The sequence below is a fragment of the Prionailurus bengalensis genome, chromosome E4, assembly GCF_016509475.1.
Source record: "Prionailurus bengalensis isolate Pbe53 chromosome E4, Fcat_Pben_1.1_paternal_pri, whole genome shotgun sequence".
Lineage (NCBI taxonomy): Eukaryota > Metazoa > Chordata > Mammalia > Carnivora > Felidae > Prionailurus > Prionailurus bengalensis.
Window position 1 is genome coordinate 7,539,009 of NC_057360.1, and position 487,587 is coordinate 8,026,595.

Consider the following 487,587-nt stretch of genomic DNA (forward strand, 5'->3'; position numbering starts at 1 on the left):
CAAGCATTCAAAATACGGGGATGAAAATCCAAAACCTGGGGAAAAAAATCGAAGTGGGTGCCATAGGGGTAGAGAGGAGCTGGACCAGAGGGTTTGCTGGGAAGCATGAGTCCTGGTGTTGGAAACACTGGGATCAGGCGACGAAGGGTCCTGGCTGAGGTTTGCACTTGAGTCGAGGCCTGAGAAGTCTTATTCAGGGCTTCTAAAATTCCGGGGGCAGTCACTGTGTCACAGGTGGCAAGGCATATGCAGGGATGGCCACAGGGATGGCCAAGGCTGAGTAAATAGTATATATTTCAAGGATGAGAATATTTCTAAATCACTCAATTCTTCCTTATATTCAACTCCTTCCTGTCAGAGAATCTGGGAGGCTCCTAGTAGACCAGACAGATCTAACGCCAAATGACGTTAGATGTTGTCAACAATTGAAAGGAAAACCCTTCTCTGCAACCTCTGCTGTCTCCCCTCTTCTCTCCATTCCAGGGCTGTCTTTCATTCCCTCCATCGTGGCCACCTTGTCATTGTAAGGAAGGGTACATGGAACAGAAGAGACTTAGGGGTCAGGTCACACAGATCCTTGTCTCCTGGGGTAAGGCTATCATAACTAATGTGTCTAGCATTGCCTTGTTAAAAATATACCGTTTATAGTGAATTATATTGGTTCCATCAATGATATAAGCTTTTGTTTCAAAATACGTGCATCTATGTTTTTAAAAATTTAGTCACTTTTAAAAAGTATGAAGTAAATAATAGTATTATGGGGCTATTGAAGATATCTTCAAGGTGATATATTGGGTTTTAAAAGCTAGGTCTAGGGACACCTGGGTGACTCAGTTGGTTAAGTGTCCAACTCTTGATCTCAGCTCAGGTCACAATGTCACCATTCATGAGATGGAGCCCTGAGTAGGGCTCTGTGCTGACAGTGTGGAACCAGCTTAGGATTCTCTCCCCCCGCCTCTGCCCCTCCCCTGATCACACGTTCTCTTTCTCTCTCAAAATAAATAAATAAACTTGAAGAAGGAAGAGGAGGAGGAGGAGGAGGAGGGAGGAGGAGGAGGAGGAATAGGAACCCAGGCCTATTCCATTCAATCTTCAAAAAAGTCACTCCACGACGGACTCCAATCGCGCATGTGGCCAAAGCGAGAAGTACTTTCCCATTGGTCATTCTTCACCTAAGCAGCATCCAAGGGCATGTCCCTCTCCTGGAGTGCAGGACTCCCCTGGAGAGCACACCTCACTCTCATCACACCAGCCTGGCTTCACCCGTCCCTCACTGGCTCACCTCTGTCTCTCTGGAAGGCTCACCCCCCTCTATGCATCTTTGGTCCCTAGAATTGCTCCAGGTTTGGTCCCAGGGTCCTCTTTGGGCCCTCTCTGTTTCCTCCCCAGCCATTTCAGCTGCACATTTAGCTTAAACATTCTTCAGCATTAACTCACGCATCTAGAACTCTGCCCACATAGCAACACTCCCCTTTCCAGCTCCTGTTGGACATCTCAGAGGCACCCCAATCTCAACATGCCCCAAAGCCCAAAGTCAACCTGGCCCTGAGACAGGTCTTCCATTTCAGTTGATGACAATACAAGCCATCTGGTTACTTCAGCCATACGTCTAGGAACCGTAATGCATCAACTTGTAATGTATAATCAGTTGCCAAGTTTCCTCCATTTTCTTTCCCAAATAACATTCCCAAAGTGCCCAGTTTGTAAATCTGCACCGTGACCACTTGGAACCAACCTTCCCTCTTTGCTCCCTTAAATCACTACAAGAGCTCTGCTTCCAGGCCATTCTCCACACTCCTATCTGAACCGTTTTTTCAGATTGAAGATGTAATCCATTATGCTCTGCTTGGGCCCTTTCATGTTGCCTTTGTGATAAAAATCATGCTGCAGGGCCCATGGGCTCCAAGGCTCTGCAGCTCCATTCCACACCCCTTCCCTCCTGGCTTTCAATACTGAAGCCAGCACTTCTCCCACCACGCCATACCCTGTGGTTAGTCACCCTCTTCCCTCTGCCTCAAACACTTCCCTAGCCCCCACCCCCATCTCTGCCACTGCCTCACTTTGCCTGGTTCATGCCTATCCATTCTGGAAATGTGTGCTCAACTATGGCTTCTTCAGGAAGCCTTTCCCCACCTGCCTCTGCATCCACTAACCCAAACCCCCTCACAGATCCTCCCCGAGCACAATGACCCCCCTTCACTGCATGCACCACAGTTGTGTGTTCTGTCATCACGTGCCTCCCCACTAAGCTGTACGTGGCCTGCACTAAGAGACCTTGTTTGTTTTTACTTCCCTGGCACATCCCTAGGACCAGGGATGGGTGCCTATCATGTGGTAGGTATCCAATAAATATTTTTGGAGTGAAAAACATGAATATATTATATCGTGAAGCCACAATAATTGTCTCCATTCTAAAGGTAGAATCTGAAGCTCAGTGACAAGAAGGAAGCTTCCAGAATCAGGGTGCTAGGATTCAGCTGACTCAGGTGACTCTGTGTGATGGGTTCAGGCTGAGTGAACTCCGGGGCCTCAGGGCTTCAGGCCTTCCTGGAAGGCCATGTACAAGCTCCCCCAGCTTCTGAAGATGCCTGAAGTGGGGCGTCTCCCAGACATCAGGACTGCTGCCCAGTTGGACAGGTCAACCCTGAGTGCAACAGGTGCCAAAAACAAGAAATGCCTCTGGCTCTTACAAACCCGAGCTCCCGCTCCTTCCTGCAGTCCTTCCCCTCCCGTTGCAGGGCTCTCTCCTCTTCCACGTTAGACTTCCTTTCTCTTTCTACTCTCCTGTGGCTAAGGGATTGGCAAGCCCTGGAATGCCTGCACCAGAGAATCTTCTCCCCGCCCAGGTGGAACATTGGCACCTGTAGGTTGAGTCAGGGAGGAGGAACCACCGACAGGGCCTGGGAGCCCGTCAGGTGGGGCCACAGCTCTTCCTTCTGGCACCACAGCGTCTGCAAACAGCCTGCTGGGCCGCTGTGTGAGCAGCTCGGTCTTCATGTGGCTGCACAGCGTGGGCAGTGGTGGACACCCGGACTGTCTGTCTTGTGGAGAGAGCTCTAGCACACTATCTGTCCTTAATCCAAACTCGGAGGCTCCTTACCTAGAGAGCACTATGCTAAGTGGTATAAGTCCAAGGGAGACAAATATTGTGTGATTTCACTTATAGGTGGACTCTCAAAAAAAAAAAAAAAAAAAAAAAGACAAACAAAAAAACCAAACTCATAGCTACAAGAGAACAGGTTGGTGTTGCGGAGGTGGGAGTTGAGGAGTGGGTGAAAAGCATAAAGGGAGTCTGAAGGTACAAACCTCCGGTTATAAAATAAGTAAGTCCTGAGGCTGTGATATAGAACATAGTGACTATAGTTAACATTACTATATATTCGAAAGTTGCCAAAAGAGTAGATCTTGAAAGTGATGAGTCACAAGTAAAAAATAATTTAAGTCTACGAGGCGATGGGTGGTAACTAGACTTACTCCGGTGATCATTTTGCGATATATACAAATCTCAAATTGTTACGTTGTCCTCCTGAGACTAATACAATGTTATATGTCGATTATACCTCAATAATAATAATAATGATGGGGCTCCTGGATGGCTCAGTCGGTTGAGCTCAGGTCATGATCTCGCGGTCCGTGAGTTCGAGCCCCGCGTCAGGTTCTGTGCTGACAGCTGGGAGCCTGGAGCCTGCTTCGGATTCTGTGTCTCCCTCTCTCTCTACCCCTCCCCCGCTCATGCTCTGTCTCTGTCTCTCTCTCTCTCTGTCTCAAAAATAAACATTAAAAAAAATTTAAAAAAGAAATAATAATAATAAAATTTGGGGATCCCTTGCTGAAGGGATAGAGGTTCTGTGCATGTGAAGACCTAAGCTTGGAGCTGCTAGGGAAACGTTTCAGGAAGTGTTTTCCCTGATAACAATGGCTCTATTTTAAGCTAACTTGTAAAATTCTAGAATGAAAAACATTATATCATAATGGGTTTTGGTGGAATATAGTCATAGGCTCAAATCTCACCAGCTGAGGGATTCTCGAGCAAATTACTTAAACTTTCCGACCTTCAGGTGTCTTTTTATCTCTTTTCAGAAGGATTAAGTGAGAAAATGGATTAGCCTGTCATGTATAGGTAATGTTAGCTTCCACCCCCAGCCTAAGGACATGCATGATATGATTCCATGAGTGAAGGTAACAGTGGCAAACCTGAATAAAGCCTGGGGAGCATGCTGAGTGACACTGACCAAGTCCCCTGGCCAGGGCTGGAGCACTTACTCCCCAGCTGCAGGGGTGTTCAGGAGGTGGGGTGGTAAACAGTGGAAGGGCGTGTGCTAGAGACATAGTGTATCAGGCATTCAAGAACTAAAAAACAAAGGATAATTATAGGGATGATGGGGCCCCATAACTATTGCTGGGGGCTATGATGCTGTCCAGAAAGTAAGAGAAAGACTAAAATTGATTAGTTATCAATTAAAGGCAAAGTACAAAATCCAGAGGGCCTCCTTGAAAGAGACTCCCATCTCTTTCAGCTGGAGGACAGAGGAACTGAGTTTCAGGGCCACAGCATGATCACAAGAGGAATAGAACTGCAGAGAAGGATGAATTCTCAGTGTAGGCATGTCTGCTATTCTGAGGTCAGTGTCCTGGTTGGGAATGACTGGAGCCTGAGATTTGAGGTACATACACGTGGTTCAATTAATTTGAAACTCTTGAGCCCCGGGGCGCCTGGGTGGCGCAGTCGGTTGAGCGTCCGACTTCAGCCAGGTCACGATCTCGCGGTCCGGGAGTTCGAGCCCCGTGTCGGGCTCTGGGCTGATGGCTCAGAGCCTGGAGCCTGTTTCCGATTCTGTGTCTCCCTCTCTCTCTGCCACTCCCCCGTTCATGCTCTGTCTCTCTCTGTCCCAAAAAAAATAAATAAATGTTGAAAAAAAAATTAAAAAAAAAAAAAAAAAAGAAACTCTTGAGCCCCTATGTGCCCTTGAAAGATCTGGTCTGCTCTTTCCAGGTAAAAGCTAGTTTTTCTCCTTCCCCTGAAGATCATGCAGAGACAGTCACCTTACAGGGGAACATGCGTCCCTGATTAGCAACTACCACACCTTTCCCACTGGCCATTATGCTAATAAATAGGTTTAGTTTGACATAAGCAGCTGCATAAATTGTGACCTAAACCTGGTCATTAGCATAAAATGGCCAGTAGGAGAGGTGGGGTGTATCTTCCTCTCAGAGGAGATGTAGGACTTAACAAAAAATACCCCTGGAGCCAGGAGAGAACATATAGGTCTTGATTCTAAATGTGCTGGATGAGAGGTCCATGTGGTGGGCAGACATGAAACATAAAGTTAGATAAGGGAGAGGTTACTGACGTGAGAGCATTTCCCTGTTGCAAGGATTTGATATCCCGGCAAGGAACATAGAAGATGATGCCACTTCCATGATGTTTTAGGTTGGCTCTTGGAAGCTCAACAAAAATAGAAGCCCCACTGTAGCTGCTTTGCCAGATGTAAGATACTAACATAGCCTCAGATACGTGGTATATGGCCCACGATCTTGTAAGTGCATTCTTTTCCATCTCTATCGAAAAGAACTAAAAACATTTTGCATTTACTTGGAGCAGATAATGCAAGGCTATGTTAGTTCACCTACCCTCTGTCATATGATAGTCTGGAGGGAAATAGATTCTCCAGACATCCCAAGTAATATGGCATCCGTCCAATATATCAATGATATGATGTTGATCCATTCAAATGAGCACGGAGTAGCAAGTACATTGGAAGCCTTTTTGAGGCACATTTATACTTTCCAGAGGTGGGATATAAATCTTTCAGTGACTCAGGGGCCTGCCTAAGCTATCAAGCTTTTAGGGAGTCTGTGGTCTGGGTATGTTGGGACATCCTTTCAATAGTCAAGAACAAATTATTGTATAGCACACCTCCCACTACAAAGAAGGAAATGCAATGCTTGATTGCCTTTTCTGGGTTCCAAAGACAGCATATTCTGCACTTGAGAATATACTAGAAGACATGTTGCCAGCTTTGAGTGTGGCCACAGCAAGAAAGAACTCTGTAGCAAGTAGCCATGTCTCTTGGGCCATATGACCATGTAGACCTCATGGTATCTGTGATGAAAAAAGATGTTGTGTTGGGTTTATGGTCAGTCCCAATAAAAGAGTCACAGTTTAGACCCCTAGGGCTCCAAAGCATAGCCATGTCACCTGCAACAGAGAATGATTCATCATTTAACATTAGCTGATCATGGACATTAAGACCTGGCCACTATGAGATAGATTTTGTCAGACCCAGCAACAGTCCATCAGGAAGCTGAAGGGGTAGGATTAGATACACAGAGCCAAGGGCACAGAACACTGCATTTGTGGGTAGCCCAGACCCCTGTGTGATTTGCCACTGTTGTGCCCATGTGCTTCCTTCCTTCACTCTGGTTGTTGTTGAGGAGGGTCGTTTACAATCCATTGACAGAGGAAGGAAAAGGCTGCCCTGAATTCACAGGTGTGTAGGCTCAGTATATGTGCAAGGTGCAGGACGCACCAGCCCCATTCCTATGCCCTGGAGTCAGCGGTGAGAGGCAGCCCTGCCCCCAGGCAGAGCTTTGGGCAATGCACCCAGTCATTCACTTGGGGTAAATACAGATTCCTGGGCAGCGGCAGAGGTCCTGGCTGATTGGTCAGGAGCTATGAGAAGAACACCTGAAGAATGGGGACAGGGACATCTAAGAAAGAGGTATGAAGACACACCTAAGGGCATAGGTGTGAAGTGTGGAGGTCTTTATAACACACATGAATGCCAACAGAGATCTACCGCCAAGAAGGCATTAAACAACTGAGGACACAGAATGATGTGGCCAGTCATCCAGTTGGTTTCGGGCACTAATACCCACTTTTCCCAGCATTGGAACAATGACTGCGTGAAGGAATACCCATGGTGGCAATTCCACGGGATGGAGGCTAGGCACGGGCCCGGCAGCATGAATCCCAACTCACCAGATCTAGCTACCACTGCACTGTTGCCACATGTCGAATCACCCAATGGAGACTGATGCCAGAGCCCTGAGAGCATGAAGTCCTCAAGGAAGTCAACCAGTTACCCAATGGCGACAGATGCCATCAGCCTCATTTTACTGCTAGAAGATGCTGCAAATGATCTGAATGTAACCAACACATAGTCTGGATAAGAGTTTGTCTTTCCTGCATGCAGGGCTTCAGGCAACACCACCATGTGGGCACTTCTCTGTGTTAGACATTTGCATGCAGATAAATCCATTTAACTTTATAGAGCATGAACTGTATGTCCAGCTCTGTGCTAGGTGCTGGGGCTGCACAGACAGACAGGGTCTTACCCTCAGTCGTTGAATAGCTATTGTGGATTACTTTTGTCCTTGGGACATGATAGCCAAGTGCCAGCACTGAAATGATTTCATGGGCTAACTAAGCAAATTCTGAGCTCAAGTGACTTCATCGTTCAGTGGCTAATTTGGGACTGGGCACCAGAAACTTCTATTTTCTTTGACGATCTGACTCAAAGTATTTTCATCGATGTTGATCAGATAAACAAGTCTTGCTGGTAAGCAGCATCTTAAAGGGCACTTGATGAAGAAAACAAGATGGAATGAAGTGAATTGGAATTTCAGCTTTCTACCTTGTGGATGTGAACATCGCCTTCCCACCTGGAGTGAGTCTTATCTAGGGTGGGAAGTTTCGGGCATCTCTGCAGCAGAGAGGTCCCCTTTGCCACTCATCTCCCGTCTGGCTCCCCTGGTGCCTCTGTGAAGCCACAAAGTCCAGGCAAGTTTCCCTGGAGGAGTCAGGTGGCCTTCTGCGGCCACCTCCAGAACCTGTCCTGTCTGAAATGGACACAGTGATAGAGACTTCCTTCTACTCAAGCCCTCCAACCTGCAGCGGCCACTTCTCGGAGATGTACACGCAAATCACTTCCATATGGCGGTAACTTTCCACACCTGTTTCCTAAGAATAAATGCTTGTCGCCAGGAAGGATGAATAAGAGTGGCCACACTAGGATAGGATGGGAAAGCAAAGTGGATCTGTCTTAGTCCCTCTGTAAGCCCCAAACATCTACGTTTGCCCAGGGACAGGCCTGGTTTTAATCACACTGGAGAAACCGAGTCACCTCACTCCTCAGGAATAGTTAAAATCGGGGCGCCTGGGTGGCGCAGTCGGTTAAGCGTCCGACTTCAGCCAGGTCACGATCTCGCGGTCCGTGAGTTCGAGCCCCACGTCAGGCTCTGGGCTGATGGCTCAGAGTCTGGAGCCTGTTTCCGATTCTGTGTCTCCCTCTCTCTCTGACCCTCCCCCGTTCATGCTCTGTCTCTCTCTGTCCCAAAAATAAATAAACGTTGAAAAAAAAAATTAAAAAAAAAAAAAAAAAGGAATAGTTAAAATCATCCCAGGAAAGCATATGAAGCAAGGTGAGGAGTGGGGTGGTGGCAAGATCAAGAGCCTGGTGGCTCTAAACTTTGTACATAGCGGGGGCTTAGGGCAGCACCCCCCGCCCCATAGTGGGGGTTTGGAAGCACACTGATCCCAGGGGGACGCTGCACTTCCACAGGTTTCCAGGCATTCGATGCAATCCGCAGACGGCCACAGGTCAAGAAATGCAGAGATGTTTTGTGAATGCTTTTATTCACATAGATAAATGTGAATTTAATCCAGACCAATGGAGAGTACACTCCTCTCCTTAGGAGACTTAAGGAGAACTTGCAGCTTCAGAAGTGGGGACAAAAGGGCGAAGTGGGATCCTGGAATCCAAAGGATGAGACTTTTCAGAAGGAGAAGATGCTGACAGATCAAAGACCAAATGAAACGAGGATTAAAAAGAGGGGTTTGTATGTGTTACTGCTGACCTCCCAAGAGTACACACTGATGTTGGGACAGACTCCAGACCGCAGCTGAAGAAGGGGACAGGCAGTGAGCTCAGTGGAAAGAGTGAGCTCCGACAACTCTTGCGGAAGGTTCCGGAAGCATGAGCAGAGAGGACTAGGCTACAGGCTATGGGACTTGGGTAGTGAAAGAACTTGTGTTCCTGAGCCCCACTGTGCCATGCCACATGTACATGGACACCCCAGAGCCCCCCACATTTCATCATCACACAAACCCACGAGATGAGCAAAAAAGCATATTCGTGTCACTAATGAATAACATGAGGCTCAAAGAAGTAATTGGGACCCAAGTCTGTTTTCAAAGCTGTCCTTTCCATGACAGTTACATGTCTGGTAGAGTCATGGGAAGATTGGTTGCTATTTTAAGGCGGTGGGGAGAAATAAGTCTTCCTAATCCCACTGCAAGCGCCCTACATCTCATCTCACCTGCTCTCTCTCCTGCCAGGAGCTCTGTCCAGGCCCCAGATCAGAGGAGAGTGGGGTGGGTGAATCAGAACGACCTCAGCCATCTCATCTTTCATATGCCTTGTCTGCGAGACAGGTAGAGCTCTGAGAAGAATAAAGCTGGATTTTGTTTATTAAAACATCAATAGCCAGGACTCCAGATCAAGCCTGCACTCTTGCTTCAGCCATTTACCACGTGTTATTCCTATCTCCTTCCCCCACAGTCCTTGTAGCATCGACATTATGTGGCTTTGGTCACCTTCTGGCCGACTGAGTCCTGTCCCTCAGCCCCAGGAGCATGATGGGGCTACACAGCCCCCACGGACACGCTGCTCCCCTCAAAAAAAGACGCTTTTCCACAAAAGAAAAATGATCTAGCCCACTCTCTTCCTGAATGACAATACACTCTAGGAATATTGCCACATTTTGTTTTCTTCCCAATTCCCTTATTCCACTACCCCCTTCACTCCCATTCCATCCGGAGAGGTAGGCCTGGCTGAAATAATAATCCCAGGTGCCAGCTGAGAAAGCCAAATGCAGCTCAGTTAGGAAACATCTCAAAGCCCTAATAACCAAACACTGCAGCTGGGACTTATTTTCCCCTGGCCCCAACCCAGAGCTATTTCCTTCAGCCTTCAAACCTCTGTGCACATCCACGTTCCCAGCCTGTGGGGGGTTGGGGAGGCCCAGTGTGGGGGGATTTGGTGCCAGGCCCTGTGCAGGCACCTGCACAGAAATGAGTTCATTCAAGTCTCGCTTCCACTCTGCATGGGGGAAAAAAAACCATTTTAATCAGGTAAAAATAACCAGTTCTCAACAAGGAAAGCCATATCAGTAAAGTGAAGTGATTCATCTAACTCAGAAATTGAGGTGGTAGAGGGCCAGGCCCAGAGCCAGCTTTGCTGGTCCTGGGTGTGGGGACCACTCTTGGAACTGGACGGTCTGGAGGGGACTCCACCTCGGTGTACCTTGCCAGGTGTGGATATGCAAAGTGCGCGTCCTGTCTGCCCTTCCCACCCACAAGGCGGCTGAGGTTTAAGTGAGATTGTGCATTTGAAAGTTGCTTGACTACAGACGTGCACGGCCTGCGCCCTTTCTAAAGGGCATCAGAGGGAAAGAGAGAGGATGAGGCCACTGGTCAGTGAGGCCATCATTTCATCACTCGATGTCCATTCCTGATGATTACGCAAAGCACTGAGATTCCCACTCTTTGATTCACGAAGTAAACATACAGGGTGTATCATCACCTTCCTATCAGTCTCTGTTCATTCAAAAACTCTTCACTGTTGAGTGACTCTTCCAGGAAATAAGTACAGGGAATGTAAACCGTCTGTACATTCAGAGTCCAGAGGTCTGCCCGGATGATGGGCGTACATGTCTGGAGGCAAGCCCTGGATGCTGGGACCTAGATCTGTGTCTCGCCTCTTACCAGCCATTGGATCCCAGGCAAATCAGTTAACCTTCATGGGCCTTTGTTTCCTATCTCTCTCTCTCTCTCTTTTGGAGAAAGAGAGAGGATGAGCAGGGTAGAGGTGCAGAGGGGGAGAGAGAGACAGACAGACAGACCAATAGAATCCCAAGCAAGCTCCATGTTCAGCACAGAGCCTGATGCAGAGCCAGAGATCATGACCTGAGCCGACATCAAAAGCCACTCTTAACCGACTGAGCCACACAGGCGCCCCTGTTTCTTATCTCTTAAAGGGAGATCTCTGGGGTCACTGGGCTTCCTTCTCTCCTTTACTGCAGAGAAGATAAAATGTCAGCATATACTAGAGTGTAGCCCTACCTTGTACCAACTCCAAGTTTTAACCTCAACGGCCTCTCTTACTAGCTGTGTGACTTTGGGCAAATGCCTTTCCCTTTCTGATCAAAGGTTTCTTTCTGTGAAAAATGACAAGGTCTGTTGTGAGAATTAAGCAGCCTACTTCAGCATTGGGTGGCCCCATCCTGGCCACCTTCAAGATAGCTCATTATGGAAGGACAGGAATGTCCTTAGCACACAGCTCTTTGACCTCTCCAGAGTCCTCAGTGCAGACCTAGTCTGCTTGATTACACAGCCCCTGGTTTTGCTGTGAACCCTAATTTCTCCAGCAAAGAAATATCTTGAACTGATCATGAGCAAAGTGGCCTTCTCAGACCAGCAAGCAGGTGGCTGTTCCAGGTCCTTCCTCAGGACTGACCTCCTCCTGCCCAGGGAGGGGGTGGGGAAGGCGGGTTGGAGACGCCTGATGTCACACAGCCCTACATAAGGGCCTCCTTTAGACTCCTGCGGGTGGTTTGGAAGCAGCTGAAGGAATGAATTAGGTCCTGGTTGTGGGATTTTTTTTTTTTTTTTAAGTCAGACACAGACACAGCTGTTGAGCAAAATGCAGACTCCACAGAAAACCCAAAGCCTCAGACCCTTCAAGCAGAGGAAGAGTTTAGGTAAAGTTCTCAGAGTCGCTGTCTGGGTTGCCAGAGAGAGGGAACAGGATACAGGCTTCTCTTGCTGTTTACTTATTCTTTTGTCTTTAAAATATTCACAGCAACCAGACAAGAGGAAGTTGCTGGAATCCGGGCAAAGTTCCCAAACAAGATCCCGGTAAGACTCCATTGTGCTTTTTGAAAAGGAGTATGCCTTGTGTCTTGAAACAAAAACAAAAACAAAAGCCCAAATATAACAAGAAGAACAAAAAAAAAAAAATCCCCACTGGCTCTCCCTGTTCTAAGTTTCTAAGGCAGTGAGAGCTCTGTCACATTCTTAGGGGTTGACCCTCTTGACAGGTGATAGTGGAGCGCTATCCCAGGGAAAAGTTCCTGCCTCCGCTGGACAAGACCAAGTTCCTGGTCCCTCAAGAGCTGACCATGACCCAGTTCCTCAGCATCATCCGGTAGGTGACAAAGTACATGTGGAGGCATGTGCTGGGCTTTTTCTGTTTGCTTTGTTAGTTGGTTTGGTTTTGAGGATGGGAGCATTCTGGAAGAGAGGGAAAAAACTTTCTCTGTGACTCACCTTTTAGCATCTGTAGTGCCCAGGAAAGATGCTTTGAGAACTAATCCAATTTAAACAGGCGGGGGAACCCCACAGATAACAAATCTAAAGAGAGTAACTTTTCTAAAATGTTTCAGAGGTAGTGTTGGCTCTGAAACTAGACCGAAGGTGCCTTTCCTCTACGTGCTGTTTAAAGCCCAGTCTGCATTTTCCCAGGGGAGACACAGTATCTTTAAAGGGTGTGCGCACCAGGGGATTGGGGACCTCTTCAAAAGGCAAATACTCCCTGCACTGCTTAGACCCTGGGTGGCAGAACAGGGAAAGAGTACCCACACATGCCCCTTCCTTGGGTTAAGGCACAGTGAAGAAAATGGAGCGATTTTTAAAGTTTCAGAGGGTTACGTAGTGTCACCCGACACATGGATGCAATAAAAGTGACTTGGGAGTAATGTGAATACCACCCGGGCGGTAATTCTTCACAGGGTTGAAAAGTCCGGTGAGGCCAGCCCTTGCAAGCTGCCTAGATGCTTGTTGCTTGGAGAATTCATCATGAATGTGTGTTGCTCTCAGTTTTGTTTGTCTTGATGAGTTCTTTAAGAGCGTCCTGATTTCCTCTCCTCAGGGAAGCTTACGTTGGCCCAGTGTGAACAGAGGTGGCTAAGGGAGCATGAAAGTTAGGATTATATCCCAACATGTTGATGTAACATCGTGTGACCTCCCCTCCCCCACCTCCCTCAGAAACCACCCTTTGAGTTCCGAGAGCTATTCTTTTTCTCCGTCCCAGACAAGAGTCATCTCCTTTCCACCAGCCCTGACCCACTCTCCATCCCAACTTTTGATGCTCCAGGATGTGTGTGGAGCATCAGTTATGTTCTGGGTTCTTTCTGGGCTCTGTCTTTACAGCAGTGAAAGAATAGACAAAATTCCTTGTCCACAGCCTCCTCCTCCAAGGAATGCCACAACCCCCATGGAAAGAGAGCATGGCCAAGGACAGGAGATGGGGGTGTAGACTCGAGGAGCAGAGTTCCTTGCAGAGCTGAAGGGAACAATGTGCTTGTTCCCAGCTCCACCCATACCCACTGCAGAACACTTCTTTTTTACCCAAAGACAGCCATGCAGTTGTCAAAGCCAGAATCTCTGGGGTTATTTTAGGAAGGATTATCTAGTTGTAAAATTAATCAGCTTCCAGCCACCTGTGTCCCAAAGCCACATGGACCTGAAGGTTCAAAGCTTTGAGGCCAGAGTGGGCAGGTTGGGCTGCCTCTGCAAGCAGAGCACATGGAAATGTGCTGCAGGGGGTGCAGAGCCCTTACCTGGGTGTCTACATCATCACATCGTCCTCCACTCCAGGATGAGCCAGGCTTCAGACTGACCTTGACATTTACAGCATGTCCAATTGAACTTTGCTGTTTCTGCATTTCCTTGAGGTGGGGGAGAGATGGCCAGGGGCAGGTGGGTTTGGGGGAAGGGCACACTTGGAGGCAGCAACCTTCTAAAATGTCATCCCAAGGCTGTTTAACAGTGAGATGCTGGAAGATATTGTAATCACCTTTGTGTGTCTGGGGCTGTGCAGACCTTTGGTTTAAGAGCAAAGAGCTTATTTGCTTAGCATTTTGGTGTTGGTATGTCCCCTAGTAAACGATAGGATCGCCTCACCCTTTTGGCCCAACTGGGAGGACTTATGGTATTTTAAAGCTGCAGGAAAGGAGTAGGGAGCAGTTCTATCTTCCTGAGTGTCATGATCCTGCAACCCTCTGGGATGCTTCCCAGGCAAACTGAATTAGAATCTCTAAGTGTGGAGTGTAGGAATCTGTATTTTCAGCAGGCACTCCTGGGTCATTGTCAAGTTTGAGGACCATTCCTAGAGCGGGGAAGTGGGCTCCTTGGGTAGACATGTTTGCAGTGAACAAACAGAGGTAAGTCAGGCCTTGGGTCAGGAGCCCATGCGCTGCCCAGTTAAAGTTTCCCTTTCCTGTCCCCCCCCCCAACCCCCCCCGCCCAGGAGCCGCCTGGTCCTGGGGGCTTCTGAAGCCTTTTACTTGCTGGTGAACAATAAGAGCCTGGTCAGCATGAGTGTGACCATGGCAGAGGTCTACAGGGACTACCAGGATGAGGACGGCTTCGTGTACGTGACCTACGCCTCCCAGGAGATGTTCGGCTGCCTGGGCTCCGGGAAGACCCTGCCGTCCTCTGCAGAGCATGTCTAGAACCTGTTCTCAAACCTGCGGAGACATGGACCAGCCCCAGTGTGTGCGGCAGGCAGTGATCAGCACCAGCCATCACAGGGGCACCTGGCCACCCCTGTCTCCTTTGTGAGGCTCCCATGTGCTCCATGTAAGATGGCATGCTGGCTCTTGGGAATCATGTAAATAGGAAGTCCTTTCTAAGTAGATCTTTATGGTTTTGTGCGATGAGCCGGAGAAGGATCTAAGTGTCTTCTGTGGTGGAGGCCGGCAGGCTCTTGGGGAGTCTGGTGTCACCCCGTGTGGGCAGGAGTCCTGTGTGCGCTCGGTCATTGGGAACTTCGGCCTGAGGACGGGTCTCAGGGGAACCCCCGCGTTCTTCAGGGGGCAGGGGTCCTTATCTATGTCGTTCCGGAGACAATTATTGTATTTTCACAGCCTTCACTCCACCTTCTTTTCTCTCAGATTCTGTTTTATCTGTTTATACCATATGGATTTATGCCAAAGATACAACTGTTCAGTATAAAGTCACTTAACTCGTACGTGTTTGCTCTGTGCCAGCTATGTAAGCAGGTAACACATGTCTTAGTGTTTCATCACAGCTCTCTCTGGTTAATTATCGTTATCACCATTTCACAATGAGGAAACTGAGGCCCAGAGAGATAAAACATGTTTTCCAAATTCACACAACACGATCTGCTGGGACTCGAGCCCAGAGAGTCTGGCTTTGGAAGCCACACTCCTAGCCCTCTGCGAGGCCCTCCATCTGATGAGGTTGCTCTGCGAGTTCAGACTGGCTGCTTGAGCCACAGAGCCCACTTTCATCAACTTAGCCCAGCAGGGAGACTTGCAACCTGGGGAGTGTAGCAGAGCTCGGAACTCGTGGAACAAGTGACAGTGGGTGTTTGGGTTAGCAGCTGCAGCACCAAGTATGAGCACTCCAACTGTGCATGGAGGGTATTCGTCAGGGAAGGCTTTGTAGGGTGTTCCACTTGAGCTGGGTTTTGAAGCACGGATAAGAGTTTGTCTAGAAAGGAATTTTATTTATTTATATTCAACATACATTTATTGAGCACTTACTGAAAGGGAAGTCCTATCCTAGGTGCCGGAAAGACAACACTGACCAAGACAGGTAAGGTCCCAGACCTCAGGGGTCACAGTTGATTCTAGGAAGGGAAGAAGGACAGTATTCAAGATGAGTTTCGATGCTTATAAGTACAATAAAGGAAAACAAAACAAAACAGAAGGTAATTAGCAGATTTAATCCTTTATGTAGGAGGGTCAGAGAGAGCTTCTGGGAGGGAGGAACTTTCACTTGGACCCGAATGATGACAAGGAGCCAGTGGTGGAGGCTAAGCATGCCAGGGGGAAGGGTGGCTGTGAGGTCCAAAGGTTTGAGAGCTTTACAAACGGAAAGGGTTCCAGCGTGGTTTCAGCCAGGGAAGGGGAGAGAAGCTAGGCAGGGGCCAGTCCTACAGGGTCGACTTTGCTAAGGTGTTAGGGTTTTATTTTAAGGTTGGTAAGTGGGAAAGGAGAAGCATTCTAACTGGAGAGAGAGAGAGACAGAGACAGAGACAGAGAGAGACAGAGAGAGACTCAGTGAAGGTGTGATCTCCCTAACATCCCCCAGTGGCACTGAGATGGCCTTTCCCCTCTGCTCACTCCTGGATCCGTGGATCCGTGGATCCATCGTCCTGCTCCAGGCTGCATTTCACTGCTCCCAGGCACCAGCCAGCCCACTCTCCTGCCCGTGGCTGTCCTTCCCATGCCCAGCTTGCCTGGTCTCCTGCTCTACTCACTTCCTCTAACACCCATCCATCAAGTCCTCTCTGCCATCTGCTGAGTGAAACAGCGCCTCCCAGATTTGTTCTCCAGATGTATCCTTTGCTTCACCTTGAGCAGTGAATATTCTTCCTAAATGAGTCCATTTCCCAAGATTGACTTTGACTTTGAGAGCTGGTTGGCCCTGGACATCCACATAACTGGCCGTGCCCGGGGCTGGTGCTCTTGCTCCCAGTCTTACCCATCCCTGCGGCTGCTCTTGAAACCAGCATCTAAGATTATCATCCCTCTGGATTGTAGATGGGTGAGCTGCTGTGCTCTGTTTTGTCTCCAAGACCCTTCCCGATATGGCTTCCCTCCTGCATCGACCTCAGGCTGCCTCGTTTGTGGTGGACAGTGTCCAGTTTCCTGCTGTATAACCAACCAGCCCAAGTTCAGTGCATGAAACCATCACGGCTTTTTTGCACTTATGGAGTCTGTGAGTAAAGATACCAGAAAGTGCACAGTGGCAACAGCTCCCTGCTGTCGGGGGACTCAGCTGGGAGACCCGAGGGCTGGGAGTGACTTGAACGTCTGGGAGCTGGGATCATCTAGAGGCTTCTTTGGTCTCATGTCTGACTCCTGGGCTAGGATGACTCAAGGCCAGGCCCAGCTGAGACAAGAGGAGCTCCATGTGCCTCTCCCAGTGTGGGTTCCAGGCTGGCCATCCTCAGAAGGAGAAGTGGAAGGGCATGTGATCCGAGGAACCATCACCCTAGGTGATGAAGTCCAATTGATTTTGGTCCGGATTTTTTTTTCCTTTATTTTCTTAGCATCTACTCAGATGCATAAGATTAAATGGCAATGTGTACCTCTGTAAATTATGACCACTTTTCTGTTACAGTATTCATCTTTGTCTATTGATTTTTACGAGCTCACAAAGTTGAGTGATTCCCTCTTTGTATACCATATGTATTAAAAATAATTACCCAGTTCCTTTGGTCTTGTTTATGGCAGACTGTCTTACATAACTCCTTTTTATTCTTCTGTGATCTTTTCCTTGTGGATTCTGAGTTCATGTTCTCAATAGAAAGTTTCTCCTAACTCCGCGATTATAAAAAGTATATACCCATCCTGTGTTTACTTCTAGCACTATGTTTCCATTTTGTTGACATTTAAGTATTTGAATGAAGTGGAATTTATTTTGGTAACAAAAGAAAGTATGCAGTTTCAATGCTTAACCAAGTGTTACCAGCACTTTTAATAAGTTGTCCATGGGTATTTGAATTCGCTGTGGTTATGCGGTTTTGTCTTAGTACGATAATAACAAAAGAATGCTTAAGAACAATGGGCTGTGGCCTTCCTTTTTTGCATTCCGCATGGCTTTTGGTAATGCTAAACACATTTGGCTAATCAATGCTTGGTGATAGATTAGAGAACCTGAGCTGTCCACTTCAGAGGGAGATACTAGAATGATGGGATTGTGCCATTGCTTGTTTTTACAATGATCAGCTCATCCAGGAAACCATTTTGGTTTTAGTGCCTATTTCTGTGCAGGAACCATCCTCTTCCATAAAACCAAAGAGGATCAGATAAAAATGCATCTGCTTATGTCACAGCTATCACAGAATCTACAGCTGATCTGATGCACTTGACTGCCTAGACCAGAGATAAGCAAACAGTAGCCTACTGCCTCCAGCCATCTGACATGGGCTATTTTTGTAAGTACAGTACTTCTGGAGTGCAGCCATGCCATTTCTTTACCATGGGCTCTGGCTGCTACTGTGCGACAATGACAGAGTTGAGTATTTGTGACATAGACCATATAACCTGCAAAGCCAAAAATGTTTACTGTCTGACCCTTCACAGAGGAAGTTTGCTGATCCCCTAGTCCAGGTTTACAGTATAATTTTAGCATCAAGATGTCCTGGGGGATAAATCACATTAAGAACTTTCTTTTCATTGTTGTTGTTTTGGTCCTATATGAGATGAGAAGGAAATTTCCCAGTCTCTGGATTCATTGATTTTGTGTTGCTAAGTCCTTGACTGGAGGCGCCGAATGTAGACACATAGAGTTCTCCACTGGCCAAAAGGTACTCCTAATCATGGTTCATATTCACCAGTCTCCTCCAGGCCCACTCACCCTTCATTTGCCTCTGAAATATGGATGGGGGACTTCTAGTGTGAACTGTTTCCTTTCGGGAACAAAAGAAACCAGTTCATACCCATTTCCCAGCCAACTCCCTTTGGGTTAGGAGACCTCAGCTGCTCACAGCACACAGGCCCATCACACAAGACTAAATCCAGGGCAGGGCTTTCCAACCTGTGCACAACTGGAATTTGGGTAAGTAATTCTCTGTTGTGGAGGCTGCCGTGGTGTCATAGGAGACTAACAGCACCCCTAGCTTCTGTTTACCGAAGCCGGTAGCACTGTCCCCTCACCCCAGTAGTGACACCAAAAAATCTCCAGCCATTGTCAAATGTCCTCTGGGGGGTGAAATTGCTCCCTGCTCAAAACCACAGTTCAAGTTCACTCTAGACCAGAAGTGTGGTCTGTAGACAAGCAGGTCAGCCTGACCTAGGAGTTTATTAAAAATGCAGTAGTTCAGGGCTGTCTCCAGACCCATTGAGTCAGAACCTACAATCTGTCAAGATCCCCCAGGTGATTCACGGGCACTTTAGAGTTTGAGAAGCACGGGCCCAGACATTATGGGTAGTAACAGCCCTGAGGCTTTCTCCCCCCTCTTCAGAAAGTGCTCCACCTACACCCTCCTCTCTCAACTTTGTGAGCACACAATTTGGCACACACACTCTGGTGTCCTGGGACGAGCCGGAACTTTGTCATCTGACAAACCTAGGTTCAAAAGAAGAGTCTGCCCCTGTGTGTCTGGGGGATTATTTAATCGACGTCAGTGCCCTCATCCGAAAAATCTCTCGTTTGTGTTTCAGAACACGTGGGCCTTCTGAGCAGGTTATTGACGAAAGATCAGCACACTTTTGGTATCAAAGTTTTTAAATCACATATGAACGTTTCTCACAAGTGATGAAGTCACAAAGGCAGCAAGGCTCCCCCTAGCAAGACCATACCCGGAGCGGCTTCCTCTACCCTATGAACTCACTAGTTCAGAACTCAAGGGTCTCCATTGACATTTATGTCAGAGCCGACAAGTGCCACCAGGTGGCGCCAACACCACTTCATTAGGTTTAGAAATTGCCAAGCATTTTGCTGCCAATAAAGCTAAATCCCCCCAATTTTAAAGTCACTAATGGGGTAACTCCCCATTAACTCTGAAAAGGCTAGCTCTAGACAAAGAGGAAATCAGACATAAATGTTGGGGAAGAGTACACAGAACATTATATGTGTCTCCTTGACGTGAATGCTAACCAGCCCACAGGAAAGAACTGCTCAGACGTTAACGCTACAAAACATCAGGAAGGAAAGCAGGGTCCTCCGAAATCCTGGTGCTGCCATGGAAACCAGAACCATCATAAAGACACAAATGGCCCAGATGGATTCTGGGAGCAGGGTTGGAGAGTGAGGACCATGGGCCACCATGTGGGAAAGGAAGTCAAGAGAGGGATAACAGTAGAGAATTAGTAGTAGCAGAAATAAAACAAGTCCCAAATGTCATTTTACCTTTATTTGATGCCTTTTATCAGAAGACACGTGCTTCATGAATATTAGTCCTCCTCCAGCACCTAGTTCAGAGAGCTCAGCCACACCCAGGCATCCTAGGCACTGAGTTATGGTATTAGAATAGCTTTTCAGTTCCTAAGATTAGATTAATACCTGCAAATCAACCGTGTAGAACCTCTAAGTCAACAGGAGACCAGAATCTGAGTTGGGGGTGGGTGGGGTCAGTGGGCAAGAATTTCCTCGACTAGATTCAGCGTCTGTGATACGTTGGAAGAAACGGGTGCTCCAAATGGGGAACAAAGGATTTTCAGTCACTGAAAACGACCAGCCCCAATGATAAAACAAAATGGACAGTATCTTGTGAACTTAAGTATCATGGTTCCCTCTAGTGCCACATCGTTTTGGCAGCAACCTTCGATTTGGCCCTCAAAGACATTGCCTTGTCTCCTCATTCTGTGTCTTTGTCACCTCTTGCCAAACGTTTCATGTACTGGTTCATCCTTTCTTGCTTGTGCTCTATTTTTATTATCTTTTAAGCATTTCAGGGTCATTGTTCATGTTCTTTCATGTCTGGAGTGTCCCCCCCTCTAGGGATGACATTTTCCTGCTTGTCCTTCAAGATCCAAGGCAGCTTCTTGACTTGGTTCTGTGCTCCTTCCATTTCATCGATGAGTCTTATTTATTTGGGAGTTACAATGACCCTACAATTCATAGTCAATATTCACTAAGATCTTGAAAGATACTTATTATTGTTATTATTCCCATTAAGGATGAAGAAACCCAGGTCAAGAAAAGTCAAATAAAATTCCTAAAGGCACAGAGCCAATAAGCCTACAGATCAAACTCACATTTGTATCATCCTATGTTTCAAACATTGCATGGGACATACTTACACTTAAAAAAAGAGGGGGTGGGGCGCCTGGGTGGCTCAGTCGGTTAAGCGTCCAACTTTGGCTCAGGTTGTGATCTTATGGTTTGTGAGTCCCGGCCCCGCATGGGGCTCTGTGCTGACAGCTCAGAGCCTGAAGCCTACTTTGGATTCTGTGTCTCCCTCTCTCTCTGCCCCTCCCCTGCTCATGCTCTGTTTCTCTCTCAAAATTAAAAAATAAACATTAAAAAATTTTTTAAAAAAAGAAATTTTGTTTATCTGAAATTGAAATTTAACTGTGTGTCCAGCATTTTTTATTTTCTAAATCAGGCAACCCCATGTGTGGCTCTAGTATGGGCTGTGGATAGCCTTGCACCTTAAGACTCTATGTTACACAGTAAATTTTGAACAAATAGAACTACACCCACCTTCTGGGTCTCAAACTTTCCATGGGGTATTCCCCACTTTGATTCACTGGAAAATGCCAGCTTAATCTTTAAAACCAAAGTCAACTGGCTTCTACCACCCCAGGTATGGATGGCTATTCCCCCTGCCCTTCCTGCACACATACCTTGTGCCTACATTTATTATTGCTTTTTCTACAATGTCTCAATTATTATGATTAGTACCTTGCCTAGGAGAATCAACATAAACTAAGATTGCACGTGTGAATTAAATACATGAATGAATGAATAAACCATCATGAAGATAATGAACATATTCTCAACTTCTTTGTATTTACTTTTCAAATAGACTCCTATCCATTTGGGGATAACAGGGTGGTTGCTAAAACACAGAAACATGAGTTAAGACCCTGGAATGTCTTCCATGAAGATGTCGTAATGAAAAGACCCAGATTTTGGAGTCCATAGTATGTTCAGAGAAATGACTAACAAAACTCAGATACTTAAGTCATGAAATCAGATCAAGCGAAGGGAAAGGTAATGAATAACTACAATATTTTTTGTGATCGTACTGAAGACTGCTCAGAAAACGTGATTTTTCACCTTGAAACCTAAAGAAATTACCCAGGTGAGTGTGGAGTGTGGAGAGGGGAGAGGGCTGGCTCTGTGTGTAAGGATGGAGTGGGGGTGGGGGTAGAAAAGAGACTAGAGATGCCCCTTTCTTTAATCTTCAGGACTGACACGTTAAAAAAAAATTTTTTTTTAAGTTTTATGTATTTTTTTGAGAGAAAGACACCGCGAGTAGGGGAGGGGCAGAGAAAGAGAGGGAGGAAGAGAGAATCCCAAACAGGCTGCACAGGGCCAGCACAGAGACTGACACCGGGCTCAAACTCACAAAATGATGAGATCATGACCTGAGCTGAAACCAAGAGTCAGATGCTCAATCGACTGAGCCACCCGGGCGCCCCACCGAAATTGTTTTTTAAATTAGATTTGGAAATTCCAAGTCCCTTCTGTAAGAGAAGCCAAATCTTAGGGTGTAGTACTTTTGCACAGCTGTGAAGACATTTTCTGAGTGGCCTTGTAGTGACCTATTCTGGGGGAGACTGACTTCAAGGTGCAGTGTGGATATCTGTCTCTGGCTGCAGAGTCACTTAAATAGAAAGTTCTCAGGGCACCAGCGTGGCTCAGTCGGTTAAGCATTGAACTCTTGATTTGGCTCAGGTCATGATCTCACGGTTTGTGGGTTTAAGCCCCACATCAGGCTCTGTGCTGACAGTGCAGAGCCTGCTTGGAATTCTGTCTCTCTCCGTCTCTCTCTGCCCCACCTCTGCTCGCTCACTCTCTCTCAAAATAAATGAACTTTTTTAAAAAGTAGGAAGTTCTCTGTCTCCAGCTATAGATCTCAGGGCCCTTTTAAGTCCTGATTCAAGCTGGGATGATCATTCCTTAAATGACTTTGAGGTTAAACCTATGGCTTACTCTCAACTTCTGGAAAACTACCACTGCCCCCAAATCAGTGTGGACATCTCTCAGTCTGGGTCTCCCAGTCGTTCTCCTGAGTCACTGAGATCCCGGGATCTGCTCAGCGCTCAGAGCCACAGAGAAGCCCCAACCAGCCAGAGCCGAGGGCCCCCAGAAGTGGTGAAAACCTCGAGTTGGTCCTTTGTTTCCACTGGGAAACAAGGCAGCTGGGGGGACCGAATGTTCTTGAATATGATTTGGGAGCACTTCCTGTGTCTCAGGACCGTTTTAAACACTTTCTGCCATCTTACTTGGCTCTTAGACAAACTGATTTAGTTTAAATCAGTTTCAGCCAGTTTGACCTCTTTTTATACCAGCAGGTATTTGACACAGCCAAAAACTGCCCAGGGGACTGGGAGTCAAATAATCCTCAGACCCGTTGAAATAAATAAAATTGTAGCTGGCATAATGAAATGATGAAATCCCGGGGGATTGCCTCCTACAGTTGACCTAAGAATTCCAGTCTTGGCTGATTACAGGTTCCCGTCCAGGGGAGGTTGAAACTGCCTTTAGGTGAGGTATTCAGTCTTGCTTTACTGACATGCAGCCTTAGGATAGGTCCCATCATTTTGGTCCCGTGCAGAGTGTACAAGTGACTCGACTACAAGAACCAGGGAGGCGTGCGCCAGACAAGCTGGCTACTGACAGGGCTGTGAACCAGCCTGGAGCGTCACTCAGCTGGGACCAGTGGACTAAGTGGCAGAAGGCAGGCAAGGGACTCGGGACTCTGATCGTGCACCAGTGTCCACAAGTAACATGGGAGGCCAGTTCCGGGGAAAACAGAGGATTTCTGTAAAGCCTCCAGGAGTCAGGCAGAAGCTGGCCTGGGGCTGGGGTAGGGGATGCCTTTGTCCTGTCCTGCCCAGTCAGGGCAGTGGCCAGTGTCTGTGCGATGGGTGATGGGGAGCCCAGGAGGCGAGGGGTGTGGACCCCACAGTGACAGTCCTGAGCAGTACCTATTCCACTCTATACAGAAGTTTCCTTTTCTAGTTTGAGGACAATCCCAACACTTTTGCTTGTTTGTTTTCTTTTCATTTTCTAACCGGTTTACTTTTTAAATGGAGACTGTAGTCCTTGAGGGTAGAGGACTGAGGGATATACAGAAATTTAGCCCTTACTGTGTGGGATCCTGAAATAAAGCAGATGAAATGAAAGTGGAAAGCAGACCGGGAACCAGAATCATGGTGTTGCATCCACACGACTCCTGAAACAGAATGCTACGGGCACCAGTGACAGTCGCAACAAAGTTTATTACACTGAGAGGCAAGGCCGACCAATCGGGACCAACACTCTTGACAAGAGTGCGGCCCCGAACAGCCGGGGTTCGGAGTTTTTTAAAGCCGATCACGTCATTTTATCATTATTTGGGAACAGAACAGAGAAACAGTTCCCAGATGAGTTAGAAACAGTTGCCAGATGAGTCAGAGACAGTTATCGAATGAGGTGATTATTTTAGACTTTCTGCTGCCAAGTTGCAACCAGTGGATCTCCTTGACCTTGCCTCTGATGCTCTTTTCCTTGAGCTTTTGTTTCCTTCATTGGTAAAGCCTGATTCACAAGAGTACGAAGCTTGATTTACAAGAGGAAAAGCAAGGCTGTTATCTTTTGACCTCCAGTGTCAGAACAAAGTTGTTATTTTCAAGCTAGCGGTTAGCCCTCCGCTACAATTTAACCCTTACAATGGCTGCTTCAAGAAAACGTCCTCATTCCCTCTTGGTCAAACCAATTTGTCTGTAGTCTTTTTAGTAAGCAAAATAGGGCACCTGGCTAGCTCAGTCAGTTAAGCAAGCGTCTGGCTCTTGACTTCGGCTCAGGTCATGATCTCTCTGTGAGCTCAAGCCCCATGTTGGGCTCTCTACTGTCAGCATGGAGCCTACTTCAGATCCTCTGACTCCCACCCCCTTCCCCTCCTCCACTTGCACTCTCTGTCTCTCAGAAAAAATGAAAAAAACTGTTAAAAAGAAAAGCAAACTGAAATGAAACTTGAAACCAGCATTTAATGTGAAACCGTGCAAATTCCCCTGGTGGTTGACTCCCCCCCTCAACCTCTCTCCCCCACAGACCCCCACATCTCCCACAGTGGCCTCTGTGAAGCCACTATTGAAGCCTAGGGAACATCTTTTATTAACGTTTAGTGAAAGGAGCAAATCTTGGCTTCAATATTGACCATGTCATGGTGAATGTGCTAAGTGATTCTGATTGATGAAGTTTTGGGGTGATGGGGGGTGCGGTTCTTGGGGTCCGGAGCCAATGGCCAAGAAAATTCTTGAAGACAATTCTTTGGTGCAAAAAGGTGAATTTTATCAAAGAATGGGGACAGGATCTATGGGCAGGAAGACGTGCACTGTGAGTGTGGGAGGTGACTGTTTTAAGGAGTCCAGGGAGATAAAGTCAGAAGGGAGTTTCCAAAAAGACTTTCACTTGCTAAAGACTTTGTGGAGGCCCAGCCGTCGTCCAGCTAAGGTTGTTTTTACCTCTAGCAAAGCATTAACAGTGACAGTAGGGAGTTCCTAGACTTTAGGCCATTGATGGGATCGCCTTTTTCTGGTAGACTGGTGGAGACTCTTATCAATTTAACCATTTGGTTTTTTTGTCCTTTCCTGGTTTTGGGGGTAGCTGGGAGTGTCCGAAGAACATCACACATGCCCCGCCTGGGAGGGGGGTGCTAGCTTGTGTTTTGCCCTCAGCCTGCTTCAAGCTCCCTCATCACTGATGACCTAAGTAAAGAAAAAAAGAATTTAGAAAAAGGTACGTAGGAGGTATGTACTCAGAAAGCAGTGAGTGAGGTCATTCCTGGCCTTGGCCTGTTTGGGATTTTATTCCAATTTTATTGAGATATCATTGACATAGGAGCTTGTATTCGTTTAAGCTATACAGTGTAATGATTTGATATTATGTATATATTGCAAATGGACCACAATACGTTTAGTTGCCATCCACCACCTCACACAGTTACAACTATTTTTTCTTGTGATGAGAACTTCTAAGATCTACTCTCTCAGCAATGTGAGTATATAATACAGTATTGTTAACTGTAGTTGCCATTTGTACATGAGACCCCCAGAACTTATTTATCTTGTACCTGGAAGTCTGTACCTCTTGACCCCCATCCTCCTTTGTGCTTACCCCGCAAAGTCCCTCTTGCAAACAAACAGGGGTGAGGTAGCAGATTATGTTAAGGCTTGATGTGTTTCCGGCTTAACTGTTTGGAACTCATAAGCAATAATAATGTAACACTTTTTTTAACTTTTTAAAAGTTTTTTTTTTTATTTTAAGAGAGAAAAAGTGAGAGAGAGAGAGAGAGAGAGAGCTGTCAACACAGAGACGGACACTGGGAACGCTGAGATCATGACCTGAGCTGAAATCAAGAGTTGGACACTTAACCGACTGAGCCACCTACCCCAATAATGTAAAATCTTTTTTTTTAATATTTATTTATTTTGAGGGAGAGACAGAGAGTGAGCAAGGGAGGGGCAGAAGGAGGGAGACATAGAATCCGAAGCAGGCTCCAGGCCGAGCTGTCAGCACAGAGCCCAACGTGGGGCTCAAACTCACGAACCTTGAGATCATGACCTGAGCCGAAGTTGGACGCTTAACGACTGAATCACCCAGGTGCCCCTTAAGTCTTAATGTTAAAAAGGAACAGTTTTGGGGGCGCCTGGGTGGCTTGGTCGGTTAAGCGTCCAACTTTGGCTCAGGTCATGATCTCACGGTCCATGAGTTCGAGCCCCGCGTCGAGCTGTGTGCTGACAGCTCAGAGCCTGGAGCCTGTTTCAGATTCTGTGTCTCCCTCTCTGTCTGCCCCTCCCCTGTTCATGCTGTGTCTCTCTCTGTCTCAAAAAAAAAAAAAAAAAAAAAAAACGTTAAAAAAAAAAGAAAAAGTAAAAAGGAACAGGTTTGAAATGGAGTCACTTTTGGTAAGGGACTAAGTACCTAACCTAATTGTAGCCAGTCAACAATAGTGAAGTCGTCTGCATAAGAACTCCTGTTCTTCCCCCTGAGGGAAAGTGACCTTGCCTGAAAGAATCCTTTTCTTTTGCTAATAACTTCCTTGCCCCACCTTCCTTCCTATAAAAACCTTTCCTTTTGTACCACTCCTCAGAGCTACCCCTCTATTTGCTTGATGGGTTTTTGCCTAATTCATGAATCATGTAAAGCCAACTAGATCCTCAAATTTACTCAGCTAAATTTTTGTTAACAAATAGGGAACATTTACTGACAGCAATGAGGAATTGTGTTAACCTGTTTTCTATGAAAGGTTTCGTTTAAGCCTCTCAAAATTCTTACAAAGTAAGCACAACTCATTTTAGCCTTGAGGACACTGAGAGGCGGCAGGATAAAGAAAGACCACCCGGCAGGTAAGAGAAAAGCTGGGGGTTGAACTCTGTCTAGCCAGATGGGAGCCTGGTCTTCATTACAAGCAGCGACCCGCTCATCACCTGCGGGAGTCTTCAATCCCAGGCACACTGAACACCTTGGCCTTCCCCAAACAGACACAGCCCCTCCTGCCCACTGCCTTGTTACCAGCTGACCCTCTGAGTTGCCCCTGTGGTGGTCGGGACTCCCTGCCTCATGTAGAGGCCACTTTTAGGCAACAGGCTTGAGCAGTGGAAAAAAAGAGCAGGGCACAAGGGCCCCCAGCGACCACCCAGCTGTTGCAAACAGACTTCCTAAGCGACCCACCTCAAAATAGCCAAAGGCCCTAACTGACCAGTTACAACCAGGCACCGTGTGGAGAGCAAAATGGAGTCTCTCATGTCAACAGAAAAGCCCGTGTCAGAGACGCAAGCACTCAAAGGTGCTGCAGCTACAAGGTACGGAGGGACCAGCATCAGCTCACACCCCAGAAGCAGGGGAAGTCTGCAGGGGCCCAAGATGAGTTAAACCCCTTTAAAAAGGGGAGGGTTTTTGCAGCAAACGGTCAGACTCGTCAGACGTGACCCCTCTACGCCTGACCACTTAAAAAAAAGCAGCTGCCGCTGAGGGCTCTGCCTGACTGATCTGAGAACAGAACCGAGATCCTTCCCTGCTTGAACACAATAAGCAGTGAGTGCTGGGGGCTGACCTGGCCCCGACCTCCTGTCAACTGTGCTCCCGCCCACGGCCTTCCCGTTTGGTTCACTAGCTCCCTACACCTTCCCATATCCTGTTGGCTGTGTGGCTTGTCCTATGTTCCGTCCCATGTGCCGTGTAAGAAGCCACGTTTAATCACATGGTGAAATGTCACTGAGTTTGGAATGCTGAACCTGCTTCATAATTGTGGTGCACTTTGCTTGAAGACTGAATGAAGCTGCGTGGAAAGACACAACTTGTGTGTGCGCTTTCACAGCGTGCTCATGATACACGGTTCCTAAGATTACCAAACAAGGGAAAATTCCATATGCTGTCATACAGCCTCGCGCCACCCTGTAACTACAGCCCCTCACCACTGCCTCCTTGCAGATCGTCTCTGCTTTGCTGTCCTGCCCGCTGCACCCTTGAGGTGTATTCAATAAACTTCTATCTCTTTTGCTCTGCCTTAGGTGAATTCTTTCACTGCCTGCACCAGTGCCCCCCTCCATGAGGATGCCCCCACCCCAACCTCAGCCATCCTGGGTGGCAGAGCCACTCAGTCCTCCTGAGTCCACGCCTCTGTGGGAGGTTGGGGGTATTTGGGAAGCTGCATGCCCATAGTTAAGGTGTCTTGTTCTTGGATTCACAAATTTCCAAACGCCTAACATTAGTCCAAAGTTTAATGTGTTAAAAATTTTTCTTTACCTATGTTTCTCCCACTAGACCATGCTTTCTTTATGGGCAAGAGCATTATTTTATATCCCTAGAACCTAATACAACCTGGCGTTAAGGAGACGTGACTCCCCCATTTTTAAAACAGACCATGATCCTTAGTTACATATGCTGGACAAACCCCAGCTTCCACGAAGTGTTATACAAGCTCCTCAAAGATCTAATCACCTATCTAGACTCATTTCTCGAGACTCTGCTTTTTTTTTTTTTTTTTTTAATGTTTATCTTGGAGAGAGATCGTGAGTGGGGGAGGGACAGACAGAGAGGGAGACAGAAGATCCGAAGGAGGCTCTGTGCTGACAACAGACAGCCCAGTTGCAGGGCTTGAACTCACAAACCACAAGATCATGACTTGAGCTGAAGTGGGATGCTTGACTGGCGAGCCACCCAGGTGACCCAGGACTCAGCTTCTTATACCAGAAGCCACAGACAGATTCGGTTGACGTTTTGTAGACCTTCCTCAGACCCTCCTCAGGTGAGGTCAGTGAATGCAGCTTCTGCATGTGGCTTGCTCTGTCAACGGAGTGTGGCCGAGTCCTAGCTCAAGGTAAACTTAACCTTCAGACTTCTGACCTCAGGATTCCTCTCCTCGTTAGTCTTCTTCCAAGGACACTTTGAATTAGCCCAAGACCATCAAACTCCTTGCCTAGATTTGCCCTACAGAGGCATAGATAAACACCAGCTGGGCATATCTGGCAGAATTTCCAACAGTGGAAGCAGAATTTTGGGGTCTGAAAAGCAGATTTATTTATTTGGATCTGGGACTGGTTGGGCCTTTGGGAACTTTTCTAAATCCCAGTGCCATTTTTAGCATCTTTTAGAGACAAACTCATTTAACTGCGTGGCACAGAAATGGATTCTACGCAGCAAAGTCTGGGATCACCACTTCCCCTCTGCGACTAGCCTGTGTGGGGTGCAGCTGACAGCTGTCACACCTCGCCAAACATTGCTGATTTCAAAACAGTTTAGCCTAGAGCAGGGTCAACAAACTTTTCTCCAAAGGGCCACGTAGTAAATATGTTCCGCTTTGTGGTCTCTGCCACAGTTATGCCGTCAGAGCTCAAAAGCAGCCAGAGGCAACATGTAAATGCCAATGAATGGGTGTGGCTGTGTTCCAATAAAACCTTATTCATGGACACTAAAATGTGAATGTAAAATAATTTTTCAAAAACTAAAATAATTTTTCACATGTCTTGAAAATGTCATTCTTCCTTGGATTTTACCCCCCAAGGGTTTGAAAATGTAAAAGCCAGTTTTAGCTGGCAAGTTCTACAAAAACAGGTGGTGGGCTGGGTTGAGCCCACGGGCCACAGTTTGCTGAGCCTGACCTGGGTTCGTGGCTCTGCCACAGCATTAATCAACCTCCCTTGGAGGACTTTTTAAACAAGACTGGAAGGCCTCACCTGTGTTTCTGATTCAGAAGATCTAGAGAGGAGCCTGAAGTTTTCTAACAGGTTCCCAGGTGATCTGTTGCTGGCAACAGTGTCTGGAAACCACACACTTTGAAACCCCTGGCCCAGAACTCTAGAATGCCCACTGTCTCATTTATTCAAGAACCTGAGAGTTTCAGCCCTGCTGGCAGTCAGTCACTGCTGTGTAATAACTTACAGGTATCACCTGCATCCTGAACCAGCAGTGACTGTGGTCCAGAACATTGGTCAACCATCCATCAGAGATGCCTTGGGGCAAGAGGGAAGCAAGACAAACGGAATTCATATCCAGGCCAGGCAGCAGGCAAATAACACAGTAACATGCCAATTCTGGGACAGCCTGAGGCCCCAGAAGGGCCAGAGAAGGGATTCCCCTAAACGTGGTGTGGGCTTGAGTCTTGGGTGTTGACTTCCAGGAGCCCCAGCCCCAACAGGAAGGAAGGGGTTTTGGAGGGTGTAGGGTTGGGGCTGAACTCCCTTTGATGTTTGTGGAAATGTTCTCTACCAGTGACAGGAGAAACCAGGGCTGTGAAACAAAAATCCAAGGGGTTTGGGGACTTATTGTTTTTCAGTTGTGTTTGATGTATGTTTTACTTTGTGGTTGTTTTCTGTCACCAAAGTGCTTTCACAGTGGTTTGGGACCCAGGGAGCTGAGTGTCTGAATCTCAGGGCAGCCACAGGATTGTGTGACCTGTCCCATCCCTCTGTGATCTAGATTCCCATTACTACTGCAAGGGGAGAAAAACTTTTCGTCTACTCTTTTTTGTTCAGTTCCCGAGGGCCTGCAAATTAAGCTAACGAAAGATGGATCATTCATATTTATGTGCAGGAGAGTTCACATAAAAGAAGATGTGGTTAGATTCGAGGTTTTATCTACCAAAGAAAAGGGTTTGGGCCTCTGGGAATGATAAATTAGCAAAGTGACTAGGAAATATAGGGGGAAACTAGTGGAAGACAGGGGTTATTTCAGTAAGGTTTACTCATGACAATCCTCTCATCTCTAGTGGTAAGAGTTGTTCTTCTCCTCCTGGTACAGAGGACAACTTTACAAAGGGAAAGCTATGCCCTGCTTTTAGGCAGATAAGGGGGAGGGCAGAGAATTGTTCCTGCATCTCTTGATTCTCAGTTGCCTTCAGCTCCATGTAATCTTTATGCCAGAGTGGCATATTTGGGCTGGCACATCCAGATCCCCTTAACCACCATCCAGCCTGCTGGAATGAGGATACTTTCCCCTACTTGCTCTGTGACTTTACTAAAGTTACTTAAAATTCTCTGAGCCTGGGGGCGCCTGGGTGGCGCAGTCGGTTAAGCGTCCGACTTCAGCCAGGTCACGATCTCGCGGTCCGTGAGTTCGATCCCCGCGTCAGGCTCTGGGCTGATGGCTTGGAGCCTGGAGCCTGTTTCCGATTCTGTGTCTCCCTCTCTCTCTCTGCCCCTCCCTCGTTCATGCTCTGTCTCTCTCTGTCCCAAAAATAAATAAAAACGTTGGAAAAAGAAGAAAAAAAAATTAAAAAAAAAAATTCTCTGAGCCTCAGAGAACTTATCTGTAAAAATGCAGATAAAAACAGCAGCTACCTCACAATCTTAATGGAGATTTAATGAGCTAACGTGTATAATGAGCTTGAAATAATGCTGGACAAAGATTAAACACTAGCTAAGCATTAGCTACTACTCTCAGGAAGTTGGCTTGCTGAGCGTCCGCGCACTTGACTGCCTCATGGAGCTGTTACCATTGGAGGCTTGATGTTCTGTTAAATTTTCGAAATCGCGCCTTCTCCCTTCAAAAAGCCTGGCAGTGAGACTCCGTGGAAAGGACTTCGGACTCTGACAATAGCTTGAAGGGTCTCTAAGAGGTGCAAGTCCAGGATGGCTGTTTCTCCAGCTGACATCCTCCGGGGTTCCCATTGCTCTGACATAAAAGCCCAGCCCCTGGCTTTGGCCACAATGCCTGGCATGGCCCGTGGTGGGTAGCAAAATGTGCTGCTGCAGAATAGGCACTTAGGCATATGGATGGTTTTGAGCCGCAGGCACTTGAAACACAGCAAATGCATCCAAAGGCTTTCTCTGAACTCCCCTCATCTGCCTAAGGACAGATGCTCCAAAAGGGATCACCTCCCTGGGAGTTTCATCATCCTGGGAGGATTGAGTCCTCTAATCACAGCAGAGGACGCTAGAAGTTCTCACCACACCCAGAAAAGCTTAGTCACAGACTATCAGACCTGGCAACAATCCTTCTGAGGGAGCCGTCACCATCCCTAAAAATCATGCGCTCTCCCCGAAGGAACCTACACCCTTCTCCCCTTTCTCTATTAAGACTGCATTTAAGGCTGAATTCTAAGCTATCTCAGGGAATTACTCATTTTTCCGTAGGTAGCTCCCGTGTGTACATGACATATGTTGGAGGGGCAAAAGTTTTCCTTCTTCCCTTCTAGGATCTTCCACTGGTCTAGTGATTAAATTGACATAAGACAGATTAACAGGAGAAAAACAAATTTAATTTTAGTACATACGTACAGGAGCCCCATAAAAATAGGGGACTCAAAGAAGTGACCAGGGTAGGAAGGCTTCAAATCTTTTAGAAAAAGAAACAATTAATTTGTGAGGGCTTGGCAGGGCAAAACGGTTTGGGCTTGGAGTAGAAAAATTGGTGAAATATTAACATGTTTTTTTATATGGCCTTGGCTCTGAATTCCTCATCCCTGGTGATAAGTATGCCTTTTACTCTCCTGGAGCAGGGAGGCTATGTTTCCCATGGGAGATTTGTCTCCTGCTACCAGGGGGACAAGGCAGGGCCAGAGTATCTTTTTTTTTGCATTGGCTGATTCTCAAGTACCTTTAAATTAATATGCCAGGATGGAGGCTTTATTTTCTGTTAGATTTTAGAAATTGCACCTTCTCCCTTCAAAAGGCCTGGCAGTAAGACTAGTGGAAAGGACTTCTAATTCTGACAATAGCTTGAAGGATCTCTAAAAGGTGCAAGTCTAGGTTGGCATATTTGGGATGACATATTCTCAGCCCCTACGATGTTACTAAACTTCTTGTTCTTTTCTTTTGAATCTTTTATTACAGGGATCTCAGTCAAGAACTCAGAATAGTGGAGGAAAGGGGCGCCTGGGTGGCTCAGTCGGTTAAGCGTCCGACTTCAGCTCAGGTCACGATCTCACGGTCTGTGAGTTCAAGCCCCGCGTCGGGCTCTGGGCTGATGGCTCAGAGCCTGGAGCCTGCTTCCGATTCTGTGTCTCCCTCTCTCTCTCCCCCTCCCCTGTTCATGCTCTGTCTCTCTCTGTCTCAAAAATAAATAAACGTTAAAAAAAAAATTTTTTTAATAAAAAAATAAAAAATAAAAAAAAAGAATAGTGGAGGAAAATTCATTCCCCCTTCCCCCACATCTGTCTCCATCCACTTTTCCAGGCTGGTGGTATATCATTCCCTTCTTTGCTCATTACATGTGTCTCATTCTTCCTAGTCTCTCCTCTTTCCCTGCCCCAGCCACTCTGGGCATCCTGTACCTTCTCTTTCTAGCCTTTGTCACCACTGGGGGTCAATTCCCATTTGTGAGTTGTGTGTTTCATGTCTGTCTCCCTCACCAGATTAAATTTAACCAGTGCACATGCTCGATATTCATCAACTCTGAATATCCAACACGGTTCCTAGCACCCCGAAGACATGGGAAATATGTGTAGAATAAATAAAAGAATATCAGTGGCCAAGGAAGTCATCAGAAAATGTCCCACAGTACAGAACTTGTGGGAACTGCTTGGTTGGTGAGAAGGCATTGGCAAGCTACATTTACTAAGAGTTGTTACGGTTCACCAAACGCCTACTGTCCACTCAATGAGCATTGATTGAGCTCTGGACTTGGCACTGGGCGTAGCAATGGACACAACAGTCAGAAAGCCCTGCCCTCAGAAAGCACCAGGCACAGAGGCTCTAATTATTTTGTTGTAACTTTGTATTTTGATAGATTTCAAATGTATATCTAAATCACAAAATTACAAAATATCTAAATTACAAAAATTACACAATAGCCTTTAACAAGATTAGCCAATTGATCTCATTTTACCCATTTTGAGAGACGTTATTTTTTTAATGTGAAACTTTGTTAAGTAAAGTTAAATACATTTTGGTAAAGGAGAATTTGGGAGTTTAGACAAGTCTGCAGTATTTAGTGCCACAGCCCTTTGCTGTGGAATGTTTTATTCATTTTTGTCCCAAAACATGATTCACTGAGCTAACCGTGTTGCCCACAAAATGGGCGCCTGCACACTCAGCGCGGTGCCCAAGGAATGAGTTAACGATAGTGAAGTGTGTTTTAATAACCTCTGATGAAAGACACCGTGCAAAAGTAAAATATACTTTTTCCCCTTTCCCTCTCTTACAGCTAACAGCTGTGACTGATTTTATTTTTGTTACCAGGATTAGCTTACATTTTCCCTTGCCTGGTTTCCATTTCCCTCATGGTGGGACCTTGCCCTCGTCTCCTGTGTCCCCCCTGCTGCCGACGGTCACATGCACACCCTCAGCTGCCTGTACAATTGCATCATTTGTGAGCTCCTGTTGTCATGGCAGCGTGAGAGCTTCGGAGGTTGTGTTTTCCTTTATGAGGATTTTGTGTGCATTCCTCATGTCAGCAGGGAGGCATTCTCAGCTGATTGGCAATTCAGGTGCCCTTCGGTTAATATTCAAGTCAAATGAAACTCTTTTCACACCCCTAGCTACCTTTCACCTAACACGGTATCTCACCCAGGACTGATGGGCCACACAATGCCGGGGGCTTCTGTTCTCACTGCAGTCAGTGGAAGTGGAGGCCCCCAGAGTTGTGTGGTCCACTCATCTGCAGGCCGTATGCTGCTGCCTTATCCAACCTTACCCTCACCCCCCAACTAACTGAGGTGGTTTCAGACAATTCACATTCACCTATTTATAGTTGTTAAAATCTCTTAGGCCTTTTGATGTGTATGGCCAACTACTGCTTGGGTATTTCTAAACCCTAAGGCGCTGAGTAACATGCTCGACAAATCCAGAAAATGTCAACTATATCCTGCTTTGAGAAGGCCCCGGGCTTCTTGGTGAGAGACAACAAATATTTACACTTGGTCATTTTGGTTCAGTTTCTTCGGAATAGTTTAGCTTGGAATGTGTTCATGCTTTCCAGCCAAAGCCACCAGAAACATACCCACCATTAAACAAGTTGGGTTCATTCCCCATTACGGTGATGGAGAATGTACACCATGGGCATCCACAGGGTGTCTCACTAAGAGATGACAGAAAGGTGTTGGTGGTTTTGGCTTGTGTTAGGTGATTTGGGGCAGGGTTAAGGAAGAAGGCAATGCTCTCGAGTGGATGCTGTCAGGAAGTGGGGGAAATTCTGTAATTAAGTACCTTAATCAACACAATCTCTACGGGAAGAAGAAGGCAACAAGACTAAAGCTGTAGTTGGTAAAGAAGCAGCAGTCACTCATATCAGCCTGGAGGGGGTTCTTTGGTCATTTTTGTGGCATGGGCAATGCTCATATTTTTGTCTGTGTTCAGACATGATCATGGAGAGGTCTTGTGTTTCTCTTGATCTGTCCTGGACTGAGTCTCAGGACGGCCTTGTCTGGGGTCAATGCTCTATGAAATTGGTTACGTTCCTCGGGAGGACACTGTGCGACTGAGCACCAGGTCAGCTCCCTGGTGTGAGAGGATGGGCTTTTCTCTTTCTCACACAGGAATTCCAAAACTTAAAAAATAACGATGGGAATTTAAAACATTGTAATCTCATGTGTTACTTTCTTATTTATATCCTAGCTTAATTCAGAAATAATTTGCTGTGATTCTGAAAGATACCGAGTCTCTTCTAGCTTTCCATACAAAGCACTTCAAAACCACGGATGACAGCTGGAAGAAGGTTTCAGACGGTCTAGTCTGAAGGTTTTGCAAACTTCTCCTTCATCAAGATATTTATGACAACGTTGGACACACGTAGGATCCACACTTAGCATAATTCCACCCTGCTCTCCCACTGAAGAATAAACTCAGTTCATTTCAATATACAGCAGAAATGATTTGCATCATTTAGTACTTCATAAAATTAGGAAATAGTGAGGCAATGCCCATGATGGATCACAAAGCAACCATTTCCCTACCATCTGTTTAGTCTAAAGCCCTGCACTGATGAGAAGAGACTAAAGCCAGAGAAGGAGATTGATGTGCCTGGAGTTACAAGGTTCATCCATTCAAGGACTGTGCCAGGGCCGTCCTTCCATCACCATTCTCCCTGTCATTGGTGGACTCCCCTCCCAGGCTTGGCCCCCTTATCTCGTTCATCTTCTTTGGATCCCATCAGCTGGCATTGAGCCGACCTCCCCCCACATCCTCCACCTCCCTACACACCCACCTCTTCACCCCCCAACACAAGTTCCCACCCTCCCAGACCACAGCTTCCACGAAGTGTGATGCAGTTAGCTGAGCTGCAAAGCTCAGAGTAAAACTATTTTCCCCGCAGACCGTGATCTTTATAAGGGTAGGGATTTTTACAGCTTTTGTACTTCCTAAGAGACTGCCTCCTAGAAAGATCTTCAATGAGTGATTCCTGCACTTGCTGCCTGGATGTTGGGGATGAGAGTGAAGGTGGGACAGTGTGGAGCAGAGGGTGGTGATCTTCAGAGGGACTGGGTTTATTTCTCTAAGATGGCCCGTATGCCGTCTTCATGTTTTTCTTGCCAACTGCAACCTGCAGCTTCATTTCTGAATTTCACAGACAGCTCACACAGCGTCCAAGATGGCCCTCTGGGCGTTCTTCCTGAACACTATCTCCCCGTCTCCTTCCTCTGCAAGTCTTCCCCTGTCATAAATAGCCACACTGCCCCTCCAGTGGATCCAGTCAGAAACCTGGATGTCATCCTCCACCTTGGCTTTCTCTTTTTTCCCAACCCCACCTCAAATGTGCCAACAAGTCCTACTGATTTTTCCTACAAAATATGTATTGAATTCCCCAGTTCCTCTGCCCAATTCCCAGTCCAGTCTGCCATCTCTCCCCTGACTTCAGCCACAGCTTCCCAGCCATTGTCCTGTCACTCTTACCTCAGTCTGTTAACAATATATCTTAAGATTGCCCTTAATATCCAAACTCACACCCTTACTTGGAATTCTTCACATCTAATCTCTTTTCCAGCACCCATCAGTCCTGACAGGTCTGGTCCCCACCTGCCTTTCCAAACAGTTCCCACCCACCTTCCCCTTGTTCACTTTGCCTCAGACCCCTGACCTAGTGAAATAGGGGTCACAGGCTCAGATGCCTGAACTGAACCCACACATCCCCTTCCAGCAAGAAGATGCTTCTCTGTCCTAGAGTTATTAAATCCCTATGTGGGTCCATGATTGCCACATTTTCAGAGTTTCTCAAAAGAACTTAGAAATCCAGGTTTTAAAAGAAATCACTCTAGGGGTACCTAGGTGGCTCAGTTGGTTGAGCATCTGACTCTTGATTTCAGTTCAGGTCATGATCTCATGGTTTGTGAGATCAAGCCCCATGCCGTCAGCACAGAGCTTGCTTGGGATTCTCTCTCCCTTTTTCTCTGCTTGTCCCCTGCTCGCTCTCTCTCTTTCAAAATAAATAAATAAACATTTAAAAAATAAAGAAAGAAAATAAATCACTCCATGCAAAACCTCTGGTACAGAATTCCAATTTGTTTTAAAACCCTGTGTGGACCAAAAGATACCATATGGGAATGTTGCCCATGACCATCAACTCATCAACCTAGGCCAGGCCATGCTCTTTCCTGTGACTGAGTTTGCACTAATCATTGTCTGGGATGCTCCTCCTGCAAGGCTCCTTCCTCTGCTGCCCACCTCAGAGCAACTCCATCATAACTACTCAACTCTTCCACTGCAGCATAAAGCCGTATGAAAGTGTACCCAAAAGCATATGAAAATGTACATAAATGATTGAAAGGGGCTGTCTTCCACACACCTTTCTTGTGGGCACTGAAATCTGCATTTCACATACTTTTTACATGTCATGAAATATTCTTTTTACTTTTCCCAACTATTTAAAGATGTAAAGAAACACTCTTAGCTTATGAGCCATAGACAAACAGGGTGTGGGCCTGATTTGACAGAAGGCCAATCTCCCAGCACCTGTTCTATGTAATCTTTTCAAATTTTGCTGAGGAGGCAACTTATTTTCATTGTAGCTCACAAGAGTGCTCATCCAATCAGAAATGAAACCAAAAAAACAAAAAGCAGAAAAACTGGTTCTTGACCATAGATAATTTAGGCAACATTGCACTGGGTCTCCAATCTAACCTTAAAGAAGCCTTTTTGGACCAATTTCTCCAAAGTAGGAGTAAGAGTAGGAGCAGTAGTCCATCACTGAGTAGACAGAAGAAGAGTTCATTTTTCTTCAGGTGTGGTAATGGTTTCATGGCTGTGGTTTAGAAGAAATACACAAGAATATTTATGAATGAAGTGATATAATGTCTCAGATTTGCTTCCAAGTAGTTGGAAGTGGAGTAAATGAGTGAGGCACAGATAAAACAAGATTAGCCGTGTCTAGAAGACTATTGACACTGTATGATGGATATTCATCACATCTTTGTATGCATTGGAAATATCCATAATACAAAGTTACAAAACAGATTCTATTCTCCTCATCCCGCTCCAACCCATGTTTGTTTGTTATATTTGGTTTCTTTATTGACCTTGTCACAATTTTAATGTTTTTTTTTTAATTTTTTTTAATGTTTATTTATTTTTGAGACAGAGAGAGACAGAGCATGAACGGGGGAGGGTCAGAGAGAGAGGGAGACACAGAATCTGAAGCAGGCTCCAGGCTCTGAGCTGTCAGCACAGAGCCCGACGCAGGGCTCGAACTCACGGACCGCGAGATCATGACCTGAGCCAAAGTTGGACACTTAACCGACTGAGCCACGCAGGCGCCCCAATGTTTATTTATTTTTGAGAGAGAGAATGCGAACATGTGAGCATCCTGCTCCAACCCATGTTTGTTTGTTATATTTGTTTTCTTTATTGACCTTGTCACGATTTTAATGTTTATTTATTTTTGAGAGAGAGAATGTGAACATGTGAGCAGGGGAGGGGCAGAGAGGGGGAAGGGACAGAGAATCTGAAGAAGGCTCTTCACAGACAGCAGCTTGCACAGCAGCTAGCCTAATGTGGGGCTTGAACGAACTGTGAGATCATGACCTGAGCCAAAGACGGTCTCTCAGCCAGCTGAGCCACCCAGACACCTCTGACCTCATCACAATTTAAAATTTTTTTTTAACGTTTATTCATTTTTTTTGAGACAGAGAGAGACAGAGCATGAATGGGGGAAGATCAGAGAGAGAGGGAGACACAGAATCTGAAACAGGCTCCAGGCTCTGAGCTGTCAGCACAGAGCCCGATGGGGGGCTCGAACTCACGGACCGCGAGATCATGACCTGAGCCGAAGTTGGACGCCCAACCGACTGAGCCACCCAGGCACCCCAACAATTTTAGATTGTCTTGGTCTTCATATATCTTCCCAATGAAAGGGAATATTCTTCTTTTCCCCCCATTTAATTTATTTTTTAAATTTACATCCAAGTTAGCATATAGTGCAACAATGATTTCAGGAGTAGATCCCTTAATGCCCCTTACCCATTTAGCCCATCCCCCCTCCCACAACCCCTCCAGCAACCCTCTGTTCTCCATATTTAAGAGTCTCTTATGTTTTGTCCCCCTCCCTGTTTTTATATTATTTTTGCTCCCCAAAATGGAAGATTCTTGAAGACACACACCATTTATGGGTTGTTCACCTTTGCCTTCTCATATTCTTTGGATTAATGGATAAATAAGAGGAAATGTGAGGTGGCAGTGAGAAAAGGTGATCTTTGCAAACTGAAAAGGTAAGCTAGAGAGGCATCTACCAAAGAGAAAAGAGTTGGTATAAGTTGGTGGTGGAAATGCAAGCCAAAAATAGCAAGCTGTGACCAGAGCTTCATTCCATTTTACAGAATGAAGCCAATATCGTTTGGCTGAGCGTCTATATGTTTTTAATTCCGTTTTGAAACGTTAATAAGGCCTCGGTAATAATTCTATCCTGTTTATCTCAACCATATTATTTTCCTCCTAATTTTCCATAATGTATTTTAAACCTTTATAATGATCACATCCTTTGCCTTTCTGAAGAGTTACAAATATTAAGATCTGAAAATAACTTTTTCCTTGACCTTTTAGAGGAATTGGTGGTGGTTTTATTTAAGAAGCCCCCAAGGGGCACCTGGGTGGCTTAGTTAATTAAGCATCCAACTTTTGGTTTCGGCTCAGGTCATGATCTCACGGGTTTGTGAGTTTGAGCCCCACATCAGGCTCCATGCTGACAGTGCAGAGCCTGCTTGGGATTCTCTCTCTCTCCCTCTCTCTGTCCCTTCTCTGCTTGTGTGTGCTTGCTCTCTCTCTCTCAAAATAAATAAACTTGAAAGAAAGAAGAAACTTTTGGGATGAGCAGTGGGTGTTGTATGGAAACCAATTTGACCATAAACTTCAGATATTGAAAAAAAAATAATAAAAATGAAAAAAAAACAAAAAGAAAGAAAGAAAGAAAGAAAGAAAAACTCCCAAGAGACTATGAAACAGCAGAGTTGTCAGGCGGCAGGAGAGCATATGATAGAAAGGGACAGGACAGATATAAAGCAGGAAGAACACCAAGTTCTCAGAGAGTGAACAGACTATCCTGTGCCCTTCTTCAGGTCTGCATCAGTATCAGCAGATCCTGCCATTCAAACGGCAGATTCCAGGCCCCAACTAGACCTACACATCTAAAGGGACCAGGGGTGGTGGCAACAACAGGTGTCTTAGTCTGTTCGGACTACTTTAACAAAATACCACAGATTGGGGGACTTAAGTAACAGAAATGTATTTCTAACAGTTCTGGAGCCTGGGAAATCCCATGATGTGAGTACCAGTCAACCTGGTTTCTAGTGTGAGTTTTCTTCTTGTCTTATAGACATCCATGTTCTTGCTGTGCCCTCACATGGGGCGGCTGGAGGCAGGCAGAGCAGGCCCTCTGGTGTCTTGTAAAAGTGCTAATCCCATCATGGGGACCCCACCCTCATGACTTCAACTAAACCTAATCACACCATAGGCTCGATGGGGTTCAGGACATGCTACCCCCAAATATGGTAACTTGGCTTATTAAATATTTTAAGCTCAAAAAGTCTGAGGAAACTGCAGAAACAGGAAGGTCACTCTCACCCTAGCAATCTGTCCATAAGAATCTGCATTGCTAACGTGTATTCCAAATGATTCTAAAGTTTGAGAACTCTTGAGTTAGGGCATCTCTAAGCCTCTCTGTCTCGCTCTTCCTCTCAAACTCCTCTTTCTCTCTCTCTCTCTCTCGATAGTACTATATCCTGGGGGTTTACAATGGACCCTGTGACTTCCTAAGAACCTCTACCTTCTTTTTACTTCCCACAACTATTCTGCGAAGAAAGTACTATTATCGCTCCCATTTTACCAATGAAAAGAAACGGAAGCAAAGAAGTTTCAATGCCTTGCCCAAGGTCACACAGGAAATTGTATGAGTCAGGATACAAACCCAGGGCCATCTGGCAGCAAGGACCAAAATCTTGCTGCCCCTTTTCTGTGAACTGCTGTCTGTTTGGAAGACTAAACAAGTTCCCTTTTCAAAACCTTGATAAAGGAGTCTCCAGGTCCAAGTGTCCATGTCCTGGTAAATGAGACAGAGACAGAAGGCTCTTATACTTCTTGCCCTGGAAAGGTATTGCACAGTCCAACCAAACTGCTATAAACCTTTTAAAGACAGGCAAGTGACCCCATTTTATTAGGTCAGGCCTTCCTGTAATAGGCAAAAGAAAACAAATCCACACAATTTATACGATTTTTAACCAAGGAAATGCAATCAAATTGAGGGAAAGTCAAGTTTAAAATGTGACTTATCCAGAGAATTCCATCAGCCCTTTGTGACTTCCTGAGCTCTTTACAAATTCTGCCAATTTTTATATTATTTTTCTAACCTTGTACTGTAGTATATTTTTCTCCAGTTTCCTTTAAATAATCCATTCTCTCAGAAAATATTATAAACTCTGAGAGCAGGTATCTTTGATGTATAATCAAGGAGTGGTAGACAAAATTAACACCGCTGGGCACCTTGTCTGTCCAGGCACCAAGCAAGCCACGCACTTTGCATCTAGTATTTTATTTAATCTTCACATCCACCTGAGCAACTGGGTGCGGTTGGGGCGATATTGTGGGCACACGGGCACTTGGTCTCTGATGAGAGTGTTCTCCTTGGCTCATAGACATCCATGTTCTTGCTGTGTCTTCACAGCAAGCCTCCTAGGCTTCATGGTCCTGGCCTCTACCTGTCCGTGACCCAGTGGATGGCTACCTCTCATTGACAATTTCATGTCCACTAAACTTAAGATCAATGAGAAACCCCAATGATCATGAACAACTTTTAAAAGAAGCACCATCAACTGACCAATGTAATCAGCATATTTCCTCTCTAGAAACTAATTCACACGAGAGGCCAAGTTATAGTCAGACGGTTGCTTGATGAATATGGAGACAAAACAAGACAAATTATGTGATTATTAAGCTCCAGAACTAACAGCCTCAAGAATTCTTCCCAAGAGTTTAAATCCCCAACATACAGTGTGGTTTGCCCTCCAAACAGCTCAGAAACAATGCTGATCTCACATGACTCCTTCTTCTTTCTCCTTTTCCTAAACTTTTCATCAGGAATTCTATTTACTTACTTACTTACCTACTTATTTATTTTAGAGAGAGGGAGAGAGAGAATGCAAGTTGGGGAGGGAGCAAAGGGGCAGAGGGAGAGACAGAGAGAATCTTAAGCAGGCTCTACACTTGATCCCACAACCCTGGGATCATAACCTGAGCTGAAATCAAGAGTTGGATGCTCAACCGACTGAGCCCCTGCATCACGAATTCTTAATCTGATACAGGAACCACCAAAAAGGATATGAAAAATTTGTCCATATTTCCCATGTCCTTGAGAAAGAGTTCATACAATTCATTGAATTATATTTTAATTAAAAAAAAAATTTTAATGTTTATTTTTGAGAGAGAGAGAGAGGAGGGAGGGGCAGAGAGAGAGGGAGAATTCAAAACAGGCTCCAGACTCTAAGCTGTCAGCACAGAACCTCATGTGGGACTCAAACTCATGGACCATGAGATCATGACCTGAGCCAAAGTCGGACGTTTAACCAACTGAGCCACCCAGTTGCCCCAATTCATTGAATCTTGAATAATATTATGTATACGTATACAATTTTTAAAAATTAGTAATATAATCTAAATCTATTGTAACCAATTCTAATATTTCAAAGAATTTCATAACCAAAGAAAAATATTCACTCATAAGTATATTTATATTTTCAATGCTACATACAGTATATTGTTCAGTACTTTCTTTTTCCCAAACTGTATACATCTCAGACGTGTTTTTAACATTCTTCCTAGCAACTGCACGATATATCATAAAACTGATTTATCTTTATTTGTTTTTATTTACTTATGTCTCTGTTTATGGTGAATTACATTGTTTCCCCAAAGAGCCAAACACTCTTGCCCAACACCTTCCCCTGGTCAGTGCCTTCCTGCCCTTGGTTCCCTCAGGGAAGCCCATCCTGGTATCAGTCACCCATCCCTCACCCCGTTCTCCCTGACTTGCTTTCTCTTCATAGGGTCACTTTCTTTGTCACTTCTTAAAGAAACCTGAAATTATAGTAGTTATCTATGCTTCTTCTCTGTCTTGGTTCTTAGCTCTTGAAAAAACTTCCCCTCCCTTTGTGCGTAGAAGTGACCCTAGTCCAGAGCTGATGCTCACAAAGTATCTGTTGAATGCATGCCTGTCTGATTTGCACACTCATACAAATATCCCAGGGCTCTTAGAACTGGGATAATTTGTGTATAAGAATGTTCATTCAAAATTTGGACAGATGCCAAATTATCCTCCTAAAATGTTACATGAATTTATACTGTTTTAAAGTGTATGAGCTTTTTCCCACATATCCATCCTGACAGTAAATATCTCAACCTTTCCCCCCAGCCAATTTCACATGTATTTGATATCCTATTACATTTCTCTTCCAGTAAGAGGAAAATGTTTATCTTTCTTTTAAATTTGCATGCCTTTAGGCTTGAGTAAGGTAAATAACTTTATTTTCTTTTAAGTTTTTATTTAAATTCCAGTTAGTTAACACACAGTGTAATACTACTTTCAAGGTGTACAATTTAGTGACCCAGCACTTATATGCAACAGCCAGTGCTCATCACAAGTGTACCCCTTAATCCCCATCACCTATTTCACCCATCCCCCCACCCACCTTCCCTCTAGTAACCATCAGTTTGTTCTCTGTAGTTAAGAGTAAGGTAAATAACTTTAAAGTATATTGATTATTAATCTTTTTAAGTTTTTATTTTAATTCTAGTTAATTAATATACAATGTTGTATTAGTTTCACGGGTACAGTATGGTGATGATTATTAATCTTTTGTCATTTGTGACTTGCTTGTTCCACACTCTCACATTCATAAAGGAGTCTCTGAACCAAAAGGTTAATTAACTATTTGTCTTTTAACATTTTTAGACATGTTAATTCCACTATCTAAAGATGTAAAAATAAAAATTAAAAACAAAACAAAACAAAACAAAAATTCAGAAGACATGATGATGGGATAGCTAGTTCCTTACGAGGGGCCAGAGTGATTCTAAGTGCTTTACCTGTCACCTCATTTAATCCTCTCAGTAAACCTTTTGATGCAAGTGCAATGTTTTCCCCATGTCACAGGTGAGAAAGAAGTAGATTTCCAGTGACAAGAGCACACTGGAGAGGGGCAGTCTCGCCAGTGACCTCACTATGTGGTCTTTATTCTTGGGGACTCTCTCTGGACCTTCTCATTTCCAGATTACTTTGCTACAGATAACTGGTCTTGCCTATTTGCATGTGAATCTTTCCAAATCACATGATCAGGTTTTACAGATGAGGAAACCCAAAAAAAGAGATTAACTCTCTCAGGCCCACAGTGCCAGGAACATCTTTTGAAACTCAATCTGTCTGATTATAAAGCCCAGGCTCTTTCCAAGGCACTTCAGCCATCAGGACCATGGTTGGCCAAGGTCTTTGCTCAAAACATGTTGTTGAATTGGTTTTACCAGAGCTGAAACACAATGGACACAGATCCAATGAAATCAGGGCACTTCCCCAGTGGGTGGAAAAGAAACAGAGTGGTCATACTGCCCAGCACTGTCCAGACACTAGACCTGGGCTCTTGTGACTTGATCAATGTGCCTTCAGAAGCTCTGAGCCTGGGGAAGTTTGGTGGGAAACAGACAGGAAGCAGTTTCTAGTGAAGTGACACTACCCACTTAGAATCTCATTGCAGGCTTTGGGACCAGCACACAGAGACAGAACAGGCTGGGACAGACCTGGGGGGACTGACACAGCCAGGATTACATATTTGTAAATACGAAATCAACATAGGTTTTGAAAAAGATTTTTTCTTCATTATTATAACAAAAGCAAAACAAACAAGCAAAACCCCTTTACTATTGTGTTTTACTTCCTCTTCCCCCATAAGATTTCGATCTTGATGGTAAGCCAAGTGTATTAAAAACAAAAACAAAAGCAACAACAAAACCTGAGGTCAACTTGGAATATGTATAGAGCTATTTGAGTTATTAGCCACTGTGTGATTTTAAGGGGATGGAAAATGGGGGGGGGGGGAGGCAGGGAGGAGTGACTCAGGCACTAAAGCCAGCAAGGAATAAAAGTCGTGACTAAAAGGGCAACAATCATTCTTCTCTTTAATATAGTGTTAATACCAATATCTAAATATAACATTAGATATAATTTTTTTAAAAAACCCAAACAAAAGAATAGCAATAGTACCTTAAAATGTGGCAGTGCTATTATTCTAAGAACTTCATAAGTATTATTTCATTTCATCTTTGCAATAACCACTCTCTAGATGGCAGCAAGTTCTCCCATTTTCCCAAGTATTTGTTGAACACCTGAGATCTGCCCATTGACATGAGGCCCCAGGAAAATAAAGGTAGTCTTTGTCCTTGAGGACCATAGAGTGTTGTTAAGGAGTTAAAATATGATCATACCACGTGCAAGTCAGACTATCTGTGCCGAAGGATGGATTGTTTAATAAATGCAATTGAGACATGGAGTTTGCCATTTGGAATAAAAGGGAACAATGGGTCCTAAACCAAATCTTACATTGAAATAAATTCCATCACTTCTCAGCCTTTTGAAAATAAATTAATTAATTAATTAAAATAAATTCCAGATGTGTCAAATATTTTAATGTAAAAACAATGAAACCATAATATACTAGAAGAAAACAAATCGTGGGTGTATAATTTGACAGCCTTGGCATGGAGACCATTTTTCTCGGCACGACACAAACCCCAGAGGTCATAAAGGAAAAGACTACCAATCTTGACCACATAAAAAATGAAAATAAAAATTTCTAGATAACCAACACTATAATTATAATCAAAGGGAGAACTGAGGAGAAAAATACTTGTAACTCCTATGGTCAACTGCTGACTTCTCTAATAAACAAAAGATCTTGCAACTTAATAGAAAAATTAAAAATTAAATGAGTCTTAGTTGCAAGAGAGGAAATCCAAAAGGCCTGTAGACACCAAAATATTTAACAATGATTGTAGAAATTCAAGTTGAAATAATACTGAGATTTCTTTTCATGTAATAGATTAGTAAACATTTCTTTAAAGCTTGATATTATCCAGTGTTAATTATGCTGTGATGGAATTGGCACCTTCAGTGGGAATATAAACTGGCAAAACCCGCACAGTCCTCTTTGTAATTCAGAAGACCCCATTCAGACCCTGATCTGCTGCAGACCTCCCCATTGTGAGGAAGTCTATAGCATTAAGACCACAGACTCACCTAGAGCCCACCATCCCCCACACACACCCCTTCTAGATCTTTCTCCAGACATCTAGAGCACTGAACTTCTCTGTGAAAGTGGCACAATGTCCACGTCAGGAACTACACAGGACTCTTCTTTCAGGAGTTGGTGCCTCAAAGGCAGACGGTGCTGCTGGTGTGTGCCTCTCTGGCTGGGAGGCATACCCAACAGATGGCTGATTTCAGGGCCATGGATAAAGCTTGGGTATGAAGCTTGAAGCTGTGTTCACATGAGGCACAAGAAACTCTGCCTTGTAGAGTCAAACCAGGGGTGGGAGGAGAAGAGAAGATGGTCCATGGTCTGTGGACACGCTCAGAACATCCCAGCCTACAACTTCAAGGAGTCTGAGAATTCTACATTTGAAACTGGACTTCTAATGATGAAGATGTATTTGTCAAGGAAGGAGGATAGAACATATTTTACTGAGCAGTGTGTAGCTTGATTTAAGTACTTACGCACATGTTATATGCACACCTTCACTTATACTTCTGTTCTGGGCTCCACAAATGTTAGGATAGTTCTGGGTGTAATCATTATGTGGAACAATATTTGGTAAAAACTTAAAATTAAAAAAAAATATTCATATTTGTTCACCCAGAAATTCCCTGCCCAGAAACTTCCGATGTAGAAATACAAGTCACATAAGTACCCACAAATTTTAAGTACAAAGTTGTTAACATCTTCATAATTATAATAATAATACAAGTAATAAAACATGCCAAGCACTTTGCTGAGCACTTTAAATATTACCACTGAATCCCCACAATTATGAGATTAATACTATTATCTCTGCTTCATAGAAAAGAAAATTGAAGTTTAAAGAGAGCACCTCGGGGCTCCTGGGTGGCTCAGTCGTTTGGGGGTCCTACTTCGGCTGGGTTCATGATCTCACTGGCCGTGAGTTCGAGCCCCGCATCGGGCTCTGGGCTGACAGCTCAGAGCCTGGAGCCTGCTTTGGATTCTGTGTCTCCCTCTCTCTCTGCCCCTCCCCCACTTGCTCTCTCTCTGTCTCAAAATAAATAAACATTTTTGGGGCTCCTGGGTGGCTCCGTCAGTTAAGGGTCGCACTTCGCCTTAGGTCATGATCTTGAGGTTTGTGAATTCGAGCCCCGCGTCAGGCTCTGTGCTGACAGCTCGGAGCCTGGAACCTGCTTCGGATTCTGTGTCTCCCTCTCTCTCTGCTCCTCCCCTGTTCATGCTTTCTCTGTCAAAAATAAATAAAACATTAAAAAAAATTTTTTTAAACAGAGCACCTAGTTGCCATTCATTTCGTTTATAAATGGCAGAGCCAGGGAGTAGGGATTTTTTTTAACTTCTAATTATGGCGTGTTTCAAAATTCTTAAAATTATAAAAGTGTGTCTTTTGTACTATTTTTTTAAATTTTTTTTAATGTTTATTTATTTTTGAGACAGAGAGAGACAGAGCATGAACGGGGGAGGGGCAGAGAGAGAGGGAGACACAGAATCAGAAGCAGGCTTCAGGCTCTGAGCCGTCAGCCCAGAGCCCGATGCGGGGCTTGAACTCACGGACCTCGAGATCGTGACCTGAGCCGAAGTCAGATGCTTAACCGACTGAGCCACCCAGGCGCCCCTGTACTATTTTTTTTTAAAGTTACAGAGCAAGTGAGACCGGGAAAGATAAATACTCTATGATTTCACTTATATGTCGAATCTAAAAAAACCCAAACTCAGATACAGAGAACAGATTCATGAGGAAGGGGGTGGGAGGCAGTGAAGGGGGTCAATGATACAAATTTCCAGTTATAAGATAAATAAGTTTTAGGGATATAATGTACAGCATGGTGACTACAGTTCATGGCACTGTACTGTATATTTGAAAGTTGCTAAGAGAATAAAACTTAAAAGTTCTCATCCCAAGAAAAAATTGTTTAACTGTGTGGTGACGGATATAAGTGCACTTACCGTGGTGATCATTTTGCAATAGATCCAGACATGAAATCATTATGTTGTCCACCTTAAACTCATACAATGTTGTACATCAATTATCTCAGAAAAGTGCACAGTGAAAAAATAAGTTGAAGACATTGCATGATAAACACAAAACTATTCACCACCAAGTTTCAACGTTTTACCACAATGACTTTATGAATACATTTTCCTAATTTGCTGAATCATTTCAGAGTCCACTGAAGACACAACATCTTAAGCCTAAACATATACAACAAAATTCTATTCTCCAACGTAATGATACCATTATTACACCTAAGAAAATTCACGATTTACTATAGATCACATAATACCACACTATATTCAGATTTCCATAATTCTTCCCCCACATGTCTTACAGTTGTCTTTTATTGTTTCTAAACCAGGATCTAGTCTGAGTTATTGACACCCTGCTTGCCGGATTCACCTTGAACAAAGCTGGATTTACTGGCTCTTTGCAATGGGGGTGGGGCAGGGAAGAGCCAGGCGGAGGGCTGAAGATGATTCTTGGTAAGGGGTCAGGGGGTGGTTTTGTTCTGGATTGGGTGCTGTCGAAAAGCAAAAGCAATTCTATGATTTTCTTAATTTTTTTCTGGATCAGGCAGAACAAAGCAGGGACGGGAGATGTTTGGCCATTTTTGTGGTTTGGACGATGTTCTTGTTTTTGTCTGTCCTTACGATTACAGAGTGGTCTGGTTTTTGTCTTGTTCTATCCTGGTCACAGAGTGACCTGATTTTTGGTGTTCTGTGAAGTTGTTTATGCTCAGGGCCTAGTTGTTAGTGGGAGGCCCACTCCAGTAGTTGTTCCTCTGAGTTCACATCATATTGGGTTGTTACAGTTTGTTTGTGTCTGTTAACCTAACAAATCCCTCCTACGTTTTAAAAAATCATGGGGTGCCTGGGTAGCTCAGTCAGATGGGCGTCTGACTTCGGCTCAGGCCATGATGTCATGGTTTGTGGGTTGGAGCCCCGTGTCAGGCTCTGTGCTGACAGCTCAGAGCCTGGAGCTTGCTTCAGATTCTGTGTCTCCCTTTCTCTCTGCCCCTCCCTCTTCAAACTCTGTATCTCTCTCTGTCTCTCTTTCTCAAAAATAAAAACATTGAACAACAACAACAGGGACGCCTGGCTGGTTCAGTCAGTTGAATGTCTGACTTCTGCTCAGGTCATGATCTCACGGTTCATGGGTTCAAGCCCCGCATCGGGCTCTATGCTGACAACTCAGAACCTGGAGCCTGCTTCGGATTCTGTGTCTCCCTCTCTGCCCCTCCCTTGCTCATACTCTGTCTCTCTCTCAAAAATAAATAAATAAACAAACATTTAAAAACAACGTTTTTTTTTAAATAAAAAAACCATAACTTTTTGAAACCTAGTCCAATTGTCTTGTAGAAAATCTTACATTCTGGATTAATCTGATTACTTCTTTGTGATAGCATTTAGTTTGTTCCTGTAAATTGGAAAATAGGTCTAAGGGCTTGATAAGACTTAAAATAAACTTTCTGCGTAAAAGCTTTTACAGGTGATGCCATGAGGTTAATACATCTTGTGAGGAGATTCATAACATTAGATCATCTCCTGACTAGTGATGTTGTTTCACAACCTGAGTAAAATGTGGCAGTAAACTTCTCAACCATAAACATACATCAGTGAGCCCGTGGGATATTGGTACTCCACAAATATCCTCCTCCCCAGGGCCCTTCTTCAGGGTCTCTGATCATCCTTACCTGACTCAATTATTTCCTCAAGTATTGCAAAATGGTTATTTTCTATTCAACTGTTCCTTCTACATTTATAAAGTGGCATTTTTTTAAAAGAATGTTCCCTTATCATCTGGGGGTGAACTGCAGTTTCTCCCAAAAAAGGATCCATGAATTCTTAGTGATACCAGAAATGGAAGGAGAATGATTCCAGAATGGAAGAGAAAAACACTCATTTATCATGATCTGAGGATATTGATATAGCTAAAATTCAACATCAGGTTGTGGGGGGGGGGGGGGGGAGGGGGGAGACGGAAGCGGGGCGGGAGGTGGGAAATGATAAAGCACTTTTTCTCTAAGAAGTGTCCTTTCCGTGGAGAGTGGGAAACCAAGATCTGATTCGTGGGGCACTTACAGCAGCCAGCTTATCATTGCTTCCAGAAACACACAACACACACAAGAATTCATACTAATATTTCCAGTTCAAAAATTGATAAATTTATTTGCCAGTATACCTTATTATTTAAATTATTTTATTTAAAATTATAGGGGCACCTGGGTGGCTCAGTTGGTTAAGCATCTGACTTCGGCTCAGGTCATGATCTTGTACTCCGTGAGTTCAAACCCTCTCTAGGGTTCTGTGCTGCCAGCTCAGAGCCTGAAGCCTGCTTCAGATTCTGTATTTTCCTCTCTGCCCTTCCCCCACTCACATTTTGTATGTGTGTGTGTGTGTGTGTGTGTCTCTCTAAAAAATAAATAAACATTAAAAAAAAATATGATAAACTTGATCCCCTGTACTGGATGCCTGATACTACTAACCTCTTCTTTACAAGAAATCTTCAAAGATCTGGAATTTGTGTTGTATCTTACTTGCTGCAAATTGCTGATTGATGCCCAAACATTATATAAAAGATCCAATGCCCCAGTTCTCTACCTCTAAGAAGCAGAGATCTCTTCTCCTTATTCCAGTTAACCTTAAGAAAAAATAACTTGGGGGCGCCTGGGTGGCGCAGTAGGTTAAGCGTCCGACTTCAGCCAGGTCACGATCTCGCGGTCCGTGAGTTCGAGCCCCGCGTCAGGCTCTGGGCTGATGGCTCAGAGCCTGGAGCCTGTTTCCGATTCTGTGTCTCCCTCTCTCTCTGCCCCTCCCCCGTTCATGCTCTGTCTCTCTCTGTCCCAAAAATAAATAAAAACATTGAAAAAAAATTTAAAAAAAAGAAAAAATAACTTGTTCTTGTAGGATTTTTTTCACTGACAAAAGTCTTTCATAAACTTTATATCGTTACTTCTCAGGCCAACCATGTGAAATAAGCCATAGGTTACAAATTAATGGCCATAGTGTCACATGTGGTCCCATAACTGTTTTATTTGATTCAAAATGTTTTCCAATATTTTCATTAGGTGTTGTGATTTAGAAACCAAGGGATTTCTTATTTATATAAAAAAAATTTAGTGTTTTATTTTTCTTGAGAAAGAGAGAGAGACAAAGTGTGAGCGGGGGAGGGGCAGAGAGAGAGGGAAACACAGAATCTGAAGCGGGCTCCAGGCTCTGAGCTGTCAGCACAGAGCCCGACATGGGGCTCAAACTCACAAGCTGTGAGATCATGACCTGAGCCAAAGTCAGATGCTCTACCGACTGAGCCACCCAGGTACCCCCGGGATTTCTTATTTAAATCCAGATATCTAGGTTCTCCAGAAAAGTTGGAAGATTTGATACAGGGACCTGGATTGCAGGTTGAAACTGGTTGGAGCTGCAAAACCTGTGACCCCTTTAGGTAGGACGCGTGCCAAGTCAGACATTGTTACCATCTTGGCGCTAGCTAAGGACATTTGAGTGTGCAGTTCTGAGTTTAAATGTCTCTCCTGAGATGACCCAGACTGAGAAGAACTCTCCTCAAGACTTGTTTCCTCTTTGCTGTTCATATCTGTAGACTATCCATGGCTCTTTAGCCATGTCAATGGACTTCAACCCCTGTCTAGCTCCCTGTAGCAAGCTCTGCTCCAAGACATTGTCTAGAAGCTAGACCATTTTCTCCTACATAAGAGAGTTCTATCTGTGGATAGAACTACTTAGTGGTCACTGGGAGCCACTGGGATTCCATCAGGAGGCAACCATCTGGGATTCAACCAACCTCCTCCCAAGTGCTTGAGGGAAATTCTAGTTAAGGGTTATTTTTTCTCTCTAGGGCATCAGACCTCTTTGACTCTTCTCTACAAACCCCCAGAGCTCTAGGGATCAACTGTGGGTGCTAAATGTCCAGGACCCAAATGGCCCTCCTCACTCTCCAGTGAGCTCAAATCAAAGGTCCCAGACCACCTTCTTAGCACCTTCCTATTGGAGCAATGGAGCAAAGAAGGTGTGAGCACAACTGCCAGTCCCAACATCAGTGGAAACCTCGGTCTCTACTGGTCATAAACATGAGGGCAGGCAGGCCTCCTGTCTGTCATCCTTGGCCACAGGTCCAACACCAGCACTTCTGAGAGCTCTCCTCTCACATACCATAACCACTCACTTCCCTCCACTGTCTTTATTCAGATTCTTCCTTCTGGTCTTGAATCTCAGTGCGGTCCTCTTTATGGTCCCTGCTCCATAATAAACCTCCTACCTTCTTCCACCTGTCATCCATGGCCCGCACTCCCCCTCATTTACTGCAGGCTTTGGACCTTGGTTTGCACTTTCCTTCACAATCCCTGTTCACCCACCATGTGCACCATCCCTCCACCAGCCTCCTCAAAGCCGCCTGAGCTGCTTCCTGTTAACCCACACTCCTACCACAAATGATCTGTATCTTCACTCCCTCCCACCTCATCCGAGGGACATATTTCCTCCTGTCCAAGAGCAGTCCTCCCAACCTCCTTCATGGTTTGACTTCTACTTTCTTGTCTCACATTATCAATTTATGTCATACACATGCTGTATTGGTATTCTTTCCCCACAACTGTCCTCTTATACTATAAAAATTCTCAGATTTGTCCTCATTTCAAAGCTTCTGCTTCATCTATGTCCTTGTCAAAGGTCTCAAAGAATTGTCTGTATTCATCGTCTCTAATTCTTTTCCTTTCACTCTCCCATCTATTGCCAGCTGGATCTCGGCCTTACTGCTCTGAGCATCCTCGCATCAAAACCAGCAAAAACCTCTTAAGTGCCATTAGGCACTTTCTTTCTTCTCTTGCCTGTTTGGAAACCTCTTCCCCTTTTCTCTTTCTCACTTCTGGTCATTTGCTTAATCTTGTAACAGTCGCCTGCCATTTCATGGGTAGGGCTGGTGTTTTTGAGGATACCCCACTCCCCACTTGCAAACTTGACCAGTGTTCAATCCTCTATAATCTACACTGCTTCCAAAAGTGAATCTGTGACTTCCGGGGGCTTGTGTACCATGGCCAAGGTGGGTGGGGATGGGTGGCGCTCCACTGACTAGAAATTTAAACTCCTTGGCATCACATCGATGGCCCTCCAAGACAGTGCTCTTTCCTATCTTTCTATCTTCTCTCAACAGCAACCCCTGCCCCCAACCCCCTGTATACACTGAGCTCCTGGCTGTTCCATGACTGTGCCTTTCTATCTTCATCTGTCTCTACTAAAATAAAGATTATGATTAAGTAAATCTGGGATGGGCCTTAAAGTTTGCATTTCTTACATGTTCATAGGTGATGCTGTGCAGCTATTCCAGATATCACTTTGAGGAGACCAGAATGTCTCTTTTCTTTCTTTAAGTTTTATTCATTTATTTGGAGAGAGAGACATAAGCAGGGGAGGAGCAGAGAGAAAGGGAGAGAGAGAATCCCAAGCAGGCTCTGCACTGTCAGCATGGAGCCTGATGTGGGGCTCGATCCCATGAACCATGAGATCATGACCTGAGCAGAAATCAAGAGCCACATGCTTAACCAACTAAGCCACCCAATTACCCCAGAATGTCTCTCCTAAAAGTGATTTATCAGGACACCTGGGTGGCTCAATCAGTTGAGTCTTGACTCTTGATTTCGGTTCAGGTCATGATCCCATGGTTCCTGAATTCCATCTCATCAGATTCTGTGCTGACAGTAAGGAGCCTGCTTGGGATTCTCCCTCTCTCCCTCTCCCTTTGTCCCTCCTGTGCTTGCATGCGCTCTCTCTCAAAATAAATAAATAAACTAAAAAAAAAAAAAAATAGGAGCACCTGGGTGGCTCAGTAGGCTAAGAGTCTGACTCTTGGTTTTGGCTCAGGTCATGATCTCACAGTTTTGTGAGTTCAAGACCCACATCAGGCTCTGTGCTGGCAGCATGGAGCCTGCTTGGGATTCTCTTTCTCCCTCTTTCTGCGCCTTCCCCACTCACACTGTCTCTGTCTCTCAAAATAAACAAATAAAATAAATAAATAAATAAATAAATAATAAATGTGAGTTATCTAAGTCAGTCACAGAAGGACAAATACTGCCTCATAATTCCATAGTTATGACTCCACCTTTACGAGGTGTCTAAGTCAGACACATACAAATAGAATAGAATGGTGGTTGCCAGGGACTAGCAGGGAGATGGGGAGTTGCTATTCGATGGGTATAGTTTCAATTGTGCAAGGTGATTACGTTCTCGTGATTAGCATGACAATATTGTGTCTATAGTTAACAATGTTATAATGCACACTTAAAATCCAATAAGAGGGGAAAACTCATATTGTGTTCTTACAACACACACGTAAAAGGAAAACCTAAAAAACTGATTTACCTTTTATTGCAGGTGCCTAAAATCTCTTCGTCTACTAGTTTATGCCATTCAAATTATTTCACTGGAAAATATTTGCCTGTATGAGAAATTTGGTGGGAAGTGGGGGATGGGAGAAGGGAAGGAGATGGACCATCACAAAATGGGACAGAATGATGTAACAGCAGGTTAACTTGATGTCTAGTCACATCCCCTAATTTCTTTTATCCTAAGACAAATACATATAGACCAGAGAATATTTATAAGCCATGAAGAAGAAAATAAAATTTCCCATAATCCCATCACTCAGTATAATTCGGTGATTTATTCATTCAGTTATGCATTGAGCGTTGACTAGTGGTGGGCATTGTGAAGTTAGGGACACAGTGTAAATGAGATGTACATAACCCATGACTCCATGAAAGCTTTCATCTAGGTGAAGGGGCAGCAAACCATGGCCCAAGGGCCAAATACAGCCTTCTGTTTTGATGAATATAGTTTCGCTAGAACACAGCTATGCCCATTCATTTGTGTATTTTCTGTGGCTGGTTTTACTCTTTAATAGCACAATTGAGTAGTTGCTACAACTGAGTAGTTGCAACAGGGATCACATGGACCAAAAATCCTAAAATATTTACTATTTGGCCTTTTAAAGAAAAAAAATTTCCAACTCTTGCTCTACAGGCAATTGATAACATGTTTCCTATGCTAAGGACCTTGTCGGGTTATTCTTAGGTATTTGACAGTTTGAACTGTTTCAAAATTCTTTTTCTAATTGTTGCCTTTATATAAAAATACATTTTATTTTTGTATTGACTTTGTAGTCACTGAATTCTTAATTCACTTATTAATTCTAATGATTTATCTGTTGTTTTATTTAGATATTGTCATAGTTATTTCATATGAAAATAATTTTTTTATTAAAATTTATTTTTTATTTTTGAAAGAGACAGCGAGACAGAGTGTGAGTGGGGGAGGAACAGAGAGAGAAGGAGACACAGAATCCGAAGTGGGATCCAGGCTCCGAGCTGTCAGCACAGAGCCTGACATGGGGCTCGAACTCAGGAAACCACAAGATCATGACCTGAGGCGAAATCGGACGTTTGACCACCCAGGCACCCCAACAATTTTATTTTTTCCCTTTTAGTCTCTATCCCTTTAATTTTTTTTATATATTGTACTGGCTAGCATCAACACATGTTAAATAGAAATGCTGATAGCCAGTAACCAGTATCCTGTCTCTTTCCTAATCTCAAATGGAGAGTTTTTTAAAACCCAAAACTTATGGCAGTACCTTTATATTCAAAGAATACATTTTTAAAAAAATTTTTTCCTACTTTTCTGAGTTTTCATATTATGTTTTATAACTTAATCTTTTTAGTTAATATATTTATACAAGTATTGTCATCAAATGTTATGTTAATTAAATATTCCTCTTAACATCCTAATACCTACATGATATTCCATCATAGGCTTAGACCTTAATTTATTTAACCAATCTCCTAGTCTCTTAGTGTATGACAAGTTATTCACTTTCCAGGGCACCTGGATGACTCAGTTAAATGTTGGATTTTGGCTCAGGTTATGATCTCACGGTTCCTGAGTTTGAGCCCACATTGGGCTCTCTGCTATCAGCACAGAGTCAGCCTCAGATTCTCTCTCTCTCACTGCCCCTTCCCCACTCCCACGTGCTCTCTCAAAAATAAACTTAAAAAATATTTAAGCATCTTCCTTTTCTCATTTTCCACAATGACTTCTATTTATAGATAGTATGTATGGCAGCCGTAGCTATTACAGGCACTATCTATGGACTACAAAGCTAACATAGCTCTCAGGGAGTTGTTTGGTTAAAAGATCTTGCAGATAAGCAACAGCTTAGGCAAAAGGCAGAGGAAATTTGGACTTAGCATGTATTGGAATAAGAGGGTGCTGGAAGAAGTGTGAGGTGAGCCTGGAGACACACAGGGAGACCCAGGGTTGAATTTTGTCTTGAGAGCAATGGAACAACAGTTGAATGATGCATCTTTTTTAAATGTTTGAGAGAGACACACACACAGGGAGGGACAGAGAGAAAGAGACAGAGAATCCAAGGCAGGCTCTGAGCTATCAGCACAGATCCTGATTCAGGGCTCGAACTCACAAACCTTGAGATCATGACCTGAGCGGAAACCAAGAGACGGATGCTTAACCGACTGAGCCACCCAGGTGCCCTGCAACTTGCATTTTTAAAAAAGTTCTCTGACTCCTTTTAAATCTTTAGGTCTCTGTAAGACTTCATCTGATGACTCTTAACTGATGATTGGATTGACTTATCAGCCAAGATGTTATCATCCTCTTTGACCACACAACCCCACCAGGTTGGTCTCAACATAAAGGCACAGCCGAATAGGACACACTTCTCATTTTAAATCATTGAAGAATGTATAGAAGTTTATTGAAAGTTTCTCAGGGATGAAGGAGGGGTTTACACTATACATCGCAGCAAAAACTTAATCTTCGAATATTCACCCTCCCCATAAAGTCCTGCTACATACATTAGTGACCCAGACACTTTATGAAGATTCCAGCTTTCTCGTTCTCCCCACCCCCCACCTTCCTCCAGCCCCACCCCAGTGCTTTCCCTCTGCATCTCTTGATCCCTTTTTTTAAATGTTAATTTATTGAGAGACAGTGAAAGCTGGGGAGGGACAGAGAGAGAAGACATACACACAGAATTGGAAGCAGGATCCAGGCTCCGAGTGGCCAGCCGGAGCCCACAGACCGCAAGATCATGACCTGAGCTATAGGTGGCCACCCAACCAACTGAGCCACCCAGGTGCCCCTGTTGCCATTAACTTTTTAAAGTTATAAGCATGTTATCTCTTCCAATTTTACAATTGTGATATGGTCACAAATAGTTTAAAGCAAAAAAAATCTCTCTCTCCCTCATAGAAAGTTATTTTTGACAATATTTTAAAGACAGCCAAGCAAGACTACACTTAAAATTTATAAGCATGAGCTTGAGTGCCTTTGTCCACTGCTCCTCCGTGTTCAGGCAGGTTCTGATGGAATAGAACTCACCAGTGCTTCCAGAGTCTTCCATCAGGCCATTTTCCACATGAATCTTGCAGGGCAGGCAGAGACCCCACTTGCCTTTCTCAGCCTCTTCCTTGAACTGCTGCATGCAGTCCAAAAAAGCCATCATTGCGAGGTCAAATTTGACATCCAAGCAAGTAATCTGCCCCGTGATGCAGAACAATGGCAGCTCAATGGTGTCATCTGTTAAAGACTTCAGATAGGACCGGTTTCCACAGGGGAAGAGTTGATACCTCTGAAACTCCAGCCCAATCTTGTTGGACAGGGCATGAAGTAGCAAGGCTGTCTGTCCCCAGGCCATGTTGATCTCATTCCAGCTCACGGGGACAGTGGGGAGGCAGCCCAATCTGAAGCTATTGATGATGCCCACAGGGCCATCATCCCTGATCTCAAAGGTGGCACTGAAAACATTGGTCTTCTTCAGCCAGTCCCACTGGATCTGGGCACGTACCAGCTGGTTCCTCCTGCTGGTCAGCTCATCCTGCAGTTCCAGTTGCTGCCATTGTAAGTGACTGTAGTCCCTCCAGTGCTGCTCATCCTGCTGGTCCAGCACTTGAGTCTCTGCTCTGGCTGCCTCAAGATCCTCTGCTACTCTTTTTTGGTTCTTCTCCACCTCCTCCAGCTCTTGAGCCAGCCTTGCTTCCTCCAGCTCCAGGCCCTCCAGCTCCTCCTGCAGTGTCTCCAGCTCCCCGTCATGTATTCTCTTCCTCCAGTGTTTGTAGTTCTGGTTCTCTGTTTCTGTGAGAATGAGTTGGGTGTCCAGCTCCTCTAAAAGTTTGTCAGTACAGTCCTCACACAGGGCGTGGTCCACATCTCTTTCACCAGTCAGGATGTCAAAAATGTCCCCAGCAGTCTTCTGGGCGTTACTGAGCATACTTGTAGGGGCAAACTCTCCAAGTAAGATGAAGTTGCTAGAACTGTCCCTGGACATCTTGCCATCATCTCCAGGGAGGGTGGAGCAGGAGGTACTATCCTGCAGCTTCTCAGTATCTGTCTCTGCCTTGGAGGCAGGGCCTCTTTCCAGGGTTTCTCCTGGCTCCCACTGAGCTGAGAGTGTGGAAGCTGTAGGTTCTTGGGTGGTCTCAAGACCTGAGGTCTCCATGGACTGATTCAGCTTTAGCGGCTGCTTGCAGCACTGGCAAATGAAGCGGATGGGGAACATGGTGGAGGCCTTGGCTCTTACTTTGATTCTAAGTTTCCTCTGGCTCCCCACTTACCTGTCCATTTATACCTTTTTAAACTTCTTTAGAGGAGTAATTCCTTCAAAATGCATATCTCATCTTGTTGCTCTTCTTAACACCTTACTTTGGTGCCCTCCTTAGATACTCTAGGGTTCCTTTAGCTCCTTTTAGACAAGTAATTCTTTCTAGAAGGCAAATCTGATCATCTCACTTTGTCCTTTAACATTTCCAAGGCATATCTTAAGAGTACTTCTAAACTAAGTCCTGTGGCACTTCCCTCCTTAAAATGGTTTAATGCTCTTGTCTTACCTTAAAATAAAATCCCATCACCTTAACCTGACAGCAGGGCCTCTGCCCATTTTCCCAGCTTCTCTCCCAATTTCCTGCTACCTTTACCCATGGCTTCTCCATGATGCCTGGAGTAATGATTGCAAAGGATCTACTACACAAATTATGCCTTTCCTCACCCTGATACCTCTCCCCAAAGAGTTGGGGAACAGCAGAATAAGTTTGGAATTGCTTTCAATGTCATGGTCAATTCTGAGTCCTGATTCATCCTTGGGAGTAGAATGGCAAAGCATATTCATTGCTAATGGCTGAACTTCATTTTAATTACCCACCCAACAAAACCAAACAAATTCAAGCCATACCTGGCTTTGGGTTCGATTCAGCCCAGAGAGACAAGCTAAGGAAACATAGCTGAAGGGGAATAGAGATTGTTTCAGACTGTGGTTTATCTAACAACTGAATGATGCCTCCTGGATAATCCAGAATCAGTCTGTTGGAGCTTTCCTTTAGTGAAGGAATGAATGGAACCGGAGTGTCATTTTCAGCTAGGAAGGAAATCCCTGATTTCTGGAGATCTTCCCTCCAATTCTTATGTCCTCATTCTTGGGTCTCCTTTGGGAGGGCTTGAGAAGCCCAAGAGTGAAGAGGATTCTAAGGATTGGGAGCAGGGGTTTTATGTACTACTGTATCATCAGCACTTAGATAAATTGCCTTGTCCTCTCTTCCCTGTTCAAACTTTGTTCCTTTTCTTGGGCTTTGTCATAAACCTCTAGGAAAGACTTGTCTGTACCTATTGTCTCCAGTTCTTCTCCTTCTGTTCTCTCTTAAAGCCACCATAATTCAACTTTAATTTCAGCGCTCTACAGAAAGTCCTCATAACAAGGTCACAAATGTTATCTGTGTTGCTAAATTTAATCGCAGTGGAATAAGAAGCAAGTTCTTCAGCAAAAAGTGAAGATGGGGAAGAGATGTGTGTGAGAGTTACCTCAGTGAGTAGGAGATTGAATAGAGGAGAGAAGTGGTGTGATTGCTCTTCATTTGTAAAGGTCCACATGAGACTGGCTGTCATGTGTACATATCAGGTATACATGTCAGTCACTCACCTGAATGCGTATTGTCAAGCAAGCAAGACTAAACCAGGGAGGCAGGAGAGAAGGTGCCAGCAGGGAAGTGGTTAGGAAGGTTGACTTCAACGCATACTGGTAAGGAAGGGTGGGCGTGGGAGGGAGACACAGCAAAAAGGTGGGAGAGCTGATGTGTTTCTCTTCTCAGAGGTTGAAGGAGTATAGCAGTCAGGATATCAGACCAGAGGAGTAAATACAAGAGGTAGTCGAAGGGTGTGCATGAAATAGACACAACAGAGGACTTGCTCCCCATGATCTATAATCATCTTTCCACTATACATCCTGAAACAAACAACCTCCTGGCATGTGACACAGTATTCTGGAGTCGGTCTTGGGTTCTAATTTTGCTTAACTTAACAAGTTGCTTAAACGTCTTGATGCTCAGATTTTTCATCTGAAAATGAATTAAACAGAAGCCATCCTAAGAGAATTGCTTTGATGATTAAACAAGATGATGTTTAGAACCTCAAACTGACATTAGTTTCCTCTCATCACCAGTCTCTTATGTGGCCATAGTCTGGCTTTCTCCTTCTCCTTGTGAACCTTGAACTTCTCAAAAGAGAAGTTAACTACTTCTCACTGTTTCCATATGCTCATCAGACCTCTTTCAACCTTTGCAATCTGGCATCTGTCTCCATAATTAACGGAATAAAATCGTTCTTGCTAAGATTAGCAGTGTATTCTTAAATAGCACATCTCAAAACATCTTTTCTGTTCTCTTCCAAATTGGGACTCATTGTTTAACATTCGAAGTGATTGCTATCCTTTCCTTGTGGAAAGAGGAAAACAAAGTCCTTATTTGGATTCCAGAGGATTGTTGTCTCTGATTCTCCTGGATCTCTGATCTTCCTTTTCCACCCTGCTGAACCTTGTCCCACCAAGAGATTCTGAATTTTTTTGTTTATTTATTTATTTTGAGAGAGAGAAATAAAGTAGTAGAGGGGCAGAGAGAGATCCCAAGCAGTCTCCATGCTGTTAGCACAGAGCCCAATAGGAGGGAGCTCAAACTCATGAACCATGAACTGTGAGATCGTGACCTGAACCAAAATCAAGAGATAGATGCTTAACCCACTGAGCCACTCAAAAGATCTGAATTTTAAAAAATAAAAATCTGTCTTTGAGATAGACAACTAAATTTTTCTGAAGCTTGCAAAGTGTGAATAAAAATCTCCTTTAAAAATTCAAGGCTTTGTACACCCATGGTCATAGAAGCATCATTCATCATAGTCAAAAGGTAGAAGCAACCCACATACCCATTGGTGAATAAATGGCTAAACAAAATGTGGTATATACATACAATGAAGCATGGCCTTAAAAAGGGAGGAAATTTTGACTCATGCAACAACCTGGATCAAACTTGAAGACATTATGCTAAATGAAATAAGCCAATCACAAAAGGACAAATATTATATGATTCCATTTAAATGAAGTACCTAGAGTAATCAAATACAATTCATAGAGACAGAAAGCAGAACGGTGGTTGCCAGGGGCTGAGGGAAGAAGGGTTCTCTCTATAAATCACTGTGATGTTATACTTTACATAAGAAATATATACATGATCTTCTCTGTTCATGCCACAGAGCTCCTAAACCCTTGGAGTGTCTTAAGCAATGAAAACAATCAAGGTGCCGTTTGTTATGTTAATGAAGTGACTATCAGAAAGCACCTAAGGATAGGGCCAGTTGTTAGGAGAACCAACCATGTGATTGGAGGGTTGGAACATTTAGTTCCATCCCCCTGACCTCCAGAGGGGTGTGAGGCTGGAGGTTAAATGGATCACCAATGGCCATTGATTTAATCACCTGTGCTTATGTAATGAAGCCTCCATGAAAACACAAAAAGGAGTGGGTTCAGGGAAGCTCTGGGTTGGTGAACCCGTGGCAATTTGGGGAGAGTGGTGAGCCTGGAGAGGGCATGAAAGGCTCACATGCTTCCCACATACATTGCTATATGCATCTCTTCAATCTGGCCGTTCCTGAGTTATATTCTTTTATAATAAACTGGTAATCTAGTAGGTAAATGTTTTCCTGAGTTCTGTGAGCTCTTCTAGGAAATTAATAAAATCTGAGGAGGAGTCAAGGGAATCATTTGATGTCAGAATTGTTTGATGTGAGGAAAATACCCACACACTGGAATTGGGAGCAGAATGCTAGTTAGTGTCAGAATATTCTAGTGTTAGTGTTTAATGGGTACAGAGTTTTAATTTGGGAAGTTCTGGAGATGAATGGTGGTGATGGTTGCACATGTGGGGAGGAAAAATTTTATCTGCCCTTCATGGTTCTTCTAGTATGCCTAAGAATTAAATTGAGATAAGATAGGGGCACCCAGGTGGCTTAGTTGGCTAAGCATTCGACTTCAACTCAGGTCATGATCTCATGGTTTGTGGGTTCAGGCCCTGCATTGGGCTCTGTGCTGACAGTTCAGAGCCTGGAGTCTGCTTCAGATTCTGTGTCTCCCTTTTTCTCTGTTCCTCCCCTGCTTGCATTCTGTCTCTCTCTCAAAAATAAATAAATAAAGATTAAAAAAAATTTTTTTTTCAACGTTTATTTATTTTTGGGACAGAGAGAGACAGAGCAGGAACGGGGGAGGGGCAGAGAGAGAGGGAGACACAGAATCGGAAACAGGCTCCAGGCTCTGAGCCATCAGCCCAGAGCCCGACGCGGGGCTCGAACTCCCAGACCGCGAGATCGTGACCTGGCTGAAGTCGGACGCTTAACCGACTGTGCCACCCAGGCGCCCCGTAAAGATTTTAAAAAATGAATTAAAAAATTGACATGAGACAGTAACATTTAATTTCATACATATGGGGAATCCACAGAAACATTAAATTCCAAAGATAGGCAAAAATGAGGTGTATAAGTCATCCTGAACTAAGGAAAAGGGGTTTGGGATCTGGGATTTTTAAGGGAAGGAAAACAATGCACAGGAAGATGAAAAAGGGTAAATGTTTGGTGAACAAGTGTTTGCTAGGCTATTCAGAAACAATGGAACACAGAGAGAAATTTTAACAAATAGACTTTGCTAAAAATTCTTCCCTGTGTAGGGTGCTTGGATGGCTCAGTCTGTTAAGCGACCAGCTTCAGCTCAGGTTATAATCTCACAGTTCGTGATTTTGAGCCCCGTGTGGGGGCTCTGTGCTGACATCTCAGAGCCTGGATCCTGCTTCAGATTCTGTGTTTCCCTCTCTCTGCCCCTCTCCCACTCATGCTCTGTCTTTCTCTCTCAAAAAATAAATTAACATTTTAAAAAATGTAAAAAGAAAATTTGTCCCTATCTGCTTCTTCTTGTTCATATTATACTATAGTTATCTATGGTGATAGCTCCCTTCCTGGAACAGGTCCTCTAAATTCTCTTAGATGGGGTACCTGGGTGGCTCAGGAGGTTGAGAGCCCTGCTTGGGATTCTCTCTCTCTCTGTCCCTCCCCTGCTCATGCTCTCTCTCTCTCTCTGTCTCAAAATTAATAAATAAGCTTTAAAAAACAGCTTTTGACTTTCGGCTCAGAGGAGGCCATGTTGCAACTGTCTTGGGTTGTCCCTAATCCAGGTTCATCCAACACCAACTACCTCCACCATGCTGCCTAAGTTCGACCCCAATGAGGTCAAAGTCATATACCTGAGGTGCACCGGTGGTGAAGTCGGTGTCACGTCTGCCATGGCCCCAAAAATCAGCCCGCAGGCTCTGTCTCCAAAAAATGTTGGTGATGACATCGCCAAGGTAACAGGTGATTGAAAGGGTTTGAGGATTACAGTGAAACCGACCATTCAGAACAGACAGGCCCAGATAGAAATGGCACCTTCTGTCTCTGCCCTGATTATCGAAGCCCTCAAGGAACCGCCAAGAGACAGAAAGAAGCAGAAAAACATTAAGCACAGTAGAAATATCACTTTTGATGAGATCGTCAATGTTGCCCAACAGATGTGGCACTGATCCAGAGAACTCTCTGGAACCATTAAAGAGATTTTCGGAACCGCCCAGTCTGTGGGCTGCAATGTTGGTGGCCGCCACCCTCATGACATCAATAGTGATGCAGTGGAATGCTCAGCCAGGTAAGAAATACAAAGGACTAACTAACTAACTAAATAAATAAGGACTAACTAAATAAAAATGAAAAAGAAATCAAAGGACCTCTCTAAAGCCGCTATCTCTCTGCAGTGTCCCTGGGGTGATAAGATAGCTATTACAAACTTTCCTGGAGATTTAAAATGCCCCAGGACTCTCAGATGGGCTCAAAGAGCAAGACCCATATTAACTAGAAAAAAATAGCCACAGCTCAAAAATGCTAAGCAAATATGCCTCTGTTTGCTATGATTAAAGCAAAAAAATTTTGTGTGATGTGTCTTACCACGGTTTAAAAACCTCAAGGTTGCACTGGCTTATGGGCCTCAGATGTCCCCTGTCTCCTTTGTAAACCTCCACATATTTTGACTGTGGCCTCACAAACACCAGTGTGGCGATGTAAGCGTCTGAGGAAGGACTCTTGTGGCTGCAGAGGCCAGACACCTGCGGGCCCAGAAGTGACTCACACAGGATGGGAAGGCAATGCTCATCATTACAGGGGAGCCCAGATTTCTGGTTCACATAAGAAATTTCTAAAAGAAATTTGAAGCTTTACTTCATTTTGCTTTGCGTCAGACTAGCCAACATCCTCCTTGCTGGTGAGACTCCACAGAAGTTAATCACAATAAACTGCAGTGGGGATAGTTTTTAAGACTCAAATCATCAAAAGAGCCAAGGCTCTGGCTTTCTGTCCCAGGTCAGATGCTGATTTAGGAAGCCACTTAACTTCACAGTCTGCTTAGTTAAATTCTGTGAAACGGATGCAACGCTAGCAATGAGCCATTGCTCACAATAGCTGTTGTGGGCAAAGGCATCTACACCATACTCCTTCTGTGCTCTTCACAGCATGTAGTGTCAAGTAAATGTTCAGTAAACTGTTGCTAGATTCTGCATGCATTACTAATGCATGGAAGTGCTCTGCCTGAGAGACTGGAGCTCCCCCTTCCTGCCACTCCCCACTAATCCCCATCTAATGCCATGCCAGAAAAATAAAATATAGATTTATGCAGAGCTAACGTGTTTGCATAAAACAAATATTCTTTGCAAAAAGATTCACAGAATTTCTACAAATAGACTTTTGGCTACTGGGCATTACAGAACATTAACTCTTTATAATCAATATTAAAATGTTGGCAGCCAATGCCAGTTGAAGGGCAGAACGTTCCAAGTCAATCTGCCTGTGGGTACTGAAACTTCTCACCTATGCACTGGCACATGCATCCATTGGTCTTGGTGGTTGACGTGTGCCATATCTGCCCTTCCAATGCACTAAATGTCTCTTGACAATATTGTTGAAAATCTATCTTGTATCCTTAGCACCCATTCATCCATTTTGCTCCTTATTTTCTTCTTTCTTTTTGTTTTCATTCCTATGGAAGGGCTTCTAGACACCATGACTCTGACTGAAATAATTCCCTCCAGGGGACAGCTCATTCTACTAAAATATACAGGTAATTTTCTTTTCAGAGAACTGCCTGCTAATCATAATGATTTGATAATTAGACTGAAAATCTAGGAGTAGCAATTTATCGCATCTCCTGAATTACTCTCCGTTGTCACAAGGAATGCCTTTAGAAATTCCTGATGATGACATGTCATTCCCTCAGAAGACTGTGAAGATCACTCATCCCCCAAGACTTTTGCTATATGAACAAGGAAAGCACCACCATCAATATTTAGGCTCAGACCTTTGTTTTTATCATCCTCATAAGCATTAGCAAGGAAAGGAAAGTCCTCAGAAAGCAGCCAAAGTCTTGATGTCTTGAAACAGTCCCTTCGAGATCCTGAATGCTCCCAAGCAGGACTGTATTTTATACCTAAGGCCAAACCGGCTGAAGCCCAAAGGCTCCCCACCCCTGGACAACGCCTACTGCTTCTGATGCCTTTGTCCATGCCATTGGCCCCATTTAACATCTTCTCAATCGAAGACTAAATTAACATAGCCTCCCTCTTATAGCCTATTCTGGGGTTCAGGACATTTGATGGCCTAAAGATTTTTTCCATTTTGTTCTGATGCAGTGGGAAGAGATTTGGCCCAGGACTCAAGGGGCTTGGTTTCTTTGCATAATTTACTATAGAAAGTTCTTCTCTGTACCTCTCAGTTTTCTTATTTGTAAAATAAGGGACTTGGAAAAAGTGATATTCAAAGTCCTCACAACCTCACTTATTATACATTTTCCACCTCTTATTAGGCCAGGTTGCCAACTAATTCTTGTGCCCACCCCACACTCTCTCCTAACCCCCACAATAATATCACTGAGAAGTAATTTGAGGACCAGAATTTGTTAAAAGGCATAGGCTTATTCTTAAAGATAGCCATGCGATATAACCATATGACCACAGACTATGTTTTCACCTATTTTGCTACCTTAGGCTCAGCGGTCTTTTTCAATGACAAAGTTGGTGATTGATGTCATATTCTTGTCTACACACTCACAATGGGCCTAGCAATCAGAGCCCACAATGGCCTGGAATGGCAGGAAACTACATGGACCGTGGCCTGTTGGGATCATGGAGAAGGTAGAAAGTGGGGGCTACCACCAGCTGTCAGGACACAGGATGACGTGGTATGCGACACAGTAGAGTGAGGTGAGGGTCTGGAAAGGATGAGGAAGCTGAGGCAGGTGGGATGCTCAGGGCACTAAGACTAGGATGAAGGTCAAGGTTGTGGGGCCAGAATGGACACTGGCCAGCTGGCTTGACATTCAAAGTTGGGCTGGCAACAGGGCTGGCTTATCATTCCGGCCATGCATTCATTGAATCCTACTGTAGGCATGGGAGGAGGGGTGGAGGCTAACAACTTTGGAGGACCTGACATGTTCCTGGTTTAGTGTGGCAACTGTATTATTGTTAAGCAAATGTTCATCTTTCTCTTCCACATGGGAATTATTTTGGACTGTGGATTGTGGGCTGAAGTGACAGTGTGCTAGTTCCAAGCCCAAGTTTCCCCCACCGCCCTTTGTGCTCCTGTCTTCCACCGTGAGAACAGCATATCCCATGGAGGAGCGACTCCTTTCCCCTCCATTCCCAAGTGAGAAGGCATCTGGAACCCAGGCCAGCCAACCTGCAAAACTTGGAGTGAGAAATGTGTGCTTGGGTTGTAAACCCCTGAAACTTGCAGTTATTATCACAGCACAAGCTGAGTAATCGAGAGAGTGTTAATTACCTTACATCTATTTCCTCATGTTAATGTTTCTGAAACAAGCAACAGGATCTCAGGTGAGGGTCAGAATCCCTCAGGTGCTGGGCTTTGGGCCCAGGCATATTTGACACCTGATCAAAAACCATGCTTTCCATTAAAACATGATGACTCTGGTCTTTGATGAATAGAGCAATAATTGACTTAGAATAGAAAAGTGGACTTAGAGAAAATGCCAACTGAGTATTCCTTCAGAGCCCTGGGTACAAGAGCCCCAGATCCTCCCAGGAATGGATGTCCTGATGGGGGTTCTGCATCAGTAAAGCAGCCTCAGATGCCTTAAGGATGCAAATGGCCACTGCTGAGAGCCCCTTCTCTCTCTCCTTCACACCTGTGTAAGTACACAGTACAGTCAGGAAGAGACACAGATCAGAATCCAGAGGAAATACAATCAGACTGCTCCAGTACCCTCAGGAAGAGTGGAAACAATGTGACCCTGTTTCTCAGCTCCCACATGCCTCTGCCAGAAAACCCTGGCTCCTCTCCTCTCCTGAGTCATCCTTGCAGGTGTTTGCAACCCTTGGGATGAAAAACGATGCTCTGGCATAAAGAAGCATTGCAGGGCTTACTAATCCCTTACCACTGGAAAGTAGGAAAGTGAAAAACATGGAACATGGGATAGAAAGGCAGTTTGGAAACCGGCTAGGAAAGGACAGCAGGCCTTCACGCAGTTAGCCAGAAATGTTTTCCAAATTTACTGCATTTAGGGTCAGACTGGCCCTGAAGACAGCTGACCATGGTGGTGTGGCCTATCAAGAAACTCCTCTGACAGTATGCAACCCCGCCCATCCTGTTTCTCTGGTGTCTGGGAATTTATTCAGCCTGAAACCTCACCAGCTCTGGAAGACTGTTTGTTCCCAGTTATGCAGTACTGGAAAGTTTCTTCTTCTCTCTGGAACATGCTGAGCCCTCCCCCTGAGTCTGCTCCTTCCTTTTCCCAGGAAGGGGGCAGCTCATCACCCTTGGGGCCTCAGTTTAGGCTTCACCTCCCAAGGAGGCCATTCTGTACAGTGGGGCTCCCCAGACACCCTCCCTTAGAGCACCTTTACCAAACTTAATTCCATCCACAACTAGTGACTTGTGGTTTAGCTGTTTATCATGTTTTTCCCAACATGATGAGAGCTTTGTCATGTTAGGGACCGCCTGGCTTGCTAGTTCCCGGCCCCTCAGGAGCTCACTCAGTGACGTGACTAAATGCATGAGGTGACTGATTGCACTGTCATATCAACTCTGGAAGGTAACTATCATTTTGCTATTAACTGTTGAATTCTGCCCCAATTTTTCTTTTTAAAAATTTTTTACTGTTTTTTTCTTTTTGAGAGAGAGAGAGGGACAGAACATGAGCAGGGGAGGGGCAGAGATAGAGGGAGACACAGAATCTGAAACAGGCTCCAGGCTCTGAGCTGTCAGCACAGAGCCTGATGCTGGGCTCGAACCCACGAACTGCAAGATCATGACCTGAGCCAAAGTCGACCACTTAACCAACTGAGCCACCTATGTGCCCCTGTCCCGATTTAAAAAAAAAAAAAAAAAAAAAATGTTGCTTAATTGTATCACCTAAGTAATATATGAAGACTTACTGCTACAGAGATTTCAAATACTGTAAAACCTTGGATTGTGAGTAATTTGTTCTGTGTCTTTCCCGAGAAGAGCAAACATTTCTAATAAATTTTAACTTGATAAACAAGCAGTGTCTTGCATGCAAGGAGTACGTGACATCGAATGTCACGTGATCACAACTGAGCCAATGGTTCTTCCCTCTCTTTCTCTCTCTGTGGGACTGTGGGTGATTTTCTCCCATGCTTGGATGTTTGGCCTCAGGCTGCCATGTTTGGCAGAATCAGTGCATTTTCAGAATGTTAAAACATGCCCACAACTGGCACTAGTATATTTTTTGTCACTTCAAAGCATGTATGGACAGTCCTTTGTTTTTCCATTTAGAGTAAGTTTTGCTTCGTTTTGGATCATTGGATAGATTCCTTGTTAAATTTGCATGAAAAGAAAAAGATTCCATTGAGCCAATAGATAGCAGTGATTCTGTTAGTGATAGTGAAAGTCATCTTACATAATAACCCATCTCTCTTGGGGCGCCTGGGCGGCTCAGTCGGTTGGGCGTCCGACTTCGGCTCAGGTCGTGATCTCACAGCTTGTGAGTTCGAGCCCCGCGTCGGGCTCTGTGCTGACAGCTCAGAGCCTGGAGCCTGCTTCGGATTCTGTGTCTCTCTCTGTCTCTGCCACTCCCCTGTTCACACTCTGTCTCTCTCTCTCTCAAAAATAAACATTAAAAAAATTTTTAAAAATAATAATAACCCTCCTCTATCTTATCTCTCTCATACCAGCCATGAAGGTTTTCAAAGGAAGTGCAGATTAATTTCTTTTTCTTTACATTTTGTATTTTCTTTATTATTTTGTATTATATTACAGTATTGCAATCATTTTTATATGAATAGTTTTGGGTTGTGGAATGAATCGTCTGAGTTTCCATTATTTCTTATGGGGAAATTAAACAAGTGCTTTGGATTACAAGCATGCTTCAGGAATGAATTGTGCTCACAAACCAAGATCCTACTGTACTTCTAAGGCAATGGTAGATAGAATAAGTCCCCCTTTCTCTCTTCTCTACCTCTGAACTCTCCCCTTCTGGCAAGTTTTTGTTCCCTTTTGTCTAACTGATATTGTGATTTATAATGAATATATATCTGGTCTTTGACCCCCTTCCTGGCACAGACGTCCTAAAACCCTTGGAATTCCTAAGTGAGGAGAGTGATCAAAGTGTCTTTTGCTATGTTAATAAGGCAACCTTCGGACTCCGCCAAAGGATGGGAGCTGGGTGCCAGCTGAGCCAACTATGTGATTAGAGCAATGGAACTTTCAGTCCTGCCCCCTAGACCTCTAAGCTGGGTAGAGGGGTTCATCAATCACTAATGCACAATGAGTTCATCAACCATGCACACGTAATGAGGCCTCCATAAAATTTCAAAAGGACAGGGTTGGAAAAGCTTCCAGGTTGGTAAACACATGACATTTAGGGAGAGTGGTGTGCCCATAGAGATCATGGAAACTCTATACTCCTTCCCCATACCTTGCTCCATGCAAATTTCCATCTGGCTGTTCCTGACTTGTATTAGCCTTTTATAATAACCCAGTGATCTAGGAAGTAAAATGTTGCTCTAAGTTCTGTGAACCACTCTAGTAAATTAATCAAACCCAAATGGGGTTGTAAGAACCTCCAGTCTACAGCCAGTCAGTCAGAAGCCCAGGTGATAATCTAGATTATGATTGGTGTCTGAACTCGGGGGTAGGGACAGACTTAGAGGACTGAGCTTTTAACCTGTAGGATCTGAGGCTACATGCAGGTAGATCGTGTCAGAATTGAGTTGAATGTAGGACACACAGCTGGTGTTGGAGAATTGCTTGTTGGTGTGGACAATGTCCCTCCCCTCTGACACAAACATTGGAATTGGCTGCAGAAACTTCACTAACTTTTCCTTTCTATAATTTACGTATCTGTGTACATAGAGGTTTACTTTCATGTAAATGAGTTTTTATTTTTAACAATGACTAGAGTGTGTGGGACCCAAGGAATTTAACCAAAATCCCCTACCCCTGGACAAGCAGAGCAAGACTAACTCCAGTTTGTGCTACACCCACCGTCTCATGTATAACCCCCACATGACCTGCTTATTGCTTAAGACACTCCCCTACCCTAGTCAAGCTGCTGAGCACACCCTTACTGGAAACCGGCTCATATAGGAATGAGGAACCCCTAACCGCCAAAGAATGTAAACCCCGCCTTTTGCCCGCCAAACTTGCACGCCATTTCTGACCAGAGTGATAGGCTAGTTCAAACAGTTACTATAGGGTAAATTGTAATTCAATTGGCCACCTGCGTGTGGACTGACATGACAATGCAGCTTTCTGTGTGTGTTATAATCTCATTGGCCACTGGCCCCTATAAAACTGCTACCCCTCTTAACCTAGGGGTCCAAGTCCCTGCTCCGCTCCATCGGGTATACTTGGGCCCAAGTTCGAGCTTGCAAATAAATCCTCGTGCATTTGCATCGGTATCGGTATCCTTGGTGGTTTCTCAGATTTGAAATCGGGGGCATTACAAGTGTACCCGCTGTGGTGTCTGTCTCCATCAGATGGGACTCCCCAAATGTGGGGCAACAATTGATGGAAGTCAGTGACTCAGGCAGTAAAAGAATTCATCGAAAGCAGAACAAAGGAAATATAACTTTTTTGAAAACACTGCAAGGGAAGGGTGGGCAGGACGGCAGAGGAGAGACTCTGCAACCAGGCAGTGGGGGAGGGATTATTTAAAGCAGGAAGGTGAGGGGGTGTTTGGGTGGTTCAGTCAGTTAAGTTTCTGACTTTGACTCAGGTCATAATCTCAGGGTTCATGGGTTTGAGCCCTGCATCAGGCCTGTGCTGCCAGCTCAGAGCCTCAAGCCTGCTTCAGATTCTGTGCCTCCATCTCTCTCTGCCGTTCCCCTGCTCACACCCTGGTCTCCCTCTCTCAAATACATAAATATTAAAAAAAATTAAAGCATGCGGCGCCTGGGTGGCTCAGTGGGTTAAGTGGCCGACTTCAGCTCAGGTCATGATCTCGCGGTCCGTGAGTTCGAGCCCCGCGTCGGGCTCTGTGTTGACAGCTCAGAGACTGGAGCCTGTTTCAGATTCTGTGTCTCCCTCTCTCTGACCCTCTCCCATTCATGCTCTGTCTCTCTATGTCTCAAAAATAAATAAACGTTAAAAAAAATTAAAAAAAAATTAAAGCAGGAAGGTGAGGAGGCATAGGGATGTATAGAAATTTCCCTTTTTTGGTAACTATGCTTGGTTGTAAGTGGCCCATTGGTCAGTTAGGTTAAGGCCTATGGATATATTTTTTTAATGTTTATTTATTTATTTATTTATTTAAGACAGAGAGAACACAAGCAGGGGAGGGGTTAAGGGAAAGGGAGACAGAGAATCCCAAGCAGACTCCGTGCTGTCAGCACAGAGCCCAACACAGGGCTGGAACCCACAAAATTTGAGATCATGATCTGAGCCTCAATCAAGAGTCAGACAATTAACTGAGCCACCTAGGTGCCCCAGTGGAATAAATATTTAAAAAGACATACCTAGTATATCATAGTAAGACTGAAGAAAGTAGAAGATAATGGGAATACCTTAAAAGCAGTCAATGAAAAAAATAATAGATTATCTTCAAAGGAGCAGAGATGAAACTGGACGCTGACTTCTAGCTGCATTAAGATACAGTGAAATAAGGCCATCCCTTGGCTGGAGAAAAACTGTCAGCCTGGAACCTATGTTGAATGAATTATCTATTAAGCACATGAGTAAAATAAAGGTATTTTCAGAACAAGTAAACATTAGGAGAGTTCTTCACCTGTAGACTCTCATCTGAAGAAAGTTCTAAAGGAAGTGGTAAATATGGGAAATATCTAGACAGATTTTGATTTCATCAAACAGAAACATAATAACATATACAGTTTAAAAAAAAAAAAACAGGATAGGGGCGCTGGGTAGCTCAGTCGGTTGAGCGGCTGACTTCAGCTCAGGTCATGATCTCGAGGTTTGTGGGTTTGAGCCCTGCGTCAGGCTCTGTGCTGACAGCTCAGAGCCTGGAGCCTGCTTAAGATTCTGTGTCTCCGTCTCTCTCTCCCCCTCCCCCACTTGTGCTCTGTCTCTCTCTCTCCTCTCTCTCAATAAATAAACATAAAAAAATTAAGAAAGTAAATTAAAAAACAAGATAAAATTGAAAGACATGAAACAAAGAAATAAATTGGAGTGGTTAATGGAGGTAAAGTGTTTTAAATTGCTTTTATTATCAAGGATGACATAAATAAGTTGATTTAGACATTAATAAATTAATAAAGCACATTGTAATTTCTTGACCACCACAAGAACAGAAATACATAAAATCTGTTTTTAAAAATTCAAGCAAGTAAATTTGAAGAAATTGGCTTTATTAAATCATTCAAGAATCAGGCAGCACCTCATCTGGCAAGTAGAGAGGGACTCCAAGTTGTACAAAATGGAAGGTTTTACAAGAAAGAGGGTGGGGCAAAGAAGTTATTAGCAAAAGAAAAGAAAAGATTGTCCCAGACAGGGTCACTTTCTTTTAGAGGAAAGGGAAAGGGAATCTTATCATTCAGATGATTTATCTTCATTTGGGGAATGGAGAGGGGCCAGTGACAAATTAACTTATTGGTGCTGACAAGAAAATTTCTCACTGACCAGTTAAAGCCACATTTCTGGGGGACATTGAAACTGCAATTAGATTAGATATTAATCCCTGATTTGGGAACCTGGTCTAAGTGATATTATTTTGGGCCTGAGGTTTTCTTTTCTTTCTTTCTTTTTTTTTTTTTTTAACACTTCTAAATTAGTGAAGTGGGGAAAAGTAGATTAATAAAAAATAATAGATGTTAAGTAAAGAATAGAGACCAGGAAAAAAAAAAAAACAGGAAAACAAAAATCATAGGTTTTATGGTACAACAGAACCCAAATGTATCACATTTTTACACTAAATGTAAATGGCCAATAGTTCAAGGAAAATTTATTATAATTTATTATCCAATAAAAAGAGATACATTTAAACCTACATATAGACTGAGAGTAAAAAATACCATGCAAATACTAATTCCCCCCAAATCTAAGTAGCTATATTAATATCAGACTAAATTGACCTTAAGGTCAAAAGCATTCTAAGGGATAAAGGGAGATGTATCATTAAGATAAAATGTTTAGATCACCAGATTAGTCTATAAACAAAAGCAAGGCAGGGTTTATAAAAGCAAATTTGTTGTCTATGGAATGTGATCCTCACCCTCCTTATGTAAATTAATTGGCCTGTCAGTACTTTCCAGGAACACAGCTGTAGTTGAACGAAGTTGAGTTTATTAACTCTTCACAATTCACACCATGGTGTGTCCCAGTAAAAGGGGTAGAAAGGACTCACAGGATTTGGGGTTATGTGAGGGATTTGGTGAATGTTTAGGACACAAGGCTTTGCTACCGATTAGCAGTAGGGCTAATTCTATGATATTTAGATAATTCATACCTAGAAGGTGGAAAGAACAGATGGTGGCTAATGCTATATCTGATCAAGAATCAGCCATCATGGGGCACCTGGGTGGCACAGTTGGTTAAGCATCTGATTCTTGATCTCGGCTCAGGTCATGATCTTGCAGTTTGTGAGTTCAAGCCTTGCATCCAGCTTACTATTGATGGTGCAGAGCCTGCTTGGGATTCTGTCTCTTTCTTCTACCCTTCCTCTGCTTGGGCTTTCTCTCTCTGTCTCAAAATAAATAAACTTAAAAAAAAAAAAACGAAAGGAAAAAAAAAGAATCAGCCATCACTCATTAGCCAGGATAAGATGTCTGGTCAGTTTTGTGGTTTGGATGACAGTTCCTGCTTTTGTCTGTGTTCACACATGATTAGGGGTTGGCTTTGGTTTGTCTGATCCATCTCTGTCACGAGGTGTTTTCAGTCTGTGAAACTGTTTATGCCCACTGGAGACCCCATGGGCTGACCCCATGGGCCAGGCAGGCTCCTGGCTCAGGGACTGCTCCTCTGTCTCAGGCCAAGAACTGAGTAAAGGAGCAAAGGGGAATTGTCAGGGAGGGTAATTTCAGTTATTTGTAAGCTTTCCAAGAAACGTTGTGATTTTGTCTCTGGAATAGAATGACATGCTCATCCCTGCTAGTGACCTGCCTTCATCCCTCCCCCTTGGTTAAAAGCAGGTCTGCACAGTTTCCTCATTATAATTCCTCAGTTTTAATTTTATTTTTTTTTTATTTTGCACAATCACTGTGGTTGTTGAGAAGTAAGTAATTTTCCTTTAACCGTACATTTTTATTTATGAGGTTAGAAATAAGTTTGATAAAGCAGGAGGTTTACTTTTGGGGGCTCAAATGAGTTTGCAAATATTTAGTACTAGGGCCAATTCCTATGAAATGAAATGTCTTTATTTATATATCCCATGTTCACCCCTGAGCTTGTAACTCTGTAATAACTTCTCACTGCATTTAGAATAAATTCTTGACATCATAAAGGTGCTGCCTGATCTCTCCCCTGCCTACCTCTCTACTTGCTTCTCTCCATACTTCCTGATCCAAACTCCTGACTTTCTGACAGTCTTCAGAACAAAGGTTGTGTGCTCCTGGGCCTATGGGGATCAGCAGGAAAGGCTGAAGGGGTTGAGGGCTGGGAGGGCCAATCTGCTGTGTCCCTCCTGCAAATGGTCTCCTTAAAGGAGAGCAAAAGGATGCATTTATCTGAGCCACACAGACCCTCCAGGAAGGTTTAAGAGAAGCAACTGCAGTGTTTCCACTGATGGAACCCCCTACTCTTCCTCTAAAATGTAATCATCAAGCAGAACCAAAATGTTTGAGGACAGAGAGTACAAGTGAATTTATTAGATCTGAACTCATAAAAGCAGAAAAGGAAAAAGAAAATTCCACATGTCTTGAGATATTTGATCAGAGAAATAAATCCAATCCCTGCAAAGTGAAGGTGTAGGGACTGAAGGAAGGGCACCCCAAGATGGGTTATTTTCAGTTAAAAGCAATCAAAACCCAGCAGATTCAGGAAAAACTCTTTACCTCCCATTCAACTGCCCACTTTACCAGGAAGAGAGCTATTACCAGAGATTCCTCTTTACCTAAGAAATTTTTCTATGTAACAGGGCAAACTTTGCTTTCCAAATATCAAGTCCTTTGACCTTCCTGCTAATGGTCTTTCTCCCTTTTGTGTCCTCAGATCCTGTCCCTCTCCTTGCTCATATAAGCATCATGTCTGTCTTTGCAATGTCCATGTTTGTGTGGATTCCCCATACGTATGCTATTAAATTTGACTTTCTCCTGTTGATCTGTCTCATGTCAGTTTCTTTCTAAGTCCAGCTAGAAGGACCTTGAAAGGCAGAGGAAATTCTTCCTCCCTGACAAAGGTCAGTACCTGAATCACCCAGGTAATTCCATCAAATCTTTGGGACTCTTTCCATGACCTATAAATTCTACAATATTTGTATGTTGTCTTGGATTATTCTCTGGCTTCCATTGTAACCAAACTAATGGGAGTTTGCTCCTCAATGAGGTACAGATGGAGACTACACCACAGGCAGTTGACACTCAAAGGAAACTTTATTTGTAGCAAATAAGGAGATGATGGGGAATAATTTCCAAGGCCATGACTCCCAGAGCAGGGATGGGAGGGCCCTTTTTATTCAGTGTTTAAGGAAGGGAAGAAAGGGGAGCTTTGTCATAACATGTAAATGTGGGCATAAGACTGCAGGTGTACTTAGAAAACAAGACTGTACATGCATCTTATGTTAATGAAGCTTTTGCTCCTCCTTTGGAGACATGAATATTGTAATGAAGCAGAGGTAACTGTTGGATAAGGAGAAGGGATTTTGGACCTGCTCTGAGAGTTCATATAAACTGGATGGGGTCCTGGGCTCCTGGTCTGACATAAGGAATGCAGGGCCTTGCTTTCTTTTGGGTCAGCACTGAGCAGGGAGGGGTGTGGGTTACCATTGATTCATTGTCTCTGATATGGTTGGACTATTTCCTGGCCTGGTAGAGACTGTTCTTGCATTTTCTTTGTTCCTTAAAATCCTTAGCTGAGGTTTTCCCATTTCTTTGAAATTCTGACACCTCCTAGGAAGTTTTGCAAGAAGTGTGCTTGGGCAAGTAGGGATCATGGAAAAAAGCGGAGGTCCTGAAAGACTTCTCTGGTGTCTTGAAAACTGCGGGAACCCCTAACTCTTCTTGCTCACACCATACCTCTGTCCTTTCCCTCAAAGTGCATAAGTCCCTTGCAGAAGCACTGGAAATATAAGGATGTGGGTAAGCATTAAAGACTACTTTTTTCTCTTGATTCCTTTAAAATGCATAGGAATGTTTAAGCAAAGATTTGTAACTTTGCATTGTGCAGGGAATGGCCTTGCATGGGTGCAGGGATCTTATATTTTATGTGAAGTGGTGCACTGTTAACTCTCTGAAAGGCTAACAATGAATAGTTCAATAACTTAGGAGCCACTAAATAATAATAATAATACCAAGGAAGTATAGCTAAGAGTCAATTATGCAATTTAAATTGGAATTCTAAAAGATCAACTAATCCCAGGGGAGGGGAAACAGGACAGCCAGCAAACAAATCCCCTCCATAAAAGCAGAATCCTTTGATGAATAGGAGAGGAGGGAGAGACAGCAATGGCTTCGCTGAGCACTGTTTTCCAGGCACCCTGGCTCACATGGGACACTTTATCTAAGCTTGACATTAGCCTAAGGGGGTGGGTGCTGCATTGAAAGGGTCTCAGGATGCCCTGCAGGCTGCCAGGGAGCTTGGGAGGGGTGGGTGGCAGGCTACTCCTGGGTCTGTCCTTGGCAAGTGTCCTGTGAACTAAGAGTCAGTGCACCCTGATCGCTGATCAGGGCGCACTGATCCAGCACTCGTTAGTGGACTTGTGTTTTCTGGGTTCATACAGGTAAAGGTAAAAACCAAAACACAACACAACGTACTGACAAAAGGTGACTATGTCATCAATGTAGTCTGGACATTCTCTCCCTAAAGGCCTATTTGCATGGGAAACCTCCTTATAACCAGAAGGTTCTTGAAAATTATGTGATTAGCACCTCCCGTTCTAGTCTGGAGAGAATGTGAATACCGAAGTGAACCCTGAGTTCACTTGGCCATTGGAGGCCCAGGGGCCTGTGGCATCGCTTCCATTTCTGGACCACTACTCAGCTCTCTGACCCTCTTGCTACAACCATGCAGAATACTTGGTTGCGTGTTTCCAGATCTTTCCAATGTTTACATGAATTGTTTATTACAAAAACAGGATTATCTATGTATTCCCTTATATAATTTTATTTTCATTTAATATATTATAAACACATTCCCAGGTATTCAGGTACTTGTGGTTCCTGTCACTTTTTTGCAGCTCTGTAATATTCTGGTGAACAGATGACAACAGAGGACCCTTTCTCCCCTTTGTTAATGGTTGCGTAAGCAGAAAGAGTCAGGAGTCCCTGGAAAAAGAAAGATGAGACATAGACACAAGAAAAGTCATTGTAGGCCCCCGGCCGTCCTGTGATCTCTGTCTGACCAGCCCTACCTGCCCCAAACACGTTTCTTGCAGGACTTCCTGGGATATGTTGAAATTGCGGAAAAAATAGACCTCAGTCCTTAATAATTTTAAGGGAACAAAAAAAGTAAGAGCTGTCAGGCCAGGAGGTAGCCTAATTATATCAGGGATGATAAATCAGTGGTGAAACTCCCAGTTCTGATTCAAAAGTAGAGACTGACCTGGAGCATATTTGAGTTATCTTTGTAGGATCTGAGCCCCTCTGAGCACTGGGTACCTGACCGACTGGAGCCAGAACATCCATGGTGCCGACCCTTGCAGGCCTCATGACTTCCATCTACAGAGACCTGGACTCTATCACCTTAAGATGACTTCTCCCCAATTTTTTTAATGTTTTTTTTTTAATGTTTATTTTTTTTTTTAAACGTTTATTTATTTTTGGGACAGAGAGAGACAGAGCATGAACGGGGGAGGGGCAGAGAGAGAGAGGGAGACACAGAATCGGAAACAGGCTCCAGGCTCTGAGCCATCAGCCCAGAGCCCGACGCGGGGCTCGAACTCACGGACCGCGAGATCGTGACCTGAGCTGAAGTCGGACGCTTAACCGACTGCGCCACCCAGGCGCCCCTGTTTATTCATTTTTGAGAGAGAGAACATGAGCAGGGAGGGACGGGGGTGGGGGGGGACAGAGAGAGGGGGAGCCAGAGGATCCGAAGCAGGCTCCGTGCTGACAGCAGAGTCCGATGTGGGGCTGGAACTCATGATCTTGCCCTTGGCTGAAGTCGGATGCTCAGCCAACTGGGCCACCCAGATGCGCCACTTCTACCCCAGCTCTGTGATGAATTCCTCATTGTGCAAACCCTCCATGAAGATGAATGTATCCTTAGCTTCAAACTTGCCCAGGGAGACAGTGCTTTGGAAAAGATCCCCGATGATGTTCTCATTTACTTCTTGCAAATAAAACCTTTCCTTCTCCTATTCCTTGGCTTCGTTGTGTCTGGGCTCAACATGCACCAAGAGGCAAGCCCAGTTTCAGGTAACCGTTACTTGTTTGTTACCTGCCCTTCCTGCTGAGGGGCCTCTGAAAGAGCCACTGAGCTGGGTAAGGTCATGAAGGAAGGAAATGCTGGCTCCATCTGTAGGGAGGTCACAGGTCACCGCCAAGGGCAAAGAGGGACCAGACCTCATTCTAGCACAGCCATGGTCCCTTGCTGAGACTCCAGATGGGCTCCCCAGTTTGCTTTCTGAGCCCGGGAGCTGCCCTTTTGTGCTCAGCGCTCTGCTAGGGGCCCTGGGGGGTCAGAGAGGAGAAAACCCTGTGTTCCTGGCCCTTGAAGAGCTCAGCGAGGTCACACACAGCAATCACAGCAGAGCCAAGCTGGTGTCGGGGCCAGAAGACAAATTCTTCAATAGATGGGTTGGAACAGTCGTTAAGCATCTGGGAAGTGGGGGAGTTGAATCCTCCCTTCCTTTATTACACTAATATAAATCCCAGATGGATCAGGATTTACATGTAAAGTAAACAAAATCTTAACAGTATTAGAAACAACGCAAAGCATTTGTGCCATGTTTTATAATCGTGGAACAATTATCCTAAGCAGGACAAGAAGCCTAGAAGCCACAAAGGAGAAGAGCCAAAAACTGGATCTCATAAAAAAGTTAGAAGTTCTATAAGAAAAGAAAAGCCGACCATAAACAAAATGAAAAGACACCGTTTTGCAGCACACGTGGCAGACACATTTCTCTAATGTGCAAAGAGGCTTACAAAAGAGTAGAAAATTGGTGAGCTCCCTCCCACCCCCAAATACGCAGAATTTGTTAAAGAGAAAGTACCAACTGCCATAAACATTTGACAGGTGTTGAAAAACAGACATAAAATAAAGCAGCTCTGGGCAATTTTCCACCTCAGACTGGTAAATATTTTTTAAAGATTTCTATTTCCAGTATAATGATCAAGTGGGGGGCAGTCACTTTTGATAGCAGTGGGACAACTTTGTAGAGAGAAAGTCAGTGATAATTACCACGGTGTGAAGTATCCATACACTTGAGCCAGGAATTCCACTGCCAGAAACATTATATAGGGAGAACAACACACACACACACACACACACACACACACACACACACATGCACGTGCGTGCACGTGCAGAGAGATGTCCAGAGAAGGCGTTCATAATAGGTGCTGTTGTTATAAGAGTCGGGCCTCCTGTATGTCAGGTTCTATGCACAGTACTTTATTATTAAATTCTTGCAACCACTAAATCAATGTAGTATTTTTAATGTTCATTCTACAAATGATAGAACTGAGGCTGAGAACAGAAATATATGCTTAAACTCATGGTATTTGTGAGAAGCAAATCTTGTTCAGTGTTTGCTCAAAACTATGGTCACATGTCATTTGCAAAGGCAAAAACTGTGGACAGATCCAAGTTCATTACCAAGAGGTAGATGGGATAAATTATGCTTCATCCAGACAAAGCAATCATGCCCAGCCACAGAGCAGAATGATGGAGATTTGTCTATGCTATGTCTTATTATCTTATCAACAAGATACATTGAAAAAAAAAAAAGCAAGATTTCAAAATAGTTGTTATGATTCCATTTTTGTTTAAAAATATAAATCACAAATTTGGGGCTCCTGGGTGGCTCAGTCAGTTAAGCGTCCAACTTTGGCTCAGGTCATGATCTCATGGTTTGTGAGTTCAAGCCCCGCGTCTGGCTCTGGGCTGTCAGCTCAGAGACTGGAGCCTGCTTCAGATTCTGTGTCTCCCCCTCTCTCTGTCCCTCCCCCACTCAAGCTCTGTCTCTGTCTCTCTCAAAAATAAACATTAAAAAAAATAAATATAAATATAACTTACAAATGCCTCACGATCTTCAAAACTGTTTATTTGGAAATAATTTTAAACTTTCAGGATGGTGGTGAGAATGATACTAAGTCACCCTGCCTCCTGTTCCCTGCTCCAAACTAGGGCCTTCCTCTAGGCCCTAGTCTTTCCTCCTGCTCTGGAATGACCCCTACATTTCCAGAGATCTCTCTGGTTCTCTCTCTGGTGCTGCCAGGTCATATGCCCAGGCTTGGCTTCCCCTACCCCTACTATTATTTAACCTTTCCCTTCTCTCAGCTTCAATAGCACTCAGGTCCTTCACTGCTTCACTTACTGGGAAGCTACCTCCTTCCATCCAGCAAGAACCAGGATCCTGAAGACTAGCCTGCACCCTCACTGGCTCCCCCTCCTCATTCAATCTCCTTCTTCTGCTTGCTGCTGTCTTTGGGCTCCTACCCCAGCACTCCGGTGAATATTCTTGGACAAAATAGCCCATGATCTCCTACTTGCCAAATTGTTCTGATCGCATTCCCTTGACATCTACCTTCTTAACACTCTCCTCCCCAACTCCGCAGCTTCCTATTGTCCCCTCCAGCTCCCCTAGGGTCTTTGGCCAACTCGCTGACCAAGACCACTCAGTTCCCTCCCTGCGGCCCTTCTACTTGGCCTATTCTGCAAGCATTGGTGCTCAACAACCCATCCCCTCAATTGCTTTTGCTGTGGTTTTTAAATTCTTTTATTTTTATTTTTTTTAAATGTTTATTTATTTATTTTGAGAGAGAGAAAGACAAGGTCAGCAGGGGAGAGGCAGAAAGAGGGAGAGAGAGAATCCCAAGCAGGCTCCATGCTGTAACCTGACGCAGGGCTCGAACCCATGAGCCATGAGATTACAAGTTGAGCCAAAACCAAGAATGGAACTCACGAACCTTGAGATCATGGTCTGAGCTGAAACCAAGAGTCAGGTGCTTAATCACTTGGGCCACCCAGGTGTCCCACTGTGACTTTTTAAAAGTCCAAGGCACAGGTTTCTCCATGGCTATATCTACTGCCTTGTTTTGATTTATAGTAATGAACTTGCTTCCATAAATGGGAATATTTGCAGATGTTTATCTAGGGATAATACAAAAAATATTGCTATTATTTTTGATACAACAGAATGATTTTGTATCATGTATTTCAACCTAACTAGAATATGGATTTTTTAATATCAACAAACTGAAATACAATAAAATGCAAAGCCATGATTTGTGGTCCCTCCCAAGCATCACCCGTGAGATAAGTCTAAACCTACAGCCCTTGACCACTCACCCATCCCAGCTCTCTGTTCTCCCATTTCCAGCCCAACACACAGGCCAAGTCCACTAGTGAAACCACTCCCGGCATCCCTTTCTCTTCCTTTATGCGTCCCCTCTGTGCCATTTCCTCCCTCTACCGAGCGTTCATCTCTAGCCTCATCACTGCCTACAGTTACCTCCTCACCTTTGAAGTTCCATGTTGTGCGTGAAAATGCATCTGTCCCTCCACCCTACCTGCAAGGTACAAGGGGCTGCTCTGTCCTTCGGGCCCCCACAGCTCCACGTCAGAACCTCCCCATCATCAGATCAGGAATACTCTATTGCATTTATCTGTTTAGATGTATGTTGTCCCCCACTGCCCCTGATGCAAGACCAGGCACAGATACTTGAGCCGAGTCTTCTGCTGCAGTGACCCATAGTAGGTGCTTAAAATGTATTTTTTAATAAATGCATGAATGGGCATCAGCAGCAAGCGATCCACTAACAGTACTTTTTGGGTGCTTCCTCCCATGTTTACTAGCCTGCCTTCCACCCGGCTTTGTCTATTGCCGACACCTACATGTTCAGTCCCAAGCATCAGCAGACAGTCAAAAACTGGCTGCTTGAACATATCTACTTCCCTGACTTCCACTCATAAACTACTAGATTTTCACATTCTGACCCAGGGTACTTGTGACTCTTTTCCAGAATAAATCAGGCCTCCCTGTCTGGTTGCATGGGTTCTCCCTCAATTTGAGGCAGAAGGTGAGGGACAAGGAGCTGCACAAGGTTCTCAGATTCTGTGGATTAGGCAGAATCAAGATGTTCATGGCTTGGTGAGCAATGCTGGGGAGACAGGAGCCAAACAAACATCCGGAGGCCCATGACACACAGCCCCGTAAGTGGTGTTTGTGTCCACGGTACCCAGCTGGATCCAGCCTTCAGTGACAAGTGCTCTATCCGTGTCACCCCTTCCTTCTCTGCCTGCACCAGCATACACGTCTCCTCACATGCAACATACAGGTACATCCATGAAAATGAAAAAGAGACCCTGCTGGATTTCTTAGCGCAACAGCATGTTGGCCTAACGTAAGTCATGAGTCACAGCTTTGCTGCCTTTGTGGCCTCCTAGGACATCAGGGAAGGAGCTGGTGGGCCTCAGCGAGGGTCTCTCCACAGCTTCTGGTCTGACTTAAAGTCTGGAGCTTCCTGGAGGGAGCAGAAAGGACTGGTCTAGAGTAGGGAAGGACCGAGGGGTTTTTAGTCAGCGACAAGGCGCTTTTTTTGGATCGTACAGAGTTGCCTGATTCAGCTCAGAGATACATGCTACAGGTGAAGAGCAGAAAACTAAGAGGGTTTCAGTCTCTGATTTTAAGAGAAAGAAATTGACTGTCTCCCTAACGTGGCCTCTTCTCGAGCTGATCTCTCTGACCCTCTGCTCTCTCTAAAGTTCAATTTCTTTGGAAGAATGTATTGGGGTGTGCAGGGAGATGACCATGCAAGATGAGGTGGACCTTGTGGGCCATAGCCTCATGTGGCAGGGGGTCCAGAGCTGCTGTGCTGGAGTCATAGGGCTTGACCTCTTCTGAACTTGCCAAGAATGGGCAAGGGGGTTGAAGCTTATGTATTCATACATATAATTTTTTAAATCACTGTATAACTACTGACTTCAGCTGTGAAAACAGCCCAATGTATAACTCACTGGGCTCTTCTGATTCTGGATTTGGTGGGTAGGGACTCTGACTCCAGTGGTTTAGGTCTCTTTCCTCACCTACCAACATTATTCTATTCCATTTCATTTCCTTTATTCTATTCTAGAATAAAATGTCTGCTTTGATTTGTCAGAATGTTAACACTTCCATTTGCTGCCACTGAAATCTTTCAAATAATACAAATGATTGTATTAGAAACAGGGCCACCCTTGGGGTGTGTGAGTCCCAGCAATTTTTTTTTTTTTTTTTTTGGTGTCCTGGCTTCTGTAAACAACTTGGTGACATGTCAGAACATGGATAAGTGAGAACTGACCAGTGAACGGGATTTATGAGGATGCAAGCCCAAGGCTTCGTGGTAAACCCTCAGTGGTCAAGCCCCGAACTTACCCACTACACTGTGTCTGACTTGAGTGACAGTCACTCAAAATTAGGGTATCAGAACCAGCTGGTGGCCCATGCCACACAATTTCACAGAAGAAATACCACACCAGCCAGTGAAAGCTATCTGTTCTCTGGTCACCCTCCTGGAAGCAGGACCCAGCCACGGGGCCAGGCAGGGATAATGAATGCATGAACACAAATCCTGGAGTTGCTTGGGGCATCTGGTCACCCCTGGCAGGGGGACAGTGGGCAAGGATTGGAGAGCACCTTGGGATCTGGTCCACACCTGTAGCATCCTGTTCAATGGCACTACAGGCTCAGCTGGTCCCGTCCAACAAGAAAACTTTGAGGAAGATGCTCCAGTGCACAGGGCTACGTGAGGCACAAGGCTGACCCAGAGCAGGGGAGCCATTTGCTTGGGTCTAAAAGTTATAATGTATCTGAGTTGTCCTTTCCACTTAAAAATTCTATTTCTGATCACTAAAAAATCAATACCTCTATGTTCTAGAATATTTATAAATTACAAAAAAAAACCCTCTTAAAACCCAATACTAAATATTAATCATTCATTTATTGGTCAGCTACTATTCAGCTACTCTATGCTGGCACTGTACTGGCACAGGACTATATACAAGGTAGACGTAGTCCTTCCCCCTCCAGGAAGCTTACACTCCAGCAGGTTGGCAATATTTTACATTATTTTTAAAACTATTTTAAATAATTAATTATTATTTTTTTTTTAACTAGGCAATTCATTTACATGGCTCAAATTCAAGAGCTACAAAAGAGTGCACAATGAAAACTTTCCTTTTTAGGGTAATGAAAATATTTTGTATGATATTATGATGATGGATATATGTCATTACACATCTTTCCAAATCCATACAATGTACAACACCAAGAGTGAACCCTAAGGTAAACTGTGAACGTTTAGAGATTGCGATGTGTCAATGTTAGTTCATCCTCAGAAAAAATGTACCTCTGGGCGACTGATGTTGTTAACGGAGGAGGCAATGCATGTGGGGGCAAAAACTATACAAGAAATCTTGGTACCTTCCTCTCAATCTTGTTGTAAACCTAAACCTGCTCTGAAAAATTAAGTCTTTAAAAAAAAAATTCCTTGTCTCCACACATTTTCTCTCCCTAAAGGCAACCAAATTTTATATACATACTACATTGAGAAGTATGCATATTACTTCTCCCCTCTCTTATTTAAATTGTGTATGGAGATTATTGTGTATGAGTTCATAAAGTGTTTTTATCTTTTAATCTTACAGTTGCGTAAACTTCAGTCATATATAATTATTTAACAAGTTCCTTCTGATGGATGTTTTATTTTCAAGCTTTTCCACACTATGCTGCATTAGTGAAGGGCGCACATATATTATCTTGCAAATGTGTGAGCATATCATAAATTACCTTTACAAGTGGAATTGCTGCTTCGAAAGATATGTGAATTTGTAATTTTGATAGCTATTGCCAAACTGTTTTCAATGGTGTTTGTACCAAATAACATTCCAGCCAGAAATGGATGAGTTCTGATGGTAGGTGACATTTTGATATATTCTCTTGCAGGATTTTTCTTTTCCCTTCCCCTTCCCCTCCCCCCTCCCCCTCCCCCCTCCTCCTTCTCCGTCTCCTCCTACTTCTTCCTCTTCTCCTCCTCCCCCTCCTTCCCCTCCCTCTCCTTCTCCTTCTTTTTTTTTAATATCTTGGGCTCCTTTGGCACACAGTTTTACTTTAGTTTCTTTGTAAAACTATTTTATTCTCCAAGTAAAAAAGTGATCTACTCTTTTCATGACACTCTTTTCCACTTCACTCACAGAGTTGACCCCACCCAATGTTATAAAAAGCTGAACCTTGTTATAGCTTCCTTTTATATTCTAGTGTCATGCTTTTAGAACTTTAGTGAATCCAAATACTTAATAACCAGGATTTAGCCAGGTGACCAATCATACTTACACTCAAACCTGTAGGCTATGTCCACAGCCCATATATCTTGTATTAGATGGAGGGACACAGCAGATGTTGGCAACAAGGTGACAGCAAAAACGTGAGAGGTGATGCCTCTGTTTGTGCCAGATAAATCATTTCCCAGGATGACAATGATCTTGGATGGAAATCTAGAAAAGAGAGGTACTGTTTAAAAGGCAGTGGTGAGGGGTGCCTGGGTGGCTCAGTTGGTTAAGCATCTGACTTTAGCTCAGGTCATGATCTGACTGTTCCTGAGTTTGAGCCCCACGTTGGACTCTGTGCTGACAGCTTTGGAACCTGCCTGGGATTCTGTTTCTCTCTCTCTCTGCCCCTCCCCCACTTGTGCAAGGCATCTTAGGAAAACAATGCTGCTTTTGTTTTTATTTTGCTTTTTGAATACAAAATGTTCAAGGAGAACCTGGGTGGCTCAGTCGATTGAGCTGATTCTTGATTGTGCCTCAGGTTATGATCCCAGGGTCATGAGATCAAAAACTGTGTTGGGCTCCATGCTGAGTGAGGAGACTGTTTTAGCTTCTCTCTCTCTTTCTCTGCCTCTCTTCCCAAACTTCTCTCTCTAAAAAATAAAAAAAAGAACTAAAAAAAGTTCAAGAATACCACTTGTCCATAAATTCTTCCCTAAATTTTGAAAATTGCATACTGTTTGTAATTTATGGCTTGTTGTGTAATGTACCAAAGTCATTTTACCATTCAATAGTCTTCTCCAACATATTTTGTGATAGCTATAATGTATTCCACATAGGGTTAACACATAATTTATTCAACTAATTCTCTAATGTTTTCAAGTTGTTTTTTTTATTTTTATTTTTTTAATTTTAATTTTAATTGATTATTTTAATTTAAATCCAAGTTAATTAACGTATAGTGTTATAATGATTTCAGTAATAGAATTTAGTGATTCATCACTTACATATAACACCCAGTGCCCATCCCAACAACTGCCCTCCTTAATGCCCATCACCCATTTAGCCCATCCCCCAACCCAATATCCCACCAGCAAACCTGTTTGCTCTCTGTACGCAAGAGTCTCTTATGGTTTGTCTCCCTGTCTGTTTTTAGATTATTTTTGCTTCCCTTTCCTTATGTTCATCTTTTTTTGTTCTTAAATTCCACATATGAGTGAAGTCATATGATATTTGTGTTTGTCTAACTTATTTCACTTAGCATAATACACTCTAGTTCTATCCATGTTGTTGCAAATGGCAAGAGTTCATTCTTTTTGATCACCAAGTCATATCCCATTATATATATAGATAGAGATAGATAGAGATAGAGATAGAGAGATAGATAGATAGATAGAAAGATCTCACATCTTCTTTATCCATTCACCTGTCAATGGACATTTGGGCTCTTTCCATACTTTAGCTATTGTTGATAGTGCTGCTATACACATTGGGGTGCATGTGTCCCTTCAAATCAGCACTGTTGTATACTTTGGATCAATACCTAGTAGTTAAATTCCTAGGTCATAGGGTAGTTCTATTTTTAATTTTTTGAGGAACCTCCACACTGTTTTCCAGAGTGGCTACACCAGTTTGCATTCCCAGCAGTGCAAAAGAGACCCTCTTTCTCTGCATTCTCGCCAACATCTACTGTTGCTTGGGTTGTTAATGTTAGTCATTCTGACAGGTATCTCATTGTGGTTTTGATTTCTATTTCCCTGATGATGAATGATGTTGAGCATCTTTTCATGTGTCTGTTAGCCATCTGGATGTCTTCTTTGAAAAAATGTCTATTCATTTCTTTTGCCCATTTCTTCACTGGGTCATTTGTTTTTTTGGGTGTTGAGTTTGACAAGTTCTTTACAGATTCTGGATACTAATCTTTATCTGATATGTCATTTGCAAATATCTTGTCCCATTCCATCAGTTGTCTTTTAGTTTTGCTGATTATTTCTTTCATTGTGTAGAAGGTTTTTATCTTGATGAGGTCCCAATAGTTCATTTTTGCTTTTGTTTCCCTTGCCTCTGGAGACATATATCAAGTAAGAAGTTGCTATGACCAAGGTCAAAGAGGTTGTTGCCTGTTTTCTCCTCTAGAATTTTGATGGCTTCTTGTCTTACATTTAGGTCTTTAATCCATTTTGAGTTTATTTTTGTATGTGGTGTAGGACAGTGGTCCAGGTTCATTCTTCTGCATGTTGCTGTCCAGTTTCCCAACACCATTTGTTGAAGAGACTGTCTTTATTCCATTGGATAGTCTTTCCTGTTTTGTCAAAGATTAGTTAGCCATACGTTTGAGGGTCCATTTCTAGGTTCTTTATTCTGTTCCACTGATCTATGTGTCTGTTTTTGTGCCAGTGCCATACTGTCTTGATGATTACAGCTTTGTAGTACATCTTGAAGTCTGGAATTGTGATACCTCCAGCTTGGTTTTCTTTTTCAGGATTGCTTTGGCTATTTGGGGTCTTTTCTGGTTCCATACCAGTTTTAGGATTGTTTATTCTGGCTCTGTGAAGAATGCCAGTGTTATTTTTATAGGGATTGCATTGAATATGTAAATTGCTTTGGGTAGTATCAACATTTTAACAATATCTGTTCTTCCAATCCACGAGCATGGAATGTTTTCCATTTTTTATGTCTTCAAGTTCTTTCATAAGCTTTCTATACTTTTCAGTGTATAGATTTTTCACCTCTTTGCTTAGGTTTATTCCTAGATATTTTATGGGTTTTGGTGGAATTGTAAATGGTATTGATCCCTTGATGTCTCTTTCTGTTGCTTCATTATTGGTGTATAGAAATGTAACTGATTGAAGTTTTTTGTTTTTTGTTTTTTTATTTTAGAAACTGGCATCAGTATGTTACCTAGGACAAACAGGTCTTTTTCCTACACCTGATAACAATCATTTACGGAAACACATTTAGGTGCTTTATTATTCACAAGGGATATGGGAAGCAAATGCAATATGGGAGGTAAAGCTAGATCATCCATAAACGAATCTGTATTCTATTTTGAAAGATAAGACATTTACAAATTCAACAAGATAACTAACTCATGAGGCACTGGGGGCTCTGTCCCAATTAATGATAAAGTCAAAAAAAGATCAGATTCAGAAGGCATGAAAGGTTTTATATAAAACATGATTATTAACCTTGGCCATACAATAGCTTCATTTGGACCACACCCCAACCAGAGATTCTGATTAAGTTGGTCTAACTGGCAATCACACATCTGGATTCTTGTAGGCATCATGAAGACCCCTTCTGTAGAAGGTATACGTGCATGAATTTTTAAGGAAAGGTAGAGTCACAGAGGGAAAAAAAAAATGGTACCTGGTATTACAAATGGGCAGAGAAAGCTCTAAAGATTTATATATGTAAGTGGAGATGAAGACATATTCATCTGAAATATAGACTCTTGGAATTTTAGAGCTGAGAAGAACACACAAGTGATCAAATCACTGTGCTCACGTCCCTCCTAATTGTTCCCTCTGGATGACACATAGGTTTATAGGAACTTCCACTTACAGTACCTTATTTGACCTTCACACTGACTCTGTGGGCTGGGAAAAAATGATTAACCCCATATTAGAGTTGAGGAAGCCCTATGGCTAACATTGGACTGTGCAGAAACTTGATAGAAATGAGAAAATAGGTAGAATGATAATTAGGGGGCTTCCATTTTCTAGAACAGCAGGCTTTGTTATTTGGACCACATTCCTACTGAAGATGACTTAAAATGACAGAATCAGAAAAAACTTCTTAGAAGTTATTGAAAAGATAGCTTCTTAAAATTTCTAGAGAAGATAGTTCAAAATTTGGAAGTCAAGAAACAAGAGGTTGCTGGTGAGCTATGGTTCACTCTGGCTCTGGAGGTATTTGCAGATTTGGCTGGAAACAGCTGAGAAAGTGAGCTGAAATAGAGCTGCCTTAAGAAGACAGACTGACCAGAGTGCGCCTGGATCCCTTTCCTACTGCCTCTCAAGTGGGATCAGGTGGAGAAAAAGACATGCCCCTGAGTTTAAAAACCCAATGTTGACTCTATGAACACTTGCAGCCAAAATTAACAATATCAGGCATGAAGACATATTAATTTTTTTAATTTACTTTTAAATTTACATTCAAGTTAGTTAACATACAGTGCAATGATGATTTCAGGAGTAGAATCCAGTGATTCATCCCCCATGTATAACACCCAGCGCTCATCCCAACAAGTGTCTTCCTTATTGCCCCTTACCCATTTAGCCCATCCCCCCTCCTACAACCCCTCCAGCAACCCTGTTTTTTCTCTGTATTTAAGAGTCTCTTATGTTTTGTCCCCCTCCCTGTTTTTATATTATTTTTGCTTCCCTTCCCTTATGTTCATCTGCTTTGTATCTTGAATTCCTCATATGAGTGAAGTCATATGATATTTATCTTTGACTCACTAATTTCACTTAACATAATACCCTCTAGTTCCATCCACATTGTTGTAAATGGCAATATTTCATTCTTTTTGATTGCCAAGTAATACTCCATTATGTATATATACCATTCATCCATTCATCCACCCATCAATGGACATTTGGGCTCTTTCCATACTTTGGCTATGAGACATATTTACTTTTAAATGGTTACAGTTCCTAGTACCCAGGTGCTTGGAGTAGCAAATACAAAACCTCTCTCTGGTTGAAGAAATGTTTATCCTGGGTCTCTGGAAAATCTGACAGATAAATTTTCAGGGGAAGAAAGTAGGACAAAATTAAAGAAATGAGTACAACAAGAAAATAAGGTGCAATAAACAGGAACTAACAGAAAAACTGGCATAAACTAGCCTCCAAAGATTTCAAATGCTAGAATTATTAGCAACAGATATTTTTTTTTTTTTATTAAGTAGGCTCCACGCCCAACATGGGAGTTGAGCGCATGACCCTGAGATCAAGAGTCACATGCTCTACTGACTGAGCCAGCCAGGTGTCCAGCAGCAGATTATTATTTATATATTTTTTTTCAACGTTTATTTATTTTTGGGACAGAGAGAGACAGAGCATGAACGGGGGAGGGGCAGAGAGAGAGCGAGACACAGAATCGGAAACAGGCTCCAGGCTCTGAGCCATCAGCCCAGAGCCTGACGCGGGGCTGGAACTCCCGGACCGCGAGATCGTGACCTGGCTGAAGTCGACGCTTAACCGACTGCGCCACCCAGGCGCCCCTACAGCAGATTATTTTTAATGATAACTATGTTTCAAAAATATGAGACTGAAAAATATCCTCAGGAAATAGGAAACTATAACAAGTGAAATAACAAATTTGTAAAAACAACGGCAACAACAACAAAAACAAATAAACCTTTTTACATGAAAAAAAAACCAAATTAATGTTTCAGTAAAATGGTATTTAAGGCAGGTTGAACACAGAAAATGACATACCTGAAAGATAGGGCAGAAGGTATTATACAGAATAAGAGAGAGAAAGATAGAAACTAGGAGGAGAGGGTGAGAGAACTTCAGGGAAGAGTAAGAAGCTTCCAGAAGGAGAGAGAGCACTGGCAGAGGCTCTATTTGAAAGGGTTATGCCTGCGAATTCTCCAGAAATGTTAACCATACCAAAATACAAATTCAAGAAGCCTAATGAACTCCGAGAAAGACAAATAAAAAAGAAAGTTATACCTAAACACACCACAGTAAAACTGCAGATAATCAAAATCAATGAAAATATTTTAAAAACATGGAGGGAGGAAGGAAGGGAGAGAGAGACCAACAGAGACAGAGAGAATGAATTACCGTCAAAGCAGCCATAGTTAATTTGATAGCTAACTTCTCATTAGCAAAGATAGAAACCAAAAGAATATACAAGGACTTCATTAATGCATTCAAACAAAAGAATTGAAAACCCAAAATTCTATACTGAATGAAAACATGTATAAGGATGAAGATAAAACAAAAACATTTTTAATTTTTAGGTCAACAAAAAGAGGGTTTGGGGGGATGGGCATTAAGGAGGGCACTTGTTGGGATGGGCACTGAGTGTTATACATAAGTGATGAATTGCTAAATTCTATTCCTGAAATCATTATTATCCTATATGTTAACTTGGATTAAAATAATAAAAATAATTTGCAAAATATTGGATAATTGTTGAAACTGAATAATGAGCCATTCAGATTCATTTCATCATACAATTCTACTTTTTAAAAAAATTTTGTTAATGTTTATTTATTTTTGAAGAAGAGAGAGACAGAGTGTGAGTGGGGGGCGGGGGCAGAGAGAGAGGGAGACACAGAATCTGAAGCAGGCTCCAGGATCTGAGCGGTCAGCACAGAGCCTAACGCAGGGCTCGAACCCACAAACTGTGAGATCATGACCTGAGCCGAAGTCGGACGCTCAACCGACTGAGCCACCCAGGCACCCCTACAATTCTACTTTTTTTTTTTTCCAACGTTTATTTATTTTTGGGGGGACAGAGAGAGACAGAGCATGAACGGGGGAGGGGCAGAGAGAGAGGAAGACACAGAATCGGAAACGGGCTCCAGGCTCCGAGCCATCAGCCCAGAGCCCCACGAGGGGCTCGAACTCACGGACCGCGAGATCGTGACCTGGCTGAAGTCGGACGCTTAACGACTGCGCCACCCAGACTGCACCCCTACAATTCTACTTTTATATGTGGTTGAAAATTTTTATAATAAAAGTTAAAAATAAATTTTTTAAAAAAGAAGAGGGCTTATCAGCAAACCTCAATAAATGAAATGATAAAGGAAGTGGCAAACTTATGGCACAATTAATGCCTGATGGGGCTTAAAAAATCCTTAAAGAAAGTGTAATGGTGATTTTCAAGGGCTGGGGAGGGGAGAGTGGAGGGTACAGAGCTTCAGTTTGCGAAGATGGCTCACCCAGGACACGGGGTGATGGTTGCATAGGAAATGCGAATGCACTGAAAGCCACTAAACTTAAAATTGATACATCTAAATGGCCATAAATAGTGTTGGACAACTCTGGAAAACAGTACGGAGGTTCCTCAAAAAACTAAAAATAGAACTACCCTACGACCCAGCAATTGCACTACTAGGCATTTATCCATACAGGTGTGCTTTGAAGGGACACATGCACCCCCATGTTTAGAGCAGCACTATCAACAATAGCCAAAGTATGGAAAGAGCCTGAATGTCCATCGATGGGTTAATGGATAAAGAAGATGTGGTATATATATACAATGGAGTATTACTCGGCAATCAAAAAGAATGAAATCTTGCCATTTACAACTACATGGATGGAACTGGAGGGTATTATGCTAAGTGAAATTAGTCAGAGAAAGACAAAAATCACATGCCTTCACTCCTATGAGGACTTTAAGACACAGAACAGATGAACACAAGGGGAGGGAGACAAAAATAATATAAAAACAGGGAGGGGGCAAAACAGATGAAACTCATAAATATGGAGAACAAACTGAGGGTTGCTGGAGGGGTTGAGGGGGGGGGGATGGGCTAAATGGGTAAAGGGCACTAAGGAATCTACTCCTGAAGTCATTGTTTCCCTATATGCTAATTTGGATGTAAACTTTAAAAAATAAAACATAAAATAAATTAAAAAAAATATTTTGTTGGACCACAAAAATACAAGTCTGAGGAAGTGGGCAGGTACAGGTCATTTACCCGTTGTTTCCTCTGCGCCTGAAGCCCTGGAGGAGCTGGGGAACCACATCTCCATCTCTGCAACCCGCTGCCCCTGGCATCTCTCTCTTCCATGTCCCTCCGGCCACTGAGGCCCCCGGGGGAGGGGGGGGCGCAGGGGAGACTCACTCCCTTCCTGCTTTGGGCCCCAGGGAGGCCCAGAGCCTAAGAGCAGCAGCAGGTGCCCGCCTGAGGTCTGAGGCTCCCTCCATATCCTCAGTCTCTCTTCTCTTTCACCCCTTCTGCCCTCTAGCTAACCTTCTTCTCCGTTTTTCTCTTCCTGCTTTTAAACATCTCATGGCAAGTTTCTTCCATTAAACATCTCTGCTTGTAATACCCAGAGCGGCTCTGTTTTGGTGCTGGTTCATGACCCCCTCCCTGCCTCAGCCCCCAGCTCCACCTGGCACTTCCTTTCATAGTCACCCCTCAGCTCCTGCGTCCCCAGACTGGGTTTGCAGTTCTGCTCCACCCCTGCCCCTCTTCTGTGCGGGAGAGAAGAGTCCAGCCCGCGGAGGGGCCCTGCTGGTCTCCTCACACAGTGGGAGAGTCAGGTCTCTTTGGGGGGAAATGTTATGCCCAGAATTCGCGATCCCCAAAGACCACCAGGGAGCCGAGTCCGATGCAAAAGCAAAGAGCCTTTATTCGAGCTAGCTCGAGCTCAATCCCCTACCTGCACCCAGGCAGCGGTGAGATACCAGGGAAAGAGCGAGTTTCAAAAGCACAAAGGTTTTATAGGGGTCTAGGGGCAGCCGATTGGCTGGGGAAGTGGCGTGTTTTGATCAGGAAGCTTGAATGGGTGAGCGGGAGGTCACTCAAAGGGAGGAGGCGTGGTCTAGGTGAAGGACACAGAACAAGATGGAGTCGGCTGGTGTAGGCCCGCCCTTTCAGAAATATCCCCAGTGATCTTGAGTTTTTCCTGAAACAAATCTCAATCGGGATAGAGCTTGGGGGACATTTTGTGAGTGTTGTTCCAACTGTTGGAGAAGGGTCTGGAAGGGACTCTGTCCTGTGGCCAGAGAGCACCTGCCTCCCTCTGGGGCCTCAATCTGAGCTGTGGTAAACAACGGGAACTGCTGGGTCCTGGGTGAGCCTGAGGCCAGCGTCTCCGGGAGCCTGTCCAGTTTTGGGGACTGGTTTTCATCCTGCCTCCCAGTGACGCACACGGTGCTCCTGACGCCCACGCGTCCCTCCCTCCCAAACCTTCTCCACCTCCTCAGTGCCTCGTCTTTTTATGCCCTGAAACTTCCTCCAGAACATCATACCCCTAAAATAGTCATCAAATTCCGTCATTCTTTTCCTTAAAAATCTTTCAATGGCCTATTAGCATATTTTAAAATAATATCCTTCGTAACTTCCGGACAGTGGCCTATCTAAAAAGAAAACTGAAAGCTTCCAATGGCTTTCTTTCTTAGGCAGAGTGATCTTTCTAACAGGAGACCTGGACCACGGCACTGCAGTCTTTAAAAGCACTAACCATCCCTTCTGGTCTTCTCAGGAGAAAGTTCACTCTTTTTATCTATCCTTTATTAAGGTCCTTACCCCTCTACTGCCTCCTAGCGCCTCACTCCACTCACTTCTCAAAGGTCCAGCCTCATTGAAATGATTTGTGCTCTTCAGACAGTCCATCCCATTTTCTGCGACCACAATATTTTTCCTCGTCTTCTTGGTCTGCCTAATTCTTTCTCATCATCTATCTGCTCTGACATCACTTCCTCCAGGGGTTATTGTCAGACTCCAGATTTGAGCTAGACTCTGTAAGTGCTTATCTAGAACACTGTACCCCTTACCACACTGCACTGTAAAGTGCTAACCATTGTGAGCATGCAGTAGGGATCTGTTTAGTGAATGAAATACAGTTTGAAAGTATGTATTTCACTATGAACCTATGGTATGCTACTTTCTAACTAACATCAGCATGATAGCACTTTTAAAAGTAACTAATACATGTGTTAGGTGGCTCAGGAATGCAGAGGACTGGAGGAAGACAGTACATGAAAGGTGAATAGTGAGGGAATATGCATTTATTCATGGATATAAATTAAAAAAATTTTTTTTAACGTTTATTTGTTTTTGAGAGATAGAGCACCAGCGGGAAGGAGCAGAGAGAGAGGGAGACACAATCCAAAGCAGGCTCCAGGCTCTGAGCTGTCAGCACAGAGCCCAACTGTGAGATCCTGACCTGTGCCCAAGTCAGATGCTTAACTGACTGAGCCGCCCAAGCGCCACTGTTTGTGGCTATAAACTACAGGAAGTATAGGGTGTGGCTGGTGGAGGAATAGGTTGTGTGTGCTTGTTAGAAGTATATGGTAAATGAAATTAAGGTCACCAATTCTTGGATATTTCCATTAGGAGGTGCTGTTGGGGGCGCCTGGGTGGTTCAGTCGGTTAAGTCTCTTGATTTCGGTTCAGGTCACCATCTCATGCTTCGTGAGACCGAGCCCCTCGTCAGGCTCTTCGCTGACAGCGCTGACCCTGTTTGGGATCTCCGCCTCTGTCTTTGCCCCTCCCCCGCTTGTGTGTGTGCTTTTGGATGTGCTCTCTCTCTCTCTCTCAAATAAATATTAAAAAAAGAGGTGTTGATTTCCCCACACCTTAAACACAGGTTTGACCAGAGGATGTGGCAGAACGAACACCGGGCAGGTACCAGGGCCGGGCCACAAGAACACCTGCAGCTTGCACTTTTGCGTCCTTGGAACGCAGCCCGGAAAGCGTGCTCTCGGGAGCTGGCCCCGCCTACTGGAGGCTGAGAGGCGATGCGGGTGGTCCAAGCCCGCCAGCCCACACACAGCCAGGCCCACCTGCCCGCCCGGGTTTGGGAGGATCCTCCCCCCTTCCCACAGCATCATGGAATTCCCACGGTTTCCAGGGGGAAGACTAAATCCTCCTTTTCTGTCACTAAAGTTTAAGGTGATTTGTTATGCAACAGCAGTTAACAAAACCTGGGGTGTGGTTTGTTTTGTTTCCTAATCCCCCCCCCGCCCCCCCCCCCCCCCAGGGTGAAAGGCTTGAAGGAAAAAGGAAGAGGCAGAACCCAACTGCAACATCAAATGGGGCTTAGAGCAGAGGAGACAAAATAGGTCCTGGGGGGATGTTCTTTTGGATCTTCCCGCATCTGCCCTGCCTGCCCCTTCTGTTCCAAAATCTCGACCCCGCCTCTGCGCCCCGGGGGGGATACTCTTCACTGTCGTTTCATGTGTAATAGCTTAACTGAATGTAATGCCATCGCTTAGAATAATGGTTTAGCTTAATTTGGTTCAATGTTTAAGTGTTCGTTGTTCAACAAAAACTGGCCCACATCGCTATTGTTTTTGCAGGGGTGGCAAAGAAACGGTCAAATGGAGTAAAACGAAGAATGAGGACAGAGAAAGGAGGGCTCATTGGAGACCCAGCGTCTGGAAAAATGACCAAATGAAGGAAGATGCCAGTAAATATTTGCTGAACTTGCCCTGTGTGCCCATTGTCGATAAAGCCACCGAAAATAACCCTATCCAACCGGACAGAGAAGCCAAAGCATGTAGGGAAGCAGTAGCAACAATGAGACAAAACAAAACAACGCAAACCAGAAACCAAAATACCACCTCTGCTCACCGCCACCCTGCACAGGCTCTGCCCACCGCCACCCTGCAAAACGCACAGGCTCTCCTCCCAGATCCACGTGGGACTGGCTCCTTTGTACTCGAGGGACTGAGTGCACATGTCACCTCCCGGACCACTGAGGTAAGGTGTCCCCACACCAGCCCTATCCCTGACCCCATTTCATTGGTCTTCCTACCACTTAGAATGCTTCTCTGTATTTTCTTTCTTCCCTCACTAGACAGAGCGACCCGAGGCTGGTCGCTTACCTGTCTCACTCACCGTTGTCGCTCCCACTGTTAGAAGCGTTTGGCACACAAGACGTGCCTATTTGATGTTTATTCGCCATAAGTGAATTAAAAACAAGAAAAAAAAATTCCTTCCTAAAAAAAGGCTTTTCGGTCTCCAAACCTAGGTCAAAGTTCACAACCTGGGACGCCCTCTGTGACCAAGCGTCCTGCCTTTGGGCTGCCCTGTAACTAGTATTTAACTGTTCTTACCTGACCAAGGTCCTCTGCGGGCATGTGTCTGCCTCTTTGTCTCCTGTGTGGACAGGTGAACAAGTGGAATTCAGCTTCAATTCAAGACTAGCAGGTTCTCACCAAGTGAGGAAGTTTCTGTGTTATGAGCCTGGGTTCTACACCAGACTGATTTCAAAACCTAGTTTTGCTGCTTGCCAGCTGTGGGAACTTTGGGGAGTTTCTTGACCTTTCTCTGACCCAATTTCCTGATCTTTAAAATGGGAATAAAAGTACTTAACATGTAGGACGATTATGAGGAGTTAATACCTATAGACTACTTTGAACAAAGTCTAGTCCATAATGAAGATTTAAATGAAAGCCATTATTTAAAAAAAATTCTATTCTAAGGAAAACTGCTCATCCAAATTATTTGGAACTGAGTAGTTGCATCTTTGGCATAAATCCGTGTGGCATAAACAGATGAAACAGAATCCGAGAGGAAATAAGCCAAGTGGGAGTGAAGACTGGAAATACAACAATCATCTCGGGAATGGCACAGATAAGGACCCCTGCCCCCAAATGGGTGGGTTCATAACGCCCCACACGGGGATTCCCCAGAGACCTATCCCCAGGCTGAGGTTCCCAGTGACCGAGCCCACATGGAGTCCACCCACATGGGGTGACACCAGGCTCTAGACATGCTCTGCAGAGGACGGCAGGGTCTTCCTGGAGCCCAGGCAGTCGAACATCTCCTGGGAGGCATAGGTCACGTACACGAGGCCGTCCTCATTCTGGTAGTCCCTGTAGACCTCTGCCATGGTCACACTCATGCTGACCAGGCTCTTATTGTTCACCAGCAAGTAAAAGGCTTCAGAGGCCCCCAGGACCAGGCGGCTCCTGGGAGGGGTGGGGGCCGGAAAGGGAAACTTTAACTGGGCAGGGAATGGGCTCCTGACCCAAGGCCTGACTTACCTCTGTTTGTTCACTGCAAACATGTCTACCCAAGGAGCCCACCTCCCCACTTTGGTGTGAGGTCCTCAAACTTGACAATGACCCAGGAGTGCCTGCTGAAAATGCGGATTCCTGGGCCCCACTCCAGATTTGGGTTTAGTAGATCCAGGAAGTGTTATGCCCAGAATTCGTGATCCCCAAAGACCACTAGGGAGCCGAGTCCGATGCAAAAGCAAAAGAGCCTTTATTCGAGCTAGCTCGAGCTCAATCCCCTACCTGCACCGACGCAGCGGTGAGATACCAGAGAGAGAGAGCGAGTTTCAAAAGCACAAAGGTTTTATAGCGGTCTAGGGGCAGCCAATTGGCTGGGGAAGGGTCGTGGCCTCGGCCGATTGTCTGGGGAAGGGTCAGAGTCCTGTTACGCAGGTCGCTGGGCGTGTTTTGATCAGGAAGTTTGAACGGGTGAGCGGGAGGTTACTCAAGGGGAGGAGGCGCGGTCTGAGGTTTCTGCGATTTTCCCGGAAAAGGGGTCATGTCGGGGACATAGTCACTCAAGGTGGAGGACACAGAACAAGATGGAGTCGGCCGGCGTAGGTCCGCCCTTTCAGAAGCAGCCTGGGAATCTGCAGGATTGTAAGAGAGGCACACCTGACTTGGAGAAAGATTGTTCGAGAAGCACAGTCCTTCCACCTGCTTCCCTTGCTGCTGCCTGGAGGCTTTCAAAGCGTCAGATACATTTCCCTGCCTCTACCGGTCACTGCTGAAACAATAATTTATATGTGTCATTACTCAACTTTTTATACAAAACTTCATCTCTTGTCCCATTTGATTTCCTAATAACAGATAAAGAAACCAAAGCACAGAAGTTAGAGGGTTGGATGGAGGGAACCAACTGTCCATCAACAGGCCAATGGATAAACCAAAGTGGTTTGTACACACAATGGAGCATTAGCCTTATAAAGAAGGAAATTCTGACAAGAAATTGTTACAGCATAGATGAACTTTAAGAACTTATGCTAAGTGAAATAAACTAGCCAGGAAAAGACACTGTATGATTCCTCTTGCATGCTGTTCCCAGGGTAGCAAAATCGGAGAAACAATGTAGACTGGTGGTGGCCAGGGGCTTGGCCGGGGGGGGGGGGGGGGGGGGGGGGGGGGGGGGGGGGGGACACAGTGGGGAGTTAGTGTTTCATGAATACAAAGTTTCCATCTGGAAAGATGAAGAAGTTCTGGAGCTGAACAGTGGTGATGGTTGTGCAACTGTGGGAATGTACTTAATGCCACCGAACTGTGCACTTAGAAATAGTTAAGATGCATTTTTATCACAATTAAAAATAAAAGAAAGGGAAGAACAGCTCTCTGCAGTATCTCTGGGGTGACAAGGGAGTTGTTGGAATCTTGCAGAAAGACTGTTCCCTTCCCTGGGGATTAAAAATGTCTGGGACCCTCTGACGGGCTCAACATGCAAGGCCACCCCATCACTAGCTAGAAAACCTATTCACAGCACCAAAATGCTAAGCAAATAGGTCTCTGTTTGCTATGAGTTTAAAGCAAAGAATTTCCTGTGTGGTGACAAGAGAATATGGAAAGCTGGGGATTCTGACGTCATTTAAGCAGCTCTGGGGTAACATTTGGAAAGGAATTACTGCCCTAAGGTCTGAAATTCCTCCCCTCTGTCTACTCCCCCTCGCCCAAACATTCGGGACACAGCCAGGGCGCTTCTGGGATACAGTGATGCGGGCTACATTTATGTGGTGGGTGGGAGGGGAAATAGTTTCGGATCCTGGTTACCAAAAGGTGGATAACCTGAAGACCAAACCCTGACCACTGCGCTGCTCTCCCTCAGGGAGCAAATGGCCACTCTGCCTTCTGGGAAAGGGTAAGGCTGGGGAGAGGGGCTGTTGCAACCTCGCGCCTCAAAATTGCACCTTCACCTTCATTCTTCCACCAGGCGGTCCTTTTGTTAAGGTTGAGGGGTCCCCAAGAGTGAACGCTGTGGTTCGGAAGATGTTCAGGGCAGGGATTTTCATCTGTTTTGTTCGGTGTTCTTCCTGCAGAGCTCGATACACAATGGGTGCTTAATATCAATATGTTTAAATGCGTTAATGTAGAGATTCAAAGTTATTGGGATGGAGAATGGGGAGTGCCTGAAAATTGGAGGCACATCTATATGGAAAAAAGGGGGAAATGGGGTCAAAACTCACTGTCCAGTAAAGCCACCCATCGTCCCCCAGCATCTGGAGTCTGACCGGAGTTGGGATCTAAGGCTGACTTTGGTTTTCTTTCAGTTGCCCCCACTTTCCACTGGATCAACCTAACCCTTAGCAGGTCAGAGGAGAATGCGGAGTGTTCTAAAAGGGCTCATAAAAAAAATCATAATAAACACTGTGAAGAAACTGTCAGCATCATCCCTGTGGTTTCCAGTACAGGGAGACTCACGCCAGCCGTACTAACTGAGCCCCAGTCAGCTACTTTTAGTTTTCATGTCATTTTTTTATTGAGGCCAGCTGGCAGGTGACAACTTCCATCGCTTAAGCTTTATTTTTAAAGCCAGCAACACTTGTCTGACTTCGCTCTTCCTTGTTCTGAGTGGGAGGAAGCTGGATATGGGGAAGGTCTGGCTCCTCTGCTCAGTGACTCCAGCAGGTGGGCAGACCATCGCTCTACCAAAAATTCCTTAGAGGCAAAATGCCGTCATTGGACATTTAAAACACCTGACACTGGACGGTTCTTTGGACTCGTTTCCAAAGTTCCTTTGGAAGATTCTCAGAGAAATTTGAAGCCAGAAATTAGAACACAGTACCAGCAAAATTTTGAAAAATAAAAGAGACAACAGCTCTTCTGTCAAATTGAGAGCCCCCACTTTCTTTAGAGTTGTAAGGTCCTTGCAACCTTTTAATGACTGTTTATTCATGAGACCATCCTTTTTATTTTTTTCTTAAAAAAATTTTTTTGAAATGTTTATTTAGTTTTGAGAGACAGAGAGAGAGAGCACGTGTGTGAGTGGGGGAGAGGCAGAGAGACAGGGAGACACAGAATCTGAAGCAGGCTCCGGGCTCTGAGCTGTCGGCACAGAGCCTGACGCAGGGCTTGAACTCGTGAACTGAGAGATCATGAGCTAAGCCAAAGTTGGACACTCAACTGACTGAGCCACTCAGGCACCCCAAGACCATCCTTTTCAAAGGCACAATTGAAGGGAAAAGGGCCAAGCAGGACTACTTCCCTGCCTCCCTCTGCTAGATCCTATTGTTCTAAGAATCCTGGGCATACACAGCACACGTGCCAATGTGCGCTCTGTCACCTCCCAGGTGACACCGAGGAAGAGGGTCATGGTCAGTGCCTGCAGGACCAGGAACCGAGTCTTGTCCAGCGGGGGGCAGGAACCTCTCCCTGGGGTAGTGCTCCACTACTACTCTGTTAAGAGTCTCTGCGTGAATCTCTTTGGAAGCAAGTGTCCACGAATGTGCTCAGTTCTCTGTGTCTTAGGAACTTGGAACAGAGAGAAGGTCATTGGGTGACTTTTGGTTTTTCAAAGAACAGGATATTGCAGGCACCACTCAGGAAGCACAACGGAGTCTTACCAGGATCTTGCTGGGGAACGTCGCCTGGATTCTAGCGACTTCCTCTCTTCTGGTTGCTGTGAACATGTAAGTTCAAATTAATACATCGGCATGTAATAGAAGTCTCTATCTCCTTTCCTCCCTGTCTCAAGGGCCAGAACCCAGACAGCGACTCTGAGAACTTTACCTAAACTCTTCCTCTCCTTGAAGGGTCTGAGGCTTTGGGTTTTCTGTGGAGGCTGCATTTTGCTCAACAGCTGTGTCTGTGTCTGACTTAAAAAAAAAAAAAAAAAAAAAATCCCACAACCAGGACCTAATTCATTCCTCCAGCTGCTTCCAAACCACCTGCAGGAGCCTAAAGGAGGCCCTTAGGTAGGGCTGTGTGACATCAGGTGTCTCCAACCCGCCTTCCCCTGCCCCTCCCTGGGCAGGAGGAGGTCAGTCCTGAGGAAGGACCTGGAACAGCCACCTGCTTGCTGGTCTGAGAAGGCCGCTTTGCTCACAACCGGTAAGGAATTTGTTTTTGTTGAAGAAATTAAGATTTACAATGTAGTGCATTGGTGCTCACATTAATGCTTACCTATGGGCCTAAGCTTAGGACCCCTGGGTAGAAACACCTTCGTGAGGACACTGAATATAGTTATGGAGCAGGTTGAAGATCGATTTCACCTCACCCCGAAACACACTGCTATTGTTCACGTAAGAAATAGATACTCCAGAAAGGTTGAGTGATTTGCCCAGATAAAAAGAGGTGAAACGGGATAAAACCCAGGTATGTATGAAAGTAGCATTTTACTCTGCAGTTTTCCAACACGTTTTGTCATATTTATGCAGTTCTAGGAATGTGGGTAGGACAGTTATGCTCATGCTCAGGGTCTTGTATTTAGAAAATGATAGAACTGGGATCCACAGAAATGAACTCACTGGCCTAAGATCCAGTAGACAGGCAGATCCGTTCTCCTTTCTGGGCCACGATGTTCCACCCCACTGTGCTTGTCTTATGCACCAGTGTGGCCTTAGTGACTGCTTCCCCTTCAGGAACACAGTATTGCTACTGAGGTCAGCTGCCTCCTCACCTCACATCCCTCTGTCTCATTCAGACCTATCCCTGTCCTGAGAATAAACAGGACCCTTTGCATCTCCTCTATAGCGAATGGAGACACCGTGATCTTCAGAGGGTGTCCCCGGCACCATTCCATGCAGAGATACCTGACATTTGAAGAGTCTCCTGTCCAATGATAATGATGTAGAGGAAAGTGACCAAACATTCTCCAGGTTGTTGAGGGACAGAAGGAAAGGTAGTATTTTATATAATTTTTTAAAATCTCTTTTATTTTATTTTATTTTATTTTATTTATTTTAATTTTGCCTTTCCTCCTGCCTAGAAGGCTGGGACAATGATTGCTGAGCTCACTCTGAGTCTTTGAGTCCACAGAGAGGAAAGGGAATGTGGACTTAGTAGGTAGAGCGTTTCTCAGTGGTTTCAATACAAGGGCTCCTTCTCCATGGACAACATCATTCCCTGCCTGTCTCGGCCCAGTGGGGGAAGTCAGGGCAGAGACTTGAGGTGCCAGAGTCCAGTTCCAGGCTCTGGCACATCTTCCACAGAGACACAACTGCCTTGGGACCTCTTTCTCATTCTTACCTTAGCCTCATGTCTCTTTCTTCCCTGTCTCCATGCATATCATTCAACCAATCCCTTGAGCTGTGGGCTTTCAAATTGTTTCTTAATGTTCAAGAAGAAAGAATTCTATATATTCCATATCAACTTCACAAGATTTCTTTCCACGGTTATCTATATTTTACTTGGAAAAAAGGATCATTACTGACATTTAATGACTTTGTAGTTAGAACAGGCTGTGCAATAAAAAATACACGCCACATCCATTAGTGAAACATAACAAAAGCTTGATTCTTCCCACATCACAGCGCACCTCACGTGGGAGGCTTTCCTGTTTGGCTCTCTTCCAGAAGAAATTCAGGTGCCCATGTGACTTTACACTTGCAATTGTGTCTTCTCAAAATCCTTTGCTTACACATGTTCAGAGGAGAAAACTAATTTGCTTTTTCTAAGCAAATTCTTTTTTCCCTCTCCTCTTCTTTTCTTTTCTCTTTCTTTTCTTTCTTTCTTTCTCTCTTCTTTCTTTCTTTTCTTTCTTTCTCTTTCTTTCTTTCTTTCTTTCTCTTTCTCTCTTCTTTCTCTCTCTCTTCTTTCTTTCTTTCTTTCTTTCTTTCTTTCTTTCTTTCTTTCCCTTTCTCTCTTTCTTCTTTCTTTTTCTTTCTTTCTTTCTTTCTTTCTTTCTTTCTTTCTTTCTTTCCCTTTCTCTCTTTCTTTCTTCTTTCTCTTTCTTTCTTTCTTTCTTTCTTTCTTTCTTTCTTTCTTTCTTTCCCTTTCTCTCTTTCTTTCTTCTTTCTTTTTCTTTCTTTCTTTCTTTCTTTCTTTCTTTCTTTCTTTCTTTCTTTCTTTCTTTCTTGTTGGTTAAATTGATTTCTTGATTGATTTATACAATAGCTTGTCCCTAACTGATTTGGAACTTGTGGGTCACCTAAGAATGTGAATACTAGGAGGCAGGGATCATCAGGGGCCATCATGAGGCTGGCTACCATAGGAGATATTTTCTATGAGCTCCTGTTTCCTCTTCTATAATAATGGAAATAATTATTTTAACTCCACAGCAACATACTTTTATTCATTCATTTACCCACTCAGAAAAAAAAAAAAAATCCTTAGATACCTACCCTGTCACAGGCACTGTGGTAAGTGCTAAGGAGAGCAGTCATTACAGTTACATAGTTACTGTCTTTCCATCTTCATTGAGCTTACAGCTTACTGAGGAATAGACAATAACAACAAATACACAAATAAAAGTAAGATCTCAAGTGAGGACAATTACCTGGGGGTTGCTAGTGGGCATTCTGAGTGGAACTATATTTCAGTGGCTAATTCTTGGCCTACCCGTCCCTTCCCTTTCCTACCCACTCACACCCAATAACTGCTCACTGGAACTGCCCAGAGTTCAAGTCCAAACTCCAGTTAAGACCTTAGCAGTCTGAGCCCCTTCCTGAACTTCCAACCCCCGTCTTGCTCCCCTGCTGCAAACCCCCTGATCTGGCTCAGCTGGTCTCTTTTGTGCTAACACTCTGTGCATCTCCGTCTCTAAGCTTTGCTCACCCAAAGTCACTGTGCAGAATGCACTCCCCACCCCACTGCCTCTTCTCTATCTCCATCACATACATCCCATTCAAGCTCCGTCAAGGTTGTAAATCCTAAAAAGTCCCAAAGAGGGGCCTATCCTTTACCCTAGAAATATTTGCTGTAGGTACAACTCATTTTATATTGTCAGACATATTTATATTTAGCTTCTCTTGTGTACATGAAATACGAATAACTCTGGCTCATTTCCAGCAAATATTTCCTTAACATTGCAGAGGATACAGAGATAACTAAGACACAGCTCCGACCCACACTGGGATGACCACGCTTGGTCACTCCTTTCTTGTCTTTGTCCTCTGCATCAACAAGGCCATTTGTTGCTTGGGTCTAATCCAGTCTAGGACAAAAATACACTTGTAAAATGCCCTAACAGGCATGGCATCCAGGATGATTTACATCAGGGAATGGAGTAAATCTAATGCTTCCAAGGAAGGCTGCCAAGTGCTTTTCCCTTTTAGTCCCTTTTCTATAAATTGACTTAATATATTTGTGGCTAGAAAAATTTCAAAAATATTCCTACTTTGGTTAATAAATTCGCTTTAAAATCTTACTTACTATGAAATCTTGTGAGGCTCTTCATTTTTTTTTTCAAAATGCAGTACTGAAATATTTGAGGAAATGTTTGAATACTGAAAAAAACATCTAAAAGTCATTAATTGAGAGACAATTAAGTAAACCATGACACGTGTTATGGAGAATTAAAAACAAGTTAATCTATGTATATTAACAGGAAAAGATATTCAAGTCACATGTAGATTTTAAAAAGTTAGCTGCAGAAACCGTGTTTTAAAAAATCACATAAAATAAAACTTCGTAATTTTCCATCAACCTGATAATAGGGGGAGGGGATTAGGACTGGGGTACTAATCAAAAGAGACTTGAAGCTGGTGTGTAATGCTAGAATTTTTGTAAGTGAGACTATATTTGTGCTCTATTTGTATAATTAAAAGAAATAAAAATAAAGCATCATACGAGAGGATTTTTAAAATAGACGTACAGGTGCTTGTACTCGCCTTTCAGATATCAAGCAATGTGGAGGGGCTGCCCTCTTGTGGATCTTGTGGAACTGTCTTTAAATGGTTACTCAGAAATCAATTCACTGCGTTTTATTCACCGAATCTTGGAGTTGTAAACTTCTGAGTTACATGGCAACCCCTCATGTTTGTCCCACGAGAAAAAAGAAGACAACACAGCTTCTGTGGTTAACCCCAAGTCACTTATTTTAGGCAGCTAGATTACTATCTGGAATTCTTCAATGATTCTTCTGCCTCCCCTAAATCATAAGTCAACAAGTGTTAAACACCAAAATGTGTTTTGAAAGACACAAGGTGCGGTATAACGTTCAGCACTTGGTAGCTAGACGTCGATAAGAGGAATGAGGAACCCTGGCCCTTTTGCCAGGATCTTGCTGGGAGTTGAGAAACAAAGGAGGATAATGCTTTTATTACGTAGCGGATTGCAAAATCTAATATAACTGACACATTTAATAATAGCATTTAATAATAGGGTAACCTCAAGGCTGTACCTCGTCAATAAACAAGCACCAAATAAGGAACAGCCGCCTACTGCTGGGAAGGGGCAAGGGCGTGGAGAGAGACCCCTTCTGGGCCACAGGTGCATGAGGAAGGCTGACGCTGAGGGTACTGCAGGAACACTGATGGAAACAATACAACCCTGGCACCAGAGCCCCACCCAACCACAGGCAACGCTAGAGGAACATGAAGGCAGTGGTGCCCTTACGATGATTGTAGTAACAACAAATCCAACCCCATTAAACTCCTGACTAGCTTTCCCAATGCCCTGCTCTGATGAATAGAAGAGGCATGCCCACTTCTGGGCATAGACATTATTTCAGTCACTATAGTTCTCTATTGGCATACATGGCATTCAATCAAAAACAATGACACAAACACAAAAATAAATAGGGCAAAAGAAACTGTCAAACACACAAGATACAGAACCAGACTCAGAGATGAGCCAGATGTTGGAAATATCAGACAAATAATTTATAATAACTATGGTGACTATGTGTTCCAGCAGGAAAAGTAGGTAATAGGCATGAACAGATGGGGGATGTCATTAGAGATGGACACTATAAGAGTAAAATAGAGAGGCGCCTGGGTGGCTCAGTCAGTTGAGCATCTGACTTCAGCTCAGGTCATGAGCTCTCTTTCGTGGGTTCGAGCCCTGCGTCGGGCTCTGTGCTGACAGCTCAGAGCCTGCTTCAGATTCTGTGTTTCCCTCTTCTCTCTGCCCTTCCTCTGCTCACAGTCTGTCTCTCTCTTAAAAATAAAGATTAAACAAACTTAAAACAAACAGTAAAATAGAAACGCTAGAAATAAAAACCAAAAACACAGCAATAGAGATAAAGAGCCAAGTAAAGAACTGGTAAACTTGAAAATGGATCTGTAGAAATGACCTAAACTGAAAACCGAAAAACAGAGTAGAAGGTAGACATAACAGCATTAAGAAAGAGTATGGGACAATTTTGAAAGTGTGACACAGTGTAACTGAGATCCCAGCAGCAAAAGTGAGAATGGGAGGCTGAGCAGAGAGAAGGGACTGGGGATCACACTGTCAGCTTAGCTCTCGTCATTCCTTCTTGCCAACGGCAACACCCCACCTGTCCCTCCACTATGCTCTTGGTCTTTAAAGTTCAGCAGCTGTCTGGTGCTGACTGTCCAGAGTAAACTTCAAGTCGTTGGGAAGTGAGGATAGCTGCTGGATTTTGTGTATGAGGGACAAGACCTGTGATGTCGAAGTGCTGCATTTCATCTGTTCTAAGGTACACATTGTAACATTTTTGAAAATAGTGTGTCTTAAAGTTGGTGGTGTCGGTATAACAGATTTTCTTCTTTCAGTGGTAAAAATAAAATAATGGTGCCCCTTACAATCAATTACATCTTCAATATGATGAATTACTATTTAAAAAATATCATAAAACAGAAAACTACACAAAAGAGCTAAATAGCTTAAGTTATTATAGAACTGCCAGCCATGTGCAGCACATCCCCTCCATGTGCTTTTTCCTAACATCAATGCCCTCCTCCTCCCTGGAGTAACCACTCGCCTGAATTTTAGTTATCACTGCCTTGTATCTTTATTGCTTTATCAACAGTGTGCATCCCTAAACAATCTATTTCAGTTTTTATCCAGCTTTCAAAAAAAAAAAAATATGGACTTCCCCTCCTTATCCCTTTCCTTAGCTCGCCTGTTGAAAATCCCAGCGTATTAAATCTGTGGCTTCCCATTCTGGACTGTGCTAACTGCACATATAAGATACAGTTCCACACGTTCCTCTGTCCTCCTTGTTCCTACATTTTGGCAGCTGCACCTAGAGGCATGACCAGACTCCCCTCCCATCCCTTGGCAAGACTGTAAGAGAATGCTGAGTTCTTTCACTAAGAGATATAATGTGTCCAGCTGTCTCTTTTGGGGTTTTAACTGCAGCTGACGCTCAACGTGTAAATCCATTAATCCACCAGGGGCTGCAAAATGGTGATTATGATCTCACTTCTTTTTCATTATTGGAACACTAAAAAGTTTTCTTTCCCTCCTCATCTGTTTGGTTACACAGTGGTGCGGTTCAGAGGAAAGAAGAAGATGATTGATGTTTCTCCTTTATTTCCCTGTTTTCAAGATGATGAGTTGGATACCCTATCACTCTGAAGGTGATCATCTGTCTTTAATCTGTTTCTGATGCATTTCAGTAAGTTGCAATTATTACCCTTTTTTCAAGATCAACTTTAACCATATTTGGGCCTTTTCAAGTAGGCTCCCGTCTTAGCTTCTGTTTTAATAAGCTATTCCAGGGCTTTCTTATATATTTTCTGCCAGGCACTTCCCCCCCCCCCCCCCCCCCCAAGATGTTCTGGTTTCCTTTGATAAAAAATAGTATTTTAAGACTTAAAGTTGAGTGGGGCACCTTGGTGGCCCGGTGGGTTAAGCATCTGACTCTTGATTTCGGTTCAGGTTATGATCTGTTTGTGAGAATTGAATTGCTCATCAGGCTCTGTGCTGACAGCAAGGAGCTTGCTTGGGATTCTGTCTCTCCCTCTTTCTCTTTGTCCCTGCCCACTCACACTCTCTCTCTCCCCAAATAGACATTATAAATAAATAAATAAATAAATAAATAAACAAACAAATAAACAAGTAAATAAATAGGGGCACCTGGGTGGCTCAGTCAGTTGGGTGTCTGACTTCAGCTCAGGTCATGGTCTTGTAGTCCATGAATTCAAGCCCCACATCAGGATCTGTGCTGACAGCTCAGAGCCTGAAGCCTGTTTCAGATTCTGTCTCCCTCTCTCTCTGCCCCTCTCCCACTCACCCTCTGTCTGTCTCTGAGAAATGAATAAACCTTAAAAAAAATTTAAAAAGAAAAAAATAAATTTGTTTAAAACATTAAAAATTTTTTTAGAAAGACTTGTTAAACATAAACATTAAAAAAAATAAAGACTTGTCTAAAAAAAAAAAAAAAGCCTATAAGCTGAGCAATGCTTCTTAGTACTGGATTTTTTCCTAGGTCTCTTCAGCATGTATACATGCAGCATATATGCATATAACGAGTGTATACATACACACATATTTAAGTTTCTATCACTACTTCCAACTCAAATTTATAACTACAGGGATTAAAGGGGCGCTTGGGTGGCTCAGTCAGTTGGGTGCCTGACCAGCCCAGGTCATGATCTTATGGTTCACGGGTTTGAGCCCCACGTCAGGCTGTGCTGACAGCTCAGAGCCTGGAGCCTGCTTTGAATTCTGTGTCTCCCTCTTTCTCTGCCCCTTCCCTACTCACACTCTCTCAAAAATAAACAAACATTGAAAAAAAAATTTTTTAAATATCCCATAAATGTCCACATTATACACCCAACAGTCTAAACTAACAACACTATCAGATACCATGAGCTAAGCCAAATGTTTCTGCATCTGCTTTCCTCTTTTTTAGTTTTACTATCATCTGGACATGAAGCTGTTGCACACCACACTATCTTGCTTGTAACTCCAATTAAAATACAAAAATTTTTTTAATGTTTTATTTTTGAGAGAGCATGAGTGGCGGTGGGGAGGACGGGGAGGGGAGGTAGCAAGAAAGAGAGGGAGACACAGAATCTGAAGCAGCCTCCAGGCTGAGCTGTCAGCACAGAGCCGGATGTGGTGCTCCAACCCACTAACTGGGAGATCATGACCAGAGCTGAAGTCGGATGCTTAACCAACTGTGACAATTAGGGGCCCCTTAACTCCAATTTCTATATACACAGGCTGCTATATTAAATGCCCACCACTAGTCTTTATGATGCTATTTCTCTAGTTATTTTGGTTTTGTAAAGGAGCTCATTTTCTGATAGGTTCTTTAGGAATAACTTAAGGGAGCACTATTCCCCAAATTCTTGCCTGGACTATGTTCAAAATGTTTTTTTTTTTTTAATTTTTTTTTAACGTTTATTTATTTTGACACAGAAAGAGACAGCATGAACGGGGGAGGGGCAGAGAGAGAGCGAGACACAGAATCTGAGGCAGGCTCCAGGCTCTGAGCCATCAGCCCAGAGCCCGACGCGGGGCTCGAACTCATGGACCGCAAGATCGTGACCTGAGCTGAAGTCGGATGCTTAACTGACTGAGCCACCCAGGTGCCCCCCAAATGTTCATTTTCTTCAAGTAAAAAGTAATTGTGGAAAAATCTGTTTTTGCTTACCCCAAGGATTTCTTTTTAAGTAACTTTGTTACTTAGGTCTTGGTGTTGCATGTTTTGGATCAATAATCTTGGGTATGAGAGTGCCCTTTAAAAAGTTTCAATTTTTTTTTTTTATTAGGAGAGTTTTCTGAAATTACAATTTTTTTCCTTTAGAGACTATTACCTGTATATTGCACCTTCTGTCCCTATCTTCAATATTTGTTGCTTCCTAATCTTTTTTTTTTCTTTCCGTTTTGTCCAGATTTTTACTTCCCATCTTGTAAGGTATTATCTGTAGTATCTGTTTTCTTGTATTACTTCTGGTTTAGTTTTCACTTCTGAAATGTCCATTTCTAATGCTTTTCTGGGTTTGCCTTAAATTTTTCCAATTCTAAATTTCCTTCATATCTGTATTCCTTTTTCTTAATTTTTACATTTTTCAAACGGACTGTTTTTCATCTGCTCTGTGGACTTTTTTTGGTAGATTTTCAATATCTATAAAGATGTATTCTGCTCTTTTTAAATTATCATATGAGATTGATCCAAAAGCTTTCTCGTGGTTTCAAGTAAAATTAGTTTTGAGAAGAAAGCACAGTTCATGGGAGCTTCTTGAACATCAAATGTTTCTAAGTGTTCAAAAACAGGTATTCTGTGGAGATTTCTTGGTCATCCTTTGCTCCTCCCACTATTTCAACCATCTCTCTCTCCTTTGCTTCTGTTGTTTGTCCTGCTCGATTTTGGGCTTCCTCTCACCAGTTTTCTTCCATGGGGGACCCTGTCCCAGAAGGAGCCTTGGCCAAGTCGGCAGCTAAGATGCAACAGTTCACGTGGACCAGTCAGCATTAGTTCCTTCAGAGGTCACGCAGGCCCCGAGCACTTACCACGGGAGTGGGAAAGGCTTTCCTGGGTCCAACATGACCTACTATATTTTAATGGCTATTCTGAAATTCTGTTCTCAGCTCCAGTAGACTCCCTGTTGCCTTCCTGATTCTCCATTCTGTGGTCTTGCTGTTGGGAGCTTGTCTTCACCCACTTATATCTTGGGATTTAAGGAAACTCCATCACCTGTGTCGTAATGCTGTTCATAAGTGTTTGATTTTGATATCCACTTGGTTATGTGGGGATTTGGAGGCTGATAATCCATGGCATGGCTGCCATCTCCCCACCCTCCTATACCAGTTTTGAATGTTTTTAGCCAGCTCCATTTTCAGATTTACCTCCAGCCCCTGGTTTTGAAGGAAGCTGTGTTGCCAGTTGCTGAGCCCATCTGAAGTCTGCCTCCTGTTGGCTTCTACCACTGCAGAATTGATCATTTCTTTGCTAAATCACTCACCACTTATCCTTCTATTTCCTTGCCTGATGTCTCTTCCTCGGTTAACCTTTATGGATTTAAACTGTTTTATTCCTTTTCTGTCATTTAAGTGGCATTTTAAATGGGCAAGGAGATAAACATTTGTAGACAATGTTTGACTCACATTCGTAATTTGTTCTATAACAGGAAACATTCATAGAGTTCAAATTTGTTTTTTTTTTCCAGATTGTTGGTTTTTAAAAATTTTTATGGTGTTTCTTACAACTTTTTTTTTCTCCCATTCTGACTCTTTATCCAAGAGTCCTCTATCACATCTTATTTAAAAATTAAAATAATTTGGATCTCTTTCCTTTATCCTCTGTACCTCAGGTAAACCCTCTGCCCCCTGCCAGAGTTTTCCTTCCTTCAGATATTCTCCTGCATGGCTGGTTTTTTCACCTGCATGGCTGGTTTTTTCTAGGTACCTGACTGTGGGGAAATAGGTTCTACTTACATAAATGGGTTAGAAAAACAGCTTAGGGTGGAAAGCCGCCACCACTGGGCAAAAGCACCCAAGGTTAGCTAGTGACATATTGTAATGGGATCACAAGTAACTTGTTGTATCACCTGCAGGAAATTGCTTTCCGTCTGGAGCCAATATACCTTGATCACAAACTCCATTTGCCCTCTAGACCTTTTGATTCTTACACATACAAGTTAATGATTACGGTCTGATTGTTTTCTCCATGTTTACACGTATAAGGTCTTGTTTTCCTCACGTTCACCACATGGGTAATAACCTTATAAGCTCAATAGATATGGAGACGAAACCCCTGTTCCGGGCTCTTGTCTCCTCCTGGACATTAGCCTCTCGTATTCAATTCTGCGTCCACTCTCTTTCTGGACAAGAGAACTCCAGACTCATAGTCTGGGACACCTGACCACCCCTGTCGAGTGTACTCTTCACAACCCTAATGCTTTAGTGTCTTACACCACACCTAAGACTCTAGTTAAGGGATTTTCAGCTCACACTTTAACCTTTCCAGCTACCCCTCCCATTCCAGAAACTTTATTTCCAATTCAACCCTGAGAGGAAATACAGGGATTCCCTCCAGGATAAAATGATTACAGAATTGTGGCTTTTCATTTACTATCCTTACACTTGACAACATGACAGAAACCTTCAGAGTAGATTTTTCTAAATTCCAGGGGCCTTGCCCCAAAACATCAAAACTTCCAAAAACTGTCAAAGATAAAATTATTTCTCTATTTTAGCTTCTTACAAAATATAAAAAGCTGAACAAAAGAAATAGTTACAGTTAATATACAAAATGTACTCTATTTAAAAAATGGCATTACATCTATGCATAAATCTTTCAGTCTGGTAACTGACCCTTTCCCAAACAGCACTTCAAATTGATAGAGATTGTCTTGCAGGCAATAGCCTCCCAGCTGCCTGCATTTATTGGAATATTGCTCTCTGAACACGCATGCATTCAGATTTGTTAAATATATCCTCTTCTGCTTCTGGAGTTAGTTGGATGTTGTCTTTGACTGGCGACAGGGGATCTGGCTTCTTACAAGAAGGAAGCTTTTCAAAATCTCTGCAAAATACAAGAAAATGAATTTGGTGTTTTTAGGGTACTAGTTATTAGAGAATAGTCTACCTAGACAAAAGAGAGATATATGAAGACAAGACCTTCTAATTTGTCTCTCTTCTGAGTATCCCAATAAAATGTGAGTTTTGCTTCTCAGTTCCCCCTTCCTGCTTCCTAAATCACCTTTTAAAGCAGATGCAAGGCCACTACTAAATATGTACTAGCTAAGAAAGAATGATTCCAATAAAGAACATTTAGTTCCTTTCTCCTTAGCACCCTTCTCCAGTCTGGCTAAGAACCAACGTAAGTGAAGCATGAATAAGGTTTAAGCCCTATCTTTTACTCCTGCTTCCTCACAACCTTTTTTTTTTTGGGGGGGGTGGGGTTGCTGAAAATCTCTAGGTCTATAAACATCCTATTAGGAACACACTTAGGAATATTTCTGCACCCTCAATTTCTCTTCAGTAGCAGTTCTCGAAATATGGCCCACGGTCTCCTAAAAATTCTGAAGACCATTTCAGGGGGTTTACAAGATCAAAACTATTTCATAATAATATTTACACTTTATCTGCCTTTTCCACCGTGGTGACGTGTGTTCATCCAAAAGCTGAACTGATGTAGAAGCTACTGGCAACTTAGCATGAGTCAAGACAGCGGCCCCAAACTACACGAGAAATACAAGCAGTATTTGTATTCTCCAGCTCCATGCACTTGTAGTTAAAAAAAGCCAGTCTCGCTTAAGAATGTTCTTAAAAAAGCTGTAAAAATCATTAATTTTATTAAATCTCAACCTTCAACCTCTTAGTGTGAGAAAATGGGAAACCAAGGAGGCACTTTTGTTGGTACTGAAGGATGATGATGGTTAGCTCCAGGAAAAAAAGCACATGTGACGCTATTAGGGTTATTCAAATTTAGGTAATCGACTAACAGTATTTGTTGCCGAGGATAAAATTCAAGCTTTCAAGAGAAAGTTAAGATTTTGGATAACTTCCTAATACTTAAAGACTTTGCTGATAAGATTGTGATTTCTTTATACTGTAAAATGAAATGTGTCAACATTTGGAAGATAACTCAGTAAGACAACATTTCCTAAATGACCACTTCATGCATGAATAAAAGAGGCACTCAAGGTGCAATCTGGACCAATGGATGGTAATGTAACAATATGCAAAGTTGGCTGACAAGTTTCAGACTCTACACTGCAACCTTTAAGAAACCATCACTTGTTGAATTTTGGTATAATGTCAAAGTAGAAAATTTACAACTAAACAAAAAGTCTATTAAGTTATATGTTTCCCAGCCAAAAATATGTGTGGAGCCAGATTTTACTCCTATACTTCAACCAAAACAATCTACCATAACAGATCGAACACAGAAGCAGACGTAAGAATCCAGTTCAATCCTGTTAAACCACAGTAAAGATTTGCAAAAAAACCATACTTATTTTATGTAATAATATACTATTGATTTCAATAGGGGCTTGTCACTGTTAAATATTTTAAAATGTCCATTTTAATTTCTAAGATAGTTAAGTGCTGACAGGTATAATCATGTAAACCGAAGTATTTTGGGGCCCTTAGTAATTTTTAAGGGTGTAAAGGGTGCCTGGAAGCAAATGTTTGAGAACTGCTGCGATATGGTATAATCCTAGACTCTACACGATGCGAAATAAAAAAATAGTTGTCTGGCACTTGCTTATTTAAAGCGTGTCCCCTCATACCATCCATTTAATCTGACTGTGACAACATTTCTATTAGATGAGATTTAATCCCACCACCCACGTAAGTTTCCCTCCCTCTACTCTTAGCACATTGGCTTTATTGAGAAGAACAAGAGAATAAGTTAATTATAAATCACAGCTACTCCAAGGCTAATTTTGTAGTCTAACAGAAGGAAGTACTACGGCTCAAAAAACATACATATACAGAAGATCGATTCTATTAAAATCGTGTCTGCCCCCCACATTAGAAATCTGACACATTCGTCATAGACACTGGATGATTCTCCCCACTTTAGATGTGATGATCTAGGGAAACAAATTGCTTTAAATCAAGAAGTGTGATGCAGCATTATCTTCCCACCCCCGTGTCAAGAACAATCCTACTCTCATCACAATCCTGAGTGACAACAGAAGAAAGCTGAGACACTTAGGCCAGAAAAAGTAATCTGCTTAAACAGAAGACCCCAAAGCCAGACCAGGAACTCAGGATTTTCAGTCTGGCATCTTTTCACAAGAAGGCATAGACACTAAAATTAAATATACTTAAAAAGAGCTAAAGAGAATAGAGAAAAATAATTCTTATAGGGTAATAGAAAACAAAACTGACTCATATGAAAATAGAAAGAAATGGGAGAAAGTAATTGAAGTTACAAAAAAACAATAACTTATCCTATCTTAGAAGTAACACGGCAACTCACTTTTTAAATCCAAAATTTTTCCAGAGCTCATTGATTTTTATCTGCAATCCTGGCCTGTTCTCTGCATTATGATGATTTCTCTTCTGGATGTTTGATGGCTTCTTGCTGAGCCCACTGGCTCGGGCTGGAACTAGAGGCTTGATCCTGGTCGCAGAAAGATTGTCCACAGAACTAGATTTATACAGCCCGGGAATCTGAAGAATAAATGCTCCTTTTAATACTGTTCTGTTCAAGCAACTACCTTTAGTTAACTTTGAACTAGTAGCTGTAGATACTAGATACTGTTCTACTAGAACAGAACAGAAAAATAACTGATAAGCAATGTGTACACATGTTCACTTAATATATTTCGATTCTACTTAGTAATGTATCTTGGATAGTTTTCTTTTTTACATGTAGAAGTGAATTTTGTTTTGAATAAGTTGTTCAAACATATCGCTACTGACATTTAGCTTTTTCTATCCAAGGGCTGATTTTTACCCTGGGGGAAACATGGAGACATCAACATTTTGTTGTTGTTGTTTAGGATAGTAAAGAGTGAGGAAGATAAAACAAGGCTTTCAGAATGATGCAACTACCAGAGGAGGTACGAAGAATGGAAAAGTTCACACATGAAAGATGAAATCTTGTCTTGGGGTGTTGGTGAGGGGAAAAGGGAGAGAGCAAGAAACAAGACAAAGAAAGAAAGATTAGAACTTGGATAGGTACCGATGTGTGGTGGTTTTTCTTTATCTCCTGCAGAAGGATCGAGCTGGCAGAAAGAAAAAGGATAACCCTAAGATTTTGAAACTAAATGGCAAAGAGAATAATATAACTTATGTAACAGATAGAAATGTTCTGAGAGGTTTGAGGTTAAGGAAAAAAAAGGTTTGGGGTGCCTGGGTGGCTCAGTTGGTTAAGTGTCTGACTTCGGCTCAGGCCATGATCTCACGATTTGTGAGTTCAAGTCCCGAGTCGGGTTCTGTGTTGACAGCTCAGAGCCTGGAGCCCGCTTTGTATTCTGTGTCTTCTTGCTTTGCCCCTTCCCCGCTCACACTCTCTCTCTCAAAAAGGAATAAGTGTTTAAAAAAAAAAAAAAAAAGGTTTTATTTTAGATATTAAAGATGGATATTGGGGAGTAAGGGGGAAAATTCTGGGGAGTTTCACTAAAACAGGAGTGACAGATCCCTGACAACTTCTGAGAGCAAGAATAATAATAAAAAGATGGCTTAATGTCCAGACATAACTTCTTTTGCGAAAGTACTTTCTACATTTCCAGTCCTGTCACTGTAAATAATTTTGGTATCTTTCTGACTTTCTACTGTGATTATATAAACATAACACAGTGTGCCTGAGTATTTGTGAATATTTAAACAAAAATACCGTGTCATACATACGTTCCATGTTTTTTCTCTTTACTCAAAAATAAAATGGAGGTGCCTGGAAGGCTTAGTTAAAAGTCCAACTTCAGCTCAGGTCACCTCAGTTTGTGAGTTCGAGCCCCACATTAGGGTCTCTGCTACCAGCACAGAGCCTACTTTGGATCCTCTCTGCCAACCCCCTGACCCTCCCCTATTTGTTCTTTCTCTCTCAAAATAAAATAAACTTAAAACAAAAACAAACATGGATACCTTTCTGAGACAGGATGTTTGAAAAAGGCTTTTGCACTCAAAGATTTAAAAATAATCTTTTTGTAACGTTTATTTTTTTTGAGCAAGAAAGAGCGACAGAACATGAGCAAGGGAGGGGCATAGAGAGGGAGACACAGAATCCAAAGCAGGCTCCAGGCTCTGAGTTGTCAGCACAGAACCTGACATAGGGCTTAAACCCACAAACTATGAGATCATGACCTGAGCTTAAGTCAGACGTTTAACCAACTGAGCCACCCAGGAGCCCCCCAAAATAATCTTATATTTACATATTCCACATTTATATATTTAATATATCTAGGATTTATATTTGTATAGTAGGAGATGGGGGATCTTCTTTCAAATCGATATGCAGACCATTTACTGAAATTTTTAAAAAGTTTTTATGCTACTAGAAAAATAATATGTTCACTATGGAAAAACAGGGGAAAACAACAGAAAAAAATTCACTTATATTCCTACCACCTAAGAGCTAAAACCAGTAATGTATTTAATAATTCACCCTTATTTTTAGATAGGCAATTTTCAACTTTTCACTATTGTAACTAATGCAGGCTAAGTGTTCATGTACTTTTTTTTAATGTTTATTTATTTGTTTTGAGAGAGACAGCACAAGCAGGGGAGAGGCTGTGAGAGAGGGAGAGAGAGGGACAGGGAGGGAGAGAGAGGGAGAGAGAGGGAGAGAGAGGGAGAGAGAGGGAGAGAGAGGGAGAGGGAGAGGGAGAAAGGGAGAGGGAGAAAGGGAGAGGGAGAAAGGGAGAGGAGAGGGAGGGAGAGGGAGGGAGAGGGAGGGAGAGGGAGAGAGAGAGGGAGAGAGAGAGGGAGAGGGAGAGAGGGAGAGAGGGAGAGAGGGAGAGAGAGAGGGAGAGAGGGAGAGAGGGAGGGGGAGGGAGAGGGGGAGGGGGAGGGGGAGAGAGGGGGAGGGGAGGGGGGAGAGAGGGAGGGGGAGGGAGAGGGGGAGGGGGAGAAGGGGAGGGGAGAGGGGGAGGGGGAGAGGGGGAGGGGGGAGAAGGGGAGAGAGGGAGGGGGAGGGAGAGAGGGAGGGGGAGAAGGGGAGGGGGAGAGGGGGAGGGGGAGAGAGGGAGAGAGGGAGAGAGGGAGGGGGAGGGGGAGGGGGAGAGAGGGAGGGAGGGAAAGAGAGAGAGAGAGAATATCCCAATCAGGCTCCATGCTGTCAATACAGAGCCCGACTTGAGGCTCAAAGTCACAAACGATGAGATCATGACCCGAGTCGAAATCAAGAGTCGGTCGCTTCACCAACAAGCCACCCAGGTGCCCCAAGTGTTCATGTACTTAAACTCTCATGATTTCCTTAGACAAGTTCTAGAATTGGAACTTGAATTATTTAAATTGGGTTGAATTATTTAAACTCATTCAAATTGCTTTCCTGAAATGGCAGAGCAATTTATACACAATTAATATGTTTATTTGTCTCGCTATAGTCTTATAAAAATGAGTACAACTAAAAATATTTTTTGAAAATCTGAGCGGTAAGAAATTATGTTTCATTATTTTAATTTGCATTATTTGATTACTAATGAGGTTGAACATGCTTTTATGTGTTAACCAACCATTTATACTTTTTCTTTTGTACTATATATGTCCCTTGTACATTTTTGAGTTAGAAATTAGCATTTTTCATATTAATGGGTAGAACACTTTATACATAAAATATGCTTTAGCTTGTGAGGTTTCCTTTTGCAGTCACGCAAATATTTATGTATCTTGATAAAAAAAGTAACCTGACTTATCGGATATACAGTTTCTAGAAGGTCTTTTGGCAATATATATCAAAGCTCTAATTCTGGTGCCTTTAGACTAGCAATACCACTCCATGGAATTCATCCCTATGAAATAATCAAGAACGGCACGTAAATATTTATCCACAAGTTCTTGGTTGCAGTCTTGTCTGCTACTGCAAAAAATGTTTAGTTAAATGACAAACATAGAGGATTGGCTACACTCATCCAATGGCTATTACTCAGTCATCATAAGTAACACTGCAGAAGCACATGAGAAAAAGAGGTTTATAGTGCAGAAGATAAGGGTTTCTTCAACAACTTTACCACCTACAATCAGGCATAAACATGGCCCTAGAAGGACTGAAAGTAAACATTTCTCCTGTAAATTAAAATATACACATTTTCATTTTTAATTCTGTTGATATTTCTCATTTTTTGGTAATAAACATAGACTGCTTCTGAAATTTAAAAAAATTAGATGTTTGTTTTACCTTGTTTTTTAGAAGTGTGACTTTTCTTGAATACTGAGATAAATGTAGCTTGGATTTCAGATTACCTTGATCCTCAAATGACTTATTATTGCAGTCAGATTCCTAGATTCCCCAATAAAAAAATAAAATAAGATTTTTACTATGGATTTTTTTTATGACAACTAACCAATATTCAACAAACTAGCAAAATGTTTTACCTCAAGTAAATTGTATAAAAGAAACGATACATTTGAATTTGAAGACTTTTTCTAACCCTTTCAGGAGCCTGTCAAAATGCTGACTCTGATTAGACAAAAGTCTCCTGACGTAGTAGTATTGCTTACCCAAGCTCGGCTAATAGGTTTTGTAAACTACTAGCTACAAAAAGCTGAACCAGTACAGCCAAATCTTTAATTGTGGAACACATTCAACATTAAAGAAAAAAAAAAAAAGGCATCTGCTTTCAAGAAGTAGAGTAATATTGCGTCAAATGCAGTTACTTTTCCCAATGCCACTGAGATCTAACCTCTGCCCTATCCCATCATATAAAGCTTTTCTTTACACAGAAAAATCTGGATTCCCACGAAACTCAAATAAAAAAAAGGACAATGAATGAAGACTTTACATTTCTGCATTTTTCAAGAGGATTTTTTTTTTTCAATTTATTTTGGGATTCTTTAGAGTATTATATACTTAAAAAATAATCCCAAAGTGAAAAATACTCCATTAACATGACTGTAATTTTCAGAAACTCTAATATTCCTTGCTCATAGTTAACAGTAGTGGTGACTCAGGGATAAATCATTTGCTTATTTTTCTTTCTTATTTTTTTTTAGTCGACACATGTTACATTAGTTTCAGATGTTAAATCATTTCTTAAAATAAAGGTCATGAGTAAGGCCAAAAGATTAATTCACCTCAAATAGGGTCAGTGAACTCAATACACACAGAATCTAAGATTGTTGCTTTTCACAGTGAACTACCAATGGAAGGCCCCAATACAGAAATATTTTCTTCAGAGCCACGCGGTAAAAACTAATATTAAAGATGAAGCCCAGTGGCACTGTGGCTTTCTGAAACAACGAAAGATTATGTAATTTTATGTTAACTGTTAGTGTTCTAATTCTTTGAGAATTAACAATTCATTTATCCTAACAGGAGTTTACTCCATCTGGTGGCAAGAGAGGACTTAATGAATGATTTCTAGTTTAGGTGGGTAGTTGTTTTTGTGGGGGAGGAAGGGAGAAGAGGGTTCATGTCTCTGTAACTGATTAATACAAAAAATGGTTAGCTAGAAGACAGAAATGTGGAAAGTTCATCAGCATGACCAGCCCACAGCCTGTGAACTGGTATGCTTCTCAGCAACACATGGCTAAAAGATTACAAAGTGAAACAGGAAGATGTCTGTTGAAAAAGGAGAAAGCACTTGCCTTGAAAGAGCTCAGCAGACCTAAGAGTAGTCTCATAAATAGATGACGTTTTCATGAAAGATGTTCAAGAGACAGCTACTGTGTTGGCACCCAAATGGGGCCAAGGGCAAATGCAGTATGCAGTACAGAATGAAAAGGATGGTGTTAAAAGGGAGGATTGTAGTATTGTTTTTAATTTTTTTTTTTTAACGTTTATTTATTTTTGAGACAGAGAGGGACACAGCATGAACGGGGCAGGGTCAGAGAGAGAGGGAGACAGAATCTGAAACAGGCTCCAGGCTCTGAGCTGTCAGCACAGAGCCCGACGCGGGGCTTGAACCCACGGACCGCGAGATCATGACCTGAGCCGAAGTCGGATGCTTAACCGACTGAGCCACCCAGGCACCCCTATAGTATTGTTTTCAAATGTTTATTTTTGAGAGCGCGTGAGCGGGGGAGGATGAGGGAGAGGGGGACTGAGGATCCAAAGCGGGCTCTGCACTGACAGCAGAGAGCCTGATGTGGGGCTCAGACTCACGAACCGTGGGATCACGACCTGAGCCGGAGTCAGATGCTTTAACTAAATGAGCCACCCAGGCGCCCCTAAAATGGATATTAAAAGAAACAGAAAGAGTGTTGCAGACCAGTATGGATGAACTGAGGGCAAAGCAAACGAAAGGAAGAAGAAAAGCACACGTCTCCAAGGCAGCCCAGGGGTGGCCTGGCCTAGTCTTCACACTTCAATACCGCAGGGAACAGTTTGAATTCAACATATTAACTGATTTCAGCTTTCTCTAAATGAAAACAATTTGTTCTCACATTGTAAGTTAGCTTTTTTCTTCACTTTGAGTCCAATACAACTCAAGTTTCCTTTGGAAACTTGAATAAAATATTTTCCTTTTGATAAATACAAGCTATCCTGATACACACACTCCAAAATTGAGGATTATCAAAATTCTCTCAAGTAGTACCGCGGCTATAACCGTTCTTATAACTTGGTAATTACAGGTGGTGAAGATAAAACGAAGTATGTTATATTGGTAAATCTGAGGTAACTCAGATGTAAAGGAAGCTATTCTGTTGTCATGTCATTTTACAACATCACGGCATCTTATGAGCAGTACATATTTGAAGCTTTAAGTCAGACTAAAAGATATTTCATAAACAAGGGAAAAAAATGGTTAGGATGCTTTTATTAACTTAAAACAATGACAAAATCACATGCATTACCATTTTGTTTTGTTAGAAAGGGGAAGTTTAGCAGGACTAAGAAGGGTAAATGAAAATATATTTCTAAGTACTAAAACCTTAAGATGAACATCGTCAAATTAATAAGGCCATTTACTGGGGCGCCTGGGTGGTGCAGTCGGTTAAGCGTCCGACTTCAGCCAGGTCACGATCTCGCGGTCCGTGAGTTTGAGCCCCGTGTCGGGCTCTGGGCTGATGGCTCAGAGCCTGGAGCCTGTTTCCGATTCTGTGTCTCCCTCTCTCTCTGCCCCTCCCCCGTTCATGCTCTGTCTCTCTCAGTCCCAAAAATAAATAAACGTTGAAAAAAAAAAATTAAAAAAAAAAAATAAGGCCATTTACTTATAAGGTTTCAAATGTTATTTGAATCCAAAAGTATATTAAGGAATTAAATATTAAATGTATTGTAAGTTACCATTCTGCTTACGTCTTAACTGTTCCATAGTATGTAAGTAACTCAGGAGATAGAGTTAGATTGAATGTACCAAGAGTTTAAAGTATTAAGCATACAGAGAAGTCCTTACAATGAATAAAATGTGAAATTTCTACACAGTAAGACCTAGAATAAAAAATTCAGACAGCAGGAGTGCCTGGCTGGCTCGGTCAGTTAAGCCTCAGACTCACGATTTCAGCTCACATCATGATCTCACGGTTTTTGAGATTGAGCCCCACATCCAGCTCTGTGCTGACAGTACAGGGCCTGCTTGGGACTCTCTCTCTCTGTCTCTCTCTGCCCTTCCCACACTTGCGTGCATGCTCTCTCTCAAAATAAAAAAGTAAACTTAAAAAAAAAAAAAACATTAAGACAGCCAATTATTTCCGTAACGTAGGCAAAATTTCCCCAGTGATCTGATTAATACCAGATCTTCTCTTATGTATGGATTTGAAAACAAAGGCTTCATAATGTGACTTACCTCTGAATCGGAATCCTTACTGGAAGGCTGAGACAGTTTTGACACATTTAAATTGTGTGGTGACAGTTCTGGGCTTCCTTGAGACTTTGGACACCAAGCCGCTGCCCGCACGGGAGGCGCTCCATCACCAGACTCCTCACTCTTTAGCTGGGACACAGCAGACGCTTCCCTCTGGTCCGGTGCCACAGTGAGGGGATCGGTCCTTCTCCGGAACTGCTGCAGTGCTGCGCCTGGAGAGGGGCTTGAAGTTCGTGAAAAATCTCCAAGACTTCCAGACCAGCTAAAACAATTTCTGAGTGTCCCCAGGGTGGGTGGTGAGATGGTCCTTGTGAATTCGCTGGTCTCCAAACATAGAGTGTCATCAGCAATCATAGTTGCACTGTCTGGAACCTGATCACCTGAATTATATGCTCCATCCGGACCAGCCAGCTTCTTGCCATCCTGACAGTCTGATTTATCTACACTGGTCTCTTCATCTGCGATAGAACTTTCATCTGGAACCTCATCATCTGAATTATATGCTCCATCCGGACCAGCCAGCTTCTTGCCATCCTCACGATCTGGTTCAGCTACACTGGTCTCTTCATCTGCGATAGAACTTTCATCTGGAACCTCATCATCTGAATTATGTGCTCCATCTGGACCAGCCAGCTTCTTGCCATCCTGACGATCTGGTTCAGCTACACTGGCCTCTTCATCTGTGACAGCACTTTTTTCTGGGGGCTCACCGCCTGCTTTCGCTGATACACAGTTGGCGGAATCCAGAGAACTGCAAAAAAACCTAACAAAAAAAACAATACAAAGAATGCATAAATGTTTCAGAGTTTTCTCACAAAGGTGATAAGATTCAGATAATGAAAAATGGAAAAATGGTCTTGTTTCTTCAAGAAAAAGTCTCCTAAATACATAATTTCATAAATAAAGAGAAAACCGTTCTTGAAAGTTTAAATTTTGATTATAACAACATTCACACATTTAGAAATTTATTTGAAATCCTGAAGTTGTAGACAGGATTTCCTAGAAGCAGTCCTCTCTACATACGTGTATTTGGAACTGGCATAATTTATCTATACCTCATCATCATATAGGTATCCTTTCCCCTAACCTTCACTGAATAGACTGGTCCCAACAGACCAGAAGCTCCTTGAGGACAGCTACCATCCAAGCCATTGTGTCCTCCACAGTACCTACAATAGTGGCTAACACACGGCTGACAGTCAAATATTTGAGGAGATATGGAAATATGCAACAGAAAGGACAATTTACAACTACTGGTCTCTTACTTTGTAAATGCAAAATAAAAAAATTTAGTCATTTACTCTTTATCTTGGCTTAGTCCATCGTAGTGAATCATCTGGGAACTTGTAGTGGTCCATACTCTACTGGCTTTTAAAATAAATATCCTATAAACTTTCACACTATTTTAACTATGTGAGGTTATGACTTTCACCATCATTTTTTTTTATAAATTTTTTTAAATGTTTATTAATTTTTGAGAGAGAGAGACCGAGAGACCAAGCACGAGTCGGGGAGGGAGGAGGGAAAGATAGAATCTGAAGCAGGCTCCAGGCTCCAAACTGTCAGCACAGAGCCTGACTGGGGGCTTGAACTCATGGACCGTGAGCTGAAGTCGGACGCTTAACCAACTGAGCCACCCAGGTGCCCCTCACCATCAATCATTAAATTCTGTATTAATAAGAGGTTTTACTCAGTCTGGCAGCTTTAAAACATCACTTATAAACACTCCAATAGAAAAGAAAGATGAGTATCCTTACAGAGAAGATATATTCAGAGAGTTTTTAGGTTAAAAAGGAAATTCCCAGAGTATATGATCAGATAAATATGAAACCTAAAGAGAAATTACTGCTTTAATTAGTTCAAATCCAAGATGATAAACAGAATATGTACTAAATGCTAGAGAGTAACAATACCCTCTCTATCCTTCGTCTAATCCCCAGCTGAGGTGTGGGTACAGGGCAGGAAGGAAAGGTCTTACGAGGCTAGTCACTAAGCACAAAACAGCTCCTAGATCTGATTACATAATTCATTTTTAAATAATAACCCCTATGATATCCAAGTATTCTTCTAGGTATGATTTCATAGGTAAGAAAAGTTATAGTGACAGTGCCCAAGGTTATAAAATTAATCAGCAAGAGAGCAGAATTAAAACCCAGAACTCCTCCCAGATCATGGCTACCTCTTCCCAATTAGTGTATGTTGTTGCTTAATTTATATTTCTAGATCTCAAAAGATAAACTGGCATGTTTCTAGGATAAGTATCTATATAATAAAAGAGTTAAAACAGACTTCTAAACAAGCAGACAGGATGAAGACAAACTTTGGCATATTTAATACCTCCTGTTGCATTAGATTAATGTAGTGGGGTGATATTACATTAAATACAAATCACATTAAAGAGTGGGGTGATGATAAATTCTCGCAGATATATTACTGACTGGGCACTGTGTCAGGTGCTTGATATACTTCTGCTAGTCTTCAGAACAGCTGATCCATATTTTATAAAGAAATAGGCTCAGGGAAATTCAATGGTGTGAAAGATCACTCGATTACATTTTTTTAAAAAATTCATTTATTTATTTTAAGAGAGAGACAGTGCAAGCACCGGAGGGCCAGAGAGAGGGTGAGAGAGAATCCCAAGCAGGCGCTGAGCTGTCAGCATAGAGCCAGACGCAGGGCTCGAACTCACAAAATTGTGAGATCATGACCTGAGCCAAAACCAAGAGTCAGACACTCTTATGACTGAACCACCCAGGTGCCCTGGATCACTCAATTAATGTGATGACACAGTGTGAATTCACATCTAGGCCGATCAGATCACGTGCTCCTTTCCACCCACCATGCTGAGGACCAGGACCTCTCCCATTGCCAGTCCTAACTATGCCACCCTGGGAAAGTTTTTTTTTTTTTTTTTTTTTTTTAAACCTCTTGGAGCCTGAATGTCTTAACCCAAAATGGAGAAAATAACACCAACCCTGAATGTCTCATAATTTTGCTGAAAGGAGGAAGAGAGTATGTTAAAGAACTTTGAAAATTAGCTATGAATACCAACTTCCTAACACTCAGTTGTTATTAGATGTTGTTATACCACCCAGGTCAGAAAACTGTAGAGACTTACAATTATTTCATAGGAAAGTGACAGAAAAAAACTGTTATTTTTCCGAACATCTCTCAACAATTTATCAGTGCCACATCTACCTAAACTATTAAAGCAGCGATGTGCAGCTGTGAATGGAAATTTGAATAAGCTTCGCTGGTGACTAGGTGAGGCCTGCAGAGACATGCGAACTCTGTTCTCATTAGCCCGTCCTCGAAGAAGAGGTGGGCACTGAGTGACAGAAAAGGGAAATTTTATTTTCTCCCACATGGAAAAACAAAACGCAAGTTCTAAAAATTTCTCCAAGTAAGAAAAGCCAACTTTCTAGAATGTTATTAATCAGTGTGTATCATCCAGAGCCTTCTTCATCTTTGGCAGCCTCCTTTTTCATCGCTGCACTGGTAATGCCATCTTTAATGACAGTGACTAGGAAAGGCAGAATCAAAATGATCCTTTAATTGGGACGTGGCTGTTCCCTCGAGAAGGCCTGATGGGAGAGGAGCAGTGGGTGGTTCCTTCCCGCCCACTTCCCACAGTCATGGTCAGACAGCCTGGCTCAGCCTGGTGTATACACTTGAAGACAACAGCCTCTCCAAGTCTCCTAGGGGAATGCGGGGGCTGCTCAGTTCTCAGAGTTGCTACCTCATGTGCCCACATAACTTTCGACACTGAGACGTCCTGTTGCTCGTTGTGACTTCACCACCCCAACAACAGAATAAGAGCTATTCATTGTGTACTGATCATCTGTCAGGTACTGTTTTAGGCAGTACCAGAGCCTGCTTGGACTTCTCTCCCTGCTCTCTCTGGTCCCCACATCCACTCATGCACATGCTCTCTTTCTCTCTCTCAAAAATAAACATTAAAAAAAAAAAAAAAGAGGGAACTGAAGCACCCAGAAGTCCGCTTACCTAAGTCAAACATCTCATGAGTGAACAGGATGGGATTCAAATCGAGGCGGTCCAATCCCAGGGTATAAACTCCAGACCCCTACATTATCCTGACCCCAAAATCTCATCATCACTCACAGGGACTACAGAACAGCCTACCCAATCTTTCTGTTCCACTTTGGCCTTCTAGAATCCATCCTTCATGGCACACTTGGAGTGGTCCATCAAAAGCAGGTGTGATCAAGTCATACCCTACCCTGATCAAAACCCTCCAAATATCTCCTGTCACCTCTAAAGATGAGAAGTTCCTTAGCCTGGCTTGCAAACTGAACTGGCCTTGTGCCTATTTCTGCTCCCTCAGCATCCTTCCAGACTTGCATTTTGGCAGCGAATAAGAGCGACTAACAGCAAGAAGCTGTCCCCATGCCTGCCCCATGCCGTTGCCCAGCTCCATGCCTCTGCCCAAGCTGCCTGCCTCTACTGGGAAGGTAGAGGCTGCATTCTTTGTAATGGCACCTGACCCCTGCCCCTTCCTTCTGACCCTTTCCAACCACCCAATCCGCATGAGACGTCCATTTAATGCCCCCAGAACACCTCAGGCATACTTCTGTCACTGTACCTACCACACTGTATAGATTTCCTTTACAGATCTATTTTTGCAACTGGAGTATAAGCTTCTCAACAAATACTAGGTCTCTCATTTTTGTAACCCAATGCTTAGTGTGGTATTGGTTTTCAATTAATATTAGAGCTCTATAGTCATCTGTATTTAAATGTACTTCTAAAAATACCTTGCATACAAAATCTATAAAAAACTTATTAAACTCAACACCCAAAAAACAAATAATCCAGTGAAGAAATGGGCAAAACACATGAATAGACACTTCGCCAAAGACATCCAGATGGCCAACTGACACATGAAAAAATGCTCTACATCATTCATCATCAGGGAGATGCGATTGCATTACTAGGCATTTATTCATGGGATACAGGTGTGCTGTTTCGAAGGGACACATGCACCCCGATGTTTATAGCAGCACTATCAACAATAGCCAAAGTATGGAAAGAGCCCAAATGTCCATTGATGGATGAATGGATAAAGAAGATGTGGTATATATAATATGTAATGGAGTATTACTTGGCGATCAAAAAGAATGAAACCTTGCTATTTGCAGCTACTTGGATGGAACTAGAGGGTATTATGCTAAGTGAAATTAGAGAAAGACAAATATCATATGACTTCACTCATATGAGGACTTTAAGACACAGAACAGATGAACACAAGGGAAGGGAAGCAAAAATAATATAAAAACAGGGAGGGGACAAAACATAAAAGACTCTTAAATATGGAGAACAAACAGAGGGTTATTAGAGAGGGGTTGTGTGTGGGGGGGATGGGCCAAATGGGTAAGGGACATTCAGGAATCTACCCCTGAAATCATTGTTGTACTAGATGCCAATTAACTTGGATGTAAATTAAAAAAATAAAAAAAATAAGTGCTCAAAATAATAATAAAAATACCCTGCCAAACTGTTTTTAGCTCTTAAAAAAAGTAGAAACAAAGAAGCAGGGGACCCTCCAAAACAAGAGAATTTTTCTAATGCAAAATATAATAAGTCGACAGTTCTTATTTTGCTTCCGCACGACAAGAGCTGTGCATTTACGTCGGGACTACAGCTACACGTGATACAAATGGTCAAGGGATTAAGCCACGCCCACGCCTACTCCATGGACTGCTTCTTTAAGACAGCTGAAATAAGTATCAACAGAGTAGATAATACAACAGACACACAACATCCTGTAGATAAACTGTACCTGCTTCTTGTCCCTGGAACCACAACCGCGCCACTTTCTTCATTTTTTCTCTGTAAAAATGCTGCAAATTTATTTCTTGTCGTAGGTGGTGCGCTGATGTTTTTTTTAACAGTAGTTCCATCTACCAGGTCAGGCATGAGCATTTCAGAGTTCAATGATTTATGAGCTTCACAGTTACTTTTCTTGGTCTTCTTTGTGAATGAAAGGGAATACTGACTCAACAGGTCGTCTTCTGACAGCTCCTCTAAACAGAAACGAAAACAGTCCGTAAATCTTTGTGCCTGCCGTGTGCAGACTCAGCCTTGATGTTACAGCCCACATCTCACGGCTTAAGGATGAAGTCTTATTTCTTTAACAGTGCATCCCAAAAGGAGATACAAGAATGACTTAGAAGAAAAAGGAAATTCCCTTAAGCTGTGGTTTACAATTTCACAAATTAGTTAAGATTTAATGTCCATTTGTTTTTATGATTTTATGTGAAATTACTGAAACCAAAGTTTCAGGATACGATCAATTCTGTAAGGCTATATACTTATTATACTAAAGGCTTGATTTTGAATGAAAAAAGAAATTAAGGCAATTTATATGCCAATATATGATTTAGTGTTTGACTTTTAAAATGTTCCAATAAGACAGCTCAGAGCCTGGAGCCTGCTTTGGATTCTGTGTCTCCCTCTCTCTCTGCCCCTCTCCTGCTTGTGCTTTAACTAACTAACTAAATAAATAGATAAATAAAATGTTCCAATAAAACCAGCAGCCATTTCTACACACCGTCCATACGTTACAGTCTCGGAAGTATATGTGACTGTCGTGTTGTGAAGTAATCTACGCTCCAGTTCTGACCCTCATTACCAAGTTATGGGGCCCTAGAAACCTGTGTGACAAATGTATTCTATGGCATTAGAATAAATCATAAGACTAAGTAATACAATAGGTTGATGCCTGACATAGGCCACCAGAGATAGTGCTAAGGTGCTTTAAATCAGTCCAACTAATTCTGTCTGAACAGCCTCACTCACTACCTTATGAGGTCAGAAAAATGGTTGCAGGTACCAAACACTAGAGAGACGATGATGCCTCAAATTTAAAAACCTATAGATTTTTAAGAAGCCACAGATCTGCAAACTTGATTTTGATTCCTGGCAAAAGCCTAAATTTGTTTATTATGCAGAGAATTGTGAGCCCTTATGGAAGAAGGAAACACAAACGCTGAGGATTCTCAGCAAGGTTTCTCCAAGAAGCATCCATGCCAGGCTAGCCTCATTTTCCTTTTGTGATAAGGTTTTAGACTAGCTATTTGGGGGAATGTCACAGATTTAGCATATTTTGAATTGAGCAGGACACCTCAGTGTGTCTCATTATTATCCTGGTGGACAATGCAGAGCAAAATAACTGTATATTAGCTATTATGTGGAATCGCAGCAAATTGAAGAACCCCAAAGACTGCAGGCTGAACGGCGGTCTGGAACCTAGTGTACGTTCTCTCAGTGTCTCTACTTGTGCCGATTCCATCAAATGTTACACAAGCGAACACATTTTAACACAGGGAGCCATACTTCTCTGATTTCCAGGTGACACAGATAATACCCATATATTAGTAGACAATACGAAGATTTTTTTTTATAAAGGCAGAACAATGGATTATAGTGAAGATTGCCTCAATACAGATAATTTACTTCACATTCAAGTTTAAAAATATAACTGTACCTAGTTTAACAACTAGTGGATTCTGATTATAAACAGTAAATGCAGCAAAATGACAGGAATGTTAATAAAAGCTAATGCTATCTTATTTTGTAATATTAAAGCATAGTCTCTGGGTGAAGGGCTGAAATAGTGACATAATTCTTAATTTTTACTGTGCTCTGTGGTAAGAAGACTGTATTTCAACAATCACTGACTATAATAGTCACACAATCATTAAAAACTACATTGTATCCGAAACACAACATGGTAAGTAAGAAACAGCTTGGGAAAGAAATTTAGGAGAGTCACAGTGGCTGTCTCTAAATCTATGACAGGCTGCTGACTAAAAGGGGTAAACTTATGGGGCTCTTGGGTGGCTCAGTCGGTTGAGTCTGACTTCGGCTCAGCTCATGATCTTGTGGTCTATGGGTTTGACCCACATCAGGCTCTATGCTGATAGCTCAGAGCCTGGAGCCTGCTTCAGATTCTGTGTCTCCCTCTCTTTCTGCCCCTCCCCCACTCAATGCTCGCTCTCTCTCTCTCTCTCTCTCTAACAAACAAACAAACAAAAACCTTCAAAAGCATTTTTTAAAGGGGTTAACTTACTGTTTTCTGTTCTGTTGTTGTGTTTAGATGTGTGTCCAGGGCACAAAATCCAGTGATAGGTGGTAGTTATAGCATAAGGAACTTACAGATAAGAAGCTCCCTACATAAAATGAATAGCTGATTTTCATGGGAACAGAAGGGAAGGAAGGAACTAACATGTATACTGTACTTGATACATACCAGGGGCTTCTAGAGGTTACCCTATAGAACATATACAAAAATTTGTGAATAGGCAACATCGTTCCCATTTCAGAAAAGGAAACAAAGCTCCAGAGATATTATCAGGAAAAGATTTAGGTGCAGAAGGAATCAATACATTTTGACAAAAGATGAATAATCTATACCTGAATTTACAAAGGGCTTGTTTTATTTTTGTTGTTAGACTTTCATTCATTCATGTAGCTATCTGAGGAAAAGAGAGAGGGGACAGATTGCAATTATCCTTTCTACTTCTACACAGCTTCTAGGAGAAAAGTGAAACACCTTTCTTTGCCCAATACTTAGTATGCCACTCTCAGTACTTCTGTTCAACATTGTACTGGAGGTTCCAGAAGACAAGAAAAAGAAATAAAAGAAGGAGGGGAAAACGAATGAACAAACAGCATCTAGAGTGGAAAAGGAGAAGCATGACTAATCTACCATTATTCGCAGGCAGTATGGTCATCGATACAGCAATCCTGCAGAGTCTACAGAAGAGACGCTATGAACCAATATATAAATTTAGTAAGGTTGTCAAACAGGAGATTAAAGCACAGAAGTCAATTGTACAGTTGACCCTTGAACATGAGAGTTAAGGGCACTGACCCCCTCCAGAGTCAGAAATCTGTGTATAACGTTGGACTCCCTGAAAACTTAACTACTAGTGGCCTACTCTTGACCAAAAGCCTTACTGATAACATAGCTAATTAACACATATTTTGTATGCTATATGTTGTATTGTAATAAAGCTAGACAGAAGAAAATGTTAAGAAAATCATAAAGAGAAAATACATTTACTGCACTGTATTTATAAAAAAAAAAAATCCACATATAAGTGGAACTGGACAGTCCAAATCCTTGTTCAAGAGTCAACTGTATTTCTAGCAATGAATAACTAAAAATCAAAATTAGAAGTGTTTGCAATAACATCAAAAATCTGAAACATAGTGATAAATTTGACAATATATGTCTGTAAGACCCGCACACTAAAAATTACAACACACTGCTGAAGAAATATGAAAGACTTCACTAATCAGATCAGAAAATCCAAAATAGTGGAGTGCCTGGGTGGCTCAGTTGGTTGAGCATCCGAGTTTGGCTCAGGTCATGATCTCGCAGTTTGTGAGTTTGATCCCCGCGTCGGGCTCTGTGCTGACAGCTCAGCTCCTGGAGTCTGCTTCAGATTCTGTGTCTCCCTCGCTCTCTGCCCCTCCCCCACTCATGCCCCTCCCCTGCTCATACTCGTCTCTCTCTCAAAGATATAAACATTAAAAAACAAAACAAACAAAAAACCAGTATAGTTAAGGAGTCAATTCTCCCCAATACTGATCCATAGATTCAACCAAATTCTAATCCAAAATCTCAGCAGGCTTTACTTATTAAAAAACATTTTTTTAAATGTTTATTTATTTGAGTGTGTTGCGGGGGGGGGGGGGGGGTGGCAGACAGAGAGGGAGAGGGAGACACAGAATCTGAGGTAGGCTCCAGGCTCTGAGATGTCAGCACAGAGCCTGACTCAGGGCTCAAACTCAGGAACCACAAGATCTTACCTGAACCAAAGTCGGATGCTCAACTGACTGAGCCACCCAGGTGCCCCTATTTATTTTTAAATTGACAGCTGATTCTAAAAATTGTATGGAACTATGAAAATCAGAGGATAGCCACAACTTTGCAAAACACGAACAAACTTAGAGGACTTCTTTTACTTAATTCCAAGATTTACTATAAAGCTATGGTAATTAAGACAATGTTCCGGCATGAAGATGGGAAAAGACCAATGATACAGAATAATATAGTCTAAAACAGACTCACAAATATATGGTTAAGGTCAACTAATTGTCAGCAAATGTGCCGAGGTAATCCCATGGGGAGAGGGCAATCTTTTAACAAATGGTGGTAGAACAAATGGATTGCCACATACACAAAAAGTGAACCTTGATCCTTACCTCACACCATATAAAAAAATTAATTCAAAATGGATCAAAGACCAAAATCTAAGACCTAAAACTATAGAAGTTCTAGGAAAAAATAAATAAAATAAAGGAGAACATCTTACTGACCTTGGGTTTGGCAAAGATTTCTTAAATGTGATCAACACTCATTAATATTTCACACTATGTACCACAAGCAAAATACCTACCACTTCTTGGTCTTTTCACAATGGATGACTTCCTTGGAAGATTTAATCCTTTAACACTGATCACTTGTTCAATGCCCACAGTACTTGGACTTTCCTTCAATCTTACAGCATCTGACGCAATATTCAGTTCAAGTCTAGGGCAATAATTCCTATGCCAAATGCTAGTAACATTAGAGGACTTCTGGCATGTTTTGTCATTCCAACTATGACTTCTTGATTGGGCAGGCTAAAATAGTAAAAAGGAAAAGGGTTACTTGAAGAAGGAAAATAGCCAAATCATTTCCCTTATCAACATAAATTATAAGTAAATAATTAACTTGTTCTTTTGAATAGCTTTTGAGGAAATATCTGTTCTTTTTTTTTCTTAATATTTATTTTTGAGAGAGTGAGAGAGTGAGAGAGAGAGAGAGAGAGAGACAGTGTGAGTGGGGGAGGGACAGAGAAAGAGGGAGACACAGAATCCAAAGCAGGCTCCAGACTCTGAGCTGTCAGCAGAGCCCGATGTGGGGCTTGAACCCATGAGCCGTGAGATCATGACCTGAGCCAAAGCCAGACACTTAACCAATTGAGCCACCCAGGCACCCTGAGGAAGTATCTGTTCTTTAATAACATTTTCTATTTTGATGTACTACACTTTTCCATTAAATGTGTCTTGTATTCCTGGGTCTGCTTCTTGTAATGAAACTCAAGTGACCTTGTTAGCTCATTTCTAAGAAAAAGTGAATCTTCCTAAGATGAACAGTGCAAGAAATGAAAATGCACTTGAACAAATGTAGCCAGAAAAAAAGTACTTTCTTTTAAATTTATTTTTTAGAAACATTTTACTTATTTTTATTTTAGAGAAAGAGCATGTGGGTGTGTGTGCAAGAGTCAGGGAGCGAGAGGGAGAGAGAATCTTAAGTAGGTTCCATGCTCAGTGCAGAGCCTGATGCAGGACTCGATCCCAAGACCCTGGGATCATGACCTCAGCTGAAATCAAGAGTTGGATGGTTAACAGACGGAGCCACCCAGGCGCTCCAAAAAAAAGTACTTTTAAAATTCCAGTATTATTTCAAAAAATAGTAATTAGTTTAACAAGCATCTGGTAATAAGCCTCTGAATAGTCATTCACACACCCTTTACAAAGCACCTGAAAGTTAAAACCATAAAACAGTGTATTTAAAGTAATCAACCATCCCACCTCTAGAAAATGGTTGAATTCAAACCAAAACAATCTAATTTATAAAACTCTAGTTTCTATTAGACCCATACTTGGTACCATCTTCAGTGGACAATCTGGAGAAACAGAAAGCTACTTTGGTCTCCACTGAGTCTTGCATAAAACTTTCTCTGACAAAGAGACCAGTAAGTGCTGGTAAGTAGTCATTCTTAATGCTAATATAAGTTATTCACAATGACATCATGGATATATTAAGAGGATATCAATAAAACTCTAATAGAGAGGCAAAGGGAAAAATTAATAAAGACATAAAAAATGTTGGTACTCAGGGCATGAATTCCAGTCAACAAAAATCCCACCTAACTTGGAATGAATCTAAGCTCTCAAAGAAAGGATAAAAATAAATAAAACAAGGTGACATTATTCAGGATACGCTTTGAGAATTAACAAGGAAGGTAATTTGGAATAAATGAGGAAACGGTTATAAAAACCAGCTTAATCGTAATGGCTCATGGCAATAGATCCCATTGACAGTTTTACTGAAAAAGGCAACAGGCAAGTAGAAAACCAGACTGGGAAGACTAAATTTTAAATAAAAAGGATTGATTCGCTTGTATAGTTAAGGATTCCTACAGAAATTTCTCTATAAAGGGATGGACATCTTATGAGCCATAATACTCTCATTAATGACTGGATAGATTCGATACAGCCAAATATTATAGAGTTTCTGAGACAAAGAAACAACTTAAGAATCATTCCTGATGAAATTATAATATCAGTAATTCAAATGTGTAAAGATAGCAAAGTATACACTTTTCAGTCCCCTTCTTTTGATTATTATCCCCCAGAACAAAACACAAACTCCATCTGCAGTAAAATTAGGATATCTGTGTCGATCAGAGTATAGACAGAGGAATTTTAAGAACTCAGCAGAAGAGAGATCAAGCCCAAGTGTCTGCAGAAAATACCAAAGAGAAGTCAACTTCACCTGTACAAACATGAGGAAAGCTCAGGAACTGAAGGCACCAGTTACCACACAGGCTTTACATGGGGGAGGGCTAAGAAAAGGAAGATTATTTGACCCTTGGGCCTTTATCTTCCAACTGACCAGTCAACTCACACCTACCTGCCTTCAGAACCAGAGCAACTGTTCGGTTGAAACCCAGAAACAGAAGGCACTTCAGAAGGTGGGAAGATCCATTTATCTAAAGACAGATATCAAATGAAAGGCTCACCCCAACTCACTTTCCCTAACCTGCTCTTAAAATGCAAACTGCCATGGGGGCACCTGGGTGGCTCAGTTGGTTAAGCGTCTGACTTCAGCTCAGATCATGATCTTGCAGTTCGGGAGTTCGAGCCCCGTGTCGGGTTGTGCTGACAGCTTGGAGCCTGGAGCCTGCTTCAGATTCTATGTCTCCCTCTCTCTCTACCCTTCCCCCACTCATGCTCTGACTCTCGCTCTCAAAATTAAACATTAAAAAAAATGCAAACTGCCACGTTTCCATGTGCAAGTAGAAATTGTAGGATCCCTTTTTGGAAAAATGGAACTGTGCAGAGAAAACATGCTGACATTTGGGACTTCACAAAATCAAGCCAGCTTGTTGGCAACCAGATCACCCAAGGGTAAAGCCCAAAACTGTAGGCCCCACTCATTCACACAAATCTTCTCGAGCTTCTCAGTGCCTCTCTCAAATAGGAACAAATAGACAAGAAGCTTCAGATGTCTGAAGAAAAGTCTCCACTATGAAAGAGAAAAGGCCAAAACAAGTAGGAAAAAAAACCAAAAACAATTCAGAGCAGAAAATGCAGACAACAGCAGAAAATGTGCAGGAAATTATAATTGGTATTCTCAGAGAAAGATCTGTGAAACAGAATCTTTAATAGGCCACATGTGGCCACTGGCTACCACACTGGATAGTACAAAGTTGGAAGACAAATGTTTCCCAGAAGAAAACAAAGGACAAAGACATGAATAAGAAAAACTAGAGGACTAAGAAATAACATCTAATTAATAGAGAGGTTCTAGGAAAACAGAAAAGAGGAAGGTTTACATGATTTGAGATGATCAACATAAGGTTCTTTCCTAGTATCATTAGGGATTTGTGTCCTCCTGGTAGGCTTGGTTTATTTCAGCTGACAGTAATGATTTCTTTTCAACGCTCAACTGGTCGCCAGTTTATCAGCGGCCACCTTCTCCAGGCTCACCTCTTTTTCTTTCTCAAGGCCCTCTGCTTCCTTCACATGGAACACTAGGACATTCTTGGGCCATCCATAATGAACTGCTTACTACCCTCTTCCACCCATGCTTCAACCTGGAGTCACTCATCATCTTGAAAATCCCCACTGACATTTGCAAACCCAGGACACGTGTTTCTCCACAAGGAGACAGCAAAGCTTGGCCTAGGATCATAACTCCCCAATTATTTAAATGTGTGATCTGGGCAACTTCCCTAACCTCCCTCTTGTTGTTTCTTCATTTGTAAAATGGGAATAATAATATTGACTTCACAGGCTTGTTGAAGAGTAAATGAGTCACTATGCGTAAGGTTATTAGAATAGTATTTAGAACATAGTAATGCCCCGTAAATGTTTGCTACTATTATTATGAAGAATTCTCTCCAGTGGAGTTAGGTGCATGGTCTTTTTATTTTTTTTTCATGGAGCCTAGAATACATCCCTACTACAGAACTTACCTTATTTCTATCGATATAACCACGTCTCCCTCCCCTAAGGAATGAGCACCAGAGAGAAAGAATTATATTTTATTTTTGTTTATATTCCAGAACACTAGCTAACCTATGCTAATTACAGTGCTTAATAAATGCTAAGTCAGAAACTGAATTAGTGAGCAAGAGTGGGAAGACCTGGATTAGACCAGAAGCCTTGTGAAAGAAGAAACTATCCTTCAGGAGGACAACTTAAAAGCAAAAGGACTTAGCAATGAAAGAGCAGCCAAAGTTTATTTCCAAGTGTTCTAGTCTGAGAATGAAAGAGATCATGTAGCTGATATTCATTCCTTCCATAGATAAACATGGTAAAAACAATATAGCAGCGAAGTTCTTAATGTCCTGCCTTTATGAAAATTGCACTCTGCTGGGAAGACTCACAAAATCAAGTATTGAGATGTAATTTATGTAGTGAAAAGTGCTAAAAAAGAAAAAGGAGAAATGTTATTAAGGAAAGCTGATAAGGAATGAAGAGTTGTTTTTTTTTTTTTATTTTTTTCGTGTTTATTTTTGAGAGAGAGACAGAGCGTGAGTGGAGGAGGGGCAGAGAGAGAGGGAGACAGAGAATCTGAAGCAGGCTCCAGGTTCTGAGATACAAGCACAGAGTCCAATGCAGGGCTCGAACTCACAAGATCATGACCTGAGTCAAAGTCGGACGCTTAACTGACTAGCCACGCAGGCGCCCCAAAGAGTTTGTTCTCGACCGTGGATGGATTTAAGGTTCTAGGAAAATATTTACGTAGAAATCCAAGAAACATTCAGAATTACGTGGCTGGTACTAGACTGGAGATAGGGTTAAAGATGTGCGAGGTTTCTGCATGAGTAAGTAAAGCCATCTGAACTTATTTTAGGAATAGATATGAACAGAAAAGAGAACAGTCAGAGAAAGGAGAGAATGGTTGGGGGGGGGTGGTTGTCAGAAGGGATATATACAACCGGGAAAAAGTAGAAGAAAACATGGAGGGGCTCAAGGACAGAGCTCAGAGGCACTCAGTATTTGCTCAGTGAGCAAAAAAACCAGCTTTTCCTTCCAATGGTAGCATTGCTAGGTTTGAATCTTCAAAATGCCAAAGGCCAGAGGCGAATGGGGTGGGATGAGAAGAGGCTTGTAGACACAAAAGAAATGTTCACATCTAAAGGTCTGGTATTATATCATGTGGTTGCTTTTTAACTAAAGGAAATTAACCAATCTACCTATGTTCTAAGACAGACAATTTCTCTAGCATCAAGTTGTTTAAAACCCACACTGTGCAAACAGCTGGGATACAGCAATCCTTAGAAGATGTTTATTACGTGAAGATTTGCCTTTAGTCACAGTTCCTAAGACATAACTAAAACATGCTCTCTAAAAGTGAAGTCACTTAAAAAAAAAAAAAAAACTCATTAAGACGTTACCGTAGCAATGTCTGGATTGTAGTTATCGATCTGTTCAAAAGTATTTATATCTTTATTTCCAAGTGCTATTTGAAGAGCTATGGAATCATCAAAATACCTAGGTTGGTAAGATTAAGGAAAAATGCTTTCATTAACAACCAAATGAATGTAACTACGATAGAAAAGTGTTTCCTATCGTTGCAGAAAATGCTCAGGTTTAGGGCTCCAGCAGATCCTGACCTTCTACCTTCAGCATTCCTGAAACCACAGGTGTCGTTCACTAGCGTCTACTTGTCACTAGATCACATAGATGACCCGGGGCTCTGAACCACACTGAGTGTATGTAGCCCGGGTTAGGAGCAGGGCACATGGTGTGCACACGTGCCCAGGACGGCCCTCCTAACAAATCGAGCTTGTTTGCCGAGAAATGCCGCCCTTGCCATGGGTACCTTAAGTGACTGACTCGGTACATGTTTCTGTCAAGTCAACCCAAGTAATTAGCAAGTTATAAACAAAAAGCTGCTCTAAATTTTCACCAGCATGGTATTTAAAGTTAGATAGGCTTCACTATAAAAAAGCAAGCAGAAAACAATTTATAGGCTTTTTACTGAATGTTTCACTAAAAATAAGAAAGAAATACAAAATTCTACTATTCTGGTTCAGAAAGGATACTGCCCAGCGTAGCTCAGTGTTTCAGGATCAATGTCGTCTTCGTATGCATTCAGAGGGATGAGTTTCCTTTTGATGGGATCAAAAACTAGCTGATAAAGAAAGGTATTGTTGGCCCGAATAAATCCTTTGATGTAATCTTCTGGTACCGTTATATTCATCTTAAGATAGTGTCCAATTTTCTTGATGACCTAATAATGGATGTAAAAATATTTACTGGTTATCTACAAATACAGAATAGGGAATGTATCATCTCCAAGACCAACTGGTTCACATTACAGGAGGCTGAGGCGAGACAGAAAATCAACTAATTTTATCTACATTAAAAACCTCTACCAGAAAACACGATCATGTTGCAGTACTAAAAATCGTCTCTATGACAGTACCTTCTTTGATTTTTCTATTAACCCAAAGAATGAACAATTCAGTTACAACGTCAAGTTTATATTCCCATGTGTGATGTTAAGACACATTCCTCACCCTCAAAGTCCCTTTTATCTAAAAAAGCAAAACAACACACAAAACCTGAGAATTAAAAATGGAGTCACCATCGCATCACACTCACAGGTGAAGAGCCAGAGAGTGAGAATCAGCGGCCCGGGAGTCACAGGCTAGTTAGTGCCCAGGGCTCCATTCCCAGCTCTACTACCAACTCCTGATGAGAACTGCCCAAGGCGGGTGGCGGAAATTAGCTTAACATATACTTATTTTTTAAGGTAAAGCTATCTGGGAAATGACAGAGTGGTGATATAGGAGTCTCAGTTTTCCAGAGGATACCCTGCACATGATATTGCATCAGATTGTATGAGGATGTAGATGTGAGAACTCAGCTGTCTCCTATCAAGCCATGTTAGAGATTTACATAAATGTGCAATTCCTGTCATTTTCATGTTTTTAGAAGACACGGCTATTTTTCTTTAGAATATGCTATATATGTTGAGAGTGAGAGCAACAGCGAGAATCCCAAAGAGGCTTTGCACTGTCAGCACAGAGCCCGATGTGGGGCTTAATCTTACAAACCATGAGATCATGACCTGAGCTGCAATTAAGACTTGGACACTTAACTGACTGAGCCTCCCAGGTGCCCCATGAATTTATTATTGTTAATTTTAAATTAATAAACATTTTAGTTTTGTTTGAATTTCATTCAGTAAATATCAATAGCTGTAACCCATTAAACAAAAATTATTGCCACGAAGAGCTTTTAAGAGTGTAAGTGGTGGGGCGCCTGGGTGGCTCAATCAGTTGAGTGTCAGCTCTTGACTTTGGCTCAGGTCATGATCTCAGTTTGTGAGTTTGAGCCTCACATCGGGCTCTGTGCTGCTAGCACGCAAAGTCTTGGGGATTTTCTCTTTCTGCTTCTCCCCTGCTTGTGTGCTCTGTTCTCTGTCAAAATAAATAAATAAACTTAAAAAAATTAAAAAAACAAACAAAAAAAAAGAGCGTAAGTGGATCCTGAGACCAAAAAGTTTGAGAACCACTTACAATAGACAATAGGACAGAAACTGAAAGATAATTTTAACATTAATTTTATCTAGAACACTTTACCCTTAAGTCTCTTTATATAAGTCTTCATTTAAAAAATTTGTCAATTGCTTAAAACAGGTCCATCAGTTGCCAAAAACAAAATTCTAGTGTTTTAGTCATTTTTCCCTTTCAATGACATAACATGGGCTGTTGACAGGATAGAATATTTAAAATTCATATCCTGAGGGGTGTATCTATGATGGAAGAAATGGTTTGGAAACTGAATATGGCACTTGGTGAATCACTCCCACCTTTACAATATCCGGATTATTGGCTAGTCTCAGCACTTTGCAGGCCTTTGCTAACCCGATCCCACGCAGTGAGGAGAGGTAGTCACAGCCTGAAAGTATGCACATATACCGGAACTTCTCCTCGGTGAACACGTCCCCAAGCTGCCTGCACATTCCCAGCCGAGCCTGGTCAATTTCTAGTCCATTTCCAAACTGGTCCATTTTTAAAATCACCTTCAAAGGGAAGGGAAATTGTTAAATACCTAAGTACCTGTAAGGGTCATTTTAATGTTTCGTGATCTAACCCATTGTAATATTCCTAAGAATTCTTTCTTGTTATTTAGCATCACATTGAGAAGAGAGACAGGCCAGGTAATCACTGTGCAATTTGTAAATAAATTAAACTGAAACATACACTATGTCTAGATAGGGTCCTGCACCAGGACTCCCTTGCCCTGACTCTGGTAGAGTGTCTCTTACCCCCTACTGACATTCAGAGTTGTCATGGCGATCAAATAACAATCCATACAGAAATCCTTTCTCTTAGAGTAATACATGTTCATTGTAGAGAATTTGGAAAACAGGGAAATTCAGGAAGAAGGAAACCAAAGTTGCCTGACACCTCTCATTTGTCACTGTTACCCAACATTAACCCTTCAACAGATCCTTCTAGTCATCTATAAAATATACAGATAATATGAATAACATTGGCAGTAACAAAAATGAGATCTTACAGTTTTGTATCTTAATCCTCCCTTACTATGTCATGATAAAATTTTCCATTAAACAGTTTTATACATAATTCTAAGTAACTGCAAAACATCCTGTTAGGTAAGTTATTTACCTCACCTAGTTGAAAAAAAAATAAAGCATATAAATTATTACCAAAAATAAGAATAGCAAGTCTACACTCTACTGAAGAATTCGGATAAAACAAAACCTTTTAACCGTAAGAGCTTACTCTGAAAAAGTGTCCAGATTACACAAATGTCAAGCAGCAAAACCCTGCATTTTAAATAAAATAATTATCAACATCGTAAAGTAGATATTAACTGCAGGCATTAAATAAAATAAAGTGATGATTCCTGGAAAAGAAAAACCTTAGTGCCTTGATTTACACCATTGCCAACTGCACAGAAAACAGTATGTAGTAGTAAAGTACCTTTTTACAGCCAAAAGCGAGGAGATCAGAGTCCTCTGTGATTATGGCTTGTACAATACCAGCTTTGTTAAGATAGGCCAGCTGCGCGTCTGCTTCGTATGGAGCCACGAGACAATCCACTCCCTGGGACCGGGCAGCCTGCCAGAGAGGATCATGGTCAATCTCCAGGATGGCATCTGGAGAGCACTGAACAATTTCCTGTTTTACTACCAGCCTCAACATGCACATGCTGATAATTGTTTTCAGAAATCATTTCCTTTGAAGTGTTTCTACTTTTAGTCCTAGCAAATATTGAACTAATCATATAGCCACAAAGAATTTAAAAAATTCTTTTTTAAAAAATCACTTTATAAATTTGGAGAAAATACTGCTGTACATTCAGAGGGAGAAAAAAAAATAGAAGCCAGAAAACTTTATTTCAAGTTGTAGAAAGCTTGCATCTTCAGAATGGCTATGCTCCAAAAGCATACAAGACATTTGTTTGGAGCTCTGGATGTATTTTCCCTATGAAAATATATTTTCTTTTCATACTACAGAAGTCTACCTGACACTGTTTTGATAAAACTACAGAATTTAATCACTATATTTATTTTCCTATTTGTTTACCAAGCAATTTGAACAGAGGCCTGAAGGAGGGTAAATGAGGGCTGGGACTTTGGGCCACTGAAGTAGGTCTATGGTTGTAAGACGCTTTTAAGCAGAAGCTGATTGAGGAAGACTAGGGTCGGAGAGTTCTGGAGTCAGTGAGGCTGGTTCTACAGACCTGAGAGCCTACAGAAGTGAAGGTTATACATGTTGAAGACTATAGGGCAGTGGGGTGAGACTGATGCTCCAGGAATTAACACTTCCGTCTCTACAGAACAAGGTGCCCATGGAGCTCATCTCAGTCACTTATCTAAAAAGGGAGAGTGTCTCTTAGTCCTTAGGATTTCTCCCCCTGGAGACTGTTGGACTCTTCTCTGTCAAAAGATCCTGCTTCCTCTTCCTGAGACCTGCCACTTCCTTGAGTTAGACCGAGAGTAATTTCCCTCCCTTCATTTTCTTGCTCTCCCATCAATATACAACTCATAACTAGCTTCGATGAAGTTGGCCATTTGTTCTCTTTGGCTTCATTTCCTATTGGGCTTACTTTAATGACTTTGTGGGCCATCACATGCGTGATATTGATGGAACGGGTAAAACATTCTCTGGCTTCTGAAACCTTCCCCTCACGAAGAAGCTGCTTTCCCTTAAGAAGATTGGCTTGTCGTCTTCTGCAAGGGGAAAAAAAAAATATTAAGAGGCTGACTTCAAGAAATTCAAGAAATTTTCCTAGGGGGAAAAAAATAAACTTTGACTCATTGGACAGTGTGTACCAGGTGCTTGAGAACATTAATCTGGATCTTTTGGGGTTCGAGTCAAAAAGAACACAGGTGATTTATCATGTACGCACACACAAGCGTATCCTCAGACTTTTTTACATCACGCTTTATGTCAAGGGAAAATGCAGTAATTAAGACACTTAAGAAAATATGAGTCAAGGGTTTTATACCATCAGAACTTTTAAGTATAAAGGGTGCACCTTTATGGACATATAAAGAACTTGAGAAATACTGTTTCTGAGCTTTTCTGTGGAATCTACTAGACAACAAATTTCAGAAAAACCAAAATAACATCTGCATAAAAACTGTCAATAATAATCAAGTATGTGGTAATTTGTAGAATACTAAATACAGGTTAAACAGGGAGACAGTGATAACACACGTTCTAACAATATGGAACCACTATTTTTAAATGGGAAGAAAGCATATGCAAAAGGAGAAAGAAATTTTAACCGTTTTCAATAATCATATTGGTAGGGGTATCAGTATTTTATTCTGAATCTATTCTTGAGTATAATAAAATACGTGCATTTACTTTGGGATAGAACAAAGGAGTAATTATAAGATACTCCAACTTCGTCATCCCTTTACCCTTAAAAATAAGGATTCTAGGTATGAAGAAAGGAGGTGAAGATACACTGCAGAAGAGGTAAAAACCCTGAGTCCTGAGTGTGACTTGGAAGAATCAATCTGAACTTATGAGGTTTTAATCTTTAGGTAAATGTGCACATACATATACAAATTCCCTAGTTGCACAGACTGGGCTCCATGGAGGAAGAGACTTGTAGGAAGGGATTTTCAGTGCCTCCTCCCACTGCTACAGTGGCCCAGAAAAAGCTGATCTTACAAAGACAAAAAGAATATGCAGGACAGGGGCGCCTGGGTGGCGCAGTCGGTTAAGCGTCCGACTTCAGCCAGGTCACGATCTCGCGGTCCGTGAGTTTGAGCCCCGCGTCAGGCTCTGGGCTGATGGCTCAGAGCCTGGAGCCTGTTTCCGATTCTGTGTCTCCCTCTCTCTCTGCCCCTCCCCCGTTCATGCTCTGTCTCTCTCTGTCCCAAAAATAAATAAACGTTGAAAAAAAAAAAAAAAAAAAAGAATATGCAGGACAGAGACAGGCAGCTGAGACATGTTTTTAGCCATTCTTGAGCTTAGCAAGAGAAAATTAGTAAGTATCTGCAATTAGAATTAAGACCCGGTGGGCGACACCCGGGTAGGATGTGGTTTGGACTAGTCTCTCAGCCGCTCTGGTTTAGGTCTGTCACCAATCCTTTCAGAACTAACCTAGAATGAACTAACTTTTATTGAGAGTATATTTGGTAAACTGTACATTATTTGTAATAGAACATGGGCTCGCACAGTTTCAGTTATCCCTTTATAAACAGTCTTTATAAAGTTCTGGCTTTAAGAATCAGAACCCTCCAGCGTGAAACTGATTTGACTCTGTATGTGAATCAGAGCCCTCCAAGTACAGCTGGGTTCCAAAACCTAGGTCTGAAAAACTCTCTAACCTATCTAGGCCGAGAGAGAGCACAGCCAGGACAGCAGCACCCTAACAGATGGCTCCCTCAGTGAGGCTTACTTCTGTCTGGGTGTGATTCACACTAGCTCTGACAACTAAGCCCAGGGGTCTTTCCTATACAACACAAGGACTCTGGGACCTAGAAACATAGATGGGGGGGGGGAGGGACAATGAGAGCAGATGAATATGGGGAGGATACCTGCTTTATTAAAATACAGAAGTTCTGTCTGAGGCCTGTTGTTAGAAACTTACTAGAATCTGTGAAGTTAAAAATGAATGATAAAATTTCTGGGTTAACTATTAAGGGAAATAGAAGACATTACTTTTCAAGTAGAAACAAGAGACAATAAAGGTAGAAAAAACAATCCAGAAGTCAAGCAAGGTAGGGGTTAACCTCCCCCCCCAAAAAAGAGAGAGATGGACAAATATAAAATACCAAGTAAGAGAAACAATGTATTAAAATATATTAGTAATTAATGGTCAATGTGAAAAGAATAAACTCTCCATTTAAAAGATTTTCAGCGGCACTTAGGTGGCTTAGCCGGTTGAGTAGTCTGGCTCATGGTTTCAGCTCAGGTCATGATGTCACAGTTTCAGGAGTTTGAGCCCTGCCATTTGGTTCTGTGCTGGCAGCGTGGAGCCTGCTTGGAATTCTCTGTCTCTGCCCCTTCCCTGCTCGTGCTCTGTCTCCCTCAAAATAAATAAATAAACTTAAAAAAAATTTTTTTTTTTCAAAAAATGGCAAAGATTGACAGAATGGATAAGAAAACAAAAACAAAACACAGTAATGTGTTCTTTGTAAGAGACAAACCTTAAAACCAATGAAGTAGTAAGCTGTAGGTAAACAAATAAAAAAAGACAGTGGGAATATAGAAGGAAAAGTTATGGCTACGGTTATAATCGGACAGAAGACTTTAGAACAAAAAAGCAAAACTAGGGACTAAGAGTCACTAGTAAAACAGTTACCACAAGAATGTAACTAATTCTAAACTTGAATGCAACCAATAAAATAGCTTCAAAATAAAACAAAAATGATCAGAACTATAAGGTAATTGACAATTCCACTACCCCCACCCCCCATGACCAAAACCAAACAAAACAGCAAAGATAGATTTGAGCACCATAATCAATAAGCTTGACTTACTGGACAACCAATCTTCCTCTTAATAACTGAAAATACATATTCCTTTCTAGCACACATGAAACATTTCAAGAAATTTGTTGAAGTACTAGGCTATGAAGCAAGCCTCAATAAATTAAAATTCAAGAAAATTGGTATAGACTATAGCATCAGACCTTAACGCAATTAGAGTGAATAGAGAATCAGCTTACTCTCTTCTAGACTTTTCCACTTCCTTTTTAGAAGGTAAAGTACATCCATCAAATACAAGAATAGGCTTGATCCCATGAGAGAGTAACATATTTACAAATTTCATACAAAATCCTACATACCTATGAAAATAAAGAAAAAAAAATTTTAGGTGCATTGCGTATTATAAAGTAATACTCTTTAAAACGAGAGGAGATGGATTATGAACAGGGAAGTTTTTTTCTTTCTTTTCTTTTTTTAAAGCAAAATGTTTTCACAGGACATGGAAACTCTAATTTAGGCTTCAGGGTTCAAATCCTGCCTTGGATCCTAATGGGCTATGTGACAGCTGATGAGTTATTGACATTCTCATCTACAGATTAAAAGGCTCTGACATCCCTTCCAGTTCTGATATTTTGTGGTTCCAAATCTTGCCCTTTTTCCATTTTTTTTTTTGCTTTGAAAAATTTCAAATCTACCGAAAAGTTGAAAGAATAGTACAATAAATACCTGATCCCTTCAACCATACCATTATCACACCCAAGAAATTTAACAGCAACAAAATATCATCTCACATACAGTCTGTACTAAACTTTGTCCAACTGTCTCAACAGCTCGTATAACCAGTGTGTTCTGGTGAAGATTTAACAACCGGTTTGGCAAGAGGAGGTGCCTGTTCCGTAGCATCTGTCCATTTCCCTGACATGAATGTATTACAACGGTGGATAAACTACCAATGAGGGGTCACGGAATGCTGAACTGGGAGAAGACGGTGGTGCACTGTGAACTTGGATGAGTTGGCTGCAGCACAGCATTGCTACATCCTACCCTGCAACGGTCCAGGATCCAAACAAGGATCAGGTATTGCATTTAGTGCTCTATTCTGGCAAAGCAATTAACTGGACAAAAAGAGCTACATCACAACTTTCCTCATCTATAAACAAAAGGATATTTAATATAAGTCTCAGTCTTAACTGGAAAAGAGTTAATACAAGGTGCAGACTTACTTATCAGTAGGTTCACCTTTGGCTAGTTTTTCAGCACAAGCAATAGCTCCTTTGTGAAGCCAGCAATATGTATCCACAGCTACTACCTGTCCTTTATACTTCCTCACGTGGATTGGTTCAGAAGCTTCTTTGATAAATTGCAGCAATCCTTGTATCCCCATTGTGCCGAGTTAACTGCATGATACGAGGGGAGAAAGGGAAAACAGCAATATTTAAAGCAAAACATATTTATCCAAAAGGTTTAGAAAAATAAGAAGAGATCAGAAATTGATATAGCGACTGTTATTGCTTATTTGAGAATCACCTCTTTAATACTCAATTGGGCTCCTCCCTGCCAACAATTTCCATAACCTAGAATACTTTCGCTAATCGCTAACACTAACTCTAATGTCACTTGATAGTTCCTTAACATTTATTCTTTCCAAAGTGCTTTCTCACTTGGAATCATCATGTTTCAAGCTGTTAACACACTACTAGGCACACAGAAAGTGCTAAAAGAGCATGAGTCTCTCTCTCTCTCTCTCTCTCCAAAAAGGCATTGCTAAAAGCCACAAAACCATGCATGCTAAGGCATCACACTGCCTCTACACAAGCATGTTAAGAGCCAGCATGCACATCAGCGTAGGAGTGGAAACTCCAAACAGAAGGAAAGTAGACATTTCAACTGAGAAAATAAACAGAATTACAGAAGTAAATTGGTACATTTTTAGGACTTAAATTCACTGCCATCAGAATGTCTTATTCCAAGCAACCAACATTCTGCTAATAAGCAGCAATGGTGCCCAGTGACAACTCCATCAGACTCTCTGAAAGTTACTCCAAAGAAATGTGAAAGTGTGCTTGGTGTGCAAAATACTGATTTCAGACGAATGCTTCTTTCACTTCCTACCCCGTCCCGCCCAGAAAGAAGCCCCTAAGTCCTTTCTATACAGAAATTCTGGACAAGGAGGGGGATTATTTGCATCCACCCCTACCCAGTCAAAAATCCACATGCCTTTTGACTCCCCCCAAACTTAAAGCCTTACCAATAACATAAAGTCAGTTAACATATATTTCATATGTTACATGTGTTATATACTATATTCTTATAGTAAGCTAGAGAGACGAAAATGTTAAGAAAACCATAAGCCACACTTACAGTACTGATGAGGGAGTGTGGGGCAAGCTGAGGGCTAAGTACAGGCTATTAGCACCTGCCCCACCCCCACCAGGTGGAATATGTGTGATATTCCTCAGACCTCCTGGCTACCCAAGAACAAAGGAAAGGGGTGTAAGTGCTTGCCATGGTGATGTGGGAAACTAAGGCAAATGAAAAATTAAATTCCCTTACTGCTTACAGACCACTGACAAGTCCTTGAAACAGTAAAGGAGCTCAGCTGCCTTGATGATGACAAAAGGTAATCTTAGGTTAACATTATCCCAGCCTGGAGGACACTGTCCGTTTACTTTAGCATAAAAATTCCTTGGGAAACGTCCTTCATCTCAACTCCCCCAAGATATATGCTGGCAATCATACTCCAAGCTTATGACCTCCCCTGACATGCATCTGAAGGGTCCCAGGTTTTACTAATCCCAGGTATTACTGCAGTAATTAATGGCATTTTCCTAACAGCAGCTCAAGGTCCTGGTAACCTTGCTTCCAAAATTCCTTAGAGACCTACCCTATCCTTAACCCTCTCCCAACCTGAGGGGATATAATCAGTTACTCCCAAAGTTACCCCAGTGCAGCTCTTCCTGCCCATGGGTCCTGTCCCTGTGCTTCAATAAAATCACCTTTTTGTACCAAAGACTTCTTCAAGAATTCTTTCTTGGCCATCAGCTCTGGACCACCACACCATCACCCAGGAACTTCACCAGTACTGTACTGTATCGAAAAAAATGTTTGTCGTGGATGGACCCTCACAGTTCAATCCCCTGTTGTTCAAGGGTCAGCCGGCTTACCTACCCCCCCACTCCCACTCCTCATGATAAAAATTGAAAGCAAGGAGGCTGAACAGCTGCCTGGTGTTTCCTAACATCAACCTCTCCCACCAAACTACGTTTGGAAGGAAAGGAAGAAAGCACAGGGTGGCAAGTCAGCCTCACCTTGATGCTGTATCAAAACTCGGATGCTCTAGCTCAGCAGCGCATTCACCAGCTGCGGAGCCAGGTGGGGGGATTCCGACGTTTAAATCCAGGTAATCTGGCTGCAGGTGCTCCTCAAGCCGCAGTTTGACAAAAACAATCAGCCTCCCACCTCTCAGACAATGCCTCTAAAAAGAGTTTTCTTCCACTTTGAGGAAAACTGACGTAACACACATTCTGTGAAGCTGATGTCTCTTCTAAGCTGGGTAAATACGCTCGCATAAACGTTTCCTCTGGAGCGTGGTGGGAATGGCCGGGGGCCGCTGCGCAGGCATCATCTCAGGGCGCCCGCCAGCGGCACGCCAGCTACAACACCGGCGACCTCGCCGCCCCACTCCTGTTCACAGGCTGTGCACAAGCGGCCCGCAAGCCCATTCCAGAGAACTCGCTTCCTTTCGCCTGCACGACATCAAGAAGACAGTTCACTTTCCATATTTAAACGCCGGGGGAGACTGCTAGGTCGGCGGCAGCCCTGCAGGAGTCCCGCAAGCAGGAGCCTGCGCCCGCGGACCCTCCCTGCCCTCCCGAAGGGCAGCCCCGGGCCGGCCCGCACCGCGATGTGCACTCGGGACTCTGCGGCCGGGCCGGGAAGACCTCGCCGGACCCATCCCCCCCCGTGCTGGAAGACAGGAGTCCCGAGAGGACGCCACCCAGGGCCCACGCGTAGCCCGCTCCGCTCCCTCTCCGGGCAGGGCTCTCCCCGTCCGCCCCAAGGGAGCCGTGAAGGGGCTCCGAAACCCACCCCCGACGCGCCCAACTCACCCTGGGCCAGCTGGCCCGAGGCAGGCGGCTCGGAACACAGAGGGCCGGGTGGCAGCCGGGCACCAAAGACTTTTCAATTTGCGCGGGAGAGCCCGAGGCCCCGCCCCAGCGGAAGTGACGCCAGAACGCCCCTCCGCGACGCCGGCGCCGCTTCGCTTGGCCTCCACTTCCGGGACGTGAGCCTCGCTCCTCGTGGAAGCGATGGCGGCCCCGACCCTGAGGCCCCGCGACCCCGCGACTCCGCGACCCCGGCCGCCGCCTCCCGCCTGCATACTGTGCTGCCTTCCGATGGCGCGGGTGGAGCTGGAGCAGCTGACCCACGGGAAACAGTCCCCGGAAGTTGGTAATTTTCACTCGTCGGCGCTGCTGGGAGTTGTAGTTCTCTGCTGATTGCGGCCTCAGGTCGGGTCTGCTAAGGTTTAAAGAGCGCCATCGCGTGTTTATGTGGAGTTTTTTAAAACCTGAAAAAGATCCTGCTGCAAATTAGTCTCCCTTAATTTCTGTGGTGTGCTGTAAATCCCGAGGCTCTTCAGAGACAGATGCGCGGTGGGCTCCAGGGAAACAAGATGCCTCTTGAGTTATATTTTTTGGACCCTTCCTGTAGACTTTGGGGTAGTGGGGTAGTGGGGGGAGAGAGAGAGCGGTTAGTAAACAATGTCACTAGGAAGTGACAAAGAGTTACTTCTTGACCGCACTCAGCCCAGACTGCTATGAGCCCTCCTCTCTACTGGGTCCCTTCCTCGGCCCATAAAGACTTGAACAAAACACTAACACAGTTTCTAACAGTTCAAGGCCACATCCCTAGGATTTACTGCTGGTTCCAGCCCACATCTGATAGTAGGGTCTGTGTCTCCCAGGGTCTGTAGGAGCCTAACTTCTGCAAGGCTGGTAACGGTCCCAGGTGACTCACTTACTCTCCCGTCCTGGGTGTTGTCATTTTTCACCTCCCGGAATCTACTGAGCCCTCATTCACCCCTCCCTGTTCCCTCACTCTGTGTTCATTTTATTTTTTTTAAGTGTGTTTGTTTGCTTGTTTATTTATTTAGAGTGCAAGCAGGGGAGGGGCAGAGTGAGAGGGAGAGAGAGAATACTAAGCCGACTCTGAGCTGTCAGCACACATTACCACGTGGGCCTCTCACCAACTGTAAGATCATGACCGGAGCAGAAATCAAAAGTCCCTTGCTTAACTGACTGAGCCACCTAGGCGACCCCCTCATTCTCTCTTTAAAACAGCCCTCCCCTTGCACCACCTCAACACAAATCAAAGTTAAAAGCTGGACTGTATCCTGCTGCAATAGCATAATGCTGATTAAAACTGTCCTTACCACTTTATCTGGTGTCCAGCTTTGTTCATCTTTGACCTAAGTCGGGGGCAGGAGGGAACCTTTATTGCCAAATAATCATGGAAGTGAGCCTTATGATTTGCAGAACTTAAAGACAGTTTGGACTCTGGTAATCACTTGGGTGAGGCTTCCTATCCTCATAACACTCTAGACCTTGTATCTGTCCTCTTCTCTTAGAGCTACTGTGGTAAAAAATTGGGAAAGAACCTTAGACCAGACCACGAAGTGTGTTCTGGACCCAGGGATGGGGAGGAATGATAATTCCTACTCAATTTAAAGAGCTGATGGGAAAGAATTAAGCACGTTTAACAAAATGTTCCCCATTTGATGAGCTTCTCTACATGGTTCCCTCCTTCTTTTAAGGTCTTTCCATGATCAATTTAACATCAATCATGCCAACATTCTCCCTTAGAAACTGCTGAAACGGTGCCACTTTCGGGTTATGTGCTCAGGGCTGCTTCCTTCCCTGGTCTGGTCTTTAGAGCTGAGGCTAGGAGAAGAGGTCAGAAAAGTTAGCTTTCCTTGTGCTTCCAACAGCGATGGCTAGACTTCATCCTGGACCAGCGTGGAGCTGACTGTAGGGGAAGCTGGGGGTCAGTTCCAAACTGCAATAGGGTAGAGAGGAACTTAAGGGTGGGTGGGGTGTGTTTGTAGAGAAACGTTCTAACAGTCACTGGACTATCGAGTTGTAGTAAGTGCTTCATACATCAGATCCAGCCAAGAATATGCCACATATGGGTCCCTTCCTGACACCCAAGCATCAGAAAGGTGCCCATTCCAGCCACGCTGAATCCATCATGAAGCGAACATAGAAGATGGCTGCACTGTAAACAGCTCATACCTTTACTGCTAATTTGACTCCTTAGTGTCAGACTGGATTCTTGTTGCAGCATTTGAATTGGCCACAGCATGTGAAGGCTGAAACTAAAAAAGAAAACATGAATTTGAAAATGATTTCATCGAACAGGATGTTTTTGACTTTTTGAAGGGATAAAACCATTTGAATCAATCCATGTGGTAATGTGCCCGAGGTGTGCCTGTCATCCTAGTGGTAGCAGAACACAAAGAAATGGTCTCTGTCCTCAAGCAACTTAGGATCTAGTTATGCAGACAAAACATGTATTCATGAAAAAGTTGAGGAACAAACCATGATGGTGTGTTATTAAAATCTGCAGGGAATGGTACAGCCCATAAGTTCTCAGCTGAAGACTCTGCTGAATGCCACCGGCTTTCTGAAATTGTCCCTGACGTGCACCCAGACACCCCGTGATGACCACTTTGCCCCAATGCTTTGCATACTCTCTATTTTATGGACTTTGCCCCTAGATTTAGCAAGTAATAATAATATAGACCCAGTGAAATTTGAATTTCAAACAAACATAGGAGACGTTTTTAGTTATGTCTACTGCGATATTTGGGACATAGACTAGAAAATCCATATTTATCTGAAATTCAGACTTAACTTCGTATTCTGTATTTTTATCTGGAAACCTAATTTTCATATGCCTGGTGTTTTGCACTGGTATTGATTAAAAAAAAATGTCTGAATTTATGGACTAATAAATGAATGTCCTAGCTACAGCACTATGCATTCTAGAATTTCTGGGAAGCTCTGATTTTTTTTTTTAATTTTTTTTCAACGTTTATTTATTTTTGGGACAGAGAGAGACAGAGCATGAACGGGGGAGGGGCAGAGAGAGAGGGAGACACAGAATCGGAAATAGGCTCCAGGCTCAGAGCCATCAGCCCAGAGCCCGACGCGGGGCTCGAACTCACGGACCGCGAGATCGTGATCTGGCTGAAGTCGGACGCTTAACTGACTGCGCCACCCAGGCGCCCCAGGGAAGCTCTGATTTTTAACTTTCTTTCTTTCTTTCTTTCTTTCTTTCTTTCTTTCTTTCTTTCTTTCTTCCCCCTTTTTTTTCTTTAAGTAGGGTCCATGTCCAACATGGGGTTGAACTCATGACCCTGAGATCAAGAGTCACATGCTCTACCAACTAAGCCAGGCAGAGCCCCTGCAGCTCTGATTTTTAATTTGTTGAAAGGTCATGCATTCTGATTTTTATTTTAGAAAATACTACCTCTGTTGTTACGGAGCAGTGTTTTCTAAAATGAGGAACAGGGGTGATTGTTAGGGGACCCTCTGGGATGCCCCCCTACCTTTGCCTGGTTTAAGGTAGGCTTGCTACAGCCACAGCAGACTGGCATCCCACCCCCACCACTCATAGAAAAGTGAGCACTTTCCAGGAAAAGATGTGGGAACAGGGGTTCTTTTTGTTGGCAGTACAGGAGGCTTTTTCTCAGCACCAAATTTCCATCCAAGCCATGGAGACACGGAACTGAAAATGACCTGAGTTGCTGGGAAAGTCAGCATTCTTTGTCATAGAGTTGTGGGGACCGCATTTTCATTTCGGTCCTCTGTTGAACTCAATATGAATGTATGAAAAAGGATGCTTAGAGTGTAAGGGTGAAGACGATGGTGGTGATTGTTGTAAAGACATGGGACACAGTGTTCCTCTCTCTGGTCATTAACAGCTCTAGTTTTTTGACTGATGGGCTGGTTTTTAAGTGTTCATTTTGGTAGCTCAACTCGATTGATTTTTATTTACATTTCTTTGTTTTTACATTTTTTAATGATTTCAAGTGAATGACATGCTTTCCTTGTATTTTTAGTTGCTTCTATTATGGCAAGTGACACTTATAATTTGAAATAAATTTAAGTTGAAAATGAGTCAATTTAAAGAAGACGTAGTAAGTAAATAATAGGACAGGTGTTTCTCTCTTGTGGCAAATATGAGTAACTGGAGTTTCCCAAATAGTCATTTATTTCTCCCAGCCTCAGAATAACCCTTTTGCCATTGTCCCATTTCTCAGCTCCCCTTATGGTAAAATGTCTTGACAGGATTGTCTGGGGTGAGGGGATAAAAAAAAGAATTGTCTGTTCTTGCTTTCTCAAATTCTTCCGTTCACTATTGTGTATTGTTTTTAATTCATGTATAAATATGTACAGAAAGGTGCACAAATGCTAAGCCAGTTATCCCAAGATGAACATATTACCCTCACTCAGCCCTCCCTGAAGACCCTTGTTCCCCCTTTCCACTTGCAAATATCTCTTTTCCTCTCAAAGTTAACTATGATCTGTCTTCTAACTGCACACATTAATTTTGTCTTCTTTGTAAAGTTTATGGAACTGGAACCATGTAGTTTTTATTCTTTAACACTTGGCCTCTTTTACCTAACATCATGACACTCATCCATATTGTTGAGAGAACCTATATTCTTTTTTTCATTTTTATGTGTAATTCAGTTACATATATATACAATTAATTCATTCTGTCATTGATGGATATGAGTTGTTTCTAGGTTTGGGCTATTAATAATGCTCCTATGAACATTCTTGTGACTTGGTGTGTGACTTCAATTCCCACTAGTCTTGCACTTGCTCACTCTATTTCAGCCCCACCAGGGTCCTTACCATTCCTTGAACAACTACTACCTTTGCTCTTGCTTATTTTATTTATCTATCTATGTATCTATCTATCATCATCTATCTATCTTTCATTTGAGTGTAGTTGACACACAACATAGTAATTCAATTGCTTACTTTATTTTAGCTACAGTAGAATCCTTGCCATTCCTTAAACATTCCAGGTACATGCCCACCTCTAGGTCTTTGGCCTTCCTCCTAGAATGCTCTTCCTCTAGATATTCACATGACTTACTCCATCACTTTTCTTAGGCCTTTGCTGATAGACTTCCTCTCAGTAAGCATTCTCTAACCATGCTACCTACATTAAAATTAAATTCCTGTCCCTACCTTGGGACACTCAGTTTTTTCCCCCTGATTTATTTTTCTCCATGTTACTTATTATAGTTTGACATATTTTTGCATTTTAGTTGTCTATTGACTGTCTTCCACCCCACTATAATGAAATCTCTACAGGGGTAGAGATTTTTTTTTTCTTCTATAACACGGCTTGACATGTAGACTCCCAGTAAATACCAGTTGAATAAATGAGAGAGTAAATATTAAAATTAACTACCAGCCAGAATCTAAAGTAGTCACTGACATTTTTAGAACTTTGAATAATATAGCTATTTTCAAAGCTGTTTTACAGTCAAATTGAACAATCAAAAAGTTATCAACACAAGTATTATTTGAATAATCTAGTACATAAAATGCAGAAAGAATAAATGTTGCTTCTCATTCCCTACTATGGAGAGAAAACACTTTAAATGGCCTTTCTATGTAATACATTTACACAAAATGACAAGTCCAAAAAATAATATCCCCAAATGTGCTTTTTAGAGAAGCTGGCATAGATATTTGGCAAAGCTTTCTTTTAGGGATTGAAACATTAGAATAAACATTATCTGTCTATCTATCTATCTATCTATCTGTCTGTCTAAATAAAAGTTTTTTTTTAATCTTTTTTTTTAAATGTTTATTTATTTTTGAGACAGACAGAGACAGAGCATGAACAGGGGAGGGGCAGAGAGAGAGAGGGAGACAGAATCTGAAGCAGGCTCCAGGCTCTGAGCTGTCAGCACAGAGCCCGACGCGGGGCTTGAACTCATCAACTGATGAGATCATGACCTGGGCCGAAGTCAGACGCTCAACCAACTGAGCCACCCAGGTGCCCCTAAATAAAAGTTTTACTATGAGAATATTGAATGATAACAGTTAGGAAGCACCTAGTATCCTTCAAGTTCGTTGTGTGTTTTACCTGCTTATCTTGTTTAAACACTCATAACAATACTATGAGGTTGGTCAATTTATGATCCCCATTTTACAAATGAAACAACTGAACTACAAAGGGATCTGAACCCCATGTGGCTTAACTCTGGAGCCTGTGCTTTGACCCACTACCTTTGGATGGCCATTACAGATGCTTACCCACGCACACAGATATTGTTACATTTTCAAAGTTATTATTTTAATTTTTTCAGTTGTTTTGGGAATAAGAAAGGAAAAGAACAACCTTTATTTAGAATCTACCGTGTTTTGTGTGTTACCTCATTTAATCCTCAAAATGGCTCTGGAAGATGACTATTATTGCCCCATTTACAGAAGAGAAAACTGAAGCACAGAGAAGCAGATAAGCTTATCCTAATCCTAACGCTATGATTATGTGATGTGACTCAAATGCGGTTCAAACCTAGGTCTCCAAAAACCCATACTCCTCACCATGATTTACAGGGAGGAAAACTGGTGTTACCCACTAAACAGTGGAGCCCCGGGACAGGGGGAGTGACACACAGTTCCAGCTGGGAACAGGCTGTAATGGGGCCGTGGAATCAGGAAGACAGAAGACACAATCTCAGCTGAGAATTTCTGGGTCAACAGATGCCTTTTCCTGACCCAGGCCCTCGGGCTTTCCTTGCCACGTGAGTGCTAGGAGAGTAGGTGGAGTGGGGCCCTGTGATCACAGCCCAGCTAACTCTTCATTCTGGGAGGAGGACTTTGGTAAGTCACACATACTGGGTCCAGTGGTTCAGACCGAGGGAACTCCTCTTCCTGCCATTGGAGCGGCAATCACACCTCCAATGATCCTCACTGTTACCATGACTTCTTCATGGCCCAAGGTTACTCACTCATCTCAACACTTCAACTCTTCGGTTTTGTTTTGAACACAAAATGAGAAAAAAAAAAGTTCAGAGAATGCTCTCCCCTTTCCTGGGGAGCTTGGGAACAGTCATTCCATAGGCACAGAATAGATATGGCTTTTTCGACTTTAGTGGGAAGGCGTGAGTTGCAGTAGGATGTCAGAATAACAGTTCCAAGGTGGTAAGCTGATGGGGAACACTCATTCACCACATAGCTGGAAGGGACACTTGTATTGAAAAACTCAGTGAAATACAACCTGGAACAAGAAGCAGACGTGAATACATCAACGGAGTGAGAAAACAACCAGAAACAGCCTGCTGAGTGAGGAGAAATACAAGATGGAGAGGCTGAGCTTGAACAAAGGAGTCACATTGATTATGAGGCAGAGTGGTCCTTGTGTTTAGAGAGCCAGATTCTGCATGAAGCAGCTGCTGTCAGAATGAAAGAATAATGAATTCCTGTCCATTTATTGGTCTTTCAGCCTCCAGGGCACTTACTCAGCCAGCAGTTCTATTTTCAGAAGCAGAGGATAAACACATGCTTTAATCTCACCATTTAAAATCTAATAAATATTTTTGCCAAACATCTGTGACCAATTTTTCCATTGTTCTTTTGTATATCTATAGGCATATCTATATCTAGCTGCCTTCTGTTATCTTTTACATACTGCCTCACTTGGTTAAGAGCTTAAGGTCTGTACATGCATTACTCAGATTCACATCTGGACTATACCACCTGTTAGCTATTAATTAGCTGACTTGGGAAAAATTTCCTTGTCTCCTTATTTTTCAATTTCTCTGTAACTGCAATGGATAATAGATCTAGGTTAACTGGTTCATAGGATTTTGGATATTAAGTGAAATGATTTGCGTAAAGCAAATATAATGTCTCGATATTGGTTAAGTGAAAAAAAAAGCCCACAATATTTAATAGTGTGTGGTGATCTATGGTGTGCTGAGAGCCTTCACACACAATTTTTATTTGGTTTTCACAATAACTTAGTGAGACAGTCCAGGTTTGTCCTTTTCATAAAAAGGTAGGAGGTTTCTAGCTCCATTCAGGGGCTCACATAATACCACAGAGCAAATGGTAGATTCAGAATATTTTATCTAACAAGACATTTTTGGGATACCTGGGTGGCTTGGTCAGTTAACAGTCTCACTTCGGCTCAGGTGATCATCTCATGGCTCATGAGTTCAAGCCCCACATTGGGCTCTGTGCTGACAGCTCAGAGCCTGGAGCCTGTTTCAGATTCTGTGTCTCCCTCTCTTTGTATCTTTCCCTCTCTCTCGCTATTTCTCTCTCTCTCTCAAAAAGACATTTTAATCCTTAGATTAATGGCTTTTCCACACTTTTATGTTACTTCCCCTTAAAATGAAATTGCTGTTCTTTTTGTAGCTGATTTGGCCAACTTCATTCATAACAGGAGGAGCCGAGGTCTCCTCCTGCCAGAACTCATCCTGAACTTCCGGATTCCCTCAAGAACTACTCAGAGGACCTGAATTGGTTAAATAAAAATTGTGCCTGTGCATATTGTCGCCCATTTCTGGAAATATGCAGGGGCTTAAAGGAATACTTAGTTATGTAAGGGAAGGAAATTGAAATTTACTGAGCAGAAGTCTTTTAGTTGCAAATGACAGAAGCCCAACTTAAATTAGCTCTTGTAAAAAGAGAACGTATTCCCTCTGTTTTGAGTTGAATTGTGTCCCCCTCAAAAAAGATATTTTGAAGCTCTAACCCCCATTACCTCAGAATGTGACCTTATTTGGAGATAGGATTATTACGGAGGTAATTGAGTTATCATGAGGTCATTAGGGTGGGACAGAATCCAATGTGACATGTCTTCATGGAAAGGGGAATTTGGATACAGAGATGTGCACAGAGGGAAAACAATGTAAGAGACACAGGGAAAGGTTTACCATCTACAAACCCACAAGAGAGACCTGGAACACAGCCCTCCCTCACAGCCCTCAGAAGGAACCAACCTGCCAACACTTAGATCTTGGACTTCTAGCCTCCAGACCTGTGAGTTAATACATTTCTTCTATTGTTTAAGCCACTTGATCTGTGTACTTTTTTATAGCAGCCCTAGCAAGGCAATACACCCTCATATCTGAAAAGTGCAGGAGTAGCTTAAGGATTTAGGTAGGGGTGGATCATCAACTATCGAGGCTTGGTTCAAGAATTGTGTCATAGTGAATCCACCCCATTCCACTGTGAGTCTGTCTCCATTAGGCGTAGACTTAGGTTTTCTGCATCAAAATTCCTGTAAGCAGTGTGGAATCTATAAATATTTTTGACATTTCTGGCATTTCTGCGTTTGCATAACCCAGATACAGTACCCCGTTCTCCATACCATTTTATCTTTATACACCTGTCTTCAATAGCTCTTCAAATGATATAATTACTTTTTCTGAAACTTTGAATTTTCAGTTATATCTGTAACTGATACTGGTGAAATGTGGCTAGTAGCTTTCTAGAAATTATCAGAACTCCCTAGAACTCCCTTTTGAGTTTCAAACTGTAATGATATAAAGAACCTTATGTTTGAAAAGGACACTGACTTTATCCATCAAAATTTCTCAGATTGAGTGACCTTTTAATAGTGAACCTGAGTGGACTGCAGACCATTTATTGCCTCTGTTTTACTCTGCACATCACATCTCCTCTAAATGATCTGGCTGTGGCAGTGGGAATCCTAATGCACCACAAGTCCTGCTCATCCCTTTTTTTTTACACTGTATATTTTGTAAAGATCTGGCTCCTAAAAAGTAGCAACTGCAGAAATGCTCCTGGCAATCACTTTGTCATCCTTGGATAGTATTTCTGCTTAGACCAGATGTCACGTCCTTCTTCCTCAGATTATCTGTTCATGACAAGTCAAGATGTCCTTGTGCTTCTTAAATTATTTTGTATTTTCTAATTATAATAGAAATACATATTTTTGTATTGTATATTTTGTAGTGACCTTAGGTAAATACAGAAATGTATGGAGAAGAAAACAAAAATTCCCAGGAAGACTATAATATTCAGAGAGAACTGTTAATATGTAATGTATTTTCTGGCACTGTATATATGTATATATGTACATAATCTCATGTTTTTCTCATACATTATTATCTCATGACCATTTTACTGTGCAGTAATAATTTTGAACACATCGTATTATATATTTCTTCCTTATAAATGAATCATAATAACTTCACTCTTTACCTATTGTTGGATAGATTGCTTGTTTTTATCTTTTCTTATAAATGGTGGACATAATTATATCTTTATCCTCTTATCCCATGACCTCCTTGGAATCAATTCCTTGAAGAGGAATTGCAGAACTTGATTATCTTTATCCTTAATGTCCTTGATGTGTACAGACTGCCTTTCCACAAACGATTAGCAATTTAAACCACCAACTCATTGTGAGTGCTTCTCCTCTTCCAATGTTCCCCCAGTGATATAGGACATTCTCATTAAGAAACATTTTGACTGTGGGCTAGCTGAAAGATGTTACCACACACTTCCTTTACTTCTTTGGTTACTAAGAAGTTGAGCATTGTTTCTTGTATGGTTTTTCCTTATTTGCATTTATTTTCTATGTTCATTCGTTGTGTCCTCTGCTTATTTTTTTTTTTTTTTACTAGTTTTCAAGTTTTCTTTTTTCTTTCTATTCTTTCTCTTTTAATATTGGACCTCAGAGAGAGAGTTGAGTTAGTGATACTCCTCTTTTCATGGACATTGCTCCCTTTCATCCTGATTCCTGATTCCCATCTTACTACTGCCTCTCCCCACACCCAATGTAAGCTTCCTAGTATACGCATTCATGTGTGTTGTAAAGTAGATACTATTAGAAGCGTATATTTTAGATTGATATAAATGAAATGGTATTGCATATTACATTTACGTCTGCTTCTCAGTTTCACTTACAGCAATTTTAAAGATCATCTATGTTGCTCCGTGTGTATCTGGTACTTCTAATGGCTGCAAAGCACTACATGGTGGGTGAATATGTGCATATTCAACAGGAGTGGAATTGCTAGGTGATACCTAATGTGACTATTGAGCCAGTGCTCTTTAGAAGGCTAGTCCAGTCTAAATTCCCACCAGCTGTGCATGAAAATTCCTAAATCCCTACATTCTTCCCATACTTACTGGTCACTCTAACAGATGAGAGTAATAAGGTATTATTCTACTTTGCTTTTCTTTGATTGCTAATGAATTTAAGCATCTCGATTTGGGTTTTCTCTTGTGTATATTGCCTAATCATAGAACTTCTGCAGTTTTTAAAATATTTTCTGATGTATTTGTTTTTTTATTTTTTGTAGATTTCCAAGTCTCTTGTATGTTTTGCTCTACTTGTACATCATATTTGTTAGAAGTGTTTCATCCAGTTCATTTTACTTTTAATTTTGTCATGCTATTTTATACATTTCTATTTTAAATTAGTAGGTAGTCACTTCTACTAATGGTATTATGTGATTTTGTCCAATGCATTTATGACAGTTGACAAAGTGAATTATGTTTTCTTTTGCACTAGCAACCTATCTGTTTTACTGCTTTCCCCAAATACAGTCTTCCCAATATGCCAGCCAGTTGTTTCAAAAAGTGTGTTATCACTTTTGATCCACTAGGGGCCAACACTTCCCTGAAAGAAACTGCTGTGCCTTCCTAAAACTCATCCTTTCCTCTCTGAAAGGGAGGAAAGTAGCTAAAAATAAGTAATTTCCATTTAAATTAAATGACTGGAAACTATGTGAAAAGATCTAAATAAAATGAAAAGGCTATCGAATTACATCAAAAGAATTCCAAGGTTTTTTTAGTGAAAAAAAATAAAAGCAAAAAATACAAGTAAAGCAGTTAAATGCTTAAAAAATTAACTAAAAACCTTTTAGTTTTAAAGGTTTTTTTTAATGTTTATTTTTGAGAGGGAGGGAGAACGAGTGGGGGAGGGGCAAAGAGAGAGAGACAGAGAGAGAGAATACCAAGCAGGCTTTGAGCTGCTAGTAAAGTCTGATGTAGAGCTTGAACTTATGAACCGTGAGATCATGGCCTGAGCTGAAACCAAGAGTTGGATGCTTAACCGACTGAGCACCCCAGGTGCCCCAAGAAAGTTTTAGTTTTAAAATAAAAATAAAAATGGTTCAACCTCTATTCAAAATCTACATAAAACATTAGTAAATAAGAGATAGGTAATGAGAAACAGCAGTAATGACTTTTTCTACTTTTCTACCCTTCTTTGCTCTGAAAAGGCAGGGAGCTCTCCTGGCTTCATATTTTGTAGCTTCTACACAAACAACCAAGTCAAAAGCCGTTCTCAAGCTAAAAAAAAAAAAAAAAAAAAAAAAATTGGTGTTTTAATTCCAATGAGGCAATCTGTACAAAAGGTCCATGCTGACCTTAAAGCAATCCTTGAAAAATGCTTCCTCTCTGAGTCCCATTAAAATTCTTAAAATCATGCTTATGACACAAAAGTAGACAACTCCACAGAGGAAGGAAAGGAGGAAGAGAAAGAGGGGAATGAAGAAGGCAGAAGAGAAAGGATAATCAATTACCAAGGCTGCAATTCTTTTATCTAGAAAGATACAAAAGGACAGCTGAAGACAGTTCTTTACACATAGAGAGCTGCTTCTGTTTAGTCCTGGAAGAAAGGATCAAGATCCAATCATGGCCCACATGGAAAACAACATGAAAATAAAGTGCTATTATTCTTTTAAATATTAAAAAAAAATTTTTAACGTTTATCTATTTTTGAGAGACAGACAGAGCATGAGGAGGAGAGGGAGACACAGAATCCAAAGCAGGCTCCATCTCCAAGCTGTCAGCACAGAGCCCGGCATGGGGCTCGAACTCACAAATTGAGAGATCATGACCTGAGCTGAAGTCGGTTGCTTAACCGACTGAGCCACCTGGGCACCCCTAAAATTTTTTTAATGTTTATTTTTGAGACACACACACACACGCACACGCACACACACACACAGCACACAAGTGGAGGAGGGGCAGACAGAGAGGGAGACACAGAATCTGCAGCAGGCTTCAGACCCTGAGCTGTCAGCCCAGAGCCCGACACGTGGCTTGAACCTGTGAACCATGAGATCATGACCTGTGCCGAAGTCGGACTCTCAACCGACTGAGACACCCAGGTACCCCTAAGGCACTATTATTATACAAAGATGCATATGTCAGGTTGGAACTTGGTTTCTGGGGTGTCCCTTCCTAAGGGCGGCAGCTATCTCGTATCAAATATCACAGCCCATGCTGTAAAAAGCAATTTGCATGTGAATTCAATCAAAATGACAGTCCATGATCTAAGAAGCGATTTGTATGTGAATTCAAACAAATGCATGAAAGTTTTATATTTGTATGTAAGACAAGGTAAAATTTTAATGATCAACTAAAACACATCTTAAACATGACAATTTACATTATAAAACACTTTCGAATTAATGTCTATTCTGTTTACTTTCAGTTTAGTACTTATAAAAGCAGGATGTACAACGGTAAGAACACATTTACGAGTACTAAGAAAGCCACGAATTAGTTCATAAAGTTTATTTTTTTAACTCTTAATTGATAAGGGTCATTTTGTATGTGTAACTAATAAGCAGAAAATAATTTTCTCTGAAAGCACACTATCCTTCTGTCTCCACCCCCACCCTCTGGTCTCCCAGTTTCACTCTCCAGAGGTGGAAAAAATGATCGTTTTATTGCCAGTTTCTTCCTATCTGATTCATGTGAATTTTCTTTCTTTCCTTTTTTTTTTTTTTTTTTTTTTTTGCAGAAATGGTAGTATGGTTATAGGGATTGTTCCATACCTTGCTTTTTTTTTTTTCAAGTTTATCTACTTTGAAAGAGAGAGTGTGAGTGGGGGAGGGGTAGAGAGAGAGAGAGTCTCAAGCAGGCTCCACACTGTCAGCCTGGAAAGTGATGAGGGGCTTGAACCCATAAACCTTGAGATCATGACCTGAGCCGAAAGTAAGAGTCAGCTGCTTAATCTAGTGAGCCAGACTGTTCTTGTTATTTGCAAGCCTTTTAGTCAACAGCAGGTCACTAGCAGTTATGTTTTGGGGAAGTCAACAATTATACATGGATTTTCAGCTGCATGAGTTGTTGGCACCCCTAAGCTCTGTGTTGTTCAAGGGCCAACTGTAGTTTGGCTTTCTTTTCAGGTCAGTTAGAACAGGATGAGGTATGTCTTATTCTTTTTAGTGGTTACAAAGTATTCCATTGGTTGAACATACCAGAGTTGATTTCTCTAGTCTCCCATTGAAACACGTATAGGTTGTTTTCAGGCACTGACTATCACCACAATAATTAAGTGATTTTCTGTGTACCTGTATTTCTTTTGTGAGAATATAATTTAGGAATAGAAACTTGGAAGAGGAATTGATGGATCAAAAGTTATGAGCATATTGTGTGTGAATAGTGCTGAAATTGTCCTTCAGAGGGATGTAGGAATTTATATTAACACCACACTCTCTCCAAGATTGCTTTTTGTCAATTTTTTTTGGTCTTTTCCAACATATTGGGTGAAAAAAAGACTCTTATTGTGATTTTAACTTTCATTTCTCCTAATATGGGTAGAACTTCAACATCTTCCTATATTACTTAAAAACTTTTTTAATGTTTATTTATATTTGTGAGAGAGAGAGAGAGAGAGAGAGAGAGAGACAGAGAGAGTGTGCACGTGGCTGGGGGAGGGGCAGAGAGAGAGGGAGATACAGAATCTGAAGCAGGTTCCAGGCTCTGAGCTGTCAGCAGAGTCTTATGCAGGGCTTGAACTCACGAACCATGAGACCATGACAGGAGCCAAAGTTGGACACTCAACTGACTGAGCCACCCAGGCACCCCTCACATCTTCCTATTTTAAAACCATTTGTATTTTTGGTGAATTGATTATGTTTTTTGCCCATTTTCCCATTTTTCCATATAGTTGTAAGGCATTTTTTTTTAACGATTTGTAGATATTTGTGAGTATGGAAATTAGCCCTTTGTGTTTATATGTTGAAAATAATTTCCCTGAGTTTATTAGCATAAATTTAACATTTTTATGTAGCAAAACTATCGATTTTTTTCTTATATGGCTTTTGTGTGTTTTATCAGTCTTTATTTTATTTTATTTTTTTATTCCCCTGAGGGGGACACCATTACTGGAGGTATTGCAATTCCAGATTGATGCGTGGAGTGGACAGAGTAAGCTCCTATTCCATTTCCTGCTCCAAAAATCCGTTTGATATACTGCCCTTGGATAGAGGACACACCAGAGATTAAACTGATAAGAACAAATAGTATGCTTGATCTTAGCTAAAAGGCTGAGAAGCCACATCATGTCAGGTTTTAAAAGGTCCCCAAGTCTGAGACTGCTTTTAAAATTCTTCCATATTTCCTTCCAGTATTTTCATTATCTCATTTTTCCCTTTAGTATACTTAATCTGGCTAAAATTTGTTTTGATGTAATCCAGAGTATTTTTTTCCTAGATGGCTCCCCAAAACTCTCTGACTAATTTATTGACAGTTCATCTTCACCATTGATTTGAAGTGTTCATGTCTCAAAATTGTCCCCATAAGTATCTGTATATTTCTTGACTCTTATGTTGAGTGATCTGTATATTTCTTTATGCGCATGTAGTAGACTATTTGATTACTATTGCATTTTAATAGGTTTCAAAATCAAGACAAGAATGCCCCCTGCCATCACCTGTATTCAACATCATACTGAAAGTCCAAGCCAGAGCAATAAGGCAAGAAAAGAAAAGGCATTCAAATAGGAAAGGAAGAAGTAAAATTGTCTCTATTTTCAGAAGACATGATCTTATACATGGAAAAACTAAAGATTCCACACACACACACACACACACACACACACACAGAAAAAAAAACTTTTAGTACTAATAAACAAATTCAGCAAAGTTACAGAACACAAATCAACATAGAAGTCAGTTGCATTTATGCACACCAACAATAAGCTATCCCAAAAGGAAATTACAAATACAATCCCATTTACAATAGCATCAAAAAGAATAACATACTTAGGAATAAACTTAACCAAGGAGGTGAAGTATAACCTAGGAAGTATAACCTAGGAAGTATAACCTAGGAAGTATAAAACACTGATGAAAAACCCAAATGAATAAACAAACAAAAAGCAGAACCAAACCTACAAATACAGAGAACAAACTGATGGTTGCTAAAGGGGAGGAGGGATTGCAAAATGGGCGAAGGAGAGTGGGAGATAAAGGCTTCCATTTATGGAAGGAATAAGTCATGGGAATAAAAGGCACAGCATAAGTGCCTTCTATACTTAATGATACTGTAATAGTGATGTATTGAGACATATGGTTGCTATACTTGTGGTGAACAGGGCATAATATATAAGCTTTTTTTTTAAATTTTTTTTTCTACGTTTATTTATTTTTGGGACAGAGAGAGACAGAGCATGAACGGGGGAGGGGCAGAGAGAGAGGGAGACACAGAATCAGAAACAGGCTCCAGGCTCCGAGCCATCAGCCCAGAGCCCGACGCGGGGCTCGAACTCCCGGACCGCGAGATCGTGACCTGGCTGAAGTCGGACGCCCAACCGACTGCGCCACCCAGGCGCCCCAAGCTTTTTGAATCATTAAGTTGTACATCTGAAACTAAAGTAACATTGTGTGTCAATTATACTAAAAAAAATAGAACGATAAAAGAAGTATAAAACACTGATGAAAGAAATTCAAACAGACAAATAAATGGACAGCTTTGTCATGTTCATGTATTAGAAGAATTAATAGTGTTAAAAGATCCTAAGTACCCAAAGAAATCTACAGATTCAGTGCAATTTATCAAATCCCCAAAGGTATTTTTCACAGACATAGATTAAAAACAACCCTAAAATTCACATGGAACCACAAGACCCTGAATTACCAAAATGATTTTGAGAAAAAGGAACAAAGCTGGAAGCCTCATGCTATTTATTTATTTATTTATTTATTCATTTATTCATTTGTTTATTTATTTTCAATTAACTGACATAGTGTAGTCTTGGCTTTAGGAGTAGATTACATACAATACCCAATGGTCATCCCATGTTCCCTCCTCATTGCCCATCACCCATTGTCCCCACCCCCATCAACCCTCATTTTGTTCTCTGTATTTAAGAGTCTCTTATGGTTTGCCTCACTCTCTGTTTTTATCGTATTTTTCCTTACCTTCCCCTTTGATCACCTGTTAAGTTTCTCAAATTCCACATGTGAGTGAAATCATATGATATCTGTGTTTCTCTGACTGACTTATTTTGCTTAGCATAATACCCTTTAGTTCTTCCACATTGTTGCAAATGGCAAGATTTTATTCTTTTTTATCACTGAGTAGTATTCCATTTGTGTGTGTGTGTGTGTGTGTGTGTGTGTGTGTGTATGTATGTATTTATGTATGTGTGTGGATATATATATATATATATATATCTCACATCTTCTTTATCCATCAGTTGATAGACATTTGGGCTCTTTCCGTAATTTGCCTATTGTTGATAGCACTGCTATAAACATTGGGGTACATGTACTTCTTTGAATCAGGACTCCTGAATCCTTTGGATAAATTCCCAGTAGTGCAATTGCTGGGTTGTAGGGTAGTTCTATTTTTAATTTTTTAAGGAACCACCACGCTGTTTTCCAGAGTGGCTGCACCAGTTTGCATTCCCACCAATGGTGCAAGAAGGTTCCCCTTTCTCCACATCCTTGCCAACACCTGTTGTTTCCTGAGTTGTTAATTATAGCCACTCTTACCATTGTGAGGGGGTATTTCAATGAGGTTTTGATTTGTATTTCCCTGATGATGAGTGACATTGAGCATCTTTTCATGTGCCTGTTGGCTATCTGGATGTCTTCTTTGGAAAAGTGTCTATTCATGTCTTCTGCCCATTTCTTCACCGGTATTTGCTTTTTGGGTGTTGAATTTGTTAAGTTCTTTATAGATTTTGGATACTAACCCTTTATCTGATATGTCATTTGCAAATATCTTCTCCCATTCCATCTATTGTCTTTTAGTTTTGATGATTATTTCTTTCATTGTGCAGAAGGCTTTTATCTTGATGAGGTCCCAATAGTTTCTTTTTGCTTTTGTTTCCCAATAGGGTTAAAATATTTATTAGTTAATTATCATATGCACACTGAAAAGCTATTGGTTTTTTTCTGCATTAATTTTGTACTAGACAGCTTGCTGAATTTTCTTCTTGTTTATAATGGCTTTTAAGTTAATTATCGTGGGTTTTTCAGGTATATAGACACAACATGTGAGAATAACACATTTACATTTTTTTCTGTCTTCATTTTTAAAGAGCAAAGTAAGAATCTACTAACAAATAAAGCTGTATAACTTTTTGTTGTACATAGAAACATTATTGATAGAATAAACACTTAGGATACAGAGTAAAAGTTAGGACTATTTTAAAATAATTGGGGGTGGGTGTAGAGAGAGAAAATTTACCAGGAAGAAAAAAAAAAGACTAAGTTCTTAGCAGTCATTAAGAAAATTAGGAAGCAAATCATAAAATGTGTATAATAAGCATGAACATTAATGGACATTAGTGTCTGTGAAATCTGTTATATTATGACTCCTACCTTGAACTTTAGGTTAAATACCTCCTTGTGTTGTGAGTGAGATGGTCAAGTTATGTGGCCCATCCTTCAGCCTGCTGCAGTGGCAGCTACTGAAAAGAGGGTACCTATGTCCCCTTTTCCAGCAGCAAAGCTGCAATTAATGGCCAATGATCACTCTGACCTGCTTCCTCTTTTTCCTCAGCCAGAGATTAAAGAATTGTCACTGACTCTTCATAGAAGGAAGGGGGAGAGAAAGGGTGTGAGAGAACCGCTGGATTCAGTTGACTATGACTCAGTAATGGACTGTTAACAAAAGAGGGCAGCTGTGTTGCTGTTATCATGATGGGGACACTGAGCACCTCGTCCCTTGTGGGAAGAGTCGCCTTATGGACGGGGCAGTTGGCTTCACTCTTTTAGAAACACTTCCTCGCTTTGTTGGCTTCCTTGAAGTTAGCATCACTGCACTGGCTGGCAGCCTGCTTCCTCCCTGCCAAAAAACTATTTTGGATTCAATTCATAGTTTGCCTCCTAATTTATTTTTACACTTTAAAGAAATAGGATACTATAGCTATTTGTGTGCTAAGTAAATTTTATGTGCATTTAAGTATTCTCAGGCAGACCAATAAGTTCTACAGAACTCTTTTTGTAAAGACATAGAGAAAACCAACTTGATTGAGAAATAGAAGCCTGGCAGAACACTGGTTATGAAGTTTCAGTTACATGAATGAGATTATATGTTTAACTACATGAATGGGCTTAACTCTTTAGACCTGCCTTTTTCACCAGAACAGTCCAGCTTGACTTTTCATGTCCGTACATACAAGTGTAACTCACTCTTTTAATGACTTATAATTATGCACTGTGTGAATGTACCATAAATGAATCGACCCGTCCTTTGTTAATGGAAATTTGAGTTGCTCTCGCAAAAATTCATTGCATTGTATGTACCAAGGTATACAGAATGAGAATGAGGATGGTTATACCAGAATCCTAGTTTTGCCCAGAGCAGGAGTATTTCTTACTGGAGCAGTATCCACTCTGTGGCAGTGGAAACAGCAGAGAGCTGCCAAGCATCGGGAACTGTGATCAGGGCCATCGATATTCGGATGTGACAGCATTGGCAGGTGGCCTGACGCAGAGGGAGGCCATGAGAGGAGCCATAGGAGTCGATTTGGTAAGCTCCAGGACTGAGGCTTAGTAACTGCAACACTGGAGAGAAATAACAGGACTGGCCATATTTACATTTTCTTAATCCTGAAATGCTGGCACAAATGTTGGCATTACTGGCAGTCTTCTATTTAAGAAAATAATTGTATGGTGTCGTCATCTACACTTTGTCATGAGAAAATCATGAACTTGAGAGGGAGCCAAGGACTGTTGTTCCTGTGCCCTTCTAGCCTAAATCTTTCTAGAAAGGGTAAACTTGGAAGAAGTTAGAATAAATTACCCTAGGGAAGAACCATCTATTTGTATGAAAATGGGTTTGGTGCTCTCAGGAAAGAAAGGGAGGAACCTTTAATCCAGAGCTTCCTTATCTTTTCTTTTTCTCCTCACCCTATGCCTTCCCTCATACTACATATTCCCCAGGGCCCCTTCCTAACTCCCTATCCCCACCCTCACCCCCATCCAGATTCCATCAGGGACTTCTGGACACTGCGCCCAAACTAGCTCTGGGAAATACAAAGTGCTCACCTTCATCTGTAATTTAGAACATTGAAATTCATGCAACCAAAGGATACTTTGAACAGGTCTTTCTTTTCTTTTCTTTTCTTTTCTTTTCTTTTCTTTTCTCTTTTCTTCTCTTTTCTTTCCTTTCTTTTTTTTGAACAGATTTTTTTTTTAATTTTTTTTTCAACGTTTATTTATTTTTGGGACAGAGAGAGACAGAGCACGAACGGGGGAGGGGCAGAGAGAGAGGAAGACACAGAATCGGAAACAGGCTCCAGGCTCTGAGCCATCAGCCCAGAGCCCGATGCGGGGCTCGAACTCACGGACCGCGAGATCGTGACCTGGCTGAAGTCGGACGCTTAACCGACTACACCACCCAGGCGCCCCTTTTTGAACAGATTTTAAAAGGGAAGTGATGCAGTGAGAGAGATTTCTAGCAAGTCACCTCTATTTAATACAAAATGTAAATGGAGTATAGAACTTTCTGGATATGTGTCATAATATCCATAACTCAGAGGTTAGATTTTTGAAATACTGAAATAATGGGACTACACTAAGAAAAATACCACAAAATACTTGGATTTTCAAAAGATAGCCTGATATTCTGGCATACCAGAAAGCAGTTGAGCACTGAACAATACGGGGGTTGGAGCACCGACCCCCACACAGTTGAAAATTTGTATTTAAATTTTGATCCCTCCAAAACTTAACTACCAATAGCCTACTGTTGACCAGAAGCCTTACTGATAACATGAACAATTAATTTACACAAATTTTGTATATGTGTTACTGTATTCTTATAGTAAAGTAGGCTAGAGAGAAGAAAATGTTATTAAAATCATAAGGAAGAGAAAATACGTTTATAGGACTGTACTGTGTTTAGCAAAAAAAAAAAAAAAAGTCCGTGGATAAGTGGACCCACGCAGTTCAAACCCATGTTGTTCAAGGGTCAGCTGTACTGCAAAACGACATTTCAATCATTTATTCGGTCAAGGTTGGAAAGACAGAGCAAGGCAAAGTACCAGTTTGGGATACCAACTGACAATTAGAAGAATCCCATGAAATTGGGCCAAGTAGAATGGCATAGCAAAGAGGGCCTGAATTTGGTGCCAACAAATTAAGTCTCAAGAGTCCTGACTATTTTACTTATGAAGGCTGCTGGGTTGAAACAAGGTCTTCTATCCCATTGGGCCTCTTCATCCATAAAATAAGCATAGTAGCACTGCTCTGTCTCTCCCACAGGGCTGCTGTGAGATAGTATAGAATATTGGCAATAGAAACTATAAAAATAAGACCTTAAGCTTTAAGGGTAGAATTGTCCTTTATTTAAAAATGTCAGTGTTAGGAAAGAAACGTTATGATTTTGCTCTCAATCTCTGCATAAAGATGGTTCCTTCCTTGAATGTTCTCTTATTCTTATGTAGATGGAAATTGAGGGGAAATTTTGAATTACAGGATGTTTCCTTCCTCACTAACAATGTTAGCTCATACCTCTCATGAATGTGTTTAATTTTTAGCTACTGTCATCTCCATTCAGAATGATGTAACCTGAATGAGAAAAGAGCTCTCATAGCATACTGTTGGGAAGGCTAGTTTTGTTTAGTCTGTACACACGGGGTCCTCTCCCCATTATTTCGGAGCAAGGCTCAGATATCATATTAACAGACTCTTTGAATTTGATGTTTAATTTGAACTGTCTTTGATTTCTGCATATCTGTTAGCCTTACACCCTGCAGCTGACCTAGTCTTGAAGATTCATGGGGCATGAGAGCCTTTGGCAGTTTGTTTGCTTGGAAAGGAAGCTTGGCTCCTTCCTGGCAATCATCCTATTCCATTTGGTTCTCCCTTGTTCCTGCTCTCTCAGCCCATCTTTGAACTCTGGCTCACTCAGGCTTCAAGCCCCTGCTTGGTATTTGTTGCCACTGAGCTGGGTTCTCACTCTCTCCAAGGGACAATGGCTTATACTTCCTCTTCTAAGCTTTCCTGACTTTTGCTTTCTCAGGCAATTCACATGTACTTCTAGCCCCTCAAATCCCAACCCTGGCAGGACTGGTTCACTGCCAGGCCCAGTCAGGAGGAGAAAAGGACATGCAAATTTGTGACAGCTTCCTCTCAGGTTGTGGTGTTGCTTCTCCTTAATCTGGTTCCTTAAATTATCCTCCAATGGCACTCTTCCAACCAGAACTGACTAGTCCAAATTTTCATGGTTTAGTCATGATAACTGCTGGGAAGAAGATGATAAGTATCTCATTTTGTGTTAAACCTTGCCATTGGGCCACTGTCTTGTTTTTGGCCTTATAATCCCAGTTTTCGGCCTTATAATCCCAGTTTTCTATAGCACTTTTAGGTCAGCAGCTCTTTATCTTGACTTGTATGGTTCTGATTCTGATTCCAGTCACATTGTTTGGGTTTCCCACACCCAGGCAACTCTCCAACACCAGCTAGGTGTCCTACAATTCAACTCTGTTCAGATGGTATCTGATCTCACAGGTTAATGGCTCAGCCCCACAAGACTGTCTACACTTCAGAGGCCCAAATTGCAGGTCCAGATTGTTCCCTCTGCCTCTGACCAACTATAAACCAGAGGTTCCCATGACTCCCTCTTTGGGTTGATTAAAAAACAAAATTCAACCAAGTAAATTTGAAGATCAAATTGGCTTTATGTAATGATTCATAATCAGGCAGGATCCCGTCTAGATCCAAGAAGCGGAAAGCTCCAGGAAGCTGTAGAAAATGGAAGTTTTCTAAAGCCAGGAAGGGGCAGAAGAAAGAAATTTATTAGCAAGGAATGCATTATTTTAGGCAAAGGTACCCTTCTAATGGTGTTGGGAAAATGAATAGAGTTTTACACCATAAGATGGTCAGTGGGACTAAAACAAGCTCTGGTCTCTAGCTTAGAGACTCCTCTTCCAGGTTCTTCTTGCCCTGTTTGCCGAGCGTGCGAAAACCCCCACTATTATGGGAGCTGATGGAAGCTCTCTAAATCCCAGACTTCTGGATTTTTATGGAAGCTGCATTACATGGGTATGACTGATTAAATCATTAGCCATTGGCGATTGAACTCAATCTCCTGTCCGCTCTTCTCCCAGAAGTTTTAACCTTTTACTTTATTTTTAATTTTTTTAACGTTTATTGGTTATTAAGAGACAGACAGAACATGAGGAGCAGGCAAGGGACAGAGAGATAGAGAGACCCAGAATCTGAAGGAGCTCCAGGCTCTGAGCTGTCAGGCACAGAACCCGAAGTGGGGCTCGAACTCACAAATTGTGAGATCATGACCTGAGCCGAAGTTGGTCACTTAACCGACTGAGTCACTCAGGCGCTCCAAAGTTTTAACCTTTTAATCACATGGTAGGTTCCTCTGGTAACCAGGCTCTCGTCCTTAAGCGACCTAGGAGTTTCCAACAATCATTCATTGACATAAAAGACACGTTTGTTTATAGCTATGGTCACCTAGGAAATTCCAAGGATTTTGGAAGCTCTGTGCCAGAAAAGGTTTGAAACTAATATCACCATGTGACAGCTTGCTCTTCAGAATTCATGCAGCCCCTTTTGCCCAGCGAGGCTAAGAAGGAACCCAGGGAGCACATCTCTCTGCAGCTAAGCTGCAAGACAGTTTAGGTAACACCAGACATGCAGCATTCAGAACGTCCCTCAGGACACCCGGCTTCTCTGTGTCTGGAACCTCCTTGGGATTCTTTCTACTCTCTGCCCTTCCCCTGTTCTGTCTCTCTCTTAAAATAAATAAACTTAAAAACAAAACAAGACAAAAACTTTCCATCCTGTTCTATCTTGGATTAGTCAGATTGGCTTTTGAACTAAATTGAGGTCCAGGGCGCCTGGGTGGCTCAGTTGGTTGTGTCTGACGTCGGCTCTGGTCAGGATCTGGTTAGTGAGTTCGAGCACCGCATCAGGCTCTGTGTTGGCAGCTCAGAGCCGGGAGCCTGCTTCAGATTAAAAAAAATAAGTTCATAAGAGAAAGGATTTTCTCTGCAGACAATAAAAGCTATGTGGGTTTGTTTATGTTTTCTGAAAACCCATAGAAAGCTGGTCCTACAAGATGGTCTAGAATCTCAGAATTAGAATCAGTGAAGGAAAAGCACATTATCGGTGACCCAAGCTATTTTTCATTTTTCTTCTTGTTATTTCAAGCAATGAGGGAAATGTCAGAAGAACTGACATGGATAAAAAGTGGACAGTTTCTAAGATGTGAGCTTTGTTTTTTCTGTCTCCTTCTTATTAGGTTACTTGTGTTCATTCAGGAAAGGGCAGTACAAAATGGAGTGCAATGTTGGAGGAAATATCAGAAAATATTTTGTGTATAATATTGGCAAGAACAAAGTGGGCTAAATACCTAGGTGAAATAAAGCTGAAAAAATATAAATGCACACATGTATCTATCATCTATACACATATTAAGTGTATATTAAATAAGTATAGATGTGAATATACATTTTGCTAAGCAGTTTTACATGCACTATGTAATTAATCTGCATAATAACTCGATGAAGTAGGTACTCTTATTTCATTTTGGAGACAAGTAGACTTGCACACAGAGATCTCAAAGAACTTGCCTCAAACCAATGTTCATGTGGAGACAGGATTTGAATCTGGTGGGGGATGGGGGGGGCTAATTCCAGAACCTGTGTTCTTTATCATAAAAATAAGTCTGATTTACTTCTGTGAATTATGAACAGCAGGAATTTACAGAGTTTCTCTGAGGATTCAGTGCCACTCAAGGGAAGTGTGGGTGGCCAGTGTGATCTTTAGACTAGATCCAGATGGTCGATCTCCTCCAGAAAAACCTTTAGAACAACCAGAGACAGTTCTGGAACCCCAGATCAAAAACATATTCTGGTTCTGGACTGAACTGGACTGGCCATCTGAAGAGAAAAAGAGGAATTCTATTTACCGTTATGTTTGATGGACAATCTACATGATTATCACCTGTACAGGTGAATTGGAAGCATATATATTCTTTCTATTGTTCTGACTTCTGAACCAGTGTTGCAAATAACTGCATGTAACATTTCTTATCATTGTGCTATTTTAATCAGAAGAACATAAATGGTGAAATTAATGAAATTCCTTAACTATTGTTTCAGCATATAATTTTCACCTATTTGTAAGACTGTTCTAATAAAAAATCCTTTGTTCTGTGTAGCAGAAACCTTTTATTTTTGTTTTCTTCCGAACATGTTAATCTTCTTTTGTTCATGAATGATTAAGTCAGTATGGCAGAAAAATAATATGTCCAGGCAGTGAACAAAAATGCAGAAGTTGAATTTACTAGCCAAGCACCAAATCTGAGTCATTATACCACAAGTAAATTATGCTGTGCATGAGCAATGCATTAACTTGTTCAATTTGTTCTGATAACATACGACATTTTAAGGAAATGTTAGGGATGTTTAGTTTATTTCTATTCATTGAAAAATTTTATTTAGCCACCGATGCCTTTGAGCTTTCTTGCTGTCTCCAGCCTTTTATGTAGGAAAATAACTCTAAAAGTAGATGTGACATTTCTTTTAAAACCAAATGCTTCTTCGAACATGTTGCCATTATAAAAATAGTAAGTAGATGTAGCTACTTACAGATGGCATGTAGCTGTAAACAAAAGCTTATTTTGACTTAGATGCCACATGCAATCATCTAGCATATAAAATCGGGACTGGTGGTATAAATAGGAATCCTTTTTGTTGGTCATTTTCATATCCATTTCTACTGCCAAATCTTGTTGACCCTTTTATGTATTATTTCCTGCCTTTAATGTGGTGTACATTTCCTATAAAATACAAATTGGAGAATGGCTTTCATTCAGCTTAAAAATAAACATTTCCTCCTTTCTGGCCGCTGCCCAGATGATGACTGTCACTGCAAGTACAGGTGTGTGTCTGTCAGAATTAGAAGGTTTCCCATGTTCATGTGACACCTGTACTGACTTCCATCTGCACACCTGTAGCACTCGGTTCTGATTCCATCTGTGTTTCTTCTAGGTGATGAGTATCGTAGAGATCATCTCATATTTTCCTGGGTATCTCTAGTTTTTTACATAATTTTTACTGAGCAAATTAATGTCTCCTTCTGTTTCTTACCTAATTACTTATACATCCATTTAAAAACTGGTATGTTAAAAATATAAAGGTAAGCAAGCTCATAAAGAGGTAAATTAAAATTTGGGGACACAAGGGTGCCTGACTGGCTCAGTCAGTAGAGCATACACCTCTTGATCTTGGGACTTGAGTTCAAGCCCCACCTTGAGCATGGAGCCTACTAAAAAAAAAAAAAAAAAAAATCAGTTCTGAGGCACTTATACTCTAATCATGTCTGAACGAGGTATTTAAGGAAAGTAGAAAAGAAATACTAGATAGACGTGATCTATTTCTTTAAAGCACCTCTAGATAGTGGAAAGAGAGGGCATGAAAACACATACACAAAATGTAGGAACATCTATCACTGAAATGAGTGCAGGCATTTTGTTCGCACACAAACACAAGCCACACAGATACAGTCCATTTTACTAGTGTTTGAGTACGCAGTTTTGTGCTTTGCATCATCTCTGAGATATTTTGGATCCTAGCTAAATTTTCCACTGCCACCTAGCATGCTTGTAGCCATTTTCCCCCCCACCTATTCTGCTGTTATGTATTTGGTGGATGACAACTGTCCTCAGTGTTAAGCCACAACAAAGTCTGGAGGTATATCTGCTACAAAAATATCATAATATGTATTTCAAAGCCAAAAAAAAAAAAATCAGGTGTGGATTTCCAGATTCCCTCCACCACTGCTTTCCACAATAGTTTGGCTATTGTGAATATTCTAGACTTGTTCTTCCTGACCCTCACTCCTAAGAGCTTATAATTGTGTTGCTCTGCTCCCTCTATGTTTTTGCCAGCTCTTACCTCACCATGCACACACACACACACACACACGTGTCTTGCCTGCCTCTCTTACCTTTGTGTGCCTTATCTTTCTTTTTCAGCCCTTTGAAGTACCAGATAATCTGACAAACAAGTCTTCAGGGATATATTCATGGAGAGGGCGTATGTCGATTTCTCTAGACCTCTAGAAACAATGTTTTCATTGGATGACCCAGGAGGGTACCCCTCAAATGCCTCTAAAAAAGCAGATTGTTGCTCAACCTGTAGGTAGGGTTGGAGATCTGGATTCAGGAATGATATGCTTGATTAGACATTGGAAGACTAGCAGTCTAAATAATGCTGCACATATTTGCAAATGGGATTGATATGGTGGATGTAACTGCTCACCACTCATACTACCTACGTGTAACTTGACAGAAGCCCTCTTGTCTTGGCCTGAATAAGCTGGCAGGGAATCAGGGAATCGGAATAATCATTTCAACAGTTGATTTCGCTGGCAAAGAGAGCATTCTCAATTGTCTGTCCTTCCTTTTTGGGTAGGGGAAACTGACTGGGGCCCATATTCCAGACCCCAAAGTCTGCATATCATAGATCCTTAGGCTTGGAACCCACTTTACAGATCGCGTGAGCAAATCCACAGTCCACACAGGACTACCTCTGCAACACCCCTCCTTGGACACCAATCTGCCAACCAGGCGGGGATGTGTCAGCAAGGACGAGTAGGGCCCCATGAATAGCCTCTTTTATCTTGGGTAGAATTTGTGGCTGTCAGTCAGCAGCCTGCTCCCCTAGCCAGGATAAGCATTAACAAATTGTCTTTTCCAGACTCTGTGTGCTAACATGCCATGTAGGAATTATAGTTGCATTATTTCATTTGTTCATCAAATTTACAGATACCTATTATATATTTCCATTGTTTTAGGTGGTTTTCTGAATATCAAATGTTTATATTTTCCATTATTACATTTCAAACTAAAGTTACTGGGTGGGTACTTCTGTAAATTTCAGTTGCCATGTACATATTTCCTTCAAGATTAGTAAACACATGTATATGTTCTTATTAAATCCTTTTTGATTTCTGCTGAGAACAAAAGGAAAGGGAGGGAAGCTCGTGTACCTGGTTGTCACTGTGCTAGGCACCTTGCACCAGAGCTTCTGAGGGGGATTCTGTTCTAAGGACATACATGAGAGAACTGAATCCTGCAAAGGCTTGAATCTGAATCTGCTTGGTCACACAGCTAGGAAAAGGGCCAATCAGGATTTGAAACCAGCTCTACTGGGCTCTGTGCTGGCTGTCCTGCCTGGGGCTTCTTCTCTGGGTACTTTGTTCCTATGTAGCCTCCCCAGTGTGCCCGGAGTTTCCGGGAATCTCCATCCATCAATTCCTTCGACGATGTAAATGGTGGCTCCTACCTCTATCACCCATTCCAAAACAAAAATGAGAAGAAAAACCTGCTCTCTCCACCTTGTTTTCCCCTTACTTTGCAATCGCATTGCTTTCTCTCTCTTTCCAGCAAAGCAACTGGAAAGGCTTGTCATCTCTCCACTGTCTTCACTGCCTGGCTTCCCACCTTGCTCTACAACGCGGCTTGCTTCTGACTCTGCCCTTCTGCTTTCAAAGGTCTTCAAACTTGTCTTAGTTCAAAGAACTTACAGCACAACTTTCTGCTCTTAACCTCTCTCACCTTTGAAAATGTCCAGTGTTGACGAGTCCTTCCTTCTTAAAAACCCCTCCTTTCTCATAGACACACAATGGAGACATTTTCTCTCCTGGTCCACCTCCAACCTTCTCTCATCCCCAGGCTCTTTGACTACGTCTTCTTGTCTCACCTGCTCCTTCCATGGGGGAGACTGCTTGGTGTCTGCCTTTTTTCTTCCCCCACTTCCACTTCCTCTTTCTCTGCATTTAATTTATTTTTTTCCTATGAAGTCTTATCCATTGCCATGGCCTCAACTCTCAAATATATGTCTTCAGTTCCAGACCTTCCTTGTAAAGTACATACTGGGCATCTCCTGGTGCATGTCTCAAGATGCTACAAGCTTCTCTCCCCTGTCTCCCCATTGCATCACTCAGTAGACCCTCAGCCCCCAAACAATTGGTTGCTCTGTACTTGGTGATAATGTAATACCTTTACATTAGATAAAAGATTTCTCTTTTATCACTTGATGTATTATAATTATTTATGCATCTGTTCCTTCTGTGGTTGATTATGGAAGAGCTTATCTTCAATGCTTGTAATAGTTTCTTCCATTTTTAGCATCGTTTCTGGCCAAAAGTAGGGGCTCAGAAAACATTTGTTGAATAAATGACTCAGACTGCAGATATGCCTTTCCAGACTCAACTGAATCATTCTGAAGTAAATCTGGAAGCACAGTAATGAAGCCTACCTTTATGGCTCTGTTTTCTGTGATCCATACGGATAACCTGAATCCCTGAGATAAAAATGTGGGCCACTTTTGTTGAATGTTCTAAGCATGTGACTGAAGAATACTTAGGTCTTGGCAAGGGTTCGTTTTTAGTATTTCATCCCACTGTAAAGAGTTATATAACCTTAGCTTCTATGTGATGACTCTATACCAGGCCCACCAGAACACAGTAGAACATTCCAACTCAGATCCATCAGTTCAGTCCCAGTGCCCAAATGTCCTGACCGTGAGCCTGCATCACAGAAACACTCTCCAACTTTGCCACTCATGTTACCTTCCTTTTCTTTCTCATCCCTCAGTTCATTGCTTATAATTATTCCCAATAGATTTGACTCAGTCCATACAGCATCACCTCTGGTAAGTTAGAAAGTTCTGAAGGTTTTAGATGCAGCCATGAGAAGTTATGTAGACTAAGTATTTCTTTACAACCTCGTATCTCAGACAAAATATAAAACTGTTTGTTACAAAGATGTTTTTCTCAGTCCCGTAGAGAATAAAGCTGAATTGGACAAGGTATGATTGAGTAGGTATTTCTAACTATAGTCAATCGATAAGCATTGATTAAGCTTTAGAGTGAGCAAGGCATTGTTAAACACAGTGGGTAATAAAATGAAGAAAAAATGTGGTTCCTGTTTTAAAGATGTTTGTTGCTGACTCATTTAGAAATTGATCACAAGTATTATGTAATGTCCTGAGTCAGTCTTAACAACCTAAACCTGCCTGTACATCACAATCACTTTGGTACCTTTAAAATAGTAAGGATGCCTTGAACCCACATTGGACACAACTGAATCAACATTTTTAGGGGGTTAAGCCTGAGAATCTGCATTGTTTTTTTGTTGTTTTTTTTTTTAAAAACAATTTATCAGCTGGTTGTAACGCAGCCAATAGTCTGGCTTTTAGAAACCACTGGTCCATGTTTCACCTAAGTAAAACTCAGTGGAAATATCTGGCTGTGGGAATAACTAAAAGAGCCGTGTTAATTTGTCCCTTCAGTTTTAGTGACACAATTTTTAGAAACTCAGACAAATTTTCAGTTTCATAACTTTGTAAAGTAAAAGCTCAGAGAAAAGAAAAATGTAAGTCCATTTTTTTCCTAAGTGAAATGTCTGCGTTTTTTTTTTATGTGACTTTTATATAATTTACTTGTCATGCTGGAATGGTTCATGATTCAGCTTTGCTAATCAGTGCTAATAGCAAGAGCATCTGGCATATTGGAATAGAATTAGTTATGGCAATCATGAAATTCAAATCAAACAACAAATATTATCAAGTGCCAGCTATGTGCCAGGCATAGCATACAAATCACCAAAAATATTTTAAAAATAGATGAATTGAGCTACTAAGTAAAGGCAGACTATGGGAAAATATTAAGTAACAATGATTTCTAGGTAGTAGCATATTATCAGGGGAATTATAATAATCCTTCTGAGTCAATCAAGGGCAAATTGAATGAAATTCTGTAGTGTTAGAGTTAATGCCATTGATGTTGGTGTTATTAATTTCATAGTTTTAATACACATCAAAATGGACTTCAAAGGTCTTGTGTTGCATACATTCAGTAGGGTATTTATTAGTTTCCCAAGCTTAGGAAGGTCAATTTACTAATTTTAAGACAGCTAAAAGAATATAGAGGTGGAATGGTAAACAAGTTGAAGGAAAGTGTGAGAGAGAGGTCTCCTGATCCATGATAATTGACTTAGAAGCAGGAACTAAATTATTCCTTTGGCAGAGGTGTGGGGGAGGGGAAAAGAAAGCAGAATGATAAATGAGGTCGGTTTTGGTAGAGGTCAAGTGTGTGGGGAAATGGGGGGGAATGTCTTTAAAGGTAGAAGAAAATTATATGTGGAATCCACAATGGCATGGTATGCTCATGATCTAGAATCTAGAAATATATGGTTCTCCTTCAGATGGATGGATCAGGGGAAAAGAGGAAGGGATGACAGGAGGGTCTAGAAAGGGTCAGATCAATATCTGGGACTCTAAATGTTTGAAGGAAGATTTAACTTCCTCCCTCTGCAATCAAAAGGATTTGCGGGGCGCCTGGGTGGCGCAGTCGGTTAAGCGTCCGACTTCAGCCAGGTCACGATCTCGCAATCCGGGAGTTCGAGCCCCGCGTCAGGCTCTGGGCTGATGGCTCAGAGCCTGGAGCCAGTTTCCGATTCTGTGTCTCCCTCTCTCTCTGCCCCTCCCCTGTTCATGCTCTGTCTCTCTCTGTCCCAAAAATAAATAAACATTGAAAAAAAAAATTAAAAAAAAAAAAAAAGGATTTGCAAACCAATCAAAAGAGTTTTGAAATTTCAATTGAGAACAACTTAGAAGTTAGATAACACTTCCTACATTTCTAAACAGTAGATTAAAACAGTAGATGTAAACATGGTTAAATTTTCTTTATATTTATTTATTTAATGTTTTATTTATTTTTGAAAGAGAAAGAGAGAGAGAGTGAGAGAGAGAGAGAGAGAGAGAGAGAGCGCACTAGCAGGGGAGGGGCAAAGATAGAGGGAAACACAGAATCCAAAACAGGCTCCAGTCTCTGAGCTGTTAGCACAGATGTGGGGCTCGAACTCACAGACCATGAGATCATGACCTGAGCTAAAGTCAGCCACTTAACCAACTGAGCCACCTAGGTGCCCCCTGATTAGATTTTCAATGTAGTATTTCAACCCCCTGAAACTTCTTATGTAATAGCAAATAAATTTAAAGAAACCTTTTACCTTTTACTCAATGAAAATGTATTTTCTAATGGCTGGATATCTCTCATAGGCCTTCTGAATGGCTTAGTGGCAATGTATTCTCCATATTTATTATATATCTTTTGAAACAATTAAGAGGATTATATTAACAAAAAAGAATGCTTCATCAGTTATGACAAATGTCATTCGTGTCCCAAGTTCTGTTTTTGGTGGATTTTGTTTTGTTTTCATTTTGGTTTTTGGCTTGTCATGATTTTAATAATAAAGAAAAGGGTTTTAATTCTTTTCTCTTTTCCCTGGAGGCCTATTTACATGGAACGATCTAACTTATTCTAACTTATTAGAGGTTTCATGAATCCCGTTTTGGGAGGAGGCACTCTTATTTGCAGACATTGGCTACTGACTTTTGGATTTGCAAATAGACTGCTATATTTCAGTTGTGCTTTATGGAAAACAGGTCGGCTTTGGGAGAAGGAACTTATTACTCATCAGAGGAACGTCATAGAAACAGACAAGATCAATTCATAAAAGAGAACTAGAGACTTAGAAGAGAATTTGAAAACACATTTTGTGCATTTTAATTCTTTAAACCCTGAACTACAAAATATGTGTACGTATATAAAATATGTGTACATAATCGTCCATCCACACTAGATCTTATCTCAGGAAAGGGCTAAATTAATTTATAAAAATACATACCGTGCAAAAGGTTAACATAAATTTCTTAGGCAATCTGGGCCAAAGGACTATTTGTGCGAGAACATAAGATGTAGTCATGTTCTAAAACAAATGGCTAAGGGAAGCATACAAATTTGGCTCTAAACTTTCTAAGCCATCAGAGAAAAGAGGAAACAACATCCACTTATATGAACTATGGTGTTCCCAAGATCAAAGCATATCAGTTCTCTGGACAAAGCATAGCCTTCCCTAGCCCTGAGACCTGAGAGAGAGCTCTCTCTTGAGTCTTTGTAAAGGACTCTATGTGATCTAGGGATGCTGCTATCATCTCTGTAACACTGGGATGCGTACCACAGAGACTTCCATTTGCTGATTATCACAGTGTCCCTCAATTTAGGTCTGACAAAGCCAAAGTACAATTCAGTGAAAGCAATTCAATGGGTTACCAAAATAATGTAGCCCAAGTAGGAAGCTTCCAAACAGCATGATATGATACAAGGGACAAAATGTATATCTGAATTGCCTTTCCCATATATTGACAGGTGTGTTCCATGCACAATAAAATAGCACATGATGTCAGCACATCACTCAATAGTATTTAAGATGCTGAGAGGTAAGCAGGACAGGTAATGCTCTTATTTTCCAGTTAAAATAATCTAGGATTGGGAAGATAAATTTATCTGATTCACACAGCTTGTGAGTGGGCCACACCTGGATTGTTAACAATGATCTCCTAATTCCAAGCCCAATGCTTTCCCCACCACATTCAGCAAGTTCTTATAGGGTACCTTCTATGGGCTTGCACCTTTCCAGAATTTAGGGACACAGCAAGTTGTGTGCCCAGAGTCTCTAATCTCAGAGAGGGAGGAGTAACAGATACTAAAAAATAAGCAAATGAATATTATCAGCTGGTGCTAAGTGCTATAAAGAACAGTAAGGAAGACAGAGAGCCAATGAATAGAGACAGGGATACAGGGAGGGAAGGTGCTATTGCAAATGAGAATCCTCAGAAAAGAACTCTTATGAGGTGATATTTGAGCAGAGATCTGAAGGAAGTGAAGTGCCCTGAGAGAAAAATATTCTCCTTTTACGCCAGATATACTGGCTAAGGTATATAACCCTCTTTTTTGATACTCTGCTCATATTTGGCTTATATATTTTAGACTTTTTTTTTGCCTCATGTAAAAATTGCCTTTGGTGATTATTATCACATTGGTAATTATTATGACGTGTCTCAGCTTGGTGGGAGTAAAATCTGCTAGACTGGAAAAAAGTCTAATTATATCATCCTAAAATGTGGTAAGAAATTTCCTGAAATATCCTGGCCACACACAGCCCCAAAACTGGGCTGAATCAAATAGCAGATGGAGTTTTAAGATGTTATGGAATAAAGATAACCAGAGTTTGATGGCCAAAATTGTATCTTCCACAATGAATGAGCCCAAGGATCCATTTCAATTGGATCTTAAAGAGTCTAAAATCTCCCTCCTCTTGAAAGAAAGACTTCATGGAGCAGCTGGTGGCTGTGTAGGTCTAAAGGGTAACTAAGATGTAGCAAAGTGAAAAGAAGGGTAGAACTTGCTCCAAATCAAAGGAATAGATGCATAATGGGAAAAACAGTTCCTGCTATTGTGATTTTCTCTATTTACACTATTTAGGGACTGGAAGTCCAACAAGAGCTGCAGTTTTGGCCTACCCCAAACTGGGGCAGCTTATGACACCACTGAGTGACCCCAGTTGCTCTCACCAAGATATCTTTGAACGTGTGTTACCGTCAGAATCCTGAGACTGGCCAATATTACTTTATCTTTCATTCCTGCTGTCCTTCACCCCCCAAATCCCGGGCCTTTCCGGTCATCTGTCCTCACTTATCCTTTATCCTAGTTCTCTTCTGGGCTTCCTCTATCCTGGCTTGTCCCCATACTCTTGCCCTATTTGCTAGTCCTTTCCACTGGGCTTGCCAGAACCTCCATTCAATTGCAAACTACTCCATTCTTCTCAGTACAACCCAAGGTCAGATGGTGACAAGGACACATTCTAGCCTCGCTCCCACCTTTTTTCCCCCAAAACTGTTACTCCTTTGCCCTCATACAAAATGAACTTTTGGCTCAGGGTATTTTCATTCAAATTCAGTCCCACCATCTTCCTGGGACTTTTTGTCTTGTGGGAAATTTATTTAATGCATAACATTAGAGTTTCCTGATCTCGGTTTTAATGAACTTCATCTCTACTTTCTTCCAGTTTTCTTTCCCCATGACCATCCACTCTATACTTCACATCTACGATTGTTCTACTTCTGTAATCTAAAATGTCATTAACCTGCTCTGACCACACCACAGCCTACTAACAACTCAACCTCTCTTACTTTTCAATACACTTTGAAAGTATTAGGTGGTCCATGACCACACACTTTCCCTGGGTTGCCAGTACTCTGCTAGGTTCCCCATCTTCTCTATCACCCTCTGTACTGTGGTTTGCCATAAAATACTGCCTCGCTCTTTCGCTGAATCATTTGCCCCTCGTCCTGCCATTGTGTTCATTCTGTAAAATCTCTGATCAGACCACTGAGATTTCAGTCTCTGCAAGAGATATAGAGAAGATCCTATAACTCTATAGATTGGAACCATTGCAAATTCATATTAAACAAAACAAAACAAAACAAAACTCAGTTGGACCTTAAATGCTACCTGGTGGTCTTTGGTATATCTAGATAGCCCTCTCTTGCATTCTTCATCAATATCCAAGTTTCCTCATTCATTCCTTTTCTTTTTTTTTGTTTTTATATGCAATTTATTGTCAAATTGCTTTCCATACAACACCCAGTGCTCATCCCACAGGTGCCCTCCTCAATGCCCATCACCCACTTTCCCCTCCCTCCCACCCCCCATCAACTCTCAGTTTATTCTCAGTTTTTAAGAGTCTCTTATGGTTTGCCTCCCTCCCTCTCTCTTTTTTTTCCTTCCCCTCCCCCATGATCTTCTGTTAAGTTTCTCAGGATCCACATAAGAGTGAAAACATATGGTATCTGTCTTTCTCTGTATGACTTATTTCACTTAGCATAACACTCTCCAGTTCCATCCACATTGCTACAAAAGGCCATATTTCATTCTTTCTCATTGCCAAGTAGCATTCCAGTGTGTATATAAACCACAATTTCTTTATCCATTCATCAGTTAATTCATTCCTTTTCAACCACCTTTTCAGGCCCCAGCTCCAATTTCACTATCAGTTCTGATTGCCTAATGACATGGGTCTGGGAATCAGAATTTGATTCTCCTCCACTTCCTGAAGATGTGACTTTGGGCAAATTGCTTAACTTCTCTAAGCGTCTGTGTTCTCCTATGTAAATTTAAATACTAACAACATCATTGTATTATGAAAATTTAATGAGGGAAATCCATGTCTAGTGCTTAACCTGGGATTGATAGATAATAAATATTAAATGTATGTTAGTTATTGTTATTATTCATGGGGGAAGCTGAGACAAATTGCCAGGAACTCCCTCAACTTTCTCCCGTGACAACTACCATTTCATCTGTGTTTGTACCAACTTTTACTGTTTCCTGTCACAGAGGAATATGAATACTGACTCTGGTCTAAGGCAAATCTTACTCCAACAAATATCACAGATATCTCCAATATCTTCAGTTTTTCTCTTTACTGTTTTGACTCACTTTTCTGTCTTTAAACATGTTTAAGCCCCTCCCCTCCTACAGTTCTGGCTACCCTACTTTCACAGCCAAAAATATATTGATTTTAAAATACTAGATATAAAAGACTATTTTAAAAGACTAAATATAGACTAGATATCTCAAAATTCTCAGAACCACAAGGAAGCTTGAGTAAAAACATCATGAGCTAACACAAAGAGCTTCCCACTGTTTTCCTTGATCTCACTGCCAAATTTCATACCATTGATAACTTCTTCCTTGAAAGTCTTGGCTTCTGTGTGTCCAAGTCTCTCCCGATTTTCCTCCAAATTTCTTTTTTAAGCAAGTCTTTCTTTTCCTCTTTTTTAAGCAAAGTTTATTTATTTATTTTTGAGAGAGGGAGAAGGAGAGAGGAAGAGAGAGAGAATCCCAAGCAGGCTCTGGCTGTCAGTGCAGAGCCTGACGTGGGGCTCAATCTCACAGACTGTGAGACCATGACCTGAGCTAAACCAAGAGTCAGATGCCTAACCACCTGAGCCACCCAGGCACCCTTTTCTTTGCCTCTTACTACTGATAGTCCTTGGGGTTCTGTCCTTAGCTCTTTCATCTTTTTATCTTACGTACTGTCTCTGGTTGACCTGATCAACACCTACTGATGTGCCTAACACTAAAGCTCATGATCCTCAAATCTCTCTCTCTGACCCAGAACTCTACCAAATCATGAAAACCTGGAAAGACATATGAGTACCCAAGATAACTAATTCAAAGTAGAATGTGTTAAACACTACAAAGGAGGTTCAGGGGGAAAAAGTGCTATGGAAGCCAAAGAAGAGGGATCCTACTCTTGGTGAGATCAAGCACAGGGAAAGATTTTTATGGAGGACATAAAATTACCCAAGTATTGAAATGTGATAATTTCAAGTATCACATTTCAAATGTGATAATTGGAAATATTTGGTGGCCAGGAGCAAGAGAAAAGGAAAATAAGGGAAAGTTTAGAGCTTGTTGGGGAGTGGTGAGTAGCCCGGATTTCCTAAAATTTAGCAAGGAGATAAGTCTGAGTATTTAGTTTGGGGCTAGACCTGGCAGTGTAGACTTTCTCAAGTTGTTTTTTAAGAACTATTTTTTAATTTATTTTAGAGAGAGAGTAAAAAATACATTTTACTTCATGATCCAGTAAACAGATACAATATCTGCACATGCATCCTGAACAAGCTTCCGTACCTTCACAAAAGGGCACAATGTTTCTATGTGCAAATGCACACTAATATTGCCTGTTCTATTATTAATTAAATTCTCTAATATTTTTAAAAGTTAAAAATTTAATACTTTATATATTTCTCTTCCTTAGAATAGGACCATTTGAGAGCTTCTGAGTATATATAGTCCAGATGCATGTGACAATTTTCGGAGATCATGTTAGCTTGGCAAGGATCTCATAAGCTTTTAAGCATTTTCATATTTTGTTGAATTTATACTCATAATGGATATGGGTTGAAAGCAGGAATTGTAACAAATGTTGAAGTTGAAATGCAATAAGGCAACAAGGACAATAACATTTAATTCAGTAAATGTCCTCAAGGTCATAACTAAATTCACATATTACATCCATTTGATCAACATTCTCAAATAGCACATCAATATGCCTCTAACATTTCAAAGTAGAATTAAAGAAGACAAAAATTTAGTGATGGTTATAACTATTTTGGCTTTCTCCTTGTTAGAAATAAGGCTGTACACACCTTTAATGTATTACTTTCAGAGAAGAACCTGTAATTAGCATACTGAGCCCTTCTCTGATGGCTCATTATTTAGAAATGAAACACAAAAATTATTAAACTATTTTTTAAATGTGTAAAGTGCAATAATTGTAAACAAGTCTTGACAGCAGTTTTGGTCTGTTTTGGCTCTAACATGTAATTCAGTTATTTTTTAACTTTTCTTGTGAAATATAGCACAACTATAGAAAATTGATCTAAAGGTAGACAGAAAGCTCACTTTATCATCACAAGTCAAAAAATAGGATGTTCTCAGCACCCAAGAGGCCTCTGTCATGCCCCTTGTGGGTCTCAAGGTCTCATTACAGAAAATGATGAAGATTGCTGTAGAGTATGGGATTTACCCTTACACAACTGTGTGAGCTGGGTGAATAGATTATATATATATGCATAGCTGCTGCTTCTGGGTCCTGTGCTGGTTCTGAAGTCAGCAGAGCAGGCAGTCCAGCCCAGGAGTCACAGAAGGTGAAGAAGGAGGTTTGGGGTAGTTGTGGAAGCACAGGTCTGCCCCATGTGCACCTTTGTGGCTAGGACCAAGGTGAACAGGGAGATGAGTGACAGCATGCACTAAGTCAACCACGGCACCCTGCACCACCTTTTGTGCATAAAAAATATATGGTCACTGCCGTACTTTTGCCTTCCATATTGTGCTCAGGTTCAGATGGTCTATGCTAACCTAGAATTATAGGACGGAAAATTCTGGAAAAAGTCGTTACAAATAAGCTGACACTGTGCAAATAACTACACTTTTCTTCTGCCCAAAAGGTAACCACTATCCTGATTCTTATAGCGGCCATTCCCTTGCATTTCTTTTTTATTTAAAAACTGTATGTAATTCATACCTAAAACCCTATAATTTCTTCATTTTTCTGAAAACATTTATTCTAGTGGAATCCTATAGCTCAGGTTAATTTATGTCTGGCTTCTGCTCAACATTCTTATTTGTGAGATCCATCCATGTTTTGTGTATAGCTGTAGTTTATTCCTTTTTATTGTATTCTATTATATGAATATCTATGACAATTTCATTGTCCATTCCACCATGAAAAACACGTGGGTTGTTTCCAGTTTGGAGGAATTGTAAATAATAGGGCTGTGATCGTTCTTTTACTTGTCTTTTGGTGTAGATGTACACATATTTCTGTTGGGTGTACAGACCTAGGATAGAATACTGAGTCAAGGACTGTGCATTTGTTCAATGTTGACGATATCAAATTGTTTTCTAAAGTGACTGGATCAGTTTACACTTCCACTCCCCCCAGAAGCATATAAGAGTTCCTGTTGTTCTGTATCTTGGCCAATTGCATTGGTAATTTTAATTTTAGCTATTCTGGGGTTTGTGTAGAGGTATGTAATGTGGTTTTGGTTAGCCTTACCTTAATTACTGGGGGGCTTGAACACCTTGTTACATGTGTATTGGCTATCTGGATATCCTCTCTTATGAAGTTTCAGCTCATGCTTCATGCCTATTCCACTGGATTCTCTGTAGTTTTCATATTGATTTGTTGGAGTTTTTCATATAGTCTGGATGAAATTCTTTTCTTAGTTATGCATGATGCAAATGTCAGCCATTCTGTGGCTTCCTGTTTTACTTTCTTTATAATATTTTTGTTGAACAGGAATTCTAAATTTTAAGGTAATTCAATTTTCCAGTCTTTTTATTTGTGTTCAGATACTTTTGTATACTACTTAAGAATTGTTGGGGCACCTGGGTGGCTCTGTCGGTTAAATGTTCAACTTTGGCTTGGGTAATGATCTTGTGGTTTGTGGGTTCGAGCCCCACATCAGGCTCAGCTGGTCTGTGCTGACAGCTCAGAGCCTGGAGCCTGCTTCGGATTCTGTGTCTCCCTCTCTCTCTCTGCCCCTACCCCATTCATACTCTGTATCTCTCTCTCTCTCTCAAAAATATATAAAAATAAACATTAAAAAGATTTAAAAAAAAGAAATAAAAAAGAAGAATTGTTTCCCTGCTCCCAGCTCATGAACAAATTTTCCTTTGTTTAATTCTAAAATCACTTTATATTTTACCTTTCATTCTTAGAATTATAATCACGTGATATTGATTTCTATGCATGGTGTTAAAGAGAGGTCATTTTTCATGTTTTTCAGAGCAGACACCTGATTCTCCCAGGACCACTTTTGGAAAAGATAACCTCTTCGTATTGTGCTGTAGAGCTGCCTATGACATAAATCAAATGTCTTGATATGTGAGAGTTACTTTCTGTGCTCTTACTCCATTCCATTGGTCCCTTTGTCTATTCTTCACTTGATCTTAGCCAAAAGGCAGAGAAGTGATTCCCTTTGTCTATTCTTGTGCCAATACCTCTCAGTCTTAATTACTGTAGCTTTATAATAAGTCTTGATAATAGCCAAGCCATTCTGTACTCTTTGATTTTTTAAGAAGAATTATTCTTTATACTATTGGTGATTCTTGACCCTTTTTTGTATTCTTAAAAATTTTTTTTTAATCTTTATTTTTGAGAGAGAGAGAGATAGAGAGATACAGAGTGAGAGTGGGGGAGGAGCAGAGAGAGAGGGAGACACAGAATCTGAAGCAGGCTCCAGGCTCTGAGCTGTCAGCACAGAGCCTGGCAAGGGCCTCGAACTCATGAACTGCGAGATCATGACCTGAGCCAAAGTCAGATGCTTAACTGACAGAGCCACCCAGGCGCCCCGACCCTTTTTTATATTCTTAATTAGAGTTTTGAAAAGCTTGTCAATTTACTCTTTAAAATGTTTATTTATTTTGAGGGGGGAGGGGCAGTGAGAAGGGGAGAGAGAGAGAGAATCCTAAGCAGGCTCCATGCTGAGCACAAAGCCCAATGTGGGGCTCCATCCCATGAAGTGTGAGATCATGACCTGAGTCAAAATCAAGAATCAGATGCTCAACAGACTGAGCCAACCGGTGCCCCTAAATTAAAAAAAAAAAAAAAATTAAATGTAGAGATTTTGATTGAGATGGCATTAAAGAATGTGGTAGATCACACAAAAAAATAGGTTCACATTTTTCCTAATTTTGCATGGCTGCCTCTTTGTAATTTGACTATTTCTCCGCCCCCCTGGAATTGTGGTTTGCTTTGTAACTTAATTCTGGGAATCCTCAACCTCGGCTTCCAGAGACATTGCAGCTTTTGTTCTCATCCTCTTGAAACCCTGAGACTATCCTGTGAAGGATAGCGTCAGCAGGGACGAGAGACCGCATACAGCGAGAGGTCCAGCAAAGAGCTGGCTCCAACATGACATGTGTGAGGAAGCCATGTTAGGCCATCCAGCCACTCATTGCAGTGACTGATACCAGGTGAGATCAGAAGTGCTCAACTGGGCCCAGCCCCCATTACTGCCCCACAGAATGATGAGCAGGTAAAATAGTTGTTTTAAGCCACTCAAGTTTCTTGGGGGTTTTAAAATGCAACAATAGATGATTAAACCTACAGAGTATTGACGTCTTTATAAAACTGAGTCTTCAAAACCATGAACAAAATATACCTTTGCATTTAGATGAGGCTTAATTTCTTCCTTATGTGTTTTACTGATTTCCCCATTAGACTTCTTGTCCCTTCCTCATTTTATTGTGGAAAAGTTTTGAACACTCAGAATTTGCAAGAATTCTATAACAAATACCTATGTACCTACCACCTATTTTTCAGCTCACTAATGTTCTTTTTAGTTGACCTACTCTGTCATTATAACCTTTGACTGAGTTTTTAATTTTGGTAATTGTGTTTTTTGGTTCTAGAAATTCCATTTGACTCTTATCAGCAAATTCTTATTCTTTGCTGAAATTCTGAATCTTGTGCTTTACCTCCAGTTGAGCAAAGCAGTTTTTCTATTTTATTATTATTTTTAAATGCTTATTTATTTTTTTGAGAGAGACAGAAGGGTGCAAGTGGGGGAGGGGCAGAGAGAGAAGGAGAGAGAGAATCCTAAGCAGGTTCTACGCTCAGTGTGGAGCCAGATGCGGGGCTCAATCCCACAACTGCTTGTGAGATCATGACCTGAGCTGAAATCAAGAGTCAGACACTTAACCAACTGAGCCACCCAGGTGTCCCAAGAAAGCAGGTATTTTAAAGTATGCTTGTTTCTGTTGCCTGCTTTTCTCCTGCCAACTCTCATTCTTGTTGTCTCCTCAGGTAACTGGTCAGTTTTTATAGAGTGTCAGACATAGATTTGGAATCATGAAGATATAACTGAAGACCTAAAGTGATGTCCTCTTTCTCTGTGGGGTTTACCCTTGCTTCTGCAGGCTCCTGGGGGCTCTACCAATTTAGGATTACCTTAGTCCAACTTCAGGAATTGAAATAATTGGAAGGTGAACTGTAGTCCCAGTAAAGATCTGTCTACCTTTGCATCACCCACATCTATGTAGTTCTGTGGAGCCTCCACCCAAAATGAGAGGGGTTTACCCCTTGACGAGGCTTGGATTCCATTCCCTGTCCCCTTGGCCCTAGTTACCACTTCAACTTCTTAACTTCCTACTCTTCCCTTCTGGAATCAGCACATGCTTGCATGGGAAAATTGACTTCAACAGCTGGGCTCACCTACCTGAGTGTCAGTCCTCCCCCAGAGTCTGGTATGTTCATGCTTTACCATTTTATTTGCATTCAGATGCCTTCATTGAGATGTTTTTTGTCTATGTTTTCTAGTTATCTTCAGTGGGAGGGGTTGGTCCAAATTACTTGTCTCACCATTACCTGAAGCAGAAATCATTACCTATATTTTAGTAAACATTTTAACCATGCCACACCAAACATGATATATTATTTGTCAACAAGTCAAGACCTTTTTCTCAACATTTCTCAAATGATGAATCTAGTTAACCCATTGTTTGATAATTGAAAGAAAAGATAAAAATTTTAATGTATTATGTGTATCATTAAAGCTATATGTTATAATTAAATAGTTATAGTGCCATTTCAACAACATACTAACATGAAATCACTTACTATATGATGTGTGAAAATGCTTAAATATAATTTGTAAATCCTAAGAAGTTCAAGAAAATGTATCTTTCTTTTAAAAGAGGTTTGAGAGAATTCCTCAGTCAAAAAGGGAGGGGCTGCTAATTTAGGTCCTGAATGGCATGTTAAAGAGATTGAGTACTTGGCAGGTGTTCAATATGGTCTTGCTTTAGTAAATATGTACCTGGGGATAAAATGACCTTCTCTTACAATGAAGTCAAAAGATAGAAAATGGAATCATTTTCGTAAACTTGGAAATTTTCAATTTTAGTTTTAGAAATCTTAAAAAAAATCTTCTGGGCAAAAGGTACAAACCTCTAGTTATAAGATAAATAAGTCATGGAGATGTAATGTGTACCATGGTGACTATAGTTGGTAATAATGTATTGCATATTTGAAAGTTGCTAAGAGAGCAGGTCTTAACCCCATCACAAGAATAAAAGAAATTTTGTAACTATGTAGGTGACAGATGTTAATCAGACTTATTGTGATCATTTTGCAGTATATATTAATATCAAATCATTATGTTATACACCTGAAACTAATATAATGTGATATGTCTTTCATACCTCAGTTTTTTAAAAAAGGATCTTTGGGTTTACTTAGGTATTGATAAGTGCATACTTTCTATAACTATGCTGTTTTTCTAGCGTCTCTTCTTTCATTTGAGTAAGTTGTTCAAATTATTATTATTATTTTATTTATTTAAAAATTTTTAAGGTTTATTTATTTTGGGAGAGACAGAGAGAGTGAGTCAGGGAGGAGCAGAGAAAGACAGCAAGAGAGAATCCTTAGCAGGCTCCACACTGTCAGTGTGGAATCTGATGCGGGGCTCCAACTCAAGAATCTTGAGATCATGACCTGAGCCAAAACCAAGAGTCAGACACTTAAGTGATTGAGCCACCCAGTGCTATTAATTAATTAATTAATTATTAAAAAATTATTTATTTTTATTTTTTAATTTACATCTAAGTTAGTGTATAGTGCAATGATGATTTCAGGGGTAGATTCCAGTGATTCATCCCCTATGTATAACACCCAGTGGTCATCCCAACAAGTGTCTTCTTAATTCCCCTTACCCATTTAGCCCATCCCCCCCCCACAACCCCTCCAGCAACCCTCAGTTTGTTCTCTGTATTTAAGAGTCTCTTATGTTTTGTCCCCCTCCTTGTTTTTATATTATTTTCATTTCCATTCCCTTATGTTCATCTGTTTTGTATCTTAAGTTCCTCATATGAGTGAAGTCATATGATATTTGTCTTTCTCTGACTAATTTTGCTTAGCATAATACCCTCTAGTTCCATCCGCATAGTTGCAAATGGCAAGATTTCATTCTTTTTCATTGCCGAGTAATATTCCATTATATATATGTATGTATATATACACACATACATATATATACATACATATATATGTATATGTGTGTTGTGTATGTGTGTGTGTGTATATATATATATATATATATATATATATACACATACACACACGCACACACACACACCCCACATCTTCTTTATTTTATCCATTCATTCATGGATGGACATTCGGGCTCTTTCCATACTTTGGCTATTGTCAATAGTGCTGCTATAAACATTGGGGTGCATGTGCTCCTTTGAAACAGCACACCTCTATCCCTTGGATAAATACCTAGTAGTGAAATTGCTGGGTCGTAGGATAGCTTTATTTTTAACTTTTTGAGGAACCTCCATACTGTTTCCAGAGTGACTGCATCAGTTTGCATTCCAACCTGTAGTACAAAAGGGTTCCTCTTTCTCTGCATCCTCACAAACATCTGTTGCTGCCTGAGTTGTTAATTTTAGCCATTCTGACAGGTGTGAAGTGGTATCTCATTGTGGTTTTAATTTGTATTTCCCTGATGATGAGTGATGTTGAGCATCCTTTCATGTGTCTGTTATCTATATGAATGTCTTCTTTGGAGAAATGTCTATTCATGTCTTTTGCTCATTTCTTCACTGGATTATTTGTTTCTTGGGTGTTGAGTTTGATAAGTTCTTTATAGATTTTGGATACTAACCCTTTATATGATATTTAATTTGTAAATATCTTCTCCCTTTCTGTTGGTTGCCTTTTAGTTTTGCTGATTGTTCCCTTCGCTGTGCAGAAGCTTTTTATTTTGATGAGGTTCCAGTAGTTCGTTTTTGCTTTTGTTTCCCTTGCCTCTGGAGACGTGTTGAGTAAGAAGTTGCTGCAGCCGACGTCAAAGAGGTTTTTGCTTGCTTTCTCCTTGAGGATTTTGATGGCTTCCTGTCTTACATTTAGGTCTTTCATCCATTTTGAGTTTATTTTTGTGTATGGTGTAAGAAAGTGGTACAGGTTCATTTTTCGCATGTCACTGTCCAGTTTCCCCAACATCATTTGCTGAAGAGACTGTCATTATTCCATTGGATATTCTTTCCTGCTTTGTCAAAGATTAGTTGGCCATGAGTTTGTGGGTCCATTTCTGAGTTCTCTATTCTGTTCCATTGATCTGATTATCTGTTTTTGTGTCAATACCATACTGTTTTGATTACAGCTTTGTAGTACATCTTAAAGTCTAGGATTGTGATGCCTCCAGCTTTGGTTTTGTTTTTCAGGATTGCTTTGGCTATTCTGGGTCTCTTCTGGTTTCATACCAATTTTAGGATTTTTGTTCTAGCTCTGTGAAGAATGCTGGTGTTATTTTGATAGGAATTGCATTGAATATGTAGATTGCTTTGAGTAGTATCGACATTTTAACAATATTTGTTCTTCCAATCTAGGAACATGGAATATTTTTCCATTTTTTTTTGTCTTCTTCAGTTTCTTTTGTAAGCTTTTCATAGTTTTCAGTGTATAGATTTTTCACCTCTTTGGTTAGGTTATTTCTAGGTATATTATGGTTTTTGGTGAAGTTGTAAATAGGATTGATTCCTTGATTTCTCTTTTCGTTGCTTCATTATTGGTGTATAGAAATGCAACTGATTTCTGTGCATTGATTTTATATCCTACGACTTTGCTGAGTTCATGGATCAGTTCTAGCAGTTTTTTGGTGAAATCTTTTGGGTTTTCCATATAGAGTATCATGTCATCTGTGAAGAGTGCAAGTTTGACCTCCTCCTGGCTGATTTGGATGCCGTTTATTTCTTTGTGTTGTCTGATTGCTGAGCTAAGACTTCCAATACCATGTTGAATAACAGTGGCAATAGTGGACATCCCTGTCTTGTTCCTGACCTTAGGGGGAAAAGCTCTCAGTTTTTCCCCATTGAGGATGATATTAGCGATGGGTCTTTCATGGATGACTTTTATGATTTTGAGGTATGATCCTTCTATCCATACTTTCTTGAGGGTTTTTATCGATAAACGATGCTGTATTTTGTCAAATGCTTTCTCTGCATCTGTTGAGAGGATCAGGTGGCTCTTGTCCTTTGTTTTATTTATGTCATGTATCACACTGATAGTTTTGGAGATATTGAACCAGCCCTGCATTCCAGGTATAAATTCTACTTGGTCATGGTGAATAATTCTTTTAATGTATTGTTGGATCCAGTTGGCTAGTATCTTGTTGAGGATTTTTGCATTCATGTTCATCAGGGAAATTGGTCTGTAGTTCCCCTTTTTAGTGGAGTCTTTGTCTGGTTTTGGGATCAAGGTTATGCTGGCCTCATAGAATGAGCTTGGAAGATTTCCTTCCATTGCTATTTTTGGAATAGCTTCAAAAGAATAGGAATTAACTCTTCTTTAAATGTTTGGTAGAATTCCTCTGGAAAGCCTTCCAGCCCTGGACTCTTGTTTTTTAAGAGGGTTATGATTATTAATTCAATTTCTTTACTGGTTATTGGTCTGTTTGTATTCTCTATTTCTTCCTGTTTCATTTTTGGTAGTTTATATGTTTCTAGGAATTTGTCCATTTATTCCAGATTGCCAATTTTATTGGTATATAAGTGCTCATAATATTATCTTATTATTGTTTGTATTTCTGCAGTGTTGGTTGTGATCTCTCCTCTTTCATTCTTGATTTTATTTATGTAGGTCCTTTCCTGTTTCTTTTTGATGAAACTGGCTAGGGGTTTATCAATTTTGTTAATTTTTTCCTGGTTTCATTGATCTGTCCTACTGTTTGTTGTTGTTGTTGTTGTTGTTGTTGTTGTTTTGGTTTCAATACCATTGATGTCTGCTCTAATATTTATTATTTCCCGTCTTCTGCTGTTTTTGAGTTTTATTTGCTGTTCTTTTTCCAGTTCTTTAAAGTGTAAGGTTAGGTTATATATCTGAGACTTTTCTTCCTTCTTTAGGAAGGCCTGCATTGCTATATACTTCCCTCTTATGACTGCCTTTGCTGCATCCCAGAGGTTTTGGGCTGATGTGTTATCATTCTCATTGGCTTCCATGTACTTTTTAATTTTCTCTTTAATTTCTTGGTTAGCCCATTCATTATTTAGTAGGATGTTCTTTAGTCTCCAAGTATTCATGGTCTTTCCAAATTTTTTTCTTGTGGTTGATTTCGAGTTTATAACTTGTGGTCTGCAAATATGCACAGTATGGTCTCTATCTTCTGTACTTGTTGAGGGCTGATTTGTGTCCCAGTATGTGATCTATTCTGGAGGATGTCCCCTGTGCACACTAGAAGAATGTGTATTCTGCTGCTTTAGGATGAAATGTTCTGAATAATGTTATGTTAAGTCCATTTGGTCCAGTCTGTCATTCAAAGCCATTGTTTCCTTGTTGATTTTCTGTTTAGATGATCTGTCCATGTTTGTGATTGTTTATATATTTGGGTGCTTTCACTTTGGGCGCATAGATGTTTACAATTGTTAGGTCTTCTTGGTGGCTAGACCCTTTAATTATGATATAATGCCCTTATTCATCTCTTGTTACAGTATTTATTTTAAAATCTAGATTGTTTGATATAAATATGGCTAGTCTGGCTTTCTTTTGGTGACCATTAGCATGATAGATGATTCTCATCCCCTTACTTTCAATCTGAAAGTCTAAAATTTTAGGTCTAAAATGGGTCTCTTGTAAAAAGCATATAGATGGATCTTGTTTTCTTATCCATTCTGTTACCCTATGTCTTTTGATTGGAACATTTAGTCCACTGATGTTTAGAGTGAGTACTGCAAGATATGAATTAATTGCCATTGTGTTCCCTGTAGAGTTGGAGGTTCTGGTAGTGTTCTCTGGTCCTTTCTAGTCTTTGTTGCTTTTAGTTGGTTTTTTTTTTTTTTTCCGTGTTTTTTCCCAGAGAGTACCCTTAAAATTTCTTGCAGGGCTGGTTTAGTCGTCATGAACTCCTTTAGCTTTTGTTTTTCTGGGAAAAATTAAAAAAAAATTAACGTTTATTTTTGAGAGACAGAGAGAGAGACAGAGTGTGAGCAGGGGAAGGGTGGAGTGAGAGAGGGAGACACAAAATCTGAAGCAGGCTCCAGGCTCTGAGCTGTCAACACAGAGCCTGACACGGGGCTTGAGCTCACGGACCATGAGATCATGACCTGAGCCAAAGTTGGATGCTTAACCGACTGAGCAACCCAGGCGCCCATTTCTGGGAAAAATTTTTATCTCTCCTTCTATTTTGAATGACAGCCTTGCTGGATAAAGAAGTCTTGGCTGAATATTTTTCCAATTCAGCACATTGACTATATCCTGCCATTTCTTTCTGACCTGCCATATCTCTTTGGATAGGTCTGCTGCAAACCTGATCTGTTTTCCCTTATAGGTTAAGGACTTTTTTTTCTTTGCTGCTTTCATGATTCTTTCCTTGCCTGAGTATTTTGTGAATTTGACTGTGATATGCCTGTTCATGGTCAGCTTTTGTTGAATCTAATGGGAGTTCTCTGTGCTTCCTGGATTTTGATGTCTGTGTCTTTCCCCAGGTTAGGACAGTTTTCTGCTATGATTTGCTCACATAAACCTTCTACCCCTTTTTCTCTCTCTTCATCTTCTGGAACCCCTATAATTCACATGTTATTCCTTTTTAATAAGTCACTGAGTTCTCTAATTGTTATATCATGCTCTTTTGCCTTATTTTCCCTCTTTTTTTGTGCTTCATTATTCTCTGTAAGTTTGTCTTCTAAATCACTGATTCCCTGCTCTACTTCATCCATGTTGCCGTGGCATACATTCAAGATCACATCTCAGTTATAGCATTTTTAATTTCGTCCCGAGTAGATTTTATTTCTTTTATCTCTGCAGAAAGGGACTCTATGCTTTTTTCAACCCCAGCTCATATTCTTATTATCGTGATTCTAAATTCTGGTTCAGACATCTTGTTTGTATCTGTGTTGATTAAGTCCCTGGCTGTCATTTCTTCCTGTTCTTTCTTTTGGAGTGAATTCCTTCATTTTGTCATTTTGGAGGAAGAAAAAGAATTAATAAAATAAAAAAATAAACATTTAAAAAATTAACAGCAACACACACAAAAAATCAAATAAAGGATGCTAGATCCTAGGTGTGTTTTGGTCTGGCTGTTGCAGGAAGCTTGACAGAATAGAGAACAAAGGGAAAGAAAAGAAAGAAAAAAGGGAAGAAAAAGGAAATCATTTGAAAACTTAAAAAACGAATGCAGTGGGGCGCCTGGGTGGCGCAGTCGGTTGAGCGTCCGACTTCAGCCAGGTCACGATCTCGCGGTCCGTGAGTTCGAGCCCCGCGTCGGGCTCTGGGCCGATGGCTCAGAGCCTGGAGCCTGTTTCCGATTCTGTGTCTCCCTCTCTCTCTGCCCCTCCCCCGTTCATGCTCTGTCTCTCTCTGTCCCAAAAATAAATAAATGTTGAAAAAAAAATTAAAAAAAAAAACAAAAAAACGAATGCAGTAAAAAATGAAATGATGAAAGTAAAATAGAATTTAAAAATTTACAAAAAAGTAAAAAACAGTACAAAAAATTAAAGAAAAATCTTTTTTATAAAAACGAAAAATAAAAATAATTTTTTTCTTTCTACATTCAAGAATAAGAAAAGAAAAAGAAAAAAATTTGAATAGATGGACCAGAGGACAGAATAAAATATGATGGAAATTATGTCCAGTTCCCCCCAGAAATCAAACTATGAAGCAGTTTATAGGCCGTAAAGTAAGCAGGTGGAGAGACTTGTGTTCCTCTGGAGCATGGTTGGCTCAGATGGACAGAGTTTGGCATAACACCCTGTTCTCCAGTAGATGTCACTCCTTAGTTTACTGGGGTGATTTTTGTGGTGCATATAGGCATGTATGCACATGCGTGGGAGGGTTGACAATGGTATCACCCAGCTACCCAGTCTCTAGTATCTGTGCTCTTGGTCACTGGAAATCAAGCACCCCTCCTTTGTCTCCAGCTTCTGTCCACTCCCTGCTTCTATATTTTCAGCAACCAAGTCATCAGCCTGCCAGGCGGCACCTCCTTCCTGAGTTTTATCTCAGATGGGGCTGTGTTTCCAAACCTCTCACTTCTGAGGGCCCTGCAGATTTGAACCGCTCAGACCCTCTGGGGGAGGGAATCGCCAAGCAATGGCTGGTGCCAGCCTGTCCCCAGGAACGTTCATGTGACCACGCTGTTACCGATGCCCAGAGACTGTGGCTGAGTGCCAGCCCACCCCAGAAAATGTTCATGTAATCGTGTAGCAGTGGTGGTTCAGGGATTACAGTAAATCACAACACACTTCTGGTGCCAGGCTTCACCCTTAATGTCCTTGTTCCAACAGCAGTGAACATGGCTGTTCTCCAGGGTCCACTGGGACCTTTACCTCTGGGTGGCCACACAGCCTCTACCAAATGTCCTCCCAGCAGGGGAACCACCTCTTCCTGTGTGGCTCGAGGACCACTTGGACCTCGCTGTCTGCTCCGGGGGATTTGCTCTTCCTACCAGAGCTCTGCCAGGTATCAAGCTGTGGAGTTTCAGACTCTGCACTCCCCTGTTTATAGCATCTTAATGGTATTTAAACCCTCTCCTTTCTCCCTTTCTTGTTCAGTCCCTTGCTGGTGCTTCCACTCTTTCTCTCCAGATGCTTTTGGGGGGAGTGCTTTTCCTGTATCTTCCCCCCTGTCTCCATCCTCTCCCTGCAGCAAAAACAGCTCCCTGCCCTCCACGGCTTCTCTCTTCCCCAGTTTGCCTCTCCACTCCATGTACCTGCCAAATTCTGTGTGTCAAGTTGTACTGATTTTTTTTAAATCCTCAATTAAGTTTTCTAGGTGTGCAAGATTGTTATTGATCAGGCTGCATTTCAGGGACAAGACAGGCAAAAAAAACTTCCATGCTGTTCTGTCACCTTGGCCTCTCCCCCCCCAACTTATTTTTTAGAGGGAGAGAGACAGACAGAGAATGTGAGTGGGGGAGAGGAGCAGAAGGAGAGGGAGAGAGAGAGAGAGAGAGAGAGAGAGAGAGAGAGAGAGAATCTCAAGCCGGCTCCATGCCCAACTCAGAGCCCAACATGGGGCTTGACCTCATGAACTGGGAAATCATAACCTGAGCTAAAATCAAGGAAAAGAAAATTAGTAGGAGAAATAATCACATTCCTACAAGCACCCAAAATTAGTACACACCTCAAAATAAACATAGAAATGTATAAAGTTTATGTGAATAAAAACTTTCTTTATTTTTTCCAAAGTTGTTGGAACTTTAAGAAATGGAGCCCTTCAGAATGGAAAGGCAGAATCAAATCTTAAGAGACCACAGTTTTTTATTACCAAGTGGTATCATGCATATAACTGCTTTGGGTGCATATAACCCTTGACATGGGAATGCTTTCATTACCCAGAGCTCTGAATCATTTCCCAAAGAGAAGTGAGGTCAGTGAATGTGCAGTCTTCAATTCTGATACCTTCCTCATGCCTCTGATTTATTTAAAATCTCTTGTATTGTTGATCATATTTAGATGCTTTCATACAAATACAAATACAAAAATACCAAAAAATGTAAAAATACATGTGTGCCCATTGGTAAAATTAATGATTTGGCCACATTACCAAAATCAATTGGTAAAATAATTAATAAAAGATGAACCCAAGAAAGGTCAGATAATTCTTTTTATCTGGACTCATTTCTAGACTAAATGTAAATAACTTCTAACTTTAAGAAACTCTAAACATTTTCTTCCACATGACATTTCCCTAAATGAAGGAAATAAAGAGCTAGAGGCTTGATTTGCACATTTTTCTTTTTAATGTTTTTCTTTGTATAACACATAGGATGGAACAAATTCTGATAATTCTGCTTATGAATTCGGGTGAACAAGGGGGAGATGCAAACAGCTGATCATTGATAACCATGTTATTTTCAATCTACTTATGCTATTGATTCTCTTTGTTTCCTTATGTGTCATGTTGCTGACAGTAAGCAAGAAACATTCCCTATTCATTAAGTGGATTTCCATCTATGAATGAAGTTGGCTAACTGTCTGCTTGCTGCTTCCTTGTTCAGATCTGAGGCCACCTGGGCTCCATGAGCAAACTTCTCCATTGAAGGATGGCCTGCGGATATAGATATGGATGACAGTGTCTGGGGGACCCACACTTTCATCCTGAAATAAAGGCTGGAGTATCATACATGTGAAGCTCAGGCCACCACAGTCACATCTGATTTTTCTCTCTTCATTTGTTGATGGCTGGGAAGAAGGAAGAAGCCAGATTTATTTGTGGGACGAAATTTCTTTTCAGACTTTTCTTCCGTTGACTCTGTGAAATAAAGGACATGTCAGTTAGTAACTGGCATTATATGATAAATACAATTTTTAGAGTCAAGTTGCACCACTAATTTATGTAGAGATTTTAATCCTCCTAGTAAGAAAGTATATAGTTAGTTGCTTAACTATCCTGTATGCTTCCAGGGTAAAAATGTGTTAAGAACTGGAGGTGGGGGTGCCTGGACGGTTCAGTCAGTTAAGTGTCAGACTTGATTTCAGCTCAGGTCATGATCTCATGGTGAGATCGAGCCCCGCGTTCCGCTCTGTACTGGGCGTGGAACCTGCTTAGGATTCTCTCTCTCTTCCTCTCCCTTTGCCCCTCCCCCACTTGCTCAAGTGCGTGCCTGCATGCACACACTGTTTCTCTCTCTCTGAGAAACGAAACGAAACAAAACAAAACAGGAGGTGGGGTTCCAAAAGGGTATGGTGGAAAAGCAGAAGGTTTGGACTAACTACTTGACTGGGCAGTTATCCCATGCTGGGACTCAACTACCCAGTCTGCAAGGGTTTGATTAAAATAAAGCCAATTACAGAAGTTTGCTATGTTGTTGTCAGGCATAAAGATATTGTATATGAATATCATCAGAGTCCATTGACTTATAGGAAAATAAAATCAAGTGATGATCCCACAAATGAGAAATGAAAATTAGTTTTGAATTAGATAGTTCTGGAAGACATACATATAGAAAGTTAAACTCATTTGGTTTAAAAATTCAGAACAAGAAGTATCTAATTTTTGTCAGTAATATTCAGCTAATATTGACAGTACACATCAATTTGATTTTATGCTCTATTGTGGAGAATAAGAAAGAAAGAAGGAAGAAGGGAGAGGAAATACAGAGAGTTATAGCTAAAGAAAAAAACAGAGAGAGCCCCAAGGTAAAATTCAAGCACCTAAAGATCTCTCAGGCTTGAACGCTTACAGTCACCTGACCAGTCCTCTCTGAGACACAAGGTGGGAAACTTAGTTCCCCAGATCAATCCACTAACCAATTGGAGCAAATTCCCAAGCTGCACTGATTTTCTAATCAGTGACCAGTCCTCTCTGAGACACAAGGTGGGAAACTTAGTTCCCCAGATCAATCCACTAACCAATTGGAGCAAATTCCCAAGCTGCACTGATTTTCTAATCTAATTTTCTATCATTATTCTCCCCCACTTCCTCCTGCTCTCTCCCCTCCTTCTTGATCTCATTCATTCTTTCATTCAGCAAATTTTGTGTGTGTTTGTGTGTGTGTGTGTGTGTGTGTGTGTGTGTGTGTGTGTGACTTATGTGTCTGTTCTAAGCCCTGGAGATCCAACAGAGAATAAGCCAAAGTGCCTGCCTTCATGGATCTTACATTCTAGTGGGGGAGAATCATTACAAATAAATCCACTTTTATGAAATGTGATAGCAGGTAGTGATTGGAGCTGTGAAGAAAAATAAACTAGGGTGAGGGCACAGAGAGTGATGGGAAGAGAGAGTTCTTCCTTGTTCATTACCTGCAGACTCTCATCTGGTTACTTAACCCGGAGGCACCGAGCAGCTTCCTGACTGCCTCAATTACACTGCATTGTATTCAAGTGTCTGGGCTCTGAAGTCAACCTGCTGGATTTAGATCCCATCTCTACTATTTACTTCTTTTGGGATCTTAAATAAATTATTTATCCTCTTGTGCTTCAGTGTTCTTGAATATCAAATGGGGATGATAATCATAACTCCCTCGTTGTTATAAAGATTCAGTGAAAGAGAGCATATAGAACCTACAGGTTTGTGCCTGGCATGCTAATTTAAACACGAATGTTAGCCATTATCACCAGCGGTAACACTCAGTTATGGTTTATATCCCCTTTCACCTGGAATAAAATTGTGAGTGTTTTTCTGTTATTCTTTGAAAAGTTATAAAGTATGCTATTATATATATTTTTTCATTGTTTTAAGTAATGGATGAAACACAGTTGTATGAATAATCCAAAACTAACAGGTAGTCAAAAGAGTGTTTGTTTGGGGTTTTGTAATTCATATATTTTATGCCTATATTTGCATTCTTATATATCTTTCACTTAAACATTTTTCTATTATTGGCTATGCTTCCACAATTGTGTGAATGGATCACATGTCACAAGTTCATGTTCTCCCACTCTCTTCCACATTTAAATTGAAAAGGAGCTACAGTTGACCCTTGAGGATCCCCTCATGAAGTAGAAAATCCACGTATAACTTTTGACTCTCCCCATACTTAACTACTAACAGTCTACTGTGGACTGGAAGCCTCACCAGTAACATACACAGTGGATTAGCACATATACCATATTTTTATAATAAAGCTACAGAAAAGAAAATATGATTAAGAAAATCATCAGGAAGAGAAGGTATACTGTACTGTATATTTATTGAGAAAATCATCAGGAAGAGAAAATACTGCACTGTAATTATTGAAAACAATCTGCACAGAAATGGCCCTTGTAGTTCAAACCTGTGTTGTTCAAGTGTCCACTGTATAAAATTGGCTCTGATGTATGCTTTCCTGTGCTATGGTTAATATTTTGTAACTTGTTTAATTCTAAAGGGATTTACAAGCTATTTAAAGACACTAATAATTGAAATCAGCATTTCTATTATTTAAAAATAATCAGTTGGAGAGATTAAGATACCTGTTTTTGGACTATTTGCTCAGAGAACTTTCTCTTCTCTTTACTGTGAGCTCTTTGATCTATGAATGGCTTCTTAGTGCCCAACACAGTGCAGGGCACATTAGTAGGTATTTCAAGATGTTCTGTACATGTTTGTTTCACAAAACTGGAATTTGAACACAAAATTTTCTGAAGTAATATTATGCCTAGCTTCTTGGAAGTGCTTTTCATGAAAATAGATATTTGATGGGTATTTATTAATTTGACCTCATCCACTATTTTCCCCACTTAAGCTGTATGTGTTTTTTTTAAATTGCAGACAATCAACATAGTGATTCTTTTTTTTTTAAAGTTTATTTATTTATTTTGAGAGAGAGCAGAAGTGGGGTGGGGGTAGAGAGGGAAAGACAGAATCCCAAGCAGGCTCTGTACTCTCAGTGCAGAACCCAGTGAGGGGCTTGAACCCACAAACTGTGAGATCATGACCTGAGCCAAAGTTAAGAGTCAGATGCTTAACAGACTGAGTCACCCAGGTGCCCCCATGATTCTTTAATCTATACCAGTTTCCAGATTTCATTGTCATCTTGCTAAGTGCATAATTTTGTGGAAAGGACCTAATATTATTTTGGAAACAGATTTTAACCCCTGACTATACTTAACTCTTTTCTACATTAAACTAGAAAGGGAATTTTTACCTTTTCTATAAGCAAATGGAGATATCTACTCCTCTTACCCTTCTTGTATGGTTAATGATTTTTCAGAGTGAAAGAAAGCTTTATTCTCTTTATTAAGAGAAAATAAAGTTTTAATATCTATTAAAACAGTAGATATATTAAAAATTCCGTTGCATTTGGAGAAATAATTTATCATATTTCATGATCGTTGACAAAATTAATCATAGTGGAATCAATTTCTGATGATCTAAGTGTAGATTGTTCATTATGTAGATTAACCATGACTAATTTTTATTCCATTTTTGTCTTCCTCCTGGTATTTAAGACACATCTGGCCACCTTATTTCTTCACTTAGTCTGTACTTAAAGAATGCAAAGTATATTTAATATCAGATGAGGCAAAACAAATAAGAATGGAAATACAAGCATAAAATATACAAATTATAAAACCCCAAACAAACACTCTTTTGCTTACCTGTTAGTTGTGGATCATTTGATACCACTGTGTTTCATCCACTACTTAAAACAATTAACAGTAAATTATATTATTTTATAGAAAATCCTCTATTGCCAAAAATTCATATTCAAACAATTGGTAGAGTTGATGATTAACAGGAATCATTTATGTACATAAGCTAACAAAATAATGGTCAAGATTTCTATATAATTAAATAAAGCAGCTTTTTGTTCTGGTGGTGGGAGTTATGATTTTTATCGTTTATTCCATTAGGCACAGACAGTATGAACCAGCTCTTTCTGTTTGCAGTCTGACATCATGAAATGAGGCTTACAAGAAGTACCATGTGTTAGATCCTCCTCTTAAGGTTTGATCCATTTTTTTAAGTTTATTTATTTATTTTGAGAGACAGAGGGCATGAACAGAGGGGGGCCAGAGAGAGAGAGGGAGAGAGAGGATCCCAAGCAGACTGTGCTATCCACCTCAGTGGGGGGCTCGAACTCATGAACCGTGAAATCAAAACCTGAGCTGAAATCAAGAGTCAGGTGCTTAACCAACTGAGCCACCCAGGAGCCCCACATTTCATCTATTTTATTATAAAGATGAGACGAATGGCCACAGGTTAAGTTGAGCCAATACAAGCTTCCTGGAACTAGTAGAAGAGTGACCGCATTTGAATTTTCTAGGCTGTATGGCTTAATAGGATGAGCATGACATTTAGAGTCACAAGTAGAACTCAGCTTATCACTTATTTCTTATGTGATCTTTGGCAAGTCGCTTACCCTCTGGTTAGGCTCTACTTTTTCCCAGTTTTAAGGTGGGTATAACATTTTTCTTTGTAATTGTTGTGAAAATGAGGGGAATAATTTCTAAAAGTACTACGTAAACTGTAAGTCGTTGAACGTTAGCTACGCCTATTAATACACAAAACAACTTCTTGACGTGGCTGGTGAGACAGAGGCTTACTGATTTCATGGCTCCATCCTGTGTAGGTACCATAACATTCAGAAGCAAGGATGGTTATACAACCCTCAGAGATGTTATGTCATGTTACCTAGCTTTTTTTTTTTTAACTTTATATGATTTTCTTTTTTTTAAATATAAAATTTATTGTCAAGTTGGTTTCCATACAGATTCCCTCCTCAATGCCCATCACCTACTTTCCCCTCCCTCCCACCCCCCACCAACCCTCAGTTTATTCTCAGTTTTTAAGAGTCTCTTATGGTTTGCCTCCTTCCCTCTCTGTAACTTTTTTTTTTCCCCTTCTCCTCCCCCATGGTCTTCTGTTAAGTTTCTCAGCCTCCACATAAGAGTGAAAACATATGGTATCTGTCTTTTTCTGTATGACTTATTTCACTTAGCATAACACTCTCCAGTTTCATCCACATTGCTACAAAGGGCCATATTTCATTCTTTCTCATTACCAAGTAGTATTCCATTATATATATATATATATATATATATATATATATACCACAACTTCTTTATCCATTCATCAATTGATACTAGCTTTTAAAACTAGGCAGTGAATCTAAGTCTTGAATTAGCTCTGGAAAAATTTCATTTGTCAGGTTCAGAGGTCCTGTTTAATTTTTCCTCTCTGTCCAGCAAATTCATGATTTCCATCTCACAGAGCTAAAACACATGCATCCTGGAATATTCATGATAAGAATATGGACTGAGAAAATCTTAGGCCCAGAATGTCCCTGGGAACAAAGAAATAATTAACAGTCCACACAGAAAAGGAATACATTAGGAATTCTAAGTACTAACCTTATCATGAGTGTGACCTCCCTTCTTTTTTCCTGGAATGATGTCAGAAGATTCCCTTCGTGCTTCTGAACCAATGAGTGGAAGAAATCTTAGGCTAGTGGGGCTTGGTACCTAGAAGCCATAAGTAAAGATTTAGTGAGACATATTTAAGGTGATTACACCTGTAATGTGAATTCACGGGGGTGGAGAATAGGGAAAGGTTCAACTGCTTTAAAATATACCCCTCCTTCCCAGATGCCCACTATGACTTCTTGACACTTCATCCTTAGCATTATCTGTAGCTTAAGTGTTTGACCCTATTACAGGGAACATGTTCTTGGGAAGGAGAAATAACATTTTATGAAATAATAAGTTAAGGTTAAGTTGAAGTATTTCTTCTTCAGTTTATTATTCTTGGTTTAATTAGTTGTTTAATTTAACGGAGGTTAGCTCTAGTGGAGACTGGAAGAGAATGAGTAAGGAGGAGAAAATTCTGGGCAGAGGATGAATTCTGGGCCAACGGACAGCACAGGCAAAGTCACAGAAGAGGGGAAGAGTGGTGATGCTTAAGGAATGGCAAGCAATTTGGCACAGCTGGAGTATAAGGTACATGGGAGAATGTGATAGAAAATGAGATCATACAGTTCAGGCAGATGCCAGATTATGAAAGGTTTGTATGCCAGGCTAAAGGTATTTGGATTTTATCCTGTAGGCGATGAAGAGCCAGGTTAAAATCTGAAATAGTTTCCTATAGTGTTGTTTAACGTGAAATGGCAGAGGCAAATGGTCAAGACCATGGACACCTAGAACTAGACACTTCTTTGGGATCAGATGCAGCACGCTCATAGAAGCATCAGTCTGCTTGGTTATGTGATTTTCTTCAACCTTGTTGGGTAGCCCAAGGTCGGGAATGAGACATCAGATTCCTTGTTTTCTAACTACTCTAGTTCTAGAAGCCTCCAACTTACCCTATATATAGGAAGAGAGCCGAAAACAATCCCTGCCTCTCTGTTTTCCATCAGGAATCCTTCTAAGGCACGTCTTCGAATCTGCAAAACACAGGAAGTGGATGTTTAGTGATGTGGGCACATTCTATCAGTGGCAAAATTCCTGGGTTTAAATCCTGACTCTGATGCTTATTAGCTGAATGATCTTGGGCAAGTTCTTTCCCTGTTGACTATTTATGAGGATCAAATGAAATAACACAGATAGTGTGCTACTCAAATGTAAGATTTACTATCATTGTATTATTATTACTGATAATGATATGTCATAAAGAAGTGAATGAATACATTTTATATAATTGAGAAAGAAAAGGAATAGGCAAAACAAGATTCTGGAAGAATTCAGAGATTCCTAAGAAAAGGGTGTTTTAATTCAACTTTAGCATTAACATTTTATTATTTTACCAATGAATTGAGAAGATAAAGTTGAGCTAAGGGGTAGACAATCCTTGGGGCATTTGATTGTTTCAAGGCCTTTTAAACTTTGCTAAAGATTTCCCCAAAATGTATTTAATATTGCAGTTAAATTATTTAAAAAATTATTTCTTATCTTCAAATTGGAAGAGAATATTAAAAGGACATACCAATCTTTATTTTTAGGTTGTACTATTTCAATCCTATTCAACAAAATTGAGTTATATGCTATGCATAAGTTTTTGGCCATAAAGAGCTTAGGACTCAGTGGTGAGTGGGAAGTAAAGAAGAGTACACAAAAAAATACTGATTCATTGGAGAACATGGTAAATGAATACGCTATAAAACACAAAGCAGGGAGAGATCAGGGTTGTTGGAGAATGTAGAATTAACATTTACTGAGAATCTGTGATGTAACTATATGCATCTTCACATCTAATCCTCACCACAACACTTTGAAGGGTTTGCAGATGAATAAAGAGATAAAATTATTTAAGATTAAACCTAAGTCTGTCCCACTCCCCATCCTGTCCTTCTCCTCCTTGTCACCCTGCCCTCTGGGAGCAGCTGAGTTCCATTTGGACAGAAAGGCAGGACTTATGAAAACTATTTAATTTGGAAAATATTAAGTATTTATCAAATTATGAAGTTGATAATGTGAAAGAATAATGACATAATGAACATCCATGGACCCACTGCTCTGTTTTATGTATTGAAACAATACCCTCGGGGCGCCTGGGTGGCGCAGTCGGTTAAGCGTCCGACTTCAGCCAGGTCACGATCTCCCGGTCAGGGAGTTTGAGCCCCGCATCAGGCTCTGGGCTGATGGCTCGGAGCCTGGAGCCTGTTTCCGATTCTGTGTCTCCCTCTCTCTCTGCCCCTCCCCCGTTCATGCTCTGTCTCTCTCTGTCCCAAAAATAAATAAAAAACCTTGAAAAAAAATTTTTTTTAAAAAAGAAACAATACCCTCAACTTTGAGGTTCTGAGTCCTTTTCATCTGCCTTTAAAATGTAATGACTGTCCTGAACTTTGTGCTTTTAATTCTCTTGCTTTCGTTTATATAGTTTTACTTTATGTAAATTTTTGCCCAGACAATATTTTATTTAGTTTGGCTTCTTCTTGACTTTTATATAAATGAAATAATTATGTACATATTCTTAAGCAAAACTTTTCCCATTTAATAGCATGTGTCAAACAATTATTCATATACATGAGTGTTGTTTTGGTCCATTTATATTCACTCTTCTGTAGTATTCCAATTTATAGATATGCCATAATTATGTTCCGATTATAATGTCTGTGAGCATTTAGGCTGCTTTCAGGTTTTTCTATTACAAACAGTACTGCTCTGAACATTCTTGTGCCTGCCTCCTAACCATGTGTTTAAGGGTTTCCCAAAGATATATATCTAGGATACTATAACTATTTTCAACTTTACTAGATAACGCCATATTGTTTTCCAAAGTGGTTCTACCAATTTACACTATTTCTGCCAGCGATTAGTGTTCTGATTGTGCCAAATGCACACTGACCCTTGATATTGTCAGACTCTCTGACATTTGCCAATCTGCTGGGTGTAAAATGATATCTCATAATATTATTGATGTGAATTTCCATGTTTACTAATGAACATCTCATCATGTGCTTATTGGCAATTTTTTTTTCCTTCTGTGATGTATCTATTCAAGTATTTGACCATTTTTTAAATTGGACTGTCTTTTTTTTCCTATTGATTTTTTTAGGAGTTCCTTTTCTATTCTGAATACTAATCTTTTGTCAATTACAAAGGTGGGGTGGACTTGACAGAGAAAGGTCACAGATGTGGTATGGACAGCTCAGGCGAACTGGGGCAGAAGGCAGGAATGCTCAGGAAATAACAATTAGCCTGATCTGTAGAGGGTGGGGCAAGGTAGGTTAGTAACAGGAGATAAGTTTAAAAAGGTTAAGTTTGGCTTATTGTGTTGAAGATCTTGAAGAAATTGATTTCAATTAATACCACACCTTAGCCTAAAGACTCATGCTATATCCACTTTTTACAAATATTGCAAATAGAATGAATAGCAGGACCCATTTCTCTCCTAATTCTGCACTGAAGAAAAGTGTGTCAGTCTGTGATAGGCAGAATCATGGCAACCAAAGATGTCCACATCCTATTTCCCCCACCCCCAACCTATGGTTTCACTGCCTTACTTGGCAAAAGGAACTTTGCAGATGTGATTTAGGTCAGGAACCTTGAGGTGGATTATACAGGTGGGTCCAATCTAATCCCAGGCATCCTTAAAAACAGAGAACCTTTCCCATAGGGTCACAGACATGTGACCACAGGAAGATGGTCAGGGAGAAGCAATATGTCTGGCTTTGAAGATGAAGGAGGAGGGCCCCCAACTAAAGCATTGAGATTCTCCCCTACAGCCTTTATAGAAGGAACATAGCTCTGGCAACACTTTAATTTTAGACCAGTGAGAACCAGGACAGACTTCTGACATATAGAACTATAAGATAATGAATTTATATTGTTTAAGCCACCAAGTTGGTAGTAATTTGTAACAGCAATAATAGAAAACTAATATACCAGAGAGATCTAAATTCAGGAAAACAAAAGCAAAGTGCTTTATCTTTTTTTTGTTCACTTGTTTGTTTTAAGGCTACCTTGGGAGAAGAAAGAGACTTGAAAAACTTAAAATCATGATCCACTTCAAAGGCCTTGGGAGGTGTACGTTTGAAAAGCAAAGACATTGAGCTCATTTTTTTCCATCTGTGTAAAAAGATACAAGAAAAACTGTTCAGCACATACCCACATCTTTTATTCTCTGCCTACTGCACATGTATCCATTAAATCCTTCTTTCTCTGGGTCCCAAATTCTCTGGCTTTCATGGCACCAGTCCTAATGATGCTACCTCTGCACTTAACTAGTCATTCTTTATTTGTTCACTCAAATACCTTTTAAGTGCCTATTGTGTGCTAAGCACTAAGCTAAGAACTGGGTATATAAAGATGTATAAAACATGGTCTTAATCCTCAAGGAACTCACAGAGCTAGTGAAGGAGATGCATATTACCAAATTAGAATATACTATTTTGAGTACTAAGATAAATGGATGTTCAAGGCTCAGCAATTACCCATTGATCAACTGTGTGTGGGGAACTTTACCACAACTTGATGAGTCTTTACTACACCACCTCTCATGTTTTGGCATGATCTCTTCTCTGGAGGTCTTGCTGGCCAGCCAAGGCAAGGCTTGAACCCTTCAGTGGAGTTTTGGCAGTCACGTGGAACCCTTGTTGATTCTTCTAAAATTGCTGCTGTGTGGCTTGTGACACTTTGCTTCAATTTCTGTTTCTTCTACCAACTGTTGGACTAGATGATGGCATGCAATCTCTCCAGATTTGGCGCACTTACGATTTCCCTAAAGGGCTTTATTTTAGACAATCCCTTCTGCTTCTTCCCATTTTTGACTCATCTGGTCAGTTCCCCCTGTTTTGGTCTGCTGTATATTACCAGTCCAGGGAGGACCCCCATGCTTTGCTGATGTTGAGCTCAATTAAGCTCCAATCACTTCCATAATGACAAAGATCCAACCACATCAAAACCAGGACTGAATGTTACAAAAGCACAAAACACCTTTTGCCAACACTCTGTTCCCTACTACGGAACTGTCCTCTTTTTCTAAGCCTTTAAGCAGTGCTCAGGTGTCCTTGAGACACAAGCATATCCATGAATCAAACTCTTGTCTAACGTTAGATCTATTTGACTTCCTTACAAAGCAATATATACTATCACCACCTCACATCTCCTATTTATTTCTCAAGCACTAGCATGTGATTGTTACCCACCACTCCACTGGCATTACCCTCTCCAAGGTCATCAGCTGAAATAATGCCAATCGTGTGTTTACTTTTCTGTTGTCCTATGTGACTTCACTGCCACGTTCTACAAATGTGTCCTCATTACCACTTGTCATCATACCATGTGCATGTGGTTTTCTTTTCAACAACCAGACAGGTCTATCTCAATGCTCATTAAATATCTTCACTTGGATGTCCCACAAACATCTAGACTTACACTTGTCCAAAACCAAATGCACTATCCTTTTCTTCAGACTTGTTTTTTCTCTTCTGTATTCTGTCACTATGATTTCTGTAAAGCTTAAAATCCTTCTGTTGGTCCGTTACAAAACCCATTGCGATTTGGCATCTATAAAATTTTCTTGCTTTATCTCCCACCACGTCGTTCTTACTTGCTCACTGGACCCCCTAGTCTTGAAAAACTACATCATAGTCTTTCATTATTTAGTGCTTTTACTTACCCATGATTTAAGTAAACATAGAAGATCAAAGTTGCCTCTCTGGTCTTGTTTGGTTACATCCCATTTACCCCTTGGTGATTATCTTGAGAATGACATTTTCCTAGAAGTACCATTATACTGAATTGTAGCTTTTTGTTTACATATTTTTCCCCTCCACTGGATTGCAATGTTATTGAAAAGTCCTGGACTTTTCACCTTTGAATTCTCCATGTCCAGCACAGTGTCACATTCTTGGGGTGCCTGGGTGGCTCAGTCGGTTAAGTGTCTGACTCTTAGTTTCAGCTCAGGTCATGATCTCACGGTTTGTGAGTTCGAGCCCCACATTGGGCTTTGTGTTGATGGCACTGAGCCTGCTTGAGATTCTCTCTCTCATTTCTTTGCCCCTTTCCTGCTTGTGCTCTTTCTTAAAATAAATAAATAAACTTAAAAAATAGAGTTTAATTCTTGTCTGCTCATCTAAAGAAAAACCCAGTGGTCTTACTTTTGCCGGTCAAATACCAGAGGATATTCATATTTTTGCGTCTTCTCTGTGAATTTGTTTTCTTCTTTTATTTCTATGGGATATTCATTAACATCACATGGCAAAATGAAATCATTTGTTGGTGATATTTCAAACATTCTTCGCTGTCCAAAATATCCACAGTAATGACCATTGAGGGCATGCCAGACCCTGAGGAAAGGCAAAAGTAGGGAGAAGAAAGTAACTGGAATTTAGTGAAAATTATTGTTTATTAGATCATTTATATGGGCTTTTACTGGTCCATCAGAGATTTTAAGCTTGATTTGAGGACTATTCCTGTTAAATACACGGAACCAGTCATAGCATAAGCATTTTTATCCATTAGAATTCTAATCAACAACAATTTTGGGAAATGTTGATTTGAATCTGTACTTATGATGGCCATTCATTAAAATCAGAAAACAAGGAATGGATATTTCCCAGAATAACACTGTTCATTCATTATGATCAGAACCTGTGTTGGCTGACACTATGCTAGTTGAATTAGGCCTTACAGTGTGCTATATCTTAGTTGTCTACCTCTGCATCAGCATCAGTAGAGCTTGTGGGAGGAGTTTCCTAAGGATGCTTTTACTATTAACAAAATCCTCTCAACCTCCATCCATAACTCCTACTGTTATGGAAAAACCATACTATTTTTCACAACTGAGTTATAAAATAAGGTGACAAAAGAAGTGTTTTTTTATCCATATACATAGTTTTACCATCAGGTCACTCTGTGAGATCCCTCTAAGCAGCCCACTTGATTTAAAGTCCTATAGAATATCCTTAGCAGGAGTGTGTGCCCTGCATCTTAAGGAAAGATAAAACAGTATGTGGAAGATCTTGCTTTTATATCTTGACTTCAACCTCAGAGTAACAAATGATGGAAGCAGTCATCATGGCCCATGAGGAGGACACACTAAATGAGGTAAGAGTAAATTCCATCAAGTTCAAGTGGTTTCCCAGGTCACGGGGGCGGGCATTGAGAGGACAGAGAGGTATCTAGCCAGGACTCCTCACACCTAATAGCATCCTAAGAATGTAACATGAGCATTTTACATCCCTTACATATTCTAATTCTCCTACACTGCCTTGCCAGAGCCTTCACCAAAGTGAAATGGACCAGTCCTTCCAGCACAGAAGTTAGAGGGTAAGGACTACCTTTAGGACAACTCCAAACTCACTCTATTCTAGGTCAGGACTGAAGCAGCTTCTGATCTTGTTTTGTGACATTTCCTGCTGCATGTGGAATTCTTCCAGATGATTGATCCCACCTCTCAGCCTGATTTCCTGGGTCTTAGATAAATATCTTAGCCCTGTCTATCCTCTGTCTAAAAGCTAAGTCTTTATTACACTTTTTCCTATTATAATATCACAATCTTTTTGATAACAAAGATTTAGAATGTTAAAATTCCCTACCCCTTTGGAAAGTGGCAGCCAGTGTTTGCAAAAGGACATAGCTTAGTTATAAAGGGAAGTGTATCTGAGATAGTTATTCATAGAGCTACTTTTTCTGAATTGAGTATCTAGGGAGATCTCCACTTGAAGGAATCATATAAAAGAAATTTCTGAGCAGGGAATGCTCATAACAACAGAAGTGTGTGCACATGTGACATGTGGTGCACGTGCACACTTGCGTTTGTGTGTGCATGCCTGTGTGTGTGCATGGCTGTGTGTATTACAACCCCAATTAGCACTTCTGCTGACAGGTAGCTGAAAATAAACCGGAACAGACACCCAAGGGACAGAGTTGTGAAAAACATCTGTAATAATTAAATGTCATGTTTTTAATTTTTCCTATAAATAAAATAACACATTCCCTTTCTGGTGGAGGAAGAGCTGTTTAACCCCAGTTAGGACCTTGCCCCCTTCCAGACTCACCTTTCACTCAACATTTCTAATAATTTACTTTCACCCTTCCATATTTAAAGTATTTTTCTCTTTTAGTGCCTCCTTTCTCTCTCTTTTTTCTTAAGTGCCCCCTCTCTTAATGAATGGTACCATCGTTCACTGAGTGGTATATGGCAGGAGATAGGCTTGACATCCTCTGCTTACCTTCCCTTTCAGTTAAAGTTTATGTCTCCTGGATTTTATCTCCTGGACAGTTCTCAGATCTGGACTATCTGCTTCCAGCACTGTTGCCACTGCCCTAGTCCAGGCACCTGCACTCAGCATAGACTTCCAACTGGTCTCTTTGCTCCCACCTTGCTGCTCTGAAATCCATTCCCTACACGTTATTTTTTTAAAAAATGTAAATCAGATTATGTTAGTCCTTCACTTAAAATCCTTTGGAGGCTATTTCCTTCAAGGTGAAGTTTCAAATCAGCCCCAGGCTCACACAGGGTCTTTTACCCAATGTAAAATATTCCTTCCTTTTTGCCTTCACTATGTTTAAACTCTCCAGCACACTTTGAAACCTCTCTACCACTCTCGATCTTACCTGACTTTATTCTCCCAAGAGGATAATTCATTACTATGATTTTGACACATTTTAATATGCAGCAATTTGTCTCAAGAAATGTCATGGCATTTCCTTTCTTTTTGTATGTGTGTATGTGTGTGTGTGTGTGCGTGTGTGTGTGTGTGTGTGTGTGTGTGTGCAGTATTGGTGTATGTATCCTTAGCATTATCCAGGCAATTAGAAATAAGTAGGCTTTGCAGAATCAATCACAGTGTCCGTGAAAACATTAGCTTGCTTTCACTTTTCTCAGTGTTGAGTTGCACTTTGCTATGACTTTCTTTATGCCTTCTGATCCTGTGTCTCCTGTGGCTGTTCCTGGGCTTGGGTCTATCTCTCTGAGATAATCATCTTGCTTCATTCTTTGAAATGAGTACACAAAAAACACTTTTATTGAAGTATTTGTTATACTCTGACATGGATGAGCAGGGCATCTTGTCTCCTTGGGCATGGAAAAGAATCCTAAGCCAGTGGCCATCTTTCCAAAGCCCTTTCTGCGTGCCACATTTGTTTGTTTGTTTATGTATTTATTTTAATTATCCAATCAAGATTGTATTTGGGGTATAAACTTAAACTGTAGCTTAAAATTTTTACTTCTCGCGCTCAAAACCCTAAATTCACAATATGAAGGTCCATACCTTACTGAGCCATCAATGGAGGCAGTAAGTACCACTTGTTTGTCTTCTACGTAGATTACTTGAACAATTTCTAAAGAATGAGCACGCCAGGCAAGCAGCTGCTTCAGTTTCTAGAAAGCAACAATAAAGCATATTCCGTAGCATAAGTATGTGCTGATCATAATCCAATCTCAAGCAAAACCAGTAACCACGAATGAGCCAAGCTTCCAAGTGAATGGGTGTGGACATCTGTGCAAGTCGAAACCCCTCTCCCTGTGAGCTCTTTTTCCTTGCTCAGGTATCCTAACTCCATTTTTAGGTGATTGTTCATCTCACGTATTCCTGGGAGAAAAAAGACCTTATGTCTTTAGCAATTTCTCGTTTAAGTGAGGATGAACATTTAGTTGAGGATTACAAGATGAGTAGACAAAAGAAAAGCCTTAGGAGAAAGGCTGTGGGATAGGCAGAGGCAGAGTGGAATCAGGGGCAGGAGGAAGCAGAGCTGAAAGGTGAGGACTGAAGGGGAAGTTGGCAAAACTTACGTGTTTTCAAATTTTATCCAGAGATAGCCCTGGTGATTTTGTTCTCTTTTTTTGGTGGTGGTGGTGGTGGTGGTGATGGAGGTAGTAGGGTTATATATGATATCACAAGGAATCAACAATTAGAATGGGCCTGGCTCATTCTCTTTGATAGACCTCAGAGGTCTCGATTCAAGATGTGGCTTATCCTCAAGTCTAGAGCCTTTAAACAGGCCTGAACTGTGTGAACTAGAGTTGTCCACTGGAAAGCTGACTCTGTAGCAACATCTCCTTAGAGCACATTCTGTCTCTATCACTGATGAACTCACACCAAGCACTACTTCTTCTGGAGTCATCTACCTAGAATATATGTGTAGCTAGAATTCTGGCAGCTTGGAGTTTTCTTATGAGCCTCCTATTCATTTAGACTTGAACAAAGTTCAGACACAATTCCTCCTAAATTTATTGACCTTCTGACTCAATCCCCTCTAGTTGTTCTTAGACAACCAGGGTGAAATCTGCATTCTCTTACTTCTTATTGTCTCATAGTTATTCAATAATAACTTGTCATCCAAGGGTTCTTTCTCTGCTTTGGGATTGGATTCACTTAGGCAAGTGTTTCTCTACTATGGGCCATATCTATAAGTAAGAAAGACATTTTACAGATGTCAACAGATACAATATCTGCACATGCATACCAACAAATTTCAGATACTTAACCTTACTATGTGCAATGCACACTGATATCATCTATTCTATTCTATTGCATTTTATTCCCCTTTTAAATTAAAATACTGGTCACCACTCATTACACTGGTTTTATAACCCACTAGTGGGTTATAACCTGTATTTAGAAAAACATTGCTCTAAGACTTTTTTTTTTTTGTAGACAAGTGTATATTATCATATGTATGATTTCTCTTCCTGTGGACAGGTTTTGACTATCCTATCTCTTAGAATATCTATATTATATAGAGCATCTTTTTAATAGTAATGTTGCAAGAGAAGCAGATTAACATCTGATGTATGCACTGACATATTTATTGTAACTAGTTGTAATCTATAACTGAACCTGATTTAATTCATGATATATATTAATCTGTGTAATAATGAGGCATCTTATAATGGGATTCTGTTGTATATAGGCAGCCATGTACAAAGTGGAAAAAATACATTGCCCAAATACAGAAAAAGGTTGAAATGACATTGAATATGGAGTAATTTCAAATAAGTTATTAAAATAAATTCTTTGCTTTTATAAATTGGTAAAAATGCTTTAAAATAAATTCTACTGATAGTTTAATTCAATATTATTTTATAATTTTGTTTTTAAGATTTTCTCTAAATTTTATAAGGTCTTGTTTCCCAGTTTATAGAAAGTTCATTTGCAAAACTGTAAGCTTTTTGGGTCATACTTTTGTGCCTTAAAATTAATAACAATATATGATAATCATCAAAATTAAGGGAGAACAGATAACTTTCCACTTATATATGGTTCAAGCATGTCATTTGTTTTTGTTCTGCTCACAACATGACTTGATTTAAGACCATTTATAGCTGTTGATAAGTGAAACTTTGTGCTTCACAAGTTGTTTGAACATTGTTTTCTATTTGATAGCAGGGAGTGTTATATATGGAAAAAACACTGGACTTGAGGACAAGAAGCCTGGCTCTAGTCCTGACTTAGTCATTAACTGTCTACGTGGACTTAAGGCAAGACAGTCTCTGATTTCCCCTCTGCAAAGTGGAGATAATCATAGGAAAAATAAACATCTGAACATTAGAAAACCATCATTGGTTCTTGGAAACAAAAAGAAAATTCTATGGATCAACTGAAATAAGGTTTGAAACAGTACCATTCTGTGACACTCTGCAAGGAATCCAATCTTAATCTATGTAACCATAGGAAAATAATAGTAAAAGAAATACTATTTATTTACGTTTTAGATTTAAAATATGTCCTTAAGAGAAATAAGTCTATGGTAAAATAGTGCTTCCTTGCCGTAACTTTTAATTAGTCAAGTTGAGTCTTTATAATAGATGTAGGTATATTTGTTTATCCACATTGACACAAAAAGTTCATATTCAGGTGGTTTTAAATAAGGATGGTGACATTTACATTGTGTTCACTCTAAAAAGAGCATAAAATATGTTTGAATCACAAGGAAGATTTAGACGATGTGAGGAAGTGTTTCTTTTTTTTTAAATTCAAGTATAGTGGCATGTAATGTTATGTTAGTTTCAAGTGGACAACATACTGTATATTACTCAGTGCTCACCATGATAGCATGCTAACATGTTATTGCAGTGTTATTGACTATATTCCCTATGCTGTATTTTTCATCCCCAATGGTTGGGCACTAGATTAGGCCTGTAAGGAAAAGTTATAGCATCTCTTTCTGTTTTTTTTTTAATGTTTATTTATTTTTTTCTTTTTCTTTTTTTTATTCAATATATGAAGTTTATTGTCAAATTGGTTTCCATACAACACCCAGTGCTCATCCCAAAAGGTGCCCTCCTCAATACCCATCGCCCACCCTCCCCTCCCTCCCACCTCCCATCAACCCTCCGTTTGTTCTCAGTTTTTAAGAGTCTCTTAATAGCATCTCTTTCTGTAAAGTTATGTCAGATATAAAAACTGACTGTGGAGGACTAGATGATTTGTGAACTTTTTTAAGCTCTGGGTTTCTACATAGATTCTCTCAAATAAATCAAAACATGAAGATGATGTAATGTGGCCAGTGGCTAGATCACTCACTCACTCACTCATTCTTTCTTTTCACCAGTAAACCATTATTATTTGGCATGTAGCTTGTTTCTTTTTTTCTTCTTTTTATTTCAAGTATAATTAACATAGACTGTTATGTTAGTTTCAAGTGTACCATATAATGATTCAACAACTGTATACATTTCTCAGTGCCCATCAAGATAAAATACTGTTAAGATCCAGTAGTATTATATATGACTCCAGAGTAGGAAGTCTTGGCTTGCATTTCTATCTTTTGTGGTAGCTAGCACAGAAAAATGGTCAATTTCTGGTTCATGAATTAAACTAAACTCAAGTTCCTACCTTTTCATTGTGAGGTGGATCCAGGAAGGAACCAATGCTGCAAAGGATAACATGTCCTTCTGTAGAAAATGTAAGCATTGGGATCTGTAGTTAGATATCCTTTTTGTCTAAGCAAATACTATCCAGCCTGCCAAATTAATTTGACCTAGGCATTTATAATGGTAAATAAAATAGAATCTGGAAAACCAGAAATGAAAGAAAAAAAATTATATCACTTATACATAGGAATTCTGATATATGGCAACCTCATTGTGACTTACTGTTGCCTTGTATGCTCAAAGTCAAATTTCCTCTAGAGGTCAGGGTAGATGAAATAGAAATGAATACAACACTACCAAATGGAATCCAAACCATTAGAGAGATGATCATCCTACAATCCACATGATAGTTACAAAACTAGATTTTAAAAAGGCAACAGGGTGCCTGAGTGGCTCAGTTGGTTAAATGTCTGACTTTGGCTCAGGTCTTGATCTCACAGTTTGTGAGTTCAAGCCCCACATCGGGCTCTGTGCTGAATCTGGATCAGAACCTGGGGCCTGCTTTGGATTCTGTGTCTCACTCTCTCTCTGCCCCTCCCCCGCACATGTCTGTCTGCGTCAAAATGAGTTTAATGGTGAATTCTATCACACATTTAAGTAAGAAATCTTACCAATTATGTACAAACTCTTCCAGAATATAAAAGTAAAAGGGAATACTTTCTAACTTGTTCAATGAGGCCAGCACACCCTAATACCAAACCCAAAGATAATTATGAGAAAACTATAAACCAATAGCTGTTATGAACATAATGAATATAGATGCAAAAATCCCCATCAAAATATAAGCATATTAAAAGAATTATACACAATGGTCAGCATTTGAAGATCATTTCATGTAATCCATCCTATCAACAGGCTAAAGAAGAAAAAAAATCACATGATCACAATAGATGCAGAAAAAGCAGTTGACAAAATTCAGTACCCATTCATGATAAAAACTCTCAATTTGGAAATGCACGTTACACTTTTCCCACCAAATTCTAAAAGCCAAAAAACCCAGATCAAAACAACCCTAAGTGTAACATGCAAAACTATAAAACTGGAAGAAAATCTAAACCTTGGGGTTGGCAATGACTTTTTAAAAACAACATCAAAGGCACAATCTGTGAAAGAAACCATTGGTAAACTGTACTTCATTAAAATTGAAAATTTTGTATGATCTCCGGAAGACTGAAATAATTGACGGTACAAACTGATTCATAAAGTAAGTTTTGAAATGAGAACAATGTTCTTTCAAGAAAAGATGTAAAATTTAAATATTATTACTTTTTGTTTAACATTTATTTGTTTTTGAGATACAGAGAGAGAGCACAAGCAGGGGAGGGAGGTGAGAGAGGGAGACATAGAATCTGAAGCAGGCTCCAGGCTCCTTGCTGTCAGCACAGAGCCCGACACAGGGCTCAAACCCACAAGATCATGACCTGAGCCTAAGTCGGAGGCTCAACCTACTGAGCCACCAGGTGCCCCTAAAATTTAAATATGAATGTAATAGCAGTACCCGAATGCAAATATAAAGGTTACAGTAGCAAATGATAAGTGAAGGGGTGGGTGTAGAAGAAAAGTAAGAGTAAAGTGGGCTAAGCTTTTGTTTAACTGAAAAGATGCTGTTTCAGTCTAAATTCTAACAAACTGGTTAGTTTTGTCTGTTTTTTGGAAAAACTTAAAAGTGAACACTACTAAAATTTTAAAAATGTTTTTACACTAGGAATGCTCATTCACACACTCACATAATCTTTTAAAGTAGATGAAAAGAAAGATAATTCATGATTAATTAAAAAGATGAAAGGAAATAAAGCATCAGAAAAAAGAATTTTGTTACCTCAAAGAATAAAGACCAACTGTATGAGTTCTAACAATCAATACAAAAGTCCCCTAATGAGAGCAAAGAATCCCTCTCCTTCCTAATTAATGCTGTTACTCCCTTTATGAGATAAATACAACATAATCTATTCAAGATGGAAAATGAAAACTTTACATTCTTCCCAATATGTAAGGTAAGAGAACAGGTAGGTAGTTCTGTACCCCATTAAAAATTTTTTTTTCAATGCTTATTTATTTTTGAAAGACAGAGAGAAACAGCATCAGCACGGAAGGGGCAGAGAGAGGGAGACACAGAACCCAGAGCAGGCTCCAGGCTCTGAGCCGTCAGCACAGAGCCTGACATGGGGCTCGAACTCATGAATGGTGAGATCATGACCTGAGCCAATGTCGGAGGCTTAACTGTGTACCCCATTTAAAGATGGGAAAAAATAGATTGTCTCGCTCTAAGTAAAGACCTCAGAATGGAATAGGTTCTATTCATTGCTCCATTCATTCATTATTCTGTTTATTCAGCAAGCTATTCATAACACTCTCTCCTGCTTCAGCATCCTTCTTTTTCTTTCTTTTGTCTCAACAAATGTCATGTATTTTCCTACCTCCATCTTTATGTCATGTGGTTATGGAGCAACCTGTAGACGACTACCTAAGCATGACTTACCCACATTTCCAGTCAGAAGTATCCTGGTACATGGATCAGTATACAGCGATGTCAGAGAAATGGCAGAATGTTTTGTGAAAGGCAGCATATCTTTCAGTAGCTTTCCCTGAATAAAGTATAATAAATTCTATAAAATATTAATCTCAGAGTTGAATTTCTCTATAAATAATCCATCTAAAAAATTATCTCTACTACTGCAACATGATTCTCTTCTTTGTAATAAAAACAATTTGAAACTATCTGAAAGGACTTATTTCCTTGAAATTAAATATTCATAAAGCTGTAACAACTATTAAGAGCATCTAAACTCTGATTATTACAGACCACTTCTATTCTTGGGGGTTGTTTCTTGCACTTTCATGACCCTTTCCATGAACTTTTCCAGGTACATATTCCCCTTCTAAACAAACATTCTTTTCAGGTTTAAGTGTATCTCACTTGTTTAAGTGTATCTCAACCAGTAATATTGCACTTACGTTTTCAGACATATCTATTTTGAAAATTGGTGCAAGATAAAGAGATTGTAGGAGATTCAAATTCAGCAGATTATTTTTCAGTGCTTAGGATAAATCAGCACCAGGAAGGATTTTCCACAAGCACTGCCTCACTTAGACAATAAACATCCCTGCTTCAGAAGAGAGATTTAAATTTTTTTTTTAATTTTAATTTTATTTTTGAGACACAGAGAGACAGAGTATGAGCAGAGGAGGGGCAGAGAGAGAGAGAGAGAGAGAGAGAGAGAGAGAGAGAGAGAATCTGAAGCAGGCTCCAGGCTCTGAGCTGTCAGCACTGAGCCCTATGAGGGGCTTGAACTTGCCAACTGCGAGATCATGACCTGAGCCAAAGTCGGATGCTCAACTGGCTGAGCCACCCAGGCACCCAAGAACAGAGAATTTGATAGGGCACCTGGGTGGCTCAGTTTGTTAAGCATCTGATTCTTGATTTTGGTTCAAGTCATGATATCATGGTTCCTGGGATCCAGCCCTACATGGGGCTCTGCATTGACAGCATAGAGCCTGCTTGGGATTCTTTCTCTCTCCCTCTCTCTGCCCCTCCCCTGCTTGTGCTCCCCCCACTCATCAAAATAAATAAATAAATAAATATTAAAAAAAAAAAAGAATTTGAGTCTGCTAATCATTTCCTGAGATTTATTTGGGTATAATCTTCCTTCTGTCACTCTTATTTCTCTATCAGAAAAAAAAAAAAAGGCATTGCTCCAATACCAAGATACTCTTAGGAAAAGTTGTTAATGATAGTTTGTATTTTTGGGGCACCTGGGTGGTGACCAACTCTTGATTTCAGCTCAGGTCATAATCTCACAGTCGTGAGATCGAGCCCCACATCAGGCTCAGTGCTGGATGTGAGCCTGCCTAGGATTCTCTCTCTCTCTCCCTACCTCCTCCCCCTCCCCCACTTGCTCTGTCTCTCTGTCTCTCTCTCTCTCAAATGAAATTTAAACATTGTCTCAAAAAGTTTGTATTTTCAAACCAAGATTTTCCCACTTACACGCTACGATCTATTGACAGACCTGGACGTTTTACCCAGCAGACGCCTGCGCTATTCTGTGTCACTGGGTCTCACTATCTGCCATACAAAATGGTGGCTCTTTTCTCACTTGCCTCTCTACTGATTTCATTGTTATCAGCACCTTCCATCAAGATCCTTCCTTCCATCATTTCTGTCTTCCTAGTTTTAAACTCTGCCACCCTCCGCTCCAAGTCATTTAAAATCTTCTGGGAAATAAAAGCTATTTTTTCATTGTAAAATACTTAAGGACACTCAGTACAATGTAATAACTTCTTCCAATAGTTTAGATAACTAAAAATTTATACATACTCAATATTTGAGTGTTCTTATATTCTTTTACTGTAATACATCATTAATATCCTCTAATGTTATTTAAATATCCAATGAAATAGTTAGTGGCATGTACTCATAGCTCAATTTAAAGAAAAGAAAGATTTGAAATAGTTAACTTAGAAGTTTTGATCATTTGACCCGAGTTACAGAACTGTCCTATTGTAATGTTTGAGTCGCACTTTCAGTGAGAAGGCTGAGGAACCACAATTTGTTAGAAGGTTGAAAAATACTAGAATTGGATGTTCTCTGGAACCTTAGAAGGCTAGGATTCATTCCATAATACTTTTATCTTTCTCATTCTCTGCTGTTCCAGGTAAACAATGGGTCCCATCACCTCCATAGTCCACAAACGAAGATGTCCATCCTCATGAGCACTGACAATGATAGGGGGCTGAGCTTCTATTAAATTGGTGCCTCCAGGATGTTTTTTGTCCACTGGATGTTGCTCTCCCATTGTGACATCAGTTTGTTCACCTACAGGAAAGTTAACGAGCTACCATGGGTGTTTGCAATACTTGGAATTACAAATTTTTTAGAACATAAAAGAGGAGCCAGGTAGGAAAATAGTAAGACAACACATTCTTTTCCCTAGAATATTTTTTTCAACCTCAGATAACTTCACTCAAGGCAGAGAACAAAAAAAGCATTAACAAATAGAATCCTAGATCACTGGGGGGAAGAAATTATTTTTCATCTTATTACAAAAGCCTCCACGTTGTATATAACAGCTAAAACTAGATATATACCCAGTGTAAGTCTTACACATCCCAAATGGCTTATGAATCTAGTATAAGTTTTAGGAAAACGGACTCAAGACTAAGAAGCTCAGTAATGCATTGGATTTTTAAAAATCTAGAATTAGTATTTAAAACAGCATCACCATAATGGAAATTCTGCCTCTTAGACCACTGAATCTTATACCAACTCCTTAACATTTAGCCACAGAAAGGATATAATGTATATTCATAAGACTATTCTAGAACAAGAAATTGTTACAAGAAAGAGAGGTGATCTCATACTTACGTTTAACCTCAGTGTCGTGTATGCTCTGTTTGCTCCCCTGAATTAGGGGAGAAAAAGAGAAAGCATTTCCGTGACATTGTAAGGAAATGAGAGGTACTGGATGAGTTAGATTCTTCAGGTGCATTTACACTTTTTTAAATTGTTAAACATTTGAGTATAGCTGACACACAATGTTACATCGTTACATTAGTTTTAGGTTACAACACAGCAATTGGGTAGGTCTTTAAGTTATGCCATGCTTACCACAAGTGTAGCTACATTTGTCCCCATACAATGCTGTTACTGTACCGACGATATTCTCTATGCTCTATCTATATCTTTTTTCTTGGGATTTATTTACCCCATAACTGGAAGCCTGTAGCTCCCCCTCCGCTGCACCTATTTTGCCCATCCCTCATCCTCTCCCCCTGGCAACCATCAGTTTGTTCTCTGATAATTTTACATTTCTCAGCATTCTTTTTGAAGTTTTTATTTTATTTTATTTTTTTATTTCAGAGAGAGAGAGAGAAAAGGAGAGAGACTGGGGGAGAGGGGCAGAGAAAAAGAGAGAGAATCTTAAGCAGGCTGCATGCTAAGTGCAGAGCCCAATGTGGGGCTTGATTCCACAACTCAGGGGTCATGACCTGAGCCAAAATCAAGAGTCTGACACTCAACTGACTGAGCTATCCCAAGCACCCCTGAGGTTGTTTTTGAATTAATTATTTTAAAAAGTATATTGCAGAGATTGTCATGTTCATAAATATGGTATCTGTAACACAACATGCTAGTGGTGTAGGGAAGGCATAACAATGAGAGTAATTATGTGTGTAATGCATGCCATGTTCTTGGTGTACATGATCTCCAGTTCTATTAGCAACCGTGTGAATTAGACTTTATTTGATAAAGAAACAAAACTCAGAGATTAGGTGATGTCTCTAAAGCTAATCAGAGCACCTGATTGAAGCACAAGTCTGTCTGACTCTTACATCCTTGTGAGTTTATTCTTTTCATCATGCTAGTCATTTTAAAATAATTTTTCCAGGGAAAAGTTTCCTTTAAAGCAAAATCCTACTAGAGGGGAGCCTGGGTGGCTCAGTTCATTAAGCATCCAACTTCGGGTCAGGTCATGATCTCATGGTTCATGAATTCGAGCCCATCAGGTCAGGCTCTGCTGACAGCTCAGAACCTGGAGTCTGCTTCGGATTCTCTGTCTCCCTGTCTCTCTGCCCCTCCCCAACTCTCTCTCTCTCTCTCAAAAAATAAATAAACATAAAAACTATTCAAACAAAATAAAACAAAATCCTACTAGAGATGTAATGTGCCAAATCTATGGACTGAGAACAGAGTTTGAAAACCACAGTATTACTCTGTGTGTCGTCTCTTCCCTGTGTAATGTATGTAATACTTTTTAGCAAAAGAGGTTGTCTAAAATTGATTTATTATTTTGTAAAGATAGCATATGTAATGTATTTTATTTATATGTATGGTTTATTTTCCGATATGAAAACCTTGAAAATACCAAAAAAAAGATTTTACACATGCATGTACATACAGAGTTTTTCCACCTTGACCTTCTCTCAAAAGAGCATCTCAAGTGGGGCCAATCACTATTTCTAAACCAACATTGGATATAACAGGAAGACACACTCTTTCTATTTGTTGCTTACCTTGCTACTCTGTGGACCTTTACTAGAATCACATTGTGATGAGGAGCACACAGAATCCTGACTTGATCTCCTACAGGAAGAGGGAAAAGCCCAAGGAAGGAAAGTTAAGATATTTTATCCTACACAAAGTGTGCTCTTCTCTGCTTTAATTTCAATAGGTTACTTCTCTCATCATCTATGGATACTGAGCCACTCAAGAAACAAATCATACTTTCTATCTTGGGTTACAAATGTTCATGTGTCTGGTTTTGGTAGATGCTGTTGGGGAGCCTCAGTAATTAAGATTTAATGTTGCCTGGGTCTGGGAAATAAAAATGTGCCCTGTACCACTGCTCAGGGCTAGATGTATTCCCAGGAGCTGACACTGAAATGGCAGGAGCAGAGTTGGGGGGTGGGCCTGGCTAACCCCTGCTCTGCTCTGCAATTCCCAGTTCTAGCCTGGTTGTCTCGGCCGTGCTCTGCTGGAATGAACTGGAAAGTGACTTAGGTTCCAGTGAGGGCACTGATATGGAACAAGTCTTCAAAGTAGTCTCAGTTAAGGCAATTTCAAGTCAAGGGGTAGGGAAGGTGGTGCATTCTTGCTCACTGCTGGGTGACTCAGAACCAACACGGAAGCCTTTGCTTTCTCATTTCCTTTCCCATTACATGTTGCCTGAAAATCAAAACTCTGAAGTGCATCTAGACAGAAAAAATAGTTTTTCTTAAATATTTAGAAAACAATGTCCTTCGCCCTCAGAAATGAATGGAGATGGCTCAGTTTTAGCAGATGTCATATGAAACCTTCTGCTACAGGTTTAAATTTGCCCTGCAAGTCCTTCCTTATTTTGGCCATGAGTGTGGCCAAGTGGGCACTTTCTACCTCTTCTACTAGTGTAGAGATTGCTGTGAGGCTGACATGGTAAGGGAAATGAGAGCCCCACACAGCAAATCAGATCCCAGAGAACCACCTACCTACAAAAGATAGTAGCAGGAAAGAAAGCTTAAGCCAAGTAGCATACCCAATTTATGTCTTCCCTCAGTTGTACCTTCCTTAGTGCTGGGATAAGGAGAACTCTTTTTACATCACCCGCATAAGTCCCAGACAGTATTTATTCATCAGTAAGTACTGAGTTACCTTGCACATTCAGGGGGTCGAAAGAGGAACAGTATGTCATTGATTCTAAAGCGTTTGGGATCCAAATCAGGGTCCACCTTGAAGCAATTTTCAGGTCTGTACCTGGGAGTGAAGCATACATTTACATGATAAACATTTACAAGTTAGGCAACTTGCATTACTTATACATCCCATGAAGAGCTAATCAATTCCTGCAATGCTGGAATTGCAGCACTGAACACGAAGAGAAAACCTAGAGGGGTAGAGTTGGAACCTATCTCCCTTAATAAAGCCCTGTGTAACCACACGACCAACTCAGTGTTTAAAAGTCTTTTAACCCAATTAGCAGGTCTAGCCTTCTACTAATACATCATATAACCTCCTGGAAGTTTCAGACAGTTTGAAGAATAGAATTCTACTCTGAGTAAGTGGAGTGGCAAATTTCCAGTTTGGGCCCCCCCAAAAGCATGAGACTTTGAACAGGAAGAGAAAGGCCAGGTCTCCTGACTGGTGAAGGGATCTTAGGCAAATTTGAGCAGAGGTAGAGACGGCTTCCACCATGAATATGGAAACCACTTTCAACTTTAGAGCCTTTTGAAAGCTGGACCCAAGTTACATTAGACAGTTCTGTACTAAATTGTATGTTTTGCAAAATACTAAAGTGATTCTAAGTCACTTACTTGTGTATAATCATCTTCTCATGGGAAGGGAACATGATGTATGGCTCACCATACCGTTACTTTCCTCTGACTGAGTGCTGGATTCACATGCATCGCTTTGCAAAATACTAGCACTTCAGCAAGGAGCATCTCCTCCTTCAAGTTGGGAATATTCTCAGGAGAGCTTCCCTCCTGATGCTGTGGCAGCAGAACTACAGTCTCTCTGCTTTCCTTTTGTAGTGAGTCACGCACAAGCTGACACAGCATGAGAACTGCTTTAATAAGAGGCTGAAGAACCACACAGTGCATATTGATATGGGTATCAAGTGACAAGTCTACAGTCATGAGAAAGCCCAAGGGCAAGTGTTGAAAGGAAGGAACAGGAGGGTGACAGGAATTCTAGGGCAGGACCCAAGAGAACACTGGCTGAGGTACAGAGGGAGAAGTCAATGAATGGTTCAAAGGAGAACAAATCCAGGATCCAAACAAGAGAGGACTATGTCCCCTCAAACGTTGGTTAAAGGTAAAGGCTCAGACTTACACTGGAAAGGGGTCTGGGGTCCAGATGGACCAGGAGTGTTTAAGGCACTGTAAATAGAGAAGCAGAGGTTTCTTCTTGTTTTCCTCTTTCCTCTTGTCCTTTCTAATGCTCTTCTCCCTCTTTCCTTCCTCTGAATGCTTAGATAGATTGATGTTATTTTTATTCATTCACTAAGGTTCTTGACCACCTTGTACCTCAAAGTACAACACTGCAAGTTCCCTTGATACAGGATGTTTACACATGGCCCTTGCTTATGGCCCAATTACAGAACTGGGGAGAGTTTGTTATCTACAACCTATCCGTAGCAAATAATCCAATGTTACATTACTTCCTTTACAGACAATGGTAAGAATATTTAGAAATGGATAGCAGGGAGTGGGTAAAGCTTTTGGCTATGGTGCAGGGCATATCTGATTGGTTGAGATCTATTTATTTAATTGCATATGCCACCCCCTTGTTAGCATTGACCTATAATGCACTGCACACGTTGCAGTGGTGAATAAAAAGAAAACCCATGTAGAATGCTACTCACCATTTGACTTTGGTGACTCAGCAGATGGTGGTATCACTGGGAATACAGGAAAAGGAGATGCGTGGGAGAGGGGAAGACTGGGACACAGTTTTGTTCTTTCAGGGTGTTGCTGGTGACCCAGATGGTCATCGCCAGATATGTGTGTTTAAAGCTCTAGGGAGATTAGTGTTTAAAACATATATTTTAGGGGTGCCTGGGTGGCTCAGTCGGTTAAGTGCCAACTTCAGCTCAGGTGATTATCTTGTGGTTTTATGGGTTCAAGTCCCACATCAGGTTCTGTGCAGACAGCTTGGAGCATGGAGCCTGCTTCGGATTCTGTGTCTCCCTCTCTCTGCCCCTCCCCCGCTCACACTCTGTCTCTCTTTGTCTTCTCTCAAAAATAAATAAACATTACAAAAATTTAAAATATATACATATTTTAACTTGTTGTGTAGGTTATAAATTAGGACAGGATCACACATGAAAGCATGTACTAGAGGGAAAAGAGTGAAAGTCAAGGGACTTGGGAATATGAATACTTAAGTTTCCTTTTATTCATATTACTCTGGGATTTGGACATGCAGAACAAATCTCATGAATGTAACTTCCAGAAAAGCCTCTCTTGAGAGCATCACCGCTGTTATACCACTGATTTATTGTTTTTAAAAACGTGTTGAGGGGCGCCTGGGTGGATCAGTCGGTTAGGTGTCCAACTTCAGCTCAGGTCACGATCTCGCCGCCCGTGAGTTCGAGCCCCGCGTCAGGCTCTGGGCTGATGGCTCAGAGCCTGGAGCCTGCTTCCGATTCTGTGTCCCCCCCTCTCTCTGCCCCTCCCCTGTTCATGCTCTGTCTCTCTCTGTCTCAAAAATAAATAAATGTAAAAAAAAAATTAAAAAAAAATGTGTTGAATGTGGGGCACCCAGGTGGCTCAGTTGGTGAAGTGCCCGACTTTGGCTCAGGTCATGATCTCACAGTTCATGAGTTCGAGCACTGCATCGGGTTCAGTGCTGAAGGCTCAGAGTCTGGATCTTGCTTCAGATTCTGTGCCCCCCTCTTTCTCTGCCTTCCCCCCTCAAAATAAAGAAACATTAAAAAATTTAAAAAATAAAAAAGTATTGAATGTTATTTTGGCTCTTTTGCAGTACAGCTTTTATATTGTTTAAAGATGCAACTTACACTTCTTTGACAGTAGAGTTTACAAAATTCCATAAGATAATCACACCATTTAAGGTTCCAGCAACTATCAAATTATAGCCTTCTACTTGCAATAAATCAATGCAGTTCACTTCCATACTGATGGCAGGATTCTGAAGAAGGAAGCAAAAAGACTTATGGACCATCATGAACACAGTATCTAACCACAGCAGACATGCTATGTGTACAGTTTGTTATTCTATCATTAAAACAAAATGTCTCATTATGATTTTTTAAAATTTAGAGCATGAAATTTAGTAAAATAGATTTAATTTTGCATTAGACTTTTGTTTGTTTGTTTGTTTTAACTAGTTGAACTCATTAAAACAACAAAATACACTCCTCAACTCCTGGCTCCTTCTTCCCAGCCTTGACTTATTCTTCCCTGGCATACCAACCATTAGATTCCCTTGCCTTCCTTCTCTTTCCTTCAATCTTCTTAAAAATAGTCTATATTGGCTGATCCTCCCTACGACTTTCCCTTCACTCACTGTTTGGCTTCTGCTCCATACTTCTCTATGAAAACTTTTTCTATTTATCACTAAGCACTCTCTATTGCCACTGCTATTTGGCACTCTTCAATTGTTGCTTCAACTATTTGTTGGACACCTGCTGTTAGGTTCCTGAAATACAAAGTCAAACAGAATGTTTGTGACCTGGACAAACTTATCATATCATGAAAGTATTAATATAAAGCCCTGTACAATTTTAAAGTGCTGTATTGGAGGCATGTATAAGACTTTCTAGAAACATAGAAGAGTGACATCTAAATAAAGTAGAGGTCTATTATACAGATGGCCAACAGGCACAGGAAAAGATGCTCAACATCACTCATCATCAGGGAGATGCAAACCAAAACCATAATGAGATATTGCTCCACACCAGTTAGAATGGCTAAAATCAAAATGACAAGAAACAAATAAATGTTGGTGATGACGTGGAGAAAAAGGGATCCTCATGCCCTATTGATGAGAATATAAAGTGGAGAAGCCACTTTGGAAAATAGTATGGAGGTTCCTCAAAAAATTAAAAATTGAAATACCATATGGTCCAATAATTCCACTACTGGGTATTTACCCCCTCACACCAAATAAAAACACTAATTTGAAAAGACATATGTACCTCATATGCTTATTGAAGCATTATTTACAATATCCTAGATATAGAAGCAACCTAAATATCCATCAATAGACCAATAGATAAAGAGGATGTGGTGTATGCATACATATGTGTACCCGTGTGCATGCATGAGTGCTCATGCCACACACACACACACACACACACACACACACAAAAGAATATTACACAGTCATAAAAAAGGATGAAATCTTGCCATTTGCAATGACATGGATGGAGCTAGACAATATAATGCCAAGCTAAATAAGTCAGTCAGAGAAAGACAAATACCATATGATTTCTTATGTGGAATTTAAGAAAATGAACAAGCAAAGGGGAAAAAGAGAGAGAGAGAGAGAGAGAGAGAGAGAAACCAATAAACAGACTCTTAACTATAGAGAACACACTGCTGGTCACCAGAGCGGAGGTGGGTGGGTGAATGGGTGAGACAGGTGGTGGAGATTAAGGATTGCACTGGTGATGAGCACTGGGTGATGTATGGAATTGTTGAATCAATGTATTGTACACCTGAAACTAATATAACACTATATGTTAACTATACTCAAATTAAAATTGAAATAGGGGATGAGATCATGCCATTTGAGATAAAATGCATGGACCTAGAAGGTATTATTCTAGGTGAAATAAGTCAGACTAAGAAAGACAAATACTATATGATTTCACTCATAAGTGGAATCTAAAAAAATAAAACAAACTAATAAACAGAAAGCAGAATTGAACCTACAAATACAAAGAGCAAACTGATGGTTGTCAGAAAGGAAGGGGGTGGGACACTGGGCAAAATGGGTGAAGGGGAGTAGAAGATATAGGCTTCCAGTTATGGAATGAGTAAGTCACAGCATAAGGATACAGTGGATGATATTGTAATAGCAATGTAATGGGACAGTTGGTAGCTACATTGTGGTGAAAACAGCATCATGTATAAACCTGTCAAATCATTAAGTTGTGCACCTGAAACTAATGTAACATTGTGTGTCAGCTATACTCAAATTAAAAAAAAAAAGATTATAGGTGTATTATTCTTGTCACTCTCAATTGCTCTCTCCTTCCTAAAACTTCTTACTCTCTTGACATCTTTGACATAAGCGTCCTAATTTTGCTTGTGTCTGACAACCCTTCCTTTTCTGTTTCCTACTTGGTACCTCTTACTCTACCAACCTGTTAAATATTAATATGTTGAGGGTTTAGCTCTAGCCCATTGGCTTTTTCTTTTTTCCAACTCCTCTGGGCAATCTCATCATCTATGTTTTAATAATTGTTCCAATTTCAGTGTTCTAATGATCTTTTTAGTCCCCTCCCATAAGCTTTGGGGTTACATATTTAATTACTTAGAAATGTTACAGGTATCTCAACATGCATAATTTCTCACCTCCTTCAAGTATGTTACTTCACTCCATTCTACAGCTCACTGGGTAGCACCCCCTCAGTCCATCTTTCAAGTAGGAAGCTCCATGCTGTCCTTGATTCCTTCCTTTCTGTCAGGACCCTCCTCTCCCAACTACATAACATCAATCACTAATTAATGAAGTCCATGTTCTGCTACATTTGCCACCTAAAGATTGTTTGAAACCTCTCCTTCCACCATCCTATCATGGCCTTATCTCCTTCACCAAAAACAGTGGCCTGTTGCCTGAATCTTCTGCCTGCAATCATGTCCCATTCAAAACTGTCATCAAAGGGCGCCTGGGTGACCCAGTTGGTTAAGTGTCTGACTCTTGATTTCGGCTCAGGTCATAATGTCACAGCTCGTGGGACTGAGCCCTTTGTTGGGCTCTGCACTGACAGTGTGGAGCCTGCTTGGGATTCTCTCTGTCCCCATCTCTCTCTGCCCCTCCCCCCCCATAAATAAATAAACTTAAAAACGAAAACCATAAACTCTCATCAAAGCAGCATCAAAGGTGCTACCCACAAATTTGATCATGTCATTTCTCATTTAAAGCCCTTCAATGGCTATTTTTTATACAATATTCAAGTACCTTAACGCCATGAGCATGATCTAGCCCCTACCTATCTATCCATCACCATCTTCTCTCACTCCCCGTCTTCTTTCAGTCACACTGAGGTACCTGCAGTTATTCCTCACAAACCATGCAATTTCTTACTTTTGTGACATTTTTCGTTTTATCTCCTCCACTCGGCATTCACTTTGTCTTCTCAACTCCTGCTGGAAACTTTTAGATACCCTATCTGGGCCAAGCTACATCTTAGTAATTCTTTCACACCTATTCAGCAATTGTTTTTAGGAAACTCCCCTGACCTAATCCTCCCAGCTCTCTGCTGTGCTGCCAGAGGGAAGTAGGTATAGGTACCAAACTCCACCAACCTGTTAATCCTGGTGCTAAGAACAACGCATGATACAAAGTAGGTATTCAATAAATAGTCCTTCATAAATGGAAGAGTTTTAGAGAAAGATAATTTCCACGCGCAACCCAAGTTTTTTTCCCTAAGTGACTTTTGCAAACTTTCCATCTATAGAGTAATTTCAAAATGTGTTGCAAAAAAGAAGCGCCATAAATGCTAATTATGATAAATACAAAACATAAGGGCTCAAAATCAGAGATAATTTACATTTTTATTATAACCATAAAGGTACTTTCATTATACTTCAATAATGTATTCCAGAAGTTTTTCTCATTTTTTCCAAAGTAAGCGTTTTTCATTACCCATGTAATAACTTGCCAATTGCATCAGGTCTAGTTCACTGTGCATTAATCATTGTTCAGCTTTTGTTAGCTCCAAACAAGGAACATAAAACTGAACCTAGTGTTTCCAATTGTGTGGAGCTGGAAGAAAGGGACTAGAATGAGTGTTTGAGGAGATGCATTCTGTTCTTCCAGCTTTGGCACACATTATGTGGTAATGTTATCCTAAGACAGTCACTGTATATTTTGATTTCAAGTCCTTTAGCAAACTATGAAACCTACTTATCATTTAAACTAACAAGAATGGAATTGGAATTGTAGAGCTGAACTAACATTTAAATTTGAGGGAAAATAATAACAATATCTCTCCATGTAGGATGAAATAATATAGTTTCCAAATTCTTTAAAAAAATTTTCCTAATGTTTATTTATTTTTGAGAGAGAGAAAGAGAAAGACAGAGCATGAGAGGGGGAGGGGCAGAGAGAGAGGGAGACACAGAATCCGAAGCAGGCTCCAGGCTCTGAGCTGTCAGCACAGAGCCCAACATGGGGCTTGAACTCATGAACCATGAGATGATGACCTGAGCCAAAGTGGGACGTTAAACTGACTGAGCCACCCAGGCGCCCCCGTTTCCAAATTCTTTAAAACAAGCTATATTATTCTCTCTTAAATTATGTTTGTTTCAGTAATGATAGCGGTAAAACCTTAAGGCTTTCTTCAATTGCTCCCTCTATAATTTTCAGTTTCTTGCATTCTTTAGCATCTGACCACTTATATTTGTAAAAACTGGAAAGTATAAATGGCTTGAGCTAATATTAGAGTAAGCAAATAAGATTGATAAAGTCTCAAGAAAATCAATCGATCTGAATCCTTATGGGAACAAGGGCAGCTTCCTTATTTCTGTGTTCTTCAACCTGAAACATGTCACGCACTGTACCCCTCAGGAATGATCGCGTGCTCCTGCCATACTGAGTAGATACAAGTGCCTCACAAAAATACTTTCTTAGAGATTTTAAATTAACTAATTAATTTTTAAAGCAACCATTTTGTGAATCCTAATGGAAGTATATGACAGAATCTATCGAATCTAATTAAAAAAAAAAATCAGGGGCACCTGGGTGGCTCAGTTGGTTGGGCGTTCGACTTTGACTCAGGTCATAATCTCACGGTTTGTGAGTTCGAGTCCCACCTCAAGCTCTGTGCTGATAGCTCAGAGCCTGGAGCCTGCTTTGGATTCTGTGCCTCCCTCTCTCTCTGCACCTCCCCCTCTCGTGCTCTGCCTCTCTCTCTCAAAAATAAGTAAACATTAAAAAATTAAAAAAAAAATCAAAGCTCATGCAATTAAGCCAGATTAGAGGAAGTACAGACAGAACTCCTTAAATTACACCAGGGGGTGCAATCAGCAAAATCCAGAAAATGGGAAACTATGGCACCAACTCTTACTATCTTCAGTAGATAAATTGCAAAGGAAAAAGAGAAATGGAAATATGCTTATAGATTAAAAGAGATTTAAGACACTTATCAACTAAATGCAACAAATGGACCTTATTTGAATCTTGTAAGCCATAAAAAAAAAATGAGGCAATCTAGGAAATTTGAGCACTGTGTAAATATTTGATGATATTAAGGACTTCTTAAAAATTATTTTAGGGGCGCCTGGGTGGCGCAGTCGGTTAAGCGTCCGACTTCAGCCAGGTCATGATCTCGCGGTCCGTGAGTTCGAGCCCCGCGTCGGGCTCTGGGCTGATGGCTCAGAGCCTGGAGCCTGTTTCCGATTCTGTGTCTCCCTCTCTCTCTGCCCCTCGCCCGTTCATGTTCATTATTTATTCAAAAATAAATAAACGTTAAAAAAAATTAAAAAAAATTATTTTAGAAGATATCTTAAAAATAACCATGTCCTTCCATTTTTTGAGTCATTATCATGTAGAGATATATACTGAAATATTTAGGGATGAAATGACCTAATGTCTGGGATTTGCTTCAAAATTATTCTTTTGTGGTGGTTGTGGGAAGTGGTAGGAATAAAAAGGAATGTTTGGCCATGTACACATAATTCCTGAAGCTCCATGTTAGTACATAGAAGTTCAATGTGGGGCGCCTGGGTGGCTCAGTCGGTTAAGCGTCCGACTTCGGCTCAGGTCGTGATCTTGCGGTCCGTGAGTTCAAGTCCCGTGTCAGGCTCTGTGCTGACTGCTCAGAGCCTGGAGCCTGTTTCGGATTCTGTGTCTCCCTCTCTCTCTGACCCTCCCCCATTCATGCTCTGTCTCTCTCTGTCTCAAAAATAAATAAACGTTAAAAAAAAATTTAAAAAAAGTTCAATGTATTGTTCTACTTTTGTATGTTTATAATTTTCCATGATAAAAGGAAAGAAATGAAGAAATGAAACTTACATTAGCACGTTGAGAAAAGTTTTTCTCTATCAACTCGACATGTGGGAAAGGAATAGTCATGCTCCTATTTTGAGGGGATGTCCTCAGATGCACAGTGTGAATCCCACTTTGTAGCATAGGCATCACATTGGGCAGCTCCCATATTACCATAAGGCACATATCATCTTCCTTCCCCTTCAATAGAAATACAGTGAGTATATGAAAAATTCAATTCACTTTTTTATTTTGAGCTGTTTTAAAGGTATAGGAAAAATAGAACATACAATGATGTACCCCCCATCTGGCTTTATCAAATCTTAAATTCTGTCTAGATCTCTTTAATATAGTCCTGTTTCTTCTTCCTTCTCCAGAGGTAATTAGTAACCTGAATACAGTGTTAGTTATGGAAGTTTTAATATTTCTACATAAACTTATACGTGCATTCTGCATATACATATATTACATATTATTGTACGTATATATGTGTACATATAATGATATTTGTTTATGCCTATTTATAAATGCTATCAAACTGTATGAATTCTTTAAATTTCTTCACTTAATATCATATTTTTGAGATTTGTACAAATTATTACATATCTTATAAAAGGTTTCTTATATTTCTTCATTCTCTCAATCCTTAATCAGCACCTGCTTGGGGCAGAGCAGGAATACAAATATGAATAAGAGAGGTTTTCAGTCTTCATCAAGCTCAGTCTATGGATTTTTGAAACATGAAGAACCAGAATAATCAAAATGAACAATGCTGCAATAAAACCAAAACCAATTTTGACTTGGGAACAGCACCAGGCTTTTTTTTTGTTTTTTTGGAAGGTTAAAAAAGGCTTGTTTATAATAGACACTGTATATTAGGAAAAGCATACTGGTGGCCAGTTGCACTAATTGAAAGAAGGGAAATCAGTATGTTGTCATGTGGTAGAGTGTATAATAACTAAAACATTCCTTTCTATGGTGCTATCTGGATTGCTCAGACAACATGGGAAGAGTATATTGCATCAGGGATGTTTTTCACTCCTTTTTTCCAGCAGCAGGGACATCAGTCACCTTAATCAATGCTGAAATTTCATGATTGCTTCCCTAATTTAAGATTTTTTTTTTTTCTGATTTTAGCTTTCAGAAGGGGAGTAATAAATTCAATGAGTCCTCGAGTTCCAGGCAGAGAGAGATCCACTCAGTAGCCAGGATAAATGATCTAGCCTTCATTTTAAATATGAAGAAGGCATTAGCATTCTTAGGTGGTAATAGACTCACAGAAAAAATAAATTAGCCTACCTCAATCCTCCCGAAATGGCCCTGAGCAGATTGCATCGTTAACCTCAAAGTAAACAAAGCAATTTTGGTGACAAACTGAAAAAGTGACTTGAGCATCGCTGAATGCATTATGAGTTCTGAGAACACAGGGGAATCATTGCTCCCTTACTCCGAGACTGCTGGGGAGCAGTTCCGCCAGGGAATTATCCCCGGACGAGGGTATAAACAATGTCTGAGGTGGCAGCTGTGGGTCAGTTTCACCTTTCTGATACCTGCTCCAGGGGCTCCTAACTAATCCTTCAGCAAATGCTGGCTGGGCAAGATGCTGTCGCTGATCAGCTATTCTTTTTTGTTCTTTGCTTGGACCTGGACAAGGATGCTCTTAATTGGGAGCCTCCTAGGAAGACTCGTGGAGAAATGTTATCCTCAGATGACTGGTGAGAGAGGTGTGAAATGGGGATCATCCATGGACTCCGTTGATTTCCCCAAGAAGAGCACATAGGGTACAAATATAAAACTGGGATTGCAAACCTGGATCATTTTGATCTTCCCGTTGTGCTCCAACGTGAGGATCAAGTACTGGTGTTTTTCCTGAGCTTTCAGGAAAATCAGGCGCCGTAGCCAGTGCTCTTCCTCCTTCCAGTCTTTCCCTTCAGGCAACATTTTCATCTCCTGCCCGCTGCCAAAGTCCCAGATTTTAATTGTTCCTGAGCACACAGGAAAAAAACTATGTAGATAAAAATAATTTGTAGAAAGCTTGGCTTTTATCTCAGACAAAACTGATCTAGGAGTGCCTGGGTGGATCAGATGGTTAAACGTCCAACTCATGATTTGGGCTTAGGTCATGATCTCAGGGTTCATGGGATCGAGCCCTGCGTAGAGCTCTGTGCCAACAGTCTGCTTGGGATCCTCTCTCTCCCTTTCTCTCTGCTCCTCCCCCACTCACACATGCTCTCTCCCTGTCTCTCAAAATAAATAAATACACTTTAAGAAATTGATCTAATTGAAAGCTTTCTGCCAACCATTTATCCTACGTTTATTTCCTACTATGACATGTGAGTCTCCTTTTGCTGTGCAAAAAATGAATCTCTGTATGCCTTTATTTGTCACAGGCTAATACAAATTAGCAGGACTAGGCAATGTTTTGAAATTTGTGACAGGTTTTTTGAAACACTCAAACTCTCCTAGCTGAGCTTTCTGTATGAAGTAGATCTTTCTGCCCTGACTCTTCCAATGTCCTCCAGTTCACTAAATAGCCTCCAATATCTTCCTGTTTATCTAATATTATGTCACAGTAGTCAGCTGTAGTGAAAGATCAGTCCAATAATGTCACATTTCCTAAGGTGCTGACATGTTCGAAGAATTTAGCTCTTACTAGGTAATAAAATATTTAAGAGAATTCCAGCAGGTAGGAATCTATCAAGCTTTGAGTTGTTTTATTGGTTACATGGGAAGGAAATGCAAAAGGGGTGCTGAGTTTCTTTTTACATCTGAAATCATATTTTCTTTGTCATTAACTTGGATCATTTGATTTAGGGGAACTTGATGAGGGGCCAGGAGGCTTGATTCACTGCGTGGCTGTTGAATGTTTGTTGCTAGGTCATCACTCCATGTAGGAATCGTCTCATGTAGGCTTTTCTAGGGGTCACCTCAGGTTTAGAATCCAGTGGACAGCCCCTCACATCACTTTCCTCCCCTTGTGTAACCTTAATCCCACCCTGTCTCCTGCTTCTTATTTCCCAGCTTTACTCTTGCTGGACATCCGGAATGTTCTCACTGTGTTCTTTTACTCCCTTTATGCCAGGTACTCTCTATCAACAACACTCACAACTCCTACCATTTGTTTACTCACAAACAACATCATTAAACGCTGACTAAATTCTCCCTACATACTCAGCACTGTGCGAGTAGCTGGGAATGAAAAGTGAACGGGCATCGTTCCTGCCCTCAAGGACTTTATGGTGTTGGAGGAACACAGTCGTGCAAACAAATGAAAGAAGGAATGCTTCCATTCAGTCCTGGATATGTGGACACTACAGTCTCATGGCCCACATTCCCTGCTACTTTGGAACTTTGGCAGTCAGATTTAATGGGGACATAGAGAGCCAGGAGAGGTACTGCTCAGCTTAGGTGTGTGGGTCGGTGGGAATGAGGGGGACCTGATGGCTTGTGAGCAGAGCTGTTCTGAGACCCGAAGAATCCTGCTTCCCAGGGTGTCCTAGAATGTCTCTGCACCTTTGTCAATTACCTCTGTGGAGGACAAACTGTCCAAGTTTGAAGAAAATCTCCACCCAGCACTAATAATGAAATGTGACTTGCTTGTCCAAAAGTAATACTATCTTAGTCATCTGTATGAATTGCTAATGCATATGCCTGATAATAGTTGTGTACATTGCTCAGAATTTCTATTTCAACTAATTTTCATATGTATGTAGAGTGTGCTTATAGAGCAGGAAGGCTGTTTTCTTAAGAATTGTCCACATGCAGAGCAGTTGCACCAATTCACACCCCAGCACTTAGCATTCATGATTTTATTTCATGTGTATTGTCTGTCACACTTTAAAAAATCAGACTTTCACATCAGCATGTACACACATCCCCACCAACAGGCTTACAAGCAAGAATTTCTTTGGCAAACATATCTCTAGAATAAATAAACCATGAGTAGTGCATACAAGTTGACCATATGGTCTAGATGAAGTAGTTCTGTTGTGGGAGGTCAGGCCCAGGTGACATGATAGGTGAGGCAGCTGGAGTGCTTAGTTCCAGAAGGTTTTACACAATGCTCGATAGATAACACAAGGAGCAGCAAGCGACCTAATACCACTGGAGACTGACATCCTCTCAAGTGTGACCTGGTGTATGCTCCCAAAGAGCTTAGACATATCAACAAGTCCAATAGAGAATTCTAGGTGTTGTATAACAATGTTGGCTGGATTTTTGTCTGGTCCTCAAGTCTACTGTCAGTAAAAATATTACCAGCAAGCACTAAATGTAATGTCCATCTCTAGCTGAAGGTACCCAAAATGAAAAGGGCAAAAGGAGTCAATGCAAGTAATGCAATGCAAGTCAACGCAAGTAAATCCCACCAAAGATAGAATGAGATATGCATGAAAGACTTTTGCAAATGTTAAAGCAATAACATAAATGTAATCTCAGGTATTGATATCAGGGCTCTGGTGCTCATTAGAGAAGAGTCACTAAGGCAGAGCACTCTCTGGCATGCTGACATATTCCAGCCTGATTCATGCTCTCTCTAACCCACACAACTAATGAGTTCCTAGCACAAATTCTCAGGGCACTAAGACAGGGAGGCCATATTCTGGATATGAGTCTGACCATTATATGCTCCTGTGGCAAAAAGAAATCCACTTTCATTAATAGCTGCAGAAGTCAGTTCAACACTGAAGCCATGAGGGTCTAAAATCTGGTATATTTGGAGGCCAGTCTCGATTTCCCATACCTGTAGGAAAGAACAACAACAACAAAAATAAAATAATCCATATACCCTTCAGTTATTAGCAAATTTTACAACATTCAAAAAGCCCCAGAATTGGTACTATGCACTTCTAAAATCTTTCCCAACATTCTGCCATGAATGTTGGTTTGAGCAAACAAAGTTCTAAAAGATGCATTGCTGTCTAGTAGTTACTGTGCTACCCTGGACTGTGTCTGCTATAGGTGGCCGAGACAGGCAGCGACTATCCCAGGCACCCTGGCTGTGGAGGAAGTAGTCAATTTTGCCACTGTAAGCACGAAGCAAGATTTGCAGCAAGATAGAAATGTAACAATTATAACAGACAAAACAATGAAACGGGATTTATTCCCTGTTGACATTTATCCAAATTAGCCACGGTCACAGGACAGAATCTGTGGTTAACACATGGAATCTAAGAGAACCCAGAGGAAGGTCAGGAGCTCACTGACCTTTCCAAGAAGTGTTCTGATTAGGGACACAGGCATCACTTTTAGAGACAGAGAGAAAGACTTCAGAGAAAGCTGTCTGTGTAATCAGGCTGGATGTGACTGAAAAATCCAGAAACATGTCAAGACACATCATTATTTCTCTTTGGAAACACGGGAGAGGCTCTACACCTCCAGCCTTCCAGTCTAAATCTCTTCTTTTTAATGGATCTGTCATGCTCACATGTGAACTAGGCTGTCAGTGAGTAATAAAACAGAACTGGCAAGCACAGAATGGTGGCTCTCAAGGTATCTGGGGACAGGGACTGCATATGCAAAGGGCCAGAGATGGGAAGGTGCATTGTCCCTCCGGGGAGCTGAGAGGTGTTGCAGCTGGAAGAGGGAGAGAGGGACCAAATGGAGCTCAATGGAATCACCTGGAGGCCAGGTAGCCAACCAAGGGCCACCGACTGATCTGAATGAGGCCAGTTTGGCCCTAGAGCCCACGTGGTCAACGTCTGAGTGCTCCCGAGTTCAGACAGGGTCCTCAAGGGAGAAATGAGTGATGCTGCATGAACAGGTTTCAGACATCATCCATTTCCTGGCCTGAGGTAGGATCACTCTTCAATCAATCATAATGAAAACTCACCTAGATGCATTCCTTCCCCTACTGCTTCTCTTACAGGCAAGACATTTTCTCCATAGTTTTAGTTTTCCTTTACTTATTTTGTAGGCAGATTATCAGAAATAGGTGATAATTAAGTGAACTCAGGAGATTTTGGCCCGAGAAAATTTCCAGCAGATGAGCACAAAAGGTCAAAGATTGAGAGGGGATTTAAAGGGTCCCCACAGGATGCTCTCTACTGCTCGAGCTCTCTCCTTTTGGAGATCATGCATGAAATGAAAGGACAGCATGCATGAAATGAAAGGACAACACTCTGAAGAAAACACTGCCAGCCATCACTGCTGGATGGCTTCAGTGGTTGTAATTACAGGTGTACTCAGGATAGCTACATACCGTGGCCCCTGGGGAACACAGTAATGACAGGGCAGAGGAATGCAGAGAAACAGACATAGGTATCTACATCGGGCAAACCTGGATTCATATCCTAGCTATGATGCTTACTAGTTATATGATCTGGGGCAAGTTTCTTGATTGCTATGAGTGCTAGTTTCCTCATCTTTAAAATGTAAACTTTTATGTGTCCACAGAAAACCAGTGTGGAGATTAAATAAGATCATGGGTTTGAGGCACTTGGCATACATCCTGCACCTATAGGGGTTACAGTAAACATTATAAATTTCTTTCCCTTCCTTCTTAACATATCTTCTTCCCATAGCTCAGATTTAAAAATCATCTATCTATCATCTATCTATCCTAGTTCTCTTTCCTTGGTATATTTCCTTTCAAATTTCTATTCTGATAGTAAAAACGAGCTTTATATATTTAATTGAGTGTGTGGCCTAATAAGCAGTGTAGGGGTGCCTGGATGGCTCAGTCGGTTGAGAATCAGACTCTTGATTTCAGCTCAGGTTGTGATCTCATAGTCATGGGATTGAGCCCCAAGTGGAGCTTTGTGCTGAGCACGGAACCTGCTTAAGATTCTCTCTCTCTCCCTCTGCCCCTCCCCTGCTCATGTGCACTCTCTCTTGAAAGAAAAATAGCAAGCTGTCTGAGCTGGCTTAAAATACTTGTTTTTCACATGTGCATGAACGCTTAAAAATAGCTCTACTGTTGAGTCTCATCAAATGCACCACTACAGTTACTTAATTTCCCAAAGACTTACCTGTAAAAAGAGAGAATTCTATTAGCTCTGACTTTTTCTTTCTGAAGAGCCACTATGTACTCACCTTAATTATGGATTCAGAACAGATAGTAAGGACTTGGTGAAAATATCTGTTGTAAAGCATGACATTGATCTCTCGTTCATGAGTGTGAGGAATCTGTTTTGTATCTTGTACCATCCTTGTCAGAGGATACATGTCCATGACACCAGATCCTAGAACAGAAATAAGTATCTCACAAATACCCAATATTAGAAGTTTTGAATCACAAAGGATTTTACTCAATCATTTGTGTTTGGAAAGAACCAATCAGTGGGATTAGTAATATCAGTTCCTAGGATATCTAATGAAGTGAAAACACATTCTTTTCCTCTAAAACATTTTTGACAAGTAAAGCCCATGTTATTCAGTAAGAGAAAAACATTCATTTTGACGGCTTCATTAATTTTCAAGTACAGGCGATTTGGATTCGCTGATATCCTATTTTCAGTGACCCCCATTTTTCTATTTTTTTACAGTCTACTGTTTTCCTTCTTTTAGAGAGCCTACCACATGCCTCTCCATCTGGTATATAGTAGCTTTCTGCTGAAAGGTCAGCTTTCTGCTGAAGGTAAACTTCCATTTAGTGATTGGAATTTATTGTTAGAGAGCCTTTTCCAACCAACAAATGATAAAGCACTCTGTAAACACATTCCTATTAAATGTAATGAAAGAATGGTTGCAAGCCAGTGCTTGCAACATCAATATTAAATAAGATTAATTTCTAAATCACCATGGGGAAGTAGATGGAGAGCAGATATTCCTTATTTACATTTTCCTAAGGGGGTAATTTGGCTTTACAGGAATATATAAATGGCAAATATGATTTAACTCTCAAAATCAAGTATGTATTCTGTTTCAGTGTAATGTCTAGAAATATAAGAATCTCAAAGCATTTCAAAGATCAAACAAAATGAAACTTCTCTGTTTTATTGATGTGGAGATTAAATTACCAAAGATAAACCCTTTGTATTGAGTTTCTCATGACTTTCCAATCCCACCTGCACCTGTAGGAAAAGGTTCAGCAGGAGTTACTAAGCACTTTCCTAAGGTGCTTAAATTTTAAGATAAAATCTGTTCACGTGTAAAGAAGGACGTAAAAGGCTTTTCTGGTAATATTTCTCAGTTTGAATGTCCCAGTATGGACATGTGAGAGGCAAATAGTAACCAAATAACCAACACTCAGAGCTTTTTGGTAGATCATTTCACATTATATTGTGACTAACTTTTTTCAGAACTCACATCAACAAAGCTAGATATGCTTATGAACCAATGGTAATGCTCTACATTTTGGCTATGCAAACAATGCAGTTACAGAGAAAGAATGTGGTTTCAGGAACCAGAAGCTCTGGGAATGAATCCCAGCTCTACCTTTTAATCTTGTGTTTTAAAACTAGTCAATGGAACTGTTTTAATATTTAGTTTGTCATTTATAAAATAGGATAAGCAGTAATTCCCAACTCATGGGGTGGTTGTGTGGGTCCAATGAAAGTACATGAAAGCACTTTGTAAAAGAACTTTACAAAAGGTAGTTGTATTAACAGAGGAATAATAAAAACGACAGTAACAACAGTATATTCTACAAGACATTTCCAGAATGTGGTGCTGCTGTCATTGGGGTTTAGAAGATTATTATGGCGGTTTCATTTGAATCAAAGCATGAAATAGAATCTGAGAGATAAGCTTCATGTAATTCTGATGTCAAGTTGATGGTTGCAGTTGATGTAAGCAATACACAGAGCTCTATATTTTTGTAGGTAAAGTACTGTCAAGATTACATAAAACTGGGAAGTAATCTTGATTTTCTCTTCTCCTTCCTCCTCTTCCTTCTTTTGTCTTGATACTTGAGTCCTTAGTTACTCTGATGATAAGTGGGTTGTAAATGCTGAGTCCACTAGTCAAATATGCAAGTGGGGATACCAGGAGAATATGCTTACAGTCATTAGCATGTTATTTTCAGAGGAGGTAATAAAGAGGAGGGGTGCTTATACCTAGAATTAAGTTCTGTTTTACAAGGTGGAAAATTGTCAAGTATGAAATGCTGGTTTGGAAAAAGACCCCCAGAGTTAAAAAATAATTATATTCTCCACTGACAGAGATAGCACCATTTCCCTGCTCTAATTAATCTCACAGGAACTCAGAACAGGTGGTCAGTGGGAAAATGCTTAGGAAATGCATTCTGAGTTGGTGTTCCAGAAGGAAGAAGTACTGTTAATATTGTGTATTTTTTCTTCTAAAGCCAGAAGGCATGCATGTGAATCACATTTAACCTAAATGCCTTAGCAGAATCTTTTGTGACTTTAGGAAGCATTTTTTGTTTGTTTGTTTTTTAAGAGACAACAAGAAAAGGAAACAATCTGTTAGCATCAGCCCTGGGGATCTGTCATTTGGAACTCTATCCTCTCTCTCCACTTCATTGTCTAGAAGCAAAGACAGGTGGGAGGGTCAGCACCTTCTAACTGACTGTCTCAGCACCAGAATGCATGGGGCTAAATTGCCTCACTGAACAAAGGGGGCATTGATTCAGCGTTCTGATGCAGCCACTCTAAAATGGATTATATTCCAGCTTCTGAGAGTCATAACTAGAGCTGGCTTGCCTTCCATGCAGCAACACATCACATCCCACTTCTTGCTCAACCCAAGCCATCATCCTAGACTCAAGAACTTAGAGCACTGACCTGGTCTTTTTGAGGAAGTTCAGTCACACATTTTATCTACCCAGTAATGGAAAGACAGGACAGGGTGGAACTGAATTAAATATCTACTGTGATGGGGACACCTGGATGGCTCAGTCAGTTGAGTGTCCGACTCCTGATTTCAGCTCAGGTCATGATCTCACAGTTGTGGGATCAAGGCCCAAGTTGGGCTCTGCACCGAGCATGGGGCCTGCTTACAATTCTCTCTCTCTCTCTCTCTCTCTCTCTCTCTCTTTCTGTCTCTCTCTCTCTCCCTCTGCCCCTCTCTCCCACTCACACTCTCTCTCTCTTGCTAAAAAAAAAAAAAAAATCTACTGTGATGAATCAGTTTACATATTCCCCTTCTACTTTTGCTTTTCTTCTGGTTCGTTTTCTTCAAGTGATAGTTAAAAAAGGTTAAAAGTCAAGATAAGAGGGGCGCCTGGGTGGCGCAGTCGGTTAAGCGTCCGACTTCAGCCAGGTCACGATCTCGCGGTCCGGGAGTTCGAGCCCCGCGTCGGGCTCTGGGCTGATGGCTCAGAGCCTGGAGCCAGTTTCCGATTCTGTGTCTCCCTCTCTCTCTGCCCCTCCCCCGTTCATGCTCTGCCTCTCTCTGTCCCAAAAATAAATAAACGTTGAAAAAAAAAAATTTTATAAAAATAAAAAATAAAAAAAAAAAAAGTCAAGATAAGAGTTTTGTCTGCCATTAATTGGGTACACTTACCTGTAATAAGCATGCCATTATTGGAGTCATATACCATAGAATAAATCTGCATATCTCCTGGTCCTCCCTGGCTGTCATGGAAGATTTGTAACAGTGAAAGAGTCTGTATATCCCACACCCTGAAAACCTGGGGAAAGAAAGAGCACAGTTCACCACTTTTACACCCTATGTTCCCCACTCAAAGTTATTTAGGTGAAGCATTTTCAAAGCCTGCTGTATGCTCTTAAAATCTTGCAGCAAGTATGATTTATGTGATGAGCACACATTTGCTAAACTCCAATTTGGTTCTTGGTTCAATTATTGTCGATTAATATCAAGTAAATAGCAGCAGCGATTAAAAATTTGACTAGAAGAACTAGATTTTTCTATCATTACAGAGAAACAGTATTCTTCTTTAAGAATCTGGAGGGCTGATCATGACTTACAGTTCAAATGAAGCCATCTCTCTACATTATGGATTGGAGAATAAATAGAAGATTTGTATTTTATTTTATTTTTTTCACAATGGGATTTGTATGTATGTATGTATGTATGTATTTATTTATTTATTTATTTATAATATGAAATTTATTGTCAAATTGGTTTCCATACAACACCCAGTGCTCCTCCCAACAGGTATCCTCCTCAATGCCCATCACCCACTCTCCCCTCCCTCCCACTCTCCCTCAGTTTATTCTCAGTTTTTGAGTCTCTTATGCTTTGACTCCCTCCCTCTCTAACTTTTTTTTATCCTTCCCCTCCCCCATGGTCTTCGGTTAAGTTTCTCAGGATCCACATAAGAGTGAAAACATATGGTATCTGTCTTTCTCTGTATGACTTATTTCACTTAGCATAACACTCTCCAGTTGCATCCATGTTGCTACCAAAAGTCATATTTCATTCTTTCTCATTGCCAAGTAGTATTCCATTGTGTATATAAACCACAATTTCTTTATCCATTCATCAGTTGATGGACATTTAGGCACTTTCCATAATTTGGCTATTGTTGAGAGTGCTGCCATAAACATTGGGGTAAAAGTGCCCCTATGCATCAGCACTCCTGTATCCCTTGGGTAAATTCCTAGCAGTGCTATTGCTGGGTCATAGGGTAGAACTATTTTTAATTTTTTGAGGAACTTCCGACTGTTTTCCAGAGTGGCTGTACCAGTTTGCATTCCCACCAACAGTGCAAGAGGGTTTCCATTTCTCCACATCCTCTCAAACATCTATAGGCTCCCGATTTGTCATTTTAGCCACTCTGACCAGCGTGAGGTGGTATCTCAGTGTGGCTTTGACTTGTATTTCCCTGATGAGGAGTGATGTTGAGCATCCTTTCATGTGCCTTTTGGCCATATGGATGTCTTCTTTGGAGAAGTGTCTATTCATGTTTTCTGCCTATTTCTTCACTGGATTATTTGTTTTTCAGGTGTGGAGTTTGGTGAGTTCTTTATAGATTTTGGATACTAGCCCTTTGTACGATATGTCATTTGCAAATATCTTTTCCCATTCTGTTGGTTGCCTTTTAGTTTTGTTGGTTGTTTCCTTTGCTGTGCAGAAGCCTTTCATCTTGATGAGGTCCCAATTGTTCATTTTTGCTTTTAATTCTCTTGCCTTTGGAGATGTGTCAAGTAAGAAGTTGCTGCAGCTGAGGTCAGAGAGGTTTTTTCCCGACTTCTCCTCTAGGGTTTTGATGGTTTCCTGTCTCACCTTCAGGTCCTTTATCCATTTTGAGTTTATTTTTGTGGGTGGTGTAAGAAAGTGGTCCAGGTTCATTCTTCTGCATGTTGCTGTCCAGTTCTCCCAGCACCATTTGTTAAAGAGACTGTCTTTTTTCCATTGGATGTTCTTTCCTGCTTTGTCAAAGATGAGTTGGCCATACGTTTGTGGGTCTAGTTCTGGGGTTTCTATTCTATTCCATTGGTCTATGTGTCTGTTTTTGTGCCAATACCATGCTGTCTTGATGATTACAGCTTTCTCCTAGGGGCTAAAGTCTGGGATTGTGATGCCTCCTCCTTTGGTCTTCTCCTTCAATATTACTTTGGCTATTCAGGGTCTTTTGTGGTTCCATACAAATTTTAGGATTGCTTCTTCTAGCTTTGAGAAGAATGCTAGTGCAATTTTGATTAGGATTGCATTGAATGTGTAGATAGCTTTGGGTAGTATTGACATTTTGACAATATTTATTCTTCCAGCCCATGAGCATGGGATGTTTTTCCATTTCTTTATATCTTCTTCAATTTCCTTCCTAAGCTTTCTATAGTTTTCAGCATACAGATCTTGTACATCTTTGCTTAGGTTTATTCCTAGGTATTTTATGCTTCTTGGTGCAATTGTGAATGGGATCAGTTTCTTTATTTGTCTTCTGTTGCTTCATTATTGGTTTATAAGAATGCAACTGATTTCTGTACATTGATTTTGTATCCTGCAAGTTTGCTGAATTCATGTATCAGTTCTAGCAGACTTTTGGTGGAGTCTATCAGGTTTTCCATGTATAATATCATGTCATCTGCAAAAAGTGAAAGCTTGACTTCATCTTTGCCAATTTTGATGGCTTTGATTTCCTTTGTTGTCTGATTGCTGATGCTAGCACTTCCAACACTATGTTAAACAACAGCGGTAAAGGTGGACATCCCTGATCTCAGTGGGAAAGCTCTCAGTTTTTCCATTGAGGATGATATTAGCTGTGGGCTTTTCGTAAGTGACTTTTATGATGTTTAACTATGTTCCTTCTATCCCGACTTTCTTGGGGGTTTTTATTAAGAAAGAATGATGAATTTTGTCAAATGTTTTTTTCTTTTCTTTTATTAATGTGATGTATCACGTTGATTGATTTTCAAATGTTGAACCAGCCCTGCATCCCAGGAATGAATCCCACTTGATCATGGTGAATGATTCTTTTTATGTGCTGTTGAATTCAATTTGCTAGTATCTTATTGAGAATTTTTGCATCCATATTCATTAGGGATATTGGCCTGTAGTTCTCTTTTTTTGCTGGGTCTCTGTCTGGTTTAGGAATCAAAGTAATGCTGGCTTCATAGAATGAGTCTGGAAGTTTTCCTTCCCTTTCTATTTTTTGGAATAGCTTGAGAAGGATAGGTATTATCTCTGCTTTAAATGTCTGGTAGAATTCCCTAGGGAAGCCATCTGGTCCTGGACTCTTATTTGTTGGGAGATTTTTGATAACTGATTCAATTTCTTTGCTGTTTTTGGGTCTGTTCAAGTTTTCTATTTCTTCCTGTTTGACATTTGGAAGTGTGTGGGTGCTTAGGAATTTGTCCATTTCTTCCAGGTTGTCCAGTTTGTTGGCATATAATTTTTCATAGTATTCCCTGATAATTGCTTGTATTCCTGAGGGATTAGTTGTAATAATTCCATTTTCATTCATGATTTTATCTATTTGGGTCCTCTCACTATTCTTTTTGAGAAGCCTGGCTTCTCAAAAGGCTTATCAATTTTGTTTATTTTTTCAAAAAACCAACCCTTGGTTTCATTCATCTGCTGTACAGTTTTTTTTAGATTCTATATTGTTTATTTCTGCTCTGATATTTATTATTTATCTTCTTCTGCTGGGTTTGGGGTGTCTTTGCTGTTCTGCTTCTATTTCCTTTAGGTGTGCTGTTAGATTTTGTATTTGGGATTTTTCTTTTTTCTTGAGATAGGCCTGGATTGCAATGTATTTTCCTCTCGGGACTGCCTTTGCTGCATCCCAAAGCGTTTGGGTTGTTGTATTTTCATTATCATTTGTTTCCATATATTTTTAAATTTCTTCTCTAAATGCCTGGTTGACCCATTCATTCTTTAGTAGGGTGTTCTTTAACCTCCATGCTTTTGGAGGTTTTCCAGGCTTTTTCCTGTGGTTGATTTCAAGCTTCATAGCATTGTGGTCCGAAAGTATGCATGGTATGATCTCAATTCTTGTATACTTATGAAGGACTGTTTTGTGACCCAGTGTGTGATCTATCTTGGAGAATGTTCCATGTGCACTCGAGAAGAAAGTATATTCTGTTGCTTTGGGATGCATAATTCTAAATATATCTGTGAAGTCCATCTGATCCAATGTATCATTCAGGGCCCTTGTTTTTTTATTGATCCTGTGTCTAGATGATCTATCCATTGTTGTAAGTGGGGTATTAAAGTCCCCTGCAATTACCACATTCTTATCAATAAGGTTGCTTATGTTTGTGAGTAATTGTTTTATATATTTGGGGGCTCCCGTATTTGGCGCATAGACATTTATATTGTTAGCTCTTCCTGATGGGTAAACCCCGTAATTATTATATAATGTCCTTCTTCATCTCTTGTTACAGCCTTTAATTTAAAGTCTGGTTTGTATGATATAAGTATGGCTACTCCAGCTTTCTTTTGACTTGCAGTAGCATGATAAATAGTTCTCCATCCCCTCACTTTCAATCTGAAGGTGTCCTCAGGTCTAAAATGAGTCTCATGTAGACAGCAAATAGATGGGTCTTGTTTTTTTTATCCATTCTGATACCCTGTCAAAGACTTATATTTTAGATGAAGGGTTTCACATTGCTCTTTCATGACTTAAGAAGATAAACCATCTTGGGCCACCTGGGTGGCTCGGTCGGTTAAGTGTCCGACTTCAGCTCAGGTCATGCTCTCATGGTCCATGGGTTCGAGCCCCACGTCGGGCTCTGTGCTGACAGCTCAGAGCCTGGAGCCTGCTTCAGCTTCTGTGTCTCCCTCTCTCTCTGGCCCTCCCCCGTTCATGCTCTGTCTCTCTCTGTCTCAAAAATAAATAAACATTAAAAAAAATTAAAACAAAAGAAGATAAACCATCTTACTAAATGAGGTCTCTAAGAACATCCCCCTCCTGCTGTCCACGGATGTAAGTATTATAGAAAGCAGTTTAGGGATGGTATAGATATAGTGGGAGTGTGGGGAATAGGTTATTCAAGCTCTCCTTTGAGAAAGGAAAGAGAATTACATAATTACTCAAACAGAGCTCGAATTGATATAAAAGAATAGAAAGGACAATAAAGTACAAATTCAGCAAAAGTAGGTCAAGTTTACCCTTTGTCTTTTGAGATAACTGGTCTGTCTTAGTCTTATTAATTATTCTGTCTTTGTAAGCAAGTTACAGTGTGATTGAATTTCAGAAATAAGTTTGATTTGGTCAAAGTTACATCTTCTAGCATGCATCCTTAAATAACATTTTCACTTTATAATAGTTACTATTAACCTAATCATTTGGAATATTTGTTGAGCAAATGAATAATTATTATAAGAACTACCTATAAAGTAAGTAGTTTCGTTAATAGGGATATACTGTCTTCTTATTTGAGACACTTGTAAGTGAGTTAAAGGAGCTCAAAACTTCACTGTTGCAAAGGCAATTTGATTCTTATATGTAGGAGCACAAAGTTGTCTAAGTCATGTGATTTAGGGAACACTGGTAAGGAGTTTTGCCTCAAATGCATACCCTTTGTAGGCCAGTGTTACTCAGAATTTGTACAGTTGGAAGTTACTTCCTTTGTTCTAGTAAAAACACAAATTTGGGAGAGGGTAGCTAGAACATTGAACCTTACCAGTCTTTTGTATCATAGGGTAAATGAGTATAACGGACTATTTATGAATTTAGGCTCAGAGCCCAGAATAAGAGACAAGTAGGAGAAAAACCTAAAAGTGAAACTGAGGAGTGCCAAAGAAATGTATCTCTATTCAAGTTGTTTCTGATTGTATTGCTTTCACCAAGATGCATTCTTGGGAGGCAGGCTTTTTACTATATGTGTATCTGTTCTGCATTGTGGTTGCTAAAAAGAACAAGGGAATGAGGCAAAAGAGGATCTGCGTTTCAGTTATAGCCCATCACTTAAATCCCTTGGGCCTCTGTTTTCTTGATTCTACAACAGACATATAACATATAGCACTCTGCACCTCACTGGATTGATGTGAACATGCTTTCAAATCTGTAATGTTTTCTGTAGACTCATTCTGTTTTCTTTTTTTGTGTTTCTCTCTTCTTTAGTGTTCTGTTCTTCAGGTTTTTTGTGTGGTTTCAGGGAAGTGGTGACTGCTGGGCTGGCTGATCATGCTGCAGTCTCAGGGCTCTCTGCTGCCCACTCCCTCATGTTGCCTCTGTTACCCTCACACTAGACTGCTCCCAATTTCCAAAACCCTCCTTCTTTTTCTGGTCTCTGCACACCACATACTTTTCTTATCATCTACAATTTCCTTTCAACACCCTCTATTGTGTAGTTAACTGCTACTCTTTCCTCAAATCTGTCATAAAGAGAATTAAGGAGTCACAGTTCAGTAAGTTTATGCCCTGATGAGCCATTTCTTCTCCAAACACAGAGAAATAGTAGAAAAAATATTAAAGAAGAGAGAGAGGGAAAGTAAAAGAAATAACAAGGCTTCAAAGCAAGAGACATATCACTATGGATCCAAACAAGAGGGGGGCAGGACCAGAAGCACCTCAGTGCTCCAAGGCAGAACATATCAGTGAAACTGAGAAGCAATAGGCTGTGCTTTACTTTCTTTCTTTTTTTTTCAATATATGAAGTTTATTGTCAAATTGGTTTCCATACAACACCCAGTGCTCATCCCAAAAGGTGCCCTCCTCAATACCCATCACCCACCCTCCCTGCCCACCCACCCCCCATCAACCCTCAGTTTGTTCTAACTTTTTAAGAGTCTCTTATGCTTTGGCTCTCTCCCACTCTAACCTCCTTTTTTTTTTTTTCCTTCCCCTTCCCCATGGGTTCCTGTTAAGTTTCTCAGGATCCATATAAGAGTGAACACATATGGTATCTGTCTTTCTCTGTATGGCTTATTTCACTTAGCATCACACTCTCCAGTTCCATCCACGTTGCTACAAAGGGCCATATTTCATTCTTTCTCATTGCCACGTAGTACTCCACTGTGTATATAAACTACGATTTCTTTATCCATTCATCAGGTGATGGACATTTAGGCTCTTTCCATAATTTGGCTATTGTTGAGAGTGCTGCTATAAACATTGGGGTACAAGTGCCCCTATGCATCAGTACTCCTGTATCCCTTGGGTAAATCCCTAGCAGTGCTACTGCTGAGTCATAGGGTAGGTCTATTTTTAATTTTTTGAGGAACCTCCACACTAACCTCTTTTTTGTGCTCTGCTTTCATCTGGAGGTATAGTGTTGAGAAAACTGGGAGACCGGGGACAGAGGGGGACACTGATTTCTGACCTGGAACTAAACCAAGACTACTTCTGGCTCAGGAACTAGACCTATTTCTAGACTGGATCCCAAGGGGACAGGTGGGGAAAGGCTATAGATACGGAGGAGTGAGCATACAGACACACGTGCCAGTGTGTGCACACATACACAGAGCCCTAAATATGTAAAAGGAACTATAATTTTTAGAAAAACTTAGAAGAGGATATCCTTATGCACTTAAGAGTTGAAAAATATTTCTTCAATAAGCAAAGAAAGCATGAGCCATAAAAGATTGATACATTTAACTGAATTAGAATAAAATATCTCTGTTCAACCAAGGCAACAATCCCAAAGCCACAGAGGGTAGAAACAAGTCCAATGGTCATTGGTCAAGTTGGATAAATATGTGATACACATACGATAGAATACTGCATAGCTGTTAAAATAAATGAACTAAAGCCATATGTTATAACACGGATAAATCTCAGCATATAGTGGTGAGTGGAAAAAAGGAAATTTCTGTAGGATTTATTCACTATATTTATAAAGAACATTGAAACATGCAAAATAAAACTATCTACAGTTTAGGGACACTTATATGTGTACTACTGGCATAAAAACATAGCACTTGTTCAAAATGAAAAAAAAAAAAACAAAAACAAAAAAGCAAAAGGTCAACTTCTTTGGTCACCCTCTTATCTCTAGATGCCCATAATATCTGTATACAGTAATAGCAATTAGAAATTGTCATATGATGTCATATGTCATATGATGATTTACTCAGTTGCCTTCTCTACTAAACTGTGACTTGCTTAAGGGAGAAACCATGTGCTATTTGATTGTTTTCTCAGTGTCTACTGTGTTCTCTGTAGTTAGGTTGGCTACTTAGCTGGGTTTTGGTCTGCTCACTTGCTTATTCTCTGTCTTGGTCCAGACCTTGAAGGAATTTATAATGTTGCATCACTGTGTAGGCAGTCAGTACGCTGTAATCGGATAAATCAATTAATAAGCGGGGTAACGTCAGAAAACATAATTCATTGGCTCTGTTTTTAGGTGGTCTTAATGTATTAGCTACTTTGGAGGAAAGGAGGGTAGTGTTATCAATTAGGCTCTAGAATCTGTCGATTCTAGTTCTCTTCTCTATTCATTTCCCTCAGGGTGGACAGTGTTCCTGTGGCCGGTGTTAGTGCCTCAAAGCCTGAGAGACAGAAGTGGAGCCAGGTTGGGCCTGAAGGGGGTTAGGAAGGGCAGCATTTCAGAAAGAGACTGAGCTGCTGTAGAAAGAAAATAATCTGAGAGGATAGGTGGCTTCCACTAGAGAAGCCCTTGGATGCAGAATGCAGTATTTATAAATTATAAATTAAGTATCATTACATATCTGTCTAACACAGAGATTACAAAAAAATATTCACCTTCTGGTAGCACTAAAAATAATGATTTTCAGGGGCACCTGGGTGGCTCAGTGGGTTAAGTGTCTGATTCTTGGTTTCAGCTCAGGTCATGATCTCAATGTTCATGAGTTCAAGCCTCACATCAGGCTCCATGCTGACAGCATGAAACCAGCTTTGGATTTTTTGTCTCCCTCTCTCTCTGTCCCTCCCCCAACCATGCTTGCGCACACTCTCTCTCTTAAAAATAAATAAACTTTTTTTTTTTAAAAAGACAGTTTAAAAAATAATAAAATGATTTTCAAACAAATTGGGAATGCAGGGGTTCAGTGACAGGATTTATTTTTAACACCAGGAAAAATTGAATTGCAAGGCTGCAAGTCTTTGAGGATAAAGTTACTCATCCCCAAATATGAAAGAGAAGGATAATAGGAAGGCCTCCCCTGAAGCTTTGTGAGGAAAATTAATAAATAATGATAAAGTAAAAATTTTTGGAAACTCTACATGTGTCTGAGCCAGGAGTGAGGATTGTTTTGATTCAACCAGGTTTTCGGTCTTTTCTTGCAAACTCGATGCCAATCACTATTATCCAAACACATTAATAAACTGCTCTTTTTTTTTTTCTTGATGGGTGTTTATTACAGAGTGACTAGAACAGAATATCAGATGTGTAGACATTGGTTTTGGACACACAGAAAAAGGATTGTAAAAAGGTGCAAAACTAACATGATATGCATGATTCCTTATACAGCAAATAACTCTGGAACTCTGAGCTAGCTGCTCCAGAAACAAAAGATCAGTAGAAGCACTATTCCTCCTGTTCTTGGACAGACCCTCATCGAGGCAGGAGAGTAGATATGACACATGACATTATCATGCATTGTAAGGGCTATATTTGAATAGACGTTTGAACAATTGTGGGATGCTAACACTTGTATTAGTAGAAGTCTTTAGAATTGCAGTGTCATTTAATAGAGGGAGGGACATGGGGAATTCAGCATTTTTGATTTGTCAAGGGAAGCTGGGATTTTGCCAGCCTTCCTAATTTTACCTAATGTCTACAAGAGGTTAATTAGGTTTTAGACCCCAAATGAATCAAATTAGGGTTACATTATTTTACATAGGAAGAGCCTAAAGATCTCTGATATTATGACTCTCTTGAGGGCTAACACAGTATTATAGACAAATACTATATTTGAAAGCAGAGGTATGTATAAGAGCGCAATAGAAATGGTAAGCATTCAATGTTGATTGTGTAGCCAATTCAATGCAAAAATGTATTTTTTAAGCTCTTCCAAATAACAAGAAGAAAAAAAAAATTCCTACGTGGAACTAAAACTGTTGATTCTGTGATCTTGTTCTCACATTTTTCCTGTGTGATAACTGGCAAAACGGAAATGAAATGAGGACACCCAGCATGCCTTTAAAAATTAACTTTTTAATTACCACGTTATTATATGTGCCTGGTAGAAAATTTCAAACAGTACAAAACCCAGAGTACCCTTTCCCACCTACCCACTCCTTCTGGGATCTCCAGTTCAACTTCTTAGGTTAATCACTGTTGGGAGATATCGCCTCTGAAGGCAGAAAACTCAGTGGAATCCTCTTTCATCATTTACTAGCTGTGTGACATTGGCCAAATCTCTTAACATCTCTGAGCCTTAGATTTTACATTTGTAAGGGAGATTATATCAGAACCTGTCTCACAGAGTTGTCACAAACGTTAAATGAGGTCATATATAGAAAGAACTTACATCAATATGAGGGCATATTTACTGAAATGTACTTCATTCTTTTTAATGGCTGTATAGTATTCTGTTGTATGAATTCTCCATAATTTATTTTAATTAGTTCCCAGATGATAGAATTATGCTTATTTCCTTTATTTTCATTTAGGAAAGTGACAGTGAACCTCCTTGCACATGTAATTTTTTAGAATAGTCTAAACATACCTGTTTGATAAATTCCAGAAATGGAATTTTTGTGTCAAAGGGTATGAGTGTTTTAAGTTTTGTTAGATTGCCAAAGTCAACCTTAATTTTTGAGAAGATTACAATTTGATGACTTCCTGATTTCAAGTTGCAAAACCAGCTTTCATAATTTACTCCAGTTCTGTAAGAGAACTGAACTTGATGTTTTTGTCATTCCTAGGTTTTGCCATCAAAGATTTTTGGAAGTTTTGCCTTATTTACTCAACTAGATTTTTAACTCCCTTTGGGCAGAGGTTATATCAAAAGATGTTTAATCACAGGGCCTGATACAGTATTAGACACTTAGCAGGGGATCGCACATTATTGGTTGATTCATACAGACACAGTAGGAAGTCAAGATTTCCAGGAGGATAGCTTTGAGATACATCCAGTTTACCAGCCAAAGAACAATGTCAGGCTTTTGCAAGAATTACATTTACTAAGGAATGAAAGTTAATGGCAACTGTATACCTAGAGAGCTACCTTAGGTAGACTGTAGTGAATATGTGTGTGTGCACATGCAAATGTGTGTGTGTATTTGTGCAAGTGGTCTGGTGGGCAAGGGGGTGGGGTGAAGAGGGAATAGTCCCAAAGGGCAAAACTCAGAAGCTCATAGCCCATCTTAAGCAAACGTGTAATGACAACAAAGTGTCCCAGGTTATACAAATAGAGAGTGACAGCCACAAATGGAAGGAAGTTTCATGTAGGGGCTGGTTCTCCACTGTTTTGTGGGGCACATTGTCTCCCATCAGTCAGAACTATCAACAGGGTCTTTTGAAGATGTTCGATGAACTATTCTGGGATTAGAGACAGAAGGAAGGCAAGATGTGTACGTAAGCAAAAAGCTTTCAGACTCTTCAGACTGCTTCAGACTCTTCAAGTTGAGTCTGAATCCCAAAGCATGTGTCCCTTTCTCTTAGTTTGTATTTTTTCTTTACAGTTGGTCACTAAGGTTTTACTAGCTAAGGATTCCTAACATATATTGATCTTCCCCAGAAAAATTTCCAACAGTCTGCTTTGAGGACGGATTAGAGGCAAGTAACTCTTCCTCCTGAGGATGTTGCAAATCACAGTTTACCCAAAATGGAATGTCCCAAGCAGCAAAGGAAGGACAGAAGGTGACAAAATGCTGAGAGTAGTAAAATCTGGCTCTTAATCATGGATGCTTCCAGTTATCCAAAAAGTAGGGGGAAAAAACCCAACTGGAATTTACATCATATAGAATAATCTCATACAAGAAAAAAGGCATAAGGAGTAAAAACCAGAAAAGAGGTCTGATTTTTATGAGTTAAGGGTAACATATTTTTAAAGGTCAGCTTTTCCTCCTATCCCTGGGTCTGTTTCAAGGACCCACATTTCTTATTCACCAAAAAGAGATGAACTCCAGCTTTCTCTTGGTGAAAGCTTCATGGAGGATGTGATACTGCACTGACATCTAAAGGCTCAGTAGAACAGCTGAGTATGGGAGGAAAGCATCTACAGACACAGGCAGGAAAGCATAAAGACTTTGGGGAAGGGCTGGGTGAAGTTTAGACTATCTGAATACAAGTAAGTAGCAACAAAACTAGAAAAGGTATCTGGTTCCAGACCATGAAGAGAAAACTAGAAAAGAGAATTTGAACTTTATTTATAAAGCATGAGGTGGCTTTGATGATGTGTAAGAAAGTTAAGTAGGTAAGAGGATGATCAACATGACAATGTAATATTCGGATGATGGGGAGATGGGAAGGACTGAAGTAGGAGGACCACAAGTGCCTTCTCATGTGACTACGTAACTGGGAGCCTCTCAGTGGGTCTGCACGAAGGCCATATCTGTGGGAAGAAGAATGAGGCACCCGATACGAAAAACATTGCAGAGGCTTGGAGACTGGCCAATGTGAGGGGTTAGAGAGTCAGAAGGTTTAAAAGTGACTTTGAAGTTGGTCATGGTTCTGTGGGGAACAGATGCTATCATTAACAGCTAGAAGAAGACCAGAAGTCAGGAAAAGGAGATTTGACGTGGGAAATTAATTCAGTTTTAGATAAGCAGGAATTTTGGAAAGGATAAATAAGAACCAAACGGTCCTTTAAGGAACCTTGAAGATAGAGACGTTGAGTGTAAGAAGAGAACTGATGCGACAAGGGTCTTGATGGTGCAGGGTTAGACTAAGAGAACGAGAGTAGGGATTTGATTCAGGAAGGAAGAGAAATTTTTGGCCTTGGGCAGGAGGAAAAGAGAGAAAGTAGCTAAAAAAACAGAAAAACACAAATATTTTGAGGTGGGTAAGATGGAAGTTAATGAAGCGACTCGACATTGTCAGCTTAGTAGAAGATGAGGTAGCTTGTGGAGCATGAGAGCCACGTCAGGGGCTCAAGGAGAGTAGATTTTGTTTAACCTCATGTAGACTTGACAGGTGTTCAGCATGAGATGAATATAAATGACTGAGTAGCATGAGAAGCATGGGCTTTTTGGAAAGCCTCACCCTGTTCCATGCCACATACCACACCCACAATCTACCCCTGTGTGGCCGCAGAGGAGGCTCAGGACAAAAGCAGGTAGATCAATACAAGTCCTGTCCCCACTATGGAGAGTGGGGAGCACCCGTCTTTCTGATAACTGCTGATGTTAATGGGGGGGAGGGTGCTGGTTACATACCAGGCACTGTGTGCGTGCTCCTTACCTTATCTCATTACATCATCCTCACATCAACCCTATGAGGAAGGTATTCTATTACGCTCCTCAGCGATCTCAAATAACTCATCCAAGGTCACACCACCTATAACTGTCAGAGTCACTCTTCAATTTAGGTCTGCCAGGTTTTGGAGGCCATTCTCTTAGCCATGCTGCCTGGGAGCAAGACAGTAGTGTCCTCGTCACTTAGGACAGGATCTTAGACAAGGTCAGGAATAAGATGGCATCTAGCCAGACTGCAGGCCAAGCAGGCAACCCCTCTGGCTTGCTTTGACATTATGCACCTGGCACCTGACTTCAGGACATTGACTCTTGCTCTAAGGCACACTCCCAGTCTAGTCAAGCTGCGCCTTTTCTCAGGTTCCTTCATATCACTTCCAAAGTGAAAATTAAAAAAAAGAAAAAAAGCAACTGTTAAACACCCATTTGCAATCAGTTAGAAGTCATCAAAGCATGTATATTTCTCTCCTCATAGCAAAAAGAAAAATAACCTTTGGTATCTAGACTGTGCTTGAGAAAGCTGACCACCATGTTTCCCACTTTTTGTTTCTTCCTGCATCTGTCAGGGTTCATCAGCTCTTCAGGAGCAGGAGGTGTGGCTCAGTGGCTAAATGCTTGAGCTCTGTGACCAGAAATACAATTTTAACATCTGCAGAAGAAAACACTATCTGGTTGGAAAGTCTGCAGAACTAGGAGGAAGGATGAAAATCTGCTGTGAGGGCTTCGGAAAAGGCATGTCATAGGCACGTGACTGGCCAGTCATTTATTTTATTTTGTTACTATTTTTCTTAAATGTTTCTTTTTTGAGAGAGAGAGAGAGAGAGAGAGAGAGAGAGAGAGAGAATCTTTTTTTTATTTAACTTTATTTTTTGTTTTTTAAAATTTACATCCAAAATTAGTTAGTATATAGTGAAACAATGATTTCAGTAGATTCCTTAATGCCCCTTATCCATTTAGCCCATCCTGCCTCCCACAACCCCTCCAGCAACCCTCAGTTTGTTCTCCATATTTATGAGTCTCTTTTGTTTTGTCCCCCTCCCTGTTTTTATATTATTTTTGTTTCCCTTCCCTTATGTTCATCTGTTTTGTCTCTTAAAGTCCTCATATGAGTGAAGTCATATGATTTTTCTCTTTCTCTGACTAATTTCACTTAACATAATACCCTCCAGTTCCATCCACGTAGTTGCAAATGGCAAGATTTCATTCTTTTTGATTGCCGAGTAATACTCCATTGTATATATATACCACATTTTCTTTATCCATTCATACATCGATGGACATTTGGGCTCTTTCCATACTTTGTCTATTGTTGATAGTGCTGCTATAAACATGGGGGTCCGTGTGTCCCTTCGAAACAGCACATCTGTATCCCTTGGATAAATGCCTAGTAGTGCAGTTGCTGGGTCATTGGGTAGTTCTATTTTTAGTTTTTTGAAGAACCTCCATACTGTTTTCCAGAGTGGCTGCACCAGCTTGCATTCCCACCAACAAAGCAAAAGAGATCCTCTTTCTCTGCATCCTTGCCAACATCTGTTGTTGCCTGAGTTGTTAATTTTAGCCATTCTGACAGGTGTAAGGTAGTATCTTACTGTGGTTTTGATTTGTATTTCCCTGATGATGAGTGATGTTGAGCATTTTTTTATGTGTCGGTTGGCCATCTGGATGTCTTCTTTGGAGAAGTGTCTAGTCATGTCTTTTGCCCATTTCTTCACTGGATTATTTGTTTTTTGGGTGTTGAGTTTGATAAGTTCTTTGTAGATTTTGGATACTAACCCTTTATCTGATATGTCATTTGCAAATATCTTCTCCCATTCCGTCGGTTGCCTTTTAGTTTTGCTGATTGTTTCCTTCGCTGTGCAGAAGCTTTTAATTTTGATGAGGCCCCGGTAGTTCATTTTTGCTTTTGTTTCCCTTGCCTCCGGAGATGTGTTGAGTAAGAAATTGCTGTGGGCAAGATCAAAGAGGTTTTTGCCTGCTTTCTCCTCGAGGATTTTGATGGCTTCCTGTCTTACATTTAGGTCTTTCATCCATTTTGAGTTTATTTTTATGTATGGTGTAAGAAAGTGGTTCAGGTTCATTCTTCTGCATGTCGCTGTCCAGTTTTCCCAACACCACTTGCTGAAGAGACTGTCTTTATTCCATTGGATATTCTTTCCTGCTTTGTCAAAGATTAGTTGGCCATACATTTGTGGGTCCATTTCTGGGTCCTCTATTCTCTTCCATTGATCTAAGTGTTTGTTTTTGTGCCAGTGCCTTACTATCTTGATGATTACAGCTTTGTAGTATAGCTTGAAGTCTGGGATTGTGATACCTCCAGCTTTGGTTTTCTTTTTCAAGATTGCTTTGCCTATTCAGGGTCTTTTCTGGTTCCATACAAATTTTAGGATTATTTGTTCTAGCTCTGTGAAGAATACTGATGTTACTTTGATAGGGATCGCATTGAATATGTAGATTGCTTTGGGTAGGATCGACATTTTCACAGTATTTGTTCTTCCTATCCAGGAGCATGGAATCTTTTTCCATTTCTTTGTGTATTCTTCAATTTATTTCATCAGCTTTCTATAGTTTTCTGTGTATAGATTTTTCACCTTTTTGGTTAGATTTATTCCTAGGTATTTTATGGGTTTTGGTGCAATTGTAAATGGGATTGATTCCTTGATTTCTCTTTCTGTTGCTTCATTGTTGGTGTTCAGAAATGCAACCGATTTCTACACATTGATTTTATATCCTGCAACTTTGCTGAATTCATGAATCAGTTCTAGCACTTTTTTGGTGGAATCTTTTGGGTTTTCCATGTAAAGTATCACGTCATCAGCGAAGAGTGAAAGTGTGACCTCCTCCTGGCTGATTTGGATGCCTTTTATTTCTTTGTGTTGTCTGATTGCAGAGGCTAAGACTTCCAATACTATGTTGAATAACAGTGGTGACAGTGGACATCCCTGTCTTGTTCCTGACCTTAGGGGGAAAAGCTCTCAGTTTTTCCCCATTGAGGATGATAATAGCGTTGGGTCGCTCGTATATGGCTTTTATCATCTTGAGGTATGATCTTTCTATCCCAACTTTCTTGAGGGTTTTTACCAATAAAGGGTGCTGTATTTTGTCAAATGCTTTCTCTGCATCTATTGAGAGGATCATATGGTTCTTGTCCTTTCTTTTATTGATGTGATGAATCATGTTGTTTTGCGGATATTGAACCAGTGCGCGCGCGAGAATCTTAAGCAGGCTTCACATTCAGTGCAAGCCTGACTCAGGGCTTGATTCCATGACCCTGGGATCATGACCTGAGCCCTAATCAAGAGTCAGAAACTTAGCAGACTGAAGCCACCCAGGCGCCCCTGGCTGGTGATTTATTAAAGCTTGATGGGTTGAAAACTAGTTTATATGAAGCAATTTGAAGGAATGCTAGATGTTTAAAAATATGCTATTTTTGCTGTAATTAATGATATTACTACTAGAAATGATGATGGCAGCTCTAGAAAAAACATGTATGGGCCGAATTTGGTGTTCTCTCTGGCTAAATTGCTTATTTCTCAGATCTTTGTGGGGCTAGATCTTCTGGTCGTCCTGGGTTCAGCTTTTCTGTCACCTCTTCAGAGGTGATTTTCGGTCACATGACATGATTGTAATTTCTTTTCATTAGAATACTTACCATGCTATTTTCCTGTTTATTTGCTACTTCGTTCGGCTCTCTCTTCCCCCAGAATGTCAATGTCCTGTGAAAAGGGCCTTATCTGACTCATTCAGTGCTCCCTCCTCTAGGACCCAGAGCAGTACCTGTCACATAATAGATGCTCAAGAAATAAATGCTTCCTGAATAAGTAATGAACGAGATCATTTAATTTTTATAATAACCCTGTAGGCAAAAATACACTTCACACATGAAGAACCATGTGGAATGATATCAAGTAATTTGCCCAGTGAAGCTGCTGGGGTGTTTGAATGAGCATCATAATGTTAATACACCTGTTACGCTTACAACAAACGGGAAATCTAATCGCTTATGTCTCTTCACCTCTAGACATGAATGGCCTAAATATTTGCTAGACAGGTATCTTTGTTGTCTTTAATTTCTCTAGAGGGGACTCCAGTTCTCAATTCATAACATGGTTTAATTTTAGTGCCTCAAAACCTTCACTGTCTTTCCAGTACCATTAATTTTTTTAATGTAATTAAAATTAAAAATAGTTTCCTTATAAAAGCAGTACTTACTGTAAAAAATAGGTAAGAAAAAAACTCGAAAAAAATTAATCCATTCACAATTTGTCACCCAGGTAATTACAACATCTTGCTAATCACCCCTGGTAATGTATTATAGACAAAGAAATGTTTTAAAATAAAATAATTTCTTACATGCTTTTCATTATATTTCCCAATGTTTACCTAATGTTTAGGTATTTTCCCATCAGTGTTCATCTATATAACACTGAAAGTCTGTATGATATTACTATGATGTGAAAGGACACATCACAACTTACTGAATGAAGGGGAGGGGTTGGGGATGTAGGGGGTCACAAGGTACAAACTTCCAGAAACAAGATACATAAGCCACAATGACTGTAGCTGACACTGCCATGTGATGTGTGTGGATGTTGTAAAGAGAGTAGATCCTGAGAGCTCTCATCACAGGGAAAGAATTTATTTTCTTTCTTTCTTTTAGTTTTTTCTATCTACATGAGATGGTGCATGCTCACTAAACTTACTGTGGTAACCATTTCACAATATGTGTAAGTCAAACCATTATGCTGTGTACCCTAAACTTATGCAGTACTGTGTGTCAATTATATTTCAATAACACTGGAGAGCAAACAAACAAGTAAATAAAATAACTTACTGAATCAAAGCCCTATTTTTAGATTTTGAATTTCTCACTCTCCTTCCCATACCTCTCTTTTTTTTCTTTCCTTCCTTCTTTTTTTTTTTTAATTTTTTAATGTTTATTTATTTTTGAGACAGAGAGAGACAGAGCATGAACAAGGGAGGGGCAGAGAGAGAGGGAGACACAGAATCTGAAGCAGGCTCCAGGCTCTGAGCTGTCAGCACAGAGCCCGACGTGGGGCTTGAACTCACGGACTGTGAGATCACGACCTGAGCCGAAGTCAGTTGCTTAACCGACTGAGCCACCCAGGCGCCCCACTTTCCTTCCTTCTTAAATCAGTGCACAAGCAACAGTGCAATGAACATCCTGTTTTATGGGTCTTTGGACACTTATCTGACTATTACATTAGAATAAATGCCTAGGGGTGCCTCGGTGGCTTAGTCAGTTAAGTCTTCAACTTGATTTCAGCTCAGGTCATGATCTCATGTTTCATGGGATCAAGCCCCACGTCAGGCTCTGTGTTGATGGCTCAGAGCCTGCTTGGGATGGTTTCTCTATCTCTCTGCCCCTCTCCCACTCGCTTTCTTTCTCTCCCTCAAAATAAATAAATAGACATTTTAAAAAAGAAGAAGAAGAAATGCCTAAAAGTTTATTTGTTCAAGGATCTTATTCCAGTTTTTGTTATTTTGTTGCATTTTTGCCCCTCTGCTAATCTGTATTTAACATTTTTTTTAACATTTATTTATTTTTGGGGGGACAGAGAGAGACAGAGCATGAACGGGGGAGGGGCAGAGAAAGAGGGAGACACAGAATTGGAAACAGGCTCCAGGCTCCGAGCCATCAGCCCAGAGCCTGACGCGGGGCTCGAACTCATGGACCGCGAGATCGTGACCTGGCTGAAGTCGGACGCTTAACCGACTGCGCCACCCAGGCGCCCCTGTATTTAACATTTTTAATAATGTATAGGGCAACTGTTTGGGGTTGGGACAGATGGGATGGACTGTATTTAGCCACTAAGTAGCTATGTGACCTTGGGTAAGTTACTTAAGTCTCATTTACCTTTATACATACAAAATTATGATAATTACTTTATAGGGCTGTTATTAGCATCAAGTGAGTTGAGTATGTAAAATATGTACCACAGTGTCTGGCACTTGGTGAACATTTGATAAATGGTAATTATTATAATTCACAGAATGTTTAAATGTTTACATAGTCATATTTATTTTTCTTTCTTTTTCTTTTTTTTTAGGTTGTAGCAAAATGTGCTTGTTTTTTTTAAATATGAAATTTATTGTCAAATTGGTTTCCATACAACATCCAGTGCTCATCCCAACAGGTGCCCTCCTCAATGCCCGTCACCCACCCTCCCCTCCCTCCCACCCTCCCATCAACCCTCAGTTTATTCTCAGTTTTTCAGAGTCTCTTATGGTTTGGCTCCCTCCCTCTCTCTTTTTTTTTTTCTCCTTCCATTCCCCCATGGTCTTCTGTAAAGTTTCTCAGGATCCACATAAGAGTGAAAGCATATGGTATGTGTCTTTCTCTGTATGACTTATTTCACTTAGCATAAGACTCTCCAGTTGCATCCATGTTGCTACCAAAGGTCATATTTCATTCTTTCTCATTGCCAAGCAGTATTCCATTGTGTCTATAAACCACAATTTCTGTATCCATTCATCAGTTGGTGGACATTTAGGCACTTTCCATAATTTGGCTATTGTTGAAAGTGCTGCTATAAACATAGGGGTACAAGTGCCCCTATGCATCAGCACTCTTGTATCCCTTGGGTAAATTCCTAGCAGTGCTATTGCTGGGCCATAGGGTAGAACTATTTTTAATTTTTTGAGGAACCTCCGACTGTTTTCCAGAGCGGCTGTACCAGTTTGCATTCCCACCAATAGTGCAAGAGAGTTTCCGTTTCTCTACATGCTCTCAAACATCTATAGGCTCCTGATTTGTTCATTTTAGACACTCTGACCAGCGTGAGGTGGTATCTCAGTGTGGTTTTGATTTGTATTTCCCTGATGAGGAGTGATGTTGAGCATCCTTTCATGTGCCTTTTGGCCATCTGGATGTCTTCTTTGGAGAAGTGTCTATTCATGTTTTCTGCCCATTTCTTCACTGGATTATTTGTCTTTCAGGTGTGGAGTTTGGGGAGTTCTATATAGATTTTGGATACTAGCCCTTTGTCTGATATGTCATTTGCAAATATCTTTTCCCATTCCGTTGGTTGCCTTTTAGTTTTGTTGGTTGTTTCCTTTGCAGTGCAGAAGCTTTGTATCTTGATGAGGTCCCAATTGTTCATTTTTGCTTTTAATTCCCTTGCCTTTGGAGATGTGTCAAGTAAGAAGTTGCTGCAGCTGAAGTCAGAGACGTTTTTTCCTGCTTTCTCTTCTAGGGTTTTGGTGGTTTCCCCCTGAGATCAGGAACACAACAGGGATGTCCACTCTCACTGCTGTTGTTTAACATAGTGTTGGAAGTGCTAGCATCAGCAATAAGATAACAAAAGGAAATCAAAGCCATCAAAATTGGCAAAGATGAAGTCAAGCTTTCACTTTTTGCAGATGACATGATATTATACATGGAAAATCAGATAGACTCCACCAAAAGTCTACTAGAACTGATGCATGAATTCAGCAATCTTGCAGGATACAAAATCAATGTACAGAAATCAGTTGCATTCTTATAAACTGATAATGAAGCAACAGAAAGACAAATAAAGAAACTGATCCCATTCACAATTGCACAAGAAGCATAAAATACCTAGGAATAAACTTGACCAAAGATATAAAAGATCTGTAATGCTGGGGCGCCTGGGTGGCGCAGTCGGTTAAGCGTCCGACTTCAGCCAGGTCACGATCTCGCGGTCCGTGAGTTCGAGCCCCGCGTCGGGCTCTGGGCTGATGGCTCAGAGCCTGGAGCCTGTTTCCGATTCTGTGTCTCCCTCTCTCTCTGCCCCTCCCCCGTTCATGCTCTGTCTCTCTCTGTCCCAAAAATAAATAAACATTGAAAAAAAAATTAAAAAAAAAGATCTGTAATGCTGAAAACTATAGAAAGCTTATGAAGGAAATTGAAGAAGATATAAAGAAATGGAAAAATACTCCGTGCCCATGGATTGGAAGAATAAATATTGTTAAAATGTCAATACTACCCAAAACTATCTACACATTCAATGCAATCCCAATCAAAACTGCACCAGCATTCTTCTCGAAGCTAGAACAAGCAATCCTAAAATTTGTATGGAACCACAAAAGGCCCTGAATAGCCAAAGTAATTTTGGAGAAGAAGACCAAAGCAGGAGGCATCACAATCGCAGACTTTAGCCTCTACTACAAAGCTGTAATCATCAAGACAGCATGGTACTGGCACAAAAACAGACACATAGACCAATGGAATAGAATGGAGACTCCGGAGTTAGACCCACAAAAGTATGGCCAACTAACCCTTGACAAAGTAGGAAAGAATATCCAATGGAAAAAAGACAGTCCCTTTAACAAATGGTGCTGGGAGAGCTGGACAGCAACATGCAGCAGAATGAAACTAGACCACCTTCTTACAACATTCACAAAAATAAACTCAAAATAGATAAAGGACCTGAATGTGAGACAGGAAACCATCATATTTATTTTTCTGTAGTCACAGGTCCTATGCTTAGGAATTACTCTAAGGTTATAGGAATATTCACCTGTATTTTCTTCTGGAAAATTACAGAACTTCTATGTTTTTATATTTTACATGTAAGATCTTTAATGTGTATGCGATGTTTTGCTGTTCATTATGAAGTGATCATCTAATTATATATATTTTTTCCTTAGATGGTTAATCAGTTTTCCCAACATTTAATGAACTATCATCATCCTCAAAGACTTGGGTTGCTGTTTTTATTATATACAAAATTCCCACACACACATGAATTCATTCCCACCTTTTTTTGTTTCATGGATGTGTCTAACTCGTTCTGCATTTAATACTGCTTTGTTTTATTTATTGCAACTTTTAGAATATGTGTTGGGGTGCCTGGGTGGTTCAGTTGGTTAAGCATCTGACTTCAGCTCAGGTCATGATCTCACTGCTCATGAGTTTGAGTCCTGCATTGGGCTCTAGGCTGACAGCTCAGAGCCTGGAGCCTGCTGAGGATTCTGTGTCTCCCTCTGTGTCTGCCCCTCCCCCATTCATGCTCTGTCTGTCTCTCTCTCAAAAATAAATAAACATTAAAAAATAAAAAAGCGTATGTGTTAATATCTGACAGAGGAAGAAATGCTGGCTTATAATGATATTCTCCAAAGTTTCTAAGATACTCTTGTATATCAGTATTTTGACATTAACACTAAACCGCAAACTGATGCTTAAAATAATCATGAATGGGAGTTGCGGCAAGATGGCGGCTTAGGAGGACGCTGAGTTCACCACACGTCCTGCTGATCACTTAGATTCCATCTACACCTGCCTAAATAACCCAGAAAACCGCCAGAGGATTAGCAGAACAGAGTCGCCGGAGCCAAACACAGACGAGAGGCCCACGGAAGAGGGTAGGAAGGGCGGCGAGGCGGTGCGCGCTCCACGGACTGGCGGGAGGGAGCCGGGGCGGAGGGGCGGCTCGCCGGCCAAGCAGAGCCCCCGAGTCGGGCTTGCAAAAGCGGAGGGGCCGGGCGGACTGTGTTCCGACAGCAAGCGCGACTTAGCGTCTGGGAGGTCAGAAATTAACAGCTCTGCTCGGAAAGCGGGAAGGCTGGAGGACAAAGGGAGGGAGAGCTGCTGAGCCCCCTGACAACAGAGCTCAGTTTGGTGGGGAACAAAGGCGCTCGCCAGCGCCATCTCCCCCGCCCATCCCCCAGCCGAAATCCCAAAGGGAACCGGTTCCTGCCAGGGAACTTGCTCGCTCCGCGCAAACACCCAACTCTGCGCTTCTGCGGAGCCAAACCTCCGGCAGCGGATCTGACTCCCTCCCGCTGCCACAGGGCCCCTCCTGAAGTGGATCACCTAAGGAGAAGCGATCTAAGCCTGCCCCTCCTGCCCCCGAGCACCTTGCCTACCCACCCCAGCTAATACGCCAGATCCCCAGCATCACAAGCCTGGCAGGGTGCAAGTAGCCCAGACGAGCCACACCACCCCACAGTGAATCCCGCCCCTAGGAGAGGGGAAGAGAAGGCACACACCAGTCTGACTGTGGCCCCAGCGGTGGGCTGGGGGCAGACATCAGGTCTGACTGCGGCCCCGCCCACCAACTCCAGGTATACACCACAGCACAGGGGAAGTGCCCTGCAGGTCCTCACCACGCCAGGGACTATCCAAAATGACCAAGCGGAAGAACTCCCCTCAGAAGAATCTCCAGGAAATAACAACAGCTAATGAGCTGATCAAAAAGGATTTAAATAATATAACAGAAAGTGAATTTAGAATAATAGTCATAAAATTAATCGCTGGGCTTGAAAACAGTATACAGGACAGCAGAGAATCTCTTGCTACAGAGATCAAGGGACTAAGGAACAGTCACGAGGAGCTGAAAAACGCTTTAAACGAAATGCATAACAAAATGGAAACCACCACAGCTCGGCTTGAAGAGGCAGAGGAGAGAATAGGTGAACTAGAAGATAAAGTTATGGAAAAAGAGGAAGCTGAGAAAAAGAGAGATAAAAAAATCCAGGAGTATGAGGGGAAAATTAGAGAATTAAGTGATACACTAAAAAGAAATAATATACGCATAATTGGTATCCCAGAGGAGGAAGAGAGAGGGAAAGGTGCTGAAGGGGTACTTGAAGAAATCATAGCTGAGAACTTCCCTGAACTGGGGAAGGAAAAAGGCATTGAAATCCAAGAGGCACAGAGAACTCCCTTCAGACGTAACTTGAATCGATCTTCTGCACGACATATCATAGTGAAACTGGCAAAATACAAGGATAAAGAGAAAATTCTGAAAGCAGCAAGGGGTAAACGTGCCCTCACATATAAAGGGAGACCTATAAGACTCGTGACTGATCTCTCTTTTGAAACTTGGCAGGCCAGAAAGAATTGGCAAGAGATTTTCAGGGTGCTAGACAGAAAAAATATGCAGCCAAGAATCCTTTATCCAGCAAGTCTGTCATTTAGAATAGAAGGAGAGATAAAGGTCTTCCCAAACAAACAAAAACTGAAGGAATTTGTCACCACTAAACCAGCCCTACAAGAGATCCTAAGGGGGACCCTGTGAGACAAAGTCCCAGAGACATCACTATAAGCATAAAACATACAGACATCACAATGACTCTAAACCCGTATCTTTCTATAATAACACTGAATGTAAATGGATTAAATGCGCCAACCAAAAGACATAGGGTATCAGAATGGATAAAAAAACAAGACCCATCTATTTGCTGTCTACAAGAGACTCATTTTAGACCTGAGGACACCTTTAGATTGAGAGTGAGGGGATGGAGAACTATTTATCATGCGACTGGAAGCCAAAAGAAAGCTGGAGTAGCCATACTTATATCAGACAAACTAGACTTTAAATTAAAGGCTGTAACAAGAGATGAAGAAGGACATTATATAATAGTTACAGGGTCTATCCATCAGGAAGAGCTAACAATTATCAATGTCTATGCACCGAATACCGGAGCCCCCAAATATATAAAACAATTACTCATAAACATAAGCAACCTTATTGATAAGAATGTGGTAATTGCAGGGGACTTTAATACACCACTTACAGAAATGGATAGATCATCTAGACACACGGTCAATAAAGAAACAAGGGCCCTGAATGAGACATTGGATGAGATGGACTTGACAGATATATTTAGAACTCTGCATCCCAAAGCAACAGAATATACTTTCTTCTCGAGTGCACATGGAACATTCTCCAAGATAGATCATATACTGGGTCACAAAACAGCCCTTCATAAGTTTACAAGAATTGAAATTATACCATGCTTACTTTCAGACCACAATGCCATGAAGCTTGAAATCAACCACAGGAAAAAGTCTGGAAAACCTCCAAAAGCATGGAGGTTAAAGAACACCCTACTAACGAATGAGTGGGTCAACCAGGCAATTAGAGAAGAAATTAAAAAATATATGGAAACAAACGAAAATGAAAATACAACAATCCAAACGCTTTGGGATGCAGCAAAGGCAGTCCTGAGAGAAAAAATTCCTGAACACCCACACGCTTCCAAAACTCAATCAGGAGGAAATAGAAAGCTTGAACAGACCCATAACCAGCGAAGAAATTGAATCGGTTATCAAAAATCTCCCAACAAATAAGAGTCCAGGACCAGATGGCTTCCCAGGGGAGTTCTACCAGACGTTTAAAGCAGAGATAATACCTATCCTTCTCAAGCTATTCCAAGAAATAGAAAGGGAAGGAAAACTTCCAGACTCATTCTATGAAGCCAGTATTACTTTGATTCCTAAACCAGACAGAGACCCAGTAAAAAAAGAGAACTACAGGCCAATATCCCTGATGAATATGGATGCAAAAATTCTCAATAAGATACTAGCAAATCGAATTCAACGGCATATAAAAAGAATTATTCACCATGATCAAGTGGGATTCATTCCTGGGATGCAGGGCTGGTTCAACATTCGCAAATCAATCAACGTGATACATCACATTAACAAAAAAAGAGAGAAGAACCATATGATCCTGTCAATCGATGCAGAAAAGGCCTTCGACAAAATCCAGCACCCTTTCTTAATAAAAACCCTTGAGAAAGTCGGGATAGAAGGAACATACTTAAAGATCATAAAAGCCATTTATGAAAAGCCCACAGCTAACATCATCCTCAACGGGGAAAAACTGAAAGCTTTTTCCCTGAGATCAGGAACACGACAAGGATGCCCACTCTCACCGCTGCTGTTTAACATAGTGCTGGAAGTTCTAGCATCAGCAATCAGACAACAAAAGGAAATCAAAGGCATCAAAATTGCCAAAGATGAAGTCAAGCTTTCGCTTTTTGCAGATGACATGATAGTATACATGGAAAATCCGATAGACTCCACCAAAAGTCTGCTAGAACTGATACAGGAATTCAGCAAAGTTGCAGGATACAAAATCAATGTACAGAAATCAGTTGCATTCTTATACACTAACAATGAAGCAACAGAAAGACAAATAAAGAAACTGATCCCATTCACAATTGCACCAAGAAGCATAAAATACCTAGGAATAAATCTAACCAAAGATGTAAAGGATCTGTATGCTGAAAACTATAGAAAGCTTCTGAAGGAAATTGAAGAAGATTTAAAGAAATGGAAAGACATTCCCTGCTCATGGATTGGAAAAATAAATATTGTCAAAATGTCAATACTACCCAAAGCTATCTACACATTCAATGCAATCCCAATCAAAATTGCACCAGCATTCTTCTCGAAACTAGAACAAGCAATCCTAAAATTCATATGGAACCACAAAAGGCCCCGAATAGCCAAAGGAATTTTGAAGAAGAAGACCAAAGCAGGAGGCATCACAATCCCAGACTTTAGCCTCTACTACAAAGCTGTCATCATCAAGACAGCATGGTATTGGCACCAAAACAGACACATAGACCAATGGAATAGAATAGAAACCCCAGAACTAGACCCACAAACGTATGGCCAACTCATCTTTGACAAAGCAGGAAAGAACATCCAATGGAAAAAAGACAGCCTCTTTAACAAATGGTGCTGGGAGAACTGGACAGCAACATGCAGAAGGTTGAAACTAGACCACTTTCTCACACCATTCACAAAAATAAACTCAAAATGGATAAAGGACCTAAATGTGAGACAGGAAACCATCAAAACCTTAGAGGAGAAAGCAGGAAAAGACCTCTCTGACCTCAGCCGTAGCAATCTCTTACTCGACACATCCCCAAAGGCAAGGGAATTAAAAGCAAAAGTGAATTACTGGGACCTTATGAAGATAAAAAGCTTCTGCACAGCAAAGGAAACAACCAACAAAACTAAAAGGCAACCAACGGAATGGGAAAAGATATTCGCAAATGACATATCGGACAAAGGGCTAGTATCCAAAATCTATAAAGAGCTCACCAAACTCCACACCCGAAAAACAAATAACCCAGTGAAGAAATGGGCAGAAAACATGAATAGACACTTCTCTAAAGAAGACATCCGGATGGCCAACAGGCACATGAAAAGATGTTCAGCGTCGCTCCTTATCAGGGAAATACAAATCAAAACCACACTCAGGTATCACCTCACGCCAGTCAGAGTGGCCAAAATGAACAAATCAGGAGACTATAGATGCTGGAGAGGATGTGGAGAAACGGGAACCCTCTTGCACTGTTGGTGGGAATGCAAATTGGTGCAGCCGCTCTGGAAAGCAGTGTGGAGGTTCCTCAGAAAATTAAAAATAGACCTACCCTATGACCCAGCAATAGCACTGCTAGGAATTTATCCAAGGGATACAGGAGCACTGATGCATAGGGCCACTTGTACCCCAATGTTCATAGCAGCACTCTCAACAATAGCCAAATTATGGAAAGAGCCTAAATGTCCATCAACTGATGAATGGATAAAGAAATTGTGGTTTATATACACAATGGAATATTACATGGCAATGAGAAAAAATGAAATATGGCCTTTTGTAGCAACGTGGATGGAACTGGAGAGTGTGATGCTAAGTGAAATAAGCCATACAGAGAAAGACAGATACCATATGGTCTCACTCTTATGTGGATCCTGAGAAACTTAACAGGAACCCATGGGGGAGGGGAAGGAAAAAAAAAAAAAGAGGTTAGAATGGGAGAGAGCCAAAGCATAAGAGACTGTTAAAAACTGAGAACAAACTGAGGGTTGATGGGGGGTGGGAGGGAGGAGAGGGTGGGTGATGGGTATTGAGGAGGGCACCTTTTGGGATGAGCACTGGGTGTTGTATGGAAACCAATTTGTCAATAAATTTCAGAAAAAAAAAAATAAATAAATAAATTAAAAAAAAAATAATCATGAATGCATTAAAAAATAATAGCATTAAAAATTGTTCAATTTGATGGAGAATATCTTTTATAGTCCCCTATTCCCATGCAGAAAACATAGCATATACCTTTGTTCATGTTCTTCAATAAAAGTACCTCAGAAAAACCTAATAATCTTAATATTAATGGTGAATATTGCTTGTTAAGATTATTTTTAGGTATTTCACAATTTTTGCTCTCGTGAATGCTATCTCTTTGACCATTGTGGTTATTGCTCTTATATAGAAATTTATTTATTTTTTAGAAATTGTTATTGTCACAAACCACCTTACTGAACAATCTGCTCTTAAAATTTTAAACTGATTTTGTGTGTCAACTATCTTCAATTTAAAAAATTTAAGACCTGAGAGGAGGAAGATGGCAGCGTAGGAGGATGCTGGGCTCACCGTGTCCTGCTGATCACTTAGATTCCATCCACACCTGCCTAAATAACCCATAAAACCACCACAAGACTAGCAGAATGGATTCTCTGGAGCCAAGTGTAGACCAGAGGCTCACAGAAGAGGGTAGGAAGGGCAGAGAGGCAGTGCGCGCTACACGGACTGGCGGGAGGGAGCCGGGGAGGAGGGGCAGCCTGCTGGTGAAGCAGAGCCCCTGAGCCTGGCTTGCAAAAGTGGAGGGGCTGGATGGAGTATGTTCAGACAGCAAGCGGGACTTAACATCTGGAAGGTTATAAGCTAACAGCTCTGCTCGGAGAGCAGGAGGGCTGGAGGACAACGGGAGGGAGAGTTGTTGAACCCGGACAACAGAGCTCAGCTTGGTGGGGAACAAAGGTGCTCACCAGTGCCATCTCCCTTGCCCATCCCCCAGTCAAAATCCCAAAGGGAACCATTTCCTGTCAGGGAACTTGCTTGCACCTAGCAAACACCCAACGCTGAGCTTCTGCGGATCCATCTCTCCAGCAGTGGGTCTGACTCACTCCCAGTGCCCCAGGGCTCCTCCTGAAGCGGATCACCAAAGGAAAAGCGAGCTGAGCCTGCCCCTCCCGCCCCTGTGCACCTTGCCGATCCACCCCAGCTAATACACGAGATCCCCAGCACCACAAGCCTGGCAGTGTGCAAGTAGCCCAGATGGGCCACACCACCAACAGTGAGTCCTGCCCCTAGGAGAGGGGAAGAGAAGGTACACGCCAGTCTGACTGTGGCCCCAGTGGTGGGCTGGGGGCAGACATCAGGTCTGACTGCAGCCCAGGCCACCAACGCAAGTTATTCAAGACAGCACAGGGGAAGTGCCCCGCAGTCCCACACCACTCCAGGGACTATCCAAAATGACTAAAGGGAAGAATTCCCCTCAAAAGAATCTCCAGGAAATAACGACAACTAACAAACTGATCAAAAAGCATTTAAACAATATAACAGAAAGTGAATTTAGAATAATAGTCATAAAATTAATCGCTGGGCTTGAAAACAGTATAGAGGACAGCAGAGAATCTATCGCTACAGAGATCAAGGGACTAAGGAACAGCCAGGAGGAGCTAAAAAATGCTATAAATGAGCTGCAAAATAAAATGGAGACAACCACAGCTCGGATTGAAGAGGCAGAGGAGAGAATAGGTGAACTAGAAGATAAAATTATGGAAAAAGAGGAAGCTGAGAAAAAGAGAGATACAAAAATCCAGGAGTATGAGGGGAAAATTAGAGAACTAAGTGATACACTAAAGAGAAATAATCTACGCATAATTGGTATTTCAGAGGAGGAAGAGAGAGGGAAAGGTGCTGAAGATGTACTTGAAGAAATCATAGCTGAGAACTTCCCTGATCTGGGGAAGGAAAAAGGCATTGAAATCCAAGAGGCACAGAGAACTCCCTTCAGACATAACTTGAATCGATCTTCTGCACGACATATCATAGTGAAACTGGCAAAATACAAGGATAAAGAGAAAATTCTGAAAGCAGCTAGGGATAAACATGCTCTAACATATAAAGGGAAACCTATAAGACTAGTGGCGGATCTCTACTGAAACTTGGCAGGCCAGAAAGGAATGGCAGGAAATCTTCAATGTGATGAACAGAAAAAATATGCAGCCGAGAATCCTTTATCCAGCAAGTCTGTCATTTAGAATAGAAGAAGAGATAAAGGTCTTCCCAAACAAACAAAAACTGAAGGAATTCATCACCATTAAACCAGCCCTACAAGATCCTAAGGGGGATCCTGTGAGACAAAGTACCAGAGACATTGCTACAAGCATGAAACCTACAGACATCACAATGACTCTAAACTCATATCTTTCTATAATAACACTGAATGTAAATGGACTAAATGCAACAATCAAAAGACATAGGGTATCAGAATGGATAAAAAAACAAGACCCATCTATTTGCTGTCTACAAGAGACTCATTTTAGACCTGAGGACACCTTCAGATTGAAAGTGAGGGGATGGAGAACTACTTATCATGCTACTGGAAGTCAAAAGAGAGCTGGAGTAGCCATACTTATATCAGACAAACTAGACTTTAAATTAAAGGCTGTAACAAGAGATGAAGAAGGACATTATATAATAATTACAGGGTCTATCCATCAGAAAGAGCTAACAATTATAAATGTCTATGTGCCGAATACGGGAGCTCCCAAATATATAAAACAATTACTCATAAACATAAGCAACCTTATTGATAAAAATGTGGTAATTGCAGGAGACTTTAACACCCCACTTACAGAAATGGATAGATCATCTAGACACACGGTCAATAAAGAAACAAGGGCCCTGAATGATACATTGGTTCAGATGGACTTCACAGATATATTTAGAATTATGCATCCCAAAGCAACAGAATATACTGTCTTCTCGAGTGCACATGGAACATTTTCCAAGATAGATCACACACTGGGTCACAAAACAGCCCTTCATAAGTATACAAGAATTGAGATCATACCATGCATACTTTCAGACCACAATGCTTTGAAGCTTGAAATCAACCACAGGAAAAAGTCTGGAAAACCTCCAAAAGCATGGAGTTTAAAGAACACCTTACTAAATAATGAATGGGTCAACCAGGCAAAGAGACAAAAAATTTAAAAATATATGGAAACAAACAAAAATGAAAATACAACAATCCAAACGCTTTGGGATGCAGCAAAGGCCGTCCTAAGAGGAAAATACATTGCAATCCAGGCCTATCTCAAGAAACAAGAAAAATCCCAAATACAAAATCTAATAGCACACCTAAAGGAAATAGAAGCCGAACAGCAAAGACACCCTAAACCCAGCATAAGAAGAGAAATAATAAAGATCAGAGCAGAAATAAACAATATAGAATCTAAAAAAACTGTAGAGCAGATCAATGAAACCAAGAGTTGGGTTTTTGAAAGAATAAACAAAATTGATAAACCTTTTGAGAGCCAGGCTTCTCAAAAAGAAAAGGGAGATGACCCAAATAGATAAAATCATGAATGAAAATGGAATTATTACAACCAAGCCCTCAGGAATACAAGCAATTATCAGGGAATATTATGAAAAACTATATGCCAACAAACTGGACAACGTGGGAGAAATGGACAAATTCCTAAACACCACACACTTCCAAAACTCAATCAGGAGGAAATAGAAAGCTTGAACAGACCCATAACCAGCGAAGAAATTGAATCAGTTATCAAAAATCTCCCAACAAATAAGAGTCCAGGAGCAGATGGCTTCCCAGGGGAGTTCTACCAGACGTTTAAAGCAGAGATAATACCTATCCTTCTCAAGCTATTCCAAAAAATAGAATGGGAAGGAAAACTTCCAGACTCATTCTATGAAGCCAGCATTACTTTGATTCCTAAACCAGACAGAGATCCAGTAAAAAAGAAAACTACAGGCCAATATCCCTGATGAATATGGATGCAAAAATTCTCAATAAGATACTAGCAAATTGGATTCAAGAGCATATAAAAAGAATTATTCACCATGATCAAGTGGGATTCATTCCTGGGATGCAGGGCTGGTTCAACATTTGCAAATCAATCAACGTGATGCATCACATTAATAAAAGAAAAGATAAGAACCATATGATCCCATCAATCAATGCAGAAAAAGCATTTGACAAAATTCAACATCATTTCTTAATAAAAACCCTTGAGAGTGTCGGGATAGAAGGAACACACTTAAACATCATAAAAGCCATTTATGAAAAGCCCACAGCTAACATCATCCTCAATGGGGAAAAACTGAGAGCTTTCCCCCTGAGATCAGGAACACGACAGGGATGTCCACTCTCCCCGCTGTTGTTTAACATAGTGTTGGAAGTGCTAGCATCAGCAATCAGACAAAAAAAGGAAATCAAAGGCATCAAAATTGGCAAAGCTGCAGTTAAGGTTTCACTTTTTGCAGATGACATGATATTATACATGGAAAACCTGATAGACTCCACCAAAAGTCTGCTAGAACTGATACATGAATTTAGCAAAGTTGCAGGATACAAAATCAGTGTACAGAAATCAGTTGCATTCTTATACACTAATAATGAAGCGACAGAAAGACAAATAAAGAAACTGATCCCATTCATGATTGCACGAAGAAGCATAAATACCTAGGAATAAACCTAACCAAAGATGTAAAAGATCTGTATGCTAAAAACTATAGAAAGCTTATGAAGGAAATTGAAGAAGATATAAAGAAATGGAAAAACATTCTGTGCTCATGGGTTGGAAAAATAAATATATTCAAAATGTCAATACTACCCAAAACTATCTACACATTCAATGCAATCCCAATCAAAATTGCAACAGCATTCTTCTTGAAGCTAGAACAAGCAATCCTAAAATTCATATGGAACCACAAAAGGCCCTGAATAGCCAAAGTAATTTTGAAGAAGACCAAAACAGGAGGCATTGCAATCCCAGACTTTAGCCTCTACTACAAAGCTGTAATCATCAAGACAGCATGGTATTGGCACAAAAACAGACACATAGACCAATGGAATAGAATGGAGACTCCAAAGTGGGACCCACAAAAGTATGGCCAACTCATCTTTGACAAAGTAGGAAAGAATATCCAATGGAAAAAAGACAGTCTCTTTAACAAATGGTGCTGGGAGAACTGGACAGCAACATGCAGAAGAATGAAACTAGACCACTTTCTCACACCATTCACAAAAATAAACTCAAAATGGATAAAGGACCTTAATGTGAGACAGGAAACCATCAAAACCCTAGAGGAGAAAACAGGAAAAGATCTCTCTGACCTCAGCCACAGCAATTTCTTACTTGACACATCCGCAAAGGCAAGGGAATTAAAAGCAAAAATGAACAATTGGGACCTCATCAAGATACAAAGCTTCTGTACAGCAAAGGAAACAACCAACAAAACTAAAAGGCAACCAATGGAATGGGAAAAGATATTTGCAAATGACATATCGGACAAAGGGCTAGTATCCAAAATCTATAAAGAGCTCACCAAACTCCACACCCGAAAGACACATAATCCAGTGAGGAAATGAGCAGAAAACATGAATAGACACTTCTCTAAAGAAGACATCCAGATGTCCAACAGGCACATGAAAAGATGCTCAACATCACTCCTCATCAGGGAAATACAAATCAAAACCACACTCCGATATCACCTCACACCAGTCAGAGTGGCCAAAATGAACAAATCAGGAGACTATAGATGCTGGTGAGGATGTGGAGAAACAGGAACCCTCTTGCACTGTTGGTGGGAATGCAAACTGGTGCAGCCACCCTGGAAAACAGTGTGGAGGTTCCTCAAAAAATTAAAAATAGACCTACCCTATGACGCAGCAGTAGCACTGCTAGGAATTTACCCAAGGGATACAGGAGTACTGATGCATAGGGGCACTTGTACCCCAATGTTTATAGCAGCACTCTCAACAATAGCCAAATTATGGAAAGTGCCTAAATGTCCATCAACTGATGAATGGATAAAGAAATTGTGGTTTGTATACACAATGAAGTACTACATGGCAATGAGAAAGAATGAAATATGGCCTTTTGTAGCAACGTGGATGGAACTGGAGAGTGTGATGCTAAGTGAAATAAGCCACACAGAGAAAGACAGATACCATAGGTGTTCACTCTTATGTGGAGCCTGAGAAACTTAACAGGAACCGATGGGGGAGGGGAAGGAAAAAAAAAGAGGTTAGAGTGGGAGAGAGCCAAAACATAAGAGACTCTTAAAAACTGAGAACAAACTGAGGGTTGATGGGGGGTGGGAGGGAGGGGAGGGTGGGTGATGGGTATAGAGGAGGGCACCTGTTGGGATGAGCACTGGGTGTTGTATGGAAACCAATTTGACAATAAATTTCATATATTTAAAAATAAATAAATAAATAAATAAATAAATAAATAAATAAAAATCCAGTTAGTATTCTCATTTCCCCCAACTGTCTTACACAGACAACATACATATATATTTGGTCTACGTGTTTAATCAGCAGGCAAATAAATTCCAAATATTATAATTAAAAAATAAAATAAAATAAAATAAAATAAAATAATTAAAAAAATAAAAAATTTAAGACCTGATTTTGTTGTGTTTTTTGAGGAGGCAATGATTATTATTTGCAAATATAATGACTCAGTCATTATATATCTAATATACATAACTCTTTTTTTCTTATTTTAGCACATTGGTTAGAACATTTAAGACATTGTGTAGTAACAGCAACAGAACCGTCATGCTTTCTGTCTTTGCTGATGATGTCCTGTCTGCAGTAGGAGAACCATGCCTGCTCTCTTTCCAGCACGACCTTCCTTTAACACTTACATTTAATCATGTTCTTTTACATGCTCTCATCAGCAGAATCAGAACAGTGGCTCATCATTTCCTTCTCCACATCGACAGTATTTTTCTCAGTGACAAGCAGCTATTTCAGTCAAAAATTGTATGTGTTCTAGATTTGCCAGTGGCTGATTTTAAGGGGGAAAAACGGTCTATTTCATCTATGTTGTTATCTGTTACCTTTGCAGAGGAAAGGCTGATGATGTGTTGGTCTTTCTCATTGGTTACGATCTCGGTGATACTGAACATGTGCCCCACAAGTTTCCCCACCGGCTTGGTGCTGATGTTGGGATGCCACAACCGGAGCACCTTGTCGTCTCCTAACAAGGAGGACATGGGGAGGTTATTTGTTTTCTCAGGGATACAGACAGCTGTACGGACAGCTGGTCAAAGTTTAAAAAGTGCCTCTCACTCAATCATATCCTTCTCTTCCTTCTAATACCAAATCACATTCTGCTTCTTCCAGGATGCCGTCTATGATTGACTTGCTAAGAGGCCAGGCTTGCTTTAGGGCCACTTCCTCCTGTCAGGCTGTTTTGCAATAATTGTATTTACACACACGAATGTGAATTCTTATAAATATTATATGAGTCCTTTTCTTGATTCAGTACTTTCCCACTCATTCATGCATTAATGTATTATTTATATTTTATTTACTTCCCAAGGTATTTTAGACAGATGTTCTTTTGTCTTCACATTGAGAGGAAGAGGAAAATTGCACATAATCTCTACCATTATAACAAATCAACAGTTTTCCTGTCTCCATCTTCCCTTCTAGCACATATCCATAAGCATCTATAATTTACACATACTTACTATCATAGCATACATACTATTTTTTAATTGTTAAAATCACATGCGTACACGGTAAAAGATTTAACAACACAAAAGGCTATAATTTTGTCAAAAATGTCTTCTTTTCCCTCAGAATCCCTACTTCACCTCCCTATAGATAATCACTGCTAACTGTTTTCTCCCTCTTTTTTAAAAATAAACTTTTTATTTTCAGAGTTAAGGAAAACACTTTTCCATTCGTATTGAAACGCGTTGAATTATTTTTAGGGGGTATTTAGATTACCATTTCTCAACAACAAAAAATCACTATTACTAACTTTATCTTTGATCTACACATTTAAAAAATATAATATAAATGTTTCCAAAATAAAAAAAAATCACTGTTTTTTAAAATGTATTTTTACCAAGAAATCACAGCATGCTATCTTGAATGCAGAGAGAGACCAATCGTGTTATTATATGTGGGGACTACAAGGCAAGTTGCTTTCTTTTTTTTCCCCCAGGGTTATTGAAATATAATTGACACACAACATTGTGTGAGTTTAAGGTATGCAACATGATTATGTGATATAAGTATATATTTCAAAGTGAGGTTAGTTAACACATGACCACCTCACAGTTACCTTTTTTCCTTGTCGTCAGAACTTTTTAAGATTTGCTGTCTTCATAACTTTCAACTCTACAATACAATACTGTTAACTATAGTCACCATGTAGACTTTATATCCCCAGAACTTATTCATCTTATCACTGGAAATTTGTATCCTTTTGTAAAATACAAATTTTATATGTTCAATATAATTCATATTATACATACACACACACACACACACACACACACACACACACCATTTTTTTTTTTTTTGCATTTGTGGAAAAGCACAGGTCCACACCTTCATAATTATCATTTTGGCTGCTACATCATCATTTTTTAACATTTCCTATCAATAAATGTTCCTGCTAATTTTAGTCTTTCACTTTATTCAGCAACTTAAATATTTTTTTCTTCTTTTGGATATTGTTATTGAGGATAAATTTCCATGTTGTTAGGTTGTTTTCTAAAATGGTCATACCAAATTCCAAAGCCATCAACTATATATGATTATACCAGTTTCATCAAACTTGGGCCAGCAAATGGATTTTATCATAATTTAAAATGTTTGCTATTTTAATGTCTAACATGACACTATGTTTTTATTTAATTTATATGACAACTGATGCTGCTGAATTTTTTCTCCCACGTATATCTGCTATTGTATCTCCTCCTATGAATTATTTAATCATAGACTTTACCCATGGTCTATTAGAATTCTGATGATCTTAAAAATTAAAATCTAATAAAATTGTATTATCATATGCATACACACACACATCCACTTTTATGATAAAGACTAGCTAGTTGTTTACCAACTCTTATTGTCTCTTACTGGGTACACAGCTGGACTATATTTCCCAGACTCCCTAGCAGTTAGGTGTGATCAGATTACCGACTTTAAGGCAGTGAACTAAGAGAATTGATATCAGATTTGACATGAGTAAGAGAAATACATTTCCATTTTGCTTGAGTCATTATACATTTTGGGATTTATTGTAAGGAATAAGTTTAAGAATTCTCTGACCTTGCACCAATGGGTTAACAAGGCTTAGAGTGGAAAGCTGCCACAGGGTAAAAGTGCCTCCAGAGTAGAACAAAGCATAGAGCAGAGTGGAAAGCCCCTTGCACAGGAGGAAACTGTCCAAGAACAGATAGAGGTGGAAAGCTGCTGCAGCAAGGTGAAAGCGCTGAGAGCTAGTTAACAACAAAAATGCCTTGTTAACCCTGAGATAGCATGTTCTATTTGTTTTAGCACCTAGAAAAGTTAAGATAAACAGATACAGGACCTGGTGCCTGTAGTAAATGGCCATGTGCTCAGTGCCAGGACTTTGATTTGTATTGATCCTAACACCTAACACCTCATACCTTTAAAACCCCCTTTCTCTCACACACATGAGTTAATGATCACTGTTTTATTGTCTCTTTAATGATCACTATTTTATTGTCCATCACATTTTTAAGCCTTCTGATCCTAATAAATACCGAGCAAAGATCCTTACTCAGGGTTCTTGTATCCTCCTGGACATTAGCCTCTCTCGTATTCAATTTTGTGTCCACTCTCTTGCTGGACAAGAGAGAACTCCAGACTCAAAGTCTGTGACAGTTTGTTACAGCATTATCTAATGTGTAGTTGTAATCTATTTTAAACAAGCAACCTAAACCATGTATAATAGTTTACAAAATATAGAATATTTTTATTTTATTAAGCTTATTTATTTTACGAAAGAGAGAGAGAGATAGAGAGAAAGGAGAGAATGAGTGGGGGAGGAACAAAGAGAGAGAGACAGAGACAGAGAATCCCCAGTAGGCTCCATGCTGAGAGTGCAAAGCCTTATGTGGGGCTCGAACTCATGAACTACAAGATCATGACCTGAGTGGAAATCAAGAGTTGGACCCTTAGCCAACTGAGCCACCCAGTTGCCCCCCAAATACAGAATATTTTTAATATATTGGATGTCCCATTTCACAAATAATTAAATGTCATTTTGAGTCATATAAAATCATCAAAGAATTTCAAGTTGAGGGGCGCCTGGGTGGCGCAGTCGGTTAAGCGTCCAACTTCAGCCAGGTCACGATCTCACGGTCCGTGAGTTCGAGCCCCGCGTCGGGCTCTGGGCTGATGGCTCAGAGCCTGGAGCCTGTTTCTGATTCTGTGTCTCCCTCTCTCTCTGCCCCTCGCCCGTTCATGCTCTGTCTCTCTCTGTCCCAAAAATAAATAAACGTTGAAAAAAAAAATTAAAAAAAAAAAAAAGAATTTCAAGTTGGAACCCTAGGAATATATAATCCAACTCTCTTATATCAGAAAAGAAACTAACTCCTACATATTAAGTGATTTTCAATTAAATGATTTACCTTACTTTAATGATTTAAGTGTGATTTTTCCAGAATCACATATCAGAAAATGGTATCACATTAGGAATATTATGGCACATTCTTGATAATTTATTATCAAGGACCTTCAGGGCACTAGAAAAATAAGATTGTACAATAACATTATAACTTAAGGTATAATTTATATATAAGTTATATAAGACACAATTTGTGTATTAAAAAATACAAAATTCAATGTGGCCATGTTAGTTAATCAGGTATCACATATTTGGCCACCCACAGGATGAATTTGCTGATATATATTGGATTTTTTTATGGAAATACACTTACCCACACCAGTCAGTTAGGGAGGAGAATTAGATAACTTACCAGCTGGACATTTATAGACCAAAGAAATGTTCTAGACACAAATGTTTTCATAATTCTATGACTATTTTGCCAGGTTCCATAAAAAGAAAAAGGAACATAGTATTTTCTTTCTCTCCTTTGAGTATTCCAATCCATTCTTCAAATCTTAGCATACCTTTACCTCCAAGAATATTTCAAAATGTCTTCATATTCTTTAAAACCAAGTGCCCCTGCCTATGTGTTCCCTGCCCCAGCATGTTTTATAATTAATTATTCATTTTTCTCTACCATCCACTCGAGGGCAGAACTTTTTCTTTTTTTATCATAGTATCTCAAGTGTGTAATCTACAGTGGGAGTTCAAATATTTATTGAACAACTTCCACAACTTCAACCTTGGGATGCTGAATCCTAGCTCAGAAGTTTAACTATCAAGTGGCACAAGACTGGGAAAACATGTATCCAAACAAAAATAAATCTTTGTTGAATGTTCGCCTGATTCCTTCCACTCCAGAAGTCGTTGGGTTATGGAATCTTAGTAGAGACAGGCTGAAAAATCTCAGGACACGATTGACTCTTACCTTCTATTTCTCAGGCAACTGGTATGGATTGAATCATGTCTCCCTAGAATTCTTATGGTGAAGCCTTGACCCCCGATGTGATGGTATTTGGAAATGGGGTCTTTGGGAGATAATTAGCTTAAAATGAAGTTTCAAGAATTGGGCCCTAATGATGGTATTACTGTTCTTATAAGGAGAGACACCAGAGAACTAGCTCTCATGCTCTCTCTCTCTCTCTTTCTCTCTCTTTGTCATGTGAGGATAGAGGGAAAAAATGGCCATGTGCTGGCCAGCAAGAGAGCTCTCACTAGACATTGACCATGCTGGTACTTTGATCTTGGACTTCCAACCTCTAAAACTGACAAAATAAATTTCTGTTGTTTAAACCATCCAGCCTATAGTATTTTGTTATGGTAGCCTAAGCTGACCAAGATGGTGACCAGGATATTTTAAGTGGGTAAGGGGGATGTTTTGTTAAATTTAAAACTTCCATGTTGCTCTTATTAACAACAGCAAAAAATCTTAAGAAATTACTTCATGCTTGGCATTTTGTTAGATGTTGAAAAAATTCTAGATACTGACCCTACTGAAAGTCTTTTTCAGAAGACCAAAACTTATACCTTCTAGAACTTATTTCCAACATTTCCTCCCTAAAGCTGCCCCTGATCACTGTCCGCAGCCTCAGATGGTGTTAGGATTTCTTCCCCATTCTAAGGTTGTTTTCTTCCTGTTTTGTTTATAGCACAAACCCTATTTAATTATTATTATTATTATTATTATTATTATTTTGCTTAAATATCTGTTTACTCATTATCTGGTGAGTCTTATATTTCTCATTTACAGCAGGGTTTGACAAATAGTAAGTGCTTAATACATGTTTGCTAAGTGAATGAATTGGCTAGTCACTTAATACATGTTTGCTAAGCGAATGAATTGGCTAGAGTCACTCAGGGAGTGCTTACAAAATATGTATGTGGGGAAAATCTACCTTGATTTGAAACCTGGCTCTATCACTCACTAGCCTTATGGCTTTAAGTAAGTGACTTCATCTCTCTATTTCTGGGTTTTCTCATCTGTATATATATCAGAGATGACTGGAACTTTTGTCATAACCTTATTGTGATATTAAATGGGGTCATACATGGATAATCTGAACAGTTCCTGGACTATGAGTGGACTATTACTACAACTCTATTCTTCTTTTTCTAAATCGCTGTCATGTGCAATGTATTTTATATAAAATGTTTGGGGGAGAAAGAGAAAAATGCATTCACAGTGATACAAAACATGCCCTGCTCTTGAGAGTTTATAATCTAGTAGAACCACTAAGGCAAGCATGAACGGTCTGGAGGTAAAGTAAGCATTCATGGAAAATATTTCAAATCTGAAGGTAGGATTTTCTACTATAAATGATATATTATGGGTCATAAAAGGTTAATTCCTTGTTCTTTTGTTATTTTTCATTTATTTTAGTTTCTCTCTTCCTTTTTTTTTTTTTTCACTGTGATTTAGATAAGGCCACATACAAAGATAGGATTTTCTTTCCTTTAGCAAGCTCCTATTTCAGCTGGTGAGTCAGTGGATCCAAATGCCTCACTCTTGATGAGATGAGCTGGCTCAATGCAGAGAGAAAAGCAAGGGAGGGAGAGACTGTGTTAACCAGATTGCTGTGTTCCAGGGGTTGCAAAAAGGGGCTGGGAGCAAAGAGAACTGACTCGAGCTCAGGTTTCCGAGACGACCGGTTGCATGATGAATTGAGGCAAACCATTCTCTTTTCTGGGGCCCCAATTTCCTTATCTGCCAAATTTTGATCTCCCAAGATTCCTTCCCATTCTAAAGTTTTATGATTGTGTGCTGTGGAGGGAGGGGATTACTACAGTGAGAGTACAGAGCAACCAGGAATTTGTAAAGATAATGAGAAAAACTCCAGATTATCAGCTACATGATTCATACTGAATAATTCCTATAATGCAATATCTTGCTTGCATTCTCTTTTCATTGACAAGTATGTTCAGAACCTGAGCCTCAGGCCCACAGGTAGTTGGGCTTTACCACTCCTGGAGGATGAAGCCGGGCTATCCTCAGAAGAAAACCTGTGACTTGTATGACACAGGAAGAAGGATACAATAAAAGATTATGACTTGAGAAATGTGGCAAACAAAGAGCTTTGTCCAGTGTGCACTATGAAAGAAACCCATTGTGTGCTACCAGAGTCTTCCAGTTGGGTTTGTTTTTTATTGATAGTAATGGAATCCTTACGTGGTCTGTGTGGTGGTTATTTGGAGCCAGAATGATCAGAAAGGGACATGATACTAAGCTCTAAATGTCTACAGTGCTTAATCTGTATTGTTATTGTTACAATTATTAATCTGTTGACTCATGATCCATGTTGTATTATAGTTATGTATTAATATGTCTTATTTGTATGATTAGATTTAGAATTCTAGAAGGTTAAAATACAACCTGATCTCTATGACACATAATGCCTAGTCTGTAAGGCTGTGCAAGAAATATTTGTTGAATGAAATATTAACAAGTGCATGCAGAGCCTCCAAGTTACCTTGGATGGCAGAGAATTGTTTTTATACACTGGAACTTCCAAAGTAGGAGTTTAGCTCTTAAAACGCCAATAGAGATGGATATTAGCTTTAAAAAAAATTCTTCATGGTCACTACAACAATGCTCAGGAAGTTTGCAATTTTTTTGTTTGTTTTGTTTTGTTTTTGTAAATACCTTGTCCTGGTTTGGCTTTTTTTTTTTTTTACCTCCCTGCAAGAGCTTCTATTTTTTCAAGCTCATCAAATGTCCCTGCATATTTCACACATTCAACTATGCCTAGCAAAGCTGCTTTCATAGTATATTTTGAGTCATCAGCTGGTACATACAGTACATTTAGCAATGTGCTTGGCTGAGTCACTAATCAACAAGAGTATTCTCCTGAGGAAAATGTGTTTTCAGTTATTGAGGAATTGCATTTTCTACTAATAGAAGCTCTGTAACTGTGACAATTTAATAAATTTTGCATGGTGAAAAGTATCAGTTGCCTGTCAGTCATACTGCTAGATGTTTTGGTTTTGTAAGAAAGCTAGAAAACCTATAATTAATAAGATTTCAAAGCTATAGCTGGGCATCTTATAATATACTGACCACTGAAGTTATAATGAAGGTCAAATACCGTATTCCATAAACACTGAAGTGGTTTGAGTTCCAGAATTTTACCAAACACGTTTGTGTTTTTTCCCCCTCAGAAATGATTAAAATACCTAATATTACAAAATATATGAAACCTGGTCAATTCTTACATTTTGAATTATTTTGTGTGAGAACAAAGGGCTGTTCAAAGGAGTTGATTAAGATGGAAGTGACAGTTTGTCTTTTCAGAAGAATCCAATTTAGGAATCAGAGCTCACTATAGCTGTGCCGTTTTGCTTTCTTATAGGGTTTCCTGAGGAGGGTCTGAGTTGAATTAGGATAGAGGCCACTATATTTTCACCAAACTCAAGACATGCCATGCTGGGGACAGAGTCCATTGTAGTTCTATTCTCTGTCCCAGGACCACTGTGCTCTTGCCCTCATCCCCAGAACACCCCTACCTCCTTCTGATGAGTGGCCAGCATCATTTCCTCACAAGGAATAAGCCAAGACAGTCATTGGCTCAGCAAAGGGCAATGGGGATCAAGAAATTGTGAAAGAAGGACATCACTTCTTTTGAAAACATGTGATCTCTTATGTGTTCTAGACTTCAGTGCGGGGCTCTTTAAAGGATAACCTCAGTGCACCTGGGTGGCTCAGTGGGTTAAGCATCTCACTGTTGGTTTCGGTTCAGGTCATGATCTCACAGTTCCTGAGTTTGAGCCCCGTGTGGGGCTCTGTGCTCACAGCGTGAGGCCTTGTGTGGGATTCTCTCTCTTCCTCTTTCTCTGCCCCTCCCCTGCTCACACCATCTCTGTCTTTTTCAAAATAAATAATAAATTAAAAAAATAAATAAAAGATAACCTCAATTAGCACAGCTTACAGACTTGGATCCCTGTTCATTTTGAGAATTATCATCACCAAGCATCAGGAAACTCGCCCCCTGTGCAAGCCATGACTCCCACATACTACTCTGCAGACTCCTTATACATATGCTTTGCTTTCTTGATGTCCTTGCTTGAAATTTAGAAGTCTGTGGCGCATTAATGCCTCAGTTTTCTGAGTACACAAAGCTCTGACTATATATTGAGTAATACCTAATTAGCAGACTGGTTTCCAAAATTTCCAAAGAACATTTTAATTTACCTCCCTATGAACAGGAATTTCCTTAAACAATAGAATCGGGGTATTTTAAGCTCAAGGGAATCTTGGAATTGATGTAGTTCAACTTCCTCTGTTTACCAGATAAGGAAAGTGAGCAATGGGAGAGATTACATGATTGTTGAAAATCAGACAGTTGGTTAGTGTCCAGGTTATGACTAAACCCAGCTCTTCTAACTTTTAGTGCATTATTTTTACTTGTTTTGCTCTTCAATAGACTACTGTATATATTTTTTTAAATAATATTCAAACCATAAACTAGTTTTAAGTAAGTGTTGTGAAAGGGCCCAAAGCTGAGCACAAATTTCAATATAAACTTCAAATATAAACTTGAAGAAAACTTTAGCTTTATGTCCTCGGGGGAGATTACCGAGGTGTGCAGAGACAGTGTGGCTATCTTTACACAGTTGACCCTTGAACAACACAGGTTTGAACTGCATGGGTCCACTTATACGAGGATTTTTTTTTTTAATAAATACACTATGGAGCTATAAATGTATTTTTTTCTTCCTTATGACTTTCTTAATAACATTTTCTTTTCTCTGGCTTACTTTATTGTAAGAATACAGTGTATAATACATCAAACATTCAAAGAATGTGTTAATCAGCTGTTTAGGTTATCTGTAAGGCTTCTAGTCAACAGTTGGCTGTTGGTAGCTAAGTTTTGTGGGAGTTAAGAGTCACTTAAAGTAGGGATTTTCTACTATAGAGGGTCAGTGTCCCTGACCACTGCATTGTTGAAAGGTGGACTGTACTTATCAATATTGCACTTCAGGGCTGAGGCATGATAGGAAACTCTTGATAGGAAAACAAAGGTGTGTGTGTTTTGGGGGAAGGAATTTGAAGGAGCCAGTTGCATTACTCACTGAACAGTTTTGCTCTTTTAATAAATATTTTTGCTCTAAGAATTTACCAAATGGTACGTTTGTTGGTGACAGCTTGCTTCTTTTTTTTTTTTATGAAATTTATTGACAAATTGGTTTCCATACAACACCCAGTGCTCATCCCAAAAGGTGCCCTCCTCAATACCCATCACCCACCCTCTCCTCCCTCCCACCCCCCATCAACCCTCAGTTTGTTCTCAGTTTTTAACAGTCTCTTATGCTTTGGCTCTCTCCCATTCTAACCTCTTTTTTTTTTTCCTTCCCCTCCCCCATGGGTTCCTGTTAAGTTTCTCAGGATCCACATAAGAGTGAGACCATATGGTATCTGTCTTTCTCTGTATGGCTTATTTCACTTAGCATCACACTCTCCAGTTCCATCCACGTTGCTACAAAAGGCCATATTTCATTTTATCTCCTTGCCACGTAATATTCCATTGTGTATATAAACCACGATTTCTTTATCCATTCATCAGTTGATGGACATTTAGGCTCTTTCCATAATTTGGCTATTGTTGAGAGTGCTGCTATGAACATTGGGGTACAAGTGGCCCTATGCATCAGTACTCCTGTATCCCTCGGATAAATTCCTAGCAGTGCTATTGCTGGGTCATAGGGTAGGTCTATTTTTAATTTTCTGAGGAACCTCCACACTGCTTTCCAGAGCGGCTGCACCAGTTTGCATTCCCACCAACAGTGACAGCTTGCTTCTTAAAAATCTTGTTTGCTCTTTCCCTTGATAAAGTTCAGATCTCCAGTATAAGCCATTTTCTTGATGTTTGTTTGAGTTTCTGTTTTGTTCATTTACATCTTTCAAGTCTATGTGATCTTTATTTAAGGTGACTCCGATCTCCTTGAGGTACCCCAGGAGCTCTTCTTCTCACACATGTAGGCAGCCTGGGGCTGCCACATCCCCTACATCCAACTAGGCCTTTTTTTCATCACCAAAAGGAGCATCCTCTTGGGTGTCTAATCACATGTGACATTTAAGTTCAAACTTGAGATCTGCTTGCTCTCCTTCCCATGTAAGCAACCTCTTCCTGATCTCTGGTGACAATACAGCTGCTGCTCTTCTGTTTCTCCTACTTTACACACTTGCAGATGGTTGATCCATCTTGTTAATCCCAATGCCATTCTTACTTCAGGTTTTATGACTAGTTTCTTTCCCAGGCTTTTGGGACTGGCTCTCTCTTTTCTTTTTCCATTGCTCCTACAATTCAGACCCTCACTGCCTCACTCATGACTTCTGGAACAGCCTCCTAACTGGAACCTCTGAGTTCTTTTTATTCCAATAAAACCCCCATACGTTTGCCAAAATGACTTTGCCTATGTGTTATAGATGGATTGAATTAATACTTATTGAAAAGCAACTATGTGCCAGGCATACATTATCTCAGTTAATCTTAAACACCACCATATGTGGGTTTTGTTATTGTTAGTATTATTATTTGTAGATTTGTTTTGAGCACTTATTATGTGCTAAGTACTTTATTTGAATTTGAATTCTTATATATAATCTTATGAATAGATACTGTTATCAGTCTCACTTTCCAGTAGATGGAAGCTTAAAGGAATGAAATAAACTCCCCAAGGCCACACAACTTGCTGGAAAGACAACCAGGATTTTCAGCCAAAAGGTCTGACTCCAGAGCTCAGGCTCAACGCCATCCTCCTGCACCCCAGGATTATAGGTGATGAGTCTGAGGCTCAAGGAACCTCTTCATCCTCCACTTTCCCCTTCAAGCTTCTTATAATATCATCTTTCCCTTACTCTCCACAGATGACCTTGTATCCTAAATTACACCATACTTAACCCTTAAATACTAGTGTGTTTCAAGGCTTGCTCCCTGGCCTCTTTTCTCCTAACTCTAAAACACTGGCCCCTGACCTTGGTGGTGATGTATCCCATTGAAGATTTGATAAAATTTGGAACTACCTTTCCAGAAAAATGCACATAGACACACAAGTGTCATTAGCTTTCAGGGGCCTCCAGAACTCCTTTAAAACCCTGGGGGACCCAGTCTAGGAACTCATGCTCTCACATGTTGAAATAACTTCTAGAGAGATTAAAGGTCTGAAGGTAAAATATAAATAAAGCAATAAAAAACTATAGTAAATACAGGAGAAAGTATATCACATATTCTGGTGCTAAGGAAGAACTTTCTAAGTGTGCCATCAAGTCCAGAAGGCACAAAGAAAAAGTCTGACAGATTTAGGCAAATTTTTTAATTCTCTAAAATGTTTTCCTAGGAGTAAAATTCTGTAGGCTTATGAGGACCACCATATTAATCAAGGAGAGCGCTGTTTGCCAAGTAGAAAATCTCTGTATGATATGAACTATCCCCTTACCTCCAGTGACAATCACGTTTGCCTTTGTACAGTAACAAAAAGTGTTTGCTCCTCTTGGCATGGAGAACTCTCTGACAGGCCTGGGAAACACAAATGAGACGTAAAGCTTCTACATTTTTCTTTATAAAGTGAATTCTAACTTATACATAGGTTATGTTCAGTAGACTCATGTCTAAGCTGGTTGTAAATCAGGAAGTATGGTAAGTAATGATGACATCTTCACTGGCCCACAGAATCCTTTCATTCCATAATGTGATTTACCACAGCACTTTGTATTCTTTCTGCTTAGCGGGAAATCAACTCTTCCACCCTGGGAACTATGCTTGTGCTCACGGAAGAACTGTCAGACACCGACCATTCTCAATCCAGAAAGGCTATTGGGTGGCTGACTTAGTCCATTTGGTCCACACAACACCAGGAATGCCTTTGGACGCATCCTCCTCTACCACCACCCACATGCCACCTTCTGTCAAGTCCTCTAAAATATACTGAAATATTACCACGGCTTCCTGTTTCCACTACAGTGTCCAGGTTAAAGCCTCCATTCCCTCTGACCAGACCTTCTACAATAAACTGCTAACTTCTTAGCCTCCACCATGTCCATTCTCCTGTCCACATTCCGACCTCAAGTTCTGCTGTCATGTGACAGCCAGGGTGACCCCTAAAACCTGAATCGGAGCACACCACTTCTGTCCAGGGATTTCCTGAAGTTCTAAGAGGATCCAAGCTCCTTCACCTGGCCCACTTGGCCCACATGGCCTTGGGTGGCCCCTGTCACCTTTCCATGCTTGTTCCATGCCTTCTCCTTTCCCTTCATGCTGTGATCCAGCCATGTTACTCTAGCCACCCTCCCTCTGGCCACACTAAGCTCCTTCACTCCCTCCATAAGACATTCTGCACAGGCCAAAGATGTGCTTGCTTGAGATCCTGGTCTTTCTCCACCCATCCTTCTGTGAGCATCAGTTCAAAAGCTACTTTATCAGAAAAGCCTTGCCTCAACTTCACCCTCTTGCCCTCACCAACTAAGCAGTATTTTTTGTGTTATTGTCTCTCCTGGTGCCATATTATTTTCCCTGTAGCATATATATATCATATAATTTTAGTATATAGGTTTTGAGTGCTAATTTAGTATCTGTGAGTAGTATTGTGCTGTACTTAAAAGAGCCCAAGCTTCAGTGAAAATGTGTGGGCTTAAATCCTGGCTTCATCACTGTGCCTTCTGACTTATTGTTTTGTTTGTTTGTTTTTGTTTTTAGAGAGAGAGAGACAGTGAGCATGAGTGGAGGAGAAGGGTAGAGGGAGAAAGAGAGAATCCCAAGCAGGCTCCATGCTCAGTATGGAGCCGGAGACGGTGCTCAATCCCACAAACCATGAGATCATGACCTGAGCCAAAATCAAGAGTCAGACGCTCAACCAACTGAGCCACCCAGGTGTTCTATGCCTCCTTGTTCATTAGATGAGATAATAATAATAATACTGACCTCTGATACTAGCAATAGTTGAAAGCTGTTACTGCATCTGACCAGATGGGGTGAAGGAAGAGACGTGTTTATGTGAAGAGGGACACCTGGAGGGAGCCCTGGATCAGGAATTAATGAGGCACTGAAGCAGGGAGGGAGGGGAAAGACAGCAGCTGGCCTTCATCTCCTTTTGCCTTGGATGTGTGTGTTATTTCCTTTCCTTTTTTCTTAAGCACAAATGGCAGCATATATCATTCTGTTCCTTGCTTTTCACTTCATATTGTATCTTGAAGATATTTCCAAATCCGTACATAAAATACTTCCCCTTTCTTTTCCCCAAAGTTCATGAAAAGAAGCCTCAATGTAGTAACAGAAATCTAAAGTCGGAATTGAGAATTTTTAAAATGTTTAAATGTCCCAGATAAGAAATAGAAAGTTTTGGCGGGTGACTCATTTCAAGTTTTGCCAATGACACACTTGGTAACTGTAGTTGGTTGACTGACTGAGCTAAGCTTGATGGGGTTACACACCAGGAAAGACATCACTCTCTTCTACCCTTGTCTCCAAACACGGTCTCTTATGGTGTCACTTTGTACCAACAGCACAGCCTCTTGGGCTACCTTGTGTTAGCACAGCTTCTAAGATATCTACTGTGTCTCATGGGACATTCACACTGGCTCACCACACAGAAAGGTGTCACCCCTCCCCATTGTCCTGGGTCCCTCTGGCAAGAGAAGAATGTGTCCATTAGGCATGGAAAGCACATCACCTCAGGCTCACAGTACTTTCAGTGTCCTACAAAAATGTTCTAGTTGTTCTTAATCAGAAGGTTAAGAACAGGGCCAGGGTGCCTCAGTGAACCCTTATCTGTAAACACCTCCCATAGCAAGATGGCACCAGCCTCAGTCTCATGTACAAGGTAGGCCCACATGGTCCATTCTATAGAAAAGAAAATGTAGCCACCATGGCACTTTTAGTATAGAAGACTCCCAATAAATATTTGTTTGAATATCCTTAAGATATGAACACCAGATAGACAACACCCCTTTCTGGAATCACAGAGAATAGAAATGTATTGATTCTGGGAAGTTCTCTCTGAAGTTTTCCCTGCTACTCTTGAGACAATGGCACTTCTGAAAGAGAAACATTTTCTAACAATTTCTTTAAAAAGTAAAAATAAAAACTCACTCTACTCTCAAAAGGCCCTGACTGAATGATAGTGTCCTTCGCCTCAGCTTCCCTGTTATTGTTACACAAATCCAAGCCTGGGAGGGAAGAGGTCAGTCAAGGAAGTTAAAGGGGTGACTCTTAGCGCATGTGGGTCACATGGCTGGTGCTGTTTACTGGATGGAAGATGGTGCCCAGACACAAAGGGACTCCAGGGAGATCCTGTGATCGATGAAGAAGGGCCATTGAGCAAGTAGGGTGTCTTCCTATCTTTTCTTCCCTTGGAGGTAAGGATAGTTGGTGGAAGTGAAGGCGGGATGCAAGGAAGAAGGTATTTTTATTTCCTCCTTGAGAATGTGAAGTAGGAAATTTCAGAGTGACTCACATCAAGGTATTTTTTTAAGTGGCCCACACTCTGCATTGTTACCTGCCACTGATCCATATTGTGCCCATTCCCAAGGGACAAGTAAGGATGCAATAGAAAACTAAATCAGGAGTTGGTAAACTTTTTCTTTAAGGAGCCAAATAATAAATATTTTAGACTTTGCCATATAGTCTCTGTTGTCACAACTACTCAACTCTGCTACTGTGGCATGAAAACAGCCATAAATAATACATAAATGAGTAAGCATGGCTGTATTCCCATACTACTTCATGAGCAAAGAAATTTGAATTTCACATAACTTTCATGGGTCATGAAATGGGTCATCCCTTTGACTTGTTCAACAATTTGGAAATGTAAAAATAATTTTTGGTTTGCAGATGTAACAAAAACAGATGGCCTAATGGTTTTGGTCCTTGTGGTTTTATGACCCCTACTCTCAATGCCGGAGCACAAGGCCCAAACCATGACAGCTCCAGGTAGCTTCACCTGTTCTTAGTATTCACACTCATTTTTTGCTGCTTTTCAGCATCTTTACAAAGGGAACAAAAAAAGAACTTACATTTATTGAGTACTAACCATGTACTCACTTTACATGAGTTAACTTAGGTCATTTTCCTAAGACTATAAGGTAGGTACATTCATTCCCATCTAATGATGGGGAAACAGATTAAGAAGAGGTAATGTTACTGTGTTCACAGTGTTCAGTGCTCAGAAAGCTAGTTGTACTAGGATGGAAACCAGCTTTGTCTGGGTCCACAGCGACCCTATTATGAGGCAGTATATACGTCCCAGTATAAAAACCTGCCTCTGAGTTGGGTAACTGAGAAAAAGTAATGCTGAATAGTTAGTTGTTCATCTCTGGGAAGTTGTCAAGCTATCGAAGGGTTAAAGGTTCAACTTATGTCTTGCAACAGGCCCATATGCTTTACATGGTATAATTAATTGCAGATGTTCATTTTCTTGCTGGTACAAAACTCCATTTGTGAAATTACCATACAAAATTATAACCAAAATGGTAATCATGTTTGAAATGGAAATTTTTTTGAGAGGAGTTTTTTCCTGCCTTCTTGGGAGTTGTGCTAGCTCCCATTTTAACAGCTGGCCAATTACGTATTAGGATAATCGCAGTTTCATCGGGCTCAACTTAAGACTCATTATAGGAAATTGCAGAAATAAGAATATGTTGAATCTAGGGATGAAATGGACCTGACTCTCCTTCTATTGAGATGACTCTCCAGTGGCACCGACAGTTCAGGAAAACATTATTATACTGTATCACTTGAGAAATCTCTTTAGCTTCTAGATTTAGGAGAGTGGCCCAAGGAAATAGTTGAAAAATTCAGCCATAATCTTACTGAATGGATCGATGATCACCGTTTGCTGAGGTTGGCTGAGTATTTTTATCTCAGTTTCCTGACTCCTTCAGGCTGAATGTATCATCAGCCACATTCCAGAAGTTATGGTAAATACTAGGAAGCTCAGAATTGGGCTCAAAGACAAACTCCTGACTCTTGCAAAATAGATGATTTCAGAGCAAAGACCAGAAGTATTGGCTAGTTTGAAAATAAAATCTTCTAGCGATCTGTTTATGACTACTAAGTACCAAATCTATGGAACACTGTGGAGACAAGGAATTTAAATTCCCTATAATACCATTACATAAATTAGAAATACATACAAATATAGATTTTGAAGAAAATGTATAAACAAAAAGATACATTGAACCCAATAGAATGGTGTTGTGTGTGTGCATGTGCGTGTGTGTGTGTGTGTGTGTGTGTGTGTGTGTCTGTGCATACATACATGGGAAAATGGATTGGAATCCAGGATAAAAAGGAATACAATAAGTGAAGGAGAATATAAACAACTTAGTCCTGCTCTTGAGGTTACTCCACTGGGGGAGAAAAGAAATTAGATTGGCTTAGAATCATGCTAGTTGAAGGGCATATTTTCCCTCACAAAAAGAAGGTATACAATCTAAATGAGATCAGGAAGATTACCATCTTGTTTAAAATCTAACACAAGAATCACCACTTGATAGATAGATCCTAAGCTTTTGAAAAAGGGAATATGTGCCCCATCATAACTTGTTCCCCAAGGAAAAATATGAGTCTTTTCTTTCCCTCCCAGTATTGTTATTATTATGGATTTTGACAGTGCATGGAAATCAAAGTGTTCTTTAAAAATCAATTCTTTGTGAAAGAGCATGAACATCTATAAGCAAATAATAAACCTTTAAATTATTACAGTATTTTACAGTTTCAAGGGACCTTCACTCATCTCAGCTCATTTGAGCAGTGCAAAAGTCCTGGGAGGTAACAAAGTTACTATTTTCCCCATTCTTTAATGAGGCTGTTGAGGTTCAGATAAGTAACATTCCCAAGACCACTTGGCCAAGAAATAAGTGGCAGAAGTGACATTAGAAGTCATTTGCTTCCTCATAAACTTATTCCTTTACTAACATTCTCTCTTAATAAATAGCTTAGCCATGCAAATGGACCTCCCAGACAGAAACCCAGCAGCCGGCTACTGCCCTAAGATTTCCTCTGGATCTTGGATGATTTGCTCTTCACCTCATTCAGTTCTTTGCTCAAATGTTAGCTCCTCAGAGCAGTGTCTCCTGATGATCCTATCAAAAATACTATCTGCAGTCACTCTATCCTGCAACCTTACTTCATTTCCTAAATTTCTATTATTTATAGGATTGTCTTTCCCACTTGGATATGTGCTCCAGGAGAGGAGAGAGTTGATCTTTTTTGTATACCATTATATCAATTCTTGGAACAGTTTTTGGTCTATAATAGTCGTTCAATGAATATTGTTACAAATGAAAAAATGAAATTTAGATTTCTCTCTTTATTTCTTTTATCCAGTAGGTCACCAATTCTTATCAATTTTACATGAATCTCTTCTCTCTCCATTTTTATTTCCACTGGTTAAGTTCAAGCTCTCATCAGTTCCTTTCTGAATTATTACCCTATATTCCCAGTTCTCTCCTTTCCAACTTGCCTTTCCCCAATCCATTCTCCATCGTGTTGCTAAGGTGGTCTGTCAAAAATACTTCTTTGACCATTCTGCTTGCCAAAGCATTCAATAGCTTCCTATAGCTCTCAGGTTAATATTCCAACTCTTCAGCATAATATACTGGCTTTTTCATTTTTTCCCTGTCCCTCCTCATCTTTCCCAACACTTCTCCCTCTCTGTGTTTCAATAATATTGATCCACTTACAGTTTCTAGAACTCGCCATTTTCTTTTCCACTTCCACACCTTTGTAAATGTCATTTCTTTAATGGGGCTATTTATCCACTCTCAATGCAATAGCTTTGCCTGGCTAATTGTTATCAGGTCTTCAAAACTCAGCATGCATGAGCCCTTCTTCAGGAAGACTTCCCCAATTTTTCTCCCTTCAAATTCCTATGTAGGATGCTCTAAGAACTCTTTTCTGCTCCCATACACCTCTCTAATATCTGTATCATGACACTTATCAGCCTCTGTGGGAATCTATTTGTTTTCTCTCTCATCAGATACAAGATCAAGGAACCAGTCTTATTCATCTTTAAATTACCAGCACAGAGTACAATGCCTCAAATATAGTAACTCATCAGTAAGTATTTACTGAACAAATGAAGATCCAGACTCTGGAGCTTCTTCTTGTTTCATCAAATTCCTCAAATTATAGGACAATTGGTTAGACAATGTTAGATATAGTAATAGCTCTCGACAGACTTAGTGTCTTGAGAAGGCACACCCTTAATCATAATTAAAAGATAAATAAAAAGACTGAGGCACATAAAGGATACCTAAATCAGTTGGGAAAGGAGGTTCTGGGAGAAGGTCAGGAAAATTTCCTAGAGTTGGTATCAACTGATCCTTGAAGGATTATGGGATCAATTATACCTCAATAAAATTGGAAAAAAGTTAAAAACAAAAAACTTTCCTCTTTTCCATGAAACAAACAAACAAACAAACAAAAGGATTATGGAGGTTGAGGGAATAGAAGTAAGAGGAAGAGAGGGGAGAGTATTTAAGGCACCAAACAGGTATAAAATCCCAGCATGTACATGCTCCTACCCTGAGAGCAGCCACGAACTCAGAGTTACAGGGGCTTAAGTACAAGGCAGTGAAAGGCAGTGAAGGGGATGAGGTAGAGAGGCTGGAAGAGACTAGACCATGGAGATGCTATGGCAGGGGATGGAAAACGTGAAAGTTATTGAGATGGCTGGATATCATCTTTATCAGAATACTCTGGAAGATTAAGGGACAATAGTCTTGGCAGGGATAAAACTGAGGAAAGACGCTAGTTGAAGATAGCCTAGGGATATAGAGATACAGAAGATAAGACAGATTCAATGAGTGTTTATAAGAGAACATAGAAGGATATGTTGATTGGTGGTTTGCGGGCACAGAGGAAGGAATCATATTGGGGTTGTGAGATTTCTGCCTATGAGTTGATGGATCATAGTAATTGGATGGACCAAAAAAAAATATTTTAAAAATCCTGTAAAATATATAGCTTAAGAGGTGAAGGATTTAAGTTCAGTCGTGAACATGAGTTTGAGGGGCTATGAAATATCCAAGTGGAGATGGTGAGCAGGTATACGAAGTACAAAGTTCAACATAGTTTGGGTTTCATAGCATATAGATGTTCATATGTTAGAGAATAGGAACATCACCCAAGAAGTTCCTAGAAAGTGATAATTAAAGTTAGCTAAGCACAGAACTCTAGAGAACACCCCATTTAAGAGCAAATACAAAAAGAGGAGTCATAGGAAAAAGAATAATAAGATACCAGGAGAAAACTCTGGCTTCCCAAAAGCTAAGAGGATAGAGTTTCAGGGTGAGTGAGATCGGTAATGCCAAATGCCCTGAGGCTATCTGATATGTTAAGTTTCCATTGGTTTGACAATGTAGACATCACTGGCCAACTTGAGAGTCCCTTCTACCGAGTAGAAGGGGAGACGCTGCATGAGAAAAGGTTATGGAGGGAACAAATAATGTGGAGGTAGTGGAAGTGGTGAGTGTGGAGTACTTTTTCCAGGGAAAGTGTAGTATGAAAGCTCAAAGGAGGTTATAGGTCAAGAAAAGCATCACTCACATCAGAAGAGACTTAAGTATTGTAGGTGGAAATGAGAGACTAGGACAAACAGATTAGCAAGCTAAAAAAAAAAAAAAAAAAAAAAGCAAGGCCACCAATGGAGGCTTTTCTATTTCAACAAAAAAGAAAGATCAAGGATAGGTGTGGATATAGAAAATTCCAAATGATGTGGGATGTTGGGAATTACTCCAAAGGCCTTAGGGTTTTGTGGTCATGAAGGGCCAACATCAATGGAGGTGGGGATAGTCTGAGGTAAACAGAGAGGGTGAAATAAGGACTCTATGGAGCAGTGGTTTGGGATTCTGATTGGTGCTTGACAGATGGGGTGCATGGTAGATGAGGTGCAGGGCAGAGAATGCTGGTGATACATGAGCTCAGATGACTTACCTGGGGTCCAGGTAAGGAGGGAGACAAGAAAGTCAAGGAGAGAACTGACAAAATTTGGAGATGAAGGATTAGAGGCCTCAGTGAAGTCATTGAGAAGGCACAGAGAGAGTCACAGCTTTTAAGAGCCAACAGTGTAAGACAGAGAGGCCAGAGAGAGGGACACCAGGGATTCTGAAGACAAAACTTCTTGGTGCTTGTCAATATTATTCAGCCTAATCTTTTGATTTCCATTTTGTTTTAATTTCTTTTAAGAGAGAGAAAGAGCACACCTCTACACTCAACATGGAACCAACCCAGGACTCAATCCCATGACCCTGGGATCATGACCTGAGTCAGAATCAGGAGTTGGCCCCTGATCAACAGACTGAGCCACTCAGGTGCCCTGGGTTTCTACTTTGTAATGTGAGATTGACAATACCCAACTAAACACATCAATGTAAAGATATTCTTTAAGAAGAAATAAGCCACCTAATTCATCCAAAAATGGACTTGGCCTGCTTATTGTTAGCTGCTATGACCTTTCTTGTTTAATAGAATCTTTGCTAAATTTATTTTCATCATCCCCTATATAAGGCTTGTTCTTATCTCCAATAGGCTTCCTAGAGGGCTATCATTTATCACTCTCTTTTCTAAGCTCCTATTATGCCCATAATCATAAACCATTCAACTGAAATTAACATGCTTTGCTTTGCAATGTGAATTATCCTATGCAGTTGTGTGCTGGTAAATGTTTAATATTCAGCAGGGGCCAGGGAAGTGGAGGTGGGGGAGGGCATTTGTTTATAACATTTGCTGTTTTTCATTGTATAAATATTCCTATGGTGGCCAATTTCAAATGAGTAATGTGACGTCTCTGAACTTGGAGTCTGGAAAAGATACACAGTTATACACTATTATATAGTATTCCCATGTTCTTAAGGACATAAAATCCTTGAGGATATACATAATAGTAAAATGTAGTAAAATAAAAAGTGATGAGCTTGGAGTATTTATTGCTTTTGGTTTTAATATACTGGAATTCTGAGCTTCTATAAATTTTAAATGATGGCAGTGTTTAAGAAATTTGCCAAATTCCTGAAATCTTAGCCATCAGCTCTCATAAACTGATATGAGCTGACTCCAGCATGGCACTGGTTTTATGTCTGTATTTCTTGTCATCTTACCTAGATTTTAAGCATTTAAAGGCAGGGATCACGACTTAAACATATTTGTGTTGTCCACAGTAAAGATTTGTACTTAGATAAATTTGTATTGTCCACAGTAAAGATTTGACTTAGTAAAGATTTGTTGAATTACTGATACACTTCTGGATTCAAGGCTGAACTACATGGCCTGTATAGCTTTCTGATCGCCATATTGATGGTTAGAATTACCCTGGTGAATGTACTGGAAATATTTGTGTGGGTAAAATCACGTGTGTAGATTTGTGTATCTTGGAAATGAAAATCCTTTCTCTGGATGTTGAAGTAGAATATACATGTACTATAAGGATAAGGGCATATTATATCATTTTTTTAATGTTTATTTATTTTTGAGATAGAGAGAGACAGAGCATGAACAGGGGAGGGGCAGAGAGAGAGGGAGACACAGAATCTGAAATGGGCTCCAGGCTCTGAGCTGTCAGCACAGAGCCCGACGCGGGGCTCGAACCCACAGACCGTGAGATCATGACCTGAGCCGAAGTCTGATGCTTAACCGACTGAGCCACCCAGGCGCCCCATATATTTCATGTGCTTTCACAAATGCTTCTTTATGGTTATAAATGTATCATGAATTGCCAACACAATACAAAATCAATTAGAAATTAAGTTGCATCTATTCTTAATTAAATGCTTCAGAAATGCACCCCCTTAAAATGTCAGAGTGTAATCACTAGTAGTTAATTATGTTACAGAAACTAAGTGAAAATTAATTATGCCATAGAAATGATATTTATGGAATCAGATCTGGTGTTAAGAAATGAAACTATTTTTAATGTTCTGTGAAAAGTTTTTAATTCATTTCTCAGTGCAATATATTATACGTCAAGATAAATATTTTTTATATTTTTCTGGATGATGGGAAAATATGTTTCTTTCATGAAGATTACAGCTTTCAAGAAAATGGAGGGTAGTCAGTCATTTCAGAGATGTGATATTCTCTTCTTCCATAACATTTCTAATTTTGTTAGTCTGTTTCTTAAATTAAAATTCTAGACCTGTATGTGTAGAGGCTATCTTTTTCTCTCACTTTTTGTGAATTTCGTTAAAAATTCCAGGAAGGACCTGGAAGTTACCATTTGTGTTTTGTTAGGGAAACACTATTCATTATTTTTTCTACTATGTATTTTAGTTTAACCCTGATGTAAAAGGGGAAAAGCCCAAGTCCTATAGGTGAGACTCAATCTCTTGTTCTTTACATAGAAGAGCTGAAACTCATAAAAAATGATTACAATGAGTTTTAAAGAAGGGAATTAAATTATCAAGAAGAGATTTTTATTGTTTTAAGTTTTGACCCTTAGTCTTTTGTTGTGTTTTTATCTTTTCAGGTTTTTTTTTTTTGATCTGATATGTATATACATTGTGAAAATATTCCTCCCCATCCAGTTCACTAACATAACCATCACTTTGAGTATTTTTCTTTGTTTTCTTTCTTTCCTTCCTTCTCTCTTCTCTTCTCTTCCCTTCTCTCCCTTCCCTTCCTTTCTCTTCCCTTCCATTCTCTTTTCTTCTCCTCTTCCTTCCTCTTTCTTTTCTCCCTTCCTTCCTTCCTTCCTTCCTTCCTTCCTTTTTTTTCTTTCTAGAACATTTAAGTCCTACTTTCAGGAAATTTCAGTTATACAATATAGTGTTATTAATGATAGTCGCCAATACATCCTCAGATCTTATTCATTTGTAACTGCAAGTTTATACATTTTTCTAACTTTTCTCTATTTCCCCCAACCCAGCCCCTGGCAACCACTTTTCTACTCTTTGTTTTTGTGAGTTTGACTTTTGGGGGGGGATCCCACATGTAAGTGATACCATCCAGTATTTGTCTTCCTCTTTCTGGCTTATTTCACTTCGTATAACTCTCCAGGTTCACCCATATTGTCACAAATGGCAAGGTTTCCTTCTTTTTATGGCTGAATAATATTCTATTGTATTTATGTACCAATTTTCATATCCATTTATCCATCGATGGGTCATTACTTTGTTTCCATATTTTGGTTACTGTAAATAATGCTATAAGAAACATGGTGGTGCATATTATCTTTTTGAATTAGTGTTTTGTATTCTTTGGATAAATACCCAGAGGTGGAATTACTGCATCATGTGGTAGTTCTATTTTTAATTTTTTGAGGAACTTCGATATTGTTTTTCATAGTGACCGCACCAATTTACATTCCTACCAATAATGCACCAAGGTTCCCTTTTCCCTACATCTTCACGAACATTTGGTGTTTCTTGTACTTTTGACTTTAGCCATCCCAACAGGTGTGAGGTGATGTCTCATCGCGGTTTTGATATGCATTTCTCTGATGACTAGTAATGGGGAGCACCTCTTCATGTACCTGTTGGTCATCTGTATGTCTCCTTTGAAAAAAAATTTCTATTCAGATCTTCTGCCTATTTTTAAATTGGATTGTTTTTTGCTCTTGAGTTGTATGAGTTCTTTATATATAAAATATATATAAATATATAATATGTAAATAAATTATATACATAAATTAAATATTTTTATATAAGTATAAATATTTATAATATTTAGATATTAGCCCCTTATCAGATATATGATTTGCAAATATTTTCTTCCACTCAGTAGGTGGTTTTTCATTTTTCTTAGGGCTTCCTTGCTGCACAGAAGCTTTTTAGGTTGATATAGTCTCAGTTTTTTACTTTTGCCTTTGTTGCTTTTGCTTTTGGTGTCAGATTTAAAAAATCACAGCCAAGATTAATGTCTTACATTACTTACATTACATTTACTCTATGAGTTTTATGGCTTCAGTTCTCACATTCAGGCTCTAATCCATTTTGAGTTCATTTTTGTGTATGGTGTGAGATAGGGGTCCAATTTTATTCTTTTGCATGTGGCTGTCCAGTTTTCCCAATACCATTTATTGAAGAGACTGTCTTTCCCATAGCGCATTCTTGGCTTCTTTGCCACAATTAATTGATCATATTTGTGTGGGATTATTTCTGGGCTTTCTATTCTGTTCCATTGATCTGTGTGTCTGTTTTTAGACCTATGCCATACTGTTTTAATTACTATAGCTTTACAATACAACATGAAATCAGGGAGCATAATGCCTCCAGCTTTGTTACTGTTTCTCAAGATTGATTCACCTACGTGGGGGCCTTTTGGGGTCCCACACAAATATTGGAATGCTTGCTCTATTTCTGTGGGGAAAAAATGCCACTGGAATTTTGATACGGATTACATTGAACCTGCAGATTGCTATGGGTAGTATGGATATTGTGATGATATTAATTCTTCCAATCCATGAGCATGGAATATCTTTCCATTTATCTGTATCTTCTTTAATTTCTTTCATTAATGTCTTATAGTGTTCAATCTTTCATCTCCTCGGTTACATTTATTCATAGGTATTGCATTGTTTTTGATGCAATTGTAAATGGGATTATTTTCTTATTACTCTTTCCAATAGTTAATTATTATTTTATAAAAACACATCTGATTTTTGTATATTGATTTTGTATCCTGTAGTTTACTGAATTAATTTATTAGTTCTAACAGCTCTTTGGTGGAGTCTTTAGGACTTTCTTAAAAAAAATTTTTTTTTAATGCTTATTTATTTTGGGGACAGAGAGAGACAGAGCATGAATGGGGGAGGGGCAGAGAGAGAGGGAGACACAGAATTGGAAGCAGTCTCCAGGCTCCAAGACATTAGCCCAGAGCCTGACGCGGGGCTCGAACTCACGGACCGCGAGATCGTGACCTGAGCTGAAGTTGGACGCTTAACCGACTGAGCCACCCAGGCGCCCCAAGGACTTTCTATATATAATATCATGTCATCTGGAAATAGTGACAGTTTTACTTTCTCTCCAATTTGAATGCCTAAAAGGCATTTCTTTTTCTTGTTTCTTGCTCTGGCTAGGATTTCAAATACTATGTTGAAGATGCAAAAGTGGGCATCTTTGTTCCTGATCTTAGAGGAAAAACTTTGAGCTTTTACTGAGTATGGTATTAGCTGTGGGTTTGCCATATTCATTGTGGCTTCAATTTGCATTTTTCTAATGACATATAATGTGGAACATCTTTTCATGTGCTTATTTCCACCTGTATACCTCCTTTGGTGAAGTGTCTGTCTAGATCTTTTGCCCATTTTTAAAATTTGTTTTCTTATTCTTGAGTTTTAAGAGTTCTTGGTCTAAGAGTCCTCTATCAGATATGCCTTTTGCAAATATTTTCTCCCAGTCTATGGTTTGTCTTTTTGTTCTCTTGACAGTGTCTTTTGAAGAGCATAAGTTTTTAATTTTAATGAAGCCCAGCTTATCATTCATTCCTTTCATGGATTATGCCTTTGGTGTTGAATCTACAAAGTCACAGCCAAAACTAAGATTGTTTAGATTTTAATCTAGGAGTTTTATAGTTTTGGGTTTTATATTTACATCTTTGGCCCATTATGAGATGTGTGTGTGTGTGTGTGTGTGTGTGTGTGTGTGTGTGTGAGAGAGAGAGAGAGAGAGAGAGAGAAAGAGAGAGAGAGAGAGAGAAATACAAGGTCTGTGTCTTGATTTAGAGTTTTCACATAAATAGATTTTTTTCAAATGCTTTTTTGTATCTATTGATGTGATAATTGATTTTTCTTCTTAGCCTGTTGATATGATGGATATATTAAATAATTTTCAAATGTTGAACCAGCCTTGCATACCTGGTCATGGTGTATATTTCTTTTTATATCTTATTAAGTTCAATTTGCTAATATTTTGTCAAGGATTTTTGCATCTATACTCCTGGGAGACACTGGTCTGTAGTTTTCTTTGTAATGCCTGTGTCTGGTTTTGGTATTAGGGTACAACTGGCCTCACTGAACAAGTCTGAAAGTATTTCTCTGCTTCTTTTATCTGGAGGAGATTGTAGAGAATTGGTATAATTTCTTCCTTAAATGTACAGTAGAATTCACCATTAAACCTACATGGGCCTGATGCTTTTTCTTTTAGAATGTTTTATTATTAATTCATTTTCATTAACAAATTATAAGCCTATTCAGATTATTTACCTTCTGGTGTGAGTTTTGACAGATTATATCTTTCAAGGAATTGGTCCATTTTTATCTAGATTATCAAATTTGTGGGCATAGAGTTGGTCATAATATTCCTTTATTTTTTTAATGTCTATAGGATCTGTAGTCATGTTACTTTCTTTACTTCTGATAGTAGCAATTTGTGTCTTCTCTTTTCTTAGTTATCCTGGCTAGAGGCTTATCAATTTTATTGATCTTTTCAAAAAACCAGGTTTTGGTTTTATTGACTTTCTCTATTGATTTCCTGTTTTTAATTTTATTGATTTCAGTTGTAATTTTTATTTTTTTTTCTCTGCTTACTTTGGACAGTTTCTATTTTTGTCTAGTTTCTTAAGGGAAACTTAGAGTATTAGTTTTAGATCTTTCTTTTCTAATATATGTATTTAATGCTATAAATTTTCCTGTCAGTGCTGTTATATATACCTTGATCATATATATTTGTATATATCTCAATACATTGTTGCCATTGTTGTGAACAAACTGTTATCTGTTAGATAAATTAAGAGTAAGGAAATAAATGTTTTTATTCTTACCTTCACTTATTCCTTCTGTAATGATCTTCCTTTCTTTATGTAGGTCTTGATTTCTTACATACATTATTTTTCTTATCTCTGAAGAACTTCTTTTTACATTTCTTGCAAGTCAGGTCCATTGGCAACAAATTCACTCAATTTTTGTTTGTCTGAAAATGTTTTTATTTATCTTTCACTTTGAAAGGATAATTTTGCAGAAAAAATAATTCTGCATTGGTATATTTTTGTTTCAACTCTTCAGATATTTTACTGCACTTTCATCTTGCATGTTTTTTTTGAGGAGAAGTTGGATGTAAGTCTTACCTTTCCTCCTCTAAAGGTGAGGTGCTTTTGTCCATCTGATTTCTTTCAAAAATTTTTATCTTTGATTTTCTAGAGTTTGAATATGATATGCCTCAGTGTTTTTGTTGTTGTTGTTGTTGTTATTTTGGCATTTATCATGCTTGGTGTTCTCTGAGCTTATTATATATGTGGTTTGGTATCTGACATTAATTTGGGGAAATTCTCAGTCATTCCTTCAAATATTTCTTCTTTTCATTTTTCTCTTCATTTCCCTAGAATTCCCATTATGCATATGCTACAACTCCTGTAGTTGTTCCACAGTTCTTGGATATTCTTTTCCTTTTTTTTTTTTTTCAGACCTCTTATCCTTGTTTTACCATTTGTTAATTTTTTTTTAATTTTTTTTCAACATTTATTTATTTTTGGGACAGAGAGAGACAGAGCATGAACGGGGGAGGGGCAGAGAGAGAGGGAGACACAGAATCGGAAACTGGCTCCAGGCTCCGAGCCATCAGCCCAGAGCCTGACGCGGGGCTCGAACTCATGGACCACGAGATCGTGACCTGGCTGAAGTCGGACGCTTAACCGACTGCGCCACCCAGGCGCCCCCCCATTTGTTAATTTTTAAAAATGTTTTTATTCAGTTTTGAGAGAGAGAGAGAGAGTGAGGGAGGGCCAGGCAGACAGGGAGACAGAGAATCTGAAGCAGGCTCCAGGCTCTGAGTTGTCAGCACAGAGCCCAACGCAGGGCTTGAACTTGTGAGCTGCAAGATCATGACCTGAGCTGAAGTCAGACACTTAGCCGACTAAGCCACCCAGAAGTCCCTTGTTTTATCATTTTTGAAGTGTCTATTGACATATTCTCAAGTTCAGAGATTCTTTCCTCAAGTAGTCAGTCTACTGTTGATCCAGTCAAAGGCATTCTTTATTTCTATTAGTGTTTTAGATTTCTAGCATTTCTTTTTTATTTTTTAAAAAATTTTTGATGTTTATTTTTGAGAGAGAAAGAGACATAGTGAGAGCGGGGGAGGGGCACAGAGAGAGGGAGACCCATTTTGCAGCAGGCTCCAGGCTCTGAGCTATCAGCACGGAGGCTGATGTGGGACCTGATCCCACGAACCATGAGATCATGACCTAGGCTGAAGTCAGACGCTTAAGCAACTGAGCCACCCAGGCACCCCTTTTTTTGACTCTTTATTAAAATTTGTATCTCTCTGTTTACATTCCCAATCTTTTTTTGCATTGTGTCCACTTTATCCCTGAGAGCCCTTAACATATTACTCATAGTTATTTTACATTCCTGGTCTGCTGATTCCAACATCCCACCTATATCTGAGTTTGGTTTGATGCTTGCTCTATCTCTTAAAACTGTGTTTTTGCATTTTAGTATGCCTCGTAATTTTTTTTTTCTTGATAGTAGGACTGAATTTATTGTGTAAAAAAAGGAATTGCTGCAAATAATCCTTTAGTAATGTGGTTGTAAGGTGGGTGGGGTGAAAGGGAAGTGGTCTACAGTCCTTTGATTAGATTTCAGTCTTTTAGTAAGACTGTCCTCTGAACTGCAGACTTCAGAAATGTTCTGCAGCCCTCCTCCCCCTTAGGTAGGTCAGGATGGCTGGAGTGGGCTAGGTTTGGATATGTCCCTTCTCCATTGTGGAAAGCTAGAGTAGGCTAGAGGTGGATATTTCCCTTCTCCCTTCTGATCTCCCTGATCAGATCATTTCTCTGATCTCTATCAGTTTCTCTGATAAAACCTCAATAGTTTAGGCTCTGGTACGGTAGTTTTGCTGAAGGGAACTCGTTAAAAAGAACAGAATGTGGTGCATTTTCCTCTTCCCTTGTCAGAAGCAGGAGAGGATTTTTGTCCAATATTCACTGTGAGAAACTGGTCCCAGAAATAAAATGCACAAAAGTATGGGAACCCTTATAACTGGATCCCTGGAGGTTTTAACTCTTAGACTTGTCTATGTTGAGCCCCCAGGGATGTATGTTTTCCTATCACAGTATGTTGGTTTCCTAGAGGTATCTGCTTGTGGATTTCTGCTCTGGTAAGTTGTGATTCTTAGTAAATACCTGTTTGTCTCTCTAAATTTGGGGGCAGCAGTTTGATCTGTGACTTCACTTCTTTGATGGATTTAAGAAGAATTGTTGATTTTCTGGTTTATTTATTTATTTACTTACTTATTTTACCTGTTGTTAAGGCTGAGTGATGACTTCCAAACTTTTCAGGTGCCAGACTGGAAACTAGAAGTGTCTATGTATTTTTAAAGACAGTTTTGTTAAAGTATACCTTATATAAAAACATAAAAATTCGCCCATGTGTAGGTTCAATTGTTTTTAGTGAATTTATACAGCTGTATAACAATCACCAAAATAAGTTTTAGAACATTTTCAGTATTCCAAAAATATCCCTTGTGCCCACTTGGGATCCCTGCTCTCACTGCCACTTCCTGGCATTCACTGATCTACTTCCTGTCTCTATAAATTTGCTTTTTCCGGACATTTGATATAAATGGAATCATTCAAAATGCAGTCTTTTGTGTCTGGCTCCTGTCACTTAGCATAATGTTTTTGAGGTTTATCCGTGTTGTAGCATATAACTCAATGCATTTTAAAACTGAAAATTAAAATATAGTGTCTGCTTTACAGTTAGCATATATTAATGTAATTAACACATAAGTAGTGCAGTGGGGCACCTGGGTGGCTCAGTTGGTTAAATGTGTGACTCTCGATTTTGGCTCAGGTCATGACCTCATGGTTCCTGAGATCAAGTCCTGGGTCAGGCTCCTCGCTGACATTGTGGAGCCCGCTGGGGAGTCCCTCCCTCCCTCTCTCTTTGCTCCTCCCCCACTTGCATGTAAGTTCTCTCTCACAATAAATAAACAAACTTAAGAAACCCACATAGGTACTATATAGTTATAATGTTATTACATATTAATAGTTATTAATGAATATTTAACGAGATAAAAAATAAAGCTACATACTATTCAAATTCACCTGTCTATAAGAAAGCCATTTCATGTATTTATTACACATGGAACATGATGTTTGTGCTATAGATATTCACAGGCTGGCCAATTGACCTGTAAGAATGATTTTCAAAGTGTAAAGGCTTAAAAAATTTTTTTTTAATGTTTATTTATTTTTGAGGAAGAGAGAGAGACAGAGTGTGAGTGGGGGAGGGGCAGAGAGAGAGGGAGACACAGAATCCTAAGCAGGCTCCAGACTCTGAGCTGTCAGCAGAGAGCCCAACGTGGGGCTCGAAATCATGGACTGTGAGATCATGACCTGAGCTGAAGTCAGATGCTAAACCTGAGCCACCCAGGTGCCCCTCACAGTGTAAAGTTTTACCCACTGAACTATACTGGGAAAATATAGGTATACCTGTATTGATTTATTCCAATACAATGTGTCAATAAACAACAAATGAGCAAAATTGTTGTGAGAAGGACACATCATATTCAGATTTGCATGAGTGATTTCAATTTCCTCTTAAAAATCTAATCTTGTCAAACAAATGAAATCATTAAGATCTGATGTTTTCTAAAAAAGCTCCATGCTGTCATGGGCTTATTACTTGTAAAAGGTCTGAAAGTCACAGAATGTTCATGTGTACAAACTATTGTACTTACAAATTATCCTCAAGTCTCTTCAAGGATTCCAAAACCAATGAATGAACACTGTCTAAGGAGCAGGACCCAAAGCAACTTAGGGCTGCAATGTATCTAATTTTCATAACCCAGTCATTATGCAGCTTCCTTTTAACACTGGGAATTAAAAGAAAAAAAGGAGGTGTTATGTTAGACACACAGAGACATTATGTTGAGTTTCTATTAAGCATTTCATTTTGATTTTAACCAAGTCAAAACTCTGAACTGTGGTAAAGCCTGCAAGTATAAGACCATCGTATGCATTATACCACTTTTAACTGTTTAACTAAATTTTTATCATATGGCGTATTTAAAGGAAAAATAAAAGTTTATCATCAAATTTTGAGCTGTAGATTCAGAATTAAAGGAACACTCTAGAAGAATCCTTGTTCAATATGGACACTATTATCCTTACGTTACTGGTAAATTCTGGTCATCCAAAAGGACTGTGTTTCATATGGTTTTAGGTGAGTCAATGCACTTTCGTATTTTCCATGAACACTTTCAGAACTGGAAAACTGAGAAATTTGGAGTCCCAGTCACTGGTGAAGCTGAAGCTGCGACAGCCTTGCCAAAGTGTTGCTCACCAGTTCACAGGACACTTCAGTGAGAGGCTTAGCATTACGGGCCAAAATTTTTACGACAAAATTCTTACCTCAACTGGAAGAAGCCATCTTCCTGGTGTTATCTTTACTCAAATATTACAGTGTACTTGTTTCCTCATTCATGAACACTTATTGAGCACTTACTATATCCCAGTTAAAAGGACATAAGGATGACTAAGGCAAAATCCTTGTTCCCAAGCTCCTTAGATTCTAGTTGAGGAATGGATGTGTTTATAACTCAAGGCAGGGATGTTTGACAATATGAGATTATACAGAATAGAGAGCTTTCTTTTTTCCATACTGGATTGCGTTTAATTTTGGACTCTGGGTGATGGCTACTTTTTTTTTTAATTTTCACAACATTTTGCATACCAGTATTTCCTATCCACACCCCCCCCCACCACCCATCTGATATAAATGTATTGTGTGGATATCAACTGCAGGAAAACATTATGATGGCTCCAGAATTTAATTACCCCTTTGGCCTTAATCCTTTTCATTCTGTTGGGTTTAAGAAACTGTTTGGTGTAAGAATATGCCTCAACACTCAGCTTATCTATACATGTCAGTCTTAATAATTTAAATAACGTACATTATGATCATCTACATGAGTAAATCATCTACATGTAAATAATCACCCAAAAGAACCAATGTGAATTAGCATTTATTTAACTGTACCCAGATTCCTCAAATTTCTAACATTCGGCTAATGGAAACAGGAATGTAAAAGAGGCCATGTAATTTTCTGACAGGTGACACACATCTCAGAGAAAGAAAATATATGTCTCAGCTTCTACTCCAACAACCTATTATAATTGGAATGAAATTCCTTTTTTGTAATATATGAAATTTACTGTCAAATTGGTTTCCATACAACACTCAGTGCTCATCCCAAAAGATGCCTTCTTCAATGCCCATCATCCACCCTTCCCTCCCTCCCACCCCCCATCAACCCTCAGTTTGTTCTCAGTTTTTAAGAGTCTCTTCTGCTTTGGCTCTCTCCCACTCTAACCTCTTTTTTTTTTCCTTCCCCTCCCCCACGGGTTCCTGTTAAGTTTCTCAGGATCCACATAAGAGTGAACACATATGGTATCTGTCTTTCTCTGTATGGCTTATTTCACTTAGCATCACACTCTCCAGTTCCATCCACGTTGCTACAAAGGGCCATATTTCATTCTTTCTCATTGCCATGTAGTACTCCATTGTGTATATAAACCACGATTTCTTTATCCATTCAACAGTTGATGGACATTTAGGCTTTTTCCACAATTTGGCTATTGTTGAGAGTGCTGCTATAAACATTGGGGTACAAGTGCCCCTATGCATCAGTACTCCTGTATCCCTTGGGTAAATTCCTAGCAGTGCTATTGCTGGGTCATAGGGTAGGTCTATTTTTAATTTTTTGAGGAACCTCCACACTGTTTTCCAGAGTGGCTGCACCAATTTGCATTCCCACCAACAGTGCAAGAGGGTTCCTGTTTCTCCACATCTTCGCCAGCATCTATAGTCTCCGGATTAGTTCATTTTGGCCACTCTGACTGGCGTGAGGTGATATCTGAGTGTGGTTTTGATTTGTATTTCCCTGATGAGGAGTGATGTTGAGCATCTTTTCATGTGCCTGTTGGACATCTGGATGTCTTCTTTAGAGAAGTGTCTATTCATGTTTTCTGCCCATTTCTTCACTGGATTATTTGTTTTTTGGGTGTGGATCTTGGTGAGCTCTTTATAGATTTTGGATACTAGCCCTTTGTCCGATACGTCATTTGCAAATATCTTTTCCCATTCCGTTGGTTGCCTTTTTGTTTTGTTGGTTGTTTCCTTTGCTGTACAGAAGCTTTTTATCTTGATGAGGTCCCAATAGTTCATTTTTGCTTTTAATTCCCTTGCCTTTGGGGATGTGTCAAGTAAGAAATTGCTGTGGCTGAGGTCAGAGAGGTCTTTTCATGCTTTCTCCTCTAGTGTTTTTATGGTTTCCTTTCTCACATTTAGATCCTTTATCCATTTTGAGTTTATTTTTGTGAATGGTGTGAGAGAGTGGTTTAGTTTCATTCTTCTGCATGTTGCTGTCCAGTTCTCCCAGCACCATTTGTTAAAGAGACTGTTTTTTTTCCATTGGATATTCTTTCCTGCTTTGTCAAAGATGAGTTGGCCATACGTTTGTGGTTTCTAGTTCTGGGGTTTCTATTCTATTCCATTGGTCTATGTGTCTGTTTTTGTGCCAATACCATGCTGTCTTGATGATTACAGCTTTGTAGTAGAGGCTAAAGTCTGGGATTGTGATGCCTCCTGCTTTGGTCTTCCTCTTCAGAATTACTTTGGCTATTCGGAGCCTTTTGTGGGTCCATATGAATTTTAGGATTGCTTGTTCTAGTTTCGAGAAGAATGCTGGTGCTATTTTGATTGGGATTGCATTGAATGTGTAGATAGCTTTGGGTAGTATTGACATTTTGACAATATTTATTCTTCCAACCCATGAGCACGGAATGTTTTTCCATTTCTTTGTATCTTCTTCAATTTCCTTCATAAGCTTTCTATAGTTTTCAGCATACAGATCTTGTACATCTTTGGTTAGGTTTATTCCTAGGTATTTTATGCTTCTTGGTGCAATTGTGAATGGGATCAGTTTCTTTATTTGTCTTTCTGTTGCTTCATTATTAGTGTATAAGAATGCAACTGATTTCTGTACATTGATTTTGTATCCTGTGACTTTGCTGAACTCATGTATCAGTTCTAGCAGACTTTTGGTGGAGTCTATCGGGTTCTCCATGTATAATATCATGTCATCTGCAAAAAATGAAAGCCTGACTTCATCTTTGCCAATTTTGATGCCTTTGATTTCCTTTTGTTGTCTGATTGCTGATGCTAGCATTTCCAACACTATGTTAAACAACAGCGGGGAGAGTGGACATCCCTGTCGTGTTCCTGATCTCAGGGGGAAAGCTCTCAGGTTTTCCCCATTGAGGATGATATTAGCTGTGGGCTTTTCATAAATGGCTTTTATGATGTTTAAGTATGTTCCTTCTATCCCGACTTTCTCGTGGAATGAAATTCTTGATAGTGTATACAGTAGCACATCACATATTAGGAATTCCCCATCAGATTCTAATACTTTTGTGCAACTAAGTAATATGAAGAATGGAAAATGGAGCCAGATTGTTCATTGTTGTGTCATTATCAGGATTTCAGAAATTGGCTAATTGTTTTTTTTTTTTAAGAAATTGGCTAATTGTAATAGTTTGAGATTTAAATTGCATATTCTAACTCTGGGATAAGATATTTGTTACATTAACGACAAAATATAATCCTGTATTTTTAAAAGTATTATTTTTCTTATTCTAAAAGAAATTTTTGTGGGTGCCTGGGTGGCTCAGTTGCTAAGCATCTGACTTTGGCTCAGGTCATGATGTCACAGGTCCTGAGTTTGAGTTCCACATAGGTGAGCTCGAGTCCTGCTTCAGGTAAGCCCCACTTCTCTCTCACTGTCTCTCTCTCTCTCTCTGCCCTCCACTAACTTGTGCCCTCTTTCTCTCTCAAAAAAAGAAAAGAAAAATTTTCATTGCATAATTTAGAAAGTAGAAAAACATAAAGAGGAAAATAAAAATCACCTCTTCAAAGTCCCACAGAGAATCATTATTAATATACTGAGATATTTACATTCAATATTTTCCTAAATAGAAATATACTACACATCTATGTGTTTTTTTATAAAACTGAATTCATATGTACATAGAAAAATTAATTTTTTTACCTAATATTATATTAGGTATACCAATACTCCACACCCAAAACCAAGCTCCACACCCAAAACCAAGCTCCACACCCAAAACCAAGCTCCACACCCAAAAAACAAGCAGGGAGTGCATGGCATTCCCTACTATAATACTATGATTTACTGAATGCTCTTGATACTTTAAATACCTGACAAAAAACAGGAGTCTGACAAAAAATATATTTTACATATAAGTGTATTATATTTATGTGGACATATTTATAAAATATGTAAATATATACTTGTAGAAACTGTATTAGAGCTTTTACACATTTATACAGTATTGAACTGACTTAATCATTTAAGTTAATCATTCCTCCATTGTTGGACACTAGATACTTTACTGCTGGGAATAATGCTGTGATAACCATACTTTTATTTTTAAACACATGTACATCCTGGATCCTAATGTGTAAAGGTTTATGCAGACACTTGATGTGTGTGCTCAAGTTTCCCTCCAGAAAGGGATCTAACTCATACTTTCTACCACCAATAGTGTGGGAGAATGCCCATCCATAAAATCTCCCCCATTTTTAATCTCTTCCAATTTTATAAATGAGAATTTGTATCTTATTTTAAGTTGTACTTTTTTGATTAAGAGAGAGGATATATTTAATACAAAATTTGTTTCTCTGCTAATAAAAGTAATATATGCTTTACTCTAAAAACTTCAAAGACAACACAATTATAAAGACAATAAAAATCACCTATAATCTCATCACTTGGACATAATTGTTAGTATTTTTGCCTGACGACCATTTTGAAATGTTTATTGAGTATTTGTACTGTGAGTGCCTGTGTGTGAATTATCTGGTCATAGTCTTTGACCATTTTTCTCAGGGAATTATTGTTTTTTAATAAAACTCCAACATCTATTAAAGAGTATTAGCCCATTATTTGTCATATTTATTATAAATATTTATGCTAGCTTATTTTAAAATTTTATCTCTTGATGTCCAGAAATTTTGATTTTGTCAAATATCCAATTTTTTTCTTCGAATTTTACATTCACTGCTTTCATGTTTATACTCTTCTTCATTCAAGTGCTAGTAAACAGTCATACATGTCTTTTATAGTTTTCTCATGATGTAATTTTTTCACTTAACTCTTTCGTTTATTCAATTACCTATAGATTTATTGTTAATTGAAATTTCAGGGGCTAATTATTTTCTCGTTTCTCTTCCCAATTACACTGCAAGTTCTTTGACATAAGAGGCATTTGTTGTGCAGCTTGGCATTTTAGATCTCTACCACGGTAGGTCTAGCACATTGTGCTCACTATATAAATACTTGAACACAGTCTATATTAAAACAATTGAGCTGCCCGTGTATTACCCTTACCTTTTAAAGTTCTTTGAGTCTAAGACTTGGTTTTGTAATTTTTTTTTGGCTTTTGCCTGCTTCAGTCCAAAGTCATCACTATTTACTGTGAATTTGTTTACGAAACCACCATCATCCCCCAAGAGGATGTCATCTCGGCAGACCTGGTCAGGCAGAGACACTACGCACACACAAAGGAGGCAGTGATCCACAGGCTTTATGACAAAATAGTTTTCCTAGGAACAGAAGAATGCTTTTAATAAGTTATTACATTGCCCTACTATCCACATATTAACTATTGCCCTATTATTTGATACAAGTTTTACTTTCTGATGTCTCTCATTTTAGATACTCCCATGGTGTTCAAGAAACTTGAAAAAAAAATGTCCAAAGTTAACCAAGTAAAAGTTAATGACCATTGACCATGATCCCATCACTGCTTTTGGGGAGTTTGTAGGGAAAAGGGTGAGGTGCCTTTGGCTCAATATGTAATGAGATTTTCTGTGGTGTTACTGGGCCTGTCCCTCTCTTGAATTTGTATGGCAAATTTATGGGAAGTAACAAGGTTGAGGTGTTACAAGACCAGGGACATAAAACTGGATGGTAAATAGGAAAATCAAGTATTAACACCCCAATTATTTTACAAGGAGTTATCAGGAAAAACATATCCTAACAGCCAAGTTCATCCAGAAATAGTCAGCAAGCATTTATCAAGCTGACTCTGGGCTATTGGATTGGGTTCACTGGGCTATATATCGAGTGCTCTCTCAGAATTCACTCTCTATCTACCTAAGAGAGAGGGGACAAAAAACTATTAAAACATCTGTTTTGTTTTATTTTATTTAGAATGTGTGAGACTTGAATATATTTAGAGCTTCATTCAGTCAGTCAACAAATATTTATTGAGCAACTACAATGTGCCAAGAACTATTGTAGGCATGGGCCATGTGGGCATGAACAAGACAAGTTTCTGACTCTGTGGAGCTACCATTCTAGTGCAGGAATACAGGTATAAAGAAGCAGATCATTTAAGATCATGGGCAGTGCACTGAGGAAATAAAGCAGGGTGCTGTGATAGTGACTGGAGAAGCCATTGTAGGTCCCATAGTCAGGGAAGGTGACCTTTGTTCTGGGATATGAACTGGTTGACAGAAAGATTGAGAGGTGGTTGAAAGGAATGGTTTAGAAGGAGAATTGAATGTCAAAAAGATAGAAAGGGGGGCGCCTGGGTGGCGCAGTCGGTTAAGCGTCCGACTTCAGCTCAGGTCACGATCTCGCGGTCCGTGAGTTCGAGCCCCGCGTCGGGCTCTGGGCTGATGGCTCGGAGCCTGGAGCCTGTTTCCGATTCTGTGTTTCCCTCTCTCTCTGCCCCTCCCCCGTTCATGCTCTGTCTCTCTCTGTCCCAAAAATAAATAAACGTTGAAAAAAAAAATTAAAAAAAAAAAGATAGAAAGGAAAGAGCCTTGTCCTGGATGAGGGTGTAGGGGATGGGATATTTGCCCCCAGAGAGAGGAAGGAAGAAAGAAAGGTAGTAGAATGTCCTCATTAAAGCTGTAGGTGGGAGAGCTAGAATTTACAAGAGGATAAGCCTCATAGACTCAGATTCCTCAGGAAAATAGGGGCAAGTCCATCTGCTGAAAGGGACAGAGCTTGAGGACAATAATGGCCTTTTGGAATATTGACAGGGATGGGAAAGTGATTTGCAAGGGCAAGAAAGAGGTTGACAGAAGCCAGTGAGTCTTCAGATGAGTGTGCAGACCCTGAATTGTAGTGATGCCAAACAGTATGACTTCGTATTTTTCTCCAGGAGGTATTAGCCACCATGAAGAAGCAGAGAAAGGCTGTCACATCTATCAGTACTAGAGTTTCAAAGGATTTAGGAAAATGGAGGGTGGGGATGGCTTTAGCCCAGATGATCCATCCAGGTGATGCAGACAAGAAGGCAGAGAAGGAGGCAAGGGGACAGAGAGTGGAAGATGCTCTCAAGGATCTGGAAGCTTCTATGGGGTGGAAAACAGGAGTGAAAACTGGACAGAACTGGACAGAGAAGACGTTGCAATCAAACTGCAGAACATGAGACCTAACACATCACATAATAAAGTACATGAAGCAAGAACCTATCTTCTTTAAAGTCATCCTGGCATCACTAGCTGGTTATGGGGACAAGAATGAGAAGTTTAGTTTTCCACTGAGCCTAGGGACAAGTAAGGCACAGAGGAAGGCTAATTATTTCTTAATCCTCCTCATCCTTCAAAGGATCCTGCTTCCCGAGGGCATTTTTTACAATCTTGCCTCTCCCCAAACTCTTATGGCCCTTGTGTTTTTGTTTTTAATGCATAATTTGTTGCATCATTGTATTACATATTATGTTTTTTCATGAGATCCTTCAAGACTGAGTTTTGTTTGAGTGCAGGGAATGTGTTCATTACTTCTATATGTCTGCAAATGCTCAATAAATATTGTAAACTGCTTAAATGGTAACATTTCAGTCCACTGAAGGGATAATATTGACATCTTCCCCCTTAGATATTTTACCAGAATTGGTCACTTCATTTTTAGTAATTTTCTTACCAAATGAAGCTGAACTGGAAAGAAGGGCTATGAACCTGATAACACGAGCATAATCAAAAAGCTAATACTTGAATTCAGAGAGGGGTATAAAGAAGAAACGAATCAGCTTCTCTCTCTCTCAAAAACAAAAGAAGACAAAATTATTTATTTTGTTCACCAAATTAAATCCGCACTAAATGAAAAGAATGTTCCTTTTTAATTAGACTCACGGAATATTAATGCTGAACTTGTTTAATGATGAACTTGATTAGTTAAACTGCCTCATTTTATGTATGAGGAAACTGACATTCAGTAGAGGAAGTGGATAGCTCATATCCTACCAGGATGGAAAAGACAACCTCAGGACCAGGAGTATTTTTCTGGGCACAGTACCTGGCCACTGCCTTGAGCTTTATAATCCCAGACAATGATGGTCCTTTCTGTAGTGGCAACAATTCTTTTCAGCTGTGAGAGGTAATCACATCCTGTGATCCAGGAGGTGTCCTGGTAGGAAAACACAGAATTGGGGGAGGAGGACATAATATGTTTTAGTCTATCACTTGGTGATGGTTACTAAAGAGTATGTTAGTTCCATTTTAAGCCTCACTTTGCCCCAGTATTTGCAGGGGAGCCTTGCAACATCTCTGGTTTGATGTCTGGAAGAGAGGCTCTCATCTTTCACACTTGACTCTTGAGTTTTCCAGCACCATCAGCGTGAGAATGATGAGCTCATGCCTGTTGCAGCTCCCTGGATGCACAGAGCCACCCACAGAGCAGGCATCTGTGAGCACTCTTTACTTTCATGAGAACACCTTTTCATGGGGACACGGGGAGCCCAAGTTAAGCCAGTTCTCTGATCCTGTCCCCATGCATACAATTTTTAGCCAGAAAAGAGCTTAGTGATCATCTGGTCAATAACTAAGTTGAGTCCAATGAGTTTGTCTTGTGTTGCCTAAAGTCACCAAGTTGGCACAGGTGGCATCTGTCATGTCAAAGACACAGGACAAAGCCAGCACAACAGCTCCCGCTTATGAGTGCCTACTTGTGCTGGGCACTGCCTTCCAGACGTGCTTTAGGGATTCCAACAGCTGTTTCAGCTTAAGAAGCAAAGGCTCCTCTGCCAGGCGGCATGGCTCCATCCGGTGTAGTTCAGGGCATTCAGTGCTTATAAGCAGGGTGAAAGGCAGACATGTCCCCATCTCTCGTAAAGCCATCGTGCGACTCTGAAGCCAGCTCATCATAGCTTTACAACCGCCACAAGGTCACTTTCCACTTAGAGATATGGATTAAATAAATTACAAGTTGCACTAAAGTTTTCAATGCTATTTTCGAGTTTCCAATGCAATATTTTCAAATTATATCCCTTGGCCATTTCCCTGTTGTTCTCACAGCTTGGATTTTGTCCAGGTTTTACATTCCTCAATAGCAGCTGCCCGGAAAAAACTTTGGTGAGGCTTTTAAATGGAAGCTTCCAGGGACTGATGTCTCTGAACACTTCTCTGAAATAAATTTAACTTCAGGAAGCAAGGTGAGGGTCCTCTGCTGTTGCTCAAGGTCTAGTTTTGGTCCTAGTCAATAGACATACAATACGAAAACATCTTCTTAGGGCCTACTTGGCACTGCATAGAGCTTGTGATTAGTTATCGAGGATCCATGCCCTCAGCCCCAAATCTGACTGCATTGGGAGTTTATAAAATGTACTCACCTTAACAGTGGTGCTGGTCTGGACTCTCATCTATGAACAAAGGAAGAGAATAATGAAAATTAGTTGACACTACAATTAAAATGGAGAATTTTGGCTTTAAAACAACACATTGTCTCCACAGTTTCCTCTCTCTTGTCATGTATACCTTTCGTGCATTTCCTCCTTTCCCCTAAAAACCTAGCTCTGTGGAAGAATTCACTATTTGCTTCGGGCACAGTTTGTGCTTCTGTGGCTTGTCATTAAAGCCTGTTGACTGTGCCTGTAGAGTCTCACACTGTACTGATGTTTTTTCCCTGTTTGCAGACTGCCTTACATTCTTTAGTTATTCGGAGCAACACTGGATATCAAAAACTGGGAATGCAAAATAATACTAACAGCAATGTCAAGAGTAGTCCAAAGGAATGCTAAATAGGTCAATATGAATACAGCTTGAATTGGAAAAGAGAAATACTGTTTCATTTGAAAGTTGTCTCTCAGGTTCCTGAGAGACTTAGGAACATTCTACCCGTGTGCTTCCTCTTTTACTGGGTTAAGTATCTATTGCATGAATCTTATGCCCTGTACTGTGTTGGTTGAGAATCATAGACTTAGTCCTTGCAGAGCTATAATGAACCTGATCAGACTCATCTCCCCTTAGGGCATGTTAATCGCTTTCAAGGTCAAGGTAAGTATTTGAAGTGTATTAATGACCTGATATCTTTTGCATGGTCATGTGGTCTTGGGAAAAGTACAGAAAATGGCTGCCCAGAAGGAACAGACGTGAAAAGGGGGAAAAGTAAATTAGATCACTAAAACTGTTAGTCACGGTCATCACACTCTCTTTCATCTGAAGAGTTCAAAGAGGCTTTTTCCAACCGGGACTTTTTTTCCAGATGGGAGGAATTAAGTGCCCTCAGGAAATTGGTGAGCAGAGAACAGAACACCCGTGGTGTTCCTCTTCTATTTCTCTACCTCTATCTTTAGTGGAAAGCATGTGTTTAAATTTCTTTTATCATCTTTAAAAGTTCAATAACCCTTATAAATATCTTCTGAATTTTTAAAATTCAGCCTTTTGGCAGGAATTTTTATTAATGACATTTGCAGGCTATATTACCAACCCTTCTAGAGAGCATCGTGAAAATCCTTAACTGTGTTTATTGTACTTTACATTGAGCCTAAATTATGGATTAACCTATTCTGAGATAGTTTGCATTATTAATGACTACCTTTTAATAAACTACTCCTGTGACCTACCCTACCAATTATTTTGTTCACAGAATGTGTCATCCTATTTGTAAAACATGCAACTTTCAAAATGCTGTTTATTCTTGGGGCGCCTGGGTGGCGCAGTCGGTTAAGCGTCCGACTTCAGCCAGGTCACGATCTCGCGGTCCGTGAGTTCGAGCCCCGCGTCAGGCTCTGGGCTGACGGCTCGGAGCCTGGAGCCTGCTTCCGATTCTGTGTCTCCCTCTCTCTCTGCCCCTCCCCCGTTCATGCTCTGTCTCTCTCTGTCCCAAAAATAAGTAAATGTTGAAAAAAAAATTAAAAAAAAAATGCTGTTTATTCTTGGTGTATCAAATCTTTAAAAAAATTAGTTTTTAAGCAATTTTTCTCTCCAGTTGCATGGTTTTTGTAAGAAACAGATGCGTCTGCATGTTTGTGAGTGTGCACGTGTTCATCTACAAACGTGTGAATGAGTGTGTGTGCTCACATGCATGCATGTATGGGTGTGATGTCTCTGCAAATATGAAAATGCTGCCTCACTTATTTCACATAATCCTGAACTATTTCACTATGAAGTTCATTATTTTCCTTCTCGTGTTCTTCTTTACGTATCATCTTGCTCTATTTTTGAGGAAGCAAAGCTAAAAAGTTAGAAGGCACCAGGGAGAAAAAGAGGTGGAGAAAAGCTTTCCTATTTATATGAGGCAATCCATTTCTGTTTTCACACTATTTGTCCATAATCGTAACAGCCAACACTTCCTGAGCGCTTACAGTGATGCCAAACAAGCACTTTGTATGTATTAACTCCTACCGATAGCATAGCTACCTCAGGAGAAAAGTTCTCAGGTTCTGAGAGGAGTCGGGCGTGGAGGTAGTAAGTAACATGCCCAGGTGCCAGATGACAAGGGCTCTGCTGGGCAGGGCAGCCAAGCTCCGCATCCCCCACCAGGCACCTGCCACCACACCTCCTCAGGGACCCGGCAGCCTTCTCCACTGCCAGAACCCAGCTGCTCTGATCACGGAAGGGCTAACCACTACTGTTGAAATTGTAATCATGTGATGGTTCTTTTAAATATATTCTACTCGTATAAAGCTTGTCTCTAGTTGAAAATGAACCAATAGGTGGAATTATTTGCTTTCGATATTTCACACCATTCCTTTCAATGTTATAGTGAAACACTGTGTAGTCTGTAACATTATATGTTGCAATAAAATCTCTCCTCGTTTGAAAGTGGAAGCCTGAAACCTACAAATTTAGCACTGAGTGACAATAATTGTAAGGAGCAGGGGTACTTATGGTTCATAAAGTGCTTCTGTGTTCATTATCTCATTTACCTCCCCTACAGCCCTCCGAGGGAGGGAAGACCTGTCTGGGTGTTTCATTTTGTAAACGTGAAAGAGACATGAAAACATGTCAGCCAGCTCATTAAGTTTCCTGTTCAACAGCATAGCTGGTAAAACAGAGGAGCCGGAATATGAGCCACCTTTTAACTCCACGTCCAAGGTTGTTGTTGGGACCTTCTGTACTTGTTAAGATTATGACAAAATCACGTGGCTTGTGAATTTTTCTGATTTTATCTGAGAAATTTTGCAGGATCATCCTTTAATTGTGCTGATGCCACATGGTTCAGTAAGACTTCCTGAGGAAGACTGCCAGATGCAGTTACCAAAATCTCAGCAATTGCCCCAAAACTTGGCAATCTCCTTATTTTAGTGACATCTGGCTTACTTTTTGGAGTAACTCTGAAATATGGCTTATGGATTCTGCTGCACCTGATACATATGTATCTACAACACATAGACAAAAGAGAAGAAGGAAGGAAGGATGGAAGGAGGGAGGGAGGAAATAAGGAGGAAGGAAGGAAGGAAGGAAGGAGGGAAGGAAGGAAGAAAGGAAGGAAGGAAAGAAAAAAGGAGGAAGGAAGGAAGGTAGGTAGGAAGGAAGGAAGGAAGGAAGGAAAGAAAAAAGGAGGAAGGAAGGAAGGTAGGTAGGAAGGAAGGAAGGAAGGAAGGAAGGAGAGAGGAAGGAAGGAAGGAGGAAGGAAGCAAGGAAGGAAGGAGGGAGGAAGGAAGAAAGGTAGGAAGGAAAGAGGAAGGAAGGAAAGAAGGAAAGACAAAAGGAGGAAGAAAGGAAGGAAGGAGGGAGGAAGCAAGGAGGATGGATGGAAGGAAGGAAAGAAAGAAGGAGGAAGGGAAGGAGGAAGGAAGGAAGGAAGTGAAGGAAGGATGGAAGGGAGAGAAGAGGGAAGAATCCAACTTTCAAATTACCTGGCTATTAAAGACTGTTATTAATCCTTTCTGAGAAGCTGTTACTAGTAAATCGAACTGAGGGATCTTGACGATGCATTTAATCACATCCCGTCTTCTACTACCTGTCAACAACATAATATTCATTTCATCTCCCAGCACTAAAGATCCTAAAACTAATTTGTTAGGTTTGTTTTTAAAGAAAGAGTAAAGCATCTTTTTTACCTTTTTGCTGAAAAAGTAAAGTAGAATGAAACCATAAAAACCAGCAAGTGTTACTTTTTAATTGTCCCCAGAGATACTAAACTGAACCCGTAACCCTTTCCAATTCAATGTGGTGCATGGATTCCCAGAGAAAATGTGTATATGCTCATGGCCCTGGCACATATTTTACAGAAAATGTATATTTTACAGAGAATGTGTTTTCCAAACATCTTTTGGAATCATTCCGTTTTGAGATTTCCACATCTTTCAGGAATCCTTTCTTTGAACTGTCACCCTCATGGTTTACACAGAATAAACGTCTAATATGATCTCGGGCTTTCCAGCATAAAAGAATGACACCACTTTAATACTGTTAAGGGTTTTTTCTTTGTTTGTTCATTAGTTTTTACTTTGTTTTGAAAACAAAGTTGGACGCTTTCATTTTCCTTTGCCTGTGTACTGAATTGATAAAACCACATATATGCAGCTGGGACAGCTGCCTAGCTTCAGTTGTCTGATGATCGTTTCCATGGCCTGATGACGGGCTCTGGTGAGGTCCAAGGGTCGGGCTGAGGAAGGTTGGAAGACAAAGGTGGGCTTGGTTCACAAGTGACTGCAGAAAGTTCAGGCGCTTTTTAAAGAGACACCAGATGCGACTTAGACTACATGCTTCATCTCAGAATGTCTGGGATGAAATGGAGGGCAGGGGCAGATTCTGGGGTTTGCCTTCCTCCTTGTGGGCTTCTTCCTCCCCAGAGGGAAGAAAGGAAAGAAAACCCAAAGTGTCAACAGTGGGGAGGGATGGGTCCCAGGCTCAAATTTAAAAAGAAATGACGTATGTTCTTGAGACTTCTATGCTGAGATGACCCTCCTCTGTGATTGGCCCAAGTTCACAGTTTTAGAGATATAGGGTTAAACTTCCATGTGATAATTAAGGGAAGTGGAGGAAGGAGTTCTAATTACTAAAAAAAAATGAAATTTAAGAAAATTTTAAAGGAAATTTGATTTCATCTTGTGCTTGGGCATACAGTATTGAGGTGCCATCGTACAGAGCTTGCACTCACTTGAGATATGAACCTTTCCAGAAAAATGTGAATTATTTCCCCCCAACATTCTTTATTTAGGGTCCTTCAGAGCAATGATCATATTTCAAACCTAACCTCAGGTACAATTTCTATTTTACTCTCAATATTTACTTTTGAGAAAATATTAAACCCCATATTGATTTGCAAAAGAAATTAAAAATATCACCTGAAACGACAACTCGCTGTTTTCTAGAAACAAGGAAAACCAAATTGTCTTCATCCATCTGGGAAGCAAGAATATCTTCTTCAGAGGAGAAGTATCCAAAGATCTAAAATGCCAAACAACACACGTAAACATGTAGAAGATCTCAAAACTGGCTGTAAAGTCACAGATTTTATGTTGGTTAAATTTAAAGTTTAATTTGGATGAATAGCCAACACCTTGCTTTATAAATGCCAGTGCATGGCCCATAGCAAGAGAAGGTAGTTAATTATGTTCAACACACCATGTGCTGATGGTGCATGATTTTTGAACAGTTACTGATTTTTCTTTTCTTTTTTTTTTAATTTTTAAGGTTTATTCATTTTTCAGACGCAGAGGGGGGAGGGGCAGAGAGAGAGGGAGACACAATTCAAAGCAGGCTCCAGGCTCCGAGCTGTCAGCACAGAGCCCGATGCAGGGCTCGAACTCACATACCGTGAGATCATGACCTGAGCTGAAGTCGTACACTTAACTGACTGAGCCACCCAGGTGCCCCCTGATTCTTCTCTCTGATGGATGAATTGGTGTACCAGGCTGGTGTCCTCGCTCAAACTGATAGTTCTTTTAGGAGCTAACTTTTGTCTGGAAGGCAAATCAGCCGTCATCATACAGGGTCCCAACTGAGAATCTTAACATTGAATTTGGCCACTCTCAAATGGCTACTCTTGCCCATTTTCCATAAATCTTCCTGGGCAAGTTTTTTATCCCTACTCAGGGAAGTTTTGCATTTAAGAGACAGTGCGGTTTCTCTATTTAACCTTTCCAAATCCTAGTCTTTAGGCATGAAAATAAATTACTAGGAAAGAATCCTGGGGAGGAAAAGTAGTCTTTATTTGTGAATAAATTGTCAAATTATGTAATTCCAAGAAATTTGAAAAATTAGGTAGCTTCCTTCAATTGTCTTATGAATAAGCAGAAGTATAATTCAAATAAACTAATGACACAGAATATTTCTCTGGCTTTATTTTTTGGAGTAACTCTGAAATATGATTTATGGTTTCTGCTGCACCTGATACACATAGACAAAAGAGAAGAAGGAAGGAGTGAAGGAAGGAGTGAAGGAAGGAAGGAAGGAAGGAAGGAAGGAGAGAAGAGGGAGGAATCGAACCCCCACTGCTGGGTAAATACGACCCCTTGTGTGCCTTGCACCCACACCACTGGGGCTGGTCACCCCCAGAGAAAACCTCCCAGCCTGCTGGACGCGGCCACCAATCGTTGAGGAGCTCCACCTTCCTGGGGCTTTGGTGACTGTCATCCCGTGCTTCTCTAGCTGATCTGGCTCATGGTGCACAGCACCAGTGTCCAGTTTGCTGCACTCGTGTCCCAAACACACACCCACCATCATTTCACTTTCAACAGCTGCCCTCACCCCCCACTTCAAATGACAGTGCAAGCCCCAGGCAAGAGTTTCCCCAGCATTTCTTGCCACCCTATGTACAAACCCAACCTGGGTTTGGACATGCCCTTTCTCCTTTCCATCCCTTTCAGAGGAAGATGTGTTTCTCTTGTCCTAATCTCTCCACCTGCTCTCTGCATCCATGCCACCCTCAGAGCTTGTCACCTCTTCCCTTATCAGTCCCTCTTTCTCCCTTTCTCCGGACTTCCTTTCAGCATGTTCAAATGTTGCACATCTTAAAAACACAAATACCATAAACCTCCGAAGGGCAATTATGGGAAATAACTCTTAGTCCCTGTCTTGCTTTTCTCATCTCCACCTTCCTGCTCCAAGTGCTGTAACTCCTCCCACTGCTGTTGAACTTGAGTTGCTCTTACAGCTGCATATTGGTTTTCCGTAGTTGTAACAGCAGACACACTCTTTTTGAATTTTGACACCTTTCCCCTTTCTCCCGGTTTGCTGCTGCTACCAAAACAAGTGACTACAAACATAGGGACTTCAAACAACACCCAGTTAGTGGCTCATAGCTCCATGGAAGGCCAACATGGGTCTTGATGGGCTAAAACCAAGATATCCATAGAGACATGTTCTTTATTGAAGACGTGGGAAGAATCTGTTATAAGCTCATTCAGGTAGTTGGTCTGAGGTCCCTGTTTCCTTGCTGGCTGAGCTGGGGCTGCATTTAGTGCCCAGAGGCCTCTCTTCAGACGAGGACATGGGCCCTCCGTTTCACACCAGCAATGGCCCCTCAAATCCCCCTCGCGTCTGGAAGCCCCTTTGCCATCCACTTCTGTTTTTAAGGATTCCTGTGATTACATGGGGCCCACACAGAAAACCCAGGATAATCTCCCTATTTTAATTCAGCTGATTAGTAACATTAATTGCATTTGCAAAATCCTTTTGTGGCAGTATCTAAATTACTGTGTGATTGAATAACCAGGGCACAGGAATCTTGGTGGGGGGGCACCTTTAGAATTCTCTCTATCATATCTTCATTTTAAAAATGCAGTTCCGAGGTGCTGAGTGGCTCAGTTGGTTTAGTGTCCAACTCTGGATTTCGACTAAGGATCTCACGGTTACTGAGATTGAGCCCCGCATCAGGCTCTGTACTGAATGTGGAACCTGCTTGGGATTCTCTCTCTCTCTCTCTCTCTCTCTCTCTCTCTCTCTTTCTGTCCCTTCCCCCACTCTTCTCTCTCTCTCTCTCTTCCCAAATAAACATTAAACAATTAGTAAAATAAATAAAAATGCAGTTCAGTATAACTTAAATTATTTGTGCAAAATACAACAAAAAATGACAAACACTAGCATCCAATTTAACTCCAGATAATAGTGTGAGATTAGTTTTAGATAATAATGTGAAATGATGATGTTAATGATGTTATTTCTGTGCTGATGAATTCCAGTTTTTCTCAGGGGTAGGAGAACTGTACACATATCTGTTGTCACCTAATTTGAAACAACGTTCTATGTGTCTATGATACTTATATTTGATTTTATAATTTTGGGGCGCCTGGGTGGCGCAGTCGGTTAAGCGTCCGACTTCAGCCAGGTCACGATCTCGCGGTCCCTGAGTTTGACCCCCGCGTCAGGCTCTGGGCTGATGGCTTGGAGCCTGGAGCCTGTTTCCGATTCTGTGTCTCCCTCTCTCTCTGCCCCTCCCCCATTCATGCTCTGTCTCTCTCTGTCCCAAAAATAAATAAAAACGTTGGAAAAAAAATTAAAAAAAAATTTTATAATTTTATTTTTTTATGAATATAATTTATTGTCAAATTGGCTTGTATATACAATGGAATACTACTTGGCAATGAGAAACAATGAAATCATGCCATTTTGCAGCAACATGGATGGAACCGGAAGGTATTATGCTGAGTGAAGTGAATCAGTCAGAGAGTGACAGATCTATGTTTTCACTCATATGTGGATCTTGAGAAACTTAACAGAAACTTAACAGAACAAGAAGGGGAAAAGATAGTTACGAACAGAGAGGGAGGGAGGCAAACCACAAGAGATTCTTAAATACAGAGAACAAACTGAGGGTGGATAGGAGATGGGGGAGAGGGAATGAGCAGTGGGTGTGGTATGATACCTATATTTTAAAAGCAGTTTACAGATAGCCATTTAACTCAATTTGTAATTTTGGTGAAATTCGTACAGAGATAGTGAGAACATATCTGTTAAATGTCTGAGAACAGGTGTGGGAGGATGTCCTTTGAGGGGCCACACTGGTGCTTTAGACTAGCACTTGGGTCCAAATGCAGGTTCTAAACCTACAGGTCATGTGACCTCGGGCACATTCTTTCATTTCTCTGTGCCTAAGTTTTCCCATCTGTAAAATACTAATAATTCCCCAACCTTATGCTTTGGTGTCAGAATCAGATGAGGGAATCATGATTGGATTACTCATGAGGGATGGATTGGATTAGGAAGATTAGAAAGTACTTAGATTGCACCACGTGCTGGGTAGGAACTGAATGGAAGTCAACATTCGAGTAAATATCATTCCCAATTTTATGAGACAGTACGGGAAGCAGAGCTCAGGTGTCCTCTTTACTAGCTGAAAACTGTCCACTGGGCACCCCTGCTACCTCCATAGATAGCACATTGTCCATGCAGTCAGTCATACGTGTGTTTTATAGTCACATCTATAGATAGGTACGTGCCCTCTTGCAGGACATCTGCTCTTATAAATGACAAATTGTGCTACTTTTTCTTATAATGTTACACAATAGTACAATGCTTACCATAAGTGACTTCCAAAGGATGCTAAAAATTACAATTTCCTGAGGAAAAATTTAAAGGCCTTTTTACCAGATAAACTCCTTCAGAAGAGACAGGTAAAGGGGAGCCTGGGTGAGTCAGTCGGTTGAGCGCCCGACTTCAGCTCAGGTCATGATCTCACAGTTCGTGAGTTCAAGCCCCAGGTCAGGCTCTGTGCAGACAGCTCAGAGCCTGGAACCTGCTTCGGATTCTGTGTCTCCCCCTCTCTCTGTGTCTCTCTCTCTGCCCTTCTCCTGCTCATACTGTGTCTCTTTCTCTCAAAAAAAAAAAAAAAAAAAAAAAAAAAAAAGAGACAGCTAAAGCTTTACATTTTGAGAGGAAATGTTTCAATGTTTGTAATGTTTTTAAAGAGTAGAAAACATCTTTCGTATGATGATCTATAGCCTCAAGGATGTCAAATTTCTCTTTCAACAATTTAGATTTTTTTTTGAATTTATTGTCAGATTGGTTTCCATACAACACCCAGTGCTCATCACAAAAGGTGCCCTCCTCAATACCCATCACCCGCCCTCCCCTCCCTCCCACCCCCCATCAACCCTCAGTTTGTTCTCAGTTTTTAAGAGTCTCTTATGCTTTGGCTCTCTCCCACTCTAACCTCTCTCTCTCTTTTTTTTTTTCCTTCCCCTCCCCCACGGGTTCCTGTTAAGTTTCTCAGGATCCACATAAGAGTGAACACATATGGTATCTGTCTTTCTCTGTATGGCTTATTTCACTTAGCAGCACACTCTCCAGTTCCATCCACGTTGCTACAAAGGGCCATATTTCATTCTTTCTCATTGCCACGTAGTACTCCATTGTGTATATAAACCACGATTTCTTTATCCATTCATCAGTTGATGGACATTTAGGCTCTTTCCATAATTTAGCTATTGTTGAGAGTGCTGCTATAAACATTGGGGTACAAGTGCCCCTATGCATCAGTACTCCTGTATCCCTTGGGTAAATTCCTAGCAGTGCTACTCCTGCGTCATAGGATAGGTCTATTTTTAATTTTTTGAGGAACCTCCACACTGTTTTCCAGAGTGGCTGCACCAGTTTGCATTCCCACCAACAGTGCAAGAGGGTTCCTGTTTCTCCACATCTTTGCCAGCATCTATAGTCTCCTGATTTGTTCATTTTGGCCACTCTGACTGGCGTGAGGTGATATCTGAGTGTGGTTTTGATTTGTATTTCCCTGATGAGGAGTGACGTTGAGCATCTTTTCATGTGCCTGGTGGTCATCCGGATGTCTTCTTTAGAGAAGTGTCTATTCATGTTTTCTGCCCATTTCTTCACTGGATTATTTGTTTTTTGGGTGTGGAGCTTGGTGAGCTCTTTATAGATTTTGGATACTAGCCCTTTGTCCGATACGTCATTTGCAAATATCTTTTCCCATTCCGTTGGTTGCCTTTTAGTTTTGTTGATTGTTTCTTTGCTGTGCAGAAGCTTTTTATCTTGATGAGGTCCCAATAGTTCATTTTTGCTTTTAATTCCCTTGCCTTTGGGGATGTGTCAAGTAAGAAATTGCTACGACTAAGGTCAGAGAGATCTTTTCCTGTTTTCTCCTCTAGGGTTTTGATGGTTTCCTGTCTCACATTCAGGTCCTTTATCCATTTTGAGTTTCTTTTTGTGAATGGTGTGAGAAAGTGGTCTAGTTTCATTCTTCTGCATGTTGCTGTCCAGTTCTCCCAGCACCATTTGTTAAAGAGACTGTCTTTTTTCCATTGAATATTCTTTCCTGCTTTGTCAAAGATGAGTTGGCCATACTTCTGTGGGTCTAGTTCTGGGGTTTCTATTCTATTCCATTGGTCTATGTGTCTGTTTTTGTGCCAATACCATGTTGTCTTGATGATTACAGCTTTGTAGTAGAAGCCAAAGTCTGGGATTGTGATGCCTCCTGCTTTGGTCTTCTTCTTCAAAATTACTTTGGCTATTTGGGCGCTTTTCTGGTTCCATATGAATTTTAGGATCGCTTGTTCTAGCTTCGAGAAGAATGGTGGTGCAATTTTGATTGGGATTGCATTGATTGTGTAGATAGCTTTGGGTAGTATTGACATTTTGACAATATTTATTTTTCCAACCCATGAGCACAGAATGTTTTTCCATTTCTTTATATCTTCTTCAATTTCCTTCATAAGCTTTCTATAGTTTTCAGCATACAGATCTTGTACATCTTTGGTTAGGTTTATTCCTAGGTATTTTATACTTCTTGGTGCAATTGTGAATGGGATCAGTTTCTTTATTTGTCTTTCTGTTGCTTCATTATTAGTGTATAAGAATACAACTGATTTCTGTACATTGATTTTGTATCCTGCAACTTTGCTAAATTCATGTATCAGTTCTAGCAGACTTTTGGTGGAGTCTATCGGGTTTTCCATGTATAATATCATGTCATCTGCAAAAAGTGAAAGCTTAACTGCAGCTTTGCCAATTTTGATGCTGTTGATTTCCTTTTGTTGTCTTATTGCTGATGCTAGCATTTCCAACACTATGTTAAACAACAGCGGGGAGAATGGACATCCCTGTCGTGTTCCTGATCTCAGGGGGAAGCTCTCAGTTTTTCCCCATTGAGGATGATGTTAGCTCTGGGCTTTTCATAAATGGCTTTTATGATGTTTAAGTATGTTCCTTCTATCCCTACTTTCTGAAGGTTTTTTTTTTTTTTTATTTTTTTTTCAACATTTATTTGTGGGACAGAGAGAGACAGAGCATGAACGGGGGAGGGGCAGAGAGAGAGGGAGACACAGAATCGGAAACAGGCTCCAGGCTCTGAGCCATCAGCCCAGAGCCTGACGCGGGGCTCGAACTCACGGACCGTGAGATCATGACCTGGCTGAAGTCGGACGCTTAACCGACTCTGCCACCCAGGCGCCCCTGGAGGGTTTTTATTAACAAACGATGCTGAATTTTGTCAAATGCTTTTTCTGCATTGATTGATGGGATCATATGGTTCTTATCTTTTCTTTTATTAATGTGATGTATCACGTTGATTGATTTGCGAATGTTGAACCAGCCCTGCATCCCAGGAATGAATCCCACCTGATCATGGTGAATAATTCTTTTTATATGCTGTTGAATTCGATTTGCTAGTATCTTATTGAGAATTTTTGCATAACAATTCATATTTTAGACAGGTAATTGTGCATGTGACATGCTTAGAGTACTTTATAACTATATAACTATTAAGAATGCATTAGAATATTAATTTTCTTTTAATTATGTTATTTAAAGGACTTGCTCCATGCTTTAAGTGATTCATCTATTTAACTATACTTTTCCTGATTACATAAGGAATATGTAGAACATTCAAAGAAAATAAAAAGCAGAAGAAAATGAAAGCCTCTCTGCACCTTATTTTTTTAGCCTACCCTGGAGCATTTAAAAAATATTTTTGAAGTTAGCAGATACAGTTTTAGATTTATAATAACTCACTTTAAATTCACTTTTGGGAGAACACCGTTATAGGCATTCCATATGGTGTTGCATGCCTCTTTTTAAAATTAGTTTGAGTCTGCTCCCAGAAAAAAAAATGTGTTTGTGAATCGCCCACTGGAAACATAGACTAACATTGTGTTGTTTTATCAGAATCTCCCAGTGACTAGTTTGACAAATTTAAGATAATCACATTACCTTAAATCTCTTTACATCTAATTTTTCTCCTTATAAATTAAAAAGGGAGATCTAGATGTTTTAGTTGAATTATAATTTTTTGCTATTCTATAAATGTCCATTTTTCCAACTGTGTTTATATCTAAAACCTAAGGGGAAAAGTGTATTTGCACCTAAAAACCTAGAAAAACATTGCTTTTTGTGACATTGCTACCATAAAGAAATTTATATTCAGAAACAGTTTTGTATATTCAGTGCCTGACTTTAAAAGAATAAACCTAGTTCTTATTACCTGATAAGATTAACACTGGCTGATAAAAAAAAAAATGGTAATCCAAACTGAAAAAAAGTTAATCTTCCAGCACTGAATTTCCATTTTACAGATGATGGATCTGAAGCTCAGAAAGGTTAGGTCACATTGCTCAAAATAGAAATGCCTCTTAGGAGCATTGGCACAGATAGTTTGTGACGAAAATGACAGAACAATAAAAGAGGCTTCCTGAACTATTTTCTCCAACCTCATTATCCTTTATATACATACAGTGTGCAGAGGCTGGTCACAAGTGTTTGTATTAAACTTGTGTGTGATTTATAAGGAGCCAAGTGATGTGACTGAATAATGTCATATGAAATTACTGGACAGAGAAGGAGAAAATCTCAGATCCAGGATCAAAACTCATTTTTTTCTGTGGCTTTAGGTAAGTCAATTCACCTTTCCGTGTTTCATTGTCCTCGTCTTTATTATTGTAATAACATTATCCTCCATAATCTACATGGGGGGGTTGTCATGAAGATTAAATGAGGACATAAAAAGGAGGTGTCTGAAAAAACAAATGTGAGATAATTCTGGTGTTCTAACAGGAAAGGTCAGGAGAAGGAGAAAGAGAGTAGATGTGGGAAAGAACAAGGCTGCATTTCCTCATCTACACAATGAAACAATCTGGATTGACTGAATTCATCCATTCATTCATTTATTTCAAGAACAAAAGTGTTTTGTTTATTTACAACAAATCATTTGTAACATATTTCTCTCTCTTCAAAACAGAGAACCCTACAAAATACACAGAGGCCAAATTATCCGTTAATGTAGAACTCCAGGTAAGTGGATTAACCAGAGTTAATTGGTTTGAACATTTGTTTCCTGAATCTAGGTGTGTGATATAATATAAACAGACTTCTGTTATTTCTTGAAATGCATAAATTATTTGATGTCCACGTGAATCATTTGTTTTGTTTTTGTTTTAAGTTTATTTATTTATTTTGAGAGAAATAGAGAGAGAGGGAGAGAATCCCAAGCAGATTCCACACCATCATTGCAGAGTCCAATGCAGGGCTCAAACTCATGAAAACGTGAGATCACGGCTTGAGCTGAAACCGAGAGTTGGATGCTTAATCGACTGAACCACCAGGCACCCCAACATGAATCATTTGTTATATACTCATTTGCATATTTTTAGGGATCCAAAAATATCGCATTAGAAATTCCAGCACATGAACCATTGAGTGTGTGAGAAATATTCATTAAAAAATTGAGAACAGTAAGGATGATTGTCAACACCATGGCTACTCAAAGTTTAGTGACATAGAATTTAAGGTACCAATAGCTGGGACAATATCCAAAGGATTTACACAGTGTGACTGAGCCCAGATCCTTGGAAAGACACGTTCATTTTGTACACGTACAAGATTTAGGGAAAAGACAGCCATTTCTGTATTCCTGCAAAATTACTGACTGTTGTATTGTTCATTTGATTTCTCAAACTTTTTAAGTCTTTCAGTGGTTAAGGGCTTTTGTTGATAGAGATGATAGATAGATAGCTCATATGTATATTTATCTTCTATTTTATTGAATTAGTAGATTAAAAAGGACAAAACAACCGCCTTTGCACTTGCAATCTTGCTTTTAGATCCATGCCCTGGGACCTATGCTTATAGAGCCATTTGAACTTTCTGCAATGGCAAGACTCTTCTGTAATCTCTCCTATCCAATATGATAGTCTCTGGCCTCATTGGATATTGAACCCTAGAAAAGTAATCAGCACAACTGAGGAGTTGAATTGTTAATTTGATTTAATTTAATTTAAATGTAACTAGCACTTGTGGCTACTGTTGGTTAGCTCAGCTTTAGAGGGTCCACTCTAGTTCATGATGCTAAGGGGCCATTGTCCACCAGGAATTCATGCTTTTAAACCATGTCCTAGATTCCTGAGGTCCCAGAATTCCCTGCCTAAAGGGCTCCAAGCCTCCTTTCAGGCCCATGAAGTCTCTTTTAGGTACATCCTCATGAGGGTGGACCACACACCACTGGTTTGTGCACCCCTAGGACTGAAGAGTGCCCAAGGCAGAGTGCTGATGGAGAAGGAGCTTAGACATATAGGTTGGAGATATCCATATATGTGCATGCATGGTCCCCCATAATGTGGGATGGGGCCATTGGTGCAAAATTAAGGGAGGTGGGCTGGCGCTAACTCCCTCCTTGTCTCTATATTTTAGTGTGAAACTGCAAGGTGTGAGAATTTTAAATTCTAACGTGGACTTCCAGGGGATTATTAAGGCATATTTTCAAAATTGGAGGATAAAACATATTTGCTTTAACAATTAGCTGAATTTATAATTTCACATATTATATATATGTGAAATTATAATTTCACATATATATATTATATATATATATTGATATATGAATATATCAAATATTCACATATTTGATATCTGGGCCTCTATTTATACTTGTGCCCAAATAAAAGGGACATTTTGTACATTTGACTTCTCTGTAGAACTAGTTGACAGTAAAGAATTTGACATCGCATTCTTCAGATAAACATTTCCAATCATGGTGGCTACTTATATCATTTTCTTTGAAACTTGTGATATTTAAACACACTATATTAAACTTTTTTCTCTTATTCTTATGCTCTTGGAGAACAACGACAAATATCTTCTTATTTTTTCTGATACTGTTCCCAAAGAACAAAGTTAAATACTTTCTTTTTTTTTTTTTTTTAATTTTTTTTTCAACGTTTATTTATTTTTGGGACAGAGAGAGACAGAGCATGAACGGGGGAGGGGCAGAGAGAGAGGGAGACACAGAATCCGAAACAGGCTCCAGGCTCTGAGCCATCAGCCCAGAGCCCGACGCGGGGCTCGAACTCATGGACCATGAGATCGTGACCTGGCTGAAGTCGGACGCTTAACTGACTGCGCCACCCAGGCGCCCCAAAAGTTGAATACTTTCTATGGTCTGTCCATCTTTCAGTTGTTTGTCAACAAAAATCCATCTGTGTTGATGAGGAGGAATTCCTTCTATGTCTCTTTTGACATTTTCTGTGCTTACCGATAAAAATATAATGAGAACAATATATATAACTTTAAAGTTTCCAGTAGCCACATGAAAAAGTGTAAAAAAAAAAAAAAGAATTAATTTTAATTGTATTTGTACAATTGGATGTATTTGTTTCATCCAATGTGTCCAAAATATAATTTCAACATGTAACCAATAGTAAGATATTTTATAATCTTCTTGTGTATTACATCTTTGAAATCAGGTGTGTATCTTACAATTACAGCATATTTCAATTGAGACTAGTTACATTTCCAGTACTAAATAGCCTCATGTAGCTAGAAGAAGTGTTTTGGGCAGTGCAGGTCTAGAGTTTCTAAGGGTTCAACCTCAAGGATGATGGTCTCTCCTAGTGAAGCTTCTTTGAGATTTTGTGTTGTACCTTCACTGAGGAAAAACAATCCAATGTTTCTCAGTCATTCTTTGACTGTCTTACTAATACAGCTGTCTGGTTTGACCTGAACCATCTAAGCAGGGAGCATATCAGGTCCTGGCCCAACCTTCATTTCAGGTGTTCTATCTTTAGGAATAACCAGCAGTTACTTTAAAGTTCCATTTAGCGTATTCTGACAAGGTGACCATAATTCACTCTAATTTTAGCAACACAAACATTAATTCGTGGTAGTTCCAGAAAAACAGGTCACCATTGTATAGAAATCAGGTAACCATGCTGGGAATCTCAGAAATCTTCAGCTGAAAACCCAAGACATGTTGGGAAAGTGACCATTGAATAGAAGGTTTAAATATTTTTTTATTTTATTTTATTTTATTTATTTTTATTTTTTTTAACGTTTATTTATTTTTGAGACAGAGAGAGACAGAGCATGAACAGGGGAGGGTCAGAGAGAGAGTGAGACACAGAATCCGAAACAGGCTCCAGGCTCTGAGCTGTCAGCACAGAGCCCGACGCGGGGCTCAGACTCACGGACCTCGAGATCATGACCTGAGCCGAAGTCGGCCGCCTAACCGACTGAGCCACCCAGGCGCCCCCAGAAGGCTTAAAAATTTATAACGCAAGCTCTGCTAAAACATTTCCATGGGCACAACAGGCTTTAAAAAAAAAGAAAGAAAAGAAACAAAAAGGAAAGATGGAAGGGAGGAAAGGAGGGAGAGAAAGAAGGAAAAAGAGGTAAGCTTGGCAATTACAATTCATTGTCTTTGATACATGAGCCTTGTTCTCTGGTAATCCCTTTCCACTTCCACCTAGATATATATTTTTATACATATGGTGCTTTCATATATTTGCTTTTGATATCATAATCAAGTAAAGATCTAAGTGAACATCGTATTTTTACTTTTCATTTCTTGAAAAAAGAAAAAGCTTTAAAAATATGGTACACAGTAGAATCTTCATGCTAATCTGGAGACTGGAAGCTTCCAGGCTTGTTAGTACTCACCAGAAGTTTGTGAGAATGTTTTTCAATTTCTAAAAGCAACCTGAAATATTTCTAAGAATTATTAAATTGAGAAGAGATGTATTAAAATTCAATTACTGATGTGTTGGGTATCTATTAGCTTAGCTGTATTAATTCCAAAAATCTATTTTATTGAATTATTACATTTATAAATATTAACAAATTACTGGGGACAATTGAGATCTTTGTAAATTGAGTGCCTTAATAATTTTCCAGATCTTCTCTTAATCCTGAAGTTAAGTGTGATAGTCTTATACATTCCTTGACAGATTTATCCATTGACATTTTCTACTATTTGTTATTCTTGTTTTTTTAACAAATTTTTTTTACAAAAATTTAAAATTTATTTTTGAGAGACAGGCAGAACGTGAGCAGGAAAGGAGCAGAGAGAGAAGGAGACACAGAATATGAAGCAGGCTCCAGGCTGTAAGCTGTCAGCACAGAGCCCTGATGCGGGGCTCAAACTCATGAACTATGAGATCACGACCTGAGCGAAAATTGGATGCTTAACTGACTGAGCCGCCCGGGCCCCTATTTGTTGTTCTTGTGAATGGAAACTTCCTGTTACATTTATGTGCATATGTTGGGAGTGAGTTATTGCTTATGTTTGTGAAAGTTATTGATTCTGACATGTTTATCTTCTTTGAATTCTCTTGAACTCTCTTAGTTCTAATAATTTGTCATGTGATTCCTTTGTGTATTCTTGGTAGACAACTACATTATCTACAAATAATGACAACTTGCATTTTTAATTATATATTTTTATATTTTTATTACACTTTTATTACATGCTACTTCCTTTTCCGTTTTTTGTTTTTGTTTTTGTTTTTGTCTTGGCATTACTTACAATTTCCAGTAAAATGTTGAAGGGTAGTAAAGATAATCGGCATCCTTTTCATGTTCTTAACTTTAATGAGAGTGTTTCTAGCATTTCACCATTAAAAATGGTCCTTACTTAAATAGATTTCTATAAGTCTCTAGGGTGAGCACATCCTAAGTAACTCCCCTCCCTCCACACAATGAGTCACCCCTTTGCATAACCCTTATCCCTTGAGTATGCATAGACCCTGTGACTTGCTTCTAACCAAAAGAATAAGGCAAATGTGATGGACTGTTTCTCCCATGATTGTTACATTATATAAGACCGTCTTAGGGGCTCTGGAGAAGAGATTCTCCTGCCAGCCTTGAAGAAGCAAAACTGTGAACTGCCTATGTGGCGGGTCATATGGCAAAGAACTGCAGACAGCCTCTGGGAAAATAATGGCAGCTTCTAGTCTCCAGCTTCCAGCCAATAAAAAGCTTTGTCCCTTAGTAAGTGCCTTGTGGCTCAGTGGGTTAAGCGTCCAACTTCGGCTCAGGTCATGATCTCACAGTTCCTGAGTTTAAGCCCTGCATCAGGCTCCTCACTGACAGTGTGAAACCTACTGGTGATTCTCTCTCTCTCTCTCTCTCTCTCTCTCTCTCTCTTCCCCTCCCCCAGTCATACTTTCTCTCCTTCTCAAAATAATAAACAAACAAACAAAAAAAGTTTAGTCCCTTTGTCATACAAGGAAATGCATTCTGCTAACAACTGGAATGAGCTTGGAAACAGATTCTTCATTAGTTGAATCTCCAAATGAGAACACCTTGATTGCAGACTTGTGAGACTTTGAACAGAGGACCCAGTTAAGCTGTGCCCAGAATCCTGATCCATGGAAACTGTGACATAATAAATGTGTTTCTTGAAGTTGTTAAGTTTAGGAAGAAAGAAATCTTGCCACTTGCAACAACGTGGGCAGACCTTGAGGGCATTATGCTAAGTTTTTAACTCAGACACAGAAAGACATGGTCTCATTTATATGAGGACTCAAAAGAAGCTGAAGTCAGAAACAGAGACTAGAATGGTTGTTTCCGGGGGATGGGGGATGGGAGAAGAGGGGAGATGCTGGCCAAGAGCACAAACTTCCAATTATAAGATGAATACATTCTGGGGATCATAGTTATAATCTGGCGATTATAGTTGAAAATGCTGCTTTATACACTTCAAAGTTGCTAAGGGAGTAGATCTTTCATGTTTTCACCACAAAAAAGAAACGGAAATTATGTGACATGATCGCAGTGTTAGCTAACCCCAGGGCGATAACCATTTTGACATAGATAAATGTACAAATTAATACGTTGTGTATCTTAAACTTACACAGTATGTTGTTTGTCAATAAAGCTGAGGGCAAACGTTGCCAAATTTGTGGGATATTTTTACAGCAGCTACAGAAAATGAACACAATTTTTTTAATCAAATTAATGGGAATGTCTATCATTCCTATTCTGCCAAGATTTTTTTCTTTTTAGAAGCAGAATAGCTATTGAATTTCCATCAAATGTCGTTTTTAATTTTTATGTTATTTTAAGATCAGGAGTCAGCAACCTTTTTCTGAAAAGGGCCAGGGAGTAAATATTGCAGACTCTGTCACAATATTCAGTTCTGTGGTTGTAGCACAGATGTAGTCACAGACAGTATGTGGATGCGAGGGTGTCACTGTGTTCCAAAAAACCTTGTTCACAAAACAATGGCCGTCCAGTTTGGCCCACGGGTCGTGGTTTGCTAACTTCTAATTAAGATTATTGTATTATTTTTTCTCCTTGAACTTGTTAAATGAAATTTGTTACGGGACTTTCTAATATTAAATTGCCTTTACTTTTTCTGGTGTAAATTCTACCCAGGAATGATTTTTTAATGCGCTGCTGGATGCAACTTGTTAAACTTTTATTTAGGACTTTAGCATTTGTATTAATAAGTAATATTGGCCTATAGTTCCCTGACATTTTATCTTTGCTCAAGTCATGTTATTTTAGTCTGGTAAAATGAGTTGGATAGCTTTTCAGCCTTTCCTAAATTGTACAAAAATGTGTATAATGTGGGAATTATGTAGTCTTTAAAGGCTTGATAGATTTTTTTTTTGTTTGCAGTTTTTCCCCAAAACTAATCGATTATTTCTTGTTTGATTGGTTTTTGGGGATTTGGGCTATCTTTTATTATTGGTTTATAATTTTATTATATTGGAATTTATTGAAATGTTCTTTTTAGCTTTATACACGTACAGTTTTCTGATGGCCCCACATATAGTTGAGAAGATGTGTCTTACCTATAACTTGGGTTCAAAGTTCTATTTTTATATATCTACTAGCTTATTATAAAAGATAGTCAAACCCTTTAAATCTTTTCATTTTGTCTATGGTATCTACTGATTAATAAAAAGAGCCTGATAATTTTTAATATTACTTTAAGTGCTTTGTATGCACATGTGCAATTTTTTAAAATTGTAAGCTACCTTAATCCTTTTAGAATAAGAAAAATCTGGGTTGTAAAAATATCTACAGAGTATAGTCTTCTGTGAGTTTAAACAAAGATCAGAGGCATCCTTTCTCCTTTGCCATAGTACATAGATCACTTCACCAAACATGCTTCTATGTGCAATGGTGGAAGGCATTCAATGATACATTGACAAAGAAGAGACTCAGGAAATGTAAGAGGTGGTCAACAATAATCCTTTTCTTTCTTCTCTATATTATATTTGTAATACAATGAAACAATTGAAAAGGAGTATTTCATTTAGAATGTAACAAAGGCAATTAACATCTTGGTTATTGTTATGGCATGTATGCTTCTATACCTATTAATAATACACTTAAACCTCTAACTCACTTTCAGTTAGGGATGGTGGCCACATCATTTTTTAAATTATTATTATTATTATTATTATTACTTTGAAAGAGAGAGAGCATGTGCAAGCAAGGAAGGGGCAGAGAGAGAAGAAGAGAGAATCCCAAGCAGGCTCCACACTGTCAGCACAGAGCCTGATGTGGAGCTTGATCTCACCAACTGTGAGGTCATGAACTGAGCTGAAATCAAGAGTCAGATGCTTAATGGACTGAACCACCCAGGCACCCTAATGGTGGCCATATCTTTATGGAATTTACACATACCATGTACACATTGTGAGCTTAACCCCTGTGGGAGTAAATTTTGATTAAATTATTCATCCTGAACAAGGAGAAATAATACCCAGATTTCATACAATGAACATGAGAAATGACTACCTCACACCAGTCTACAGACACATCAGGGTTGTTGCAGAGCTTCCTGTAAAAACATTTCACATCTTGATTCTTCACTTCTGGACCAAAGAGTTCCTCCACGGCTGCATAAAACTTGTCATAATCGATTGCATCTGCATCGTAACAAAGTGCAGGAACATCGTTATCAGACTCCAAGGACTATATTGCATTTCTCAGCTCCTTTTTCTATTTTCTAATCTATTTCATTATTTCAACCTATTAAAACCAGATTATGCTGCATTTTAAGGTTCTTTTAATTAGAAACAGAACTAGTTCCTTGATTAAAATATGAGAAGAAAATATTTTACTTTGGTGTTTAGTTTTTCCTCCAAAACTTATATTTCAACTATTTTAGGAGTTTTATTCAGGAATACAAAGATCGGAAGGTGAATTACTTCCTTCCTGTCGGGAAAATTTTTACCAATCAAGGGTGTCTGCTAGAGCCCATCTTCAAGGAAAGGGAGTAATTCTTGATAGGTTCTTTGAACCTATTTGGACACCACACACACACACACACACACCATACTTGAATATTGATTTTGCCAAACTTGGTGATTCACCTGGGAGCTACTGTTCTGTCTAAAGGCAAGAAGGAATTAGAAGCAAAGGTGCATTGAGAATTTGTTATGTGTGGGAACTAAGCTAGACACTGGAATTAGAATGCAAAATTAGATAAAAAAGTTCCCTTCCTCTGGGAATTTACGTCCTAGTGGAAGACACAGCAAATCAACAAGTAAACCAACAAATAAATTATTTACAGATTGTGATGGGCAAGACTAATTACTAGAGACAGACATTAGATTAATGGTTATCTAACGTGAGAGGTGACGGGACATGAGGAGACTCTGGGATGCTAGAAATGTTCTTTGTCTGGATCTGGTTGGCGGCTGCAGGTATGTTTACCAATGTCCAAATTTGCTGTGCTATATACTTAAATTAGTTGTGTTCTTTGGGCTCCAATGTGTGTATATTATACTTTAGGGGCAAAGTAAAAGTTATTAGGTATAGAGTGAGCTAAGTGCTATGAAGGAAACCAATGGGGAGCTATGAGAGAATTCTCTATCTATCAGTGTTGGTGGGCAGGGAAGCCTCTCTAAGGACACAAGTAAAAACAGTTAAGCTAAGACCTAATAAGCAAAAATAATTCAGCCATGTGTAAAGCTAGATAACAGCATTTTAGGCAGAGGCCAACCAAAGACTCATGTTCTGAGAAGGTCTATGGATATGGAGTATATTGAGGACAGGGAAAGCGCTGTGAGGTGAGATTACCAAGAAGGAGTGTTAAGCTGGAGTCAGTAGTTTGTAATTTATTCTAAACATGAGAGCAAGCATGATGGTAAGGTATTGCCTTAAACTTTTCTCAAAGCACACTGGCTGCTGTAAGGACAGCTATAAAGAGTGACAGCTATAAGAGTGACAGCTATAAACCTAGCAAGGGCTAGTGCATTAATCTGGGATTCAGGTAGTGGAGGCCTGGCCAGAAAGATGCACTAGCCAATGTACATCCTGGGCTGTCTTGGAAAGTCCAATTTATACTGATATTCTCAACTTAGTTAATAGTAACAACCCCTTTCACTCTTGAAAGTGTCCTCAATTGGATGATAAGTGATATAGGCACTGAGAGGTAGCACTGGTGATGGCGAGATATAGTTGGAAGTAGAATGACAAAGACTTATAGCTGATTGGAAGCTGTTGGGGGCAAGAGTGGGGAGTGAAGGACAAGCAGGATTCCAGAGCAACAGGTCTCATCCAGGGGAGGATTTGCCGTCTATCTCCCACAGGGACATTGGCAATGTTGACTGTGGACAATTTTGATTGTTGCAGTCAGGAATGGAAGTGCTATGTCATCTAGTAGGTAGAGGCCAGATATACTAACCATCCCACGATGCACAGGATAGCCCCTCTTTCACCCCACATACACATACACAGAACAAAGAATCATCCAGCCCCAAATGTCAATAGTGCCACAGTTGAGAAATCCTGTTCTAGAATGACACTCATGGTTTTGGTTTTAAAACTCAGCAAGTCTTGGTGTTATTTACCAAAACAGAAGCAACTGAGGAAGGACCATGGGTCTTGGAGGGGGGAGAATAAAGCATTCCCTCTTGGTCATATTAAATGTAAAATTCCTATGAGATATTCAAATAGTTTAGCTGCTTTAAATTCACACCATTGTGAGTATGATGTGTCTCCTTGTAAATGAGTCTCACTGTAAATGCCACTGGATGAGGATGATGAAACTTTCCTTTCCTGGGTGATTTTAATTCTCTCAGGTCACTGACAAGATGATCGAACAGTAATATTACACAGATGAATTCCTTGGGTGAATTCCTTGACATCATTTTTGAGATAGACACTGTTACATTAAAAACATTCTCTCTAGTTCTTAGCTTCTTGCCTATCATGAGAAGTAGACCCTATTTTCCAGTACTTATGAATAAATATGAATATATGCTAGTATTAGAAGTCTGATGAAAGTTAAGATTATATTTCTTCTTTCTCAATCTTTTAGGTCAGTCCCTCTCTCATAGAAGGAAATTTATCTGTACTTATTATTTTGTATCAAATCTATACTGTATATCTACATATCTATTGTACATTATACTGTGGGATATTATAGTATAATATTATATAAAATATATATTGCTATATATCTATTAAAATATATACATATTTACATATACATACACATAAACATATATACTATAGAGGAAGGAAGTTTTTCAATGTGGCTTTGTGATTGCAGGCTTTAAGTGAAAGCAAGGTTAACTTGTTTGCTTAGCACACATTTCAAGAGTACTTCCTGGATATAAGACTCTGGGCTAACCATAAGGTTATAAAGCCTTCAAAGCACTCACAGTTCAAGTGCTATGGCAAAGAAGAGGCAGGAACACACACATTTCAGCAGGTTAGGTGCAGCAGGGAAATTCCTTGAGATGGCAAGTTAACAGTGTGCTAAGGATGGCTTTGCCTGGGGAAAGTTCTGACAAAGAGATGACATTTGATTTGGGTCTTAAAAGATGAGCAAAAGTTATAGGCACAAAAAAGGGAGGAAAGGCACTCTACACTTGGGGAATGACACATGCAAAATCAGAGTCAGAAGTCATTGGGAATGCTGAAAAGTTAATATTAGGACAGAAAGTTTATGAAGGGACGTTCCAGGAGCTGAGGCTGGAAAGGTAGATTGAAGCATGGCTGAGAATAGCCCCGAATGTCAAGTTAACATATATGGACTTTATTTTTTTTTTAATTTTTTTTAATGTTTATTTTTGGGACAGAGAGAGACAGAACATGAACGGGGGAGGGGCAGAGAGAGAGGGAGACACAGAATCGGAAGCAGGCTCCAGGCTCCGAGCCATCAGTCCAGAGCCTGACGCGGGGCTGGAACTCACGGACCGTGAGATCGTGACCCGAGCCGAAGTCGGACGCTTAACCGACCGAGCCACCCAGGCGCCCCAACATATATGGACTTTAAAGCTGAGTTAATAAGCCAGCAATGTGGCAGTTTAAAAAAAAATTAAAAGAATAACTCTTGGGGCACCTGGGTGGCTCAGTTGGTTGAGCATCCCACTCTTGATTTTGACTCAAGTCATGATCCCAGGGTTGTGGGATCGAGCCTTGGTTTCCAGCTGAGCATGGAACCTGGTTAAGATTCTCTCTCCTCCTTTCCTCCTCTCCCCCACTCATGTTCTCTTTCTCTCTTTGTCTAAAAAAATGCAAAAATAAGGCAATAACACTTGGCAAGAAGACTATTATATTGAAAGGCTGTTGTAATAACCCAAGAGTGAGATACCATCATGAAATAGTCAAAGGTTATAGCAAGATATCTGGCTCAGGAGACTATGTAGGTGGAGTCTCTGTTTTAAGGTTGATAGAGAACACAGGCAAGGCTCAAAAAAAAAAAAAAAAAAAAAAGGAGGCAAAGAAAGAATGGGAAAGGGAAAAAAAGAGAGGTGTGATGAGACATGCAGAAGGAGACAGTTTCTGGAAGCAGAGGCAGCAAGCTGCTAATGCAGTGAAATAGCCAAGTAAGCTGGAAAATGAAAACAATTGATTGAATTCGGCAGCCGTATTAGGTGATGAAATACCTCGGTAAGAGCATTTTCAGCAAAGTGATGAGAGAAGTCAGACTTGAGTAGATTGAAAATTAAGTGGTGACACTGTGGGGAAATTTAGTGGTGAATCAAGGGAAAGGCATACAGTGGCAGCTTATAGGGAAGAACAAGTCAAGGTCAGGACGTTTGGGTGTATTTTTAGTTTGAGAGGACAAAGCTAAAAAAAAGGAGATTTTGAAGTTGTTGCAGTAGAGTGATAGCTTTGGAGAAGAGGAGGGATAGAAGAATGACAGGTGCTGGTTTGGGAAACTCAGAAGTGGAATAAAGGGAGTTTGAGAGAATTCTTGTCTTTTGGCATTGCTTTTTCTTATGATGATGTAAGCTTGGCCAAGGGGAGCTGAGATCCAGACAGGATTCAACAAAAGTGGTAAGGGTTTGGAAAATCAATTACAGATAAATTACAGGTAGACTGGGGAAAATTTTTTTAACTATATAAAAAATTAAAAAATAAAAGTTTTGTCTACAGGTTTTAGAAAGCTCAGCCAAGTTCACAATCATCTAAATACTACATCCAGAAGCCCTGAGTCTTAGCTCTAACACATAGAGGTTGAGTGACTTGGGCAGATGTACCTGTACTTCCCATCCTTTAACAAGTAAAGTGGGGGTGATAGCAATAACAGTAATATTTGTTGTGAGAATCAATTAAATTATATTTATTAAGGTGATTTACAAATTATTAAACACTATTCAAATAATACCAGTTTTGTGTTTGAATATGGAAAGTCAACAATTTAACTCATTTGTGGCTGTCCAGCCTGGCACGTTAAGAGGCTGGCCATGCTGACCCCTTTGCAATTGTATGGGCTCTGCTGCTTTTCTTGTAACAGCAGGATTTGTTCCATTAGTCTTTTACTCTGCTGTTAAGCCTTATTTGTCACTGCTGTCCTCAGTGCCCCGAAGTTGTCCCCTTGAGTCCTGACCATGGTGGTGTACTTTCCATTCTGTGTTGGTATTCCTGCTGTTAATGATCCTGGCAGACCACTGCCTACCTTGTTCCCCTTACCTTGGCATACTCCAAATTATTCCAGCCTAGAGACATAAGGGGAGGCCCAGGCAGTGAACAAAAGTTTCAGAAAAACTTTGCCCTGCTTATGACTGTCTTTATGGTCTCATGATACCCTTAAGAGGTGGCAGGGCAGCTTCTATGGCTCGCTAATGGTCACTGTGCACTACTGGGAATCCCAGGTCAACCAGCAAGACATCAGAGGTAGACCCCACAGAAGAATGCTTAGATGCCACTTAATGAAACCCCTTAATTTTACTTTTGATGTCTCAAACTTAGGTTCAAGGAAATGAACAAAGCTTCCCCAGGACGACTTAGCTAGTTAGGGACAGAGTCAGAACTCAGGCCTCCCGTTCAATGTCTTTGCTATTAAGCAACATTGCTTCTCTTTGATGGCTTAAAACATTGGACAGTTCTAACCACAGACCCAATTGGGTGCCCTATAATCACTGATCTTACCTTCTTTTTGTATAAACAGGCCTGCTCTTTCATCTCTTTTCTGGGCTGCTACATGTTCAATCAATTTTTCAAACCCTTTCAAGGCTGTCTTGAAATTGCTAATCTGAAGTGCAGTGCTTAAATGCTTTTCTTCCTTGATATCCATAGGGACATAGGGTTATTTATTTCTGTACAGAAATAAATAGCACAAATTTGCCAACTTGGAAAACCTTCCAGTTGGTACAGTGCCTCCCTGCTGTCTCAGTTTTGTCCCAGGTCTCATTCCTTCGGTCTTAAAATCCCATACTGTGGGTAGGAGTCAGAGTCGTCACTAGGATGTTAGCAGGGAGGAACGCTGACTTAATCTAATGCATTTCATATATGCAAACATTTCAGTAAGTATCCTGACCTCATAATGTTACCAGTGTCCTTCATTGCATCATAATATCTCTGTCACCTCCCCTTCCTTCATAAGGAGGGCATTAAGCTTTCCTTCCCCACAAACTGTGTGCGGGCGTGTGTGTGTGTGTGTGTGTGTGTGTGTGTGTACACTGTCTGGAGGGAAGTCGAATAGGTAAAGGCCAGTGAAAGAAACTTGGCATTACTTTCCCTCTCCTAGATCTCTTCCTACCTCAAACCATCTGCCTTCCTCAAAATGCTGTGGAGAGTCACCTTACCACTCATTCTTGTAGCTTTGCTGGATATGGAACCAAAAACTTCTCAAGATGAAGGTATATTTCAGCATTTGTCATTTCGGTCCCAAATAAAGTTATCTTTAGAGGTCCTAGGGAATAAAGAAGTTTCTTCTTCCTTTATGCATTGACCTTCAGTTGGAAGTGATCAAGTGAGGCAGGAGTGGGGAAGGGGTAGTTTTTGATTGAGAGGAAAGTTCTTCAAGATGTTATTAGTTGAATGCAGCATGGGGAATATAGTCAATAATATTGTAATGATATAGGATGGTAACAGGTGATAGCTACACTTATAATGGTGAGCATTGAGTAATGTCAAGCCACATGTTGTACACCTGAAATGAATACGACATTGTTTGTCAACTATACTTCAGTAAAACAAAACAAAACAGAAAACCCTGACCAGCCCTTCTCAAACTATCAAGGTCATGAGAAATGAGGAATGTCTGAGAAACTATCACAGTCAAGAGAAGCCTAAGGAGATTTGATTACTCAGTGTAACATGGCATCCTGGTTGGGATCCTGGAACACAAAAAGACATTAGGTAAAAACTAAAGCAATCTGGCTAAGCTGGGCCTTTAGTTATTAGCGAGTATCAAAACTGTTTCCTCAGTTGTAACAAGTACACTAGTACAAGATGTTAATAAAAAGAGAAACTGGGTGAGAAGGTATATGGGAACTGTCTGCACTATCTTCTGTTTTTCAGTAAATCAAAAACTGTTCTAGAGGGGTGCCTTGATGGCTCAGTTGGAAGAAGATGTGATGCTTGATCTCGGGATCATGAGATTGAGCCCCATGTTGGGTGTACAGATTGCTAAAAAATAAATAAACTTGAAAAAATAAAGTACATTTACAAGGTGAAATGGTTTCCCCGAGCTAGTCTAAAAAGATGATACAAGAGAAGGCATCCTGATATCACTCCTCCATGTGCCTGTCTCTTGAGTCACATTCCTGAAGCCTGGACTGATGCCATCTGTGTATCAGGGCATAGCTGTCATACTGCTCTCCACCTTTGCCATCATTTGGGAAATTTCCTTATCCAATCTCCTATGCCTTTCTTGTTATTCCCTCATTTTGGTGGCTTACGTACAAAAATAGTGCCTGGGAAATACATTTTTTTTTAAATTTTTTTTTAACGTTTATTTATTTTTGAGACAGAGAGAGACACAGCATGAACGGGGGAGGGGCAGAGAGAGAGGGAGACACAGAATCGGAAGCAAGCTCCAGGCTCTGAGCCATCAGCCCAGAGCCCGACGTGGGGCTCGAACTCGCGGACCGCGAGATCCTGACCTGAGCTGAAGTCGGGCACTTAACCAACTGAGCCACCCAGGCGCCCCGGAAATACATTTTTGTTATACCTTGCATGTTTGAAAATATTCTTAACCTTCTCTTGCATTTGATTGATATTAGGTTGGGTATAGAATTCTAGGTTGGAAATCACTTTCATTTAATATTCTGAAGATTTTATTCCACTGTATTTTGTTTCTCATGTTGTTACAAGAAGTATTTTCAGATCAGTTTCTGCTGCTAATCATAAGCTAGTCTATCCCGGATTCTTTGTACATAACTTGTTTTTATCCCCTGCCCCTTACACACATGCACACACAGGAAGCTAATACATGTTCTTTTTCTCTCAAGTGTATAAAAATTTCACTACAGTGGGTATTGGTGTGGAGATCTCTCTCTCTCTCTCTCTCTCTCTCTCTCTCTCTCTTTCTCTCCCTCCCCCTCTCTCTCTCTGCTTTTAAGGGCAAGGTTCTAAGTGAAATTTCATTTTTAAACACATGTATGCATTTGTTTAAACATCTGCATTGGGGAAGGGGAATGTGGACAGATACACAGTTTATACATCAAGCTGATTCCTACGCATCTGAGGAGGTATATGCACTAGGAGAACTGACATTCAGAACTGAAGACATGCAAGATTCTCTCTCTCCCTCTCTTTTTTAATTCAACTACATTCATTAAATTATGTTTCATAAGGCAGGAAAAGATGCAGCTATATTTGGCAAGATATTTCTGTAAGGGCTCTGTTTCCCACCAGGGACCAAGGTTAGAGAGAGTAGGGAAGCATGCATCCCAGTCCTTGGAAGTTTACTTGATTGTGCAAGTGTTGAAGTTCCCTCTCACATGACATGTGTATGATGCGGAAGGCTGGGGGTTATCAGTGATCCCATGCAAGAATGACAGATAAAACATGTCTCCATTCCCCCTCACTGCCCCCTTGTATTTTATAAAGGATTTGCTTGGAATATAGGGACATGGATGATTTAATGCTCCAGTGTAGGAAGATATTAAAATGGACCCCTTGATGCCTTGGAAGGGGTCCCACAATACAACTGAAGAACTCCCCCATTCTAAAGGACAGGGCTGCACAGTCCATGCAGGAAGATGCACAGAGATACTGGGAAGCCAGTTCTGCAGGTAGTAGCTCATTCTCACCTTCAAACTACTGAAGAGAAGGTAGTTTCTTAGGAGATCGAGGAGAGCACTAGTTAACAGTTCCTTGGAATTTCAGAGCAGTCAAAGGGCCGAGACTTTTCTCGATTTCTTTCTACCCAGTGGGCACCAGAGGGGAGAAACTGAGGCTGGCCAGTTCTCCACAGCAGTCCACACCCAGAATTTGGTGTGACTAGAATGCATACATTTCGAGAGGAGTAGATGCTAGACTCTGAGGGCCCCTACTGGAGAAGACTGCCTGCACGGTCTGGGGGCCCTAACCAGGGTCCTAGGGGGAGATGCAAGCAGACAGCTGACAAAGGCATTACCTCTGTCAAGGGACTTGTGAGAGAAAGATCTCTGTCACTTCAGGTCCTCAAAAGAACCCACGAATCACCCTAGAAAATGACAGCACTTAAAATCTGCCACAATCTGAGGGTGCCAACATCAGATGACAACTTTACCAATCAAGGAAGACAGGCTTTGGAACCTCATAAAACATCATTCAAAAGCAGTTAAAGAACAGGTGCAGAGAAGACATTTGAAATCAGTAATGGGAGAGAGTAAAGTTACTTCCTGCTTACACCTGCTGAGTCCAGCTTGCTCAATAAGCTGGTTGCATCTGTTTCCTTTTCCTACTCTGAGAAATGCAGGCACAATTTGCATCTACTTTTTTATTGTGAAAATATACATAACATAAAAGTGTACACAAGTCAGTGGCTTGAAGCACACTTACAATGTTATGCAACCATCACCACTGTCTATTTCAGAACTTTTTCATCATCCCAAACTGAAGCTCTGTGATCTTAACCACTAACTCCCAATTCCTCCCACCTCAGTCCTCAGCCCCTGACTTTCCATCTCCATGAATTTGCCTATTCTAGGTACCGCATGTAAGTGGAATCATACAATATTCGTCCTTCTGTGTCTGACTTATTTCACTTAGCATAATTTTTTCAAGGTTTATCCATGTTGTAATGTACTAGAAATTCTTTCCTTTCTATAGACTGAATACGATTCCATTTTATGCCACATTTGGTTTATCCATTTGTCTGATAATGGACATGTGGTTCATTTCTACATTTTGGTTGCTATGAACATCAGTGTACAAATATCTGTTGAAGTCCCTGCTTTCAATTCTTTTGGAGATTAGATAGATAGATATATGTAATTACTGGATCATACGATAATCCTATGCTTAACTTTTTGAGGAGCTGCCACACTGTTTGCATAGTGGCTACACCATCTTACATTCTCAGCAGCAGCACACCAGGGTTATAATTTCTCCACATCCTTGCCAACACTTATTATTTTCCATTTTTTGTTTTAGTTTTTACTTTTTGAGAATAGCCATTCTAGCAGGTGCGAAGTGATATTTCATTGTGGGTTTGATTTGCATTTCTGTAGTGACTAATGATATTGAGCATCTTTTTATGCACCTGTTGGCCATTTGTATATCTTTGAAGGAATGTCTATTTAAGTCCTTTGCCCATTTTTGAATTGGGCTGCTTGGGGTTTGTTGTTGTTGTTATTGTTGAGTTGCAGGAGTTCTTTTTATATTCTATATATTAATCCTTCATAGATCTATGATTCACAAATATTTTATTGACTGTCATTTCACTCTCTTGATAGTGTCATTTGATGCACAAAAGTTTTAAATTTTGTTGGAGTTCATTTATGTATTTTTTCTTATGTTGCCTATGCCTTTGGTGCCATATTGAAGAAATCATTGCCAAAGCCAATGCAATGAAGACTTTTCTCCTATGTTTTCTTCTAAGAGTTCTATAGTTTTAGTGTTTAAGTTTAGTGGTTTGCTGCTTTTTGAGTCAATTTTTCTAAATGGTATAAGAGAAGGGTCCAACTTGATTTTTTTTGTTTGTTTGTTTTTTGTTTGCATTTGGACATCCGGGTTTCCTACCACCATTTGTTGGAAAGACTTTCCTTTCCCCATCGAATGGTCTTGACAGCCTTGTCAAAAATCAATTGACCATATACGTGAAGGGTTATATCTTGACTATTCTGTTCCATTGATCTATGTCTGTCCTTATGCACTTGCTTATTCTGTTCCATTGGTCTATGTCTGTCCTTATGCACTTGCTTTTTAAGGTGTGGTATTTTGCCATCTCCTATCATAACATACTTCTGAAAATAAATAAAAATATATATCATTATTGACAATATAAATCATATTTCTGGTATTAGTCTGCTTCTGTTGAGTATAATAAATATCTTTAGCAGTTAATAGTATTATCATAATGACTCTATCAAAATCCTTACACATTTGCCAAAAGCCTCTTACTCCTTTTTTTCCTTCCTTGCTATTATTCTTCTTCCATATAGGTTTCCCTGGACTTTACTCTGAGAGAGTAAAAGCAAAAGTCCTTTTATTAAAATGGCCATGGCCCTGCATGATCTGCCCAATCACTGGTCACCCATATTTCTGCCCTCATTTCTTAATTCCCCTCTGCTCCAGCCACATCGGTTTCCTTGTTTTTCCTCCAAAATTCTAAGAACAGTCCTAACCCAGTACATGCTCCCTGTGCTTGCAGAACTTAGCATGGCTATCCATAACCATTTGTACAAAATAATCTTTTCGCTCTCTCCCCCATACCCTTTCTCTGCCTTATTTTTTTCTTTATGGCACATATCAGCATCTGACACACTACACATGTACTTACTTGGTTATTATCTATCCCAACACTACCAGAATGTAAGCTTTGTGAGGGCAGGGACTCAGCAACCAATGAACGAACGAACGAACGAATGAATGAATGCTTTAGAAAAAAATATAGTGAGCCCTTTATTCATTCAACAAATATTTATTGAGAACTTACTGTAGACTAGATAGGAAGTGTGATGAAAACATAGTGAACATTAAACATATTAAACATATAGAACTTGTTAAATGTTTGCATACATCTAAAATATAAAATTATATGAGGGGCGCCTGGGTGGCTCAGTCAGTTGAGTGTCCGACTTTGGCTCAGGTCATGATCTCACAGTTCGTGGGTTCCAGCCCCGCATCAGGCTCTGTGCTGACAGCTCAGAGCCTGGAGCCTGCTTCAGATTGTGTCTCCCTCTCTCTCTGCTCCTCCCCTGTTCACATGCTGTCTCTCTCTCTCAAAAATAAAGATTAAAAAAAATTTTAAATTAGATGAATTTTTTAAAGGTGTGGATGGGTTAATAAGTCTCATAGATGACAAATCCAGATTAGAATCTTTAAAGACAAATCAAGGTTTTGAGGGCGGAACCCTCCTCCCCTCCCCCCCCTCACCCCCCCCCCCCCCCCAGCTACTGCTCAATGCACCAGGGTGGAGAGATCACCCCGCCCTATTTGATTCTGCATTTCCAGGGAATTTAGAATGGGGGTTCAGTGACACTAGTGATTTTCTACTGGTCTTTTGAACAGGGGTAGCAGGGGTAAACACCCTCATAGAGGACAATTCCTTTGCCCTTCCACACTGTGCTTGTCACCAGCACCCAGGGCCACCTTCAGGTCTGGCTCAGGACTGTGGTCCTCCTGTGGGACCTTGTTAGAGGCTGTGCAGGGACAGTGGTGCAGCCTTCGCAGACTATGATCACGTTCACAACCTATATTTGACTTGTACTATATTTTCATGGCTACTGGGGAAAAGGCCAAGTGGAAAATGTGTGTTCTAAATATAGCACCTACCTCTCTATAGCAGCTAGATTTAGGTTGAAGCTTTGAGAGCACAGCCTGGATGGTCACCACCAGTGAAGAGCTTTGGCAGGCCTCAGTAACAGGACAGGAAGGACAACGATGGCGGGCCTAGGGGTCCAGCCTGGGGCTCACTTACCTGTGTGAGATGAGAGTATGTTGTGGGCTAGCAGTAAGTTATTACAGCTTCCTGGGATGGTGAGAAACCCAAGATGGGAGGCCCTCACCTACCCTCTCATTAGCTTGTGTTAGGCGCAGGCGCTCATAAATGTTTATAAATGAGAAAATGCACGGGTGAATTGGGTGCATGGGTGTGATGCTTTCAAGCCGGGTGCAGGGAGATGGGATGTGCGGAGCCACTGCGGTGGATTTGCCTCCCTACTGCCTTCTCCTCCCTGCTCGCCTACTGCTGTCCACTAGTGCGGGCACACGCTGGGGCAGTGGGTGCTGGGGCCAGGAAACAGAGTCCGGAGGCCCAGCTGCGAGCAAAGCAGAGGCTATGCCAGAGGTGAGCTGCGGAAAAGCGCCCGAAGGAGGGGGCGAGGTTATGAGGAGGTTGAGAGCGCGCGGAGCCGCAGGGAACTAGACGCTCAGAGGGGCGGGGGTGTAGGGGGCGGAGCTATACGGGCGCGCGGCGCGGAAGAGGGCGGGGCTACGAGAGGGAGCTAGAGGTGTGGGGATCGGCGGGAACGCACCACGCGGGGGATAGGGGCGGGGCTACAGGAGAGGGCCTCGGGGGAAGGGGGCGGGGCCTCGGGGGAGCGGGGAGGGGCGGGAACGCGACGCGCGGGGTAGGGGGAGGGACTACAGTGGCGGGCCGGGCGGAAGGGGCGGAGGAGGGCGGCCTCTGGTGACGTGTCGAGGTCCTGGCGCGCACAATGGCCGGGGCGGGCGGTGGAGCCCGAGCCCCACCCAGTGCGGAGCGTGCCGCGGCCCGCGCAGGAGGCTGAGCGCCGCGGCCGCCGAGCGCGCCGGCGCCGGGCCATGTACTCGGGGAACCGTAGCGGCGGCCAGGGCCACTGGGAGGGCGGCGGGGCCGCGGGCGCCGAGGGGCCGGGACCGGCGGGGACGCTCAGCCCCGCGCCGCTGTTCAGCCCGGGCACCTATGAGCGCCTGGCGCTGCTCCTTGGCTCTATCGGGCTGCTGGGCGTCGGCAACAACCTGCTGGTGCTTGTCCTCTACTACAAGTTCCAGCGGCTCCGCACTCCCACCCACCTCTTGCTGGTCAACATCAGCCTCAGCGACCTGCTGGTGTCCCTCTTCGGGGTCACCTTTACCTTCGTGTCCTGCCTGAGGAACGGCTGGGTCTGGGACACCGTGGGCTGCGTGTGGGACGGGTTTAGCAGCAGCCTTTTCGGTGAGTTGGGCTGGGAGGAAAGCATCCTCCCCTCCGAAAACTTCCCGTTCCCTGCATCGCCACCATCTCTGCGCGTCCCCTGGCCACCCAGCCCACTCCCAGTTCCTCCCCGCGCGGCCTCCCCTCCAGCCCGCCCTGCAGTTCAGCTCCCGCGCCGGCCTCGCCTCCGCTCGTCCGCCCCGCGCCGCATGGCTTTTCCTTCCTCCTTCCTTCACCTCCTCTCGGCCTGCGGCGGCCCCGGCTCTGTGCCTGTGGCCGCCCCTCTCCAACGCAGCCGGCCCGGCTTCAGCCCCAGCTCCTTCCCAGCTCCCTCCAGCCACTGTCCAGTTCATCTCATTTCTCTGTTTTCACCTCCCGATATAATTCAACAGGCCACGAAACAGCGGCTTTACACTTTGAGGAAAGAAACGAGGGGCTGTAGAGTCAACAGATTCAAGAAAAAGTAACTCATGAAAGCTGGAGAGGGGGATGAGAAGAGATTTAATTCATTCAATATTGTTTTCTAAAATGAGAAGTAGAAATGTAGCCGAGTGGCAGTGTGTATTTCTTTTCTTTAATTCTGCTCATTAGCAGATGTAAACCTTTGAATGCTTCCTAGGAAGTGAAAGAGCTTCATTCAGGTCTTCAGAATGCAAATTGACTTGTGGCTCATAAGCTATTTTGACTATATTTTACCTCCTTAGTGGTTCCAGCACACCAAAATCTAAGGTGAGATTACATCTGGCTCTGAGAATCCCACCCTAGATGGACAAATAATTAGCTGTGCAGCCAGTAGATTTCATTAAAGTAGAACTTGATTGTTAAAATGAAGATTTATTTCAACAATATTCCTAATCCTGTGGAAGATTCAAGTCTCACCGAGACTTGACATTTTGAAGGATGATTTACCCAATGTATCGTTGAGGACATGATTTTCGAAGCTTGGCAAGTACCTTTTTGTGTGTGCTCCAGGAATTTCATTTGTACAGGCTGTGAAATGACAATGTGTATTTCTCAGGTCTTAAAGTTCCTTAAAAAAAAAAAAATCCTGAAATGTATTGATAATTTATTACTGCTTTTATCTTGGCAGGTTTTTGAGAACAAAATCTTTGCAGCATTATCAGAAATTTTCTTATTCACCAATCTCCTATGTTGTGGCAAATCCAAATATTTGATATAACTCACTCTTTGGTATTGTAAAGGAAACCAGAAAAAAAGTAATAGAAATCATGATTTCATTTATTTGATTGGTTCAGTGATTCTAATATTCCAATACTACTTCCCCCCTCCTCAATAAGCATTAATGTGAGAATTTCATTTATACAAAGATTTGAAACTTGGGAGGGGGCTGTTAAGTGTATGTAGGTGGTAATATAGATGGCTAGGTGATTATATTATTTATATTTAAAATACCTGCCAGGCAATTTTTTAGGCAGGCTAAGTTTTCAGAAAGAGGGTGATCGAAGCTTAATTGTGAAGTATCATCAGTAACGCTCCCTGAGATGGGCAACAGGTGTTTGATCACAGACATGAAATTTCTTATTTCCAAGAAGTGCTGTTTATGTGCTGGGAAGTTCTGTTTCTACCTGGACTTTGTGCCTGGGGCTTTAAAAACAGGGTGTGTGGAGTTCTTTATTAGTGCTAGCCTTCTCCCTCTTCCTTATCTCCTCTCTGTGACCTCACTCTGCTGCTGCGTCTCCTTCTCTTCCATTGCTTTTTCCTCCTTCATTCCTCTCCCTGCTCAGGTCCCATCCTAGTCAGAAGGGATTATCTAAAACTGGTAGAAACGTTCACCACATGGTGTTTTGACTTCTGTGTTTCTCTGGGCATACAGTTACGCTTTCGACCATGACTTTATCCCTGTTTTTAAATTAGAGGTGGAAACTCTGGGCTAAGAGATTCAGAGACTTGTTCAAGCCCTGGGAGACAAGTCAACAGTGGAGTTATGATAGAACTTAAAAAGTTCTTAGCCAGGATTAAGAATTTCTTTGCATGAAGTAAATTCCAAGGATTGTGCTCCTAGATAAGAGTTAAAGTCGAAGAAAGGGAGGGTACGTCCCCCCCCCCCCCATTCTCCCTGAGCAAGAACTAACATGGAGTGTTGTAGGGGGAGGAAATTTAAAAATTCCCAAAGTGGCTGCTTGTTTCCACTGCCCTATCAAGTGGAAAGCCCACTGGCCTGATGACACGAGAGTGGGTTCTGCTCTGTCGCCTGGCTAACCGATTGTATGGAGTTTCCCAGTCACTAAACTCTCCTGCCATCAGTTTTGTTATGTCATGGAGGAGTGAGCTAAATGTTCTTTAAGGTGGTTCTGTCCTATGTGCTTGGTGTTTTGAGGACTCTTTGGACATCTGTGGGTTAGAAGGTGCCTGGTTTTAGCACTTAGGCTTTGTATCTTCTGCTCTGTCTCCTAAGCCAATAATAAGCACATGGTGTGGTTACACTTCCTCATATACCTTCCTGGGTTCTGTCTTCCTCTGCACACCCTGCTGGAAGAAAGCAGGGTAAGTAATGCATACATACATGTATGAACAGGCTGGGCGGCTGCCTCATTTCACCGCTCAGTTCCTGTTTTTTCAGGGAATGCTGACAGCAAGTAGAATCCCTGATATTCTTGAGGCAGAGGCTTTGACTAGACAGGACTGTTAAGATCGCCATTTCACTTAAACTGACCAGTCCATTCAGTGAACTAGTCGATTTAATCCAATTTTCGGTCGAATGGCTTGTTTTACAAATGTCCAAGGTAATTTGTCATCTTAGCCTAGGCAGGCCCATTTAGTACTGATCTAGATTTCAGTGAGTGTACTGGTAGGGAACATTAGTGTTCAAAGAACGCCCCCTCTAGCTGCACGATGACGATGACGGCTGAGACATCACATGGTGTATATATAGTGTGTCAGCCTGAAAACTGCCAGGGCAGTATGCCTTACACCCCCTTCGCTGTTGCCCCTTTAGCCACACAAATGTTCTGTGCATGGTGTATAACCAGCGTTATGCCAGAAGTTAACGGGGGGGGGGGGTGGTTTCTTCACTGCCACCTCCCACCCCCTCCAAAAATCCAAATAACATATTAATCTTAGCAGAGGATGTTTAGATAGGCCTTTATCTTGGGATACAGAGATTCAGGGTCACAGAGCCAGAGGCTGGCAAAATGCAAGCCACCTCATGCTCACTTGGATTTCACAAGTAGGTATTATTTATATGAATATATTTTAACTTAGAAAGGCAGAAATTCTCCTTTTTAACTTACACCTAAAAACACGTGTGTGTATGTACGTTCATATAAAGATTTGTTATAAATGCGTGTTCCCTTCAGTAGACCTTTTATGCACCTAAATATTTCAAAATGCCGGTTGTTTGACTGAATTAATCCCTTTGCAATAATCTGGTTAATTCACCAAAATAGTCTCATGATGCTACCACGAGATCCTACGGGAGGTTTTGGCACGCAAATGTCTTTCATTCAGCTGTTCTAAAAACACCCACTGACTAAATTGGCCACAGAAATATTCCTCGTCATGACAATGTGCACATAGTATGTAGTCTGTTTCCATAAACAGGTGGAACCACGCATTTCTTATAGTCTAAGCTCACAGTTCTGTATAGTTTTATTCAAATATTAGTATTAGAAAAAGCAAAACTTTAGGCACCTGGGTGGCTCAGTCGGTTATGCGTCCTACTTCAGCTCAGGTCATGATCTCACCGCTCGTGAGTTCGAGCCCCACATTGGGCTCTGTGCTGACAGCTCAGAGCCTGGAGCCTGTTTCGGATTCTGTGCCTCCCTCTCTGCCCCTCCCCTGCTCACACTCCTGTCTGTCTCTCAAAAAGTGAATAAATGTAAAAACAATATATATTTAAAAAAAGAAAAGCAAAACTTCTAGAATTGTATTACGAAAGTTCTTTATTTTTATGGGACATTATGATGTCCCCTCTTCATTATTATGTAATTTGGGGGGTAAATCTCTGTTGTTTTCAAGAAATTAGAAAATATGTAAGAAAGCATTTAATGACTTGCTTTCATAGAGGCTTATGTCCTAACAACAAATCAGACTCCAGTGGATTGTAATTGCTGTTGCATGAAATTACTTTTCTCTTAATATTGTTTACAATTGTATTCTTTCTTGAATTTTCTTCTTTCAGAGAAGAGTTCCAGTCACAAATGCATGTGTGATGCATTTTGACATTTACTGCTAAGATGAAATACAGAAATGAAAACCACACATCCGTTTTAGTGTTCTCAGATGTGATTAGATATATTTTATCATATTTTTATGCTACTGACCTAAGGAAAACAGTATTAAGAAAGGGTGACAGTTAAACAGCTAGGACCTGCAGCCTCAGTACTTCTGGGATGAACTGGAATACCACAAGGAGAGATTTATTACGGCGCATTCACGTCCCAGCTGAGCCCTCAGCCTAGACTCATACGTGTTTCCTTTATCGGCAGTTGTCAGCAGACGCTTTGTCTTCCAGAATGGCGGACAGTCTCCCCACAGAATTCGATGTGATCATAATAGGGACAGGTCTGCCTGAATCCATCCTTGCAGCTGCGTGTTCAAGAAGTGGTCAGAGGGTCCTGCATCTCGATTCAAGAAGCTACTATGGAGGAAACTGGGCAAGTTTCAACTTTTCAGGATTGCTCTCCTGGTTGAAGGAGAACCAGCAAAAGAGTGATGTTGCAGAAGAAAGTACTGCCTCGTGGCAAGGCCTGATTCATGAAACAGAAGAAGCCATCACTCTGCGCAAGACGGATGAAACCATTCAACACACAGAAGTTTTTTGTTACGCCAATCAGGATATGGATGACAAAATGGAAGAGACTGATGCTCTGCAGAAAAATCCTTCCTCACTGACATCTAGTTCTCTCACTAAACCTCTGGATTCTGCATGCTTGTCTGAAGAAACACATTCATATGTCACTAGCTACGAAATGCCTGCCAAAGACATTCCAAAAAATGATGGAGAGATTTCACTAGAAGTAAGTGGTGTAGAGGGCACTTTGGCAGAAGAAAAATATTGTGGAGATGAAACTTGTAGACACACAGTTTCAGGTGGAGATACAGATGAAAACAAACCTATAGAGGAAGACAACACTGATCAACTAAAGAGAAATAGGATTACTTACTCTCAAATAGTTAAAGAAAGCAGGAGGTTTAATATTGATTTGGTATCAAAGCTCCTGTATTCTCAAGGGTTGCTGATTGATCTTTTAATCAAATCTAATGTTAGTCGTTATGCAGAATTTAAAAATGTCACTAGGATTCTTGCATTTCGAGAAGGAAAAGTAGAACAGGTGCCTTGTTCCAGAGCAGATGTCTTCAATAGCAAAGAACTCACTATGGTTGAAAAGAGGATACTAATGAAATTTCTTACATTTTGTTTAGACTATGAACAACATCCTGACCAATACCAAGCTTTCATGCAATGCTCATTTTCAGAGTACTTAAAAACTAAAAAATTAACCCCCAACCTCCAGCATTTTGTACTGCACTCCATTGCAATGACAGAATCATCTTGCACTACAATAGATGGCCTTAAAGCAACAAAAAACTTCCTTCAGTGTCTTGGACGGTTTGGCAACACTCCCTTTTTATTTCCCTTATATGGCCAAGGAGAAATTCCCCAGTGTTTCTGCAGGATGTGTGCAGTTTTTGGTGGAATCTATTGTCTTCGCCATAAAGTTCAATGCCTTGTAGTTGACAAAGAATCTGGAAGATGTAAAGCAATTATAGATCACTTAGGTCAAAGAATAAATGCTAAATATTTTATTGTGGAGGATAGTTACCTTTCTGAGAAAACATGCTCAAATATACAGTATAAGCAGATCTCCAGGGCAGTGCTCATTACAGATCAATCTATACTAAAGACAGATTCAGATCAGCAAATTTCCATTTTGATAGTGCCTCCAGCGGACTCAGGAACATGTGCCGTTCGTGTCACAGAATTATGTTCTTCAACCATGACCTGCATGAAAGACACTTATCTGGTACATCTGACCTGTTCCTCCTCTAAAACAGCAAGAGAAGACTTAGAGTCAGTAGTAAAGAAACTATTCACTCCATATACTGAAGCAGCAATAAATGAGGAGGAACTTACAAAGCCAAGACTCTTGTGGGCTCTTTATTTTAATATGAGAGATTCCTCCGGAGTCAGCAGAAGCTCATATAATGGCTTACCGTCCAATGTTTATGTCTGCTCTGGGCCTGACTGTGGACTGGGAAATGAGCATGCGGTCAAGCAAGCTGAAACACTGTTCCGGGAGATCTTTCCAAGTGAAGAATTCTGTCCCCCACCTCCAAATCCAGAAGACATTATCTTTGATGGTGATGATAAACAACCAGAGGTTTCTGGAACCAATAACATAATCATGGCCAAACTAGACTCCTCTGAGGGAAGCAAAAACCTAGAAAGCCCAGGGAAACATCTTGAAAACTAGGAAGAAGCAAACTGGAAGTGCTATTTTGGGCCTTCGTCCTGGCATCAGAGTATTTTCATTTAGAGGACAGTTTCCTATATGAGTAATTAGAACTGGTTATATGATGGATGCTGTGTAGATGTTGTCTTTAGTTCTGTTTGAGACATCAGTCATTGGATGTCTTTGTTAACCTATCAGTAACTGATTGACTGTTGGACAAGGTTAACTTTATTTTAGTATTGGGTGTATAAGTGAGGGTTCCATATTAGCAACTGTGCTTAACGGCAGGTAATATATATCTACTAATGATCTTCAGATTGTATTTGTCTATAAGAACAATAATACCTAAGGAATATTTTAATTAGTTTTGCAGTTATTACAGTTGCTACCACCTCTGAATAGTTACACAGTAAATTATGTGGGTGTTTTGTATATGATATCAATGTACAGACATGATGGTAGCAATAGCAACTTACGCAAGTGCCAACTGTTAGAAGATTAGCTTTGCATGTTCCTTTATTTGTCAAGGTCTGGTGTTTACAATACACTTTGCAGGTCAGTTCCACTTTGCAGTTCAGTTCCCCCGTTTGACTCTTGTTAACCTATGAGTCAGGGACACCACCACAATCAGAAGATTACAGAAAGTGCTGGAGAATTCATTTAGTCATTGAAGAGTTCATTCTTGGGAAGTTTGTCCCAAAGGAAGTCTAGGGCATAAGGTTAGTTCTGATTTAATACTTCAGAAAATTGCTGCAGAGCCCTGTGCTGGCACCTAAAAGAAAAGAACTTCCAACAACTCTAACTCAGGCCAAAAGGAAAAAGTATCTTGCCCCCAGGAAAAGGTACTTCAGATTGGCTGTTATGAAATTCCTAAGAAGAAATGGAGTGAGGCATTTCTAACCTGGGATGACAGATGGTTTCTCAAAACCATCCGTAGATTTCTAAACAACAGAAACATTTTTTTTCTAGAACCATCAGAAGCCAAAACTGTTGTACTACAGTTGTGAATATCTGTGGAGTTGCGAGAAGAGGTGAACTCCATCCACTTCAGTCTCCTGTTTCTGTTCCTTAGAATGATAATCCTACAGGAAGAGAGCCCATTAAGCCAATTTTTTGTTCTGGAATGGAGCATTTCTGTGTGTTAGGCGCTTATTGTGCTTTCTAAGTACAGTTTCTCAACAACCCTGTGAGGCTGATAGTGAATAGATTTTTAAAGAAGAAAGATAATTATTAATTTGCTCAGGGTCTGGTATGTGTAGAAGAGCCAACAGTGGAATCTAGGCTTTCTTCTAACATTAACTGTTACAAGAGTGCCTGTACTGTGGGAGGGGAAACATGCTCCTGGAAGTCAGTGCAGCATTGCTCCAGACTCGGGTCTCTCAGCTGATTCTCATCAGGGAAATGGGAAGATTAGGATTAATTAAAAATATAGTTTAGAGCAGTGGAGCTCCTGGCAGCAGAATTTGGCTAAGTTTTGAAAAGTAATGCTTTTTAGAGTATCTTTTGATCTGAACAACATGTTTATAAGAAATGCAGATGTTACTAGGCTAAAAGGTGAGGAAAAGGAGAAAAAGATCTAAGAAATTTACAGCTTACTGGAAACAAGTCGTGAAGTGGTCTTAATATTTATGCATATTTTGAGTGTGATAAAGTGGTTTTATGGGGTATATTTTTAGGTTTAAACCCATCAAGATAATTTCAGCATCTATAGAACTATACTTTGCCGAATTATTGTGAGGATTAAGTTAGGTAATGTGTATGAAATCCTATCCAAAGGAATGCCCCTAGATGACATTAATATATAGATTTATTACACTTCCACTCACCATTCCAACTGATACTTTGAATAATTTGACAGAATTGTGTAAAGTAGGAAAATAGGCAAGGAAAGATGGATTTGTCTTTTTAACTTAGGGGAAAAAAATGAGAGTCTTGCCCTTAAACTCCCTACTCAGCATCATAGTATATTTAGAAAGTTTAGGATTTAAAGACAAACCAATTAAAAAACAAGTAGTTATGAAATAACTACTGGTGGAAAGACTAGCCTGGATGTCAGTATGAAGAAAGAATGGGGCCCACTTTACATATGATAAGGCCATTCATTCCAGATGAATTAAAATGTTGATTATAAAGGTAAAAATAAAAAGACTACAATTCTCATCCCAGCAGCACAAAAAAAACTTTATGGCAGTGAAAAACATTATTGGGAAAGTAGGTGAGATCAACTAAAGAAAAATGAAAAATGGACACCAAACAGGAAGAAAATGAAAAGATTGGGCTAAAAAAAAAAGCTGCTAGCATTACACATGAATAAAGTGCTTAATGTTTTTTAAAAAGTAGATGTAAATCATAAGGCTTTCTACTCTTTACTAAGCATATTAATGAAAAGATAGAGTACAAATGAGAAGCTACAAATAAAAGTGAATTGTTGGAATGATAATTCAGATTTAAATAGTATTAAAAATGCAAATTGAAACAACTTTGACCTAGTTTATGCTATTACAGCAAAACATTTTAAAATTCACGTGTCTTCATGTCAGCATTATTATATTAGTAATTTTTAAAAGAATTATTTAGATGATTACAACAAGAGCTCTGTAACCAATCTTTTTTTGCTAAATCAACTCACTTTGAATAGCATATGCCTGGGGAAGTATTTAAAAGAAAAATAAGCTACTTATACAAAGATATTTCTAGCAATTTCATTCATATAGGTTTAAAAAAAAAGCCCCAAATTGGGAAATGGATGAGCAGATTTTGATGTATTGGTATTGCTGTTGTAGACTGTTATATAGTCATTAAATGATATTGCTATATGTAAAATTGTATGAACAAATGTTAAGTGAGATTCAAAAGTGTTAAATTATTTTATGTACTGATTATATTTATGTAAAAATTTAGGTATCTACATTGAGAAGAATCAGAAGAAAACATGTAATTAATTGGAGTTTAACAATAAGGGGTTCTTTATTTTTTTTCTGTAAAATATTGTGTGCAATACAAATAAAAAATAATTGGTAACGTGGTTTACTGATTTGGTGATAAAGTTACTTTTTTTTGGAAACTTCTAAAATTCTCCTTCAAATTAAAAAAAAAAAAATGTTAGAGTCAAAATGTTAAAGTCAAAAGATAATTCCAAACACATGGACAGAATGTTTTACAACTCTTGATGGAAGGGACTTCTTGGTTAGGATGGATTTTGTATCTTTTGTATCTTTTCTTAGTTGCTCAGTATTAAGAAATAAGAAGGTACACTGTGACAATTTTTTTTTTTAATGGAAACCCCAGAACCAAGGGTGGAAATAATAGAAATAATATTAAGGCATTCTAGGACATCAATATGAAGACATTAAATACTAATTTAAGTGTGGACCCAAATCCAAGAATGCCAGGGAACTGAAGGATGGATTTGGATTCACAGACATGGCTAAGCCTCCATCTAAGGAGTATTCTCAGGGAGACCAGCTAAGGCCAAATCTCAGGGGACTGAGGATGCTACCAGACCCTTTCTACCTGTCAGCCTGACAGATCCAAAACAAGATGATTGACTTCAACAAACATCAGTTGAATATCAACTATGGGTTATGAATTGACATTAAGAGTTCAAAATAGAAAAATGGATACGTTCTTTTGTACCTGAGAACCATTCTGTGAGAACACAAAACCTTCTTATCTTAATGAGAATATAAACGTTTTCTATCCATCATACTCTCCATTATCACTACCACCACTCCCTTCCCCAAAACAAAAAGAGAAATCTGATTTGAGATGCACAGCATTCCTTTGTAGTGTGCCCAAACCGTTTACTACAGTTGGAAACAAGTAGTTTAAGAGTTAAGAGGTAGATCAGTTAATACTTTCTGAAATCGATTTCAGCTAACATTCAGTTAATTAAGTTTCTGACATTAATCGGAAGTTTTTTGTGTTGCTCAGGGGAAGATGTAAAGAGAAGGTACAAGAGATTGGGTCCCAGGAGCCCAGGGCACTGAGAGCCTCGGGAGTCAGAAGTGTAAATAAGCCAAAACGATGAAGCAGATCATAAAGTGTCAAGGTCAAGAAATTCTGATTAGGATTATTTTTATTTCCTTCCCCTTGGGCGCACAAACAGAAGTCATTCTCTTACTGCATTAAGGTAGTTGCCTCATCTTTGAAGACTTTAAAATTTTTATTTCAGTATTTTTACCTTCATCATGAAGAGGCATTGCTTCTAGTATAGTTATTCTTTTAACCAATGACCTAATGTATTCACATTTTAACAGCAGGGGATACAATACCGCCAGCTCTCTAAGGCATGAACAAAGAAGCTGATTCAGCTGAAAGAATTGGACTGTAACATGCATATTATGAGAGCAATTCTGCCACAGCACCGGTAGGAACACAGTGCTTTTTTCTCTTGACAACTACATTTTCTTACATGAACCTCAGGACAATTATGTCAGGTAAGAAAGGGCAGGTATTTATACCCATTTTCTAGATAAGACCAGGAGGAATTGAGTGTCTGACCTGGACGCACTTCTAGTAAGTGTTTAGAATCGAAGTCGAACTTGCCAGGTTGCCTGACTCTCAGCAGAGCGGTCTGTCGCATGTAAGAGTGTGTAACACAGAAATCACTATTATAAAAGTGGCTCCTAGAATCTGAGCGTACATTTGTTTTCCAAAAAAAGCAAAAGATCTTCCTATAAATTAAGATTTGTGTCATTAAAGTGGGGGACGATGGGTTGGAAGTGGGTGAAGGGTTAGGATTACTCAGGCTCACGCCCGAAATCAAAGCAGACTATCCTGGTAACTTATTTCAAGAGCTTCATCTCTCATAGGCAGTGTCTGCTGGTTCCTGCTGTTGTCTCCCTGCTGTTTTTGCTGTTGCTAAATATGTGTTTAACTAACACTCTGAAAAACTAATATGAATAAAGGCATGTCTGCCGTCAGAGGAAAACGGCTTCAGAACTTCAGTGTTGACAAAGGTTAATAGGAAGTAAATATCTGTTTGTAGTTGGGTCAGGAGATCCATCTTTAGGCATGTTCTAGTTTTAAGAAAATAGGAATCCTTGCGGATGTTAGTGCCATGGACTTTATGCCAGTTCTTTTTATTACTCGCCACATAATTAAACCTCTTGAGCACACCATGTCTGTTTGAGACTTGTGTTCCTTTATTTATTCATCCCCTATAGTTAAAAGTAGAAATATTGCTAAGTCAGTATAGGGAAGTGTTATTTTTGCATTATAAGTTAATTTCATCATGATGACAAGCTTAAAGTTTTTATCCTAATTTCAGCATTTCTATTACCAATTATAAAGAAGAAATTGGGGGGAAATATACTGCCAAGGAAGAGCAGAGAATCTTGTTTTTAGGCAATTAATGTAATTGTTAATTTCCTAAAATGATTTCAGTGAAGTATTATGGAGAAATGAACTGTATGTCCTTCTGTTCTTTTAACAGTCCCGTTTTCTGACTGCATAACACTATTTTTAATGGCCTCTGTTGAAACAAATACCAACCAGGTGTTTATTAAAAGGAAAAAGCAGAAGGTGGGAAGTCATTTGTCATGGAAGTATAATCTTTAAAGGAAAGTCTGAGTGCAGTGTACCTCCACATTCTCTGCAGTGTCTTGCACCTCACAGGTGGGCAAAAATAGATTTGCTGGTTGGAAAGAGCAACTGGCACTTTAAAGCACCTCTTTCCTTCCCTGTCCCCCGTTTACCTTCATCACCTCATCCCAGACAGAGGACTCCTGGTGCTAATCTCTGGGGAAATGTATCAGAACCATGGTCTGGGGTCTTTTTATTGGTAGTACAGATCATTAGTTTTATGATAAGCCTATGTGTGTCAATAAAAATACCTAAAAATAGGGAACATTTTTAATAATCTATAAGATGTTCCACCTAATACCTTTACTAATTTTCTCCCGTCAAGGTAGTTATTCTCAAACCTGGGTGATTTTGCCTTTCAGGGGACATTTGGCAATGTCTGGAGACATTTTTGGTTGTTAGAACTAGGAAGGGGGTGCTATTAGCACCTAGCGGGTGGAAGGCGGGGACGCTGCTAAACATTCTTCAGTGCACAAGACAGCCCCCTCCCCCCCCCCGCCCCAAGGATTATCCAGCCCCAAATGTCAATTGTGCCAAGGTTGAGAAACTTCATTATAGTCAAGTTTTGAATATTTATAATGAATTTGTTTTTCTTTCTTTTACCTTTTTTCTTCCGCATCTTCTGACTATAAGTGCTTCTTCAGCAGGGTCATTGTCAGTGGGAACTGCAGTCCTGGCTGCTCCCCTGTGTTCCCCCCCCCCCCCCCCCACACACCCCTGTCTGCCCCTCTCAATAGTGGCTTCCTTCTGAAGCATTATGATAACTCAAACTCCAAAACAAAGCTCAGAGAATTAGAGAATATATCTCATCCTGCCCCAATTGTCAGTGTAGATTAGAGATTTTGTGGGTTTTTTTTTAATCATTACATCCAGAAATAAAATAATTCTGCAAAAACATTTATAGAAATGCAGGATGATATTTATTTTAGTGTTTTTGTAATATTAACTTATTCTTTTAGATGATATCTTTATATTGCAAACAACTACCTCAAAATCAACAAAAATATTTTAATATACTTTTTTTTAGAGGGGTGCAGTTCACTTGACAGGCTATAGGCAAATTAATCAAATTACATGTATATAATAATATCTTGTGAGTTTCAGAGAAGCCAATCCAAGACTAAATAAACCACCCATAATTGATTTGTACCCACATTTACACTCACTAATGGTTCACCAAGCAATGAGAGAGTGTAGAGCTTGACATTTTATAAACAGGGGTTAGCAAAACAATACCTAAATTGTAATGGAATGGGTTTGCATTGTTAATGTGGGGAAGAACCTTAACTAAATTACACTGCAAAGAGAAACAGGGTTCAGTACAATGACACATTTATGGAACACTGTCCTCCAGTTTTTCTGCTGGATCCCGGAAATGCAGAGATAGTAACTGTAACTAACACTGAGCACTTCCTCTATGCCAAGCACTGCTCTAAGTGTTTGCTATATTCCTCTTACTTAATCCTCATAACAGCCCAGTTGGGTACATGCACTTATTATCCCCGTTTTGCAGATGGGGAAACAGACACTGCAAAGACAAAGAACTTGACCAAAACCACACAGCTGGTAAGTGATAGAGCTGGGCTTCAGTGCCAGGGAGTCAGACTCCAGAATGCACAGGCGTAACTGAGATGTGATGTGGGGTTTTCAGAAGGGGTCAGAGCAAGTCCAGGAACAAGTGCCAGGAGCTATTCTAATATCTTTATACATATCATCTCATTTTTAAGATAACCCTGTGAGTCAGGTATTAACGTTGCCATGTGTAGATGAGAAATCAGGCTCATAATTTCCCCAAAGTTATAGAATTGGGAAATAGTGGAACTCCCATGCCATTAGGGCTGACACTGGTGCACAGCTCACTACTGCATCAATCAGGCTGTGATCACTTCTGTGATATAGGTATGGGTATAGACAAACTTCAATGGATGCACAGAGAATTTATTTTGTCTGACTAGGGAAATCTAGGAAGGCTTCATGGAAGAAAAAGCCAGGGCCCTGAAGATCGAGAAGGATTTCTAAAGGCCATTGTGAAGAGCATTCCACACACGGAGAACAGAGGAAACAGGCATGGGGACAATGAGGTTGCCTGCATGATGTGGAGAGGTGGGGCACAGGGGATAGGGCCCAAAGTATCAATCATGTTGAACCACGATAATTTTCAGTTGTGTTGAATCATACTAATTTCCAGTCTGTGATATTTTCAATACCAGGGGACTTGTATTCAGTGGATAATGAGGAGCCGCTGAAGTTTTTCTAAGTAAAGCTTGTGTTTAAAGGGATACCTGATGGCAATGTGGAGAGAAGCTGGGAAGGTGCAGAGACTCCGCGGATGACTGGTAAAGAGGAGAAATATGATATGGCCTGGGCAGGGCGGTCAGAGTGCAACAGGCAGAGAAAAATATGGACCTAGAAAGAAAGAGAAAAGAGCTGAGAATGACTAAATTTTCAGCATTGGTACTTAATGAGTGGAACACATTTAACCAAAATTGGGAACAGGTTTTGAGGAAAAACAAACGAGTTTGGTTTGGTCATACAAGGATCAGGAGTAGTTCTGGAAGGTCTTAGAGAGTTTTGTATGCTAGGGCATTTTTGACTTTGTCCTAATGGTATTGCACTTAATGTCATTAAGCAAGGAAATGGGCTGCATCTGGATATGTATGGAGGATGAATCCAAGGGCAGCAGAAATGTAGAAAGGAGACCGGATAGAAGGCTACGGAAAGAGACGATGAGAGTCTGAACCAAGGTCATAGCAGTGAGGACAGAGGACAGACTTGAGAACAACTGGGGACATTAAATCAGCATGACTCAGTGATTGGTTGTGAATCCTTTGAGGAAGCAAGAGAAATCAGAAGACAGTCGAGAAGGAACTGGTAGATAGGGACGTGTTGGGAATGTAAACATGGCACTCTGCTGGGTTTGATGTGGTAACTCCTGCTCCTGGATTAGTTCCTGGTGGGGAAGATTCCTATTCTAGGATTCTTGGGTATACATTGTTTTTTGTCTGTGTGTTTTTGTTTTTGTTTTTGTTTTTGTTTTTTTTTTGTTTTCTCCTGGGCTTGTTAAGCCTCAAGGGTATGAGTCAGAGGCTGCCAGTACCTTGATTACCAGAGAGCCCATCCAAGACTTAGGCCACATAGAGAGCAAGCAAGCCAATGATGGAAGGAGAGAGGCAGCACTCTGATGAATGATTTCAGACCCCAAGTTTACATGGTTCATGTTCTATTTCTATTGGACAATGTGCCTGCAGCCAGTGCCACTTTAGACTTCCCAGTTATATAAAATATCCAGGTTTTTTTTCCCCTAAAGGAAAAAAAAAGTGACATAGAAATAGGAAATGAGGTAGGAGAGGTGTTATAAAAGCCAAGGGGAATTTCAAAAAGAGCCTGGTCTAAGGTGTTGGTATTACAAAAAGGTTGGGTATACTAATGTTTTAGCATTAATCAATTGATTTAAATTGATAACATTTATCAATTGATTATCAGCTGATAAAATTCTAGAACAATGGCTTTAAACTGAAGAGTATTTATGAATCAAATGGGAACATCTCTAAACTACAGATTACCAGGCACCACTCCCTCATTCTGGGTTGGTGAGTATACAGAGGGCAACTGTAATTGATTGATGGGTGGGTAGTGGGTTGTCATGCCTTGTGACATAAATAAGTGGGAATAAAATAAGTATCTGATGATACAATGGTATTTAATCGGATACAATGGGATTTAATGTATCTTCTGGTGCATATTTTGGCAAGTTGTATCAAAAGCATTAAAATTTTGTCCATCATCTTACCCAACAATTATATTGCCAAGAATTTATCCTAATGAGGTAATCATAGATGTATGGAAACATATAGCTGATAGATTATAATGTCCATGGCTAATGCTTATTAGGTGTGTACTACAGGCTAAGTATTGTTATAAGTGCTTTATGCATATTAACTCTTAATCTTTATCCCAACACTGTGAGGTAGTTAGATACTATTACCCCATTATTCAGTTAAAGAGAGTTAAGCCCCAGAAGATTAATTTGTTCAAGGCTTCATACAAAGTGGAGGATATAAGACTGAAACCCTTGATGGTTATGTTGTGCTGTCTCTCCTCACAGAATTGTTAGGATAGTCAAAAACTGAAAGTAATCTAAAGATATGCAGTGTGATACCTAAGAGAGCAGATGTCTCAGAAATCAACATACCAGCAAGCAAATCATTCAGGACTCAGACTCTGGAAACACTCTTGACCTCCTCTTGCCCCCAAAGATGATCAGAACAAATCCCATCATACCTCACATCCTTGCTGAGACCAGTTGGTGCCAAAAGGGAAGGCTCTCCAGTCAGTGACGACCCAAATCTTTATGGACCGGTGTGTTTCTCCATCTGATCCAATCCTGAGCTCCCGCCATGTGTGCTCAGCCTCTCCTCATGAGCACCAAATTCTCTTGTATCTTCAGCCTCTTCCCTGAACATCTTCTCTGTTTCCTTACTTTTCCTTAATGCTGGCAGCCCCCATGGACCCTGGTTTCCCACCACCAAGCAGAAACTGCCCTCCACCCCCCGCCGCCGCAATGCCTTATTATAATGTTGCTAAGTGAACATTGTTAAATAGAATAGAGGGTGCTGGATGGTGAGTTGGGGTTCAACAACAGACCACAAGAGAAGCTGAGATAGTTTATTACTCATAGGTCCTGGAGGAAGCACATGACATACCTTGAGGGGTCACAGAGGGAGATCAAGGCAGGGTGCTGACAGGGAGAGGCAGGACCCTAGCACATATGCCTTTATTAGGGTCCATGGGCAGAGTGCTTTGGGGTTCCCCAGTCAAGGCAAGATGGGTCAATTCAAACCAGAAAGAGTGTGGTGTGGTTATACTACACAAAGGTCTTATCTGAGGCAGGCAAGGAGGGGAGACTGTTGATTGCAAGGGCTGTTGGGAAAGTCACATGAGGAACTTCTGTCTGTAGGCTACTTCCTGGGGCTAGGGTGCATGAGGGGCTGCTGTGAAAGTCCCTGAAGGCTGTTTGGCCAAACAAAGTGGATGCTGAGGCAGCAATAGCATGGAGTAGCTTAGCCGAACTCTTAACATACCCCATAGACCCCAGGGCCAGGGAGTAGAGAAGGTGACCCACTGAGTATCCCTGTGGCTTCCAAAGCATTACTCCCTCATTTCCCTGTGAAACCTTTTGGTCCCTCTACACTCGCCCTCAGTGAGGCTGCCAAATGGAACTCAGCTGTCACACAGAAGGGCAGGGGGTGTAAAGCTTAGGCTATTGGCTCATATTCAGAGTCTTCTCTCCCACTCCCAGATCATCCCCACCAGTTTACCGTCTAGCCACCACCCCAGCTGCCTCTTGACTTGTGACCACCCCGTTCTGTTCTTTGTTTAAAGAGCCTGTCTTCTGATTGCCTCCCACTTGCTACCTCCATATCCTCAAGTTTTATTCATTTTGTAAATTATTTAAAAGTTTTTAAATACAGAAAAGTGCAAAGGGTGTGATAAAGTGCCCATATATCTGCCACCCACAGTGGTCAGAGATGAACCTTCCTAATTTTATTTTAACCTATCTTTAAAGAATTAAAAATTACAGATAACATTTACATCTATGTATTTCTCTCTTTAGTTCAATCCACCTGCTCCCTCCTAGAGGTCACTGCAGACATGAATGCAACATGAAGCCAAGCAGTACTTCCGTTCTTTTGCTCACAATTTATTCACCCATTTCCCCTTTTTGATGGGCCTTGGGCTATTTCCTGTTTTTCACTATAACATAATAAATGGTGCCTCAAAGTACATCCTAGTTACATCTTCTACTCAATGTACAAGAGTTTCTCTAGATCTGTGCTGTTCAACATGGTAACACTACTCTGTGCCTCTTGAGTGCTTGAAATGTCACTAGTCTACACTGAGATAACACACCAGATTGTGAAGATTTAGTATGAAAAAAATACAAAATATTTCATGAATTAGTTTATGTTGAAAACAGATTGAAATATTTTAAATATGTTGGGTTAAATAAAATGTTATAAAAATTAATTTTATCTGTTTCTCTTTGCTTTATAAAATGTGGCCACTAAAAGACTTAAATAATATATGGCTCACATACTTCTACTGAACAGCACTGCTCTAGGGCATATAAGTAAATTTGGAACTGGTGGGCATGGGTAAATTTTCAAATGGGTTTTTTTTAATTATCTTTCAGTCCCATCCCTTTATATAAAGCCCCCCCCCCCAAGTTTCTTGGTGATCTTTTCTCTCTCTGAGCTCCTATGGCACATAGGTCTGAATGTCTCATTTGGAATTTCAAATATACAATTTTGTATTTTGGTTTGTCTTTCCGTGCTGCCTTTTCCCCTTCACATCAGGGACCGTATATGATGACTTTGCTTTCCCAGCAGTAAGCTCAGAGCCCCACATGTTTAGAGCAACTTAAATATTTAAGGAAGATTTAGACGCTCCTGGCATGGTACCTGTCTGCTTTTAAGCTGTGACTTGTCCTGGAATAATTTTATCTTATTTGCCTAAAATATGCCTCAAGTTTCTTATGCATACGGGATTTACTCTACTCTCCCTACTATGAGAAAATTGCCTAGGAAGTAACATTAGTCTTTACTCTGCTTCCCTTTCTGTGAAGAAACTGCTGTTGATATCTTTCCAACACACTTCTCACTTCTAATGGGTTCTGGAGTCTCGGTAACTGGCTAGGCCAGGGCAGGCTTCACGTGTACAAGGCCATTTAGTTAGGTTTATAAAAGCTCCTTTCCAAATGACATCACCTTCAGCTATTTTCCCGTATGTTACATCTGGTTCTATTAAACATGGCAGTGGGGCAGCTTATACAGAACTGCAAAATGCAAGGGCAGACAGGAATTAAGCTAGAGGTGAGTAAACTATGATGAAACTTAAAGCTGTCGATACTACATAGACAAGGTCCCCTTCCTCAGAGCTGGAGCTTTGTGAGTGACGCAGCCTTTGGTATCCCTGTGGGATTCCATTTTGTGAAATGAAGTACTAGTTTCTTGTGTTCCTCCACTGGTGTTGAGTCCATGAAGGAAAACCTGGGAAATGAGCAAATAGCCACAGAGAGATTATATTAAAGGAGATTTGATTTTAATCTAGACCTACCATTCCCAAAGTCGGTCAGAATCATCAGGGGGGTCTCTTAAACATGCAGATACTTGGGTTGCATTCCAGGCCCCCTAAAGCAGAATCTTCATGGGCAGGGCCTTGGAACCGACATTCAAACCACTTCTCCAGGAGATTCATTTGTGGCTATTTCAAGAGCTGGCATTTGGAGTCACTCTTCCTACCAAGGGAGACAGACTCAGATGTAGAAGGTTTTAAATTAAACATCAAGGGAGAATCCGTATGAAGCCCAATCTGACAATGTGGGAGAGAAGGTGGAAACAGTAGCATATGAGTGGGTCTGGAAATCAGCTCCACTGCAGCACCTGCTAGCTTTGAGTTGTGGCCTTAGGCAGAATACTTGTAAATCTTTCTTTAGCTTTTTTCCACTTGATATTCCCAGCTCAGGATGACTAAGACTCACGAGAAAATGATCTTTCCTTGCCTATCCAAACTGTTCCACAGTAGTCACAGATAGGTTTTACCTTACATGCCCACCTCCTGAATGTGCCTTTTCTTTCTTTATTTTAATGTTTATTTATTTATTTTGAGAGAGAGCAAGTGTGAGCAGGGGAGGGGCAAAGGGTGAGGGGGAGAGAGAGAATCCCAAGCAGGCTCCACGCTGTCAGCCCAGAGCCCAATGCGGGCTTAATACCATGAACTGTGAGATCATGACCTCAGCCAAAATCAAGAGTCGGGTACTTAACTGACTGAGCCACCCAGGCACCCTTCAAATGTGCCTTTTAAACCTCAAGCATTGTCTCCCAGCATTGCACGGCCCAGGGGACACAGCAATTATATTTGTCCTTAACACATTCTGCCAAGCTTGTTATCTTTTGTAACCATTCTCCTTTTATAGTCCTTAGGTATCTCATAGCACACTTTTTAGTTGATTAGTTACTTAACACATACACACACACACACACACACACACACACACACACACACTTAAAGCTGAGTGTGTTGTATTCATCCTTGAGAAAAAAGTGACACTGGTCATTGGCTGTATTTCAGTACTCTCCATTTGCATCAGCCACAAGGTGATAGAAAATGATTTTGAAATGGTAGCAGGGTGTTACCACCTGCTGTAAAACCTAAACTCTGAGAGCCCTTTGAGGGTTTGGTAAATTATGAATAACTGAATTAAGATTTAATTGTGTATTTCTCGGATTTCCTCATATTTTAATTTGCTCTTCTGGGCTATCTCAGATTTTCATATCTTGGTGCCGGATTCATAATCCAGGAAGGAGTACTTAAAAACTAGAATCTTCGTTGCATGCAGGGGGTCACATGGCTATCCCACAATTCATTCATGTGTTGAATTTTTCCATAGAGTTAACATAAGACTTCATGCTGCTTTATTGATCACAACCAACTCACTTAGTCAAATCTTTCTGAGGAAAATCTGAATAGACCTCTGGACTAGCAGTCAGAAGAGGTGGGTTCTCCTCCAAGCAAGATGTTATTTGTCTTATGGCCTTAGGCTCATCCCAAATCCCAGCCCCCTTTCTCACACCCTAACCAAATGAGGACATGAGCCTTGCCTCACAGGTTTGTGAAGAACTGATGATGAACATACATGGGGCAGTACTTTGAAAATTATAAGACACCATATGAAATTGGTGTTATAATTTGTTATTGTCACTGGAGAACAAGAGATGACAAATCTAACAGGAATACCACTTGACTTTATGATATCCATAAAAATGAATATTTTGTAGGGACTTTTTAATAGTCAGAAGATATCAAGTGATGACTGTTGAATAGTGGGTTGAGTTGAGATAGGGATCCCTTAGGAAAAATAGCAGAGAGCTGGTTTGGTTTTTTGTTCTTCTATATATTGCTATTTTCCATAAGAAATATTTTCCTTTTCTTTGAAATCTGACTGTGACTGTTGCTAAGCACCATTTCACATTAGTGTTTACTTACTTACAGGGGTGCCTGTGTTTACTCCAGTGTTTTTATTCTTTATTTGAGAAGAATATGGCCATATATACATAACTTTTATCATCAAAAAATATAATAATCTCTTGTTAACCATTGCAGAAGCGAGGAAGGATGCCAAGACACAAAAGACATGATCCCTATGTCTGAGGTGTTTACAAGTTAACTGGAAGATAAGATATGAGAACATAGAATGGTGACCACAATACAGGACACAGTAAACAGCAACCATGAATGTACACTCTGTGCTGTGCATGAGCAGAGTGTAGTATGCACTAAGGAAGTTAGAAATAGTGAAAGAATAGGTGGGGTAGGTAGTGGAAAAAATAATCAGAGTTCCTTGAATGCCAGTACATTAAGCAGAGGGAGCTTTGCAGGTCATTATGCCAGAGGGGAGATTATGAAGGTTGTAAGATTATTACTACAAGTTCCCCCCAAATAATGCCTAAGGCAAAACATATGGACGAATAATTTATAGAGGAGTATATATCCAGGAAATCAAGAATGAGAGAGTCAAGGAAGAGGCAAGGAAAAAAGGATTCCAAATATCAAAGGATGCACCACTGGGCTGACCATAACTTCCCCTAAAACAGCTGATTGCTTCATCCTGCGGGACATCTTTAGAGAGGCTGTATGAAGCTAGCACACCTTGAAATAACCCATGGAATGGGTAGGGGGTGCAAGCAATTTAATCACTGGCCCCTTCTTGTCTGTTGACTCATACGGTGCCATTATGCTCCATGAGGTACTAACAACCCCTTGCCACTGGGGTGGGCTCACTGGGTCAGAGCAGCAGTGGGGGAAGCCAGAGCCTCTGTGTGTCCAGTCCAGTGAGGGCAAAGGTGCACAGAGGCCTGTGGTTGCTATAGCAGCAGCAGCAGCAGCACCAGCTGAGGTGTGACTGTAGTCAGAACTCCCATTTCTGGGGAGTGAGGAAGATAGTCACGGCCCATATTGGAGAATGGGGGCTTGTGAGCTGGGTCAAGGAAATCTGGGAGGACACATAAACCAAGTCCAGTCTCTAACTGGTATTTTGTGCAAGAGAGACGATGAGTCTGGACAAAGGGAAAAAATTGATCGGTTAGGAGTAGGTCAGAGCAATCACTTGTGGGATGTGAGCCTGCATGAGAATAGTGAGAGGTAGGAAGCACAGAGATAAGTTTAGAAATTTTTCAAAAGTAAAGCCTTCTGTCAGTTTGAAATGAAAATGCGAGCTAGAGGAAAGAGGAGAAGGGGAAGTCTTAACAAGTCTACATGTTCCTAACATGGACCAGAAGAGGCGAGGTCCTGCCAGAGGAGCGTTCTCTGATGCAGCTTTTCTGGGTAGGTTGCAGTGGATTATCATAAGATCTAGATTGCCGTGTTCAAGAAATCATTTTGATTAAGTGGTAAAAATAAAGAATGTATGCTTCCCATTTTACTTGTGATACCCATTCCCATTCTATGAGTGCAGTTAAATTGGGATCAGAATTTAGAATCGAATTTTTAGAATTTAGAATACCACAATTCCTGACAGATTCTTCCATTGGACTGTTTTATGTTGTCACTCTTTCAAACCGCAGAGCAATTACTTTATATCCAAACTGTCCTTTTGCGCTGGACCTGTACACACTGGTCATAATGGGTATTTTGGGGGTCTGTTAGTGTAATGATTATCCATTTTTTCCCCAGTGTGAGCTATCTTCTTCAATATCTTCCCCTGGCAAACAGACATAAATATAGAGTAAGTTCTAATGAGAACATATCCCAAGATGGAGCTCTCCCCTCTCCCCAAAACAAACCCTAAAACCGTCAAATCAGAGACAAGGTAAACAGTCTAAAACTGGGCTATCTTTCCAAATGGAGCAATAGGAAGACAAGGAGCCAAGTTTGAAGCCCAAGAAGGTGAGGCGGAGGTGCTGATATTGAAAGAATCAAAGATAACTTTGGGGAGATGAGCCTGGGATGATTTCCAAGCTACTGTGCAGATGCCAAGGTAGCCTCGGTGGAGGGACACACATGATAGACAAACTCTCCTGTATTTTGCCAACAACATCAACAACTATTTGCTCCTGCCTCCCCTGTGAAAAATCACTAGATTTAATGGGAGCGAAAATGCACTCCCTTGAAATACCAGTGAAGGCAGCATGAGCAAGGACAACTGAGACGATAGTGCAGACATGATCAACTGCAGACATCGTCAACTCTGAGAAGTTGACCCACAGACCTGGTGGAATCCCTCGCTTCTGAGGATTCACTGACCCTTGTGTTTGGGGGATTCCCAGTTCTTTTTTTTTTCTTTTTTAAATTTTTTCCAAGCTTTTCTTTCTTCTTCTTTTTTTTTTTTTTTTTTTTTTTGGTCTCAGTTCCATTTGTGTGTGTGTGTGTGTGTGTGTGTGTGTGTGTTTAAATAATTTCTTTTTCTTTTTTTTAAGTATGAAATTTATTGTCAAATTGGTTTCCATACAACACCCAGTGCGCATCCCAACATGTGGCCTCCTCAATGCCCATCACCCACCTTTCCCTCCCTCCCACCCTCCATCAACCCTTAGTTTATTCTCAGTTTTTAAGAGTTTCTTATGGTCCCAGTTCTTAATGCACAACAAGCATATGGTGGCTGGATTTCCACATGGCAGTCAACACAAAATCTCTGTTTAAACTGCTTACCTGAAATCATAACTTTTTAACCCACAGACCTGTAACCTTCATGATATGCTTGATTTCTTTGAAACTGAGTCTGTGTACTGACCCTGAAGAACAGTAAATTTGTCTTGGGAACAAACAATTGAAAAATGCAATTTGAAAAAGGGAGGGAAACAGAGATGGAAGAAGGAATTATTAACTACAACGAAGTTTCTGCCTTAATAGACAGCTGATGAATACCTAAAATATGTGTACTAAAGACCCTGCATCATTTGAGTGTTTCTAAGAACTGCTTTTATTGATCAAATGGAAACTGGGGTTTCCAATGGTTGGGGATCTATTCAAATTAGCATGGTCATCTCTAATTTCCTTTAAATTCTTCAGCTTAAAAACTTGAGTTTAAAAAATTACCTTTTTAATATCAAATGTAGACAAGATTGCAGAACATATGTAGTAGGTAACACATGGATTATATATGCTTTCTCTAGTGTCTACTATACTGGTATAAATTTTTGGTAATTACCAAAGGGATTTAGAAAATGAGATAGCATAGTGTGGACTTTGAAAGCGTATTGATTTGAGTCTTGGCTCTATTTTTTTATTAGTTTGAGACCTGGGCAAGTTATTTAACTCATTTTTACCTGAGTTTCCCCTACAGAATGGGGATGATAATAATTTCCACATGTCTTACAGAGCTGTGAGGATTAAATCAGGTACTGTCCTAAGCAGACAGACTGCTTAACAGTACCTGATGCCCAGGAAGTACGCCCAGTATGTTACCTGGGTGAAATTACCTGTTAATTAAGTAAAAAGGAGCAAGAAAGCTTACTCAACCAAGCAATGTAAAGATTTCAAAGAAGAATTCATTACTTGCCTAACAGAATAAGCTTTTTCAGGCATAGTAAATATATTGTTTTCCTTATTTAATGTTCAAATAAGTGGAGGTCACTAATTAATGAAGTAGTATCTTTATTAAGCAACTTCAAAGAGTTTTGTTTCCATTACTACATGTATGAAAGTAATTAAGCTGCATATTTAGAAATTTTCTGCAAATCATTACATGTTTTTGAATGAACAAAATTAGGATTTTCATTGGTTGGAGAAAATGTATACACAGCTTGCAAGATTTTACTGTATGATCTGTAAGATTTTACCTGCTACAAGGTAGGTTTAATAGTTGTCTCATTTTATAGGTAGAGAATTTGAAACACAGACCATTGAGTGATTTGTTCAAAATCACCCAGGAAACCCACAGTGAGGTGCATTATCCCCCAATCATCTTCCTTCCCAGATCCATCTCATCCATTTTCCTTCCAAATCAGTGCTACACCAACCATTCATTCACCCGAACCAGTAACCCAAGACTTGTCCTGATTCTTCATTCATTCCCACAGTCTGAAGAGATTCACATCCCTGAAATTTATTGACCTTCCTTGTCACTCCTTCCCCAGTGTTTCTGCATCAGTTCCATTCCTCATCACCAGAATGGTGTGTCTCCAGTAAGTTTCCCAATAGCCAGACTTGTCCCTCCCCACAATCCTTTTTCCACATCTCATCCAGAGGGGACCTTACATAAGGAAAATCTGCAAAAGCAAAACCAAAAGAAAGTAAAACAAAATTCTCTGAAATAGTAATAATAGTATAGTGATGTAAGAGAACAAAAACATTGCAATGCCTCCCTGGAGTCCTCAGGTTATATCCCAAACTCCTTTCACGACATTCAAGGGTCTTCCTGGGAGAGTCCCTAGTCTTTCATTTGTCTCTTTCTAGAACTCTCTGCTTCTACCATATTGAATTATTTGCAGAAACCCAAATTGTGCAAATTTCATCAGTCTTCATGTGTTTACAGAAGCTGTTACCCTTTTCCTGGAATAGGATTGACAGTCCTTTCCCCTCTAACCCCTTCTTATTTGCCTGGTTAAAATGTACTTAATCCACAAGACTCACTCAGTGCCTTCTTCCCAGAGGAAATCTAAACTGGATAGTCTTTGTATTATTGGATTTGTAGTTTCTCCTTATGCTCCCTTCTCTGGAGTGTGAGCTCCCTGAAGACATAGACCATGTCCTATTAACTTTTTAATCTAACAGGTATTAACAGATCTGGAGTCAGGTCCAGTCACTATATCTTCTATGCACTTATTCTATTTAGTGCATTACAGAGTCTAGACCACTGAACTATAAATAAGCGATTCAATGTGGACATCTAGTGGCCAAAGTGGGAGAATGACTGTTCTTGAGTATTTGTGTGAATTATTAATATACTCATATTTTTTAAACATTTATTTATTTTTGAGAGAGAAAGAGAGAGCAGGGGAGGGGCAGACATAGGAAAAGAGAAAGAATCCTAAGCAGGGTCTGCACTGTCAGCACAGAGCCCGAAGCAGGGCTCGAACTCATGAACTGTGAGATTAGGACATGAGCCAAGATCAAGGGTTGGCCACTTAACCACCTGAGCCATCCCAGTGCCCGTATGTCCTCATATATTTAAGCTCTAGAGCTCTTCTGACTGTTTCTGTTCCTTGTGTCCAATTTCTACCACTTAATTTTCCCCCTAGATACTCAACTATTCAATAATAATAGTGATACCTTATATATTACCATCTTACTAAATACAGTCATATTCTCACTTAATACACATACAAACACACTCATGATGAGACAGCATTTTGGTACTATTATTTCTATTTTACTGTAAGCAAATCGAGGTTCATAGATGTTAATTTTCGCAGAGTGATACATATTTATGTATGGAAACTGAAGTTGAATCCAAGACTGGCCTCAGAAACATTCATCTCTTATAGAATTTATCATTCTATTGTTTATTTCTTTCATAATTTATCTTTGCCCATTTCCTAGCACAGTGCCTGGTATATTGCATGTGCATGATACTGGCCTGTTGATAAATGTTGTAAGTGAATGCATTGTCATCAAGTTATATCACAAAGAACTTGACTTGACTCAAGCTAATGCGCAGAGTTAACCCTTGGATACCTCTTTTCGTTTCCACGATTTTTGTATGCTATATCCTTGGCCTTGAAATATCCTCACTCTTGTCAACTTGATAAACACTCTTTCACTCATCAATTCAAATATCGCTTTCACTTAAACCCTCCTCAGTATTTCCATAGGCAGAGATACGCTCTTCCTCAACTGCATCCTCTTGCTTGCAGACACAGTTCTGGTTTAGTACTTACCCCATTCCTGAAATTACTACTTTACATGTCTGTCTTCTCCTCAGGCTGTGAGATCTCTGGCAGCATTTCAGGTAGAGGGAACAGTGGTGTCAAAGCAGCCAGTTTTGAATGTGGCTGGCAGTTTGAGGCATGCCGAGGATTAAGGCGAGTCTCCATAATATGACAACGAGATTAGTTTGTATAGACTTCTGTCTTCAAATTGAAGTATGCATGCTGCTTGTGATATGGCAACTCTTTTAAAAAATTTTTTAGTGTTTATTTTTGAGTGAGAGATAGAGCACGAGTGGGGAGGGGCAGAGAGAGGTGGGACAGAGGATCAGAAGTGGGCTCTGTGCTGACGGCAAAAAGCCCAATGTGGGGTTCAATTTCATGAGCCGTGAGATCATGACCTGAGCTGAAGTCAGACTCTTAATGGACTGAGCCACCCGGGAGCCCCGATAGCAACTCTCTCTAATGGCAAGGGCAGTTTTAAGAGAATCAACTTCGAAATTCTCAACTTTAATTTGTATTAGAAACCAGCTCCCTGTGATCCAGACCCTCCCATCTCCCATTTTCCATCACCCATCTCCCACTTCACACCGAAAGATAAACCCCTCACCCATCCCAACTCTTATGGTGGAAAATTACCATAATTTTGAGAGGTGAAAGGAAATTCCAGGATGGAAAACAAAGGGACAATTTAAAATATTGATGAAGAACTAGAGGAAGTGAATGACCACTTAGGTGGTTTCCAATTTTATGCGTTTTATTTATTTATTTATTTGAGAGAGAGAGAGAGAGAGAGAGAGAGAGAGAGAGAATCTTAAGTAGGCTGCGTGCTCAGCCCAGAGCCAGGTGTGGGGCTGACCTGAGCCTAAATCAAGACTCGGATGCTCAACCCACTGAGCCACCCAGGTGCTCCTCCAGTTACTTGCTGTTAACAAAATTGATCATTAAATACAACTTTTGACAATAAACACACTGTGATTTTTGGCATATAAATTCAGGAGAGTTCAAATAATTAAATATAGAAGGAATGGTCTTATAATCAGTAAGAATTAAAGATGACAAAATTCCTTCCATTGGATCTGGATACATGTGTGATCAAGAAATCTTTTTTTAACTTTATAAACAGGAAAAGTAGGAAGAGAATTTATCATTATAGCATAAGTAAGACAACTTGTGGATAGGTCTATTCTTTGTGGGGAGGGAAAGCTGCACTTTAAGAGAGGTATTTCTAATTAATTCTTCTAATATTTAATGGAATATTTTGATCAGTTGTATACTAATAGAAACTGATAACCCACTCTATAAGACCTTTTTTTTTGACGTTTAGAGCCTTACTATCCAAGAAATTTAAAATTTCAACTTCTAAATAGAGAAGAAAAAGACAAATAATTTAAAATCTTTTAGTCAGACCAATATATTACACTAGAATAAAACTAGGGGAAAAGTGGGATGGAAATGTAAGTTTAAATGATTGATCTTTTCTGTGTGTGTGTTTCTATATATATCTGTGTATAGATAGAGATGTAAATATGAAATCACTAACATATTTATGAATTACTTGATCTATTTGAAAAAATAAGGTAATAGTTTTCTTTTAAAGTGTTTATATTACACAGCTCTTTAAACTTAAGGTGAAAAAATTTAGCATATCTTTAAAAAAATTTTTTAATGTTTATTTTTGAGAGAGAGGGAGACAGAGTACAAGCAGGGGAGGGGCAGAGAGAGAGAGGGAGACACAGAATCTGAAGCAGGCTTCAGGCTCTGAGCTGTCAGCACAGAGCCTGATGTGGGGCTTAAACCCACGAACTGTGAGATCATGACCTGAGCCAACGTCAGACGCCCAACCAACTAAGCCACGCAGGCTCCCCTTTTTAAATTTGTTTTAGTGTTTATTTTTGAGAGAGAGAGAGACAGAGGGAGAGAGACAGAGTGCGAGTGGGGGAGGGGCAAAGAGAGAGGGAGGCACAGAATCTGAAGGAGACACCAGGCTCTGAGCTGTCAGCACAGAGCCCAACACAGGGCTTGAACCCATGGACCATGAAATCACCACCTGAGCTGAAGCTGAACCCTTAACCAACTGAACCAGCGAGGCACCCCACAATAGCTTTTTAAATATATGAGAGTGGAGGGGTGCCTGGGTGGCTCAGTCAGTTGAGTGACCGACTTCGGCTCAGGTCATGATCTCACGGGTTTGTGAGTTCGAGCCCCGCGCCTGGCTCTGTGCTGACAGCTCAGAGCCTGGAGCCTGCTTCGGATTCTGTGTCTCCCTCTCTCTCTGCCCCTCCCCCTCTCATGCTCTGTCTCTCTCCGTCTCAGAAATAAATAAACATTAAAAAAATTTAAAAAAAATATATGAGAGTGCACACAGGTTTTCAAAACTCTATTAGGGAAAGCAATAGGAAAGAAAGCTGAAGATCTCTGCTGTGGCCCAAAGGCAGCCACAGAAGACACAGGCAGGTTTGCAACAGACCTGGTCGTGCCTGGCCTCTGTACCTCTCCACACATCTGGAGTCTGACAGTCGTGCAAGAATTCCAGGAGGGCCACTTTGCCTTTGTAGAAGTTCCTCCACCCCAGCATGCCTGCCCTGGTCCTTTCTGTTTCTTAATTGTATTCCATCTTTGAAGACCCAGCTTAATCTTCAAGTTCATGATGCCATCCCCACAGCATAATCCACTGGAATCTTACTTTTTCAGGCTTGTTGCACAGTAAACTTAACATCCGATTTCCTATCATTTTATCTTGCCCTCAAATGTTGCATAGAGCTGGTCTCGGCTTTACAAGAATGTACGGCATTGCAGTCTCCTCAAGGGTAGGCACCATGCATCTCTGGTTCCTCCTAGAAGACCATTCTCAGCATGGGGAGACACACTACATATGTGATCAGTCTATAGCTTTGCAGGGAGAGCAGGGACATCATGCTACTCCTAGCAGAGCTTGTGGGAACAGGTGGATAAAGGCAGAATTATGGATTTTGGAGTCAGTCAGTCCTAGGTTCTCAAAACTGTCTCTGCCACCTATTGATTTCTTATACGTTGTGAGCCACCAAACTCCTTTTTCACAAAGAGGGACACTGTATGCAGTGTGACCATTATGGGGCCTCCCATACGATGGGTGCTCATCGTGGGGCCGTCACCTTCCCCTTCCCTGTCCACAATGTTAAGGGAATAGAGAACTAGGCTCCACATCAGTTATGATGTATGTATGAAGTAGTTGTCACACAGTCCTCTTGTTCTCATTCTCCAGAATACAGAACATAATTTTGACTCAGGCAGGACCAAAATTTATGAGTAAATAATTGCTAAGAGAAAAAACAATTTTAAGGAAGGGATGTAGTTTAGGTCTTTTCAAATGGGTCACCCCAGAAGACTTAGTCAAATAAGCTTACCATTTATGTACCCATGCAGTCAGGGAAGGCCTGAAAAACTGGGAAATTCAGGGACTACTAACTGGTTATGGTGCTGAATGTCAGCAACTGAATTCAGGCTTTGGAAGCTCATTGTGCCTGCTATGATACAGGCATGGCCAAAACCTATTACATTTAAAAAAATCTCTTACCTCTTTGACCTAAATAATAAGAAGGAAAATTCCTCCACTCCTGTACCCTGACTTATCACAGAGCTGGGGTTTTTCCATACTTCAGCTCTGGGTACAATGAGGCTTTTCCCGACTCCCAGTTAATCCTGCCACATCCTTGGGATGCCTGGGCAGCTCAGTCAGTTAAGCGTCTGACTCTAGACTTCAGCTAGGGTCATGATCTCAAGCCCGTCATAGAGTTCTGAACTGAGCAGAGCCTATTTGGGATTCTCTCTCTCCCTCTCCACCCCTCCCCCACATGCTCTCTCCCTCAAAATAAATAAGTAAACTTAAAAAAAATACTCTAGGTCTGCAGCCTCCTCCCTCACATGTTCTCTCTCCTCGATACCACGTCATTAATTTACGTGTTTGACTTGATTACATCATCACTCTTATCTAGCAGACTGTAAGTTCTATGAGGCGTTTATTTCACTCCCCTTTGTACCTATTTCCTAGCACACTGATTGACACGTGTGGATAAGCAGTAAATAGTTCATGGATGGATGGATGGATGGGTGGATGGATGGATGAATACGTGATTGATGGTTAAAATTATAGCAGCATATTCCTTTAATCATAAGAACTTACTTATGCATCTATAAGGTATACTGGGATTTGCTAATCTACAACATAATTGCAGCAAGTTTTCTTGCCGAAGAAGACCTAAATCATATTCAAGGTAAATTAAGCGTTGAAGGCCAAAAATTATATTTTAATATTTAAAGGCAATTATATAATTAAATACCATTATATTTGATAAGAAAGTTTGTAAACTAAATAAAACCATCAGTATTTCATGAGAGACTTATTATGTCACTATCTTTAGGTTTTTGGTTACCTTCTGGGAATGTAGTCAGTTAAAGAAAAGATGGTATCACTCTTCAGGTAAAAATTTAATGAGGTGAAAGTTGACTCTTAGTTCGGAAGGCAGCGTATCTAGCTTGGTATTTTCCTTGTGTCCAGAATTACTTAACATAATCTGAACTTCATTATTTATGATTATAACACTACTTCCTGAAATATTTCCTCTACCATATGACAAAACCCAGTCTTGTTCTTCTAGTCACTTGCGTATTTACTAAACGTTCACTCATTTATTCAATGAACATTTATTAAACATCACAGGTATCAGACACTGGGATGCTGTCTTCCCCACAATAACAAACCTGTCAGAGTATAAATGGATATTAACTGTGCTCTGACAATGGCTTTCTGAGTCTAGGACCTCTTCACTCCACACCTTTATAGATGCATAGTCACAAAATTTGATGATGTCAAGAGCTTTTCAATTATATGAGTACCAAAACAAAACTAACTTAAAGAGATTGTATGAATTGCCAATGTCACAGAGCTAGGATCACTCCAGGCTTCTTGAAACTTGCCACCACCACTCCCCTGCCCACTTCTCCCTACTTACCTGAGACAGGTCTTATTTTCATTCTCCATTAGGACCACTTTTCATACAACCCCTCTTGATTCACTCATTCAACAAATATTTATGCTGGTTGTGTTCTAGGGAGCTCACAATTTCATCTTCTCCCCTATATCTGCTCATAACACCTGGTAGTTTTGACTGCTGTTAATCTAATCACCCTCAAATCATCACGCAGGTTATAAATCTCTCGAGTTATTCTTGACTCCTTTTTTTCCCTTTCTCTTCACATTCAACAAACCAATGGGTTCTGTTGACACTAATCACCAATTGTTTCTGGAATCTAGACTTTGCTGTTCATACCTTTAAAGGTACTCTAATTCGGGCCCCTGGACTACTGAAATGGCCTTCAAGCTGATCTCCATACATTGAACTAGGATTGGAATTCTATACCACTGCAGGAATGAGTGCCCTTTCAGAGGAAAGAGGAGAAGGAGGAGGAAAAGGAGAACTTAACTGTTGTCACTTCACACCTAAAAAAAACATGATTGAGTAACAGATTTTATAATTTACTGTTTTATACAGGAAAAGTTTTTTGTTTTTGTTTTTGTTTTTTAAGAACCAAAAAAAGAAACAAAAACCCTTATCAAGAAATTGAAAGTCTTTCCCATTATGTATGGCCTCATCTGCTCCTTTTAACCTTTTCTCTCCTTGGTATGCTCTGAGCCCTGGCACCTCTGTATTCTCTCATCTGGTTTAGACCCTTAAATGGTCTCTATGCTCCAGTACATAATTCTTAATTCTTCCTGGAATGTGCTTCTCCTGCCTGGTTGACAAAGGCCCCCTGTTCTGTGACTCCCACAGGACACTGTATGGGAATGGTAGCCTTTACACCTCCTGCCATCTCACTGTTATTTACACAACTGGATTCCTTCTAAGCACCTAGATTTCCACTTTTCTGTCACTTCTAAACCTCCAGTGTTGGCAAAGTGACTGGCACGTGGTAGGTGCTCAGTAGGAGCTTACTGAATGTATAAATCACTCTTTGGAAAGAGGCAGAGACATAAATAATATTGTTTTCATGTATTTGTTGCAAAATGGAGGTATAAGTGAAGACCGTGGGAACACAGAAGGCTTCACTCCCTTGTTAGCAGTCTTGCAGGAGAATAGTTCACAGGCTGATATCTGCTAGCAGGAAGGTTAATGCAGCTCCCTGAATACTTGTACCATAACTTGGGCCAGTTCATCCTTGTGAAGCCCACTTTAATTTTATCTTCAATCCTGAGTCAGACACAACTGAGAAAAGGTAAAGTCAAGTGAGACACTCAGTGACTCTCCCTGACTCTCTTCAGAGTTTCTCTTAGGCAGGAAGTATAACACAATACCTGTATCATTGGGGCGGAGCTGGTTTTAGGGCTTTTTTGTCCTGCTGCAATCCACACACCATTTGTTTTCTTCTCTGGGTAAATATGTGTCCAATCAAATTTCCTGGAGACTGTGAGGCATTATTCCTCTTAGATATGTCAGCTTTTAGAGCCGTTGTTGGTTCCATATACTCTGTAATGTGTCTCCAGTAGGCAATGAATTGTCTGTTATGTCTGTCTTCCCCTGCTCCATGTTACACTGTCCCACTTTCTCTTCTTTCAGGGACTGTTTCCATTACCACCCTAACTGTGCTGGCCTATGAACGTTATATTCGTGTGGTCCATGCCAGAGTGATCAATTTTTCCTGGGCCTGGAGGGCCATTACCTACATCTGGCTGTACTCACTGGCATGGTCTGGAGCACCTCTGCTGGGCTGGAACAGGTACATCCTGGATGTACACGGACTAGGCTGCTCTGTGGACTGGAAATCCAAGGACGCCAATGACTCCTCCTTTGTGCTTTTCTTATTTCTTGGCTGCCTGGTGGTGCCTGTGGGCGTCATAGCCCATTGCTATGGCCATATTCTGTATTCCGTTCGCATGGTGAGTTGAAGACTTCAAATGTCCCTCCCCTAAACTATGTCCAGGGTGGAAAATTCTGTGTGGAAAACAGTCAAGCTCTTCCTACATGAACAGTGGTTGTCTGCAGCTAAAACAGCTCTACCGGACTTCCCACTTGATATAATTGTGCACGCTAAAAGACCCATGAGGAACGACATCTACTCTATATACGCCACTCTCTAAACCACAAAGAGGAAGGAAAGGGGTTCTAGACAGACAAAATCAACCACAACGAAGAACACCTGCATTCTCCAGCACTCTTAGACTTCAAGAACTCTAACCAAGGAAATTCCACACTTCCTATCATTTTATTCATTCAAAGGTCACATAAACCCACTAGAGAATAGTACAGATATTTTTTTCTGGAAATCACTTTTGAATCATAAAGCATAAGAACTGACCACCAGCAGGGTTCCTGTTGGGTGCTAGCAAGGAGTCTGAAGTGACAGTATGGGGCACACTCCATATGCCAGTCTCCTACTTTACCCATGTATGTTTTCCTTGCTCACTCACTGTGTCTTCCTGTTCTGTGTCGTCTTTCCTCAGAACTCCTGCTCATCAGTCTCCTGCTCATCTTGATAATCCCGTCTAACTTTCACATTTTATAAAAAAAGAAAAAAAAAGAAAGAAAAAGATAAAACCTCTTTGCCTTGACATACATCACTTTAAATCATAACCAGTGGCTGGTTCTCTGTCTCTCTGTCTCTCTCTCCCTTCCTCCATCCATCTCTCCACCCTTCTGTCCATCTCTCTTTCTACCATATGAGAACACATTGAGAAGGTAGCCATCTCTGAGCTGAGACAAGAGGTCCCATAATGAAACCTACCATGCTGGCACATTGACCTTGGACGTCTCAGCCTGCATATTTGTGAGAAATACATTTCTGTTGTCTAAGCCACTCAGTCTAGGGTATATTGTTAGGGGAGCTCAAGCTAAGATATTTACTAAGCACTGAGAATACAACACTGTGTAATTTATAGCGCCTGTATCAAAGAGTTTGTAGTTTACATTCAGCTAGTCGTTATTCCTTAACCCGTTGCAAATTGGTCTCCTTCCTTGATCACACTGTGACAGAAACAGCCCTCATTGAGGTAATTGATAATATACCAAATGTTAGTTCCAATGGGCACATTTCTATTTTTTTCCTGGCATCCGTGGCATTTAACACTTGTGATGTTATTGACAACTTCCACCGAACTATGGTTTCTCCTCCACTAGAACCCCATTCTCTCCTATAGTTATTGTTGACTCCGGACCATCTTCTTAGGTCTCTGCCAAGGGCTGCTTCCCATAGGCCTACCTGCATTCTGTGTTTAGCCCTCTTCTCATACTACACACTGGCCTTCGGCATCTCATATGCTCTTAGGATTTCTCCTTCTAACAATAGCTTGGTGACTTTGGAATCTCTATTTCTGACCCAGGATGTTCTTCTGACCTCTGTCAGATCCTATAGTCAGTTGCCTATTGCACATCTTCACTGGAATGGCCCCCAGACTCATCAGATTCTATGTGTGTGAAGACGAATTGGTCATCCCTCCCCCTAGATCTGCTGCTTCCGCATTCCCTTTCTCAGTAAATGGTCATTATTCCTCAGCCAAAAATAATAGAGTAAATCTTGGACTATTCCTCATCCAGGTCTCCCCTACACCCAATCAATTATCGATTTCATCTATTCAACCTCAAATATTTTTCCATATGTCCCTTATCCATTCTCCTATTGCCACAGACTCAATTCAAAGGGGCCCTAGTTTTTCTTCCTTTATTCTTGCTTTCATCTAATCCATTTTCTATACACTTCCATTAGAGTAGTTGTTCTCAAATACAAATTTTCTCAAGTCATTTCCCAGCTTAAAATCCTTTAGAGGTTCCCCTACCTTTCATGATTTAAAAATATAAAGCCCCTGAGTATGACTACCAGGGTCCTGCAAGGCCATCTCTTATCTGCATGTCCAGCTTTATTTCTTAATATGCCTTCCCTCTTGCTACCTCAGGCTCCAGCCAAGTGCAATATTTCTTGTTCCCAGAACTTAACATGGGTTCTTTTACCTCTTTGCCTTGACAGGTTTCCTTTCCCTGGAACATTCTGTCCCACCTTACTTGGCTGCCTCCTACTCACCTCAGAAGGCTGAGCTCAGGATCTTCTAGCCCTTACCCATATCTGAATCAGTTACCCATCTTGTGTGTTCCCATATCCCTCTCTGGTCACCTCCTCCATGGCATGTATCACCTACAGAAGTAACATGTGTGCTGTCACCCTCAGCATACAGTGAATTCCTTAAAAGCAGAGACCCAGTCGTTAAGTTTTCACCTATAGCTGGAACAATACTTTCAAACAATAGTTGATCAAAGACTATTTTTGGAATGAGCTACAGGCAGTGTTCATAGGAAGGAGAAGTGGTACAAGGGTAAAGAGATTTGACTCTAGACAGCAATATTCTCCACTCAGAACCTGGCACCATAATCACCTCTATTTCCTTATCCAGAGGTGTGATGCATAGCAGTGATGGAGAAATAGCTTCTCACATAAGAATGAGGACTCACAGTGAAGTTGAAAATCTGCAGGTGTCTGGATCAATAAGCACTATTTGTGTAGGGAGAGAACACTTTTACTGGGACTACATGGGGAATTGTCTTAAGTGGTTCATCCTTCAGGACAAATTCAACTGTGCATGTGCTTTTGCTTCATCCACAACAGTTTTGAAAAATACACTCAAATGATTGAACAAGTAGGGCGAGACATGAACTAGAGCTCTTTATTTGGAAAATATTGAAAGAATAGATAATGATAAAACAGAAAGGTAAAAAAAGAGATAAATGAAAAATAATCATGGACATATTCAAATATGTCAATGTGTCAAATATGTCAATATGTTTGTATATTCACATATACAAACCCAAATAATCCAAAACATTAGAACCATATCCTTATGCCAAAGAGGAACTGTGAAAGTATAGCCCAATATTTTCCTTAAATTAACTTCTGCAGCATACATGTAATTCCAAGATGACAAATGCGGGCTCTGCTTTGAAAAATGGTAAGAGGATGGGGACTGAATTACCCAGAAAAGGTAGAGATGAGTCTGTGGGTCCCTAGGTGGTGGGGAATTGGGGATGGATGATTGAACTATCATCTTATTACTTGTTAGTTGAAACTTTGAGGAGCCAAAACTCATGATTCCTAATATCCTATAGTATCATAAAAGTACAAATCCATAGAAGTATATTAGTTTCAAATATAATTCCAATGTAAACAAATAATCTTGAGAACAATCCCACAAAGTCATATGTATGGAAGTGGGACCCAACTTCTGTTAACTTCTAATAGGTTATTCATTTGAATGTCCTTTAGTCTTGATTCTCAGAGGAAGTAATTGTTTAATGTCACACAGAGGGCAAAAGTGGTCGATCTGGGATATGGACCCAGAACTAATTCCAAATCCAGAGCTTTTACTAGAACTCCACAACCTTCTTAAAAACTCTGGGGGGAAATCTCCCACCCACCCCCCAAAAAATGCTGTTGTGAAAATAGAATAATATCCTATCATATTAAATAAAATAGTTTCTTTTAAAATAGAATTGCACATGGGGCACCTGGGTGGCTTAGTTGGTTGAGCGTCCAACTTTGGCTCAGGTCATGATCTTGTATTTGTGGGTTCAAGCCCCACGCTGGGATCTGTGCTGACAGCTCAGAGCCTGGAACCTGCTTTTGATTCTGTGTCTCCCTCTCTCTCTGCCCCTCCCCTGCTTGCACTCTCTCTCTGTCTCTCAAAAAATAAAACAAAACATGAAAAAAATTTAAATAGAATTGCACACACAGAAAATAATGGTATCAGACATTTGACAACCACGCCCACTCCTACACATTCCCTCTACTCTTAAAAAACTCAATCACTTTAATTACCCATTAACCCTTCCATTTTATGTGGATATGAATATGTGTTTCTACTAAGAATATAGTTTCCTAAATATAATTTTAGATAGTATAAATAATTTAGCTACATCAATTCAAATATACTCTTAAATACTATAAGCACATGTTCTGATTTATTTGGAATTTTTTTCCTTATTTTTTATGACAATGCTAGAATAAAAGGAACACCTTTTGAACATTTGTTGTTCAAAAGGAACATTTGTTGAAACGCAATAAATTTCCCAGTTTAAAATTATATGTGAAGTATAAACAGTATGTACAATACCCTTATTAAATTTAAAAAAAAATTTGTATTTTTGTAGCAAAATTAGCCTTTTAGAATGGTCAGAAAAAACTATTTTATTCAAAACATGATTTTGGTGTAGAGGAATATTATCCCCCACCCCCTAATAATATATTTATAATAACAATAGAAGGAACTTCTAAGGAAACTTTAAGAAACCTGAACGACTTTCAGACTGTAGACCATTGTTCCTCAGTGCCTTTACTGGGGATAAATTAAGATCAGATATGCTGAGTTTACACGGATATGGCTACAAGCATTCTCTGCACCTGAGTCCTGATGAAACCAAGCATAAGCAAGGTCCCCATCAGATCCCACTTTGTAGTGATAGTCATTGGCTCGGAGTTGGAAGTCACCATAGCTTGCAGCAAGAATTCATCTGGCAATTAAGTTTCATCGAGACAGCTTAACCAGGCAGAACTGACATCACATGTTTTCTGCCTGGTTTGAGAAGTGGAGCATTATGGTTTGTTGTCTGCATATCTATTATTGAAACAGCATAAGAAAAGGATTCTTTCATTTTCAACCTTTTCTTTCTTCTTTCTGCAGCTTCGTTGTGTTGAAGATCTTCAGACAATTCAAGTGATTAAGATTTTAAGATATGAAAAGAAAGTGGCCAAAATGTGCTTTTTAATGATATCTACCTTCCTGATCTTTTGGATGCCTTATATTGTCATCTGTTTCTTGGTGGTTAATGGTTATGGACACCTGGTCACTCCAACAGTCTCAATTGTTTCATATCTCTTTGCTAAATCAAGTACTGTATATAATCCAGTTATTTATATCTTCATGATAAGAAAGGTAAGCATAATAATAATAAACTCATTGTTTTCACTATACATATGTGACTGTTGGAAATATAATACTTTTATAGAGGTTATTCAGAAGAGCTTCAGTGATAAAAACCTAAATCAAGAATTTTAGAGGAAAATAAAGTGTTCAGGAAGAAATGTAAGATATTCCCAAAGAAAATAGTAAAAATTCTAAGATCTACCAATAGATCTTAAGTAAAAATCTATTGAAATTAACATTTATCAGAAAACATTTTATGTTCAAAGTTAAAATTCATTTAAAATTCTTATAGTACTATGGAGGTTACCCATTATTTTTACAAAACACCATGAGACAGGCACCAATACTATTCCTTACTTTATAAATTATAACATAGGTCAAAGAAGTTAAATGACTTGCCTGATCCAGGAATTATTGGTGCCTGGATTCCAATCTTGTTTGCTTGAATACCAAAATCTACACACATAGCTCCCCACTTGGGGTTACAGATACTATTAACAATTAGTTGGGTCATTCATGTACCATGGCCAGTGTGTAACTCAAATTAATCTGGCTTCAGAAACTCCTCTAGATCTAATGGGAAGCTTATTTCTTCGGTAGAAAGGTTTTGACTTGGTGGTTGTCAGTTATAACTAAGAAAGCCCTCATTATGCTTGCTATGAAGCTAAGCCTCTAAGTTGCAAAGTTTAAAAATCAGAGAATTTAAAAGTTATGAATAATAGTTAATTACTCCATTGGAATTTTAAATTAACAGGTCACACTAATATCAGATAATAATAACTACTCAGGCTACTAATGCTCAAGAATTTGGAATAACGGCATTTTTTTAAATTAACCTTATAATATTCACTGCTAAATCTCCCTCTCTCTTCTTACTTTCGTATGGTTTCGATCTGTATTCACTGATCTTTCTTTCTCATGTTGCCTTCATTAACTGTTTACTTGAACCCAGAGAATTTCAACTTGGAGTCCTTACAATCTGAGAATTACTTGAATTGACTTTAGGAGAGTCATGAGAACCCTGAAACTTGGTCGTAAAACTTTTTAAGAATGTTCACATGTGAATTGTTTTTAGCAAGATAGATTATAACTGATTTTCTGAAGAAGTATAAGACCTCCATATTTTAAGAACTACCACCTCGACAGGCAAATAAGTACATTTTAAATATATTACCTAACAATTGTTTTTTTATGTTCTTCCTCTGGGCCAATAGGTCATACATTAGTTCTTGGAAAACTTTAAAATGCATACACCACACCTGGAGAGATTGTGAAAACAAAAGTGCATATTCGGATTTGCTATGCTGGGTGCCTGAGATTCTGCATTTTGATAAGTTTCCACATGGTTCCCATGTTTCTGGTTTCCAGGAGCACACTTTGAACTAGAAGTCTAAAAGATACAATAAACAAACAAAAACAAACAAATACATAAAACAATAGTCCTTATCTTCAAGGAGCTCACCATTTATGTGGGAAAACATATTTTGGCATACATACTCTAAACCCTTATAATGATGTATCTTTAGCACTTAACCTGATATAAGAAACAGTAATTTGATGAAGAAATAGTCTCAAATATTTTTGAATGTAAGTATAAACTAAATACTAACTTGTATATAAGTGGGGTTTAAAGAAGACAGAAACCAATGTAGCTGGTTATCATAATTTTCATTACTACTCCCTGATCTGTGAAAGCCTATGTATAATAAGCCCATGTATTTTGCTCTGAAAAAAGGGGATAAAAGTTAAATTAAATAACTTATGGTTCAGCATTGTGTCCAGGACAGAGGGAAGAATCATGGGCACTGGTGAACGCTAGCATTCTCCACTGTAGTATTTTTTCTCTAAATGCTTTGTAATCTTGATAGAAAAAAAATTCTTTTCCTAGTTAACAGAAAATTAGTGAGACAGCAGACTGTAAACTCTGCAGGAAGGGCCTTGTCATTCTTTGCTGCCCCAAAATATTCCCAAATTGTAGCACAGTGGCTATCACCTAGTAGGTGCTCACTGAATATTTGTGGAAGGCATTGATATTCAAACTTCCTTAAAGAAATGGACTTAGTTGCCCTCATAGAAGGTGCATGAAACTCGAATCCATAGAGGTTATAATAGTCCTATATGATTTTGTTAATGAGAATTATAATAAATAGAAAACATAAGACTCCAGGTTTCTTTAGGTACATCTGAGCATTGCCACCTAACCCCATACACACATAAGCTAACAAATAAAAAAGAACAACCAAAATTAAACTCAACTAATTTTATTGAATGTTAATCCAGATTAAGGGCCTTAATATTCAACTTTATTTTTTCCCTGCCCAGTTTCGGAGATCCCTTCTGCAACTGCTATGTTTCCGACTGCTGAGATGCCAGAGGCCTGCTAAGGACCTACCAACCAATGGGAGTGAAATGCAGATCAGACCCATTGTGATGTCACAAAAAGATGGGGACAGGCCAAAGAAAAAAGTGACTTTTAATTCTTCTTCCATCATTTTTATCATCACCAGTGATGAATCACTGTCAGTTGAAGACAGTGACAAAACCAGTGTGTCAAAAGTTGATGTAATCCAAGTCCGTCCTTTATAGGAAGGAATAGTGGTAATGAAAGACAAGGCCTTGTATTGAAAACCACTTTTAGGCTTCCATTATAAGGACTGTTTTGGAATCCTCATTCTATGTTAATATTGTTGGAGAGGAAAAATTTTCCTCTGCCCTATAAGATTCTTCTGGCTGGTCTAGGAATTAAATTAACATCAGACAGATTAACAGGAGAGAAAAAAAGTTTAATTCTGTGTGCAAGGAGGCCAAGTAATAAAATTGAGACCCAAAGAAATGAGCAAGGCATGCAGCTTTCATACGTTTTAGACAAAGAAACATAAATCTATAAGGAATTGTCAGGACAAAGAAACTTATGTTTGGGAGCTTCGGTTAGTAGAGTTCTAAACAGAATTTGGGCTGGGGTAGTAATTTAGTAAAAGTAACAAGGTTTGCTTATGTAGACTTCTTCAGCCCTGAATTCTCTATCTCTGATGATACAGATGTCCCTCTAACCTTCTGGTGCAGGGAGGTATCTTTCGCGTGAGAGATTTCCTGCTTTCAGGGGAACAAAGGAAGGTCAGAGCATCTTTTATACACTTGCTGTTTCTTAATAACTTGAATTCAAAGGAATCATCATGCGATTGTGGCATATTTTGGGGCAGCCTACCCTAGGGCCCCACAATATCAACAGAACTTTTGTGGCCCAGCAGGAAGTATGAATTGCCCATATGCTTTCTGGCCACTGGAAACAACTGAGCAAGACAAATTGTTTTAATTCAATGGGTGCTTTCCACAATGAAAAACCACTTATGGCACAAGATGGGCATCTGGCACCATCAACTTCTAACATGTTGGAAATTTTCATTTTGAATATATTTTTTTAAATGACACTATTTTCCAAGGCACACAGATGTTTTTCTCAAAAATACTTAGCTGTATTTACAGCTCAAAAATAGCTGTAAAAATAACTTTGTATCATACACATGTGAAATCACTAGGAAATCTCGAATCTTCTGTAGTGTTGGATCCTAATCACTGTCACATCCTATGTTTGACCAATCAAATTTATCAGAGTCAATTGTAGGGTGACAAAGAAATTCAGCGCCCTGGCTTCCTCCAAAACAAGAGACTTGCCATATATGCAGTATGATAAAGATGAGTTTCAGATGAATATGCTGCTAAGCAAGCTCTAGAAGGGTTATTAAAAAGCACACAGCAAAGATGGTGAATTTCAAGCTAATCATAGCATCTAGGAAATCATACATTATCAGATGGTGTACATGAAGAAGGATGTGTTGATGGCAGATAGGTATCTCCATCTGTTTCATTTCAAACATAACTTGGCCAGATTATCCTCTCTTTTTAACAACTTGCCACAATTTTGCCAAGAGTTTTGGGTTTAGAAAAGAAGTTCCAAGCAAAAAATGAAACCTAATTTGAAGGGGGTGAGAGTAAGTGTAAAACAGTACTCATAAAGTGTATTATTTAATCTCTTTTGCTCTTCAGTCTACTGGACAATCAATGCTCAGTGTTAGTAAAGAGGCCATTTCCCCATAAGTCATTGTTTAGACTTAACATGGATTATTAGAACTCAAAGATTTCTTTGACAATGTAAAACAGAAACTGAATCATTTTATTGTATTGCCTAGTTTTTATTTCTTAGATGACTATCCCACTTAGTGGAGCATCTACATAAATAATCATGTTTGAAAGACTTCTAAGTAATTCGGTTGGCCTACTGAAGAAGGAAGAACCAAAGAAAATGTTTTCACTAAATGAAATTTTCAAAATCAAGTTTATTGCTGGTTCTGCCATAGCAAGTTAGTAAACTGCTTCTGGGAGTCTTAAATGGAATAATTTCTATGAAAACTGTCTTCCCTTATTTCCTTTCCACTCTGTTGTATATATTATTTAATTTGTAAATAAAACTCTTCTTAGTCTTCACTTAGTATGGCATTAATGGTCCTTTTTTCAATCTTCAAAAGGTAATACTGGCCTTTGAAGACTGTGAAGTAAAATTTGTTCATTTTGTAACTCTCTAGAGTGCCCCAAATTCCTCATTTACATTTCTAGTTTTAGTACGTGAATCTGAGTTCTGTGTTGGAGAAGTTCCATCCAGGGGATCAAAAGTGAACTTAACATGTTTGCCAAATTGTAATTTTTAGTCCTAGGTGTTGAGTCAATCTTATCATGACCTTCTTTATGTCCTTTAAAGAAAGGATGTGATCTGTCTTCCTCAAGGCCTCTGGTGTTTTACTTTTGGAGAAGTGAAAGAGATCTTAGTCATTGCATTTTTATATTTAGAATGACCACACCTATGTGTAGTGTTGTAGGCAAACTGCCTTTTGCAACTTTAACTGGTGGTTTGGGGTTGTTTTGTTTTGTTTTTTTTCTTTTTTTTTTCAATAATTTCAATGAACACAGAGAAATCCTATACTGAATTTCATTGTAAGCTGGCATATATCTTGCACTAGTGAATTAAATATGATAGAAACATGGTTTTGATCCTTAGTTTTGGTTATAAAGAAATTAAACTATTTGCTACTTCAGAACCTTTATGTCACCTGCTAATGACATTGGGAATTTCTTTTAGTGACTCCATGGAGTTTGCAGGAAAACAGGTCCTGTTTTCCGGAAGTAAGTGAGCCAGTCCCATGGTCTTCTGACATAGTGCAGGGGTCTCAGTGACATGGAGCACATAAGTAGGTAGGTGCTACCGATGGCTATCAGTGTTCCAAAGAAAAAGAGTCCTTTATTTATCACCTGTAAAAACAGCAAGAAGTCTCATTTCATTTGTCCAGAGATTAAAATCTTAAAAGACTTCCTTCTTAAACAACCAAGGAGTATACAGTTTCTTCTTTATTCTTTAACCTGAAACAGCAATTTAATTGAATGACCACTAGGTCAAGGCCTACAATGACCAGTAAGGTCTAGAATTTGGAGCTTTCCTCCTATCTCTGTCCTTTCTCCATTCCCAGAAATAACTGAGTCCATGTGTTCTGTATAAAGAGTTCTTTGCAGTCTCCCTGTGTATAGCCATGAAAAAAACCCCCACATACTTTAGAAAAAAAGAGTTAGGAGTGTTATTTTAGAAGAGTACTGTGCTGAAGCCACAAATGACTCAGTCACTGCTCAGAACCTGCACAAAGTCTCCATGAGAATTGACTTGGCACTAAGTTTCCTGCATTCTCATTGGCGTCACTTTCTCCTAGTAGTCTTTTGGCTCCTTGAGGGCAGGGATCCTATTTTATTCATCTTTGTAAGAATAAATCTAGATTTTTTCCAATCAAGGCTCCACACAGCAAAGCAATCTTTCTAAAATCCACACCTGAATCTATTAGCCTCCATTGGTCTCCCTGCTTCCCTCAATATAATATTCAAAATCCTTGAGGTCTTTCTTACCGTCCCAGCTGCATCTCTGGCCATTCTCACACCTGTGGGCTGCCTTCCAGCCCCATGGATCCCCACCCACCCTGGCCACTCCCATTCTCCTCCAGGGCAGCTCTGCCTCTCCACCAGTCTTCACCAGCTTCTGAGCTACATGAGGAGAGGGGCTGTTGCTTATTCATCACATGCTCAGCTCTGTCTCTACATGTTAAATAAAATCATTTGTTGAATGAATAAAGTTGTTAGATTTCCAAATCTGAAGATCAGAATTCTGAATGTCTATTTAGTGACATCTCTGGGTCAAATTCCCAAAATAAACTATGGCATTACATTGAAATTAGATTGTGTTTTATAAGTGATTCAATTCTGTCCAATTTTACAAATTAAATCCATAAGAGTATTTCAGAAGCAAAAGCCAATTTGCTAAATAAAAGTAGTCATGTTGCTAAAATAAAGTAAGAAGTTTAGAAATAGTAGCATCTGTTTCTTTTTTGAATTTCTTCCCTTCAGAAGCACTCACTCTCTCTCTCTCCCTCTTTCTCTTTCTCTTTTTGTAATTTTGTTCATTAGGCACTTTTCCCTCTGTGTACCCAGGACAGTTTTTATTTGGAAGCAAACATTTAGTGTCTATCACATCATTTCTGTATTTGCCTGAAGAATCATAACCATACCACTATGAACTTCAATTTATTCTGACCTTTTTCTGCCAATGCCAGCGCAGCACTGCCTCATGGTATCTTATTCTGGAGAAGGCAACCTATAAGGAAGTTTAAAAAGTATTCTTGTGATTCTTTAATGGATAAACAGAAGAATAAAATGAGGAGATGTCTTAAATCCAGACCTTACCATGGTATAGAGAGGGATAAAGGTAGACGGCATAATAGCATGAAGAAATCTCTCCATGGTTTTTTGGAAGATGAACCACCTCGAGTTGACATGTGCTCGCATCTGCAATAATGTAAGAGTCTTAAAGAATATCTCAAATGAATAGCCTTTATTTATTTACTACAACTTATTATTATACTTCATTCCTATTCACTGCAAATCTGGACACGAAGTAGTCAAATTCTTGTTTCCTTAACAGTTATTTCCAATCCTTTTCAGTAAAAGTATAAGACATTACCTTTAAAAGGTTGAGCAATTGCACAAAACATGTTATAGAACTCTATTTTGCTCAGGAGGCAATATGGGAACTCTATTTCAGCAAAAATCTTGTTCAGTCAGATCTGGGGATAGTCTGTGGGACCAAAGGTTTGACTAATTGTCATTGTTTCCTGATTAATTTGTAATCTTCTTCATGGAAAGAAGAGATCCTTGAAGGTATGTCTTTCTTGACTTACTCCATATTCAGAACAAATATTCTGTTGTAGCTGTCTCATTTTTAAGGACACAAGAAGATTATATATATATATATATATATATATATATACACAATGGAATACTACTTGGCAGTGAAAAAGAATGAAATCTTGCCAATTGCAACAATGTGGATGGAACTAGAGTGTCTTATGCTAAGCAAAATGAGTCAGTCAGAAAAAGACAGATATCATATGATCTCACTCATGTGGAATTTGAAAAACACAACAGATAAGCATAGGGGAAGGGAAGAAAAAGTGAGATAATTTTTTTTGTTATTTTTTATTGTTCATTTGTTATTAATCATAAGCTCTGTTTATAAGTGATGCCAATATTTCAGGAAATAAATGTCTGTAAGATTCAAAAAATAAAGAAAGACATAAGCAAGTTACAACAGTGAAGATTTTTGGTATCTTATAGAACTTCCTTCACCACGTATGTAATAATTCTGCTCAAACTAAAGTCCACTTTATTTTTATCTCTCTTCAGGAAAGAAGGAAAACAGCTACACTCTTTTCTTTAAATTTATCCTGAAATTTTTTTCATTTGATCATTTAAAAAGTGTAACCATAAGTATTTGTTGTGAGCTTTTCATGTGACTGGCTCAAAATGTAATTGTGTTTTTTCTTCTGAGTGTTAATCTTCTGACCATGAATATCTTTAATATATACGTATTTTTTTCAGTGCATAAGGCCCCAAAGAATATTTAAAGCTACTCTAAACTTGCAACTTATAATGTTAAGAATGGTAAGGCCATTTACTATCTTTTCATTCCTCCAAATATGTTAATACATTAATACATATAAAAATTATATCTTCATTAAAATCGCATATTACTAGCTCTACCAAATTTTTAAGGTTTAAGCCTGTGAATTTATCAGTGATTGAAACCAGATAATTTTTCATCTTTGTTACCTCCTAAATATCCCTAAAATGTAGATGGAGATGACGTGTGTGGGTCATTGTCACTGTCTACTATCACAATCCATGCATGTGTAGGGAATGCTGTGTGTGTGTGTGTGTGTGTGTGTGTGTGTTTGTGTGTGTGTGTGTGTGTGTGTTTTCTTTTTGTTCTCATTCAGCATGTATGCAATGGGGCTGGGGCAAAGAAAAATTAAAGGACACTTGTGACTTCTGGGGAAGATGGCAGAGTAGGAGTTCCTAGGCTGAACTGGTCCTATGGATACATCCAGATAACAACCACATCAGTGTAAAAACCCCAGAAAATTAACTGAAGACTGGCAGAACAGACTCTCCACAGTAGAGAAGAGGTCACATCAAAGAATGTAAGAAGGGCAGAGACACAGCCAGAAGCCAAACTGAACCACAGGACTATCTGCAGGAGGGAGGGACACTGCTGGCACAGAGAAGGTAGAGGAGGAGACCCTACACCAGCCACCCCAGGCATCCCCATAACATTTGGATTTGAAAACCAGAGGGGCCTATCTTGGAGAGTTCTTACAGTCAGTGGGGCTTAATGCTTGGAACCTCAAAAATCAGAGGGCTTTACTGGGGGAGAGCAAGAGGGTGAATGGAAACTAAGTCCCCACCCTTAAAGAGATAGTATAACAAACATCCCCACTGATATACAACACAGCATAGAAGCAACAGTTTGCAAAATACCTGGGAAATATGTGAAGATTTATTTAGTAATCTCAGAGCATATGCTGGAGGGACAGGTATCCTTGGGAGACTTCTTCAAGAAAAAAAGAGCTGATGCATGCCATTTCCCTCCCCTGTCCCCTAGCCTCAACACATGGACACCTGGTGAAACCAAGGCAGCACCAACATTCTCCACCTACCTTGCTAAGAGCACATCCACTCCCACATTCTCCTGCAGACCTGCCCCCTCCAACACACCTTTGGCAGGAGTCCTTCCAAATCAGTGCCAAAGGCTGGCAGTGGCAAGCAGCCCCAATGGGCTAACTCCACTCCAAAATTACTCTTGCCTTGGGAGAGAGGAATATAACCACACATACCAGTCCAACTGCAGCCCTAACAGTGGTCTGGAAGCAGACATCTGATCTGACTACAAGCCCTGCCCATCAAAAATAGCTTCTCAGGGGACAAACAGGGAGAGAGCCCTGTAGTTTGATGGTACCACACCTCTGGCCAACACCTGTTCTGACTCAACTCAAGCCCAAGGTAACCCCAGACTGGCCCACTAACAACACAGTGACAAAACTCTGCTCACAACAGGCAAAGAGAGCCATTGCAGATGACAGGACTGAAGGCAAATATGGCTCAGCCACAACAGGGTACAGGCAACGAACATAGGAGATACCCTGAAGTATCAGGTGCCAGTGAACAGGGACATTGTACTGCAGGGCACTATAGGACCTCTTCTTCAAAAAGCCACTACTTTCAAGCACAGGAGATGTAGCTGACTTTCCTAACACACAGAAACAGACACAGGGAGTGAGATAAAGTGAGAAGACAGAGGAATAAGTCCCAAATAAAAGAACAGGACAAAATCAGACTAAGAGACCTAAATTAAATGAAGATAAACAATATGACTAATAGATATTTTAAAGTAATAATCATAAAGATACTCACTGGACCTAAGAAAAGAGTGGAGGACCTCAGTGAAACCCTCAACAAATAGAAAGCATAAAAAAGAATCAATCAGAGATGAAGAAGACAGTAGCTGAAATTAAAAATCCACTAGAGGGAATAAACTAAGGGAACTCAGTGACACCATTAAGCACAATAATATTTGTATTATAGGGATCCCAGAAGGACAAGAGAGAGAAAAGGGGGCAGAAAATTTATTTGAATAATAGCTGAAAACTTCCCAAATATTGGAAAGAAAATGGATATCAAGATCCAGAAGGCACAGAGAGCACCCCAAAAATAAGGTTCAAACCAAGACACATAGTAACTAAATAGCAAATAGTGATAAAGAGAGAATTTTAAAAGCAGCAAGAGTAAAGAAAATGGTTACATACAAGGGAAACCCCAGAAGGCTATGAGCTGACTTTTCAGCAGAAACTTTGCAGGCCAGAAGGGAATGGCATGATATATTCACAGTGCTGAAAGAAAAAACTTCCAGCAAAGAATACACTATTCAACAAGGCTATTATGCAGAATATAAGGAAAGGTAATGAATTTCCCAGACAAACAAAAGTTAAAGGAATTAATGACATTAAACCAGCCCTACAAGGAATGTTAAAAGGGATTCTCTGAGTGACAAGAGAAAGACCATAAGCAAGAGTAAGAAAAGTAGAAAGTGCAAAAGCAGTAAAAATAAGTAAATCTATAGAAATCAGTCAAGGGATCCACAAAATAAAAGGATGTAAAGTGTGATACCATATACTTAAAATGTGGGATAGGGGGAGAAGATTGAAAATTAGTGCTTTTAGAATGGGCTCAAATTTAGGAGACCATCAACTTAATATAGACTTATATGCAGATTTAATATAGACTTAATATAAAATATATGCATACTTTGTTATGTATAAACCACAGATGAAAAGCCAGTAATAGATATGCAAAAATAAAGAGAAAAGAATCCAAGTATATTACTAACAAAAGCTAGGAGACCATGAGTTAAGAGAGCAAAAGAAGGAACAGAAAAGAACTACAAAACAACCATAAAACAAACAACAAAATGACAATAAATACATACCTATTAATAATTACTTTGAAGGTAAATGTATTAAATGCCCCAATTAAAAGACATAGGGTGATAGAATGGATAAAAAAGCAAGACTCACGCATATGCTGTCTATAAGAGACCCATTTCAGACCTAAAGACACATGCAGATTGAAAGTAAAGTGATGGAAAAGCATTTACCATGCATATGGAAGTGAAAAGAAAGCCAGGGTGGCAATATTTATACAGGACAAAATAGACTTGAAAACAAAGACTGTAACAAGAGACAAAGAAGAACATTACATAATGATAAAGGTAACAATCCAAAAAGAAGATAAAGTAATTGTAAATGTTTATGCACCAACATGGGAGTATCCAAATACATAAAGAATCTAATATAAGCATAAAAAAAGTAATCAGTAGGAATACAGTAATAGTAGGGAGCTTTAACACCCAACTTACATCAATGGATAGATGATCCAAACAGAAAATTAACAAGGGATGGCTTTGAATGACATATTAGACAAGATGGAGCTAACAGATGTATTCAGAACACCCATCCTAAAACAGTAGAATACACGTTCCTTTCAAGTGCACATGGAAAATTCCCCATATTACATCACACATTAAGCTACAAAACAAGTCTCAACAAGTCCAAAATGATCGAAGTCATATACCATTCATCTTTTCTGACCACGGTGTTATGAAACTAGAAATCAACTACACGAAAAAAATCTAGAAAGAACATAAATACATAGAAGTTAAGTAACATGCTACTAAATAATGAATGAGTCAACCAAGGAATCAAAGACGGAATAATAAATGCATAGAGACAAATGAAAATGAAAACACAGTGGTCCCCAAATTTTTTTGATGCAGAAAGGCTGGTCTAAGAGGGAGATTTATAGCAGTACAGGCCTACCTCTAGAAGCCAGAAAAATCTCAAACAACTTAACCTTACACCTAAAAGTAATGGAAAAAGAACAAACAAAAGTGGAAGGAAGAAAAAAATAAAGGTGAGAGCAGAAATAAATAAAATAAGAATTAAAAAAATAGAACAGATGAAACCAGGAGCTAATTTTTTGAAAAGAGAAACAAAATTGATAAATCTTTAACGAGACTCATAAAAAGAGAGAGAGAATGGACTCAAATTTTTTTTTCAACGTTTATTTATTTTTGGGACAGAGAGAGACAGAGCATGAATGGGGGAGGGGCAGAGAGAGAGGGAGACACAGAATCGGAAGCAGGCTCCAGGCTCTGAGCCATCAGCCCAGAGCCCGACACGGGGCTCGAACTCGCCGACCGCGAGATCATGACCTGGCTGAAGCCGGATGCTTAACCGACTGCGCCACCCAGGCGCCCCAAGAGAATGGACTCAAATAAACAAAGCCAGAGATGAAAGAGGAGAGATAACAATGGACACCACAGAAAGACAAAGAATTGTCTATAGACAAAGAAAATATGAAAAATTAGATGTCAAAAAATTGGACAACCTAGAAGAAGTGGTAAATTCCTAGAAACATATAACATCCCAAAACTGAATCAGAAAGAAATAGAAAATTTGAACATAACAATTACCAATAATGAAATTGAATCAAAAATTAAAAAAAAAGCTCCCAACAAACAAAAGACCGGGACCAGACAGCTTCATAGGCAACTTCTACCAAACATTTAAAGAAGAGTTAATACCTGTTCTTCTCAAAAAATTCCAAAAAATATAAGAGGAAGGAATGTTTTCAAATTCATTCTATGAGGCCAGCATTACCCTCGTACCAAAACCAGATAAAGACTCCACTAAAAAAAGAGAACTATAGGCCTATGTTCTTGATGAACATAGATGCAAAAATCCTCAACAAAATACTTGCAAACTGAATCCAACAGTACATTAAAAAATCCTTCATCACAATCAAATGGGATATATTCTTTGGTTGCAAGGGTGGCTTAATATTCACAAATCAATCAACGTGATACATCATATCAACAAGGGAAAAGATAAAAGCCATATAATCATTTCCATAGATGCAGAAAAAAGCATTTGACAAAGTATATCTATTCATGATAAAAACCATCAACAAAGTAGGTATAAAAGTAACATTCCTCAACATAATTAGGGCCATATGTGAAAAATCCGAGTCAATGGTGAAAAACTGAGAGCTTTTCCCCTAAGATCAGGGGCAAGACAAGGATGTCCACTCTTATCACTTTCATTCAACATAGTACTGGAAGTCCTTAGCTACAGCATCAGATAAGAAAAAGAAATAAAAGGCATCCAAATTGGTAAGGAAGAAGTAAACCTTTCACTAAGTGCAGATGACTTTATACTATATATAAAAAACTCTGAAGACTTCACCGAAAAACTACTAGAACTGATGAATGAATTTGGTCAGGTTGCATGATACAAAATTAATATACAGAAATCCATTGAATTTCTATACACTAATAATGAAGTAGAAGAAAGAGAAAGTTAGAAAACATTCCCACTTACAATTTCACCAAAAATCATAAAATACCCAGAAATAAACTTAACCAAGGAGGTGAAACACCTATACCCTGAAAAGTATAAACATTGATGAAAGAAACTGAAGACGACATTAACAAATGGAAAGATATTCCATGCTCATGAATTGGAAGAACAAAGATTGTTAAAATGTCCATACTACCCCAAGAAATCTACACATTTAATGAAGTACCTATCAAAATACCAACAGCATTTTCCACATAACTAGGACAAACAATCTTAAAATTTTTATGGAACCACAAAAGACCCCAAATAGCCAAAACAATCTTGAAAAAGAAGAATAAAACTGGATGTATCACAATCCAAGATTTCAAGATATAATTCAAAGCTATAGTAATGAAACCAGTATGGCACTGACACAAAAATAGACACATAGATCAATGGAACAGAATGGGAAGTCAAAACTAAATCCACAATTATATGGCCAATTTACCTTTGACAAAGGAGTCAAGAATACACAAAGGGGAAAAAACAGTCTCTTCAACAAATGGTGTCGGGAAAACTGCTCAGCTATCTTCAAAAGAAGTAAACTGGACCACTTTCTTACACCATACACAAAAATAAACTCAAAATGGATTAAAGAGCTAAATGTGAGACCTGAAACCATTAAACTCCTAGAAGAGAGCACAGGCAGTAATTTCTCTGACATTGGCCTTAGCAACATTTTTCTAGATAGGTCTTCTGAGGTAAAGGAAACAAAAGCAAAAATAAACTATTGAGACTACATCAAAATGAAAAGCTTCTGCACAGCAAAGGAAACAATCAATAAAACTAAAAGACAACCTACTGAATGGGAGAAAATATTTGCAATATTTGACATATTTGATAAAGGGTTAGTATCCAAAATATAAGAATATATACCTCAACACCAATAAATAAATAAATAAATAATCCAATTAAAAATGGGCAGAAGACATGAATAGACATTTCTCCAAAGAAGACATGCAGATGGCTAACAGACACATGAAAAGATGCTCAATATCACTCATCATCAGGAAAATGCAAAGCAAAACCACAATGAGATATCACTTCACACCTGTCAGAATGGCTAAAATCAAAAACACAGAAACAACAAGTGTTGAGAAGGATGTGGAGAAAAAAGTACCATCATGCACTGTTGGTGGGAATGCAAACTGGTGCAGCCACTGTGGAAGACTGTATGAAGGTTTTTCAAAAAATTAAAAATTGAATTACCATATGAATGAATAATTCTACTACTGGGATTATCCAAGAATATGAAAACACTAATTCAAAAAGATATATGTGCCCTTATGTTTATTGAAGCATCATTTACAATAGCCAAATTATGGAAGCAGTCCAAGTGTCCATCAACTGATGAATGAATAAAGAAGAGGTGGTATCTATATACTATGGAATATTACTCAGCCATAAAAAAGAATGAAATCTTGCCATTTGCAAAGACATGGATTGGGCTAGGCAGTATTATGCTAAGTGAAATAAGTCAGTCAGAGAAAGACAAACACCATATGATGTCACTCATATGTGGAATTTAAGCAACAAAACAAAGAAAAAAGGAGACAAAAAACATACTCTTAACTACAGACAACAAACAGATGGTTACCAGAGGGGAGGTGGGGGTGGGGGATGGGTGAAATAGGTGAAGGGCATTAAGAGTGCACTTAACATGATGAGATCATTCACTGATATTCTAACAAATAGTCTATTCTTTTAAAAAATTTAAAAATTTAATTCTAGTATAATTAACATACAGTGTTACATTAGTCTCGGGTATACAATACAGTGATTCAACAATTCTATGTATAAGAGTACACTTAACATGGAATGGAGCCCAACCTCCTCACTCACCTCTATGTAATTGTACATGGACAGGTCTGAGATTGCATGGTCGTCTGGAATTCTCAATCTTGAATATTCAGGAAGACACACACCTAGGAGCCAAGTTGAATAATACATCCAACCAATTTGAAATACATTCAACCAAGTTGAATAATACATCTATTCCACTATAGTCTGTAAGAATGTGCTGGCCTCTACACCAATCAAATTAAATGGTGTATACTCTACCACTGTTCTCTCTAATCTTTTAGAACATTGGATGATCAGGCTGAATGACCAATAGTCTATGAATACTGAATAGTAACACATTCATAGTAATAGGCATTACCTATTGTGATTAAATAAAACTTACGATGAAGTTAACACAATATATTTGTTGGTTACCAAATCATTATTTTTTTTATTTTAAGAATGGACAGCAGTTCATAGAAATGACTGTCAGTGACCACCCCAGACCTGCTTAGAATCTGCTACTCTCCTTTTTGTCCTTTCTTGCTACCCCATGCACATTTGTTTCATTGCGCCTAAGCGACCTTATCAGCTAACCATCAGCTCCATCATTTTTCTGTGATCTCCCGGAGGAGGCCTCCTATTTTCCTCATGTCTGAAATCTTAACGTGGTAAATGGTAAATACTGAATAAATATTTGATAAATTAATGACTAACTAATATAACTCCCACATGGCCAATCAACGCTAGCTATTAAGGATGCCATTTCAAAAGTCAGAGAACTTGGTTGCCAGTCCCAGCTTTACCACTTGTAGCTATATGCCTTAGGGCAAGTCACTTCACCATCTCTAAGCTTAAATTTGTAAGAAAGGAACAAGAATAGTACCCCTGCCCCATGTTTTCCATGGAGACCACATGAGAAAATGGATTAAAAAACATAGCAAAATACCCAACACATATGAAATATCCAGTAATGCCAGTTATGCGTATCATTGTCATAATCAGTACTGTTTGATCATTGTTCTGCAGTAACCAAAACCAGTGTTGACAGTATATTCTGATATAGGAACCCTCCATCCCCTCTATCAGCCCTATCATATGCAGACCAATCACACCAGGGCTGATAAGGGAGGTAAGAAAATAAATGCCTCTGGATCCAGAACATCTGAGCAAGATGACTGAACAGGGAAGGCAGAAAACTGGAAGAACTTTACCCTGGACCCTCTAGTGTCTTCAGATCCAGACACCAGTGCCCAAGGACTTCCCATAACACCATAGCAAATATTTACTGTGAACTCATTTTGTGCCAGGATTTTATTTTTAAAGCTTTACACAAATCATTTTATTTCATCTTCACATCTCTCTGAAGTTGGTATTATTGTCCCCACTTTACAGATGGAAAAAAAAAAAAGAAAACCTGAGACTTTAAAGAGCTGGAATGACTTTCCAAAGGTCTCACAGCTAATAAGTTGGAAAGTCAGGACAGGAATCTGGAGGTAGGTTTAAAGCCAGTTCTCTGGATCTATCCCTTACCTGAAACAGGTTTAAATTCGGAGGCAGCCTTTGAGACCATGTGATTCTGAGATGCAGTAAAAGTTATCCAGGTCTCAGGCTATTGTTTGTAACTTCTTTTACAGATGAAATGGTGTACATTTAATTTAATTTCAACATTACATGTAAAAATTTTAGACATCAGTCTCTGTCACATCAATATATTTGGTGGAATCGGCTTTAACCAAAGGCAAATAGAAGTAGAAGCTGCCATCTTGATAAGGCAACATGCAAGAAAGTGCTGGAACTCCTAAAAGTGTTTCTGGGGCATGCTGTAAGAGGTGCAGGTTCGGGTCTCCTCATGGAAAGGGAGAACAAGGAGCATATCTTGGCCAAACGTTGGTCTTGGGAGCTTTTATGTTGTTTGTGGGGATCACTGCACAGGCCTCCATGTACAGACCTTAAAAGAAACTGTTTCCTGTTTCTCTGGGTGTTCCTTGTCTGGACATGGGCAACAGTGGCATAGGCTGGTAATAGAAAAATTATAATCCTGAACAGGAATTATGTATCAAGGGTTTGTGATCATCCAGGGTCAAAAATAGGTCCACAATTAATCAATAGGGCTAGTCCATGTCCATTTGAAAAATTTTACTTACTAAGGTCATTATTGAATTTATCCATTAACTCATCAAATACCAGGCAGTCTTCAAAGCCCTGAAATAAGAAAAAATGGAAAAAAATCATCTGGAAATAATGAAAGCTTCTGAGCAATTAGAACAGACTTTCCGTCAGTGAGTATAATTCATAGGACGTTTACCTTCAACCTGCACACAACAGCTGCTTAGTCACACTTGGCATTAAATTACAATTATAAAAGACCATCAACTTCATGCTTGATGGATTGTCTTTGCCTGGTGCATATTGATTACAATGATTTGGAATTTGACCAAAATTTTAAATTACTCATGTAATTTTGAAGGATTCCATTGCTTCTTTAAGAAGCAAGAATAATTATATTGCTCTACCATGAATATTCGAGTCACATTTAAACTAATCAGGTCTTTAAGACTCACATTTAGAGCAATTAATGACAGGATAGAACCCACATATTAATTTAGTTCCCTTAAGCCAAGATTAAAGTAAACTTCCAATGTCAAGAAGTCCAGAAAATTAACCCTAATAAGGTTGTACGCTAAACGAAGTGGAGAGAAGAAAATCAAAAGATAGATTTCCTGCTTTCTAGGAATTCAAATGATAGTTTTACTGACAATATACAAATATGTAAATATTAAAAAAAAATTTCACATCAATTATAGAAATTACATCTGAAGCAAATAAAGATACTTATCAGCTATATAGACTATTAATGCTGCAGGAATTTAGAGATGTAAAATTTCATATAGGCTGAAATAATAACACTTTAAAAATTTTTACTTAATTCATTTATTCCACAAGACTCTCTATGATATAGGCACTATTGAAAACCAAATTTTACAGACAAGAAAGTAGTTAAGTTAGTTGTGCAAGAATATAGTGCAATAAATCCTGGAGACAGGATTTGAATTGGGCCTCATACTGCCGGAGCCTGGGCCCTTATCCAGCTTACTAAAATTGGTATGTTCTTATGTTTTTATAAAACAAAATGTTTGCCACTACTTTGTGGAAAACTATAATTGATTAGATTTATAGCCTACTTATACTTGAAATATATCTCAATCACCGAAACAATAGAAGACTGTGATTATAAAGCTATAGTTATCAAACACACATACACAAAATAATTGTCTGTCTAGATAATCATTTTAGGATTCCTTGAAATTAATGTTTAATACTTGAGCACTATTTCTTTCCTGAAATATTTTTTAGAAACTTCCATGAAAGCAATAGTATTCAACATCAAATCTGTTTCATAGTTTTATTTGTTTAAATTTTTTATATGTTTATTTATGTATTTGAGAGAGAGACAGGAGAAAGAAAGCGCATGCAAAAGTGGGGAGAGGCAGAGAAGAAGAGAAAAAGACAGAGAGGGAAAAGAGAGAGAGAGAGAGAGAGAGAGAGAGAATCTCAAGTAGGCTCCTTGATGTCAGCATAGAGCCTGATGCGGGGCTCAAACTCACAACATGTGAGATCATGACCTGAGCTGAAATCAAGAGTTGGATGCTTAATTGGCTGAGCCACTCAGGAATCCCTCGTAGTTTTATTCAACTCTGTCAAATGCATTTTCCTTTCATTTGGAAAGAAAGGGTGGAGAAAACAAAAGACAGTTTGGGCTCTTTTCTTTTTTGAGCCTAACATTTATATACTTAGGCATAATCTCTAGAAAAAAAATTTTCAATTAAGTCTTGAATTGCTGACAGGCGAGTTCTCAAATTTCAAGCTATCAATACATTTTCTAACTGCATAGAAACCATGTTAAGCTTTATGCTCTTTCCTGCATGAAATTACTGGATCAAGCAATCCAAGGCTTGACTATAGTTAGTGATCAATCTAAACCGTTGGCAGGATTGTGGAATTGATTGTTTTGTCAGAGATTAGGTGAGGATAGTCACAGACATGGTTCTTAGCTAAGATTTTTCAGGTGAGACTGACCCAGGAAAATGTCAGAGACTTACTTTGGGAGAAAGGACTTACTGCATTCATTCCTTGTCCAAAAAAGGGCACTATGGCATGAGCCGCATCCCCCATCAGCACACAGTGTGATTTAATGTGAAAAGAAGAACACTTCACGGATATCATGGGTTGGGCCGGCAGCAGAAAGAAATCTTGTACTAGGGCTTGCCTTAAGAGGAAAACAATCAGAACATAACCATTATGTTAGATTGGGTATTAAACCCTGCGTAATTCTTTCAGATGGGCTGACGTCATTACCGTTGCATTTTATTGAGAAACACACACAAAAATGCCAGGAAGAACACGAGAAATGGAGAAACCGACGTTCCTCCTAGTTCCTGAAATCTCATGGTTCCATTTACCTGTTTTGTTTGCAACGATCTTAATCACATACAAAAAGAATAGGTTTGACTGCATTTTAATAATTTGAAATATGTGTGTGTTATGTGCCATGAGATTTTATTATCATGTGTCCAGGTCATGCAATTTTTCTACTATTCTGGTGTGCTTTAGTTTTTTCTGGAAAAATTAAGATGTTGTGCATCTGACTAAACCACATGAACCAAAACCAAGATTAAAATGAAGTGCTAATTTATGTGTACTTGGAAGCGGACAATTGATATCCAGCTAGGTTTTGTGGCAGCTGTAAGTAGAAAGACAGCTCCTACCCTCAAGAGTTTTAAGTCTGTTTGGAGAGGAAGAAACAACCAGGAAACATAGGGACTAAAATTGCAGCATGTGGAGATTTCTCTTCAACATCAGAGGAGGGATCAGTGAACACCAAATCTGTAGCTAAGGATGAAAACTGACAGTTTTAAACAGACTTGCTCTGGGCTGGTAGTGGGTCATCCCTTTTACATAGTGCATGTCATTGTCATGACTGCCCCGAAAGGTAGATATCCTGATGCCCGTTTTAAAGATAAGAAATCTCAGGCTTGGGAGTAAGGGGCAGAAGCAGCATTAAATCTTGCTTTCTGCACCATTGTGCTGCCTCCACGAAAACATCGCTGGAGGCAGAGAATGGACTGGATTCAAGGGAGGGACAGTGGGAGCAGAATGAGACCAAATGACATGCCGGTGGGGTGGGTGGCGCTGACAGGGGCCAGAGGGGCCATGGGTCATAAGCCAGACAGCTAACAAGCTGGCTACCAGTCGGGCAGCTCTGTATGAGCCAGGTCCTGTGCCAAATGATTTATAGGCATGAACTCCTCCAGTCCTCATCAGCCGTTTGGGGCAGGTACTGCTATTTATTACCATGTTACTGTGAGGGCCCCAAGACATGGGGAACCAGAGACTGGCATCTGCTGGGCCCTGGACCTGTGTGTCCACCAGCAGAGGGAGGCACAGCCCAGCTCTGCAGCACAACTGGGAGGGACCTGAGAGCCTGCCCAGGAGGCAGAAAGACCTGGGGACGTGGGTTACTTGTTTTTCTCAGGAAAAGTTGACCATGGCATGGGGTTTTCAGAATCCCTGCTCACAGCACAACGCCCACTTAGACTTTTGACCGAAGGCAGGCTTCCTGTCCAGGTCACATCAGGATCAGTCACATTTAATCCAAACTGAAGCAAGGTGCATGACCTTTATTTGAACCTTGAATAAATCAAAACAGCGGAGCAAAAGGCACAATCGCACATCTTGGAACTTACTCTCCAATTAGAGGGATGGAATCTGGAAAGTACTTCTGGAAGAAATTCAGCACATCACTGCTGCTTAGAAGTTTTTCAAACTCTTCAAAGGGCATGAACAAAGTACATGTGAAAGATTTGTCCTGCAAGAAGAGGAAGCGTGTGAGAGAACATGGGGAGCCCTACCCTCAGGTTCTTGCTGTGGCCAAGGGGCACCTGGGAGGAATGTCCAGGCAGACAGGAAAGGCGTCCTTCCCAAACCTCATTCCCAGAGAAAAGCCCCACCAAGTCCCAGCTACTCTGCAGCTTTTCGGTTATTAGAATTTCTACATGGTAAACCTCAGCCATTTTCACCGAGCCAACACTACACTCCTTGGGTTACTAATAGGTTGGATTGAATAGTGGTTGGATTGAATTTCTTCCCACTTATTCCCTCTCTCTCTCCTTTTCAAACAGTGTTAAGAGGCACTGGGCATCAGCGTTGCTACCAAGGGAAAATAGACCAACTAGAGAAATACAGAGCCAGATATATAACGAAAAAAAAAAATGTCTCTAGGGTCTAATGGAAGAACAGCCGTGCTCTTTTTTGATAATGTATATTCCAATGTCCCAGAGACCTCAAAGACTAGAAGTCCTGCCTCATGTAGAACCCGAATCTCTTTGACTTTATTTGCACACCATTTCCTCGTACACCGTGTTGAGAGAGATGACAGGCACCACCATCCACAATCTATCGCTTATCATTTATATATATTAAATCTCCTTTCCACTATAAATAATTGGAATTCCTTCAGGTTTTTCCTCAAGAACCCCAAAGCTGCAATGATGTAATCACTGAAGAGACTAAACAATAATGTTAGGCATACATATGCTAAGTACAAAAGAATTTAGGCATACATGCAAAATACGAAAGTATGTAGTGAAAAACATTAATTACAGATATAAAATTATATTGGCAAATTCTGTATTACCATGTTAGGAAGTGCAATCATCATAAAGGTATTTCTAGGCCAAATATGCAGATAATTAGGTTCCATGGCATACTGTAGGGAAAAAGTATATTTATGTTTGATTAGGGCATTAATGCAGCACATCTATAAAACTGTTTCTGCTCATGTTATAATTGTTTCCATAGCAACTCAAATAGTATCATACACATGATGATAAGCACATCTACTGTTATTTAAAGTAGAAACTGGTGAGGCACCTGGGTGGTGTCAGTTGAGCGTCCAACTTCAGCTCAAGTCATGATCTCACTGTTCCTAAGTTCGAGCCCCACATCAGGCTCTCTACTGTCAGTAGAGCCTGCTTCGGATTCTCTGTCCTCCTGTCTCTCTGCCCCTCCCCAACTCACACTCTGTCTCAAAAAAATAAACATAAAAAAATAAATAAATAAAGTAGAAATGGTCTTAAAAATGTTTTCTGTCCTGACTTTACAAACTCATATAACTTAGGTGGTATCAGATATAATTGATACCAGATATAATCAAGAATTAAGAACATACTATAAGATGTTCTCTCTATTTCCATGCACACACACACAAACACACCTATACACATACATATATATACGTACATACTATATATGCATATACAAACTATGTATGTATATGTACATATATATGTGTGTGTAATATCTTTATACTTTATTTTTCACCTTACTTGAGGACTTATTTGTATAATGGAAAGGTCCTAAGTTTACATTTCATGGGAAAAATAAAATTTTACAAACAAGCTTCTTATCACTTCTTTCCTACAGCATAAATAATAGAAAGAAATCTGCTCTCTTCAGTGACCCCCGTGACAACCCAGTAAGAGCCTGAGTGAGTTTTGATTGCTTGGGCATATCTACCGACCTAAATTCTGGAGATTCCCGGGGGTATGATATACATAAGAACATGCAATCAATTTCCAACCATTCTGAGTTTGCATTATTTTTTACAAAGGTTGTGGAGCCCCTGCCATGTGTGTCTCTTACATGGTAAAAACACATAAAGCACAACCTAGGCTCCTAGCCAGCATTTTCACACTCCGTTGGAGTTATTTGTGTCTTTCTTCCTGGCTTTTGATCTCAGAGGCTCAAAGAAAGCTCAACACACAGACACAGAAATGAGTGAGTACATAACTGTCTGGCCTCAGGTTATGGCACAGGTGAATAGGCAGATGCTGAGGTAGAAGTATAGGAAATAAAAGCTGGGCAGGTAAGACATCTGTGGGGTTGAAGTGGTTAAAAGTGTGGAAGGATTCATTGATTGGATAAGAAGAGAAGGACAGTGGCTTCTGGGTGGGGGTAAACTTGCTGAGCAAAGCAGAGGTGGCAGAAATGAACAGTGTTTTAGGGAAGGAATTTAGGAAGTGTGAGTAAGGAGACCAGTCTGGATGAGGCACAAGTCATTGCTTTTCCCTCTTGCTATCTTTTGACCACTTCTACGACCTTTTAGAACTCCAAAAGATAAGGAAGAGTGGAGAAATGGCAGTTGAAATTGATTTATCATTTACTGCATTAAATGATAAATGTTAAAATGGCTGATGAAAAAGTTTGGGAGACAATATATACCCCCTGTCCTCACCATTGGCATATATAGTGATTTGTACATTGTTTTTGATGTAGCAACTACGATACCAAGAAGATTTTGATGTTCACACATATTTCATGGCTGTACAATAATCCCTTATAATTTCATATTCTTTATTACCAAGTCATGCTCTCAATAGATATCTTTATCCAAGAGCAGTCCCAAGGTCAGGCTCCCGTAACCCCACTGGGCACTCACCACAAGTCTCTCCAAACATGAAGTCTGAGCAAAACAGGGACTTGCTGTGCAAAAGCAGCTTTGAGATGAGCCTCCCATTAAATTCTTGAAAGCACTCCCTCAATATTCACCCAGTATTGTCCCTCACCCAATCTTTCTCCCCCACTCCACAGTCCTCAGAGATGAAGAGTCTGTTACATTAAAGAAAGAGTCTGTTACGTTAAAAGGGGTAGGACAGAGAGACAGGGATAGAGAAGGAAGGAAGGAAGGAAGGAAGGAAGGAAGGAAGGAAGGAAGAAAGGAGGGAGGGAGGGAGGAAGAGAGGGAGGAAAGGAAGTTAGTTTTCCTGAGATTATTTTGAGGACATATTAAAATGCTCCCATGCTTGGGTCCCATTGCTATGTCAAAACGGTGTTTCTTATTTAAAAGCAGAGAGTTTTATGCTAACTAATTTGGATGTAAATTAAAAAAAAAATTAAAAGCAGTGAGTTTTTGTTAACCAATAATTATCACTATTAAATACGAACACCTAGAAAATAAATGGCTATCTTTTTTTTTTTAAGTTTTTATTTATTTTTGAGACAGAGACAGAGCATGAACGGGGGAGGGGCAGAGAGAGAGGGAGACAGAGAATCGGAAGCAGGCTCCAGGCTCTGAGCCATCAGCCCAGAGCCCGATGCGGGGCTCGAACTCACGGACCACAAGATCGTGACCTGAGCTGAAGTCAGACACTTAACCGACTGAGACACCCAGGCACCCATAAATGGCTATCTTAAATCTACGTTAAAAGGCCTGATTCCACTCAAGTCTGGGACAATTTTTTTTAAATGTTTATTTATTTTTGAGGCAGAGAGAGAGAGCATGAATGGGGGAGGGTCAGAGAGAGAGGGAGACACAGAATCTGAAGCAGGCTCCAGGCTCTGAGCTGTCAGCACAGAGCCCGACACGGGGCTCGAACTCAGAGACTGTGAGATCATGACCTGAGCCAAAGTCGGAAGCTCAACTGACTGAGCCACCCAGGGGCCCCTAGTCTGGGACAATTTTTAACAGAATCCTATTATCTTGTAAACCAGAATTATCACATCCTGGGCCATGAGAACAAAGTTCACCTGAAAAATGTAAAATTAGCACTTAAGAATTACTAACTACTTTTCTGACCAGGAGGAAGAACTAGGAAAACAATGATTTAGTGATATATTATAGATTTGACTGGCTCATACAATTTGGTATATACCTGATATATAATAGCACTATTACAAATTGACTAGCTATGTTATAGACGTGTGGATTTCAGATAGGATAAAGTACATCTTAAAAATACCTTAAAAATAGATGTTCTTTATGTAACTCAAATTTAAATTAGTGCTATTTACTTATCTTTACCTATAAGCCAATATCCTTATTGCTTCTGTTGGTATTTTAACTTCCCTTAATAAGATTCTACATTTATTTGCTACGATAATATGAAACATAGCTATGATGTATTTGCCTCAGGCCCCATAGGTTTTAACCTGGGAACCAGGAAATGAGAAAACATGCAATGAAAATCTCTTTGCATTAGCTTGATATTCATTTTATTTAATAATCATTACTTGGTATAATCATGAGTATAGGAACTCTGGATTGTCAGTGTACAGAATGATTCCTGACCCACTTTTTTTCTACCAAGAAAAAATAGAAAAATGACATTATTATGTCAGACAAATTCCCTCTGTGTTCCCAGTAGGGTAGCTGTAATTCCTCTTCTTTCCTGACCACTCAAGAAAGCATATCTTGACGGCAAGGGAGAGAAGTGATGTTATTTTTTTTTTTGATGTTTATTTATTTATTTTTGAGAGAGAGAGAGAATGCAAGCAGGGGAGGGGCAGAGAGAGAGGGAGACAGAATCCCAAGCAGGCTCCAGGTTGTCAGCACAGAGCTCAATGAGGGGCTCGAACCCACAAACTATGAGATCATGAGCTGGGCCAAAAGCAAGAGTCAGATGCTTAACTGACTGAGCCATCCAGGATCCCCAAAATTATATTAAAGGGATACTTGTACACCCAACTTATTATTCTTTGCAAAGGACTATAGCAGACCTCAGAACTCATCCAAATATGCTATTGAGAACAAGTGCACTAGAATATGCATCTTCACTAGTCCAAGGGGCAGGAGGGCTATGGGAAGGAGCCAAAGAAGGGAAAGGACTTACATCCCCATTCTTGGGTGGAATCGTCAGCTCCATGTACCCATGAGGAATGTACTGCTGGCTGTAATCAAAGCGTGGTTTCTTCATGAGGTGAGTTCTGACAGTTGAGTAGGCTCCATCACATCCTACAATGAGGTCATAAGTGGCATCTTTGGGAACTTTGTCAGATCTGAAAAATAAAATGAACCATCCAAAAAAAATAATCTAGTGGTAAAAATGATGCTGTTCCTCTACTTGGATATAAAAAGTAGCAACTCAAGGGGGCCACTCCTCACTTGTACATATCTGATTTTGAGCTTAGAGTTGATAGCTATAGAGTAAAGATGACAACCCTCACCTCTATGGTGGTGTTGCTCATGAGAATGAGAATAACACCACTACACCAATTAATAAGGACATGCCAGGCCACTGAAATGTGACTAAGGCTAGAGTCCCCTGCACAAAGGAAGAGTCTTGAGAAGAAGGCAGAGTGAGGGAGGGGATGGACCAGGGCAGAGATGGCACAGGAGTTGCCAGGAACAGTGTGTTTAGCATGAGTGGAGGGTATTGGAAGACAAGCTCAAGAAAAGAGTACAATATGGGGAAGGAAAAGAGGGAGGAGAAGAAGAGAATTTTTAATGTTACGACAAAAGGTTTAAATACATTCTTCTGGCAAAAGAGAAAATAACTTTTTCCATTGAGGGGATGGTGAATGAAGCGTGGTAATTTAGGAAAACTCATTTGGCACTGGAGGTATTGAACTGGAGGCAGAGTACAGGGGGGAGGGGACAAGGAGAGGACAAGGTGATAGCAGTAGCCTGCGTGTGCAAGTGTGAGAACCCAGGGACCATGGGCCTCAGAAGAAAGACATAGGCTCTGAAGCCAACCGGGGAGTAAGAAAGATGGGGCAGGGTCATAGATTTAATGGGAGAAAGCAAGGAAAAGGGCACACCAAGAATGATTCTAATTATTAACGACATTAAGGAGGTCAGGACTGGACATGCTTGGAGAGAAATTGATGGTCAAGTTTTAAGATATGTTTGAAAGCATGGCAAGCGGTGCCTGTGAAGGTGTTTAACAGAACATTAACATGGATCAGTACTGAAAGAAGGATTGAGAGGGGAGACAGAGGCATGGGCTAGGGAGGTTCATTTTAGCAAAGGGAATTTTTAAGTGGTGGTTGAGTGGACTGGGAGTCCATGACATGTCCCAAGGATGGGACATGGAGCTAGGAACTTTACAGGACATAGAGGCAGCCAAGGAAAGGCAAATAGTTTCCAGAAAGAGGAGAGGGAACACAGGGCAGAGAGCATTTGAAGAGTGTGGCTACCAGTGTGGAACATGGTAGGATGCTGAGTCCGCACGAGAATCAAGAAGAATCACTTGTGTTGGTATTCAGAAGTCATCCAAAGGCTGGTTTTTGATGTTTCTTTGAGTCCCTTTTAGTAATCATTTAAATCTTTCAAATAAGCCAAAGAACAAAGTTTACAGATACAGTTCACTGCTCTAACCCTTCACCTCTGCAGTCAAGACCACTGATTACCCAAGCACTGTGATCCCTCCTTCCTCAGGATTACATTTCAACAGCCGGTGGCCAAAGTGCACCTTTGCATTGGGGTATTTCTCAACAGCTGAGGAGACAAAGAAAATGAGCAAATGGAAATGAAATTCCAATTCTTATTTCACTTAATGAAATTGAAATTATTATTTCCTGAGAACAGTAATGATAGAGATGTTTATTCTTAAGACTGTAATAATGAATTAGCACAAAGTGGTAATTTGACAACTATTTGGCAAATGTTCTAGGATAATTTGGTAGTAAAAGAGATGAATACAAATCAACTATCCTCATCTAAAAAAAATACAACTAATTCCATTATGCAAATTCTTACGTTACTGTGATGGTTGTCACCCTGGAAAAGAAGCAGGCATCACATATTTTAAAATTTGCCTCTCATTTTGGATTTTGTGATTAGAAATACTCAGCCAAACTCCTTTTCTTATGCTATGCCTCATTATATATCTCTTTTTAGTAGTTCTCTAGACTTCTGAGTCAAGTCACAGATATAGATTTTGATACTAATTCTTTTTGTAATCAAACACTGGAACACTGAGGGAAAAAATGAGTAAGAAGATCTAAAACTTCTCAATAAATAGAATCAAAGTATTCTAGTGTTTTTTTTTATTTTGCCTGTTAGCAATCTATAGAAATTAATGAATTATCATATTCTTGCCATAGCAGTAAAATATGATTTTTGCCCCTATTAATTCTCATGGATAGGAGATCTATAATTATAGGTTATTTACTGTTCTTAAAGCTACAAGTCAGATCTACTTATCTATGTTTAAGAAATCTTTTGACAAATAACTATGGAGAAATCAGAATTTATCTGAACAACTAAGGATATCTTTTATAAACCCTAAATGTGTTTTAACTCTTGAAAAAATTAAATTAAATTACGTTTATTTTTTATTTAAGTGTACACTAATACATCCCAAAGAATTTTCCACAGAACACTAGCCCTGGAATATGCTCCCGAAAAAAACTGTTTTGTGGTCAGAGTGATTGGAAAAATGCTAACATTCTGACCTTCTAGGCTGTGCGGTCCTGGTCCTCAACCACATGTGGCTCAAGTCCTTGAAATGTGGCTAGTCCAAATGGAGATGTGTTGCACCCACTGGGTTTTGACAACTTAGTACCAAATAAAAAAGGTCTCACGCATCACTGTCTTCCATTGATGACCCATTGAAATGACTATATTTCGGATATAAATATATTGTTAAAATTAAGTTCACCTGTTTCTTTTTAGGCCTTTAAATGTGGTTAATATAAAATGTTAAATTACACAAGTGGCTGGCCTTTGTGGCCAAATCTTGGACAGTGTTGCCCTAGAAAATCCACAATGCAGACTAGCTGAATAAAGGCCCTGAGAAATACTGTAAGAAAACTTTCAAAACTTGTTTCATGTAGGATTTATCAAACTTGATCGCATGCCCTTTTCCTGCTTGCTTTGCTTAACAATTATTAACAAACCCCTCCCTCCCGGCCCTGGACAGTGAACCATGAAACAATCCTACATGAGATGCAGGGGAATGATTTTGTTACCACACCTTCAGAGGGGAGGCTGTGCAGTCAGGAGGGAGTGTTTGCACATGGAGCTGGCAGCTCACATGTTTGTGTAAAGGAAGGACAGTTGTGTGAAAGAGTTTATATGCCAAACAACGTTTAGAGGTTAAGAGAGTCTGTTTGGCAGGGGGGGGGGGGATGGGCTAAATGGGTGATGGGTATTAAGGAGGGCACTTGTGATGAGCACTGGGTATTTTATGCAACACTAAATACTCCTGAAACTAATATTACACTATATGTTAACTAACGAATTTAAATAAAAACTTGAAACTTATTTAAAAAAAAGATAAAATAAAAATAAAATAAATGAAATGAAAAAAAGAGAAATTCCATGTATGTACACTTTATTCACATATTTCTGGCATTTATGAAATTGCACACTGTGCAGAACGTTCCCAAGGAAAACCAGGTATGGGAGCTTCTGGTCTGCCCACCAAGATCAGCTCTTCCCAGGTTGTAGCTCCTACTGCTAGCAGATATTTCATGTGTAATATTGGAGGCACTGACTCTAGGAGATAAAGGCATGGACTTTGGAGTAACAGATCCAGCTCCAGTACAGACTCTACCACTTATTAGCAGTGTGGGCTGCTGTAGGGGGAGCATGAGAAGCCTCCTCCCCTGTCAAACTGAGGGAAAAGGAGCTCCTCCCTCACAGAGCTGTTGGGAGGGTTATAAAAATCGATGCACTATAGAGCATCTATAGAGTGCTCTATAGAGCACTTAACACACTCCCCGGGGTCTCAGTGAGTGTTTGCTCTCATTCTTAATAAATTCAGAGATGCTCTAAAGAGATTGTCTTAGGTTGGCCATACCACTTTTTAAAAAGCTGTTTTGTGGCTTCTTGAGATCAATATCAGTATATCTAGCCACCTACCCCCCCCCATCTACCCATCCAAAAGATGGTCTTGCAAATGTAAGTCAAGAAGTAAAATTAAGAAGAATATTGAGCCCTATTTCTGAAGTCCATGGTGAATCAGCTAGAGTGATCTTCCCAGCACACCTCCTGCCAGCTCAATTCAATTCAACAGAAACACTGGGTAGAAGGGTGGGGAGAAACACAGATAATCATGTAGAAACTCTGCTCTCCAGAACTCAGAGGCTGCTGGATTACAGAGAGGAGTTGATTTAAAAGATAGTATTGAGGAGGGCACCTTTTGGGATGAGCACTGGCTGTTGTATGGAAACCAATTTGACAATAAATTTCATATTAAAAAATGTTAAAAAAAGATAGAATTACTCAAGTGTTATGTTCTGCAGGGAATGAATCTAATTAGCACAAATACTGAAGAGGAGAAAAAGCTGTTATGGCCAACGGCTAGCTGGCAAGTGATTGCACTGATCATCCATGCTTCGAGTTTAATTTGCAATCCAGTGGCTTCTCCATTAACAGGTGTGTCTGTAACACATTAGAGTCCTCAAGGTATGTTTTATGCCTTCCTCTTTTTCAACCTCCTACACCCTCTGCTATTTGGTTTCCTACAATTCCTACAAATTGGCCCCTGTGCTCTGGCTTTAAGTTCAGGGTTGGCTTTATGCACCCAGGGATTATCATAATACTCTGAAGACTGCAGCCCTCTTCAGCCTTCAACTACTGCTTTTTATCTTTCCATAGTGAAGAGCTAATCGTGTCATTTTGCAAATCATTCGGGGGTATCTGTTGTTCCTCTAGTCCATGAGTTCTTCCGGGGTGAACACTCATTTATTCCAGTGTTGAAAAGACAATAGGAATTCAACGTGTGTTGAACAAATGATTTTTATTTAGATCAGTAACAAGATGAAAAAGAGATGTCAGAGGATGCATCACTACTACTTTTCAAGGACTTTGTATTGTACATAGCCTTGCCCTTAATCACCCATGAATAACCCATGAAAAGGAATAGTAAGCAAATCCCAGTGAATCACGTAACAGGGTTAGGCTTACGTGCTTTACTGAAAGTGACAACAGAATAAAGCATTGGACTTACCAGTCAACAGCTCCTTGTTTAGATTTTCTCTGCTTATAGAAAGAATATACTGCAAGAAAAATATAGTAGATACTGTTTACTTCTGAAGAATAGACAAATATTATTCATCATTATTCACATTATTCATTATTATTCATTCAGCAATAGGAAATACTTAGCAGAAGTTTGCAAACTTAGTTTCATAACCATTTAGCTAATTAGCCTTTTAAAAATAAACACTTTAACCAAATACATATAAAACAATGTTCAAGTTACAACTTTGGCTTTTTCAAGGTTTGATATTATAAAAACCAAATCCTTCTTTTATAGCAAAAATGTTATTTTTACTAAGATAGTTTTAACAACATCTTGTATTTTCATCTTAGATCTACAAATTGATGTGTTAGAAAAACTTCAGTAATGACAGCGACGTTGGAATAAATGTGGTATTTCCTAAAGAGACTACCTGGAAGGCATTCATTAAATGTGAAAGGAATGTGTGTTGGGGGGGGGATGGTAATGGTGAGGAAATTGTGCATAGAAGCAGGGTCAGCCCTCCCTGGGACATGTGTTCTTTATTTCTGACTTTACAGGACAATTAAACAGGGCCACCTGTTCCAAAAGGCACAGTGGGCACAATGCCCAGGGTCCACATACTTTTAGGGGTTCACGAAAATGTTTTAATTTTAGTTTATACTGAAATTAGAAGAAAAAAATAATTGTAATGAATCTATGGGAATGAATCCAGCCTGGATTATTTTATTTTTATTTATTTTTTTAATGTTTATTCATTTTTAAGGGACAGAGACAGAGCATGAGAAGGTGAGGGGTAGGGAGAGGGAGACACAGAATCTGAAGCAGGCTCCAGGCTCTGAGCTGTCAGCACAGAGCCTGACGTGGGACTCAAACCCACAGACCATGAGTTCATGACCTGAGCCAAAGTTGGATGCTTAACTGACTGAGCCACCCTGGCACCCCAGCCTGGGTTATTTTCATCTTTATACCAATGCCCTCCTAAAATCTAATTTTTAATATTTATTGTTTCAGAGGGAGAGGGACCCACAAAGGTGAAAGTGCCCACCTAGGGCCCGTGAAAGTCATAATACAACCTCACAGTTCAGGGTGAATCTATTCTTTAAAACTTTAAAGCATATGTTTCCCAAATTTTGAAACATCACATCATTTCATACAAATATGCTCATTTTATAAATCTTCACCTCATCCCAAAGTAGACATTTAATATTAACAGTGAACCCTACAGCTGGTGTAAAAACAATTCGGTCATGCTACAGAGGCAATGACTGAAGAGGGGCTTCCTGTGTCTTTGCTGTGAATTAAAACGAACAGGACTTCATTCTCTGCCTCTTTTGTTCTGTTTTCCAGTCTTCTGTGTCATTAATGACCTAATTTCAATGGAAACCACACTTGCCATTCAAAATATGTTTGGAAACATTTAAATTAGGGAAACTCATATACGGAGAGAAACTATTCTTTCCTTATCAGTGGCCAGGCTTGGTTGACATCTGCATCATTTGGGAACTGATACACACATGGGTCCTGTGGAGAGTCCCTGTCCTTCCACCCGGTATCTGCAGGCAAAAGTTAGAGCCTCCCCCATCAAGCCCCACTTCTCCAATGCCTATTCTAAAAAGTTGGTCTTATGAAGAAAAAATAAGAACAAACAAGTCTTCACCATACATGTTAATCAAATTATAGCGTTGTTCGCCTTGAACTTATTATAGTGATGAACATCCATTGTTTCTCAATAAGACTGGGGGGGGAGGGAACTGCATCTCTGGTAAAGGCTACAAAGAAATAATTCTCATAGTCCAGCTCCACATTTCCTATTTGGATAGCTTTATTAAACTTATTTATCACAACAATGACAAAAACAAAAAAGAACTCTGGTTGTCAGCTGGCAGCCATAAATTTCAAATAGCTCAAATGACTACAATTTAGTCTATTTTGTGAGTCAGTATTCAACTGTCCTTACTCATCATATTGCATTTTAAAAAATCCTATGTATTCTTCCTAGACATATAGTAGAGTAATTATAAATGAATTCAACATTAATCCAAGACTGAAACTGGCTTCTGTCTGTTGCTGCTTAGTGACTCAGTTGTATTTTACAGACCAGGTTGTTTCAAACAAACCTTCACAAATGTCCTTAATAAAATACAACAGTGATTAAAAAAAGAAGAAACAAGTCAGGAAGTATAAAGAGGTCCTTGTAACCAAAACATTAACAATGAAACCTAAAGGAAGTTTGATAATCTCCTTTGGAGATTTGTACAACAAGAGTTGCAGTGCTGACTTTTTCAGATATTTTAGAAAAAACATGTTTATACCCTATATCCTGAAAGCCTGTAAAAGGGAATGTTTTCTAAGGGGGCTCTATTCCTCTATTTGGGGCATAGGAACTGGGGAGCTAGGGGAGGTGGGGGGGGATGGGAGAAATAGGTGAAGGGGATTAAGAGTACACTTATCCTGATGGGCACCTAGTAGTATATGGAAGTGTTGAATCACTATCGTGTGCACCCGAAAGTAATATAACACTGTATGTTAACTACAGTGGAATTAAAATAAAATTAAAATTTTTTTTTCTTTGCATCATTAAAAAAATTGGGGAGCTCTGACCTGCTCTGTATGTCAGAGAATATTTTGATAGTTCCCAGGACAATTTGGGAGGGAGATGGCTGGAATGAGCAAGACTGGAAGAGACTGGACCCTGCCAGGGAGGAAAGGCAGAGAATACAACAGCTGGAGGAAGGAGGCTCAGAGAAGGTTGATGCCAACAGAAGATGGGCTGCCTGGGGATTTGCAGAAATCCTGGGGTCATGGGAGGGCTTTTGACTTCCACAGGCTGTGGAAGTGATTCAAGGCAATTTTATGTAGTTCTTAAAGGAGGCCCCATGTTCAACCCTGTCATAAGAGTAATGATGCAAACCAAAGAAAGAAAGGTGGCTGCAAATTTAGCACTGACTGAGTTCTTAAGAATTGAGAATGACAGGACCGTGGGTGAGTGATCACTTCCTGCTTCTTCTGTGTTGAAGGTCCCATATGGTAACTCCCACCAACACCTTCACCCTCTTGGGCACCAGTAGAAATGAAGCTGTCCCACCCCCACTCCAGTGCTGGGGGTAAGAAACTCAGTTTGGTGCTCAGGTCCACTTCCCTCTGCTCATCTAATGTTCTGATATTCTGAACCATATTTTATTCCTCTGTCTACTCATACTTTGTTGACCCAATCTCTGGGGGGGCAATGATGTCAGAATTGGCCTTCTTAGCTAACTCCCTGCGAATACAAGACACAGGTAGGGATGATTACTGTGGTCACTCTCAATTTAGCAAAAGCAATAATGCAACTTAGCAATACTGCCCAGCACTCCTGGGAGCGCCTCCTACACCTGTGTTGCGCTGGCCACTGTCCATGAGGACACCTGCCCTGTGCCTCCCTTGATGTTGACCTCATGTACTCATGCAGCCTGTCTCATCATCCGTTAAAACAAGGTGGTTGGATTCAACGAATCCAAGGTTGCTGATCACGCTATGATTCTGTAATGCGAAAGTGCATCACAAGTGTTCTTACCCAATGCACACTGGGCACTTAAACATTTATATATTTTTAGAGTTCTTGTCTCACCCAACTTCCGTCCATAGACGGATGCTCCTTTAATTGGGAGAACACTATTTTGCTGTCGATTTAATATTTAAACAAAATGTCCGCCTCAATCCTCGCTTTTTCCGTGAGGTCTTCTCGGAAAACTGAAGCTTCTTCCTTCTCCAAACCATACAGCTGACACTCCATCTCTCAGAAGAGTTCTTTTTGCAAGAGCTTGATTACCGTCTGCCCTCAATGCTTACAAGCTCCTCTCCCAGTCCTCAGTAACCAGCACTAGCACGCAGTATGGAACACAGAAGAGTTAGTGTTTATGACAGGATACGTTTAGTAGGTATAGCTTGCCCTTGACTGGTATGTGTAAACCTTGTGTTCCTTTCCTACAACGCCAAGCCCAGCTTGGGGCCATTTGAACAGGATGTGTTAATTATCCAAAACTGTTTATCTGATCAGGGATGATCAGTGGATCTTCTTCCCCTTCCTTCTCCTGCCTGGCTCATACATTAAGACTCTGTACCTATGTTTTTACCATGCCAAAAATAAGCAGGTTACTATTTTAGAAAGTCACTAAATGGAAAAAAAGGGATCTTTCCCCACTCCCTCCCATCTCCATAGGCCCTTAGTTGTTGGAATGTTTTACTTTTTGCCACTTTTTAAATAAATGTTGTCGAGTAGAACACACATGATATAACATTTACCATTTTAACCCCTTTTTAAGTACACAGTTCAGTGGCATTAAATACATTCACACTGTGTATGGGCATCAGCAACATCCATCCACAGAAATCTTCATCTTATAAGACTGAAACTCTCTACACATTAAGCAATGGCTCCCCATTTCTCCCTCCCTCCAGGCCCTGGCAACCACCTTTCTACTTTCTGTTTCTGTGAATTTAACTACTCTGGATACCTCACATAAGTGTAATTTGGCATGTGTCCTTTTGTGAATGGCTTATTTCACTTAGTATAAAGTCCCCTCCAGTTTCAACCATGTTGTAGCAGGTGTCAGAATCTTTGTTTTTAAGGCCAAACAGTATTCCAGTGTATGTTGTATAGAAAACCTCCCCTTCTCCTCTGGTGAATGTCTTCTTTACTCCCACTTACTACCACATGCACAACACTCTGACACCAGATGTGTTTCGCAGGGTGGGGAGAGGGGGGAGATTCCTCCACCAGGCCATTTCTCAGTGACACAAGCTGGCTGTCCCACAATTTAATCACTCTGACACTATCTGCCTGGATAGCCTCAGATCCTAAAGGTTAGGGTTCAGTGCCATGAGATTGTACCCCCCACTCCCCCCGACACACACTTCAAATGCCAATGGCAATACAGTTTGCAACTGGGCTTCTAACCAGTCAGCTGTAAGTTAGATGTTCCCATGAGCCCCTCTTCAGTTTCAATTAATTTGCTAGGGCAGCTCGCAGAACTCAGGAAAACAGTAGACTTACTGTTTAAAGGGTACAGATAAACATCTAGATGGAAAAACGTGTAGGGCAAGATATGTGTTTGCCCTCTGTGGGTGAGCCATCTCCAAGTACCTCCGTGTGTTCATGAACCTGGAAGCTCTCTGAACCCCATACTTTTGGGATTTTTGTGGCAACTTCATCACATGGGCATGTTGGATCATTAACTCCACTTCCAGCCCCTCTCCCCTCTCTTCAGGTGGGTGGGGCTGAAAATTCCAAACTTCTAATTAAGGCTTGGTCTTTCTGGTGACCAGCCCCCATCCAGGAGCCCACTGAGAGTTACCTCATTAGAACAAAAGACACTCTTATCACCCAGGAAATTCCAAGGGATTTAGGAGCTCTGGATTAGGAATTACAATCAAAGACCAAATATTAGAAGAAAAGATCTCCTAGTGCTCTTATCACTTAGGAAATTACAAGAGTTTTAGGAGTTCTGTGCCAGGAACCAGGGGTAGAAACCAATATAGATTTTTTTATTATCTTACATACATGGACACTGCATTTTGTTTCTCCACTGATGGACATTTGGGTAACTTTCACTTTTTGGCTATTATAAGTAATGCTACTATGAACATGAGTGTTCAAATATCTCTTCAAGTCCCTGCTTTCAGTTCTTTTGGATACATACCCAGAAGAGAAACTGCTGGATCATATGGGAAATTCTATTTTTAATTTTTGGAGGAATGGCTACACTGTTTTCCATAGTGGCTGCAGCATTTTATATTCCTACCAACAGTGCGCAGGCATTCCAACTTCTCTACATCCTTTCCAGTACTTGTTATTTTCTGTTTTCATTCTTGTTTTCTGAGAGTAGCATCCTAACGGGTGTGAGGTGCTTCAGCCACTTGTGTCATCACAAGAGCCACACAGACTTTGTTCCCATGAGCACATGTGCATTATCTCTTGCTGCCCAGAGTGTGGTCCATGGAGCAGCAGCATGGACACCACTTGGGTGTGTTTAGAATGCATCATCTCTACCTTCACTCTAGCCCTACAGAATCAGACTCCACACTTTAACAAGATCCCAGAGGAGTCTGAGAATCGCTAATCCACCTGCAGTGGGAGCTCTGTGGGAGCTCAGAGACTCAAAGAATATAAACTTCATTTGGGCTCTGCCTTTAATAAAATAAGGCCTTGTTGGAAAATCAAGTTGGAGTTTTTCTCTGGTTGATAGCTGTTTGGTACACTCATTCTGTCTCAAAGAAACAAACTTAGAAGGTATAAATATTAGATAAAAATACATACTTTCCCCACTCCGTGCGTTACTATGTAAAGATAATAGAAACACAAAGCAGAATAATGGATTTTCTTTTGTAAACTTGATTTCACCATCTGGCCTCTGTTGTTTTAGAAATTATATAGCACTAAACACATTTTTGTTCCATTCTCTAAATTCCATTACAGTTAAATTTAGGGCAAGAGAGTCAGTTTGGAGAAGGTAACAACAATGTAAAACCCTCTAGAGTTGTTCTTGCATTTTATGCTTGACAATAAATACATAGTAATCTTCTCTGTGTAACTGAAAGATGGGAGAGAAAGGGTGTCCCAGGCCAACATGAACAATGCATAGAGGCAAAGAGCCTAATAGTGATGACAATGTAACTTACTTCTATTGAATGGTTATTAGAAACTGAGCCCTATTGTAAGCATCTCATCTCCTATGGATTAATTTATTAACTAGTGTATGTGTCCAAATTGCAGACCGACACAGGCAATGTCAAAGACAGATCTAGAGACAGGAAGGGCCAATAAGGAAGGGTCAAGTCCAGACATTAGATTCCACTGTAAGTAAACATCTTCAGGGTAAACCAACCTGTGACTTGGTCCCATAGGGAACTGCAGACTTTTTTCCTGAAAGAGAGTGAATCATTCTTGCTCTCATGGGAATACCTTGGGCTACAATCTGAAATAAACCAAGAAATATCAATTTCAATTAGCATAATATGGCATCATAGAATAAGATAGATGTTGGTTTTAAAATGTGAGTTTTCAAATATTTTCAAAAAATTAAAAAAATAATGCAAAGAGCCGTGGAAGCACAGTGTTGTAGAAACTTAAGGAAAGCTATGTTCCTGTAGAACTTAATTTTTGATTTTTTTAACCTCTAGCTTTTGGAATCGACTTTTTTATCTGGTCTAAATCACATATTACAATTAAGGGAAATGGGTCAGTGTCAGAGATTTTCTCACGATCACAAAACAGAGCAATGCATGAGGAGTAAAACCCAGGACTCCCCAAACCCCATGCAAGGTATTTTCCCACACACATATCTGAGGAAACTGGAAATAGAACTGACATCCATACTGGCTTATATGATCATTGAAAAGGCACTTTGTCAGCAAAAGTATAGCAGAAAAATATATTACTTCTGTTCATATTTCCAAGCTACTGCTAGACAGTGAGAAGTTTGGCAACGCTGAGACTACATGAGGACCCAAAAGTCTTATCCAAACCCTTGAGGGCACATCAGTTTCAGGATTTTAAAGTTTTCAAATTTTAGATAGGTAATTCTAAGGATATCCCATAACACTCAGTGGACTCTGAGGCATCACCCCAAAACACAGCACAAATATCTGTAGCAAAACATATTCACACTAACCAAGATTTTTTTTTTTAAGCCATAAAAAGCGTCACATCTGGTCAAGTTTGCTGCTGAATCAGTGATGAGAAGTTTTCTGTTTCCAGAGCTCTTTGGAGTACAGAATTGTGGGTAAGAGATTATGGCTTGTATGGTCAAAAGAATGAGGTTTGTAGGCCGGCCTCCTGTCATCCTGGATGCAACCTCAGGTCACACTTCCTGTAGGCTGAGACCCACCATTGGATTGCAAACCCAGTGTCGGAAGAGATCATCAGGGAGAGTCACAGGATCCCCCTGCCCTCATCATGTCCCAGTTCCCCAGGCTGCCTCAAGTGTCCAATGTTCACCCTCCTGCCAAATTTAGAAGTTTGAAAACCTTTGTAGACTGAGTTTCCATGCAAAGGTTCTTGGCATTAATTGGTGCTTTGAGCCTGGATGAAATCAAGAGCATGCAATTGTTGGAAAATAGCAGGTATTATCTTTTACAAGGAAAATACATTAACAAGGTACCTGATCTTCCAGGCCAATGGCGTGCAAGGCTTGCCGTCCTCTGTAAGAAAGGGCCAAGTTAATGCTTCTTCCACGTGCAAATTTAGCCACTCGGAGATCTAAGACATTGAAAGTAGACTCTGTATTACACACAGCTCATTAATATCTTAGGACAGAGTGAGCAGATAGCACCTGAATAACTGGTGCATTCAGGACCAAGTTAAAAGACCTTGTTAACTCCTTTAAAGAAAACACTAACAGTAGTAATTTTGTATTAAGTTAAATTTAGATAGTTGAGGTTAAAAAAAAATGAAGTTCCTCTTTCTAAAAAAAAATTTCTTTTTAAAATGTAAAGAGATGGAAATGCAAGCTGATGCAGCCACTCTGGAAAACAGTATGGAGTTTCCTCAAAAAACAAAAAATAGAACTACCCTACAGCCCAGCAATTGCACTACTAGCCATTTATCCAAGGGATACAGGTGTGCTGCTTCGAAGGGACACATGCACCCCCATGTTTATAGCAGCACTATCAACAATAGCCAAAGTATGGAAAGAGCCCAAATGTCTATTGGTGGGTGAATGGATAAAGAAGATGTGGTGGTATATGTATACAATGGAGTATTGCTCGGCAATCAAAAAGATGAAATCTTGCCGTTTGCAACTTCGTGGATGGAACTGGGGGGTATTATGCTAAGTGAAATTAGTAGTCAGAGAAAGACAAAAATCATATGACTTCACTCATATGAGGACTTTTAGAGACAAAACAGATTAACATAAGGGAAGGGAAACAAAAATAATATAGAAACAGGGAGGGGGACAAAACAGAAGAGACTCATAAATATGGAGAACAAACTGAGGGTTACGGGAGGGGTTGTGGGAGGGGGGATGGGCTAAATGGGTAAGGGGCACTAAGGAATCTACTCCTGAAATCATTGTTGCACTATATACTAACTAATTTGGATGTAAATTAAAAATTTAATTAAAAAAATTAAAAAAATTAAAAATAAAAATAAAAAAATAAAAATAAAAAAATAAAATACCTATAAGGACACACACACACACACACACACACACACACACACAAAGGAAAGAGAAAAATGATAGAGGAATGTTTTACAGTGGAAATCTTTTTCTTGCTATTCTGAAATACCACTGATATACAATGGTTATATCAGTAAAAGAAAATGTAATGAGAAAGAAGTCAGAGAATCAGAACCACATCTCATAATTTTCAGTAATGTCTTACCTTCCCTAGCTTCATATACATCAACTTGGAAATTCCTCTTTGCAAGGAAGCATGCATTTAATGATCCAACCTAGGAATTAAAGCAACGTTTTTCATATTTTTATCTGACGTCACAAATATAGGGAATTTTTACTGGTAAAGTGCAGCATCATGTGTCATTGTATTTGTACTGTATTTGGCTGTCACATCGATTTATTCAGTCACTACCAGAAAGCACCATTGGAAAAATAGTGGGATTAACTCAGGATTAAACGGTATCATTTCAAGAGGTAGCTTTGGTGTTTTTTTTTTTTTTAATTTTTATAGTGAGATATAACTTTCATACATAAAGATCTTAAAACGTGTACAGTTTACAGAATCGTTAGAAAGCAAACATCCATATAACCGCCACTCTACCCATCCATACCTCCCCCACCTGCTCTCCAATTAAGATTCCCAGCCTTTCACCTATGAGTAAATGTTATTCTGACTTTTGTAATAACCCATCCTTGCTTTCCTATAGTTTTACCACTTAGGTATATATCCCAAGGCAGGATAGTTTAATTTTGTCTGCATTTGAATCACATAATTAGAATCACACTTATTATCTTTTCTTCTTTAACTCAACATAATGCTTCTGAGATTCGTCTATCTGCACATAAACTCCAGGTCACCCACTTTCATTACTGTATGATTCTTCATTGCATGAACATCTCACAGATTATTTAGCTGTTCTACTGTTGAAGCTGTTTCTGCTCTGGGAATATTTTTTCCCAGTTTTTTTCAAGTTTATTATTTTTTGAGAAAGAGAGAGTGAGAGCAGGGGAGAGGCAGAGAGAGAAAGAGAGAAAGAGGGAAAATCTCAAGCAGGCTCTGCACTGTCCGCCCAGAGCCCAATGTGGGGCTTGAACTCATAAAACTGTGAGATCATGACCTGAGCCGAAATCAAGAGTCGGGTGCTTAACTGACTGTGCCACCCAGGCACCCCTATTTTAATCCAGTTTTATTGCAATATAATTAACATATAACATTGTATAAATTTAACATACACAACATAATGATTTGATAAGTGTATACATTGTGAAATGATGGCCCAGGAATATTATTAACAATGCTGCAAAGTACATTTTTGTACATGTATTCTGGCACAGAGGTGCATAAATTTTCTGCAGGGTTCATACACAGAAGTGGAATTCCTGGTCAAAGGTTTATGTATCTTCACCTTTATTGTGTCAAACTGTTTCGAAATTTTGTACCAGTGTGTTTTCTCAACAGCAGTTTCTGACAGTCTATTTTTGCCAGCACTTGGTGTTCTCAAACTTTTAAATCTTCTGGTGAATGGGTAAGATAGGAAAGCACTTGGTTTTGATCTGCATATGACTGACTGCTAGAAAGGTCAAACTCTTTTTCATATACTGACTGGCTGTTTGGATCTCTTCCATAAAGTGCCTGTTTAAGCCTCTAGCCTATTTTCTATTGGATTATCTGTCTTTTTTTCCTACAGATAACTTGAGTTATTCATAGATCTGAGTACAGTCTTCATCATTTTTAGATGTTGCAAATGTCTTCTTACATTCTGTGGCTTCCCTTTTAAACTTTATAATATCTGGGGCGCCTGGGTGGCGCAGTCGGTTAAGCGTCCGACTTCAGCCAGGTCATGATCTCGCGGTCCGTGAGTTCGAGCCCTGCGTCAGGCTCTGGGCTGATGGCTCAGAGCCTGGAGCCTGTTTCCGATTCTGTGTCTCCCTCTCTCTCTGCCCCTCCCCCGTTCATGCTCTGTCTCTCTCTGTCCCAAAAATAAGTAAAAAATGTTGAAAAAAATTTAAAAAAAAAAAACTTTACAATATCTTTAAAGAATTTTTTTATTACTGAAGTATGATGACATATTGTTCTATTCATTTCAAGTGTGAGACTCTACAGTGGCTTTTAAAAAGGAGTTCTTTATTTTAATGCAGTCACCTTTATCCATCTTTGACATTATTAATAATGCATTTGGTATCTTGTTTAAGAAATGTTTTCCTACTTTGAGATTATGAAGAATTTTTTGTCTGTTGTCTTCTGAAGACTTTATAGTGTTGCCTTCTGACAGCTTTATGTAGGTTATAGCAATTTATTTACCGCCTCATTGCTAACAACTTATATTTTGTAAGATCATCCATATTCAATGATCACACTAGAATTTTCAGCAACATTGAATGTTGTTAACTAACTCTCTTGTTGACACCCTAACCTTCCTTTGTTTTCCAGTTGTCTTCATACATCTCTGGCCTTTCCTTCTTTTTCTCTTTCATCCTTGCAAGGAAAGACCGTCAAACATTAGAGTTTCTCAAGCTTCCAGCCTAGTCCATCATCCACATCCATGGGGATTCAAAGACTTTCATCTCTTACCCAGATCTCCTTCTTGAGCTCATGCATACAATGTTTCATTGCTGTAGCCTCCTAAATATCTCCAAGCACCTCAGAATCAATGGCTCCAAACTGAAACTCGTGATTTTGCCCTGCATTGTGTCAGTTCTCTCCACATATTCCTATGTAAATGAATGATATCCATTTATCCTATCCATCTAGTTACTCAGATTACTAAGTGTCATCCTTGGGACTTCTCTCCCCCTCATTCTCTGCATCCAATCCCTTCCAAGCTCTGCCAGTTCTACCTTATAATGTTTCTTTACCTATCTCTTTTCATTTTTACCCTTACGCTTCTATCATATCATGAGCATTATGCTTGACCAATGTCAGGCTTTCTGTCTATTCTACCAGCCAACCTATTCTCCGCAAGCAGCCATTTGGTGTAACGGTGAAATGGGTTATCTGAACTAACTTCTGCTACGAGGTAAAGGAAACATAGAGATGAACTTGATGTTTAGAGCCATGTCTGAGGGTATCCACTAATTGCAGGACCCATTGGGAACTTCAACAGAGTTTATGACCATGAAACTGGTTGGATAAAATCTGGGACTCAGGACAGCAACACTGATTTGGGAGGGTTTAATAAATCCTCAGGCTTTGAGTCAGGACCCTAAACAGGTACATCCTGGAAGTCAAGTAAACTGGAAATGAGCCAATGATCAAAGGGACAGTGGACTGCCTAGGAATCATCCCTAGTCCTGTTTGGATCATGTTCATCCATCCGGGACTGCTGTGAACCACAGCCACCTGACAGAAGCAAACAGAAGCCTCTCTAGAGAAAAATGCATCTTAGGCCTCAAATTTTCTCCACAATATTTGAAAACTATGCAGATCATATAGCCTTCTTTCAACTGCTTGTACACACCACACTCTTTCTGCCACCAGAGAATTTAGCACATACTATATCCATGGCCAAGAACCTTTTTCCTGTCCCTCTTTACTTGGTAAACCCCCATTCATCCTCAGGATTCCATTTGGTTTCACTTCCTTGAGGAAGCCTTCCTCGTTCAAGCTACCTCAACCCCCTTCTTATAAGTTCTCATGGTGCTACAGACTTTTCCTTTGAAAAATGTTAAGGGTTGAACTGTGCGCTCCCAAACTCACATGCTGCAGTCCTAACCCTGGGCCTTAGACTGTGACTTATTTGAAGACGGGATGTTTACAAAGGAAATTAAGTTAAAATGAAGTCATTAGGATGAACCTTAATCCAACATGACTGGTGTCCTTATAAAAAGGGGGATTTGAACACTGACACACATAGAGAGCAAAGATGACATTAAGAGACATGGGGAGAAGCTGGCCATCTGCAAGCCCAGGAGAGAGAGCTGGAACTAATCTGCTGAAACTTTGATCTTGGACTTCTAGCCTCCAGGATTCTAAGACGACAAAACTCTGTTCTTTAAGTCACTTGGTTTGTGGTATTTTGTTTAGCAGACCGCAGAAACTAAAAAGCTTTTCACATTTGGAAGTTTACAGCTTTAGGGAGATTGTGTGGTCAATATCTGTCTACCCTCCTGGGCTGCAAACTGGTTTTGCTCACCGTTTTATCCCTAGCCTCTACCATTGTGTTTGTAGCAGAATAAGTACTTGATCAATGTTTGTTGATTGTATAAATGAATGGTAGAGCTTAAATTTTTAAATAAAATTTGTAACCAAACCAAGCCAAAATTTACTGAGCAGCTATGATATATGATTTAATCTACTACACTTTAGAGATCTAAAGGTTATTAAGCTAAGTCTGTGGGAGCAGTAACACCTAATTCAGTTAAGAAGAGACAAACATATAAACCAACTAATACTTAGTAAACCATTTTTGAGTATGAAGGCCCACTTTTTACATAAACATTTTGCAGATACTCAGCATCATTTAAATTTCTAATATAGGTTCGTTAAAAATATATATAATGAATTTAATCACAGAATATTTACATATACCCCAAGAATAATTATAGTTGATCCTTGAACAATATGGGGGTTAGGAGTGCTGACCCCCTGCACAGTCAAAAATCCACCTATAACTTTTGACTCCCTGAAAACTTAACTACCAGTAGCCTACTGTTGACCCGAAGCCTTACCGATAACATATTAACACAAATTTTGTTATGTATATTATATACTGTATTCTTACATATAAAGTAAGCTAGAGAAAAGAAAATGTTATTAGGAAAATCATAAAGAAGAGAAAATACATTTATAGTACTGTACTATATTTATCAAAAAATCAACATATAAGTAGACCCACATAGTTCGAACTCTGATTGTTCAAGGGTCTACTGTATATTTGAGTCATGTAATTTTATTCAATTTTCCAAGTATTCTGTGTGCTATAGGTTGAGAGACCTTTCCTAGCAAAATAATTCTGGGACCTGAGGTGGAAATCAATATTAAAAAAACAAAACAAAACAAAACAAAAGGTAAATGCCTAGAGAACACACAAGAAAGGGATAAATTTTCCCTTGAGGGATGTGACAAATTTTATTTTTTAAAGATGGCCATAACAGTATATCCCATCCTACATACTATTCTACAGTTACGACCTCGATACTCCTTCATCAGAAGATGGAATTCATTTCTCCATTTCCTTGCATCCAGGAGGGTCTGTGATAACCTTGATCAATAAAATGCAGTAGATGTGACACTTGAGCTTTTTGCAGGCATAGTCTTTAGGTGGCCTGCAAGCTTCTGCTTCCTGCCTTCTGGAAGCCAGTGATCATTTAAGAAGAATAAATAACTGGAGGCTGCCATGTGTGAAAAACTCAAGTCACAAGGGCAGGCCATATGCAGTTCCCATCAAGAGCCTCAGCTGAGCTCTCTACTAATCAACAGCTCATACCAATTGGCTATCATGGGAGGGCACCATCTTGGATGTTCAGCTTGTCAAGCCCTCCATGACTGCAGCCATATGACAGACCACTCACAGAACTGTGAGGCATGGTAATAGAGTATTGTTTTAGGCCACTAAGCTTTAGAGTGGTTTGTTACATAGCAAAAGATAACCAGAACAAAGGGATTGGTAAAGAACTTCCTGGAAAACATTACTTTTGACTTGAGCTTTGAAAGATGAGACTATTTTGATATGTAGAGAAGAAGCAAGTTGATAAAGAGTAAGAATCCTCTTGGAAATTTAAAAACAACTCTCAAGAGATGCAGAAAAATTGCTATTTGAAAAATACTTATTGCTTCCCAAGTATTACAAGATGTCTATTCCTTGCTAGGTATTAAAAGTGATCCAGAGAAAATAGCTGCCTCAGGGAGTTCACAGTCCTATGTAGGTCTTCATTTTTTTCTAATATTATTTGACACACACACACACACACACACACACACATATTCCTATGTGCTACCCATGTGCTATGTGCTAGGGATACAACAGAGAGAGAGAGATACCAGGCCTCTCAAGGGGATTACAGTCAATTACCACACAAGGTGATCAACAATATAGTAGAGGAAGTTCAGCTATGAGAGTACAGAGGAAGGAGGCTCAAGTCAAATTAAGGGTGTGGAGTGGGATAGGGTATGACTTCCAGGAGAAAAAATGTAACTGAAGGAGGAGGATTCTAAGTAGAAGATGCACATGATAAACATTAAAAGTAACTACTAGAGAGAATGAAACAAATCTGATTTAGGAAACAACACTGATGATGGACAGTGCCCTTGAAGTGGTCATGATGTATACTGCTCTACTCCTTTAATCTGCACTTCAGCCATGTGAAGGAGGTACTGTTGTTATCTTGTCTCATGGGTACAGAAATTGAGGCACAGAGAAGTGAAATGGCTTACCTAAGTTTACACAGCTAGTGAGTGCTGAAGTTGATGTGGAGATTCAAATGGATCCAGTCTGGTTCCAGAATATGAGTGCTTTATCAATAAAATAGAAGTGTGTCTGGATACCATTGGAGATACAGTTGAAGATGGAGACTGAATTTATAGTGGCACCAAGATGTGAGGTTAGGTTGTATTTTTTCTTGCAGCACTGAACTGTGCAGAGGAAGAAACCCACTGGAATCAAGGAAGGGTGGGTTTTGGCCATTTGGATGGGATGGAAAGCAAGAACTTGAAGATTTTATTTGAACTGATGGACAGTAACCACCAAGTTGGATGAAATGCAAGGAAAGCAGCAGAAGGCTCCCGAACAGGGAGAAGTAGGAGGTCCCTGTAAAGAGCAGATGTAGTAGAGGCAACTGTGTGAGGGAGTGAGGAGGTTTTTAATCAGAGTCCAAGGTCTGACTCTGTTGCCCTAGATGGAGCAGTGCTGTGGGATGACAAGGTCCAAGTCCAACATGGGTCATGGGACTTGGAGGCTGAAGTATGGTGGAGATTGAAGAAACTGGAAGTGTGCAGTTCAAAGATTAAGGGGCTAGGGAACTGCATGGGTCATCCATGTGAATGTTGATAGTCCCTCAGGGTGAATGGTGGGGCTGGGATCTAGAAAAAAGATTATGTGAAAGTGCTGGAATCCTCAGTACTGGTGGGAAGTGGCTCAGGTTGATTGACAACAACAGAATGGAATATAAGTAGATGACACAAGCCTCAGAAGGTTTGCAAATAACACGGAAGCCTACAAGTCCAGAAGTTGCAGTGTAGAGTAAGGATACCATGCCAACTCCCCATCCAGACATACTCAAGATGTGGGAGAAGGCCGCAAGTTTTAAACTAAAGCCAGGAGTTTCAGGGGAAAGTCAACAAGTAAAGTGAACACACTGGAAATTTTGCTTACCATAAAACTGAGATCCAGAGGACCCTCTGGAAGGGAAGGTAGCAGTGAGAAGCTGGAGAGAGGAATCACAGAGCTAGATGGGGGCACATCTGGGAGAGGGTACTCCCCATGGTTCCCTCCAGGAGCCCAGAGGTGGGAGGCCTCAGAGGTTCTCAGCAGCTCCCTGGTGGTTTAGGAGCTAAGGAGAGGGCCATGCCCCAGCTCAATGTTCAGGGTCTGTCAGTACAGGAGCAGGCACAGGCTGACACGAATCTTGCCTTCTATTTCTTCCATGCCAGTGTTTCCTCCTCTGCTCCAAATCACCTTCACATCTAAGCACCTATGTTTGTTTTTTGTTTGTTTGTTTTTGTTTTAAATAATCCAATGGTTCAAGCTTGGGTTCCTGTCACCATTCATTGATACTGTGGCCACGAAACTTCCTTCGTATCATTCAATTTCTGTAGACTGATGATAGTTATTTTTAAAACTTTGCTCCTATTTAATCATTATGTGCGTAGAAAGGTTTCAAATTTAATTTTTTTGCAAAGCAGTTCACATATTTAATATTCTGGAAGGCCAGCCAAGAATCCCTGTTCAATTATTTTGTTAAAATAAATATGCCAGGGTTGAGGTGGGGGATGAATAGATGGATCACAAAGGATTTTTTAGGACATTGAAAACACTCTATATTATACCCTAAGGGTAAATACATGTCATTATACATTTGTCCAAACCCACAGAATGTACTGCAATGTACACTATGGACTTTGAGTGATGATGATGTGTCAATGTAGGCTCATCAATTGTAGCAAATATCCCAATTTTGTGGGGGATGCTGGTAACAAGGGAGGCGATGCATGTGTGGGAGCTGGAAATATTGGGAAATCTCTGTACCTTCTCCTTAATTTTGCTGTGAACCTAAAACTGCTCTAAACAAAAGTCGTAATAAATAAACCATTTATTTCCCATGTAGCCACTATTGAAATTATGAACACATTCCTTGCTGGCATTTGATGTGTCTGAATAGATCATTACAAGTTGTTCTCCTTTTAATCCCTCAATCTGATTGCTTTCTTTTCAATTCTTCAATCTGAAGTGAGTTCATCTCTATTTCTGGCATCACTTTCTCAACAGTGGTCAAGATGCCTCAACTACCAGTATGACTCGGTGCCTGGCACAGAACACTGTGTGTCTTAACATCTTTTGCATAACTTTTAACTTCTTTCCAGCACAGCCTTAGACTCAGTTTTCCCCCCACTATAGCTCCTTTGATTTACTTCTTTGAAAAACAAACATGTTAAATTTCTTACTTCTCTGCTCTCTTCCAACTTATGAAAACTTTCCTGTCTATCTATATTCCTTTCATTTGTGTGTTAAAGAACATCTAGTAAGGGCAATAGTAGTGATGTTTGTATTAGTGAAAATAAATCTGGAAGATTAGAAAACAATTACAGAAGTGAATAAAGCCTAAATGGACTAAGTCTCCCTGAAGAAAAAGAGAAAGGCTTGAGAAATGTCTCTTTCTTTCACAGTGTATAGTTCTAACTGCTCCTTTTATGGTGGAAGCAAGACTGGGAAGGATACTGGTAAGGAGACCAACAGGGTCAGGAATGTTGGAATAAAGCTAAATCTAGTAATGTGGAAGTTGATCTTCCTTATTGGGAAAACAGGTCAGACAAGGAGCACATACAAGCCACAATCTAGGTGACTAATGATCAGTGATAACCTGAGGTGGGAAATAATCTAAGAGTAGACAGAAGCAAGAAATGCCCTCATCCATTTCCTGGGAAGTCAGCTACAAGAAAGGATGTAAAAGCAAGTCTCAGTGACTGTGCTCAGAACAGACTCAGTTCCAAGCCAGTGGGGGGCCACTGGTCTACTTTCATGAGTTTCTTAGGCTCCTTTTCTTTGACCCATATTGATTCCAGGATCTGGGGAGAGGAAGCTGCCTAGAGTGGATATTCCTCTTCAGCCTTTTCTAAGGTTGGCAGGTATTGATCCCTCTCCAGTACCCAACATTTCTTGCGTGTTCGCCAACTGAACACGTATACATGGTTCCTCATGGGGCAAGGGGAGATGGAATGCCAAGTGATGTGGACACAATAGGATTAAACATAATCTTGGTTCATGAAAAATCACGTGTTAGAGAGAATGAGGCCCAGTGGAAACTCTTATACATTACTAGTGATGATGTTGTCAAACTGAATACTCATATATCTGACAAATCTGCAATGTATCTTTAAGGCATATGCCTAGGGGGCACAAGTCAGAATGTTCAGAGCAGTACTCTTCATAACTAAAGCAGGCAAACAAAAATACTGGAAACAGCCCAAATGGCCATCAAAGAGGAATGAAAAATAAATCATGGCATATTCACACAATGAAAGGAAATAATATGAATATTTTAGTAGTACTATAAGGGAAAAGAATAAGCCCCAGATGATTTCATTCTGCATGGCACTCTGATAAATAAAGAGAACCAACCCTAAACCACAGATATATGTAGACATGTAAATTTTAGAAGCATGTATGTGAATTATTTATGTGTGTTTATATGAGATAAATATATCATATATACATAGAACTTATGCAAGTGAATGATAAACACAAGATTCAGGGCAATGTTTATAATTAGCACAGAGGGTGATAGATGTCATTGGCAATGTGTTAATTCTAGTGTTAAGTGGTGAGGTGAGTTACTACTTCTTATTATAATTAATAAACAAGAAGAAAAGTAAATAAAAGTCTTCTGCAAGACCACAGTGTGTTCATATATATGTAGGTGTTATACAAGCTCAGCTAGAAGGATTAGTAACATAGCTAATAAAGTGCTTTTGTCATTCTACCTTTATTTCCCCTTCTCACCTTCTGTAAAATGTGCTTAATTGGAACTGTCAGCACCTTCTTTAGTTGTTACACTGGCAAAAAAGCTAATAAGACATAAAGATATAAATGGAAAGGAAAATGTGTGTAAACCACCGTGAGCCCACCACAGACTCTCAGTTAAGGCTCAGCTGGTTTCTCAGCATAACTAGAGATGAGAGAGGTGAAAGGAGAGAAGAAATGGGGCAGGGTAGGATACCTAGGAGCAGTACAGGCTTTCCATGATGTGTGTTCTTGGAGGTCAGCCTTGACAGAGAAAGGGCGGTTCTATTAAGTTTGCAGACAATTATGAAATGTCTCTATATTTATTTTGAATCACCAAAAGTCCACAAGAGTAAACTGTTTGATCATAGAATAATTTGCAAGTTAAAAGCTTTAATAACAACTAGTCAAGCCTGTTCATACATAAACAGAGCTCTGAGGTGATTCCTTGGTTACATAATTATGGATTGACCCCGTTGTTCTTCTGTTTCTCTGCCTTCTTTTCCTGTCTCTTCTGACTTCTTTTTTTGCAAGTCATATGTTTGACCCCACCCTGGCCCATAATATTGATGCCTAACTTACTAATTAAAAACATCGTTTGAGGGGCACCTGGGTGGCTCAGTTGGTTGTCTCCGACTTCAGCTCAGGTCATGATCTCATGGCTCAGCTCATGAGTTCAAGCCCCAAGTCAGGCTCTGTGCTGATGGCTCAGAGCCTGGAGCCTGCTTCAAATTCTGTGCTTCCTTCTCTCTCTGCCCCTCCCCTGCTCATGCTCTGTCTCTGTCTCTCTCTCAAAAATAAACATTAAAAAAAATTGAAAATTTCTTTTATGTAAATACTGAAGTATGCATCCCTGGTGTTTAGCTGTCTCATTTTTATGCAAGAGGATTCGCCAAGTTTCTGCGGGTTCTCATGTGACCTCTGGCAATGATTGTTCAGGAAAACTGTACCTTTTAATTTATAAATCCTGACCCTAGTAGGGAGGAGCATCATAATTATAAAAATGTCATGCATTTTATGCCTCTTTATTATGTGTTTGAAATTAATCTGATAATGTAATGTTAAGTGGTGTTGACTACTTTTGACTTAATGAAACATAAAACTCTCCCTAAGAATCATAGGCCTTCCTAAGTTTGTCACCAAACAGAAAAGCCTGTTTATATCTCCCACTCATTGAATGATACTTTGATTTCTCAACAATTTGATCTTTGGACATATCAGTGTAATGAAAAGAACCAGATTGTTAACTGCACTTACTGTGAAATTAGCACATAAAAATGTCTTCATACTTGAGTAGTAATGATTACATCTGCTACAATTGAGTGCTATTGCATATATGTTTTAATATTTAAGCCTTAGCCTGAACTCTCCAGCCTGTATCATCTGGACTTGTTCTTTGAAGCCAAGAAGTAGTCTTGATTGTCCTCCTCGGATGATGAAAAAGTGAATGTCACACACACTTACTGTGAGTGTTCTTAGGACTTTTTCTCTAGCCTTGATCCCTCTCCTGAACTCGTGTCTGTTTAGTGAACCTCTTTCTACCTGGGGGTCTTACAGGCATCTCCATCTCAACATGCCTCAAATACAACTTATTCCCCTCCCTCAGGCTTCAAACCTCCACCTTCTGGATTCCATGTTAGAGAATGGCAACTCTGTCCACTAGTTCAACCAACCAGGATACTTCGGAGAATGTTTAACACCCCTTTTACTTGCCAATATACATTTAATCAGGCAACAAGGCCTATTGATCCTCTTGAACCTTTCTCAAAATAGACCTCCTACTCATAGTCTCCATTCTCTTTCTAGGGTCCTCATGATCTTTCTTTCTTTCTTTCTTTTTAAATTTTTTTAACCTTTATTTATTTATTTTTTTTTTTGAGACAGAGAAAGACAGAGCATGAATGGGAGAGGGTCAGAGAGAGGGAGACACAGAATCTGAAACAGGCTCCAGGCTCTAAGCTGTCAGCACAGAGCCCAACGTGGGGCTCGAACTCACGGACCGCGAGATCGTGACCTGAGCCGAAGTCGGCCGCTTAACCGACTGAGCCACCCAGGCGCCCCATCTTTCTTTCTTTTTTTAATATGAAATTTATTGTCAAATTGGTTTCCATACAACACTCAGTGCTCATCCCAACAGGTGCCCTCCTCAGTGCCCATCACCCACTTACCCCTCCCTCACACCCCCCATCAACCCTCAGTTTATTCTCAGTTTTTAAGAGTCTCTTATGGTTTGCCTCCTTCCCTCTCTGTAACTTTTTTTCCCTTCCCCTCCCCCATGGTCTTCTGTTAAGTTTCTCAGGATCCACATAAGAGTGAAAACATATGGTATCTGTCTTCTCTGTATGACTTATTTCACTTAGCATAACACTTTCCACACCCATCCACATTGCTACAAAAGGCCATATTTCGTTCTTTCTCATTGCCAAGTAGTATTCCATTGTATATATAAACCACAACTTCTTTATCCATTCATCAGTTGATGGACATTTAGGCTCTTTCCATAATTTGGCTATTGTTGAGTGTTGCCATAAACATTGGGGTACAGGTTCCCTTATGCATCAGCACTCCTGTGTCCCTTGGGTAAATTCCTAGCAGTGCTATTGCTGGGTCATAGGGTAGATCTATTTTTAATTTTTGAGGAACCTCCACACTGTTTTCCAGAGTGGCTGCACCAATTTGCATTCCCACCAACAGTGCAAGAGGGTTCCCGTTTCTCCACATCCTCTCCAGCATCTATAGTCTCCTGATTTGTTCATTTTAGCCACTCTCACTGGCGTGAGGTGGTATCTCAGTGTGGTTTTGATTTGTATTTCCCTGATGAGGAGTGATATTGAGCATCTCTTCATGTGCCTGTTGGCCATTTGGATGTCTCCTTTAGAGAAGTGCCTATTCATGTCTTCTGCCCATTTGTTCACTGGATTATTTAGATAAAAAGCTTCTGCAGTGCAAAGGAAACAAAACAAAACTAGAAGGCAACTGACAGAATGGGAAAAGATATTTGCAAATAACATACTGGACAAAGAGCTAGTATCCAAAATCTATAAAGAACTCACCAAACCCCACACCTGAAAAACAAATAATCCAGTGAAGAAATGGGCAGAAGACATGAATAGACACTTCTCTAAAGAAGTCATGACCTTTCATCTGGACTACTGTGATGGTTTTCCAAGAATCTTCCCAGTCTCTACCTATTCAAGCCATACTCCACACTGGCCGGGGTGTCTCTTAGGAGACAAAAATTAGAGGATGAATTTTTTTTTTGTCTTAAAGTCCTTTATTAGCTCCTCATAAGTCTGCAGAAAAAAGTCCCAAATTTTTAACATGAACTAAAAGATTCTTACATGTGACCCCAACTTCTCTTTTCAATTCATTTTTTTGCCATTCTCTGTCTTAGGCATACCAAAGTTACTGCACATTTCTTGAATACGCCATGCGTTTTTATACTCCATGCCTTTGAATATAATGTTCCCTTTACTTGAACTATCCTTTCCTGCTTTCTGTATCTGTAAAATGCTTAGCCTTCTTTCAAGACTCATGTTCTCAGTGCCATTTTTCTTGATGCCTCTCCTCCTCCAAAAGAGGAGAATCTATAATTCTGCAGATATCTGTATGAATATATGTGTTTTAATATCTATCACAATGAACTGAATTAATTATTTACATTCCTGTCTGACTTTCCCACAGGCTGTAAGTTCCCAGAGAGTAATGATATTGGGAAGACTCATATTTTATCACTCTTTCTATTTCTAGTCCAAGCCACAATACCTGATACTTAGTAAGAACTCAACATTTTTAAATTAAAAAGTTAAAAAACACAGATAAATATGAAGGAAAAAACTAATCTTCCACAATCTTACCATCAGGAAGAACCAGTGTTAAAATTTTCTATGTATATAAAACATAATATTTCTCTTAAAAATGGTAGCATATTGTAGATTTTATTTTATTATTTTGTTTAAAAAAATAATAGTATATTGTGAATATATTCCATGTCATAAATACTTTATTTATTTTATTTATTTATGAAGTTTTATTTATTTATCTTGAGAGAGAGAATGCATAGGCAGGGGAGGGACAGAGAGAGAGAGGGAGAGAGGGAGAAGTCCAAAGAGGCTCTGCAGCATCAGCACAGAGACTGATGCAAGGCTTGAACTCATGAACGGTGAGATCATGGCCTGAGCTGAAACCAAGAGCCTGATGCTTAACCAACTAAGCCACCCAGGAAATCCCAGAAAATATTTTAAATCAAAATATTAAAATAATTGCTTTACATTACCTTGTATGCAATGCCCTTATATTTGGACATTAAACTATTTTAATTTTTTGGATTATAAACGATCATAATGCACCCATTTATTTCTTTTGATAAAATTGCGATAATGAAATGGTGCCCCATTGGCTCCTGGGTCTTAGCACCAGGGAGGAATAAAGATAATAGCGGAATGAAAGCAGATAGAGTGGAGAGAAAGAAGGGGGTCTGAAATAAGTTGGGGAGAGGATGCTGACAGCCTAGACTGTTGTAGGAGTTTGTCTGATCTTCTCTGGTTTTGTTTTTGGAGTAGCTACAAAGCAGGTGAAAGAAACTGAGAGTGTGTGGGACAAGATTATTTTTAAGGTTTTGTTGCAGGTTTTGAATTTCCCCAGACTTGGTGTTTTTGAGAGACCACATTAAAGATTCTTAATTGCTTTTCATCTCTCTTAGGTTGAAGGATAATTGTTCCTCTGAAGGCAATACCTCTCTGAGGCCAGCTTCGAGAACGAAATAGCTCGTGCAGCTTTCTGAAATCCGCCCCCCCACACACACACATTTTTAAGAATATTGATAGATACAGAGTTTTTCAAACTGTCTTCCAGAAAAGAAGTACCAAGTTAGGTCACCACCAACAGTGAGTGATCCCTAAATATGAGGGGACAACAATCACTCATGTGTGAGGACTTTTCTCTTTGAGTGGACAGATGTATGTGTGGATCATGGACAAACTGTCCAAAAGTATTTGGGGACAAATGATAAGGAAAGCAAAACAGACAGTTAAGCTTCGAGGCAGTTAAGCTTTGAGCTCCCTAAAGATGTTGGTTCCATTGCAGGTACTGCTCACACAGCAGTAAATGAGCAAACTCTGAGGGGTGAATGATCAAACTCTGTGTTACATAGGTAACAGTGTAGTTCATGAGGCACCTTAAGAGTCTCTCTGGGGAGGCGCCTGGGTGGCTTGGTCGGTTAAGCGTCCGACTTCGGCTCAGGACATGATCTCACGGTCCTCTGACAGCTCAGAGCCTGGAGCCTGTTTCAGATTCTGTGTCTCCCTCTCTCTCTGACCCTCCCCCGTTCATGCTCTGTCTCTCTCTGTCTCAAAAATAAATAAACGTTAAAAAAAAATTAAAAAAAAAAAAGAGTGTCTGGGTAACAAAAAAAAAAAAATCTCAAAGCGTTAGTCAAACCTCCTGGAGAATTAGAGATACAGCTAAATACTAATCATAAACCTGTTTGATGAGAGGGATCAAAGCACAAGGAGAACTAGAAAAGAGGCTGAGGAAAGCTACAGAGTGAGATCAAAACTTGTCCCTAGCCATAGAGCAAATTCAGGATGACTTCTACAGCCACAGAGAAATCCACTCCACTCCTGTTTGTAGAAGGTGCTAGATAGATATTAGTGTGGGGGCACCTGGATGGCTCAGTCGGTTAAGTGCCCAATTCCAGTTCAGGTCATGATCTCCTGGTTCATGGGATCAAGCCTGGCATTGGGCTCTGTGCTGACAGTTCAGACCCTGGAGCCTGCTTCGGATTCTATCTCCCTCTCTCTCTGCCCCTCCCCTGTTCATGTGCACGCATGCTCTCTCTTAAAAATGAATAAACATTTTTAAAAATTTTTAAGAAGGGATAGATATTAGTGCAGAAATGAGCGTTTCCCATATATAAGTTTCGGTGACTAGAGAGTAGAAATCAAGAGTAGAGTGAATAGAGTTTTATTTACTTTCATATTAATAAAATAAGAATAAGAATAAAGGCTCATAGTAATTATGTTCTTTACATGGTTTGTCTTGTTAACATTTGCAGAAAATAAAAAATGTGCACTTGAACCAGGCTATCTATAGGCCTTGACCTAAGATTATAGATAATCGACGGCTTATACGTATCTAGGATATTTGGCAAAAGTAAAAATTCTAGGTGACATTTGATTTCTACTTTTGCAAAGACCAGATTGGGAACAAAGCTAGAGGTGTGTGGGTAAGAAAGTGTGAAAAGGAAGCAGTCAAATTTTAGAGTTAAAAGAGGTAGCGATCTGGTGTTCTGTGGTATTTCCTGTCCTCCCAACTGATTATAGTCCCCTCATTACCAAATGCTCCTTCTGTTGCAATCAGCTGAGCGAAGAGTGCCTGGTGAGGTCAAAAGATCCCAAGAATACAGGACAGAAACACACTCCTGTGCCAATATAGCCTCAAGACCACTTTAAGCCTATAAATCCATGAGGGAACCTGACATCTATAGACATGACACGCACCCTCTCCTAGAGTCAAGGATCAGTTGTTTCTAAGACAATTTCATCAACAGAGGCCACTAACCTGATTTGAATACCAGTGGACAGGTCATGATTATGGACAACAAGTCATAAAATTTGGTATTCTCCTCAATCGAATATTTTGAAAGACTTTAACCTCTAAATACCTTTTCAAGGAGAATTTTGCTAGCACAATCATAGGGAGAATGAATCACAAAACAATGTGTAGTGGGGTTGCTTATCAGCAGAGGAGACAGAAGAAATCCTTCAATGACACCCTGTGATACATCTTTGGAATGTGTGCTACAACAGTGGGCACATTCAACAGTGGTGACAGCTGAGCCTGGAATCCTCAGTAGTTCTTTCAGCTAATGCTCCTGGCTTCACACAGAAAATGAGGGCTCAAGGAGCTGTAGCTGTCACCCAAAGAGTGCCCTTTGGCTCGGCCATTTCTATCATATTGCTAAACACTGATAATAGTCATCAGAAGCAGCATTTCTGAATACCAAGGACCTGAGGATGAACATAGCTTGAGGACACTGGACAGGTTAGATAGACTTTCTTTTGACTTCACTGGCTTGTCACTTTGCAAAAAGAGAAAACATAGGGGCACCTGGGAGTTTCAGTTGGTTGAGCGGCTAACTCTTGGTTTCCGCCCAGGTCATGATCTCTCGGTTTATGAGCTTGAGCCCTGCATCCTCCTCCGCGCTGAGAGTGTGGAGCCTGCTCTGGATTTTCTCTCTGCCCTTCTCTTGCTTGTGCTCTCTCTCTCTCTCTCTCTCTCTCAAAATAAACTTAAAAAAAAAAAAACAAAACCAGAAAACATAACACAGAATAAAGAAGATTCTATGGGATTTTTCCCCTGAGGCTAACTTGTTAGAATTGGAAAGCTACACCTGTAGCCTGAAACATAGAGGTTATTTTTCAAATCCTTTTTCAAGGATGACATTCCTTATGACACCATTCTGATGGAAAACATTGTCTTTCTTTTGATTGCCCACAAGTTGTAAATGCATGATGCCTTACTTTCTTCTGAAAGCAAACTCAAACACACAAAACATGTTAGTGTGTTTGACAGTATAAGGCACTGGGATAACCTTTATAAAAGGGAAGGGAGTAGGACCCAAAGATAAGACAATATGAAGAATTATATTAAGGTTAAATGTCTTCCATGGGGAAATAACCCATGCGTATCAATAACTTGTAAAGAATGCAGCATATGATAAAAGCAAACAAAACCCTGTGGGCATTTCCAGGAGGCAAGAGGACTTTATGGGTTGATCCCTCAGCTGCCAGGAGGTAATCCCATCTGCAGGAGAAGGGTTTAGGAAGCAGTGTGTCACAGAAAGAGGAAAATGTCTAAATCGTACAGTGATTTTTCTAAATATTCAGATTAAGGTTTTTGTAAAATTTTCAGGGTTTAGTTTCTTTCATCTTTAGTTTCTCAATGAGAGTTCCTTCATTTATCTGTGGATTCCTTCTGACCTCTTTGATTTGGCTTGTCTTCAAAGAAAAGAAATTAATTGGCCTATCACAGGATCAGATGGCCACTTACAGCAAGGCAAGGGCAATTCTTAGAGGGTGACTTTTCACTAGGTAAGGCCACCACTGGACCAAAAAAAAAAGAAAAAGAAAAAGAAAAAAATTCGAATTCACTGTTTTCTTTGGACTTCTAAGTGAAAGCTCTTAACTATGTTGCAATTTTTCCCCTAGGGGCTAGGGAGAGCCTTCAATGTGGTAGACAGTATAAAGTCCTAGGATATGGCCCATGGGCAAGAAGAGAATGGGAAAGTGAACAAAAAGACACAAGAAAGAATATGGGCAAGAAAGTTAATTTGTCCTCTATGGATGTAATTTAACCTTCTTGAACTGCTTTATTTAATACCTTTTTTCATAATATACTCAAAATTCAAGCTTTCATCCATTGTCACATGTCCTTCATGCTCATATCCTTAAGAGAATTTTCATCCCTCTTATTTATTCATCTATCAAATACTAACTAAATAATAACATTAAGTAGTGAGGGCATGGTTCCAGCCACTGGAATACATTGGTAAATATGAGCTTATATTCTAGTTGGAGTTGACATTTAATAAATAGGTTAAAACCCAGAACAAATAAAGTGTGTATTTTGGGTTGCTGATAGATAATATTTAAAAACATAAAACAGGGAAAGGGTGAAGCCAGGCAGGTAGACAGGCTCAGTTCAACTAGGACCTTTGGTAAAGAGTTGGATTTTATTTTATTTGCAAGGGGATACCATTGGAAGGTATTAGAGAAGAGTGATAATTACCAGACTTATGTTTTAAAAGGATCATTGTGGGGGGAGCCTGGGTGCCTCAGCTGATTAAGGATCTGACTCCTAATTTTGGCTCAGGTCATGATCTCACAGTTCGTGAGCTCGAACCCCGCATCAGGCTTCATGCTAACAGTGCAGAGTCTGCTTGGGATTCTTTCTGTCTTCCTCTCTGCCCTTCCCCTGCTCATGTTCTCTCTCTCTCTCTCTCAAGAATAAAAAAATAAATTAAATAAAAGCAGACCGTTGTGGCTGCTATGTGGAGAATGAACTGTCTGTGTATAAGAGGAGAAGCTGGGGGCTCACACAGGAGGTGGATGAGGGATGATGATGGCCTGGACTGAGATGGTAGCAATGGCCGGAGATGAAATCGATTTTGAGTAGAAAATCACTGGGGCGCCTGGGTGGCTTAGTCGGTTGAGCGTCCGACTTCAGCCCAGGTCACGATCTCGCGGTCCGCGAGTTCGAGCCCGCGTGGGGCTCTGGGCTGATGGCTCAGAGCCTGGAGCCTGCTTCCGATTCTGTGTCTCCCTCTCTCTCTGCCCCTCCCCCATTCATGCTCTGTCTCTCTCTGTCTCAAGAATAAATAAACGTGTAAAAAAAAAAAAAAGAAAATCACTAAGGCTTACTAGGGGAGTAAAAGAGAAAAGGCGTTTGCATAAAATGAAAAAAAAAGGAATCAAACATGATTCCTGGGTATGAGCCTACATAATAAGGTAGATAGAATTCCTTTGCAGAGGAATTTTAGTTGCTTCTAATATAATACATGTCTTCCATGTTCTAGCACATGTTTGTGCCCAGATAGTGAAGTGGCTGCATGATGAAGACTTTAAATGTTATTCAGTGAGAAATGCACGGATGACAGTCACACTTTTATGCCTTCCAAAATCATATATGCAACCACATAGTTATCTCCCCTTTGATAAGCGACATTTTAAGAGGTGTCACTGCTGCTACCCTCGTCCAAGTCTTGGACAAACACAACAGCCTCTTAATGGGTCTATCTTGTCTTAAAACTTTCCAGGCCTTCTCCTCACACTAGCTCAAGGAATCTTTTCAAATCAGAACTCACTTTCTTGCCTCAAGTCCTCCAGCGGTTTCCTATCGTGCTCAGAGTAAACTCCAGTCTTCTTGCCTCGCCCTCTAAGACCCTGGAGGATCTGGCTGTCTCATCTCTCTTTCCTGCAGAACTACTCTTCTCCAGCCTTGTTCTTTCTGCCTTTCTGTCTGCTCCTTAACACCTCAGCATTTCCCTTCAGGCTCTTCCCTCTGCCTGGAATGCTTTCTGTAGCCCCTCACATGGTTGCTTCCTTCTATTATTCAGGCCCCTCCGCAAGGCCACCCTTGACCACACTCTAAATGGACACTCGTGAAGACTTTCTACAGCTTTGCCCTATTTGCATTTCTTTACAGGGTCTATCTCTCACTGAAATGATGTATTTGTTTTCTCCTCCACTCTCCCTCACCTGCATGGAATGCTCACCACTGTCTTCCTAGTAACTAAAACAATGTTGGCACATAGTGTGCACTCAATCCCATTGCACTGAATACATGAATTCTCACTTTATGCAACATTTTGATAGGAAAGAATTAGACTGAAGCCCAGTATAAAGAAATGACAACATATGTCACGTGTATTTACCAACATGGCATGTGACAACATTCCTTAGCATTTTGAAATTTAGAACCAGAAATGTTCTGTCACAGTACTTTGAGGAAAGATCATAGCGAAGGCAGAACGAAAGACAAAATTGTCATATACTATGTAAATATATGTGTGGTATAAACTATACTAATCTATATGCAGCCGTGAACGGTGTCTGGTGTATATTAGGCCCTTAAGAAATTTTTGTTGAGTAAATGAGTGAACGAATTCTTATGAGCTAAAAGCCTGCAAATGATTACAGCAAAGGTGAAAACAAAATGATTAAGCTTTTACTAGTAGTGATATTTTTATTCCAAAATAGGAGTTCCATTGAGAGAGGAAAACAATATAGTTTACTTCAGGCAGCCCCACAGTAAACAGAAGAAGCTTTGTTAAGATAACAATGGCTGCAGAGGAGAACCCCCGCCCCCCCATTTTTTAGGTGTGGGGCAAGACTTTGCAGGTTAATCTCATTTGCTCAGTGACATGGGAGCCCCTCACTCTATCACTTTACGTGCTCCATTGGACATGCCAAATAAGTCAGGCGACCAAATAGGTGCTACTCCCAATTACTCAAATAACTTGCAAACATCCAACATAATGATTTTGCATTAGCTTTTATTCTTATTATTAGACAATATAAACTGAGTTATTCACCAGATGAGGCAAATGTTTTGATTAAAATGACTATTTACCCTAATATCTGTTTTATAAACATAGTCAACATGGGGATAAATCAAATTCAATTTGCTCTATTTTCTGTTTTTAGGAAATGCTAATCTGAAATGATAAGGGAAAACAGACACTTTTGTACCTCATGGAAATAAAATTCCTTTCCTAAGAAACAGCACGTGAAAACTGATACCACATTTAAAGTAGGTGTCTTTAAATATCAGAAAGGTCCCACAAGAAGATGAACAATCTGTACAAGTGATTTATAATAATTATTAAGAATAATGACAACCAATACAATATCACTAACAGGAATAATATATCCAAATAGATTCTTACCAAGCCACCACCAATGACAGCTATTTTTTTCCTTTGAATATCAGATAATTCCATGACTGCCCAAGTGTTTTTATAATTGTTGTAGCTCCTGTCACAAAGGAAGCTGTGTCTCCTGGCCGCTGGTTTCCCCGCCTTTATATTGCCCAGAGCCCTGCCTGTGTTAACCAGCAGCGATTTGAGCAGGGCTAATTCCCCTTGAACTTAGAGTATAGCATTTAACCCCTTAGTAGCCTAAAGCACAAGCTGTTCAGCTTTAAGAAAAAAGAGAATTCATTGCAATAACCAAATTTTGAAAAATCCAGCCAAGTGAAGACACCCACTCTCTACCTTACGTGTAAGACAGGGGATTTTTTTTTAAGTACAGTGTTGAGGCTTTCCCTCTTTTTCTAAAGCATGCATTCTTACTTTCATTTTCATTCATGACTAACCATGAATGAAACTGCCCTCATCTGAAGTCCCAAAGCATCTTACCCTTCTCTAGGAGAGACAGGTGGCTTCGTGTCACAACTGTGACACAGTCATAATCCAACTGTGCATGGATTATTGCCATTAAGACCAGTCAGGATGAGCACATGGAGGGTCCTCTCAGACTGTCTTAGGCCTCCAGGGAAATTTTTTTCCTAGTATTAATATTCTCCTGAACAAGATTGTGAATTTGTCACTGGCCATACTTCCCTCCCCAGCTTTTTTTTTTTTTTTTTTTGCATCATAGGCAAGAAACCTTAGAATCTAACTTGCGCATTAACTCCAGGAGAAGTAGTGAATGCTGTGCTTCTTGTAAACTCAACCCTGGCTTATTTTCTCTCTCCACTTTTTCTTTTTTTCATCCCATGTTACATGTGTATTATTTATTTTTGGTGCATAGTTTTGAATTGAATTGAGGGTTTTTTTCTCCCTGGAACATGATGTGTAGAGTAAAGTAAGAACTAAATGATGACACTTCTTCACTTCCTGGAGAGAGGCAGGAGCATTCAGGTTTCTCCCTGGTGAGGGAATAGTTAATCATCATCGAATAGCGGCCCCTTGTGGGTAAGTAGTGTCAGAGTTGCTAGAAAACTTTTTTGTTCTTAGGTAATTTTATTTATTTTGAATAGGCAATACATTCAGATGGTGTGAAATTCAAAAGACACAACAAAGGGTCTTACAGTGAATACTCACTCTTCTGACCCTGTCCCTTGGCCATCTATTTCTCCTGCCCAAAGACAACACCTGTTTAGTGTCTGCATTACCTGCTCTTCTAAAGCCAATCTCTCTCTCTCTCTCTCTCTTCTCCTCCTCTCCCTCTCTCCCCCTTCCTTTCCATAAATAGTAACAAATTTGAAAATTATATACACTTTTACTTTCCCACACCTTTTTTTTTACAACATATAACTCAAGAATTTTTCCGTATCAGTATATAGAGAACTTTCTCATTCTTCTATGTTTAAATCATGGGCTGTAACACAAACAGTAAAGCACACACACACAAAAATACAGTAGTGTAATTTTACTTATTGTAGAGCAAAATTTTATTATAAAGTAACCACCATTTAGGCCAAGAAAAAGAACATTGCTAGAAGCCCAGAAATCTACACATGTCCCTTGCCTACCAGCCACCCTTCATAGAGGCAATTGCCATCCCGACTTTATCACTTTCTTGCTTTTATTTATAATATTACTGACATATATGCATCCTTAAGATAGCTTAGTTTTACCTCTTTTCGAACTTCAATATATTGTTTTTTACTTATTTATTTTTTTTTATTTTTTTAGTTATTTATTTTAATTGATTTACTTTTTTATTTTTTACTTATTTTATTTTACTTATTTTTTTACTTATTTATTTTAATTGATTTATTTTTTACTTATTTTTATTTTATTTTTTTACTTATTTATTTTTTACTTATTTATTTTAATTGATTTATTTAGACAGAGAGAGAGTGAATGAATGAGTGAGGCAGAGGGAGAGGGAGAGGGAGAGGGAGAGAGAGAGAGAGAGAGAGAGAGAGAGACCTAAGCAGGCTTCATACTCAGTGCAGTACCCAATGCAAGGCTTGATCCCATAACCCTGGGATCATGACCTGAGCCTGAATCAAGTCAGACCTTAACCAACTGAGCCACTCAGGTGCCCCACTTGTAGTCATTTTAATTTATACTCTTTGTTAATGAAGTTACCACTGTTTAACCTGTTATTCACAATTTGCTTTTCTTTTTTTGCATAGTGCTTTTTTGTTGAGTAGTCTTTTTTTTTTAAGTGGACATTATATTTGAGTTTTATTCTTTATATATGTTGCAAATAACATCTTTCATTCTTACACTCTTATATGTTTACTTTTTTAAATTTTATTTTTTATTTTTAAAAATTTACACCCAAATTAGTTAGCATATAGTGAAACAATGATTTCAGGAGTAAATTCCTTAATGCCCCTTACCCATTCAACCCATCCCCCCTCCCACAACGCCTCCAGCAACCCTCAGTTTGTTCTCCATATTTATGAGTCTCTTCTGTTTTGTCTCCCCTCCCTGTTTTTATATTTTGTTTCCCTTCCCTTATGTTCATCTGTTTTGTCTCTTAAAGTCCTCATAGGAGTGAAGTCATATAATTTTTGTCTTTCTCTGACTGACTAATTTCACTTAGCATAATACCCTCCAATTCCAGTTCCATCCACATAGTTGCAAATGGCAAGATTTCCTTCTTTTTGATTGCTGAGTAATACTCCATTGTGTGTGTGTGTGTGTGTATGTGTGTGTGTGTGTGTGTGTGTGTGTGTGTGTGTGTGTGAGTGTATATAGCATCTTCTTTATCCATTCATCCATCGATGGACATTTGGGCTCTTTCCATACTTTGGCTATTGTTGATAGTGCTGCTATAAACATGGGGGTGCATGTGTCCCTTTGAAACAGCACACCTGTATCCCTTGGATACACACCTAGTAGTGCAATTCCCAGGTCATAGGGTAGTTCTATTTTTAACTTTTTGAGGAACTTCCATACTGTTTTCCAGAGTGGCTGCACCAGCTTGCATTCCAACCAGCAGTGCAAAAGTGTTCCTTTTTCTCTGCATCCTTGCCAACATCTGTTGTTGCATGAGTTGTTAATTTTAGCCATTCTGACTGGTGTGAGGTGGTATATCATTGTGGTTTTGATTTCCCTGAGGATGAGTGATGTTGAGCATTTTTTTCATGTGTCTGTTAGCCATCTGGATGTCTTCTTCGGAGAAGTGTTTTATGCATATCTTTGCCCATTTCTTCACTGCATTATTTGCTTTTGGGGGTGTTGAGTTTAATAAATTCTTTATAGATTTTGGATACTAATCCTTTATCTGATATGTCATTTGCGAATATCTTCTCCCATTCTGTTGGTTGCCTTTTAGTTTTGCTGATTGTTTCCTTTGCTGAGCAGAAGCTTTTTATTTATGAGGTTCCAATGGTTCATTTTTGCTTTTGTTTCCCTTGTCTCTGGAGACATGCTGAGTAAGAAGTTGTTGTGGCCGAGGTCAAGGAGGTTTTTTCCTGCTTTCTCCTCTAGGATTTTGATGGCTTCCTGTCTTACCTTTAGGTCTTTCATCCACTTTGAGTTTATTTTTGTGTATGGTGTAAGAAAGTGGTCCAGGTTCATTCTTCCGCATGTCGCTGTCCAGTTTTCCCAGCACCACTTGCTGAAGAGACTGTCTTTATTCCATTGGATATTCTTTCCTGCTTTGTCAAAGATTAGTTGGCCATACATTTGTGGGTCCATTTCTGGGTCCTCTATTCTCTTCCATTGATCTAAGTGTCTGTTTTTGTGCCAGTACCATACTGTCTTGATGATTACAGCTTTGTAATACATCTTCAAGTCTGGGATTGTGATGCCTCCAGCTTTGGTTTTCTTTTTCAGGAATGCTTTGGCTAGTCTGGGTCTTTTCTGGTTCCATACAAATTTTGGTATTGTTTGTTAGCTTTGTGAAAAATACCGGTGTTATTTTGATAGGGATTGCATTGAATATGTAGATTGCTTTGGGTAGTATTGGCATTTTAACAAGATTTGTTCTTCCAATCCAGGTGCATGGAATATTGTTCCATTTTTTTTGTGTCTTTTTCAATGTCTTTCATAAGCTTTCTTTAGTTTTCAGTGTATAGGTTTTTCACCTCCTTGATTAGGTTTATTCCTAGGTATTTTATGTCTTTTGGTGCCATTGTAAATGGGATCAATTCTTTGATTTCTCTTTCTGTTGCTTCGTTATTGGTGTATAAAAATGCAACAGATTTCTGTGCATTGATTTTATATCCTGCGACTTTGCTGAACTCATGGATCAGTTCTAGCAGTTTTTTGGTGGAATCTTTTGGGTTTTTCCATACACAGTACCATGTCGTCTTCAAAGAGTGAAAGTGTGACCTCCTCTTTGCTGATTTGGATGCCTTTTATTTCTTTGTGTTGGCTGATTGCTGAGGTAAGGTCTTCTAATACTATCTTGAATAACAGTAGCGAGAGTGGACATCTCTGTCATGTTCCTGACCTTAGGGGAAAAGCTCTCAGGTTTTTCCCATTGAGGATATTAGTGGTGGGTCTTTCATATATGGCTTTTATGATCTTGAGGTATGGTCCTTCTATCCCTACTTTCTTGAGGGTTTTTATCAAGAAAGGATGATGTATTTTGTCAAATGCCTTTTCTGCATCTATTGAGAGGATCATGTGGTTCTTGTCCTTTTATTGATGTGATGTATCACATTGATTGTTTTGTGGTTATTGAACCATCCCTACATCCCAGGTATAAATCCCACTTGGTCATGGTGAATAATTCTTTTAATGTATTGTTGAATCTGGTTGGCTAGTATCTTGTTGAGAATTTTTGCATCCATGTTCATCAGGGAAATTGGTCTATAGTTCTCCTTTTTAGTGGAGTCTTTGTCTGGTTTTGGAATCAAGGTAATGCTGGCTTCACAGAATGAGTTTGGAAGTTTTCCTTCCATTTGTATTTTTTGGAACAGCTTCAAGAGAATAGGAGTTAACTCTTCTTTAAATGTTTGGTAGAATTCCCCTGGAAAGCCATCTGGCCCTAGACTCTTGTTTTTTGGGAGATTTTTGATTACTAATTCGATTCTTTATGGGTTATGGATCTGTTTAAATTTTCTATTTCTTCTTGTTTCGGTTTTGGTAGTTTATATGTCTAGGAATTTGTCCATTTCTTCCAGACTGCCCAATTTATTGGCATATAATTGCTCATAATATTCTCTTATATTGCTTGTACTTCTGCAGTGTTAGTTGTGATCACTCCTCTTTCATTCGTGATTTTATTTATTTGGGTTCTTTCCTTTTCTTTTTGATCAAACTGGCTAGGAGTTTATCAATTTTGTTAATACTTTCAAAGAATCAAGTCCTGGTTTCATTGAACTGTTCTACTGCCTTTTTGTTTGTTTGTTTGTTTGTTTCAATAGCATTGATTTCTGCTCTAATATTTATTATTTCCCATCTTCTGCTGTTTTGGGGTTTTATTTGCTATTCTTTTTCCAGTTCTTTTAGGTGTAAGTTCAGGTTGTATATCTGAGATTTTTCTTCCTTCTTTAGGAAGGCCTGCATTGCTATATACTTCCCTCTTATGGCTGCCTTTCCTGCATCCCAGAAGTTTTGGGCTGTGATGTTATCATTTTCATTGGCTTCCATGTACTTTTAAATTTTCCCTTTAATTTCTTGGTTAGTCCATTCATTCTTTAGAAAGATGTTCTTTAGTCTCCAAGTATTTGTAGTCTTTCCAAATTTTTTCTTGTGGTTGATTTCGAGTGCCAGGTGGCACCTCCCTTTCAAGTTCTATCTCAGATGGGACTGTGTTTCCAAACCTCTTACTTCTGAGGGCTCTGCAGCTCTGACCCACTCCGACCCTCTGGAGGGAGGGTCTCACCGAGCAATGGCTGGTGCCAGCCGCCCCCAGGAACGTTCGCACAACTGTGCTGCTGCAGATGCCCAGAGACTGTGGCTGGGTGCCAGCCTGCCCCAGGAAAAGTTCGTGGGATTGTGTAGCCGCAGCCTTTCAGGGATTATGGTAAATCACAACACACATCTGGTGCCAGGCTTCACCACATCTCACATCCTTGTTCCAACATCAGCAAACATGGCTGTTCTCCAGAGTCTGCTGGGACCTTTGCCTGTAGGGAGGTCTCACATCCTCTACCAAATGTCATCTCAGCAGGGGAACTGCCTTTACCCATGTGACCTGACAACCCCTTGGACCTCGTTGTCTGCTCCTGGGGATTTGTGCTTCCTACCAGAGCTCTGCCAGATATCAAGCTGTGGAATTTCAGCCTCTACCCTCCCTCTATTTATAGACTCTTAATGGTATCCAAACCCTCTCCTTTCTCCTTTCTCCCTTTCTTGTTAATGGGTGTTTCCACTCGTTCTCTGTTCCTCCAGCTGCTTTCAGGCCAAGTGCCTGTCCTATACTTCCCCCAGCAACCCCCCCCCCCCGTCCTCTGTCCATAAGCAAAAACAGCTCCCTACCCTCCACAGCTTCTGTCTCCTCTAGTTCACCTCTCCACACTGCGTACCTGCCGAGTTCTGTGGTTCAAGTTATGCAGATTTCTGAGTTAGTCCTCAGATCCATTTTCTAGATTGCAAGATGGTTTGGTGTTGATCTGGCTGCATTTCAGGGACGAGAGATGCAAAAACCTTCCATGCTGCTCTGCCATCTTGGCCTTTCCCTGAAAAGATATTCTTAATTTTACTATATGAAAATCTATCAGTCTTTCTCTGTGGCTTTTGCTTTATATCATGTTTTATAAGCTTTTTCATAGCCCAAATTTCATTTTCTTTTCCAAATGAATATGCAATTTTCACCAGCACTATTCAGTGAAAAGACTTTCCTTTTCCTAGTATTTCCTTTGGCATAGCTATAGTGTTCATGTATGTGTGGGTCTGGTTCCAGGTTTCTAATTTATTTCATTCCATCTACTCTGCATGTGCTTATGCCAGGGCCAATGCCATAGCCAAATTACTGTAGCTTTAAAATAAACCCTCATAGGGGTGCCTGGGTGGCTCAGCTGGTTAAGTGTCCAACACTTGGTTTCGGCTCAGGTCATGATATCACAGTTTGTGGGTTTGAGCCCTGTGTCCAGCTCTGTGCTGACAGTGTGGAACCTGCTTGGGAATCTCTCTCTCCCTGTCTCTCTGCCCCTCCCCTACTTATTCTCTATCCCTTTTTCTCTCAAAATAAATAAACATTTAAAATAAAATAAAATAGGGGCTCCCGGTGGCTCAGCAGTTAAGCATCTGGTTCTTAATTTTGGCTAGGTCATGATCTTACGGTTCGTGAGTTTGAGCCCCACCTCGGGCTCCACACTGACAGTAGGGAGCCTGCTTGGAATTCTCTCTCTCTTTCTCTGCCCCTCTCTCTGTCTTTCTCTCTCTCCCTCAAAATAAATAAAACTTTAAAAAATAATAAAATAAAATGAAATAAACCCTGATATTTTGAGCTATTTCACCCACTTTGTTCTTCTTCAGTAATTTTCTTGACTATTCTTAGTGTTTTGCATTTCGATCTAAGTTTTATAATCAGTCGGTGAATTCCATAAAATACACACACACACACACACACACACACACACACTGAGATACTTTCTAGCTGGAAAGCATACCATATTTAGCATATTGGGTTTTTCAATCCAGAAACATGGCTTCTGTCTCCATTTGTTTGGGTCTTCTTCAAAATCTCTCCAATTTTATACTTTCTCTCAAAGAAGATTTGCCCCTCTTGTGTTAGATTTATTTCTAGGCAATTATAGTTTTGTTTTCAATTTTATAGTAAATGATATCTTTAAGTTTGCTTTCTGCTGTTGGTGATATATAGAAATATAATTAATTTTTGTCTGTTGAGTTTGTATCTAGCAACACTGCAAAACTCTTATTAATATTCATAATCTGTACATTTTTTGGTGTTTTTTTACTACCATAATCATAATGACAGTATTTTATTCTTTTCTTTTATTTCCTATCATTTGAATAATTGTCTTACTGTGCTGGCTAATCCCACAGTTCAAAAGAATAGCAGTACATTTCTTCAATTCTAAGTAGATAGGATTTCCTAGTTATCCTACTGGTATTGATTTTTAACAAAATTTCACTGTGGTCAGAGAATATACTCAATACATTTTCAAACCTATGAAATTGGTTGAGACTTGTTTTATGGTCAGCAAAATGTAAGTTTACATAAATGCTTTGCTTGTGCCTGAGTGTGTGCTCTCAATGTGGGCATTTTCCTATACATATTCATTAGGTCAAATCATGTGTTCCAAACTTGAGTATTCTAACTGAATTTTGGTTTGCTCATTTGGTCAAATACTGAAAGAGGTATGTTAAAAATCTTACTCTTGATTGGCATTTGTCTATTTCCTCAGAGTTTTTCTCTATATGGAACAATCCACATTTAAAATTGCTATATATCACTGGCAAAATAAAGCTTTTATCATTATGAAAGAACCTTTTTATCACACGGTATGATTTTTTTTTCAATATATGAACTTTATTGTCAAATTGGTTTCCATACAACACCCAGTGCTCATCCCAAAAGGTGCCCTCCTCAATACCCATCACCCACCATCCCCTCCCTCCCACCCCCCATCAACCCTCAGTTTGTTCTCAGTTTTTAAGAGTCTCTTATGCTTTGGCTCTCTTCCACTCTAACCTCTTTTTTTTTTTCCTTCCCCTCCTCCATGGGTTTCTGTTAAGTTTCTCAGGATCCACATAAGAGTGAAACCATATGGTATCTGTCTTTCTCTGTATGGCTTATTTCACTTAGCATAACACTTTCCACATCCATCCATGTTGCTACAAAGGGCCATATTTCATTCTTTCTCATTGCCACGTAGCACTCCATTGTGTATATAAACCACAAATTTTTTTATACATTCATCAGTTGATGGATATTTAGGCTCTTTCCATAATTTGGCTATTGTGGAGAGTACTGCTATAAACATTGGGGTACGAGTGCCCCTATGCATCAGTACTCCTGTATCCCTTGGGTAAATTCCTAGCAGTGCTATTGCTGGGTCATAGGGTAGGTCTATTTTTAATTTTTTGAGGAACCTCCACACTGTTTTCCAGAGTGGCTGCACCAATTTGCATTCCCACCAACAGTGCAAGAGGGTTTCCATTTCTCCACATCTTTGCCAGCATCTATAGTCTCCTGATTTGTTCATTTTGGCCACTCTGACTGGCGTGAGGTGATATCTGAGTGTGGTTTTGATTTGTATTTCCCTGATGAGGAGTGACGTTGAGCATCTTTTCATGTGCCTGTTGTCCATCTGGATGTCTTCTTTAGAGAAGTGTCTATTCATGTTTTCTGCCCATTTCTTCACTGGGTTATTTGTTTTTCGGGTAGGGAGTTTGGTGAGCTCTTATAGATTTTGGATACTAGTCCTTTGTCTGATATGTCATTTGCAAATATCTTTTCCCATTCTGTTGGTTGCCTTTTAGTTTTGTTGATTGTTTCCTTTGCTGAGCAGAAGTTTTTATCTTCATAAGGTCCCAGTAGTTCATTTTTGCTTTTAATTTCCTTGCCTTTGGGGATGTGTCAAGTAAGAAATTGCTACGACTGAGGTCAGAGAGGTCTTTTCCTGCTTTCTCCTCTAGTGTTTTGATGGTTTCCTGTCTCACATTCAGGTCCTTTTTCCATTTTGAGTTTATTTTTGTGAATGGTGTGAGAAAGTGGTCTAGTTTCAACCTTCTGCATGTTGCTGTCCAGTTCTCCCAGCACCATTTGTTAAAGAGACTGTCTTTTTTCCATTGGATATTCTTTCCTGCTTTGTCAAAGATTAGTTGGCCATACGTTTGTGGGCCTAGTTCTGGGGTTTCTATTCTATTCCATTGGTCTATGTGTCTGTTTTTGTGCCAATACCATGCTGTCTTGATGATTACAGCTTTGTAGTAGAGGCTAAAGTCTGGGATTGTGATGCTTCCTGCTTTGGTCTTCTTCTTCAAAATTACTTTGGCTATTCAGGGCCTTTTGTGGTTCCATACGAATTTTAGGATTGTTTGTTCTAGTTTTGAGAAGAATGCTGGTGCCATTTTCATTGGGATTGCATTGAATGTGTAGATAGCTTTGAGTAGTATTGACATTTTGACAATATTTATTCTTCCAATCCATGAGCACGGAATGTTTTTCCATTTCTTTTATCTTCTTCAGTTTCCTTCATAAGCTTTCTATAGTTTTCAGCATACAGATCTTTTACATCTTTGGTTAGGTTTATTCCTAGGTATTTTATGCTTCTTGGTGCAATTGTGAATGGGATCAGTTTCTTTATTTGTCTTTCTGTTGCTTTATTATTAGTGTATAAGAATGCAACTGATTTCTGTACACTGATTTTGTATCCTACAACTTTGCTAAATTCATGTATAAGTTCTAGCAGACTTCTGGTGGAGTCTATAGAATTTTACATGTATAATATCATCTCACCTGCAAAAAGTGAAAGTTTAACTTCATCTTTGCCAATTTTGATGCCTTTGATTTCCTTTTGTTGTCTGATTGCTGATGCTAGCACTTCCAACACTATGTTAAACAACAGCGGTGAGAGTGGACATCCCTGTCGTGTTCCTGATCTCAGGGAAAAAGCTCTCAGTTTTTCCCCATTGAGGATGATGTTAGCTGTGGGCTTTTCATAAATGGCTTTTATGATGTTTAAGTATGTTCCTTCTATCCCGACTTTCTCGAGGGTTTTTATTAAGAAAGGTTGCTGGGGGCGCCTGGGTGGCGCAGTCGGTTAAGCGACCGACATCAGCCAGGTCACGATCTCGCGGTCTGTGAGTTCGAGCCCTGCGTCAGGCTCTGGGCTGATGGCTCGGAGCCTGGAGCCTGTTTCCGATTCTGTGTCTCCCTCTCTCTCTGCCCCTCCCCCGTTCATGCTCTGTCTCTCTCTGTCCCAAAAATAAATAAATAAAAAAAAGTAAAAAAAAAAAAAAAAGAAAGGTTGCTGAATTTTGTTAAAGTCCTTTTTTGTATCGATTGACAGGATCATATGGTTCTTATCTTTTGTTTTATTAATGTGATGTATCACATCGATTGATTTGCGAATGTTGAACCAGCCCTGCATCCCAGGAATGAATCCCACTTGATCATGGTGAATAATTCTTTTTATATGCTATTGAATTTGATTTGCTAGTATCTTATTGAGAATTTTTGCATCCATATTCATCAGGGATATTGGCCTGTAGTTCTCTTTTTTTACTGGGTGTCTGTCTGGTTTAGGAATCAAAGTAATGCTGGCTTCATAGAATGAGTCTGGAAGTTTTCCTTCCCTTTCAATTTTTTTGGAATAGCTTGAGAAGGATAGGTATTATCTCTGCTTTAAACGTCTGGTAGAACTCCCCTGGGAAGCCATCTGGTTCTGGACTCTTTGTTTGTTTGGAGGTTTTTGATGACTGATTCAATTTCTTCGCTGGTTATGGGTCTGTTCAAGCTATTTCCTCCTGATTGAGTTTTGGAAGTGTGTGGGTATTTAAGAATTTGTCCATTTCCTCCAGGTTGTCCAGTTTGTTGGCATATAATTTTTCATAGTATTCCCTGATAATTGCTTGTATCTCTGAGGGATTGGTTGTAATAATTCCATTTTCATTCATGATTTTATCTATTTGGGTCATCTCCCTTTTCTTTTTGAGAAGCCTGGCTAGAGGTTTATCAATTTTGTTTATTTTTTCAAAAAACCAACTCTTGGTTTCATTGATCTGCTCTACAGTTTTTTTTGGTTCTATATTTTTTATTTCTGCTCTGATCTTTATTATTTCTCTTCTTCTGCTGGATTTAGGCTGCCTTTGCTGTTCTGCTTCTATTTTGTTTAGGTGTGCTGTTAGATTTTATATTTGGGATTTTTCTTGTTTCTTGAGATACGCCTGGATTGCAATGTGTTTTCCTCTCAGGACTGCCTTCGCTGCATCCCAAAGCATTTGGATTGTTGTATTTTCATTTTCATTTGTTTCCATATATTTTTAAATTTATTCTCTAATTGCCTGGTTGACCCACTCATTCTTTAGTAAGGTGTTCTTTAACCTCCATGCTTTTGGAGGTTTTCCGGACTTTTTCCTGTGGTTGATTTCAAGCTTCATAGCATTGTGGTCTGAAAGTAAGCATGGTATGATTCCAATTCTTGTATACTTATGAAGGGCTGTTTTGTGACCCAGTATGTGATCTGTCTTGGAGAATGTTCCATGTGCACTCAAGAAGAAAGTATATTCTGTTGCTTTGGGATGCAGAGTTCTAAATATACCTGTGAAGTCCATCTGATCCAATGTCTCATTCAGGGCCCTTGTTTCTTTATTGACCATGTGACTAGATGATCTATCCATTTCTGTGAGTGGAGTGTTAAAGTCCCCTGCAATTACCACATTCTTATCAATTAGGTTGCTTATGTTTGTGAGTAATTGGTTTATATATTTGGGGGCTCCTGTATTTGGCACATAGACATTTATAATTGTTAGCTCTTCCTGATGGATAGACCCTGTGATTATTATATAATGCCCTTCTTCATCTCTTGTTACAGCCTTTAATTTAAAGTCTGGTTTGTCTGATTAAGTATGGCTACTCCAGCTTTCTTTTGACTTGCAGTAGCATGATAAATAGTTCTCCATCCCCTCACTCTCAATCTGAAGGTGTCCTCAGGTCTAAAATGAGTCTCTTGTAGACGGCAAATAGATGGATCTTGTTTGTTTATCCATTCTGATACCCTATGTCTTTTGATTGGCGCCTTTAGTCCATTTACATTCAGTGTTATTATAGAAAGATAGAGTTTAGAGTCATTGTGATGTCTGTAGGTTTCATGCTTGTAGCGATATCTCTGGTACTTTGTCTCACAGGATCCCCCTTAGGATCTCTTGTAGGGTTGGTTTAGTGGTGACGAATTCCTTCAGTTTTTGTTTGGGAAGACCTTTATCTCTCCTTCTATTCTAAATAACAAACTTGCTGGATAAAGGATTCTCGGCTGCATATTTTTTCTGTTCATCGCATGGAAGATCTCCTGCCATTCCTTTCTGGCCTGCCAAATTTCATTAGAGAGATCGGTCACGAGTCTTATAGGTCTCCCTTTATATGTTAGAACACGTTTATCTCTAGCTGCTTTTAGAATTTTCTCTTTATCCTTGTATTTTGCCAGTTTCACTATGATATGTCGTGCAGAAGATCGATTCAAGTTACATCTGAAGGGAGTTCTCTGTGCCTCTTGGATTTCAATGCCCTTTTCCTTTCCCAGATCTGGGAAGTTCTCAGCTATGATTTCTTCAAGTACACCTTCAGCACCTTTCCCTCTCTCTTCCTCCTCTGGAATACCAATTATGTGTATATTATTTCTCTTTAGTGCATCACTTAGTTCTCTAATTTTCCCCTCATACCCCTGGATTTTTTGATCTCTCTTTCTCAGCTTCTTCTTTTTCCATAATTTTATCTTCTAGTTCACCTATTCTCTCCTCTGCCTCTTCAATCCAAGCCGTAGTTGTCTCCATTTTATTTTGCAACTTGTTGATAACATTTTTTAGCTCCTCCTGGCTGTTCCTTAGTCCCTTGATCTCTGTAGCAAGAGATTCTCTGCTGTCCTTTATACTGTTTTCAAGCCCAGCGATTAATTTTATGACTATTATTCTAAATTCACTTTCTGTTATATTGTTCAAATCATTTTTGATCAGTTCGTTAGCTGTTGTTATTTCCTGGACGTTTTTCTGAGGGGAATTCTTCCGTTTCGTCATTTTGGATAGTCCCTGGAGTGGTGCAGGACTGCGGGGCACTTCCCCTGTGCTGTCTTGAATAACTTGAGTTGGTGGGCAGAGCCTCAGTCAGACCTGATGTCTGCCCCCAGCCCACTGCTGGGGCCACAGTCAGACTGGTGTGTGCCTTCTCTGCCCCTCTCCTAGGGGCGGGATACACTGTGGGGTGGCATCGCCCGTCTGGGCTACTTTCACACTGCCAGGCTTGTGGTGCTGGGGATCTGGCTTATTAGCTGGGGTGGATGGGCAAGGTGCACAGGGGCGGCAGGGGCAGGCTCAGCTCGCTTTTTCTCCAGAGATCCGCTTCGGGAGGGGCCCTGTGGCACCAGGAGGGAGTCAGACCCGCCAGAGGGATGGATCTGCAGAAGCACAGCTTTGGGTGTTTGCGCGGTGCAAGCAAGTTCCCTGGCAGGAACCAGGTCCCTTTGGGATTTTGGCTGGGGGATGGGCAAGGGAGATGGCGCTGGCGAGCCCCTTTGTTCCCCGCCAAGCTGAGCTCTGTCGTCTGGGGCTCAACAACTCTCCCTCCCGTTGTCCTCCAGCCCTCCCGTTCTCTGAGCAGAGCTGTTAGCTTATAACCTTCCAGATGTTAAGTCCCCCTGGCTGTCAGAACACACTCCTCTGCTTTTGACAGCCAGACTCGGGGGCTCTGCTCGGCCGGCGAGCCGCCCCTCCGCCCCGGCTCCCTCCCGCCAGTCCGTGGAGCGCGCACCGCCTCGCCGCCCTTCCTACCCTCTTCCGTGGGCCCCTCGTCTGCGTTTGGCTCCGGCGACTCCGTTCTGCTAATCCTCTGGCGGTTTTCTGGGTTATTTAGGCAGGTGTAGGTGGAATCTAAGTGATCAGCAGGACGCGCGGTGAGCCCAGCGTCCTCCTACGCCGCCATCTTCCCAGAATCCACTCATGGTATGATTTTTTACCTTGAAGCTTAATTGTCTGATATTCAGATTTCCTTTGTGTATTTGTTTAGCATTTGCATATTATCTCTTTTCCAACCTTTTAATTTTATTTTTTTTAATTTACATCCAAATTAGTTAGCATATAGTGAAACAATGATTTCAGCAGTAGATTCTTTAGTGCCCCTTACCCATGTAGCCCATCCCCCCTCCCACAATCCCTCCAGTAGCCCTCTGTTCTCCATATTTATGAGTCTCTTCTATTTTGTCCCCCTCCCTGTTTTTGTATTATTTTTGTTTCCCTTCCCTTATGTTCATCTGTTTTGTCTCTGAAAGTCTTCATACGAGTGAAGTCATATGATTTTTGTCTTTCTCTGACTGACTAATTTCACTTAGCATAATCCCCTCCAGTTCCATCTACGTAGTTGCAAATGGCAAGGTTTCATTCTTTTTGATTGCCGAGGAATCCTCCATTGTATGTGTGTGTGTGTGTGTGTGTGTGTGTGTATATATATATACCATATCCTCTTTATCCATTCATTCATCGATGGACATTTGGACTCTTTCCATACTTTGGCTATTGTTGATAGTGCTGCTATAAACATGGGGGTGCATGTGTCCCTTCGAAACAGCACACCTGTATCCCGTGGATAAATGCCTAGTAGTGCAATTGCTGGGTCATAGGGTAGTTCTATTTTTAGCATTTTGAGGAAACTCCATACTGTTTTCCAGAGTGGCTGCACCAGCTTGCATTCCTATCTTTCCCAACCTTTTGATTTAACTATCTTGTATCTGTATGCTTTTAATGTGGCCTTTGTGAACAGCATTCACTTAAATATTTTAAAAATCCAATCCACAATATTTATATTTTAACTTGAGTCTTTTGTTTTCTATAGTCTCATTAAGATAGATCTAGGTAAAGATTGTGTATCCTAATAGGGAACCATTTGGTTTCTTACATATGTGGATTGGTTTCTTTCATCAGTTCTAGAATAATCTCAGCCACTACCTCTTCAAATATTGTTTAGATTTCCACATTGCTTACACTTTCACCTTTATTTTTATTTTTTGACTTTTTGTGCTTTGTTATGCATAGCCTTTTTAAATGTTTCCCAATTTGGGGCGCCTGGGTGGCGCAGTCGGTTAAGTGTCCGACTTCAGCCAGGTCACGGTCTCACGGTCTGTGAGTTCGAGCCCCGCGTCGGGCTCTGGGCTGATGGCTCAGAGCCTGGAGCCTGTTTCCGATTCTGTGTCTCCCTCTCTCTCTGCCCCTCCCCCGTTCATGCTCTGTCTCTCTCTGTCCCAAAAATAAATAAAACGTTGAAAAAAAAATTTAAAAAAAAAATAAATAAATGTTTCCCAATTTATCAATTATCTTTTCTTCTGTGTCTAATCATCTGATAAACCCATCTATGGAGGTCTTGATTTTGACTATTGTCATTTTTAGTTCTGGAATTTTTATTGGGTTCTTTTTTGTATCTACTGCCTAATTTTTATTTTCTAGTATCCTTCCTCAAATTCTCAATCTTGTGTTTTGTAACTTAACATAACAAACATGATTGCCTTAGGGTCTGTGTCTATAATTCTTATAGTGGGTGTGGGTCGCTGGTTATTTATTTATTTTGGCAGGGGGACAGGTACCCATGATCTCTAATTTCCATGTACACATTTTAAACTGAGCGCTCAAAATTATATTTGAAAGAAAAAAGTAGGAGTAGTTTGAAGCCTAAGATATCAGTATAATGTTTTAGAGAGGATTTATTTTTGCTTCTGCCATTTTCTGTGGGTGTTCCAGCACTTATTTGGTGGGTAAAATTAGGATCTGTCTGTTTCTAGAATAGTTGTTCCTTTAGTATCTATATGGGTCCAGATGAGACTAAGCTAGTGGCCTTCATTCTGTTTGCCCTCTTTTAGCCTAGGGATTCAAAACATTTTTTACACAACAGGGATGTGCCCATTTTGAATGTTATTCACCTGGAAGACAACTAGTCATGGAAGTACTCATATTGGCAGTTGGGCACAGATAAGATATCCCGACATTTACACATAATTCTCTTTTTTTTTTTTTTAATTTTTTTTCAACGTTTATTTATTTATTTTTGGGACAGAGAGAGACAGAGCATGAACGGGGGAGGGGCAGAGAGAGAGGGAGACACAGAATCGGAAACAGGCTCCAGGCTCTGAGCCATCAGCCCAGAGCCTGACGCGGGGCTCGAACTCACGGACCGTGAGATCGTGACCTGGCTGAAGTCGGACGCTCAACCGACTGCGCCACCCAGGTGCCCCCATAATTCTCTTTTTAATAGCTGGAAAGCCCTCTCTCTTTAATAGCTGGAGAGCCCTCTCTCTTCTATTCAAAGAAGCACATCTGCTAGTATATCATTATTTGAGTAACATTGCATCTCAATTACTTAAAAAAATAACTTTTAAATTGATACTTCAACTCTTATGAATGTATTGGCTCACCTCACAAATGATGTAATTAAAACTATGATTTATGACATTGAGATGGACTATGAGGATGGTGATAGCTGTTGTTCTATGACATTTCTAGATTATTTATGAGGTGGGTCAAATTAATTTCCAGTTATGGCCCAAAGAAGCATGTATCAAACAAGTAAAAGAGATAAAAGGGATTAATAATGAATCATGCATTTCTAGACAGCCTTTAAACAATATGCTGATAGACTGGCAGGTAATGATTATCATTATTTTATGTAAGTCCAGGCTCTTTTCTCATTTCATTCTCAGTGGAATAGATAAAATTATTTTGTACTGTTAACTCCCAGGAATTCCCTCAGTCCCTGTAACAGGGAGAGTCCATATTATAGGACTTTCTCCCGGTAGGTGACAATTTTCAAGTCACATCTTGCCTTTCTCTTTCTTTCTTTCTTTTTTCTTTCTTTCTTTCTTTTTCTTTCTTTCTTTCTTTCTTTCTTTCTTTCTTTCTTCTTTCTTTTTGACAATCCAAATCTAAGTGAAATTTGAATGTATAAAGTAGCTACATTTTATAACAATATCTGAATAATGTGGATTTGATGTCCCTTGGGTTGTAAGAAGGAAGAGATAATTAACTTTTTGTATAAGGTTGGGCAGGGGAAAACGGATTTGGGTAGAATGTCATAATTTATGACTTTTGGAAATTGAAAGATAGCATGAAGGTCTTGGGTGCCTGGTAAGATAACAGAGTGTCAAAAGCTTGAAGAAAATTTATTGATTATGAAACTACAATTTTGAGCATGGCTGGTTGTCCCTCTATTGTTCCTAAAAGTCAGGTAGAAACAGTTGGCCCTGGGAGGCCTCAGGAAGTTAAAGATTATCACACCTTCTTTCTCTGGAGGGCTTTCTTGAGGGTGAGGAGAAATGAAGAACCTGGTTTTCTCCCATCCTCTGAGCGTGAAGACCTGGAGGCTGTGGGACAAGCTAGGGCTTATGGGGTAACTGCTGTGTCAGGAGCAGCTGCAGTTCAATCTCTTTGGGATTCAGTTACCTGTTAATCTCTAAAATAGGTCCTTTCTACCAGAATGACTCCAAGAGGAGTGTACTTTATACTATGCTTTACAAGAGACAGTATTTCCAATTCTCTCTGCATATATTTATGTATTTATTTATACCAATAAATCAGTATTATTGGGAAGAATAAAAGTTTATTAAAAAATTAGCAGAGATTAATTAATACCATATTTGCTCTGTTGTTTTCGTCATTCTCCTATGGTTGAAATAGAATATTATCTCACTTTGACGAATGCAGCTTGCTCAATAATTGTTTATTCATTTCACCAGGGCCTTTACACTTGCAGCTATTTCCTGGAATGCCTCTGTCTTTGTATGGCTAGCTCTCAGTGTTCAGGTTTCAGCTCAAACACGATATCCCTAGGTTTATCACTCTGCATAAAAGAGGTGCCCCCTCCATCGTTCTCTAAACATCTTCCTGCTTATTTACTTTATTACTTTTACTATTATATGAAGTTTACTATTTTTTGAAACCTGGTTTATTTATTTACTTATTTCATTAGCAAATAAATACTAGTGGAAGTGAATGGGAAGGAAAGTCGATGGACTCAAGATATAATTTTGAGGTAGAATGGCCAGGATTTGTTGGTAAATTGGGCATACTGTCTGCATTTGTTGGGGAATGAGAGCAGAGTTCAGAAATCAAAGAAGACTCCCAGGTTTCTAGCTGGAGTAACTGTTGGAACCATTTACTGAATATGAAAGAATGGGGAGGGGGTGGATAGCAGCTAAGACATCCTTTGGGATAAGTTGGAGATATGAGTATTGAGTTAGGTAACTAAATAGGGATATTAAGTATGTAGTTTGATACATAAATCTGGAACACAGAGGGCAAGTCTAGGCTGGAAAAATAAGTTTGGAGGCATCTGTACATAAGCATGAAGGTGATATTGAAAATCATGTGAAGGGATAACTCACCTTGTGAAAGAGAATGGCTAGGAAGATGGCTGAGAAAGAGAATAATATCATGTGTATTTCATTCCTATTTACATAAAATTTGTAAAATGCACAAAACTACATATTTTATAAGAACACATATAAATAAAATGATAGAAAAACATTATAGTAGTTTTCTAGAGTCTAAAAGTAGTAGGGGATGAATAGAAAAGAAAAAATATTGAAATCAAATATGAATTGACTTTATACTTTATAATGTGGTATAAAGTTAAGAGTGTGGTTAACTCAAACCTCTCTATGGTAGCTTTAGCAGAATTTTTAAAGGAAGAAAAAGGAAAGATCATCTAGCATTGAGCCCTGGGTCACTTCTTCATCTACAAGTGAAGAGCTGGGAAAAAATAGTGTGAAGAAGTAGCCAATGAAATAAAGGGTGAGTTCAAAATTACAAAGATCAAGAAAGATATTTTCAAGGGGAGAGCATGTCAATTGCATCAATACTGCTGAAAATGCAGAAAACTGTCCATTGAACCTGCCCCTTGGTTAGTGCAAGGCATTGGTGACCTTGACAAGAGCAGTTATCAGTGGAGTGATGGGGACTGAAGGCAGCCTGTGACTGAGGCAGGCCCTCTCACTGAAGAGAGAATGAGGGGTGAAGATGTGAAGATGATGAATAAATACAGTATGTCCTAGAAACAGGGAGGTAGTTGAAATGGGATGCAAGGTCAAGGCAGGTTTGTTTTTTAAACATGAGAGAGAATACAGGAAGTTATAGCATTAATTCGTGGCAATGGTCCAATAAACTGATGACAGAGGGAGAGGGATGGAAAATTTAAGGAGCAATGTCTTTATGGGGCACCTGGGTGGCTCAGTCAGTTAGGCATCTGACTTCAGCTCAGGTTATGATCTCACGGTTCATGAGTTCGAACCCGGTGTCGGGCTCTGTGTTGGCAGCTCAGAGCCTGGAGCCTGCTCCAGATTCTGTGTCTCCCTCTCTCTCTGTTCTTCTCCCACTCATGCTCTGTCTCTCTCTGTCTCTCAAAAATAATAAAAATGTTTAAAAATTTAAAGAAAGGAGCAATATCTTTGGGAGGATATGGAATCCAGCATATTAGTAGAAGAACTGATTTTTTTCCTTTATTTTTCTTAGGGAACAGAGAGGCAGCTTGTGTTGTTGTTGTTGCAGTTGTTGTTGTTAATTGTAGTGTATTGCCAAGGTTATTGTACATACACATTGTTTTAAGAATCAAGAAGTTCTAGGGGCGCCTGGGTGGCGCAGTAGGTTAAGCGTCCGACTTCAGCCAGGTCACGATCTCGCGGTCCGGGAGTTCGAGCCCCGCGTCAGGCTCTGGGCTGATGGCTCAGAGCCTGGAGCCTGTTTCCGATTCTGTGTCTCCCTCTCTCTCTGCCCCTCCCCCGTTCATGCTCTGTCTCTCTCTGTCCCACAAATAAATAAAAACGTTGAAAAAAAAATTAAAGAATCAAGAAGTTCTAAAAGACATTCAGCATAAACAATAATCACTCTCTACCTTCATCATTTCCAGCTCCAGGTATATGTCTGTCTCTAAATAACATGCCAGTACTGTTATTTCTTGTTTCTTTTAGTTTATCGTTTTAGGTAATGACTTCCCACTATCAGAGAGGAGGATTAATGTGTTTTCATCTCTTTATTCTTTTAACATTGCATCATAATTTTGGTTAGGTCAATATTGAATATTTGATTTATTATAACTGACTATTCAAATGTAATAATGATTATTTTTCCTTTCCTGAGAAATACAACTATTTTTTTTCTGGATTTAATAGTTGTCTTGTTTTCCTTTGCTGAATTTTCTGAGACTTATCAGAAATTCAATTTCCAAATTCTCCTCCAATAATCTAAATCTCTTCTGAATATATTCCAGGCTTTCAAGATTTTATATTCTGGAAGAAATACCTCCTGGGGCCTCTGATTTGCTTCATTCTGTAATGGTTGTTCTATATGCTAAGTGCAAGCTGTCATATGTTTATCTAGAGAATTCTCCATGTCTCTGTTGCCTGTGTTGGAGACTATTTTCTGAAGCCCATGCCTTCCTTTTCTTGGTTTACTCCCTAGTTTTGGTGGATCACTTTCTCTGGGGGGTTTCTGAAAAAGGATAGATGGGAAGCAAGTTTTTTTGAGAACTTGCCCATGAGAAAATATTTTTATTCTATCCTTACACTTGATTTGTCTGGGTGTAGAATTTTAAGCTGGAAATAATTTTCTTTCAACAATTTGAAGACATCAGTCAACTGCTCTCTACCCTCCAGTGTTGTGGTTGAGAAGTAGTAAAGATTCTTAATCCTCTGCATGTGGCTCATTTATTTTTTCTCTCTAGAGACTCTTCTCTTTGCTCCCCATGTTCTAACATTTCTCAATGATGTGACTTAGTCTGTCCTGTGTTCCCAGTTGTTCTGGTCGCTTGGTAGGCTTTTATTCTGAAAACTCATGTCTGCTGGTTTTAAGATATTTTCTTAAATTTATTTGCTTAATGGTTTCTTCTACTTTGTTTTCCAAAATCATTGAGATGTTGGACATAATGGACTGTATTTCTAATTTTACTAACTTTTGTCCCATATTTTCTTCTCTTTGCTCTACTTTCTGGAAGACTTCTATAGCCAAATCTTCCCACTTTACTACCAACCCTCTTCTAAGAAATTTCCTAGTAATCTCCCAGGCTTGGAGAGATCCTAAAGTAGAATTTTCAAAGTCTTTACTTAGGATAATGAGGATATTTAGATTGATAGAAATCAAAAGTTACTATCAGTTTTGGCAACAAGCTGTTGAGATTTGGGACAGATGAAAGAGAAAACTATTGCATTGTTCAGTTGGCTCATGGCAGGACATCAAGTTATGACTTGCACAGAAAGTAAACAAAATAGAAACAAAAACAAAACACAAATATCAACAAGAAGAGAGCAGGTCAATATTATTATAGACAAAGTTCAAGGTAAAAAAAAAAACTACCTCTACATAAAATGAAAAAAACTTCTTTCACATGGATAAAAGTTTGTATCTGAAAATGAAAATATATAATGTCAATGATTAACTCAAAGGTATTTACATTATAATTTCATTAAGTAATGAAATAAATGAACTGGCCATTGTTTACCAAATTTCAATTATTGCGTAACACCTTCATAATATAATTAATATTTTATTTCAAATTGATGTACATTTTATTTAAATAAAAATATAAGTTTATATTATGGTTTCAAATGGAAAATCAGTTTCACTGATGAGTAGAAGGGAAACATAGAAGTTGTAGCAGAATTCTATACCTATAGATGAACTTTCACCAAAGACTTTCCCTCTATTTTTTACAAAAGGATATATGTTTTCTTTTTTACAAAAAGATATTAGCAAGTGTTACAAAGGTGTCAGATATATATTTGCACCCCCCAAAAAAAAAGACAAAGAAAAAGACTCTTTCTTACTAAATGGGTAAGGCTGGAAGAAAATAAAAAGTGAGATAATGATCAATGTTAACTAATCACCTTCAATCACCGGGGTATGAACATTGGTATACATCCCACCCTTGCAGAAACTCCGAATTAGATTTCAAGTCAGGAAATGGGTGGGGGGGAGAACCCCACAAAACACAAAACTAACCTAAAGAAAATAAGAAGAAATGAACCAAAAAAAGCACATTAAAAAAAAAAACAGAAAAAAGTTGATATATGAAGCCATAATTCCATTTCTAGAAAATTCAAGTTGTCATCGGATGATGCGAGGTGAGCTGGGCTCCTCCCCCAACAAACTCCTAGTGATGAGCACCTTTCCTCTGCTCCCAGTAACAGGCTTACCAGAAGTCATAGGAAATTTAAAAAGTGTCAAAGATAAGTCTGAGAGGGCTAGAACAACCAGTTACAGGTTTTTTTAAATTTTTTTTAATGTTTATTTATTTATTTTGAGAGAGAGAGAGAAAGCCAGAGCATGTGAAAGCAAGGGAGGAGCAGAGAGAAAGGGAGAGAGAATCCCTATGTGGGGCTTGATCCCACAAACCATGAGATCGAGACCAGGGCCAAAATCAAGAGTCTGACACTTAACCGACTGAGACACGCAGGTGCCCTTCCAACTTAAAAATTACTTTTATGAGTCCTGTAAGACCAATATGTAATATTCCCAGCGAACAAGGCAGAGGTGACTCATTGAGCTTAGAAACCTAGAAAGAGGTGGGCTAGATGGGTATCAAAGCAGAGTGCCAACCTAGGCAGGAACAATCAAAATATCCCTGGAACACATTGCAGGTAGGGTGCCAGGAAACAGGGATTTGCACACATGACTCCTTATATGGAGAGTCTTGATCTTCCTGAAGTAGACAGACATTGAATAGAAATGGGAATAAAGAATAAAATTTAAAATGTTCCTCTCTTAGTGACACAGTACAACCAGAGACTGTATGCAGTCCAGACTGAAACTAAACCTAAGAAACTCTCTTGGGAATGGCAGTCAAAGTCAGCTGAAATTCTGAAAATGCGGCGTAATGCTGTGAATTATGCAAAAGATTTAATTTGTAATCTAAGTTTCACACCTTCCAATAGTTCTGTTGCAAAGTATAATGAAAAAAGGAACAAGAGACATAAAAAGGTAGGAAAGCATATTTCCTATTAAAACTTTAAAACTTTAAATACTTTAAATATTTTTGTAACTGTGTTCATGAGTTGTCTCTACGCTTTAAAGGTTCAGTGAGCAATGCTGCCCATTAGAATTAAATGAAAACTTTTTACATGAAAGACAATTCTAGAAAAGTTACATTACTGTGTTGAGTACATCTGATATATCTCTAATTTTTAAAAATGATGTTTTTCGTGAATTTTTTTTCAAAGCTATGCTTCTGATAATATTTTGTTTGTTTTTGTTTTGTTTTATTTTTTATTTTTTTAAATTATATCCAAATTAGTTACCATATAGTGCAACAATGATTTCAGGAGTACATTCCCTAGTGCCTCTCACCCATTTAGCCCACCCCCCCTCCCACAACCCCTCCAGTAACCCTCTGTTTGTTCTCCATATTTATGAGTCTCTTCTGTGTTGTCTCCCTCCCTGTTTTTATATTACCTTTGTTTCCCTTCCATTATGTTCATCTGCTTTGTCTCTTAAAGTCCTCATATGAGTGAAGTCATATGATTTTTGTCTTTCTCTGACTGATTAATTTCACTTAGCATAATACCCTCCAGTTCCATCCACATAGTTGTAAATGGCAAGATTTCATTCTTTTTGATTGCCAAGTAATACTCCATTGTATATATATACCACATCTTCTTTATCCATTCACCCATCAATAGACATTTGGGCTCTTTCCATACTTTGGCTATTGTTGATAGTGCTGCTATAAACATGGGGGTGCATGTGTCCCTTCGAAGCAGCACACCTGTATCCCTTGGATAAATGCCTAGTAGTGCAATTGCTGGGTTGTAGGGTAGTTCTATTTTTAGTTTTTTGAGGAACCTCCATACTGTTTTCCAGAGTGGCTGCACCAGCTTGCATTCCCACATGAAAATTTTTAAATAGAATTAATAGTACATGGCACTTACGGGCACCTGGGTGGCTCAGTC

General features: G+C 40.3%; 7 protein-coding genes, 1 non-coding gene and 2 pseudogenes across 9 annotated transcripts; 4 read left to right on the forward strand and 6 right to left on the reverse strand.

The window, feature by feature from the left end:
* Positions 1–11,563: 11,563 nt before the first annotated feature.
* MAP1LC3C (microtubule associated protein 1 light chain 3 gamma) lies at positions 11,564–17,602 on the forward strand. The gene is made up of 4 exons (XM_043568139.1): positions 11,564–11,763; positions 11,865–11,920; positions 12,103–12,209; positions 14,313–17,602. Exons 1-4 carry the CDS (start codon positions 11,706–11,708, stop codon positions 14,515–14,517), a joined length of 426 nt encoding a protein of 141 aa, XP_043424074.1. The 5' UTR covers positions 11,564–11,705; the 3' UTR covers positions 14,518–17,602.
* Positions 17,603–58,110: 40,508 nt separating this feature from the next.
* Positions 58,111–59,412, reverse strand: BECN2 (beclin 2). The gene has a single exon (XM_043569243.1). The coding sequence runs from the start codon at positions 59,410–59,412 to the stop codon at positions 58,111–58,113; it is 1,302 nt and encodes a 433-aa protein (XP_043425178.1).
* A 4,939-nt stretch (positions 59,413–64,351) lies between these two features.
* Positions 64,352–97,712, forward strand: LOC122476442 (annotated as a pseudogene).
* A 1,979-nt stretch (positions 97,713–99,691) lies between these two features.
* On the reverse strand, positions 99,692–104,070 carry LOC122476026 (annotated as a pseudogene).
* Positions 104,071–113,985: 9,915 nt separating this feature from the next.
* On the reverse strand, positions 113,986–155,369 carry EXO1 (exonuclease 1). Its single transcript, XM_043567609.1, has 15 exons — positions 152,492–155,369; positions 151,691–152,128; positions 149,606–149,779; positions 148,622–148,741; positions 145,538–145,661; positions 144,409–144,546; positions 143,268–143,480; positions 141,493–141,680; positions 140,842–140,938; positions 135,562–135,787; positions 130,932–131,175; positions 125,114–125,894; positions 121,567–121,668; positions 117,706–117,899; positions 113,986–115,293 (listed from the first exon to the last, which is right to left on the reverse strand). The coding sequence occupies exons 3-15, from the start codon at positions 149,764–149,766 to the stop codon at positions 115,152–115,154; spliced, it is 2,730 nt and encodes a 909-aa protein (XP_043423544.1). The 5' UTR covers positions 149,767–149,779; positions 151,691–152,128; positions 152,492–155,369; the 3' UTR covers positions 113,986–115,151.
* Positions 155,370–167,570: 12,201 nt separating this feature from the next.
* Positions 167,571–167,760, reverse strand: LOC122476651. The gene has a single exon (XR_006295574.1). It is a non-coding gene; the product is annotated as a U2 spliceosomal RNA (small nuclear RNA).
* A 37,072-nt stretch (positions 167,761–204,832) lies between these two features.
* On the reverse strand, positions 204,833–355,127 carry WDR64 (WD repeat domain 64). The gene is made up of 28 exons (XM_043568636.1): positions 354,422–355,127; positions 348,827–348,957; positions 332,194–332,296; positions 330,760–330,863; positions 327,289–327,318; positions 325,977–326,087; positions 323,055–323,269; positions 317,322–317,456; positions 298,154–298,233; positions 286,185–286,324; positions 251,349–251,475; positions 247,977–248,125; positions 245,562–245,685; positions 242,754–242,929; positions 240,972–241,145; positions 234,784–234,914; positions 231,918–232,019; positions 230,804–230,873; positions 229,158–229,194; positions 228,469–228,608; positions 226,275–226,380; positions 223,758–223,816; positions 220,191–220,300; positions 217,074–217,262; positions 214,935–215,040; positions 211,836–211,916; positions 210,889–210,999; positions 204,833–205,363 (listed from the first exon to the last, which is right to left on the reverse strand). Exons 1-28 carry the CDS (start codon positions 354,564–354,566, stop codon positions 205,280–205,282), a joined length of 3,270 nt encoding a protein of 1,089 aa, XP_043424571.1. The 5' UTR covers positions 354,567–355,127; the 3' UTR covers positions 204,833–205,279.
* A 6,961-nt stretch (positions 355,128–362,088) lies between these two features.
* OPN3 (opsin 3) lies at positions 362,089–405,833 on the forward strand. Of its 2 annotated transcripts, XM_043568634.1 has the most exons (4): positions 362,089–362,564; positions 396,003–396,322; positions 401,105–401,356; positions 403,670–405,833. In XM_043568634.1, exons 1-4 carry the CDS (start codon positions 362,192–362,194, stop codon positions 403,931–403,933), a joined length of 1,209 nt encoding a protein of 402 aa, XP_043424569.1. In that variant the 5' UTR covers positions 362,089–362,191; the 3' UTR covers positions 403,934–405,833. The 2 variants fall into 2 exon arrangements, with proteins under 2 accessions (XP_043424569.1, XP_043424570.1); XM_043568635.1 differs by lacking the exons at positions 396,003–396,322; positions 401,105–401,356; positions 403,670–405,833 and adding an exon at positions 366,685–371,989 and having other exon boundaries at positions 362,092–362,564.
* CHML (CHM like Rab escort protein) lies at positions 367,019–371,989 on the forward strand. Its single transcript, XM_043568631.1, has one exon. The coding sequence runs from the start codon at positions 367,019–367,021 to the stop codon at positions 368,978–368,980; it is 1,962 nt and encodes a 653-aa protein (XP_043424566.1). The 3' UTR covers positions 368,981–371,989.
* Positions 405,662–463,141, reverse strand: KMO (kynurenine 3-monooxygenase). Its single transcript, XM_043568633.1, is given in 16 exon segments — positions 405,662–406,514; positions 406,517–406,648; positions 407,970–408,029; positions 408,119–408,220; positions 416,569–416,651; positions 418,656–418,713; positions 420,631–420,778; positions 422,256–422,377; positions 423,206–423,277; positions 427,179–427,344; positions 428,698–428,785; positions 432,246–432,294; positions 439,124–439,213; positions 440,399–440,496; positions 441,624–441,693; positions 463,022–463,141. Coding segments are annotated over 16 exon segments (1,461 nt in total). The 5' UTR covers positions 463,076–463,141; the 3' UTR covers positions 405,662–406,445.
* Between the last annotated feature and the right edge of the window lie 24,446 nt (positions 463,142–487,587).

Excerpts from the sequence above, each read along its gene's own strand:
- EXO1 (XM_043567609.1), bottom strand. The coding sequence starts at position 149,766 with ATGGGGATACAAGGATTGCTGCAATTTATCAAAGAAGCTTCTGAACCA. Across the intron at positions 144,547-145,537 it reads TGGCCCACAAAGTCATTAAA|GCTGCCCGGTCCCAGGGAGT; the intron begins GTAAGCCCAATA and ends CCTCTCTGGCAG. Across the intron at positions 131,176-135,561 it reads TGTGAAAAGACCAAGAAGTG|AGGAGCTGTCAGAAGACGAC; the intron begins GTAGGTATTTTG and ends GTTTCTGTTTAG.
- BECN2 (XM_043569243.1), bottom strand. The coding sequence starts at position 59,412 with ATGTTCCCCATCCGCTTCATTTGCCAGTGCTGCAAGCAGCCGCTAAAG.
- OPN3 (XM_043568634.1), top strand. The coding sequence starts at position 362,192 with ATGTACTCGGGGAACCGTAGCGGCGGCCAGGGCCACTGGGAGGGCGGC. Across the intron at positions 362,565-396,002 it reads GTTTAGCAGCAGCCTTTTCG|GGACTGTTTCCATTACCACC; the intron begins GTGAGTTGGGCT and ends CTCTTCTTTCAG. Across the intron at positions 396,323-401,104 it reads TTCTGTATTCCGTTCGCATG|CTTCGTTGTGTTGAAGATCT; the intron begins GTGAGTTGAAGA and ends TTCTTTCTGCAG.
- MAP1LC3C (XM_043568139.1), top strand. The coding sequence starts at position 11,706 with ATGCAGACTCCACAGAAAACCCAAAGCCTCAGACCCTTCAAGCAGAGG. Across the intron at positions 11,921-12,102 it reads AGTTCCCAAACAAGATCCCG|GTGATAGTGGAGCGCTATCC; the intron begins GTAAGACTCCAT and ends CCCTCTTGACAG. Across the intron at positions 12,210-14,312 it reads CAGTTCCTCAGCATCATCCG|GAGCCGCCTGGTCCTGGGGG; the intron begins GTAGGTGACAAA and ends CCCCCCGCCCAG.
- WDR64 (XM_043568636.1), bottom strand. The coding sequence starts at position 354,566 with ATGGATATCAAGGAAGAAAAGCATTTAAGCACTGCACTTCAGATTAGC. Across the intron at positions 286,325-298,153 it reads AAACGTGATTGTCACTGGAG|GAGACGACAAGGTGCTCCGG; the intron begins GTAAGGGGATAG and ends CCTCCTTGTTAG. Across the intron at positions 220,301-223,757 it reads ATCCACCTCACAATGAAAAG|AAACTGAAGCAGCTGCTTGC; the intron begins GTAGGAACTTGA and ends GTTGCTTTCTAG.
- CHML (XM_043568631.1), top strand. The coding sequence starts at position 367,019 with ATGGCGGACAGTCTCCCCACAGAATTCGATGTGATCATAATAGGGACA.